The sequence below is a fragment of the Xenopus laevis genome, chromosome 3L, assembly GCF_017654675.1.
Source record: "Xenopus laevis strain J_2021 chromosome 3L, Xenopus_laevis_v10.1, whole genome shotgun sequence".
Taxonomy (NCBI): domain Eukaryota; kingdom Metazoa; phylum Chordata; class Amphibia; order Anura; family Pipidae; genus Xenopus; species Xenopus laevis.
The window spans coordinates 79,401,271-79,977,986 of NC_054375.1; the positions used below are offsets into that span (position 1 = coordinate 79,401,271).

Below are 576,716 nucleotides of genomic sequence, written 5' to 3' on the forward strand. Positions count from 1 at the left end.
CACCTGGTGGTCAAACCAGAGTACTGCAGTCTTTGTTTCAAGGCAAGAGAACATTTTTTTAATGGGTTTATAAGCTGCAGGTTTCAATAATTTAAGTTGCTACTATACCAGTATTATGCTTGTTATTATCTGATTTTGTCAAAGATGTATTAAGCTATCATAAATATGTAAATGTACTTTAAAAATATTTTTTTTATTTATGACATACAATTAAATTAATAATTTTTATATATAAAGTACCCGTCCTTCCTGAAGCAGTGTGTATAAAGGCACTATATATAAAATCACTGCAATGAGATAAGTGGATTGGCTTAAAGGACTTACAATAGCAATGTGCATAAGAAAAACACACAGAGCAATCTATGGATAATGCAAAATAGTCTAGTCTAGTTCATATTAACTGTTGCCTATCTCTGAGGCTTTAGTGAAACTGAACTACCATCAGGCTTTCTTTACCAAATACATCTGCTAAGATCCTGTCCAGTAAGGGCTCTTACACACGGCGGTTTTTAAATGCATGCTGAGCACGAATAAATGCACATATTGCATTTAATCAAATTTTTTTCCAAACATAACCCTCTGTTCTATTGATAGCTGAATGTACATCAAACGCAAGAAAATGAAATATGCTGCATCTAAATAAAATGCGAATAGAAGGAACGCTCATGAGTACACCCAGGCAGAATATAATGGAGACAATTAGAGAATGAGTTTATTTGAGCTCAACGTTTAACCTCCTGTTAACCTTAGACCAAATACCCCTATGTAAGAGCCCTAAGAAACACTTCTTTCTCCCAGGTCATAAGAGTCAATTTTCAAACTTTTATTCTGTTTATAAAATGTAAGCCTTAGTTTTCTATTTGCTGGTAGAAACATTTAGCTGTGAATATCAACCACAGCATTAACATACAGATAGTCAAGGTGTGTGTTTGGGCAAAGGATTATTCCTTCTGTCTTCTGGGAACATGCTGCCAGAGACCCCTCCTCGTTAATTCCTAAGGTCCCTCTTATAGTGTCTTTAACTACTCTGACACTGCCTGTCCTGCACGAGTTGAAAGGTAATTGTTTTTCCTGCTTTGCAGAGGGGTGGTGCCCCAGTGAGAGTCCCTGTCCAGTGAGGTGTGACAGTTCTCCTTTACTTTGCTGTACTTCAAATGTGCAGAGGATGTAGGCAGGGCAGGCCACTCTTAAAGCAATAACACCGCTGTTGTAGTACCCTCCTGGTACTCTGAAGTACTCTGACTTCAATCTGAAATTAAGATACAGAGTTTTAAAGGTTGAGTACACCAGAGGCACACATACAGTTTCATTACTCTCACTTCTCACAGGCCAATCACTTCAGCTAGGTTCATTCTCTCCCACACACTCTCTCTCTCCCTTTTTCTCACTTCATGTCCCCCATCCACTCAGGGTCGGACAGGGGGGGGCCGGGCCCACCGGGGCTGCTGTCCAGGGCCCCCCTCCTGACGTCTCTGGTGTGCCGCCGATCATGTGCACACCACTGAGTGTGTACAAACCGCCCTTCCCATGCTGCGCTGCCGAGTGTGTGCGATTATGCACACACTACACACCCTCTCTGTCTTGTGCACCTAGTGCTAGCTAATTTTATCTGCTCTAACAATTCCTGTCCTACAGGTATTAAGTCTTGAGTCCCCCACTGCTGGTTGATGATGAGTCGACCATGCCCTCCTGGCAAGACCCTGAACCTGGGGGGGTGTTGCTCCTTTTATGTCTTCCTACCTGTACTGCCCTGGTGGCCGGTGAATTGAATTACACTTACTAAAACTTCAAATATTTAACATAAAACTTTGCAATTTACCATTATTAACACATTCTGACATGCCCATTCATTAACCATACATTATTTGTGCTAACCACACCACCACCGTCTATCTCCTTACAAAGAGACTAATGATTTCTGTTGTGGTCAAAGCACTGCAGCTTTCCCCTTCTGTACAGGTGGAGCTGTGACCTCAGTTTCATTCAGAGGCAATTAAGCATTCCTATTGCCTTGCAGCTTCCCTTACAACTTTGTGGCTGCTCAGAGTCTGCTTCTTAAGCCAGTGGTTAGTGAGGATTTAGTACAAGTTCACCCTTCTAACTTGTTTGTTATGTTTTCTACACATATTTATTTAATTTTATCATTCCTGTCTCTCTAGTTGTTGCACAGTGACAGGAACTACTCCTCCAGGAAGGGGAAACAATCAGGAAAATCTGCAAGATATGGTATTTGTAAACACAGACTACCAGAAAATTACACTAAGAAGCTCTGTGCTTGATGACACCCTGCAAGACAAAAACTCTTCCTGCTATGTCTGCTTTTGTGGATTGATTTAAGCAGCTTATGCAATAGTCCTTTAATTCCTGGAAAACCTCTTCCTCTCATACTCGCCCCAATCCAAGTGATAGTAGTCCCCCTGACTATTCTTCAGGTTTCTATAAAAATGTATTAGGTGTTCCATGTACATCAGGTCATTGCTGATATTATTTCTAAGGAGTGGAATGTGCCTGAAAAGAGTCTTTCTATCACTTTGCTATTGAGGTTAAAACATTTTGTTTTGGAATCAACCTCCTAAAGTGGATGTTTATGTTGCTCGTCTGTCAAAAACGGTAACCATACCTGTGGAGGATGGGACCAAATAGTTGACACAGCATTTAAAAAAGCTTATGAAGCTTCCGCCTCTAGTTTTAGACCAAGCATTGCTATGGCTTGTGTAGTAAAGTCATTATAGCTCAGTTGGAGACAGGTCTTACTAACAGAGTGCCAAGGAAGGATATTGTTGATTCTTTATCCTATTATCTACTGATTATCTATGTGATGCCCTTTTGAGAATGTCAGGCTTGCAGCCTATCATTTTCCTCCTCCATACCTGATTCCTTCAGAAGGCCAAGATGAGCAGGCAGACCTTCATCCTGAAAGCTCCATACTGGCGAAGGAGATCATGGTTCTCAACACTGATGGAAACATCTATGCCAAGCCAATTACACAGTCTCCTTCATCAGAATTTCAGCGGGCTAGTGTTAACAGCACGACTTTTGAGAGGAACATCTTAAGTTACCAGGGCCTATCTCCAGATTTTATTGCCATCTTGATTTGCAAACCTTAGCATTAGTACTACCAAAACCTATTCTAGGATCTGGAGAGCTTTGTGTAATTGGAATCTGAACCATTTTGGATTTCACCCTACCGGCAGGTGAATTATCGCTCTGGCGAATAATCATTAATCTGCAAAATCACAAGTGCAAATTTTAGAGATAGCTACCTCTTTTGCCAGAGTTTTCTTTACCACCTTATATGAAAGAATAACAGTGACTGCAATATCACACAGCGCCATCTGTTGGTTATATGAAAGAATAACAGTGACTGCAATATCACACAGCACCCTCTGTTGGTTATATGAAAGAATAACAGTGACTGCAATATCACACAGCGCCCTCTGTTGGTTATATGAAAGAATAACAGTGACTGCAATATCTCACAGCACCCTCTGTTTGTTATATGAAAGAATAACAGTGCACCCTCTGTTAGTTATATGAAAGAATAACATTGACTGCAATATCACACAGCGCCATCTGTTGGTTATATGAAAGAATAACAGTGCGCCCTTTGTTGGTTATATGAAAGATTAACAGTGACTGCAATATCACACAGCGCCCTCTGTTGGTTATATGAAAGAATAAAAGTGACTGCAATATCACACAGCACCCTCTGTTGGTTATATGAAGGATTAACAGTGATGGCAATATCACACAGCACCCTCTGTTGGTTATATGAAGGATTAACAGTGATGGCAATATCACACAGCACCCTCTGTTGGTTATACAAAAGATTTCCCAGTTTTCATAGGTAAAATTAGGTACCTCGGCTTATACTTGGGTCGGCTTATACTCGAGTATATACAGTAATTCATTTCAGCAGGGGAAGCTGCTTTTGGTAAAATAATTCTAAAGCAGCTGTTCCTTAATTTTCATATTTCTTTTTTCACCACTTCTGTTGTTATATACTGTAATGCTCTCAGTCTGCTGCCAGAAGGCAAAATGAATGGTGGAATTTGTTACCTGTAAATTTCGTATCCTTCTTGTCTTCTAAGGCAGTCCACACTTACTGCCCTATTAAAATATTTGTGACCATGTGTATCCTTTGTTCAGGTAGCTTTATAATTACCCTGGGGAATGGATGGTGGAAGGCATTTTTTCTTGTTTTTCCTTTCCTACCTAAGGCGAAGGGGTCTCTCTCAGTGCTGCATGAGACAAGAACGAAATTGAATTTACAGGTAACAAATTCCCACATTACTGTTAATGATAAGGTACTTTAAACCATACATTACTTATGGACAGTTTTTGCAGTACTGTTAGCCATCTTTTAATACCTCAATACCTCATTTTTTAATGGTTTCATAAACTACACTCTTTTTATTTAGCTTATGAGCTAATTTTTGCTATGTTAAAAGCCAAGGGAATTGCTTCTGGAACACTTAGAGGCCCTGAAAGATTTCATGTATTTATTTATTTTTGTACGTGTAAGAGAGGCAGAGTTGTGTTATAATGATGATAAAGTACTGTTGTCTTGTAGGTAGACAGCATATGAGTAGGTCAAGGATATAGAAATATATATATATATATATATATATATATATATATATATATATATATATATATATATATCATTGATCTGACCACAGTGATTTACAGAATGCATGTACAGTTTAGTAAGCAGTTGGCACATAAAGGTAAGTGTTTCTGGAAAACAATTTACTTTATAAAACAGTTAATTTGCAGATAAGCAATGATTTATGAACTTTTATTTGAACTTTAGCTGATTTCTGAATTTCTATTTTGCCTGGTTTGGGCTGTCCTTCAGCTTTATAGGGATTTTGGTGAAATGATACTGTACAATATAAAAATGCTTGCTTGTAGAGTCAGTTTAAACAGAGTCAGTTTAAAGCACACCTACTTCTAACTACACAAATCACCAGATTTAGTATAATTTCTAAAATTCTATTTAGTACATCATTAGTATTTAGTATATCATTTAATTTTCATCTGTCCTTCATTTATGGAATATCCATGAGCCCTGATTAGGCCAACTCACAATACTGTGTAGATTTGCATCAGTGAAGAACTGATATGAGATCTATTATGCAGAATTCATAATATTATCCTATTTCTTGGATACTGGGTAAGGCAAATTTATAATACATCAATAGGATTGTTTTGTCACCAAGATAAAGTTAAGTCTCTTAGTTAAGTATCTTAGGTTGAAAAAAGACATGTCCAATGAGTCCAACCTTTTATGTCTATATAAAACTTGCCTAACTGCTAACTGATCCAGAGGAAGGCAAAAAACCCTGCTGAAGCCTCTCTAATTACCTGAGGGGAGAATGTCTTTCTGACTCCAAGATGGCAATTGGAACAGTCCCTGGATCAATTTTTAAGAGATAATTTCAATAACCCTGTGTTTTCTAACTTGCTAAAAAGTAATTCAGCCCCTTCTTGAAGCTATCTAATTTATCTGCCAGTACAACTGATTCTGTGAGAGAATTACACAATTTCACAGCTCTATTTCTAAAAAATCTTTCCGAATATGAAGATGGAACAGAACAGATGTCCGTGTGTTGACTGGAAAAACCTACTGGAAAAATCTACTGGAAAAACCTACTGGAAAAACCTACTGGAAAAACCTACTGGTAAATGACAGCCAATGACCAAGAGCACAAAATTTAGCTAAATTTTATAATATAATAAATCATGTCTGCAGCATGAAGAAACTTTTTTTTCAACAGAATTTCCACCTTCTTTGCACAATAGTAAGAGTACCTTTGTTTTTTCTTCATTCTTTCTTCTCCTTGTATAGTTTATTGGAAGTGGAAATCAAAGTTCGAATGGTTTTCAAACCATGGGTGTCAAATTGTCCAACTCAAGTATGTGTTATATATCTACAATCACATTAAATATGAACCAGTTTTGCAACCAAATATATTTACATTTGTGTTAATTTAGTTGGATTTTGTTACATACTGTAAATCTAAAAGTACAGTAATCATTAAAGCTATGCTTACTGCCATACAGTTCCATAATATCCAAGTACGTTGGTGTAAATAGGCTCGGTTGCTTTCTTTTGGTATTAACATAAACATAGCTCTACCATACTGATATCTCTACAACTACTTGCAATTAGATCACAGGATTCAACATTAAACCAGAAGGTTGTATGCATGTAATCAAGTCCCTTGACATTATGTGTAATGGCCAAATAAAAAAAGTGTTCTTTAATACTCCTTTCCTAAAACGCCCTCTGGTCTGAAATTCTTTCTAGTCCATGTCTTCTCATGAGGGAATCACTGCAGTTATTCTTGAAATTATGACTGCTCAGATATGTGTCTTCCTCTTGACTTTTCTCTCCTTGAAAGAAAAGGATACATGTTAAATATGAAAATAGTGATGTAAGATTGCTGCAAATTTCACGTTATATTAATATTTAGTTTGCATCTACTGTTAAGAAGTGAGTGGAAGAGTGTGCCAACAACTGTTTGATATGTGTTGATTTAATGGAGAAGTATAAATGGGAAACCATGTGGGAATGCAATCATAAGGAGTTCCATCCAAGAGCTATTGTGTTCTGGGGAGTAAAATATCATGTACTTGATAACCTCAGCTTCCTCAGTCTACGTCTTAGAATACCAAGACAGAGGTGGTTAGTTAGTGCTGTAAAGCGAGATGTGATCACACACAGAAAGAGGATATTCTTTGTTGGAATTTTCAATTTAGAAAGACAAGTGGTATTTTGGCAAAATTACCAATCGATATAAATATGATCCTTTAATGGCAATATGGGAATCAAGCAGAGGCATCAGATAAAAATAAGCTTTGTTCCAACTAAACTGTCCTTTTAGGTTTTGAAAGCAGAGCTTCTTTTTCTTGGCAAGTTGGAAAGAAAGAAATTGCAGTGTATAAGGATACAGATCTTGCCATCCATAGAGATAAGTATGTATAATACAAGTGGATAACACAGATGGTCAATGTCTGAATGTATGCTGTATGAATTATACCTGAATGTAACAAAATTGTGTGTAAGTGCACTTCATTGTAAATCAGCAAAGCTGTGCTGAATATTTTTTAAGTCTGTTTGGCATCATTTATTGTGTTTGCTGGTGCAATTTCCAGTGTTCGGTATATGAGTTGTGTGTCCACCCTATGCTTTTAGTGCAATTGCACTGCAAAGATTGATAGAGGGCACTAAGGGAACTACCACCTGTAAATGTCTTCAGGATTCCCCAGCGTCAATAGGTGCAGCAGCACTTAATTTGGAATGGAAGGCAGGAGGGGCTGAGTGGTGCTAAGCACAACAATATAGAAGTACTATATAAGGAGCACATTTTGATGCAAGTACCTTTAATGAAAGTGGGGCTACATGCAACTGACTGCAAGGAAAGTGCGGGGACTGCAACTGCACTTGCTGACATATATGAGCGCTCTACTACAGCTTAACATGCTCAATACAAACTATTTATCTACATTCATAGAATACATCTTAACAAAACACCTATATTATCTCTTCTGCTTTTTCTAATATGAATTATCGGGGATATTAAGACAGTATGCACATTATAGTCAGTCCTTATTTTTGCAGTTAAACAAAATGCTACTCATACCTGCCTCTGATACCTACCATTAGTGCCTGCTACTAATCCCACACTGAACTGACTGCATAGCTACAGGGGTAGCCAATCAATCTGAAAAATAAAAAAATACACCTTCATTAGATGGTTCTCCATTTTTGTAAAAATAAATAAAAATTAACAGCACGCAATCTCTGCATCTGCCCAATTCTCATAAACCAATGTCATTCTGATACTAAGGGCCCCACCCCTTCTGATTTTTTAGTATATATTTTTATATTTTATATTTTTACATAAAAATGTCACTGAGCATATTTACAAACCTATTCGCTCTTTCTGACTTATCTTCATATGTTAAAAAATGTGTGAGATTAATGCGACAAATTGCAATATTTTAAGGCAATGTTTTTAAAATGTCAAATTTTAAGCAAAACTAGTATGAATTATACCTGACAGTTTGGTGTAGAAAGATGTCTTTACCCATGTTGGATTTGTCAGAATATGTAATTTCCAAAATATTTTTCCTGGGGGTTTTGTTCTGTTAGAGGAAGGTAGCATTTACTGTTCTTCTGATTAAAATCAAACATATTATTGGCAGCTATGGGTTACTTCCTGGGCAAACTTAGTGCCTTTTAATACATATGGTAAATAATATGCAAGCAGTAGTGATGAGAGAATCTGTCCTGTTTCTCATTGCAAAAGTGTATTTCATCTTAGAAGTGAAAAATCTTCTGGCAGTTAAAGGGTCAAGGCACATATAACAAAGTCATGGTCTCAATATTTTGCAGTATTCTGGGGCCCATATGAACAGGCTTCTGAAGTAACTTTGAATTAACTTTTTAACCAGTCAAATCAGAAAGGATAAAATATGGTTAAGAGTCAAATGCCACTTTTCCTAATAGGATTTCTACTGGTCCCTTTTAAGACTGCAAGCAAGTATTGTAAGTATTACATATCATCAATAATAATACATTTTACTTAGGAAATATGATTTAACTATGCAATTACGTTTCTGCCAAAATACAGTACATGAAATGGTAGGTGTTAGTATAATTCCATAGGAGAAACAGAAGGCCTGCAACAACTTACAGACATGCCCTGTAAAATGACTGAACAACAGCCCCCACAGCATCTGCTGGTTTATATTGTATTTAATCATTGGCGGCTAACTAGCAATTCTACTTACTCGATCATAGTTATCTTCAAAGGCTGTATATCACTGAATGTGAACAACAATTAGAAATTGTTTGTCTCTCACTTAGCAGAGAACCGATAAGCAGGAGCAGAACATTATTAATCTTCAGCTGCTATATCTATCTGAAACAAGCCTATCCATATTATCCAGCACTACTAAACAGAATGATATCGGGCTACTGTTTGCGTTTTATTTCAAGACAACCAGTGTACAGAAGAAGGATAACCTGCTGCTAAATGCTGGCTATGTAGCAAATTTCAAATTATTACAGAATCAAAGGGATATTAGCACCAAAATAAATTAGATTTTCAAATGTGACCTAAAGGGCCACTCTAAGCCAAGGGAGGAACACAGGGCATATGTGATTATAGAAATATAGTTATTACAATAGATTAAGGGGAAATAGTCAAAGTCTAGTTGGAACAGTGGAAAACAAGGAAAGAAGTAGTAATTGCAAATGACAGAACATTGAGGAAGTACGACGTCTCAAAGAAGAGGAGATATACAGAACATAATACTAGTGGTTCAAGGTATAGTGGAGAAAGTAACATAATATTGATGATGAATAGAAGGCACATGGAACTGAGAATAAGGAGAGACAATGATGTTGGACTTTTGAAATTAAAGAAGGACAATATTACAATATTATTATCACCACATATTTAGTACCAACATATTCCACAGCTCTGTACAATAGATAGGTGTACGCATCAAACTTAGCAATTAGCACTTAGCAGGTGACAATGAAATATAGTGTGTATTGAAGCTTAGGGACTGATTTAAGAATGTTCTGGACAAGTTTGTTTCTCTGATTTGGGCTTTATAGCACTTTTTTCTTATTGTTCCTTAATCCATGACTTTTACTTAATATATCAAGTGTAAATTGCATAAAATCCACAAATCTAAAAATGCACCAAGTAAAGGCTGTTGAGGTCATGTAGAATTTAAGGGAAGCTAACCTTCTTTTCTTGCAAACATTTGTCTGTGGTTTTAGAGGTTTTCATAGGAACATGCATTCAGTCATTTAGTTGTATACTAAGTGCTTGAGTAGTTTTATTAGTAGATTATGCAAGTATTAATTGGGAGGGAAAGATTCCAGTGGAGAGGGAAATATTAAATAGATGGGTTAGGAATTTGATTAAACAGGGATTGGTGCAGAAAAAGTTTGAATGAGTATGAGTTCTAGAGGATAGGTAGTAAGATGGAGAAACCATTTGTTTTGAAACTTCCACTGAGTCACAGGTGGAAGGAGCCAAGAGGAGATTGGGGGTAGTGTTGGGGAAGGATGTTGTTAAGTGATGTCAATTCTCTTGGGGGTCACATTTATCACAGAATAATTCACCCACTTTCTATTAACTACTATGGGATTTTTAGACATGTATTTATCGATGGTTGTTCATCAATTGGTAAATAGATTTCTTAAAATCCCATAGGAATGAGTTTTTCTGTGGTAAATTCTAATCTCACATTTTGATAAATCTGCCCCTAAGTGCCAGTTTTTCTTTTGAAGTGCTCACCACTGAAGTGCTTGGAGTATGCTGATGGGGTAGAGAAAGAAAATGCGTGCACCAAAGTAGGTGTGGTTGGCTAAGCAGAGGCTGACATTATAGTAGATTAGTAAAAATTGTATCTGAAAGTTTTTTTTTCTCCAGACAAAGATTTGTGGCAGAAGTTCTCAAATATACATGCCCATCTTTGGTGAGCTTTGGCATGACCCATATGCCAAGGTTAAATCTTCTCTTTTTATCATGACTTGGCAGTGTAGGGATTGCAGGTAGTGGGATGTTGGTCTCCTGGGGCAGACAAGGCTCACACCCACAAAATGACTCATGAATCCCAAAATAGGCTACAACTGGCATGTGGTCAGTTTTATTCAAAAAAGGAAAACACAAAATCATAAAACCTTGGCCAACTTAGGGCTATGTAACACAGAAAGAAACAACCCTCTCTATAAAGGGTGAAGCCAAGAGCCCCTACAAACAGAACATAATTTCAGCAGGTTTTCTCCATGTATGCCCCAAAATGTGCATTGGAAATCAACAAATGGCCTAACATTCCAACTCACGTGGTCACATGTAATGCTCAAGGCCACCCCCTTATATAAATTAACCTAGAAAATAAGGAACTACCTTGATAAATACAGTGTGGAGGGACTGACTGGATGGGAATGATATGGAATAATTGTGTCTCAAGTGTTGGGGACATTGCTGTACCATCAGAAATTGTTTGAATAGAATAGTTTAATAGAAATGAATGCATGAAAAACGGCACTGCATACTGTTGAGTTTAATGTAAGTTTTGTTGAAATGACCATCACTGAAATAACTTGTTAGTGCATTCTGAACATTTCGGTAAACAGAAATGTTAAAAATTGGAGACTGGACTCAATCAGTCTGAAAATTCTGTATGAGAATATTATTATAGAAATAATATAATAATAACATTCATCCAGAAAATACAATGGACAGAAATCTTACTGGTGTTTGCAGCCATCAGTAATTTAAAATATTTACATACAGAATTTGCAAACTAATGCATTCCGCTTGAGAAATACCAGGAAAACCGAATAAAAAATTGTATCATTCTTACCCATGGGCAATCCAGCACTCTCATAAGTGGCTCAGCTGAAGGCAGACAGACAGACAGTAGCACATGGAAATTGATGCCTATGTCAGTTTACCCATTAGATGTATGCAAATTTTGAATGCAGTAAAAAAAAACAACAAAATAAGGTTTTTAGCTTTGCCTTTACCCAAGATAGAAACCTCTGGAGATGAAAAGTCCATAAAATGCACCAGAGGCAGACATTTTGAACATGGATGAGCGAATTTTTTTCGGCAAGTTTCAAGAGAAAAAAATGCTGCTTGTCAAAAAAATTAGCTGGACATCAAAAAATTGTTGTCACCCATAGACTGTAATGCAAATTTTTTGCCAAGCGAAACGGGTCAAATTCGCCCATCTCTAATTTTGAACATTCTTCATGACATATCCATTGCATTATGCAAAGAGATATGCAAACTCTCGTCTAATTGTTTGCAACCATTATTTATAAATGTCATTTGCATTACAAATAGATTATTACTATCAATACATTTTTATTACAGATTGATAACATTTTATGCACACGGTATTATACATTTATGAGACAATACATTCAATTTATTCAAGACTTGTATTCTTATACCAGAAACAATTCACATTTGATTAGTATGGAAACCATTTGTTGGTCATGGGGGTTATTTATATTAATTGACTTGGATCTTTTGATGTTGAATCCATACAATTAGCAGCGTCTGGTATATATTCAATTTAGTTATACATTGACTAAATGCTAATTGTAAATTATCCATGTGCATGTCATCACTATTAAATATGTATTGAATTGAATTTCTAAATGCTTAAAACTTGTAGCTAATTTCCGATTTGACATTTGAAAGAACCCTAAGGTCAGATGACTGGCAAAAAAAGACAAAGGATCTTTGTCGCAAAGTTCATGGTTCAAAATTATTCCCTTGTTTACCGAAAGTAACTAAACTAAACCTTTGCTCACCTTTATATTTGTCCATTCTGTCAACCACTGTATCATGTCAATTCATTTAAAATCAATATGACACATTTTCTCTGGAAATGTAGAGCCAGTTTGTGTGTAATTAATCAGTTCAGATATGCTTTAGGCATTAATTAACCAAATTAGACTAATTAGGAAAACTGCCTTAGGCTTTTTTACCAAGAGGTGTAAAACATTTCACTTAGCTTTTAAAGTATTTTTAGCCTAATCGTTAATTCTCCAAAGGATTTTATAATTAGCACATTAACAAGCAATTCTCTAATGCAATGTTCTATATTCAAGTAGAAGATCCGATTGCAGATTTAAACTGGATGATCATCTCACATTTATCACAAGCATTCATTCAAAAACGTATTTTGTAGACAACTTCAGGTGCCCATAGAATTTTATATATCATCAAATACTAGATAAGTTGTTCACAAATACCATGTTATGAAACGTTTTCAACCATGTGTCTGTGGCAAGGAAATAACTTACGGCATTTAAGTACTGCAAGAAAGTAATCAAATTGTTTTCATAGCATCTTGTTTAGCAAAGTTTCCCATTAATAAAAATTCACGTTTGGGAGAAATTAGCCCATCACTGGAAAATGTTTTGCAACCAAATATGGAGAGGTTAGATCATCTCAAGCCAAGTGAATAGCCAAGAGGTAGAAACCAGGTCTATGCCAGTTTACCTTTTGGTTAAACACAAACGTTGAATGCAGAAACAAAACCAACAAAATGTTTAATTTGAAATGTTCCAGTTTGCCTAGTTGTACCTTTTAGTTACACGTTAAAGGTGGTCTTATTGAGTTTATTCTCTGACTATATAACTCAGTCCACCTTGATCTATATTTTAACCATGCCTTCTTTACTCATATGACCTAGTGTTTCAGATTATGCATTTGCACTTTGCAATTGTATTAATGAGTGGAAAATAATATTAACTTCTTTGATTGTATTGCCTGTGACTAGTGATGGGCAATTAAATTCACAATGTTTTTACAAAACTTCATTGAAAATTCTCTAGCAAAAAATCTGCTGTGACAAAAAACATTTGTTGCATGTCAAAAATTCGAATATCGAAATTTATCATGTACTGTCTCTTTAAATATTCAACTTCGACCACTCACCATCTAAAACCTGCTGAATAGATATTTATGCCTATGCGGGACCTCCTCAAACCCATTTGGAGTCATTTGGTGAAAAAAAAAAACTTTAATTCGAATTTGATCAAATGCAATATTCCTTCGATTCAAACTATTCTAATTTGGCTGAATACGATCAAAAATGGACCTATTCAACCACAAAAAAAAACCTTCGACTTAATTTCAGATGGTCTTTTTTCAATTTGAAATTCGACCCTTGATAAATATGCCCTAAGTGTTCTGGTTTTCAACAAGTTGCTAAGAGTATTATGTTTTATTGCAAACCATTTAGGTGACAAAAGAAGACATGTAGATGACAGGCAGACAGAAAGATGACAAGACAGTATGTATATTTAGACCTTCTAAATATTTAGGAGCACATTTACTAAGCTTGAGTGAAGGATTCGAAGTAAAAAAACTAGTTTTTTTTGGGTACTTCGACCATCGAATAGGCTACTTTGAACTTTCGACTTCGATTCGAACTATTCAAACTAAAAATCGTTCAACTATTCGACCATTCGATAGTCGAAGTACTGTCGCTTTAAAAAAACTTCGACTACCTACTTCGCAACTTTAAACCTACCGAGCTTCAATGTTAGCCTATGGGGACCTTCCCCATAAGGTTTCTAAGCTTTTTTTGATCAAAGGAAATCCTTCGATTGATGGATTAAAATCCTTCGAATCGTTTAATTTTTCCTTTGATCGTTCGATGGAAGTATTTGCGGAAAATCCTTCGGCTTCGATATTCAAAGTCGAAGGATTTTTATTCGAGGGTCGAATATCGAGGGTTAATTAACCCTCGATATTCGACCCTTAGTAAATGTGCCCCTTTATATAAAATGTATAACTATATGAAATGGTCAGTAAAATACGTCTATATCTTTAAAATAAAAAAATGCATTATATCAGTAGCATACCACAGCAACATTTTTCGTTCCCTTGCCATTAATCTAGAAAACTACTGAAGCTTGAAACTGTATTAACACTTCCATCATCTTGCTCTGACACACAATCTTTAGCTTTAAGTGTTTTACCATTGATTATTTTAAAGAAAAGTATCACAAATTACCTTCTGACCTGTGGTTTACCCTTCATAAAACAATGATAAAAGCAAAACATAATAATAATAACAATACCCCATACTAGTGTGGTAATGGGTGCTTGTGTGCTGTAATGTAGAAAATATACCCAAATATTGAAAATCTGCGCTATGCATTGAAGTCAAAGAGCTTTTTTTTTTTTGCTGCTTTTTTTCTGCACAAATGCATTGATGTCAACGGCACTTTTTCAATTGATTTTATTTGTGTCAAAAAAAGTATTAATGTCAATGGGCATTTTCTCGCATATTTTTTTTGTGGAAACATCTGCAAAACACAGAATTTTGCCCTAAACCCATGCCTGCCAAATAATAATACGTTTTTAATGGAAAAATATGCACAATATGACAATATGAAAAATGATTCCTTTTGCAATGTTTCTTTGCACACATTGCTTTCCCCCTACAAAATGTGGATTTTTGTTCTAATTTGTGTGGGTTTTTTCAGTTCACAACTTTATTTACAGTCCAAAAGTATCCTTAAAAATGGAAATCTATAATGGCATTCTTGATCTGGGCAAGCAAAACATACCTTATATATGAAATTAACTGATAAATGAATTGACCTTTTGGTTGTCTGCATTTTTCTTGGTCAGTATCGTTTATGTTTATTTGGCTCACTTGAAACATGTTCTTTCTTTTATTGGCTATTTCCTCAAAAGTTGACTATTGACTACATGTCCGATTAAAGCATCACTGGCAGTAACAAAGCATCATTAAAATAGGAATTTAGGCTAGGGCTAGCATTTCCATTAATTTTGCAGATTCTCCTTTGGGGTTGGTCACATTCACTTGCTTATGCAGCTGGGAGTTTACTTTACGGTGAAACATGCATTCACTGAGCTACTAGTCTGCTTTGAGGGCTTTATGTATGCTGCAGATTGGTCATGACTGATATATTGAATGTTTCATCGTTAATGTATGGCAAAAAAGTTTCACAAGACACCACCATTACTTTTATTACATGGGCATTACATGGGCACTCAGGATCATTATTTACTAAATCTGCCTACATGTTTTTGTTATTCCAATTCTTTAACAAGATATAAGGGTCTAAATACAAGACATGCTATTTTGCATAATACAGGGATTTGTATCAGAAATATGTTTTATTATCTTAGGTCAAGTGTCTAATTAAAGCTAAAAAAATGTCTAGGAGGCTTTACTTTTCCTTAAGATAATATATTCACTCAGATTCATTAAGCTAAAACTAGTAAAAAAAAGGCAAGTGCGAGATAAAAACTTTTCAAATATAAAATTGAATAAAATAATTTTTTTTGTTTAATCCGTGTTTTGTTTATAAGGGTTTTACATCTATAGGGTTAGACAGAAATGTTTGCCCTGACTATAAAATGCTAATCCCTATTAATATGCTAATTCTCCCCCCCCCAATGGGGCATTTACAAGAAGTGTGAAATGAAGATTGGCTGAAGCAAAGTAGAGCAAATTATTTTAGAATTAATCTGACACATGGGGATGAGTTACATTGAGCTTTATTCCATTTTTAAAATGTTGGAAGAAAATGTTTTTTAAAATGTCGTTTTTGCACCATTTTTATGCCGTTGGAAAGAAAAATTCATAAAAGTATCTTTAAACTGTTATTCTTTCACTAAAATATGAAAAGTGGTGGTTGAGTCTGGAATTTAGGTCAAATTTCTGTTTGTGAATATGGAGAAAGTATTTTACTCCAGTTTACCATCACTTTTACTCAATGGACTACTTCCACTTTTGTGAATCCCCCCTATAACTACTGTCAAGTCTGATTTGATTAATCCTGTACCAGAGCGCCTTGATGTAGGGAAACCGTAGAATTACCACCACCTTAAAGGTAGAGGTAATCCCACTGTAGGCTGCATCAATATATGCAGCAGACTTTAGCCTAAAGAATAAAGCACACATACCATATTAAGGCTAAACTTTAAAAATTACACAAGTGCCTTTAATGACTGTCACTAATGCGACTGCAACTGCAACTGTGACTGTAGTCATGAATGAGCCCTTTAAAGTTCTATGTTGAAAAGTGAAAAGGAAAAGCTTCAAATAAATCTTCAGCTAAATGATATCCAGTATCTACAAACAACCAATAGCAGCATATCTGCAAACTGACTCAGAAGAAGCATTAACCTCATACTGTGAGCACATGTGGCAAGAGGATTAAGAAGTCTGTTTCTTTCAAGTTAATTTACTACTTTTTTTTTTTAATAAAAGAGGCGGTCAGGCATACTTAATAAAACCTCTTTGGCACATTTCTAAATAAGCAAGGAATAAAAGTTACTTTAATAGGGTTCATTTAAAAATGATTGCTTGCTGACTGACCCACTACTGAGCGCATTAAGCACCTTGTTTGCAACCAAATACTGATCAATTGCTGGGAATTGAAGTGAACACAATTCATATTAGCTACTGCAATATTACATCTGACAACAGCAACAGATGGACTCCGTATAAACAATATTGCTGGTTTTGATTACTGATACCCCAGTAATGGCAATCAAAGCTGAAATTAGTGTTCATAGAGATAGCACAAATAGCATATCCCTGTTATTGATATCTGTGTGCTATCTCTAACTTTATCTGTCTGATAACTAGCTATTAATTGCAGAACTCAGGGCTCTGAAGCCTATTTGATCACTTCTGACCTTGTCTCTATCATTGGTAACACAACAAAGAGCATGTATGAGTTCAAAGCATTGGCATTTTCTCCTCCATGTTAGCAATGAGGAGGAAAGCAGCTGTGAAGAACATATTAGATATTGATCTCTTTCACACTCTTGAATCGTCTTTAATTAGATTTAGACTGCAGACAATGCAGTGTATGGTAACTACTAGCTTCAGTATTATCTCCCAAGCAGGTGTTTGTAATTTAATCGGAATGATTGCATCCGGATATACGATGTATTTTAATTAAACAAACTCATTGTATGATTTTTTTTTGCACCATAGTATTGTGAAATGCATGTTTGTGTCATTTATGTGTGCATTTAGTCATCACTTACATTGAAATACTATTTAGGTATTAACACTCATGTAAAAGTTTCAAGTTCTAGTTTTAAAAAAAAAGTTCCTGAAATGTTATTGTAAAAAAATGAAAGTTGAACAGTGGTTTGTGCGATTTGATGGCAGTTTCTTCCGCGAATGACTTTTTTGCCATGACCATGGTTTTTGTTGTCTGCAATAGTGAGGTTATTTTTTTTCACAAAAATCCGAAAAAGACGTTGCTACCTAAAATCTGGTGAGATTAAAGTTGTTTTTTTTTTTAAAAAAAAAACAAGCTATAAAAAAGAAAGCAAAACTGTGATTTTGCTGAAAAACTTGCCAATGCTGAGTTTCAAAGGTAATAAATCTGCCCCATAGACTATGACTAGTTAGAATGTGCCTTAGGAGAGAGATGCAATAAGAATTTACCAAACACTTTAATAAAACTGCAGGGGATCTCCCCTCTACACCGCCTAAAGTGTTTGGCAAATTCTTATTGCATTGCTTTGGGAGAGGTTCTAACCCCTCCAACCAACACTAGGGGACCCATTCATTAAGTTCGAGTGAAGGAATAGAAGAAAAAATATGAAGTGTTTTTTTGGCTACTTCGACCATCGAATGGGCTACTTCGACCTTCGACTACGAATTCAACTTCAAATCGAAGGATTCGGACTAAAAATTGTTTCGACTATTCGACCATTCGATAGTCAAAGTACTATCTCTTTAAGAAAAAATCCTTCGATCATTGGATTAAAATCCTTCGAATCGTTCGATTCAAAGGATTTAATCGTTCGATTCAAAGGATTTGATTGTTTGATCGAACTATTTGCTCAAAATCCTTTGACTTCGATATTCGAAGTCGAAGGATTTTCATTCCCCAGTCGAATATCGAGGATTAATTAACCCTCGATATTCGACCCTTGATACATTTGCCCCTAGGCATCACTGACTAGGAGAGGCTGGGGTAATAAGAAAGTTGTTTTTTTTTTGTTTTTTTTTTTTGTCATTTCTTTTATTAAACAAAGCTTGACTAACCTCCCATCCACAATTTTGCCTTATTTATCATTAAAATAACTCAAATAAATCGGAATCATGGAAAGACTCAATAAAATCAAGCCAAAACCCGAATAGTACAATTCTTTTCTGACTTTGCTCTCGAATTGATCAGTTTTTTCGGGTTATTGCCTGAAAACCCTGAATTCTTCCGATTATCAGGCTTAACCACAATATCTTCATATTGGGATAGGGACATCTGACCTGTCAGGTATGGGTTGCTTGATATTTGGATTAGGGTTTTTGCTGTTTTCGGGGTATAATAAATCTTGAAAAAAAATCTAGTTTTTTTCCACACAAAAAATTGAGTTTTGCCTCAAAAAGCCAGACTAGAAAAATGTGAATTTTAGTAAAAGTTCTATGGTTTATTGGGATTTTTTGGCACTTTTAGCCACACTGTGACACACTGTATTTATGCAAATGAATATTCAACAAATATTTCTGGTTTACAAAAGATTAAATGAATAACAGGAAGAAAAGCCTTTGGGCTGTACCATCATGCTTACCAGGATTGTAACATGGAAATGTGTTATGTTATTGTTTATTAGGACCAAACCAGGTTATAGACAGTAGTTAAACTTTTTTTTTTTTCAATACTTTACACTAAATTGGTGGATAATTTTTACCAGACAGAATTTCTATAAAGTTTCCCTGAACTCCATTGTGAATGTTGCCAAACCTTCGGGTCCCACCCCAGTAGGTTTGCCACCTTATCCGGTTACACGGTCCAGGCACAGGGTCGGGCCGTTGATGTCTGAGAGATGTCACAGGATGGTACTATGATATGAAGATCAGCAATTGGGTGACTGATGTTTCAATATACGTGAATCCTGCCTGAGTTTCCCAATTTGGCAGTCCTTCTGAAAACCGGGCTGTCTAGGTACAAACTGGGCAGATGGCAACCCTACACCCAAGTGCATTAAGATCTATGAATCTATGAGGTCTGTCACTGTTCTGCTAAAATAAGTGTAATATTATCTTTTAATGGTTCATTTTCTCTGCAATAAATTGTGTATCCTGTGCTGTAGAGATTATAAGATGTAGCACAAAAGAGAAAAAGATTAACCCTTAAAGTTGCACCACCCCATCTTTTAATCCGAGGACTCAAGGAACAATAAAACTTAACTTTTAATAAATAAATTAAAACCGTAAGTCCAGAGGAGCGTTTAAAATAAGGTTAGGGACAGGGAGGCAAAGAACCCGAATTCAAATGGGCAAAAAAGTACACAGCATACAGTGGGTGTTTGGGATGTCAAAGAGTAACCCAGGAGCCTACAAATGTAAATACTGGTAAATCACATACAATCATTTAACAGCCATAAATCGGGGTAAACCTTGTATGATGGCTTTTAGGCCTTAAAATATCCACCACCCCTTCACCCTCAAGCACACCCTCCCATAGCCAAAGAGAGAGAAGCCAGTGTATTATGGCTGTATGTCGATTAACCCTGAATTAAATCAGGTAAATTAAATACATAAACTGCCAACCCTGGCATGCGAGTGCTGGTAGGCAGCAGAGTTCAGTTAATAAGCCATAGACTGAGATAGGGATTAACACAAAGCGCAATCAGGTCTGGTGCACCACCCCTTCACCCTCAAGCGCCCCCTCCCCTTTTCCAAAGTAAGCAACCAAAGTAGCCGTATTCAATTAGTTTTAGATTTAAATGGAGGTAAAGATTCTATCCCAGCCACAGGCTACTTTGGTTGTTTATCTTTGGGCTACCGCTTCACAGCAGAAACGGGTGGGAAGCTCTGTGGGTGAAGGGGTGGGTTCTCGACGGTGATTTTGTGGCTGGGATAGAATCTTTACCTCCATTTAAATCTAAAACTAATTGAATACGGCTACTTTGGATGCTTACTTTGGAAAAGGGGAGGGGGCGCTTGAGGGTGAAGGGGTGGTGCACCAGACCTGATTGCGCTTTGTGTTAATCCCTATCTCAGTCTATGGCTTATTAACTGAACTCTGCTGCCTACCAGCACTCGCATGCCAGGGTTGGCAGTTTATGTATTTAATTTACCTGATTTAATTCAGGGTTAATCGACATACAGCCATAATACACTGGCTTCTCTCTCTTTGGCTATGGGAGGGTGTGCTTGAGGGTGAAGGGGTGGTGGATATTTTAAGGCCTAAAAGCCATCATACAAGGTTTACCCCGACTTATGGCTGTTAAATGATTGTATGTGACTTACCAGTATTTACATTTGTAGGCTCGTGGGTTACTCTTTGGCATCCCAAACACCCACTGTATGCTGTGTACTTTTTTGCCCATTTGAATTCGGGTTCTTTGCCTCCCTGTCCCTAACCTTATTTTAAACGCTCCTCTGGACTTACGGTTTTAATTTATTTATTAAAAGTTAAGTTTTATTGTTCCTTGAGTCCTCGGATTTAAAGATGGGGTGGTGCAACTTTAAGGGTTAATCTTTTTCTCTTTTGTGCTACTATTTATCCATATAACCCTGCACACCATTTGTCTGTTTCTTTTTGATTTAGGGGTGGTGCTCCCTTATTCAGGCTTACTTACGAGATTATAAAATGTGCAGCTGTGTGAGATTGCACTGCATAATAGCTGGAGTTTATTGTAAAGTCCTGCAGGGCATTTGTTGACACTGTATAAGGCTATGAACACACAGAGCTGTAGGCACATTTTGCAGACTGAGTGAAGCAGATTTATTCCTTGCCCCTGCTCAATTGATTTGAATTATATCTGCCTGTGTGCGTTCACATGCAGCAGATCTAAAGCAATGTCAGCCCAAATGCACAAAAGGAGGCATCTTTCAGCTGACCTCCACTGTATGTGAGTGGCTCAGATAAATGGAGCAGTGGCATGGAGCAGATCCACTTAGCTCAGCCTGCAAAAATATGTAAGCTTAGAGCAGAGGCGCCTACAGCTCCATGTGCCCATAGCCTGTGGAAGCGGCACTGTTTGAGCAGAGTGCTGTTATCTGATTAACATTTTTTTAGCACAGTGATGTTATGTTGTTAATGTATTTCACCTTATACTGTATGCTCTTAGTTCATACAAATCATATTTTCTGGGATATATATAGTAATAACCGCCTTTTGCAATGTAGATGGGCTAGTGGCCTTGCAATTTACATGACAAGGGCAGTGTGTTATCCTGTTGTTTTACAGGTATGTTATACCCATATTATATGATCACCTTTAATAAAGTGATGGCCCTGCAGTATACCTGACAGTGGTATGCTGTTTTACAGAGCTCCAGCCAAGTGTACTTAATCTTAATCTTATTAAAAAAAAATCTGAAAACCAAGAACATGTCTACTTATGTCTCCTTAAGTGCTTTCATCAGCAGCTGTGTGCCTTTATGCTGAGCGAATCCAGTAGCTGGTGCAATAGTAGTTTATACTAGTCCAGTGTGCAATAGTTACAACTGTACTACTGTTGCGGGGACTAGAACCTGTTACAGTGTTCCTATTGTAGGAATAAAATAGCTCCACTGGAAAACGACTTCAATTCACATACCTATATTCTATAAGGGACATTTCTTTAGGGAACCACAGTGCATTAGATTTTACTTCTAACCAATAGAACAAAAATATGTAGAACATTGGCAACTAATAGTTTGTTGCACATGAAATATAATTGTCAAGTCTTTTGTTTTGGCCAGTTTCATAGAAAACATCCAAGGTCCAATCAAGAGGTCCAGGTGTGCTTCATTCAAGGATTCAGGCTGACAACCTGACAAGAAAGTTTAGGCAGTAAGGTGCGATGAATTGAAAGAACAGGACAGTACAACAAAACAAGCTGTTAGAGAGTTGCAGTAACTACTACTAGATAAGAAATTTCAGCTGATGAACAAATCTGTAGAGGGGTGACCTCTCTCTACTGGAGGGCTTAAAGCAGCTGGTAGTCTAACAAGTTTGCCCTCACTGGACTTGCCAGTAGTCATTTTTCATTGCGTGTAATGATAGCAAAAAATAGGACAAAGCAAAAAAGCAAAATTTAGCAAAGGGGTTTCTTCCTTTGTGTGTATATTTTATCCGATATTTTATCCTAAGCACATAAAAACTAGGTTAACATTGGCACAATAACATTTGCAGCATTTTATCCATTTTTAACCCCACAAATAGGACTGTGCTTGATTAACAGTCTTTGATAGACCTGTATGGTATGCTAGTTAAAAAGAAAAGTGTGAAACTTTTTGATAAAAATGTGAATTCTTAAGCTTTCTCTTTATACACAATTTGTTTATTTCTCTTATCTATTTTGCTAGATGAGCCTCCAATTGGTGCATTAATGGTTCCTATTAGTTTTCATAGCAACACACATATAGAACTCCCAGGGGCAGGTTCATGTGGGAAAAGGGACACAAATAGCCGCCCCTTAGAAACAACAGTGCAATTTAGTTTATGATGCAGAGAAGAGTGAGCAAGGGAGGCCTGTACTTTACATATGCCAATAGCTGGCACTAATACAGGGCACCCAAGCATCCTGTTTTCCCAGCACTGAATGAGATGCAAGCAAGAGGCATGGCATTGAATGACCATGTGTTACCCATGTCCCACCACGCCTCTATGGAGTGCTCCCAAGCACAGGCAACAGAAAGGGAGGCATTCTTTAAGAAAGTAGAACATATCAATGCTTCATTAAGAATATATTTATTCATGTATTTAGATGTTTAGGACAATTAGATGTATGCAGTCACTGAGAAGTCCAAAAACGTATTAAGACCTATAGCACATGCACTGCCAGGTAGTTTTCCATTATTCTTGTTAAAAAAGGCTGTATATTGTCTGATTACCTGGAGGTTTTTTTTCAGGCATGGATTTGCTGCACTACACCTAATTTTTTTTGTGAAATTGCCCTAGAAAATATACAGTGCCAAAAAAATCAGCAAAAACAATCCAGTGGCTTTAATGCATTTTTTGTGGAAAAAATGCCACAAAGAAACAACATTGTTTTCTATGTATTTTGCAAAATGCAAAAAGCCTTGGAATCAGTTCATTCTATGCAACTTCAATGCAGATTCGCTCATTACTAGCCGTAAATCATCTAGGAACAATGATATAAATATACCTTTGCCATTTTTACCTGAAAACTCAACTGATCTACATCCCGATAATTCATTGCAACCAGGTCAGAAACTGGATCAAAGATAAAGACAACTTGAGCAGGTACTGGGAAACCAGAAGCCAGCAAACAGGAAACAGAAAGAGCACTTTTTAAGGAAAAATGAGCCAATTAGGATTTAGAGATAATTGATGGACAGGCAGGGAACCAATCAGATGGCATGAATGGCTTTGTTTATAAACAAAGTGCGCACAATAGTGACATCATTGCGCTCACCGCAGGTGTCGCAAATAAATATAATGGCAAATAAATATACCTTTGCCATTTTTACCTGAAAACTCAACTGATCTACATCCAGATAATTCATTGCAACTTGGTAACACCCGGACAGAATGTGCCGTACAGGTACTGTATAGGATCTGTTATCCGGAAACCTGTTATCCAGAAAGCTCTGAATTACAGGAAGGTCATTGTAATGGTCTGTTAACCAGGAACCCATTGGAAAACTGCTGGTCGGGATCTTCCTCTAGGTGACTCCAGCATTCCCCTACAACTCCGGTTTTCACTGACGCCCTTTTGGGGCCCTGGAATTTTCTGTGACGGAGACAACAGGGGACCAGAGCACTACAGAGGTGAAGCGTGTAACAGGTAGGGAGTAGGCAGAAGGCAAGCTGAAGGTCAGGCTAAGGTTGAGACAGGCAGCAGGTATCTGTAGTCAAGAACAGGGTCAGAAACTGGATCAAAGATAAACACAAGCTTGAGCAGGTACTTGGAAACCAGAAGCCAGCTTGGGCAAACAGTAAACAGAAAGAGCACTATTTAAGGAAAAATTTGCCAATTTGGATTTAGAGATAATTGATGGACAAGCAGAGAAACAATCAGATGGCATGAATGGCTTTGTTTATAAACAAAGTGCTCACAATAGTGACGTCATTGCACTCACCGCAGGTGTCGTACACAGACTGATGGTGTCATCCCACATGCTGCCCCTGCCCTGCACCCACCGGTCAGCGTGCTAAAAGGTAAGGGAGTGCATCTGTCTGGCGGGGAGGGTTACAGTCATCTCCCACAGACTCCATTATAATCAAATAGCAAACAGATTGTTTTATATTTCATTTTTAAATGAGACACGGGGCTAGACATATTGTCAGTTTCCCAGCTGTCCCCCGTCATGTGACTTGTGCTCTGATAAACTTCAGTTACTCTTAACAGCTGTAAAGCAAGTTGGAGTGATATTACCCCTCCCCCCCAGCAGCCTAACAATAGAACAATGTAACCAGGTAACCAAGTTGCAAGGAATGTTTGCGCCTGCACCATTTGCACCGCAGACAGTGTAACCGGCATTTAGTATCCCGCTCATTGGCAACAGCACCTTGCCACAGATCTTCTGCCGATCTGGCACCCGATGTTTTTTCTGTTTATAGGACAAACAGGTTGAAAGTCTACTAGGAGTAATGGGGTAATAACAACAATGCAGTGGTCCAACGCAGCGGCACTGAGTAAAGTTCAAGAAGAGCTGGAGAAGGCGATCGGGGCAGAGGACACACTGTCAGTGAATAGCCAGGAGGAGAAATCAGGATGGATGGTCGCCCATTCGCCGTTTCTGAAGAGGACAGGAAGTGGAATTTCTGTAAGTTATTTCTTAATAAAGGCTTTGTTATTTTAAATTTTAATTTGTGTTGGTGTTATTTTTTCGTTGTATACTAACGAATTTTTGAAAAAAAAAAAATTTGATGTTACTGGTCCTTTAAGTAGGAGAACCAACAGCCTGCCAGTTCCATCCTAAAGTGTTGGCTCTTTCTGAAAACACATGACCAGGCAAAATGATCTGCGATGGCTGCCTACACACCAATATTACAACAAATAAAAATACATTTGCTTGTTCAGGAATGAAATTTTATATTGTAGAGTGAATTATTTGCGGTGTAAATAGTGTAATTTTAGAAATAAAAACTACATCATAAAAATAATGACAGAATCCCTTTAAATGATTTTCTAGTATACTTAATGTATGTTGACCCAAATTACAGAAAGATCCCTTATCCAGAAAACACCAGGTCACAAGCATTCTGGTCCCATTCCTGTATTTCAATAGTATCCTATGGATGTGTTTTTGAAGTACTTTACAAAAATCATTTTGCCTAATCTTTTAAATATTCCACTTTTGAAGAGAACGTCTTTTGTAATAAACCTTTATGTGGGATGAAGTTGTGACCCACTTGTCATAAATAATACCAGGGGGAAAACAATGTTCTAAGAATTATGTGCACACACCCCTACATGTGTAGGCACGTACCTGCCAGGACTTGTAAATCTAAGCTCGGGTTATCAGGGACCTGATATCTGAATCTGTAAAATGTATCTTTTTTACATTGACCTTTGTTGTTCCGTTAGCAACATGCAGCATGGCAAGATTGAATAATAATAAAAAAGGGGCACATAGGAGCCAAAAAGTGGATAACTCACCAGCTAGGCACAGTGGTCAAGGTGCAGCATAGGAAGTGTCAAATCAAAAAAGAACAGCAGCATGGGCACTCCAAGAATTTCACAAAGGGCATTGTGCTTTTGTTCTTAAAGATCCAATAATGGATCCAATGGTTTCATAGACAATGTTGGTGTGAATATATTCCAAAAGCATGAAAAGGGATATAAAGATGATGCATGCTTTCACTCTATTAAAAAAAAGTTGATTGTGGCTATTAAAACTCACCATAGCATCTTGTATTGAGCAACAATGTATGCATTTAGCCTGCTCTAATGAATTCCACCAAATTGCAGTCATGAATGCATGGGGACCATGGACATAAAACACCAGTCCTGACCTTCAAGAAATTTCAGAGTTCCTTTAGCAGGATGTCACATGCAACTGGCTTGCACCCAGTGAATTTAAAACTTTGGTATTGCTATTAATGTATCCTTTAAAATGAACGACAGTGTTTTTGCTTTGTGCTGGAGGCGCCATTAAATGTGTCTACACCAGAGCTCAAGACCCATAATAATTGCACATGGATGTCATCTTTATGAAGAACTAGACACATTGTACAGGAGTCATATTTCTGTGGAAGAAGAAGCACTGGTCACCTCTTGGGCTGCCAGCCATTAGTGTGAATTGCAAACGCTTGTGAAAAATCAATTTTTTTCAACTTTTTAAGAAAATCGTAAAAAGCATTTTTAAATTTGAGTTTTCAATTTATCAAGTTATGCTAAGATTTGGAGAGAAACCCAACTCAAAGGTCAGTTAGGGTAAGATTCTTGGTGAAAACTTATTAGCAGTTGTAGATATTCTTGGAACTATGGCTAAATGACTTTTACACCAAATATTGTGTTACTATATCTTTAACCTGGTTATGCACATTGTAGGTAAATCTACTCAACCTACTGCAACACTCCTGTTCAACTTGCTGATCACTTCATAGCAGAAGCTACTCTTCACAGTGATCTTTCTTGTTCTTTAATCTAGTGGCAGCTAAAGGCAGCTTTATAAAGCTGGCTTTTCAATGACTTAATCAGTATTCATATACTATAGTATATTTAGTTCTACTACCTGGAATAACTCAGTTCTCCCTAATTTTGCATCGAGCACCTTAATGACACATGCACAATTGATAAAGGTTTCAAAGTACTATATTGTTTTATAAACTTGTACTTATGTGATAAATATTTTTGTTTTTATATATTGTATCCCATACTTCCACCAACCTGGACCAGGCAGTTGCATTAGGATTAGTGTTTCGGCTGTATACCTGCTGGATATCTGAAAAGTAGAATATGGGTAAGGTCACTGTAATCGGATAAATAGTACATAAAGAGGGTATATAGGATAAGATAAATAGTACATAAAGGTTAGAGCATACAAAGCCATTGGCCTTAGATGGCTACTAAGAGACTGGCAATACACAGTGCCATTCCTGAGTATCCCATGTAGCACTTATAGCCTGTTGTCCGGATCAGGAATTAAGAAAGATATTGTATAGTATAGCAGTTGGCTAAAAAAGGAGTTACTATGAAGCTAATTAAAAGTTATCACAAGCCTTTAACCTCAAGTCACTATGATGAAAGCATTGCTGAGCATTCACCTAAAAATGGCTACAAATTAGATCTTTTTTTTCCAAGCAACTTTAGCAGTATATGTTCTTGAAATATGCAATATTTAGAGCTGATACAGTGTGATGTGCATGCACTAGTAACATCATATTAATGACTTAAGTTCAATTGTATTTATTCAGATCTTCCACCAAATTAAAAAAAAACTTGATTAAGATATAGCCTTTGAAATATTGCACACAAGGCTATTTGATCACTGAAATTTGCAGCTTGTAGCAGCATAATCCTAAGGCTGGAACCTAATATTTATTTTTATTATATATGTATCTTCCTAAATTGGACAAAGGGAAGCTTTGGCCTATAGTGAAGAATGGAACCAACGTAGTAGAGGTGCATTAAAGTATGTGGGATAATTCATATACAAATGCGAAACCAACATAAACATTCTAATTGAATGACATTAATGATTTATTTCTAATGACTAGTTGATATTCACACATTCCAGTTTTGTTCAGCTTTATTTGGTTATGCTGGTGCCACGTTGAGTGTGTGTCTCAGTTCCTTTCACTACTCCACACATCAATGTTTTATTTCAAGATGCCAAAATACTGTACTGTTGGTTTTGGGATGTTAGTTTTACCAATTGTACTTAGACTGAAAGCATTTCTAGAACCTGTTTTATTTTTTTTTATTTTTTACAAAGACCCCTTTATTGAAGCAAATATATGATAACCACTGTTATTTTAGTGAAGAAAAGGCCCAATAAAAAAGGAATTGTCTTTATTTTATAATTTAGCTATACCAACACAACAGAAAATACTTTAAAGCAATAAAAATGGAACACCTTAAACTTTTTTGAATGCATAAAGTAGAAATAACTCACTCATTTGATGTGGCTTAACCCCTTCATCCCTGCTTTGATTCTACTACTAACGTTCTACTGCTGTGTTTTATGTACCATTAATATTTTACTACTTTAACAAAACTGTGGATTCACTCTTTGAGGTAAAGGGGTTAAATTAATGAGCCAAAACAAAGAGTCAGAATTGATAGCTAGATGGACTTAAATAATTTATTGCATGTCTTTTTTGTTTAGAGAAGTGACTATTGAAGCAGTATCCAGCAAATCAAATATTCGTTATTATTGGCCAAATGCAAAGGAACAAAAGGGAATTATGTAAAAATAGATTTAATAGCATGATAATGGTAAACAATTATAACAGCAGCTCTAAATGAAAATGATCAGAAATGAACTAAAGGTCAGGCTTTGTATTTTGAAAATGTGTTGTATATTTTCTTATTATTAACAAGAAACTGGAATTGTACTTTCTTTAAGCCTGCCTTACACTTCCCAGTGTAAATGGAAATATGTTTCAAGAAAATCTAAAAACATGCTAAATAAATGAAAGGGGTTATGTATAGCTTTCTATGATAGAATTAAGAAATATATATGTTAACAAAAATCTGCCAGGAAGACAGTACACTAATTTGTACCACATTGGTATTTCTGAATAGTACAACGGGGATTATTATTTTTCATACCATGTGCCCTTAATTCCACACACCAAATTTATTTTAATTGCTTACTTCATGAAACTGAAGAATAAAAAAATAGATTTCTAAAGATGAGGTAAATCTTGTACAATGTATACGTGATATCTACCAAAGTTTTGTTAGAGTTTTGTCAATATAGCTCTCTAACTCAATATGATTCCATATTATATATATTGTCCTGTGCGCTTTTTTTAAAAAGGGATGAAAGTAATTTCATGTGAAAAAGCAACATGGAAATGTTTCAAACTATTTAGCAATACGCAAAGAGAAAATAAAAACAAAAATGTCTTCCAAGAGTGCAATGGTTGAATGCATTTATATTATATAAACATTATTCTTTGCTTTTTCTACAGAGTTATCTCTGCTCATGCTTTACATCCAAAACGTCCCAATGGAAGAAAGCAAACTACACTAGTGGCTTCGGAGACAACTGAAGTAATAAACACAATTCAACTCTGACACTTGGATTGCAGAGTTACCACGTTAATTGGTAAATAGGATTTTCTACAAATATACAACATATAAAAACTGTTAAATATATAACTTTAGGCTTTTTTCAAAATACATTTAATGATTTCTTTCAAACAAGTGTTACTTTTTTTTCCTTTTTTTTCTCTTTAATTTGCCTTCTGGTGCTAAAGGGTGTATAGAATGTGGCCACAAATGACCAAACATGCTCTTTTGCAAATACCTTTTTATCCAATTTCAACTATCAAAATGGATTTGTAGAAGAGGTGTATTTTACTGGTTAAAACTGAAAATGAGTTTTAGTATGGCAATGTCATTCTAAGTACAGAGGAATAAAGATACCATTAAGACAGTTTTTGTGTTGTGAAATTTGTTTTAAAACATAGGCTGTTTTTTTTTCTCCATGCTCCATTAAGTTTCATAGATGTACTTTTGAAGAGCTATTTTCTGCATATGCTTTGCTGCAGTTGTCCATAAAGATGTCCACTGGAATGTAAACTTCCAGCACTGTAACTGCTGACATGTCCTTTGAAATCATAAGTAAGCATTCATGTTAAACCTGTACCCTTTGCCCCAGTTCTGGGTTTTGTCCTTTTTAACATTTGCTTTGCTCTTTGGTCTATTGTATTTATATCCAACATATAAGAAAATAAAAGCAATTCGGCAAGTCCAGGACACTAGAAGTCAATCTCTTTTTGCACTTTAGTCCTCTTGTAGACAAAACAGTCTTCTTTCTAAGGCTGATTGGAGCGAATACTCTTCTGGATAGTAGAATATTCAAATTCAAAGATGTTGGCAACATCTAGTCTGGATGAAATGTTAACCATGAGCTGTATTGCTAATGCCCGGTCATATATCATGTCAACACACATTATTCCTTTCTCCGATAATCCTTAACAAGAATGGACAAAGTTTTGCTCAAAATTTTGTGAAATTAGGCTATCTTTTATGAGATACTGGATGAACAGACAGAGTAGATGGCATAAAATGATGATCCACAGCAGTGAAATTGTCTAAAGTACGAAGATCTCAAAAGCTTGAACTGCTTCTGCAGGGCTTTGATGTTGCTTTTGTCAGGAGACCTGTAGATCAATACAAACATAGAATGTAAGTCAATATTTTTATTTTAAGTCTCTATTGTTCTCTGTTAAATGTAACCTTTGGTAAGTATGTTCAGATCTCAAAGGAGCCTATAATGAACTAAACAATACTCATCCTGACTCTTAAAACCATGCTTGCAAAACAACATGCAGATAAGACCCAGTGGTTGTAAAGCTTTCACTGACATGTTTTGGAAAATATAAAAAGGTGCTGCTACTGATTTTCAGGGTTTATAATATGTTTTCTAAAAATAAGGGAAAACCAAATGCATATTTAAAACATACAGCACATTGTTGATGACATACATATCTGATGATTAAACAAGTTTTTGTTCTGTAAGAAGTACAATTGTTTATTTTGCTTTTTTATAGCCCCACCCAAAGGCCTCCATTTACACCATCCACTAATCATTAATTTATGCTCAGACAGCTGTGACCCACCCTTTTAAAGAATAATGCATTCAGAGCAAAACACGAATACACTTAATAAATAACCAGTGGATGTGTAGGTATTACATGAGATCAAACAAAAACAGCTGCAAGAAGACTGCAAATGAGTTTGGAAGTGTGGGAAAAAAAGAAAAACCTCAATGAACTTGGACCGGTCAATTCTCTCTGAGATACTTAATATACTACTGCATGAAAAATAACTTAAGTAGTCTCATGTTGTAAGTCACTGGACCTTGCAAAAGAAGAGCATATACTATCAGTGGTAGTAGTATGTTTGTTTGATGACAAAATGTTAAAATAAACAATTCAATCAGACATTAATAATATTCCCCAAACTTGTACAATTCAGTCACCAATTCTGTGGTAGTACCAACTGAGATGCATCTCTTCCTGCAGCTGCTAGAAATAGGGGTAAAGTTACTGTATGCAGGTCACATGGTGGTGTATTCAGTGATTGCCACTAATTACCAATTCAAATAGCCCTACGGTATATAAAAACACACATCAGTTTAGGGGCTAAAGCATCCCACTATCTCGCTTGGACAGGAGATTATATTTACCTTTTTATGGTTTTAAAATCTAGAAACAACTCAGGATATGAAATCATTCATGAATATTACATACTATTTAGAGGGAGGTACATTATAAATGTTGTTAAAGCAAAATGTGATGCAAGTTACACAACAAAACTGAATATTTACTGCTGAATAACTGGCAAAAGCTATAACTGTTACATTGTAATATTGCAGTGGCAAAAACAATTCTCCCTGTCTTACTATTTGCAGGCAAGACAATATTAGAACTTGGAAACAAATATATACACATAGAATTTGTAGAGAATGTTGGCCAAGTGAACCTTGTTCACAACAGCTACAGGTATTAAAAATAATTAGAAAAGAAAATACAGTCTTTAGTTCTATAAATATTATTTTGTATTCTATATATCTAAGGATACTACAGAATATTAAGTCCAAACACTGTATTTCATTATTACAAATTTCTGTTCTATGTAATAACAACCACCAACTTGCCAGTACTGGAACTTAAAGGGATACTGTCAGGCCCGGACTGGCAATCTGTGGGTTCTGGCAAATGCCAGAGGGGCTGCTGTATGGTTCCATAGAAAGTTACCATATAGTGGGCTGGAAGGAGGTTGTTTGGGCTGGTAGGGGGCTGTTTGGGCCTCTGTGTACTTGGAATGGCAGGGCCTATTTTGACTACCAGTCCAGGCCTGGATACTGTCATGGAAAAACCTGTTTTTTTCAAAACACATCAGTTAATAGTGCTGCTCCAGCAGAATTCTGCACTGAAATCCAATTCTCGAAAGAGCAAACAGATTTTTATTTTATTTTTAATTTTGAAATCTGACATGGGGCTAGACATTTTGTCAGTTTCCCAGCTGCCCCAGTCATGTGACTTGTGCCTGCACTTTAGGATGGAATTAATTTCTGGCAGGCTGTTATTTCTCCTACTTAATGTAACTGAATCAGTCTCAGTGGGACTTGGCTTTTAAAATTGAGTGTTGTTCTTAGATCTACCAGGGATATATTGTTATATTGTGTTAGGGAGCTGCTAACTCATTAGCTTCCCATTGTTCTGTTGTTAGGCTGCTGGGGGGGGGGGTGATATCACTCCAACTTGCAGTACAGCAGTAAAAAGAGTGATTGAAGTTTATCAGAGCACAAGTCACATGACTGGAGGCAACTGTGAAATTGACAATATGTCTAGCCCCATGTCAGATTTCAAAATTGAATATACAAAGTCTGTTTGCTCTTTTGAAAAATGGATTCCAGTGCAGAATTCTGCTGGAGTAGCACTATTAACTGATGCGTTTTGAAAAAAACATGTTTTCCCATGACAGTATCCCTTTAAAACAATTTCCCACTCAAATGAATGGGAGATGTCAGTGGACAATATCAGGCACTTTTCAACTGTCAGTTCACCACTAACTTTAGGCCCATGGCACATTGAGCATTTTGACCTCCACTGTTGTGACAAGGCCTTCCTGTCTCTTCTACTGAATCCTATGTAAGTGTGCATATTGTCAGTGCAGAACCCTAGAGCTACAACATCCTGGTACTTGGTGGCAATTCCAGGGTTCCTACAGTGGGTTACATCAATATGTGCAGCAGACTTGTGCCAACAGAATCACATAGGAACACCATATAATGATGAGCTTTAGAGTTAACAACTCTGAAAATGCTAGCCACAATTTGCATCCAATGTAATACTACACACAACTTTCCACATTATAGGAAGAAGCCTATTGTCAGACTTCTTTTAATATATCAGGCAGTAAACAAGATACAATACATTGTAGTAACCGATACTATTGTTTTAAAAACTCCCAAGGGTTTTCTTCTCAAACAACACCTCCATAGTATAGTTATAATAATTTAAAGCATACTGAGGCTTACTTATAAACACTGGGAAAATTTGCACCTGGGGAGTAACCCATAGCAACCAATTAGTGATTAGTTTTTTCAGCCAACTGCAGGTTAAACAGTGAAAGCAATCATCTGATTGGTCACCATGGGTTACTGCCCAGGTGCAAATTTGCCCACTGTTTATAAATGAGCCCCACTGTTGGCTGGTTTATAATCATAATATAATTTTGGTGTTACTAGTCTGTTAATGTAGAACAAATATATCAAGTACTATACTAGGTCTAGCCTATTTTAGTCACTATGAGACCTGAACTTCTGCATGTGGGGACAGATTTACATAGGGTCGCATATCGAGCGTTAATTAACCCTCGATATTCGACTGCCGAAGGTAAATCCTTCCACTTCGAATATCGAAGTCGAAGGATTTACCGCAATTAGTTTGGTCAAACGATTTTTAGTTCGTTCGTTCGATTCGAAGTTGGAGTCAAAGGTCGAAGTAGCCAATTCGATGGTCGAAGTAGCCAAAAAAATCATTCGAAATTCAATGTTTTTTTTATTCTATTCCTTCACTCGAACTAAGTAAATGTGCCCCTGAATGTCTCCCTAAATGCTGAACCATTTTAATAAATAACAATAAACATCATGTTGCTTTAAGTACCCTTGTGTGCCCCATTCTTTTAGATGTCTGACCCAGCTTCATGTTAAAATATATCAAGGTGGACTGGACTTAGACTTGTTTGTTACATTCTACCATTTGTAACATTTTACAATAATAACAAGAAGTTTTACAATACGCAAAGCTTTTCAGATGTAAGAGTAAGAATGAATGTCCCAAACTGCAACCTTGCCCTCAAAAAGTGAGGACAGAGTAAAAGAAGATTTTACATAAAATTAACAAATAAACAAACAAACAGGTAGGTTAAGATAATAAACTCAATTAATAAATTAAGCCCAGTGGATAAAGAGAAAATGAAAATAATGGACCATTATTTTCTGAAGAACACTAGCTTGGTTGGATTAGATAAGAGAAAGTCAAACATATCTGTTTAAATATGAAGCATTTTAAAAATCTAATCTTTATTTGTGGAGTCAATAAAATCAAAATAAAGTAACTATGTCTTTTTAAACAGCAGTTTGAATTTTGCATCACTTGTTTTTGCTTTAATAGCTTCCTGCCAGCATTTCTTACATTCTAATAAATAACTAATGGGCATAAATCTATGCCGATCAATGCTAAGTCAACTCACATAGTACAACTGTAGCGAGGCCAATAAGGCTTACATACAAACTAAATGAGGATAGGGATGCCCGAATGTTGCAACTCCTGTTGAAATATGCACTTTTAATTCCATTTTGTAGCACAAAAATTCACCTGAAAGATAAAGGCACACTTCCAGAGGCAAAGGCAAACTGTTAGCAAAAAGACATGGTAACTGCTCTTATTTTTTTTTCCTCCTACAATTTTGCCCTGTAATAATTAAACCAGCCTAAAAAAATATTTTTGATAGGAAAAAAACATTAGAAATTACATGAGAAAGCTTAAGCAGTTATTTATAAAAGAGCAGAGTGAATATTGTATTGTATTGTATAATTTAATGAATGGCAAAATCTTCTTTTGGTTGCTAGAAAATCAGCAGCAAATGTGTGAAAAAGAATTATACTTAGATATCTATAGGCATCAATAAATAATAGTGATATAATATTTATTGTATAATTTTCTTTTGATTGGTAACATAAAACAGGCTCTCAGCTTGCAAGTTCTTTAAAAAATCTGCATAATCAGCAATTTTTTTGAAAATGTTAATAAATAAGTTATTAATTTATCCTATAAAGTAAAATGAATGCAGCAAATCTCACAGATCCTTAATGAATACAACTTTAGTTTAAAGACCTGCTAAAGTAAAAGTTTGCCAATAAATATAGTTAATTATGAAACCAGTTAGAAGGCAGGTTGAATAATCTCAAAAGTGCATCAAAGCTTAATAGTCAGCAGCTTTAAAGGAAATCATTGCTATGGCCTGAAGACACACATATTTCCTAAGTTTACATAAACTGAAATAGATTTCAGATAACAGCTACAGCCTGACCACACGCTTGACCTAGAAAGAGTGGCAATGAATATTATAATGTGGTATTTAATTGCTTCATTTTGTTGAAATGAACAGAAGGTGTGAAACATATCTAAAAAGTATTACACAAAATATATCAACTAGAAACGTTGTATAAGTGAATTTTATTTAGCCTATACCTAGCTTGGATTTATTACCCTACTTTGCTGGAATATAAAACAGAAGATTTTTATGCTGAAAATAGCGAGAAGAAAACATTTTAAAAAATCATCAGAACATCAGGAATGCTAGAATAGACATTACTAAAAAAATGCATTCGCTAGTATACACAATAAAGCACATAATATTAATAACTCGGTCTGGTGTTGTTATCTTTGGAGGTTATCTAGACAATTGATAGTGCATGCTTCAAAAGATACTTTGCAATATATGATTGCTAGGCCAATGTCAGATAAATAGACAAATATATATAAACAACTATTTTTCTTATCCTAATTAGAAAAAAGAGCCGTGCAGAGGCCAAACTGAGCAGATGCATGACTGACAGGCAGGTCTGCTGAAGTTTGCAATAAAACATCAGAACTCGCTTTCTGAGGTTAACAATGCAGTAGGAATGAGCTGAATTGAGTAATACATCAAAGACAAGCTGTATTCTTCCATACTAAGGAGATTGTGAAAAAGGATGGTCAGACATTTTTTGCTTCTAAATTATGATTTGAAGCATCAGATGGAATGCTTAATACATTTAAACACACAAAAATATAAAGCAGTAATTTGAAAGTCTCTGTTCACTGACCCCCCCTCCCCGTTGCTTTATGAATAGGATTTTTTTTTATTTAGAATAAAAAATCTAACACAAAGGTAACAAACATCATGCCAGATAACTAAAATAGCAAACTAACTAGTGGACTAGACTTAAATAGTCCAGATTTTGAGGCTACCTATAAGAAAAGGTGATCAAACCATAACCAAATAAACCTCTCCTTTCTCTAATCAGGAGCCTTAGAGCAGTTAATTATTTGGGGCTTCTCGGTGGGCTGGTAATTGGTTTCATTAGCTCCTTTAAAGTTTAATGGGGCCAGAAGTAACAGGAAGTACTCAATTGACACATATTCTTGTGTAGTGCCAGAAATAAACCATTGATATTTTCTTATAAGGGCTCTTACACATGAGCGTTTTTACCTGCGCTCCCCTGGAGCCTGAAGGAAAAATGCAGCATGTTGCGTCTCAACCTGCGTTCGGCGCCTACATGCGCCTGTGTGAGTACAGCCCCATTTGAAATAATTAAATGCGTCTATTCCTGCGCTCCCCTGCGGCTGAACGCCGAAAAACGGAACGCAGGGGAGCGCAAGTAAAAACGCTCATGTGTAAGAGCCCTAAAGCAATCAATCCAAAAGTATGTTCAACACAAGCCCTATTCATTCAGTTTATGATGAAAAGAGGAATATTCTGTTCCATTAAAGTACAATGATAATACTATATTATATTCATTATATTATATGTGATCATACCATGACAATTGTACGGCCTCCAGATTAGTGTTTGGTGTACCTAGTTAAAGATGAGTTCAGTTATTAAGGCTTGTGCTGAACATACTTTTTTCCTATTGTTTAAATCATGGAAAATGTATGGCTTTTGTTATTTCTTGAGTTAAACTGGAAAACTCACACTACTCCATAGAACCTTTTGATATAGACAATTAGATTACCAATTACCTGTGCAATGGACTCTTGCTTGTCTGGGAATTGTAGCAATACACAGATTTTGCTCCCTACAGATGTTGCAGAGGATTAGGACCCTATGCTACTGGTTTACTATGTTTTAAATTATTGATGAAGTGTGAGCCAGCAGTAATTGAAACCATGCCTTAGGCTCTGAAAATTTCATTCACAGCTGATATTTGCATTGTAATATCCCAACTCCAAGGCTGCAGAAATTTCTGTCATCCTACGACTAGATGTTTATGTCATTGCCAGGGGACTGAGTGACAACTCAGACAGACTGTCATTTATGCAAAATCAATCATTGCCAGATTCATTCTAAGATTTTCAAAGGATTGTGTCAGGAAAGCATAGGAACCAGTGCATTAATTTATTACAAGGCCCTTGCCTCCAAAAGCCACGTTTACTCATGTATTCCATACTCCAACATTTCTTATTTTATGACTGCTGCACAGACTATTAGGGATGTAGCGAACTGCCGATTTGGTGTTCGCGAACGCCGTTCGCGAACACCGGCAAAAAATGCGAACGTTCGCGAACAGTTCGCGAACTTCGAACACCCGCTAAAATCGTTCGAAACGAACGATCAAAGGATTTTAATCGTTCTGCTGCACAGACTATTAGGGATGTAGCGAACTGCCGATTTGGTGTTCGCGAACGCCGTTCGCGAACACCGGCAAAAAATGCGAACGTTCGCGAACAGTTCGCGAACTTCGAACACCCGCTAAAATCATTCGAATCGAACGATCGAAGCATTCGATCGAATGCTTTTCATTCGATCGAATGCTTACAATCGTTCGAACGCATGGAAATCGTTCGATTTTTAGCGGTCGAAGGAATTCGAATGGTCGAATGGTCGAACGATTTGTATTCGAATCGAACGCGAACTCAAAATGCGAACGTTCGCCGGCGAACAGTTCACTACATCCCTACAGACTATATACAGTACGTTGCGTCTGGACAAAGCCCTGAGGGGCATGAAACACTACAGGGAATCCAGACTTTCCAGTGTTAATCCCATCTTTGTCTTCAACAGTTAGAATAATGCCATTAGAGTATAGGGGTTGTTCACCTTTAAAATAACTTCTAGTATAATGTAGAGAGAAATAATCTGAGACAATTTGCAACTGGGTTTAATTTTTTTTTATTATTTGTGGTTTTTGAGTTATTTAGCTGTTATTCAGCAGCTCTTCAGATTGCAATTTCAGCAATCTGGTTGCTAGGATCCAAACTGCCATAGCAACCATGGATTGATTTGTATAAAAAACTCCAAAATAAATAGGAGAGGACCTGAATAGAAAGATGAGTAATAAAAAGTAGCAAAAACAATACATATGTCGCCTTATGGAGCATTTGTTTTTTAGATGGGGTCCGTAACCCCATTTGAAAGATAGAAATGAGACAATTCAAAAATGATAAAAAAGAAAGAAATTAAGGCCAATTGAAAAGTTGCTTAGGAATAGCGATTATATAACATACTAGAATTTAACTTAAAGGTGAACTGTAATGATAATATACTGATACATTAGCACATGTGTTTTCATTTAGCATAAGTAGACAGTATAGCCGAGTTGTAAAGTTCCAAGGAAAGCATTATAGCATTTACCATACACAGGCAAAGTTCCCAACAACACAGTTAAATTGCTCTAGAAACATTGCAAATTGTAGCTGCAGCAAAGATTCCCTGTAAAACACATACAGTATGCTTACTGTTAAGGTAGGTTTATTGATATTTTGCTGAAAATTAGCAGACCAAAACGTTTGAGTATATAATTACAACAACGGGCAAATATTAGAACTATAAGATTTTCAGCATTTTCTATTACAAGCTATACATATAACATGTCTCTGCTCTCCCCTGACACAGTATATCTGGTAACCCCATCCACCCTGCCTTAGTCATGATTTATAATAACTCAGCTCAGCACTATCCCCTCTTCAACTAAACTTTGCATCCTGGTCAAGACATGATATTATTCAGCCAAGCTCCCTGAGGTTCATGAATTTGCTCTCCTGATCCCTGAACTTACAATGATTCAAAATATGTTAGTTGTAAATAAAACACAGTTTAATGTCACTATTATTCCTAATAAATGAGTTCAGGGAGAAATGCACAGCAACAATATAAAGAGAATTAAAACACCTAAGATAATTGCAAAGTGATAAGTAAAAATGATGTATCATCAAGAAAGCTGTTAGAATCCTTGTTACCGTTCCCTATTCAAAGAAAAATAAGTCATGCTTTCCCCTTGGGTTTTTATTTCTGTTACAACATGTCAAGTTAGAAGAGATTGACCAAAGGTTAAGCTTACCATTTTTCTACCTTATGTGACTATGTAATACATTTATTTATATGTATAAAAAAGTCTGTTCTACCTGAAGTGTACAGTATAATGTGCTTGTAAAGCACAAATGTTGTGTAACATAAAGATGCTTATTACAGCTTATGTAAAGCAACTGCACAATTGGTTCAGGTATTTTTAGTATATGGTTTAAGATGTTTATGTCAGCTCTGACAATTTTGCTCAGCTTTGACCTACATTAATAATAAGGTTCCACTCTGTGGATTTCCTGATCAAAAACCGACTTTTGTGTTGAAAGATGCCAAATTTAATAGAGATACTGTGATAAGGACAAATGTCCTCCAAATAATATGTTTATTGGTTTTCCTATACAACTTAATTCTTTCTTTACTGTTTGTTTAAGAGGAGGAGGCAAAGAAGAATCATGTTCATAACATTCCCAAAAAATCTTCCAAAAAAGTAAATTTGCAAATGTTCACCAATCCAATTCTCTAACGTTTTATTTTAGAAGATCTTTTTCTATTGCTTCTACCACAAAAACTAGGTTTATTTCTGTATTCATATACAGTGCTAGGCATCAACATTACTGCTACTATTATTACTTCATTGTACACATCAACAGTTTTATAAATACAGGTATGGGACCTATTATCCAGAATGCTCGGGACCTGGGGTTTTCCGGATAATGGATCTTTCCGGCGAATTTTTGATGCGAATTTTCGCGGGCGTTTCGCGAATTTATTCGCTGGCGGCGAAACGCGCAAATTCGCCGCGAATTCGCGCCTGGCGAATAAATTCGCCCATCACTACAAATGCCTATTCTAGTTTAACATTCTGGTGTAAAAAACAGCTGCATACATTTTTTCACCACTTTCCATGCCAAAATGAAATTCCCTGACTGAATTTGTGTAGGTAAAGTGGCAATAGTATTCTACACTTCTCATACCCAGTTCTATAAATATGCCCTAAATTGTCTTTTGTATTGTAAAGCAGCCCTTGCTAGGCACTTTCATTTGAGGTCCTTTTATATTTATATTTTCAGATCAACACATATGTTTTGCTATTATCTGTATGACAATTTATAGTTAGTTCATATACAGTAGGTAGTAGTGATGGGCGAATTTATTAGCCAGGCGCGAATTTGCGGTGAATACATCCGCAAAACCACCATGAAAATTCGCCAAAAAAATGGATGCCGACGTCAAAAACTAGATGCCGGCGCAGTTTCGCAAATTTTTTGCCGTTTTGCGAATTTCGTGGGAAATTTGCGAATTTTTCGGTGAAACAGGACTAATTCGCCCATCACTAATAGGTAGTTCATGTACCAGCTGGGGTAGGTCAGGTGAAAATAAATATATACATATTTTTCCATGCTTGGATTGCTCATTCATGCAAAAGAAAGCTTGTGGCTTAGCTGTCTTATTGTGAGATTTGGTGCTACATGTGCACAGTGCATTTCATGGTTTGTAAAATTCAAAATTATAATTGCATATAAAAATGGCTAATCTATTACCTTCACTGTCATAACAATAATAAATTGTAGTGAAATGTAGTTGCCATTTCTTCATTTACACAGTCCATGAGACATATTCAGAATTGTCATTTAAAAAGCTGAAGAGTGACCTGTTTATGGTAGGAACTAAGATGAAAGCTGCCTTGCGTTTGCAGTAGATTTTGTAGCTCTTAGTGCTCCTGTAGTTGCAACTAACTCTTTATTAATGGATTCTGCTACATCTAATAAAATACAAACTTTTAGTGCAATGCTTGCCAATGAGCCATTGGACAAGCTGGCAGTTATTAAAAAAATGTAAATGATCAGAATATTAAAAAAATGTAAATTGATCAGAACATTTGCCCAGAGCAATAAGTATTTCTTTTTCAAGGGCCTAGGTTACAAAGTAAGTAGGTTAAAATTTGTTAGCTACATATTTCAAACCTGTGACCTTCTGGCTGATGTTGTAATTCATCTACCAGAAGCCCAAAAGATGTGAAGAAAATCTGTAAATTAGCACACAAATTAATTTCTACTTTGATAAAGGCTAAAAGGTCAATGAATGCTCTGCCCAGAAATAAGCGCTAAATTTACTAGCTGGCAAAAAAAAAACGAATGCAGCTGAACTTTCAGCAAATCCTCCTTCTTCTCCAACTGACTTTTGTCTGAGATGGATGGATATCCGGATAAGTCCAATTCTATTTATTTTAGTGATACATCAGGCCCTGGTACCCCACATGCCCTCTTTTTTTTTTTTTTTTTTTTTAGAAAATAGTCTTTACATTGAAAGAAATTACAAGAAATTGAGCTTTCGTGGAGGGAAAGTGATAAACATTTTAATCTGAAAGCAAATCAATGTCTTGCAACTGGCTGGAAAATGACTATGAAAAGTAACAAGTAAACACAAAGAATTTATCAATTCAGCTTGGTATATTTCCACAAACACATTCCTTATAAACAGTTGCACATTCGAAATTACTGTAGAGTCAAAAAAAGTGAAAAGAGCCATCTTCTGGTTAACAAGCAGTATTAAAGCATGTGGCAGTGCTCCAAGCTCTCTACTCACTTAACTACATGATACTAATTCATTTTGTTTAGAAAATATATAAAATATAAATTCATGATGGCTTGCTGCGCTGCACATTAAGGGGCCGAGTCCCCAAGGGTCGAATATCGAGGGTTAATTAACCCTCGATATTCGACTGGGAATTAAAATCCTTCGACTTCGAATATCGAAGTCGAAGGATTTTAGCGCAAATAGTTAGATCGTACGATCGAAGGATTTAAATCCAACGATCGAAGGAATATCCTTCGATCAAAAAAACTTAGGAAAGCCTATGGGGGACCTTCCCTATAGGCTAACATTGAGTTCGGTAGCTTTTAGATGGCGAACTAGGGGGTTGAAGTTTTTTCTTAAAGAGACAGTACTTCAAATATCGAATGGTCGAATAGTCAAACGATTTTTAGTTTGAATCCTTCGATTCGAAGTTGTAGTCGAAGGTCGAAGTAGCCCATTCGATGGTCGAAGTAGCCCAAAAAACACTTCGAAATTCGAAGTTTTTTTACTTCGAATCCTTCACTCGAAGTTAGTGAATCGGCCCCTAATTATAGAATGGTTGTTAATAATTGGATGGCAAATTGTGCAAAATAAAAATAGAAATGCCTATGACATAGGCTGAATCTAAATGGTCTTTTATTTTTGAACATACAGCTTATATATTTTCCCTGTAATGAAAAATTTTAACTTATATATAGTAGAGGACAGCCGCTATAGTAATTTGCTCACCATTTTTATCAATAGATTGCCTAAGAAACCATTTTTTTGTAGAAACGCTGCTTCTTTTCCTTTTTGAAGAATTATTTTCACATTACTTTTAACTGTCTTTGTATATCAAAGATAACAGTGAATTATTTTCAATAATTTAAAACACAAATATCAAACACAATCACACCATGTATAAATATATACACACATACACTATACAATTACTATTATTACTATATATAATACTCTTAATGAAAAAAATACAGGTAAAATGTTAGGATACCTAAGAAATCTACAATTACCTTGTGTAAGGTGAATATAGGAGGACAGCTAGGAAGTACTTTCTGAAAACCACTGGTAATCAAATTGAATCTATATTGTCATTTAGGTCACAAACGTTGACCTCTGATGCAAGAGATTACGCCAGCTGAGTTTAGGGTTTTAATGAAATAATTTACTGAAGGATATGTGTTTCCCAACAAGGTCAAACATGCATAATACCCAATATACCTCTCTAATATTTTCAAAGGTTACGATCATGATTCTCTCTGAAGGTTAGGCTCTTTATAGTCTAGAAAACCAGTCAGTATCTCAGTATACATTCACACTATTCTGACCTATATAAAAAATAACCTTAATTAATTCTACCCTTTCTAATGAAAGCTAATATTCAGAAGCATACGAAAAAGTGTTTGATAGGCACAGCAATATCTGACAAATCGGTATACATATTAATTTACTTAAAGGGAAACTATCACGAAAATGTATATTTAATATAAGCTTCATTACACTGAAATAAGAAACTTTCTAAATACAAACAATTAAATATTGTGCATCGTTTCTGAAATAATCAAGTTTATCTTCACTATCCCTCTCTCAGCATCTGTTTTCCTTCATTCTGTCGTCTTGCAGCAGTTGGGTATCGGATATTCATTGACAATTAGATGCAATATATCTTATAGGGGGGGCTCCCTTTCCTAGCAGATTAATTAGAGGTCACTCAAATAACTGATTCCAGTGCAAACAAATTAACTGCCTCTTGCAAAAATCCTGCATGTAGAGAGAGACATGATGTCTGGTAATTTTAATAGAGTGAGCTCTAATACATCTTCTAGGCAAAAGAAGCCCCACCAAAAGATATATTGGATCTAACTGTCAATGAATATCTGATACCCAACTCCTGCATGAAGAGAGAATGAAAAGAAACAGATGCTGAGAGAGGGATAATAAACATAAACTTGATTATTTCAGAAATGGTACATAATTTTTAATTGATTATATTTAGAAAACATTTATTTCAGTATGCTGAAGCTTATATTAAATGTTCATTTTCACGATAGTTCCCCTTTAACAATTTTGGATCCGTTTTAGCTCTTAACAAATGTTCATAGCCCTAAACAAACAGATTACTGGTGGAGTAAATAGTAGAAAGATAGATAAGAAGCAAACCTAATTTGGGATTAAAGACAATTAACTATGCTAGCTGTATTTTTGCATAGGGCCTACATCAATATTTACCTTTTATACTTGAATTTAAATAAGTGGAGCTTCAGGTAATTTGGAGAGGCAACCATATTGGTAACCATGACTATTTAGTAATTGTTTTGAATTTTATTAAATATTCAATTCCAAAATTTAATGGGGACATGCCACCCAAACATAAACAGCTGTATAATAAAAAAAAAACCTTTTCAAATTAAAAAGGAGTCCTGATTCTTTTTTTAATTAAAACACCCATACCTTGTTTAAAAGTCTCAGTTGCCAATCATACTGTATATTGCTTGCCCCTCCTCTAAACCTTAGGCATAGAAGTGAGGCAGGCAATGACTTTCAATTTCCATTCTGATGTCACTGCATTTTAGCATGATGCAAAGCTTGTCCCCAAAATGACAATTGCCTTTTTGCTGTAACTGTGAATTTCAAGATTAAAAGAAACAAGATTGAAATAATTTATATAGTGTAAGGGAAATTTATGTTGCTTAGCTAAGATCATAAAATAGCATTTGGAATTATTTATTAGGGTGATAGGTCACCTTTAAATGTAACCAGTAGTTAATCAAAAAACTATTTAGCACCAGATGTTTTTTGCAAGTCACTCAGTGACTTATTTGCAACCCCTATAAGGTAGAGGCGTTGCAGCAAGTCAGTGTAGGAATTAGTTCTGTACTCTGCTCTTAGTTACTCCTGGTCATAATATATAACCTTAAGTACCCCAGTTTTTTCACAGTCTTGATAAAGTTGCCCTAGCTATAATATATAGCCTTAAGTACCCCATTTTTTTACAGTCTTGATAAAGTTGCCCTAGCTACACATAAATATTAAAATAATAGATATTTTGAAAGCAAAAGCTCATTTATGCTGAAGGGATGCCAATTAGTATGTCATTTCCAATGGCAATGGTAGCCTTTTATAAGTTGGAGGTAGTGTCAAAGTTTTCTCTTTACTGCTGCTGTACATTAGAGATTTTATACACCTTTTCGCAGACTAAATATATGTACAATAAATTGCCAAAAAGATCAAGCACATCACTAGTAATAATCATACACTTAGGGTTTATTAAAGGTCATTTTGTGTTTCCCCCCGAAGTTGAAAATAGCTCAAATCCTCCAGCTAAAACCCATCGAGGTCATGTAGAAGTCAAGATGATAGCCTTCATGATGTTAGAGTTTTTTTCAGTGGTTTTTCATTTGAAAACTCGAACGATTTGATCGATTCAAGTTTTCTTTTCTCCGAAAACGTAATAAATTAAAGTATTTGAGTTTTTCACCCCAATTACACTGTTTAAAGTTTTTACATTTGAGTTTTTTCATATATAAGCAAATTTTCAAGTTGTGAGTTTATTCAAGGTATAAAAAAACTCACAACACAAACCTCACAAACTCAACCTTTGATAAATAAACCCCTTACAGTGTGAATATAGTAGTATGTTGAAAGGAAGCAGCTAATAGTAAAAGGATATGTTTTAATATAACATTTTCAGCACAAGTCATCCCTCCATAACTAGGTTAGCCTGTCCTCAACTAGTACTTGTTAGACTGAATGGTGCCAAGATGGGACTAGGGTGACTAGGGTTTGATACAACATTGGAAAGCTCACTGTGCTACAGGCAGAATGGGCACTATTACCCTCTGGTTAGAGTTTTACTGCTGTCTGTCAACTCTATTATAATGTTGTCAACTCCAACTGAAAGGGATGCTATCATCAAATCAAAATAAAATAATTTCTAGTTATCCATATTTTAAATGTATAACAGTAGTGCTTTCTTTTTAATTTAGTAGTTTAAAAACATTTGGAATAAAATAGTTTTAAGGGGTTACATTACCCATATTAGTAGTTTGAATCATAGCCACCAACTTGCATATACTCACTCAGCGTGGACTGTTTCAGGCTGTCTTCAGTGGTCACACCCCTTGTGTCTAAAGGAAGAGAGGCAGGTGGGTGAAGTGCTCTCCATTTACTTCTTGTATCTCTGACCTACATTGTCCTACCCTTCCCAGAGACTTCATCCAGTGAGCAGCCGCATGAACATATTAATGCAGCCTGAAATGAGGATGTTGCAACTCACTACAAAACCTGCAGAAGCTCAGTGGGTATGCCATATAGCACAAACATGGCTAAAATAACCATTTGATGTGTTGTTATTATTAGTATTATATTTTTAAATAAACTATTTACATGAAAATACATCATTAAAAAAATATTTTTAAAACATGTCTATATTGTTAAGTATCTCCTTATCTATGCAGTTAGGCAACTTAGCCCTACTTTACTATTAGTGCGGAAACAGCCCTAGCTGCAAAAAAGCAAACACGTTTGTCCATGTTAAAATGGAATACAGCATCTTGCACCTATTTTTTCTGCATCTACTTAACAATACACAGTTGCACCTATTACTATACTGTAAATTAGGAGCAGCATACGAAGATACATAGGGGCTTATTTGCCCTATCCTATACTTTTTTAATGAGCATTAAAAATTAACAGTTAAATAAAAAACAGTTTAAATAAAAACAATTGTCCAAAGCTTTTCTCCAGATATGTGATCTGCATTAGAGACCAATGATTCAGATGTGTGATAGTGCTCAGTACTGCTGCTTAGAGCAAAGTGACAAATTAACCTTTGTAAACATTGATACATGTGTCACTTAGTTCAAAACTTGATTGGGAAAATATCAAACTGGTGTGAATAATTCAGGATTGATATGTGATAAATCAACTCTATAGTTTCTGGCCTAATAAGACAAATCTCTGAAATTCATTCCATGAAGCTTTTTTATTTTGATCTAAAAAAAGGTAAAAATAAACAGTGGGCGTATAATTGTGAGCGGAAAGCCATGTATGGAGCCACCTAAAGATGCAACGTTTGAGTTGGATGAAAATTCAAGTAGTGCTAATAAGGAAAGCTTAATTTATGCACTAGTTCATGCTACAATCTAGCATGGTGCACATTTGTCTGTATCAGAGATCAACTTTGCAAGACGACACATATGCCAAACAGTAGCTACATTTTGTATGCACATCTGTAGACTACACTGTCATGCTGATAAAACATCTACTGAATAACGTCTTCGTACAATAAATGGGATCATCCTTATGTAAAACTTCACAACTGGACCTCCTTATATCTATAACACTTAGGGGGCATATTTATCAAGGGTCGAATTTCAAATTTGAAAAACTTCAAAAATCGAATTCAAAAAGACCAACCGAAATTAAGTCGAAGTTTTTTTGGCCGAATAAGTCTGTTTTCTATCGAATAGGTCTGTATTCGCTGAATTCGAATTGTACGAATCGAAGAACAGTAATAGCACATTTGATCGAATTCGAATCAAAGTTTTTCCCAAAAAAAACCTTCGATTTTTCAAAGTCCACCAATTGACTCCAAGTAGGTTCTAGTAGGTCCGCCATAGACTAAAACAGTAATTCGGCAGGTTTTAGATGGCAAGATTTTTAAAGAGACCGTACATGATAAATTTTGATATTCTAACTTTTTTTAAATCGAATTTGGACTATTCCATAGTCAAAGTACACAAAAGATAGCTCGAAATTTGAAATTTGAATTTTTAGAATTCAAAAATTCACCTCGACCTTTGATAAATCTGCCACTTAGTACTTAGTAATTGTACATTGGGCATGTAACTGTACATTTATTTATGTTTTATTATGGTATTGACCCCTAACTGCTATAAATAAAACATATTCCCATTTAAAATATATTGAGTAAAATACACTGAATGAAATAGCAAGGGGATATCATAAACTGATTTTTCTTTTATACTACATAAGATTACTGCTACCTATAATAAGAAACTTTGTATATACATACTTTGTATATGTGATAGGACAAGGCAATGCAGAAAACACATGTATACAAATACTATAGTCTATGACTAGAGTCATAAAATATTCTAGTACATTTCACTAATTTCTATTCCCATTTCAGAAGGATAATAACAGACCATTTTACCTTAATGGTATAATAATTATAAAACGATTATAAAATACTAATAGCATTTTAAACCACAACTGTAAAAATAATGTTTTGCACAAAGCCTCTTCTATTAGTACAGGTATGTGACCTGTTATCCAGAATGTTCGGGACCTGTGGGTTTCTGGATATAGGATCTTTTCATAATTTGGATCTTCATCCCATAAATCTACTAGAAAATCATGTAAACATGAAATAAACCCAACAGTCTGGTTTTGTTTTCAATAAGGATTAATTATATCTTTGTTTGGATCAAGAACAATGTACTGTTTTAAAACTACAAAAAAAAAAAGAAAATTATTTTTAAAAATCTGGATTATTTGGATAAAATAGAGTCTATGGGAGACAGCCTTTCTGTAATTTGGAGATTATTGGATAATGGGTTTTTGGATAATGGGTACTACACACTTCAACAAATGAGAGTAGAACATAAGCTTTAGGGAGGCAGAATACCTACCATGATGTACTGAACAAATAGGTTCCACATTTGCATTTTTTAAAGTATCAAACGCTTGTTTTAATTAAATGTGGATGTTTAAATAATTTAAAATCATTAAGACCTCCAGTGGGATTATGATAAATATGCCTCCAGTCTATTGAGAGATAACATCATAGAAGCAGTATTTATTCTTCAAAACACTATAAATGTAAAATAAATGACACCAAGAAGCATAACAAATTTTAAATGGCATGCTAAAATATTTTTTATTTTGTTTTAACTGCTCATAGTATGTAATGTAAAAATGTTACATCTAATTTGTCAAATGTTAATGGCCTTGCTTGGATTATACACTACCAGAATTAGTGTAACCTTACTTTGTGGTTATAACTTTAGAGAGGATATGACATATGAAATGGTAAATTGTACTAAATGCATTCCTTAGAGATGTGTAGCTCATAGAGTGTTTTACTGTATTGTAAATTGGACATTTTTTTGGTATAATCGAGACTCATCTCTTTCTTGTCTACATCCCCTTTGTTACACTGGCGTGTTACAATGCACTGCTAAATTAGCTACAAACCTTTCAACTTCTTCTTCAAAGCTATTCGTTTCTATGCTACTCCTTACAACTCTTATGCCATCACTCACTAGACCTCTACTCGCTCTGGGGCTACTCATCTCGCATATGGTACAATGCCTCTATAGCCCTTGGAAGCCTATTCCTTCTTATTTAATTTTCCAAGGAATATTGAATGTGCTACATCTGAACATTCAGAAATAACCTATTCTCCTTTTTAAGAAGAAACTCTTTATCCAGAACTTTCAGTAGGTTCCATAATGCATCTAAAGTTCTATACATAAAAATAGTACATGAAATTTTAGCTTCTCCTGTCTCAAAATGCAAGGTACTACTTGATAGAAAAACAACTGCCCAAAATGTCTCTTGCAACGTGTTTTTCTTATGACTAAAGGTTATTATTGTTTATGGTCCCTAATGAATTGTAAAGTGTTGGTGCTGAGGATCTCAGCCCCCATGAACAGAAAGTAAAGGTTTTCTGGGAGCTTGTTGTAATTATAAAGGGGATAAAGCAGGTCAAAGCAATCATATAATATGCTATAAAAATATAAATATTTTATATGCAACTGTATAACACCATCAGAAAGAGTATCACCATCTTAAAACAATCAGGGTTCAGGCCTCCAGCTGTGCTAACATTCAAAAGTGGAGTTAAATTGCATTAATTTGGGCAGCCAGTGAGAATAGCTACATGCTATATTCATGAAGAAAAATCCATATTTCAGAATAATACACTTTTACACTTTAAGTGGTAACCAGGGTTATTAGGTCTAGCATAATCCCTCTATAGAACTAATGTGTTAAGAAGCATATCTCTTCAAGAGTAAATGGAAGACTAAAGTCATATGTAATAAAAGGTATAAAACAAATTGCATGTTTAAATGTAATAATGTTCCATACATAGTTTATTGCATTGTGGATATTAAGGGGCAGGTTTATTAAGGGTAGAATTGAAAATACGAATTAAAAAAAATTTTATGGTCAAAATTGTCAAATTCGACTAGGGAGTTCTCCAAACTCGATTACATCACCCAACAACAACATAGGCTGACAGTGTAATGCAAACCCTCCCTCACCATGTTCCACTGTGATTGATTGATTCTGGAACTTGAAGTCCTTCTACATCAGGAGTTCCCATACTTCACTAATGTGAGGTCTACTTTTTGTGATGTTGTCCCATTATGATGTACATTCATAAAAGCATTGTTAGCATTCTGTTCTATTGAAAATATTATTTAAATATATTGATTAATGAGCAAATGTACGTACATTGCTGTATTTAACAACTGTTAATTATGTAATCTTAATAAATAAACTGTGATGTAATGAAACTAATTAAACAGGAGGTTAATTTAGTCGAGCTGTTTGTTGACAGTGTCGTGAGATCTACTGATGACCAGCTACTGGAAGATCCCGATCTACCTTTTGGGCACCCCTGTTCTACATTCAACACATCACAATGGAAAAAGGAGAGGGGGGATGGTTTATTCTGTTAAAATAAAGAGGGTGTGGGTGTTGGTACCTGCAAATCAGATATGTCTGTGTTAACAAGCTACCTTAAATTAAAGACAGAAATGGTTCTCTGACCCCTTCCAACAACCATAAAATCTCAGAAGTGTCAATTTATGTTATCAAATACCCAATCTTCTAAGACCATGTGCCTTGGGGTTATTCTTGATTCTGCCATGTCCTTTACTCCTCATATCCACACACTTACTAAATCATTTTTAACAACGCTTGTGATTTTAATTACATTCCCCCTTAACTCTATTAACTTCCTCTCCTCACTAGATACCCAAGTACTGACTAAAATGCTATTTACACTCTTCTGAACTCTTTTTCAACACCTTGCTCACATACTCATCTCTCCCAATCTTAGTTAGACAATGAAAGATTGCCCAAAGGCAATTTTCCTGTGAACAATTGCTTAAAACACATTTATTTAGAGAAGATCTTTTGAGCAGGGCTCTCTTTATTGATTGTCTTAGTAACCCTTTGTCTAACAGTGATTGGGTTTGCACAGGAGCTATACATTGCATAGCATATCACTGTTGTTTGAACACATGACCACAGATACAGTACATTGCATTCAATGACCTACTTAAAGTCAATAATGAACAGATTAAATATAAATGGACCTTCTATGGAACCTTGAGGTACACCATGTAGAACCCTAGTTTGTTAGTGGATGTGCCATTGATAACTGCTGTAAATAATATTTAAGTAATTTACCTATCTACAAGTAAATAGCATTACACTAAAGCATAATGTAAAAGACCATAGTTTAGAAAGCAAACATACGCATACTGTCAAACACTTTGGCAAAATCCTAAAACCACACTTTCCAACTTCCTACTTACTAATATTATCATGAAAGGCATTTAAATAATAATAATGTTGGTATGTAGTGAAATGCTGAAGGATGCAAATAATTGCTAAAATGATAGTTTTGGGACTGTTTCATTTATAATATGGTACAAAGTAGAAGATTCATATGCACCCTTTCAATATATTAACTATGGACAGGAACTTGTCATACAGCTTTGGGTCAATAAAGGATACTTCACTCCAGAAGGACATAAATAACAGTAACTGGAACTTCCTGGGCAATCTGGGAACACATATCATTTTAGTAAAACTGTGTTATGTCTGTAATTTTATATCCAGTCTGTAGTTTATATCCAGTAAAATGCATTTCAAAATAAAAAAAAAATAGCCTCATATAGCATTGGTATGTGGTTTTAGTTTATGCATGTGTATACCTTCTACACAAGTCTTTTTACCGTATGGGCATAATTTCTGCCCAGGGATGCCAGCATTATGTTAAGGGTATGAAGGAAACCTGCACCTGTAATGCAAAATGGACAATGTGCCTTTATTAAGATGCATTCCTTTTTATTTTTCATTTATAGTAGTTTTCCCACTTAAGTTACATGTTTTTCATAGGTCAGGTTAGAAGAGTAGGTAGATAAAGTTAACAACACTGCATATAAATGACTTCATTAAAGTTATTAGTTGCTAGGAGCTTTGAAAACAATAAAGACAAGGCTCCTGGGCTCCTACCCCAGTATCCTTGTGACCCCCACAGCGCAATCACTATAATTAAATGCTCTCATTTAAACTCTTGTTTCCTAAGGACCAATTGCTAACATACATCTTTAAGCAAGCAAGCAATTCATTCAAAATTTATATTTTTAAATATATGCTTAATGAACAAGCAAATAAAGTATTATGACGCATACAAGTGCATGAATTTGCAATTTATATCTGGTGTATACACCACAGTTGCATTAATGAGTGCTATACAAATAATACAAATTAAAATGCTATTTTGGGGGGGTTAAGACATACACTAATACTTACAATGTTGTTGATGTATATTTACATAGTTACATAGTTACATAGTTAAATCAGGTTGAAAAAAGACAAAGTCCATCAAGTTCAACCCCTCCAAATGAAAACCCAGCATCCATACACACACCCCTCCCTACTTTCACATAAATTCTATATACCAATACCTCTACTAACTATAGAATTTAGTATCACAATAGCCTTTGATATTATGTCTGTCCAAAAAATCATCCAAACTCCTCTTAAAGGCATTAACTGAATCAGCCATCACAACATCACCCGGCAGTGCATTCCACAACCTCACTGTCCTCACTGTAAAGAACCACCTATGTTGCTTCAAATTAAAGTTATTTTCCTTTTTATGGGTTTTAGTTAATCAATTCCATTCATAGCAGTGAAATCACAGGAATGTCCAATCTGATACTATAGGACTTCATATCCATGGGTGCTTTGATTAAAATATTTAGACTCATCTTACTAGTCAAATACATCCCAGCAAGATAATACTAATATTTCAATACTAGGACTCCATTACCTGCAATCATATACAACCAGTCACTGAAGTAATCAAAAAAATATTAGTATAATTTAGTAAATATTTTCGGATATCCAAATTATATTTAAGGGGTTGTTCACCTTTGAGTAAAGTTTTAGGATGATGTAGGAAGCGATATTCTGAGACAATTTGCAATTCGTTTTCATTTTTTTATTATTTGTGGTTTTTAAATGATTTAGCCTTTTATTCTGCAGCTCTCCAGTTTGCAGTGTCAGCAATCTGGTTGCTAAGGTCCAAATTACCCTAGCAACAATGCATTGATTTGGATAAGAATATGAAATATTAATAGGGGAGGGTCGGAACAGAAAGATGAGTAATAAACACATAATAACAATAAATTTGTAGCTTTACAGAACATTTCTTTTTAGATGGGTCAGTGACTCCCTTTTGAAAGCTAGAAAGAGTCAGGAGCAGAAGGCAAATAATTCATAAACTATAAAAAATAATAAATAATGAAGACCAATTGAAAAGTTGCTTAGAATTGGCCATTCTATAACATACTAAAAGTTAATCTGAAGGTGAACCACCCCTTTAACTACCTCCTCATTTAAAAAGTGAATAGAATTCAGCAATGATATCTAAAATCTTTACCAAAACAAAAATGAGACCTATAAACTCACGGACCCCAAATGCAAAAGGGCATATACCACAGTGCAACCCTGCTGTCAAATATATATATGATTAAAATTATTGCACAATTCGATTAAGACTCTATAAGTAAATTGTCTACCCATTTATAGTTTAATATATATTCCTTATTTTAACAAATTGCTGTCATTATCAAATCCCTTCTTGTGGAAACAACCAATCAAATGTTGTTTCACCTTCTAATATCAATTTGCATGTTCTGAGTTATGCTTTCTTTCCTGCTAATTGTGATTCATTGGTCCCATATCACGTTGTTGTAAATTACATTTCCTTTTATTTACACAAATCACAACCATCATTTCAAAATTCCATTACTTTCAAATTGCTTTAAAATGTGTAAATATTTCAGCAATTGCACTTATTAAGTTATCCAAATTGCATGAACAACACGTAAAATATGAATGAAATCTACATATGGGATGTATTTGCATTACAATATGTAATGAGATCCTTGTCACTTAATTTACAATTTTTAAGGACCCATGGGGGTAAATATTGAATGGTAATGCATAATTATAACATCTTTTTAATTCCTAATATGTATATGCAGGGTGGAAGGATACATGTTCACATATGTGTGCCCTTAAAGTGATACTAACACATATGAATGTACATTAAGGGGCACATTTACTATTGGTCGAATATCGAGGGTTAATTAACCCTCGATATTCAACCGTCAAAGTAAAATCCTTCGACTTTGAATATTTTTTTTTCTATTCCTTCACTCGAGCTAAGTAAATGTGCCCCTAAAAGTTACCTATATGTCATGTTGATTTTTTGCTGAGAGATTTGTTTTTGTAAGTTATTGTCAGTTGAAGTTTCTAAACCTGACTGTTTTGCCAATCTGACTGTCCCATCTCAGCCTGTCAGTTAAAGTTTCTAATGCTAACGGACTTCTGCTGCACAAATATGGCAGCCCCCTCAGATAGGTAATGTAAAAGCATTGGGCAAATACTTTATGGATAAATTATTATTTATGGATAAATTACCATTATTATGGTAGATGTAAAAAAAGGTTAAATTTATGGCGTCAGTATCTATTTAAGGCACTTATTTCACAAAACAAAAGAGCAGTAACCTCATATACCAGAAAACATACAGAGTGAAGTGTTCTACCTGCTGAATCACTAGCAAAACTCTGACACTGGTCTCTAACTATGGCATTTCATATTTAACTGCCATTCTTCCACATTGCAATCTGCCCTGCCATTGGTAAATAAGGATTCTTGTATCAAAAACAGTTTTAGATAAAAAACATGAATGCATTAAATTTAAAAGCAAAATAGCAGCACAATGGTATATTTTAAAAATATTAACAATTTTGTTGACTGACACATTTTGGCTATTAAAGTTGCATTTACAGAAGATTTTCATGCAGTTTCTTATTTGTCATCCTGCAGTAAAAAGCATTACATACTATAATCTCATTTAAGAGCATTTAATTTGCAGAGGATCTTTCAGTGTTAGCAGTGAAATCTATGTTTGCATTAAACATTGTAAGTCAAGAAAATTGATTTGCAGAGAAAATGCAAAGATAAAATGCATGCGCTATGGAGTACCAAATGTACACGTGGCAAAAGCAATTCATGGAAATACTCATCACAATAAACAATATACATACAGTATTAGAGCAAACAGCATTCCATTGCCATTTAAGAAGATGAATTAGAGATAGAACCCCTTAGTTAAAAAATGCATGTCCTATAGATACAAACGCCTGCAAATCTCTTTGTTATCATTGATTATTTGTCATATTAATTAATTATCATTGGTGAGAAATTAATTCACAAAGGCAACAGTTCTACTCGGGAGAAAAATTATGGAAATACTGTAAATGTAAAAAGCACTGTAAACACCTAAACAGCAAAGCAACGCAATGGATTCATAAAGGATTAATACATTCTCAATGGATATCCAAAATTACTAGAATTCTACTCTTCCAAAGATCTCTATTAGTTATCTACAGTATAAATGGTGTGGAGATGGCATACATGTTTACCAATCAAAGGTAATATTTCATATTTTTACATCTATATGTTGGAGGCAAAATAATTCCATTTAATATTTAAATGGTTATCCAAATTACAGAAAGATCCCTTATCAGAAAACTCCAGGTCCTGAGCATTCAGTATATCTGGTCCCATACCTGTATAGAGTTTTGTAGGTAAAATCAAAAAGCAGTGGATATATGTGTGTGACTTTCATTTTGTAGATGACACAACATTACACATTTTTAGATGACAGTTGTACTGATGGTCCAGCTGTCATCATAGGGAAACAACTCCTGACAATCTTCAATGTTTTCATAAAGCTACTGAGCAGTGGCAATCATACAGCTATGTGTGCCAGATTGTTAGACTAAGAGTAAATTAAGAGAAATATTGACAAAAATAGCTTTTCTTGTGCCCAGTAACATTCAAGAGTTAGAAAAAACATTATGCAAGCAATGAAATAGAAGCATTGGTATAAGGTATTTAAAGTCTACTGATTTGTATTTATAGCTGTTCAGTACCAGGGACCAATTGTGTTACTTTCTAACAAACAATGAAGGGAAAATAATTATCTTGAGTGCCTCCAAGACAGCTTGCTTTGCTATACTTGACTGATTTGTAAAAATGTAGCCTAAATATGAACCTGAAACATTCAGCGAGGAATGTAAGAAGGAGGCATTGACCTTTTTATGGCTCAAGCTTCCTTATACATCAGACCAAGGCAGATGCAGGTTTTCCTACTGTATAATGTCAAGTCCAATTACATGCTACATTGAAGCCTATATCTATAAAAAAAAAAAATGGCTCACCTCAACAATCTACAACAGAAGGGCCTATGTATCATGAGTAAGAGGAAGAAATAAAATAAATAAGGTGCCCTGTTGAACATTATTAGTAATGAGTGAAATTTTTCTGCTGGTATATATTCATTGCTAAATTCCACATTTCACAATCAGAAATTATGAATATTTTATGAAATAAAAATGCCCAAATAAACAAACATATAAAAAACTACTCTTCAAATTACTAATGTACATTAAGGGAGAGATTTGAAATTGAAAATTTTAATTTTCTAATTTTTTATGGTCAAAACTGTCATATTCAACTAGGAATTATCCAAACTCGATTCAAGTTTTTTAAAAGATTTGCCACCTGAAACCTGCCGAATTACTATTTAAGTCAACGGGAGAGGTACAGGGATCAATTTGGAGATGTTTGCAGCTTTCCTGACATACAAGTTTTTTACGGAGAAAACACAAGAATCGAGTTTGATCGAAATTGAATCTAGTTCGATTCGAGTTTTCAGGTCGTTTAAATTTGTCTGAGTTTTAATAATTTGATTTTATTAATATATTTTGCCAGGTCAAATTTTGAATTCATTCGAATTTAAGGGAGTTAAAAAAAACTTAATTTGAAATTCGACCCTTGATAAATGTGCCTCTATCAGTTACCTATAGGTTATGTTGATCATTTTTCAATGATAGGTCTGCTTTTGTATATAATTGTTACTTGAAGTTCCTTGAAGTTCCTTGAAGGTTTTGCTAACCTGACTGTCTCCTCTCTACCTGTCAGAGTAGACTATGTCTCCAATTTCTATACCTTACAGGATCAAAAAAAGTATATTCTGACATTTTAGTGTTGAACAATTTAACAACAAGTTAATCATTTTCAATCAAAACTCAATTACCCAAACACCAATAAGGCAGAAGTAATATATTTTTTTCAGCTTTCAGTTTAAAGCTCCTAAGGACACTTGTTGCATTTGTGAAAGCTTATTTGACTATAATGCTTGAGCAATTTAATAATCTCAATAAAACGGAGTCATCTAAAATGATATTGTAAACAATAAGATGGAAGAATTTTCTGCTTCAACCTTTTAACAAAAGAGATGTCACCCGTGAGCGAGATGAACATTATAATTGGTGTCACTTGCAATTGATTTGGTGTCAAAATGTTGTGAGGGCACCATCATTATATCTGCCAAGAGGGTAAAATAAGATAAACATAGCTCTACACCTACTAGTAAAATAAAGGAATTCCACAAGAACACTACCATATCAAGAATAGACCCATAGTCCCCTTCTAACCAAACTATTAATTTTATGAAATAAGCTTCAAAGATAGAAATACATGCTTACAGTTTTAATCATCTCAATTTCATAATTAGAATAAAGATATACATATGGGAAAACATGCCACTTTTGCTAAATGTCAACTCTGAATCAGGACATATTTAATGTCAATATGAACAATTACAAAGTCACAAAAAAGTCTGCTAAAGGCTAAGGTCTAAATACATAGATATAAAAAATAATATACATCAGGAGACATGACCAGTTACTACCAAAAGATGCTTGAACTAAGGAACAATACCTTATTAATTGACTAGTTATAGGGCAAGGGGCATGGTATCAATGACAATCAATTTTCTTTTTTGTATTTGGACTAAATTGGAAACTAACTTGGAAATATAATTACAAATACTATGAAATATACAAAAAGTTCTATAATGAATACAGACTGGTGCTGACAAAATGTAATATAATGTGATACTATCCAAACAGTTTCATAATATTTTGTATATTATTGCTTATTGTATGTTTATTCTAGAATTAATTTCTTTTTCTGCCCAGTACATTTGTATTCAGCATTGCTCATATCTCAAATGCAGTTATAATATTTTAATGTCTAATATTAATATCAATATTTTAATGTCTAAATTTGCTTTGTGTTTATTAGTTAGTACCTAAATAAAAATAAATACTTAAACATTCTTTTCCTTTCATTATTAAATATTTGTTTTATTAGGATTCAGTCTATTCAGTTTAACCGGAATCACATGTAAGACACTAGTGGCTATTCACTTTATTTGATACACATCATGAGAAGGCTCTACATACTTTTCAATAAAGATACACATAGATATGTGAAATGGTTAATCTGTCAAAATGTTTATAACATTGTCACATCATAAAATTCAGAAAAGCTCCTACTGTCTTTCTTTAAATTACTCTTAGATGTGGAAGAATCAATGCAAAGTGGTTTTCTATATTGACATAATGGGACTGCTTTTTATTATGCTTTTTTCATATCTATTGTTCACTACAGTATTCACTATATCTTCATATAATCTGTTTACATAAATCCCCGTAGAACTTTAAAGGAGAAGGAAAGTGCTTTTATGCTTGGGGGTGCTAAAAGTTAGGGTTCTTCCAGCGAACACCATGGAGCGATCCTCTCCCTGCTTCTTCCTTCAGCTCGATACTGTGCATGCGCAGTGGAGCGGAAAAAGCCAAATTTAGTGAAAAAGCCAGCTATTTTGTTCTACTGCACATGCATCTGCCTCAGGAAATTTGAATAGTAAAGAACACTGTGGTGCTCGCTGGCAGAACCCAGGGATGGTGACGTTTTCTGTTGGTAGGAGCACCAGCCCAGAGTGTCAGGTAAGTAAATACAACCACTTGGAGGTGCCTAACGTTTGTCACCCCCAAGTATATATTTCTTTCCTTCTCCTTTAACTGTTCTCATTGGCAAACATTAAGGTTTCAACATAGGGTTTACTATTAGTGACGACTATTATTTCTGACTTTTTTCCCTCTCTTTTCCTAATGTGAATCTATGTTTTTATTTTCATTCATTAACAACTTTTTTGGGAGTGACCAATAATAGCATAAATTATGCTATAATATGCTATTATAAATTATAATTATTATAGTTTTTCTATCACTGAACCTTACTCTAAGGGAAGATTTATTAAGGGTCAAATTTAAAAAAAAATGTATGGTCTAAACTGTCAAATTCGACTAGTGAATTATCCAAACTCTATTTAAATGTTTAAACTTTTCAAAAATGTAAACTTGATTTTAGCCTTTCATCAAACTCTGGCCCTTTAAGAATTCAAATTCAACTGCTTAAATAATGGTCACTTGAATAATGTTGTAAAAAAACGGTGTTCTACATCATTGCCATTTGCACCATATTTGATACAGCTTTTCTTTTTTGGCAAAGAACTTTCTTGCCATCTGAATTTTTCCAGATGCCAGGTATAAAAAATGGCATAAATGATATGCTTTGTATGGGGTAAAAACACACACTTTTATAAATGCCACATCTATAAATATTTATATAAAAATTACATAATGACGTTCAGCGTCAAAATGTGACCATCACAACGCTCGTGACGAATGAACCAATGCCAGCATCAATTGCGCACGGCCGGAACACATGACGTTGCCGGAAGCGCACCTCTGCGCCCCAGAAGCTGGAGAGAGAAGTGCCAGAAGCTAAGAGTACGGAGAAATCTCCCAGCGCATCTTACACATGGTATCCAAAAGTTTTTCACCCAATGGCCAACCTTAGTATAATTATAATTATAGACTTGTCTTTTCCAATTCTTATTTCATAAATGTATTATTTAAAAATAGACTTATAAGACAACCATTTGAACCATACTGTATATCCATTATATAAAAAAAACCACATTCATCAGATTAAGGGGCAGATTTATCAAGGGTCAAATTTCGAAGTAAAAAATACTTCGAAATTCGACCATTGAATTGAAATACTTTGAATTCAAACATCGAATTCGAAGTATTTTCACTAAATTTGACCATTGAACGATCCAAGTAAAATTGAACGATTAAATCATTCCAATGTGACAATTCGAACGATTTTAGCGTACTATCGAATGATTTTACTTCGATGTGTGAAGACTTAGAAAATGGTTGTAGAAGGTCCCCATATGCTAACATAGCACTTCAGCAGGTTTAATTTGGCGAAGTATTGAAGTCAAAGTTTTTTTTAAAGAGACAGTACTTCGATTATCGAATGGTTGAATATTCTAATGATTTTTACTTCGAATGGAAGTCGAAGTAAATTCAAAGTCGTAGTATCCTATTCGATGATCGAAGTATCCAAAAAATTACTTTGGATTTCAAATTTTTTAACTTTAAAAATTCCCTCGAATTCACTTCGACCCTTGATAAATCTGCCCCTAAATGTTCAGTAACAATGAATAAAATAAATAATAAATGTATTTCATACAAAGATCTCTAGAACTCATTATGTTAACCTGATGGCTAAATTTATTCAATTCTGTAAATTTACTGACAACTTTTTGTTCACGTAAGTCAAAAAAATATACAGATTGGCTTCTAAAACATAATGAAACGTCATGTTATTATTGCAAGGCAAAAGCAAAATGAGAAACAGTTACTGCTGAAGTGCAAAGCTCAAAGAAAATCCTTCATTTTATTATTTTATCGGATTACATGGTACATGCTGAGCGTTTGTCTTGTGTTAATGAAGAGATACTGTAGTGAGAAGATAATTATTAGGATTATTGTTTTTAATCTTCTTGGCTGCACTCAATATTGAAACAAAAAATGGATGTAAACCTTACCTCTAAGTAAGAGAAATGCTACCGGCACTTAGTTATTATATGTCTTTCATTAATTGTTCTTTAGTCAAAGCCTTTTTTATGTTCTCTGTGGTAAATGAAATTTAAAATTGCATGCATTTATGAGTTTTCTAGCCAAGGCTTTTCATTGCAGAAGCATTAAAGAAATATTGCTTTTACACATTAGCTCTAAAAAACAATGCAACAAAAAGTAATGATACAAAATTATTTACATGTCCTATTTTACAGAATGCATGTTTATCTTGTGAATGGTTTGTTCATACTGTATTATTATTCTATGAGGCCCATTTACCAAAAGTTTAATTTGTGTAGTTTTAGAGATTTTTGAAACCGCAGAAAAACACCAAACAAAAACTTCTAAAAATGAGAGTTTTCGAACAATTACTATCAAAAAAAACCCAAATGGATTCAAAATGGTACAATCAGATCAGCTTAGCTCCCATTGGCTTCTATAGGACCTCAACAGCTTTGACTTCTTGTTTTGTATTACATTTTTTGTGTTTTTTATACTTTATTAATCTTTAATTTTTTTGGTCAAGCTTGGTTTAATGAAAATATATTAATTTGAGTTTAAGTAAATAACACCCTTAATGTTTCTACTCATTAAAATATTATTCAGTATGATCTTTATCTGTGTCCTCTCACATCAGTCAGCATTCCACCCAATCAATTACTTATTACAGGGCTCTCTCACTGATGTCTTACAGTCTAACCCAACCCATGACCTTCAGCCTGTCACTGCCCACCTCTCTATATTTTAAGCACCTCTCCAGTTTCAAGTACTCCTCCGCCTCCATGATTTAGGCGATTTTAGACAATGGTCTCTCACAGAATTTAATTTCTGTTTTAGATTTTCTCAATGCAAGACAAGCAATAGATACAGTATACAAATGAAACATGTAAAAAGCTGATTATGGAAAAAATGCTCTATATAAGGTCAAGAATACATCCTTGATTATAAGGTTCCCTTTACATGTGGCTTCAGGTTTGGAAAAAGATTTATGGGTGGCAGAAATAAATGAGCAAGCTCTTTCCATGAAAGTTTTGTTGGGTAAATCCAATCAATATCCTGAAATTTACTGAAAAAGAATTCCTGGCAGTATTTGGTCCTCTGGAATATTGAAGTATGCAATGGCTAATCAAAAACATTGCCACATACATTAAAAAAAAAAAACATTATAGCTATGGCTATAATACAATGATAGAGGACGTATGTAAAAATACCCTCATTATGGTTTTTATCTGCTGGCTATAGTCAAGGTCTTAAATCTCTGTTTCTCTGGAATAGACTGCTATGCTTATGTTGCTATGCTTGAAGCTGGGCAAATGCTTCAGCAACACAAGTAATGGTTTATATGAAAGATTGTAATATTAGCTTTCAACCTAGAAGTGGTCAGTGTGCCTTTGCATTATATTCTATGTTGCATGGTATGGTGTCCCAGCCAAACACAGATCCTCTTTCATAGGGGGAAATTCACTAACAGGCGAAAATTCGCCAGTGACGGCTTCACCACCTTCGCTATACTTTGCCAGGCATAACGTCGCACAGATAACGCTAAATCACTAAGTTGCAAAGTTTCGTTGCCAGCCCCGAATGCTTGCGAAGATGCACTAGCGTTACTACGCCAGGCATATCGAAGTTGCTCTAGCGTTGGCTAATTTGCATACAGCGGGAAGTTAACGTTGAATGGACGTATATGTTGCAGCAAATACAGTACACTACACAAGCCCAGGGAACCTTAATAAAAGAAAATAGAGTTGTTATATTGCCCTACACATGAGCCCACAGTATAGTTTATGTGCCATATGTAAGGAAATGTAGTCCTATCTACTCTATTGCACTTGGCCTGGTCTGAGGTGGTGAAGGCAAGTCTGGCTATAGAGGTAACATTCAGTATAATCAAAAACTTAGAGAATTTGCATAGTAACGCTCTTTTGCCAGAACGAAAATTCGTCTGGCATTAGAGTGCGAAGTTGCGCCAGAGTCTATCTCCTTCACTAACAGAATTACGCCAGCATCCGTTAGTAAATCAGCGATTTGCTGAAAGGACGTCACACTGGCGAATTTTCGCTAGCGTTAGCCACTTCGCCGTTTAGTAAATTTGCCCCATAGAGTTAAATGCTCCAACAATTAATCAGTAAGTTAAACCTGTAGAAGAATCAAGCTGAAGAATCAAGCTGGGTGAACATACTGCTAAATACACAGCTAGCAATTACTCACAAGAGAGCAGAATTATTATCCAGAGAAACAATGACAGCTGAAGACACAGCAAGTCATCTGTTTCACATCTTGTAAGGGCCATGTATCGGAACATATTTATAAACAAACACATGACTATTTCAAGTGAAATTCAAGGGTTTTGCAGCCTTGTCAAGCAAGATTCCTGAACAGCTTAACATATTATATTTAGTAAACATCTAAATCCCAGAACTTGAACTCCAAATTACCTATAAAACTGGTTGCACACAATGTAAATGTCCTCCTTTTCAAGCAAATCTTTAAATATCACCATCATTATGGATTGTGTAGCCCTGCAGAACTTTTGTAAGTTAAAATGAATTGTCAAGAGCTATTTGCTAACAAGGGAAGTTTTAAACCAACCATTTATTAAAAAGACCTTGAAACAGTGGCACTAATCTAAATTTAATCTAAAGATTAAAACAATTAACTTCAACTCAGTACTTGTTTGTATATATTTCTAGGTCAGTGTTATGAGAGCTTAAAAATCCAATAACTAAAGGGATTCAGGGGAAAATAATGGTGTGTAAAATTATTAGTTTTTACCTTCCCTTTTGAAACATATTTATAAAAGGGTAGGAATGGGTATTTATAAAATGCTTAGAAAGCCTTGTTTATAAACACAGTGTAAAGTGCAGTTTTCACTTTTGCACACTTGCATACACTTATATACACACTTACACACTGTCACACAACTTTTAGAAGTGTACACACATGTATAAACAAAAAACTCACAAAGAGGGTTTTTTTTACTTTTTAATTTTACCATTTTGTATTTTCTTACCCCTGTTAATTTTGGCAGTGTGACTATTGGATAATCTATTTGGTCACTAATTAATCTAGTATTTTGTTATTAAATTGATTTACACAATTTTTGTGGTTTTGTGGCAAATGTATCCCTGCATTAGTGTTCCTTATGTATATTTAGTATAGTTTTGCTGTTAGGTGCTTTGGTATAGAAAGATGTATTTTAACTTGATTGATCAGTCAGAATATGTACTTTCCAAAAATATATGGTTTTCTGGGGGTCTTTTTACAGTTTGGGGGTCTTATGGCACATAACACACAGTCGGGGCTCTGTTTTTAGCAGCTGAGTTGGCCAGTTGGCCATATACATGTTTTTAATTTGGGGTTTTGTACATACAAAATACTTTGGTAAATCTATTCATATTCAGCATCAAACTATTTAGTAGACCTCTGAAATCCATATTTAGTGTGATTTTTCTTTGTATGTAAAACATTGTGTGAACTAAATGCGTCAAACAGCAACATTTTTAGGCGATTTTCAGAAATGTCGTAAAAACCTCTGCATTTAGAAAAGCTTTGCAGTTTGGCAGTTTGGTGTAGAAAGACGTCTTTATATTTGTTGGATTAATTAGAATGCGTACTTTCCAAAAATATATGGTTTTGGGGGAATTTTTGTGCTGTTAGGAGGATATTGCGGCACATAATATGCAGTTGGGAACTTTGTTCACAGAAGGTGAATCAGCAGTGGAAAAATTCATACTGTATGCACTATTTTTATTTATGGTCTGTACATGCCAGCTACTTTGGTTTATCCATATATATTGGGCATCAAACTGTTCTGTAGACCCTTGGTGTCAATATTAAGGGTGTTTTCCAGTTAAGAAATCGGGTGAGATAAGTGTGGCCAATTGCAATATTTTTAGGCGATTTTCAGAAATGTCATAAAAACTGCTGCCTTTAGCTTAGCTTTGCAGTATAAAAAAACGTATATCTTTGGAAAGTACACATTCAGACGACACTAAAATGGTTAAATATGTCTATATAATTTTTTGTACCTTTTATCCCACATAAAACTGTCAGTTTATAAATTAGTGTAAATGTAAGCCATCAGATAAGTATGCACAAGGTAGATTCTGGGGCTTTACATACTTCGATAAACTTATGTACATTGGGTATCAAACTGTTCAGTGGATCCTAGGCTTTTCATTTTGCTATAAAAAATAGTTTGCTATTTTCTGAAGATTAAGGGGCACATTTACTTAGGGTCGAATATCGAGGGTTAATTAACCCTTGATATTCGACTGTCGAAGTTAAATCCTTCGACTTCGAATATCGAAGGATTTACCGCAATTTGTTCGATCAAACGAAAAATCATTCGATCGAACGAAAAATCATTCGATCGAACGAAAAATCATTCGATCGAACTAAAAATCATTCGATCGAACGAAAAATCATTCGATCGAACGAAAAATCATTCGTTCAAATGATTTTTCTTTGACCAGAAATTGTTACAAAGCCTATGGGGACCTTCCCCATAGGCTAACATTGCACCTCGGTAGGTTTTACTTGCCAAAGTAGGGGGTCGAAGTTTTTTTTAAAGAGACAGTACTTCAATTAACGAATGGTTGAATAGTCGAACGTTTTTAATTCGAATCGTTCGATTCGAAGTCGTAGTCGAAGGTCTAAGTAGCCATAGCCAAAAAAATCATTTGAAATTCAAATATTTTTTTATTCTATTCCTTCACTCGAACTAAGTAAATGTGCCCCTAAATGTTAAATTAATATACAAACACAATATTTTTTTGAAAAACAGGGACAATTTGCTAGTCCTAAATGAACTGAGATTTTTGTAAATACAAAATAATTAAATTGTTTAGTTTCTTTTTCCTGGTCCTACTTTCAGTTCACCTAAAATGCCTTTGGTACAAAAGAAGAACTAATTTAACCGAAGTGCAGATTGGAAGTGTGTTAAGGAAATTTGTGTTTCCAGGAATGACATCCCACACTTAACTAATTGCAGTTGCTGCTTCTGTTGAGACAAGTCAAGAGAGCAATGATCATGGTACATTAAACAAGGCACTTCTTTTACTTTCCTCTTAAATTAAGTGAATTGAATAATTATACTAATGTAGGTTTACCAAATACTAGTAATTGGCATAAGAGGACATTATAATTCCATATGTCTTATTTGCTGTAAATTAATACTTGTATTAAAGCATATGAATTTACTTCTGTTGCACATCTCTAGTGTAAAGTGACCCTAGAGTTTTATTTTCCACAGTTTTCACAGGTTTTTTTTAGTATGCAAGGCTTTTTTGTCTCAATTGATGTTTATTTATTGTGTTATTTTATCAATCGTGATATTGTGATCCATGATTCGAATAAAGGCAATGGAAATTGCAAATTTTTTTGCAAAAGGGCTCAGGAGAGCATTTTATAACATTATATTAAACAGTGTGATGGATAACCTTCCAAAGAGATGCAGTATGCAGCCATTTGTGCAACTGTCTACTACAGCAATACATTTCAACTGCTAAGGAAGAAGAATAGTTGATCAGCATGATTCCAGCTACCTAAAGCTTTTAAGCATTTATAAACAAGACACTTGCTCTTAAACAGAATCATTTTAATGCCAGCTATTTAGTGTTCATAAAATTGTTGTTGTTTGAATTATTTTCTTAAATCATGTACAAAATAAATAGCATTCAATGTTTTAGATAACTTTTTATTGGAAGCGTGATAAATCTTTATATTTTTATTAGGGTATCCATTCTGTGCTGCCATTTTGTTTGACTCCATGTGATTTTGCATATGTTTGAGAATGTTATGCATGTGAAAAAAACACTTTCAACTGTTCTTTTAGTACAGCATTAATAGCAACTCATTCAAGCTAGGACTTTGATTCTAGGAAGAGGACAGAGGTTCACCATTCGGTCACCGGAGAATCATTACCTTGAGTGTGTTTTACAGAAATGCATCAATAAATTAGAAGCCAATCAGAGAAGCATGTTATAAAATAAACAAATGCAGAAAAAAGTAAATTTTCAGAATATTTTTAGCTGGGATTCTATTACCGGGGTGTTCATGATGTAATTATTTGTTGTCAATGGAGGTTTACATGAATGTTAGCTGTAAATCAGTTTTGTAGGTTCATTGGAAAAGATACGAGTATTAAGTTGGTCAATATCGTGGCATTATGTTTTTTAAATTTCTGGCTTGTTAGTCTACCTGAAATAAAATGTCCTCTGGAGGGAATATGGCATTTATAATCCTCTCCCTTTAGAAAATGTGTAACTAAAAATCTATTTTTATGTTTTGTATTTTTTTTAAAGTTTTAGAATTTTAAAGAAAGGCTAAGATTAAATTAGGTTATTATTATAAGCGTGATTAATGAAGATTACTTTTTCATATTCTAAAAGTTGGATTCAGCACGATTTAATCTAAACATACACACATGATAAATTAACTTACTATTTATGTTATATCAGTTAATATGGCCACACATGGAGTGATCACATTATACAATGTAATCATTCCACAATTAACTGTATAAATATTGCTCTATATATGGTGCCTTTAATCAAGTAGTTTAGATGAGGAAATTATAATTTCATCGCAGAACAGAACATCCAGAACCCATAATAAACAATAGCCTCTTCTTACTGGTGTGTATGTAAGGTTATCAACCCAGGGACAACTGTATCCACACCTTTCACATGGCAGTCTAGCAAATCTGCATGCAGACTAGTCAGCCAGAGCAATGCAATGTGAACATAAATGTATGTGGCCAAATTGTATAATGATGTTTTTGCATTAAGTATCGTTATCTCTCCGCTCTTTAACTTTGTTTATAATTGTTTTCTAATTTTTACAATAAGCAAAAAAGAAAAGACCAATTAGGCATTAAGCAGAAATATAGTAATTATACTGAATGTTCTAACCTTCCCAGTACTGCGTAGCAATAATGCTAACATAGGTTATAATATCTTGCCTAAGAAACATTTCAAGATGATTTACATATTATACAATGCATTTCCAAGGAAATAAGTCATTATAATTAAACTGACTATAAGAATGTGTAAAAGAATAAAAGAAAATAAAGATACATATAGTATTATAAACCAGCAGGTTCTCTCAAGAAACTAAACTAATGCAAACCAGTTATACAGAATTCACCATATAATTAAGGTTATAGTGTTGAAACATTTGTCCCAGATTTCCGTTTGGGATTGTTCGCCCCGGGCCAGCATTTCTTTGCAGTTTCTGTAGGATTCAAATTATTGTATTCATTTTCTGTCAGGTGGGAGTGTGTAACCCATGATTGTTAAAGTATCCCAATTATATCAGATATTATCAAACCTTTAAACTGTAGCATTTTTCAGTGCTGTCAAGTAATCCATCCTGATATATTGTTCCTTCTCCGGTGTTGTAGTATACATTCTGCACTTACCAATATCAGTATATTACAGACATAAAGACATTTTGTGAAAAAAAAACTTCTAAGAAACAAAACAGGGATAGTTTGTCTATTTAGTCTAATATTTTAGACTTCCCCACTGAAGGGTTAACATGCCTACGTGCCGACCCTTGTAGGCCTCTGTACTTGTTTTTCTGTACGACCCTGTACTGTCTCTTCTTAGACAACCTTGCATAAGTATCATCATGTACGATAAACAATATTATCAGCTCACCTCAGCCAAAATATCTTAGCTAATGCGAATTCACATATTTGTCTCTTTTTTTCTATCTTGTCCATCCTAAAGGATATACCTATTACAGACATATACTATGCTAATAACTATGCTAATACGTCACTATATTGGGACGTCTTTACTTATAACCTATATAAGCCTATGTTTGACCTTCACCCACCTAGGTAATCCAGAGTGTCCTTGACAATATTTCAACTCTTACCCTATAGTAGAAACCACACTCAGGACAGATAATTCTGATTGCTGGCATTTTTCTTAACTGACATTCTTGCTCTCCACATTTATTACAGTGAATGTGGTTTTATGTGTGTCGCTCTTTCTGCACATGCAATGCATTTTTGACATGGGCTTGGATTACTTCTGGTGTGCATTGAGTTTCTTCTTTGTAGGAGGACTTTTAAGCAGTGCGTTTCATGTATTCCATGACCATTATTTGCCACTTTTAAACATTTAAATGTTTGTTTATTAAATGTTTCCTCTTGTAGCAACACTGTTTCTGTGAGATACCACTGCAGATTCTTCTGTTCTTGCTATGCAGTACCCATTTGTGACTAAACAAATCTATCAAAGCTAGTAAATAATAAATATTCAGGAAGACATATTAAATGCCAATATATGCATGTTTCTTTGAAAACTGTTTTCTGCAGAAATACATATTTGAGAGCTATAGTTTCTATTCCCAAAGCCATTTCTTCCCTATCATTTGCTAGGGTATATATTTGTATATGCAGTGAGAACAGTAAAACATGCCAAAGGCTCAGCTTTTCTTATATACTACATTATTTTATTGAAACAATATTAACACACATCTCTCTTTTGAAGCAGCATTCTGGCAAAAGTAGAAAAAAACAACAGTAAACCAGCACTTGTTACAAATAGTGAAGACCCTACAAAATAAGCTAACAGAAAATCTGAACATACTTTGTGTGTATAAATTAAACATACAGTAAGTCAATGGTTTTACTTGGAATCACCAAATACCAGAAAAACTTTGTAAGCTAGCCAAAATACAATTATATATGAATTCTGTGTAACCAACTCTTTATTAGGTGTCTATTGATTCCCTGTGCACTGTGTACTTTTAAGCATAAATGTTTTAGAGGACATCTGCCACCCCTATGATGAGCACTTCTCTGGGTGTGCTCATTATGTGGATGCTGCCACATACTTACACATAACATGTGAAGACTGTGGCAGAAATTCTCAGTGTGATGGGATGAGGGTGACAGGTGCCCTTTAAGGAGATTTGCATTTGATTGGGTGCACAGTGGGCTGGTGGTCACTGTGTATATACTGGTACCTGGAACTTAATATTCTTTAAAAAAATATATAAACTTTGTTCATAAGGAGCTGAAGGTGAATATTGTTTCACCGAAGTCGGTGATGCCTAAGTCTATTTGTGCAATTAAATAGAACATAGAAAAAAATTAAATCCAAAAGTTTTTTTCCACATCTGATGAAAAAACACTTGTTTTTAACGTTCTTTAATAAAAGGCTACTATAGTATGTTAAATTTAAATCAAGCATGAAATATATTGAAGCTCAAGATAAGTATTATTCAAGTTTCAGATGGTTTTATTAATAAATTGAACATATAAAGTAACTTTGATTACTCTGAGTTGGTCCTAGTGATACTGTTTCCAACAGCACCAGTTTTAGGATAACAGTTTAACACTAATCTGACTAGGCAGACCAAAAAGGGGTTAATGTCCAGCTAGTTATGAGAGCATGGGTTACATATGACTCAAAACACTTCAGGCTAGGGCCTGATTTCACAGGTGGAGTAGAAAAACTACAACTCTCATGCTACTGTGCTACACCAAATAGAAATAATGGGTGCCAGGAGATTCTTGTGATGAACCAAAAGTATAACAGTTTATTTGTACAAGACAAATGAGCCCAGGGTTTACTTACAGAGGTCAAGGAATATAAAATGCTTTAGCAGGCTGAAATAGGTTATATGACACAGCAGAAGAACATGAGTCCCATCAGGCATGGTAGTCAAGTAGTACATCAATTCCTTCAGCAGCTATACCTCAAAGTAGTCTGGCTCCCACCCAGTGGAGTGGTCAGGGAGAAGAAGTCTAAGCCTGACACCCTTTCCACTGTGGCCCCTTCACTAAAGGTATCCAACAGCTAATCCCTGCTACAATCCTCGATGGAGTGCCAGCTGCTCTTACTATCTGTCCTCTCTACCTTACTCTTTTAGAGAGTCTATGACAGAACTAACCCTGTTTAGCTAACCTCATTAACGGGGTTCCTTGCCCCGACTCAGACACTAAAGGATCCGGTCCCTCTAGGGCTAACAGCTATACTGGGCCTTGTTGTACCCAAGCTCAATGGGAACAACCAGTCGATCAGGACACCAGCAGCCAAAGCGAAAGATCCACCCCTTTCCACACACTAAAAAATATGGCAGGAAGTGATCATTACCCCTCTTGGCCAATAATCTGGATATGCAAATGCTTAAACTAGATACATGGGCTTTTGCCCAGTTACTAGGGGAAAGGTACAAAGATAGGGAATTAAAGCCATAGGGGCACATTAACCCTATGGGTCCCTGCAACAGGATACTCAAAAACTTAAAAATTTCATTAAAAAATGCACTAAAGCAAAGAAATCCAAATGCAGTTTAGACCTTTAGCAACTACTATATTATTATAAAGTTCCTGTTGATGCATTTTGAAGAAGGTTTTACTGGTGATGCACTGATTATTTTACCTACTTTCCACACTAAAGACAAGCATATATATTTTCCAAATGTTGGCACTTCCAAAGATCTTTAGAATTAAATTTTAATTGATTTGAGCCATTTGATATCATGACATCGATTTGCATCAGTTTAAGTCATGATTTGTACTGATCTGCATCAATTCACACAATTCAATGCTTCCGTTTAAACAAATCAGTTCCCAACAGCACCACTATTTCACTCAACATAATCTCTACACTGGGTTATTCCAAAGCAAACTTAAACATTATTGCGTTTGTCAACGTGGCATAAAATGATCAAACATGAAAATTGCAATGAAAATCTCAACTAAAAGCTGACTAAGACAATTTTCATTCATCCAGGCCATGGTATATCTAGTATAAGTTATTCAAAAACAACTGAACTTGCTGAGTAATCATTGAAGACGTGGTGCATTTCCGGGTTTTATGCACCAGCATGATGACGTCATCTCACATTGGTGCAAAATTCAAATGTATTCTGTGTTTGTTCCTGGTAAATCCTGCTTGGTTATATTGATATTGACCCTTGTCTGCCTGCTGATTATTCTGAACTCTCCAATCTGACCCTTGCCTGCCTGCTGACTATTCTGAACTCTCCAATCTGACCCTTGCCTGCCTGCTGACTATTCTGAACTCTCCAATCCTGATCCTAGCCTGTCTGACCTTTCATTGTACTCTGCCTGTACCGACCTGGCCTGTCTGACTATTCTTGTACGCTGCTTGAATACACTTTCCCGTATGGCCCATCTCCTGAGCTGTGTTGCCTTCCGTCCCAGTGTCGGACTGGGACGGCGGGAAACCGGGAAAAAAACGGTGGGCCCGGCCCTCATGGGCCCAGCCATGTTTCCTGATCAGGCTCCCCCTGCACAGGCGCGCACTGCACAGACGTTCGTTCAGGTGCACGCAGCACCAGCATTCATAAAGGAGCACGCAGATGGAGACAGAGGTCCGAGATGGAGGCGCGCAGAGGTAAGCCAGGAGGGGGCCCCCAGTGATTGCCTGGAGGGGCCTTCATGTGGCAGTCCCAGTGGGCCCCCATTACTCCAGTCCGACCCTGTTCCGTCCAATATCCTTGGTAAAACGATCATGCCCCTTTGCTTGTCCAGAACCCTTTGTTTGGCTCCTCTTTTATTAAGACCTGGCGGCATCCAATTAGCAGCTGTTAAAGGGAGAAGCAAGAGCCAAGACCAGGGAGTCTAGCACTGGTTCTGGATTTAGGGGAGCCGGACATGACATAAAAGCTGGAACAATGTAATTCGTGTTTGTGTTTTCCCACAACATAATGTAAATGTAATGTAATGTAAATGATTCATGATTACATTTTCTTGTTAAATATGCTAGCTATCCCAAACCCAAACCTGATAACTCTCTGCCCCAATGCTGTTATTACCTGATAGACTATGAACACAATTGACATGACTCTCTGACAGGTATGCTCTGGGCTATTATATTAACATATTTTATATTATATAGAGATAACATTTATATTGTAATTCCCTGAGCCATCCTATTATGTTGTTAATGCATGAAAATACATCTTTGGGGAAAACAATAAAATGTCCCTTAAGCTACCAAGAAGATAGAAAACAGATTATTTAAATATTTGGCACAAATGGCTAAACTGTTCGTTTCTCATGTAAAGTTTATTTGTGGCCATGAAAGTTATATCTCTAATTTTATATTGAAATATGACTCATTCATAAAGCATCTCATATGCTTCTTTGGTATAAGTGTGCCATTTGGATTATATGTTGTATTCTTATGTATAATATGAAATATAAAATAGTTCTAACAAAGCCTTGAATACATTTTGAATGTCAGAATTTCATCGTTTCATAATGTAATTGAAGCACAACAAAAATAAAAACAAACGTACATTCTTTCACCCTGGGGGTTATAACTGAACTTAATGGAGAAACTAAGTAATAACAATCTCTGTAGCTGAGGGTAACATTGTATGAACACTTGCTTCCAGTTGTAATTTATATTACCAAAATGTATCTTCTATCATAAAAATATCGCTCACAAAAAGTTTAAAGAGTCATTGACATCAAAAGGCACATGTATTAATTATAAAGTACTTAAAATGCCCTTTGTTTTAAATGACAGCGACAGTTTTTTACTGACCATGCCATGAAACATATATATCCAAATACATAACATACACTATACTAATTAGCCTAGCCATTTTGTTCAAATTATTATGTTCTGTATTTGTTAAACATCGGAATATATATATATATATATATATATATATATATATATATATATATATATATATATATATATATATATATATATATATATATATATATATATATAATCCCCGTTTTGTTTAAAGGGTAAGGCATTTTTCAGTAGCAGTATGCACAAAATGTCTTAAATATATTGATAATGGGTTGAGTGCAGAGAACCTCTTGTATTTGTCTATATGTATTTTGTGGTCACAGCCTCATTGCACCCCCGCCTAATGGTTTTAAAAATTAGTGGTGAGCACAACTTTCCCTTGTTTGTTATAGTTTATACAGGAGCAGTGACCAGCTCCATGTTGTAGCTCCCACCCTTCCCAGCTATAGTCAGGTGATCCCACTGGTGTCTAATAAAAGGGCAGCCAAGTTTGGGAGTTTTACTTTGAAAGCAGCTAGTAAGTTGCAGGTAAAACGTATTCGTCCCTTTTATAAAATGTATAATGAAACCATAGAATTCTTAATGAATCAAATGAAAATTGAGCATAGGACTGGCCAGATATGGGATGACTTTGACGTAGTTGGCCAGCTTAAATATATTGCAATATATGGACAAACAATCCCTGTTTTGTTTAAAGGGTAAGGCATTTTTCAGTAGCAGTATGCACAAAATGTCTCTGTCTTAAATATATTGATAATGGGTTGAGTGCAGAGGAATCTTGTATTTGTCTATATGTATTTTGTGGTCACACCCTCATTGCACCCCCGCCTAATGATTTTAAAAACTAGTGGTGAGCACAACTTTCCCTTGTTTGTTATAGTTCTACAAGAGCAGTGACCAGCTCCATGTTGTAGCTCCCACCCCCTCCAACTATAGTCAGGTGATCCCACTGGTGTCTAATAAAAGGGCAGCCAAGTTTGGGAGTTTTACTTTGAAAGCAGCTAGTAAGTTGCAGGTAAGACGTATTCGTCCCTTTTATAAAATGTATAATGAAACCATAGAATTCTTAATGAATCAAATGAAAATTGAGCATAGGACTGGCCAGATATGGGATGACTTTGACGTAGTTGGCCAGCTTAAATATATTGCAATATATGGACAAACAATCCCTGTTTTGTTTAAAGGGTAAGGCATTTTTCAGTAGCAGTATGCACAAAATGTCTCTGTCTTAAATATATTGATAATGGGTTGAGTGCAGAGGAATCTTGTATTTGTCTATATGTATTTTGTGGTCACACCCTCATTGCACCCCCGCCTAATGATTTTAAAAACTAGTGGTGAGCACAACTTTCCCTTGTTTGTTATAGTTCTACAAGAGCAGTGACCAGCTCCATGTTGTAGCTCCCACCCCCTCCAACTATAGTCAGGTGATCCCACTGGTGTCTAATAAAAGGGCAGCCAAGTTTGGGAGTTTTACTTTGAAAGCAGCTAGTAAGTTGCAGGTAAGACGTATTCGTCCCTTTTATAAAATGTATAATGAAACCATAGAATTCTTAATGAATCAAATGAAAATTGAGCATAGGACTGGCCAGATATGGGATGACTTTGACGTAGTTGGCCAGCTTAAATATATTGCAATATATGGACAAACAATCCCTGTTTTGTTTAAAGGGTAAGGCATTTTTCAGTAGCAGTATGCACAAAATGTCTCTGTCTTAAATATATTGATAATGGGTTGAGTGCAGAGGAATCTTGTATTTGTCTATATGTATTTTGTGGTCACACCCTCATTGCACCCCCGCCTAATGATTTTAAAAACTAGTGGTGAGCACAACTTTCCCTTGTTTGTTATAGTTCTACAAGAGCAGTGACCAGCTCCATGTTGTAGCTCCCACCCCCTCCAACTATAGTCAGGTGATCCCACTGGTGTCTAATAAAAGGGCAGCCAAGTTTGGGAGTTTTACTTTGAAAGCAGCTAGTAAGTTGCAGGTAAGACGTATTCGTCCCTTTTATAAAATGTATAATGAAACCATAGAATTCTTAATGAATCAAATGAAAATTGAGCATAGGACTGGCCAGATATGGGATGACTTTGACGTAGTTGGCCAGCTTAAATATATTGCAATATATGGACAAACAATCCCTGTTTTGTTTAAAGGGTAAGGCATTTTTCAGTAGCAGTATGCACAAAATGTCTCTGTCTTAAATATATTGATAATGGGTTGAGTGCAGAGGAATCTTGTATTTGTCTATATGTATTTTGTGGTCACACCCTCATTGCACCCCCGCCTAATGATTTTAAAAACTAGTGGTGAGCACAACTTTCCCTTGTTTGTTATAGTTCTACAAGAGCAGTGACCAGCTCCATGTTGTAGCTCCCACCCCCTCCAACTATAGTCAGGTGATCCCACTGGTGTCTAATAAAAGGGCAGCCAAGTTTGGGAGTTTTACTTTGAAAGCAGCTAGTAAGTTGCAGGTAAGACGTATTCGTCCCTTTTACAAAATGTATAATGAAACCATAGAATTCTTAATGAATCAAATGAAAATTGAGCATAGGACTGGCCAGATATGGGATGACTTTGACGTAGTTGGCCAGCTTAAATATATTGCAATATATGGACAAACAATCCCTGTTTTGTTTAAAGGGTAAGGCATTTTTCAGTAGCAGTATGCACAAAATGTCTCTGTCTTAAATATATTGATAATGGGTTGAGTGCAGAGGAATCTTGTATTTGTCTATATATATATATATATATACAGCTAACTGCCGGTGCACTCAAAACTCCTCATGTTGTTACTGCCTTGGTGCTGGTTAAGTAAATAATGCAGAAATTCAAAAAAGAACCGCACTCTCAGGACTTGCTCCACATGTAGAAAATAATGCAAATTTATTTCAACGTTTCGGCTCAAAACTTAAGCCGTCATCAGGCCTGATGACGGCTTAAGTTTTGAGCCGAAACGTTGAAATAAATTTGCATTATTTTCTACATGTGGAGCAAGTCCTGAGAGTGCGGTTCTTTTTTGAATTTCTATATATATATATATATATATATATATATATATATATATATATATATATATATATATATATATATATATATATATATATATATATATATATATATATATATATATATATATATATATATATTGTAGTAGGCTGGCTACCAGCACTCGCGATATCGCTGTAAATTTTGCCTGGGTGTCAATCTTGTTGATAGTAATAGTTGTCAGAAGAAATCACACTCACAGGACTTATAATGAAAAAATTAAATAGTTTCATATCAACACCCTCAGAAACACATCTAACGTTTCGGCTGACTCCTCAGCCTTTCTCAAAGTGTATGTATATGTTGAAAACTATACAAAGTATATGACTATATGAGAGACTGTGATATAAAGTTAATTTTGCATTATTCATTTCAGCAATGGTATCACAGAGGTTCACTGATCTTATCATGTGTTCTTTTAGATTAGTGTTCTGATTCATAGCCCACTGCATTAATCCAAGCCATTAAAGAAATAAAGTTTGTTTGTATTTTCCCTGGGGAAAGTAGAAAATATAATAATGCCATGTTATATAGAACTCCATGCCGGCATGATAATTAGCTATAGAACTCTCAGTACTATTATTTCCAAAACGCAATACTTTACTCAAAATGACATATTTTAACTTGCAAAAATTGCAGAAAAAAACTATTTTGAACCTCAAATTACCCTTATAATATATTGTAATGTATTTCTCTTTCCAAGTATAATGCAGCATCAAACTCACCCAATGTGGTCCTGTGCTCGGTAGTTTCTAGCTAGCTAGCTACACATTTCTAATGGGAGCAGTTAGTGCAATGCTTTTAGTCGAGATATCCTGGAGAAGCTGACAATGACTGAATGGATAGCAAACAATGCCATTTTTACAGGGCTACAATATTTGAAAAGGTGAAATGCACAAAGTATAGTATAGAATTAAAAACTATTCCATAAAAATCATTACAGAACCCCTTTAAATGCTGCAGTTTACAGTTTGTCATTGCCTGTACTAAGTCCAAAGGTATGGAAGGAGGTTATTTATCAAATTTTTATTATTAAAACAAAGTCAACCTATCTCCCATCCACGAATGTAACTAATTTATCAATAATTCTTCTCGAAAAAGTCAGATTGACACCACAAAAACTTTTATTTATTTATGGGATTATTGGACAAAAACAAGCTTGGATCACAATGTCAAGAAACATCTTCAGGGACATCTGCCTTGACTTCTACATGACCTCAACAGGTTTGAGATGGAATATTTTCAGGTTCAGATTTTAAGCAGCTTTGGGGTATAATGAATCTCTAAAAATTTGAGGTTTTTTTCCCCCTCTAAAACTTCAAGTTTTATCCTTTAAAAACTCAGAACAATTTGAGGTTTAATAAATGAGCCCCCATGTTTTTGAAGAATTAGTTTTCAAGTTTATTTTTGAAGAGCCTGAGGGAATATTCTCCCCAGATGTAATCAAGGATGGCATTCATTTCTTGGGGGAGAAAAACAATTATTTATATTGAAAGCAATTTAAAAACAGTTGCAGGGTGTAGGTAAAAACTATTTAATTTCTAAATACCATGTAATTGTTCTAATAAAGAAAGGCTCCTTGTTGCTTTGTCTGTAAATAATTAAATAATTTCTTTCAGGGAAGTCACATCCCTTACTGAAAGCAGATCACACTTATATTTTACTAGCTACACATGGAATTCTGTGTCAGTCTGATTACACCTTTTCATCTGCAATGACCCTCTTTTAGCTTCTTGATACTCTCTAATTTCCCACTTCAGCAATTTAGTGGTAAAATCAAGCAAGGTTAGCTGCTGAAGAAGTGTTACATGAATGTTCTTTTAAGCTCAGTTCAATTAAATCATGTAATGTAAAAAAAAGATATTAAATAACAATTAAGCAGCAATGGATGGTTGGCAACATACATATACAGTTGGCTACCAAAAATTAATCTTTCTTTCAGTACAATTTTGTTCATTCTGTTTGATTACAAAGAAAGATATATTTTTTTATGTTTCATTAAATTAATTTTAATTATAAAATGTAAAAAAAATGTGATTGATCTTAAAACCACTGCTTGAATAGATATTTTTTATTACATGCAGATTAAATATTGGGTGTTTCAGTAGAGTAATCTGCTTCAAATAATCAACTCAAAATTGTATATATATATATATATATATATATATATATATATATATATATATATATATATATATATTTGTAAGGTAAACAATTTGCATGTGTATAATACAAAATAAACCACACTGTTGTGGCATCAGGGATATGGGTGTGGTGGTATGATGGATGGTTACAGTTAATTTGTATAAATAGTCTAAAAAGTAAACTAGAAATTAAATTGTAACTAACATTAGACTAACCTCAAGTATTGTTATAGGTAAAGACTACATTGCCAAAAACCAGGGCAAATGGTACAATCATTTTACCAATTAATTCCTTTTATTCCATTGTTATCAGGTGCAAATCTTTGTGCATAATTTCGAAGTCGAAGGATTTAACTTCGACAGTCGAATATCGAGGGTTAATTAATACATGTTGCATGCTTCCGAGGTACTGGGACGACTCTATGACCAACGGTTGTTCAGTTAATATTGCTGTATCGTACCATCTTGTATATCTGAATGTGTGGACTGTTAGATGTCTGGTTTGTTGTGGAAGAGATTCTATGTATGTTGTCCATATGTTAAAGAATTTTGTTGTGTTTTGTTCCTTTCTGATTGTTCTAACTAGTCCATGTGGAAGATATGGTGTAGTATTTGTTTTACTATCATTATGGATGGGGAGTCTGTATTTAGCCAGTAATGCAGTATTGTTTTTATAGCAGCAGCTGCCAATGTGCCAATCAAGTTCTTTTCTGTTTTTGTTAATTGTGTATAGGCTGTGCTGTTGCTAAATATTGCCCATTCTAGTTGCACATGGAGAGGTTTGCCAGTTATCTGAGCACCGTTTTCTGCTACTTCTATCTATCTATTACAAGTTTTGTAATAAAGGGCATGACCACAGGTTGTGTATTAGGTCTGCTTTAGGGGAGTGGCATCGGAGGCAGTTCAGCCAGTCATTTTTAAAAACCCCAGTAGTGTCAAATTAATGTTAACCCAGCACCCCAAGTTGATAGCAAATGCTCTTACCCTGGGAGTACAGGTATGAAAGGACTGGTGGAATGGTAAAAGATAAGATTTAAAAAAATCTAATCAACTAAAAGTACTAACTTATTGCACTACATCATTTCTGAACACTTTCAGGAATCCTTACTACAGTAGCTATACAATTCACCATTTTAATAGATCCCTATATGATGTAGACACATTTTGAAGAAAGTATTGAATATGTTTCCATAATGGAAAGAGGTTGCCAGGCATGTTTACTAGAACCACTAAATCCCCCACTACAAAAATACAAAATGTTTTATTTAAGGATTTGTTATAGCTAGAGATGAGCAAAAAAATTTTTGCCGCGAAAATGAAGTCATGAATGATTTTTTTTATGTTTGTCAAAAAAGATTGACGCAAAACATTGTCGCCCATAGACTTCAATGCATCTTGGACAATTTTTGCCATTCTGCGATTTTTTTGGGTGAAGCAAAACAGGTCAGATCCGCCTGTCACTAGGTAGAGCATACAAATGCTTCCCCATCACCATCAAAATATATTTGTCAGTTCTTGTTAAAACTTCATGATATTTGGGGGCAGATTTACTAAGCACGAGTGAAGGATTCGAATGTAAAAAAATTTGAATTTCAACGGTTTTTTTGGGTACTTCGACCATCGAATGGGTCAAATTTGATCGAATCAAATGATTTTTTACCCTCAAAATTCGACCCTTAGTAAATCTGCCCCTTGGTGTTACCTTTAAAAAATGTAACAGCAGTCCTCACGTGGCCTCCTGCTGGCAACAGACTTTAGATCCTTAGTTTTTGTTATTACCCATATATTTATCAGTTGTACAGTATAGGTTACATATAAAAACACACACATTTTCATTGGAAACGATTGTGATCAACTGCACTAGTTATGTGTATCAAGGATTTTACACATGAGGCTTAACAAAGGGGGGCACTTCTTTTCTGTACACTAATAAATACTACTTCAGGCTGAACCTCTTGAACTGCTGAATATTACTGAAATGCATTATTATACTTAAGTCACAAGTAACATTATGTAATTGTGATAAAAATTAAAATGTAATTTCAGGTAAGATGTTATGTGCTGACAGAGGTTATGCTTCATTGAAAAGTACCAATACACATCCTTTGGAATAGTAAAAGAAGAATGTGCAGTTAATTACCTCTTGCTATTTCCCTACCCTCTATAATTACTTTATCATTTTATTAATACAAATAAAAAAGCAGAAAATTGAATTATACTGACATAACTTTAACAGGAACAATTGGCATTTTCTCTTTCTTTATATAGAAGTGTTTACCCTTTCCTTGTGCTAACACAATTCTACAGGAAGTATGGAGTGATCCTATAAATGTAGTTTAATAATCTTCCATTTTAAATATAATTTATATATTTTAATGAATACTTACTGTTGTTGTCTTTATTCGCCCACCTGGCTGCATACAGGTCCAACCTGATTTACTGAGTAACAATTCACAGGCTTCCCCTTCTAAGCATGGAAGCATTTCACACCACTGTTTTGTTTTTATGATACGTGCTGTAGAAAAAATAAAGAAGGGAACAGATTTTATAACTATGTGTCATTGTTGCATACTTACTGCATGTATATATCATCTGTTTCGTTTGTAACTTCAAGACTGATTTTATGAACATGACACCTCCCACAGAAAAAACAGTTACTGGTGATTTTTTTAATGGCAAATCATTACCAAAACAACAATGCTAATCCTTAGATATTAGATATATAATATGGACATATGGGAAACATCATTTAGGGGACATCCTCCTCATTATCTGCTACCTATTGTGCAAAATAGCTGAGGTGGTGGGACAGAAAGATCGTGTCAACAATTGCTTTACCTATAAAAGTTCCTTACATTATCTCTTTTCACTGGTGGAGAGATATAACCTTCCTTTGCACATACTTTAACCAAACTTTCCATTCAATCACTGAAAGGTATTGTGTCCTTCACATACAAATTTGTTGGCCTCCAATCAAAGAATACCTTTTTGTATCAGTGCTTACATAGAAATGTAGTGCTTTATGGACATTTATTGAGGTATAGTGGCTGATAAAGAAGTGTCTGGATGTGGAAATCTTCTTGGAGTTTCTCATGGCTTTACTGTACATACTGTAGATGTCATTGTACAGTAACTATTGGAGCCTTTACCTTCAATTCTCAAGGCTTTTCTATTGGAGTCATTCCTAAAGATGAACATACAAGCAAGTCATGCATGACCATTTTCCATCTCTATAAAACTCAAAGCCATATGCACTAGTATATGAATTGTGTTTGGAAAACAGCTGTAGAAAAGTTGCTCTGTTATGGTTTGTCTGTCTCAGTTCACACTGTGAGCAAAAGTTAGTTATCTGCATGCATACGTCTATCGGCTGATCCCAGCAGGAGCTGTCAAAAAGCTGGTCTAACCACTGTGACATGTTCGGTCTTTGAAACAGAACAGTAAAGTCCAGGAATTCATAATCTTAAAAGAAATCAAAACAGAAAGTACTTACAATAATAATACATTGAAGAAAAAAAACATTCTCCCTACTTGAAGAAATCATAAAAGCTGTAATACCAAAGTAACTCTAAAACTAAAAAATACTTCCCTTTATTTGCCTGAAGCTCAAGCATTTTAAGCAATACTGCATCCCTATTATTTTATATACTAATATTGTTGTTATGGAAATGCTAAATGACTGACATTTTTTGCAATAAAGCATAAAGGATGATTTTTCTCAAGGAGAAAATGTAATATTAGTTGTTAATGTGAAAATATATTTCTTTGTGCAATCATTTTTTCTTTTGCACAAATTTAGTATGGCTCCTGCAACCAACAAAACTGTTTAGAGATGATATCCTTGGAAAAAAGATTTCTAATTATACAGTTTGCCCTGATATACAACCTGGTATACAAAGTATGTAATAAAACTTCTTACTAAGAAAGTAATTTTTACAGCAAAAGAGTTGGCCACATTCAAGCATGGTCTAAAAGTGAGCTATGTGCAGTTACATTTTCAATGGAATACCTGTGTAACAAACAATAGTACAATGTGAAATGGAAGTTTTTATTCTTTTTTTTTGTGATTGTTTTTTTCCATTGATAACTTTTATTACATCTGTCCCAAAGAACTTTATTAACTCAAGCTAATTTCAGGTGGTGATTTTACTTGAATAAGTCAAACATGAATAGATTTAATAAAATAAAAATATAAACATTAATGCATCAAAGTAAAATATAGTATAGCTGACGCTTTCCTAGCTGAAAAATTTGCTATTTCTACCATTTCCATATTTTACTCTGTTAACATTAATTAGACAACAATACATATTATTTATAATTATAATTACTTTAAAATGATTCTACCACATTCATTGTTTCTTGGTATTTATTTTAAGTTTTTCAACTTCATAGTCCATTAAATTAATATGCAAACCATTACAAAAATACAAAAGCAATACACGGATCTTCCATAAGCAAACATAATATTTAATACTTTTGTCTAGTATTTGCCACTAGACTGTATATTGTTAGATAGATAGATAGATAGATAGATAGATAGATAGAGAGATAGATAGAGAGATAGATAGATAGATAGATAGATAGATAGATAGATAGATAGATAGATAGATAGAAAATAGGCAGCATTTTTTTGGTGAACTTTTTATTCAAATTTACATTTACTTTAGGGGAATGGGTTTGTACAAACACACACAAACAGACACACATCAACTCTTTCATTGCAGTAATCCTTTATACTGATGCTTTGTCAGGCCTGTGGCTATGAGTTTCAGACCTTTTACTATGTTCTGACCTTTTGCTTTCATCTTCTTCCCTTTTTTTCCAGTTCATTCCATTGGCTTTCATACCATGCTTTCTTCATTTTTTTTAAAATAACATTTATGGGTCTATTTATGAAAGCCTCAATTTTTTCTGGTCGAGTTTTTAGGGGGAAAACTCAAATTTTTTACACAAAAAAAAACAGCTGCTAAATATCCGAATCCAAAAATACTACAGCTAAAACCTGTCAATAGTAGATGTCCCTTTTACAATTTGAAGATGTTTCTTGCCTTCATGATCTTCGAGGTTTCAGGCTGGTTTTTGTTTGATAATTCAAAAAAGTTTAGTTTTTCAGGCATCAAATTGGAAAAGTCAAACATTTGAGGGTCAAAGAAAAAGTTGCATGATTCGATTTAAGGCACACTTTTGCAGCGACTTTTTCCTGCACCAACAGATATTTTGATAAATTAGGTACATTTGTGGATGGGAGTTAGGTTGACATTGTTTTAAAGGGATACTGTCATGGGAAATTTTTTTTTTTCAAAATGAATCAGTTAATAGTGCTGCTCCAGCAGAATTCTGCACTGAAATCCGTTTCTCAAAAGAGCAAACAGATTTTTTTATATTCAATTTTGAAATCTGACATGGGGCTAGACATTTTGTCAATTTCCCAGCTGCCCCCAGTCATGTGACTTGTGCTCTGATAAACTTCAATCACTCTTTACTGCTGTACTGCAAGTTGGAGTGATATTACCCCCTCTCTATCCCTCCCAGCAGCCAAACAAAAGAACAATGGGAAGGTAACCAGATAGCAGCTCCCTAACACAAGATATCAGTTGCTTGGTAGATCTAAGAACAGCACTCAATAGTAAAAACCCATGTCTCACTGAGACACATTCAGTTACATTGAGAAGGAAAAACAGCAGCCTGCGAGAAAGCATTTCTCTCCTAAAGTGCAGGCACAAGTCACATGACCAGGGGCAGCTGGGAAATTGACAAAATGTCTAGCCCCATGTCAGATTTCAAAATTGAATATAAAAAAATCTGTTTGCTCTTTTGAGAAATTGATTTCAGTGCAGAATTCTGCTGGAGTAGCACTATTAACTGATGCGTTTTGAAAAAAACATGTTTTCCGATGACATGATCCCTTTAATAAAAGAATGGGAAAAAATTTGAGTCTTAGTAGATATCGCCCTTAGTTCAGTCTTTTCACACACTAAAGTATCATACAAAGGGGTTAAAGATATCTATTCATATTACAATCTTTTATATATGTGCATTGCCATTTGCACTACCTTAATATGTAATCATTGAAATAAAATAGAATCAGGCATGCTTTAAAATAATGCATGTAATATTTAATTCTAGTTGTATTACCAAATTTCCATTTCCTATTTTAAAAATGTATTTTTTGCCAGCTACTGTACACAGACACATTTGCAAGAAGAATAGTCCAGATGGCACAATATTTTACTTGAGTCATTTTACCATCTTGCTTTTTCCTTAAACTGGTGTTGTCAAAATATGTGTGCTTGGATTGCTTTGAACAATGCTTTTGCTGATCATTCATTCATACAGTCACCAACTGCCAGATCCATAGTAAATCTCCCATGTGGGATGCAGCATATTTTTTGACAGCTAAAAGGGAGATAAACCTTGTCCCACAGCCATAAATATGAACAGCCTTATCCATCTAGTAACATACAGTGATTAAAATACACAAACACTTTCTTCAAATCTCACTAGCTATATCTGAGCAAGTTATGAAGGAGAGATTGGGCCCTATTTCTCTGCAATCAGTGACAGCACAGATTATAAAGTATCCCTGTAGAAGAAGTTGTCGGTTTTTAAAGAATGGAATTAAAATATAGTTTTTCTCCCATTAGATATATTGTGGATTACTGCTGCTGCACAGCATTTTGAGGATTTGACATACAGTATAAAAACCAATTACGTTTGTTTTTAGCAACAATTAAGAAGTAAAAAGAAATGTATGTCTTCACTATTCAAAAACATTATTATATTTTTTGGCATTGTGTACTTACAGGATTTCTGTTTTCAATGCTGCTTTTATGCCCTTGTTTAGTGACCTGTCACATTGGTATGAGAAAGCACTCTCTTTATATATTTTAAAAGCTACTGATCTGGTTAAATCGTACTTTAGTACACATAACAACATTCACATTTCGCATAAATTATGTAAAGCACAGCAACACCACACTACAATATGCTACAGAAAATTGTTTCCATAAATTCATGTGTCCTGAATACAGACTTGTTTGAGCTGCCTCAGTACCCCACAGTGCTGAACAGTCTACACAAAGGAATATTGCTATGAGCATGCAAATGAGCACATGAAGTGCTTGCTGATTTCTTTGTAGGGACCTCCTAATGACCATATCCTGTTGCACTGCACAGTTTGTACAACGTGGCTTGAAAAAAGATATTTCAGAGGCAATTACATATGGTAGGAAGGCTATTTTGCCATTGGGCCTCATCAGTGCAATATATATATACTCACACATAGTCCTTAATGAACTGATTTTTTTTAAGCAGTAGGATTTTTAACAAGTAGATTCAATTATATTTTCTGTACTCTGATAAAACAGCAAAATACCAACTCTAGCCTATTCTATACTAATCAACTTAGATTGCTAATACAGTATTTTCTGGTCTGCCATATGCAAAATTAAATATTTAAATACAGTATTAACCTGACATCTTAGAATGACATGCCAGAGTCAGCCTCTATAGTGCTACTGCACTGCCATGTTTATAGTATCTAAATAATTACTAGTTTACACCCAGGCTAAAATTCTGTTAAAGTTTAGGGCCTACCTCATTTATGGTAGGTAGGGGAGAGGAGGGGAATTTTTTGTTTATCTATTCTCTATATATGGTTCTGCTTTTTTGCTACAAATAATGGGTCATATTCAATTCAGTGAATTGATAACTCGATATATATAACTCAATATAAAACTCGATGTAATTTGAGATGCAATTCATTATCTCATGGTTTATCACGTGAGAACTCAACTGAAGTCCATGGGAAAAAAACTGGAACTGAATTAGAAGAAAAGTTTTTTCTTCTCAAATTGAATCTCATCCATAAGTTTTCATGTGATAAACCATGAGATAATTTTTTTTTAAATTAATTGCAACTCGAATTGAATCTCGTCCATGAATTGTATCTAAACTGAATCTGACCCAATATGAAACTTTATACCTAAAGAAATGGCAGTTGTTATGCAAAATTTAAAAATAACTGTTTAATTCAGCAAAGAACCTAGCCTGGTTACAGGGTGAGATTGGCTAAAAGGAGCCAAAAAGGCCTTCATGTGCAAAACATGCAGCTTACGGCCTTCTAAAAACAGAAGGTATTTACTTGTCTCATACCATATACATAGCATTGCCTTAATACCAAATATGAGAGTTTAATTCTCCCATAAGGCATTATGGGCAGAGACAAGCAAATCAGCACTTCACAATATGTTGTTGGTCCTCTATAAATACATAGTCATAATAATGTTAATAAATCACTCCTTTATGTCCCTTTGGCTAACTATACATCTTTTTAGCACAGATACAGTCTAAAAGGTTCACAGCAATATTTCCAAACTTGCAGACATCCTGTATAAACGCAGGGGCTGCATGACAAGGGATCCAAATGACCAGCAGCCAAAGTACACTGGTTTATGTTTAATGATTGACGGAGTCAGATGTAGCTGTTATTGGTTTATAAGGAATACGTTACGGCAGGGGAAAGCTGGGCTGGGGGCGGAGAAAGAGAGGGAAGTAACGTCAGGGGAAGAAGCAGTTCACTTCCTTATCTCCTGAGCAAGTAGAAATGTTATTAGCTGCAGTATATACACATTAACTCCTCACTATACTGCTGGCTTTGGGGTAGAAATATTTGGGCAGCTGCTTGTTAGTCTCTTGCAGTTATTTGCTGTTTTATAGCAGGTAATCTCATTGTAGTCTCTTAGGCAGCATGGCAGTCAGCCCGAGCCCGAGGCCAAAAGGCACCCTCTGTATTATATAAAAATCCAGGCTGTGACACTGATGGGTTGACCTTACCCTCTGAGCCAGGCACCTATGGCTCACTACTGAGTGGGTGGGCTGCTCCGGAGGCAGCATAGTAGACTGGCCGGCTGGCCTTACACTACTTTGTTTATATAAATGAGCTTATTTGTAGCAATGGGGCAACCATTCAAAGGAGAAAAGGCTCAGGTTATACAGCAGATAAGCTCTGCAGAACATGATGTTATCTGTTATCCACTATTTAACCTGTGCCACATATCCTTTTTTCAATTTCAGCCATTGCTTCACAGCAGCTTGTTTATATTAACTATAGAAGTATTTCTGAATCAAACACAGTAATTTTACCAGTGTAGGGCAACAATACATGATATTTTCATTACTTTAAAGTGCTTTATTTCTTTAAACTCTCATATTTGTTATTCAGTCAGTGCTATGTATATGACACTAGACAAGTAAATGCCTTATGTTTTCAGAAGGCATTATGCTCCATGTTTTGCACATGAGGGGCTTTTTAACTTCTTTGCACTAATAATTAAGGAATTCCTATGCACACCATTGCACTTCGCCTGGTCTGAGCTGGCAAAGGCAAGTCTGGCGATTGAGGTAACGTTCAGTAAAACCCGCATCTTAGTGAATTTGCACAGTTATGTCCGTTCGCCAGTGTGAAAATTTGCCTGCCGTTAGAGTGGGAAGCAACACTAGCGTCTATCTCCTTCGATAGTGAAGTGACACCTGCGTCCACTAGGAAATTTGAGAAGTTCCAAAATGATGTCACACTGGCGAATTTTTGCTAGAATTAGTCACTTTGCCCTTTAGGGAATCTGCCCCTATGTGTCTGTATATGTTTGAGTGTGTGTGTGTGTATATATATATATATATATATATATATATATATATATATATATATATATCTATCTGTGCTTGGCATTTATATTCTTTACACATTATAAATAGAGAATGTAAACACTGAAGTGATGGATCTTTACTTCTGACATATATCCAATAATGTCTACTCTTTATTTTCTCCAAAAATCCCATCACTGCATGTGGGTATCCTTCTTCTTACTTGATTCCTGCATATAGTGGACTTAAAACTTTGTTTATTGATTGTATGAGCTCTACAGGGAAAATCACTTATTCAATAACAGAAGCAAGTAAAAAAGTGTATGGTGTTCACTGTGGTGTTTGATGTTGAAGGAAACAAGGAACCTGCAGTGAAATTAATAAATAACTATAATTATTAATGCATTGCATTTTGTTGATAACACAGATAAAGTTTCTGAAACATTTTTTTTTCTAGAAAGGTAAGGAAGTTTATCAACACTTATATGAAATAATAAGAAATGTCCAATTGCTCAAGAAAATTCTCTTGAACAAATGTGTAAGTGTTATATAATTTGTCATCCAGTTTATGGAGTTTTTTCAAATAGCTAGTGGTGAATTTACTACTTTGCCTTTAAATTATATATATTAGCATTTTAAGTTTTTCTTGTTCATATATTTAAGTTTACTCTATTAAATCGCGTGCAGTATTATGTTAATGAAGTTCCCTCTATTTTTGTGTGTAGCAAACTGTCTCATTTGCTTTGTCATGACATGTCTTTTCAAGGCAATACTGACAGGCTCTTTAAGGACAATAGCATATCTGGCACTTTCAGGGAATTCAAACACAGTAGGGGTCATTTATCAACACCAGGCAAATTTGCCCATGGGCAGTAACCTACGGCAACCAATCAAATTGCTGCATTCATAGTTCTACTTGCAGCTGGCTATAAAAAGCTAATCACTGATTGGTTGCTATAGGTAACTGCCCATGGGCAATTTTGCCCAGTGTTGATAAATGAGCCCCAGTGATTTTAAGGAGCTCAAAAATATGGCACCAAAGCATCTCAAACTGTCCCCCACAGACTTGCACTGTGATCACTTGCATCCCTTTTGTGTTACCACATAATTGTGATAATAACTGGATGGAAACTTGCTTTTCCAGGCTACTAATTTCTGATATGCACTGCCACGGGGTTTGGCTCTGTTTTGGGGCTATGCTCAAAGCACCCCATATGCCATAATCTTAAGGCCACAAAAATTCAAGAAAACCTTTAGGTATGTATAGAAACTGATGCACTAAATTCCATGTAGGTCAGTGGTGCACATACAGTACCGAAGTACAGAAGACACAGGGGGTAATTTATAATGACCAGGCAAATTTGCTCCTGGATAGCAACCCATGGCAACCAATCAGATGATTGCTTTTACTGTTCAACCTGCAGCTGGCTGAAAAAAAGCTAATCAGTCATTGGTTGCTATGGGTTACTGCCCAGGTGCAAATTTGCCCAGAGTTTATAAATGAGCCCCACTAACTTTAAAAGATTGTCAGTAGACTGTAAACATTACACTATAACTTCCCATAGAAACCAGCTATTTTGCTATTAAGAAAAAGTGGTGTTTATTGCTTATTATGGGGTTGGTATTGTCCCAATGAACAAGGCTGTTACTATTGCTTTAGAGGTCAGGTTCTGTTGTACAGCCTGATAAACATCATATCATAAACAACAAACTTTCTGAACAAAAAATTATTGTTTTTCTTTTAAACGTTACATCTCATCATTTATTTATTTTATTTAGTGCCAGCAAGGTATGTAGCACTTTGCATTAATCTACAACAAACAGGGGTCATACAATAAGTTAACAAACATTAGTAACATAATAAATATGAGAACATATGAGAACTAGGGATGTTTTACTAATAAAGCATCCCTAGTACCCAGTGCATGTGAAAATGTCAGTGACATCCTATGTACCAGTTGAATTGCAGTTAAGCCAACATCGGGCCTTGCCACAATCCACTGATTGAAGAATTCTCGACCATGTTATTTATATATTTATATATTTTCCATTATTATAAGGCAAGATACAAAAATGTTTTTAACAATTGTACTACGCTACACATTTGTATTCAGTCTCCATAACATCTTAATTTGAAGGTACAGTAATTGTAAGCATTCCTCCCAAACATGGAGTACTCACGCTCTAATCCTTGGTAATCCTTTATTTGTCTATACTGTATTGTGGTTTTTAACAGAACTAGTGTAAACTACACAACTGTCCACTCCTGCATGCCACCCCATATTTCAGCAACAATACTATGTCATCACAGGCAATGATGTGAATCATAACTGTACTTGTTGTAAATTTTAAAAATGTCCTTTCAGCCTTTTAAATTATCTATAATCTAATAATCTTGATAAATTACATTCCCACACAATGCCAAGTGCTGCATAAATCAAATGTGGCATATCACTAGTGGCTCTATTGATACAAAATTTATCTCCTCTTTTGACAGATGACCTCGCCACTAAGCATGATCCACTCCACTGCTTACGACTACAGAGGTCACCCCTGCACAAACATATTGTATTTCTAGCTAAATATATATTAAACTCTTTGATAACACATTACACTATTAACCATGGTTAAAAATCAGGTTGCTGTAAGAAATCAGCGTGTTGTAGTTCATGTGTACAATGTATGCAGTAAAGTGCTATATGCCAACTAAAAGAAACACTATGCAATGTGCAAGTATGACCATCAGGTTTTCAATAAGAATTTTAACAAAACTGTCAAGCAAAACACCAGACCCTTAGCATTTTTTACTGCCTGCAAACTAATTGAATAATAGAGAGTCTGTATTTGTGGTTTCTTAAGCTCTTCGTACTGCTCAGAATACAAAAACTTTGAAATGGATTTTCTGTATGCAAAGGAACATCTGGGATCAGATTGTAAGTTTGTTTTTTTGTTTTATAATAATGTTATCTATTTAAAAAACATATTGAGAAAGACAGCTAAAGTGTAGCTCCAAATATGTAAATCCAATCTTATAAAATAATGAAAAACAAAAAGCAGGTGTATTCAGCTGATCCTTACAAGCAGAAAGTTGTTATTATGTATGATGTGGCCACAGACATGGATTTCAAAATGGCACTGCCGGTGTTAGGAAAGATCAGTAAAAGTACAGACCCAGGCATATCAACTCAATCAGAATTTTCGGATGTCACCCTAATGCATCCCCCCACCCAGTCACAAGCAATAACACCCTAGAACCCTGATGTTAGTAATTTGCTAACTCAGCCAGTGAAAAACATAAAAAACGTCAGAAGCAGCTGCTATCGGGGGCATTTCCTGAGTGGATCAAGGGCATGGTTGGTGTGGACCCAGGGCATGGTTGGAGAGGAACAACATGGCCTTATGCACCCAGATTCCCTTTAGATTTTGGTTTGTATACTATGCAGCTCAGGACTATCAGCTGGCCTCAATTTAATCATAACGAGTGTAGTACTAAAGTCTATGCTGAAATTTTCTCACCATGTTACAATATAAGCATTTTAATATCATGTTGACCTGATATGAGTATTGTTGTTCCTTAAAGAGTATTGTTATCATTTGTTTTAGTAAACCCTAAAATCAAATATGAGTAGAACTGCTGCATTTAATATATTTTGCTCTATGCACCAGCCTTAAGGTACAGCTTCTGCATAACAGTAATGATCCGGACCTTCAAAGTTACCCCAGGAGCTCCCCACGTTGTACTGATAATTAGTGATGTGCGAATCTGAACAATTTTGATGAAAAAAGTCTAAAGCTGGCCATACATAGAAAGATCCGCTCATCTGGAGACATCGCCAAACAAGCAGATCTTTCACCAATATGCCCACCAATGGAAGGGCTATATTGGTGTAATCAGAACATTCAACCCTAGGGCGGAATGAATGGATTACAACAAGGAGCAATGGGCTCCGACGGGTCGGTTGGCGGAAAAATTAAACCTTCTTGATCAATATCGTGGGCAGATATCGATCGGGAAGACCTGTCGGAGGCCCCATACATGGGCATATAAATTGCAGAATTGATATCGGCAGCTTTATCTGCCTGTGTATGGCCAGTTGGCCACCTTAAGGGTGACAAATTTTATTTTGACGCACTACGATTTTCTGCACCCATTGGAGTCTATGGGCATCATTTTCGCATGCGAAACTTGGCAAAAGGTTTCGGTTGTTCTTATATTGTGACATGTACATCCTAAATATACAGTAAACTGTGAGCATTTGCAGTTTGAAACACTTACAGTAGTACATATTCAGTGGGCAATACAGCAAGGGGCAGGGCACTACTATGTAAATTTTCATAGCCAGAATAAACTATGTTAGGTAAACATTTACCTCCATACGCAATAAAATGCACTACATTTACCCTGGTGCAGTAATCCATAGCAACATATAAGATAATTGCTTTTAATGAGGTAGCCAGTAATAGCTATCTGATGATTGGTTGCTTTAGGTTATTAACTTTAGCAAACTTTGCACCTTTTATTACATCACCTAATCTAATAAACTCTTGTATTACTTTTAAAGGTGTCTTTTATTGATATAGAAAAGCTCTACCAAAAGCAACTTTTTGAATGCAATCTTTTATGTACCCTAGGAAAGGTATTTTAACAGAATAAAATGTCACATGTTTTATCTTTTTTTTTCATCTGCACTCTCCCTCTGATTCTTTTCTCCCATATTCACCTAAAAAGGGAAAGAAAAGAATGTACATAAAACCCCTATCACAACTGCATATAAATATTGAACTTAAATTTGAGTTTATAATAAAAAAGTGTTATTTTTAGCTAAATCCATCTTAATACATTGCCATTTTAAACACTAATGCTGCTATTTCCTGGCCACTCCATGTCAGCATTACTATGGGTTATTTGCCTGCCTCCTTAAAAGTCCCTCTCCAAAACAAAGTTTATAAAAACTTACCACCTTGTCTTTTTCTTTTTGTCTTGTCCTCATTGGACAGCGGGGGCAGCGGGCAGAAGTTGAGATCCAATTATTGTAAAGATTGGGGGAAAAAGGTTGAGGGTTATTAATTCAGTAAAAACTATCATATGAAGCCCCCTCAGGGATGGGTAAAACTCCCATAGTGAGGCGATCTCTGGTTGATGGTCACAGAGGTCTGCAGAGTGTGATTCTTAGCTACGGTGTCAGACGCCAGTTTCTAAGATGGAGGGGCTGTCACAGAGGAGCGGAAGTGCCAATGATGTGTCGTCATTCAGTGCGACAAAGCAATCTAGGAAAAAGGAGTCCTGGCGTGTTAATTTGCATGTTTAGCGTTCAGATCGGGGATAGTTTTTCTCCCATGCTGGAGGCCTTTATGAAGCCAGGTCAGTAGGGATTCTACTCAGGTGAGACTATGCTTGTTGGTAGCAGGTACATTCTAAGTTGATATAATGTTTTTCATTACTAGAAGAAAGGTGGTAGGTTGTATTCTGTTGGGTCATGGTCTGCAGCCTTATTCCTGCCAGTTGCCCTTTAACTTGGTATGTAATTTTTGGTTTTGGTTAGGAATATGCATGTAGGCATTATATTCCCTTTGAGTTTTTTTTTCTCTCTTGTCTCGTCCCTCTCTCTCTCTGGGCAAAGAAAGAAGAGGACGTCTGCTTCTTCTCAGCAGTCATGTGCAGGTTGCTTTGAGGCTCCGCTTCCAGGAAAGAAGTTCTGTTGGTCTTGCTTTCACCTTCTATGGGAGAACACCGGTCCCTGCAGAGAGATGCCACTTATGGCGGAGACTTCTGTTTCCAGGCAAGAGGAGCTCTCCTTCTCGTCTTCAGAAGAGAAAAACTTCTTGGAGACACACATTTCAGACATAATATTGGATGAGGATGAAGAGGACAGAGAATCTTCATCCTATGATCTCTCTTTAGTGCATCCTCTAATTAAGGTGGTGAGATTGGTTTTGGGGGTTGAGGACTCTGCAGAGTCTCAGAGGAAGTCAAAAGTGCTTCCATCCTCATCTAAGCCAAAGGAATTTTTTCCTCCCTTTTCTGAAGTTATTTTCTACAGAGTGGGGAAGACCGGCTAAAAATATATCGTTCACATCTCTAGCTACACGGTTTGCAAAACTTTATCATTTCAAGGAGCAGGATACTAGAAGCTGGGATTCGGCACCAGCAGTTGATTCACCAGTAATACATCTGGCAAAGAAGACAATGCTTCCAATAGATGATTCTTCAGTGCTGAAAGATCCTATGGATAGAAGGACTGAGTCAGAGTTACGTAAGGAATTTCAAGTAGCTGAAGCTTCCTGTAAACCGTCAGTAGCACTGTTCTGTGTGGCTAAGGCAGTGTCCCTCTGGATTGATAGTCTAGATAAAGCTGAGATCCGACAATGCTGAGATAAGCACAGGCTTGGCGGAATTGAAGATGGCAATTGCATTTATGTCTGAGGTGGCAGTGGACCTCACACGTCTAGCTTCCAAGTCTATGGCTGTCTCAGCGAGGTGAAGCCTTTGGCTTAGAGCAGGGCGAGCTGACACAGCCTCAAAAATGAGTTTCTGCAATCTTCCTTATGTAGGCAGAAGTCTGTTTGGTCCAAAATTGGAGGAGGTAATTTCTAGGGCTACAGGAGGAAAAAGATGTTTTCTTCCACAGCAGAGGAAGAAATCAAAGCAGCTGTTAAAGGTTTTCTCTTTCGAGGCTTAGGAAGAGCAAGAGCTTCCTTCAGTAGCTCCAGATATTTCTGGCAGAGGTGGAAGGTTTAAGCAGTCCGCATCTGCTAACAATTAAGCAGTCCCCATCTGCTGACTATTATTCAGCCGGGGAGAAAGATTTATTCATGTTTTAGAAGATTCAATTACAGACCAGTGGGTCTTAGCATTCTTAAGAAGAGGGTACAACCACTTCTCAAGATTTTTTGATTCCTCTGTGTCTAGAAAAAAAGATGGGCATTGGAGGAATACATTCAAATGCTCCTGGAGCAAGAAGTTATTGTTGCAGTTCCTTGTTCAGAGAGAGAGAAAGAGGAATTTACTCTCTTTTTTTTTTTTAGTGAAAAAAGCTTCAGGAGGATGGAGACCATTACTCAACCTCAAGAAGTTAAATGCCTGGGTTAGGCTACAAAAGTTAAAGATGGAGTCTATAAATACTATTATTGCGGCAGTGCAGCAGGGAGATTGGCATATCTGCACATTTTGGCAGTCTTCAGTGGTGGAAGGATCCCAAGAATCTGTGCAAAGGTTTTCCCCTTGCTCCGACAGAGTAGAGGATCCTGTCAACAGATGCTTCCTGCCAGAGCTGGGGAGCTCTCCTGGACAGATCACAGAACACATGCAAATATTTTGGAGATCAGGGCAGTGTATAAGGCCTTGTTGACATTTGCACCAGAGATTCAGTGAGGAGCAGTGAAATTAAAAATAGACAATGCAACAGCAGTGTCTTATGTGAAGAGGCAAGGTGTGACCCAAAGTTGTCGTCTCATGAAGGAGATAGGTCCGATATTACTCTGGGCAGAGAAAAATTTGGAGTATTGTCAAAACAAGAGTGGAAGCTGCATCCAGAGGTTTTTCAACTGCTGGTCAGAAAATGGGGTCTGCCAGAGGTGGATCTTATGGCATCTCCACAGAATGCTCATCTCCCGACTTACTTCACCAGGGCTTTTTGTCCATTAGCCCTAGGAATAGATGCTTTCTTCCAATCCTGGAATTTTTGCCTAGCTTACATTTTTCCTCTGGTTCCTCTTCCCATTCATGTTCTTCAACAGATTATGCAAGAACAGGTGGAAGAAATCCTAATAGCCCCTCAGTAGCCTTGGCGTCTGTGGTTTCCATTTCTGAGGAGGCTAGCGATAGAGGATCCATGGCCACTCCCAGCGAGGAAGGATTTGTTGTTGCAGGGACCATTGTGTCACCCAGATCCTCTCTCCCTTCATTTGATGGAATGGAGGCTGAGCGCAGGAAGTACTTGGCTCTAGGTTTTTCTGAGTCGGTGGTGGCAACTTTGCTGAAGGCAAGAAAGCATTCTATGCCTGCCACTTATTACAAAATCCGGGAAAGGTTTCTGCTTTGGCAGAAGCAGAAGGCAACTCACGTGTCTTATTGCTTTGGTATATCCCATAGTAATGCTGACATGGAGTGGCCAGGAAAAGGGGAAATTTTCTGATCATACTTACTGTAATTTTCTTTCCCAGTTCACTCTTCATGTCAGCAGACCCACCCATCAGGACTAAATTATTAGACGGGGTGTTAAAGCTGTTTTTTTTTTTTATTAATTTTGTTTTGGGGAGGGACTTGTCTATTAAGGAGGCAGGGCAAATAACCCATAGTAATGCTGACATGAAGAGTGGCTAGGAAAATGAATTTACGGTAAGGAAATTTCCCTTTATCTTCTGCAATGCTGAACAATAAAAAGTATATTTCAAAATTCTTCTTGTAAATTCACATGTCAAAGTGATCTTTATTATCTTGTAATATTAAAAGGGTATAATCTCAAATTAGAATTGTATTTATGAAAGTTACAACCCCTCTTTAGAACATATGTAAAACACCACTTTTATTTGGGTGCCATTACATTAGAACATTTTCAATATATTTTACCTACTTTTTTTGCATTTGTTTTTATAAATATTTTACCACTGGAAGCAGAGATTAAATCAAACCAGCATATAGTATTGTTTTCTGCTCATTTTCTTATTTTCAGTTGTTCATTATGCTGGTGTGTCAGATAACAACAGAGATATTATTAGCTAGAAGCAGAAAGATCTGATTATTTAAAACCATGGCTCGCAAAACTCTTTATTCCAGTGTTCAGAGAGGAGCAGACATGTCGTGAAATCATGCTGAAAGGTCACATTATATTCACATCTCACAGACACCGGGGAGTTAACTAACATATAGGGTAGGGTTTGACATAACACAGAGAAGCTGAATTTGCAGAAGTCGGAGCTGTGACTGCAACTTTAAAAGTAAATATCTCAGCAACCATTGCTTTCAACTAAATATGATCAGCACAAAGAATAGAGTACTTTGGTTTCTCTATATGATAAAGTTATTTGTAGGTTAATGACCCACTGAAAGATATGCCAAGGGCCGAGGTTCCAAACAACATTCTCATTAATCTGCACATGCTAATTCCTAGCACAATATATGTATGTATATATATATATATACAGAAAAAGACAGCAATGATATATGGACAATATATTTACATAGTAAAGTTAACACAATATCCTTATATGGTGCTTGTTTTCTTCACCTAGCTGTATAACTTGGAGTGGACATTTTATACAGTGCAGTAAATATTATATTCTATATTTTATGACAAATTATCTCTCTGTACAATCCTAAAACTAACCCAGTGTCCAAAAAAGCCACAATGCCAAGCACAAAAATGTTCTTACAAAGTACTTTACCTACTTAGGAATATGCATACTCATTTCTTTCTGTAAAAGTATATTTTTTTAGTTGATACATTTACACACATTACTTAGAAGGCTCCAAACTATGGGACGATCATCCCATAATCAAATAATTACAATTTTAAGAAATACTGCCTTTTCACTTACATATACAGATGCAGCCACTTTTGTTTGTGTGTCTAACACAGAATATCTAAACACATTTAACCCACTTGTCTAATTTAACACAGAAAATTGCAGCACGGTATCCCATCTAATTAAAGTGTTCACCATTGTGAACAATGGTGCTTTGGTATGCTAATGAAAAGGTAAAATGCATTAAACGAGTTAAGATGACAGTATGTCCCGAGTTATGACGCTTTTAACACACAAATACAAGTGGCTTCGTCTGTATAATGTCTCCTTACTAGAGGCAAAACATTAAGGGACTTTTAGTAGCTTTAAGGTTTAGAGATCCCAATCAAAGAAATATCCCTTATCTGGAAAACCCCAGATCCCGGGCATTCTCGATAACAGGTCCCATACCTGTTTTATAACTTCATATATCTTTTAAAATAGAACAAAATATAGTTAAGCACACATCTTCTATGCTATATCAAAAACACACCCTTAAATCGGAAGCAATGCAAACTAAGTAAAGAGAAGTCCCTGCCATTGGTTATTGATTGATAAGTTGAGTCATTGAAGGTTATTTGTTATTTGCCACCTTGCGGATCCAGACCAAGCGGAGAAAATTTTATTAAGAAACTAACAAGCTTCTGGGTCATTTCTTTCTTGCACTGTAATTGGAATATTTTACATCAGTAGCTTGGTTAAGTAAGATCTGCAAAATGATGCTAAAACTACTTTTATTTTTAAGGTAATGATGAAAACAGATAAGACATATTATCATACAGACTAAGTAATGTATCGATATTTTCTCTTTCATTATGTCTGAAGCACTTTTAGCTGAAAGTGACCTACATAAGTCCCACTACAGTACATCAAATAATCCATTATTTAACAAATCAGTGAAGCACCTCCATGGAATGAAAGCAACCCATCGCTTTAATCCCGCTTCGATTAACTTTCCCCACTGCAGAAAGCAGACCTTAATTTATATCAATTTGCAGTAATCTTTAGAAGAAAATGCAACTTCACTTACACATGCTGTCTGACAGCAAAATGAATTTCTCTGCCTTGTGGATGCCCTGTGATAGTGCTTAATAAAAATTGCACTTGGTTGCAATAAGGAAGGCCAAACACTTTTTGTATGCTTAAATGGTCTTTGTGGTTAGATGGATGATGAGGGTTAATGATGTATATTTTGCCTTCTCTCCATTAACATATACAGGCATCACTTTCAGTATTGAGAAGACCTCAAGGACACATTATCTACAGTTTGCTACATTTCATTTATGGCAGTCTAGAATGTTAAAATATTTTGTGACTTTATCTTAAAAATTGTAATATAAAGAAGCAATATAAAATATGCAGACAATGTAATTAAATATAGGGCAGTGTGCATCATCTTCTAGGGGCAGATTTATTAAAGTTCGAGTTGTTTTTTCCACGAAAAGTCGAAGTTTTTTGTTTGGGATCAAAACTCACATTTTTGGTTTAAAAAAAAAAAAAAAAAACTAGTCTTTTCAAGATGTATTACAGTATATCCCGACCCTGGAAATAGCTTGAATCTGAAACTACACCACCTAAAACCTGTCAAGGTCATATAGAAGTCAATGGCAGATATACCTTGAACCATTTGAAGAGGTTAACAGCATGTTTGATGTCCGAGTTTTTCAGAGGGTTTGGCTTAAAACACAAAACAAGACCTTGATTCCATCGATTTGATGGGTTATTTTGCCAAAAACTCAATCAATTCGAGATTTGGGTTGCGGGACTCGAACACGCAGAATGTGTTTTTTGCCATATTAGTTTTTTCTTAAATAAGATATCATTAGATATCATTAGAGTTTCAAGGTTTCGAGGTAAAAAAACTTTAACGCTTGACCATTGATAACCGCCTTAGTTTCCTGCTAATACTGATATTACTCAAAGTGCAAAATGCCACAGGCATGAAAGCATGAGGCCACAGGCCTATGTATCAAAAATCAAACATGACTTTTAAGCAAAAATTAAACTAGCTTTAAGATTGTACAGAGAGTTAATTTGTCATAAAATATAGAATATAATATTGAAATGCGGTCCAATGCAATGTATATATATATATATATATATATATATATATATATATATATATATATATATATACACGCAAAAAAACCCAACAACACTTGTATTTCATATGATCAAAATGAATGTATTACAAGGTGCATGTACCGCTGACGTGACGTTTCGGTCCCATCAGGGTTAGTTGAGAAACATCACGTCGGCTGTACATGCACCTTATAATGCATTTATTTTGATCATAAGACATACCGTGTTGCTGGTCTTTTAGCATGTATGGAACTTCTTACCGAGCACCCAGGAACGATTTGAAAGCGGTGTACTGCCCAGATTGAAATATATATATATATATATATATATATATATATATATATAAGGGAATTTTTTTTTACTTCATTGTTTTGTGACAAAAAGTCACGCGATTTCCCTCCCCACCCCTAATTTGCATATGCAAATTAGGATTCGGATTCAGAAGGATTGGGCAGAAGGATTCGTCCGAATCAGAATCCTGCTTAAAAAGGCCGAATCCTGGCCAAATCCCAAACCAAATCCTGGATTCGGTGCATCCCTAATCGTGATCTATGCTGGGTTTAGCCTGAAAATCCGTCCTTTTCAGGTTTTCAGGCAAAAACTCAAATAACACAATCTATTCGGGAAAAAAGTCTGAAAAATCTGAGAGATTCAGGATTTTGCTCGATTTTATTGAGTTTTTTTCACGATCAAATTAAATCAAGTTTTTTTAATCAATAAATAAGCTAAAATCGTCATGGGGGTTTGGTCAAGCTTTTTTTATTAATATTACCTGTATGACATAAATTCAGATTTTAGTAAATAACCCCCTTTGTATTTATTTCTAATATTAAAGAAAAGATAGACAACTTTCTTCTTAGTGCTACACAGTACAAAAACCACACTTGTAACTAAATACAGGTACTCTAATTTCTACTACAGATCAGGGGTGCAATTTATCAACCAATTAAAAATTAAAGACCTCTCCTTTTATATTTAAGTGCAAGTGCTCAAAACATGTTAATTGTGAAAAAGCTTTTTATCATAGGCATATTATTCTCCCCAACACAAAGTGACTTATTGCTTATTACAATCCAGGATACCATCTGATTCATAAAAAGCCTGTCATAATTAAATAGATAAATTAATTGAATTAATATTTCCTCAGTTTATGTTAAAAAAAACACCTTGATTTTAAAAGTAGATGTGAAAAATGGAAACTAAGAATAGACAGAAGGCATGAACCGAGGGGCTGCAGTCTTAATTTTTAACTTGTCCATCACTGGTGTGAGAGTCTTATTAACCCTAGAAAACCTTAAACCCCAAGGAACATGGAGGGAAAGATGACTTTTGAAAAAAGAGAATATTGCAATGCAGAGATTTTAAAAGGAGGCAGTAGCCCCCCTTCAGATCCTAACATTACTCAAATGTAAAATTCTACCTCAGTGTCTGAAAATTAATATTTAAAAAAATATTTAAAAAAAATATAATGTGTTTAGGCAAACAGCTTTATAAAATAAACAGAGGGTTTTGGGGTTGAGGGGTACCCATTTAATTATCATAAAAAAATATAGCAAGGCTATTAAGCTGACAACAATCCCTAATATATAACTACTTTTAATTTCACTTAGGACAAAAAATGCTGGAATGTTTCTGGATGCAAATGAATGCACAGTGAGTGTAAGCAAGTTTTGTTTTTTTAAATCCTTTGGTTTCCTCTAAGCAGCATTGTGTTCCACCTCATGTCTATGCTATTTTTGCTTACATCTCCCAGGTTACTAACACCTAAAGACATGCTATATTTGTATTTGTACAGCAAACACAGTCAGATTCTTCTTGTACATGTTCCTCATGTGTCATCACTCCCACTTTATATAGATTTAAACAAGTGTGACATAATGTTTTTTTTTTTTATAATGTTGCTGCTTTCTTTCTGTGGTGTTATTGCAACAACAAAAAAATGTAACCTTTTTTCAGAAATATAGCTATATGAAACTATTTTGGAGAAAAAAATGTATATATACAGATGCAGTATTTGCTATACAACTTTATTTATAGGGAAATCACAAACTGATTTTCTAAGCAGAATAAGAGTTAATTTGATGAAACAGCTCCCTGATACCTAGCACTACCTTTTTTACCAATAACACCAGCTAAGTTATTCTTATGGTGCATGACTGACATAATCTCTCCTTTTACCAGTCATACCTTGGGGCTTGGCATATAGTTCCCTCCCAAACTCTTTGCAAAGTTTGGAACTGTAATGCATCAAGCCTAACAGGTATGCCTGGGAAGAAGAGAAATGGCAAAATTACTCCAGGCTGGTGTGAATTTTAAATGAAGAAGAGCAATGGGTATTAGGTAATCAATAAAAGTCACTGGGCTGTGTCGAACAAATTGCTATTTTCTTGCTATTTTCTGAACAAGTATGACCAAACCTTCCTCTATGTTTCATATAAGCTTTCATTTATTATTATTTCTGTGTAATAAATCTAGTTTTGAGAGGGACATAAAATATACAGATTAATGATTGAATTTTTCATATTCTATTTCCTCCAATTTCTTCAGGCACCGCTCTGTTTACTAAGTATATATTCTTAGAAATGTAAGGATTCTAAAAGTGTGAGAAGCATTCACACTTCTAAATTGTATTTTAGAAATAGTGATAGTAAGACAGTAAGCAACTATAATAGGTATCAGCTTCCGCTACAGAAATACGTTAGCAGGATAAAGGTTTATATATTGAAGCAATTGTCTCCTTTTGGTCTTTTTTCTTTTCAGTCAGTTCTTTGGGTTTGCATTTTGTATCACAATGGTGATGGCTATATTCCATTCCCTGAGGTTTTATACAGAATTTCATATTCAAAACATGTATCAAGTTTATAAAATGAGTCTAAAATGGCAAAAGTACGAACAGGACTGATCCACATTAAAAGCAATTTTCTTTGAATATAAAGAGAAAGTAAAGTTAAGATGACAAGTTAAAAAGAGGACAAGTTCTAGATTCAGAGTGAATTTTAAAAAAGAGAAAGTGTGAGGAGACAGTTAGCCTGTAGCCACAGTAATTAATATGGACAAATTACAGGATGTTTGCTAAGATAATGGGCTGAAAGGATAATACAGTCATTGAACTTGCAAAAAAACAACACATAACCAACCATCCATAAAAACAGTTGTTGAATAGTATTGCTGTAAGGACAGTAAGGGGTTATTTACTAAAATCTGAATTTATCTCATAATATTAATAAAAAAATGCTTGACAAAACTCCCATGCCTGATTTAAGCTTATTTATTAATATAAAAAAACTCGATTTAATTGGATCGTGAAAAAGCCTGAATCACTCAAAGTTTTCAGGCTTTATTCCCGAATAGCTTGTATTTTTCAAGTTTTTGCCCAAAAACCATGAAAAGGTCAGATTTTCAGGGAAAACTCAGCACAGACCATGGTAACTTCCAATTGGGATAGGTGCCTCTCCCATTGACTTATACAGGTCCTCGACAGGTGTGAGATTGTGTATTTTTAGATTCAGTCTTTTTGCAGCATTGGGGTATAATAAATCTTGAAACATCTAGTTTTTTTTCATTAAAATTTTTTAATTTTGCCAGAAAAAGCCAGACCAGATAAATTTGTAGTTTAATAAATAACCCCCTTGGAGTCAGTGGTACTAGAAACATTGAGCAGGAAGAAAACTGAATTAAACCAAACAAATTCTAAAGTTTTATGTCCTGTACTTAATACGAAAATTAAATCCGAGCAGAGAACAGATATTTGAAAAGAAGAAAAATAGACAACACACCCCATGTAGTACTAACAAAAAAAAGAAAGATGAAGGTTTTGGAATTGTTACACAGGTAACACTATGAATATAACTTACAATCATGCATTGTTCACAGTGAGGCTCATGACGATCTTGGTGTTTAAGAGAAGTTTGAGAAGATGTGGTAGAAAACAAATTGCAATGGAAACTATAATTTCTGTCAACTAATGCTGTACACATTAAAAAAAAAAGTAATTTTACAGTTAAATATGCCAAAATCATTTTTTATTAATCCATGTGTGTCGGCTTCTGTTCACTTATAACTTCATACATAAATCTGTTGGAGAAGGAAGGCATAACTGTAATATCTGATGACACAGAGTGAGATAGGGAACCCTCATGTACTGAATTCAAGATCTAGTTAAATTGAAAATATGTAAATCTTTTCATTCTACATGCTAATACAGGAAAAATCTGAATTTCAAAACTTGGAAAAGATCTGCCTTTTTAACTATAACATAAAAGCTTAATCTCTGCAATTAACTGAAAGGTTTCAGATGTATAGTGCAGGGAAAACTGATGAAGCTAAAACATATCTCAAGATGCCCCAGCACCAAATAGTACTAAATATAAAATAAATTGAACCCATCTTAAGAACAAGAGCTTGCAAACAATGGCTAAAAAATCTCATTACAACCGAGCAATGCAAAGCAGAATAAGGCAGTTTTTAGTATTGCTGAGTGCAAATCTTTATGCTCCATAAAACTTTAATTAAAAGGAAGAATCCTAACTGCTCTAAAAAATGCAAAGATATTATATGTGTAATTTTTTTTCTATGCACTATTTGATAACCCTCAAACATTTCTAATGTATTTCTGTATATATCGACACTTTTTAAATTAATGGTATTTAAAATAATTAGCACAACTAGAACCTTCTTCTTAGTTCAGGCTTCTGAGTATTATTACATTACCCTTCAGCAGCCTATTGCTTTTCAAACGTACCAAAAATATCAGGCACCGCAGTTACTCCAAAGAAAAATGAAGGATAGCTATTTCTATTCGAAGCAAGCATTGCATTTGCAAGTGCAAAACCATCTTTCCATTGATAAATTGATACATGCAACTCCCTTGTGCAAGTATGTTAACGCTTCTTGATTCCTCTGTTTGACCTTTGGGAAATCTGCCCCTAAATGATAATTTTTCTAATTTAAAAAAATACTACTGACCACTAACCCCATACACAAACTTATGGTCACCAGAATCTGAAATTCCAAAATTCCAATTATTCCAAAATGATTGTAAGTATAGGTATAGATCCATAAAACCCATTATCCAGAAAGCTCAAATTACTGGAAGATCATCTCCCATAGACTCTCAAACGTACTTACTTTTTTTCTCTTTAATAACAAAACAGTACCTTGAACTTGCTCTCAACTAATATATAATCCTTATTGGTGTGAAGACAATCCTATTGAGTTTATTAAGGGCCGGCTTTATCAAAATGTGAGATTAGAGCTCACCAGAGAAAAAAATCTCACTTTCTATTCATTCTTATGGGATTTTTAGAATTGTATTTATCAATGAGTGAAAGTTAAAATTCATCATTTGATGAATACACTTCTAAAATTCCCATAGGAATGAATAGAAAGTAAGTGAATTTTTCTGTGATGAGCTTTAATCTTACATTTTGGTAACTCTTCCCCTTAATGTTTAAATAATTTTTAGCATATAGTATAAGCATAAGCAAAAGTATAGTATAGAGATAAAAATCACAGAAAGACCAGATCCCAGACATTGTGGATAATAGGTCCCATATTTGTATACACATATGGATCAATTGGTACAGTATTTATTAAAAAAAACTGAGCAAAGGACCCTCTGTTTATCTATTTCTTTCATGCCCACATCTTACATTACAAGGAAAATGCTGTACAGTTTCAGATAATTGCATTTATCTAATGCACATTATACTTGAGAAGTTTCAAACTACTATCTATCAAATGTACAAAATCAAAATGAAAAAAGTCCCAAACCAAGTGTAGTTTCCAGTTCAGTAACGTGTAGGTTCTCTCCAACCTCCAAAATCAAATAAAGTTCCAAAAAGTGTTACCAATAGCACCCCAAAAAGGAAATGGGGAAACAAAAAAAAGTATATAGTGTAGCATTCAGATTCACGCTTCTGTGCACAAACAAACACACATTATCAGTGCTGTAATTTCCACCCAAGGTTTAACGTGCAAGTGAATAAATCTCAAACATACTTTTACACCATCAACTAAGCGCACTGTGTTTATGAAAGGGAAAAATTTAATGAAAAGGAGATACCCACATGCCAGTTGGCAGTGTGTCTGGTGGTTAAATCACAAACGTTTAATTGGAATTTTAGATTGTAAATTTGTAGTTAATCCCGAGATTCCTTCTGTGGACAATAAAGAATAGCCTGTGCAGAAACGTTTTATGGTTCTTTAAAGGGGACCTGTTACCCTACGAAATAATTTCAAATTCTTTTCTATCATGTTAGTTGAGCAAAATAAACTTTACTTACACTGTATTTATTATTTAAATTTTGTTTACTTCTGTTTTGGAATTATACAATCACAGCAAGCAGGCAGCTGCCATTTTGTGGACACGTTTATTAAGGGAAATTGTGTATCACCCCAAAATCTTGTGTATGAACCAGAATGAGGGACCTAAGGTCCATTTGCAGTGCCGTACACAATTCTAGAGCTTGAGTAGGGAAGGTGGAATGTGAGGAGAGCAGTGACATCTAGGAAGTGCTGAATGGAAAGTGAAAGTAATTGACTGCCCCGCCTCTATGCCACGGGCATAGAGGTGGGGCAGGTAATATTTGATTGACAGTTTAGATATTTAAACACCTTTATAACAGATATGGATGTTTCTAATGAAAATATTTTTTGGGGTTCCATATTTAATTTGGAAAGGACTTTCATTACGCAGTTTTTTATGTGTAGGTAACAGGTCCACTTAAATAGTAAAAAATTATTGCACTCACAATGTTCTACTTTATAATGAGTTTTAAAACCAAAACTGGCTCTTTCTGCTGTGGCTGAGATGTCTGCGGTGTTTCTCAGTCCTCACTGCGAATGTCCGTATAGCTTCTGATTTAGTCACTGCTGACGCATTTAGCCGAATGTGCTTCTTCCTTGAGCGATGACGTATGCTGCAGTTGTTCGCTCTTTATTGTCCAAATCACTGAATTTTGTAACTTTTTCAGTTTGTTCACAAAGTCCTGGTTTTCACAATCCTAATAATCACTTATCTCATAACATATCCAAAATAACAGTTATACTCATCTTAAATACAATATATTGAATTTTACAACAATCGGGCAGATACAGACACTGACTTTTTTTTAAACCGGTAGATGTAAATAATTATGTCCTAGTGTCCAGTAATCATATGCCACAAAGTGGATTAAAAATATTCCAATTGGACAACTTAGATGTGTAAGAAAAAATTGTAATAACCTACTAGACTATGACCAACAGTCTAAAATTGTGGATATTACAGCACGGATAATGTTTGTGTACAGAAGCGTGAATCTGTTTAAAAAGAAAGCTACACTATATATATTTTCTTGTTTCCCCATTTCCTTTTGAGGTACTATCGGTAACACTTTTTGGAACATTATCAATCAAATAGCATCGGCTTATAGAAGACAAAGTCAACACAACTCTTCTTGAAAATACCACTTATCTGTGCAATAAGCCTCAAAGCATGTATTTCTGTCAATTCTTAGTTTGACTTTTACATCAGCTGGTTGCTGCAAGCCACCTACTCCTGCGCTTCAGGCAGCCAACTGAGATATTCCATTGTTCATGGTGAGAACTCAGCATGTCTGAAATATTTTGAGTACATCAAATCTAAAGTTTGATCCAAAATGTGAACAAGAATAATAGCAGCAATAGTAGTCTGCACAGCAGATCCATGCAACTGGAATTTTAGGAAGTATTTCCTTGAGAATTAACATCACATTTCTATGCAGCAGACCTTATTGATGCATCTGACACTTTTCTTCTTTTATGCATCCCTCATTACATTTGCTTCCATACATTTCCATCATCAATAACCAATATTGCTGCAATATTTCCTTACATGTCTACATTGATCATATTTACCCAACACAAAAACACACAGGAGTTGGTTTATAGCAGCCATTCAGTAATCCATTTTGAACAGTCTATTGCTAGTGAGAAAATGAAACTCTTCATTCAACATTCCTCTATTTTTACAATCTTATTGAGAGTAGAGATTGTTCCAGTCACCACTACACAAATCATTGTTCTTCTTGTTTAATAAAAAAAATGCTAAAGGTTGATTTGCAAAAAACAAACAAAATCAACATGCTCACATCTGCTAAACAGCCACTGCTTTGCAAATAGCTGCACATTAGACATGATGGCCTTTTTGTGACTTAACATTTTAGCACTGCCTGGCAGATCATATCTTTGAAAATTCAGTCTATTCGCTCTGTCACTAATGAACCCAAGGACTGTAAAGCTTTTGGAAATTTCTTAGCATATTAGTGCAGGATGGATTATCATAACTCCATTTACAACTTTAGATGAATACATTACACATCTCATTTAAACCTTATAATAAGTTCCCACTCACAGTGATATGCAATCTCTCACAAAATGGCACATATCTGATACATTGCAACTTTCTACCAGGGCAAAAAAGAGGGGCTTGTTGTTTGCATGAAAAACTAAAGGAGATATTTTACAGTCTATTTGTTTCATGTATATTGAATTAGCTGTTTTCTAAACCTTAAGATGTATTGCACAGAGTGTTTACATCTTTCTATTATACATAAGTGAGTTTCTGCAAGGTATAACAGATTATTATGAAAGAAGAAACTTGACTAGGAAAAAGGTCTAATAAATGTTTCAGACAATGAAGTAATTATTGCCAAATATAGCAATGCTGTGGCGGCTTGTAGACAGTGGTCAAGATGAAAAGAACAACTAGGACAGCCAAGGACATTATCTACAACTATGTTAATTTGTGGATACATTATCTTCTAGTTTGTAAATGCTCTGATATTATGTTTATCCTGATGTAGAAGTTGCCTCACGGGGAAACTTCGGGCGACTTCGGAAAACGTATCGCCGTGTGTGATTAGCGCCGGCGGTTTTTCATTTTAGCCGGCGCATATTCAGGGAAGGCGTTTAGGGAGACTGGTCGCCACATTATTCGCCAGGCGACCAAATCTCCCCAAAACGCTCTGTGTGGCCTGACCCTATACACTAACATATGATGGTAGTGCATATAAAAAAAGAATAATAATCATTATGTCATCAACATCTGCCATTGTGTTTATAGAACATTGATAACATCAGGTTTAATAGTACACACCCAAAGCCTTAACATTTGGAAATATAACTTCAAATGTAATTATTTACAAGCAAAGAAGAAACTGATTAAACCTTAACAGAGATTTTTTAAAATGTAACATATCTACAAGCGAGTCAGATAAGAACCAAAAGGCATGTTAATAGATTTGAATAACATGCTATTACAGTGTTATTACAGTTTTATAGCTAAAATTAAATAAATGAGAGTAAAAGTCTATTTTCAAAATGAAACAGATTGTAGCAAGAATAAGAGGTAATGAATAGTAGGTCATCTTTTATGATTTTTTGTTTAAAAGTGTTTTTTCTTAGTGCTTTATTTTTCTAGTCCAGACAAACTTCATTCAAATATTTTTGCAGTGGAAAGAGAGATTTGTTACTTTAAGTACAATCAACTGTCCTTTTTTTCTTGAGACTTGAGAGGAAAATACTTCCCGTTGAAGACAACAGAGCCATACCACTAACTGTGATTTGTGTTGCAGAGAAACAGGAATGTTTAAAATGTGAAACATGATGAATGAACTATATCTCAGAAATTGCAGTAGCCTTCACTTTTAAACTGTAAAAACACTGTAAAAAATGCCAAATCATTTATCTACTCTAATCTCACTCATACAAATGCCCAATAGAACCAAGATTTCTTTATAAATTTATAAATGACCAAATTTAGTTAGTATATTTTCTTTCTGCCATATTGGTCATATTGGTCACATCACACAATTTAGCTTAGACTATTTACTGGGAAGGTCTAAAGAGTAAATGCAATGAGTGGTGTTTTAACAAATTAGCAAATCTGAGGTCTGAAAATTACTATGACAGTTAAAAACCAAGCAGATGCATAATTAAATTTGAAAATATACCTAGTTAAACACACAGCAGCTTTTAATAGAAACATCAAGCCAAAAGCCAACACATTGCATCCTGAGGCATCAACCAAAAATGAGCAACTGTTCTTGCATATAAATATTTATCAGGCAGTGGAAAGGAATGTATATCTCATGGGCACAAAAGTAAGTCACTCAGAAAACATTTCAGGAAACAAACCATGGCCTCTATAAATTCAAGCTGGGTTATAGCATAATGCACTGGCAAAGAAGCTACAGTAATAGTTGTTGCTCTTACTGACAAATGAAGTTCTTCCAAAGCCTCAGACTATTCCCATGACCTGCCAACTATGTAAAGCAGAGTGAATATTGTAAAGATCATCACACTACAAGAAGTTAAAGGATAATTTACAAGGTGAAGCATGAGCTAAATGAGAACAAGCAGCATGGGATCCAGTATAGCACTCATCTCTCCGGCACATAGTTTCCTCATCTACATTTTATTTTGTTTTGATTTTTTCCAAGAAGATAAAGGCAGCTTGCACAGTTTCTGATTCGTGTAATAGAGCACCATGCAAATTATATTGTTGTTAGGTAAGACAAAATGGATATAATGAAAAAACTGTGGGTGGTCTGTAAATTCTTCAAATGTTTTAATTAGAGCTCTTTTTCTTTTTTTAAAAAGGGAATCCAACATAACATTAAACTGAACGAAAGAGAAACTATTGCAGCTAATTGTATTTATTTCAGCATCAAACAAAAGGAATTCAAAAGAAATATTTTGAAGTTACAATTCATAATAATAATCTTGTTGTGGGAAAGTGTGGATAGTGACACAAATGCCCTATTGTTTTACCCACAATTCATTTCTTCCCATAATTCCAGTGTCACTGCCTCCAGGAGCAGGAGATGGACCTGGCTCAATTGCAGCAAAATTTTTTGTCCTTGCGTGAGCACTTTGTCACAACTCAGTCAAATTTACACAGTGGCAACCAGGGCCGCCAACAGGGGGCACAGTGAGTACTGCTGGACGGGCCTGGGCCTAAAGGGGGGACCAGCTGTGCTGCACTTTTTGAAATAGCTGGGCCTCCCTTGACAGTGCTGAAGCCGTGCCACCTCTCCTGAAGTCCCGAGCAGTTGAAATTGCAAAGTGCCGAACAGCCGAAGTCCCAAAGCCGCAAAAAGACCCGAAGTCACAAAAACAACTGGAATTGAAGTCCTGAAGCAGCGAAAAGGCCCAAAGTCACGAAAACAACCTAAATTGAAGTCCTGAAGTGGCGAAAAGACCCTCACTAAAGGAGCCAAAGTTGAAGTCCTGAAGTCACGAGTTCAATTCTACTGAACACCAATGTGTGTTTTTTTTTTTTTTTAATCTCCTGGCTACCAATGTATAATTCTAATAATCTATAGCCCCTGCCACTAATGTTTTTTTTTTTTTAAAAAAACTGTTTGGGACCCAATGTTTCTCAACTTTAAAAAAATGATGGGGGGCCCTGGCACCGCAGGTTTTTTTTACTTATAAGGGGGCCCTGACCTTTAATAGCTTTTTAGAACTTGTGTGTGTGTAGGGGGGTTACCTTTTTTAGCACTGATGCTTGTGTGGTGATTTAACTGTGGTGTGGGGTGGGGCTCAGTGGCCGGGGTGGGCGTGGCCCAGAAATGTCAAATGACATGTGTGCCAAATTTAGGTGCAAGTTCACTGTGTCAATTGATAAATGCTGTTGAAGGAACCCTGGAGCTATGGCCACCTTCTTAAACTTGAGGGTTGCCCTGGATCAATGGACACACACAAAATGCCCAGGACATGAGACAAAGGCAGCAATGACTTTAAACCGCAAATGCACTTATTGTAAGTAAATGTTTCTATTTAAAGTATTGTGCCAGATTTAATTCAGTGAGAAAAAGGTTTATCACGTGAAAACTCATGGACGAGATTCATTGTGAGATTGTCACGTTCGGCACCCTATATCCAGAACCCAAGCTAGGCTCCCTGGTCTCGGCTCTCACTTCTGCCTTTAACCGCCGCCTTTCACCTCAGGAGGAGCCCTCGGCTAATCGGATGCCGCCAGGTCTTATCAGAGAGAGAAGCAAAGCTAACGGTTCTGGACTAGCAAAGGGGCACGATCGTCTCACCAGGATACTCAAGGAAGAACACCACCAGAAACAGGCAGGCCGGGCCAGAACAAGCAGATAGAATAGTCAGACAGGCCAGAATCAGGATAGAGATCGTAGAATAGTCAGAGGACAGGCCAAGGTTTCAGGATTGGAGAGATCAACGTAGTTTCAGACAGGCAAGGTCAGGATTGGAGAGGTCAGAGTAGTAAGCAGGCAGGCAAGGGTCAAACACAGTAGATCAAACAGGAATCACTAAGAACAAACACCCAGGAACAAACTAATTGAACCTAACAACGGGCAAGGTCCTGTAATCCAAATGGGCTTTAAATACATATGAATTTTGCGCCAAATGCGCGCTGGCCTGACTACGCCTTTAAATGAAGAACATGCGCGCGGTACGCGCCTATAGAGAAAGCCAGCACAGGAGGAGGAAGGAGCTGCGCAGCGGGCGTCCACGCCGAAGGAGCGACGGTGGACCCCGCTGCCCACTAGACCACCAGGGTAAGTCCTGACAGAGATGCAATTCAATTCAGAAAAATGTATCCCTATGAGAAAAAACTGAATTAGAAGAAACGTTTTTTTCTCCTTGAATTGAATCGTGTCCATGAGTTTTCATGTGATAAAACACGAGATAACTTTTACTCACTAAATTAATCTGGCCCATTGTTTGAATTCTCTCATCTTTACTGCACAGTGCTTCAGAATATGTTTTTCTTAAATTAACTACAATAATGAACTATAATGCAACCAGGGAAAAAGTTTAATGTCAAAGCAATCTCTAGGACATGTATGGTTGCAACAGGTTGGCAAAGAATGTTGTAAATAACTCAAACTTTACTCTTACAAGAAATTAATAATTAGCAATACAATCTAATATTAAACACATTAACAAAAAAATGTTCCATAAAATATACACCCATGTATTTACGTGTATATAATTTTACATCCAAACAGTGACAATAAAATAAATCAATTTATTAGCAGCTGTAAAGAATATGCTTAGTGCTTAAAAACACAATTTTAGATAATCAGAAAACGAACAAAATGCCATTTGATGTGCATAAATAAATAAAACATAATAAAATGCAGTGTTTGGCCCTTGTAGCACATTAACACAATCATTTACATGTTTCATTTATGCACGATACATATGCTGTGAAATACTTCTAAACTTCTAATGGAAATATGCATCAATTAGGCTACAGTGTAGCAGACTCAGCAAAATGCCAGCATCTTAATAAAATTATGCATGAATATAACATAACTATACAAGTGTAAAATCAGATTTATGTTATCATTCATTTCTTCTATATATACTACAGTTAATGAAGAAAATTGTAAAAAAATAAATAAAAAAAAAGTAACACACCATAAATTACTACTTAGTATACCCTCATGAACACATTCCCACTTAATACACTGAGAAACAAGTTAACGTAGAGTTAATCATGCATCAGCCTCATGGCACCGAAAGGCAAATGACGTATCATTAAACATGTTTAATTTGTTCACAGTAATAGCGGACAAAACCATTTCCTTTATTGCAATTTTAGCACAGGTCATTGTTTTATGATGGTACACCTACCAATGATTTTACTTAAATAAATAAAGCAAATTGAATTCCTCATCAACCTGCAACTACCTAATACAGAAGTGAACTGAGCCATCACTTTCACTGGATGCTGTGCAGCTCATCTCCATAACCATACAGAATGCAGTCAGTCAAAATAGCAATGTACTGTAGCACAGGAAATGACAAAATATGAATGCCTTATAATAAGGAAAAGGTAGTACAGGTATGGGATCCATTATCCAAAGAGCTCCGAATTACAGGATGGAAGTCTCCCATAGACTCTATTTTATCCAAATGATCCAAGTTTTGAAAAGCATTTAATTTTTGTCTGTAATAATAAAATAGTACCTTGTACTTGATCCAAACTAAGATATAATTATTGCTTATTGAAAGCAAAACCAGCCTATTGGGTTTTTAATATTTAAATGATTTTATAGTAGAAGTAAGGTATGAAGATCCCTATTACGGAAAGATCTGTTATCCAGAAAACCCTAGGTCCCAAGCATTCCGGGTAACAGGTCCCATACCCACAAAATGTGGAGAACAGTAAGGAACATCTTTCTAGAAACCCCTTACTAAATCCATTAACAAAATACTTACATTTTTTTAAAAAAATCTTTCAGTGCTTGTGAAAATTTTTTCAATGAGAACTGTTAAGCTTCACATTCTGAAGTCCTGTCACTTAAAAAATAATATGGTATTTCTAGATCCAAAGTCTGAGTGTGAGAATGCAGGAAAAGAGGTGACAAGAACTTTCAGCCCTGTTTCAACAGAGAAATTGCTGTTGTGGAAAAGCTCTGCTGGCTTAGCCCACCATGTGGTGAACCCCATAATTTTGTCAAAATATATATTGCAATTACAAGTCTTGCTGACCTCTGAAAGCAAACCACTATAATTAGCACAGTATGAAGCCATTGATAGAAACATATTTAGAAAAAATAAACAGTTGCCTGTATTAATGTAGACATAAGACATAATCACAGGAAATGAAATGGGGAGCTGTGAACACAGTGTTACTAAGGCGATCACACTGAAACACATAAGACATAACTAAGGTCCCCATAGACTTCTTAAATTCTGAAAGTCTTATTAGCTGTTCCATGATCATTTTCTGTGAAGTTGGCTTCCCTTGTAAAACTTGCTTCCACATTAACAGAATTATTCGGCCTCTTTGCCCCATGCTCAATTTACATAGAGCATACCTAACATGCCAGTCAAAATACCATGGCTATGTTTTTTCATGGGACTATGTTAAAAATTTAATATCCGCACTTATAAAAATTCTTGCTAGTGGTATGAGACCTTAGTGAAAATGTCTAAGATTTTTTTTTTATTATTATTTATATATTTTTATTTTCAACGTGAAAGTTGACATCATTCGTGTGTGCTAACCGGGAACACCCCGGGGCACAGTTATCATTGTCACAGATATTACTGATACATACATAAGGTAAACAAGAAGGCATATCCATCAAATTGTCAACCAAAAGGGAAAAGGGATAAAAAATAAAAGGAAAAACGAAACATGAATGCAAGTTATTCACATAAGAGAAAAAGAGCTGCTGGTTAGATTTGTATGGCTCAACATCACAACCCAGTAACAGAGAGGTCTAAGTTAACAAGTCTTCAGAAATTTGTCGGTAGGAGAGCCAGAGGGACCAGGTTTTGTTAAAAGCCTTGGATTGGCCGATGTCTAAGATTTTTTAACCGAGTCTAGTGAGTTCTTGTTCATATCATACAATTATAAACAGCTTTCATGTAGTTACCATTAATCCTGTTTGATGTATGTAAACTAAGAGTAGTGTAATGATCTGAGATGCTGACTATGATTCAAAATGATCACCTGCCCCAATATATACTATTCTGGGACTTTAAAAACCTAACTGTTTCATAAATTATCACAACAGAATTTTAAGATATTTAGAGATACAGTCACACCACTTAAATAAATCTATGTAAAACATAGGTTATCAGTTTGAGTACATTAAGGGAGTTATTTACTAAACTCAGAATGCAAAAATCACGAAAAATTAGTGATTTTTCTTTTATAAAACTGGACTTTTATAAAATCCCGTATTTTTCAGAATTTATTAAACCCCGAGAATGGAAAAGTCTGGATCAGAAAATCCGGCATCTCAGACCTGTCTAGGTTGCATATAAGTCAATGGGAGAAGTCCAAATGATTTCTTGATGTGCCCTGGGTTCTGTGCAATAACCCAAAGTTTTCGAGCAAAAATCTGATTTTTCGGGTGAAAAATATGAAAAAATCTTGAAAATCGGGTGAAAAATCAAATGATTTGTTCCTGCAAATTTTCAAGAAAAGATAATAAATATGCGTAAAAAACCTGAGTGGATTTGATCAGAGTTTGCAGCAGAACATACCGAGATAAATTCGGATTTTCATAACTAACCCCCTAAAAATTAATCAATAGCCTTACCAGCACAAACAAGTGTTTACATGAATGTAGATTATTTTCTAGCTTGTACATTTCTCCCAGAATGAACACTAGAGACCATAAATACTTTCTGCTACTGCAAATAAATCTGAAGCTATTTATATATACAAGATCACAGGAACTGATTTTGGCTTTTATTCCTTTCATGGTTCAGTTCACAATGCATAAAAGGAGGCTGCAGAAGACAACCATGACAGTCTTAATTTATATATCTAATATATTAATACACATAAATATATTACAATAGCTATTCTTGTAGAATTTCTCAAGCTTTGTCTTGCAGCTAAAACAACAAGCTAAACCATTCCCTACATGGCACAGCATAAAAGTCCTACATAATTGTTATGTCAGTTTGAGAATTATGATATAGGTATCAACAGAGACCCACTTCCCCCACATTAATGCTGACATCTGACATAAAAAAAAATCTGTCTAGGCTGACAGTTTATTTTGTAACAATTTTAGATACAACTCAATATTTATACAGCTTTACATTAACAGATTAACAGAAAAAAATGTAAAAAAAAATTGGAAAAAAATGTCACCGTGTACAGATTTGCTGCAAACTTTTGAGTTTCGCCAGTGGTGAAAATTTGCAAAACTGCATCAAAAAATCGGCACGCAGCTACTTTCGCTTTGCACGACAAGAAATAAGATGCATGAAAAAAGGTGCACAACAAATGAAAATAAAACTTCCTTCCTCATCAACCAAAGACATCTGAGCTGTCCTACTGAATAAGGACATGTATATAAAACATAAAAATGGTTTATTCATTTTAATGTGGGATAAAAGCACCCAGATACAGTATTATCTGGTGGTGTTCAGATTCATAATTAGTTGTACCTGTGCTTGTAAGCTAGTAGTAATATATAAACTATAGAAGGTACTTCTATATCTGTGATTTTGACCAGAGGTTATGTCAAAATCACAGATATGTTTCTAAGATTTGTTCACCGTTTTCCAATTTTCTCAGCAGAACAAAACAAAAAGGGACAGATTCACTCATCACTACTTAGTATACCAAGCCATAACTTTCCTGACAAATATATTATTTTATATAAACATGAATTATATTAGATATCTGGGGGAAAACAACAAACAGTACAGGTATTGGTCCTGTTATCCAGAATGTTCGAGACCTTGGGTTTTCGGGATAACTGATCTTTTTGTAATTCAGAACTTCATACCTTAAGTCTATTAGAAAATCCTGTAAACATTAAATAGACCCAACAGGCTGTTTTTACTTCCAGTAAGGATTAATAATATCTTATTTAGGAACCCAAGGTAAAGAGGAAAAAGGAAATTACTTTAAACAAAACTGGTTTATTTGGATAAAATGGAAACTATGTGAGCCTTTCTGTAAATTCAAAGCTTTGTGGATAACGAGTTTCCGCATAACGGATCCAATACCTGTAAATAATAACATCAAATAAAATATTACATTTTTTATATAACTTGTGACTGATAGATGGCAGATAGCGATTGATTTTGAAGCATTGCCTGCAATTGTGTCAGGTATAATGTACCTTTGTGACTGCAATAATGCTGAAATTCTGGGGGGAAAAACTCTTACATTATGGGGAAAAAAACATGACAATTGTGTTCAAAACTGCACTTTGTTCACTGCACTTCCAGTCATAAATAACCTTTATAGTTTTAAAAGAGTATGGATAGAATAGGCTTTGCATTCATCCATAAGTTTAATAGCGGGAGAAAAAACTGTCTTTAAAGTTGGCAGAAGTAATGCTGAGAAAATATTAACAGTCTGGCAGATAAACTGTCATAAAATTAATCAATTAGAAAACTGAATGTGCATTTTAGTTGTTACATTTAGACACAGTGCACATTTAGAAGCTTCATCAATAATGATAAACACGTTGCTTCTATGTTTTGACACTGAGAAATCAATAAATAGGTAGAGGATACCGGGGTACCATTAAGTCCCTTGGCAAGTATTCCAATTAATCTCTGCTAGTTTTCTAACTTCAATCAAAACAACATGTTCCCATCTGTTGTTGACCTAACCTTAAAAGCATGCACAATAGAAAGGCTAATGTTAAACAATATCATTATAACAGACATAAAATACACAGCTTTTTCATATAAGAATCTGGAGAGGCTGCATGTGTATAACTCCCTGATAGCAAAACTATAAATAATTTAGTGAACTAGTCAATGAATATTCTGTAAGTTGTACTGTTCAACACATACAGCATATTTCTGTATCCCTACCTCGTGTTTTGTCAGTCTTTCATATTTAGTATTTCTTATGTGAATTTTCTCAGGTGTCTTATGATCAAGTTACATGAGGTCCTCATGCTTCTATGGAATGGATTTACTAACTCAACAGGAGAACATCCAAGTAAGTGCACATAAAAGAAAAGTGTGTTTCTACCATTGGGAAGAATGGAGTTCATCGCCTCTGAGCTTGTGAGATGTTTACAGTATGTGAGAGAACACAACCAAGAAAACAGTTATTGGATTCAGTATCTTTACCACTTGTTACATCACTAAAGGCATAGAGGCATGCGTTATTATATCAATGAAGACCTGCTATGTAACTTTTATTACATTTTCTGGGATTGCCTTATATGCTCTCCTAGAATAAAACAATCCACTGTAGTTGTTTTGAGTGTTTATAGGGTACCCTTCTTAGAAATATTAGCATAGCATGCATAGTCTATCATTTATTTTGTCTCCCTCCCTTATTCAATCACTTCTCTCTTCTTCTTCAAATCACGTCATGCAAGATTATGGTAGTGATCATAACTCAAATCTATACTGGGACAGGAATGAACATTTTTAACTTTTCAGCAACAAATCAATAGATTCAATAAACACAAAGCAGTCCAGTGGGAACTGCAATATGTTCAATGTACTTACCAAAATGAAAGAATATGGAAGTCTTCACAAATACAGATTTAATTATTTTGAGGTAGACCATATTGGCACATATAAATACTGTATGTGGAAGTTTTTATTTTTTTTTGATCATTAAGTTTTACTCATTTAATGCAGAAGATTTGCATTGTTTTTGGATATCCATTTTAATAATTTATTAGCAATGTGTATATCATAATATTTAGTAAAGATCCTGGAAGATGCAATATAATTATATTAAATAAAGTGTAAAAGATGTTTTTGGTGCCTAGATAAAACATTTTATCATAAAAGCTATCAACTTGAACTACTGTTAAATTGAGCATGTCCCACTACAATGATGAACAAGGCAGCAGACAGAATTACAGTCGCCAGGATAGCAAAAGATTCTGACAGAAAATGATACATTGCAAAGAAAATAGGTTTCATAATGATCAGAAAAACCTGGGGTCATAAACAAGTTTTAAAAGAAAGCTGTTACTTAAAAAAAACAGCAATATTACATTAGATGATTGCTAACAATTACTTATTACATATGCTATTATGTGACATAATTTTACATTTTTGTAGGACTACATTTACTTCATAAATCATATGTTCATACATTCCTCTGTGCCCCCTTCATACTTTTCACAAATTACTGCCTGTCTGAGCATTGCTGTAGATATACTGCGGTGACAGTTACCATTACTGTCAATCAAAAAAACTGCTGGACAGTTGCCGTTCTGAACACTGAAACAAACTGATAGAAGCTTTAAACAGCAATGGAAATTGAATGTATTTTGTATCTTTTCTGTTTGTAAATTGTATTGAACAGCAATGATAGTTATAGCTCACTAAAACATTACTGACAGTTTGGGATTTACCTGTTTATTTTCTATGCTTGAATGAGTCATTTCATTGTGGAAAATAATTGTCCTAATCCTTTCTCACCGAATGCAATTTGCCTCAGGGAGCAAGGATTTGGATGGGTGATAGTATTTAGTACTCCTGCCAGGCAGCACAAAGCACTACCATCCCACAGAGCAGAATGGTGTGAGACTGCTTAAAACAGCTGAAACAGGTATTGACTTTTGACAAATGTGTAAATTTGTTAAAAACTTTCATGACTATAAGGAAAATGTTCCTGACCATAATGAAAGTTTTGAAAAATGGTAAAAGAGATTGTAATTCTCCAGGAGTTCAGTAATAAATCAGCCACTTATATACAGTATAAATACATTAGAGAAAACTAACACCAGTGGAACTTGTTCAGCTTGTGAAGCTATCTTTAAACTTTGGCATGATTTGTTAAGACTTCATTGTATTTTACTAGAGCAGTTGTAATGTTCTTGTAGGTATTCGTAGACTTGATTTTTTTAAATAGATATTTATTTAAAGAAATAAAATTATATACAATTATAGACTAAAGTTGTATTATTATTATAATTAATGGTTTCATGGCCTTTTGAATGTTCATACCATTAAGACAGATTCCAATTAACCAGAAAAAAATTTCAATCTATTCATTTGATAAACATCACTGTGCCCTACTGCACTTTAATTCACATAGCAACCCTATTCAGGCATTGCCCAATGACTATATAGAGTGTCAGTTATTTCCATCAGAATAGGCATACATCACAGTCTATACATAGGCAACCCTTAGGCAATTACACCCACCCACACACGATTCTAAGGTGAGCAAATACTTTACATGCCTAACAGCAATAAATGACCATGGCTCCCTTAGGCCATAATGACTTTACTCTTTAAACACTGAGGCATAAAATTAAAAACACTGTATTTCTGTGTATACATGTTTAATGAGCTTGTTATGAATCTCCCTCTGAAATATGGAAAAGAAAGGAAGAAAGACACCATAGTAAATGCAAACACTGCTTTTTTAAAAAAAAAGCATACATGGTATTATAGAGGGTTTTTTTTACCTCTACTCCAAAGTTTACATATTCATTGCATCTGCAATGTTATACATCAGCAGATCTGCTTAAGAGTATTTTGGTACAAATGATATTTTAGGTAGTCAGCATATATTGTAACCCTTACTGTTATGTTCTTTGGACTTCTCCCTGTTTATTAAAATCTGGTACACTTTATGCTCTATGATTAAAACTATGCAATTTGATGTAGTAAAAATTCAATATATACTCTTCAGAAGGTTGTGTTATTTATCTTGTTCTGGGCCAATGTATCCACTTCTTTTATGAAAATCCGCGTTTGACTGTATTGTGGTGGTATGTTTTTATATTTTATTGATTTTTGCAATACCATCTTGTCTTTGTTTTTAGTGTGCAAGCCCTCACTAAGAAAATAGAACGACTCCCGATTTCAGTTGCAGGCACAAAGGCTTATTTTGGTGCCACATTGGCCAAAACAGGCAATCTTTTAACTCCAGTTTGGAACCAAACCTTTTCACCAAAGAATATCTAAATAGACTCATTAGACTTTAGACTGAATTGATTCCGTTTACAATTTTAAGCTGACTACACTGCACAGCCCACCCCATTCCTGTGGCATCCAAATGCACATAGTTTACATTTAACTCTTTGCCTGCCAAGCACGTACGGCATATGTACTAAGTACGTTCGTATGCAGATGAGCGGTTCTCAATTTCTAGAAAATGTGAACTCAGGGTTCTACTGTAATAACAAAAAAAGGAGAAAGAAATATATTAACAAAATTAATATCATACAAATATCTGCCATGGTGTGCATTACATTTAGATTGCACAGTAGTTCCAAAAGTGTTCTTGTTTGTCTGCAGCTCATACATATTAACTGAGCCTGTGCTCCACACTGCAGATTTAAATATGTATTAAATTTATATTTATTTTTTGTTTCTGTTAGCTAATATTAAAGTATATCCCTAGTCAGCTTTAATATTTGGAGTCTTAAATCATAAAGCTTCATCTCCCCATATGTACTGGCATATGAATTAAATTATCTAGCTTGCATTAAAGGAAATTGGGGAAGAAACATATGTAAATTGGTGAAGTTTATCAACCAAATAACACTTATAGAGAAGAAAAGTTGTGAAGGTAATATACTAATCATGTAAATCCAAGGATCAGTCACAGTGCTTTTATTTAATAATCATACTTATAATAACAACATATAGCCTTTCTTACTAGATGTATTTAATGAATGAATGTTTAGTTCAGGCAATGATGTGTGAATAAATAGCATGTGAAAAGGATCTTTTAACTATTATTATACAACGAAACACTAGAGATAAGCTGTAACCACATACAGAAATGGGATCTATGATCCAGAAACCTTCAAATTAAGCACAGTTCCTTATTCTTAATGGATCTATGTTATTTTTGAAATAGACACACATTGAAAACAAATCCATTTTTAAATGTTGTTTTTTAAACTTTTGCACAGTGTTCTATAATACGGCAAACACAATCTTGGCCTGTTTGAATACCTATAACTGAATTGCAGAGCTAATAAATTGTTTTGCCTGTCCAAATTATCAAATGAGAGTTGTCTATACTTTTTACAATGTAAAAATGTAGATTTTCATGTTGCTATTATTCCAAATGCTTGCCTAGGAAATATGAAATAGTTTTTGTCATGGTTTCAAACTAGAGTTATTAATAGATATGGCATTGGCATACAGACATTTCCCCCATTATCCACATATTTTGCAACATAGCACTGTCTTTGGTATCATCCAACAAATTATTCAATTTATATTGCCTTAAAATAATATATACAATAATTCCTTACACTACTTTACCCTGTATAATTTAAAAATTATAAGGGAAAGTTCTGAAAAACAAGGGGAAAGAGGTGTAGAACACTAAAGAGAACAAGAGTGCATGCCCTAGTGCTCATTCAGCAAGCATTCTTCACCCAGTTTGGCCCCAATTTGCACCTTACACAGAATAATAAAAATCTAGTGTGCGCTATACACTGCAGTGTCAGGGAGCCCAAGCTGGCCCGCTTCTTACCATCTTCTATGAGCAAATACAAATATAATTAGCTATAGATTCATCATTTAACTTTCCACACCACTTTCTATCACATAAATGTCATAACATTTGCTTGAAACCCTCAGGTTAAAAGTGAATGGTAAAGTGAATAACACTACAAAGCTTTAAAGGGGAATTAAAAACAAAAAAAAATTCAGTGTTTGGCTCTATCACCAAGCTCCCAAATGAGCTGACAAGTAATAAAAGTGAGCACAGAAGCATCAAAAGCTATGTACTGCAATAGTGTGATAATGTCTACATAGTAGCAGCTTCATATACAAATGAACATTTCCTCAACTAAATGCATTCTAACTCCAAAGTTAGTACAGGTACAGCAAAGTGAAGGCAGATTTTCAAAAACCCTGGCAGTGACTCAAAGAGGCAGAGAGAGCACATAGATAATTATGGTTATTTTGCAAGCAAGAAGCGAAGATGAGACAATTGTAACTCAGAACAGACAGAAGCAAAAGCCAATGAAAGATTATTGTTTTATAAAGCTTTACATATCAAAACTGCAATAAGCCTTACAACTGAAGTATGTATAACCTTCAACACAATACAGTATGCTGCTAAAAGGTATTCAAAGAAAGTTTTACTTAAGTGCAACACTGTTTTAAGTGCATATAATGGGATATATATATTATGAGATATACTAAGATAATGATTATGATTAAGGGACTTTATAAACTGGCTACTTGCAGCACATAGTGCTTAATCATCTGATCTCCTAGCCTAGTCTAGCCCTTGATTTGTGGTTCCTGTGATCCATGCCTTCATTCCTGTGATCCCTGCCTTCGTTCCCTGTCTGGTTTTGGCCTCCTGTTTCCCTGCTCTCCTGTTCCCATCTGATACCTGTCTTCTGTGGATATCCTGGTTTGGCCTTCGGCCTGTTATTCGACCTTGCTTAACTGCCGCATGCCACTGAACTTGGCCAGCCTTTCAGACTTTGCTAGCCTTCCGTACTCACTGCAAAGGTACTTTTATGCCAAGATAAGGAGGGTTAAAGCTCAATTTTAATTTTAGCAAAATTCTTATACAATGTCCATCAATGTTTCACTGAGGAAGGGAAGGTGGACCACTTGCTACTTTACAACTTTGGTTGGCAAACTCTAAACTACCAAATTTATATAATAATATATAATGAATTCTACAGTTGAAATACTGCATCCACATATTAGTGTTAATGAATAATTTCATAGTAGGGCTAAGGATTATAAACTAGATCTGGATCATGCACTAGAGAATGGAGATATGAAGAAGTCTAAAAACCATATCCCATCTAATGAGCTAGCCCTACATCTACCTATATATGTCATATTCCACAAGTTATGCTATTAACAGCAGAGCTTATTAAAATTTAGACATAGGCAGATCCTTATTGAATTTAAGGTATTGCAGACTGTACCAATGGATTTTATGACATTAGGTACTTCCTTAGTTAAGGGCTAGTGATTCAGTCACAAATTAATTGATATTTAGTATTACATCTGTACTACACTGAATAGAATTTTTGGGGGAACTCATTAAATGAAAATAATTTGTCTGTTATGGTTGATACAGACTAGTGGTTGCTAAAGCTGGCAAAGGGCTTTTCTGTAGACAAAAACACTGATTAAAGGGCAAATTCTGCATAAGACCTAATCTTAAAGATACATACAGGTTTAAAATGGGTTTTGGTTTACTGGAAGGATATTACTAAGATTGGTAAAACTGATATGTGCAACCAAATTGTTAAAATGACTGGGATAGAAATATATATACGAACTGTCAAATCTGTTTTTTTTGTGGACAAAAGGGGCTTACAGTATGACATGTCATTTTTGACAAATACGTCAGATAGTATAACAGACAAATTACTAGTGAACGTCTTTCACAGAAATGTATATAGGACAAGTGGTCAAACTTTAAGTTGGGATGACATGTTTCACCTATTAGTCAGAAGGCCATTGGCAATGGGTTATCTTTCATTCACAGTTGGGGGTTTATCCCTTTACACAACATGTTGAAAAAGTATATTTTTTTAACTCAATGTTAAATATGTATGTTTTCAAAAAAATGTAAACTGGCCTATCATGTTGTTTCAGTATAATATTTTATTCTATGTTTACTAAAACATTTACATAAGATTGCAAAAGCCCTATGAGCTGTAAGAGTGCACCTCTTAGTGCTAATGCACAGAGGAACTCTGCCCAGAAAGGTAGGTGGTAAACACAGGGCATTATTGTGGCCTGCATCCACCCCTATAACCACTACCCATCCCCTAGCCTGAATGACGCACAAGTTAGGTAACAAGAGGGGCCTACATACCTACCCCTTCCCGCTACTCATAAATACAGATCTGCCAAATGTAGGCAGTTTTTTATTTATGAGACTGAATCCAAAAGTGCAAAAAAAGGTACACTGCGCCCAATTTTTTTTTAACTTTGAGCCCTGCTTTCCTGCTTGTGAATGCCCCTTAGCCTGTGATTTATTTCATTGCTGTATAGAAAAAAACTTGGGCAATAATTGGATGAATTGTATATTTGGTGCACAATTTAAACAATCACCTTGATTTTATAAATCAAAGCGTTGAACAAAACAAGCCTATTACACACAGATGTTTAGATGTTCATCACTTAGCACCAAATGTATAAATAACAGCAACAAAGCCAGAAAAGTGACAGAGACATAGCTTTAAACATACAAATAGCAATTCCTGGCAGAACAATTGCAGCTGATCAAGTGGATGGTTTTGGTTTAGATCAAACAAGCTGGCATTGTTTTTATGTTCATAATTGCAATCAAAAAAATGATATCATAATCTGGAGAATAGATTGGATTCACTGTATTGTAACTTAGATGTCTGGCAAAGAAAATATAGGGTATATTTATTAAAGGAGCAAAATTGCAAAATATATATACTGTATAACACATGCTTCATTAAATCATTACGATACAAAGGGCTGGGTTAAATAGCCTTTGCTAATTTCGATTCTGAGCTCTGAAACATATGACTGAAATATTAGATAGGATTTATTTACAGGGGAAACCAACATTCAGGTGCAAAAATAGCCAGAGAATTAAACCGCCTTAAATACCTGACAAATAAACTGGTAAATGCAGCATACATTTGCAAATACTAGGGAGTATATATATTCATATTATCATACTTTTAGAACTTGAATTTAAAGTACAAAAACAACAGAATAGGAAAACTGGAAAGGGGAAAATGCTTTTTCTAAAACTGTATAAATGGAAAAAAAGTATGGTCCTACCCCATACCATACTAAATAGGAGTACAGTATATACACATTTTTTATGACCTATAGATGTTATTGTACTCCATGCAGAATGTTATGCAATGTTAAAAATAACTTAAAGAATACTATTCCCAGAATTCAGATTAGCATTATAATTGGCATTCATTATCCTTTAAATCATTTGCAGATGGGATGTTATGAAAAACTTTTTGCATTTGTAATAATTCATCATATGAGTATATGTTTTTTTTAAATTTAAGTTTGTTAAATTTCAAGTTTAGCTACATGAACAGGTAACAGAACTGGTTAGTATATGTCTTGATCTGATTCTTCAGCAGTTGTCCAAAGGAAATTGTCAACAGCTTTACCAGGTCTGACAAACAATAAATATATCAAGGCATTACAAAGTAACTGTGTTTGATGTCAAAAATATACTTTAACATGTCTATTTAGATGAAACAGAGTTATGGCTGGAAATGCAGCTCCCATTGTATTTGTTTAAATAGTATATTTGTGACTTCAAGTTGCATGTACTGAATCCAGTGGTATGTGGAATCGAATTATTTGCTGTATGCAAATGTAAGTCAACTGGATATACTTTTTGTATATTTTATGGTACATAATAAAAAATAAATGGTGAAAGTTGCTTACCAAGGAATAAGCCAACTGAAGAGCCAAAATGACATTGGCTCTATTTTCATTTCTTTTATACTTTCCTTTGGAAAGAGAATTAAAATAAGCAACTTTTTGTATCTGGAGTAAATATTATTTTGTTTAATCAATTCACTTTAGAATTCACTTGCAATATGATGTAGATAAAATGTAAAATTAATAAAATACTAATTTAAAGACCATTTGAATTTTTGTACAGTATCTTTTTTTTAATATCTATCGTATTGCTCTGCAGTTCTCTATTCTGTAATTGTAACTGCTATCTGGTTGCAATGATACTCAGAGTATCAGAGGGCCCAAACATAAATGCAAGTCATACAAAATGAAGAATGTAACAATCTACATTTGGAATGGATCTTATTACTGGTTTTCAGGTGTTTCTCACTGCAGCTACCAGACAGAAGGGATAGACAAATACAAGACCAATTGCAAATTACATTACACTTTGACTATCTACATAATACTAATAGTTAAATCTAAGATGAAATACTGCTTTAAATGAAAAATGAAAGAAAGTATAATATAGCAATACTTTGAGTGTACATCAATCACAATATAAAATTAATGCAGTCCAAAGAACATCTTTGTATCATTGACTTTTAGAGGACAATACACGGTGATATAGATTTTATTTCCAGATGTAAATGGAGCACATTAGTAGATTGCAGCTGCTCTGTACCTCTAGAATGTTCTTTATAGCAATCACTGTTAATATAATGGTAAGTCTATTAACAGACATTGCCAATGGAGTAGCAAGTCCATTAAGATAACTTTTCAATGCATCATTCCCACTTACTATGAAATTAAATTAAGCTTTGCAGGATGTAATTGTATTGATATTGATAACTTTACATATCAATGCACAAACAAATGCATATGTGCAAAATGTGTTACAAGGTTAACAGAAATCTGATTTTAATAAATGAATGTGAAATTACTTAAAAATAATGGATATTACAGCTGAAGGTGAGCTTAATTATTTCTTTTTAGTTATACAGCAGTTATTCCCATAATAGAATGTTAAATAAGCTTCCCTCAAGTGTTATTAACTTTTAATGTTATGTAGTCCTCTTCCTTTATGTAAAATTCACAAATAACATTAGTGGAGAAACTGTTTACTCTTGAAAACAAGCAGGAAGGAAAGGGCATGACCAACAGTCATTAAAGAACTAAAACCTAAAAATTAACTAGTCTATGACTAAAGCTGGCCATAGACTCAAAGATCAGCTCGTTTGGCGACATCACCAAACGAGCGGATCTTTCCCCGATATGCCACTAACGCCATGGGGGTAATTCGAACGTTCGGCCGTATGGCTGCATGATTGAATTATGATACGCCAAGGGGCTCCGATGGGTCAGTCGGGTAAAAATCAATCCTTCCCGATCGATATCGTGGCCAGATATTGATCGGGAAGACCCGTCGGAAGCCCCCATACATGGGCAGATAAGCTGTCAAATTGGTCCAAATGACCGATATCGGCAGCTTTATCTGACCGTGTATGGCCACCTTAAGTGTTCCACAGAGGCACTAAATATGTAAGGCTTTCTTGACAGATGTAATTCTTGTACAATAAACATTTTTGACTGTGATCCAGCTTTGGGCCAGCCCACTTTTTTATCTAATGTTCAACTATGGATCTCTCCTCAAGCTGATGGTCTGAGGCATGTGCACCTGGACCCAATGTTCTGTGTGGTGCATCAACACTAATAAAAATTAGTTATACATATCTTTTTATTGTATTTCTGGGACAGAGGTAGGCTGATTTAAGAAGTGCATGATTATGTATGTGTGTGTGTGGCACCTGACTACTGAGAGTTGCTATCTTGAATGCTACAGAATGCTACGGCAACACACACAACTGACTTGTGTGAATTTCACTCTAATATCCCTTTAAAGGATTGCCTGTAACTGAGTATATCAGTGAAATAATGAAGTTTCCATATTTATAAATCTAATAGCGGACTAATGGGATAATGTAATGAAAAGTCTTAACCTGCTGATTAGTCACTATAGGTTACTAGACAAGTATCAAAGACCAGTTATAACATTCTCCTTTATTGTCCATTGTATCTAACAGCATGTCTTTAACAAATCATCAGATACTTCTAATATATTCAAAGGAGGAACTGCATGGATTAATAACACATGACAAATCTTATAATATATTAAGTAATGTAAAACATGAGATTCACGTGTAATACCTGAACTCTGTCCCCATGCACACTTACTACCATGTATGTATGCATTTTATGCATTTTTATGTATTAATGTATGCATTCATTTTCCTTTTAGTATGGAATTAAAATCTAAATTAGAATGCTTCAATTGTAAAAACAATGCAGCTACCATTACAGAATTGGGAGGTGTTCATTGTAATATCAATTCTGGACCCTTTATTAATAACATAGAAACGTATTGGCATCAGTGGAGAAAAGGTGCCCATACATGGAGAGATATGCTCGTTTGGCGATGTCGCCAAACGAGCGGATCTCCCTCCGATATGCCCACCTTGAGGTGAGCAATATCGGCTGATCCAATCGTGGGCCCTAGGGCCCAACGATCGGATCCTAACGATGCCCAAATGGGCGGTCGGATCGCGGGACCGCATCAACGAATAGATGCGGGCGCGATCCAACGGCATTTTCTGTCCCATCCGATCGAGATCTGGCCGACTTTCGGCCAGATCTCGATCGGTGAAGCCCGTCGTGGGGCCCCATACATGGGCCAATAAGCTGCCGACACGGTCTGTCGGCAGCTTTTATCGGCCCGTGTATGGCCACCTTTAGTCATAGTAAAGAAGTAGCTTTTAGTAGATCGTCTAGAAGATTGAAATCAAATGTCTGATTAGTCACTTTAAGTTTTTTTTTTAAATATTAGGCATAAGCAACTTTCTAACATGCATTAATAAACATATTCAATGATTACTGAATTTATCATATCAACACAAAGGGCATATCTAAAGAAACAGGTAACAAGTTCCATCATAGTGATGAGCTTTGTGCTGTTGATGACTTCATTAAAGGAAGTTATTGTTCAAGAACTTACTTTATTTTTTTATGTGGCACAGGACAAGATTGAATTGAAAAGCAATAAGAATTTGACAGATTCTATTTGCTCATCCATTTTCCCAAAGCTATAAGTAAACATATAGTCATCCAAGAATTTGGTGCCCTGGAATTAAAATGTGGAAAATATGTAATTTCCTTAAAAAGAAGATGGAATCTACTCTGTTGCTGGGAGTTGTGGTGTAAAGGGCTCTAATGTCACTGTTCATTGGAGGCTAATAAACATTGATCGCAGAGGCTGAAAAGCCACAAATAAAAACACCTTTTGTCTGATCTGTAAAGAAAGAAGAAAATCAATTGTGCAAAAGAACAGTGTCTATGGACCATTTTAAACTGGGAAAAAGTACTATTTAACAATAAATCAACATTTTCCATTACTGCTAACAATAAATCTATTTATCCATCAAGAAAGCCAGGTAAAGAATTGAAGTTACAGAGAGCTGGGATGCCATTAAATATCCAGTATCTGCCATGACTTAGGCCTCTGTCACTACCATAGGTATAGAAAGTTTAGTTACATAACCCTGATACATACTAAACCAAACATTTATTTTCTGAATATAGCGTCAGAATATCTGTTATTCTTTATCCTTATGCTTGTTATCACAAAGTATGGGCAAAGTGTCTTTCTTACTTATGTATAAAGTGCTGTACAGCAGAACAATAAATTAATAGAAAGAACAGGGGTTAATACAATAATAAAAACAAATAAATACAAAGTACTGTTATATTAAAGGTCAAAGAGACAATAGGAAGGAGATCCCTGCCCCAGACAGCTTACGATATAAGTCGGTGGGTAACTTACAGACACAGACTAACTTCTGCATAAACAGTAAATATGTGCTTAGTTTAAGGATAAAACCTGGATGGAGCAATATATGAATTCAAGCAATATATTGAAAACAGTGTACTAGTCTAGTGCAGTCTAGATAGTGGGTTGGCGCCTCAAGATGACTTAAAGGAATTGTTCAGTAGAAAAATTAAACTGGGTAAATGCATAGGATGTACAAAATAAATGTTTCTTATATAGTTAGTTAGGCAAAAATGTAATGTATAAAGGCTAGAGTGAGCTAGGGGCAGATTTATCAAGGGTCAAATTTCGAAGTAGAAAAAACTTTGAAATTCAACCATCGAAAAGAATCCTCCGACATTCGAATTTGAAGTCGGAGGATTTTATAGATCGTACGATCGTATTCCGACCGTATCCCGATCGTAGTACGGTCGTACTTCGAATCGAACGATTTGAACGATTTTATCGTACTATCGTACGATTTTCCCAAAAATTCCTTAGCAAAACACACAGGAGGTCCCCCATAGTCTAAACATCAATTCGGCAGGTTTAAGTTGGCGAAATATTGAAGTCGAAGTTTTTTTAAAGAGACAGTACTTTGATTATCGATTGGTCGAATAGTCGAGCGATTTTTACTTCGAATCGAAGTCGAACTAAATTCGAAGTTGTAGTATCCTATTCGATGCTTGAAGAATCCAAAAAATTACTTCGAATTTTGAATTTTTTTCCTTCGAAAATTCCCTCAAATTCACTTCGACCCTTGATAAATCTGCCCCTGAATGTCTAACAGAACAGAACTCTTCTTCCTGCTTTTCAGATCTCTTGGTTTCCACTGACTGGTTACCCTGGTGACCAAGCAGTAACCAATCAGTGTCTTGAGAGGGGGCCACAACTGTTACTTTTGAATCTGAGCTGAATGCTCTCTGGTTGGCAGCCCATTGTTCTGTTGATAGGCTGCTGATGGGCTGCTGGGGAGAGGATGATATCAATCCACTACTGCAGTGTAGCAGTAAAGAGTGACAAGTCACACCATTAGGGGCACCTGGGAAATAGACACCATGTCTAGCCCCATGCCAAATGTCAATAAATCTAAAAAGAAAAAATATATGTTTGCTCTTTTAAAAATGGATTTCAGTGCATAATTCTGCTGATGTGTTTTGAAAAAAAAAATATATATTTTCCTGCAACAGTATCCCTTTAAGTGCATCCTCACATAAGACATTAATATCCAATGGACCTTTGGAGGATTAAAATTCCTCTTAATGAGGAATGTAATGCTATATTCAAAAGCAGTAAGGACAGGCTGGAATTAATTCCCTGGGATTTATTCCCCAACCTAAATCTTTGGGACAATGTCAAAAGTTGTGTTCTCTCCTGATAGTATAGTGTTGTGATGTTGTATTGATTAATATATACTGTATTTATTGTATTTTTCAGTAGACTCCCACATCTATGAGCTGTTGACCTCCTATGTCTGTGAAACTACATGTAATTTTGAATGTGGTTATCTTCCTAGTATTGATGCAGTCTTTGATGTGGATACACTTCTTTTTATACTTCTTCCTAGCTGGTATTATGAAATATTGAATCTATAACATTTATGTTGTTGCTATGGTGACACTCTCAACTTTGGTATACTTGATCTACTTATCAGTTTCAGGAGTGGATATATTACATTGGTCAGGATTAAATGATGGCTATCACTCTTTGATGTACTGTAGGATGGGTTTGTGTCATTAATTAAGACAAGACTGCCCTGTCTGCAATATACTTCTTTCAACAAAGATGCATCTGTTGCAACTTGTTATACAAGTAAAATGTTAGGCTGGTTAAATGAGAAAGGGTTCCTTATTAATCCTTCAGGGAGAGGAATACAATAGCCCAATTCACTATTTTAGTTAGATGCTATACTACAGCATATATATGGAGACTGAAAATCAGCAAAGCTATAACATGTTATTTTTAATGCTTAACCATGCCCAGAGACAGCAACAAAGGAATATATAGGGGACATTTTATAATACTGGAGCTATCTGCGCTAATGGGTACAACATTGTGCTTAGGGTTCAGTTCATATAATGCTTGTGCCCACTACATTGCAAACATTTACATTTTGTACATTGCACAAAATGTATCTAAACATTAACTCAGTAACATACTCCAGATGAGCGTAGCCTGCAGCATTTACTATTTCCATTTAGTGTAATAAAAGTATTAAATTGTGTGTGTTGTGTATTATTTATATATTTTAAATCCATACATACTGCATTGCTACACAGAAACCAGTGCAGTCTGTAGGGCACGTCTACATTAACTGCTGACTAACAATTTGCATTTTACATGAATAAAACCAGAATAAGAGCGAACCACTGCCAGGCCTTGGGTAGAAGGAATGTAGTCTCAACACTCTCAGCCCTGGCACATACCTCCCCCCTACTTCCCACTGAGGCTAACCACAACTAGATGAAGTCAGAAGCGCTATCTGTCCAGTGACCCCCCATTACATCTTAGATATGTGCCTCTTCTGCCTAAACATAGTTCCGGCCCTGAAGGTCCCACTAAAAATGTCATGCACCTTGCATTCTCTCACTGAATACCATATAACCTGGATATGTAAAGTTCTGCCAGTGCTGTAGCTTTTCTATATACACCTCGTAAAGGGTAATCAGGGTCAGAATGGGCAGGTGGCATACAAGGAAAAAATGTGGTGGTCCACTTCCCCCACTGGCAACAGCAGGGACTGACATTCCTTTCCCAATTGCATCTACAAGAGGTAATCAAGGTTTGCATGCGACTGGCAGGCCCCAGTTTACAGCACTGGACTCCTCAGTCCAAAACTGAATGTAAGGCCCTGCTTTATAGGTGTCATAGTCAAAAATACAATATTAAAAGACATATAGTCTACTTTCAAGGGTACCCAATTGTACTAAATATTCATAGGCATCAGAATCACTTTATCAAAAAGCTGAGCATTTTCAGCTTCCTCCAATCTAGTTGGAAAATAGGAAAAAATGCAGGTGTTTATTTTACTGTCATTTCCCTTTTATGTTGTGTTGTTTTTAGAATATTAGCTCGGTATATAAGATACTGTATCACTCAGTGGTCAGTTTTAATTTGAAGAAAACAGTGTCTTCGGAACAAAAAAAAAACGTTTCCCATTTTCCTTTATTCTTGTTGTGTCTTTTCCCCTTCTCAGAACTGCAAACTAAACAGTGAGATATTTCATAAAAAGAAGATACTTTGAGTTAAATTCAATTCAGGGAGAAAAAGTTAAATCATGGTTTATCGCGTGAAAAGTCATGGACACGATTCAATTAGAGGAGAAAAAACTCCAAATTGAGTTCCACTTTTTTGCATTACTAATTGAATCTCATTTATGACTTTTCATGTGATAAACCTTTTTCTCACTGAATTGAACCTGGTCCAAGATCTGATATACATAAGTGCTCTGCCACCCATGTCCCATGCCACTAACAGCACTACAGCCAGAGGGCAGAAATGTTTGCCAGTATTGGTGCTTAAACATAATGTTTAGTGCAATGGTGGGTACATTGTAGACTTCTGATTAAATTGCACTTTCTAATGAATACAATGTTTACAGCTTTTAATTTGTACATGGAAGGAAAAATAAACTCGATAACATGCAGCTTGCTTTAAAGAACATTGTTGAAAATCTGTGAGAGATAAATGTTAGGGCAATAGGTAAAGGTGCAGCGATGATCAATCACAATTTCAGCATTGTGTTTCTATCTCCCTTATGCCCCATTATGTTTCCTGAGAAAAAGTACATTTATCATCATGTATTTGGAGCACGCATAAACTGTAAAAGCTCTTAATTGGCCAAGGATGCTTGCAGTATAGATCCCTTGATAAGTCTCTTACTTTTTCCTCTACGGCCTGAAAATAGGCATTTTTGTTTGCTTATTAACAAAAAATGCAGTTGGCACTTTGCAGTTTTAGATTCAGAAAATGCATTTAGATTGTTTCCAGCAATGTCATTCATTGGTCTACAAAAGATTATTCTGCAATATGTTGTGGACCTCCTCCAATGTTCCAGAAGTAATTTAACTATGCAGATGACCAATTTATTTTCAATCAGGGATGTTAAATGGCAGTATTATTTAAGTCCAATATTGCTATTCTAAACACAAGTGCATGTCTATATTTGGTTATACATTTTCAAAAAATAAAAGGCAGACTTCTATCTGGAGGCTTAAAGAAAATTGTCATTGATTTTTTTCTTCCTCTATTGCATTGGCCGACATGAGGATTAACAAGCCGACGGCACTGAATTTGATTATTTACATAGATGCATTTCGGAAGTGTCTTTGTAGAAGCACAACAGAATGATATATTAAAACTCACAATGAAACAGGTGCAGATGAATTGTCTCCTGCTGTTCAGGCTTTGATTGTGCAATAAATTAGGAGCAAAAATATCTTGTTACCTAGTAACTGGAACATGAGTAGCTTTTCAACTTTACACAAAAATGTAAAAACAGCAACTCAAAATGCCATTGCCATTCTGCTACTGGTAGCAGTGGCAGCATGTTAGCATCTTCCCATTTTTACTACACAGGAATAACAGCTACCATTCCAAAGTGCAAGCTGTTTTTCACAAAAAAGTATAAAATCAAAACTATTAGTAAGCCCCCATTACAATACACTTAAGAGTTAAGAATTACTTCTTGCCAATTGTGACAAAGTGATTCCTAGAAACACATTTTTAATGTTTCTGAACTTTCTTTTAAGCTACCTGATTTCGATTATAGCTTGACATGGGGACTCCTCAATTTTACCCTTCGCCTTGAGCTATCCCACTGAACCCCATTTTTATATACCATAATGAAACTAGCAGACAGAGAAGGGTGTAAAATGGCCACAGCATTTACTGTATATACACTATACTCTGCTGCCAACATGGGAGAACCTCCTTTCTCCCTTTTCTGAATTTACCTGTGTAGTACTTTGGCAAGGTCCTACCACTGCTGTGACAAATAAAACTTAAATATAATATCATATGTGCACTGTTTTGATCAAGAGGAAGGCAAAAAACCCAGCCCGAAGCTAGTGGCAATTATGCTTGAAGATGGAAAAAATTCCTTCCTGACCCCAATGGCGACATTAGCAATGGCAAAACATTCCCTGGATCAAGCATTTGACTTAATTCTTTTAACATAAATTAATACAATCCAGACTTTCAAAATTTTACTGTATAAAGATACAGAAACCACAAAGTAACAGCACATTCAGGAAAAACATACATATTCCGATATTACTAGATAATATGAAAAGATAAAGAAGAAAACACCTGACAAAATGGGGGAAGGTGAGTGGGATGTTTCTACCTGCTTAGATGATAAGGAAGTGAAGTGCTTCTTCCCCTGACATCACATGCCTCTCTGACTGGGCCCGGCCATCTCCTGCTTTAATTCCTTCTCACTTAAACACAGCTACATGTGATTCTGCCCGTCTCTAACCTAGACTAGTATAATTTGGCTGCTGTCATTCGGATCCCTTGTCCTGCAGCTCTTGCTCTTATAGCTCCATGATTTTTCCTTTCCATGTTTGTGTCCTTTTTGAACGATTACAGACCTCAATGACTTCCTCACAAACTTTGCGACCAAATGGCTTTTTTCGAACATTCGCAGTGTATGTAATAAAATTTTGCAATTATGAAGCATATTTGACAAAATATTTAACGAAACTCCACAGCAGGCTGAAACCTTTGCTTAGCAATATAATATTCACCAGCAAATGACTGTACATTGCGAGCAGCACTAAACATTTGCAAAAACACCATTTTAAACATGCTTGAGATTTTTAATTACATCCCCCTTATGTCTACCCTATTGCTAGTGAGTTAGAGGAGAGTGAGTAAAGTATTTAGATACCAGGAAAAGCAATGTATTTCCTAGACACAGGCAGATTCCTGAGTGGAGTGGCCCATCCCTTATATGCCCATGCACAGACACAGTGCTATTCCTTTAACAATCTGAAAAACAGAAATTGTTTTTTTAAAAATGGGAATTCAATATGCTCTTTCTCACCTCCCTCAGACTGCAGAAAAAAGTAAGCGTGGGTGGTGAGGAGGGTGGCATCAGGATGTTGACCTTTCCTGCATTTTAGTAGAAATGTTGCTCCATTATATTTAAAAATGTTAAAAGTATATAAAGCAAAGAATTCTTACCATGGAGTATTCGGGTTTCAGCCAAATCAAACTGTGCAATAGGTGTGCTCTGGTTTAGCTCACACTAGAAATGTCAACAGCCAATCACTATATCCCAAATAACTTTAGTTAAACTGTTACCAAACTAAATGATCCCAGAACAGATTTATGACATTATAAAACTGCAACATTCCAGGTCAGCATTACAAATTTAACGTATGAAAGTTAGCATTGTGACTCTCTTCAGCACTAGTGATGGGTGAATCTGCGGCATTTCGCTTTGCTGAAAAATTTGCAAAATGTCGGAAAATTTGTGAAACACTGAAAAATTCCCAAAACTAACTGAAGTCAATGGGCATCAAAATAATTTTGACGCATGTCAATTTTGACGTGATCGGCAATTTTTATACGTGCGACTATTTTGCCCAAGTGCGTTAAATCAATGAGCGTCCAAATAACTCTGCCACGCAAAAATTTTTTTTGTTGTGGCAGATTTTTTGCGGGCACATTTAGCCACAGTTTATTATCTTGCGGCAAAAGTGGAAATTCAGCGCAAATCCATACCAGGCAAATTTATTCACCCATTACTATTCAGTACCTGTGTTGGCCAGTGACACCTATTAAGTCATGGTTGCTGCAGCATTGATATAGGGTCTGGTGGCATGAAAAAACTGATATGTTAGAGTACAGATACCATTGTCAGTTACAAAACTCACTATAGTCATTTCCACTTGGTAAATAACCGTACATGAAATGACACAAGCCATATGGGTTATGGGTAAGCATATGTTTGTTAAATAGGCCTGTTGAGTTGTCAGGCTACACTCTTGGCATATTATAAATCAGCATGTGAGAAGCCCCTAAAACCTTACTAAAAATATTGATGTCTTTGCGATTAATTGTTCTTCAACAAAAAATGTTGTCGTCAGACAATGGTGTCTGTGATACTACAAACAGTTCACAGATGTGACCAAAAAGATCCAGGCATCATTGTTCGGATGATAACTGTTTTTCATCAAAATTATATACTTGCATCAGTGTCCAGCAATATACTTCAAATACACTGAAGCTTTGTTTAAACACAAAGAGGAAAAAAATATCATTGCCAGCGCTCAAGTTCAGCCTGTGTGAATTCTTTTATTTCCCCCTCTTTGTGTGTGCAAATAATGGCTGTATATCCTTTGTATCAGTTGGTCAACATCAGAGTGTAAATTTAAGAAAAAACTAAAATAGCAATTGGTCAATGCTATAATGTGGTTTAGACAAAGAACTTGATTTCTTTCTTTCTTAATTTCTGTTTGAAGTTTGGTGATTAAGGTTAACCACACTCTGATTTATAGTATAGCCATAGTATCATATGTTTATTTTGTAGGTTAGACCAGAAGTTTGTGAATAACTAAATAGTAATAATCTTATTATGCAATTTTATGTAATGCAGTCCAATCTGGTTGGCTCATGACCTCGATAACTATCCCTGTAGTTGATAGTCATATAAATAATGACTTGTTGGTGGTAAGAAGTCAAAGAGATATTGTACCAATCCAATAAATGAGAAACACCAAAGTATTTTTTTACATTTTTTTCCAACTGATTTGCGCTAGATTGGTACAATAAACAGGGCACATTTACTTGAAATAGCACAGTGTCAGATAGAGCACTACAGCCTGGTATCTGTGTGCACTGTGATATTGTCAGGGAGCCGGGAGCTCCCTCCAGGGAGGTTGTCAGGATCAAGGAGGAAGCCCTCTTGAGGGAACAAGGTCGCGGTGTCCAAAGGGTTAAACGAAGAATAGTCAGGATCAGGCAAGAGTTCACAGGCAGGCAGAATACAAACAAAGTCCAAAGTCCAGGTAAAGGGTCAAGAAACAGATCAGGAACAAGATTTGGCAATAAGGCACACAGGAAACCCAGGATACACTTTAGGGAAAGTATTCCTATTCTTGGGCGCCATTCTGGCGTCTAGTTGGCGCTTTTATTTTCAAATTTGGCGCCATTCTGATGTCATTGACGCTCTTGCGCCGACGTCGACGCGCTGACGTCATCGCGCCGGCGCCGCTACCCACGTGGCGGCCATGGGCGCCGCCATTTTGGGAGCGACGCCGGCAAGGAGGGACGCGCCGCCCGGAGCTCCGGGCGGCGATCGTGACAGTACCCCCCCCTCACGGGGGGGCCTCCGGACCACCAGGACTTGGCTTCTGGGGAAATTTGGAGTGGAACTCCCTCACCAGACGAGGAGCGTGAACATCACGGTGTCCTTCCCAGGAGCATTCTTCAGGACCAAAGCCCCTCCACTGAATGAGGTACTGAAGGGACCCTCTGGAGATCCTGGAGTCTAGGATTTTCTCCACCTCGTACTCGAGTTGACCCTCCACAGAGATGGCAGGAGGAGGAGATTGACCGCCAGAGAACCGGTTGGTGATGGCGGGTTTCACCAGAGACACGTGGAACACGTTGGGGATTCTCATCTCTGGTGGAAGCTGGAGTCTGACAGCCACAGGGTTGATTATCTCCAAGATGGGAAATGGACCCACGAATTTTGGACCCAGCTTGGGAGATGGTATCTTCAACCGGATATTTCTGGAAGAGAGCCAGACATTATCACCCACCTTGTAGGGAGGAGAGGATCTTCGACGACGATCCGCGAAAGTCTTATGAACAAGAGCGCTCTTCTCTAGGTTCAACTTGGTAGCAGCCCAAATAGCAGACATATGGGCTGCGGAATCGTCAGCAGCCGGGACGTCAGATAGCACAAAGTCTTGGGGAAAAGCTTGAGGATGCTGACCATACACCGACATGAACGGAGACTTCCCTGTAGAGGAATGACAAGCATTATTATGAGCGAATTCCGCCCATGGGAGGAGATCAGACCAGTCATCCTGGCAGAGGGATACGTGGTTCCTCAGGAACTGTTCCAGGGCTTGGTTCACACGTTCAGCTGCCCCATTCGTCTGCGGGTGGTAGGCAGACGAAAATTGAAGTGTTATTCCCAAGTCTTTACATAGGGAACGCCAGAACTTGGCGGTAAACTGGGTGCCTCTGTCGGAGACGATCTCCACCGGGAAACCATGCAGGCGGAAGATGTACTTAATAAAGAGTTGGGATAATTCCACCGCAGAGGGTAACTTCTTCAAAGGGATGAAATGGGCCATTTTGCTGAAGCGGTCTATGACAACCCAGATCACAGTATTCCCACCGGAGGGAGGAAGTTCGACAATAAAGTCCATAGAGAGGTGCGTCCACGGACGAGAGGGAACCGGCAAAGGCTGTAACAACCCGCTGGGGCGGGAATGGCTAGGCTTAGAAGTGGCACAGACATTACAAGCAGCCACAAAGTCCTTTACATCCTTGCGGATATCAGGCCACCAGACTAGGCGCCTCAAGAGTTCAAGGGTCTTGGCCGGACCAGGATGTCCAGCTTGCCTGGAGCAGTGGGTCTGTTGCAGGATGGCCAGGCGAAGTTCTGGAGGGACGAAGGCCATGCCAATCGGAGTATCTTGAGGAGCCGAGGACTGCCCAGCCAAGATCTGGTCGGCAAATTGGGGATACAGAGAGGCAATGATCTTGACTGGTGGAATGATTGGTTCCTGCCTCTCAGGGTCACGGTCCACCGGAGTGAAGCTACGAGACAAGGCGTCGGCCTTCAGATTCTTGGAACCTGGGCGATAAGTCAAAACAAAGTTAAATCGAGAAAAGAAAAGGGCCCACCTGGCTTGTCTGGGATTTAGCCTCTTGAGGGACTGTATAAACTCCAGATTCTTGTGATCTGTGTAAATCTGGACAGGAATTTCAGAGCCCTCCAGGAGGTGACGCCATTCTTCAAGGGCAAGCTTGACTGCCAAGAGTTCTCGATTTCCGACATCATAGTTCTGCTCTGCGGATGAGAACTTCTTGGAGAAATACGCACAGGGGTGCAATTTTCCATCAGTGGAGTGTCTCTGAGAAAGGATAGCTCCGGCTCCGACTTCTGAAGCATCAACCTCGATGCAGAAGGGTAGTGCGGGATTGGGATGTCGGAGAACAGGAGCGGACGTGAAGGCCTCTTTCAAGGACTGAAAGGCTTCTAAGGCAGATGGAGGCCACAGGCTTGGTTTACCCCCTTTCCGGATGAGGGCCAGGATAGGTGCAATGCGGGAAGAGAACCCCCGGATGAACTGTCGATAATAATTAGCAAATCCGATGAATCTCTGGATTGCCTTGGTACTCAGTGGGAGAGGCCACTCCTGGATGGCCGACACTTTCACGGGGTCCATCTCAAATCCCTCTGGAGAGATAATGTACCCTAGGAAGGGGATCTTGGATACCTCGAAGACACACTTCTCCAACTTGGCGAAGAGAGAGTTCTTCCTCAGACGAGAGAGTACCTCCTTCACCTGGGAGCGATGACTTTCAAGGTCCTTGGAGAAGATCAGGATGTCGTCCAAGTATACGACTACGAACCTTCCTAGGAGATCTCGGAACACATCATTAACAAACTCCTGGAAGACGGCAGGAGCATTGCATAGGCCGAAGGGCATGACAAGATATTCATAGTGCCCATCCCGAGTGTTGAATGCCGTCTTCCATTCGTCACCCTCCCGGATGCGAATGAGGTTGTAGGCCCCCCGGAGATCCAACTTGGAGAAAATCTTTGCTCCTTTCAGCTGGTCAAAGAGCTCGGCAATCAGGGGCAGGGGGTACCTGTTTTTCACGGTGATCTTATTCAGGCCCCGATAGTCTATACAAGGCCGAAGGCCTCCGTCCTTCTTCTCCACGAAGAAGAACCCAGCCCCTGCAGGAGAGGTAGAAGGGCGGATAAACCCTCGCTGGAGATTTTCTTGGATGTACTCCTTCATAGCGGTAGTCTCAGCAGGAGAGAGAGGGTAAGTGCGCCCTCTGGGGGGCATGGCTCCTGGCAGGAGTTCAACCGGACAGTCATAGGAGCGATGTGGGGGAAGGAACTCTGCAGACTTTTTACAAAACACATCGGAAAATCCCTTGTAAGTGGAGGGCAAAGTCTTTAGTTCCGCAGTGGAGACATTCACCTTCTCGAGGGTTTTGGCGGAAGGCAATGTTGCAGGCAAAATAAACTCCAACGAGAGATCTGCCCAGTGGACCAGTCTATGGTGGGGTTATGCAGACGTAACCATGGAAGACCCAATATTACTGGAGTAGAAGGACAGGGAATGATGAAGAATGAAAGTTTTTCTTGATGCAGCGCCCCAACTTGTACAGATAGTTCCGCCGTGAACATTGTGACGAATTCAAACTCCAGGGGTTTGTCATCTATGGCGGTAATTCGCAGGGGTGAAGACAATGGAAGCAGGGGAATCTTCATGCGTTCGGCAAAGAAGGCGTCCATGAAATTGCCATCCGCACCGGAGTCGAGGAAGGCCCTTTCGAAGATAGACTTACTTGCCAGATGAATCTGCAAAGGAAGGAGAAGTCTGCGTGAATTTACTTGATACTTCTCCTGAGGACCTCGAGTGATGCCCCCTACATGAGAAACCTGAGACATACCTCGGGGTACAAAACTCTTGGCTTTGGCAGGACAGGCGTTGGCAAAATGGGAATGCCCACCACAGTACAAACAGAGCCCTGCCATACGTCTTCGGAGTCTTTCCTGCTCGGAGAGGCGAGCTTTTCCTACTTGCATAGGTTCCTCCAGGGGAGACGTGGACACATGAGTCACAGGGACAGCGGGTGCTTGCAGAATCGGCCTTTGAAAGCGAGGGGCCAACATGGGAGAAAATCGTCTGCTGCGCTCTCTCTTCACCTGGTGTTCTCTGAGGCGGGTGTCCACCTTAATAGATAGAGCGATCAGTCCTTCCAGGGTGTCAGGAGTTTCTCTAGAGACGAGATCATCTTTGATGCGGATGGATAGGCCTTGGTAGTATACGGCCTTGTAAGCGTCATCACACCAGGAAGTCTCCGCCATCAGTGTTCGGAAGTCTATAGCGTACTCATTGACACTGCGGCTTCCCTGCCGGAGCTGCAAGAGACGGGCAGGGGCGTTCGTGACCCGACCTGGAGCATCAAAGACTATGCGAAAAGCTTGGAGAAAGTCTTTAACATCATAAGTCACCGGGGAATTCTTCTCCCAAAGAGACGTTGCCCACTCCAGTGGCTTGCCTTCCAATCGAGACATCACATACCCCACCTTGGAACGTTCACTTGGAAACTGTGTGGGTTGGAACTCAAATTGAATTTGGCACTGTGTGGCAAATCCCCTGCAGGCTTGTGGATCCCCACTAAAGCGAAGAGGAGGTGGAATGCGAGGCTCACCTGTCGGGTAGCTTGCGTTCATAGAGGCTGCCGCCATGGGGGGATCTGAAGTAGGTGGAGCAGCGGAGGGTGCAGAAGGCACTCGAGCAAGCAGGACATCGAGTGCTTGCCCAATGCGAACCTGCTGGTTTTCGTAGTCCTCCATGCGGGATGCCAGTCCGCGGAGTGCTCGTCCGACATCAGGTGTGGCTTCCTCAGAAGGATCCATGGCCCAAGAATAATGTCAGGGAGCCGGGAGCTCCCTCCAGGGAGGTTGTCAGGATCAAGGAGGAAGCCCTCTTGAGGGAACAAGGTCGCGGTGTCCAAAGGGTTAAACGAAGAATAGTCAGGATCAGGCAAGAGTTCACAGGCAGGCAGAATACAAACAAAGTCCAAAGTCCAGGTAAAGGGTCAAGAAACAGATCAGGAACAAGATTTGGCAATAAGGCACACAGGAAACCCAGGATACACTTTAGGGAAAGTATTCCTATTCTTGGGCGCCATTCTGGCGTCTAGTTGGCGCTTTTATTTTCAAATTTGGCGCCATTCTGACGTCATTGACGCTCTTGCGCCGACGTCGACGCGCTGACGTCATCGCGCCGGCGCCGCTACCCACGTGGCGGCCATGGGCGCCGCCATTTTGGGAGCGACGCCGGCAAGGAGGGACGCGCCGCCCGGAGCTCCGGGCGGCGATCGTGACAGATATTGTGCCAATTGCACCGATGTTGTATACCAGGATCAAGGAGCTTCAGGCATAAGGGTACCCTGTTCTTAACACCCGCATTAACCATGATATTTAGAGGTATGCATGTGGACATCCATGTCCCACCCTTGTTTAGCTCCTTGATTGGGGGCACAATTTGCTTTTCAAAGACACAATTTACACTCGATAGTAGTGAGCGCAATTACAATAGACAATAATGCATTGTGGGTGAAATACATGTTCATTTACAATGGTACATTTTTACATAAATAAGCCGTGCAACCTTCAACAGAAATTCTGAAAAAATCCCATATAACCTATATTAGGAGTTATGGTTGTATGTGTAACAGTGCTGTGGTTAAATAGTACATGACTTTAAACAGATCATAACCAGCAATTTCAGAGCTACAGTAAGTTTTATAGTATGTATCTACACAAAACCAACGAAGGGAATCCATTTCTATGACAGTGCACTGCTTTAAGGTTATTGTGGAAGCTAACTTCCATGAAATTAAATTACCCTTCAATAGTGAAATAGGTTCCTTACTCTAGTGCAACATGCCATTAAAAGGAAGAAAAGAGGCACGCACTTTTTTTCTGATGATCTAGCAAGTTTCCTACATCGTTAAGTTAAAGATTTTACCACTTTTTGCAACACCTGTAGTAAATTTCACTCCACTGCTGCTGAGCGCACTTTAACTAGTATTTTTATATCAATAGCAAAGTACCAACTTTTATAGGAGATGTTTAAAGAATGTTTAATAGTATTATTTCTGATATTACACGTATTTGCTGCCTGCAGTTTAGCAACGGCTTGCAGGTAAAAACATTTAGAGTTATACAATGGTTTTGTCAAAATTGTGATGGTGTAGCTTAATCATATATACATTGTGTTACACTGTATGCCTTGCAAATAATTCATTTTATTATTTAAAGTGTTATTTTCAAGCTAATTTTTTTAGTTTTTATACTAGTGTGTGGGCAGACATCTCAGTACATTATGCATGATCCTATGCTTGCAGAAACAGTTTTCAGGCAGCTACTGTCTCAGCTTTTCATTCTTAGGCTTAAGTCACATGCAGTTTCCTTGACATGGGCAGGGACAAATACCTGCCGTTTTCCCCCAAACTGGCCTAGGAATAACCAACTCACTCACCATACATTTTATTTGTTGGAGTCTTTTTGTCCACAGCTTTATTGCACAAAAAATTATTCAACAATAGATAACACATATATCAATAACAGTTATATTAACATTATAAACATACAAATATGAACAGTGTTAACTTTGTAATCCTCTGCAAGGCCCCTGGCAATGGACCCAATTAGGTGCATGCAATCGTATAAGCCACCAGCCGCTTGTGCCTTCTAGCATGATGGGTATGCCGGACTGCATGCTACCACCAATACAACATACCCTCCCAGAGACCACTGCTCTTAGAGAGGAACACCACCAACCAAGTTCCATTAACCAACTTGGTACTTGGTAAAAACTCCACTTAATTAACTCTCCCCATTGCCAGGGACCCGCCGCCCGGCTGTGACAACGGGCTATTCCCTCTCATCACCTCTTGGTTAGTCAGCCCAATACTCACCATTCCACATCAACTTATCCTGTGCCCCACTAACCCAGGCCACAATTGTGACAACTAGCACAAAGGGTTAATACAAGGGAGGGAGGGTGGGACTCCTTTTCTTCTTCCAAAATGGATGCCCTCCTTAGCAGTTAGTGCTACACATCCCTTTAAAACTCCACCCACCAACTATGTCAATAACCCATTACTAATCCCCTGCCCGGCAGCTTTGTCCCGCCCCTGTCATACACCCTTTGCCAGCATGCACTGTCCTGGATTTTGACTCTGGCCAAGAAAAAGTCTAGCTGCCCTGTGTATGTGTGCAACAGAAGTGAAATATACACAGAAATGACCCAAAAACTGAGTTTGTTGTTTTTTCTTTCCACACAACATAAAGCTAGCAGGTGCTCTCATTATTGTAAGGGAATACAATAGTTTTGATTCTGCTGTCTCTGTCTCACTAGAAAAGAAAAATGACAAATCCATAGTATGCCTTAGGGACAGGCTGCTGTAGTGGTATCCTGTGGGAGTTTCAACAATTCATTGACTATAGTTAGTATTTGCTCTTGGGAATCAGTGTTGTCATAAAGTGTATACAATCATATATGGGGTATGCATAAGGGAGTTTTTTTAGTTTGTCAGTGATGGAAAATATACATACACACACTTTCTTACATACAGACCAGGAAGGAGCAGACTCCCAGGTTAAGCATTTGTATCTGATATTTGAGGAGGCACTGAAGTATTTCAAATATACAAAATGTATTGGCACCAAAAAACAGGCAACTCAGATCCTACACGCAACTACAGGGGAGGACTAAGTACCTGAATATTACCTATTTTATATACACATATTTTAAATACAGCTTCCATGGATTTGTGTCCTTGATGTGTGTGAGCACAGTGCTTCATATGAGCCAGAAGGTGAACTTAAGTACTTAGAATGGTAGCATTTTAATATGGGATTATCTAATTCAATGTTTATTTTTTTCATGATTTTCTAGTAGACTTAAGGTATGAAGATAAATATTACTGACAGATCTGAAAAACTCAAGGTCCTGAGCATTCTGGATAACAGGTCCCATACCTGTATTTTGTTAAAGATGTAGAATGTTCAGGGGTATAGTTTCCCATTATACCCACATGGGAGCTACAGAGCGATAGCTAGCGCTTCTCGTAGAAAAGGAATAATGAATAATACACATTTTTTGGAAAGGAGTGTATATTTTCCCTTTTTAAATAAAATAGTTTGCTGGTTTAAGATTAGTATAGTCAAAAGTTCATATTGTAATTAATATGGGTGTAGTACAAACAATTGCAAATATTTTAGCACATTTATAGACATAAAGGGATCAGGAAATTGTTCAAGCTGTGGTTTTACACGGAGCAAAGGAAAGATACAGTGAAGTATTTTTATTAGAACTGTTGAATGACAAAGGCTGATAAATGCAATTTATGGAAAAATAAATTATTTGGCAAACGTTTAAGAGGAAGGAAGAGTGATTATATCCAGGGTGATTACCCCCGAGCATGATTAGAAGGTTGCTTGCACTATAGCTGTCTCAGCAGAGTGATTACTCTAAAATCCAAACTGCAGTGCAATTTGAAAATGCAGAATTTAGCATGCGGTATTATGTACAACTTATTAAATAAATTTGGACACGTGTGAAAAACAAGGTAAGGCAATAACAGAAGGGAGTGTTCCGATTTAAATGGTTTCATGACTTTTTTAGACTTGATTAGATATGTTATTGAAAACTTAATTAGGGAGGAAGGTTTAGACATGAACAGATAAAAGGCATTATTGAAACCATTTGATTAAGAGGAAACCCAAAATTCGAGTACAGGAACCTGTTATCCAAAATGTTTGGGACCTTGGTTTTTCGGATAAGGGATATTCCTGTTATTTGTCCATATTTCTGCATGCTAAAAATCATTTAACCATAAACTAAACTCATTAGGATAGATTTGCCACCAATATGCTGCTTAGTTGGGATCAAGTAAAAGTTACAGTTTTATTACTAAACAGAAAAAGGACATCATTTTTTAAAATGTGAGTCTATGGGAGATGGCCTTCCCGTAATTTGTAACTTTCTTGCTAATGGGTTTCCAGGTATGGATCTCATACCTCTACTGCAAGCTGTAAATGTAAAGGTCTATCTGAAAAGGTAAATAAATGCTGTTGATGTATTCTCAGTACACTTATGATTAAGAGACATGAAGCCCCTATTTTGACAGTATATCTGTAAAGCAGGGATCCCCAACCTTTTTTACCCGTGAGCCACATTCAAATGCAAAAAGAGTTGGGGAGCAACACAAGCATGAAAAAGTTCCTGTAGATGACAAAAAGGGCTGGGATTGGCTATTTGGTAACCCCTATGTGGACTGGCAGCCTGCAGCAGGCTATGTATGGCCATAAATCTGTTTTCTATGCAACCAAAACTTGCCCAAAAACCAGGAATTCAAAAATACGCATCTGCTTTGAGGCCACTGGAAGCAACATCCAAGGCGTTGGAGAGCAACATGTTGCTCACTGCTGTAAAGTCTGCATTAGGCTTGCAGATAGCGATCCTCTTTTAGTGCTGCTTCTACTGATCTTTGATTAGTGAGAAACACTGTTTTTCCTATATAAAAGTTGCCTCTAAAATGTGTCAGACCTTAAATGTAGAGATCACAGACCCTGTTTCAGCCAGAAGCAAGCCTCCGATCACTATAAACAGCACATTCATATTTTTTATTAAGTTTTATACAGCACCTCAGTGGTCCACAGTTACCAGCCTTTGCAAAGAATTTCCCAGGACACCTTCCATTGGTCCCGGATGTCATATGGGACATTTTCCTTCTCCATTTAATAATAATAACATTCCAGAATTATATAAAAGAGATTATTGGTTTTTTTTTAAATAGAAATATTACAAATACTGATCAGTTCCAGGACCAAAATTTCCATGGATCTGAAAGGCAAAAGTAAAACTGTTGCTGCAAACAGTTGCCTAATGGCATTATACGGTCCTGATAACTGCATACATGAATGTGTGTTCTGCTGCCTCCAAGTGAATATATGCTGCTGTTCATAAGCTACATCTATCAGTGTAGCACACTTGCCTATTTGGAACTAGTATTATCAATGCTAAAAATTAAATTACTAAATATATATCCATAGAAAATGATCTATACAAAGTAGCACACTGGGCAGCTGTATGGCAGATGAGATAAATTGTTAATATATGTTGTAAAGTTATGCACAATGCAAAAATATGCAAGCCACTTAATTCGCAATGCAAAAAAGTTATGCCTCTGTGCGAACAGATTTGCCTTTAATATAGCATTTAATATAACTTTTGCGAACCCGGAAACTTCCGACAGTGGAAGAAGGTTTGCGAATTTTATAGTTAGCGCCAGAGCGCAGTCAATGTAATAAAACTTCTTACTGAAAAAGTTATGTTTGCGCCAAAAGATTACGACACCTTCAAGCACTTCTTAAAAGTCGGCAATGCGCAATTAAAATTCGCAATGCACAATTAAAATTTGCAATGTAATTTAAGGAAGAGAATTACATTGCGAAATTAGACTTTTTATTCTTGTTTTTGCTAATTGTTTTGCTCTTTGCGACTTTTATTACATTCCCCCATTATTCCCTTAATGAGACTGCACTAAGCAAATTGATAATGGGGAAGGACATAGGGGTACTTGTGAGAGCTTTGAAGGTATGCATTTCTTTCCCTGAACACTTTAAGAAGGGGGTAGGGTGGAGTTTTAGCAAGTTAGAAAAAATAGGTATATTGAAAATAACTCTTATTGCAAAATTCATCCAGGGACTGGTCTAATCTTCAAAAAGGATTTTTTTCACCCCCTGGATCAACTAACAGTCGTAAAGAGTTCATTCTAAATTATTATTACTATGTATATGTATCACTTTGAAGTTATATTTATTTCTACAGTCAAAACTTTTTTTTACATGAAAACAAGCTAAAAATCAGGAATAGTTCTTGATAAATTGTTTTTTTTTTTATTAGACACATGTGGTTCAGTGTCTGATACAATGTCAGTAAAAATGTTGCAGGCAGTACAATTTGTTATCAAGGTCTTTAATGCTGATAAAAAAAACACCAATTCAAATTAAGATGTTTCTTGAGGGAATTGTAATTGTCTGCCCCTTCTGCATCTTTTGTAATCACATGATAATAATTTGCTCATTTTTACCTACATGAGGCCCTCATTCAGAAGGCATTCTTTTGTTCCAAACTAGACCCAAGAATATGAGGTTATCTTACTCGTGAGAGAAGATAATGTGAATATTTTATATTGTTCCATTTTCCGCTCATTTCTCTGTGGCAGAAAAACAATATAGGCTTTTATTAGTCTTTCTGAACAATAAACAATTACAGTAAAGTATTATACAGTATCTTTCTGAATTCTGAAATAATTCAAGGCCACTTGTACATTAGTCATAAATATATTCAATATTAGCATTGTTCAAACTTCTTTTTGCAAGACTAACTAGCCTCATTCATTTCAAACATCACTTCCAAAACTTGATACATAGGTCCATTTAGTTTGCCCATTAAAGGAAAACTATAACCCCCCCGAACAATGTAGGTCTCTATAAAAAGATATTGCATAAAACAGCTCAGGTGTAGAACCCTGCCTCATGTAAATAAACCATTTTAATAATAATATACTTTTTTAGTAGTATGTGTCATTGGGTAATTATAAATAGAATATTGCCATATAAAAAAATAAGGGCCACCCCCTGGGATCGTATGATTCACGGTGCACATAAACAAACTATACAAGTTAGGTCACATGAGCCAATTAACAGACAGAGTTCTGTCTTTTGCTTCCACACTTCTTCCTGTTACAGTTAGGGGCAGATTCACTAACTTCGAGTGAAGGATTCGAATGAAAAAAATTCGAATTTCGAAGTATTTTTTGGGTACTTCGACCATCGAATTGGTTAAATTTGTTCGAATTCGAACAAAATCGAACGATTCGAAGTAAAAATCGTTCGACTATTCGACCATTCGATAGTCGAAGTACTTTCCCTTTAAAAAAAACTTCGACCCCCTACTTTGGCAGATAAAACCTACCGAAGTCAATGTTAGCCTATGGGGAAGGTCCCCATAGGCTTGCTAAACTTTTTTTGATCGAAGGATATTCATTCGATCGTTTGATTAAAATCCTTCGAATCGTTCGATTCGAAGGACTTAATCGTTCGATCGAACGAAAAATCCTTCGATCGTTCGATCGAACGTTTAGCGCTAAATCCTTCGACTTCGATATTCGAAGTCGAAGGATTTCAATTCGAGGGTCGAATTTCGAAGTATTTTTAACTTCGAAATTCGACCCTTAGTGAATCTGCCCCATCGAGTTGTAGTATTTCTGGTCAGGTGATCTCTGAGGCAGAACAGAGACCACAAGAGATGTAAAATGGCAAGATTTACTTAAATATAGGGATGCACCGAATCCAGGATTCGGTTCGGGATTCGGCCAGGGTTCTGCCTTTTTCAGCAGGATTCGGATTCGTCTGAATCCTTCTTTCTGGCCAAACAAAATCCGAATCCTAATTTGCATATGCAAATTAGGGTGGGGAGGGAACTTTTTGTCACAAAACAAGGAAGTAAAAACTGTTTTCCACTTCCCACCCCTAATTTGCATATTGGTTCGGTATTCGGCTGAATCTTTTGCAAAGGATTCGAGGTTCAGCCGAATCCAAAATAGTGGATTCGGTGCATCCCTACTTAAATATATATACCAGTTTGGTAAGATTTTCTCATATGCCACTTAAAATGATATAGTTTTCCTTTAATTCTTACTGTCGGATTTACTTTAAGTGCTTAAGTGAATTTTCGAATTGAAAAAATTCACATTTCAAGCTATTTTTGTGTACTTCGACTAGGGAATAGTCCAAATTCTATTAGTATTTGTAAAAAATTAAAAAATTCGAATATCGAAATTTATCATGTACTGTCGCTTTAAAAATTCGACCATTCACCATATAAAACCTGCCGAATTGCTGTTGTAGCCTATGAGGGACCTCCTAGAACCTATTTGTAGTCAATTGGTGAACTTTGAAAAATCAAATCGTATTCAAACTAATGTACTATTTATTTGATTCGAGAGATTCGAATTTGGCCGAATACGGACCTATTTGATCGAAAACAGACCTATTCGACCCAATACTTTGACTTAATTTTGGTTGGTCTTTTTGAATTTGAATTTCAAATTTTTTTCAATTCAAAATTTGACCCTAGATAAATATACCCCTTAGTATCTAACACATACCTGTTTGAATTCCTTTACTGAGGACTTCAAACATTTGTGGAAGAGATATACTATCTCTATACGTAGGTGTGCAATTATCACAAAAAGATACAAAAAGAAAGGAGTGCATGGAATAATAATGTATAGTGATGGGCGAATTTATTCGCCAGGCGCGAATTCGCGGCGAATTTGCGCGTTTCGCCGCCAGCGAATAAATTCGCGAAACGCCCGCGAAAATTCGCTGCAAAAATTCGCGCGAAATTCGCTAATTTTTCAGCCAAGCGAAACGGCGCAAATTCGCCCATCACTAATAATGTATTCTGTCAGTAGATGCCTTAAATATTTACATAAAAAAGAAACCATTATTCCCCCCCCCCGGGGTGCTGTTAATTTCCTGTTACATAGTTACATAGTTACATAGTTACATAGTTAAATTGGGTTGAAAAAAGACAAAGTCCATCAAGTTCAACCCCTCCAAATGAAAACCCAGCATCCATACACACACCCCTCCCTACTTTTAATTAAAATTCTATATACCCATACCTATATTAACTATAGAGTTTAGTATCACAATAGCCTTTAATATTATGTCTGTCCAAAAAATCATCCAAGCCATTCTTAAAGGCATTAACTGAATCAGCCATCACAACATCACCCGGCAGTGCATTCCACAACCTCACTGTCCTGACTGTGAAGAACCCTCTACGTTGCTTCAAATGAAAGTTCTTTTCTTCTAGTCTAAAGGGGTGGCCTCTGGTACGGTGATCCACTTTATGGGTAAAAAGGTCCCCTGCCATTTGTCTATAATGTCCTCTAATGTACTTGTAAAGTGTAATCATGTCCCCTCGCAAGCGCCTTTTTTCCAGAGAAAACAACCCCAACCTTGACAGTCTACCCTCATAATTTAAGTCTTCCGTCCCTCTAACCAATTTAGTTGCACGTCTCTGCACTCTCTCCAGCTCATTTATATCCCTCTTAAGGACTGGAGTCCAAAACTGAACTGCATACTCCAGATGAGGCCTTACCAGGGCCCTCTAAAGAGGCATAATTATGTTTTCATCCCTTGAGTTAATGCCCTTTTTTATGCAAGACAGAACTTTATTTGCTTTAGTAGCCACAGAATGACACTGCCCAGAATTAGACAACGTGTTATCTACAAAGACCCCTAGATCCTTTTCATTTAAGGAAACTCCCAACACATTGCCATTTAGTGTATAACTTGCATTTATATTATTTTTGCCAAAGTGCATAACCTTGCATTTATCAACATTGAACCTCATTTTCCAGTTTGCTGCCCAGTTTTCCAACTTAGACAAATCACTCTGCAAAGTGGCAGCATCCTGCATGGAACCTATAGTTCTGCACAATTTAGTATCATCTGCAAAAATAGAAACAGTACTTTCAATGCCCACCTCCAGGTCATTAATAAACAAGTTGAAAAGCAAGGGACCTAGTACAGAGCCCTGCGGTACTCCACTAACAACACTGGTCCAATTAGAAAATGTTCCATTTACCACCACTCTTTGTAGTCTATCTTTTAGCCAGTTCGCTATCCAGGTACAAATACTATGTTCCAGGCCAACATTCCTTAATTTAACCAGTAACCTTTTGTGTGGCACTGTTCTATACCATTCTGCACACTAACAGAGCAACCATTCACATTTGCAATAATGTAGGGGTCTGACACAATGATAAAGGTCATTGTGGTCTGTTCTCTGTCTGCAGCAGATAGGAAAGCAAAGAACACTCTGTTAATATTACCAAGAAATTGTACATTCTTAACAGGAATGTATTTTCTTAATGGCCAAATATCAGGGCATACAAAAGTTAAAACAAATTTTATTAAGATATAAAGACATTTTACTATTTATCCACAACTTTTCTCTAAAACAAGTTTATAATGTCTGAATCATGTATTAGCAGTGTAGCACACCCTTGGGTGAAGCCAATATGTATGAATAGGTAACTCCAGCACGCTCAGTGACACCCCCGTATTTTTCCCAGATTGACCACAGCAAGGTAAATGGTGTTTAAACAAGAGGATCCCTTTTTATTATTTGAGAGAAGCAAATGGGAGGGATCTGAATATAACCAGCAATATTAAACAAACAGCATATTATAAAAGAATAGCAGTTTAACACAATCATATACTGTAATGTATAAAGCAACTGTAATGCTGTATGAACTCCCCTGTCACAGCCCCAAATGATTTGTGCACGTTGGGGCCCTTTGGTATTAATCCTCACCAAATCAATGTCTGTTAGTGCTGTTCCTTTAGTTTGTTGGCCAGCAGTATAACTCTTGCCACTTAAGTGAAAAACACCATCATTCCTGGTTAGGAATCGCTGGGCATATGATATAGTTCAGCAACAGCAGGGTTAACTCCTATGGATTTATAAGTTCACAGTTCCCCAATAAGATAGAGTGTTGGAAGTTTACTCACAGTCTGTACTCCTAAAACACTGGATCATTTAAGTAGCAGATATGAGCAGATATTGAAAGGATGCAGGCAGCTCTGTCCTCCAGCAGTGTAATCACCTGGACCTCTGTGCAGCCTTCCAGCCTGGGACTTTCTCAGCAAACAGCCAGACAGTTTCCCTCGGTTCAGGATCTCTGTAGGTGGCTTTCTCTCTCTCTGGCAGATCTCTCTTTCCAAAGCAGGAGACACACAGCAGTCAGAAGTTCCCTGCTGTCCCACAGCTCTCTCCTTTACCCCACAGTTAGAGGGCAGTCTCCTCCTCCAAAGCCATTTGCGCCCTTTCTTCTGATTGGTAGTCCCAAGGCCCATGCAATTCAATTTATAACTTCAGGCAGTGAAACACCCCAGATTACATCAATTACTTTAAACTAAGTGAAACACCTGTGATAAACCCATATTGCTTTGCATCAAATATCATACTTAAATTAGTTGCAAGAGCAACTATAAACGTATACGGTTTCACGTGATGAAAGGTTTCTTTCCATCATTGGAATTACCAACCTTAAGTCTGTAAAGAAATGTATTTAGGGGTAAATTCATCAACATTTTAGTTTATACTGCAATTCAAGGGTTTTTTTTGCATAAGAACCCACAAACACATTTTTTAGATGTATTACGGTAATTTAATAAAAAAACTCAACAAACTAATGTAAGAAATCAGCATCTAAAAGCTGGCAAGTTCATATCAATGAGAGTTGTCCTAGGCAAAAGGTGAGCAACGTTTTTCAATATGAGTTCTTTAAGTTTCCATCAAGTTTTCGAGATTCAAGATTTTCTATAATTAAGATCACATTTGAGTGTGGTCAGTTTTTCATTTATTTTACTTAAAAAACATCTCACAAATTCACAGATTAAAATTTTGATAAATAGGCCACCCAATCATTAAATAGACCCAATAAGATTGCTTTGCCATCAGCATGGATTTATGTAGCTTAGTTACCATCAAGTATAAGTTACTGTCACAAAACACAAGACATACATATTTTGACATCTCACCTTCTGAATATGATTACATTTATAACTGTAGGTCATCTTATTTTGTCTTCCCCAAAGTTTAAACCTATATGCTGTAGAATGAGCTTATGAATGCATGAAAACTACACAATAGTCTTGTATTTTCTATACTTGGAGCCATACAATTATGCAGGATGCAAAAGTGAATGTAGGTCATAAGACCACCCTATCTATAGAAATCTACAGGTCTGATTCAGGGAACAGAACTTCAGCAAAATTAAACACTGAGCTGATATTAATAGAAAAAAAGTTATAAGGTCCCTATGTTTTTACCCACAATGCAGAGCTTTCCTAAAACTCCCAGCAAAGGCAGGCATCACAAATATTTCCCATAACTTATGATTAGTGATGGATGAATAAATTCGCCAGGCACAAATTTGCGGGAAATTTCCACATTTCACCGCCAGCGAATAAATTTGCGAAACTGCATTGAAAATTCCGCCGCAACAAAAAAAGTGTTGCGCATTAGAATAGTCGGCGCATAAAATTGTTGAGCGTCAAAATTATTGAGATGCCCATTGACTTTAATGCATTTGGACAAAATAATCACGAGTATAAAAATTATCGTTCGCATCAAAATTGTCACACGTCAAAATTATTTTGACGCCCATTGAATTTTTCGCTGTTTGGAACAGATTCGCTCACCACTAATAATGCTTACATTTGTTTTATTATCCTCTTCCTTAAGTGTTGCCACAAATTACAAAAATGATATGTCCTTGTTAGAATTTGTCTAAAAAAATATATATATATATATATATATATACATATATATATATATATATATATATATATATATATATATATATATATATATATATATATATATATATATATATATATATAAATAACATAATATATAGAAATAAGGAAGCACAGTAGTGTGGTTAATCATTTACTGTAGCTTTTGCTATGTGTCAAGGAAATAATAAAACATTTTCACACATGAAGAATATAATGTTGTCGGCACAAACATTACTTTGCATGTTAAAAGTACAGCCATTATATAATCCCATTTGCAAGTCAGTTATAAACAATATGAGGTATTTGTGTAAATACTTTAATCCTGTAAACTGTATTAACATTTTCTGTATTCTTTTTTAGCTGTGTGGAAGAGATAGGTGTCCTGGGGGTTTCATTTTCATGCTTGAAAACATCTCATTGGCTGCATCCATTAGGCTTGTGTATATTTTCTCAGATATATTCTGTATTCATTAAATTAGCTTCCTTTTCAGATCACATATTTGGCTGTGCAAAGGGCTCTTGTACATGGCGCTGGCTTTGTATTCTCAAGTGAGAAAACCAAAGTCTTTCATTCTAACAAAGGCATTAGATTAGGTTAAATGGTTTGTGCATTTATTGCTGCTACTTGTGCCAAAGCAAGGCAAAGGATTGGGCTGGAAATTATATAGGTTGTGCATAGAGTTTACTGTTTATAGAAAGGTACCGTATACAATGACAGTAATAGAAGTAAAGAATTGATAACAAAAAGTTTTTGCCCTTTACTCTATATACTCCAGATTTGGGATCCATTATCCGGAAACCCATTATCAGCAAAACAAGATATTTTCACTCATCACTACTCTTCTACTGGATTCCCATTTGACCATGCATAATGTTTCTCTCCTAATGTGCCAGTCAGCAGGCAGTGGCAGTATTATGAAGCTTTTCCTCAAGTCACCTCTTGTATAACCATATGTTATTTTTCACCCTCGTGACAGCACTCACGACAATGACTCTGTAACGCTAACTCCTCATTTGGCCCCATCTAGTTGGTTCTAAGGGTTAATTTTATCAGTGGCGGGCCAAGTCGACCTGGTGCCCACTGCAAACCTGGCGACTACACTGCCCCCCACCATTTGCACATACGCAGAGGACGCGATGCGCAAGTGCGCATGCGCCGAGGACCTGCAAGCGTGCATGTGTCTGGGACACGCAAGATACTGCATGTATAGGTGAGCAGGCAGAAGAAGAAAAAACTGCTGTCACTGCTTCTGGAACTAGGGGAACGCGTCGGAAGAGGTACCTGGCGCCCCTCTACCTTTGCGCCCTAGGCACGTGCCTCTTCTGCCTACCGATGGTTCCAGCCCTGCATTTTATGCTAAGCAATATAGTTGTATTGCTATAATTAACATGTATTTATACAACTTCTACATATTCCAATGTGCTGTACAATAAAAGGGTGTATACATTTAACATACAGGAAAACACACAAAAAACACCAATAATGAATACAAGAGGTAAAGATGACCCTGCCCAAAAGAGCTTACAGTTCTGCTGAACCTATGGTTAAATACATTAGCTTATAACTAATGTATTGTTTGTCATTAAAAAATTACAGTTGACACATACAAGAAGAAACTACTTACTTAAAAGCATGATACAATAATGAAATCAGCTTATTTGTTAGTCTTTCTTGATTGGACCTATTTTTCTGTCTTAATTGAGTTGCTTTTTAAATGAGCAGTTCTGAGCGGCAATCAAAATCCTTTTCCTTTGCATCAAAAAGTTTACAGTTGACTAGTATATTGTAATAGTAAGTGTGGTCCAAGATACAAAAAAGTTTACCATATGTCTAAGTATTTAGACTTAATAAGTAAGTAAGTAAGTAAGTAAGATTGGTCATTGGCTTTCCACATAAAAAAAAAAATACATTACATTCTTTTTAATACATTTGTAAAATCTTGACTGTTTTCATAAGTTGAAAAACTTGAGTAATGCATACCCCATTGACTTTTATTGACTCATAAGAGATTTTAGATGGTGGAGATTTACATTTGAATTTTTTTTACTTCTTTTTTATTCAAAAAATTAGAAAACTCCTATATATATTGGCTTTAAATGTTGTTAACTCTGCATGGTTTTATTTTTCAAGTTCCTTACCCTGTATCAGCAGATCAGAAGAACCCTTACACAACAAATAAATAGATTTCCTGCTATAAGCCTGACTGGCATCAAGTTGCATGTTTACAACAAAGGTAAGATATCAGATCCAAACTGTAAAGCCTTTGTGCATGAAACATCAAAAGAAAAAAAAACCTAGCAGTCACAGGTCTCCTAGTAAAAAGAATTCTGATAGCCATCTTGAAAAATTATAAGAAGATTCCTTGCTTTATGTAGGCTATAGCCATGGTATTGTCTAAATAATTCTTTCATCTCAAACCCCTCAGCTCACCTTAAAAATAGGAAAAAAATCCTGCAAAATAGTTATTAACTGAAACATATTTGACTGCATCTGAGGATGGACTGGGACATAAACCTTGAGCTGCTATCCTTTCATCATCGTCATCATCATCATCATCATCATCACCATTTATTTATAAAGTACCAGCAATTTATCATTTTATATGAAACAGAGGTTTTACAATTATTACCAAATGTGGGTTTCAAAATAAAAATAGCATCAGAAAGCACTATGGCTTCCAACTTTCCAACTCTGTCTCCCTGCTGGATCTTGATGTATCTGCATTCAAACCAAATATCTTACTGGAAAAAAAGGTCTGACCCCCTTGATAAATGCTGAGGAATCAACCACCATTTGAGATCCTACTAATAATTCACCTAAACCATGTGTCATTAGTACAACAGCCACATTGCTTAAGAAAATAAAACTGGTCCCATGCTCCACTGTGCTCATGGAAACTGGCTGATGAATGATGCCATTAGACCCAGAAGTCTCTGAATTAGATCTTTAGGAACTTTTTGCACGAGCACAACTTTCCAGCCTTATAGTATCTTGGAATTTTTCTACAAGGCTTATAGTATCTTGGAATTTTTGTACAAGGCTTTATACATATCATCAAAATTGTTTATGTACAGTATGTAGAAAACAAAAAATTCAAAAATCAAAAAACAAATCATAAAAAATGTCATAAACATGCCTGTTAAAATAGTATTCCATTTATCCTAATCTACCTATCTAATCATTTCCCAGTTTTATGACAGATGTTTCATCCTTATAACATTATTGTCTTCCTGTCATGAGTCCTTGTTTGTGATACAAAGCCATCTGGTTGTTGGACTTTAAATCTTTTGATGCTCCAGCACTTGGGAACTAGGCAGAAGGTGCACTGTATGGCACATTGTACCCACAGGTGTACCATCCACTTTCACACATTTTTTTCTCTAAATAAAAGAAAGGACTGAAGATGTAGATAACCTCACTTATACTTGCACAGAAAAAACAGCTCATTAGAGAAAGGTCTTGGACATCTGGATAACAAAAGTGCCTGTCTACCGAGAAACTTTCTTAAAATACAGTGCTCTTATATACATAGGCACCTTCAATTTACTTTTTTTACAACTTTTTTTGACTTCTTTAGTATTCCCACATTTAATAGCAAAAACGTATACTTGAAGTTTTTATCCTTTGTTCTTTTCCATTCTTGTAAATCTTGTTTTTTAAAGGAATATTTCTTGCTATAGATTTATATAGTAAAATGCAAATAACTGGTACCATATTCCTACAGCACAAAATTGCAATATTTCTAGCAAGGTAGTCATTTCAACATATATTAGCAGAATAAAGACTACTGCTAGTGTTATGTTTTGACCTGGAGTGAAACTTCACATAGTGTCTAACATGAAAACTTCTCTGGACAGATATGTGTAATGAGCGAGTAAAAGGGCCATTCCACCTCAGTGGATGTTTTTTCTAATGTATACACATTTTAAGCCGGACTGAGCCATATTGGTACAGTATGTTTCTCTATAGGAAAAACCTAGACAACTAAAAGTTCATTCAATATGAGGTCAAAGTTAAAATAAGCAATTTAGTTATTAAAGGGACAATGTCAGATATATTTTTTGTAATTTGCGAAAGTATGAAATTAACCGGTCTTGCAATTAAAAAAAAGTTTATGAGAACAGGAAGAAATACTATGACCAGCGTTAATACCTATGTGGGTAATATAGAATATGGGGGGGGAGTAATATAGAGTTACTGTACGCATAATTCAGTGTGTCCTACTAAAGACAAAACCCTGGTTTGGTAAACAATTTATGGTCGGTGTGCTTAGGATCTTAGTTGTGCACTTATAACACAGGCTAGCCAGGGAAAGTGATTGGTTTTCCAGGTATAGCACCTCCACCATGGACAAGCTTCTGAATTTGTTTATATGGTTCAGTGTTATTCTATCACTCAGCATGCAGAGTAACATGGTGTGCACTCAGTCCACCCTATAGACTGTAGCCAAATATATAAAATGCTGCCCTTATTAGATGCCCTCATAACGTGAATATAGTTAATACACTATACACTATAAATCAGTGTTATGCCTTGAGTAAGCATCATGCCAAGATTTAGGAAGTGCAGAAACAAAGGAGTATTAAAAAAAATCCTGCGTGAAGAGTAAACTAATAAGTAAGCAATGGTATATATATATATATATATATATATATATATATATATATATATATATATATATATATATATATATATATATATATATATATATATTTCTAATATATCTCTTATGCCTTGCATCAGTCTAGTTGTGAAAGGAGTATATGGATGAAATCCATTTAATTTCTATTGAGTAAAATATTGCGGTTATAGAATTTATAGAAAATACTTGATTTTCAAAAATGATCCCTTGTATGTTATATCGCAGATTTTAAAGATATAATTCTGATGTTTTAAGTGGATGCAAAATATTTTTGTGTACCTAAACTACAGGTCAGGTACAGTTTTAATGCTATTTCTTTTGCCTTTGTTTTCTGCATTGCTCTATGAATGTGTGAAAGTATCTAAATTAAAGACATTTCCTGCAGCTATATGGCAGAATTTCATATACTCCAATGTGCATTTGGAGCATTGAGCATTGAGCATTGAGCATTGACTGGATATGGAGTAGTAAATTTTGCACTCAATAAGCATTCCATACTGCAGTTATCTGCAATACCATATCTTACCTGTTTTACTGGGTGCCAATTTCTTTTTCTACATGAGTTGCGCTCCTAGCAATCTCTGCTTTTTTTTTTTTTTTTTTTACAAAAATTGTATGCTTTACTTTCAAATGAATTTCTGTTCTAAAATGACTTTTTAAAATGTAAATATTTAAATGTCACCTAGCCAAGCATTCAAGCTTTGTTCTAATAATAACTGCAAAAACAACAAAACAGAGAACATCTTTCAATAGTTAATTACAGTACTTTTTGTAGCAAAACAGCTAACAGAAAATAATTTCTATCTTAAACCTTTAGGGATTGGTTGAAAATATGGGCTATTCCCAAGTAGTTTTTACAAATTTTTCTGATAAACGCTACTTTGTGCTTTTGTTTTTTCACAGAACAAATTACTATAGAAGATACCAGATATACATGTATGATGCCTCATTTTATGATACATGTTGCACACATTGTGATAGCTTTAAATTCTACTGTATAATTCATAGCACATAAGCCCAGTACTTTATCATTAGAAGTATAGGAGCATATGCAAAATGTGTAACAAGAAAAAGCCAGCTCAGGTCAGAGGTACCACATATAATTTCCATTAGTGCATACAAAATCTATCTTTTATTCATCAATCTAAATGGGAGCTCTAACACTATACAATATATTCATATATAAAAAACTGTACTTTGAGGCTAGTGTTTTAATATAAAACATTAAAAATACTAAAACACTAAAGCCTTAAAGAGTAATAGATCCTATAATGAGAAAGTTCAGACTATTGGATAAAAGAATCCACCACGGACATTAGCAATGCCATAACTACTTTCTTTAAAGGATGCAATAGGCTATATAGATTATTTTTGTATAAAGGAATGGCTTGTTGAATACTTGAAATTGATGTTATAATCAGCATTATATGGATTGTATGCTCAATTACCCCCCCTTCCCTCCCTCTTTTACTTCCTGTACCCTCTTCCCAATAAAATTAATATAAATAAAGAATTGGAAAAAAGAAAAGAAAACTGTCCTTTGAGCAATAAATGTTTTTGTTTGATATTATCATAAAAGTGTCACATGCCAGAAACTAGTCACAGTGATTTCTATAGAAAATTGCAAATGTTTAGCAAAAATGGAAAAGTATACTAAACAAATTTGGTCTTTGTATTGGGTTAATAACTGACCAAGAACACAATTCTTCAAAGTTACTAAACTGTACCAATATCTGCCAGATCATTCTTTGGGTGGTCAGTTTTTCGCACTTTTGTCTAATGCCTGTTAAATATATTACTCTTTAATTTGCCTGAATATAGAACATACAAGCTAACCATTATAATTTGCTGTCGTTATTATTGATTAATAGAACTCTCTGTTGAAGAATCTGGAATTAGTAGGTTGCCACAACACTTGTGTAGAATTATGGTATTTCTACTTGTGCAGAATACCAGTGGTATTAGTCATCTATCTGTTAGCCCAGACTGCTGTTCTTTCAAAATACACGAACCCAGGATACTGCTTGTGGAAAGCCCTACTTTTTTCTTCTGCTAGGTGTCCTCTTCTGCATTTCTGTAGGCCACATTCACAGTACAGAGCGCTCTGGTAAAATTCTATACTACACATGTGCACACTCCAACCAAGAAGGATGTCTGAAGAAGAGGAAGAAATGTTGAATGGTGTTCCAAAACAGGCAGGTATATTTTTTGAAGAAGTGAAGCACCATTTACAAGTAAATTCGAATCACTGGGGGTTCCTAACTTGGTACCCACCAGAGAGTTTACCATATCCCTTGAAATCCAAGTCTAAAGTAGATAAAGACATGTGACTGTTATATTGTGTCTTTAAATGTTAATACTAGGAGATAGGATCACATTAGTGTGGCAAGATGATTTCAACTACTCAGCTTTCTAAGACATATAGGAAAGTAATGAAATATTGAAATATAGTCTTCCCTTCCTAACCTTCTGGAAAACTGTAGCTTATACTAATATTGTAAACTATAAATTGAAAATATAAATAAATAAAAGGAAAACAATAATTACTTGGAAGCCTTTTACTTGACTGTGCTTATTGCAGAGATGCAATCTGATCCAAAGTGATTCATTCTTGTCTAGGTTGCCTAGATACTTCTTTTTGGCTTGCATGGAGATAACTAGTTGCAGACTATATTTACTCAAAGGAATCAGTGAGTGTAAGGTTAATAGGCGTGAGCTATTTGACTCTTTGGAGATCCAAATATAGAAAGGAATAATTACAACAGAAGACACAGAAATACTTGCATATAGTCTGCTATTCCATTCCCACACACATACTGTACTGACAAAGGGAAGTTGTAAATTCAGTTCTTTAGCCAAATCAAACATTTAACCAAGTGAAGTTGAAGTTGAAGAAATTAATGAAACCAGTAAATATAAAGTTCTGAAATTCCAGACTCAAAGGTATCATGATGTATCCATATTTCTTATTTACTGTTTTTTGTATTTGTGTGTGTGTGTGTGTGTGTGTATGTGTGTATTAAATATTTGCCATAAGAAAAATTGTCATATTACTATTACAATCAGATAATTCAAATGGTAAATATAAAATTACACACATAAAACTACAATGAAAATATTAAAGAAAATGAACTATCTTTTCTCAGCAGATGTCAAATACCTTGTAAAAATTCAAGGTAACAAGTCTTATTGTCATTGTCATGTGTATAGACATTATTAATGGAAGTTTTATAAGCTACTACTTATGAAGTCAGTCTGCTATATAAAATAATAAAATCCTGCCACAACTGCAGATAGATAGTAATGTTCTCTAATGGATCTATTGTAGCATAGATTATCAACTGTTTAAATACAGAATTTAGTCTAGCCTACTCATGGATTTACAATATCTATTCTGGTCTTAACTTCAATGAAATAGAAACAAATGTTAGGTTTCTCTTATCATTATAGCTAAGGCCACTTTTGAGTTATCTATATTATTATAAGAATAATTTGACCTTACTAGAATAAATAGGAAGCTGTTCAAAAAAGAAAGAGGGATAATTTATGGAAAACTCTACCATTTTTTAGCTCCTTTGGATTTAATAATCCTTCTGCTCAAATAATTATACAAAGCCTTCGGATTGCATGTGATACACATCAGGGAGCATACATTCAGACAGGTGATTATGCTCAGCACTGAAGTTCATCAGTGATGAGAATTATCATTCCATAGGAATATAAGATATACAAATAGCAACCACTTCCAGCTCACCATCCAAAATGGCAGATGGCACAGTCCTAGGCGAACCCACTACCTCAATAGTGCTCCACAAAAAATGTGCAGAAGCACATGCTCCAATTGAAGTAAAACTGTAGTCTTTATTGACTCTACATTTAAAAACAGGTAGACGAACTGGTCGGTATAAATCCACTAACATCATAGACAGGATTGGGTGCTGGCAACTGATAGTGGAGGGGCTACCAGGGTGCTTCTGTATAGATTATGTAAACTTAAATGGCAGACTTCAGGATGGTGAGGTCATCTGGGAAGATTTAATGCATTTAGACAATTTTCTCTTTTTCAATACAATACTCTGTTTATTTAGACACAACATTGATCAAAGCAAACCCAGAAATGTATGATATAAAGTGCTAGCACACTGGCACTTGAACATAATCACTGTAAGGTCTAAAACATTGAACTCAATTTGCATTCTGCTTATATAACCCGGTAGTCACATGCTGCCAATAGATTACCAAATATATATTCTTAGCACAAAAAGTATGTTTTATAAATACTTTTTCATGCCCTTTGCTTGCTAATTACTGCACAGTGCACCACCCCTGAATATGACAGAGGTGGACATTAATGGAGATAATGTCAGAATTTAAGGATCATCAGTGTTGGCATCCAAAATGTTATATCTTTTAATAGGTGACTAATGGAAGGCTGTTAGAATATACAGTTGTTGTAAATATCAGATACTAGCAGTATTTTTTCTGCTACATTAGTACAGGTGTCCTCCATACTGTTCCTGATTCTAGCAACTCTATCCACTATCTGTGATAATCAGCATAAGAAGGAAAAAAAGATTTAACATAAAACATGTCAGTGTTTTGACAAAGTGTCCTGGAGCTGCATACATACTATGGGCTCTTGCCCTAATATCAAGTTTTGAATTCCCTTTCCATATATTTTAGCAGATATTTCTCATACTATTTTTCTTATGGCAGAAAGTTATTTAAAATTGGTTTGGTAAAATAATGAATTTGGTAAAATAGCTATATTTTTAAACCTCCAGTGTTGTTTATAAAATTATTATTTTTATCTGCTGTTTCTGAAATATATGTGCTATTGTTTTTAATTTATGTCATGCTTTGATAAGCACAATACATTTTTCTTCATAGATTTTATGAATCCTAATAATATTTGTCTGTCTTATTGTCTGTCTTATTGTCAGAGAACTTTTAAAACTGGAGAAAAAAATCCTTAAGTAAATTCCTGATAGGATATCATTTCTTAAGTAGAATACTTCAATTCAGTTTGCCTATGCAGCCGTGTACATCCATGACTTTTAAGGATTATGCGTCTTATAAACAGTACCTGAGCCAATACAGTAAATCAATGCAAATGCTTCTCTTCACATAAGTTAAGCTTGTTTGTTTAGACAGCATCTTCTACATCTGGATTTCCTGAGAACAATGTGATAGCATGGACAAATGTCTCTCTTAAAAAAGAACCACGAAAATGAAATGAAAATATGACCTTTATTCTTTACTTTGGGGTCTCCGTCTATATACAGTAATTTAAATGACTTTTGTCAATTTCCAAGGTTGCAGTTGCTTTGTTCTTTTTGTAAAGAAGAGGAAAAATTACTTCACAATTTTTAAAAACAAAACAAAGTTAGTGAAAGTAATTTGACATTTGTTGGTTAAATCATCTTCAAACACAATGCCCACTTGTCCTACTATCCCCAATGGCAGAAACATGCTACTTCTATCCTGTCTGTGTCTGATAGCAGATTTAGACAGGTAAGACAGACACATAAATTCTCTGAGCAACTTGCTAAATTGTCTTCAAGAGACATTTATTTCTAGTGCCTCCAATAAATACAATGTAATGATGAACAACAAAAGCAAACTATGAGCATGGTTTTAAAACTGAAGATTAAATTAAAGTTAGGTCAACATGGACCCTTTATCTAGAGTCAACTAACTATTTACATCATGAAGCTATACAGATTAAATCCTGGCATTTTAAAAACTTGGAAAAAACATAATTAAAGATGCAAAGTTTGCTCCTATTGCAACCTAGCTGATGGTTGCATTTATTAGCTATATATTTCAAAGAAACCATTTGATGACTTACTTTGGGTGCAAACTTTGTAACTTTTGTTGCATTAACCTATTTGTTCCTTCTCATTCCAAAGATGGAATAAAGTCTTTAAATTGCCAGGATTTGCCTTTATGCTTATACTCTTACAGAATATTTCAACAAACAGTATCTAGCCTGGCCATTTTGTCGAAATAAGTGATGAAGGCTAAAGTAAAAAATGGAATACATATATATTTAGAAGACACCACTTATTTTAACATTTCTTGGCATGCTTTGCTTTTTGCAGAACTGTAATGTTTCATTAAGGACACCGTGACATGGGTTTCTTCTGAACAGTATTATTTTTAATGTCATGACATCTTTTGTTAGCATTTATCAAGTTACAAGTAGAGTTAAATGTTGGAGAATTGTCAGTTGCATATGTTTTAAACCTGATCAATAGAGTTTAGCAGAGCATCTAGCATTAAATGGGGTTATAAAACATCAAAAGAAGAATATCATAGGAACTTATAAAATAAGATAAAAGTTTAGGACTATTATCAAGAATGCTTGGTACTTGGCGTTTTCTGTATAATTGATCCTTCTCTACTTTGGATCTCTATACCTCAAGTCTGAAGTCTGCTAAACATTAAATAAACCCAGTATTACTGTTTTGCCACCAATATGGATTCATGCAGCTTAGTCCCCATACAAGATACTGTTTTATTATCACAAAAAAAAGTTAATTGGATCCACCCAAGGTGCACATACAAATCAGGCTTCCCTTTTGGGCATGTACTTACAAACAGTCAAAGTTCAGCTTGCATGTCATATTTGTTTTGTGTTCCACAGTTGATTCATTACTCCATACATGAAGTGGAGATAAAAGAGAAAACAATAATAGTATAATTCCATTTAATAAATATTTTTAAAGCAATCACAGAACGCCAATTGCCTACTCACAAACAGTTCAGCATCAAAAGCACATCACATTCCAAGGTAAAAAGTCCGGACTCCTCAGAAGGATCTGCTGTTTGGAGATATGTTGGTGTTCAGGGAGTAGCAATTGGTGCCACACTGTCCTTTCCTGCTTTTAAAATATTTATTAAACGGAATTATACTATTATTATTTTATATTTTATCCCCACTTCATGTATGGAGTAATGAATCCACCGCGGAACACCTTTTAACCCTATTGTGGCTGGATTGCCCTTATCAGACAACATAAAACAGTATTGCCCTATGTGTGCTTCCTTCTGTTTTCTCTTTTAGATACTTTGCAGCTCTGACCGACTTTGTGTGCGAGTTGGAATTAAGGAAGCAGCCGAGATATTTAGTGAAGTGGCGCAGTATTGATAACAGCCTCTCCCAGTGCTTTTAATTGCCTTTGTAATCAGGAAATCATGTATTCATTTTTAAAATTATGTACTTAAAAATATGTACTTAAAAAGAACTGTATTGGGAATGACCTTCCCATAAGTCAGGGCTTTCTTGTGTACTATTTCTTTTTTTATTACTCATTGCTGCACAACAGCTTTACCAACCAAATAATGTTGTTACTCAATCTGGTTAGTGCTTGTGACATTAACATATAAGGGATGGTTTGTAGCATCAAGAAAAACATCCTGATTCCTGAATGTGGAATATATCATAGCTTAAGTCCTGAGAAAGTGTAGTACTATTGGATGAATGGCAACTGACTATAATTGGTATGCTAAATCAGTAATTTACTTTTTAGTTGTTCCTCAAGAGTGAGCTAGTGTGCAGTGACATTTATGGTCATGCACTCCAAACAATACTTATTTGTCAGTACTGTAATGTAAAGAGCAAATAAGTACTTTCCTTATTGGTAGGTTTTGTGAAAGATAACCACAGACATAAAGAGAAAATTCCATTACTGGCGCTTACCAGCAAAAATGGTCTAGTGGGCACTATATGCTTTATGATTATTGTATGGTTTTATTACATTGGAAGTGTTATAACAGATACTTTTATGACATTGTTAAACTCTTTATCATATATGTAGTTTAATAATGAAAAAAAACAAGAATTATGTCTATGAAGAAGAAGACGCCGCCTTGAAGTACTATTGCCTCTATAGAGCCACTTCAGTATTGAGCCTTCTCATGGTCAGAAACTCCTTTGTAACTTCTAATATGCTTGGAATGTACAGTTGAAGTTTATTATCCCTTACAGTATGTAATGTTGGAAATACTTTACATAATACTTAACTTGTCTCTGACACCATTACAATACATTGTTATATGCTAAGATGCACAATTCAGCTGTTTATTTTATAAGCATAATCTGCATGTATTCATAACCAGGCATTAGCAATTCAGTCACAAATGAGTATGAAATTGTGAATCAGTAACTGACTAGAGTAGCACTTTTAGGCAATTCACTGATGCTGATGCTTGCCCTAGATCACAAAGGAATGTTTGGTACACCCTCATTTATGTACTCCAAAATTAGCACAGCCATGGTTTTGAATGTGGGTGCTGGTGCTTCCTATCGAAGCAAGCGAAACACAGTCTGGGGCAAATAGTGGAGTTTTGATCACTACAACAAGTACTGTTGATCAGAATGCCAGATGTGCCATGGTCCTAAATCTGTGAGAAGCAACAAAGAATTCCACAAATAAATGTTGCCTGAAGCAGAAGTCACTATACTATTGCAGGTATGCCAAAGCTCCCAAATTATATGGGAAACTACCAATATTTATGTCAGTCTCCCACCTACTGCTGCCTCTCTATCATTTCCCATTTGTCCAAGCAGTGTTCGTGTTTTGCTTGCTTCTCACTCCCATCAAATTCATTCTTAATCTTTAATTCCCTATATAATTGGAGATCACTTAAATGTCCAGGGGTGACAACTCCCCTTCAAAATACAATGGCTGTGCATCTGCTGCAAAAGACAATATATCTTACTAGAAATTACTGTAAACAGTGCTCATTTATGAAAATTATAATACTCAAAGTGCTGAAGCTGCTTCAATATTACCAGAAGTTATGTTTGTGTTTCCAGTAATCTATATCCGGCTGGCAAGACAGTCAGGTCTAATGTCCTATCCAGGTTCATTCATATTACTTGGGAGGGGTGGAAGCACATTCCCTCATGTTTAAGTTATACAAAAAAACACTGTACCTAATGATGGGGTCATATATTTATCTATTAGGCAGTGCTGAGCATGTTACTGAGAAATATGAGAGATAGTGGAAGGAGAAATGTGGTGAGACAAAGGGAAGAAATTAAACAATACTGAAAAATAAAGAAAAGGCAGAAGACAAAAAAAATATTGAATGAAAGAAATAAGATAAACAAATTACACAAAAAAGAGTAAAAATGAAATCATGTAATAAGTAAAAAATGACAGATGAAAATTAATATGTGGGATATTCTCAAAGCCTTAATTGCTGCAATGAATTGGGTGTGGTTACATTTTGGTGCACCAAATGTATCTCTCAGCCATCTCAGAATACTGACATATCTAGTAAAAGAGAGTAATGATAAATTCCTTCCTACCACTCCTGTGATTTGCTCTTCTATGGCCTCTGCCACTGTACCTGTTGTAAATGGTGTTCCCTGGGCATACTGCCTGTTTAGAAAGCTTATCTGATTTTTTTTTTTACAAATAACAACATAAAGATTTCAAAATAATTTAAATCATAAAATGTAATGCACATTGTCCAAAATAAATGTATGTGGCCTTAAACAGGGGATCTGGTAAAGTCACAGTAGTGTTAGGATGCAGCACTGTATTCATAGGAGGAGGGTTGCTTGTGGGGGTAATTAAGACATTTTTACATAGATTCCTTCATACTTGTATAATACCCCAAAACACATGACAGGATAAATACAGTCTTATTCCATATATATTGTCACCAGAACACATGGTGATATTAATATAGTGTCAATCTCCTGTATAATAACTCCAGAAAACATAGCACGATAAATACAGTGCCAACTTCCTACATAATACCTCCATATTGAATTCATTGATGTTGGTTTGGGGTTGCTTAGCCTCCTCAAGCCTTTATTAAAATTGGCCCATTACTGTATTTGTTGTCTTTCCAAAGCTGAAAACCACAGATACCATCATCTTATTCAATAGTGACCATTATGTTGAATGATGGCATTGCTTACTCTGTAATGTTAGAGAGGCACTTGTTACTTAGAAATAAACATTTACAGTGGGTGATAAGTACACAAGTGCATTTTATTAAAGGAAAATTATACACACAACTAATGTAGGTCTCTCTAAAAATATATTGCATAAAACAGCCCATATGTAAAGCCCTGCTTCGTCTAAATAAACCATTTACAAAAATATATTCACAAACCAAGGGCACACATATACTGTATGTTAGGCCACATGAACCAATAAATGGACAAAGTTCTATCTTTTTACTCACACACTTCTTCCTGTTAGAGTTAGAGCTATTTCTGGTCAGGTGATCTCTGAGGCAGCACAGAGAATATCATAAAATGGGGGCTCAAGGTAAAAGATGTAAAAGGGCAATATTTACTGATTTCTAAATTCCAGTTTGGTAAGATTCTTTAATTGCCCACTTAATATGATATAAACTATATGCTGATTATGTATTCATTCTGGAGGATATAGTTTTCCTTTCCTTTAAGAAAAATGTCAGTTTATGTTATTGTTCCAATACTTACACTGTTTCACTGACAAACACATTTTTGTTCTGTTTTTTTTTCTATTAAATTCTTGGCTACCTTTAATATCCTTACAAACAGCAGAAAGGCCTACACTGTGCTCTGTGCATTTAAACCGAACAAGTGTACAATTAAACTGATAACATTTCTATCCTGTCAGTATCAGCAAATACTTTGCTTGTTTACGTAGCAGAAAATTGCAACCCTCCCATAAAAACTCTCATACTCACAGCATTATCATTTCACCAGGCTGCAGGCTGCAGGCTGCTGCTCCTTCAGGGTGGAGTTATACACAATGATAATTGTAATGAAAGATGAAATACTAGATATAAAAAGAATACACAATATACTGCACTTGCTCTGCAAGTGATTTATCCTAACAACATTAACTTTCACACATGAGCAGTCACATTAGCCTAGGGATGACAAATCTTTGAATCTCAACTAATTTTTATACAGCAAACTAAGGCTATTGGGTAAAGTTTACATCTCCTGATAATGTGTTTCTACAGTTCCACAAGTTCATTAACTGTTCATGGCAATTGCCAAGATTCATAGAAAACAGCAATTAATGGTGGGCACTCAAAGGGTGCAAGAGTCAAGGTTCTTACCCAAATAGAGCCAAAAATAATCCAAACTACAAATGTTACACCACATCATTAACACAGACACCGAAGATATGCTAATTAGTGATTTAATACATTGTCAAGATTCCTATTCTCAAAACACATGAAACCACTTATAGAAAACAGCAAGCAAACATACTAATCCTTTTAATCGATTGTTGCCTTCATTTATACATATGGAAATGGCATTTTGCACAATGTTTAATTTTTAAAAATGTGTACCTCATTTTTATATTAATAAGATGGATTGCAACTACTTACCATCTACGCAGGCTGGCTTTGCTCTTGTTGTGCCGGCAATCTGTCCTTTCTTACATGCACAGCGCGCTGTTTGTCGGGCTATAGTCCTCCGTGGCTGACTGCTATCTCTGTCGTATGTAACAACCTCACATGTACCTGCGGCTAACTGACCTGGAAAAAAAATCAGCAACAGGTACCAAAGTCAGTAAATGAACTATAAGCAATTACTTTAAAATATAGTGGTGCTTTATAACATTATAAAAAGGGAAACATTTGAAAGATACAATAAAAACATGGTGTATCATATTTTTTCTCTGAGCTGAACAAGTGAACCCAACAAACTGATTATTGTTGGTCTACAGCAGTGATCCCCAACCAGTAGCTCGTGAGCACCATGTTGCTCCCCAACCCCTTGGATGTTGCTCTCAGTGTCCTCAAAGCAGGTTCTTATTTTTGAATTCCAGGATTGGAAGCAAGTTTTATTTGCATAAAAACGAAGTATAGTGCCCAGTAGAGCCTCCTGTAGGCTGCAGGTCCACATAGGGCAGGGATCCCCAACCTTTTGAACCTGTGAGCAACATTCAGAAGTAAAAGGAGTCGGGGAGCAACACAAGCATGAAAAATGTTCCTGGGTGCCAAATAAGGGCTGTGATTGGCTATTTGGTAGCCCCTATGTGAATTGTCAACCTACATTGAGGTTCTGTTTGGCAGTGCATCTGGTTTTTATGTAGCCAAAACTTGCCTCCAAGCCTGGAATTCAAAAATAAGCATCTGCTTTGAGGCCACTGGGAGCAACATCCAAGGGGTTGGAGAGCAACATGTTGCTCACGAGCTACTGGTTGGGGATCACTGACATAGAGGCTACCAAATAACCAATTACAGCCCCTATTTGGCACCCCAAGGGATTTTTTCATGCTTGTGTTGCTCCCCAACTCTTTTTACATTTGAATGTGGCTCACGGGTAAAAAAGGTTGGGGACCCATGGTCTACAGAGTAGGTTCCTCGAGAATCAGGAGTGTATCCCATGTTAGCTGGCTATAATACAACAAATATATGTTCAACAATCAAGACTATTGGTTTATAGTTTGATTTAACTTGGATATATCAAGACTATTTGTTTATAGTTTGATTTAACTTGGATATAAAGTATTTTATTTCCAGTTATTAAGCTTGTGAATTCTAGCACAATATTAGATGATTATGTTATCATAAGTAGAATACATGTCTGCTAAAAAAAATTATTAGTGGGTGTTTTAAAAAACATGAGAATAACCTTAAGGGGTTAAACAGAGTGACCTACTTTATTTCTGTTTCTTTTTTTTTTAGATAACATTCAGTAAAATTCATACGCAAAAAGGCTTGTACATGGCATTGTCTGCATGAGTTAACAGCATTAGCGCACACACAATCTATATGTTGAAAAAGCCATTGTAATTGGGAATTATTATCCTCCCAGGTGTGAAATGTATAAATTATGCAGTATTTAATGAAGGTGAAAAACTGCTGTTAACGAGGAAACTGCTCTTATTTATAACAGTGATTGTAAGGCAACTATGTTCTACATTTTCTATGGCAAAACACGTTTGCTGTTAATCTGTAACCCATTTACACAGTTTTTTTTCATGCATTAGACTTAAAAGATTAATGCAAACTAAACCCAACTATAACAGTTGACTGTGACTCATCTTATAATATTGATTAACAAGTAAGAGTTAGGTATATTGTTTATATGTTTGTGGCAGTTATAGATCGTTTTTCTCTCCTCACGCTAAAAATGGAAATAAAGGGGGTTACGTGGAAAGGAAGTGCATCAGCACATTTTACAGCTGTTGTGCATGTTATTTTATGTTTTTGCTGCTATTTGATTTCACAAATACATTTAGAAAATCACGTGTGAGGTGTATATTTTTCTTATCAATTACTTCAAATGAGAAGGGGACTGAAAGTATTTTTTTTAAAAAACAGTAAATTATGGAAAATCATCCTCCAGTACCAATCAGCCTACATACTGAGATTGTCTAACACATATAACATTATGTACTTTGTGCTAGGATATTTCATAGCCAGAGGACTTCCTTTGAGGCATAGTGTCCCAGGACATATAACCTTTTTTTTGTCTTACATCAAAACTGCCCTGTATGACATTGACTTCTGCAGTAAAACAATAAAATAAAACATACTTCTCAACCTGCAGAAAAACTGTTACTGTTTAACATATATATTGTACAGTTTTGGGACCTGTTATACAGATTGCTCGGGACCTGGAGTTTTCCGGATAATGGATCTTTCTGTAATTTGTATATTCACAGTTTACGTCTACTAGAAAATCATGTAAACATTAGGGGGCAGATTAACCCTCAATATTCGACTGTCGAAGTTAAATCCTTCGACTTCGAATATCGAAGTCGAAGTATTTAGTGCTATTCGTTCGTTCGAACGATCGAAGGAATAATCGTTCGATCGAACGATTAAATCCTTCGAATCGAACAATTCGAACGATTAAATCCTTCGAATCGAACGATTCGAAGGATTTTAATCCATCGATCGTACAAAATTCCTTCGATCAATAAAAGCTTAGAAAGCCTATGGGGACCTTCCCCTTAGGCTAACATTGAGGTTCGGTAGGTTTTACTTGGCGAAGTAGGGGGTCAAAGTTTTTTTTAAAGAGACAGTACTTCGACTATCGAATGGTCAAATAGTCGAACGATTTTTAGCTCGAATCGTTCGATTCGAAGTCGAAGTCGGAGGTCGAAGTAGCCAGTTCGATGGTCAAAGTAGCCAAAAAAACATTCGAAATTTGAAGTTTTTTTTATTCTATTCCTTCACTCGAACTAAGTAAATGTGACCCCAAATAAACCCAGTAGGTTGGTTTTACTTCCAATAAGGATCAATTATATTTTAGTTGGGATCAAAAACAAGGTATTGTTTTATAATAACAAAGAAAAAGGAAATCATTTTAAAGAATGTGGATTATTTGGATAAAATGGAGTCTATGGGTGTTTGCCATTCCATAATTCGGAGCTTCCTGTATAACGGGTTTCCAGATAACAGATCCCATACCTGTACATTATAGGTTAAATATACTGAATTTTTTTTTATAAATTAAACTTTAGTGTGAATGTTTTATTTTCATGAAATAACTGATTTTTGTTTAAAAATTGCCAACTACATGTACCTATATTTATCTTGGTGGTTTGCTTTTTTTCCCGATTTTTTTTTTACAAAGGGCATGAAGAATGTAAATCAAGAGACATATTATTTGAGCACAGGGATATGCATCCCTTTTACTGGCAATGGTAATTTAAGTGACCTACACGATGTCCCCAAGGTGGATGGATTGTACTTTTACCACCTATTGACTCTTTGAAATGCTCATCCCAGTGGCTTTATGGTATATGCAGATCTCAGCATCAGCACTTTGTCACTGAAACTTTGGAACCAGCTTTTTAACTAGGTCATAAAGTAAAGCTGCATATATTTTACATGTCATTATCTTTGTTGTTGTGCTTTTCAGTTAAGGACTTGCACCTACAGTTGTAAGACTGCTAAATTGCAAATGAAACATGAAAGTGTTACATGATCAAGTATTTGAGCTCATTAAGCACCAAAAGTGCTTGCAAAGGTAAGTAATGTTTAATATTCATCAGCTGAAAAGTGCATTTTCAGTTTGCAAGAAATCTTTCTATTAAATTTTTACAATACAATAAAGGAAATTGTAATAAAATGCACAATATACATACTATACTGTTTTTTAATTGCCCTTGACAAATATCATCCACACTACATTAGAAAATAGGTGGGAGCAGACTTTAGCACAACATTTCAAAATGTTTCTAAAGTTTTCTGTAGACTAATCAAATGTTCAGCCTCTCTATTTGACGTAAGATATATAGGGTGAAATTGTGAGGTTTTCAAAAGTCATTCTGTAGCTGGATTGGCTAATATGCACCTCATATATAAAATAAAAAAAGAACAAAGTGGAGCAAGCTGTGTAATCACATACTTTCCAAGGGCATGCATGAGTTACAGGGATCTTTTTTCCTCAAGTATATTCTCCCAGTGTCAGTGTGGATTTCCTCTGGGTACACTGATTACTTCCCACATTCCAAAAACATACAGGCAGGTTAATTACCATCCTTGTAAGGAAAAATTACACTATATCCATAAATAAGCCTGCCTTTTCAACATCCCATTCTGAAATCAAAAGTATTAAATAATAATATAACCATATATATTTGCACAACTGCCTGTCCTATGTGTTTTTCTAATCCTATAATTAATGTAAAGTTAGTTCTTTATTGACTTCTATAACATTTTCCACTCCACTGGGAAGGTCTTTTACAAGAACATGGTGAATTTTGCACCCTTTGATGGTGCCATGTTGAAAGTCACTGAGATCTTGAATACATTATTCTGCCAATGTTTATTGCTAATTACATGGATGTGTGTTAAACACCTATAGCAGCAACGGTGGTGGCTTAAATATCCAATTTCATTATTTAAAAAGTATGGCCAGATAGTTTTGGTGTATATAATGAGTAAGCTGCAAATTGGTAATTGGTTCTATGTAACATAGTAACATAGAAAGGTAGGTTGAAAAAAGACACACATCAATCAAGTTCAACCTTTAAACTCTATTTTTAACCTGCCTAACTGCTAGTTGATCTAGAGCAGTGATCCCCAACCAGTAGCGCATGAGCAACATGTTGCTCTCCAACCCCTTGGATGTTGCTCTCAGTGGCCTCAAAGCAGGTGCTTATCTTTGAATTCCCGGCTTGGAGGCAAGTTTTAATTGCAGTATAGTGCCAAGTAAAGCCTGCTGTAGGCAGTCCACATAGGGGGTACCAAATAGCCAATCACAGTCTTTATTTGGCTCCCCATCTCTTTTTACATATGAATGTGGCTCACGGGTAAAAAAAGGTTGGGGACCCTTGATCTAGAGGAAGGCAAAAAACCCATCTGAAGCCTCTCAATTTGCCTCAGAGGGGGAAAATTTCTTTCCTGATTCCAAAATGGCAATCGGACTAGTCCCTGGATCAACTTGTACTATGAGCTATCTTCAATGACCCTGTATTCCCTCATTTGATAAAAAGCCATTCAACCCCCTTTTAAAGCTATCTAATGTAGTAGTTTTTATATTGTATATGCCACTCCAGCATACCTTCAGGCTGTGTAGTGGTTTTTTTTTCATCAGTAAAAAGCAGAGAAGGTCAGTTGATTGCTAATTATTAAGGGACATGCCATAAGGAGGATTTTTAATGCATAACAAGCGTTTCATATACTAAATTTGCCTGCCTCTTAGTCACTGATAATTGTTTTGTGCCTATTCAGTCTAGAGGCTTTTAAACCTTTGGCCAAGAATCACAAAACAATTAAGATCCGACTTTAAATAAATGCTTTAAGCAGGTAACACATCATTAGCTGTGTAAATAAAAATTAAATGTTGAAGGTTTTAACAAGCCTCATAAAAATTAACATTTAGTAAATGTGCATTATTTTAATGACTGCAAAAGGAGTATACTCTCCCAGCCATAAGAATGTTTAATGAAGAAGGACCACCATTACAAATCCCCACTTGCTATTTCACAAAGACACAAAAGAGATTTCTTTTAGTCATCTATTCATCAATTTGTGAAAAGAAGTATAGCCACATAGTTTTTTCATACAGCATATTTCCTGTGATTTTTCTTATTCCACTAAAAACATCTTTTATCCAGGCCGGGTACACCACACATGCAGAAAAATATAATCCTCACAAGTTAATGATAATCATTTATATTCAACTTGTTGATTAAGATGCTGTTTGCATAAAGACTCCAAATTAAATTAGGACCACTGGAATGTTTTGGAAAATTTTTTAACCCTATTTTGTTTTTTAAATTTTGTTGAAAATATTTCCAGTTGAAATAAGATTTATTTCATTTATTTTATTAATGTGCCATCTTATAGTTGGTTGCCATATTTATGTGATATCTTTGATGCCAGACAATGTTATATGATATTAGGAATTGTTATAATAAATGTTTGTCTTTGTAAATATTTGGTATAGATTTAATGTTGTAAAGTTTGTTGTTTATGTGTATTATTTCTGTGGATATGTGTCAATAGGTTTTGTAAATAAATATATATTTTGATTGAATCTCTTTTATTACGGAACCCTTATAACCTGGAAAATGTAGGTATGTGTATATGAGAATAAATATACGTGTTTACATAAATATATTCATGGTCAACAATAGGTAGAATTCAGTTGACTTTAAGGTCACTGTTAAAACTTGCTTAAAACCAAGGCACTACTACATGACAGACTATTTTACACATAATTACATAATGCACAGTGTCAGAAAATGAACTTGTTCCATACTAATGAACAGACTTCATAGTTGCACATATAACTATGATTTACAATACCCAAGATATGACCAGATAGAGGCAAACTAGGCTAACTAGGTACAGTACCAAGAGCTGTTGCTTTAATACAACAACCTGACATATTGAGAGCCAAGCCATAGTATTGTTTCTGTTATGCCTCTAGAATTGTTCAATTGTTGACTGCTTCTTCTACTGGAAAGAACAGTTTCTTATTATTGATCTCATGGAAAGAACATGATTTATGAGGATACAGTAATATGCAAAATAAACTATTAATGGTCCACCATATAATACAGACTCTGATTAACTTCTTACTTTTTTTGTTGGAGATACATTAACATATACCTGTTCTCAGTAGTTGTTTAAGCCACATATATATAAAAAAAGAAAAAACAATGTTCAAACGCTGAACATTAAAGAGAATTACAGATATGTAGAAGAATATTCTTCCAAAATAATTGTGTAAAATATTTTATTTCAGGAAATTTCATTGTTTATTCACAGCATAATAACAATAACAACAACAATAATAAAAAAACGTGAGAAATCTTGCACTGCTAAATAGAGAGTAAACACCTTTTCTGTTAACCATAACTTCATGTTATAGCCTTGTAAATGTGTACAAATGCAAATTCTAAATTCAAAATCTTTGACTTTATCAAGATTTAATGTGGTACAAGAAAGCCACAGAGAATTACTATTTCCATTATACTTCTCTAGAGGGAGCACAGAAAGGAGACAAAAGCTGTGCTAGTTATAATAATTGGTTAGGGTGAAAAAACATAAGGCATTGTTTGTGATTCAGATTTAAGTTTCTTTCTGCTCCAGGAGACAAAAATGTCAATGTTGTATTTTTTATTTTTTAAGAACAGTTTCACCATTCAATTTTTCCAGATTTTATGTACATTCAATATCTGAATGGTTTTGTTTGCAGTTGTAAAGAGTTATATAAACTATTCAAAATATTTCTAATGCACAAATAGACAAATATAATAGTTATTTACTGTATGTTGTGTTTTTTTGAATTGATAATCTTTATGACACAGCATTATTATAGACTAAGGGGCAAATGTATCAAGGGTCGAATATCGAGGGTTAATTAACCTTCGATATTCGACTGGGGAATATTCGAATATCGAAGTCGAAGGATTTTGCGCAAATAGTTCGATCGAAGGAATAATCGTTGGATCGAACGATTAAATCCTTCGAATCGAACGGTTCGAAGGATTTTAATCCATCAATCGAAGGATTATCCTTCGACCAAAAAAAGTTAGCCAAGCCTATGGGGACCTTGCCCATAGGCTAACATTGACTTCGGTAGCTTTTAGGTGGCGAACTAGGGGGTCGAAGTTTTTTCTTAAAGAGACAGTACTTTGACTATCGAATGGTCGAATAGTCAAACAATTTTTAGTTCGAATTGTTCGATTTGAAGTCGAAGTCGTAGTTGAAGGTCGAAGTAGCCCATTCGATGGTCGAAGTAGCCAAAAAAACACTTCGAAATTCAATGTATTTTTTCTTCTATTCCTTCACTCGAACTTAATGAATGGGCCCCTAACTGTTAGGTACAAACATAAGCTCTATTATTTGGAATACTTGGGACCTGGGATTTTCTGGATAGCAAGTCTTTCCATAATATGAAGCATTGTTGCTTTAGGCTACTTAAAAATAATTTAAACAACCTAATAGGATTGCCGTGCCATCAAGAAGGAATGATGTCAACATATGTTAACATAGTTGTTAACATCAACTATGATGTGTTGTTACTGAGAAAAAGCAAATCTGTCAAAAATTAAGAATTCTTTAAGTAGGACACTACTGAAATTGGCATTGCCATACAGTATTTTAAAACTTTTTAGATAATGGGTTTCTTGATAATAGAGACCTTAGCATTATATCCCTAATATATATCCTTAAAAATGTAAACTTTTTTTTAATAAAATTCCATTCTAATAAATACCACACATTTAAGAAAACTTCAAAGCAAAATCTTTAACAGTCATTTTTTTTGTTCCTTTCTAAAGCTAGAGTTTTTGTGGGTAGAAAATGTCTTTTTAAACGCAACACATATTCTTTGAACACACATTTTAAAGACACCCACAGACTACATCGTTATGTATACACATTATTATTTCTCGTGTTCTCATGGTTACTGTATTTGTAGAGAACAGGCTACTCTTCTAAAAGCATTTTACATGTACAGATAAATCTTTTTCTGTTTTTTTTTACTTTTACCTTGAATAGTTTCTGGGAATGCAATCAAAACAATTATTTTAAATACCTACAATTAACAATTAATGTTTTTTTGATTACATATTCTATTTCAGAATAGAGTCACTGAAAATCATGCAACGCTACTTGTTTGTTTACATTTAGAATTTTTGATGTACTTTCATAAACCAGAAAGAAAGATTGAACTCTGGAAAAAAAACCTTATTTTTCATATGTGTATATTTATCAGGGTGAAAATAAACAGTTCTGGTTGCAAAGGGGAATTTTACAGCTGAAGCTGAAAAGATCACCTTATGATATGTACTGACTTATGTCCCATGAATTTCCATTAAATTAAAACACTTGAAATCTGTAACAAATAAATACATTGTATGCAAGCATTTCACTTTCAAGCAAACTTTAACAGTTCTGTTATTTTCTGTAATGTAGGGGCTGATTTGGTACATTTATCTGGTATATTTTTGTCCCATTAACTCAGTTAAACTGATTGTTTCCTTAATCGTGAGTTTATATCTAAAATCCAGAATTATTTTTTTTAAAATGAATTGCCAAATTTATCAAAAACATATTTTTCATTTGCTTTTAGCAGTCGAACATGATTCTGTTGTGACCAACTATACAAAGTCTTACTTCCAGATCCAAATAACTTAACAAATTAACCTTTGGGACAACAGTTGTACAGTTATGCACAGTTAGAACATGCACCATTGACACTATGGGGTTTTTTAACTAAAATATCTATTTTTTATAATAAAAAAAGCTTTACCAAATTCCCATTCATTTTGCCTTATTTATCATTAAAATAAATAGAAAAAATCAGATTGGGAAAAAACCTCACTAAAATAGAGTGAAAACTCAAATGGTAAGATTTTTTTCAGACTTTTCATCTGAATCACTCCATTTATTTAGGTTGTTGCACGAAAACCCTGAATTTTTCAGATTACTGAGCTAAACCCAGCGCAAACCACGATATCTTCAAATTGGAATAGGGACATATGCCATCTACTTATATATGATCTTCACAGCTTTGACATGGTGGATTTTTTTATTCTGTTTTTTTGCATTGGGTATAATAAATCACTAAAAATTCAAGTTTTTTTTTACAAAAAAATTCCAAAAAGCCTGACCAGATAAAAACGAGTTTTATTAAATAACCCTCTATCTCTCTGTCTCTCTGTACACAATCTTACTGACAAAATTCTTTTGCATGAAGAGTGTTGTCAATACCAATAGACACTGTTAAGGTGGCCATAGACGTAACAATTACGATCTTTCTTGGAAAAGATCTTTCCAAGAAAGATCGTTCATTTCAATACACACGTGTAGAGCTGAATCGTCAGATATACAGGTAGATATACGGGAAGAAACAATAGAATTCTACCTGTATCTGACGATTCAGCACTAACAATGGGCGATGTTTGGGTCCCTTCAAAGGCACCCGATCCAAATTTTCCGTCCAGCCCGATCAACAAGCCGACCGATATCCAAGTCTTCTGCCGATATCGGTCGGCTCTTTTTCCACCATACACGCAACGAATATCGGACGAAAATTCGTTTCGTACGATATTATCTGTGCGTCTATGGCCACCTTAAGTCTGGGGCACCAAAGGTCCACCAGAAAATCTTCTTGCTGAGAAAAAAATCCCCATGTTTATGAGATTCATTGTTCAAATGTAACAATAATATAACCAAGAAGGTACTTTTAAAGTGATAATGACACTAAACAATTATTATTCAAAATATGAATGTACATCAAAAGTTACCTATTGCTCATGTTGCATGTTGATCGTTTTTCCCTCATATGGCTGCTTTTCTAAGTAATTGTTACTTGAAGTTCCTAAACCTGACTGTTTTGCCAACCTGACTGAAAACTGTAGCTCACCATTAGCGGTTTTATGGTGGATTCTCCTACAAGTGTGTCCTGTCTCCACACCCCAAAATGACACAATCCAAGGCAGTAACTTTGACTGCAAAGTGCTTATAATGGGAAAAATACTACACTACATTTAAAGGGCTCCACTATTGGGAAAAATACTACACTACATGTAAAGGGCCTAGCCCGGGCCAAGCCCTGAAAAAGGTAGAAAAGTTAATGATCTGTAAAAAAAAAAAAGCAGACTACCTATATCGCAACACTACTTTTTCATACTAATACAAAAGAAGGTATTTAGTTTGGAAAAATGTCCCTTATAAAGTACAGAAGAAACTATATTTGTCTGCAAAACACACTACACTACAGTTGATACTATTTTTTCTTTGGTACTGGTGACACAGTCTACATTCCACAATAAGTGTTTTTATGCTTTTTATGTTTCCTTTAGCTGGCGCCTATAAACTTGTCTAGTAATGGTTTTATTAATTGTCACTTTATGAGATGGTCAATTAATGTGTTAAATAAAAAAAATGTTATTTTGCTACATCACTGCTCATTATTGGTAGTATTATGAGCCAAGTACATTTCTCTAGAGTCTATTTTCACTTTAACTGAAGATGATTTGCTAACTTTAAAGGTACAGGTCACATTCCATTAAATTGTTATTACGCAACTGTATTTCAATGTGCAATGAGTGGTTTAAGAACAAAGAAAGACACTGCCTTTAAAGGAACAGTTCAGTGTGAAAATAAGATCTGTGTAAATAGATAGGCTGTGCAAAATAAAAAATGTTTCTAATATAGTTAGTTAGCCAAAAATGTAATGTATAAAGGCTGGAGTAACTGGATGTGTAACATAAAAGCCAGAACACTACTTCCTGCTTTTCAGCTCTATAACTCTGAGTTAGTCAGCGACTTGAAGGGGGGCCACATGGGACATTTCTGTTCAGTGAGTTTGCAATTGATCCTCAGCATTCAGCTCAGATTCAAAAGCAACAGATATGACCCATGTGGCACCCTTCAAGTCTCTGATTGGTTACTGCTTGGTAACCAGGGAAACCTGTCAGTTTAAACCAAGAGAGCTGAAAAGCAGGAAATAGTGTTCTGGCTATTATATTAGACATCCAGTTACTCCAGCCTTTATACATTACATTTTTGGCTAACTAACTATATTAGAAACATTTTTTATTTTGCACAGCCTATCTATTTACACAGCTTTTTTTTGACACTGAACAATTCCTTTAACACAATCTTAAAAAATGTTGCATTGGTGTTTATCTATGATATTACACTAGACTGCTGTCTATGACTAAATCAGAAAAAAATGGATTGCACATATTATTGCCTCTTATATACGAGCATAGGGTGATGATTCCTTCCATCATGCAGTAGACAAATTATCATTCCATGATTATCATGGAATAGATGAAGGGTGACTCACACAGAGGCTGCAAGCTTCAATGTGCAAGAACCCAGTTCTATTAAGCTAACAGGAAAAATTGTATGTATATGCTGATACAGACACATAAACAGTACATGGATGAGGTACTAATGCAAAAATCGGTCATGTTTTTCCCCATGAATGCACTTTACAAGTTTACTTTGCCTAGAAGAACCTAATGCCAGACACAACTTTACAGGGAACCATTTAAAGGGAAATTAGAAAAAAATGTTTTTATATATATATTTATTTATATATATATATATATATATATATATATATATATATATATATATATATATATATATATATATATTTATATTTATATATATATTGTAAGTCCACTGGTGACCACATGCACACCCCATGCAAATGCCCTAGTGCAATGTGCATAATTTATAATGTGCAAGTTGCCTCAAGCCTGGAGTAATATATAGGGCTTTCTTGCTTCAGTGATTGGTGTGTTCTGTGTGTTGTATATGTGACACAAAAGGTGACAACTGTATAGTACTGTTTATAAATGAGCCCTACAGTGTATTGATCCCCCTCTTCAGATACATCTTCAAATCTTCAGATAGAAGTACTTCATTTCATCATATACAACGCATAAAAGCAATTACATAGATTATCCTTGTGTATAAGTATTGGTTAAATCCCAGATATGTGGTTTGAGAACATACATGTATTAATTACAATTTTCCCTTCTCTAAAATAGTTAAAGGATTTGTGAGCAACAGGAGTTTCTAATGAATATCTAAGTTGGAAAGGCTGAGGTTCCAGGTACTTTTCACTCTGCTCATTGTAATATGGACTTATGGGCCAGTATTGACTACAAAGAATTGACCGCAAGGCTCAATTCAAAAACACCCAGCAATGGTAAGGTACAAAAGCCTAATTTTTTTCAAGTTATTTTTTAAATATTATTGTTTGAGTCAGATGACGCATAACGTAATAATGGCCAGAGAGTCTCAAGGTACAAACTCACATGGCTAGAAAATTTTATCAACCAGTATCATCAGAACTGTGACTTAGAACCACGATCTAGAACCAGATCATGAAAACAAACTTGGGGTGGGGGAATATAACATGTTTGCACCTATATAAATGATTTGTCCAGATGACTGTAATGAAGAGCCACAATTATAATGCACCCTAATATTTATCAAATTCATGGCATTTATAGGGATAAGTGAACAATTTTGCTTACTGATTTTGCAGTGAAATATGTTTTTTCACCAGTCACGAATCCGAGATAAAATTCTGTTGTGTGGTCTGGAAATAAATGCAGTCTGTTGTGTGAGTTATTATTATCCATAACTTGTCTTCTACATCAACAAATCAGATGGAAGCCCTCCTACCCCTTACCCCTGTCTATCTAAGGAGCTGTTCAGGCACCATGTTTTGGAGGAAACTGGCAACAGTAAAACTTTTCTATGAACAGTTGTAGCATGGTGGAAGCATGGGCTTCTCTAACAATGTACAGGAATGTATATACCTCCCCATTGACTCCAAGGAATTTCCCAAATTTTGCTGTTTCATCAAATTTTCAGCAAAGCAAGTGCTGCAAAACTCACTAATCTTTATTTTCACTGCATAGTGGGGTGCGGTGTGAAACATCTTCGTTATTTTTCTAGCTATGCCATTAGTGGTGATAAAGCTCCTGACCCTCTTAAATCATTGACTGTTTTTATATTATACATGAGGAAGCTTTACACATACAGTATAGTGGAAATGCATAACAATTCTTGCTGCACAGCATCTGGATGGGCATGACCCATTTTTCTTTATATATATATTGCATGTGCAATAGATTATATTGTGCATGTTACAAAACTCTGTTTGCCATTACTAGTGCCGAAAAAATCTACGAAACACATTGAAGTCAATAGAGGACAATTTTTTTTTTGACGAGCGAAACATTTTTTTTACACACGTGACTTTTTTTTCACTCCAAATGCATTAAAGTCAACGGGCCTTTTTATTCCGGTGACTTTTTTGTCTTGGCAACTTTTTATCCAAGTGCATTAAAGTCAATTGGTGTTTTTTCTCAAGTTATTTCTCACTCAAAAGGCATTAAAGTCAATGGGGTTTTTTTTCCTTACATGCCATTTTTGTCTCTGCAATTTTTTTTTTCACTGCAAAATTTTGTCTGTTTGGAGATAGAGAAATATTGAATTACACCATGAATCCATGCCTGGCAAAAAAATGTGCTCATCACTACCCATTACCCTAAATCACCAAGATCAAAAACACTTTTGGTGTATATTTCAGCAAGGTAAAGAAGTAAATGGGGTACAGATGCAACTTGTACTTCTTTAAGATTTGGGAACAGCGTGTTATTTTTTTTATAACAATGAAAGTTTACAAAGAATGCCATGAACATGTTTTTTTTTATTTCACTGTGTGAGTGCACTTTACCAACGTGAATGAAAAGGAAAAAAAACTCTACAAAACCAGGCAACAACGAAACCACAAAGAAAAAAATTACAGACATGTTAAACAGCTGAGTCTCCGTCCTTTTGAATTTAAGATAGATTGTATAAGGTTTATTATACAGTATACTGTTTTAATTTATAAGGATATTAGAAAACATAGAATTGTCTGATTTAACAAAAGGCCATGTGCTGTATTGACCTCATTCTTCTGAACCAGCAACTAAAATATGCTAATATCTGACACACATGCTGCTATACAGAATGTCATCTGTACTTCATATATACAGTATGTATATTATATGACATGACAGTAGGCAAGTGGCACATGGAGCAGAAAATTAACAAAACTGTCAAAATAGTTTCCTTTTCTATATGACTTCTACTGGATTTACTGTTTCTGCATTATCTACTCACATGTGCCCTGGTTTAATAAATATGTTACTGTTTATGTCCATGTAGTATACTGGATTACGTATTTTTAAAATACTAATAAAACTTCCATCTAGCGGAGATTTTTGTATTGCCTTAGGTGCCTGCTGTTAGTAACCCAGAATATCCACACCACTTGCTGAGAAGGCTGCCAGTTCCCTTGACATAATATTCAGGCTGTTGTGAAATATATTCTAAGCACAACATGCTGAACTTGGAAGGCTGCATTTCCTGTTAGACAATAAAAGATATTTGCTCTAGGAAACAAAATAAATCAGTTTCAAATTTATTACTAGTGCTAAGGAATAGTTGGAAAATGTCTATTGAAGCCAAGCTGCAACTTCAAGTGAGGTAATAATAAAAAAATTTGAATTGGCAAGAATAATAGAGCAATTGTGATTTTAATAGTTTAGAGCAATATACCAATAAACATTGTGATTCTCGTGATTTAGATGTGATATAAACAATTAATGGACAAAATGTCATGTACTTGATTGGAAAATGTATTTGCAAAATTCAAACCACAGATGAACCAGTGGTGAACCAACTTCCCCATTGTCAGGCTTTAAACATTGGTCTGTGCGTTTCTTGGACTGTCTTAGACTATTCTTCTGAGCCTCTGATATGGTTCATTATACTGACGTTGTTCTCTATATCTCCTCATTTACTGCTAATCCTCCTTTCCTGCTCTGCCTGCACCCAGAAGCAATGTCTCTGCTCGGGAGTAGGCAGACGAGATGGATTTTGGTACAAAAATGCATCATTTTACAATTTTGCGCTGAAATCCGCCATGCCTGCAAAGATAAGGGGAGCAGCCAGGGCTTCTGTGAATTTGTATTGTCTAACCCTAGCCTAAGAGGTACTATACACAGTATGAATATTTCTCTATTGCTCCATTCATTAAAGGAGAAGGAAAGGTTAAAACTAAGTAAGCCTTATCAGAAAGGTCCATCTAAATATACCAGTAAACCCCCAAAGTAGTGCTGCTCTGAGTCCCCTGTCAAAAGAAACACTGCATTTCTTTCCTTCTATTGTGTACACATGGGCTTCTGTATCAGACTTCTTGCCTTCAGCTTAGACCTCATTGCCCTGGGCAAGAGCATGCTCAGTTTGCTCCTCTTCCCCTGCCCCCTCCCTTTTCTACTGTAATCTGAGCCCAGAGCAGGGAGAGACTCAGGCAGGAAGTGATGTCACACCACATTAATACTGCAGCTCCTATCCTAAACAAACAGAGAGCTTCTAGAGCTTTTTACTCAGGTATGGTAAAACATTCTACAGAATAAATATAGCATTCTAGCTTGCACTATTGCAGCTAATCTATTGGCAATAAAATGCCTCCGTAGCTTTCCTTCTCCTTTAAGGCCAATAGCCAACTAATCAGAACAGTAGGAAGTGAACGGAACCATGGCTTCCTCATCTGACAATGGTTTTTAAACATGGCCAATCTAAATGTTATAATAAAGTGTATTCGGCAATACTGTTACATTACCATCTGACCCTCCATGTTCCTGTATGAGGGGGATGGCATTTTTGTGTTGCAGTAATCCATTAGTGTTAGAAATTCTGACTCACAGGTTAAGAAGGGACAGTCTGCTCAAACCTAAAACTTTTGCAGATTAATTTCCCATACCGCTGGCCTTTAGAATCTGTCAAATACTTGGGTATCAAGCTTACAGCTGACTATACTTCCTTATATAAACAGAATTATGTGCCCCTCTTGACAGCTTTGAAACGTGTTCTCCAAACGTGGCATACTTATAATTTATCCTGGGTGGGTAGAATAGCCGCAACTAAGATGAATCTACTTCCGCGACTCTTGTATTTTTTTGACACCCTGCCTTTGATGGTTCTGAAATCAGTAATAGATAATTTACAAAGGGCGATCATGAACTTTGCATGGGCGGGTAAAAGACATCGTGTAGCGCGACACACACTGTTTGCCCATCACACGCAAGGCGGATTGGCAATCCCTAACTTGTCAAATTATTATAAGGCTGCGCAACTTAAACAGGCAATGGACTGGGTTGATTATGTTCCACGCACTAAATGGGCGTCTTTGGAACTTTCTCACTGTCATACCCCACATTTGGCTTATTACTTATGGACTACACATAAACCTCCTTGCTACCCTACTCTGTTGAGGCCGACTTTTCATACACTAACCTTATGGCAACGAACAATAGCTAAACTTTTACCCACCCCACCTCCGCTGTTACCTCTTTGGGGTAATACGGATTTGTCAGCAAGCTTACAACACACTAATATTTCTCCTAACTTAACCATTCCTTTATTACAACTTTCTAAGATGTTTCACCTACTCACTAGGAAGTTAAAAAGCTACCAGGATTGTAATTCAGATACGGGGGAAGTTAACCTTTCGAGATTTCGGTATCTTCAATTGAGGCATTTTGTTTTAGCTATTGTTCCTAAGGGCATACTACCTCCTATTGACCCGCTGTCAGCACTGTGCCGCCTAGGTTATATTCAAAGGGGGCTAACATCACGGTGGTATTAATTATTGAACTCTATCGATTTGGAAACACATCCTCATGCTTACATGCAAAAGTGGGAGGCTGATCTGCAATGTACTATAGATTTGCCTAGATGGCAGAGAATGTGGGAGAATGCTTCAAAAAGTTCTATATGCACTATTATCAAGGAAAATATATACAAATTGCAAATGAGGTGGTATCATACTCCAGCACTACTGCATCAATTGTTCCCTCAAACTTCTTCTCCCACCTGTTGGAGATGCAATACTGGGGTGGGTACTATTTTACACATTTTCTGGTCGTGCCCGGTGATTTTAGGCTTCTGGGACTCTGTGTGTAAATGGTTAGGAAAAGTACTTTCCTCACCTGTTCCTAAAGATCCAATTATATTTGTCTTAGGGGATACCATACCTCACGTTGCAACCCCACTGCAGAGACTGGCAAATTCTATTCTGTCAGCGGCTAGGTGCTGCATAGCCAGTAAATGGAAGGGGACATCCCCACCTTCTGAACAAGAGTTGTTAAATCGGATTCGATATGTCAGAAGGATGGACTTTTTAACAGCTTTACGTAGTGACACAGTTGACCGCTTTAATAGCATTTATCAAACAAACTAAGAAACAGTAGCTTAGCAGAGTTATGTGGGGGCATAATGAACTAGTAATCCTAATGAATGCCAAAGAAATAAAGCCAAAATAAAGCTTTCTCACTTGACATTTTTTTCTCTCTATGCACAAACTGCTTAAGGCAAACATGCTGTGGTTCATAAGAACATGTAAAATTTAGCTAATTTCTAGACTGTAAATCATCTATGACTAATTTCACAAAGGTCATAGGTTCAATGGATCAACAAAACTATGGTGGTCTATTTATTAGTCCTGCATTGATTAAAGCTTAGAATGTCTAGGTGGCATTCGGTTTCAATTAATTCAATTGATAAACTTTTATGTTATCACTTACCTAAGTCTGCTTTTTGTCAACATCTGATACAGGAAACACAAGCGGGCCATCTGGACATTTACATTCTATGTTTTATACATAGACAAGTACATATAGTACTTACACACCCACACACACTTTTTAAATGATAATATCTTTATAATATGTTATTTTTCAAATAGCATATTATTTTGATGTATAGGCGGATGAAAATTGATTTCAATTTGTACATATGTCCCATACTGGCAAAAGTCTATAGCAACAACCAACCAGGTGAAACCACAAAACAAAAATAGGGCTAGTAACATCTAGGGTTATTTACCAACAAGAAAGCAGGGTGCAAGTGCAAAAAATATTGGAAATTATCAGAAGACATGCCCTGCACTTCATAACAGTTTATTTTAATCTGGTGAAATGTGTTAAAGGAGAAGTAAACCCTTGCCACTAAAATCCCCTATTTAGACCCCCTCCCTGCTCCCCCCCAGCCTAGGTGGTACCTTTGCTAAATGCCCCTAACTCTTTACTTATACCTCAGTGCAGATTCAGGGCATCTGAGTTCACGGCAGCCATCTTCTTCTCTTCGGTAATCTTCGGGAAGACCGAAGTGGCTGAAGATGGCACCCATGAACTCTGCTGGACAGAATCTGCACCACGGGTTCAGTAAAGAGTTAGGGGCATTTAACAAAGGTACCAGCTAGGCTGGGAGGGAGCAGGGACTATGTAGGGTGGGGGGTAGGGGATTTTTGTAGCAAGGGTTTGTTTCTCCTTTAAGCACTGTTATTTCTACAGGCAAAAATGTTATGTGTCTGCCCACTAAGGGGTAAGCTTGTGTGCCCCTTACTGCTTTTCCACTTCTACAGTAATGTTTTAATTTACCAGATGATTTGATATAGTAAAAGCAGTATAGGTATAGGATCCATTGTCCATAAACCCGTTATCCAGATAGCTCCAAACTATGGGAAAGCCATCTACTATAGCAGTAGTGTAACTAGAGGGGGACGGGCCCTGGTGCGTGACGTGCAGCTGAGCCCTGCCCCCACGTACAGCTGCATTTTCTGTGGCGCATGGGCTGCTGGGGGGGGCCCTGAGGGGGTTCGGGCCCTGGCCCGCTCTCACCCGCTGCTCCCCCGGTAGTTCCGCCACTGTACTATAGACTCGAATAATTCACATTTTTAAATATGATTTCCTTTTTCTCTGTAATAATAAAACAGTACTTTGTACTTGGTCTAAGCGAATATATAATGAATAATTAAATAAGTATGGGTATCCAAATTCTGGAAAGATCCCTTATCCGGAAAACCCCAGGTCCCAATCATTCTGGATAACTGTATAGAAATCCATCCATTATTTTGTTAAGGTAGTCTATGTTAAGGGACTCTGAGATCAATTCCTCACAAATAGTGATGTTAACTATAATTAGAAAATTCAAGGACAGTTATTAACACAGGGCTATCACTGGAGAGACCTATATTGCTCCCAAAAGGGAAAAGACAAACAATAAAGGCAGGAATTGTGGTAAAGCTTTTCTATGCAGAGCTACTAGAGACTTAATTTGATGAGTGGAGCCTAGCAGTTCCTAATTATTGAACTGAACATCTCTAAAGAAGGCAGCTAAATGAAGAGTATTACAAAGCACATAATCCCCACTAGGGATATTAGGAATTGATCTCCTAGTTCAGATAGCCAGAACGGCTGTCAGGGGTTAAAAATACATCTTTATTGTTTCTGTTCGTAAATAGAACTGCAGGGTTCACCGACCAGGTCCTGAATATGTGCTTCTGAGAATTCTAAGACAATCATAATAACTTTTACAACAAAGTACAGGAGCAGCAATGTGAAATCCAATTTGCCAACATTCTGAATGCAGAGACCTGACCCAGGGCTAGCAGAACATCTATATAGTAGCCAATGAATTTTTCTACAATCTAAAGTCCATCAAAAAACCCTATAATAAGAACAGGGGTCTTAGGAAGATATCCACAGTGACATTAGAGGGCAGTTTACTAAGGTTCGAATGGTAAATTTGCATTCAATTTTGAATTTTGAATTTATTTATTTTTTGGTCAAAACTGACAAATTAGTATTTAAAACCATCAACTCGAATTTGAATTAGAATGTGAGGTGTATCACACCTTGACCCTGGAAACAGTTCTAATTCGATTATTCTCCACCTAGAACCTGCATTCATGTAGAAGTCAATGGCAGAAGTCCCTTGAACTATTTGAAGATGTTAGCGATAACCGATAAGCTAAATTGTTACCAAGTTTCACTTAAAAAATGATGCCCCGTAGACTCCAATAGGAGTCAGGACTATGCAATAAAATTTTAGACGTTCTAATTTTTTCATAAATAACATACCATTCAAATTGTGAATAAAATCAAATTTATTAGAGTTTAAAAAAATGTACATTACTCTAAAATTCGACTTTGCATAAATAACCCCCTTGGTACACTATTATGCACTATTGGGTGTACAGATATGTAGTAAATCTGCGATTTCCTTCAGTGAACTATTTGAATTAAAGGAACATCTTTTTCCATAGTTAAAAAAACATTTGTTTATATATAAAGCATTAAGCACTAGTCACACGAGTCTTGAGCTAGGCAAAATGTTCAGATCCCATCAGCAATGAGTAGTAAGGGGAAAATGTCAGGAGCAGAAATGACTGATGGAAGGTATTCAGTAAGTTCTCTAGCAAGAGTAAGCAGACAGCCTTTTTGCTGGTGACTTATTCTGTCAAGATTCTAGAGTGAGTTAGGCTAGCTAAGCATAGAACCCCATGAGATCACAGGAATCCTTGATCTATTATTTATCTTAGACGATGCAACTATTCTGCCACTGTACAGGTACTGTACAATAAAGATTTGTAGCTTTTGAGTGACATGAGTTATATGCTCCTGATACCAACTTACATTTTTAAAATGGTAAACATTTGTATATTCTAAATCTATTTTGTAAGTGCTCCCTTTTAAAGGCCATTTGAAAGCCCCCCATTTTAATCCAATCTTGAAGACTTTCCTAATCCCTCTTACTGTGCTGTAGGGATGTAGCGAACTGTTCGCCGGCGAACTAGTTCGCGCGAACTTCGACTGTTCGCGTCCGCCGCAAGTTCGCGAACGTCGCGCGACGTTCGCCAATAGGCGTTCGCGTCAAAATCGTTCGACCATTCGACCATTCGGTCGCTAAAATCGAACGATTTTCGTTCGATTCGAACGAAAATCGTTCGATCGAACGATTAAAATCCTTCGATCGTTCGAATCGAACGATTTTCGGATGTTCGAAGTTCGCGAACAGTTTGCGAACTGTTCGCATTTTTTGCCGGTGTTCGCGAACGGCGTTCGCGAACACATACTCGGCGGTTTGCTACATCCCTACTGTGCTGCTATATATATTACTGTGAGTGTGTGTATATCTATTCTTTGCAGTCAAAAGACTCACAAAACTTTCTTGGTACTATACAAATATAACTTTGCTGAAACATTTTTATTAATAACACCAGGCACCTAAATGCTGTATCCTATGGGAAAATAAAACAAATGTATTGATTATGTGGCACTAACAGATGAATACATACAGAGGGCTAGAGATACATGCAAATGGTTTAAAAGCAAATTAGTTTACAAAGTAATTTACATTGACAAGACAGATGCAATGCCAATATTTAATTACCATGAGGTAAAGGTGAAAGTTTAACGATGTCCCCCTAGATCTGTTGGGCTCTTCCAAACAATTCATCAGGGTCATGGATAATAAAATGGAAAACATTTCATTATGTTTACATCAAAACAGCCCCCTGAGATGCTTGACTGATAGCTGCAGATAGGACTCTGTGTACAACATTTGCATAGATTGCCTTTTAACTTAATCAGGTGTTCTCATTTTCCATCTACAGATGGCTCATTTACTCTATTCCAAAGTTATGCAGGGAAGCTTTAATTCCTCATTTACTATGATTTAGCCATGCAGCAGAATGACAATAAAGGTCAACAATTATACAGAACATTTTGTATAATCACTTGAGTCTGCACACCAAGTACAATGGCATTATAATGCAACTCTGTAATTAGTATTATGCAGCCTATCTTGAACTCCCACACTCTGAGGAACTGATTATTTCAAAGATGCTGTACCTTAATAATTATTCATCAGTGTAAATGAATGTACTTAGACCACTCTTTTATGTATCTTCTGGGTAAAAAACACTGGCATTTTGGGGAATGGTAATGACTGCGTGTAAATTGCCTGACCTGTATAAAAATATACTGATGATACATACTCTCTGAAGGACATGGATTAATAAAGATTTTTCTTTATTACATACTGTAATTTCACATCGATCGTAGAGGCCCAAATATAGAGAAATCAGACCCCCACAGTCACATGGTGGCAGTAAAAAAAACCACTAACTCACCTGTCTATAAGACTGCAATGTATGTGCAGAAGGTAAAGTTAAAACATTTTAGGGTCTTCAAGTTTTTTTCAATCAGGTCCCATTAAAAATAATGTTTTTTAGCGTGCAAGACATAGGGGCCAATTCATTAACTTCGAGTGAAGGATTCAAAGTAATTTTGTCTACTTCGACCATCGAAGGGGCTACTTCGACCTTCGACTACGACTTCGAATCTAATGATTCGAACTAAAAATCGTTTGACTATTCGACCATTCGATAGTCGAAGTACTGTCTCTTTAAGAAAAAACTTCGACCCCCTAGTTCGCCACCTAAAAGCTACCGAACCCAATGTCAGCCTATGGGGAAGGTCCCCATAGGCTTGGCTACGTTTTTTTGGTCAAAGGATAATCCTTCAATCGTTGCATTGAAATCCTTCGATCGGTCGATCGCAGTATTTGCGCAAAATCCTTCGACTTCGATATTCGAAGTCGAAGGATTTTCATTCCCAGTCGAATATCAAGGGTTAATTAACCCTCGATATTCGACCCTTGATGAATTTGCCCCTACATATCTTAAAATAAATGAATGGCTATTACAACACTGTTCTTATCTAGTTATTATCAATTAAAAATAATATTAAAAATTAGTAGGGGTTATATATTGCATGCAGAGAGTACAAAGCTATACCAGGTGCAAAAAATGTTATAGGTCTGATCTATGGCAACCAATCAACAGGTAGCATTGATTTTCACCTGTTTGGAAGCAAACAATTGATTGGTTGATACTTTTAATACATTACCCTAAAAGTCTTTAGGAGTCATTTATTAAGTGCTCACAAGCACAATGTTTCTTGCAAAGCAGGGCCCAGATCCATGAATGTACCCCATAAATAAAGTACTGTGTTGTACATGCTGTATTGATGAGGTGACAGCAGAGGACTGAATATAGGCATTCATTTCTCCTGCTCCCTACCTTGCATGTTGTTCATTCACCTGAGCACCAGCAGGATCAGGCTGCAACAGAGCCCTAACCTTAACACCTGCCGTATGGTGCTGTGCTAGGCATTTGGTGCTAGATGCCGAACCCCAAAAGCATGTGCTTTAAGAAAGAGCAATAAGGGCCAAATACACTGTAGGTGTGGATATAGGAATACTGTAAGAAACTGTTAAATGCTCCCTTGAATTAATTCCCGTATAAAGAAAAAAACACAACGGAACAGACTTGTAAGTTGTTTACAAAAAAATGGAATTCTTATACGCATGTTAAATCTCCAAACAAAAATGAATTTGTGTCATTTACATGCTTGTTACTTGACTTCAACAAATAAAAGCTTCACATGAACTATAATGTACTAAAGGAACATTAGGTTTACTATAATACTGTATAAAAGAATAGCTGCTTAGAAAGGATTACTACACTATAGTTCTGTAAAACCAAAGACTGTGTTCGAAGTAGGTTAAATGTCAAATGGAATCTAATAATAATTTTTCATGATGTTTTGCTTTTTCCATAAGAACAAGGACTAGACATTTTAAAGCTGTTTAACCTTCCATTTTCATTCTTTGTTTCTGAGGATTTTCGGTTTCCAATATAATTGCATGTTCTGGTTGAAAATTGAAGCAAGCTATTTTTCAAACACAATCTATATTAAACAGGAATTTGTTAAAATCATACAGCAGCAACTAACAACCAATAATGTTGGATAAAATGTATTGTATATGTTAGGGTTAAAGATCTCAAAACAAGAATTTTTGTTACCACACAGGTCCTTGCCATTTATCTTGAGTGTTAGCTGAGTTCAAGCAATAATCACCACTTCTGAATTATATTGCATTGAAAGGACATGGGACCATTCACAAAACTTCATCAGCATGCAGCAGGCAAACGGCGTGACTGCAATGATTGAATACAGGCTCAGATTACCAGCTTTAATCTCCATCTCATTCATTCAGCTTTTCGTTTTGGCACATTTGTACTGTACCAATCCAGTCCTCGATCTTACAGTATGGAATCCATGATGGCCGTGTCCCTTGTGCTTACATATATGTAATAATTTATCATTCAATCACATATTTTACACATATTTTATTATACTGAACTATGAAAGGCGGATATTTTTCTTTCTAAAAATTCACAAATAGAGAAAAAGCTTACTGAATCAGATTACACCTTAAATTTCAGTTAAAGAGAGCAATAATTTAAAGTAGATATACAAACCGAACTGTATAAATCACAATCTGGTTTGACCAAACTTATTTCATGTGATTATACAAACTATTATAGATATTAATTTACAGCAGGGTCTGGAAACCTTCAGAGCTACTGTAGCTGGAACTACAACTCCCAGATTCCCTTGCCAGCTCCGTTGGAAGCTGTTATTTTGCAGCAGATGGCTCACCATGGATTGCTTCCCTTTGACTGCTTCAGAAATAAACTTAACTGAATTCTCATTTTTATTTTGGGACTGTTTATGTCATATCTTGATAAATCTGCATCTAAGTTTGCTTTTTTAATTGTTTAATAAGAAAAGATAGAACCATTTATTTTACACTGCCTTGTTTCAACTCATTAAGTTAGAAAGTGTTACGATTTCCAAAACCATGCAATATAAAATGGGTTTCCGTGTAACATATTGTACAGTCCTGACAGCTGGATATTGAGCATTAACTTTTGCCATTTATTTTTAGATTAGTGCTCGGAATAACTCAAATCTCAGTATCCATTGACTGTAAGAAAATAATTTTACAGGCTTCCAGAAATATTGGTGAACAGAATTGTTTCACTATATATAGCCCAAGCTCATTTTCTAAAGCTGCTCCACACACACCCCAAAGCAAACCAACAAAATGGACACGGACACAAATTGAATTTGAGACTCATCTGTATAAAATAAACCAATTTTGCCACCTTCTACCATACCCTCAGGTACAGGCTTAGATTATTGTGTGAGTTGCCCCAGATATGAAGAGTATAGGTATGGAACCTGTTATCCAGAATGCTCAGGACCTGGGGTTTTCTGGATAATGGATGTGTGTGTAATTTGTATCTCCATACCTTAAGGCTACTAGAAAATCATGCAAGCAATAAATAAAGCAATAAATAAACCCAATAGGCTGGTTTTGCTTCAAATAAGAATTCATTATATCTTAGTTTGCATCAAGTACAAGGTACTGTTTTATTATTACAGAGAAAAAGGAGATCATTTTTAAAAAATTTGAATTATTTGGATAAAAGAGATTTCATGCGTTTCCAGATACCGGATCCCTATTACCTTTGTTACTAAATGCCACTTTGAATATGACCATATCCTAAATAAAGTAATTTAACTGTGTAAACCAATAGGAGATTGAAACTCAGCACTTCTGAAAACCTCTGAATGCATGTGTCCTCATTCAGCGCAGTGCTCTGTTCAGTAGTTCTCTGATACTATATAAGGGACATACACTACAATCTGGCATTTTGAACTAAACAGATGATAAGCTAGCTCAGCATCCTTGAAACTCCTAGGTAAATGTGTCCTTTGCTACAATGCCCCACTGAGCATTTATTTGATCCTATGTAATTGTGCAGTCTTATTGGTCAGATTAGACGCCTGTTTGGTGGTAACCAAATGGCAGCTTGCAGCTCAGCACCTTTGAAAACCATAAGTTTTGTTGCATTGAATTTGTTACTAATACTCAAAATGTTGCTTAATTTGTACTACATTTTTCCCAAACATTACTTCCACTAGGACCTTCTCCTAACACCAGCCGCAAACAAAACTCAGTAGGAGTGCAATTAGGGTTGCCACCTGGCCGTTACTGTTATGGCCTGGCTGGTAAAAATCATGGTTTATCCCAATGTTATTAATACGGAAAAAAGATAAATATATAGGAAGGCTGGTATTTTTTTCCAGAAACGATGGCAACCCTAAGAGCAATGGATCTGCATAAACACAATGAAATATGTGACATTACACAGGGATGACAGCCCTAGGTAAGTGACAATATTCTTTAGTCCCTTAGCCTTTGAATCCCATAATTCTTCACTGTTTTCCAAACAGTTTACCACCTTTAAAATCACAACACTGATTTTTTTTTTACACATAAATTCAAGACCTCCATAAGGGTGGGTAGGAGGGACACTCATTCTTTTCATCTGCTCATGGCTTTCAGAACAGTCACCAAACTCCTTAGCTCCTCAAGCTTCATGTTTTCTTGTCTAATGGGGTTATGTAATAAAAGACACTAAGGGGCAGATTTACTAAGCTCGAGTGAATTTTGACCATCTAATAGGATACTACGACTTTGAATTTACTTCTACTTCGTTTCGAAGTAAAAATCGTTCGAATATTTGACTTTTCGATAATCGAAGTATTGTCTCTTTAAAAAAAAACTTCAACTTCATATGTCGCCAAATTAAAGCTACCGAAGTGCAATGTTAACCTATGGGGACCTTCCACAGCACTTTTCTAAGTTTTTTTGATCGTTCGTTCAATCGAATACGCTACAAATCCTTCGACTTCGATATTCGAAGTCGAGGGATTTCAGTTTCAGGGTCAAATTTCGATGTTTTTTTAACTTTGAAATTCGACCCTTAGTAAATCTGCCCCTTAAGTTTACCATGGGGCAATAACCCAAAGCAACCAGCAGGTAGCATTTACTAGTCACCTGTTTAAATGCAAAAATCTTATTGGTTGTCATGGCTTAATGCTCCTGGTCAAACTTAGGGGGGAATGTAATATGTTTTGCTAGCACAAAATAACCTGCGCAAAGACACTTGCAACCATTAGCGACCATGTTTGTATTCTGACTGATTAAAGACCTCAACAACTTTACCACAAAGTTTGGGAACAAATGGCTTATATAATTAAATTTCACAAGCGCAGAGTCTTTTTAGCGACAAAATATTTAATGAAACTCCAGAGCAGGTGTTAGTGCTAAAACTTTGCTAAGCGAAAAATGTCCAGTGTAATAATCGCCAGCGACTTATTTTACATTGTGAGCAGGGCTAAATATTCACAAAGACGTCATTTTAAATAAATAACGCATGCAACCTTTAATTACATTCCCCATTAGCACCTTATATTATAAATGGAGGTATGAGTCCTACTGGCTAGTCAATGGCCTTCATTCTCATGCGCCATTAAATCTCAGTCTCATTGGGCCCATGGATGACTGAAAAGTAAATTCACCTATATGGAAATAGAGTAAAGTAAAAACAAGTAGGGAACACAAAGAAAATGTTTGGATTTCAAAATAAAAGCCTGTAGCTATGGATATACAGGTCATCATAAAGTCAAGTCAGATAACATCAGAAGCAACTGTACCTGTCACTGGAGGAACAACAAAATGAGTATCAACTCCGGCCGTGGGGAAAAAAGAATAAAAATATGTCAAGGAAGAGGGGAGCAGAAGTGACTATGCATTATAGATTTGTTTGACAGGATGATCAAAGATGAAAAAGTAGCAAAAGTAGATGCAATTGTTATTATTCAAAAAAGAAGAAACAATACATACTACTTCTGTGAAGCCATGTTTCCTTTGTTGCCTGCAACATTTGCACAACATTTTACTTTCTCTATGCAAGCCCTTTGAATAAGCTGTAGATGTTAATATTTTATTATAATACGGGGTTGGATATATTTGAAATGCAACAGAGCTTTAATCACACAGGTATACCAATTACTGTTGCCTTCCACAAAATATTTTGGCAGCATTAATTGCCACTGAGATTAAAAAAAATCAAGTTCCAACCTAAATGTTCTTAATTTGTTCATGTGAGAATATAACACTGTATGAGAAGCATTCATTTTTAATGCTCTATTTCATCATATCATTTCCATGATTTAATTGTGCCTTCCTATTGATTTTACAAAGCACATCTGTATTTTATCTTACATGGAAATTCAGGCTATTTTGCAGTGATAAATCCTTTCCATTTTCATACTTACAGGGAATTCTAATGCATAAAAATTATATTAGCAACACATTGTTTAATAAATACGTGCACAGCAGTAATATATCCAAGACTATCAAACCTAATCACAACATAATTTTTCATAAGCCTTTTTTAGGCTGTAAACACTGCTACATGTGAAGTAGTTCTCTAAACCAATTATTCTTTCCAACAGATTTCTTACTGCAATAAAAAAAATAATGGATATGTTAATTATACTGCATATTGTCATTACCATCTCAGAAAATAAATATACAACAAATATTGTGGCTGTGATAATATATATATTGCAGCTAAATATGATTTCATTTGCAAAAGATTAGATTTTAATCTGATTTTCAGATAAGCAAGCTGTACTGGTGCCACAGTGCTTTAGCAATTAATCAAAAAAATGCCTCAATTACAAATCAATGTAATTTTCATTAAAAACAGTTGTCAATATTTATTCTTGTATTGATACATTACTGCTTTTGTATGTTCTACATGCAAATTACGAAGGGCACCATTCTCAATATAGATGTAAACAGTTACTTTTGTAACCCATAACTATATTGCTCATGAATAAATATACTGTAACAATACAGTGCAGAAAAATTAAGCCCTTTAAAACCTTATATTGTTAAGTTTAAGCATTTTTACACTGAACAATCTTTACAATTTTTAAAAAATGATCCATAATGACATAATCATTGCTCTGGTCTGTATCCTGGCAGATCACCATTAAATTCCACAAATAAGTAGGTGTTTCTGCATACTGTTAACCGTATATACTCGAGTATAAGTCGACCCGAGTATAAGCCGAGGTACCTAATTTTACCTATGAAAAGTGGGAAAACTTATTGACTCGAGTATAAGCCGAGGGTGAGATATGCAGCAGCCACTGGAAACTTAAGTCTACTGTGGTGTACAATGCAAAATTGCAACCAAAATAGAAACTGCCCACATAGGAAAGTATCTAATAACATGCTGTAAAACACATATAAAATGGTTCAGTGTTTCAGTGTTAGAATCTATGCAGGGCTGTTAGAAGCTGCCAGGGCTGATGGCCTCATATGTGTTCACACCTTGGGCCTTCAAATACCTCTCAGCCTGTTTGTGTGAGGGCCTAAGGCTGCAGGGGAGTAAGTTGGCTGGAGTGCCCCCTGGGTTTCAGCAGCAGGGGACCTTCCTCCTTGGGGGCCCCTACTGCTGCTCCTTAAGTCACTGCATTGGATCAACCTGGACAACAGAGGTCTGGGTGATGTGTGTGAGGGTGCACAATAGCCTTTTTGCACCAGGTATTGGGCTGCAGGGTGGGTTGCAAGATTCCCAGGGCCTGAAACGGGGCATCCCCAGGGTTCATGGTTCACTCACCCTATGTAGCACCCTCCAGGGAAGTCCCAGTGGTCCTAGTGATTGAGTGCCTTGTGGTTCCGGTGCGGCATCGGATCATGCTCGCATTTACGCGAGTCCCCGGGTTCCGCATCTATGGTAGGCTGCAACTTGGTTTGGCGCTCCGGCGGCGATGCGTTGCCGGCTATTTCCCTGGATGCACTGCGGGTAGTCACTGGGTCTGCTCGCGGCATCGGATCATGCTCGCATTTACTGTGAGTATGCGGCTGCTCTGTTCTGTGGTCGGCTGGACGCCGCATTAATGTTAATCTTTTTAGGCATACTGCAGGCCGGTTTAAGTTTAAACACGGGCCGCAATTGGCCGCAGACCATACTTTGACAATGCCTGATTTATATTGACCCGAGTATAAGCCGAGGTAGACTTTTTCAGCACATTTTTAGTGCTGAAAAACTCGGCTTATACTCGAGTATATACGGTACTTAATTTAAATGATCTGAAGCAGAAACCAGATGCACAAAACATGGGAATATTTTCTTATAAATAAATATCACATTAACTTAAAAATGCACCCATTTTGTATCATTGTAAATCTAAGAAATACATTATTTTTATATTTTTAATTTTTCCTCTTACTTTTAATTTTTTTAAACAATAAAACTTTTTTGCACAGAGTTCTAAGTCTAAGTCTAGTCTACGTCTAATTAATAGAACACAACTACTGGTTATGGTTTTAAAATTTGACATCATACATAACTAAACTTTTTAGCCTTTTTTGCCAGGAGTATTTTTCCTGGATTTACCATGGGCATCTGTAGATCTGTATAATTCCCATGCCTGATCAACACATCATTTTTTTGGGCTCAAGGCTGCATGGTCCTCTTTTACTGTAATACAACTTTTGCCCTTCCACAGAGTCTACCTATGTCTTACTTACTAGATATTTCCCAAATTTTCTGGAGCCTACACTACCCAAAATTCTATGTGCATGTTCTCATACCACTTTACAGGGAGAATTAAGGTTGCAACCTGGTTAGTATTTTACTAGAATAGCTGGTAAAATAACAGCCAGGGTAGGGGCTGGTATTACAAATGTCCCCACAATGTACTTGCCAGTAAATTTCTAATCCCTCGTCGTTCTGCCTCCTGTGCAGAGGCGCTGCACCAATGAGGCAAAAAGACACTCCTGGTATCTTTAAGAGCTGGATGTAAAAATTTTAAAGTGGACATTCAGCTTTTCTAGTGTGAGAAAGTGCAACTGCACTCTCTGCACTAACAATGCGCCCCTCCCCAGACCCCATGGGAATGGTAAGGGCTGGGGGAAGGGCGGCATTGCAGGAGTGCCCTAGGGAAATTCTTCTATTGCTTCAGCCATGGATGTCTCAGCCCACCCTCGTCATGTCATAACCAGGCCTCATAATGTCATAACCAAGTCCCTTTATGTCACAGATCTGTCCCCTCCCATTCCCCCCCTCTGCTTCTATGTCATCACCCAGTAGGAACCAATAAAAAGCTGGCAACCCTAGGGAGAACAGAGCTGGATTTAAATCCTTTCAATCCTTTTTATAAATAAAAAATCATTTACCTTGAAATTATTATTTCAAAAATATTTGTTTCTTCATTGCTTTTCTCTTAAGACACTATTTTTATAAAAGATTTAGCTTTAGCATGTGTGTTGTTTAATCTAAATGTCCCAGTTCATTTTATTGCTCCTTACTTCTTTTAATGAATTTCTATTGCCACATAAGCCTTTCACTTTGCTTTCTTGTGCTAATCTCTGACAATCAATCAGTCTATCAGAGAAGTAGGTGAATACGAGGATCAACAACTAGGTTTGCAGCTGAATGGACCAGGTCCATAGCTGTAAATATTAATGTTATCTCATTTGCAGAACAGAACGTGATAAAACAATTTCTCTTTATTTTTACAGGAAATTTTATGAGCTATTCCTTCCAATAGCTATACAGGAAAAGTTATAGGTTCATAGACTAATAGTTCACATTAAAGCTTGTTTGAAACATAGCTGTAGACATGAATAATCATGCATACAAATATCTTTTGACAATGATTTCCATATCAAGCACAGAGAACTAATAGTTCTCTAACACACATATACAATCACACACACACATACAGATAGATGATAGAGAGAGAAAGAAAGAAAGAAAGAAAGAAAGAAAGAAAGAAAGAAAGAAAGAAAGAAAGAAAGAAAGAAAGAAAGAAAGAAAGAAAGAAAGAAAGGGAAAAAGAAAAGGGAAAAAAGTTAAGTACAGCAATACTGTTAACATTGCTCACATAAATCTCTCCGAGACTCTCACGCACTTGCAGCAGTTTTATAATCTTCTGATACCAAATGTTGGCCCATGCACCTTCAACAAGAAGCATGCCATCATCTTACAGGTTACTTCATGGGGCTGGCTTGATCTTAATGAAACTTAGGTATGCAACCATTGCAGGTGGTTTATAAGTCTCACAAATGTGTTTCTGTAAATGATTTTAGGTTTATTAAATATTGGAACAGGTATGGCTCTATAATCCTAAATGCCTGCAACCAGGGTTTTTTTATGATACGTCTATGTTTCTGTAATTTGAATCACCATATCTCAAGACTACTAAACATAAATACTAAATAAACCCCAAAGAATAGTTTCGTGCAGTTTAGTTAGGATCAAGTACAAGGTACTGTTTTATTATTAAGGAGAAAAAGGAGATCATTAAAAAAAATATGCTGCTCTTTGGGATATGGCCTTCGAATATGCAGAGCTTACTGCATATTGGGTTACAGGATAAGAAATTTCATATCTATACATTCTTATTTCTTGCACAGTATTTAGTTTTGGGTTACTGAACCTTCAATGTGTCACACTGACCAGCATATACTAAATATATGATTTGCTCAAGTACTCTCAGCAGAAAGAGAAATTCCTCATACAATTTGCAGGCAATGCATAATAACCCAGTCAGAATAAGTAACTGAAACATCCTGTGCAGATTTGTAGAGTACAGTCTGTCCAGCCATCCATGCCATTTCAGGTTAGGAGAATAAGCTGCCAAGAGATATATGGGGGAATGTAATAAAATTTATAAACAGAAAGTAAAATCGCAACTTGCATTTCACAATGTAATATTTGTTAGCAAACAGTTGTTTGCAGATATCTTATTTTGGTTCAGTAGTATGCTTTATTATACACTACTAGCAATATAACTATACTAACTAACATGTTTCTGCTGATTTAAGCGCTATGGGTTAACAAAACACATGTTAAATATGCACAAAGGAAAAATGTCAACCACAGCAAAAATTATTAGCAGTGTCAATATTTTTTTCAGTTAACGATTTACATTCCCCCAACAAGCTGTAATAAAATCCTCAATGAAGGAATTCTAGAGATATCCCCTTACAAACAGAAAATAAAGAGGCATATTTGATGAAAGTTTTTACCTATTCATTTATTGTTTAATAAATTAATTACCAAATTGCAATTAGTGAACAGAGGACATCACTCTTTTACTGTAGTATGGTGATCCTTTCCTAAGACTTTCATTGGTTGTCATTAACCAACCACAAAAACATGTTGCATTGGGTAAACTATCAACTGAGTCACTTGTAGTACCAAATTTCCCCTGCTTCAACAGAAAATATCTGTCTATATATATATTATATATGTCTGAACTAAAATAACTATTCCCCATAAAATACTGTCCCTTACTTAACATATTTTGTTAACGCTTCACTATCCTTTTAAATTCTGAGACATTTTATTAACAGCTTTTCTATTTGCCCCAATAGAAAGAAACCCATACATCAGTTTTGAGAATTCAATGCAATGTCTCCCAAATAAAACATTTCAAACATCTAATATTGCTCCAACATCAAACATAAAATGACATGAGCCCTACAATAAGCTATTCCATAGTCATCTTCATGTCTGCAGAGCAAAACCTTTAGATAATCCTGTCAATTTAAGGATGGCAGAGATGGCAAGTTGTGATGTTTTCTTTATTTATTTGAAAATTATTATGAATCTTTAAGCAGCAGAATATGCATGAGGTGATTCACTGCATGTATTCATGTGATTTAGGCACCATTATGCTATGATTGACTTTGCAAATTAGTTGCTTGTTTTCATCTTTGTAAATATGAAAATGAGGCATACATTTGTGCAATGTGTTGTTCATTTCTGCTTTCTATAACTCCTGCCTCTGATAAGTCCTATTTAGCTTTGAATATAATATCTATGTGCTCACTGCTCCTAATGCTCAGAAACATTAATGAGTTCTCTGCAGCAAAGCAACTTTTATCATCAAAGTCATAACTATCTTCTAAATCAAACAATCTAAATTATAGTAACAAGATATTCTTGTCAAAAAATTTTTTATATTCAATCAAGGCAGTCATTGATCTTTTTTCAGTATTTAAAAAAATGTGAATAAAAAATGTGAATAGAAAAATAAAAAGAGCTTACTTTACCAGCAAGAGGTACTGCTGCTGTATAAAAGTAAAACTCTCATGTAAGATGTTATTTATAGCACCTTAATGGGTAGATTTATTAAAGTGTGAAATTTAAACTCACCACAGTATAATTCCCCCACTCTGTATTCATGTCTAAGGGATTTTTAGAGGCATATTTACCTTTTAATAAATATGCCTTTAAAATTCCCATAGAAATAATTATAGAGAGGTGGAATTATACTGCAGTGAGCTCAAATTTCACACTTTGATAAATCCCCCCCCCCCGGGTCAATAAACTGCAAAGGACATAAAAGAGGGTCATGGGAAAGTGAGACTTCATCTGCCTTCTACAGTATTTGAGCCTCTACAAATAGCAAGTAACCTGAAACAAACAAAACCTCAGCCTGCTTATTTGCCCTTTGTCTATTTAAAATACAACTTCCTCTTGCCATTTTGCAATCATGACTACAAAATTCTACTCTTAACTACTGTCTGAGCAGATTGCATTTTACGACAATCTTATTACTAAAGACATGCACCTAAAAAAAAGGCAGAGGATTTTCCTGGGTGCTCTAATGTTCAGTCATAGTTAACATCGAATAAAGCACTAAAAGGGTCTTTTATGATAATAATTAGATATGTAGGGGGTTATTTATCAAGGTCCGAATTTATCTCAATATCAGAGGCTACAAACTCCGATCTAACCCGCTCGGGTTTTTAACGCTTATTTATTATTACATTTTCCTGAAAATTTGCTTTGTGGGAAAAACTCAGATTTTCAAAATTTTTTCGTAAATTTTCACCCGAAAGCTCCAAAAACATAGTGAAATTGTCCAAAACCCCCGACACAACCAAATATCAATGGGACTGTTCCCATTGACTTTTATGCAACCTCGACAGGTTTGAGATGCTGTGTTTTTATATTCGGGCTTTTTAGCCCTCTGGGTTTAATAAATTCCGAAAAATTTGTGATTTTTTTAAAAGACCAATTTTATTAAAAAAATCACAAATTTTTCGGAATTCGGGGAATTTCGGGTATTCGGAGCTTAGTAAATAATGCCCTTAATTCTTGTCTAAATGTTGCACTCCCTAAATTATTAAACCTTCACAACAGCCCATATCCACTGAGAATGACTAGGGGCAGCTGGGTTCAGAAAGTGGCTCTGAAAGTGTAAGCATTGCGGGAGAGCTAAGGGGTGGAGATATAAATACTCACTGGACACAAAAATTCCTGTGCATAAGGTACATCTTTTGTAGCCTAGTCTATTAACAACTCATGATCTGATTACATAATTGTTACCATGGAAAAGCATTAATTATATCTAAAGAATTAGAAAATTACAAATAAAATGTTAACACAAGACTATTAAAAATAATCGGTGGCAGCAACACTGAACATTTTTGTGAACATATAATTGGAGAGTGTTTGGTGCTGTATATTGGATAATTAAAATTCTCAAATTAGAAAATATAAGAAACAACTGAAACAATAAAAGACAATAAGATATAATAATTAGGAATAATAACTTTCATTTTATTTAAGTTGCATATATATATATATATACTATATATATACATAAACACCAGCACCAAGGGTCTTTCAATATATATATACTGATTACAATTAATCATTTGCACCAGACCTGGATCATGTAGCAGTGTTACATGCATATATTCTTGAATTATTGAAACTAAAATAAATCTTTAATTTAAAAAATGATTTTACTATGCATTTATTTAGGAAAACCATAATGGAAAATTAATAATTAAAGGGCCACTTTACCCTAAAGCTTTCCTAGCAAAGTACACTTAGTTCAGAGAAATAATTATGCTAGTAGAGTATCTTTCTGTACAGGCTAATGTATAGTCACATTTGGAGGGTTTTTCCTCCTAATGAATGGGTGATAAAACAAATCTTTCTCTGTTTGGTTTGCCACATCCTAAATTATGTTAGGTAGTAACGGGCAAATTTATTCACCAGGCGCAAATTCGCAGCAAATTTCCACGTTTCGCCGTCTGCAAATAAATTCACTAAATAGCCAGTGACAATTCTAGGCGCCCTTTGACTTTAATGGGTGTCAGAATTGTCGCCGGCATCGGAATTGTCACCATCATCAAAAACATTTTTCGGCAAAGCGAAGCAATTCACCCATCTTTAATTTTAGGCTTTGCCCCATAAAAGCTTCTTGCAATATAAAACTATGCAAAGGGTTTTGGGAGTTAGGAAGTATGACTGGTGCCAGACAAACTGAGACAAAGTAACCACAAGCAAGGCTAAAACGAATGTTAAACAAAGGTAAACTGAAAATAAAATGTAAAGCATGACTTCTAGCTAATGTATAGAGTAGATACATGTTGGGTACATTCAAATTCGAATTTTCAAAAAAAAATTGGTGTCAAAATTCACACATTCAAATTTGAATCCTCTTATTCGAATGTAAATTAAAATGTAAATTTCGAATGTGAGATTTATTACAACTCGACCATGGAAACAGTCCTAATTCGAATATTTGCCACTTAAAACCTGCCGAGTTCATGTACATGTCAATGTACAATGTATTAGACATTCAATTTTTTTCTTAAATAACCTCCCAGTCAAATTGTCAGTATATTCGAGTTAAAAAAAATTCACATGAATTCGAAATTCGTCCATTTGATGAATGGACCTCGTAGTAATACAATAAACAAGCTATAAATAATGTTGTGATACAGACATCTAAAGAGCTTTTTTTATTACATAAAAATATATTTTTTTGCAAACATTTAAAACATACGGGGCTGGTTTTTAAAGCTTTGGTATTGAGCAGTAGTGTCATTTACAGCTAAGCAAAAAAAAAGAAATATAACTTTTAACAATAGATTTTAAATGCTAGGAAAATTAAGCTGTTAAAATAAAGGCAAATGTACAGAACAAAATAAGAAACTGAAAATTCTGCTAGTTGCTAACCCAAGATGGTTAAACCATGAGACCCATGTTACATTCATTCTGAAACACACTATGGGGCACATTTACTAAGCTCGGGTGAATGAATAGAGGGGAAAAAACTCAAATTTCAAAGAGTTTTTTGTGCTCCTCGACTATCAAATTGGCGTAAATTCGTCTGAGTAGAATGATTCGAATAGATCGAGCGGAAAAACGCTACGACTATTCGCACATTCGATAGTCGAAGTACTGTCTCTTTTAAAAATCATTCGACTGCCTACTTCGCCAGATTAAACCTACCGAATTGCTTTAAAAGCCTACGGGAAAGTCCCATGGGCTTTTTTTCTAAGTTTTTGATCGAATAAAAAGGCATTCGATCGACCATCCTTCGATCGAATATTCGATCGTTTGACTATTTGCCGGGCGAATATTCGCCCATTCGCCAGCGCGTAAATTCGCCCGAATTGCCTATTCGATTCTATTCCCCAGTCGAATTTCGAGGGATTTAACCCCTCGAAATTCGACCCTTGATAAATCTGCCCCTTTATATCATATGTTTCAGATTTCAAGACAGATCTTCCACATTTGCAGTATATGCTTATATGAACACTAGTCAATCAATCCGCAGGTTCTCTGAATTAATAAATGCTGGTGAGATTTAAGTATCTCTGCAATTTCCTCTTTTACAAAATAAATATATCATTGGTTATTAAAGTGAAATGTTATCATAACTGAGGTTGTGTAGATACTTTAAAATCCTCTTTTTTACCAGTACCGAAGTAAGATGATGTCATCAGATAGAGTGATTGACTCTTTTGATGGATAAGGATGCTATACCTACAATTTATTATAGCAATGTTACAAATTAAATTCATAGATTCATTTCATATAAGGACAAATGTTTGGCCATCGTCATTGAATGTTAACGTTATTAGTAATAAGATATCTGAACATGGAATTATGAGCATTTATTTATGTTCCACTGTGTAGGACAATTGATGGGATATATTTATGATGCAAAACTTAAGAATCAGAATCCTAACCATGTACCCATGAACGTTTGCAAAATTATAATAAAACGAAAACATGGCAACATCCTAGTAAAATGTTTTTAAAAATTCCCTATAGCCCACTGGTAGACACTTACTGAGCTGAGGGTGTATAACCCTCTCATCCAGTTGGCACATGCCCAGAGACTATACTACACATGTGCCAATGGGGAGGGCCAGGTCTGGGCCATATGCTAACATAGCCCTTTGTTAAGGGGTTACAACTGCACCTGGGGCGGCTTGACAAGAAACAAATCTCTTAATAAAAGCAGTAAAAAAAAAATGCAGTGTAAGGCTGCCACTGTAGGTGTAGGGGTTTATAGTAGTACCCATTGAATACCAACCTGATGCATCTACTTACAGTTACAATCTTATTTTCTAGAAAATTGTGGTATAAAATATTTTTAAGTAAAGTCTAGGTTCACATCAGGCATTTAATATTCTTTAGTTAGCAATATTGTCCTTGACTGTGTCTTATTTTTGTGATAATTAGATGTTTAAGCAACTATTGCAGTGTAAAATATCACCTCACTAATTGACATGGCAAGACTAGCCATCCATAAACTCTACCCCAGATAATCAGAGCTGTCAGAAAGATACAATGCATTAAGATTACCAATTTATTTTCAAATAGCACAACACTGCAGATGTCTTTTCGAATCTTCATCTAATGTGATAAAGTACTTGAAGTTGCACAGAAGATTCATTAGATCATTGCAATTTGCTTGTGTCTGCCTCTCAATTCAGCTAGTGGCACACAAAATACACTTACATTTGAGACTTATTAATATATCTAAAGAGACAAATCAGCATTGACATCCCAATTCTATCCTTTATACATGATCAGTTTTTTATTTTATGAACATTTGGCATATGAGTCAATGTTTTTGAAGATTAGTTTAATAACCTAGAGGATGATAAATAGCATGGTTACAATTCCCAGTGTGGCTAAATTAAAGTGAAAGTAAACATACAAAACAGTTTGTTTTGATACGAATACTATGACTTTTGTAGACATAATTATAACCATTAGCAGAACCATATTTGGAATTATATTATTTTAGCTAGATTATTGTGGTATTCCTAATAACATAACATACATTTAAGAAAATGTTTTTATTTTCCAAGTGTGCAGTTTGTTAATCTCTATTGTTATCACGTAAGCTTAGGCTTCACTGTGCATTTGTTTGTAAGCATGTAAAGTGCTCTGTATAGCACATAAAGTAGAATGGTAACAAGCTGCAATGAGGCAATAAGAAATAGTTTTTTTACCCTGAAAATTTAATGGAATAAGTTTGCACTTGCAGTATATAGGATGGATTTTAGAGCATGTATCTAAGTATATAAACACCTTTTACCATAGTCCCTTGATGAGATCAAGGGCCCCCTCTCCCAACATCCACCTTCTATCTTTACCCCCACACCCTGCATGGCATAAGTTTTACCTTAACTCATGATGAGAGGAAGCGTCTGTAGTACTTTAAGGGCGTAACCAGGTTTGCAGGGTGTCTAACCAGCCAAGTCTGACCCTGAATATACCGTATCTCTGCATAACAATATAATGACTGATAATGGCTCCATTTTGGCACTTTTCCTTGTGCCAGTTACTAAAGGTTTGGCCAACAGGTAATATTTTGTGAATTACAAGTGACTTAGACAAAAAAAATTATCCAAACATTACTACAGATATTTACATTGTGGGTAAATTTGCTTGTTGCAGATTAATGTACTGCTAATCATCCATTTGTCTAAGGTGGTTTGTTAAACTGTTGACTCCACCCCTTAACATAAAATACACATATTGCCATTTCCAGAACCCAAAATCCTAAGGGGGGTACACTAGTGATTTATTTTTTCAAATCTCTGTATTTTTTTCACCTTTTGACACAAAGGAAATACTAATTACTACAACTAATAATTTGTTTTAGCAATGATAAACATTGAACTTGCCAACTGATTTGCAGGCTAAGGATTAATTCCCCTCTTTAGTTTGTTACATAGGCATAATAAACACTTTAAACATAGGGTCCTCTTCTATTTGTGTGTCATTTTATTACATGCTATGTTCACCTTTTTTAAATCATTCAGAATATTATAACTTATTAAGCTTTAATGCAATACAAGATATAAAAAGTAAATTGTGTGTGTGTGTTAGTATATATGTCTGGAAAATCTCACAAAAATTGATTGCTGAACTAGATCATTTCCCAGAGTTCACTACATGTGAACATAACAGCCTAGTTGAGCCTAAAAAGGTTTTTTGTCTTTGATGTTGTAACATAGCTGCAGGAAAGGTGTCAAATTTGTCTACTGAGCCTCATATTAATAGCAGGTTTTTGCTATTGGCCACTAATGAATAAGCTGCACAGGTTTAAATCCTATTAAAGCAAGGTAAGGAGAACAGTTTTCTGGGTAATGGAGGGCGCAACTGTGTGAACTGTATATCCAAGACTGAGAGTGAACAAGCTGCTAAACTAACATTTCTTTACTATTTAGCTCAAAATGTCCCAACCCCAATGATAGCTAGGAAGCTGAAATTTAGTTAGTCAGACCTGAAAGGGTCTATTTTATGATATTGTTTATATTTTATATCAATCTGACTGCAATGACTGCTATTTTCCTTACCTGCAGATTTAGGGTAAAATGTATGAATGGCTGAATTTTTTTTGGAATTTTTCCTAACACATTTTATAATCTTTCATTCTTTCATATTTGTGAAAAAAATATTAGCAAGCAAATAATCAAATAATCTTTTCTAAATTAAAACAACAACAATGTACAGATTAAATACAAATTACAAAAGCCTTCTTTACAGAGATGCACATTTACATATGCAAATTTTTCACAACCTTGGACTAACCAAAAATAATTCACAGCATATATGATACATGATTTTCACCCTGCCCTCTGGGCTTTCCATAGATGCTGTTGGTGGCAATGTATGCTACTATATTTTATTCAGGGGTGTTGAAAATTATGTGTAAAGATATAACATAAACTCAACATTTTTTTTAAATGTCTAACAACACTTGTATCTTGGTAACTAACAGAGATTTAAAAACAACATAAGCTTATCTCCTTCAACTACTCACTCAATGCAATATACATGTTGCCAAAGTATTCCTTTTTCTAGGATTTAAACTCTGTTTTTTCGAATCCAGAAGAATGCTGAATCCAGAAGAATGCTTTGTTTAGACACTTTATGAAATAACAAAATACTGTAAAAATATTTATTCTTTTAAAATATATATATATATATATATTATATACAGTATATATATATATATATATGAGAAAGAGAGAGAGACGAATAACTCTAGAATTATAACAATTACCAAAAACACCAATTTTATCATTGTACCCAGCAGAGCAGCAAGTGACCCTGAAAAAATACATAATATAAATGACTTTGTCACTTAATGCTATCTGTACCCAAACAGTATATACTGTAATAGCCCAAAATGGCCCAATAGTTGATCGATGGACCAAAAAGCTTGTCTCACAATTCACCAAGGCCACCAAGATAACAAGATACCTCATGGCTCCTAAACTGAAAGATGTGCTCCCATAATTACAAGAAGTATTACAAAAAGAAATGTTTTAAGCACTATACACATTATATTATTTAACAATAGCTATAATTCAGGCTGGGTAATAATAATTTGTCTAGTTTGGAATTACAAGGGGTACAAATGGTTGAACTGAAATATGTTTTCCATCTATTGATCTCTTTCTATTAATCCTGTGTACAGAATTGTTTATTCAAAGTGAATATAATAAATGGAATGTAGTAATAGGTTTATTTGGGAGCCAGACACAAATGACCCGGAAAAACAGTTGTCAACTTGTCATCAATATTTCACCATAAACTATAATGGACTTTTCAGTACATAAACCACATCTTTAGTCTTTCTCATTAAATTGAACCTGGCCCAAATGAAGATAAGGGCATCTGTCAAATATCTAAATAAACAAATCGTTAGCATGTTAAATGACCTAGAGTGAGGATGCTTTCCCAGCTGCATGTTCTCGCTACCGGTGGTATGAAGTCCTGCGCAGGTTTCAGGGCTTGCATCCTGTCTGGCGTGTGTGCATCTGCAGGCGTGTGTCTTACACTCTATGCACGTGTGCTGTGAAGTTCACACTAAGGGGCACATTTACTTAGGGTCGAATATCGAGGGTTAATTAACTCTCGATATTCGACCGTCAAAGTAAAATCCTACGACTTTGAATATCGAAGTAGAAGGATTTACCGCATTTCCTTCATTCGTATGATCGAAGGAAAAAACGCTCGATTGAACGATTAAATCCTTCGAATCGAAAGATTCGAAGGATTTTAATCCATCGATCAAACGATTTTCCTTTGTTAAAAAAAAGCTAGGAAAGCCTATGGGGACCTTCCCCATAGGCTAACATTGATGCTCGGTAGGTTTTAGGTGGCGAAGTAGGTGGTCGAAGTTTTTTTTAAAGAGACAGTACTTCGACTATCGAATGGTCGAATAGTCTAACGATTTTTAGTTCGAATTGTTCGATTCGAAGTCGTAGTCAAAGGTCGAAGCAGCCAATTCGATGGTTGAAGTAGCCAAAAAAATACTTTGAAATTCTATTCCTTCACTCGAGCTAAGTAAATGTGCCCCTTAGTGTCAAGATACATGTGCCTGAAGAGAACTACACTGAACAGGAAGTGAGCCCTGTTTTGTTCGGTAATGAAGTAAAATAATAATAATAAATAAATATATGTTTATGCATGGTCAAGAAAATCTGTTGTTCACTTAATAAGGAACCACCAGGAACATCATTGCTATTTTGTGCAGTTAAGGAAAAAGTAGTGCAATGAACCCATCTGAACCAAAATATGCAATGTGCTGTTTATAAATGAGTCTCAGTGCCTGGGTGTAGTTTAGCAGAAATCGGAATCCAATCTATTAGAAATGCTTTAAAATGTTAATGTACAGTCCGATGTTTTCACTAACCCTTCATTTCTGTTCTTAAATATTTAAGTTAAAAACAGGAAGTCTCTGCGTCAGAATCCAAAAATGGGTCACCACAAGGGTTAGGACAAGTCACCAAAATCCTATTTAAAGGAGTTGTTCAAACACAGGAACATTAAACTTCAACTTTGGAAAATGGTCAAAAATAAAAAGGAAAAAACTGTTTGAATAAACATATGGGTGAACAATCTGAAAACAACTGAACTGAAAAAAGTGTTTGGAAGGTGAACAGCCCTTCATACAGTACCATACAGTTAAATTGCTAATTTTTAATATTCTTTTGCATTGCAATTCTGTTTCCCTTGTTGAATCTGTTTCTTGATTAAAGTTTAAAAAACTCTAGATCAAACAGATAGAGATGTCCAAAAACCAGACCGTTTTTTTGCACTGTATCAATTAATTGGTATTTATTGTGCAGCCACAGTAGACAGGTCTATAGCAAAGGATGTACATTCTTTTATTAAAACTTTTAGTGCTCCGGGGGATATTCTTTACTGATATGCAATATGCTCTTAATCTCTTCTGTTCTGAAGAATTAAATATATGTGATACATCTTTAATTATGAAGTTGCTCTGAAGCAAAATGCATTTCCTTATAATTAATTGCAGCCTTACAAAAAACGATGAAAGGAAGAAAAAAAGAAATAGAAAGAATTGGCATCTTCTAATTTTATGGCACATGCCAGTAAAGGATAGCCTAAACCCTTTGCCATTGGCTTTCAAGCATACAACTGGTATTTGATTGTCATCCATTTTCCATTGAAGTCAATGAAAGGCCTTAATCTTACAGTATTTTAGTCAGGATCTATAGGGACTGTGGTGATTATATAAACAAAGCAAAATCACCATCATAAAGCTTGTTTGACCTGCTGCTTTGTGAAAAGAAAGAAAGAAAGCATGAGCATTTCATTACAATCTCTTAAGCAAGCACAGAATTTACACATTTAAAAAAAAGTTAATTGATTTTCCCATTGTATTATTGTACTTTACTAAAAATAATATACTGTATCCAACAAAAATTAAAATTATTTTTAAGTGTCTATTTCACACATAATTATTTTACTTATACCATACTTAAATACTTGCAGTGGATATATCTGGTCATTTTCGACAACCTTAAAGGCCTACTATTATTAATACCACTTTTTTATTAAAATAACCATTAGATTATTATACAGGTATGGGATACATTATCCAGAAACCCATTATCCAGAAAGCTTTGAATTATGGAATGGCTGTCTCCCATAGACTTAATTTTATCCAAACAATCTAAATTTTAAAAAATGATTTCTCTAATAAAACAGTAGCTTGCACTTGATCTCAACTAAGATATAATTAATCCTTATTGGAAGCAAAACCATCCTATTGGGTTTATTTCATGTTTACATGATATTCTAAAAAATTTAGGACATGAGGATCCAAATTACAGAAAGATCCCTTATTCGGAAAACCCCAGGTCTCGAGCATTCTGGATAATAGGTTCCATACCTGTACAAGATTTTCTGTTTTGGGCTTGGTTTTGTAATAAAGGTAGATAGTTTTACTGTATGTTCTATCTTATCGGGATGGGCGAATTATATCGCCCTTGTTTTGCCACAAAAATGACGTCCATAGACTTGTATGGCGTTGTGCGTCAAAAAAAATTTCCCTGCGTGACAAAACATTTTTGACGCCCATAGACTTTAATGGGCGTTGGCGACATTTCTCCAGCGGCTAATTTTTGGCAAAACGAAACTGGTCAAATCCGCCCATCCCTACTTATCAGTAAAGCCACCACCTGTGAGATAATAAACTTCTCATTTTTTTTTGTTTTTTGGGGACTGCATATTTATTCTGGCATTATCAGGGCTTTGATACGAATACGAATTATCTGTAGCTACTCGTTGGGAGATCTACGTTTCAGTTAAGTGGGCTGGAGGGGACATGATAAATGGCATAGAAAATTTAAAATGTATTAGTGTTATAAATATGATGAAAAAACGTCTTTGCGCCATTATTTATTAAATGATAATCAGCATTTGCAAATGATGATGATACAATAGAAGATATGACATTTAATACACTTACAACTGTATTAACTTCTGTCCATTAAGCAAGGTTATGCTCTCAGGTTCCCATAATGGCTGTATAAAGATGTAGACACAGCACCTTTTTTGAAATAGTAGCATATTAGTGTCATAGCATGCAGGGTATTGTTCCTGGAATTTTTCTGTGACTAGCATTTCCTCATTTTTCAAAGAAAAAGATGGATGGCCTGATGGCAGAAGAGTTACTTTCTCTTTACTGTACTGAGCATCTGCACATAGTGTCACATCAACCAACTAAATTTCTTGTATTGCATTCTATAGTGATATTGTTTTCTAAATGTAACATTTTAAACATATGTATCTGGGGAAGCATTTCATATTTGTAGCATCAGTGCTGTAACAGTCTGCTTTGCAGAAATGGAAGATACTGCAATAAACCCATACTTATGGTTTCTGGTCTAGCTTTGCTATAAAACAGTGTAGACATTTTAGTTTTATTGTTTGTTTTCTTCCAAGTGGATTAACAATATACACTATGGGGCAGATTTATCAAGGGTCAAATTTCGAGGTGATGGGAGTCTTTTTAAACTCCAATCACCTCAAAATTCGAATAAAAAAAAGCAACTGAAATTTATTTTAAACATTAAATGTTTTAACTTCGGGTGAATAGGCTGTATTCGATAGTTGATTCGAATTTGGATAATATTCGATCAAATTCGAATAAAATTATTTTCCAAAAAAATTTGATTTTCCAAAGTCCACCAAAATTTATAGAAATTCAATTCAAATTTGGACAATCCCCTAGTAGAAGTACACTACAAATTACCTCGAAATTCGAATAAAAAATAGTCAAATTTTCACTTCGACCCTTGATAAATCTGCCATCATATGTTTCTAGCAAATAACATTTTTAGCACTAGCAGAAAAGGTAGCTATAAATGAAGATGATGTTATTTATTTCTAGGTACTACACTATTGTATAAGCGTTTCAGACCAAAAAAAAAGTACATGGCTCTTTTAACAACTGTCATTGTTAATCAGCTGATCAATATTAGACCAAATAGTCATGGCTTGGGACTGTTATTTCTTGGCTGAAGGAATGTTTGAGGCATACCTTATGTTTCAGGACATTTTGTGCTTTTGAGTGCAGAATTTAATCGATTCATTTTTTTCCCATAACTGCACAGTTCAAAGAGTGGAAACAACAAACTTTATAGTGCAGAATTATCAGGACTGCCAGTAGGCATGCTTCTTCACTGATATTTCAGCAGCTTTTAATACTAAAGCGACACAACTTTGAAAGGTAATTCCATTAATGAAAAGAAAGCCATCATCCTTCAAAAAATTGTGCTGTTTAAATATGCGTTATGTCGTACTTCAGTAACTGTAAGAATGTTGCAGTTCCTTTATAAAAGAACATATCTGAATGAAGAATTTTTGACGTATAATAACCAAAAGGAAATATTTTAAATTCCTCTAGTGTACCAATAACATTTCAGGCTCTGCAGTACATATCTTGCTGTGTGCTATAAAGATTACTATTTAAGTTGCTTTTGATGCTTTTGATGTTTTGGGGATTTTTTTTATTTTTACTTTGCTCATTGTCTTTTGGGTTGCAACATAAAGTGCTGCTTTTTCTACTCAAAGAGCTGCGTTTCAACTCAATGCAGCATTACCTGCATGTCTGATTATTCATTCAATCAGGCTAGGGTGCACCAGGGTCCCTAAAGAGTGGGGGAGGGATCTGTACTTAATGCTTACCTAGACAGTGTTTAAATACAGGGCTGTCTTGAGGTCACTATCAATATTTTAATCTAGGTTTTAAATCCAAAGTGCAGAGCTTAGCCACTAGCCCAGACTCAAGAGTTTTCTGCATAAGGACAGTGATTTTGAACTAAGAACGGCAATTTTATACCCATTTTCACTTACAGTATAACAATAGTTAAGCCAGTATGTGTATTGCTACATGTCTTTAAAGGATTAAGTATGTGGTTTAGTATTTGACCTTTCAAATAAAGCTACTGACAGATGTTCATCAGGGGTAAGCAGGAGAGGCACTTCTTCTCTGTCGCCTACCCCTAGTCCGGTCCACTGTCTCCTCACTCATTCTTTCATTTTTTTCCGTATATTTAAATGATTACCTATGCATATTTGGAAGAACAAAAATGAAAAGTGCATACATTTTCAGGATTTCGTTTTTAGGTGTCCATTAACAACATCATGACATTGTAAATGCTTTTATTATATATTAACTCAGATTGTAAGATCCTCTTGGACAATGAATATAACTTCTGAACTGCATGAATATGTTATGTGTTATATAAGTTATATAACAAATGCATGCATGTTTTACATTTTTTGAGCTTCTAAAATGTGCTTTGGTCAGGTACAGTGTTTTCATAAATTCAAAATTCTTTCAACAGCAATTGCAGATATTGCTGGTTTGTTTTGATATCATATTACTCATACAGTGCAACTTGTAATCATTGATTTTGACAAAAAGAGTAACAATGATTTATAATATATGAATATATATTTGATATGTGGGAGATGATTTATTATTTGACTCAAACTGTGTACATAACATTTCCCCGTAATCTGTAAACATCTACAATGAATCCATATATCAACTATCTCATACTTACACAAACTATCTACGTTTGCTAAGTTGTGCATACAGTATACACTAGTGTCAATTATAAACATGGCCTGAAATCATCACTAGAATAGCCTACTGGCCAGTTTTGCTTTTATATAAATATATATTTTTTATTTAAATATATTTTTCATCAAATCATCACTCAATACCTGATAGATGCTTAGGCACTAAATGTATCTGTTTCTGGAGCTATACAAGTATTTACCATTATTCAGAGCAATGTGACAACTACAGTATGTTGTTTATTACAGTCTGAGAACAGTTTCGCTGGTTATTATTTGGCAATTTTCTGCAATGAGTTACCTATATGAAATTCTTATAGTCTTGAGTCTGACCTTTTATATCCACTGTCAAATTGCAATTTAATTACAAATGAATATGCAGAAAAACGTGTGTGTTCAGCCTAAGTCGCATAACAAATTAAATGAAAGATTCACAAGAAAATTGCACACCATATCTAGCAATTTGCTTGTAAGTAAATCAGATCATTTCAGGGTGAATTTGCCTTCTCAATTGCTTGCCAAATGTATGTAATATCAATACAAGGCAGTCTTGACCTTACTGAATCCTATAAGCCTAAAGAAATGAAACCACATATTAATTGTATATACGTTAAGGGTAGAGATCTGCTAAATGCTATTTGCTAGCAAGGAAATTAGTGATCTGGCATTTATATGTGTATGTATTGATCTTTTCTGCAAGCTAATAATTATGCACTGCCATGAAAGCTATTACCTAATCATGCACATAAGGTATGCTCTTTATCCGGCCTGACTTCATATTAATGAACAAATTATATTTAATTTCCATGATTATAGAATGAAGAAAGAACTGTTTTCTTTATAGGCCTTTTCTTAAAATATGTGCCCACTTAAGTTCTGGTTTTAATTAAACAAGAAATATATTTTGCATGCCATCTCACAGTTTCTGTCTCATATTGGTCCCTTCAGATATTGATATTTTTTACTGATTTGACTATCATGTATTGTCAGTACCATTAAAAATGCCCAAGGACTTTGTATACAAATCTTTTCAGAGTTATTAGGCCTACAATATGCAAGCAAATACATATTCCAGCTCTCAACAATTCAAGTTAATGGTTATATTACCTGTGGGGGTGACAAAATCTCATTCTAATTCTCCACATAACAAGAACAGGTTCAATGATCAATCAGTATCCTGTACTATGACAAGAATAACGGAGAACTGTCATTATGAAAGAATAGCAATGGATATTTAATAAGTCTGTTTTGAGATTCAAAGTTTGTCTTTATTTCTTTATTGAATTTGCTTCATGTTTATTTCTTTGAAAATTCCTCTTTAACCCCTTCCCTGGCAGCTTCTTTCATCTTGCAGGACCATGTTACCAGAAAACATGTGGTGCAGCTAAAATCAAAGTGGAAGCTGTCAATTCTACGGCTCTGGCATTCAGGTACTTGACAGCCTGTGCAGTGGATATTAAGATATACAGCAGGTATGCAATTAAAGACTGCTACTGGGGATAATTTTACTAGCGTATGCTTAAACTCCTGCAAGACCTGCAGTTCAGGAGCCCTGATTGTTTGTTTGGCTGCAGTCTGGAATACATGTAGAGAGTTGGCTAAAATTTTAAATAAAATTTAAGACGAGATCTAGCTACCCCAAAGAAGTAACCTGTAGCTCTCAATATTCAACTATTGTTGGCTTTAAAAAAATATATTTTGTGCACAATTTCTAAAACTGTGTGCATAGAGTGCAAAGTTCATTATGATGTGCTTTCCCACAAAATTCTTTGTGTGCACTTAAGTTTGCTGTATGTGCTGTATAAAAAAACACATGCGCACATGCATACAGCTTAAATGCATACAGCTTAAAGGCAAAGACTGCTCTTAGTTAGCAAAGATTACTGCATGTAGAGCCATGGAGAAGAGAAGAGGCATACTCAAAAATAAATTGTGTTGATCAGACTGTGACTGGGCATTGGGTGTTGCCTACAACATACCGTACTTCCCAAATGTCCCATTTTTTCACGGGATAGTCCCGATTTTGACAGCTCAACACACAGTCCTGGATTGTTACTGAAATGTTCCGACTTTATATTTGATCTCCTGCACCGAACAGCCAGAAAAAGATATAAAGCAATTCACCTTCATTAGCAAAACTTTAATAACACGTAAAAACCTCAGAAATGTGTTCAAACTTTCATAACCTGCAAAATTCTGTAAAATGGGAATGGTAATTAGGGTGTGTGGCCACAAAAATGGCCACAATTTCCACCATGTTCCGCACAGGAAATCTTTTTGTCCCTCTTTCTATTTCCAAAATTTTAGGAGGTATGACATACTGATTTCAACAATGTACTCCAGGTAATTAAGCTTAGAAATTATTATTATTATATTAAAAATTATTATATATTAAAAATAATATGAAAGATTTATTAAGAAGAATACAATATGATCCAATGGTAAAGCAATGGAGACAGCACAACAAAACAAAACAAACAAACCCTCTGGTATGTGAAAATAAATATAAATACATAAAAGCCAGTAGACAAGGATGATCAAAACAAAAGCTGTCATTGAACAATTAACATCCATCATAGACATAACCTACTGTAATTTACAGTGCATTTACATTTTCATATATATAAGATGGACCAGCGCTCAAAATATTTTCAACAATTTATTGAAACCACTCGTGTATCCCACAAATTGTTTATATATATGGATGGGTTACAACCATAACACATTTAAACCATGTTACACCACTAACATGTTTAACTGATGTTATTCAATAAAGAGAGCGAGAATAAGAGTGAAAGACTACATTAACACCAATGTAAATTTGATGTAGGCTACAGAATAAGTACAATCCATTTAACCCCTTAACTACTAATTAATGGGGCCCATAATTACTAGGGAATTAAATTGAAGAAATGCTTCATCAAATAGATTTAAAATTGTGTCTTTTCCAGTAACTTAATTATATGATTCTATCAAATACAAAACAACTTTATAGTTTAATTGATAAGGCTTTATAATTATCAATAATATTATCCTACTTACAAATGCAGTCGACAGATGAGTATGATGTACCATATATAGTTGTACAGTCTTGTGCAGTAAATTAGATTCTTTTTTTTCTTTGCAAAATTGATGGTGCTGTTGCAAATTTATATGGGTTATAAAGGACAGGTGGGAACCAGATCTCTGCTGATAAGGTGTTGTCATGAGTATGGTTGGTAATTCAAAGCATAGCAAGAACATATCACATAAAGTTGCAGCTACTATTACCCTAGGTGGCCATGCATTTACCACAACAAAAGGAAACTACTAATATAAAGTGAAAAAGTGTCGCTAATTATATTTTCACTTTTAATATATACGCCCATTGGCTTCAATGTATTTTGCCCTGAAAAAATGCCCTTTCACTCAAATGTATTCAGTTAATTCATACTTTGCAATATCACAACACTTGGCTCTGGCTCTCCATGGAATGCAGCAGCAATATACCATGCATGCATAAGCTGATAAGTCCGTCTCACTCAAGCATATAGCATATAGCACAGTTAAAATAATATTCTACATATGATGATACCAGAGTTATATCTACATGACGTCATTCCTTAAGATAGAATGCTAAGGCAGTCATTGATAAACAATAGCAACCAACTGTGTGCATGATAGCCCAATTGGGGAGGTATTTTGGGGGCATCAAATAAAGGCATCATTTTTGATAAATTCTAATTGATGTAAGGTTAAAATATGGTTGCCAGGGGATAGATTTAATTGACATGATTTAAAACCCTTCCATTTCAGCTCATGCATATGTATGGAAGACATTTATGCTTTAAAGAACATTGCCCAGTACATTATTTTACCTTAGGAAAAAATATACAGTGTCCAGGAGCTGTTTAATGAGCAAAATATTATTATATTAAAAGAACCACTCTCATTTGCCCTGAGACATTTGCCAGTTTCTTTTCCATTTATCAAAACAACAGCATTGCAATCATAAGACTTCACTGTAGATAAAACAGGAGAACTTGTTCTAAAACACATCGCCCTACTTAATGCAACCCATAATGGCTTCTATGTTTTGTCTTTTCTCTGTCAGTGGTTTCTCTAAGGTACAAAATCTGTGTCTGTTTGCAGAAAGCTCAATATGCTGTACAGAGGCTTCTGGGTTCTTTGGGTGACTGAAAACAAACGAATACATCTGACAAATCAGTGCCTGAAACTAATGGGTTAATTAAAAAATATTTTTTTCTTAAAATTCCTATTGTACTTTTGTCTGCCTAGGGTGATTACAGTAGAGGGAACTGATGTTGATGACAAGACAAATGCTTATATGTTGTCCGGTAAAAAGCACCTGCATGCAGTATTATGAGAATGACCAGTTCATTATATACGTCTTCAAGCGTATGATCAATCTACCACAACAAAACAAATAAAATACCCCATAGTGCTCATTTTACTATGCCATTTTATCTGTTGTAACAAATAAATATAGCAGATTGTACTACAGGTATAGGATCCCTCATCCGGAAACCCGATATCCAGAAAGCTCCGAATTACGGAATGGCTGTCTCCCATAGACTCCATTTTATCCAAATAATCCAAATTTTTAAAAATGATTTCCTTTTTCTCTGTAATAATAAAACAGTTTGATCCCAACTAAGATATAATTAATCCTTATTGGAAGCAAAAACCAGCCTATTGGGTTTATTTAATGTTAATTTCTAGTAGACTTAAGGCATGAAGACCCAAATTACAGAAAGATCTGTTATCCGGAAAACCTCAGGTCCCAAGCATTCTGGATAACAGGTCCCATACCTGTACAAGCAAATGACTTGATACATTAAGGGACCCATATATTAAACCTCAAATTGTTCTGGTGGTCTGGTCGAGTTTTAAAGGGAAAAATTTGGGGAAAAAAACCTTGAATATTTAGAGATTTATTATACTCCAAAGCTCATCTCAAACCTGTCAAGGTCATGTAGAAGTCAGTGGCAGATGTCCCTGAAAATGCTTTTTGACATTGTGATCCATGTAGGTTTTCTTCTGATAATACAATAAATTTGTGTTGCCACCGCAACAATTCAATAATTCAAGTCGAGTTTTCGGAGCGTAAATCGTTCAATTCAAATTGACTCTCAATTTTGTTGAGACTTTTTTGAGAAGAATTATTGATAAATGAGTTAAATTTGTGGATGAGAGTTAGGTCGACTTTGTTTAAAGGTAAACTCAAGTTTTAGTAAATAACTCCCTTAATATAGTGAATTGCTTCTTTAGTTAAACATTAGATCATTAATATTATATCATTAATATACCGTCTTTAAAGTCTAGTAACCGAAATATGTCTCATAAATATCTGAATATCTCATTTTTAGGGATACTTCGATGTTGACATACCTTGAATTTTGATAACTGAGGGAATAACTAAAGGGAGTAACTAAAACTGTTTTGTTACTTTTATTACATTACCCCCAGATGATGCACTGACCATGGGAGTGAAACATCTTCCAAAAAAGGAAAGGAATAGTGTGTATACTTTGTAGTGCTAAGTAACTTTCTGGACCACTGTACACAGCACAACTACTGATACTGTTTACTGATTCCCATGCATACAATATGTATATTTAACACATATCCTAACCTAGAGGCAGGTATTAGTATTTGCTAATCATCACACATCATGCTCAATGTGTTGACTTTGGACAAAACAGACATAAAGCATTGCAAAGAAAACAATTTGAATAATAAAGGACCTCAACATAGATCTTCTGTTTCAGTGTAGAAGTGTGATTAATAAGACTATTTTGTTTCGCCATATCAATATACAACATGCCTAGAGTTTGCACTATTTCCATTTTGTTACAGGCGACATAAATTAAAATAATATGCTTGTGTGAAACTGAATTGGGAAAATTTGTGCTTGGGTTTTGGCATGTTTGACATATTCTGAATTATTTTAGGCCAGGAAAGATACCTTTGGGATACCATTAACTTCTCTTATGCTTACTACTGCGGCAGAAAGGCTGCATTGCTTCAGAAATACTGCACTGAAAAACAGTGTTATAAATTCTAAAATGTAATCAATTGGTTCCGAGCTATGTCAACAAATGCTGTAAAACTGCCTCTGTTCTACAATTAACTAGTGAAATGTTACTAGAATCAGCAAATTATTGGTTATGATCTCAAGGGTTTTGTATTAATGATGTTGCCAGATATGATGTATGTTGCAATATGTGTTGTGTATGTAAATTATTCTACATGTTAGGTTAGGCTGTGGCATAAAAATGTAATTGTAGATCAATAGTTATCCTGCAGTGGAAAAAAGAAATTCCTCATAAAATGCTACTAGATAAGAGATCATACTTCATATATTTTGGAATCAGCATTTTTGAAGAATGATGGTTCATGCATTGTAGCAAAACACCTTTTACTTTTGGTCACTGAAAAATACAAGCATTTTTTGTATCAAACACTTACAATATACACTACACTGAAACACAATTAAAGGAGCATTTTAGATTTATTTTATTTCTGCTGAACAAATAAAAAGAAAAAGATAAATTTAGACCGTTTAAGCCTTCACTGCCTATTACTCGCTGTGACCCATTTATCAACAATGGACAAATTTGCAACTGGCCAAATAGCAACCAAACAGCCCATAGCTCACTATGTTCAGGTAAAACGTTACTAAATAGTATTCTTCCATTTTCATGATGCCATGTTTGTACATCATTTCCTCATCAATTAGCAATGAAGGCTGCTCCATACAAAATGAATATGCCTAAGCAAATTAATTGTCTCATAGTATGATTAAAGGTGGCCATAGAGATCCGCTCGTTTGGTGATGTCGCCAAACAAGTGGATCTCTCCCAGATATGGCCACATTGAGGTGGGCGATATTGGTCTGATAAGATTGTGTGCCCTAGGGTTCCAACAATTGGATCATAATGTAGCTAAAACAGGCGGTTGGATCGCTGGACCACATCATCGAATAGATGCAGCCGCAATCCGATATTGATTGGCAAAGCCTGTTGGAGGGCCCTACACACATGTTGATAAGCTGCCGACTCAGTCTGTTGGCAGCTTTTATTGGCCCGTGTATGGCCAGCTTTAGTTAGAAATTGGTATACTGAGATGATTTAAAGTTGGCCTATGTTTATTTGGTGTTTTTAAAATTAGTTTTTTTTTTTGCAACACACAGCCTTGAAGTTTCAAGTACTAACTGGTACTAGAATTTAATATCATAGCAACCAGACAGCAGTCATGCAGGACAGAGCCTGAAAAAGTTGTATGAAAATGTATTTGCTATTGAAAGCAACATCTGTCTGGTTGTTTACATTCTCTGCACTCAGTTCTACTCCTCCAAGAGAACAGAAAGGGGTAAACAATGTTTGTAATTACAATTACAAATAACCTTAAAACTATGGAAAATATATGATGAATGTATATTGGAAATTACTGAAAATTATGCAAAAATATCATTTATTTTTTACCTTAAAATAAAAATTATAAAATGTAACTTGCAAGTCAATTAGTTTTTTTGGATGCTGGGGCTCAGTGATCCTGACAAATGTCACATTTAGTTGCAGGTTTGAAACAAGGAGAAGACGAAATTCTAAAAACATACAAAATAAACAATGAAGTCAGTTGAAAAGTTATTTGGAATAATTTGGAGTTATTTGGAATAGGTATCTACAACATATAAAATGTTAATGAAAAGGTCGACATTTTCTTTGAACCCTATTCACAAAGGTACTTCCTTGCTTTAATGAATTGCAGGAAAGGTACAGAGCATTTACCATTTGCTAAATAAGCCTTTATGTTTTTTTCTGTAATGTGGAACACCATGCCATTAAAATCAATATTATATATTAACAAAAATCCTATTGCAAAGTTTTTCCATCAACATGTATTTTTGATAATTTGGTTATATGTAATACAAGGTATTCTCTTACTATTACAGAGAACAATATATCTAAAATAAACCCAGTGCAGACCTTTTAGAAGCTACATCCAGAGCCTACTGCAGTCTTCACTAGATGGAATAGCTGACCAATCAACATTTGACAGTATCCCTTTCTGATACTGGATGGAGTATCTGTCAATTTGACCCCATACAGAGATTAACAAGCAGACCGAGCAAGTTGGCAGGTGATAACAGGCCATATATACCTATCATTATTATGGTTTTCTTAAGAGCTAGTTACATTTTGACATTTGTCAATGATATACTGATGCCATTTGCTCCATTTTTCAAAAGGCAAAGCTTCCATAGGTTTTCATTATTCCCCTCCTTTTATAATTTGGACTTCAATACCCATCAGACTGCATTTGTTTGTGACCCTTTTTGTGTGAAAATGTCAATAAGTAGTTGACCTATTGACATGACACAATCCATTCAGTAGGGTATTCAAACATAACTACACTAAATAAAGCAGACAGCATTCAGCTGGTAATTGTGGAGCTACAAGCAAGACATTAACAAGGTAAGGAAATGCAATGCTAAAAAGTTAGTAAAAAGTAACTTGCCATCTATAACTTCTTGAAGCACAAACTGATGAATCACTGGCTACATTATTTAAAATACATCATTACATCTTGTTTTGTTATCTCCATGTAAGGAATACTGACTACCACTTCCTGCTGTTACTTAAGAAATACACCTCAGTATTTTAACGACACAATATATCTCTTTTTTTCTTTCTTTCATAAAGGAAACAGAATATGTTGCTGACTGCAGTGACATATGAGAAAAATTCAAAAATTATTATTCTGATATAACCTTGGTGACCCGGCAATTATTTTTGCATGTGAAACAACTTCCAAGTATTTCAGACAGGCTAAGATCCTTATGTGACCTTTCAATAAATTCAATTCTATAAAAATAGGTGTATCTAGACTGTGCAGAAAAATGGCTTATTATATAGCCTTAGTATTTTCAGAAGGATGAAATCATTTATGCAGACTGTGAATAATCTGATGTTTTCAGATAAAGCCTCCCATAGTGATTCAGAAAGAAGACAAGCTTCAGTGTTGGTCCTTTCTTCTATCAAATGCAGTATACACCCGCTGCTATAAAAGCCTATCATAAGACCTGGTATTATCCCTTGTCAATGAGGGTTCAGTAAGAAAATCTGTTCAGCGGGAAAAAGTATTGTGCTCAGACCAATGACATGTCACGAAAATACCATAAGTCTTAGAAAAGTAGCTCATCCAATGTAAATCCCATTAGCGCATGGATGCAAAGCTTGCTGCCACTTAGATGTTGTTAAACTGCAGCTTCCTGCATCGTCCACAGCCTGTATTTAAGGCAATGGGTTTGACAATTCTGTTTTGTACACATTACTTTTTCATACAAAGTTGCCCTATATATATAGGCTTTACTTGTCTTATTAGCGTATCGTAAAAAAGAAGAATACTAAATAATTGCTAAGCAAGAGGCAAGGGTATTGTCAATGCATTGCAGGTAAAAACATGGTGTTTTACACCTGAAATTTCCCTTCACTTGAGGTCATAAATGACCCTTACAAACAGACTTCTAAAAGGAAAATAAAGGTAATTGGAAGATGACGCTGCTGCTTAGTAGTGCTGGTTAAGACACAGGGTATGATCATGAATTGCTTGATATTGCATAAAAAGCTAAATAAGGGGCGGTCTGTCATAATTCTTAGACCATGACATTTTTTGGCCTTAGTTTCACAAATGTATTTGAAACAGAAAGAAGATTACTGGTCTGTTAATAAAACAAACAACATTCATAGTTATAGTAGTAGAAACAGTGACTGGATCAAATTGACTAATATACTGTAGCTGAGGTTACTCATAGAAACCAATCAGCAATCAACTTTTATAAGCCTTGTGCAGTTATACTAATAAAAATGAATGTCAAAGTATTAGTCATATACTGTTAGTCAAAGTTACACGTATTTAAGTAAACTACCCTCATAAAGGACACCTTTAAATCCCAATTCCTATTCCTACCAGAATATTTTTTTGAGCATCAGGTATTTTTTACTTATTTCTGTCTTGTGTGGAGGATGTGAAAATGGCTTCATGCATTTGTTCTGCCCATAAGTATAAACAGCATATAGACTACATAACTGTTGAAAACTGATTTATTGATGTTTATTTTTTTACTTCTATCCTAATTTTTCTTTGCTAACTGTTCCTTCACTCCCAAATACAGTTTCAGCTGTTCTATGATTTAAAAAATAAATCTGTAGGGAACATATATGAAAATGCATACTGGGAAATCCTGATGCATTCCCTTGAATTTCAGATTGTATCTCAGTTTTCAACACTTTCCTCATTGTACTTAAAAAAATGCTTTCTCTTAGGCAAAGAACAAATGCAAATATTTGCATTCAGTGTTCTGTGCTGTGTCACCAAACTGTATTCTTGTGCTTGCCCTGCTTTTTCACCAAGTCTCCCTTACATACATGAACATGTAAAAATGAATCCTGAGGCACTTGGAGCATTGACTACGCTGCTATCAACCTGTTTTTTTTTTTTTGCAGGTTGAGAGAAGCAGATTCGCTCCCTTTTGCTTTGTTTATCTGCACTGAAAAGTACAGCTTCCACTTGAGTTCATGTACACAGAGTGGAGGTTGGGCATGCTGCTTTTGCTGCTTTTTTGCCTGCTTTTGCATGTTTTGGGCCGATCTCTGCTCCGCTCTGTGTACCTTGAAGCTGTACTTTTCAGTGCGGATAAATGGAGCTGGGGAATGGAACAGATCCTCTTCCCGCCGCCTGCAAAGCTGCAGTGGAGTCAACAGCCTTAACAGCCTTAACTTTTTAAAACCTTCCTTGCAGAAAAATGAATGTTTACACAGAATGACAAAACTTCAAACATAGAAACCCCCAATTCTTACTACCATTTTAACAAATACCAACCCCATTTCTTTTCATCTTGCTCTTTCCATTTCTCTCATATCAGTGATCAAGTAGCTATTTCTAGTGATCACATACATAAATAAAATCCTATTAAACATGTTCAATATCAAGTAACAGCAATCTTTATAGAACAGAGACACTACTTGTTACAATTGTCCCTTTCTTTTATTCAGGCATTTTCCTTTCTGTACTAACCCTCAAGCAAGGACAAGAGTGAAAACTGTTGACAGTAAAGGAAGACAACTTAATACAACACTGGCTACATACAATGCACTCTGTGCATATATAGAAATGCAGGTGCTTGGTTTATCATACAGGCATCCTATGCAGTGCAGTTGATACCATCATCACCAGAATACATCTGCATGTTCACCTGCTTTGGTCCTTTCAGTGTGTTTAGGAGAGGAAACACATTTTACACTTGGCATTAATCAACAATTTTAATGGAAATGTTGAAATCTCCATCACACAATATGACATGGTCACTATAAAAGTTGCCTTAATACTTGCAAGTCCAAGAAGTGCCATATGTAAATGTTACAGATACTACAAAGCACTAATGTCAGTCACTTTGATTATTTTTTTTCATGATTTATCATTTTTTGTTACTGATTTTCACTTGTTACTGTTATAAGTTGTTCATATTAATTATTCTATTAATTATGTGCTAATAAGTTAGTCAGTTCATTTGAGGGTCAATAGCATTTTCTTTAACTTTCAACATACACACCTTCTTGTCCTTGTCACACTACTCTACCTTGTCATTGCTTGATACGGACTTTACCGAAGTTTCCATGAAAGTAACATATGTGTTTGCCTAAGTTACATATTTTCTATAAGTTTAAAAGGCCCACTGCTTTTTCTGTGGGCCCAATAACTATTCACTCTGCTTCTGAGTTCATGTAGAGATAGCTCATATTATTCAGTTAATAGATCCCTATATAAACAGCTAATGTTAAAGGAATTGTTCAGTGTAAACATAAAAACTTGGTAAATAGATAGACTGTGCAAAATAAAAAATTCTTCTAATATAGTTAGTTAGGCACAAATGTAATGTATAAAGGCTGGAGTGATTTGATGTATAACATGTCAGTCAGACACTACTTCCTGCTTTTCAGCTCTCTTGGTTTACACTGACAGGTTACCCTGGTTACCAGGCAGTAACCAATTAGAGACTTGAGGGGGGGCCACATGGGTCATATCTGTTGCTTTTGAATCTGAGCTGAATGCTGAGGATCAATTACAAATTCACTGAACAGAAATGTACCATGTGGCCCCCCTTCAAGTCGCTGACTGGCTCAGAGTTATAGAGCTGAAAAGCAGGAAGTTGGATTCTGGCTGTTTTATTACACATCCAGTCACTCCAGCCTTTATAAATTACATTTTTGACTAACTAACTATATTAGATACATTTTTTATTTTGCACAGCCTATCTATTTACCCAGTTTTTATTTTCACACTGAACTGTTCCTTTAAGTAGTTTATATAAATAGTTCCATTAATTAAAATGCTAATATGTAGGGATTAATCAAATCCTGTATCCAGTTCAGGCAGTTCAGGATTCAGACAATTCAGATCCTTTTTCAGTAAAATTGGGATTTATCCAATACCAACAGCCTGTCTGAACTGTATCCAACCTGTTTAAATGATGTAACATTTGGGCATGTGGAGAGGGAAGTCGCAGTTTATTTTGCGCACTGCATGTAGTTCTTTTTCCCTGTTTCTTTACCCTTATTTGCATATGCAAATTATTAGCTTGAATCCTTCATGAAAGTTTTGGGATTTGCCCACATCCCACAAAAGAGGATTTAGCGCAGCCCTGCTTGTAAGGCAATCAGTTAATTCGGGGTCAGAGTGATTTACCTCAAGATGTTTAATTCAGTGGTGATGAGTGGATTTTTGCCTTAAATTTAAACCCTATACTCCCGCCCCCTGTCATGTTACGCTACCTTGTTTTTACTTGTAACATACTGTAATTTATGTAAGCTCCTATGTAAGATATGCATGTTTCTAGGCAAGTCCCATATGTAGCGTAAATTTTAACTCAATTTACATGACATTGTGATATGCAGCCAGGCCCTCCAGCGGATCAAAATTTGACCAGGCCTGGGACAACGGCCCCCTCTCTTCTCCAATGGCAGCCCTGCCCAAAAGTATCCTAGCTCTGCTTCCTATATCTTTAGACCAGTGGTCCCCAACCAGTAGCTCGCGAGCAACATGTTGCTCACCAACCCCATGGATGTTGCTCCCAGTGGCCTCAAAACAGGTGCTTATTTTTGAATTCACGGCTTAGAGGCAAGTTTTGGTTGCATAAAAAACAGGTGTTCTGCCAAATAGAGCCTTCTGTAGACTACCAGTCCATGAAAGGCTACCAAACAGCCAACAACAGCCCTTAATTGACATCCCCATGGAATTTTTCATGCTTGTGTTGCTCTCCAACTCTTTTTTACATTCATGTGGCTCACGAGTAAAAAAAGGTTGGGGACCGCTGCTTTAGACACACCAAGGATCAGAGTCAGGCACAAACTGACCACATGTCTGTGTATGTGCATGCACTGTGATATAGTGGGGGGAGGAGCGCACATAACAAGCAGCAGTGAGGGCAAGAGAGCCAGACTAGGCTGGTAACTGCCCAGTACCCCCCCCCATCATTGTGCCCTAGGCAGGTGCCTCTTTTGCCTACCCCTGGCTCTGACCCTACTGAGGATTGCTAACAGGAAAGTAATTTTTTTATTTGATAAACAAGGAGCTGTGAATAGACACCCTCTTTCTTTTGTTTATTTATAGCTCATAGTGCTATTTCCATCAGTACTGTAGCCCAGCAGTCTGCATTTCCGCACCTACTGTTTTTTGATGTGTTTTTTTCCCATCAGTATTGTGCCCATGAAGTCTGCATAACATTATTGCACTTGTTTATTTTGCTGAATTAATATTTATCATCTTTCCTCTGCTTTTGCAACTTTAACATTTTATGACCCGAAAAACTCCTCTTTAAAAAATTTTCGCATTTGCATTTCTCTCACCCTGTAATACAGCTGGCAGTTTTTATTCATATATATCCTATCTGCAGAAACAAAGACTAAATAAGATCTAGTTGTCTTTTGTTTTATATCTGCAGAAACAACCCCATATACAAACTATTACCAACCCTTATACCAACCATTTTAGAATATGCACAATTACATTTAGAAAGTAATAATTGCATACAATAGATGCATGTATCTAAAACCACAGTACATGGGAAATGCATTATTCAAATTCTATATACTTGCTTTTAATATCAAGCCATGAGTGAGAAATGTGGGAAACATTTATAAAATATGATGAATTAGTTCAAAACCAAGGCTGCAAACAGAAGTTGCTGTTTGCTCATTGTGAAATATTCTAAATCTCACCTGTATCCATAGTAACATAACCAAAGAATCTGAGATTACTAAGTGCTCTAACTACTCTTGCATACATCAGAAGTTGTTTAGACTATGCATAATGTAGAATCGTGCTGCTTATGGTTTCTCTTTATGAATACCAAAGATGTTAGCGGCCACAAAGGATTTAAGGGTCATGCATTCAAAGAGGAGACATTTACAGAAGGCATTTATGAAGTACATCCACTACTAATAGCTTTGAAGTGGCTGGTTCACACTAGTGTGCCTTTTGCTAAGGTAATTCAAGTAATTCCTTTTAAATTTCACTGAGTTTTTAAATTTAGACTTATCCATATTTAGTAATGGGAGAATTAAACAGGTCTGGTGAACAAATATGCAAATTCTGTTTTTTTTTGGAGAGAAGCTTCAACAGAATATGTGTGGAGATAAGAAGATGTGTAATTGATGGCTGTACTTGTATAGCAGATTCTGAAGGCAGGAATGAAAAATAATGTAAGAGAGGGAGGTTAAAAGCACAACAATTGTGGTGAACTTTAGTAGTTTGCGGATGAATAAGCAATGTACTTTGCTGTTAAAATCTGGAATCTTAAACCTACTCATATGCAAAGATGCATCCGAAGAGCTACTCAACTAAGTATTTGCATACTTTATATTCAGTTGACAACAAAGCATTTTGAGGATGGGGACAAAACTTTTTGTGGACTATTAGGGTGTGAAAATTGCCTATACTTAGAATGGTGACATCCAGCCATCGCTAAATTAACACTGAAAGTAACACAAAGTTATGCTTATCAGTGCTATTTCCATCTTTAAATTAAAGGCATACAAATGTGGCAGATATGAAAGGCATACATAATTCCTAATACACCTGAATTTTACATGCTGTGGCACAAATATACTCCCTTACATAAATGGACTGTCTATCTCTTTGTTTATTCTCTATTTACAAACATATCTGAAGCATGAAGCTAACACCACAAATATTGTCCATGAGACCATGACACAAAACTGCCACTTCTGGCCAATAAATACCATCCTTAGCTTTGACAGTCTTTAGACTTTTGCTCCACTTGTATGTGATTATATATTTGCAATTCTTGCAATATTTGGAGTCTTTACAGAAATTGTTATGCATAAGGAGTCAGGAAGAGGGCTTCCATTGCCATGTGCTTCCCCTAAAAAGATCTTGACAGATGCAGAGAACATTTATATTTATCACAAAAGGTTATCTATGTCAGAACTCATGTCAGGATGCATAAAATAAAAGCCTCCGCCATAGCAATTAATGCAATGTTTTTGACTGATGCTGATAACAAATATAACATCTTTGTTTCATCCACAGATAGGGCGTGTATGACTTGCTATTTGTGGTAGTTTTCCTCTAATACAGTGTTGCCTAGCAACTGAAATCATGTTACAAACAGAAATTAACTCTGTTCATGTAAGATGTGCAGATCATTTTGAATGTCTAAATGCCATTCTCTTCTCTACTTTTCAAGTCATGTTATGTGACAGTGGCATTAAAGGGCAAGCGACATTTAGAAATAGATGTACACATACATACATAATTAATCATAATATGCTAAAAAATTTCAATCAACATATCTACCATTTTAATCCACAAAATATCTTTACAGTTATCTGTAACTCCCTCTGATTCCCAAGATCAACAAACAGATAGCTGAACTTTATTTTAAGAGCCTCCATGTCTTTCATTGGGGTGGTTCACCTTTAAGTTAATGTTTATTATGGTATAGAATGGCTAATTCTAAGCACCTTTTCAATTGCCCTTCATTTTTTTTTTTTTTTTTTAATTATTTGCCTTCTTCTACTGATTTTTTCCAGCTTTCAAATGGGGGCCACTGACTCCATCTAAAACCAAATGCTCTTTAAGGCTACAAATGTATTGTTATTGATACTTTTTATTACTTATCTTTCTATTCGGGCCCTCTCCTTTTCCTATTCTGGTCCTTTAATCAAATCAATGCATGGTTGCTAGTGTATTTGGACCCTAGCAACCAGATTGCTGAAATTGCAAACTGTAGAGCTGATGAAAAAGAAGCTAAATAATTCAAATACCACAAATAATAAAAAATTATTACATTTGCAAATTGCAAACTTCTTATTAATAGTTCATTTAAAGGTGAACAACCTTTTTAATCTGCAAAACTAGTTTTCACAATGTTGTTGAACTGTATTCTTGTTACAGTAAATTAACCTTCATGCACACTGGAATGATAACATTGTTATATACAGATGGCTGGAAGAATTTCAGAATATTAGCTACTTTCAAGGCTATGTGCTTATATTCTTAAAATTTGTGGGACGCTGTGAGCCTAGGGCAGGTTTTAGTGTAGGACAGAGAGGACTTAACCACACAAGATAAAAACATAAAAAAAGTACAAAGGGTATATTTTATTTAGTAACAATTATTACATATATGAGGATATACATAATGAAAGTCAAGCCTGCAACCCTCTTTTTATTGTTTAACTGGAACTCCTAGGATATAATCAATGACCAAAGGCTGTCAGAAGCATGGACAACAGCTGGATTTTTTTCTGGTTCATATTTCTGATTTTTGTATATGTCCCCCTAGGCTAACTACTTGCTAGGTAGGTCCAACTACTCCACTAGTTATTTACATATTCCTGGCTCACTTATTCAAACAGAATCAACTATGACAAACTGGTCAGTATCTTGTCTGAGAAGATGCATTATGAGAGGTTTAATGTTCAGTACTGAGGCGCTACTGTGTATCTTCACTTACATAAATTGTCAGATTTTGTTAAATTATGATGGATGTACTTTCACTTTATATTTTTGTGTATTTGTATTGATTACCTTTGCATATTTTGTTAATTAAGTGGGAATTCATGTGTTAGTATTTCTGTTCCCCAGTTCTGAGAACAGATACAAAATCCAGAGTAGCCAAGGTTTATTTATATATATATATATATATATATATATATATATATATATATATATATATATATATATATTATATATATATATATATTATATATATATATATATATATATATATAAATGGACCCACACTTCAAGGTTTTTCATGAAAATCGTGTTATTCTTTATTCACAAATGCATATCCAATGTTTCATTAAAGGATAAATGTACAAACAAGTGCTTAAATCCCTTTGTAAATTGGCACCAAGTATGAGGTCATGGCTAGAAAAAAAAACCATAGTTAGCAATCAAAAAATTTGTATGGAGATGAAGGTAATACATACAATTCGCCACTAGGTGTTGACACCTAGTGGCGAATTGTATGTGTTACCTTTACTGAGCGAATTGTATGTATTACCTTTAAATGTATGATTTGTTAATCAACTAAAATGACCATTTCAAGCGATGTTGTCTAGTTGAAGACAGGAAAACTGAGGGTAGCTGCCTGCTTGGCCCTGCAAACAATTGGACAATAGATAGATTTCACTGTGACCGATGGAAATTTTCTAACCTGTCGGATGAAAAATCATTAGATGCACAATAACCTCACGATAATTTGGCGGATTGGTTGGATTGCACTAAAATCGGTCATTCATCAAAGAAAAATGTTTGCGTCTATGGGGGCCTTAAAACTCAGTAGGGAATCTGGCCTAGGCCAACATATCCCTTATGTATAAACCAAAAATAATGTAAAACAAACCTACCAATCATGCCTTACATTTTTTCTGCTTACGTGTAGACTCCTGTGTTACATCTGAAAACCCATATGCCAATACTGTGTGCTTTACATCAAGATTGTGATCTTCAAATCTGTTGTTTGTTTACTCTGAAACAAGGGGTGTGGATGGGCAATGGAGCTATGGTAGTGACTTGGGGAGGCCTATTTATAATTTTTAGAGGTTTTTTAGAGAATTTTAGAGTTTTTTTCTACTTCTCATTTACAATTTAAAAACCTTGAATGTGTGCTTATTTATTAACAAATCCAAATATAAAAAAATGACCTCAAATTTTTGTTTTACTGTGTTTTAAGCTCCAATAAATAAAAAAAAAAATTCCAATTAAATAAATGGTTTCCATTTTGGCTAGGACAGCTCCAAATGACTTCTTCATTCAAGTTTTTTAATTTTTGTTTCACTTAATAAATATCAAAAATGAGTGTTTGGTAAACCATTATTAAAGTCACGATTATTAGTGCAAAAAATATTGAATTGTGTAGAAACAATAGGATCATTGATAAATATCCCCCATAGTGTATTTAGTGTATCGAATGAAAAGAGAGCTAAGCTTGATAAAGAGTTCTTATCCACAGATATATATGCTGTTATAACATGTAGCACAAACCCATAAAACCCAAAACGAAAAAGGTGCAAAAACCCTTCAATGGGACACTGCTGTGCCATTCACAGTTTGGAGAAAACTTGCAGTGACCTTGTCTACTCACCACATGACCTTATCAAATATCACATATCGCATTATAAAGCAGCTTTTAGAGAAAGCCTCATTCCAGCAGGATATATCATACACAGTGTATTCATTCAGCAAAGGAGCATGAACAGAAAATGTACTTATGAAAATATAAAAACACATCTGCCAAAAAGGCTGCTTCAAGAATTACATATTGTAGAAACCTGTACATATAGGCTAGCATATACTGTATATGTCCAAGCAGCTTGGAGTTTAACCCTAACCCATATAGGTGGTTCCTGTATGATATAGCTAACCCATCTGGCATGCTTGTCATTTTCATTGCCATTTGGCCATGAATTCCCATTTATGTGAATGTCCCTATACAAAATGTTAACGCTGCAGAAAGTGAGTCTTCAACGACTGCATCTGGCATCATATGTTGCCGCATTTCAAATGACTGACCTACTGAATGCTGTTGCTGGATATGTTTCAGTTATATTTTTTATCAACATATAGGGATTATATCAAGTGATAAGTGACAGTTGACAAATGTTGGCATGTGGACAGAGAGATGCTGCAGTCAGCAATTTCATAAAGGTGGGTCAAGGGTCCATTGTAATATAGCTTATAGTTATAAGATTATAGCTTGTATACGAAAATAAAAGTATAATGTGTAACCCCTTCTGGGTTAATTCAGTTCTGCAAAAACGCCAAATATGTTTGACAAAATCTTATTTATATATATTGATATCATAGTTATCTATGTCCCTGCTTATTTTTTAACAATACCTGTGCTGCAGACGCTGCAGAAACGATTCTATCACCTAAATGCAGGGGATCCTTGTGTTCTCACCTTGTCTCAAGAACCCCTGTCTATAGTAGTAGCGGCAGACACTGCAGGATTGTACCACTAAACAAGCTGCATCCTGAAATTAAACTCATTTTACCTGTTTCTTTGCTGTTGGGGTCAAGGAGTAGAGTTGCCTCCTTTAAAAGTCAGTAGTAAAGGCCACTTATTGGCTCATGTGTGGGGCCATCCAACGGGCTTCCCCAATCGATATCTGGCCTAAAGCCGGCCAGATCTCAATCGGGCAGGTTAAAAATCCCATCGGATTTTCCCATCGAGGCCTCATCTGTGTGTTTATGCGGTCCCGCAATCCGACCGCACGTATCGAATCCATATAAGAACTACATTTATCTGACTGTCGAATGACAACGCAGCAAGCTTCTTTTCCATCTGACAGCTGGATAAATGTAGTTCTTACCTGCGATTTCTCCTTCACTTCCTGTTATCTTCAGAAAATCCGACACGTTGCATGCGTTTCATCGCATGGTGAAGTATCGGCTCGAGCCGCAACGTGGAGTTCCTCCCTAATACACTGCCTGTTTTATTTTTGTTGCTCCTTGGGGGTAAGTTTACAGATATTCCTTGAGCAAACCTGCCTTTGTGGCACACTCAATTACTGCATTCCATATAACAGAAGGCAGTTACCAGGTCCAGCTCTAACCACAGTGCTTATAAGGCTATTTATCTATATATGGGCCATGTTTTGTAAAAAATAGAAAACAAAGTAGTGCACCAGCTTGCAACCACTGTGCTCAAATATAGTACATGCACTTAAATAGGATGAATATATATACAGCAATACAGCAAGGTATTGAAAAAAAAATATTGTACCAGCATCCTTCTATTTGGTATATTTATCAATTACTCCAAATAACATTTACACTGGAACCAAATGCATGCCTTGAACTGCAAGTTGAACATAGGCTTGCTTTCAATTGATCATAACTGCTATAACATGCAGCACTGATGCTTTTTATATATAATTTGGCCTAAAGGCACAGCATGGAAACCAAATACCAAATGTTGCTATGCTAAGAGAGAAGGGATTTTTATCTTGCAGGCTGTCAGTTAAGACTGATTAAGCAACCAACTCAACCATCAGTAATTCAGAGCAACATACTCTGGCAGTCTGTGCTTCTTACAAAGACTCCTTTGAAAAATAAAATATGCTTGTTCAGTAAATCTTTGGCACATTTGCTCTAGCTGACCGGAACACAGTTAGGTTACATGAATATAAATATGTTGAATATCTCTCTACATATAAGAAAGTGCAATTTCATGTATGTGTTTTAGGAACAATACAACCATTCAATCAAAGGGCAAGAATGCATCATTTTCTGCAAATTACATTTCAATCTCAGCTTGCCCTGTGGAAAACAGAAGTAGTAGTATGAGCTTACTTATCTTAAAAGGGCTACATCTATAATAAAACTATCGAGTTGTGCAGTGCAAAAATGTTAGTAGTGAGACACGGTTCTTTCAGATGCTTAATATGTAAGGATTATTACATACCTCACATGTACAGCTTACATCACATGTAATGGCAATGCTTTTTGACCTGTTGTCATAGTAAAATATAGGGAAGGTATTTCATTTATATATTCTGCAAAAACAGGATTCAATTATAGATGCATTAAGTGCTTTAGGGAAATGGATGTTAATTAGTCTCAAACTATTTTAAACATACCATAGGGGAGATTTACTGTATTTATACCGTTGCCACAAGTGCAGTAGGAGCACAAAATCGCGTCCCTTATTGCTCATTCTCAGAGCACTTGTCACAAGGTGGGGATCAATGCAGTCCTTTAAATACACTTTGTACCATGCCCCTTATTTGGTAAATCATCCCTCATATTTCTAGGTTTTTTGCCCTTAACTGATTGCTGTGCAGTTTCAGTTGAATATTACAAGTTTGAGGAGTGAGAAACTTTAAAACCATATCCCCAAGAGTAAATCCTGTTTCAAACCTTTTCTGCTAACAGAAATGTGTAGGTGGTAGATACCATCCTTGCAAAGAGGAGCAAGTTGTTAGACACTGTTTCACTAAATAAATAAATACATTTGGATTTTAGTAAACTCCTAGATAATGCATTTAATGTCAGTATGATTGTAGACTTATTGATCACAGAAAAAAGGAAGGTTCTTGGGTACTTCTCTTTTTATTGGTAATTATGGGGTAAAGCAATTCTGTTGTGGATCACTTATATTTTAAAGGGAAGAATTCTAAAGTGAAGATGACATTCCTAAATCATTGTGAAAAACTAAGATGAATTTGCAGTTAGCATCTAAAGATTTCTATGCGGTATGCTTTTATTGTTCATTATACCTATTTTGCACCAAGATGTTGCAAATGGGTAATTTTCAACTCAAGGTTAATTACACGAAAACTCCATTGCTGTTTATAGGGGAAATCTGGGGAAGTTGTCTGCTTCTCTGATTGAGTGCAAAAAATAGTAATTTTCAATCCAAGATTAATTACCTGAAAACTCCATTGACATTGGTTATGTTGGTTTCACATCAGTGGAACCAAAGTTGCATTGCATTGCTATGTCTTTTCTAAGGATGCTCTAATGATGATTTTATTTTAACCAGACCTGGTGGAGGAAATCGTTTTCAGTGCTGGTTTTATGGGGGGGGGGGTCTCCATCCCAATAGTTTTTGAGAGGAATAACATTTTATGCATAACATAAAATGGAAATTCTAGTCACTTTGACCATTTCTTAAATGCATGAACTAATGTATGTGTTTCTTACAGTTGAAGGGGTTGTTCACCTTTGAGTATGATGTAGAGACCCTAGCAACCATTCATTGATTTGAAGAGACTGGAATGGGAATAGGGTAGGGCCTGAACAGAAAGATGAGACATACAAAGTAGCAATAACAAAAGTAGACTTACAGAACATTTTTTTTTAGACGAGTCAGTGACCCCATTTGAAAAGCGGAAAGAATCATTTAAAAAAATGATTAAAAAAAATAAAGATATTTGTTCTATATTCATGTTTTTAACTCTTGTCTTTGCTTTTTTCAAAGGAATATGATCCACATGGAACACCCTGAGTATCGGTACTGAATGGAGCATACGACGAAGTGTCTCAGGAAAGTGCTGAGTACTGTATGTTACACAAGTACCACATGATGTCTCAGGCCTGTATGGATCAATGCCCTCATGTTACAATTTAAGTGTCATTTGATGTATCACTTTATCTGCACTTGTTAAATGTTACACACAATGTGCTACAAAGTTTTTTGATTTTGCTACATTTGCAATACATCGGCTGTGATGAATCAGTGCCAGAATTACAATCCTCCAACATTCTTGGACTTGGATTATTTTAATTTTGGACTAAAGATAACGGAAATATGGACACTGTGAACTTTGACCTTGGGGGTGTGGTGAGAGGCGGGGTTGTGCCTCTCTTTCACTATATATGTTTGTCACATGTAATACACCATTAGGCTTGACAAAGGGCCCAGCAGAGGCCCGAAACGTTGCCGCTTTGTTTTGTGAGCTGAATAAAACACCGATCACTGAATCAACCATATCAGTTGTGCCACAGGTTTCTTGTTTTGCTAAAAAAAATAAAGACACACAATTGAAAAGGTACTATATCCATTCTATAACATGCTACAATTTAACGTAGAGGTGAACCACCCCTTTAACTGAATTTCATGCATTGTAAATATCCACTGTGTCTAGTTTTAGATATGCCTGCAGATTTCAGTCATATCAAACTGGTCCGGCTGATCACACCTTAACAATTATTCCCAGCTAATATTAATTAGTCTTGCATGTAATTTGTACTTTTTTAATACTTAGAGGGAAATGCTAATTATATTTTAATTTGTTTCACTTACGAAGTAGTGTTTTTTTTTTTACTGCTCTACAGCATATTATTGCCCAAGAAAACTGTCAATTAGTAAAGATTAGAGATGTAATAACAGTGTTTAAGGGCTAGTCCACACGAGGAGATTCGGGGAGATTTTGTTGCCTGGCGACTGATCTCCACGTCTTTTGAGCGACTATCTCCCCGAACTGCTTCAGCGTTTTTCCCCATAGGCTACAAAGAAAAGTCACCTGCGCTAATGCACACGCGGCAATGCGTTTTCAATAGTCGCCCAAAGTTGTCTCAGTGATAGTTGCTCAAAAGGCGAGGCAATTAGTCGCCAGGCAACAAAATCTCCCCGAATCTCCTCATGTGGCCTTACCCTAAAGTGATTGTTTTTTTCTTGCTTTCTTTTTGTTAACTCTTTAAATCTTTTTCCTCCTTTAAAGGTAATGAGTACAACTACCACCTGTGACAAGCTGGTTGCCTGTGCACACAGTGTTTGGGGGAAATTAGCCATGATAAAGTCAGGGACACCTCATCTTCAGGCAAAAACACTGGTTTATTTAGGCAAACTCTTCCCAACATACATGTTACAGGAATACAGTTTAGTAGTGTTTTAACAGCAAGCAGCCAAGATTTTTTTCCCACTCTGGGGTCCTCACCATACAGGTTGGCTTATACACACTGGAACATTCTGGACTTCTCGCCCTGGTATTTCCCCCTTCAGGGAAAGCAATAAGTGATTAGCATAATTTTTCGACCAATTTTCACCACAAAAATGATGGCCATAGACTATAATGGGTGAAAATAATTGTTTTGCATCAAAAATTTGTTGAGCATGTATCAAAAAAAAAAAATTGTCGCTCAAGAGCATTTTAGCACATTTTTGCCAATTTGGCAAAGCAAAACTGGTCAGCATCACTAATAGCAATTCACTAGTGTCTGGCCTGGTTCACCTTCAGGCTTTCTTCAATCACTTTAGACTCTCAGTCACCTGGTCAAATCTCCATCTGCTTCTTGCAATGGCAGGCAGCACCCCCAACCCCTCTGGGAGTTCCTAAAACAGACAGCTAACCTCCCTGTTCTGTGCCCTGCTCAGAGAGACCTTCTTAACACTCTCGCTACAATTAAATATCTTTCAACAGTACATCCTTCCTGTTGAAAGTGAGCTCCAATATGTGAACTGGACCACTGGAATAGATTGTCTGGCTATCCTGTTCCTTCCAGAACACTATAGCCATTCTCTGTTTAGTAAAATCACCCTTGCAACTTTCATCTCCTATTGATGAAAAATTAAAGGCAAAACACATTTTTACACATTTCCTTGGTCACTCTACCACACACCATAAAAGATCGAAATGAGTGTTCAAACACAAGTCTTCTCATTTGTAAAACATATTACATAGGGTGACTAACATATGTATCATTACATATGTTTATATGATTGAGTTTTTTGGCTAATTATAGCTTCATATCATAACACCATATGTGAAATGTTTTGAACATGTTTGCAAACTGACAAACTGTTTAGTTTTTCTTAATAAATTATATTTATCTTAATTATTATTTCTTAATATATTTTATATCAAAAAGCTTAAGTATGGTGCCTGTGTGCAGTTCCTTCTCTGTCTAAAAGATTGAGCTACCGGTTATACCATCTCTTAAGCAGAATGGCAACAGGTTTTTTTCCAATAAGACAGAATTTTTCAGATTTTTGGGGTAATTCCAGCGCAGACCACAGAAACATCAAAAAAAATGGAATAGGTACATCTCCCATTGACTTATATACAACCTTGGCAGGTCTGAGATGGCAGATTTTCAGATTTTTTGCTTTCTCAGGGTATAATAAATCTTTAGTTTTTTTTCCACTAAAAATTCTGATTCTATAGTAAAAAAACTAAAATTTTTCAAGATTTTCGCATTCGGACATAAAAAAATAATCCTCTTAATCTATTATACATTTTAAAATAAAGGGTGTGAACTAAATAAAATATGAGTATCATTAAAATGTCACAAGTAAAATCAGAGTGATAACTGATCTAAAGACTTCTTTAGTAAGTTGATGAAATATGAAGACGTGTAAGTGTTAGAAAAGAGGAACAAAAGAGATACACACATATTGCTTATACTATACAAAAAGGTGTGAGAATGTCATGTTCCTCATGTCAGTTATGTTCTTCAAGAATGAAATGCAAGGAGGTGCAAAAAACACACTAGAAGTGAAAATGATGTACAGGCAGTACTTTTACAGAACACATTGTCTATTTATTACAAAGTGAAATACAGAAAGGAAGGACATATGCTCTAGGGTGTCTGCAGAAAATTTTCCAGGGGGGGGGGCAAGGAGGCAAAGGAATCACGGCAAATTACCAATATTTTGCTTTAAGAATGTACAAAGCTTTCCTATAATATTTAAAGTAGCACAAATTGCCTACATATAGCATCTCATTCTGTTACAGACACCTAGGGGCAGATTTATCATGGGTCGAAGTGAATTTGAGGGAATTATCGAAGTAAAAAAATTCAAAATTCGAAGAAATTTTTTGGATACTTCGACCATCTAATAGGATACTACGACTTTGAATTTACTTCGAATTCGATTTGAAGTAAAATAGTTTGAATATTCGACCATTCCATCATTGAAGTATTGTCTCTTTAAAAAAACTTCGACTTCAATACTTTGCCAAATTAAATCTGCCGAAGTGCTATGTTAGCCTATGGAAAATCGTTCGATCATACGATAAAATAGTTTGAATCGTTTGACTCGAAGGATTTAATTGTTCGATCGAACGATTTGACTTTGACCGCGGTACCCAAATTCGATGAAAACAGTTTGGACTCGATATTCGAATTCTAAATATTTAAATTCAATGCTTGAATTTCGCAGTATTTTTTACTTCAAAATTCGACCCTTGATAAATCTGCCCCTTAACCATCTGCCCCTTAACCATCAATTGGATCATTCCAGCATGTGAGTGGCCTCATCAGGCTTAGATATGCTCATTTTGTGACCTCTCCAAGCGAGCGGATATTACATTTATTGTATGGCCAGGTTAACTGTATTCAGTTGTGCATTCACTGGATTTGCATAAGAGACCAAACAACACACAGTTGACAAGGTTATTTTGAATTATTTCATAACTGTCTATAAGTTAAAGAGTATTTTTTTTAAACCCAGCCTAGTAAGGCTCAAGGGTGTCTGCTCTCTGGATTTACATTTTGACTTTTTGCTCTTTCACAAAGCTAGCCAGCATTTTACCTACACACACATTATTCTGCACTAATGCAGCCATCTTTATTAGTCAAATCAGTACCTTTGGCATGTACATTTAGCAAGGTGAGTCAGTCCATCAGATAAAATAGCCAGTGTGCTAGTGTGTGCATAACCAAAGCAGTGCTTTACATTCAAGAGAAATGTTCATATGGACTGAGAGTGGACAAACTGATTATTAATCAACTTTTTAAAGTAACAGGAAGACATGTACAACAAATGTCCTTTACTTTGGCTGCCAACAACCTACTTTCTATGTGGTTGGCAAAGGGGTTAACATAATGACAAGAGTGTAGAATTTATGATTATTATTCTGTTAGCTTGGGGAAACTGCATTATTGCCAGAGTGGTGCTGTGGTCTAGAAGGCCAAAGGTTAAAAGATAAGAGCTATCCAAATAGAAGGCATGATAGTACATTGTGTGGAGGAATAGGCAAAGGTGGACTTAACTCAGAAACAAAGAGGTAGAAGAAGGAAAGGGGCTGAGGTTAAAATATATAGATTATATAAATATTATAGATAATATATAATATTAGAAAGGGTGCTGGCTGAATTATTGCAAGTCATGTCAGTGTTATAATGTCAGTTAAGAGATTCATGGTTACAGCAATTCATTAGTGTAGAGAAAAAAATGCATATGCATCAATACTAATAATGATTTGTGTTCATGACCTACTGTAAGTGTAAGGTACTTAATTGTAAGGTGTTAAAACAATTCCAGTGCAGCTTAATATAATGAAAGGCTTAACTTTTGTGATGCATATGCAGAAAAATAACAAATGATCAGATTTTATTCACATTAAGATAGATGTTTATTTTTACTCATCATGAATCACTTATTAAACTTCATAGCAAAAAATAGTTTTTTTTGCAAATGTCCTGTTCAAATTAGTAGCCATTAGAAATTGGTGAACTTCTCACCTGTTTTACTATGATTTTTCAGTGATGTTGTTTGTTGATTTTATTTCTCTGATTATACTGTGTAGTGGAATATATATATATATATATATATATATATATATATATATATATATATATAGAGAGAGACAGAGAGAGAGAGAGAGAGGGAATGTAATATTTGTCGCTAAAGCAAAAAACATTCCCAATTCATTTTCAATGTAAATAAGTGTTCTCAAAGTGAACAATTTTGCCTTTGTGAACACTTTGCCCCTCACATGACAGTAGGATAGTGATTGCAAAGGTTATAGTTTGTGATAGTGTTCCGTATATGTAAAATAACTTTCTAATGAATAAGTTGTTACATTTGCTCCAAAAGTTTACAGCACCTTCAAGCAGGTTCGCAAAGCGCAATTAAGATTCGCAATGCAATAAAAATGAAGAATATTAAGAATATATTGAAGAATATTAATAATGAACATGATTTTATGTATACCTTGTTAAATCAAAGCTTAATAAAATAAATCAAATATGACGTATACAGTTATTTTGAAAATCACGAAAGAACAGTGTACTTCACTGTTTAATTGTATGTTTATAGTGCTACACTGCCTTTGTTTATGAGATTTGTGTATCCAACATTTTGGCCCACATTGGGGCCTTTATCCTTGATAAAGGCCCCAATGTGGGCTGAAATGTTGGAATAAGCAAGTGATATGTAAATAAAATAAGTTTGGACACTTGAAAGCTTGGTGTGTTGGTCCATTTTGAAGGCTATATATATATAACCCTGATGTTTTTTGAAACGTCCCTTGTTAATTATTTATTCCATACCACTCCCTACTTTCTTTTTACTCCCTATGTTCCTGTATATCAAAATAACAACCCCAAAGTTTGCAGTTAAACAAAGTAATAGCACTATAATTTACACTTTTCCCTGCCATGGTGTGCCTTAATTCTGTTATTGCAGTTGATCTAACCAAATAACATAACCTAAGTACATTCTCTGTAGTGTTTCCTTAATGAAAATATATTAAAGCATATGCTCTGCATTCTGTTATAAGAATTCTTGCCTTATTACCAGTTTTTTTTAAGGATTTTATGTACTGTAACAAATTCTGATTCATCTTCCTCAAGCTTGCTATAAATTGATTCAACTTCAAGAAAGCCACATTTTCCAAAATGTTAAATATCACCAAGTTTATTAATGCTGAATAAAAAGTCATGTCTAAATGGCATCAAAGCCAGCAACAGCATTGGTAAATTAAAATACTAAATTTGCAAATACTTAAAGACAACAGGGATTTTTTGTACCATGTGGTTAGGTAGAAGTGTTGTAGTCCATGTACAGAACACTTGCAACTGTACCTACAGTATGTGAGTCTTTCTTTTTTTCAAACATGAATATTTTCATTAATAGTAAGGGTGTCTTGTAGTTAAAGTCTGTTTTAAGGCAGTGTTGAATCTTCTGCCCCACTGTTCTCCTGTATTGCATACATGGGGGTCATTTATCAACACTGGGGAAATTTGCCTGTGGGCTGTAATCCAAATTGTTGCATTCGTTGTTCTACCTGCAGCTGGCTAAAAAAAATCACTGATTGGCTATGCATTACTGTCTAAAGGCAAATTTGCCCAGTATATGCAGAGATGCCAACCACGAGCAAAGAAATCTTTTGCTCCGTCTGTCCAAACCTTAAAGGAAAACTATACCCCCCAAACAATGTAGGTCTCTATAAAAAGATATCGCATAAAACAACTCATATGTAAAACCCTGCTTCATGGAAATAAACCATTTTTATAATAATATACTTTTCTAGTCGTAAGTGCCATTGGGTAATCATAAATAGAAAATTACCATTTTAAAAAATAGTGTCCGTCCTCTGGGATCATACGATTCACTGTGCACACAAACATAGCAACAAACCATACATGTTAGGTCACATGAGCCAATTAACAGACAGAGTTCTGTCTTTTGCTTCCACACTTCTTCCTGTTACAGTTAGAGTTGTAGTATTTCTGGTCAGGTGATCTCTGAGGCAGCACACAGACCATCACAAAATGGTGGCTCAAGGCAAGAGATGTAAGATTTACTTAAATATATATATTCCAGTTTGGTAAGATTCTTTAATATGACACTTAATATGATATAAACTATTTGTTGCTTAAGTGTTCATTTTTGGGTTATAGTTTTCCTTTAATCACGACCCCATTCCACCTGATTGTACTTTCTGCTCCACCTGAATTTTCAGGTGATGATTTTATTCTTTTAAATGATGTGATCAAGTTATGATTCAGTTACAAATTACTAACAGTGGGTGATGCCCTGTTACTGTGGGTGTGTTTATTTATTAAATGTTAATGAAATGTTCTCCATTGTTAATTTATTGCATCCACCCAATCAAATTTGGAAATCCTAGCAAATTAAAGAGCATTGTGTTGAAATCAATTCAAAGCAAGTTAATGGTGGGAATAAGTGGTTTGAAAAAGTTCTTTTTTGCACTGGGAGTATTGTTAAATCCGAACTAATTGATATTTTTTTACTGATAGTTAACTGAAAATTACAAAGGCTTAATAAATCTGCCCCTATGTTAAGCATTGCAGAATGTGCTATTCTTCCTAATTACTTCCAGATACATGGTACGCATTCATTTTTAACACGTTATTGTTTCATTATTTAAATGTCTATCTCTTTTTATTGCATGATTCCTATCTTTCTATCCATTATCAATATATTTATCTTTCAACTTGTAACTTCATTACATTCCTAAGAAAAAAAATACTTAGTACAGTTCTGTTTTTGAAAGAGGCTGTTTAGTGCAATTATAATTTTGCTTCCTTCCCCTACTATTAGTCAGAATGACTAAATGCCAGTTGCTTTTCCTTAAGCTGCATTTTTGCAGGAAGCATGTCTAAATTTAGCTATGCTTCTGCTGGATCCATTTTTCTTCTGGCTATAATTTGCTATGCATATCTAGTTACAGTACAGTGATTTTTGATATCAGAATCTTTTAACAATAAACGTTACTGCTGCAGGAATATGCAATGTATAAGTCTGATTCACCTATTACCAGTTCACTGTATATTGGTGATGCACTCAGCTAATAGTATCGTCTATACCACAGAATATAGTAATATGGCAAGATATTTCCTATAAATATCATTTTATTAGTCACCAGTAGTATTATCAAGAAAAATAATAGTATTTTATCAACTGAAACAAGACATGCACAACCTTAACAATGTTTAGATGTTTCAATCTGGTTTTAGCCACTGTGTCCATATCTACAACATTAATGGAAGTTGTGGTAAGCCAGAATACAAAACTTGCAAAATAAATCTCAGATAATTAAAAAAACTTTCATGTAGTGAAAACATTTTAAGGCCAAAATGATGCTTATTGGGTTTATTGAATGTTGATATGATTTTCTAGTAGACTTAAGGTATGAAGATCTAAATTACACAAAGATCTGCATTCTGGATAACAGGTCTCATACCTGTATATTGCTAGAAGTTTCAATCTTAATATTTACACTTCAGCATCACAATACACATAGATAATGTAGCATGTGATACATGTGTGCTAATGAAGATAAGGGAGCTGCTAGAACAACTTTCAAAGTACTGATCTCACTGACAGGGTAAATGTTACTTTTCATCTTGCACAGTAGATTTCATGCATTGGGTGTATTTCTTCTACCATAATGCTTTGTCTTTCTAAAGTTACTTTTGCAATCCAATGACATACAACATTTTTAGTTATAAAAAACATTAAAGATTGATGAATATGCGGCACTCTCAGAGGTATTTAATCACTCACTAACCTCAAGTTCCCTCCAGGCAAGAATCCCTTGTCTCTCTTTTCCTATCGTCCCATATCGCTAATCAATTCAGACTCAAAAATATTATCAAAGGTATTGGCAAGGCGCCTAAACCCGTTAATCACATCCCTAATCGCCCCAGACCAAGTGAGATTTATGCCACACAAAGCAGCCTAATTCAATATTAGGAGGTTGTATACAAACATAACAATGGCCCATGATAACATTGGCACCAGAGTCATTGTTCACTCGATAATGAGAAGGCATTCGACTCGGTGGAGTGGACCTTCCTATGGGAGACCCTGAAAATGTTTGGCTTTTAAAAACATTTTTTGACATGGATGCAAGTGACAAACAAAAATCCCAGGGCCAAAATTCTATCAAACCTTGAACTGTCCACCCCAATAGCCCTAACTAGAGGGACCAGGCAGGGCTGCCCCTTGTCACCAGGTCTATTTGCTTTGGCCATGGAACCCCTAGCATGCTTAATCAGGGGCAATGAAGAGATCAGAGCGTTTGAACTGGGCAGCCTTAGGGAAAAGATTTCCCTTTTTGCGGATGACACCTAACTATATTTTAATGACCCGGTATGTAGACAGGCTCTACAGCTAATAGACAATCATACTCTTTACCCAGGTCTCAGGATTAATTGGGCCAAATCCTCATTACTGGTATTAGACCTCAGGGCCATCGAGGAAATAGACCCTTCTCTACCACTGACTAGGGTTGATTCATTGAGATTCTTGGGGATAAATATTCATCCAAATGTTGAAAGATTTAAGGAACTAAATATAGATCTGCTTATGATATCACTCCATAAAACCATTGAGAAACTCCCACTGTCATTAATTGGTAGGATAAAACTATTCAAAATGACGTACCTTCCTAAGTTCCTATATTTGTTTAGACAATCACCAATATGGCTTCCAACCACCTTTTTTAAACTGCTTTGAAAACTAAACTAAACTCTACTGGTCCCCAGGTTCAGCAATGGTAAAATATAAAGCCTTAACATCCTCACTAGCAAATGGGGGATTGGCAGCCCCTGACATGCTGGAATACTTTTGTAGCTGCTCAATAAACACCTCTGAGGTGGTGGCACATCCCAACGCCGGAAGACCTGGTGACATTTCTAGAAGCCCATATAATAGGGTCACTTGAGGGATTGCATAATCTAATACACAGGAAGGCTTCATTCCCCAATAATATTACTCCTATGATGAAAAATGTGGTCAAGGCATGGCAGCTCTGCTGCAAGAGGGTGGGAAATGGTACACAAGTTATATCTCCTCATATTCCGTTACGGTACAACATTAACCTACCATAGCTTCTTGCAGTCCCAGACCCACAACTTTGGGTACATTATAATGTAAAATATATAGGTGATGTATATTTGGACAATGTCTTCTTTTCCTTCCAGCAACTTAAGGACAAATTTGACTTACCAAACAGGATGCTATTCCGCTATCGACATATGAGACATGCCCTTACTCAACAATTTCATTTTAACACCCTCAGGATTGAGACCTCCCTCCTAGAAGATCTAATACGCAAGGAGCACCTCACAAAGCTATTATCTACAATTTATATTCTACTATGTACAAGCCACCAAGCCACAAAACAGGATCTGCTCAAAAAGTGGTTGGTTAATATCCCGGATCTTACTTTGGAACAATGGGAATCCATACTGGCAAACTCTCTTACCCCTTAATAAGGTCCGGAGACCGACTCATCCAATACAAATATCTACACTGCGCCTATTATATGCCTTACATCCTACATAAAATAAACCCTGCATTCCCAGATAGGTGTAACAAGTGCAAAAACCACAATGCTGACTTCTATCACATAGTTTGGACCTGCACTCAAATTCAGCATTTCGGGGTGGATATTGCCAACTACCTAACTCAAGTTATGGCAATGCCGGTCGAAATCCACCCTAAGGTTCTACTGCTGAATTACTTACAGGATACAACCACCTCAAGGGCAGAAAGGACATTGCTCACTTTTTTACTGTTCCATGCACAGAAATCCATAGCCATTAAATGGAAGATGAGTCTCCTCCTACCCTTAACTTTTGGATAAGCTTGGTAGAACAAACACTACCAGCACTGGAACAAATATATGCTGCAAGGGGATGCCCCACAAAATTCAAAAAAATTTGGGTGCTTTGAATCCTGAAAAATGAATCATACACAAACAGGTCCACAAACATATCGGTCCAGCCACTGGACTGGCTTGAAATCACTGTCCAAGACTTGATCACCTAGAAACACAAAGGGCATTCTAGGTACTAGTAACCTATCTAAGATAGAAGGTAATGTGTTGAGGTCAAAATGTCAGATTAATATGTTTTCTCCTCTCCTCTGCTAACTGACAATAATGTGTTGATACTTTGTATGTGTTTGCCTTCTAAACTAGGCAACCTCCCCCCCACTATACTTTCTCTATACTTCTCTCCACTCTCTACCCCTTTTCTTTTTTTTCTCTATTTCTTCTTTCTTAACCACTTCTTTCAGGTTGGGGATCCCACGGTTTAAAATAAGACAATTTTCCAGGGGATACCAAATACAAAATATGTCTACTAAATGGACTTTGTATATTGCAAACTGTCTGGAAACCCTTTGGAAGTGAATATCTTTTATAAGAAAAAAAGATTGATGAATATAAAATGTTGACAAATCATAATTGTAACACATACAGTACACCAGGTACAGTATACCAATAAGCACCAAATTATTTCCAAAAAAAAAAAGGAAAATCTGAGGCTGTCCATGGCTGTTAAAGCACAACTGGACATACATTACATGTTTTATATTTTGCTGTAGAAAGTGTAAAAGAAACAAAGGGGAAAATAAAACCGAACAGAACAGAACACCTGGCATTTTAAATTGACAGCAGAGGAAAAAGGCCACTGGTTGAATGTGCTTCATATATTCTGTTTCAAATTGGGATTTTCCATATAACGTATCTGTCCACAAGAGGGCCTGTAGAAATTAATATTATAATTCTCTGCAGCACTTCTGTTTGCAGTGTTTCATGTCTGATAATTGAAAAGATGCATGTCGGCTGTTTTTAGGAATCAAATTTGCACAAGGTATGTGACAAAAGGGGGCAATTTTCAGGTTAGCAGCATGAACACATTCTTTAAATAGCTTGCATTCCAATCTCTTTTGTGCAGCAATCATAGGAACCAGGCTTATGCTGTCACACCTTCATTTTGAAAGGTTCATTATAGTGGGATTTTCTGTCATGTTGCATTTACGCAGATTTGCCTTCCACAATTTCTAGCACTATATATGTTTCTAAGTGTTATTTGTAGTTTGATTGAAAGGTATTTTTTGTAGTCGGTAATCAAATTGTCCATTAGAAGTAGTACACAAAACAATAAAAAACAAAATCATTTCACCTTGGTACTAAAATGATGTGACTGCCATACCAACGCCTTTTACTCTGGGAATTCATATAAATTATGGGTATTGATCATTACTTGAGTTCTGTACTATGCAAAAAATAACCCTTGTGGCTGCACGGAGGTCACACTGAGCCAAATAATAGTTACAATAAAAATGAAAATCTTTAAAGCAGAAACAGGTAAAATTATACTGTTATTATTAAAATAATAGATCTGTAACATGTTGATGAATGAATCAGTACTTCAAAAATGCATGTTTTTAAAGTATGCTAATAAAATTGGCCATAAATTCAGCTATGCCTGATTCCTTCATTTCCGCAGACCACAAAATCAGACTCATCGTATAGAAAATTATCTTGAATGATTCATAATCTGTGTGAATCATATTCAGTTTAAGAACCAAGCCATTATTTCATTTCAGTTTCAAAGCATTTGCATTCATTTAAACTTTGACTTGCATCAAATCAACCAGAATCTTAGGAATCTCAAGTCTGATTTTAATTCCACTGTCAATCTAGGTTTCCTACAAGATTCCTTAATTGTAGGTATCATTTGCAAAATATTTCAAATTGTCATGCAACTACTTTGCTCCTTTTGAAAAACATTCCTTTTGAGATTCAATGGCAGAATCCAAGCATTTTTTCATCTCCGGGGAAACAAACAACAAATCCTCTGCACTCACCCTTATTATTGATATCTATTTTAGAGAAACATAAAAGGCAGTGTAACCCCTGGATCAACATGAGTGCAATAAACAGGACATAAGCTGAACATACTTTTTGCCTATTGCTTAGTCATGAATAGTGATGAGCAAGTCTGATGAGATTCCCTTTGCCTGTGAGTTTTCAAAATCCTGGAGATTTCACAAACGAATGGCAATATTTTTTGCTATTTGATTTGACAGCCAGGACAAGCAGGAGATATAGGGGGTTATTTACTAAACCTCAAATTTATCTGGTCGGGCTTTTTAGGACAAAGACTCAAATTCTTAGTGAAAAAAGTCTCATCAATTTTTTTTAGATTTATAATACCACAATGCTGAAAATCCGCCATCTCAAACCTGTCGAGGTCCTGTATAAGTCAATGGTAGAGGCACCTAACTCATTTGAAGTTATCGTGGGCTGAGCTGGGTTTAGCCTGAAAATCCGACTTTTTGGGGGTTTTTGGGCAAAAACTTGAAAAATCAAGCAATTCTCAAAAAAAGCCCTAAAAAATTGAGCGATTCAGGTTTTCGCTCGATTTTATTGAGTTTTTCCATGATCCAATTAATTTGGGTTATTTTATTAATAAATAAGGTCAAATTAAGCATGGGAGTTTGGTCGTGTTTATTTTAAATAAAATATGAGATAAATTTGGGTTTTAGTAAATAACCCCCTACTAATCTATTTGCTTGCCATGGCTTTCTTTTCTGTAGGCAAAGCTTGTGAGACTTCTCCTGTTCTGCTAGGGTTGCCACTTTTTTGCAGGAATAAAACTGGCCTTCGGGTCAGACAGTGGGTTGTGACATCACATGGAGGAGGTGATAACATCACTGGGAATAGGCGGGCCTAACCATATAAGGGGTTATTTGTCAGCCGGGATGGCCAGGCAAAGGAGGGAGTTAGAAATATAGCATCTCGTACATTGCTGGTGAATTTTCAATTCCAGCCCAGCCCCGACTGGTGATTTACTGGACGGTCAAAAACAAATTGGGTGGTAACCAGACAGAAATTAAAGCCTAGGTGAATATTTGCCACAAAAATTGCAATTTCTGCAGCATATGATGGTGATAAAAAAGAAAATAATTATAAATATTTTCTATTTTAGGGTTTGGCCTTCTCCACTGAATGGAGCATTGCTTTCTTACTGTCAATGGTCAATGAGCATTCAAAGAATGGCTTGTTGTTGGGCTAAGGGTACAACTGTAGTAAAACTACCAAAAACTACTTTGTATGAAGAATAAGAAAATGCAACCTTACTTTAACATATTAATGCACACTCTAGAGTCAATCAAATTAGTTCAGCAATGATGTATTTATACAAATTAATCATATAATGTATACTGTCCTGCAGTACTGAATTTACCCATAAATATTGACATTGATTAAGATGGCATAAATAGCGTTTATGCCATTATGTGCATAGGGTAATATTGTGCCTCTGCTGCTCTGATGTATCAAATGCTTGATTTGGAAAATACTTTCCCATGTGCATTATTTTCATAGAATGAGCGACTGGAATGTCAAAAGTGGGCAAGCACTTAATTGGTATATTCATGCAAGGCGTACACTAATGAAGTGCAAAACTAAATGGTGCTTTAAGCACAAAATCTCAACATGACTTACTTACTGGGGGTTCTTTCTTCTTGTGATGCTTACACTTCCAGACACAATGAGAACAGTATAATAATGCTGTTTGAGCAACTTGTTAAAAGCAAACCGCCCCAGTCCACCCGTAACACACAAATAATTCTGTACTGTTCTACATGCCATTACTGTATTTATTTTATGAAAAGTACAGTTTCTGTGTTGACATTTAATGAAGCAATCCATGCAGCTTTGAAAGCATTAGCAATGTAATACACTATGTATCATTATGTTCATTCACTAAAAAGTTTAATATCTTTAATACGTTAAGAAATCTTTAAAATATACTATACTATACTATAATGATATTGCCTTATTCCAATGCAAGGAATGTATTTATTTTTCCCATCGCACTTTACAGTTGAAAACATGGCGAAATAAGTAAAATGCAATTATGATACAAAAATGCCTTATGATATAGGGTAGTATAAACTCTTATTCCATAAACGTTACCCAGTCCCCCTTCTGAGATTAAAGGTTAATGCTCATATGAGGTTAATGTGGATGTTTCTCAGTGCTCCATTTATCTACTGATAAAAAATAGAATCAAATTTACATTTTCACTAGGATAAATCATTAGCGCAGTTGCTATTTGCATCCCATGAGATATTACATTCTAGTGTTGTGCAATCAATAACAATTAAACTCTTAATGTCATTGGTAGTGAGAGTCCTTAGTGTTATCGGTTTAAGCAGCAATTTCTGTATATATAACTATGTCTGAGAAATCCTTGGAATCAGGTCTTGCAGAAAAAGTTTTAAGAAATATCTCTATAAAGGCACTTCATTTTTGCAGATGATACTAAATTGTGCAGAACTATAGGTTCCATGCAGGATGCTGCCACTTTGCAAAGTGATCTGTCTAAACTGGAAAACTGGGCAGCAAACTGGAAAATGAGGTTCAATGTTGATAAATGCAAGGTTATGCACTTTGGCAAAAATAATATAAATGCAAGTTATACACTAAATGGCAATGTGTTGGGAGTTTCCTTAAATGAAAAGGATCTAGGGGTCTTTGTAGATAACACGTTGTCTAATTCTGGGCAGTGTCATTCTGTGGCTACTAAAGCAAATAAAGTTCTGTCTTGCATAAAAAAGGGCATTAACTCAAGGGATGAAAACATAATTATGCCTCTTTATAGGTCCCTGGTAAGGCCTCATCTGGAGTATGCAGTGCAGTTTTGGACTCCAGTCCTTAAGAGGGATATAAATGAGCTGGAGAGAGTGCAGAGAAGTGCAACTAAATTGGTTAGAGGGACGGAAGACTTAAATTATGAGGGTAGACTGTCAAGGTTGGGGTTGTTTTCTCTGGAAAAAAGGCGCTTGCGAGGGGACATGATTACACTTTACAAGTACATTAGAGGACATTATAGACAAATGGCAGGGGACCTTTTTACCCATAAAGTGGATCACCGTACCAGAGGCCGCCCCTTTAGACTAGAAGAAAAGAACTTTCATTTGAAGCAACGTAGAGGGTTCTTCACAGTCAGGACAGTGAGGTTGTGGAATGCACTGCCGGGTGATGTTGTGATGGCTGATTCAGTTAATGCCTTTAAGAATGGCTTGGATGATTTTTTGGACAGACATAATATTAAAGGCTATCGTGATACTAAGCTCTATAGTTAGTATAGGTATGGGTATATAGAATTTTAATTAAAAGTAGGGAGGGGTGTGTGTATGGATGCTGGGTTTTCATTTGGAGGGGTTGAACTTGATGGACTTTGTCTTTTTTCAACCCAATTTAACTATGTAACTATGTAACTATAAACCATTTTTATTTCCTATAAAGATATTTTATAGGTATACATTTGTGCAACTTTTTTAACCTAATGAATATGTTAAAAAGGCACTATTTACACTTGACAGAGTTACATAGAATGTGTAAATGTATTGAATTTATTATGATAAGCATTGCTTATAGATATATATATATATCTCCCCAAAATATTTGAGTTATTAATGGACATTGTAAATTTTATTGTAGTGACCAACAATGTTTGTGGACACATTTGGACATTGGTGTCCATTGTTTAGACACATTTAAATAATAATTCATTGTTTCTATAACACACCTATAACGCACCTTTAAAGCATTCTATTGTGGATAAGTTTTGTATGTTGGGATGATGGGAATCAAAACACAAACCTTCTTATACTGTCCTGTTTTAAAAAGAGAATATTTTTTAAATATTTTTTTAATTTATTTGTTCAAAATGGACTCTATGGGAGACGGTCTTCCCATAAGTCTGAGCTTTCTGGATAACAGGGTTCTAGAAAAGCATTCTATACCTTCTTATGGGTAGATATATACACACAATGATTTTGGCACTGTCCACTCAAATTTGGTGTTCGAACCAAAACCTACCAAACCAAAAACCTACCAAAAATGTTAGCTATTTCAGAAGTTTTGGCAATAATTGTTCAAAACAGTCACTTCTTTCAAAAGTAAGAGACATTTTATAGTGAATGAATTAACCGGTAAAATGTTGATGGAAATGATGCACAATTTGGTTTCAAGATGAGCATGTAATTGGAATCAAGGATGAACAAGGAGATCATTTGCGGCATAAACAGAAATGCTGGAGTAAAGTTGAGTAAAGTCGAGTCTTTGTGTAAACTAAACACATCAGTACATTTGTTATCTCATCAAAAGTCCACTGCATAAAATGTATCATAAATTCTAATCCTTTAATTTATAAACATAAATATGTGAATACAAATTATCAAAATACTTCAAGAAACATAACAAAACGTCATAAAATGTAGAGTTCGTATTTAATTGATACACAATTAAAATTAGGTATGCAACAAATCCACTATTTTAGGATTTGGTTTAATCCCGAATCCTTTGTGAAAGATTCGGCTGAATCCTGAACCGAATCCTAATTTGCATATGTAAATTAGGGAAACAAGGGGGGGATGAAAAGTCATGTGATTTTTTTTGGATTCGGTTCGACCAAACAGTTGCATACGGATGAATCTGAATCCTGCGGCTAAAGGCCGAATCTTGCCCGAATCCCGAACTGAGTCCTGGATTTGGTGCATCCCTAAATAAAATGGGGCAATAAAGCCAAACACACATTGTAAATGGGATATCAATATCAGCTAATGTCTTCCAAGTCCATATTCATTGCTTCTTATAAACAGCCTCATCATGAAATGGTGCAATTGGTGCAAATGCTTATTAAAGGGGTTGTTCACCTTCCAAACACTTTTTTCAATTCAGTTGTTTTTAGATTGTTCTCCAGAAATAAAGATTTTTTTCAATTACTTTCCATTATTTATTTTTTACAGTTTTTCCAAAATCTAAGTTTAAAGTTGAATGTCCCTGTCTTTGGTGTTTGAGTCTGGCAGCTCAGTAATTCAGGTGCAGACTCTGAACTGTCACAATTTTGGGGCAGATTTACTATGGTTCGAGTGAATTTTCGAAGTACAAAAAGTTCGAATTTCGAAGTAATTTTTTGAATACTTCAACCATCGAATAGGATACTACGACTTCAAATTTACTTCGACTTTGATTCGAAGTAAAAATCGTTCGAATATTCAACCATTCGATAATCAAAGTACTGTCTCTTTAAAAAAAACTTTGACTTCAATACTTAACCACCACCAATACTTAACCACCACCAAATTAAACCTGCAAAAGTGCTATGTTAGCCTATGGGGACCCTCTACAATATATTTCTAAGTCTTTACACATTGAATAAAAATCCTTGATCGTAAGCTAAAATTGTTTGAATCGCTTGATTCGAACGATTTAATAGTTCAATCGATTTTTATTCGACCGCAGGATTGCTAAATTTGCTTAAAAAACTTTGAATTCGATATTCGTATTCCAAGTTTTTCAATTCAATGGTTGAATTTCGAAGTTTTAAATCTTTTTTTAAATCTGCCCCTTAGTTAATACATTTCTCAGCAGCATCTCTGGAGTATTAGCAACTATTATATCAATTCAAACAACTGCCTGTAATAAATAGAAAGTCATTGGAAAAAGTTGTTATTTCTGGTGATCTTTCTGAAAACAACTAGCCTTTTGAAGGTGAACCACCCCTTTCAATAATTCCAAACCACAAAATATGCAAAACTCCATTGCATGCCTCTATTTATGGAAATTGCTGTATGTCTTTAATCCTTCTTTCAATTCACTTTTAATACATTAAATTTTTTTTTTAAAGTAACTGAATTATTTAAAATGCTGTTTGTAGGCATGGATCCACCAACTGCATGTTTGTAGAGATGTATCCAAAATTCGAATTGTTTTAATGATGTGATAGCAGCCTCAAATGTCACAGAAGCACATTGTCTGGACATACAAGTCTAGGCACACTGGAGTTGTGTAGTCATATTGCAGTGCTCTAAACATATAAACTCTAAAATGTTACTTTGTTAGATGTGTAACTACTTCAGATTCACTTGAAGAAAATAAAACAACCTATAAAAAGGTCACACTGTAAAAAGTTTACTTCAATACGTTTACTATTTTAGTGAACTTTTTCACCCATTGATAAATATGGAATGAATAAGCGTGGTGGAAACTTAATTAGAAGAAAGGGGTTTTTTCTCCTCTCACTCATATTTTTTCACATAATGAACCATAAAATAATATCTTGTTATAAATTTGCTTATCGGTTGATTTTGAGCAAATGTGTAAATTTCTTTAAATCTCAAAATTTGAGTTTAGTGTTGAAAATTGCATGAGCTGTCTTAAAGGAGAACTAAACCCCTATCCCCTACCCTTCATAGTCCCCCTCCCAACCCCCGCCCCCCCGCACAGGAGTTAACACAAGTAAATACCCCTAAGCCGGTAATTACCCTTTGTTGCAGAGTCAGTGCAGTGGAGCCCACTGGGGCCATCTTAAGCCGCTTTGGTAAACTTTGGGTTTTCTTCCGGGTCTTCTGAAGTTTTCGTCACTTTTGGCACATGCACAGTTGTAGCAAACCAGGAGAATGCTCCAACTGTGCATGCGCTAATACAGAGCTTCCTTACTGAGATTACCGAAGCGGCTAAATATGGCTCCCGTGAGCTCTGCTGACTCTGCAACAAGCGGTAATTACCACCTTAGGGGTATTTACTTGTGTTAAATCCTGTGCGGGGGAAGCAGGGAGGGGGGACTATGAAGGGTAGGGGGGTAGGGGTTTTTATTAGAAAGGGGGTTTAGTTCTCCTTTGAAACAGTGGCATAAATAATATTTGTTAAAGGCCTAAATATTAAAAACATTGAAAATTATAGTGGGGCTCAAAAGAAGAGATCCTATACATGTATAAAAATGCACATTGACTGCCAGAGAGCACAGATGAAGTCTGTTTCATTTAAGATGCATTTAATAGAAAATAAATGTCTTTAAGAGTGTGCTAAAGATTTTCTCTTCATATGCATGCTCTTTTAATTAGAAGGTGTAAATGACACCTTATCAAAAACTCTTACACCTCCATACAGTCCATGTTTAGCTGTCACGCTTTTCTTGTCCTCAATATGATAAATATAGTCAAATTAAACAGATTGATGGGAAGAGGGATACATTATGCTACAAATACATAAAACACAAAAAAAGTTAATAATACCTTTTTAAAAGTAATTCTTCAGAACCCACTCAGTTATGAAATATTAGCAATATGGATGAATATGGAAAATGTAACTAATCTATGCCCCCTCCACATACTAAACATTATTAACTATGTTTAGTGTTTCAGTTTAAGAGCAGATGAGTTACTGTAAGCCCCCCACTACGCAATTAAAATATGATTTCATTTAAAAAAAATTTAACAAGGAATGTTTGAAGTTTTGATTTTCTATAGTTTATTTAATTACTGTATCACCATCAAAGTGCAATCAAATACATTGAAAGGAACATGCATTAAAGTGTATCTCCTTCGTCATTCAGCGGAAACAAGTTCAACCTTTACTGCTAGCACAAGTTTAGTGATGCTGATAAAGCACTACAAGAGATTCCATAAATCACTTTCCTTGCTTTATCATTACATATTTTAAACTCTGGTTTGATTTACAACTGCAAGTTACTGAACACAGCATGAGCTGCTGAAAATAAACTAGATTCTATAATAATTAAACATTACCTAATCCAAATCTGAATTTTAATCAGATTATTAAGTCTCTTGGATAAAGGTTAAAATCATTTATTTTAAAAGAATACACATTAAATAGCTTCTTGCAAATTTGCATTTATCAAATCAAACTTAAACCAACTATTATAAAATTATTCATGAGATTTCTGAGAACTAGTCTGTGCTGGTTGTGCATCTAAAGAATTACCTATCACCTCAAACAATGTAAAATGTACCAGGGAACATATGCCAAGTTTGAATTTTACTAGGGTTAATGTGTCTGAGGAAATGCAATGCAGCTTTATTACGGGAGATAATTTAAAATGCTGTCAGATTGCTATAAACTATCCTACTGTAATTTTATTAGTCAATAAACTAATCTTGCAGGTAACCTAGTTTGAACAGACAATAATGGCAAAATATGCTTTTATTGTTATAACAGATAGCATTGATACATTTTTATTTCTATAATTTCCATTACTTACAAAAATAAACCTTGCCATTATTAAAATTGCCATAATATTTTTGGAGAAAATATTTAGTTTATGGCAGGCAGTGAGGGCCATCTTAAGCAGAGTCCGATAGCTTGTGGAAAAAAGCTTTTGCGCATTCTGGTTGAATGTGATTTAATGCTGTGAAAGCGTCTGCCGGATGGGAGCAGCGTGAACAGTCTGTGTGAGGGTCGTGTGGAGTCCAGTGCAATGCAGGAGGACTTTCTTGCACAGCGCTTGTGGAAGATGTCCTGCAGTGATGGAAGAGCCATTCCAATGATGTTGCCAGCTGCTCTGACAGTCCGATGTGGACTTTTCCGGTTGGCAGAGCTGGCACTACTGTACCAGACAGAGATGCAGCTTGCTAGGACGCTCTCTATGGTGCCCCTGTAGAACACTGTGAGGGTGGAAGGCGGAAGGCTGGACCGTTTCAGTCATCTCAGGTAGTGAAGATGCTGCTGAGGTGTGGACTCCCATGAATTTGGTGTTCTTTACTATCTCTACCATGGAGACGTTGATGTTGAGTGGTGTGTGAGCAGGGCGAGTTCTCCTGAAGTCAACGATCATCTCTTTAGTTTTATCCACATTCAGTGTTGTTCTCACTGCACCAGACCGCCAGCTGTGGAACCTCATCTCTGTACTCAGACTTGTCGATCTGGCTGATGAGCCCCACCACAGTCCTGTCATCTGCAAACTTGATGATGTGGTTTGAGCTGTGTCTAGCTATGCAGTCATGTGTCAGCAATGTGTACAACAATGGGCTGAGAACACATCCTTGAGGAGCTCCTGTGCTCAATCTGATGGTGCTGGAAACGTTGTCGCCGATACAAACAGACTGAGGCCTCTCTGACAGAAAGTCCAAATTCCAGTTGCACAAAGAGGTGCTCAATCCCAGCTCGCTCAGTTTCCTGCTCAGCTTTTGAGGTATAATGGTATTGAATGCTGAGCTAAAGTCTATGAACAGCATTCTCACATAACTGTCTTTCTTGTCCAAATGAGTTAATGAGAGGTAGAGTACAGAGGATATGTTATCCTCAGTTGATCTGAGACCTTTTTTTCTTTGACCTGTGTCACACTCATGTTTTTTCTTGCCACAACCACAACGGAATCTTATTGAAAGAATTACAGACCTTGCTTGTTTTGTGCTTTAGGGGGCAATTTGAGCTATGCCTATAAGGTCTGGGGCATGTGCACCTGGACCTCCCGTGATAAATTGTGAGTTCACCCCATCAATAGCTGGAGCTATAATTAATGTGCATATGTCTATCCGTAACACCCTAAGAAAAGTTCTGCCATTTATCACTATGAAACTGCCCATTTGTCAAAATCTTCAAAGAAAGAAATGTGTTTTACTCTCAATTGTTCTGCACTAATAGTTCACTGAGAATTCACTCGGTAAGCTAAATGAACATAAACAGATGCTGATCTCAAATCATTTTTGGTCTACATACAGTCTGTCATGGAACCCATTATTCACTGTCTTATATTATGGATTCCTACCTACTTGTGGCCTCAAGTCTCAGGATATCCTCTGCATTAGCCAGTGGCTGTATCATTCTAGGAGACCTACTACACCTCTAATAATCAACATATACAATTAAAGCCTGTGCCATTAGAGTGCTTGAGGGCTGAATTGATTCAGATAATAAGGTGTTCAGTCACTATTTTCCAGTCCTGCTACAATGAGACTGAAAAAGGAGTAATGATTGATCAACACCTGCTTGTATATCTTTCAATAACAGGCATGCTCCTTTTCAGTTACTGAATGTAATAATTCAGAGAATAAATTGCCTCCATGATTACAGTATATTGCAGCTATGGCTGAGTCCAATTATCAGAGAAAAATACAGAACTATTAGAGTCTAGAATGTCCTACAATTATATTAAAAAAACAACTAGGATTGGTGACAGAGTCGATAGTTTCACGACGCAGAACAAGCATTGTTTTTTTACAATTTCTTCTCAAAAGCAAAATACAGTAGGTAAAAATGTAGATCTGGGATGAGCAGGAAAATCTACTAACATGCCTTTTCTTTTGCAATTGATAAAGTATAACTTGAAACGCCTGTCTGTGTAGTTATTCATGCTCTATTTACTGTCTCCATTTTCCAGATACAATTAGACTTGAGGGAATGTGCATAACTGTGAGCATATGCTATTCAATGCACAGGTACCATTCTATGTCTTTAATAGCTCCAATCGTGCCTAATTCAATTTATTGTCAGTATAATCGGATGCCATAACCAATTATAATAAATTTACTCATGAAAAGACTTGGTTAATTTATTTAAAAAATATTTTTAAATATATATACATACATACTGTACATGTGTGTGTGTAATTTCTTGCTTCAGGCAGCAAAGAAAGAAACTGGATTTAAAACAGCTTTCCTGAGACTTTTAAATGCGGCAGCTGTAAAAATGATAAATGATGCAAGGTACCGAATGATATTAAAAATATTTAAATGGTACATTTCTCTATTTATTATAAGCATCATTCAATCTATAAAGCATCACATAATGTAAGGCAATTGTCGGCATCTTAAAATGTCATCTTTATTCCTTTTTTTAAGAAACGGTATCAAAAGACAGATGATTTGTATCATACATTGAGTAGTATAAAATGTGTAATCTTTTCTCTTCTAGCAGATGAGGTGTTAAAGGGGTTGTTCATCTTCATGACACTTTTTCCAGTGCAGGTAATTTTAGGTAGTACACCAGATATAAAGACTTTTTAAAATTTGCCTTCTGTTTTTTTTATTTTTAGACATTAATTTAGCATATTTACTAAAACTAAAATTCATTTAAATTTTGTTTGGAAAACAAATCCAGCCAATCTCCTTTCCATAATTTTGACTCATTTATCAATAATTTGTCTCGCAAAAATCGGGAAATTACAAAATTGACTCGACTTTTCTGGATTTTTGGACAAAACCCCCAAATTTTTGCATTATCCAACTCAGATCACCATGTCAACAAACAACTTCAGGGACATATGCCATTGACTTTTACATGACCTTGACAGGTTTGAAATGGCATATTTTCGGATTTTTAACAGCTTTGGAGTACGATAAATCTTGAGGTTTTTTCCACTAAAAATTAGGTGCAGCCTCTGAACTGTTACAGGTCGCTACATTAGTTAATTATCTCACTAGTAAAATTCTCAAATTTCTCAAATTGATCGAGTTGAAAAAAACTAGAACATCATGAAGGCTATTAACATCTTTAAATGGTTCAAGGGACCGCTGCCATTGACTTCTACATAACCTCGACAGGTTTTAGCTGGAGTATTTCAATTCAATATTCAAGCTATTTCCATCTTATGCTATATAAGAGTATAGGGCTATAAAAAGGAATAATAAATCTTAAAGATTTCGAGTTTTCTTTTTGTAAACCCTATAAAATTTTTAGTTTTTTTATTTTTAACCCGAAAATTCGTTTTGACTGAAAAACTTGAATTTTTCAGATTAAATACAACTTGACCTTTAATAAATCTGCCCATAAGGGTTTACATACTCGATCTGAGCAAATAGAATATTTATCCATTAATAACTTGCTTGGTATTACTTTGCCTGATGGTATTTAGGAATAGTCTAATTATTTGCATGTAATTTAAGTTTTATTATATAATTTCATCTGGAGTCAATAATAGCATGCTCTTCACAATATTAGAAGAAACTATAAATCCCTATTTTATAAAAAAAAATGTATAATATTTTAATGTTGCAGCATCTTAAATGAATTACAAAAAAATCAAGGTTTTTGCATTGACGACAGATCCTTTTAGTTATCCAAATTGATTGTGATTATGTTATAAAGAGACTCTGGAGATTTAAAATCTCAACCTACTTGCATTTTTTATAACTTTATAATCAAAGAATGCTATTTTTTTAAAAATAAAAATATTAAAGGCCAATTTTAAAAGTACTGCCTCCAGACCCTATATGATATGAACAAAACATTAAATCACACTGAACTATACAATTAAACGTTGCTCTTATTCACTTATTCAGGGTTGGACGGGCCCACCAGGTCACTATATTCCAGGCCCCCCGAGGTGATGCACGAACATCTGGTGCACACCAGTGCACATGCGCAAACGTGAGGGCGCACGCTGGTGTGAAAAGTTGTAAAGGTGATTTATACAGACTACAGTGGAGGGTTATTTTGGCCTGTGTGGGGGCTATTAATAACATGGCATGCAGAAACCAAAACCCCTTTCCTTAGATACTGTGTGATGATTTCTCTTTTTTGCAATAAAGAAGTGTGTCCTGCCAGCTCAGTCCGACCCTGGCTCTAAGTGCTTAATTTTCGTAGATGGATAAGAATGTGCACATGTTTAATAACAAAAACATATGGATTAAGACTTGTTTTCAAATGTTTACATCCCCAGAACAAAAAAGTATTATGTACAACACTGAGGCATTGACAGTCGGCGTGTTTCTGCCTAGACAGGCTTGGACTGGCAAACTGTACATTCTGGCAAATTACAGAGGGGCTGCTGAGAAAACCATAGACAGTCACTATATTATGGACCAGTGGGGGCTGTTTCAGTGTTTATGGACAAGAAATTTCTGGGTCTATTATGAATATCAGTCTGGACCTAGTATAGGAAAACACAAATTCAAATATGAAGTTTGCCCTGGATTGAAAACAATGTGCAAAGTTTAACAAAACAGACAAATCTGGAGGAAAACTGGTAAATTTACATTTTGTAAAATTAACATTTGGTAAGTGTTGCAATGTTTTTTTTTAACTTTCCCCCTGCACCAGGGCCAGTGCTTTGGGCCACAGATCTATGTATTTCCTGTGTTCCCCCCATGAATATAGTGTTGTCTGTGATCAGCAGCCCAGCATTCACAGCGAGCAGGTGGGAGGAGGCATGCAAGCATCCCTCCTCTTAGACCCTGCTCATTACCAACTTGCACATACAGTATAGAGGAGCAATTTAGGAGCACTGGGGGGGAGGATGCAATGGGGCCCTGTACTTACTGCCAGTCCTGTGGCAGGCGGTAAGGACGGGGCTGCCTATTGTCCACCACCAGTGCACTCCTCATACTAGATTTTTAATGAGGTATTGTCAATCACTGTGAAAGACAACATGCAGGATTTTGGATATTGAAAAAAAGTAGTATATTTTGTTCCTACTATTACCTTTTAATAAAGAGAATTCATGGTTAACAAGGCAAAGGGTGTCTAGTCTTTTTTAAATCAGTACTGAGTGAGTATGACTTTTTTGCTATCTAGATGAAAAACATAAATACATTAAAAAGCTATAGTTTTGTCTTTAAGACGTTTGCATAGTTGGTAAATAGGATGCAATAAGAAAAAAGGTATTGGTGTTCTACAGATGACAGTTCTTTGTCTTCTGGCTGGCATTTTTGTATATTAGCTACATTTTCTTTTCTCTTCTAGCCAGCAGCAGGATGTGTTTTGGCTTTGAACTCATTTAATTTCCTCAAAATTGCAGTGCTATTTCTAGCCTGGGTTCAATGTAATCTTTTTGATTCATCCAATAGCAAGCTAAAAGCCATATACTCAGAGGAATAACATCAGAAGGATATTTTAGCCAACATCTTATTCTTCTCAAAGCTTAGGACAGAGAAAATACAAAATCATTTTCTGTAAGTATCTTAGGCACAATTAAGATACAACAGACATGCACCATTTTTAAAGACTTATAGAGCTTTGTCTTTCTGTCCAAATATTAAAAATGTTATTTATCTTTAAAAGCCATATTTTAACAATAATCAAGGTTCTGGATTGTTAACCAATTTAGTTGAGTATTACAATCTCATTCTTAAAAAAAGATGCAAAACACATAACTAAAATTACATATTATGCAGAAAATGCAAAAATATACAGGATGTCTTCAGATGGGTAAAAATGTTATAGCCTATTTTATGGAGATTTTTTAATATAGACAGCAGCAACAAATTTTGCATGTAATATTGGCTGTTTTGGGGAGTTCTTTTCTGTGAAAACTCATCAGGAGAAATCACTGGTAATGTATCTTTGAGTAAAAATTTATGAGAATTACCTGGGTTACCAAAAAAGCAATTATCACCTTAAAATTAAAACATCTGTGTTTTTAGGTGATAATCACTTGCATGTCATTTCTTAGAGACATTTTAAAGTATTTTTTGTGTGTTTTTATTTTTTTTCCAAGCTATATGAATTAGAATGTCTGCAAACTTAACACTTTATAAAAGTAGTCAAGTCTGCCATAGATTTTATAACACCGTTTTCCTTTAATACAGTAAAATGATGTGCAATTTTTTAACACTCACAGGTGATAGTATATCGCCTTTCATTGTAGTACAAGCAAATGGTTTTTCTGATATAAAATACAGTCATGGGATCAATTATCCAGAAAACAGTTATCCACAAATCTCCAAATTACTGGATGGCCATCTCCCATAGTGTTAATTTTATCCAAATAATTCAAATTTGTAAAAATGTTTCCTTTTTCTCTGTAAAAATAAAACAGTACCTTGTACTAAAAAGATATAATTAATTAGTTTGAAGCAAAATAATGCTATTGGGTTTCTTTAATGTTTAAATGATTTTTAGTAGACTTAGGGTAATGAAATCCAAATTACAGAAAAATTCCTTCCCTGGAAAACCCCAGGTCCCAAGCATTCTGGATAACAGGCCCCATCCCTGTACCACATGTAAAATAATTATATATTTCTTTCTAGCAATATTAGTATGACGAGGAATAAATATTTTGAATATTTGTTCAAACAGTTGGAGAGTAGAAACCAGATGACTAGGTTGAGAAGAGAGGCTGCCTTTCATAGTTTATTTCCTTCAAATTGATTCTTCTAATGAAGTCTTAATAGAAGAATTGTTTGCAGCATTGAACTAAAGTTTGCCATACATACCCATCTTGATTTAAGCAGTATGATTGAGCATATATCAGTTTAGGGTCAGTTTATACAGATTTGATTATAGTTGGTATACACAAACTGAGAATTTCACCTACTTTTGCACCACTTTGCCAAATGAATGGATGCTGAAAAGATAGATGGACTGTTGGAGGCATGCACCATAGGCAGATACAAAAACTGTAATCTGATTTGCTAGGAACTTTTGCAATGAGGCAGTGATTTGGGCGTATTGCTGCCTACTAGTTCCACTATACCAGCAACTTTGTAATATCCTCCAAATAACAAGATGTTTTGAATGGGAGATCTGGAAGCACTGTATAATTTTTTGAACACATGCTGTTGCTTACTGCGGTCTATCCTTCATAAGTTTCAGGGGAAATCTGGGAGCCAATAAATATAAATTAATAGGTCAGATGACAGCTACATAATAACACATAACACATAACACATAATAATACATAATTAATAACACAGAAAAAGGTGTGCCCATCCAGTCCAGATTATTCCAAATTCTGGAGTGTTTGTGACAAAAAATTAACATAAACCTACCAGATGAATAGCATTCCTTTCTTGAATCTAATGCCCTATTAATTGTAGATACAGATGTCATTAAAGTAAGGAAGCATCAGATGCAATCCCTGTCTACAGTGCTCAAAATTGCTGATGTAATTGCTGATAACTGATATCAATTATCAGTTATGTATATCACAAATATTTTAAATGTTCTATGCGGTTATCAGTAAAATCACCAATAATGTCTTATATCATGTGCTTGTATGAAAAATGCTACCAAAAATCTTTTTGCAAGTGAAGACCAATTAAAGAGATACTGACATCAGAAAATAACCTTTTTTAATACCTGTTATAACATTGTCTTTGAATGTATTTGCCTGATGCTTTTACATTATCTTTCTTACTACCCTGTTCCTCTATGAGGGGGCTGCCATATTTGTTTAGCAGGAGTCTGTTAGCATTAGAAACGCTAACAGTTTGAGAAGGGAAATGTAGAAAGTTTTTAGTGTCGGTATCACTTTAAGGTTGTGTGTGATCTTTATAGGCAAAACTTGTTTGTAGCTTTAATCAGAACCTTGTTTACATAAGCTTATACAACCATTCTTGAGAATGGTCCTAGACCAAAACATGAAGCTGCTGCTTTTGGTTATAAAAAGTAGATAAAGAAAGGTATTTTTGAGTCTCTGGATGAGCAGCAACTTCTTTAGTATTATCTAGAGTTCTATTGCACCATATATGCTCAAATAATTTTCCAAAGCATGCTAAAGAGTAAAAAATCTTAGTTTATTCCATAATCATAATAAAAACATGTTTCAGAAAATTATTTGAGCATATATGGTTGTACCTCTGTTTGGCCACTGGAGGCTTCTGGCATGCTACCATAATGTTTATTTGATTCTACTCCCTAGCTACCTATTTAGTATTCTATTGCACCATGGCAAGATATACACACAATAATTATTTTTCCATGATTTATCAACTTCTTTTTTTTTCAAGTTTCTAGTGTATGTATGCTGTACATTTGCTTTATCTTTCAATAATCTGTACTACAAGATATAAGTTGCAATTTATTTGTTGCATAAACTTAATGGAAAGGTATATGCTAACATTTATAAGAATTCAAATACTGCATTGCAGAAAATTATTAAATAACCTGAGACAAATTACATGCTGTAAAACTTACAGTTATTGTTAGAGTATAAAAATGCCTCGAAGTTAATAGTCATTAATTTCAGGAATTCACTATAATTACATTCTTATAAAAAATGTAACATGTGTCTGAATATTTTAGCTCATTATTAATAACTAGTGTTCAAAATCAATGAACATTTTACACTTTTTTTAAATACTCTTTTGAAAAGGTCAAGAAGTTATTTAGTCTTAGAGGCACATCAAATTTGAATTCTTAAAGGGCCAGAGTATGATAAATCTTGAAAATCAAATTAGAAATTTTTTACCATTAGAAAAGTTTTGACCATTAAAAAATGTTAAAATTCGTATTAAAAGTTTCAATTTGACCCTTAATAAATTTGCCCTTTATTTTATATATGAGAAGTAACATGGTTAAAAGGAAGACACTAAAAAACGTTTAGAGGTCACACTAGAGGTCATCTATTAACCAGTGTCTCTAATAAAGAATAATCTTTACTTTTCCCCCCCAAGAAAACCCCACAGTATAGTTAATGTAACATAGAAGAATACATGTAAAAAAAAATGATTCCCACTTTTAAACAGACAAATTCACAGAAATTCAGTGTAATGGAATACCATCTTTTTTGAAAGGCAGACTCGCTAGAACGACATCTCTGCAGGGTTCCAGTCAATTTAAAGTTTTAGTTTAGTTCAGATATGTTAATATAAAGTTGTATATTAGCAGTGGTGTAACTAGTTACTGGCATGTCCAGGTGTAGGATTTGCAGCCTGCCACCCGCCCCCACAAATCGACATCACACCGGCACATGCACCAAAATAATCTCCCCCTGCCCATGATAAGACTGATGGCGTCTCATGTATGATTGCAGCCCCGGTAGTTATGCACTATATACCAGCATTTTTCCATAAAGGGTTCCCAAAAATTTCAAAGTTTATGAAAATAGGCAGGCACTGAAGACTAAAGCTGGCTATACACCGGCCGATAAAACCTGCCGACAGACCAAGTCGGCAGCTTATTGGCCCGTGTGTTCGTAGATGCGATCCGACCGCCCCGTATTGCTAGAATTATGATCCGATCGTTGGGCCCTAACGATATGTGGGCATATCGGGGAGCGATAAGCTCATTTGTTGACATCGCCAAACGAGCAGATCTCTACGTGTATGAAGGAAACTACATCCCAAATAAGTTGAAGAAAGCCTAACATGTTTCATACCAAAAATGCACACTTACAGGCATTTAGTCGTAGGCAAATTTTTTAAGATCATACTGATTGTAATATTAGAATAAAAGCAAACATTCTAAATGTGCTTTCATTCAAGTATCTATAGCATTTTTTAGTTGTTTACACTACACAGGATAGAACCTGTTCTTATAGTAGATGAATTTTGACTGGTTGCTCTGCATTTAGATATTGTGATCTTATGGCTAAGTGCCCCTATTAGGCAACTTGGAATGTAATTTCCTTAAAACCATTTTTTTAACCGCAACTACTAGTATACAGTATGTGGTCATTGAATCTTGTGAACTGATAGTCTGGGGCATGTGGCTATAGACTCAACATATTTTCTGTTTAGCTAGTACACAACAATTTATATTGGTTTGTCTATTTTTATCCCAGAATATTCCAGCACTTGTGGACTCAATAGTATTATTATCATTTACTCTCCTAAATTGTTTGGATAATTCAATAATAAGGTATTTTAAGAATTACTGTCACTTAAAGCTGTTGGAATATTCTAGCTTTATCTTATGTCTTTAAAAATCGAAAATTAAATACAAGCCCTAAAAGAGCTGCTTTTAATAGATACAATTAAATAATTAAATATAATTCAGTAAAAATGTTATGTTAAGTATTGATAAATGTAAAAATTTAATTTCCAGTACTTGTAGAAAGATAAGAAAATAAGTGAAGTGCAGTTCACATTTATAATAGGAAACATTTACATTTAAGAAATGTAATTCTGTTAAAAGAACCAATTTGCATTAATTTAACCTTAAGTCATCATGATGTTCTCATGATTTGCTCTACATAGTAGAGCAGGATCTGGGACAAAAGTGGCTTTTCAGGGTATATTATTATTTATACAAAATACTATTTAAGCTTTAGATTTTAATTTTTGCTGAGCTGCAAATAGCTTTCTGATATGTAAGGTTGTTAGGAGTTTGACTTTAGAAAACATCAAAGTTAATGTAAATTTAAATACCAACCACAACATTTTATATCTGCTGCTTGATCGACTATACTCTCCATACTATTACCCCACCCTAACTACAACTGTTATCTTTTAGGAACTTAGGTACTCAACATTAAAGATCTAGTTTATGATTTCCTTAAATAAATCATTTTAACTTCACCTTATAGGATTTGTGGTCATTGAGCCTCCTAAGCTGATGGTCTGGGCCATGTGCACAACATATTCTCTGGTTCATCCACACTAATTTATACTGGCTTATTTAAGGAAGATATACTTATATCCCAGAATATTCCAGGATTGGTGGCCTCCATAGTATTATTCTATTTCCATTTCATTTTTACTCTCCTAAATTTTTGAGATAATTCAATAAAGGTTTGTTTTTTAGATTTACAAAATTAATGTAAATTATGTTCTATTTGTCAAAAGACTCTTAATGATTTCCTTAAATCTCAGAACTAAAATGCTGAATTTATTCTCCTATAGATTCTGTATAATAACTATGCTACCATACATTCATGCCATTTTTTTAATGTTTAAATGTTTAGGGGCCAAACTACAGATAACAGATTTTAAAAATTTTAACTAATTTTGTAAGCATTATATACAGAGAAATGCAACAGTGGCCTGCTGTCCATCACTGAAAATAAAACTGATAGTGACTAAGAAAGCATATATTCTGTTCAATGTTCTGCTTCATAAAAAAGAAAATATTCTCCCAGCAGAATCTGTAAAAGTGATTTATAACTAGCCAAGAACTGGTTTGTAGTGGACTGTAACATTTCACAAATTTTAATAATACTGCATTTCTGGTTTCCTTTTTTTTAAGAATATGCCCCTATATTACACTCAGCTTCTTGTTTATCTAATTTTTAAGGCATGCTGAGTTGGAATCATTAATTGTTAGGTATAAATGATGTACACTTAAAGGAATGATGTATGGGATAATATGGTAGTTATCTGGGGAGCAATCCTTATAAAACCTTCCTGTGTATAAATAACTTCTGAGTTATCTTAATAGACATCATTGCCACTTTGTTTTCTTTCACAAGAGTCCTAATCCACAAAGTAGTTTTGACAGAGATCACTGACATTGAAAATGTAACCTGCTACATTAAAGCACTTAGGATAGTTTTACAACAAACACTACACACATTTACTTTGGAACACATGAAATTGTTGATTCAAGAGGCCTTTAGTTGCACTCTTGAGACTTTTACTGAGTGGGAATAGGCAGTAAAAATCAATATTGTATGGGAGAAAACTCAGATACTAAAACAAATCAATAATAAATGAACATTGCAGTACATGTGATCCATGTTTATTTAACAACAAAAATAAATTAAAACCAGTAGATTTTAAAAAAATCTTCTGGTTATAAAACTGTTGTGTGTGTGCATGTGTGTGTGTGAATGTGTATTTAATTTTGTTAAATCTATCCAATGAATGATTTTGCAGCCCTTTGACCATTTTATCTACATATAAGATTTAAAGGTTAGGCAAACAATCATCTTATTTTAAAAGTACAAATGTATAAATGGTTTCCTTCAGTATTGGTTGATAGGGTAAAATGACTTGAACTAATAGATTGCTGATGTATTATAATACTATATAATTCCGTATATAAAACCCCAAATTATTCGGTTTATTGGACGAAACCCAGTGTGTTTTTTTTTCAACAAACTTTTCCCAAAAATCTCCAACCAAAAAACATTGAGGTTTAGTAAATTACCCCATAATGTACCATACATTTTCAGTTGTACAGAATTTATTTTGACTGTTGGAGGCACTTACACTAGTTCAAGAAAGGTCTTTGTCATTTTTAACATTTGACCTTTGTTTGTTTTATATGTGTGTGTGTATATATATAGAGAGAGAGAGAGAGAGAGAGAGAGAGAGAGAGAGAGAGAGAGAGAGAGAGATTATAATTATGAAAGTTTATGTTGCAATAGTTTCAAAGTCACAGTTCTTTCTTTACAGAAAAACTTGCAATACTGAAGGACATATTATTTATTCCTTACCTACAGAGAGAACATGAATTTTTTGTAGCAAGAGTCAATGATCTCAATAGTGTTGACTGACTTAATCTGCTGGATGATTAACGGTCCTATGCTCTGCAGAATGTGATTAATTGTGTGGCTTGCAGCATGCTATGTATAATTATCAAGTGTGAGCAGGTAAATATGAGATTGCTGCTACTAAAGATGTATAAATAGATCAGACCCACATTATAATTTTCTTTGGGTATATATTAAATAACATTGAACCTTAAATAAATGGACTTTGACCCAAGGGAATGCTAAGTAGTATAAATATGTTTAAAATGTGTATATAAAGGAACATATCTGTAAAATTCAGAAAATTCAGATAACATGCCATTGCCCATATTAAGAGTTCCAGTAACACCAAAAAATGGCTATAAGCTTTCTGAAATATTAAATAAAAACGAACATACTGAAACTCATACTTCATGAAATATTGCATGACATGATACCACTGTAACACAATAGGATGTTAAAGTGTTTTTTATTTTTTTAAATTAAACTTTAGAAGGTTTGGGTTCTGGACAGTCCTTCACAGCACCCTTCTCAGGGCCGAATTTGCCCTGAGGTTGTCCTTCTCAAAGGATAGCACGAATGCGCATCCTTTCTTCTTGCCAAAGCACTAGCGCCTAATGGCATGCCGCCCCTTAATTGATTCTGCCCTTGGCCAGGGCCTTTGCGGCCTCTCCACAAATCTTTTCCAACCACATGAATTTGGTTATGCATTAAGCACTCAGAATAGCTTTGGTAAAAATAAACTACTGTAGAAATAATGAGGCTTCCAATATTTAAAACGATTATCATTAAAATCTATTTTTATTGAAGTGATCTGAAGTATTTGCAGGTTGATTTTATGGTTTCAGTTTAAAAAATACTGCTGATCAGCTCATCTTGGCTTCTTCAGAAAATTAAATTTAGTGGTTAATCAATGAGCTTTAATAATTCTTTGCTGTATTTCCATTATTTAATATATTTTAACCTCTTTGGAACTGCATACACATACATATTTCCATTGCTAGCCAATGCATAGTGGTTATGCTGTTTAACATCAAGGCAGGTTGACTAGCTACATGTGAAATTGATCCTAATATGTGTATTTACGTTCATGCGTGTTTGTGCATGATAAGGACCTTAACCTGTGGGCTCCAGTGTGAGCTTGAATCTTGATAAAAATTCAAATGTTGATAAATCTGCTCCATAATGTAGGTAAATATACTGTATTATATTGGTTTTAGGGCAACACGGATTATTATTTAAATATACATCAAGTATAATAATATAAGATCAGTATTTTCTATCTGAAGTTAAAAAGTTGTATTGGTCTCTGTTTAATAATGGCTTCTGAAGTATGCGTTATATCACATGGAATAAGAAGTGATAAAACATGCATATGCTTTGAATTTTACTTCAAATGTATGTATAACTTAAATATTCTAAAAATCATTATACTCATATATAGGGACGAGTGACCATTTTCACCTGGTAAAGTCTTGTGTGAAATTTGTATTTTCACCATTGGCAATTATTTTGCAAATTGTAGCCAAAATTTTGTCATACATTTTGTTTTGCCAGGGGAAAAAAAGTTGGTCTTTTCAGCAGAAAAAATACTCAAAGAAAATGCTGACATAATTATTATGCACCCCTACCACAATAAAGCGGTTATTTATAAAAGGTTGAATCTTAAGAGTTTTCTATAACTTGTATGAACTTCAATGAACTCACAACTTGAATGGTTTCTAAATTTAAAAAAAAACAGAATGGAACAAGCTCGAATCGGCGAGTTTGGCGAGAAAATACTCAAATCAATTGAATTGATTGGGTTTTCAGGCAAAACTCTCAAAAAAAATTGAACATGATGAAGGCTATTAACATCTTAAAATGGACCTCTGCCATTGACTTATACATGACCTCGACAGGTTTTAGATGGTGTATTCTCAGATTCAAGCTATTTTCATGGTCAGGGTATAATAAATCTAAAAAAGAATGTTAGCAGAAAAAGAAGGTGTGAATCTTGACCAAGAAAAAAACAATTCAAAAACTCAAATTTTCGTGGAAAACAAAACACGATCCTTAATAAATAACCCATAAAATTCCACCACATTCTCTTAATTTCTATAGTATTGTTTAGAGGCATATTTTTCAAATGGTGAACTCACTTTTAATCACTAATAAATATGCCTCTGAAAATCCCTCAAGAGTGAAGATAGTGGTTGAATTTTACTGTGGTGAGCTCTAATTTCGTACTTAGAGGCAGATTTCCCCTTAGAGGCAGATTTATCACTATTCAAGTTCAAGGAAAAATACAATTATTACAATTATTACAAAAATCTGAGATAAAACTCTTGTTTTCACAACAGCATGTTTTAATTGTTAAGCACGTGCATATTGGAAAAAAACCTCAGACGGAATAATCATGTTTTGTCATTGTTTCATAAATTTTCAAAGGGTCTGAAAATCTCAAAAGTTTTCATAAACTAGGAATAACATAAAATTGGTTGGGACCATTCCCATTGACTCCTAAAGAAACCCACCAGCTTTTACTTGCCAAGTTTCTACATGCAATTTTTTTTGTTTTTTTCTTTAATATATTATGACTATTTAATGTTTAAAATAATATTCTCATGAATATTTGCCCACGTGTTTCTTTCTTTCTTGCATTACAAAAATTCACTTTCAATAACTGATAAATCTGTCCTCGGTGCTAACTTACCATTGTTCATTTTCAGTTCAGACCAGTAGTAATATTTATGGTCTACATTTGCATGAGATCAAACCCCTACAATCAGTTACTGTCATTATGGTGGTCATAAAGAAGGATTCTTCAGTTCAATTGAGTGGTAGTGCAATCCCTGGCATTAAAACTGTTAAGGGGAGAAAAGTCACAGACTTTCCCTAAGCATTTCCCTGCCACTGAACTGAAGAAGCTACTCATATGAGTGAAACTCAAGTAGCTGTAGACTAAACTCTACTAAATATTGTATATAATGACCTGGATAAATAAAATCTTCATAGACATCCTGCAGACTGAGATTTTTTTTTGTAATATCTATCCATTTTCCTCACTGTTCTCACCATAATTTCTCTCTCTGAAACAAATATGGGAGCTCAAAGTTGTCAAGATCTATTTAAACCATACTGTTTGAATGGATATCTTTCTATAACTGTTTTACCATTAAAGTCTATGGGTGCCTCATGTAAATTGTAAAAAAGAATCTTAGAACAAAAAATTAAAACAAAAAAAACCCTAGAACAAAACAATGCAATAAACGCCCAACAACCTTTCTTATTGTTGATATGTGCCATGAAAAAAATTCTATTATACAGGTATAGGATCCATTATCTGAAAACCCATTATACAGAAAGTTCCAAATTAAGGGAACGTTCCATATTAAATAAATAATTCCAAAGGTTCTCTGTAATTCTAAAACAGTACCTTGTACTTAATCCATTAAAAGTATTGAGATCCAGATTACACAAAAACCCCTTTATCCAGAAAACAAGCATTCTGAATAACAGGTCCCATACCTGTACATAAATAAGTCCCTAAGTGAGCATAATCTGTAAATGCATTAAAGGTATTTTGATTTTCTAGTGCTACTTGACCTCATAAATAGAACGCAAAAATGTAAGATTGAAATTTCTATAGGGGCACAAAAATTAATTTGCTAATATAACTACCATATTTTTATGTCTGTTACTTTTTGTTGTGTTTTTCTGCTGTGAGGTAACTTATAAGCATGAAGTAGGGAAAAATAATTGTTTTTAAAAAAAGATAACATTCTTGAGTATAAAAAAGATTTGATTTTCTAAGGAAACATGCATTAGTCTTCTTTTATGTCACAAATTAGAAATTGAACAATCATTTTTGTCAGAAGAATTCGACATTTGGCTGACCTAGTTGGCAAGAAGTTTGTTCAATGTTACAATCAAGCAGAAACTGAAAATGGCCATGTTGCTGTTTTCCTTTCAGAGTTCATTGTCTCAATGAACATTTTCTTAAAACAAGGACCAGAATAGAAACCTTTTATTTCACAGATAAATGCTTTAAGATAATGCACTTAGATGATGCACAAAAGCAAAAAATAACTTTATGGGTGCTTGTAAACTCTGCATTTGAGACTGTATCGAAAAGAAGGCTTTTCTCTATAATCTTGCAGCAAAAGACAAGCCACAGAAGCAACACTGCATTAAACGGCAGGCATACCGCATGTACTGTACATCTTAACGCCAATAGAATCAAATAAACTTGTTTAAATTCATTGAGCTGAAAATGTAACAATGTGGTCTAACAATAAAACTAGTGGGAATATATTTTCCTCTCCAGTACTCTTAAATGCTTAGTTTTTAATTATTTTGAGTTAATCTTTCTATTAAATTGTTTTTAATAATCTTGACAAGCCTTTCAAAGCATACACCATAAATATTGCAGTTACTCCAATTGCAATATAAATTTCCTTTTGTAAATCCTACCACTGAGAGAAACCTATTGCACATGCAGTTCATTGGCAGTAGTAAATGGCAGACTTCCATCGAGAAAAATTTGGATCAGCTCCATTGAACAATGAAATGAAAGTCAGCTCCTCAATCTTAAATAGCTGCATGCATTTACAATTTTCTTTCTCTACACAAATGATACCCAGATCTTCAGGTTATCATAGCTAACCTAAATTAGCCTGACAAAATCTGGAAGGACAAAATGACTTTTTGATGTATGTCCTTCATCATTATGGAGCTGTCTGTAGCAGTCAACCCAGACTTGAGGTAAATAAGTATCAAATTGGAAATAAATCAATCATTGAATTTGTATAAATCAATTATACAAAATCCAATTTTATAAAATCATTATAAAATTATAAGATCACATCATCTTTCCAAGATCACAAAACACAATACAAGTATGCGCATTTTTAAAGTATTGAGTAGTTCATATTTCCCACAGTTGCAATATACATTTGTTTTTAACATATGCACAATGACTAAGCAGATGTGCTCTTATTTTAAAGCTTCATAATCTCAAATACACTGGAGTACTTATTAACATAACTAAAGACCTGGGTAATTGTCAAATGCATGTAGTGTTACAACAATCGAACACACTATACATGTTTCTTAATTTTAAAATTAACCCACACATGTTTTAAAAGGCACAATGTAAGCTATAATTATTAGCTTTATGCCTTAGCCATTACAATGTGGACTATCTAAAAATGATACTGACATGGTATGTGTCAGAAAGCAGTAAAGCTCCCTAGCACTAATATAATATGTTAAAACTAACACCTAACCTCCCCCAGCCAACCTGTTTTGTATGGTAAATCAAAAAATTGATAGGACTGGGCACAGTATACATGAGCTTTCCAGATCTTGCTCTACACTACAACTGACATGATTGCTGTAGCAGTCACCATGACTATGGAGCTGTTCTTGGTTTACACAGGTAGACAGTCAGTGAAATGGGGAAACAATGATGCTGGTGTCAGAAAGATAGGGAAGCAGATTCACTGGCACACAAGGCAAGTGCAAGCAGGAGTGAGCCATTGCAGATTTATTGTGGAAGTGCAATGTTTTGGGAACAACCCCTTTGTAAAGCATCTTTGCATTTGATTTTCATAAGGCCAGGGTGTGCAAGTGTGGATCTACATTGTACATAGAAAGATTTTTAAAGCAATACTGAAATGTTTTTGTAAAAACTTGACATGTCACTAAAGGGTCATTATAATTCCAGGGGGTGCAAGTGCAAAAACACTAAGTGGTGCAGAAGCCTGCCTGTAAGCTGTGTGCATCGTAAAGTAACTGTTGCTGGTGGGGTCTGGGTGCAGGACGTCCAGCCTCCCCTTCCCGATGTAACCTTTACTCTGATTTTGGTTGCTCCTATGAGCCCTAAAGGGGGTACCAGCGCAGGTAAAATCACACAAAATGCTGAATATGGAGCATAAACCTTATTTATTAATAGACACAACTGTTTGCCTGATATATTTTTACAGTTAATATAAGTGCTAATTTGCACCAGAGCAATTACCATTAGCAATGAACCTTATAAATATATGCATCGCCTTTTCACCCTTTAATAAAATTGTTTACCAATTTGTATAAATATAGCTAGAATGCCATAGAACACAACAAAATGCTGTTTAAAACAATAATGTACAATTTTATATTTTCTTTTGGTACAACCCCAAATAAACTTAGACCTATTTATAGGTACAAATTATACTTACAAATAAATTATGTCAATTTATACAGTTTGACATGTAGTACTATCCATTAATTGCTGAGGAACAGTTTCCAGAGATGTGACACTTCTCCAAGTGTCACTCACTAACCAATACAGGAACGCTTGTGTTTATTTTCATTTGCAAGTAATTCTCAGTACCTCAGACTGAATAGTGATAGCCTATATTACAACTCTTGTCAATGCCTCTCACAGAATGCACCAGATCTCCATATAATGTGAATAGTTTTGTCAAGCAGTGCTCAAATACCAGCAAGCCTTTTGGGTTCCTCAGCTATCAGTCACTGCCCTGTAGCTAGTTCCATTAAAAAAGGCCCCACTGGCTAACTGAGTAGTCCATGAGGACATCAGCCAAAATAACCGATAAGACAAGCTAACCCTAAGATAATATTAATAAGGTAATACATGGTTTCAAACAAGCGACCAGCAAATTCTGTTATTAGAACAGGGGTCAACGTTTTCCATATTTATTACATTACAGCAATATAGTATATTAATATACAAAAGAGCTATGGCTAAATTCTACTTGAAACTGACGTTACATTATCATCTTTAATTGACATAGCAGAATTGCATTTTGCCTTGTTTACCCATTCTTAATTTTGCATATAGTACAGTATATAAGTAGTTCCTCTAGTGCAGGAAAAAAACTGGCTACCAACATACTGTAGTTTGTTCCATTTTTATGTTTATCATTCTTTTTATTTAATTTCCTAAATGATAAACAGTCCTCTAGTACCTGAAAAGACAACTATCCCAGCCACAGGATGGCAATCACTACTTTAGTATTTTCCACTGGTTTGGATGGCTTCCCACAGACAGTAATCAATCAGTGACTAGTACCCAGTGGTACTGATTAGGATGCTCGATAAACAGATGCCCAGCCATGTGACAAAGTCCCAATTTATAGTCTTTAGTATATTTAATAGCTTTATATGATTAAAGCAACTACTGCCGTTGTATGTTGAAACAAATTCACAATTGAAAATAAATAACTAATAATAATCCTCTATAGTTATGAAATAAAACAAAATTGCTATGTTATAGGGCCAATTTATCAAACATCATGATGAATATCTCTATCATTCTTACGAGAAAAAATCCCATCACAGTTTTTAAACTAAAAAATTCAGATGCGTATACCTTATTGAGATGCATTCAATCAATGGGGATGTCAGCATTTGTTTCAATAGAAATCATTTCAGTAACTTGAGAATTATCAAGAGCTCATGTCAAAGAGGATCACCATCCAAAAATTATTGTTTGCATAATAGAAAATGGTTTTAAAATTATTTGTAATTACAATTGAAAGCATATCCATTTGGATGTTTATATTTCCTTCAGGTTCTGACCATTGAAACAATGTACCACTAACCAGCTGAATAACAAACCTGGAGGAAAACTGACTTTGGCTACATTGTTTGAGTCCAAACCATAGAAGAGAAAGGGATAACAAAAAAGTTGACATTTACCCAAACAAATATTTGGTAAAAAATAGAGAACAGTTTGTAGATGCTGATAAAAGTCACTTATCATATACCCCTTATTTGCTTAAAAGGGATGCTAACATATGCATGTCATCATTATAATGCCTATGATTAGTTAAAGCACATTAGTATCCATTCAGGTTGTTGCATGTAAATCTGTCATAGGCAGTAATCACTTTCTGACAGTGTGGCATTAGGGGTTGTAGATTATTCGGCTGGAGCACAATGGGAGGAAGCTGGTTGTGCAGTGGGATGTATATGGAGTGCTACACTTAGCAAATGCTTTCTCAATTTATCCTTGATAGTTTTCTGCAGAAACATTAAATAGTATTACACTTAAAAGAGTTCAGTTTGTCTTGGGTGATCTTAATTAAAATAATATCTAGAATTACATCTGTGAAAATTTGGCATGTCCTAAGAAATCCTTTGGGATACCCAGAATGTCATCTGTCAGATGGATTATTCTGAATTGGCATAGTGGAAACAAGATGAATTCCTTGCTGTAAACATGCCAAAAATAAATATGCTTCTGTGGAAAGAGCATGGTGGGGAAAACTGAATTCCTTGCTGTGAGAGTGTTGGAATCAAGTTTGATTATGTTTTCTTACTGTGAAAATGTTGGATAGATATAGGATACTGCTAGGAAGACACGATGTTGGAACAATTTAATGTTTTGTATGACATGAAGGAGGTGAGGTCCACCTCACATGGCTATATTGCCCAAATCATCCTCTACATGGGAAGCAGACATGATTTAGATATGAGGCAAACAAAGGAACAAATATTTCTGATGTAATGTAAAGCTTACCTGTATACTTATTAACATTGGAGACATACATAACTGATGGTGTTGCCTATAGCAACCAATCAGCAATTAGATTTGAACAGTCACCTACAAGTTAGAAAACAAAAGCAAAGCTCTGATTGGTTGCTATGGGTAACTTCACCTGTCATGTTTGCTTCCAATGTATTTATTACAGTTATAGCTGAAGGTCTACCTTAAACAGCTTGCTTTATAGAACAAACTGAAAATCCAAGAATGTGTAAAAAAAAAGTCTTTATCTATAGCAAATAGGCCTCTATATATATAATACTGTATAATATACCTCTATGGATTCCTTTGACACTGGATCATCTACTTTGGATTATTTATTACATATCGGACTGTAGATATATTAAGAAGCAGACACATATAAGAAACATAACACTAAACACATAACAATTTAGAATCAAATAAGCCAATATCTCATAAATATGGTTGTATGGTTAATACAATGTATAACTTTTCATGGTAAACACTTTTACTCTTTGTTACTATTATTGTAAGAATAGTCTAATATTGTAAGCAATTATTTTTTTAGCCTTAAAGAGTTTCCATTGAAACAGGCTAGAGCATAAATGTAACATTAAAGTAACATTTTAGACATTTATTTAGTTTCCTTGAAGTGACTGGGAAAGACTAAAATATGTTATAGTGCTTTGTACAAAGATTAGACAGGCATGGGATTGCAATTATAAATTACAATGCCCTTTCCTTAGTTCACAGTTCTATTCATCTTTTTGAAACATTTAAAGACAGATTGGGCATCAGGGAACGAATTAGCCACAGGACGACCTGTATTTCTGCACAAAAGCCTAAAAGAGGAAAATGCCACCCTGTGTCACCCATTCTTTATTTTCTGAAAAAAACACATTCAGGAAAATAGGCATTTAAACAGCTCTTTCCCACTCATCTAAGAACAAGTGCTGATTGTTCTTACTGCTTACTATCAAGTCAACTTAATTAGGAAAACAGCACCATACCAACCATCAAATGTACAGTATGCTGGGCTTTATGGTGCAAGCTTGTTGAAGTTTATACATAGAAAAAAAACCTGTCTCAATTAACCCTTTCTTGAATAAAAAAACACATGTGTATAAATTGATGTATATATATATATATACATTTCACATTTCTACACACATAAACAATGGAAACCTTCCAGGAACCCTTCTCTCTGGTGTCATTTGTTGAAGTTCAGTACCCTGTATTTAGGTTTTTGTGCATCCTGACAAATTTTAACATTTTATGGTTGGAAACCAGATTAAGCATTTCAGTCAGTTTTTTTTATTGCATTTAATTGCTAAGCACCGCAAAGAAAATATTTTGCAGTATTGCAAGATGAAGTCTGACTGCAAAAGAGAACCATAAAGGTCATGACTTTCCTGACCCAATGGTTTCGATAGATGATAGATAATATCACATGGAATGGCCCTAGAAGTGCATATATGGCAAATCTGTGTAGATAGGTGAAGTAGATGGCAGCCTAATGGCCAACAGCCTTGATTATAAGAAAAGGTTGCACAGCACAATCGTACAGTAGCTATGAGGATAGATTACAGAACATTATCTTGTAAACACTGTGGTAATGAGTGCTGCTCTGTTGCCAATGTCTTCATGGCAATAATTATAAATGGGTGTTGTAGCCTAGTAAAATTACTTTTACAGCATCATCTAGAGTAAATGGTCATTTTGTGACTATATATAGTTATATGCATTTGCATCCATATTGCCCGTTGCTGTTTCCATTATTTAACAAACATGAGCATAGTACTGTTATTTTTACATTATGTTATATTAAAAATATTGACAATGTTACTCCGAATGTGCATTCGTTAGCTATCTCACACTAATTAAACCATTTGATGCTGCATACAAATGGCTGTTATTATACAGTAATTATCTGGAATGGAGATAACCAGAATCTTTACTTTGGCATAACTCTGGGCATAGCTGTAAATGAGGACAGCTAAAAGGAAACAATCCTGGATGAACCAGCAATTTAGAAGCAAGTGCTTCTTAAGTGGTTTATAACTCAGTTGAGATACCATCCTTGGGATCACCCATCACCTTTGCATCCTCAGGCCATTTTAGAAATCCTAATGGCTGCTTTGAGAGGAGGAATCAATAACTTGCCGATGAATGATACAGATAAGAGGAAAGAAGAATGTCTCTTTAAGAAATCTTTGGGTAGAAATGATGAGACAATTTGTATCAAAGACAGAATTCATGACTACTGTGTAGATTAGAAATGAGGCATTTCCATATCTAATAGGAAACCCTTTGTCACATTTGTTTTCAGAAATACTCATGTACTGACTATTTGTAAAGGACATTTTCTCTGCATATAATGTACTGATTATTCAGCCCAGATGGCTTGTGCATGCCACAACCCCATACATGAATATATAGAGCATTTTGTGAAGTCAAGTAAATGACCAGTAAAGCACTTCATAAAAGTTCAATAAAAACAAGTATTTACTCAAACACCATATAAATAATGAATAAGGGGCAGCACATAGAAATACATGCACATAGAACAAGTATATTGAGCTGAGTATGTGTTTGATTAGTATTGGTTGAAGGCTACACAAAATTCTTATGCATCTGATTTTGATAGGAGAAACTGGGCTAGGTAACTTATGATGCTGTGTCATAGTCACTCCTCGTATAGCCATTTGTAATTAAGAGCCTTCTAAGCTGCTCTAAAAACAATTTTACTTTGGGGTTAAAAAAAATTCTGTCTGGTTAGAATTAATAAAGGCGCATAAACTGAGAAAATAATTCTTGTGAACTTTTCAAAGGCTTGTTTTCAAAGATCACATTTTTTTTTCAACACAGGAAACATCTCCCTTGTACGCTGATCTTGACATTTAAACATTGGTGCTTAAAAAAAAAAACTAAATTCCAAGGCACACATGCAAAGGAAAGAAATGTTAGCTTGTTTCATTTGGTCAGGCTGAGATAAAAAAAAGTGTTTAATCAATACATCTGCATAAATAGTTTGCAAAAGCCATGTAATATTAATGAAGGTTTGATATCTGTCATTACATTGCGTGGTCCATGTGCATAGCAGACAGACATGATAGAAACAGTGACACAGAATCTGATAGATGCAGGGTATAAAAATATAAATACTTTAGCTGTAATCATTTGCATGATACACTTCCAACATTAATGAGCTATTACAAGCAAAGGGATGAATTAGGTCAGTTGGAATGCATCTTATGTTTTCATGCAAATGCCTTATGTTCTGAGCCAGTTAACTAACCAGGCGCACATTAACTGACACTTATTGATGAAAGACTTCATCTTCCTTAAATAATAGAAAAGGTGGGTGAGCAACATTTACTTTCCATTTCCCTGTCATGTCAATGTTGTCACAGATAATAAACCTGTACAGGACATTTTACTGCACAGATTCGGATGTGAAATGTAGCAGTTTTGCAAAATAGGATAACAAACAGACTCTGCTAATAATCATGTGGCAAGATGTCCTTGCAAGGTCTGGGAAGAACAAGACATCATCACATTTGGGATAACGGTTTGCTTAAAAATATACATGGTATTTGACAATTTCAGTACCAACAGGCTTTAGAGGAAAACATAATTACCAAACAGCACTGCAACAGATGCACTGACTGGCAAGTCATTTTTCTATGGTTTACATTTTATAAATCCCCAAACAAACAGTAAATATTATATCTCAAGATATATATATATATCCAAAGTGTGTGCCTTCTTACACAGCCATATAAATAAAACTTGACTCCAGCTCTACCTGGCAAGTACAAGAGGTGGCAGAATGAGGGACCACTGGGATTATACCCACAAGGGCTAGTAAAGCATTAGAGAAACTAGCAATAGGTAAGTTAAGATCACAAATTTGAGTAGAAAAAACAGGAAGGTTTTTCTGTATGCTTTGTGGAAGAAGGAAATGAGGTGGGAATGCATGAATCTATAGACAGCACATTTGTAAGGTTGCCTAATTTCAGTGGAATGACTTTGTTTTGAGGCAGTGGAGGGGAGCTGGCGCTACTGTATGGTCTTGGGCCTGAAGCTGAGCTGCAGAGCTGAGAACTTGGAATTTGCTACGTCCTATTTGCACTCCCTGCCCTTTATATAGAACTTTAGTGCCATCTATTGAAAACTTGCTGAATAAAAGGGGATCAGGGCACCTATTGATCTGGATTCCAAACAAGCCAATTACTCAACGTGATTTTCCCTCCCAAGCTCGGCTGAGAGCCATTCCACCTGCACAAGAGCGTCTCTCTGTACATAGTGTTCATCTGCTAATTGCTACTAAATGCACAAAGCAGCACATTAGCTTGCCCTTAAACACACTAGCGCAGATCCACAACATAGGCAATGTTCATTGGCACACAACATAGGCAATGTTCATTGGCACACAGCAGCACAATGCAGGAGATGAGAAGGAAAAACACACAGAACCATATTTACCTTCTTTAAGGAACTGGGAGTGGATAAGAAACAGAAGAAAACAGCAGACAGCCGCTCCCGCTAATGCCCATAAAGCTTTCAAGAGCTGCATGTCGTTTTTTCCAACTCAACAAATCCCCACAAAGTAACGCAATGAATTCCAACCAGTGTGATGCATCAAGGCTCCCCGAGAGCCCCCCAAATAGCTCGCTGCTGCCGCGCTAACGCCAATAAGTGTCAGGCTGCTGCATCCTGTGCTCGGGCGCGGGGCACATCCATGAATCAGCTTTCTGTTCCTCCGAGTTGGCCGGAATACTAGGCACGATTGCGCAATAGATCGCGGCCATCAATTCCTCGGGCTTAGCAGGTCCATTCCGCCCCCGGGCTGCAAGGGATAGAGACCGCGGCTCTTGTGTCTCCTACTTGCACTCGAGGGCTTGGGCTTGTTCTGATCCACCCCCTCTTTGCTGCAACTTCGCACAGGCTGCCAGTGAGACCCCCTCTCATGCAGCAGCAGCAGCAGTAGCCTGGGATGTGCCTCTGCGCGTTCAGGGGGGGCTTCCTTACGTGTTGCTCGGCATCTGCTGCAATTCTGCAATCCTCCTCAAAGTAGCTCCTCTACCACTGTGCAAATGTAGCGCTCTGTCAGCTCCACGTCTGGCTCCTGTGCTGCCTCGTTTAGTCTGTGCCCTGGATTGATTGGCTCAGCCCAGGGACATACCACTAGGCAGGCTCGGTGATAAGTGGCCCTATACATTCATTCCGATACAATCATCCGACTGGGAGGAAGAAAGGGGAGCTAGACAGTTCGGCTGCTACTGCAGGATCCCTTTCTGCTGCTGCTGCTGATTGCGGAGGTAGAAGCTCTCCCTTCCCACCTCTTCTTAGGAGATGTCTTTTTCTTACCAACGAGCTCCCTCACATGGAAACGCGCTCTCCAAGGTGGTTGGCAGGAGGAGTGGGTGCCAGCTCCGAGGCTCAGTGCCACTGCCCGCTCCTTTCTTATTTAAACAGTGCCACAGCCCGGCGTAACTTTCTGCTCAGCATCCTGACGTCACCAGCCACCCCTTCCTCCCTGATCTTTTCAACCTGTCCCTCGACCCTCAGTCACCGGTAGCGGCCGGCCAGTTGCTGCTGGTCAGTTTGTAGACGAGGGAGAAGCAAGCCAAGGAAAGCTGGAAGATTCTCAGTGCCAGGGCTCCTACTCCTCACATTCACCAGCAGAGGGGCCAGAGCTACTGGCAAATGATTTGGTGACAGATTATTATTTGCACTACACCAGAGGGGGCGGCGGTTGCAGAGACGAATAAATACTCTAGGAAGGGTCATAGAGGGGCTAGAACTCCAGTCTAATATTACACTGCAAGGGAATTGAATAAAGGATCCAGCAATTTTTATGCAATGGGGTAAATGAATCATACAGTCCTGTAAAATAAAGAAACGTGAAACACACTAACATTTAATATAAATACTAATAATAATAAAAACAATCCAGGAAGTATGTGTGTCTGCTGAGTGTGTGTAGAACTGCTGTCGTTGCTATTTGCAGCCAGTCTGTACACTGGAGCTCAGTGCAGCTCTCACTGTCACTAACACATATTCTCTGGTTGCCTGGACACGGGCTGGAAGAATGGGAGCCTCAGCCTTTCCTTCCCAAGTCTTTCTTTAGCAAACACTTTAAGTTTTTCAGGCTGCCCTAGTGACCAGCTGTGGTCCCTGCCTGGGAAACCTGTCGCACGTATCTTCCCAGGCAACTTGCTGCTGCTGCTGCTGCCTCTTGTAACAAAGGACGGCGGACACTTTCACAGTAATATCCAGTCAGAAGCAGCAGTAGACTACTACACGTTATTAGCTCACACTTGGCGGCCAGTGCGTAGTCTACTAGTTGTGTTGGTCGGGGAGCAGAGTCGCGCAGTGTATGTGTAATAGTTTAATCAGGGCTACAATCTGCGCAACATTGTACTGCAATTTCATTGGACAGACACTCAGACTCAGAGTAGACGGCGTTAGTTCGGTTATATGGCTAAAAGAAAGCAATGGCACTAATGATTGACGCTCTGACAGGCAGAATATTATGTAGTGAGCCTATGGCACAGCTATGTGTGTATAAGCGGGTGTCACACACAGTATGATGCTTCTGTCACATGATCCTTGTGCCATTAATACTATCCCCCGGAATAATAAATGAAACAAATACACTCACTGACCCCGACTATTTAAATTACAGCATTTAAGCACATTCAATACGGATAATCACTTTCAGCTTTATTTATTTATTTTCCAGGGGATGGAGATCAATTTCCCTCCGTTGCAACGCGATTCATCTCTCGGAGACTTTGCTCTAGCAATTTGCATCCCACGCACCCGCGAGCTCATTGCAATCGGCGCTGCGAGTGGAGCTGCTGCTGCTGCCAGAACAATAAAACATCTGATATTAAAGTCTTAAATACTTCCCATTTCATGGAGCCTACAGACACACAATGGATTCATTTTGTAATTATACTGTATGGGAACGCGAAGTCACTCGCTTTTATTTGTGGAAATGTAAATGTTTCCAAGATGCTCTGTGCGGGCAAAGGCGACTTGTACCTAGCGCGCCTGCGCGGAAATCATCTGAAACAGGAGCTGGATAAGGCGCTGTTTATTTAGGAGGTGTATCAAGGGGCTTCATCTGAGGGAGCTGAATAACAAATAATCCTCTGCCCTTGCAGTAAAATAGCAATTACTTTGCAGTTTAGGATTTGAAAAGGATTTGAAATGCACTTCTAGTACCTTATAGAATGGCTAATTCTAAGCAACTTTTCAATTGGTTTTCATTATTTCTTTTTTATAGTTTTATAGTTTTTTGCCTTTTTCTTTTGACTCTCTGCAGCTTTCAAATGGGCGTTGCTGACCCCTTCTAAAAAGCAAATGCTCTGTAAGGCTGTAAATGTATTGTTATTGCTACTTTTTAATTACTCATCTTTCTAATCAGGCCTCTCCTCTTCAGATTCCAGTCTCTTATTCAAATCAATGCATGGTTGCCAGGGTAGTTTGGACCCTAGTTACCAGATTGCTTAATATGCAAACTAGAGAGCTGCTGAATAAAAAGCCAAATAACTGAAAAACTTTTAATAATAAAAAATGAAAACTGATTGTAAATTGTCTCAGAATATCACACTCTACATCATGCTAAAAGTTATTTCAAAGGTGAACAACCCCTTTAAGGACTCGTTTATCATAAAAGCAAAAAGGGCAAATTAATTCCATTATTTGTCATGCTTTTAGTCACAGTGCAACATTCTTTCTACAATCTAAAGCTGGCCATAGACGCAAAGATCTGATCATACAAATCAAGGATTCGTACAATTTTCGGACCGTGTGTGGAGAGTCCCGACATTTTTCGTCCGGCAGAGATCGGTCGTTTGGTCGATCGGACAGGTTAAAAGATTTCTGTCGGCTGCGGGTTATATCTCTGCATGTATTGCTGATCGTACTATTTTCAGAGGGAGACTGTTACTAGCTTTGTCGGACATAACATCATGTTCTTTTGTACTTTATTTGATCTGAATGGTTAGTGGCAAGTCGGGAGATGGGAAAGTCCAATCGTACGATTCGTACACATCTGTGCCCAACTTTAGAGTATCTGCAAAGCAGAACAAAATATTTTGCCATGTACCATAGGCATATCAATTTGAGGTTGTTACTGAATTACACAGGTTTGAGAACAATTTTCTCCTGTCATATTGGAGGTGGGTGATACATAGAGATGCACTAACACTAGGGGGCCGATTCACTAACTTCGAGTGAAGGATTCGAATGAAAAAAATTCGAATTTCGAAGTATTTTTTGGGTACTTCGACCATCGAATTGGTTAAATTCGTTCGAATTCGAAAAATCGTTTGACTATTCGACCATTCGACCATTCGATAGTCGAAGTACTTTCCCTTTAAAAAAAACTTCGACCCCCTACTTCGGCAGATAAAACCTACCGAAGTCAATGTTAGCCTATGGGGAAGGTCCCCATAGGCTTGCTAACCTTTTTTTTGATCGAAGGATTTTCCTTCGATTGTTGGATTAAAATCGTTCGAATCGTTCGATTCGAAGGATTTAATCCTTTGATCGATCGATCGCAGGATTAGCGCTAAATCCTTCGACTTCGATATTCGAAGTCGAAGGATTTCAATTCGAGGGTCGAATTTCGAAGTATTTTTAACTTCGAAATTCGGCCCTTAGTGAATCTGCCCCTAGGTCTGGACTGAATACACAGAGTCCCAAACACCCTATGCAGAGGTCCATACTGCTCCCCACTAAATAGTCAATGCAAATGGCAACTTATAGCAGCCTTTGCAGCTATTTGCCAGAACCCACAAATTTCCAGTCCAGGCCTAACTTATACTCTTCTCTTCTCCTTAGTTAGATGCTATTTCACTGGCTTGAATATCAAAATTTATCATGTACTGTCTCTTTACAAATTTAACTTCCACCATTTGCCATCTAAAACCTGCCGAATTGATGTTTTAGCCTATGGGGGACCTCCTAGAACCTATTTGAAGTCAATTGCTGGACTTTTTTGGGAAAAACTTTGAATCAAATTTGATCGAATGCAATATTCCTTTGATTCGTGCAATTTTAATTCTGCCGAATACGGACCTATTCAATAGAAAATGGACCTATTCGACCAAAAAAAACTTTGACTTAATTTCGGTTGGTCTTTTTGAATTCTGAAGTTTTTTCAATTAGAAATTCAACCCTTGATAAATATGCCCCTATGTGTCAAGGCAGGCGTTAGACACGGGGCTCCATTGCACCAGTGCACAAAACTAGGTGCGACTGGCGAACTGGCACATCACATGAGTATAGTTGAAGGAAATAGGGGAAAGTCATCTTTGTTTATGGCAACTGTTTCAGTAAATGAACCCTTTAATTTTACTGACTACATTTCTTCATTTGATCATCTTTCTTTATGTAACAAAATACACCCTTCTGTAGGAACACCCTCTAACCCACTAACTATCGACCGGTCTCCCTTCTTCCATTCGCATCCAAATTACTAGAAAGGCTGGTTTACAAACGCCTGATCCAGCATCTCACTCACAACTCCCTCCTCGACCCCTTGCAATCTGGCTTCCGCCCATCACACTCGACTGAAACTGCACTCACCAAAGTAACCAATGATCTTCTAGTGGCAAAGTCTAAAGGTCATTATTCCATTTTAATCCTTCTAGATCTCTCTGCAGCCTTTGACACAGTTGACCACACACTCCTCCTTGACATTCTACACTCATCTGGCATTCGGGACACTGCTCTTTCATGGTTTACATCTTATCTGTCTGACTGTTCCTTTAAAGTTTCCTTCTCTAACTCTACTTCTACTACTTTCCCACTCTCTGTTGGAGTTCCTCAAGGCTCTGTTCTTGGCCCCCTGCTGTTCTCGCTCTATACAACTTCACTAGGAAAACTTATTCAGTCATTTGGACTTCAGTATCACCTTTATGCTGATGACACCCAACTCTACTTGTCTACTCCTGATCTTTCTAATTCTGTCCTTTCCCAAGTCACAGACTGTCTCTCTGCTGTCTCCTCCTGGATGTCACAGCGCCACCTGAAACTGAACCTTTCTAAAACAGAACTTATTATATTTCCTCCAAGATCTTCCCCTGTCCCTCAGATATCACTCACCGTAAACAACACCACCTTTCATTCCACCACACAGGCACGCTGCCTAGGAGTCATCTTAGACTCTCATCTGTCTTTTTCACCACACATTCTGTTTATATAATATAAAAATATCTGGAACGGTCCAATTCCTAAGACGGACGAATGGCTAGTGTCAGAGGGTTGATAGTTGTCACCCCCACCCTCTATGACGCCATAACGCTATATGGCCCAAGGCAGGATGGACTATTATGGCGAAATGGTCTACTGTGGACAATGGTCAATCATATAGTTTATACTAGGCCATACAAATAAAAGATCATCACTCTGTTTCTTAAATTCCAGAGTATCAGCATAACGCCAGTCTGTCTGGTGTGGCCCCCTCCTGCAGACGTGCTGCTCGAATAACTGGAAATACCACAATGGCCTTGGTTAGCCATAGCTGATTGCGAGGCTGTGGACTGTTGGAGCTAGGCACAGTATGTTACAACATTCCTTTGATAACATGTAAGACTAAGTAAATCATTTAGACATTAATTGTACAAGGAGGAGACAGACTATGTATGGTATTTCCGTGAAACCCTTGTCACACTTATTGTAAAAGCCTTCTGAAAGCTATATAATGCCTGGACCAAGAGGTGGGTCTTTGGTAAGTCCTTGGCTGACATTCTGTGTGTTACTCCAACAGCTTACCCAGACAAAACTGTTATGTTGTATTATGTAAGAATAAATTGCCTAACTATTTCTAAAGGTTTTCCTTTACTGAGTTTTGTCTTACACGAGGTCAAAATGGTACTACTAAAAATACCATCAATTCAAACACTTGCAAAATCTTGCCGTATTCAACTGCGCAACATTGCTCGAATACGACCCTATCTCAGTTCAGAATCAACTAAAACACTGATTCAATCTCTCATCATCTCCCGCCTTGATTACTGCAACTTACTCCTCACAGGTATTCCAACAAGTCACCTTTCACAACTCCAATCTGTTCTAAACGCGGCCGCTAGACTCATTCATCTAGCTCGCCGCTCAACATCAGCTGCTCCCATATGTATGTCCCTTCACTGGCTCCCAATCTCTTCTAGAATCAAATTCAAATTACTTACACTCACATTCAAGGCCCTTAATAATGAAACCCCTCCCTATATTTCATCTCTAATCTCCAAATACACTCCTTCACGAAACCTACGCTCTGCTTCTGATCTTCGCCTCACTTCTCCTCTGGTCACTTCTGCCCATTCTCGTCTACAAGACTTCTCTCGGGCTTCTGCTTTTCTCTGGAACTCTCTGCCACAAGCTGTCAGACTTTCTCCTTCCTTCCAAACTTTCAAGCGCTCCTTAAAGACCCATCTGTTTAAAGAGGCCTATTCGATGTACCTTAATTAATCATTGCTGTATCAAAAATGACAGTGTTTATACAATCCTAATGTCTCAATTGTACCCTAAACTTTTAATTTGTAAACCCTATTGTACCCTGTAATCCTTGTCTTTTATCCACCATTTATTCCCTGTTTGCTATAACTGCAGTAAAGCACTGCGTATCTTGACAGCGCTATATAAATAAATGATGATGATGATGATGATGATGAGGAACAGGAAAAGCCAAAAGAATGGGAATATAGATGCTAAATAAGGCACCATTAATTCGAGAGAAAACAACACATTATACAACTCTGATGATCACAAAGTGCAGAGTGAAACTTCTCACCTCTCCAGCTGCCACTTTGCCCTTACAGGTACAACACAGAACCAGTGACTGAGAATTGTTTGGAATCATTTACACTCGTAACTATAATAGCTGTGAAAATGTTAAAAGCTACACTAATAGCAGAAACAAACACATTGCATCAGGAAAACTGGAGGTTTAAATTAAACAGCAGGCAGAAGAACAATTTAAATAGAGTGTACTGTAGCTGTGAAATGCCCTGCTGTGGGCATATTCAACGAGGAATTGCTTTGTGTTCATCACATTCTCTTTGTCTTACACATCAGCACATTTAGATGTTAAATACCAGCATCTCAGAAAACTGAGCATTTTTTTCTTTTAAATTGGTGAAAAGCATAATGCACTACCAAACATCTTTACCAAAGCATCTGCAGTAAAGGTACAACTATAAGATTACTGTAGACTGTGTTGAAGCAAAATGTTGATTACAATATTATTATTGCCGTGGTACCAAAGGTAAACTTTAAAGCTCACAATTCAATTCTATAAGATTTTAAGGGCATATTTATCAAAGTGTGAAAATAGAGAGAACTCAGGTTTCAACCTATCATAAATATACTCCTATACAAGTAAACAGAATTGGAGAGTTCTACCTGCTGAATTGTACTGACCTCTGTTTTTACTCTTGAATAAATATGTCCCATGATGTTCAGAAGCATAGTGCTTAATATTAATGCCTAAAACGAGTTGAATCCAATACGATCACCTTCTCTGTGGTGTGTGCACAATGTCACTGTGCTTGTGTAGTATTTCTCTTGCTCTGCTATCATCTGTTCAGATATATACAGTGAGATAGTAATAATTATTAGTCTTACTGGGGCCAAAAGTTCTAGGGTTTAATATATTATCATGGTCTACCAGGGTCTAGTATATTACCATTGTAGCCTTTTTGGTCTAAATACATATTTTAGATGGTATGTATGCTTTAAATTATAACCACTGCTTTTTTTTGTAAGAACATGTGTGTCAGGGTGCAATCTATTGTATAACCTGTACATTTGTTAATGTTCTGAACTTTCCAGGACATTTGAGTTGAGAAAGGCTGGGAGAAAATTGTAGTTATCATGCCTACAGGTTAATACAAATACTATATTATATATACACATTCCAGGACTTCATAATGTAGTCAAACACAAAAAGAATTTATAATTTCTGTCTGGGACCATTCTCGAGACATTACAAGACATCTAATGTCTTGAGAAAGGTCCCAGACGGGACAGAAACGTTGACAATAAATTCTGTTTGACTACTATGAAGTCCTAGAGTGCGTCAATTATGTGGAACAACTATCTATGATATATGTGACAGCACCCAGGCATGAGCTGAATTTTTACTGGAGTGCACCACATATATATATATATATATATATATATATATATATATATATATATATATATATATATATATATATCATTTTTTTTTTTAATATACAACTGTCAATAGAATTACTGTATAATTGTAAGACAGTAAGGACAGGGCTAGGCTGGGCCCTGCTGACCCTGTGCTCTTCATCTTACGTCAGACTTTTTACCTTGAACAAGGCACAGAGCATGGCCAAACCACAGGCAGAATTGTGCCTTGCATTAGCCCTATGGGGTACTTTATTGCACTTTTGCCCAGGATCATAGTTAAGTACACCATTAGGGTGTTTTGGGCTTTGTATATTGTACATGCATACCAATTCTGGAACACTATATGTGCGCACAGGATATAAAGTAATGCAATGGCACCAAAACAAGCAAAATGGCATAGTAGTGAAACAGCAATAGTTGGCCTACTTTGAGTACCTCAGTTGCTTTATGGCATAGCCTTTATTTACACTATTTGGGCAAAAATATGTGGACGTCCCTATAATTACTGGTTGTTAAGCCACACCATGACACAGTTGCCACTACATCATACAGTGGCATACTGTATTTGACAACTCATCCTATTTGTGCCAGCATTTTGGGATAGGCCCTTTACGGTTTCAGTGGTATAATAACCCTATGCGCAAAGTGAGGTCCATCATAACATTTATCTCTAGGGATGGGAGTACTTCAATCCAGATGAACAGCTGTGGCTGAACTCAAATGCTAATGTGACCCCAACTGTGGCCAACATCATATATATAAATATGAATAAATCCCACAAACAATGTTTGGACATCTAGGGGTCTATATATCATGCTGTGTAAAAAAACGGAGAAAAACATCAGCAGTGATGTTGCCCATAGCAACCAATCAGCAATTAGGTTTCAACAGTCACCTACAAGTTTACAAACATCTCATTGGTTGCTATGGACACCATCACCGGTGATGTTTTTCTCCATTGTTTTAAACAGCATGATACATTGGCCCCCTAGTATAGCACCTTCCCAGAAGAGTAGATGGTAAATGCTGTTTTAGAAGGAAAATGTTGGACAGGCAAGTCATATACTGTAGATGCCAGTGTTGAAAGATTACAATCAATAAGTATAGTATTTTGACAATACTTTAACCAAGGAGCAAAGCTATTTCAGTGATAAAGTGATAGTAGTATAAATTGACATTGTGTATAAAAATCAGCATGCTTACACACAGATAATGTATCACTGCTTAAATTTACAAAGATATTAGAAGTCACCTTGGTGTTCCATGCCCTGTATAAAAGAGCTCAGTCTGCAGTTGTGGTGTCTTTATATAGTTACAAAACTACTTGACTGCTTCTTAAATTATTATAAATATCAACAGGGTTTACATAATCTACTATATAGGGTACAACACGAGTGGCACTATAACAAATTAATAAATATACTCATATGACTGACATATCTGATTTTATTACACAAAAATGATATGAAGAATAATAAAACCCTGCAATTACCTATAATGGCTTTATAGTTTCCAGCCTTCTATAACAGTGTTATATAACACATTTGCTACAAAAAAATACCAGTAATGTGCCTCTGTACCCTACCCTTTTTTGAAGAAAGTATTTCATTGAAATTAATACATTGAAACAGGTCCTAAGTTATGGGGAAAGTCTTGGCACCACTGTTTCTGTTAATAATAAAAAAAGATATCCTCAGCAACTTATCCATTCCAGGAAACCTTCATTGAATACTATTATCTGTTTTGGCGAATAATCAGTCAAGCCATTGCAAAGATTTCCTAATCATTAAGGCGGCAAGAAAGACTGTTACAGAATATAAAACACAGATGTGATAAGTAATAATAATAATATATATATATATATATATATATATATATATATATATATATATATATATATATATATATATATATATATATATATATATATATATATATATATATATATATATATATATATATATATAGAAACTAACTACCTGTAATAGAAACTAAAAAGCTTTTAAATTTGCTGGTACTTTTTTGCAATATTTTATTAATAGAAACTAACAATCTTTTAAACTTGGCGGTACTTTTTTTGCAATGCTAAAAGTTGATTTTGTTTCAGGCTTCATTGTATGAACTGCTTTGCCCTTTGAAAACTTTGCATCCATTCTTGGCTAAACAATGTCAAGGCTGCTTTAAAAATCCTTTACTCCAACACATACCATGTTGAGTGTAAAGAGAAACACCTGATATGCCTTATCTGTTACTCTGAGCCATCGTTTATAATTCAACATTTGTTTAAAAATGTAGAAAGATCAGACAGCTAGGGAATTACCAACACATATAGAAATATATTGAAATATACTCTTCCATCTGAGTAGAAGTAATGCAGAGCAATGCATGTTCTTTGCTAATGGAGCCCTTTAAAAGACTGGAAATTACTGGAGACAGGGAAGTGGCAGAGCTGCAGAGTTCTCTTGAGCCATGTTAAGAATGTTGCTTAACACGTCTTCACGACAGGTTTACAGAAGCATATCACTTACTTCTATGCCCTAGCGGGCCTTCCAATGCACACATTAATGTTGCAATGCTGCACAGTTCTTTAGAGGCTAATTCCTTATGCTAGAGAGCCTTTTATAGGAAATCTCTTTATTATGTATTTAGTTTTATTTCTTTATTTTTTAAAATTAAATACACAAGACCTGAGTATATGCTTGTATGTATAATACCTTAATTCAAATAAGTAACGAGTCTGTTGTGCATAATATAGAAAATTATTAATAGCAACAGTTTATTGTTTTGACTTTTTGTTCATTAACTAGTAATTTGACTGACAATATTTCAAATCTATCTTTATGATACCAAACTGTACAATGTCCTATCGTAACCGCAACTTTCACTCGGCTAAATCTTAATCTTTAGTGCCACCAAAGCTGAATCTGGGAACTACGGACTAATATGATTTGGGGAGAGTAAATGAATGGAGGCCTTTTATTAAAAAAAAAAGGGGGTGGAGGGGGTAAGGAAAAGTAAACATGGAATTCTTTTATTATTAATGCTGCATTTCATACAAGTATGGTCAACTATGGTCACAAAAGTGAATATCACAAATTGTCCATTTTCTACTCACATGAACACTATGCAATCTCTTATTAAGGTTAATGTTTGTTACGGCTTTGATATTAACACATCTTAAACAAGTAGTTTTGTATTCATGGACACATTAGGAAATAATCTAAAGCATTAGAAAACATTAGCATGTCATGATTAATTAGCTATTACATATATTGCCTGACATTTAAGGTTAGCAATGAAATTAGTCAGGGACAACCTGTTCTGCTGATTCAAACATGCAGGGTTGGCATTAAATCCTGAAGAGATGCCATGAGAAACAAAGACTCTTATTGAAAACCTTCTGCTTTCTCAATAAGATCTTTATCTTGGTTCTTGATTTCCACATAGGACGTGCTTCCCTAGCCCAAATCAAAATACAAAAAAAATCTGCTTGCTCTCCAGTAAGCCTGCATGTTGTGTAACAGTAGAACAATCCACAGTTCTACAGCAAAAAAACAAAAAAAAAAGAAAACTGCACAATGAATATAACAGACATTCAGTACATTTGTAATTTGCTTTCAATGCCTTGTGATTTGTTACAATTTATTAAGGATAACCATGTTCCTTAGATATTAAACAGACTATAATACATGGCAGTGTTCAATGTTCATTACAGCAAAAATGTTCATATCTTAAAAAAGATGAAAATTCCTTCAGATTCCTTTTGAAGTTGTCATTTTAATTAAAATATATTTTGTTTCATTGCTTACCAAGGCAAAATACACCCAATGCACAACATTCTTATGTGACACCAAAGTATCTAAAAGACAAATTTGTTTTTTTTTCTACCATGAATCGGCTGACAGCAGTATTACTCCAGTAAAGCCCAGGTGATTCCATTCCAGTTCTTAAGAAATTAATATTTTTTTTAAGCAAGCAAACTTTAGAAAAGTATATTCTTATGATAGCTTATAACAGAACCTTTCATATTCCCAATAAATTGACTTCAGGCATGGATTTATGTTAATCACAATTATCCATTTATGCCTTAGATCTCAGCTGTGCATAGAAACCCATCATTTGATGTTGACAGTTCTAGCAATGAATATCTCTGTAGGTCTCATCTTTCATGGTTTTTCACATTAAAGTACATTTATTCGACCCCTTAACCAACAAAGCAACCCACAGTACACTAGATTAGGTAAAATATTTTTAAATTAAATGTCATATATGTATGGAATAATATACCCCCTGTTGTGAAATATAAGGATATTAGAATTTACTGAGATCCATAGTTCCATAACTGAAGGCATGAGACCATAGCCTGAGGTGGCATCTAGTATTTTCTCATTTTACAATTATGTTTTTTTTAATACACAAGCTTCAATGAGTCATATGACACAATCTGCATTATTAAACAGCATTTATTACATCATTATCTCGTATATTATATCAATATACCTAAAACAAAAATGCCTGCACTTGATCAATGAAAGATAGTGTTTTGTTGCTTATTTCAAGACCCAATATGTTTTAGTAATGTGAAACTGCAGTGTACAGAGATGGAGTTGCTACTGGAGTGGTAGATACATTGTTTGCAGTATGTTCAGAATGAGTGTTTTGCTTACCCCTTGGTAAAAAGATATATACTATACAATAATCATGTGGACTCGCTTATACCGGGAAAACCATCACCCCAATAAAGAAACATGAGTAATCATGTTTTATTGAAAAGGTACTCATAACCAGCAGGGCAGCATTGCCTGTTATGTATTTTTTTTTTAAAATGCATTTTTTGATATAATGTGACTGGCTTGTACTGCATGCCACTTGAAAGAACTGAGAGACCCGCATGTGGGGTGGATGTTAATACTGTGCTTTTCCATATTCAGAATGTATACAGATATACAAGGGTATTGTCAACATTTCTCAATTTTCTTCCATAGTTCTTCCAAGTGGCAAGCAATAGTAGAGTATCCACTGATATTGGAAAAACAGGAGTTTGAGCATCACCATGCACATTAAAGTTATGAAATAAACATGTTTATTTAAAACAAATCATGTTTTTTTGTTTTTAAACAAATCAGTTAATAGTGCTGCTTCTTTATGCACTGGCATTTTTCAAAAGAGCAAACAGATATTTCTATATTTAATTTTGAAATCTGGCATGGGGCCAGACATGTTGCTAGTTTGAGAACTCACCCTGGTGGTCTAGTGGGGGTGTGATGGAGACGCCCATCTCACACACGACGGGAAAACCCGATACGTCATCCTCGAGCACGTTGTTGCGCATTGTGAATGGATAGAAGCCCCGCTCGCTTCCTTGTTTAAATTGGCGGGGAGAGATTCAAATATTTAAAGGCACAGGCGCCAATTGCACTTTGCCCAATGTAAAGGTTCTTTCTGGTTCATGGGAGCATTCTGATATTGATTCTTGTCTTGATATTCTGTGTTTGACCTCTGTCTGTCCCAACTTGCTGCCTGGTTTGACCACTCTTCTTATTCCGATTGGTTCTGCTATGTAATATCTATTTATGACCCTGACCTTGCTCCTGTTACCTGTCTTGGTACCATGTTGCCCGTGGGGTTCGACCAAGCCTGTTCCTGGATTTTGCTAACTGCTCCTCCTTCCTATCTGTACAAGTTAGCAGATGGGAAGTTAGCAAGATAACAACTCCCTAACACAAGAAAATAGCTCCCTGGTACATCTAAGAATAGCACTCAATAGTAAAAATCCAAGACCCACTGCAACTCCTTCAGCTAAGTAGGATAAGCAATAGCTTATCTGAAAGCAGTTCCATCATGAAGTGATGACTCTTTCTGAAGCACATAACCAGGAAGAATTACAGAGATGGCTTCCTACATACATACAGTACTTGTTGGTTCAGGAATAACATTTTATATGGTAGAGTGAATTATTTGCAGTGTAATTTAGAAAATCATGACAGAATCCCTTTAATTGTAAGAAAATGCATTTTATGGAATTCCATACAAGAGGGATGTTAATGTTGGTTGGAATTGGTTTGTATTTCATTGGTGTGATTCAATAATAGATTGAATTTCTTTATAAAGGCATACAAAAATGTCTAAGTATGATTTGCTAAACTGTTGTAGTAATTGATCCAGGGAGATATCTAATTGGCATATTATCATACTGTCAGAAAGTAATTTTTACCTCTCTGAGGCTGAATTTGCAGATTTCATGGCAGGAAGGTTTTGTTTGTCTCCCTCTAGATAATGTTAGAGAGCAGGTAGTAATGAGACTATGACAAGCAATAGTATCGCAAAATATGACTGTACACCTTAGTTATATAAGTAAATATTCAGGTTTCATTTTCATGAGTCTCTGCTCATTTTCCTTTTACTGGGTTAACTCCATTGCTGATGACTTCATCTCAGTCTCATCTACTCTACCTGGGGATCTATCTCTACCTCTGGATTTCAAAATTGTTGTGTGCTTAAAAATTGTCGCGCGTCAAAATCATTCAGACGCCTATTGACTTTAATGCATTTGGATCAAATGGTCGCGTGTATAAAAATTGTCGATTGTGTCAAAATTGACGTGTGTCAAAATTATTTTGACACCCACTGACCCACTGAATTTTTGTTGTTTCGCGAATTTCACGGTACAGATTCACCCATCACTAGTCATAGGGGGTCAATAAGTAGAAATGTTGAGGCCATTAGAAGTATTAGTATATATCAGCATATGTAGGAGGGCACTATTTAAACAAAGTTTTCAGTCCAAGTGATGGAATGTACAGTAGTTCAATAGACACAGGAAGACTCATAAGACTTGCACAAAAATGTAAAACATTTATTGCTATAACAACATTTTGCACTGTAGCAATACCATAAGTAGGTCAATTAAGTCCCTGGTTGCCTCCATATGTAGCCAGTGAAATATACAAAAATATTTTGCTGCAGATTCAATCATTATCAGTGATGTATTGGTGGCAAAAGAATAATTTTTTGTATGTTCACCTGGCTATATGGGGAGATAGCAGGGGGTTTTGCATCTCGATAAAGGGCCAATTCATTTTCTACATTTTTGCAGAATGTTCCGCTGTGCAATGTATTTTGCCCAGAATCTGACATATACTCACATCACTGAGTGCTCCTAGTCCCAGTTCCTGATACAGTTTGCTACATGTGCAACTTCATTATTGTGCTTGAGACTACTGCAGTCTAAAACTATTATCACAATGCACTTTTTGGTCATGCCCTCCTGCTACCTGTTGCTGTACTTTCTATGGGACTGCAATTCTGAAATTTGTTGACATACTTTTCAATTTTGAGCATATTAAGTAACATCTTGTAAATACAAATATATATAGATATCACACACTGTGACTTTGTTTTCTTCCATAAAATGGTCACTAAACTGTGGCTCATGTCTTCATTCAGTGTATTTTGGTGCCATTTTTTTCTACACTGGGGTTTTTGAATGTTTATGTGGAGTGGATTTTCTGTAGAAGTCTTGAAAATGTCCTTCAGGGTGACCAAAACTTTCATTTATAAATAATTTATTTATTTATAATAAAGCTTTGCTAACATTAATTTTTATTAAGAGCTAAAGTGCTTCGTTTATTACCTGTCTGGCAGGGTTGGACTGGGAAACCAGGAAAAAACCTAGTGGGCCCCGGTGACCCAGACCAGCTCCCTGCCAGACAGTGTTCCACCTGAAGTCCCCTGTTCGCGGCCGCAAAAGAAGAGTTACAGTGGTACACGTGGCAGTGGTGAGGGTTGCAGACTACACCAAATGCTTTGGGTGAAAAAGGTCAAAGATTATTTATTAATACATTTACATAAATAAAAACCAATATGAATATAAACATATGTAAAGTGTTAGGCCAATGTAAATATTATTTTTTTATAATATTTAACACCTTCAAACACCTAATTGTTTTCAGATAGTTCACCAGAAATAAAGGCTTTTTTCCAATAACTTTCTATTTTCTACTTGTCTGACCGTTTTTCTTATATTGAAGTGTAAAGTTATATTTTTCACCTTCCTTTGTCTTTCTGAAGCAGTTTTGGGAGGACTCTGTTACTGTTAAAAATGTATAAATTTAGTTGATACATTTGTTATCTTTGTCCCTGCTGAGTAAGATCAATTATAATTGATATATTAGTTGCTCATATGCTAAAGATGCTGCTAAGAAATGTATCAACTTAATTCATCAACTAATGTAGAAAATTGTAACAGTTCAGAATCTGCACCTGAATTACTGAGCTGCCAGACTGAAACACCAGAGATAGGAACCTTAAAGGAATTGTTCATTATAAAAATAAAAACTGTGTAAATGGATAGGCTGTGCAAAATAAAAAATGTTTCTAATATAATTAGTTAGGCAAAAATGTAATGTATAAAGGCTGGAGAAACTGGATGTCTAAAATTACATCAAGCTGCTTTGCAGCTCTCTTTTGGTTTCCACTAACTGGTTACCCTGGTTACCAAGCAGCAACCAATCAGTGACTTGAGGGGGGGCCACATGGGCCATAACTGTTGCTTTTGAATCTGAGCTGAATGCTGAGGATCAATTGCAAACTCACTGAACAGTTATGTCCCATGTGCCCCCCCTTCCAGTCATTGACTAACTCAGAGTTAGAGAGCTAAAAAGCAGGAAGTTGGATTCTTGTTATTATGTTAGACATCCAGTCACTCCAGCCTTAATACATTACATTTTTGACTAACTAACTATATTAGAAACATTTTTTATTTTGCACAGCCTACACAATTTTTATTTTTACACTGAATTGTTCCTTTAAACTTCAATTTTGGAGAAACCGTAAAAAGTAAAAGATGGAAAAAATTTAAAAAAGTTTTTATTTCTCGTGAGCAATCTGAAAACAGCTGCATTGAAAAAAGTGTTTGAAGGTTGAACAACCCCTTTAACTTTCTGTAACCTTCAATAGCCACTGAAATCTACAAATATTTATAACCAAGTGTGAGGGACCCACCGGTTGTCACTCCTAGGTGCAACTTTCCTGCTGTCACTTACTGAGCTTAGGGACTGACTCAAAATATACAATAGACACAATAGACATAGAATAGAATTATCACAATATAAGGCTGATTAGTAATTAATATGGATAATTATATATGGATATGTAGCATCCGTTTATATTACAGACCAACCTCATTTTCTGCTTGATAATTTGCGACAACCCCTAAGCTTAATTTCTCAACAGCTGCTCAGAGTCCACTGAGCATGTGAGTGTAGCAGACACTTTCCAAGATGGTGACCCTCTGTGACAAGTTTGAAGTCCCGGATCATTGCTGCTATTGAGAATCTGAAACTTTAGGCTGATGCAGTAAGTTCTGTCCTATTCATTTATAGGGTTTCCTTCTGCTTTAAACCACTGTGACTCCACACCTCCTAACAGGAAACACGAAAACTACTGTAGGGACCCATAAGTGTAATGGCCCTTATGGCTTTATTCCCTTCCAGTATCTCCTTTCCCTGTTCCTGGGTTAGACCCATGAAATATATTATACATTATTTGCATACCAATTCTATTGTTTATAAGTAGTGACCACTTCCTGCGCTGCTGTAACAAAGTGCTTTGCAGGGTGGGGCACTTCCCCTTTGGCCTGCAGCAGTTGACCTGGGCAGTTGTTCCACTGAGCCTGGAGTCAACAAGGCCCCAGAAGTGTTAGGCCCTAAAGGGACAACCCCTTTAGCGAAGTTGGGGTACAGGAACCCCTTGAATGAAGTGAAGCCAGTCTATAGGATATGTCTTTTTATAGCACTTTCTAGTGAGAGTGAGTCAGAGAGACTTAGCTAGTAAGAGCAGCTCAAGCTCCACCAAGGAGAATAGAAGGGAATAGCTCTCCCCCAGGCTCTACTTTGCCTGTAGTGAAGGGACCACAGTACTGACTAGGGAATTCAGGCAGTGTTCTTAAACCTGATCCACGTCTGCTGTATGGATCCGGTCCACATGAGGTACTGAAACCCTGGAAGGTGATCCTATCAACTCTCCATGCTATCTCTACTATGGTGCATTTTCATGCTGTATCTGTTACACCTATGAATGTACCTGGCATATGTTATGATCTACCTCAGTTGTGAGTATTAAATCTGTGGGGCGCTTTGTATTGAATAAAGCCTGTTCCATCTGTTTGCAAAGAACCCCTGGCGTCCAACATCTGTTATTCTACATCTTTGGCAGTAGTGAGTTGTAGTTCACATCAATAAGTGTTATATCCATTTATCGAAAGCCCATTCTGAAGAAAGAGGTTTGTATGTAGCCTATGCTCTATCACACTAGTTGGTATTTGTCTAAATACAGCCAAATAGGTGCTACACTACTACACCCATAATTCCTGTCTTAAATTCCTCCAGTTCAGTACTGTCATGGCCCTGTCATTTCCCAGTTCCTGGATCACTCCCACAGGCATTCTTTAGATTTTGCTAAATAATTACTTTTTTTGTTATTCTAATGCAATAGAAATCCCTAAACATCAAATGACTTCATTCTTAAAACAAACAATTAGATACTGCATGTTTGTAGAAGGTAGCAATAAAGCATTTCTTTTTCTGTTCTTAGCTACATGATATAGAATGGAAACCTTATTTTTTATAGGTTATGGCACAATATCTTTTATGTTCTTTCTACTCATGCCAACTTCATTAATATATGTATGAGATCTTGAAAAGAGAATTGCATCTTAAAATGTATGAATAATGTAAACTCAAGAGGGGAAATGCTAAAAGACATTTTGTTTACATATCAATAATATTTATGAACTCTATTTTTAGCAAAAGACACTAGCATGCTAAATATAAAACACATTAAGGCTATAGGGTTTATTGCTTGATAACACATTGCACATGTAATAAGCTACTTGGAGTAATTATGTCTGGCATATTGCTTTTATTTGGATGAACAATAGAAAGGTTAGGATAAATTGCAACATAATACAGAAGAATCAGCAACAAAGAATTATGAGCAACAATTTTCTGTTCAATTAAAAGTCCTGAATTGTCAGAATTTAAACTTTTTCTTGTTTTCAGGTGTCTTTTTATAAAACTGTTTTATAATTTCACGTTTTATGCTGTTATAAACACACCAGTTCACTTTGGGTTGAGTCAAAAGCCACAACAGACTTGCACTTAAAAAAAAATCACACAAGAATGCTGATAAATGGCACAAAACAAAAGCGACTCAATAGTATACCCATTCCAAAAAGCCATATTTGCAAATTCTGCTGCAATTTTCCTGGAATCGCACAAAAATTGCACTTTGCACACTGCATTGTGTTTAAGGGGGAATGTAATAAAAGTTGCAAAGAGCAAAACAATTTGCGCTAATAAGAATAAAAATCCACATTTCACAATGTAATATTGTTCCATAAACTGTTATTGCATTGCAAATTTTAATTTCGCACTCTTAAGAAGTGCTTGAAGGTGTTGTAATCTTTTTTAGCAAGCATAACGACTTTTTCATTAAGAAGTTTTATTATATTTATGGCGCATTGGCTCAAACTATAAAATTCGCAAACAGTCTTCCACTGTCGGAAGTCATCGCTAAACAGTTTTTGGGTTTGCAAAAGCTATATTAAATTTGCGCAAAGCAAAATCCCCTAGTAAGGTTTTTACGTTTTGTTCAGTGGTATAACAAGAGCATGCCAGCCCCCCCCCCCAAAAATCTTCAAACAGGCCAGGTGTTCAGACTTTTCTTCTCTGCAACCCCACTCCCCTGTTGCATGCTTACACGGGTGAGGGATGATTTTAATGCTAGAGAGGAAGCTGACCTGTGACCATGGGATCTACTTCCTATATAGATACACCACTGCTTTTGTTACATGCAAAAATAACACATTTATGCGGAGGAACCATTATCTGCGAAAATACTGTTGGGCTGATGTACAAACAAAGGTACTAAATTGCACAAGAGCAGTTGCCAGCAGACAAATTGCTGATTGGTTGCAACTGCGGTTGTGAACTTTAGCACCCATGTTCATAAAAAACCTTTATCCTGTAAATGATTGCATTAGAAGCCAAACTGTGACTTACAAACATTGCTCATTTATAGTGATGGGTGAATTTATTAAAATTTGCCGTTTCGCATACTGTAAGGGTCTGGCCACATGAGCAGATTTGGGGAGATTAGTCACCCCAGTGACAAATCTCACCTTCTTTGCCGGTGGCAATTTTGACGCCGGCGACGATAAACGGACACCCATTGACTGTAATGGGCATCAATGTTAATTGTGATGGCTGCGCCCATTTTGACGCTGGCGAATTGTCGCCGGTGGCAAAACCGTTTTGCAATTTTTTCCCAGTTTTGCAAATTCCGCTGTAAATTTGCAAAATCGTGGTGAAGCGAAACGGGACAAAATCGCCCATCACTACTCATCTCCAACTTAAAAACTCCAGAAAAAATAAGATTTTGCAGTACAACATGTCAAAACTACAATGAAGCCATCACTAATTGTATTAGTCATAAAGAAAAAAAATCAGAGTAAAGAGGTACTGCAAGGTCCTCTGGCCAGAGGCAGTTACATTGGACAGTAGAGGCCAAAAACAGGTGATTTGAAGATCCAACTTTTATTGTTTCATTAATATTTTTATGAAGTTCACAACTCCCTAAGCTCTTTTTATGAGAATATGTGAGTAAACATATCTGCATCAAAGTTACCCATTTTGAGTTTTATTTGAGTTTCAAAAAATAAAAGAACAGTTATAAGAGTGTGGCAATTTAAAAAAAAAAAAGCTTCTGAAAACATTTTAAAACAAGGTTTTGAATAGCTATCCTCTTAATCCTGTGGCGAATACATTCTCACCATATATTTGATGAATAAGGTATTTTTGCTAATTGAATGGGCTGACTTGAAGAGAGTAAAATGGGCCTGTAATTTGGGGTGTTTAAAATAAGAGAAATAGGCTTTCAAGTATCAAATCACTTTTGATTATTGCATCTGTTAGCATCTGACCAGGTGTTTAAGTTTAACAGAGCAGCATATGCTTATTTCTATGACTTTTTAAGACCTGCATTTGAATCTTCAAAGCTTTTGCTAAGAGGGGTCAGAATTCTCAAATAAGCTTCTTATGTCAAAACAGGTGTACAATTTGCATAAGAAATTATTTAATTTTAGTTTGGAAATTAGTTTAGCTAGACAGAAGGGAAATAACATAACCATATTATGGCATTTCATGTCTGTTGTCAACCTTCTCTGCTGTTTTCTCTCCATAATGCAAGACATGCTTGTTTCCTGTTTCCTCCAGTTTGGAAAACCATTTAAAGTGGACCTGTCACCCAGACACAAAAATCTGTATAATAAAAGTCCTTTTCAAATTAAACATGAAATATAATTTCTATTTTTTATTAAAACATTCATAGCTGTTGTAAGCTCATTTAAAAATCTCAGCTGTCAATCAAATATTGTCTGCCACTCCTCGATGCCATGGGCATAGAGGCGGGGCAGACAATTACTTTCACTTTCCATTTAGCACTTCCTAGATGTCACTGCTCTCCACACATTCCCCTGTTCTCTTTACCATTTAATTGTGTAGTCAGGGCATGGGGATGGACATCAGGTCCCCAGTTCAGATGCACAAACAAGATTTTGAGATGATGCAAGGCTTGTCTTAATAACAGTGTCCACAAAATGGCTCCTGCCTGCTTGCTATAATTTTGAAATCCCAGACTGAAGGAAACAATATTCAAATAATTTATATAGTGTAATTAAAGTTCATTTTGCTTGACCAATGTGATAAAATATGATTTTGAATATTTTTTTGGGTGACGGGTCCCCTTTAATCCCAATTTTTGTATTTGAAAGCAGCTGCATTTCAGAGTTCATGCTATTTTTACTTGCATCTTAGAGTACTGGAAAAGATGAAGTGCTAGCTAAACAAAAAATAATTATTGGGTTTATCATGTCGTTCATTGGGAAGCTCACTTACAAAGGCATCATTTGGAATACAATGACAAATCCAATTAGAATCAAAAGTTTTCATTTAGTTCAGAAGTATTTACTCTTTTCTTGTTCTTGGTTGTCAGTCTTGGTAGTTAAAGCAACTCTATACATCCTAGCTTGCATATATTACACTATCTTCATTTTTTATCCAGACCAACAATCAGTGTTTGTTTAATTGCTAATTGGTTTCCGATGATAGACTAATCTGTTATCATATAACTCTCTCCTTTTGTGTTAGATTCTTTATGCCTTTTTACAGGCTTGTTTGCTCATGTATACGTAATTTTAATGAAAAAGAAACAATGCAAGTCTTTCCAAATATAAGAATATCCATATTTATGGTGTGCAAGCTGAAAGGTCTTGCAGTCAAAATTTCTTTACTATTCTGAGATAACATTAATAGATTCCAGTATGTTAAAAACCAATATATACGGTTTAAATATACTTTTGTTGTCCTTTAATGCTCAGCAAAGGATACTGATTGCAGTTTCTGGATAACAGGTTTCAAGATAATGGATCTCATACCTGTATATTGTACTGTTATTATTGCAGAGCAACACTAGGCAGTTACAAAACTGGAAGTACAAAATGTATGCAAACACTAAGACAAACCAGATGATCAACCAAAGTCATATTTAACATCAAGTTGTGATGGACCAGCCTATTCTATTTCCCTATTTGTGTTACTGTATGTCTTCCTCTTCAGGTTTCTATAACACTAAAGTATTTCTCAGTTCAGAGGGTTAATAAAAGTTAATAGTAATGGGCGAATCTGTGCCATTCCCGAAAAATTTGCGAAACGCATTGAAGTCAATGGGCGTCAAAATAATTTTGACGTGTGCCGATTTTTATGCGTGCGACAATTTTGATGTGTGCCAATTTTTTTTTGACAAGGCTGATTTTTCACCTGCAAATTGTCATTGCAGTTTTGTGAATTAATTGTGGCGAAACGTGGAAATTCACTGTTTGTTTGTTTCTGGCTAATTTATTCACCCATCATTAAAAGTTAACAAGAGCTGTTGCAATAGCACTTAAGTGTCATAACTGATACTTGAGAAATGTTGGAAGTGAACATCCTTATCATCCTTTTCTTCGTATGTATTTTGAAAGTACCCTCAAACCTACAGTACATTTACCAGGTACAACAACAATGGTTTTATTGCTTTCAGTAAACATGTAAGCACTAGCAGTTTAACAAGAATCCATCTAATCTGTCTTCTTTCCTCATACCACATTATAAGATATTTAGATCAAACTAATGTTCCAATCCCTGTCTTCCACCTAACTCATTTCTCTTTTCTCTTCACCATTCACTGCAACCCTCCCATCTAAAAAATAAAGAATAAATGTTCTTACCAATTATTACCTCGGCCTTTGGTGACAAAATATCTCAGACTGTGAGAGCTGTCAGAGGGAGACTTGGTAAATGTTTAATTTGTTTGTATAAAAAGGATACAGTACATGGTGCTGTAGTATTGTGTATAAAGCTAGATATGTAACAACTGTGAACGATACGGGGCTCATTAATATGTATTTTGTATGTACCTATAAACATGGATAAGAATAGGTCTTAATACTTAAATGTACATTTTAAAAAAATACATTCAGTTATGAAATATCTTCTCTGTTCATGAATTTCTTTTAGCTCAGTTGCTCTGCTGGAGAAAAACCACTACCAGTAATAAAGATATTCCTTGGTCAATGTAAAATGGTATTTTTACTTGTTCTGGTATAGGAAATACAAGAGGGTTTTTATACATTTTCTGTAAGGTAGAATACATACAGGATGTAGACCACTGTAAAATGCAGGCTCATTAATCTACACATTCAGAATTAGACTGATCTTTAGGGGATTCCATTGTGTTAAATTGTACCATGGATTCCAGTGAAACAAAGTGTTCCTAAGAATATCTTGTGATGTGCAAATCAACCCAATTATAGGTACAGGTCACACATGTCTAGTTAGCTTTAATCGATGCTCTTTCTGACAAATAATGAGAATGTGCAACATCTAATATCGCTATACTTTGGTAGCTAATAACAATTTGCAACAGTTGCATGCCTTTCAATTATTGTGGTCAATAAAGTTGTTTTAGTTCCTTAAGATCCTCATGAAAAGATATGTTTAATTAAGACCAGCTCATTAAAACTGAAAAAAAGTTACTTTCTTTTTCATATCCTCTGACACATTTTTAATGAATTGGGAACTTAATTTATCTTAATTTTAAAGTATTGAAAAGTATCTTTATTTTTTAATACAGCAAATTGGTAGCTGATGTTTGATTAATTTATACAGATAACAAATATTTACAAATGGACAACAATAAACAAAACACATGTATACATGGATAAATGTATTAGGGTTTCATATATATAAATTGACCAGTCATTTTTTTTCTCTGAGCTTATTCTCTGAGCTAATTAGCCTTGACTTTGTATTGTGCACCTAGCTGTTGTGTTGTTGCATTCAGCAAATTCCCTAGAGCAATCAGAAAGTGCACAACTCCCAGCAAATCTGTGTTCCTATTTGTAAATGGTTTGTGTTTTTCCATAGACTGCCTTCTTGCACAAAGACTTGGTAGCAGCATACACTAGAGAATAGAAGGGCTGTACAATTCTTAGAGGCCTGGCCTTGGAATCCACTTTGCATTCATGCTCAAAGTTATGTCAGTGTAGTAAAACAAAATACCCAGAGAAATAATTATGCTCCTTAATTTAAAAATGTTAGCTTTCAATTGGTTTTGCTTTGTGGCTTATTAGCAAATGACCAAGGCTATTAATTGGCCTTCAAAATCTTGCACACAACATTAAAATGACAGTATTGAGAATCTTTAAACTTAAGTATCAGAATCTTTAAACACAGATATTGGATCTACTAAATGAACACATCACGCAATGACACTGCTAATTTGAATCCCATTTTTACTCTCTACTCTGGTTACCAATAAATGTTTTCTACAATGTGTTTACTTACACAATAATTGCCATCAGCACTGGAACTTATAACTACTACCTTTTATGCAAAATTAATTTCACTCTTTTAATAAAATCGAGTAGGGCACAGCAAAAATTCTTCTCCTCCTTTTACTTTCTGAATAGGGAGCCACCCAGTTTATGAAACAACCCATCTTGCACCCATCACTATTGCTTCTATTTCACTAAGCTTGCATTTAGTTTCATACACTTACTCCAGAATGGGAAGACACAGCATACTTGGAAACATTCTAAATTGTAGGTAACAAATGCATGATACATTTCACCAAAGTGAATATCATTCCTATTGGGGTTCTTAAATAGAAAATGTGCCCAAGAAGAATTTGACAGTTGCTGCTCCAAATAATTATCGTATTCGATATACATAATTAAATGTTTTCAACGAAAAACTTTAAGGGTAAAATGTTGAAAATAAAACACTTTAGGGAATAATTATTAACAGAGTTGTTCATCTTTGAGTTACATTTTAGTATGATGTAGAAAGTGATACTGTGAAACAGTTAGCAACTGGTTTTAATCTTTTTATTATTTGTGGTTTGTTATCAGGTTTTTATTCAGCAGGTCTCCAATCCAATCTGGTTGTCAAATTACCCTAGAATCCATGCATTGATTTGAATAAGAGACTGGAATATAATTAGATGAGGGTCTGAATAGCAATGTGAGTAATAAAAAGTCACAATAAAAATACAGTAGTCTTACTGAGCATTTGCTTTTTAGATTAGGGTCAATGGCCCTCATTTGAAAACCTGGAAAGAGTCAGAAGGTGAAGGCAAATAATTCAGAAGGTATAAAAAAATAAATAACGAAGACCAATTGAAAATTTCTTACAATTATCTATTCTATAACATACTAAAAGTTAACGTAAAGGTGAACCACCTCTTTAAACAAATGGCAAACAAATCTGCAATGTGCCTGTGCGAGAAAGCAGATATAGTTTCCCATCTGCATCACTATGTGTGGGCTGATTTATCCATTGGCTACAGGCTGAGGCTATTTGCCAGGGATGGGCTGCACCTCAATGATGATGGAGAGAAGATGGCTAGAAGTTGGAGGAGATTTTAAACTAGACGTGGTGGGGGGTAGGAAGGGGTAAATGGGAGAACTGGAGGTGCTGGCACTGGAGGGAGAATATGATGTGATTTGTGTTGCTGAATGACTGATTGAGTCGCATGACTGGGCAGTAAATATCAGTGGCTATACTTTGTTTCAGAGGGACAGAGGCAATAGAAAAGGAGGAGGAGTATGTCTGTTAGGCAGGATTTAGAAGCTAATATAAAGGAGGAGGTGTTGTTAGAAAATGAGGAGGTTGAAGTCTTGTGGGTGGAGCTTTTCACTGATTGTAAAGAGCCCAGAAAATAAATTGGAGGAGCATGCTATAGACCCCCTAATGTAAGGGATGAGGAGGAGGCTAAGCTCTTGATGCAAATAGAAAAGGCTTCTAGTTTGGGTAAAGTAATGATTATAATGGGGGATTTAATTACCCAGATATTGACTGGAGCAACAGTACTGCCAGGACAGTTAAAGGAAACAAGTTTATAAACTTGTTGCATGACAATTTCTGGGCACAAGTTGTTGAGGAGCCAACCAGAAAAAAAATAGTATACTGGATCTAGAATGTGTAGCAAATATGCAAGTAATTTATCCCCTGTGAAATAGTGACCATAGTGTGATCTCGTTTAATGTCTAGTGCAAAAAAGAAATATACACTGGGGCAACAAAACTGAACTGAATTTAAGAAAAGCAAATTTTAGAGCTTACGGGCTGCCCTTCAGAGCATAGATTGAGGCATTATGTTTTCTGCTAAGAACACAGAACAGCAATGGTTGTCAATTTAAATGATATGAAATCATTACTGTTCTCAATTTATTCCCTTAAGTACATGTAGAAGCACCAGGAACCACCCTATGTGGCTTAATATAGGAGTAAAGATGTAAATAGGAATGAAAAAAGGCATTTAAAAATTACAAGTCTGTGGGGACAGAAGCTGCATTTAACAAATATGAACACTATAATAAGGGGCAGATTTACATAGGGTCGAATATCAACTGCCGAATGTAAATCCTTCGACTTCGAATGTTGAAGTCGAAGGATTTACCGCAAATAGTTTAATCGAACGATCGAACGAAAAATCGTTCATTCGAACGATTGAATCCTTAGAATCGTTCGATTCGAAGGATTTTAATCCATCGATCGAACGATTTTTCTTTGACCAAAAAATTGATAGAAAGCTTATGGGGATCTTCCCCATAGGCTAACATGGCACCTCGGTAGGTTTTAGGTGGCGAAGCAGGGGTCAAAGTTTTTTTAAAGAGACAGTACTTTGACGATCGAATGGTCGTATAGTCGAACGATTTTTAGTTCAAATCGTTCGATTCGAAGTCAAAGTCATAGTCGAAGGTCAAAGTAGCCAATTCGATGGTCGAAGTAGCCAAAAAAATCATTCGAAATTCGAAGTTTTTTTTTATTCTATTCCTTCACTCGAGCTAAGTAAATGGGCCCCTTATAAATGTAGTAAAAAAAACTAACTGGAATGCAAAGGTTGGAAAGGAGGAGTGCATTGTGGCAGAGGCTAAGACTAACCCCAAAAAGTTTTTTAAGTATATTAATATTAAAAAGATGTGGGCTGAGGGTGGCTATTTAAATAATGGACCAGTATGGTTGTAACAGATACAGAAATGGCAAATGTGCTAAATCAGTTCTTTTCTTCAATGTATAGAACAGTCAGAGTTCCCACAGGATCAGGTACAGAGGGTGGTTGTTAATGGAACATTCTCTACTTGGAGTAAGGTTCTATATGGGTTCCCTTAGGACTCTGTATTGTGCCCAATTTTATTTACTTTGTTCATTAATGACTTAGGGGTAGGTAATGTAAGTAAGTAATATAAGTGTTTGCAGATGACACAAAACTATCCAGCCCAATAAGTTCCATTCAGAATATGATATCCTTGCAGCAGGATATTGACAAACTGGCAATCTAGGCAGTTAAGTGGCAGATGAGATTCAATGTTGATAAATGTAAAGTCATGCACTGGGATGTAAAAATATGCAAGCCACTTATACCCTAAATGGGACTGCACTAGGCAAACCCATAATGGAAAAGCACCCTGGAGTCCTTGTAAATAATAAACTTTGCTGTAGCAAGCAATGCCAGTCAGCAGCTTCAAGGGCAAACAAAGTCTTGAGCTGTATTAAAAGGGACATAGATTTGCAGGAGGAGGGTTTATTCCTTCACTGTACAGAGTGCTGGTAAGGCCCCATCTAGAATATGCCATGCAGTTATGGCCTCCAACGATCAAATTGGATATTATTGAATTAGAGAGGGTCAAGAGAAGGGCTGGTAAAGGTTTGGAAACTTTCAGCTATGAAAGATTGGCCAAATTGGGGTTGTTCATGCTGGAGAAGAGGAGCTTAAGGGGGGGGGGATAAACTATGTATAAATATATATGGCGATTGTACAATAACCTCTCTAATGCTGGCTGACAAGAGGGCACCCATTCCAATTACAAGAAAGAAGGTTCCGTCTAAATATTCAGCAGGGATTTTATTTTACAGTAAGAGCTGTGAAGATGTGGAATTCTCTCCCTGAATCAGTCATACTGACTGATACATTAGATTGCTTTAAGAAGGGGTTGGATGGCTTTTTAGCGGGAATACAGGGTTATGAAGATAGCTCATAGTACAAGTTGATCCAGGGACTGTTCTGATTGCCGTCTTGGAGTCAGGAAGGAATTTTTCCCCCTCTGAGGCAAATTGGAAATACTTCAGATGGGTTTTATGCTTTCCTCTGCATCAACTAGCAGTTGGGCAGGTTATATAAAGACTTGAACAAGGCTGAACTTGATGGATGAGTGTCTTTTTTCAACCAAACTTACTATGTTTTACCACATTTCCAAATTGTACCAAATCATCCTTCTCAAACCTTTTTATAATATCATGTGCTAGTTTGCTTATTAATGCTGGTGAGCCCTAGAACTACTGCTACATTGAACATGGCAGCATTTTCCAGCCTTTCTTCAACTTGCTATGTCAATAGGTGCAGCAGACTTGCACCTAAAGAATTATGCACAAACGTAATTTCAATGCTGAGTGCTGATTATGACACAATCCCAACTTGGACAGTTTTGACAGCAACTTGAGTCCAATTAATTAAAGTGTAGTAGCTCATACTTTATTTATAGCATAAGACACAACTGCATTGTGGGCAAACTTCATTGTGGCAAATTACAATATACACACTGCCCTGCTGTTGAAATTAACTCTTTAAAGGCGTTATATTTTCTACAAATAATTTATGTCACAACTAGGTAGATTCCTTGAAAAAGGCATATTATGAACTTTGAAAGGGGCAAATTTACAAGAGGTTGAATTTATTTTTCCTGGTAGTCAGCAAGTCAAATATTTTGTTCACAATTATGAAAGATTTTTCTCCTAAAGCAAAAACAATTAAAATGGCCTGGTTCATGTATCCACATATTTTATACTTATTTCATCATTTATTTTCTCCAAAAATTGTTCTCCAGCCTTGAGCAGTGAAAAAACCTTTTTTCTTATGGGCCAGAAACTGCTCTAAATCATTTCAGCTAGGTAGAAATTGGTAAAAAAAAGTGGGAAAATTTCTCACAACTCAAATCTAAAGGAAGGTCCAGCAACTCAGTAAATGCATTTCACATATTAAATATGGCATCATTTATTGATGCCTAAAATTATTATGAATGGTATAGTTTTGAAAAAAAGAATTATTTTCCCCTGGCCTTTAATATATCTGCTCCCAAATGTAATATACTCTTTAAGAGAATACTGTATATATAGTAGGTCACACCATTGCATGAATTAAAAGCTGACAAAGTATTTAGGATTATATCTTGAGATGCCTTAAAAGAGTTTAGCGTATAGGTTATGCTAATGAAATTATCTAATTTGCATGTAATTTGCATGTCATTTTCTCTGACATCAGATTATGTCAGTACTTATTTGCCATATTATAAATAAACGCAACACTGTATTTTACATATCTTGTTAACATCAACATGCTGTTAGCAGATTAACTTCATGTTGCATGTCATAATTTAAGAAAAACATTATTTTGATTTGTATAGTATCACAAGAATTACAGTAGTATAGTAAGTTCAGGTGACAATGACATATCTAAATAAATTTAAAAAAAAGCCTGATTTCACCAAATTTTATGTACTGAGAAAAAAGAAACTCTCCTCACAGGGATGTCTGCATTCTTCTGTTTAATCATGCTCTGCATTTTATTAAGTAGGCCTATTGTTAGATAGTTCCGGGTGAGATTCTGGTTTTATTTACCGTTCCTAGACCCTTACCTGTCCTTGACCATTCATGTCTGCTGCCTGAACTGACCACTGCCTGTTTCCTGACTATTCTTCCAGAACCTGATTCTGTACTGCGCTGTGTGACTGGCTATTGACCCTGGCCTGTTTCCTCAACTATGCTTTGCTCTAACCCCATTACTCCTGTGCTACATTCTGGTTCCCTTGCCTGCCCAGAACTCTTGGTTCTCTCACTTTAAGTCCTGGCGGCATCCGAGTAGCGAAGGGCTCCTCCTGACATGAAAGGAGGCTGTTATAAGCAGAAGTGTGAGCTGTGGCCAGAACCTTAGCATCTGTTCTGGGTTTTGGGATACCTAATGTGCCAATTAACATAAACGTAAAGGAATAAAAAAAAATAAGATGTTAATTTTAAACTTTGTAGACAACAGAGAATGGTACTTCAATGCAATATTTAATTAGTGTTTTGTTTTAATTTTTTTGTGATTTTAAATTAGTCAGCTTTTTGAGCTATAATGCTGTAGTTTATAATTTAAAAAAGCTGGCATGTTGCTAGGGCCCCTGTCACCATAATGACTAAGGAGTAATTATGATGTCAAATGTGCAATAAAGTGTAGCAATAATGAAGAAGTCTGTATATTGGCCGCCATGGTCAGTGACCTTGACAAAAATATAACAGTTAAACTGTAAAATAGAAGTAGACAGAATTAAAAGGTAACATTTAAAAAAATATGAAATAAAAAAAAACCTGGATAGAAGATAACATGTAAGGAGCAGCAATTAAGAGAATAAAGAAGGTTAGTGAAGAGAGTAAAAAAAAGTAATTTGTAGAGTGGACCTGCAGTTTTATGCTAGGCACCTAGCACCCCAATTCTCACACATGCTAAAATGACCCTTCCAGTTTTTCTGAAACATTATACAACATATTTTTGTGAAACAAGAGAAATATCGATAGTCTGTAGCAAACTGCATAACTCGCAGCATTAGAATACAGCCTTGCAACAAATAACTTCAAGAGTAAAAAGTTCACTTCATTTTAAAAAGGGTTAAATCTATGTAGTTAGTCATTGTGCAAAGAAATGGTGTTTCTTATGGGGTAGAGTAGTGATGGGCGAATTTATTCGCCAGGCATGGATTTGCGGTGAATTTTCATATTCACGGCAAATATATTTGCGAAACTGCAGCCAAAATTTGCTGTGGGAAAATTTGCTGCGGCAAAAAAATTGTTGCTCGTCAAAATTGTTGCACGCCAAAATTATTCGGACAACTGCTGACTTTACTGCATATGGGCAAAAGAGCCTTGCATGTAAAAATGAATGCTTGTGTCAAAATTGACGTGCGTCAAAATAATTTTGACGCCCATTGATTTCAATGCGGTTCGTGAATTTTACACCATTTCATGAATTTTTCACTTTTTCGTGAATTTCTCAACCAAACGGGACAGATTCACCCATCACTAGGGTAGAGTACTTTTATAAGTTAGGCATTGAAACCCTACCTGAGAAATTGTTTTGCTCTTAGATGCTACATTACAATTGAAATTACAAGCTATCATGTGTTCACACTACATACATTTAAATTATAGCTAAGATATTATTTTGATAAAGAAACATAAAATGTTTAAGAACAGAAAATTGCTTTTCATTATTAAAATGCTTGAATAAATCTCATGTATAGACCCAATCATTTTAAAGTACTTAGAACATAGTTGCAACGTTTTCTCATATTGTAGTTGCACTTATTTTCTTTGAAATGTAGCTCACTTGGATTTTTAATCATTATATGTGTCATACAAGAATAGGATCATACTGATTGATGATCCTCAGTGTGGGATTTGGACGACAGTTGAGTGACAGTGACCTGCCAAGCCATTAATTGGTAATGTGGCTGATGGAAAGAACATTTCTCAGTGTCTTAATTTGTTCAGTGGACTGAAAACACCAAATCTGAGAGAGCTCCTTTAATGTTAATACTAATAAATCAAGAAGCCCTTTAATAGCTTGAACATATTAAGTAACTATCAATGCAAAGAATTGTAGAATATTATTTTTATATTGTTTTTCTAAAATTACTTTTTATAAATAAGACATATTTAAATCTAATCATGATGCTCAAGTGGTGTATGAATAAGGTATAGTTTGTCATAAAGACATAACTTCAAGAGGTAGTATAATTTACATTTTTTGTTAAATGAATAGGGCCTGTGCTGAAAATCTATGATTTTGATTTTTGTTTCCTGTTATATCAGTAAACAGTGAAAGAAGTTTCATTTTGTAGATTTCTGGTTTTGGGATGTGAAGAAGCGGGTTAATAAAAGTATCCTTCCTAATTAAAACCATGGTATAATGAACACCTAAACCTGAGACACAGGCTGTGGCTGTGGGTGGGAGGTATGTGCTTATCCAAAGCTCAGCTACTTATGGTATCCCAAACTCAGAAAAGACCCCAAGGATCAGAGCTGTATTTAGGTTCTATGCTGCCCTAGGCATCGGACCTATACATGCCCCGATGTCGTGTGCGCTAACGCGTGCACGCATTGTGTTTGTGATGCATTCAGCAGAAGGGATGTCAGCACGCCGTTCACGTGGCGTCACTTCCGCAGTCTTCCTTGGACCCCCTACCCCATGTTTTAAATTCCAAAACCATAATTACACTGGCAGACATCACAACTGATACCAATTAAATGCCTTAGAGATACATCAGATAGCATTAAATTTTACATTAGTTAAAATACTGTATGTGAATTTCTTTGTAGTCACTGTGCAGAATAAAGAATGTGGTGTCACGATCGGCAGTTAACAGGTTAGGTTGACGCGTCTTTGTACAGCTTTATACAGCTTTATATAAATATATATATTTATATCTCAAATACAAAATTAAATAGTGTTCCTTTAACAGAAACATAAATACTGCAGTTGTTTTCTAAATATATTGTTTGTGTATTTTAATTGATGCTCAAGACCAGCTTGTCAAAATGTTACATACACTTAAAAGATTTCAAGATACACTAACAATTGGCAATTTAGCAATTTTCGGACACAAATCATGTTAACCAAAATGCAGAGTTTTATCTCTAGTATTATAGTGCAAAAGTGGGTGCACATTACATGACATCCATCACAGCTTTCAAGTCATGTACTAATATAGATGAAAAAGAAGCATCCTTTTTGCAAATTGATTGTGGGTTGCGATTAGCTCAATTTCCCCTCGATTTGTGTTAGAATGGTGACTTTCTGTTGAAGGGAGCTTAATTTTTATCTTATAGTTCATTTTTTTATAACACTAATGGCATTAGCATCAGACTCTTTTGACAAAAGTCAGTAGCACTTATTGACACAACCCCATGACTGGAGCTGTTTAAAGGACCAGTAACATCAATTTTTTTTTTAAATTCGTTTGTATATAACGAAAAAAACCCCCACCAAGACACAGTGGAGTATCGGTAAGTTATTTATTAATAAAGACTTTGCGATTTTAAAGCTAAATATGTTAATTTTTTTAAAAAATTTTTATGTTACTGGTCCTTAAATTACTTAAATTCTATTCTGACTGCAAAAGCTGCAAATAAATTCCTCAATCCTACAGGCCCTGTGTTTCTCAAAATCAATACTACTAGTGAAATCATAGCCATGTTTCATGAGGATAGCATTCATCTACCCCATGCATTTTGGAAAACAACCTTATTATTATTAGGCAAACAACTTGGAACATATATTTAGGCAAGAGTAGGCAACTTGGAACATATATTACTTCTGGCTTAGATAAAGTAAAATCATATTTTTCTAACTAATCTTACAATAATGGAAACCATGTTTTATGTATTAATATAATGAAACTTGAATAGGGGTTTCCAATAAATAAAGTTATTACTCACCAAATTAAGGAAGTGGCCCAGGTGCACCGCCCTGAGCCCTCAGCATTGGGAGCTGACAAACACGAAAAGTAATGTTGAGCAGGCACTCAAATAAAGGCAATCTAACGCCAGGTTGTGGCAGCAAAGTAAAACAGTTGTTTTATGTAGAAAAGTGCAGAAACAAGAAAGTAACAATCAGACTCAGGCCTACTTTGCTGATATAGCTATCCAGTTGATACACCATATATACACACATGCCCATACACAATCATAGGCAAGATAAATAAGCAAAAATAAATTTGACTTACTGTACATTGTGATGACTGCCTATCCAGGCTGTCCACACAAATATTTAGGGCAGTGGTTAAATATGCAACTTTCAATCACTCAGAGATCGCTGCATTTTAAATTGTTCAGCAACTTGGATAAGACATTTGAATGAACTTGTTTTGATTTCTATCAACCCTAGTAATCTAGTTTTAGTGTGGTATTATACCTACAATACTCCCCTTTGACATTTGAGATGATCCCTCCATTACAGGCAGCCACAAGGAGTAATAGAGCCTTCAAATTATTTCTGTTAAGTTGAGGTCATACAGGTATTTTCTGTAGGTGTCCTTCATTTCCATATCATTTTAGTCTTTTTTCATAAAGGCCCAAAACCCACTAAATGCCTTATCCAGTGGAGACTGATTAATACTTTATAAGTTGTCTGTTTATAGGAGAAGGAAAATCTAATCTAATAGTGCAGAGGGCTACTATACTGTATACACAATACAAATGTGTACAGAAGTAATATGCACTGTTAAAACAGAAACAGTATAGCGCTCTAGCGACAACAGTCTCATCATTTCAGAGCTAATTCTAATACATTACAGCATTAATTGTTTGTGTATGTAAACTAGTGAATCCTAAAATAATGTGATTCATTTTGTACTTGTTGAAGTGCATTAGATGAAATACCATATGGATCCTATAAAAATCACTGGGAGTTTCTTGACATTAATTTTGAAATAGACAATGAAGAAGAATAAGAAATATATATATATATATATATATATTCTTTTCAGTACTGCTGCTCTTTGAAGTAGTAATTATCTCTGTCCTGACCAAGTTGTTAAAATACTGTTGTTTCCTTTTGTGGCAGGTAAGCTGACATTTCTATCCCAATCAATCTGACATCAGAATATTAGATCATTGTCAGAGTTACTCTGGCAGTATTTATATGCATTGGGAATAGGCAGCTTTTGAGGATTCTGCAGCAGTCGAGCACTTCACAGTGCCTCAGGCTTTCGTTTATATCCAGTGAACTTGGGAAATGAACCAACAATCTTCACTCCGCCAAACTAACAGGATATACTTTTAACATTTTTTTTGTTTTCTATATTTACAGTATTTCTTCTTGTACAGAAGCTTTGTTGAGGGACCTGCCTTTTCATTCTAACACATAATTGTTCCAATGCATTGTGGATAGGAAGTGTTTATTTTACACTATAGCAACAGTCACCTGAATGTACTGTATGCCATAGAATAATGGCTATACAACAGTATCTGAAGTTGAAATAAAAAATATCCTTTATTGTGCATTATGAAAGTTATAAAAAATATAGAGTAAACAGGACAGATTCTTCCCTCGCTGTTTCGTTTAATTTCCTTTCCTAGCTGGCTACAATAAAATTACTTTAGTTTAATCCCTAGACTGTTCACTAAAAGAATGTTTCCGTTTAATATTAAACGATATCTCACTCACTCCACACTTTTCTATTTAAGATAAGGCTTGTGCAATTTCACTCATACATGTAAAGATAAGATATTTCATTCCTATGTTTTGTAAAAATGTATTACATATAGTTGTATTTATGCTATTTTGCTTAATGAGCAGATTGCCTTGTCAGTTCCTTTAGTGGATATGCTTCCATTAAAAGTTTGTGAATGAGAATTGAAGAGCTAAAATTCAACAGTGTAGTACAATGGGTGAATTTTTTGGGTATGCCTTAGAGCAAGGGACCACAACCTTTTTAACCCATGAGCCACATTACAATGTAAAAAGCTTTGGGAAGCAACACAAGCAGGAGGCTCTATTTGTCAGTACTCCTGGTTTTTATGCAACCTAAAGTTTCCTCCAAGCCAGGAATTCAAAAATAAGCACCTGCTCCGAGGCCACTGAGAGCAACATCAGTGTAGATAGTGAGCAACATGTTGTTCACAAGCTACTGGTTGGTGAACACTGCCTTAGAGAATAAAGAGGTAATGTAATAAAAGGTTTTACGTTTGCTACTTGCCTAGTAACACATAGAAAGCAAATAGCATTTACTGATTAGTTGTTAGAAAACATACATCTGATTGGATGCTATGGATTAATAGATGTGCACAAATGCAAGACTTTGCTCCATACATATCCAATAGGTAAGAGTTGCATATTGTAGTTGCTAAGACAGTCTTATTAAATTTTACTGTTGAAAAATTGCACTGGTATAAATACTGTGTGGCTAGATGTTGAGGGATATTTAGCACACCTAGGTGTATTTAAAAACAGGTTTTTAGTTCAGTCAGTTCAGTTGGTAATATGCAGAGATATTGTATGAAACAAATATAGTCCTCGTGGTAGGCCATTCATTTGATTGCTGATATTTATTTCTTAGCATGAGGGTCTGTAGAGGTTTGTAACCTTCCTAAATGTGAAACTACAGAGGTTAGTTGTCATTGTATAATATACGAATATCCTTAGTAATTTGGACTCCAAGGGGCATATTTATTATGCTGTGTAGAATGAAATTCACAGAAAAAAAGGTGTAAAAAGCTGGGTAAAATAAATGGCAAATTTATCAAGGTATGTTTTATGTTATACAATGCAAACACCAGATTTGCTGCTGTTATTTATGGTGGAAGTCACTCAATGGCAAGGTTACATGGCAAGGTGTGGTGTATTATCCTGCTGTTTTTCACACCACATAATAAATATGCCCCCAATTGTACTAACCTGCTTGTGTGGACATTTTGGTTAAGGGCATTCCTGCTGTTTTGCAATTGCCTTATGATTCATATTCCTGATTCCCTCTTCCTGTCTAGCTGAAAGCAAGCATGGAGCAGTCCAGTCTTACCTGCCAATTAACACACAGACTTATGCAAATAAATATTATTTGATTCACTTGAAAATATGGAGTGCGGCTCTATGTGAAGATTATATATATATATATGAATATATATATATATATATATATATATTTTTATATATAAAGGTATGATTATTTATGTTCAAAGCAGCTGTGTATATAGGTACAATACATAGAAAGATTTATCAAGGGTCAAAGTGACAATTTGAATTTCGAATAACAAAATTAATTTTACAGTTTATTTTAGTGTAATTAGACTATGGAATATTTAAAATTTGATTTGAGTTTTTAAAAAAGTTTGAATTTCAAAATGTATCATGTATTGGCCCTTTAAGAATTCAAATTCGGCTATTTGCCACTTAAAACCTGGAGAATTGCAATTTTAGCCTATGGGGGATGTCCTGGAATCAATTTGAAGTTGTTTGGAGACATCCTGAAAATCTATTTTTTTTTTGGTAAAAAAACTCAAAAAAAAAATTTCGATTGGTCATTTATTATCTGAATTTCGAATTCATGGGATTTCGAAATTGGACCCTTGATAAATCTGCCCCCTAAAGTTGTTCCTGGAATTATATGTAGCAAAGCAGAGCCAGAAACAGTTCACTTGAAGACCCAAGTGTATGTTGATGTAAGCTCTGTAGTGTCCATATTAAAACTTTGCACTGCACATTGAGCTTGTGAGCTCTCATATGTGTAGCAAAGCAAGAACCAGTGAAGTAAATGAGTCCCTTGGAAGAACATGAAACATATAGTTAAGTTCAAATGTTGTGGCTCATTTAGACATTTTGGTTTTGCAGCATCTTCTGCAAACCGTTCAATGCAGAACATCACATAGAATTTACAACTTACAATGAAATGTCAATGCAATTGATCTGCACAATGATAAAAAAAGCTGCTATAGGCAAACCATGAATGAAGAGAGCAGAAGAATAGCAGACATTTAAGCAACATACCAGCTATTAACTTTAAACCAAAAATTATTTATTCAATTTATGAAAATTATTATTTTATCATATGCTTCTAAAAAGCACATTTAGGGGCAGATTTATAAATGGTCGAATTTCGAAGTACAAAAAACTTCAAAATTCGACCATCGAATTAAAAAACTTTGAATTCGAATATCGAATTCAAAGTTTTTTCAACAAATTTGGCAATCCTGCGGTCGAATAAAAATCGTTCGAGTAGGAGACTGGTTTTAGTGAGGGATACAGTGTTTCCTTCAGTTACAGTTATAGTTCAATTGTGTAAAAACCTGGACATTTACATTTTGATCGATGTATATATATATATATTCAAACTGTAATATATATATATATATATATATATATATATATATATATATATATATATATATATATATATATATATATATATATATATATATATCCAATATAAGCTGGTGCACACAGAAATCCAAAAAAAATTGTCACTGCTTAGGTGCTGGTTAAACATATATATAGAACTTCAAAAAAAAAACTCACTCTCAGGGCTTAGTTTAATGCAAACAAATATGATTTATTACAACATTCTGATGAAGGCTTGAGTTATTTGCTGTTTAGTAGTAGCACACCCTGAAATGGTAAACATGAAAATTCTTCAGAATAAAACATTTAATTTATATATATAAACATTAAGGGAAAGTGAACTTGGAATGAAGCAATAGTACTTGATGGGTGAATTGTAATATAGAATATACCTTTCTTTCTTTTTGCTCTCTGTATAAATGTTCTCTGTGATGGTTGCAGTGATGGGGGTAAATATTGAATAATAAAGCATATTTTTAGCAGATAAATACAACTATATTGCTGGGTGTATACCAACCCTTCAAACAAGAGCTATTGATTCTTTGTGCTCATATGGCTTAAAGAGGCAGTATACCTCTTGATTATTATAAATAAGAGTTGATAATCTAACATGGTATAGATTACTTTTTTCTGTTTGCCCTGTTTAGATAAAGAAATAACAAAACATTGTTTGCCCTTCAGAGCATAGATTGGGGCTTTATGTTTTCATCTAAAAATACAGAACAGAGATGGTTATCATTTATTATAGAAGCACTAAGAATCACCCTATGTGGCTTGATATAGAAGTAAAGAAGTGAATAGGAAAGAAGAGAGCAACATTTAAAAACTACAAGTCTGTTGGGTCAGAAGCTGCATTTAATGAATATAAACACTATAATAAATGTTGTAAAACAGCAATCTGGAAGGCAAAGATAGGAAATGTGGAGCACATTGCTGCTGAGGCGAAGACTAACCCCAAAATGTTTTTTAAGTATATTAATAGTAAAAAGATGCTGGTTGAATGTGTTGTTCCTTTAAAATTTTTACCAGTAGACAAAAATGTGCTAAATCAGTTGTTTTCTTCAGTGTATACAATAGAGGAGTCGAAGTTCCCAGGCTCACTTCATAGCTGCACTGCTGGCTCAGCTCAGTCTAGTCAGTGGCTGAATCAGCATATGATTCATAAAGCTTTAAAAAAAATGAATGTAAACAAGGTGCCAGGGCCAGATGGCATTCACCCCTGGGTTCTAAGAGAGCTTAGTTCTGTTTAACACTGGCCCCTATTTCTGATTTTCTCAGATTCGCTTTCATTTGGTATGGTACCTATGGATTGGAGAAAAGCTGATGTCATTCCATTATTTAAAAAGGGATTACGATCTCTTGACATCTGCGGTGGGCAAGTTATTTGAAGGCTTGTTGTGGGGTCACATTTCAAAGTTTGTCCTAGTGAATGGCATTGTGAGCAGCTGTCAGAATGGCTTTATGAAGGATAGGTCATTTTAGATAATGATGAGGTACGTAAGATGCTGGACAGTGGGGGAGCAGTTTATGTGATCTATTTGGATCTTGCCTAATGGCATATGAGATTTAATGTTGATAAATATAAAGTCATGCACCATGGATGTAAAAATATCCAAGCCACTTATACCCTTAATGGGAGTGCAATAGACAAATCCATAATGGAAAAGGACCTTGTAGTCCTTGTAGATAACAAACTTGGCTGTAGTAGACGATGCTAGTCAGCAGCATCAAAGGCAAATAAGGTATTGAGCTGTATTAAGGGGAATAGATTCACGGGAGAAGGGAGTCATTCTTCCACTGTATAGAGCACTAGTAAGACCCCATCTAGAATATGCCATACAGTTTTGGTCTCCATCACTCAAACAGGACATTATTAAATTAGAAAGTGTACAGAGAAGGGCAACTAAGCTGGTAAAAGGTATGGAAAATCTTAGCTATGAGGAAAGACTGACCAAATTGGGTTTTTTCGCGCCAGAGAAGAGGCATTAAAGGGGTGACATAATAACTATGTATAAGTATATAAGGGGATCATATAATAATCTCTCTAATGCTTTATTTACCAGTAGGTCTTTCCAGCTGACGCAAGGTTCCATCCAAATATCCGGAAAGGGTTTTTTTACAGCGAGAGCTGAGAAGATGTGGAATTCTCTCCCTGAATCATATGGGCTGATACATTAGGAAGCTTTAAGAAGGGGTTGGATGGCTTTTTAGCAATTGAGGAAATACAGGGCTATGGAAGATAGCTTATAGTACAAGTTGATCCAGGGACTAGTCCGATTGTTATTTTGGAGTCAGGAACAATTTTTTTCCCCTCTGAGGCAATTTGAGAGGCTTCAAATGGGGGTTTGTGCTTTCTTCTGGATCAACTAGCAGTTAGGCAGGTTAAAATAGTTCTTTCATAGTTGAAAATGGGAGTGGAGTGTGGGACTGTACCTGGTAAAGACTGTGCCAGGGTTGGACTTACCACATTGGTTCCCTAGGGTAGGGTGTTACTGATATGTTGTTATTTCATTTTACTGTTATTTTATTTCAGTTTATATAAAGTTATAATTGTTATTGCACTTGTGTGTTTAATTATTTTTTTCCTAGTGGGGCCACCCATTAGTGCATCCCCGAATCCCACTGGGTGGAGGGACTGCTAATAAAAAAAGTTGCCGGTATCACAGCAAAACCAAAACATGTAAAATATATTCGTTAAAAGGTTCTTATAAAAAAAATTATAATATTTTTTTTCAATGATAAGGATAATGTGGATGCCACTACAACAACAGGAACTAGATCTCTAATATCAGACCGATTTGTTGCACTAATTGAGATTTTGAAGATGTCTGTTCCATATTGCTTTTGGAAGAGTTGCAATGTGATAATGGAGATATGAATGTCAAGACAGGTATTGAGATGGGGTCTGAGAATTATATGTTTCACACTAAGTCCAATTTTTATCCTACACACCTTAGAAATGCAACTGTTAATCTATTCCAGAAACAGGTTGAGAAAGAACTTATACATTTGCACAATACTATTCCCTCTCACAGTGAGAACCATACATCTCTTGAAATCAAAGCACTCAAAGATCTAAAAAGTGATTAACTATATTCATAAGGGGAGTGGATAAAGGGGCCTAATTGTTGTTATGGATAAATCCATGTATATGTCTGAGTCAGAAAGACACTGACACTTATACATTATTGAACACAATCCTATAAGAAATATTCAGTCTACACTCTTTGATTTAGTGAATAAGTTTTGTGATCTTGGTGTATTAAGTGCACAAATAGGTACATTTCTGAGACTTGAGAATCCTGTAGTTGCCATCTTCCATCACCATAAGCCGGATAGGCCCCCTAAGGGCAGACCCATAGTTGCAGGAATAGGGTCATTAGGTGAGCCCCTTTCTGAACTTATTGATTATTATCTCCAACCTCTTGTTCTTCATTTGCCAGGCTATAGCAAAGACAGTGGACAAGAACTTTGTACGATGAATAATTATGAATGCCTTCTAAAAGATGTCATACTTGAAGCACTAAAGTTTTTGTTGACACACAATTTCTTTCTTTTTGACAACCAATATTTCTTACAAAAACAAGGAACAATGATGGGGCAAAATTCACCCCATTTTATGCCAACCTGTACATGGGCTGGTGGGAATACATGTTTATATATATGGAGACCATAACCCATTCAAGAAATGTATCCATTTCTATGGACGCTACATTGATGATTTGCTCCTTATTTGGAAGGGGGATCAGACAACATTGAATTTGTGGGATTTATTAATAACAATGATCTGAAATTACGCTTCACTCATGAATACGATGAAAAATTAACTTTCTAGATATTAGCCTGTCAATTGTGTGATATAATGTATACCTCTTTATCCTGAATAGAATGTGCTGCTAACATCTTATTATGAGCTACTTCCTCTCACCCATAACATCTTATAAGAAACATACCGATGGATTAATTGTTACGCCTTAGATGTTTATGTTCTGACTTCCATAATTTTGTAACAGAAGCATGCCATTTAAGAGACAGACTATTACATAGGGGTTACAATATGAGCCTGTTGATAGTAGCTTTCAAAAAAGCTCTTGCAACTCCCAGAGATTATTTCCTTAAGAAATACATTCCCAAAGCTAAAGCCGTCACCAAGTGCCGATAAACCATTGTGCATATTAGCCTACAGTCCTCAATATCCAATGATTGAACGCAATATTGAAAAAAATGTCTCTATTCTGCGGACTGATGATAAGGTAAATGCTATTTTTAGTTTAGGGTGCAAATTTGTCACCAGAAAAGGTCTTACGTTGAGTAATATGCTATCACCAAGTATGATTAAAACTAAGAAAGCAAAAAGTCCTACTTGGTTATCGGTAAAGGGTACCGACAAATGTGGTGATAAATGATGTGTAATTTGCCCCTACATGAAAAAAAGCGACACCTTCGTGGCTTCAATTGATGGCAGAACTCATAAAATTAGACAATAGATCTGATATATCTGATTACATTTCTGAAATGTAAAAGCCAATATGTAGGACAAACCTCACACAAACTGAAGGAGAGAATCCGAGAACACCTATCTGATGTTAATATAAATAGAGACACCAATGTCTCTTATCATTTTCACTTATGCACTTGTGACCTTGGTTGTTTTAGTATACAGGGCATTAAAAGAGTTAATCTTAATATCAACGATGACGATCTGTTTAAAATGCTTGCCAAAAGAGATGTGTCTCAAAACCAGGATATCTTTTGGCATGAATTCAGAAATTGATGTATCATGCTATTAACATTAATATGCTTTTTATACCTTTTATATATATTTGTGCATTCTTGTTGCTTTCATTCATGTCCATATTTTGTTCATTTTAAAATATATTTATTATTAGTGATGGGCAAAAATTTGTTCTGTTTCGCTTCTTATGAAAAGTGAAAAAACAAGATTGATAAAAATATCATAATCTTGTGTAGTTAGATACCTAAATTGTCATTTAAGCAGACTAGAAGACAACATAAATCTTGTCATCCTTTTTTCCCAATAGGCCAAGAGAATCTTTATTGTCATGACGTTAGCAATTTTAAATATATCTCTGGGTAGGGGCTGTTGTGCGCACTGGACCCCTCTGAAGATTTTTTTGAGGGGGGGGCATGTCCTTTTTATGCTGTTGTGTATACTCACCGATACAGATTACCTCTCACTTTCACCTTCTTGTACTCTCTCACTCACATTCAGAAGACCAAAAACCCTTTTGTAGACTGATTGTCTTTGTTGATATACCTAAGCATTACTTAAACCCAATCAATGAGGATTTGCTTACTAGTTAACCATATACTAGATAACCAAAGGCTTAATGTTCATGTAAATATTGCCTGCATTTTTACATTTGCCACTCGAAACAAAATCTTTTACTCTGAGACATAACTTCACTTTAATGTTCCAGTATTTAACTGTAAAGGTGTTTCAGGATGTAAAATGTTGCCAAGGAAAATCCAATGAAGAACACACATTTTTATTTTATAAAACATGATTTAATAACTGAAGTCATTGTTTGAAAATGTCAGCCATTTTTTATGATTCCTTTTCTAATGTTCTATGAAAATACTTCCTTTTTACTTTCACTGTGTATAGATTCCCGGGGTTGGAAATTCAGGACAAGATTTGTGGATCAGCATTTTGGTTTATTCCAGTCTTTCATTAACAGACTTAACCTGCTACATATTCATTCAAGATTAATAAGCTTAGCGCTCTTTAATATGAGACTCAAGCAATCAAATCAGTATGTAAGCATAACAGGACCTTAGTATATGGTCCTTGGTAGAGCTTCAACGGAGTTGGAAAGAATATCCAACCAAAACACAGTGAGGTATGAGGACTACATTGCTTAGATTAGACGCACTATAGAGTACCACATAAAAGATACAGTACATACGGCTGCTTATGCTTAGGTACTTGGTCACTGACTGCTCAAATGCTCAATTTTAACCTACCATGCCTGCAGAACTATATCTGTAGAGTGAAAAAAGGTTATTTTGTACACATTTTACTGTATATTATATATGAGGCAACATACACTGTTTGCATCTACACCAGTACTGTTGTGTTATACAGGTTGACTTAGTAGAAACTCTTCGCTGGTTCATAAATGTTGCTAACATGTAATATACTAGCATTAGGAGGCAACATATTAACATTTTTGCAGATAGTAGTGTATGTTTCTACACATGTAATGGTGATAAAGGTGCTTGGGACTTGGGGTTTTCCGTATCGGGGGTCTTTTCATAATTTGGGTCTCCATACCTTTAGTCACTAAAGAATCTGTAAACTTTAATTAAACCAAAACGAATTTTGCTTCCTCCAATATGAATCAATTATTGATCCTATTATATTTAGGATCAAGTATAAGGCAGTGAATTATTATTACATAGAAAAGGAAATCATTTTTGCTAGATTTAATTATTTAGTTAAAATCAAGTTCATGGGAGATGGCCTTCCAAAATTCAGAGCTTTCTGGATAAATGGTTTCTAAATAACCAATTCCATACCTGTATAACATCTATTACTGTAACATTAAAGTAATTGCTTTCAATACATTTAACAAGTCATGCTATATATTTATTGGTTACATTATGTTTTATGTTGTGTGACATCAACTTGAGCACTGTTGTTGTTTGAATTATATATTTTAAATTCTTTCTTATTAGAACATTTCCCACATTTATAGTGAGTTCCTGGCTAATGTGCTATAATTTACAAAGTTTTTAAGAATCCTTATATCCATGATTTTATGGTATTTTGTATTTTGCTCCATTTGATGCAAGTTCTCATACCTAATGTATAAATTGCATGAGAGATGAAGGGTTACCTTTTTGGTCCATTTAAGAGTTGTTGTCTTTGCTGCAAAATCAGTAGACTCCAAATGTAAAAAACACATCTTGGAAATATTTAAAAACCAAAAGAAATTTTTGCTTTGTGCTTATCTGCAAATATTTGTGGCTTCTATGGGTAAAACTCCTGTGCACAATAGGCAAAATCCTGTCTCATAATTGTTTCACTTTGCAATTGCCTATTTAATTTGCAGATAATGCAAAAATGTATATGGTGTTTGTCTATTGATATATCTTTCAGTGGTAGGCAACATTCATCACCCCAGATCTTGCAGAATGTAAACTTCCCGGGCTCTGCTGTTATCTGTAATTTGTTCTGGAGTGCTTAATGCTTCTTGTACCTCTATATCTTATCTGCTCAATTGTAGTTTTGCTTCAAAATTATTTCTGTAGTACATCACTTTTCTATAATAGGTTTCAATTGGATTACTGGCACTAGGTATTATACAAAGCTGCGAAGAGATAATTTCCTAAAGACATAAGTATATGAATGTAGACATTGATGGTTATGATCCATTATGATACACAATTGTAGTAACATTTGTCTGAGAAACCATCTGGTAAAATTATAGATCATTTAGGGACAATAATATCTCTTTCTCCAATAATACCCAATATTATTGGTCCTGAAGTATTAATTAGGATGGATTGGTCAAAATAACATTATTATTCAAAGAAAAAACACATACTTACAGGGCCTTATTTTTCAAAATCCGAATTTTTCTAGTTAATGTAATTGAAAAAATTCCACCAAACTAGAATCCATAATTGGACCTTATTAATTATAAAAAAAATAATGATTTAATTTGATTGGGGACAAATTCAAAAAAATCTAGCGAAAATCCAATAGGTACGATTTTCTTTAAATTTTTTTCCCGAATCACTTGATTTCTTCTGGCTTTTTTCAGAAAAGCCTGAATAGTGGGATTTTCAGGCTCAATCCAGCACAGACCACAGAAACTCCCATTGACTTATATACAACAGCGGTAGATCTAAGATGCCGGGTTTTTGGATTCTGACTTTTTCCATCCTTGGAGTATAATAAATCTCAAACAATTTGAGGTTTTTTTTCACAAAAAAATTCAGTATTTATAGTAAAAAAAAACCTAGATTTTTTCGAGTTTTGGAATTCAGACAATGTCTGACAATATACAATAAACAATATATACAATATACAATATATAAATAAAATATTATTTTAGACTATACTAGGAGAAGATGGTAAAATTGTCTCACTGTAACTTCCTGCCCGTCTCCTCCTATTCTCTCAGAGCCAGCTTCTTTTCACACCAATCACAACCACTGCTATCACTCATCTCAAGCCTTTCTTTCTTGCTGCTTCTTACCTCTGGAATTTCATCCCTGCATTTCTTCGTAAGGAGTGCTCTCTCAATCTCTAAAAAAAACTCTCAAATCCTACCTCTACCTTTTGGAGCACTAGAGCATTAGCCTAGTCCTGGCACTTAAAGCACATGTAAAGTAGAGTCCTGCAGCAGGTCGGGTATCCACGGGTTACCTGCCAAAAAAACAAGTACCCTGCGGAACGAGGGTAGGAGCTTCAGGTGCGGGTATAGATGGGGTATAGATGCGGGTCTGCGGGTTGGGTTGCGGGTTTCAACTATATTTCTTATCTTATGTTATATTGTCTATATTTTAGTCTTTTTAAAATTTTACAAAACTTGTTTCTGTACCCGTCCACTTTTGATGATGTCACTTCTGGTTTGAAGCAACATCACTTCCTGTTTGATGGTGGTCAGCGGGTTATGGGTCAGGTCGTGGATAAGGCAGTTGCGGGACTGGGTCAGGTAGCGTATCACAGTGGGTTAATATGCGGGTTGCGGTTCGGGGCGCGGCATGAGGGTTGCGGGTTCGGGTCTGGTCCGGGTCTTAGTAATTGGTTCCGCGCAGTACTCTAATGTAAAGTCTACACTTTCCTACATGTATGTAAGTTAGGCATATCTTCCCCACCCAAGCCACGTCATTTGTTCTGCATATACCCCGTCTATTTGCCAGCACCATCACATTTTCCTAAAACAAATAGCAGCTTTCACCTGGTGGCCATTTTCCTTCTGACACATCATCAGTAATATTGACATCTACAAACAGGATGTATATGCTGTAAAGTTCATGCAGAATGAAAGTTTACACAGGCACAACATGGTTTGATTAAAGTTTGGCCTGGGTTGAGCACTGTAATGGTTAAGCTGAGCTCAGGAGAGGTGGTGAAAAAAATATGATCAGGCAGCTAGAGCAGTGCAATGCTATCTCTTCAATGGCTGTTAGACTGGAGGGTGTGTTTAGTAATCTGAGCTGAGAAGATCTGAGCATGTTCATGAGTCAACAGCCAAATTAGATTCCTGAGGGAGGGGACAGAGTGGTTTAGAGGAGTAGAAGGATTTCTAAGTGATCAAGGGGGTGTTGCAGCCTTACTTTTAACCTTTTAACAACCAGAGTAGCAGTTATATAAAGATTTCAAAGTGGCTGTAGACTGATTACTTAAATGCTTTAGAGAATATTTCTCATAAAGTACAACTTTCTCCATGTGAGAATTTATTATGCATTGTCTGCATTTATTAAAATCTTGCTCATATACTATTATAGTTTTCATCATTTCTGAGCTGGTGAGAAAGGACTGCTCTCTCAATCTCAGAGTGGCATTTATCTAAAGATTTCAAAGAGGCTGTCCACTGGGGAGAGTTAACATGTTCTTTAAGGGACAATGCTCTTAATCCCTTTGCCCTCCAATTTGTGCCTGTTTTTGTTCACCCACTCTACAGGGCACTCTACGGGGCAGGGACCTACTTCCTACTGGCCTTCTAATATATACTTATTGTATTTATTATATTATGTTGTCCTCCCTTTGTGTACTTTTATGTATTGTAAGATTGTAGATTGTAAAGTTATATATACATATAATACACAAAAGCCATGAATATCCTGTAAATTATATCCTTATAAACGGTGAGTAGTGATGTAATCAGTTATAAACGGTGAGTAGTGATGTCATTTCTGTCACATGACTCACTAAAATTTGTGTATTATAATAAATAAAGTACCCCCAGTTGTAAAATATGAGGATATTAGAAGTTACCTCGGAGTTCCATGACCTGTATAAAAACACTCGGCCTTCGGCCTCGTGTTTTTATATGGTCATGAAACTCCTCGGTAACTTATAATATCCTTATATTTTACAAGAGGGGGTACTTTATTCACTATATAATCTACAGTCTGGTCATTTCCCTATGGGACCAGACTGTAAATTATATCCTTATAAACGGTGCGTTCTTACGTCAGAACGCGCCGTTTATTTTGTCAGCACTTCCGCCGCTGCTCACCACTTCCCTCTCCCTGCAGCTTTACTGTACCTCCGCTCTTGCTCCCTCCCTTCTGACTGCCATGATTGAATCGTACTCACGCAGCACATGCAGCAGGGAACGCTCCTCCTTCCCCCAGAGCCAAAACTCTAGCCCCAGGGAGTGGCGATGTCAGCCAGTGAGTGATGTCTAAGGAGGCGGGTTTTGACCTTATTCGCTTATTCCCTCCCCCTCCTGTTAGGAGCAGCTCCGCTGTTAAGTGACTGCTGCAGCCTGACACGATGTTCGGTCTGCCAAATAGCCCTGCTGCAGGAAGGCTCTTTAAGAGCAGCAGCAGCAGCAGCAGCAGCAGCAGCAGCAGCAGCAGCAGCAGCAGCAGAAAAGCTTGTGCTCCGAAACACAAATGGGAATGATCAGCGCCTCTCTCCCTCTTCTGCTCCCCCTCCAACCATTCTGTCTGCCCCTCCCACACCCTGTCACTCAGAGTGTGGACGTCACAGCTGTGCTGCACCGGCACGCCCCCCCCTCCCCTCTGCTTCGCTGGCTGGAGTCAGACTGTGTGACTGCCCTGTGTAGGCTAGGGAGACAGAGTGTGGAGGACTCGGCTCAAGATACTCTGACAGAGAGACTGCCTACTGCAGTGTGCCACCACCCACCATGACCACATGGTAAGCCTCAGTCAGTCTGTGCAGGAGTCTTCTCTCCCTCAGTGCTCACACAGGCACATCCCTCCACAACTTCTCTTCTCTCTCTGAAACTTTAGATTATAATGAATAATGTACCCCCTACTTAAAATTTGTAAAGATCCTTATACTCGGAGTTATGTGACCTGTATAAAAGCACTCGGCCTGCGGCCTCATGCTTTTATATGGTCACATAACTCCTCGGTAACATAATATCTTTATAAATTACAGTAGGGGGTACATTATCCACTATATAATACACTAGAGCCATGAATATCCTGTAAATTATATCCTTATAAACGGTGAATTCTGATGTCATTAGTTATGAACGGTGAGTTCTGATGTCATGTCTGTCACATGACTCACTGAAATGTGTGTATTATAATAAATAAAGTACCCCCTGTTGCAAAATATGAGGATATTAGAAGTTACCTCGGAGATCCATGACCTGTATAAAAACACTCGGCCTTCGGCCTCGTGTTTTTATATGGTCATGAAACTCCTCGGTAACTTATAATATCCTTATATTTTACAAGAGGGGGTACTTTATTCACTATATATTGTAATGTCTGAAATATACATTTAAGCACATACATGCATCAGTTTTATAAGGAAAAAGACATGCAGACTGATAACTTTTTATTTAAAATGCTTTAGAAAATATTTCTCATAGAGTACATATTTCTTCATGTGAGAATGTATTATGCTTTGGCTGGATTTATTAAAATCTTGCTCATTTACTGTATAGTTTTTATAATTTCTGACCTGGTAAGAAAACCAGTGGTAAATTTAAAAAATGCACAACCAAGAGTGTATGTATCATTCAACAAAAAACAGAATATCATAGGGAACTAACAAATCTCTTGGACATTCAGAGGTTGAAACAACTCAGATTGGTTACAAACCAGAACTCCTTTGGGAAAAGTTGTTGTACATATTTGATCATCAAGGGCTAAGCATAAATCACAAAAAAGCATGTAAAATCATCACTAAACTAATGTCATAAGAAAGCTTCCCTGCAGCCAGGGTAAGGGGATATTGACTACATTTCCACATCATAAGCAACCCTTACAAGAATCCATCATGTTCTAATGTGCAAAGGGAGCTTCTTCAAGGCACCTTGCTGCTGACTTAATTGTGTGTTGACACTGTCAATAACCTACATGAATTTGCATCCTGCCAGGGGGTAGGATGAAGATAATTACAGGACATGCATGCATACCCTTACATACAATGGATTTGCCTCGTCTTTTTTGTCCTAATATAATTATTAACTTACTTTAGGGATACTTATATATATGTATTTATAGGGTTCACATTTTTTTGGCCAGTATTTAAACATCACTCACAAGCTGAATTGTGTGCAGATTTTGTGATGATCACAATTATGCTAGAATCCTGGGGAAGAATGTTGCATTGTGTGTAAAAACTGATATATTTTTGATGCCAAATACTTTTTTATTGACAAATAACATTCCAGAAGTCTGCATCGCTTCTGTTACATTCCTGCTATAAAAATAGCTTTCCATAGTCACAGACTTCTTCATGTTACTTCATGTTTATAGGCAGCAGAAGATATAGTTATTCAAGTAGGTTTGAGGTAAGACCACAATGCCAAAGTTCAGAGTATTTGAAGCTAATACTACCCCAGTTCGGTAGCCAATGACTTTTTTTAATTTGCCATTATAGATTCAGGCTTCCTATTACACCCATGTTCTCCATCAGGGGGTACTCCATTCAGGGGCTCCATGGACAAGGGGAACCCCAAGAGATGCAAAGTTGGGATTTGGATGTCTTAAAGGTGGCAGGGCATGGGTGGATGGGTGGTGTTTGGGTGGATCATATACTGTAGGAGCGGTAATACAGAATATTTTTTAAATTGTTTATAAATTCTACTTGTTGTCAAGGTTCAACAGGCCATGGGGGCCATGTGACAAATGTGCTAATAAACAGAGCCCCGCGGGGAATAGTCCTGCTAACTTAATGGTATGAGGCCCCATGATTACTCATAGAGGCACAGGTTAGAGCACCCAAAATCACAGTTCTATCTTTAGTTTCAGTTTGTACTTTGTTTTCATTACTCATCTCCACCCTTAGGGTTTATATATTACAAATCATTTTGATGTATTTTAGTATAAAAAAAAGTGCATAGTTGTGACATAATGCAATTTACATTTTTCAAGCAAATTATTTTGTCATAATTTTCAAATTTATGAAAAAATTTGGAGCCTACTGGGTTTGTTTAATGTTTACATGATTTTCTAGTAGACTTAAGGTATGAAGATCCAAAATACGAAAAGATCCATTATCCAGAAAGCCCCATGTCTTGAGCATTCTGGATAGCAAGTCCCATACCTGTATAAGAATGCATTAAGTTTGGAGCTCTCCTTTATCTTTGAACATTTAGGGGCGGATCTATTAAGGGTCGAAGTGAATTAGAGGGAATTTTCGAAGTAAAAAAATTCGAAATTCAAAGTAATTTTTTTAATACTTCGACCATCGAATAGGATATACGACTTCAAATTTACTTCGACTTCGATTCGAAATAAAAATCGTTCGAATATTCGACCATTCGATAATCAAAGAACTGTCTCTTTAAAAAAACTTCGACTTCAATACTTCGCCAACTTAAACCTGCCAAAGTGCTATGTTAGCCTATGGGGACCTTCCAGAGCAAAGTTTATTGTATTCGAAGGAAAATCGTACGATAAAATTGTTTGAATCGTATGATTCGAAGTACGATAGGAGTACGATCGTACGATCGTACTACGATCCGAATACAATCGTACAATGAATAAAATCCTCCAACTTCGAATGCAAATGTCGGAGGATTCTATTCGATGGTCGAATTTCGAATTATTTTCCACTTTGAAAATCGACCCTTAATATATCTGCCCCTAAATATGCAGGAACTTTGTTTTTATGAGATACAGTATGGATGTTAGGGTCAGATGTACTGCTGGATTGTGTTGTTTAGTGCCTAAGCAAAGGTCTTTTGAAGATATATGGTTTTTATTGTATTAAACAATTATTATTGACAGTACTTTATTTACATAGTTTTTCAGATGTGCATTGACAAAATATTTATTTCATGCCTATGCAATTAAACTACCAACAAGTTGAATATTCAGAAGGCACCCAAGATTTTTTTTATTAACAAATGGTTTTGAGAACTAAAATTATATTCTGTTGTTAAAGGGGTTATTTCTCCATAAAATTAATGTTTATTATGACAGGCAGAACAAAGACAATAGATCTTAACATTTTGTGCTTTTGAATCATTTTCATTTTTGTTTTGCAGCAAGGTTGTACAAGCTTGGAATTATTTTATTCCCTAGCAACCAAACAGCCGTTTAGAAATCAGAATGGATTGAAGATGATTAATAAATGGCCTGAACATAAATATAAACAATAAGAATACATATATTGAAGCTTTACAGTACATCCATTTTTTGTTCAGTGACCCCAACATCCAAATAGCATTTTTAGCTGCAGGCTAGATATAGGCATAAAAGGAATGCTAATAATATGAAAAACATAAGAAGTAAAAAGTCCAAATGCCAAAAACCCGAAAAAACTGTGTTTTTTTACTATAAAATCCAAAGCTTTAGTAAAAAAAAAAAATTGAATTTTTCAGGATATATTATACCCCCGAGGATGGAAATCCGGCATCTCAGACCTGGTTGCATATACGTCAATGGGAGAAATCTTGATCTGTGCTGGGTTTCAAGCAATAATCTGAAGATTTTTTGGTTTTTTGTGCTGAAAATCTGAAAAATTTGTGCAATCTGAATTTTTCACAAATTTTTTGTCTTTTTTCCGGCACAGGTACTTTTCAGGAAAATGAAAGGGCAAAAAAATGTGCGGATTTGGTGGTAATAGTATTCAGAAAATAATGAGATAAATTCGAACTTTGATAAATAGTTAAATTGCACTTTTTTGAATTTTGTACAAAATGTATTATGTTGGTTTGCTGCCACTCTTACAGCTTTGAAGCTACACTAACTAAACTTGAATAACATAATCATGGGACAGCCTGATTGAAACAGCAACATTTTTTGGACGACCCAATGTGCGAGGGGCCAACAACAGCCAATCCAATTTCATCCATAGACTTTAATGGGGGAATTCAAATTGCTGCCATTCTCACAGTATTAATGCCAGGGTCCCAAAACTCTTCATGGTTGGTCAATGGTAGACTGCAGGTCAAGGTTTGTTAAAGTGGATGGAACCACCAGCATCCAATCAGATTTCATCCATTGAATTTCATTGTATTACATTTAAAATACTCCAATTCTCACACTATTTATGCCAGGATTCCCTGATGACAGAGTGTTTAACTATATGACTGTGGTCCCAGGTTAGAAAAGCTGGGTGGAGCCAACAATAGCCAATCAGATTTCAATCAGTAACTTCACATGTTTTTCAATCCAACATGAAGATTGTTCTCAAACTTCCTTTTCTAGTTAAAGCTGTTTTCTAGTTTTCAATCCCAAACTTGGTGTTGTTGTCGCTTTGTAAGATGGTAAATTACCTAACATATTGGGCAAGACAAAAAGGGATTTAATGGGTATAGGTAAGGAGTTACTGCATACTTTCTTCCTTCACCCTTTTTCCCAAATTATCAGCATGACACAAGTAATTACTACACGAACAGCAAATACTACAATTTTAAATGTATCTACAAACCTCACACAAGAAAAGGAATGACTGGTTTTGACAACACAATCATTACTGACACTGAGCACAATGAAGGGCAGTACAGATCAGATAATATGTTGTTTGTAAGTCTTTCTCAGTGTTCTGTTGATCTGAATGTGAGTAGATGGCTAAACTTCTAATCACCAATAGCTGCTCTTGCAAAGATTTGGATTTAGTTACTGACCTGTTATCAAGCCAATCAATATGAAGAATTTACTGGTCACTTGTTTAAAAGCAAACATCTCATTGGTCCTATGGTTTACTATACCTGGGCAAACTTTGAGTCTTTGATTCCATTCCCCACATAATATAGTTACATAGTTACATAGTTAAATTGAGTTGAAAAAAGACAAAGTCCATCAAGTTCAACCCCTCCAAATGAAAACCCAGCATCCATACACACACCCCTCTCTACTTTTAATTAAATTCTATATACCCATACCTATACTAACTATAGAGCTTAGTATCACAATAGCCTTTGATATTCTGTCTGTCCAAAAAATCATCCAAGCTATTCTTAAAGACATTAATTGTATCAGCCATCACAACATCACCCGGCAGTGCATTCCACAACCTCACTGTCCTGACTGTGAAGAACCCCCTACATTGCTTCAAATTAAAGTTCTTTTCTTCTAGTCTAAAGGGGTGGCCTCTGGTACGGTGATCCACTTTATGGGTAAAAAGGTCCCCTGCTATTTGTCTATAATGTCCTCTAATGTACTTGTAAAGTGTAATCATGTCCCCTGGCAAGCGCCTTTTTTCCAGAGAAAACAACCCCAACCTTGACAGTCTACCCTCATAATTTAAGTCTTCCACCCCTCTAACCAATTTAGTTGCACATCTCTGCACTCTCTCCAGCTCATTTATATCCCTCTTAAGGACTGGAGTCTAGAACTGCACTGCATACTCCAGATGAGGCCTTACCAGGGACCTATAAAGAGGCATAATTATGTTTTCATCCCTTGAGTTAATGCCCTTTTTTATGCAAGACAGAACTTTATTTGCTTTAGTAGCCACAGAATGACACTGCCCAGAATTAGACAACGTGTTATCTACAAAGACCCCTAGATCCTTCTCATTTAAGGAAACTCCCAACACACTTTCATTAAATATATTAAAAGAAAGAAAATATACACTCTTCTAACTTCTAAAAACAGAATTCTATTACATAATCATAAAAGACATAGCCATTAAAAGTATTTGTATAGCATGCAAAATAAGATAATTTGATTTACCAGGTCTTCAACTTATACTGTATATATATTGATTTCATCTTCTTTCCAGTTTTATTCACCTCAACACTCAAGTTCTATGACCTATACATTTGCGCCCTTCTGTTGGGTTTTTCATTTTCATTTAAAAGTGCACACAGGAAGGATATGATTTGAAGTCTATATTTATTTTTCCTATGACTGCATTCATCGCAAGTACTAAATGCTGCAAGGGCACTGAAATTAATATATTACATGCTTTGTGAGGCAATTAATGAAATGTAGAATTTTAAAGGTCTCACTGGTCTTTGTTGAAGTAAATTCCTGCATTTAATATACTGAAAATTTACAAGCCCTGTCATAACAGTAGCTACAATATTCTACAGACATCTCTGTTAACCATGAATATATTTTGCTGGCCTGAAATAATCAACCATCTTACAACTACATTTCTTCCTTTCCATTAGTATATCTACTTATTTATAGAGTTAGAATATATGGACTACTGTAAATGGCTGTTATTATAACAGTCTATTTCCATATATTACTAATTTCTTTCAAAGCTTTATTCCTAAATGGTTACTCTGAAATTAGAATAAGCCTTCTTATTCTTCTGTGCCTTGCTCCTATCATCACTTTGTCCTTGTGTTTCACCTTATGCCTATAAACATTTTGATAAGGTAGCATCTCAGCTCACTCCCCCTTCAGAATATTGAGAGTATATAGAATGGTAAATGGATGATAAGAATAGGATGGGTGTCCATGCTGTATTTTATAATTTCACTTTCATTGCTCAAAGTGATTTTTTTGTTCTGCTTTAAATTTAACAATGCAATAAGTCCCACAAAGTATATCATATAAAGGCAAATTAATTGCTGGGTGGGGCAAAGAGACAGACACATTAAAGCCACATTGTAAGCAAAAGCTAAAGCTTAAGCTGTAGTTATTTGTCTGAAGTCCTTATTATGGCCTGCTGTCAGGATAAAAGAAGAGAGAAAAGGGAAGAGGAAAATAACATTTTGAAGAAGTGAAATATGAGAAGTGATATCTAATTCTGTGGAGATGAGTGTCGATGCATATGTGATAAGTCACCCACTCAGAGGAAATCCTTTAATTATAAAAGTCTTCATACAGTTATTTCAGAAAATACTGTACTTCATGAATTCTTGGAAAGTGTTCTCTGATAGATTTTAGAATTTAGCCCAAGTCATTGGTATTGATAAAGAAATAGGACTTTAATGAGTGTGCTAAAGGCTTATTTATGAAACAAATTGGGTTCCTGTTGCATTTGGCAGTCAGTTACTACTAATGAACAAATGTTTCTGTCTCTATTTTATAATTAGCTGAACAGTCACAGTAAATATGCAAGGGTATCCTCTTGTCAGAATGTCATTTCAAGGAACTGTCACTGGAATTACAATATTAGTTTAGATTTTTATTATAGTATCAGATTAAAATAGTTGAGTTAATTGAACAATGAAGCATTAATTGCTCAGTAATGTACCTACAATTGTGCATTCATTTTCCACCAAACATAGTGCATAAACTGTTATTCAGTGGATAAATAAATACATACATACATTAAAAGGCAGTATAAAGATAAAACCTTTTTTGCCTGCCTACATACTGAGCCTGAAAAAACAAAAGATCATTAACTTACCATTTTCTAATAACGTTTATGATGTGTTGCGATCGGCAATGGTTTGCTGATGCTGAGTGATATCAAAACAAAGTTTTCTCTATTTGTATTAGTATGGATTACAATGACCATCTTTATAGAATTTAGAATTAATTTTGTATTTCCCTACAAACCCCTATCACTCCCTCCACAGTCACATAGTATTGTTTTCTGTCTAGTTACTAGATTTCCTAAGGGTACTCTTTATAAGGAAACCATTGTGAATGAGCTTGTACCTGTGGTGTATTTTAAATCTGTTTATTTTCCAGTTTTAATATCCAAACTAACGGTACTAATTAGAGTCAGTGATTAAAAATTAAAAGTAAGTCATTAAAAAAAATGCAATTTTATATTGTTTGATCAAAATTTGAATGGTTGCAATGTCTGGGGATTCTTTCTAATAAAGTTGCTAATATTGGAAGCGGATAACCAGTAATCCTGTTCATGTAATAACAGATGTGGGTATAGCCAGAGAGAAAAACATTTACTCTATAATTGGCCTACAGACCTTAAAGGAATTGTTCAGAGTAAAAATAAAAGCTGGATAAATAAGCTGTGCAAAATAAAAAATGTTTTCTATATAATTATCCAAAAATGTATAAAGGCTGGAGTGACTGGATGTCTAACATAATAGCCAGAACCCAACTTCCTTTGCAGTGTTCTGACTGGTTACCAGTCAGTAATCAATCATTGACTTGAGGGGGGGCATATGGGTAATAATTGTTTGCGTTTGAATCTGCATGCTAAGAATCAACAGCAAATACACTGAACAGTTATGTTCCATGTGGCCCCTCCTTCAAGTTGCTGACAAACTAATAGTTAGAGATATGTAAACAGGAAGTGGGGTTCTGGTTGTTATGTTATACATACTTGCAGCCCAACCTTTATAGATTACATTTCTTGGCTAGATAACTATATTTAGAAACATTTTATTTTGCATTTGCATAGCTATTTATTCAGTTTTTATTTTTACACTGGATTGTTCCTTTAATGAGTACAGAGAGGATTTTTACCCAGGTAATTATTAGGGGGATATTTAACTCTACCATGTGACTTTTTTGTGGAGATAAGTATGGTAGCCACATTGTAACCTTTGAATTAATAAGGCCTCATATCAAGTGTCTTTATTTCTTACACTAGAATGCATTACTCTGTAGCTTAGTAGCAATTAGAAAATGAGCAAACTATATCATATTTATAGGCATTCAGTTTTAAACATGGCATTTGGCTTTTAAATATTTTCCAGGCAACTTTGTCACATTGTGACTACTATCAATGGCGGTTCTTTGCCTACATTAGTGAGGACTTTCCTTTTGCTACATGATGCTGACAGGCAGCAAAATGGACTAATTGCTATTATTCCCAGTAACCATAACACTAACAGAAGTTTTATTTATAGGTAATTACTTGTAGAACTGGATAACTAACCTAAAACTCATGTCCTTGGTTTTTGAGGCTTAGCAACACTTATTGAAAATAGCATTTTATTTCATGTTAATTTAGATAAACAAACTGATATACCTTAATATTATTTCATAATAAAATGTATGTACAAAATTTGAATTAAAGCATAACCTTTACTCCCAATTAAATATAACCGTGCATTTGTGCTCTCATCTAGAACATCTAAATATTTGGGGGATGTTGACTTATCTACAACTTGCTGATAAATCACAGTAGTAGTAGTAGTAGAAATTTTTCAGGACAGATTCACTCACTAATGCTAATCTCTCTATCTTTTTAATATTAACATGAGGAATTGCTTCCTAGTAAATGTGTATATTTAGGGGGCAGATTTATCAAAATGTAAGTTTAGAGCTTAATAAATAAAACTCACCCATGTTCTATTCATTCCTATGGGATTTTTAGAGCCGCATTTATCAAATGGTGAGTTCTTACTTCCACCCATTGATAAATACAAATATAAAAATCCCTTAGGAATGCATAGAGAATGGGTGAGTTTTTATTTATTAAGCTCTTAACTCACATTTTGATAAATCATCCCTTTAAATGCTAACAATTGAAATGGCAAAAAGGTTAAGCAAAGTAAAGATCTTCTATTCACAGGAATCTTACATTCAAAGAGGGATTACCAAACACAATAAAATAGACCATGTTGTGATTTGGTTCATGAATTTGGATTGGAATAGTTATTCTCGCCATGGTGTAACTGATTGCACAGTAATAAAACTGTAATCCAAGAAAGTATTTATGGCTAAGCTTTGAGCTATACAGAAATAGAATGCCCCCCCCCATTGGAATTAGTGTAGTCATCACTTGAATTAGCAATTGATTAGGCTTGCTAATAGAAAAGAATTCATCTTCGACATAAATGTCACCAGTGAGTTCTTATCTATTAGCATTTCCAATAAATTGCTAATTCAAAAGCAGACAACTCTTATTTGTGTGCCTACAGAATTATTGTTGGGTTTATATCCTGAGTAATTTTGGTTCACTTTCTTTTATTAGGATTTTACTCTCTATGTTTTTTGACTATGTTAAGTTCTTAAATGAAGTAATCGCATGACTAAATTCTATTTAATTCTGCTAATAACACTGTATGGATAAAAACATAAAATAATTACACCCCTGCTTAACATAATGCAGCATTGCTAAAATATATGCAGGTATAGGATCTTATCTAGAATGCTTGGGACTTGGAGTTTTGTGCATAAGGCATCTTTCTGTAATTTGGATGACCCTACATGAAAGGGCAGATTTATAAATGTTCCAATTCACGTTTTTACTGCAATTCAAGTTTGTGTTACAACTCACAAACTCAAATTAGATATAGCAAAACTCAAAATTTCAAAACTTATTCATTGCAAAAACCTTGATTTTAAAAATTCAGTGTTTAAATTTTTTTTAAAATTGCTAAAATGATTAGTAGAATGTGATTCTGCATTTAAATATTTTTCATGTATTTAATCAATCTATATTTGTAGATAAACGGTTTTTTTTTTGTAAATAAGTGCTCATTTAAGTCTTGTGAGGTTTTTTTTTCAACTCACAAATTTGAAATGTAATAAATATGCCTTCCTGTCTGCTAAAAATCTTTTAAACATGGACTACACCACAATATAGATTCATGCAGCTTAGATAGGATCAAGTATAAGGTACTATTTTATTATTACAAAGAAAAAGGAAATTATTAAAAAAATAGAATTTTTTGCTTAAAGTGGAGTCTGTGGGAGATGACCTTCATGTAAATTAAAGCTCTCTGGATAACAGATTTTCAGATTATTTGTTTGGTATATACAGTATTCATGACTATTTGTGTATTTTTTCTGTATTACCGTGAAGAATCAATTGCTTATTCAAGTGATCACTTCAGTAATTCAACTAGGGGTAGAACAGACAGTCTAGCACTATATAGCTTAAGGCTTTACCATAAATATTGTCCTGGAACACAGTTTTATTACTCTTCAGTCAGTTGCACTACAGCTAGAATAACTGCTCCAACTAGAAAACGTTGATTAAACCACACAATACATTATTAAATTCCTTGCTATTTAGCGCAACTCATTTTATGCAGGACCGTGCACACTCCATAAAGACCCTAACTTATAGCTCTTATAAACTACATTTGGTGAGTGAGGCACAGAGATATTATTCAATCAGTTGTCAAGGAGATACAATAAGAATCAAACTCAGCTTTCCCTGAGTCACAGCCCAGTGACTTAACTGTTGTTCCAATACTTTTTGTCTCTGCAATGTTGTGTGCATTTATTGACAGTGCCTTTGAAGTTTCTTTTTATTCCCTACTCTGAGCAGATGTAAGAGGGTACACATACATTCTACACCATATCTCTGTCTTTTCAGTAGCATCGAGTTTATTTTACAAAACAAGAAAATCTAACCACCAGAATAATTTATTCACCAGGATAATTTGAAAAAAATATTAAAAGGTCGAGATGTGTACCACTGAACCTTAGTAATCATTACAATAGCTGATCCTGGAATGAAATTTGAAATCATATTCACTATTAGGGACTCCCGTAACAGCACATTATCAAAAATTCATATGGGTTTTCAAACAGGTTTTACAACATTATATACTGGACTTCATCAGAGAGAGTTTCCCATTTTTAGGACAAGAGCATACATTTTAAGTTTCTCCAACATTGTATTTTGAAAATTGTGTTTTTGTTTTAAATGTATTAGCTAATTATAATGGGTTTGTGCAAATCTTCAGCATGAGCATAACCCACAGCCACGGGCTTTGTGGGTTATATAGACATCTGAATGGGTTAATGAAGTGTATGTCAATGTCATCATATTTAGTATTAAATGACACACAGCAGTTGCAAAGTTCAGGAATTAAAAAAACAGACAGATTTCCCAAATTATTGTGTATTGACTAAAAATAGCTATCCTGTTCACATTATAAACCTGCAAAGAACATACTGTAGAGTGGCATAAATATATCACTGGACCACAAAAGTCAATATCTAAAAATTTAAATTTTCTCTATATGTAAATATCAATCCATAACATGTTGTTGAACTATAAAAATATGATTTTTTATATTAAAATATGTTTTTGTACACAAAAATGGATGTGAGTTACGACACAACTATTTTTATATAATGACACCATAATTACAGACTCTCACTAAGTGGTGAGTACGGCAAATTGAATGCAATTTACCAATGCGGCCACAAATTAGCATTTCCATTAGTATATTGGACAAGTTGCTTAATGCCGGTGTCTGGCTACAAATGACATCAGTTCCAACACTGCAGCACCAGCAATGACATGAAAGTGAGATTCATTTGGTCAGCTGTGTACAAAACACGAAAAAGGAGCCCTAGAAGTAACACCTTCTGAAAGCACTTGTTGATTCTAGAACTCCCTGTATTTCCATGTATCACTTGTAGTGACCCCAACTAGTATAGAGGAATATTTGTACACAATTTTGTAATTCCTTTTGCACTTGCTACTCATGCTTTTTCTAGTAAATGATCTGTAATGCCATAGTCTGCAATACTGGACTGCGGTACTTGTGGAGAGATAGTAAATTTGTTCCACTTGTCTGACCACAATCCCAGTATATAAATAATAAATCATTGTACTTAAAACCTATGCTGCAGCCCTAAACCATAAATATATCTAATTGTGTCTCTTTGTAGGCTAAGATTGCACATATACAGCAATATACCTCAGGCCTTCCTAGCCACAATAGGAAAAAAGAATATATGAATGTGCAACATGTCTTTTATTAATATAAATACATAGCAGGAGTGTTTCTGCTTGCTTTATAAAAATGACTTTTTTCTGGGTACATGCTGCATAGTTTTTCTTGATGAGATGTGATTAAATTACACAGGAGAGTTTTCCTTTGCTTGTGGGATTTACATCTAACATCCAAAAGAATACACGAAAAAGAGAAATAGTGCTTTGTCTACTTACCCTAGTCAGTTGACTGTGGATGGCAAGTGGCTTAAACTTTCTTTGCTTGAATACACACATGTCTAAAGAAATTCAATTACATTGCCTACATTGCAATCACCTATCTGATTTGGTACAGAACAGACAATGCAATTTCAGTATTTTACTGTATGCGGAACAGACATTGGGAATAGAGATAAAAGAATTGTTTATTTATTCAAAGGTTTCTGACTCATTAGATAAGAGTAATTTCTAAACCAAGTAGACCATTTAACTCCTTAGGTGATGTAAATGTTGATGTCAAGGTACTAGCTCTAATGCTTGCATTTTGTCCAGGCAAACGAATGTCTGAAAAAAGATTGAGAAATGCTGCAGTTGTCTTTTGTGACAATACTTACTTGACTTATTTTAGAGTCTATTCCAGGTGTTTTGCTTTAATGTTTTTTTTCCTGAAGACAAAAAAATAGCTCTTTAAGGGGCAGATTTATCAAGGGTAAAAACTCCCATTAACTCCTATGAACTCCCATGAACTCGACATTCGGAAAAAAAAAATGACCTAAATTTAAAAAAAAAATCAAATCGTTCAAATTTTAATTTATTTCAATGAGAGTTTTTTTACCTAAAAAACCTCGATTAGAGTTTTTACACCTAAAAAAACCTTGATTTTCAGGATTTCTCCAAACAACTCAAAATTCATTCCAGTACATGATAAATCTCAAATTTGAATTCAAATGTTTTATTCCCTAGTCGAATATCAAATCATATTTTTCAAAATCGAATTGAAAAAACTTCAAAATATGAATTCAAAAAGACCAACTGAAATGAAGTCCATTTTTTTTGGTCGAATGGTCCGTTTTCGATCAAATAGGTCTGTATTCGGCCGAATTCGAATCGTACGAATCAAAGGAATATAATATTCGATCTAATTCGATTCAAAGTTTTTCCCAAAAAACTTAGATTTTTCAAAGTCCACCAATTGACTCCAAATAGGTTCTAGGATGTCCCCCATAGGCTAAAACAACAATTCGGCAAGTTTTAGATGGCGATGGTCGAAGTCAAATTTTTAAAGAGACAGTACACGATAAACTTCGATATTCAAATTATATCAAAAATTTTCAAGTTTCAATCGAATTTGGATTATTCCCTAGTTAAAGTACACAATTGAACTTGAAGTTCAATTTCTTTTCATTTGAAAATTCACCTCGACCTTTGATAAATCTGCCCCAAAAAAACTTAAAATTCGATTTTTAAATTCAAAATTTGAATTTTGACCCTTGTTAAATCTGCCCCTAAATGTCATAATTGTCCACCTTTAAAGGCACAATATACTTGTTCAACATGTGTTTAATGAAGAACCCTTTAAAAAAAATGTTTTTTTCCACAAACAGGTTTTTGCAAATTATAAAAAGCTTGTCCGACTTTAGGTGGTAAGCTTTTTGTTTTTTTGCTAAAACCCACTTGTGGAAAAAAAGACACTTGCTAAAACAGGTTCAGAAAAAGACAAATGCAAACAATTACAGATAAGGTGAGTGAGTTCAGAAAATCACTTGCATCTTGCGCAATAGCTTTGCCCTACAAAGAATATCATTGGATCATAAATCTGTCCCTGGTGTATTTTCAAATTCCAGATTAGATACTGAGCTGCATATTTGGCACCTTGTCCCTAATACTACCCTGGAGCACTTTCAGTTTGCCTCATGCCAGCTACTAAGTGGCTTTGTGAGTATACCTTGCTGAAGAATCCGTTAGAAATCATATACACATGTACTTTTATAGTTTTTTTCAGTTAGGGTAAAATAACAATGTAAACCCAATATCACTAAGTAAAAAACGTTTTATATATCAGTTCTTTCAAAAACAGCAACAAACTTTGCAATTAGGCTTGAAAATGTATTCTGTGGGGACGTGCAAACAAGAAACCTCCTAGTGCAGAATATCCAGATACGTATGTGCTCAGTTAGAGATGCAAAAAACACATCCACCGTGGCAGTATGGTAACCCCATTTATAAAGGTAATAAGAAATCTCTCTGGAGAGAATACCTACTCACCAGATTTAAGAGTTATATAGGCCAAACACACTTATTTCATCAAAATTTGTTTAAATTGTTGATAAAAGAGCCCCCAACTGGTTATACACACAAGATCCAAAATTAAAACAGCACTGAACAAATGTTCAGTCCAAGTCCTCTACGCATTTCACGTGGTGTGCCACGTTTCCTCAGGAGGATAAACTTTGCAATTAGCCTCTTTGTATTATTTGAAGTCTTTACATTATGTATTTTTGTTCTGTAACTCTCAGTCTTGGAATTGTAACTGCTGTGTGGTTACATAGTCATAATTGCCCTAGGAATCAAGCAGCAGTTACTAAATTTAGTACAGAGTAAATATTTTGCACAGCCATACAATTTGTGCGCCCGTAGGCCCCTTTCCCAATTTCTCCTTTCCTCCCTATCCCTCCCCTACTGCACCATTTTGTGCGCAAAGCTCCTTCTCAGTTGTGCTTCTCCTCAAGTCCCCGAATTGGCATGAAGAAGAGCTTAACAAATTTCCTACTGCCATATTTCTCCAGTGCTCCAAACAAAAACAAATATGACTGGGCAGCATCAATCAGAGAATGAGAATCAGAGTCAGGATCCACATTCTACTCCTATTTCCAGTTATTACGCTCATGTCCTATCATTCACCACCAGTGTCAATATATATATATACATATGTATATATATATCTATATATATATATATATATATATATATATATATATATATATATATATATATATATATATATAGTGCCAGCACGTTTCCCAGCACTTTACATTCATTTATAACAAACCAAAGACTTATAACAATTTGCCAAACAAGGGTCTACAGAGAAGAATAGTATTAAAATACCCTACTTGCAAGCTCACATCTAAATATATATATTTTTATATTAATCTTACTTTTTTTAACTAATCATACTTTTATCCATGTACTTCTTTTTATATTACAAGACAGATTTTAATATTCTAAGTGAGATTTCGTGATGGCTGCTGAAATCCACAGTACTCCAGAAGGAGCAAATATTATTTAGAACTTTAGCTCATCTATATCACCCTCTTAACATATTATATGTTTTTTGTTTACATCACAATGTGCGGGTTATTATGCTGATGTCATATCATTCATCACCAGTGTCATCATCATCATCATACCTGTATATACTGTATATAGCGCCAGCAAGTTTCGTAGCACTTTACATTAATTCACAACAAACCAAGGACTCATAACAATTTGGCAAACAAGGGTCTTTTTAATCTTACTTTTTTTAATTAATCATACTTTTTTCTGTGTACTTCTTTTTAAAATATAAGACAGATTTAAAGATTCTAAGTGATATTTCCTGATGGTTTCTGAATTACACAGTAGTCCAGAAGGAGCAAATTGTATTTAAAAGTTTAGTTCATCTATATCACCCTCTTTACATATTATAGATTTTGTTTTAGATCACAATGTGCGGGTTAGATCGAAAAAGCTACCGCATGAATGAAAAGGGTTACAAGAAAAAAAAGAAAAAAATAACTAATACCACTTAACAAAACTTGGTTTCTTTTCACATCAGGGGCAAGAGAGGATATCTTAGAGCTAATAAATAAATTAAATTGTGCTAAATAAAATCGTCAGTACCCACAAGAAATCTTTAATGAGATTAACACTTGTAGTTGCATGCCGTGAAGATGACACACTCTCAGCAGAGCACGAGATGAGCCTTTGAAACCATACAACACTGAATGTGTTAAATCTCTTAAAAGGATTGGCAAAGAGCAGAGTCAATAATATCAAACAGGGTAAATTAGATAACAAAGCTCTGATGACAGGTGATTCTGCTTCCCGAAGCTGTAGTAAATACTGTTGCCTCTGCTCAGTAAACCACATGCTCTGTGACATTTTCCTTGTTTGGCTTTTGCTGAAAAGGTTATGAATTATGGCAAAATAATGTATTACAATAATGAATATAGTCTTCTTCCTATTATAAAGAAGCTGCATTGTTCATGTGAAGCAGAAAAGTAATCCTGAGGTGGTTGTTTGTATTTTGATCAGTTTGAATACAGTATATAGCAGTATCAGAAGGAGACAAATCAACATGATACGGTTAACACAAATAGGGAGATTAAAGGGTTTCATGGGTTCCTTGAATGCAGTATCACAATTAAATGGCATTACAGTAAAATTATACACATACAAAATAGATTTCTTTGCTTTTATTTAAAGGCTAGGAAAAGGTTCTGTCTATTACAGCTCTTCAATTACTAAACTACAAATACATACTAAACAAACCAAATTGTCTTTAGTTTTGTCTGCCATGTTTCTGGCAGCTCTTGGTGCCTCATTTGACTCTGTTGTCCTACTTGCTTTCTGCTTGGCCTGGTCACTCACAATTAGCTTCTCTGAGCCACCGCCAATGCTTTATATAACTGATATTTATATTAAATATAATTACTTTCTCAAGATGACACATGATATAGATGCTGCATTTTACAGATGCTGCATCAAGACACAGGCAAGATACAGTAGCTGAAAACGCATCGGAGAAAGAGCGGGTTTTACGTGCTCAAATGAATGATTCCCTTGGTGACAAAGAAGACACCATGGATATATATCTGACAATATATTCCACTATCACTAGGGAGGAACTAAGAAGAATTATATCAGGCATTGCTTCTATTGTATCCGGAATAGAATTCCTGGAAACAGACCAAGAAAATCGAATCCAAATTAACAAGTGTAGGAAACTATATAAAACAGCTAGATAAAATAAAAAACAGTTTGAAGGTCTGAAGAACAAGAGTGTGATGACAAAATCTTAGACTTTGTGTGGAATGCCAAAACAATAGGGAGACATGAGCTAAAAGGGTATTACAACAAATCAGTGTACTGGGAAAAGAGGCAGATGGAGATGTACTACTAGATAGAGTTCATTGAGTAAACACACCATAAAGCGCCCCACTTTATTCTCGGAGAGATAATGTTTCCTACTTTCAAAATACTATCATGCATATAAAGAAGATGTACTGCACAAAGCTATAACTGTACAAAAGGTTTCCTACAAAGTTTTTGGCAGACTATATTGAAAAATACACTGTAGAAAACAAATTCCTCACATCAATGTCATATTTACACATTCACTTAATAACTTAATGATTAAAAGATCTGTGAGGAAGAATAATTAGAGAAATTTCACATTTTTATGTGGTTAATATGTTACTCAAACACTGATGTACAACAAAGGTTGTTATGTAGACAGTAGAGCAAAATCAACTGCAGAACCTAAATATTGGTACCATAATAAAATTCATATTGACAATGCTTTGTTTATTAATTACAGTTCAGCAATTACTGTAATGGGAAAAAGACAATTCACTCTTAGCAGTTTTTTGGTTTAAAAAGCCTAAACAATAGGCAAGGATGGTAGAGGTTTCCGAATATGTAGAGGATTAGTACAGCAATCCAAATGAGAACCATATTTTGCATATATTTCTTGGAATTTTCCTTACAGTGCGGGTAAATTGTATTTATTGTTTTTTTATATTTAACTTTTTATTTTTTTTTCAGGTACATATTAAATCATCAGTTGAAGAAAGTCATAGGGGCAAATCCACTAAAGTGCGAAGCGGCTAACCCTAGCTCAAATTCGCCAGCGTGACGTCATTTCGTTACTTCCCCGATTTACTAACGGGTGCTGGAGTAAATTCACCAGCAAAGTGGACCTACTCTAGTGCTCCTTCGCACCCTTACGCCAGGTGAAGTTGCGCTATGGCGAAGGGACGTAACTAAGCTAATTCACTATTTTGTGGATTTTACTGAACGTTACCTCTTGTGCCAGACTTGCCTTTGCCACCTCAGACCAGGCGAAGTGCAATAGAGTAGATAGGGCTTGCTTCAAAAAAAGTTGACATTTTTCCTAAGTCCGGCGGAGATCGGTCGTTTGGACGATCAGACAGGTTAAAAGATTTCTGTTGGCTAACGAAAATATCTCTGCATGTATTGCCGATCGTACTATTTTCAGTGGGAGACTGTCACTAGCTTTGGTCGGACATAACTTTCGGATGATTGCTGTCAGGGGCAGAACATCGGCTGATCTTTTCTTTTCTAATTTATTTGATCGGAATGGTTAGTGGCAGGTCGGGAGATGGGGAGTCCGATCGTTTGATGATTCATACAATCAGATCTTTGCGTATATGGCCAGCTGTTTCCAATGTTTCCAATTCAGTTTGGCTGCTACTATAGGATTCTATTCTTTGTATCCGCTGTAGGTGGTCTTTGCAATTGGTTTTTCACTCTTGCCATTTTTGATAAGCGACAGGATATTTTGCTAGCTGTGTAGCGCTTGTTGCTGTGAGTCTTTCATAGGTGAGATTGGAGTTTGTGAGATTAATTAAGTTCCCCCTACTGGGTATTTTGGTCATATTTATCAAAGAGTGAAGTTAGAGATCTCCACAGTCCACAGAGTGAAATACTGCCTCTTTACATTCATTTCTATTTGATTTTAAAGGCATATTTATCAAAGGCTGATAGTGAAGATTGCTTGACAAGACCACCATACATGAAACATTGTCCCTTTTGCTGCTTTACACCTCCAGTAGTTTTCAGAGGTGTCTGGGTACATTTTTACTAAGGACAGAGGGAGTTTTGTACCACCTAAAAAGAATTTCCTTTGGTTTTCTATGTGGCTGGTGCATTTAGAGTGCTGGTGCATTTTATTTCCAGGTGGTCTGTGCACCTCTCTAGCTGTTTAACCTCCCTGTGTAGTTCTGGAACAGCGTTCATGAAATCTGCTTGGATATCAGAGCAGAGTAAGATGCGTAAGTCCTTTAAGTCCTCCTTGTCGGTGAGCTCTGGACTGCTGCTGCCGGATCCCACGACATCTTGGCTGGGAGTGCACTTGCGAGCTAGATTTGGAGGTAGAAAGCCATCATTTTCGACGGTCATTTCCTTGACTTCCCCATACTGATCAGCATGGGCTAGTGGTGTTGCTGGCATGCCTCTGTTAGTTCTGCTGCCCCAACTTATTTTCTTAGCGCTCCCCTGCACGGAGCTCCTCAAAAAGCGTAGAAGGCAAGTTGATGGCACACCACGGACATCTTAACAGCAGGGTCTGGGTGAAACTCAGTAGAGGTTTATTTAGACCAACGTTTCAGTTCCTCACAGGAACTTTAGTCAGGGATAAAGAAACTATGCACAGTGAGACGCTTATGTTTGTATTCTGGCACCAAATGCGGTTGCTAGGCAACCTACTTGTCAGTGAGAATAAAAAAAAGATTAGTGCAATGATATACAAAGGGCAAAAATCGTAAAACATATATAGATCGATGCCACCTCATGCCTCTTCACCCTAAGAACCGTACCCTTAGGTTTTTAGCTGCAGTGCTATACAAGAGTGGAAACGGAGTTAGAAGGAGGTAGGCCATGTAACCCGTCCAAGGTCCTGTATTGGTATGTCCGTATCTGCGGTTTGCTTTGGGATTCAGTGGGGCGGGGATTGATGCAACCGCATTTGGTGCCAGAATACGAACATAAGCGTCTCACTGTGCACAGTTTCTTTTTCCCTGACGAAAGTTCATGTGAAGAACTGAAACGTTGGTCTAAAAAAAAACGTTGGTCTACTGATTCTCACGCAGACCCTGTTGTAAAGATGTCCGTGGTGTGCCGTCAACTTGCCTTCGATTTCTATTATTTTTAGACTGGCACCCAGACTGTGATTTTTGGGCAAAAAAAACCCAACTAAACCTACAACATCTCAGATTTCAAAAACTAGATCTTATTAAAACAAAAATACCTAGAATATTCTATTTCAATCAATCTGACAGATTTTAAATGAATCTCAAAAACTCAATACATTGAATAAATAATTGTAAAAAAATCTAGGAAATTCAAGTTTCAGAAACTTAAATTCAAATTTCTAACTTGTGCTGCAAAAAATCTCGAATTGTGTTAAAGACACAAATTCAAGTGTTGATAAATGACAACATTGTTATAGTTTCTTTGTATGTATTTGTATGCACTTAAATCTTTAAAAAGAAGGACATTGAGTTTGGCAATAATAGGAGAGGGTGAGCGTTCATCACTGTGTGTCAGTGTACACTCTATTAATGTAAAAATGAGGCACATTTGCATGCATCTTTAAATGATGATGGTTTTATTAATAGTTATGGACAGAATAACTGGTTTTACCCAGATTATTCCAAATGAATAAATTAGTTTATGTTAAGAAGTTGAACAGGCAAGCAAAATTAAGAACTCATAAGCACCTACAGTAATTGACTAGGCAAATTGCAGGTATTGATATGAATAGTTTATTCACTAGACACCAGATATGCTAATACTTAAATTTCAAAGATGCGTTAATAGATTAATTCTAATGCAAGATAAGATAATCACTAGCTAGAGCAGGTGAATTGTAAAAATGCTGGGAAGTGTTGATCGTAGTTTACTCTTGAAAATTAAGATATAATATGTTATTCAGTGGAAGCACGCCATCAAAACCTCTAATTACTGATTCAAATATAATAAACAAATATAACTGGTAATAGATCCACTAAATGAATACTGTACACTAAAAATACTTTCTATTCTCTGTAATTTAAAATGAAGTATACACTAATGTTATAAGTCATTTAAGGCACATGTGCAGCCAACAAGCATTGTTTCCCTGATGCTCTTATTGTAAAACTACTATGACAACAACAAAACAAACTTGAAAAAATATTGTGATGTTAGAACAGAATTCTTATGTCATACTGGTGCTCTTATGTTATCAAAGTGCTGCTACTGTGATTATAGTCATCATACCGTATTCATTGCCACTTTGGAATTTAGTTACTCAAGGTACTGTATAACAGACAAACCTGTATTCCTTTTATGATGGTACGAATTTTTTGTTTTCTTTTGCCTTTGATGTTTCCATTACTTGGCACTGATGTATTACTGATGTATTTACCGGTATTATTATGATTATTATTATTACTATTATTAATAATAATAAAAATCTATAGTTAGTAATTTATCATGTGCATTTATGGTTATGGGTGTTTGAAAACTGTTATGGTAACTAAATTCATGGTTCATCTGAGTTGTTTTCAAATGTGTATATTTTCAGATATATAAAGTTGAATATAATGACACATAAAAAAGGAATCAACATCATGATGTAATCTACTCTGATGACATGTGAAGCTACCATGAAACGCATAAGGAGAAGTGGACATGTGGATTGCTGTTGGGAAATATAACATTGGAGAGGTGAGATTGTAAGAACTGTGAAAAGCTAAGAGGTGAAACCAGAAGAAATAGTATTTGATATTACTGAATTCAGGAGACTGTCAAAGTCTTTAGGTGTCAGGAGAGCTCCGCTTCATCCTCAAGATGGCAGTGCCCATGGCCGTGTAGTGATATTGTTGTGTTACAAGATTCAAAAAAGGACTCCATAGACCTGGAGTTCAATTACTAAATATAGGTTCCGGTTCAATGACTGGATATAGGTTTTCTGAATGAGTTCCTTGGTGCTCTAAATTCACTTTTTTGACTGATCTTTGGTTCCTGACCCTTCTGCCTGTTCCTGACCACACAGTGGCCACTTGCCATTGACCCTTTTCCTGGATTAAAACTTTGAGCCTCTTAACCCCTTTAGATTGCAAACTCTATGGGGCAGATAGCTCCATCCTCTTGTCTCCTTGACACTATGCACTTAGGGGCAGATTCCCTAAATGGTAAAGTGACTAACGCTAGAGAAAATTAGCCAGCGTGACGTCATTTCAGTACTTCGGCAATTACCTAATGGGCGCAGGCGTCTACTTCGCTAGCAAAGGAGATAGATGCTAGTGTTACTAATGTCAGATGAATTTTCGCTCTGGCGAACGGATGTAACTCCGCAAATTCAGTAAGATGCAGATTTTACTGAACGTTACCTCTTGCACCAGACTTGCCTTCACCACCTCAGACCAGGCAAAGTGCAATGGAGTGGATAGGACTTCCTCAATTTTTTGTTGAAAAATTTTCGAAGTCCTTAAACACGCTGGCGTCTTTTGCTTTTTTTCTGAGTAATAGCCTGGGTAATCGGGTTCCCACTTACATTTCCTAACATATGGCATATAAACTATACACTGGGCTCATGTGTAAGGCATTTTAACAACTTTATTTTATTTTATTAAGCTTCCATGGGCTTGTGTAATGTAATGTATTTTCTGCAACATATACGTCCATTTAACTTTCACTTCCCACCATATGCAAATTAGGCAACGCTAGCTCAACTTTGCTTTACTTGCTGAAGTAACGCAAGCCCACCTTCGCCAGCGTTCGGAACTGTGGTGCAACTTTACATTTTAGGAATTTACACCTGGCGAAGTGTTGCAAAGTGTTGCGAAGTGGGCAAAGCCGTCGGCAGCGAATTTGCGCTGCTTAGAGAATTTGCCCCATAATCTTTATTATAACTGCACTTTGTAGTTATTTGTATTGTATTTTGTATATTTTGTTTTTATTTTGTAATGTATTTTTGACATCAGAGGCATGCAGCGTAGTGATGTCAGAGACAGGCCGTGTAGTGACATCAGAGGCATGCAGCGTAGTGATATCAGAGACAGGCAGTGTAGTGACAACAGAGGCATTGTTGTGTTTCTAAATTCAAAAAAGGACTCAGGAGACCTGCAATTATAACAGCAACATGAGACTGGGGGGCAAATTCACTAAGCCCCGAAGCGCCGAACGATAGCGTTAATTCGCTAGTGTTTGGCATTTTCGCTACTGCGCAAATTCACTAACGAACGCTGGCGTAGTTTCGCAAGTGTTACTTCGCAACCTTACGCCAGGCGTAGTTTCGCTAGCGACGAAACTACGCGAATTCACTAACTTGCGCAGTGTACTGAATGGTACCTTTTACGCTAGACTTCCTTCGCCACCTCAGACCTGGCGAAGCGCAATAGAGTAGATAGGGATTTTTTTAAAAAAAAGTCAATTTTTTTTCTAAGTCCCAAAAAACGCTGGCGTGTTTTCTACATGATGGCTGATAGGCTGAAAAAGATCGAAAAATTTTTGGGGCTCCCCTTCCTCCCCCCTACATTTCCTGACTCATGGCAACTTACCTAGACAGTGGGCACATGTGTAGGGCAAAATAAAATTTTTATTTGCTGATTTGAAGGTTTTCTAGGCATTTGTAGTGCAGATACGTGTTCCTCCATTGAAATTTGAATTTCGCGCCGTATGCAAATTAGCCTTCGCTAGCGTAACTTCGCTTTATATAGCGAATCAACGCTAGCGCAACTCCGCAACCTTACGCTACCCCTGTGCGCAACTTCGGATTTTAGTGAATCCTGGCGAAACTACGCCTGGCGAAGTGCGGCGAAGTTGCGCCTGGCGCAACTTCGCATCTTAGTGAATTTGCCCCCTAGTGAGATAGTTTTTATAAAAAAAATTCTGAAAAAGTATTAAAGTATAGTACCTTTTTAGACTGAAAGCTATGTAAGAAGTGCAATTGTTAAACAATCTTAGCTCTTTTAAGAAGGACAAAAGTGTGTGCCTTGATTGCTTATATTTAGCATCTTCATTATATATAAAGAATCGTTTTTTTGTATAGACACTATATATTGAATATTTTACCTATGCAATATATATACATTCCAGTTAAACATTTACATTTTTCAAGAAATCTTTGCTGGTAAAATATCTATGCTTCTAGCTATGAAAACATCATGTCAAATCTTCCATTTTATTCAGGAATGCAAGTTGAAAAATTGAATTACAAAGACAAGGTTTATTTAGTGCATTACTGGCCATCAATATCATTATATACTGCCAAATCATTTCTATAGCTCTTGCACCATACATTGTTACAAAAAAGGACCTCTGATTCTTCTTAGCCCCAGGCAAGATGCATTGCAAAGGTTGTTCATTCCCTGCCCCACTTTCAGATTGTCTTATCATGCAGAGCTTAAAGTCCTCCTTCTAATTTATTTATTGCTCTGAACACCAAGGAAGCTTTTTATTGTGATCTACGTCCAAAACTACTTTTGAAAATGCTTAAATTTTTGTATTGTGCTGAATCCTGAAGGCATAATACATTAGGGACCCGCAAATACTGACCTAGCCGCAGAATGATTAAACAGAGACAGTTTAGTAGTAAAAGTAAATATATAAAAGAAAGGACTGTGCCTTTGTCAATTTTAATGTTTAACATTGGATTAAAACAGCTTTTAGGGGTCAGACAGGAGCAAGCATTATATAGTGCACTGCAGTATAATGATTTGAGAATCCATTGCCTCCTCAGACAAATGTCAGGAAAAACAATTAACACATTATTTAGCAGGCTGCCCAAAGGTTACAAACATTAGCAAGCTGTGTTGTATATTTATGTACCTTTTTGTATAACAATTGCTAGTATTCTAAGAGTGTCTATCTATCTACAGTATCTATCTATCTATCTATCTATCTATCTATCTATCTATCTATCTATCTATCTATCTATCTATCTAGTCTTCTTTAATCAGACATTCTAAATGTCTTTGCTTTACAGTGTTAGGATTTATTATCCAGAATGATTGGGATCTTGGGTTTTCTGGATAAGGAATTTTTTCCATAATTAAGATCTTCATACAGTAAAGGGCACCTATCACAGCCAAAATCAAACCATCTGACCAGTACCACCTAAACACGTTTAATCAAACTACATATATCGTTTTTTGAAAAAAACTGCAGGTATTAAAAAATCTCTTACTTTGTCAAAAGGGTTTTTTCATTGAGGGAGTCCATACTGAAACTATAACAGAGACTATAACATGCAAATTTCAGGAGCATGCTCAGATTGTAGCACTGCCTTGAGTTTTCTACCCAGAATGCCTAGATTTAGTCATCTCCTCCACTAGAAGTATAATAAATATTCTTTGCAGAGGGGGCTTATTTACTTATACAGACTCTGAAAGAAACCAGTACAGTTCTCTATACCAACTAATATACTTTTTTCATCATTTTATTTTCTTGCAGTAGATTGATGAAACCCGATTGCTGCTATGTGTAAATATATTTATGCAGTTTCGATGATATATTATTAAGTTAGCAATGTGTCAGTGCAAGGTTTGGGCAGAATGAACTGCAGTAGCAGTTTTTAAATTGTGAGGCTTTGAACTAATGACACTAACATGGTGTATAGGCTAATCAGGCTATAGGCTAATCAGCAAATCATTTTTATACATTGGAAATAAGCAATAAACAATTTAAAGAGAAAACCCCTACAGACAATATACAATAGCACAGTTGCATTCACAGGTGTCATCTTCTGTATCTTTTGTATCTTTGGAGCTTGCTGACACAAGCAATTACATACTGGGGATTAGCTTCAACTGCGCATCACTAGCAAGTTCTGAAGAAAACCTAACCTGTCTTCTGTCACTTTTGCTGTGCTACTCTGCATCTATAGGTCAGCTTTACAAACAGTGGCACTTATTCTAAAGTATTCTCTACCAGGAAGGGGGCTTATGTTTGTGAGGGGGTGTAGTTCTCCTTCAACAAGTTAAAGGAACAGTTCAGTTTGAAAATAAAAAACTGGGTAAATAGATAGGCTGTGCAAAATAAAAAATGTTTCTAATAAAGTTATTTAACCAAAAATGTAATGTATAAAGGCTGGAGAGACTGGATGTGTAACATAATATCCAGAACCCTACTTCCTGCTTTTCAGCTCTATAACTCTGAGTTAGTCAGTGACTTGAAGGAGGGCCGCGTAGTACATTTCTGTTTAATGAGTTTGTAATTGATCCTCAGCATTCAGCTCAGATTCAAAAGCAACAGATATGACCCATGTGCCCCCCCTCAAGTCTCTGATGAGGGTAACCAGTCAGTGTAAACCAAGAGAGCTGAAAAGCAGGAAGTTGTGTTCTGTCTATTATAAGAGACGTCCAGCCTTTATACATTACATTTTTGGCTAACTAACTATATTAGAAACATTTTTTATTTTGCACAGCCTATCTATTTACACAGTTTTTATTTTTACACTGAACAATTCCTTTAAGGTTGTCTTAAAATATCACAGGAAAGAGGGCTGATAAAGAAGTTTTTTTGGGCAACCTAACAATTTAGATGTTACAGTATATTAACAAATAGAATTAACTTACAGTTCTGAACGTAGAATATTAGGGCGAACCTTACCAACCCTTTAGAAAGGGCAACTTTTTTTAAAAAAAAAATATTAAATGAAATCATAGATATCAAACAGTGATATTTTAACAAATCTAGGATCAAACAGATCCTTTATTTGGCAAATCAGCACCTGGTATTTTCCAGCTTTACATACAGTGTATTTGCAATGACAGATGTATGCCTGCTTTCCAGCCTTGGCAGCTTTGTTGCTATTAAACTTAACATATGACTTTGTCTATCAAGCACTTCAAACCAAAAGATTTATTTGAACACTGTGGAAGACATGAAGAAAATGGAAGGATAGATTAACTGAAATAGCAACTGTGATACACAATATAGATTGTGAAAAGGTTCACTTGTAAAACAGTAAGTATAAAATAATGTTTACACAGGAATTACTTTAGAATGTTTGAAAGCAGTGTCACATTTTAGGAAAAATAAGCAACTAGCTTTGCTTCAATGGGAACAAAGTTAAAACATCATCTGTGTCATAATAGGCTAATGCCAACAGGGATGAACACATGTTTTGGCCTGATGCAGATTCAGGGAAAAGAGATAACAATTTTAATGAATATCTGCTAGAATCTGCATTTTTTTCACCAAAGAAAATCACATTGCATGCAATGCATCCAATGAATGTTAAGGGATGAAACAACACCCACCTGACAATGGTTCAGAACTGAACTATAGAAAAAGCACCCATTGACACCAATACATTTGCTGCAAGAAAAGACTTGGCAAAAAAATGCACATTAACTCTAATACATTTGGTAACATTTTGTAGAATGTTTACCATTTTGTGAATTTTTCTGTGGTTTCAAATTTTTTTGCTAAGCAAAATGGGGCTGTTTCACTCATCACTACCTGCCAACCAGTATATTTTGGACAAGGATTGTACAAATGGAGCAATTCTGTTGAATGAGTTGAATTCAGATTTTGAATTCTGATTTTGAAGTCAGAATTGTAGATTTTTTTTGTGGTTAAAATATCTCTGTAAATGCTGCATATTATCACAACAAATAAATTTGAGTTGGGATAAAGCTGTGAATAAATATTACCAATCTGCCAATTCAAATTATGTGTATGGTGCATATTATTATTATGCTCATTATTTTCATTTATTATTTTCATTAAGTTGTGTTATGTTCCAATCTGCCTATCAGTTTTATCTTTCTGTGTTTAATTGTCTGCATGCATTAAATGGGTTCGCTGAAAATTATTCATTGTTTTCTTTATAACGCACAAGAACATCCTGGAAGAAGAAAGGGTTATTTTAATAGGATCACTGTGAATTTATAATTTACTAATTAAAATTCGATATTAAGACTTTTTAATTGCAGACTGTCACATATTTGTATCTGTTTAATTTATTATCTGGTTAAAAATATATATCATGTTCAAGAACAGGTTCAGAATAAAGTTTCTCTTTCTAAACTAGAAATCTGCTTAAACAAATCTGTGTCTACCTCATCTGTGAGTATTATAACCCTGTGGCACTTTGTATGGAAATAAAGCCTGTTCTATCTGTTTTGCATAGAACCCCTGGCATCCAACTCTATTCTTTGTACTTTTGTCAGTAGTGAGTTGTAGTTTAACAACATCAACAGATGTTCTTTCCGGTTAGCGAAAGCCCAGCCTGGTGAAAAAGGGTTGTGTGTAGCCCATGCTCTATCACACTAGTTGGTATTTGTCTAAAAAATATGATGGCTTGCACCTGTACTTTGCACCCTTCCCCACTTTTAGTAAAGATGCTCTTGCATTGCTCTTAGATGCCCATTCATCCACACACCAGAAGTACAACTTCCTTTGGAAAAACTGAATGCCTCTACCCATTTAGTTACATTTGAAAGGGGCGCAGAACTGTTAAGTAAGCAATGAACAAATCACATTCATTTTGTTTAAAAGATCAGTTAATAATGATCCTTTAGCAGAATTCTGCACTGAAATCCATTTCTCAAAAGAGCAAACAGATTTTTTTATATTTAATTTTGAAATCTGACATGGGGCTAGACATGTGGGCAAATTTACTTAAGGTTGAATATCGAGGGTTAATTAACCCTCGATATTCAACTGTCGAAGTTAAATCCTTCGACTTCGAATATTTAACGCTAATCGTTCGATTAAATCCTTCGAATCGTTCGATTCAAAGGATTTTAATCCATCAATCGAACGATTTTTGTTTAACCTAAAAAAGCTACCAAAGCCTATGGGGACCTTCCCCATAGGCTAACATCGACTTCGGTAGCTTTTAGGTGGCGAACTAGGGGGTCGAAGTTTTTTCTTAAAGAGACAGTACTTCAACTAACGAATGGTCGAATAGTCGAACGATTTTTAATCCGAATCGTTCGATTCGAAGTCGAAGTCGTAGTCGAAGGTCGAAGTAGCCAAAAAAACATTCGAAATTTAAAGTTTTTTTTCCTCTATTCCTTCACTCGAGCTAAGTAAATGGGCCCCATAATGTCAGTTTCCCAGCTGCCCCCAGTCATGTGACTTGTGCTCTGATAAACTTCAGTCACTCTTTACTGCTGTACTGCAAGTTGGAGTGATATAACCCCTCCCTCCCCCACCCCAGCAGCCTAACAACAGGAAGGTAACCAGATAGCAGCTCCCTGACGCAAGATAACAGATGCCTGGTAGATATAAGAACAGCACTCAGTAGTAAAATCCAGACCCCGCTACGACACATTCACTTACACTGAGTAGGAAAAACAACAGCCAGAAAGCAGTTCCATCCTAAAGTGCTGGCTCTTTCTGAAAGCACATGATTAGGCAAAATTACCTGAGATAGCTGCCTACATACCAATATTACAACTAAAAAAATATACTTGTTGGGTTAGAAATGACATTTTAGATGGTAGAGTGATTTAGAAATAAAAACTACATCATGAAAATCATGACAGAATCCCTTTAAATGTCCTCTTTTCCTAAAAAGCCATTCAGAAAAACACACAAACGCAATGATTTTCTGGAAACAAAGAGAATAATTTCATTCATCCCTGCATGTGGTATCTTGCAGTTGGTAATTCAACTCATCGGGCTTTCTGTGGTTCTTTGCAAATTGTTATTCTTTCATTGAATTTATTGGCAAAACTCTATATTATTTGGCATCTACTGAAAGACTGAGCCAAATCCACAATTTCAGAATTAACTGCCTGTATGCTAGCAAAACAATACTAATAACTAGAGGGTGTCGTTTCTGAAGAAACCACGGGATGTTGGCTATGAAACGCTATAGGTGTCTTGCCCAGTCGCCCCCGGTCACACAGCAAAAGGGCAGCACTCCGTGTTTGAGTAAAATTGCCTTTATTTCCACAAGCAGGGCAACATATGCAGCAACGTTTCGAGCCTAGCACGGCTCTTTGTCAAGCTAACATATCACTTTACAACATTTCCTTTATATATTTCCTTTATAGTCGCCCCCGGTGCCTAGAGAGTACACAAAGTCGGTAGAATCCGGATTAAAACGGTGAAATTTAAAGCCAATCCAATTTTACCATTGAAATCCATTCAAACAAACTGGCTATTTTTGGCTCCGCCCACTTTTAAAAATTTGCATCCCAGTCACCCCTTCACCAAATGGACCAAGTTTGAGCACTCTTACATTAACAGTGTAAGATTGACAGGAATTTAAATATTCCCATTGAATAGCGTTTGGTAAAATGTGATTGGCTGTCTTAAGCTCCACCCAGTTTTCTGAATTTTAACCCCAGTTACCTAGTCATGGTCAGTGCCAAGTTTGGGGCCTCCGGTTTTAAAACTGTGAGAACGGCGGTAATACAAAATTTTACATTAAAGTCAAGAGGTGAAAACTGATTGGCTGTTTTTGGCTCCACCCACTTTTCCTAAATTTTGACCGCAGTCACCCAGTGAGTAATTGAGTCAAGTTTGGTACACCTAGCATTTAAACTGTGATAATAGCAGCAGTTTATCATTTTTCTTTAAGGTCAATGGCTGAAATCTGATTGGTTGTTGTTACCCCGCCCCTTTTTTCCTAATTATGAACCACAGTCACTCAGTGACTAACATTTCAAAGTTTGTGAATGCTGTGATTTAATGTGTAAAAATGGCAGCATTTTTATTTTTTTCTAGTGAAAATCAATGAATGAAATTCGATTGGTTGTTGGTGGCTCCGCCCACTTTTTCTAAACTTGAAGTGGAAACCCCCAGCGGCCACATTTGTGATATTCAAGGTCCCTGACATCAATACTGTGAGAATGGCAGCCTTCTTAATTGTTCCCATTAAAATCAATCAAAGAAATCTGATTGGCTGTCTTAAGCTCCGCCCAGTTTTCTGAATTTTAACCCCAGTTACCTAGTCATGGTCAGTGCTAAGTTTGGGACCTCTGGTTTTAAAACTGTGAGAACGGCAGTAATCAAAAATTTTACATTGAAGTCAATAGGTGAAAACTGATTGGCCGTTTTTGGCTCCACCCACTTTTCCTAAATTTTGACCGCAGTCACCCAGTGAGTAATTGAGCCAAGTTTGGTACACCTAGCATTTAAACCGTGATAATAGCAGCAGTTTATCATTTTTAATTAAGGTCAATGGCTGAAATCTGATTGGCTGTTGTTGCCCCGCCCCTTTTTTTTCCTAATTGTGAACCACAGTCACTCAGTGACTAACATTCCAAAGTTTGGGAATGCTGTGATTTAATGTGTAAAAATGGCAGCATTTTTATTTTTTTCTAGTGAAAATCAATGAATGAAATTCGATTGGTTGTTGGTGGCTCCGCCCACTTTTTCTAAACGTGAAGTGGAAACCCCCAGCGGCCACATTTGTGATATTCAAGGTCCCTGACATCAATACTGTGAGAATGGCAGCCTTCTTAATTGTTCCAATTAAAATCAATCAAAGAAATCTGATTGGCTGTCTTAAGCTCCGCCCAGTTTTCTGAATTTTAACCCCAGTTACCTAGTCATGGTCAGTGCTAAGTTTGGGACCTCTGGTTTTAAAACTGTGAGAACGGCAGTAATCAAAAATTTTACATTGAAGTCAATAGGTGAAAACTGATTGGCCGTTTTTGGCTCCACCCACTTTTCCTAAATTTTGACCGCAGTCACCCAGTGAGTAATTGAGCCAAGTTTGGTACACCTAGCATTTAAACCGTGATAATAGCAGCAGTTTATCATTTTTAATTAAGGTCAATGGCTGAAATCTGATTGGCTGTTGTTGCCCCGCCCCTTTTTTTTCCTAATTGTGAACCACAGTCACTCAGTGACTAACATTCCAAAGTTTGGGAATGCTGTCATTTATTGTGTAAAAATGGCAGCATTTTTATTTTTTTCTATTGAAAATCAATGAATGAAATTCGATTGGTTGTTGGTGGCTCCGCCCACTTTTTCTAAACTTGAAGTGGAAACCCCCAGCGACCACATTTGTGATATTCAAGGTCCCTGACATCAATACTGAGAGAATGGCAGCCTTCTTAATTGTTCTCATTAAAATCAATCAAAGAAATCTGATTGGTTGGTTTTGGCTCCACCCACTTTTCTTAATTTTAATCCCAGTCCCCCAGTGACAAACTGTGCCAAGTTTGAGGACCCTGCCATTAACTGTCTAAGAGCGGCAGCAGTTTAATATTTTCCTATTTATTTGAATGGCTGAAATTTGATTGGCTGTTGTAGACTCCGCCCACTTTAGGTAAATTTTAGCCGAGTCACCCAGTGACCCACGGTGCCAAATTTGGGAGAGCTCTAGCTTTAATACTGTGAGAATTACAGCTGTTTACATTTTCTCATTGAAGTCAATAGGGAAAATCTGATTGGTTGTTTGCGGCTCCGCCCACTTTTTTGGGTCCCCAAAATAGGACAGAATTTTTCAGCTTCACCCCATGACTAAATGACCCAAGTTTGGTGAGTGTAACTTCAAAGCTGTACAAGTGGCAAAAGTTTCAAGTTTTCCAATGAAAGTCTATGGGGAAAAATGGGGTCGTCGGGGGGTCGCCACAGTGGCACGGAGGTTGGGATCGCTTAACAAAGCACAAGCAACCTATTCGAGTATGAGTCGAACAAGTGTGCAAAGTTTCATAATTGTACTCCTAAAACTCTGGGAGGAGTAGCGTATAGAAAATTGCAAAATTTTCATTGGGCGTTGGTAGCTCCGCCCACTTTGGGGTGCCCCCCCAAATACTTATTTTTATTCGGGGTGACATCAACAATATGTGGTCCGAGTTTGGGGACTGTATCTTCAAAACTGTACGAGTGGCGGCGATTTGAAATTTTTCCCTGTCAAAGTCAATGGGAAAAAAGGGGTCGTCGGGGGGTCGCCACAGGGGCGGGGTGGGTGGGATCGCTTATTAAAGCACAAGCAACGTACTTTGCTATAAGAGGAATAAGTGTGGAAAGTTTGGCGCTTGCACCCCTAAAACTGTAGGAGGAGTAGCGTTTAGAAAATGGGGTTCGCCAATAATAATAATAATTTTAATAATAAGAAGAAGAACGAGCTGAACTCGAAGAACAGTATGTTGGCTATTTCATAGCCAACATAATAAAACGTTATATTAAATGCTTTATCAGACCTACTCAATCATAAAATCACTACCACCAAAGGTACACTGAATGCGTTTGCTAAAATTGTTTACAAAGTAAAAATCCGGGCAAAATCAAAGGCACAAAAGGGATTATTTTTTATGTAAGAACAAAGTTCATAATTGCCTAGTGTTTAAATGCTATTCAAACAAGCACTTGTACCTAGTTGGTATAGTGATACAAGTAGTATTTCATTGGTACCTGCTGTTATTACATTGAAACACTGAGAACAATTCTTCATGGTGGGTAGGAAAATATGGAGGTTACATAATAAAAGGTATAAAGTTGCCTATAACAACCAATCAGCAGAAATAATTTAACGGTCACCTATTTACTGCACCTGTGTCATTTATCAAGTATGAAGGATTATGATTTGGGTGCTTTACTAATGCAGATGCAAATGCCACATGACCTCAAATTCCTCTCCCAATGGACTTTAAAGGAACCTGTCTGTAAAAGCAATTATTACCAGTTATCTGCCAATATTAATTTGACAGCCACCTTTTCCTCTTCCCATTGACATTAAAGTTAATGGGAATCCGTTTTATCTGACATTAACTTTGACTTTCAGTACAAGTTAAAAAAAACATCCCCTTTATAGAGCGACACTTGAATTCAAACCAATTAAGTATTATTTTGCAGAAAGATTGACTGTGGACCAGAACATCTATCAACCTTTACTCTAGGAACAACGATGACCATGAGATTATTAAAAACAGAAAGTATTGGCTGATTTTGGGCTTATTTTGGAATTTGTGAGTTTTGAACTATGTATTTAATTGAAGATTTTGTATGTTCTCCTTTAACTTAACTTATTCAGAGTCAATTTGCAATTGGTTTTCATTTTTTATCAATTGTGGTTTTTTAATTGTTTTTTTATTCAGTTGCTGTCCAATTGGCAGTTTCAGCAATCTGGTTTCTAGGGTCCAAATTACCCTTGTAAAAATACACTGATTTGAATAAGAGACTGGAATATGTATCGGAGACGGCCTGAATAGAAAGATGACAATACATTTGAAGCCTTACAGAACTTTTGTTTTTTAGATGGGGTTAGTGACCCCATTTGAAAGCTAGAAAGAGTCAGAAGAAGAAGGCATATAATTCAAAAACTACAAAAAATAAATAATGAAGACCACTTGAACGATTGCTTAGAGTTGGCCATTCTATAACATACTAAAAGTTGACTTAAAGGTGAACCGCCCCTTTGACGGCAACAATTTCGAAGCTGACATTCAGAGATACTTGCCTATTCAAAGACAGCTAGGGTGGTGGTGATCAATTCAATGGTTTGAAATTGAAATGTATGAAGTCAGTAAAGCAATGAAAGACATTTTTACGATAATCATTTAAAATGATTAGTGACTGATATATTACATTTTTAAATTACCAGCTTGGCGTCAGAAATTAATTTCATTTCACCCTGTTAGGTTAATGTGCCTATTATCTTTTCTGGATGCTTGGAAAGAGTTTTGTGAAGGCTATACCTGAGGGACTTCATTTCAGACTAAAAATCTCTGTTGTCACATACCGCCATTTGTCAGTCTTATAGATATTCAGAGCCTGTTGTTTAAGATATGCTGTATTGTATTTGCTATGGTTCTGCTAGACAAATGCATTTATTTTAGATGATGTATTTTTCTTGGTAGCGTTTGTTAAGTCAAGGGACTTACAAATGATACAGACACACATAGGCAGACTTATATATGGATTCCGTTTCAGAAATATAGCATACACATAGCAGAGACCTGCTCCCTCTCTCTCAGCACAGGTCAGAAGGCACCCACACACCACACTCACCCACCAAGATACTAAATATTTCAAATCTATTATGCCTTGCCTGACTGCATCTCCTCCTATTGACACATCCCAAATTTTCAAAAATGTCCTTAACTTAATTTTGCATTTTGTAATAAAAATTCAAATAGATAAGCTAAGAGAATTAAATAAACCATCTCTCTGTAAACATGGTAATATACTGTGAAGCCATTAACTTTGTGGGCTGAGTACAATACCATAACATAAAACAATTACTGGTATAATTTAACTTTGCCCCTACATTTTTTCAAGATGTATTTTTGCTACATATTGCCAAAGGCCAAGGGTTATACGAGCTATTTAGAGAGAAAGCTCTATTATTTGATGCTTTAAGCCAATGCTGTTAAATATATAATAATATTTAATGTACTCCAAAGCATGACAGATGTAGTGATAAAAACATGTAGCCTAATCAACAGATCTGCAGGCCAACATGCTGCTACAGAGCAAGTGTGCAGCTAGATTTTCCAGTGAATCTTGAATTAGTTGGGAGTAATTGTTTCTGTATTTTAGTATGCAATTTTCTATTACATTAAGGGGCAGATTTATCAAGGGTTGAATTAAGGGGCAGATTTATCAAGGGTCAGTTTTTTTGAACTCCCATAACTTCAAAATACAAATAAAAAAAAGACCAACCGAAATTTATTAAAAAAATCTATGTTTTTTTGCAGGTGAATAGGCTGTATTCGACGGTAACAACGTATTAGAATGAATTTGATTCAAAGTATTTTCAAAAAAAACCTTTGATTTTTCTAAGTCCACCAATTGACTACAAATAGGTTCTAGGAGGACCGCCATAGGCTAAAACAGCAATTCGGTAGGTTTTAGATGGCGAATGGTTGAAGTCAAACTTTTAAAGAGACAGTACATGATAAGTTTTGTACTGTTCTTGTATTTTGTAAAAACTCCCATAAACTCCCATGAACTCAAAATTCAAATAAAAAAAACAACCAATCGAAATTTTTCAAAAAATTGAAACTTGAATCGAATTCAATTCCAGTTTTTTCTCTGAAAAAACTTGATTTTCAGGAAGGCTGCAAACAACTCCAAATTGATCACAGGATGTCCCCCATTGGCTGAAACAGCAATTTGGCAGGTTTAAGGTGGCGAATAGTTGAATTTGAATTCTTAAAGGGACAGTACATTATAAATTTTAAAAAAACATTATAAATTTAAAAAAAAACTCGTATTGAATTTTAACTATTCTGTAGTTGAATTTCACTAAAATAAATGAATTTTCACTTCAACCCTGGATAAATCTGCCTCTAGGCTGTAGTTAATTATAAGGAGATATCACTTTCCATTAACTGTTATATGTTATTCCAAGCACATATTAAGTTAATTTATTTTTAGGTTCAATTACCACTATATTACCACTATATGCAAATATCAATGCAGTCAAACACCATTCACCCTCTTTGCTTGCACCATTTACCAATATGCTTGCTGTACCTGCTTCCCAGAATAGATTGGAAGGCACATCTCACTTTTGGCTCATGGGTGCCCAGTACTTTCAACATACCTTTAACTGCAAAGCAGTTCCAGGGTTCCTGTTGCATGTTGCCCCAAAAGGTGCTCTGACATGAACCATTAAAGTGTACTTTTAGCATGATGTCAAGAGTAGTATTCTAAGACAGTCTTCAGTTGGTCTATAGCAATAGCAGATATAATTTAAGGTACACATGGGGGACTTTGCACAACATATATTTTAGTTGTAAAAGGGTTTGACTGTGTGTTCATTACAAAAATGTGTCTGCTCCATCTATATAGTACTTGTCACCATTTTAATGATCTTGACATTAGGGATGTAGCGAACGTCGGAAAAAAAGTTCGCGAACATATTCGCGAACTTGCGCAAAAATGCGAGCGGTTCGCGAACGGTTCGCGAACCCCATAGACTTCAATGGGAAGGCGAACTTTAACATCTAGAAAAGACATTTCTGGCCAGAAAAATGATTTTAAAGTTGTTTAAAGGGTGCAACGACCTGGACAGTGGCATGCCAGAGGGGGATCAAGGGCAAAAATGTATCTGAAAAATCTGCCTGTGTGTGCTTGGAAGAGATAGTGTAGGGGGAGAGCTGTTAGTGATTTCAGGGACAGATGATAGTAAGCTTGCTGGCTAGTAATCTGCTTGATACTGCTCTGTATTGGAGGGACAGAAGTCTGCAGGGATTTGAGGGACATTTTAGCTTAGGTAGCTTTGCTGGCTAGTAATCTACTGTTCTCTTTAAACAACTGCCATACGTTGACCTTGTAGGCATTGTTTGCCCAGTTTTTTTGGACGCAGCCACTGAAGCACAGTTGCCAGAAAAAATATGCCATATAAATGCTGAAAATAGTAATTTTTCGCCATACGTTGACCTTGTAGACATTGTTTGCCCAGTTTTTTTGGACGCAGCCACTGAAGCACAGTTGCCAGAAAAATTATGCCATATAAATGCTGAAAATATAAATTTTTTTGGTTGCAGCCACTGAAGCACAGAGGCCAGAAAAATTATGCCATATAAATGCAGAAAATATGCATTTTTTTGGTCGCAGCCACTGAAGCACAGTTGCCAGAAAAAATATGCCATATAAATGCTGAAAATAGTCATTTTTTGCCATATACGTTGAGTCAACGTATGGCAAAAAATTACTATTTTCAGCATTTATATGGCATATTTTTTCTGGCCTCTGTGCTTCAGTGGCTGCGGCCAAAAAAACTGGGCAAACAATGCCTACAAGGTCAACGTCGTTGACCTTGTAGGCATTGTTTGCCCAGTTTTTTTGGCCGCAGCCACTGAAGCACAGAGGCCAGAAAAAATATGCCATATAAATGCTGAAAATAGTAATTTTTTTGGTCGCAGCCACTGAAGCACAGTGCCAGAAAAATTTTGCCATATAAAGCTGAAAATATAAATTTTTTTGGTGCAGCCACTGAAGCACAGAGGCAGAAAATTATGCCATATAATGCTGAAAATATAAATTTTTTTGGTTGCAGCCACTGAAGCACAGAGGCCAGAAAAATTATGCCATATAAATGCAGAAAATATGCATTTTTTTGGTCGCAGCCACTGAAGCACAGTTGCCAGAAAAATTATGCCATATAAATGCAGAAAATATGCATTTTTTTGGACGCAGCCACTGAAGCACAGTTGCCAGAAAAAATATGCCATATAAATGCTGAAAATAGTCATTTTTTTGCCATAGACGTTGGACCTTGTAGAGACATTGTTTGCCCAGTTTTTTTGGTTGCAGCCACTGAAGCACAGAGGCCAGAAAAAATTAAACCAGTAGGGTTTGCACCCTAGTTTGTAACGGTGGCGGAGGGAGGAGGAGGACGCTAAAGGACAGCTGTGTGTGGAGTCATGAGGCTTGAAGAGAAGGACAGCTGCATAGAAGTCAGAACAAGTCTTCCGGCGTGCAGTAACCCTCCGAGATCCACCCCTCATTCATTTTAATAAAGGTCAGGTAATCGACACTTTTGTGACCTAGGCGAGTTCTCTTCTCAGTTACAATCCCTCCTGCTGCACTGAAGGTCCTTTCTGAGAGCACACTTGAGGCTGGGCAAGACAAGAGGTTCATGGCAAATTGTGACAGCTCTGGCCACAGATCAAGCCTGCGCACCCAGTAGTCCAGGGGTTCATCGCTCCTCAGAGTGTCGATATCTGCAGTTAATGCCAGGTAGTCCGCTACCTGCCGGTCGAGGCGTTCTTTGAGGGTGGATCCAGAAGGGTTGTGGCGCTGCCTTGGACAGAAAAACATTTGCATGTCTGACGTTACAGACTGGCCAAAGGGCTTTGTCCTTGCAGGTGTGCTCGTGGCAGGATTACTGGCACCTCTGCCCCTGGAATGTTGATGAGTTCCTGAAGTGACATCACCCTTAAAAGCATTGTACAACATGTTTTGCAGGCTGGTTTGTAAATGCCGCATCTTTTCGGACTTGTGGTATGTTGGTAACATTTCTGACACTTTATGCTTGTACCGAGGGTCTAGTAGCGTTGCGACCCAGTACAGGTCCTTCTCCTTAAGCCTCTTGATACGGGGGTCCTTCAACAGGCATGACAGCATGAAAGACCCCATTCTCACAAGGTTGGATGCAGAGCTATCCATCTCCGCTTCCTCATTATCAAGGACTGCATCATCCACGGTCTCCTCCCCCAGCCACGTACAAGACCAGGGGTCCCCAAAAGGTCACCACTAGCCCCCTGGGAAGCCTGCTCCTGTTGGTCCTCCTCCTCCTCCTCCACAAAGCCACCTTCCTCCTCTGACTCCACTTCTGGCACCTCTCCCTGCGTTGCAGCAGGTGCCTGGGTTCGTTCTGGTGATTCCGACCAGAAATCGTGCGCTTCCAGCTCCTCGTCACGCTGGTCTACAGCCTCATCTGTCACTCGTCGCACGGCACGCTCCAGGAAGAAAGCGAAGGGTATTAGGTCGCTGATGGTGCCTTCGGTGCGACTGACCATATTTGTCACCTCTTCAAAAGGTCGCATGAGCCTGCAGGCATCGCGCATAAGCACCCAGTAACGGGGGAAAAAAATCCCCAGCTGTGCAGATCCAGTCCTACCACCCAGTTCAAAAAGGTACTCGTTGACGGCCCTTTGTTGTTGCAGCAGACGTTCCAACATAAGGAGCGTTGAATTCCAGCGAGTCTGGCTGTCAGAAATCAAACGCCTGACTGGCATGTTGTAGCGCTGCTGAATGTCAGCAAGGCGTGCCATGGCTGTGTAGGAACGTCTGAAATGGGCCGACACCTTTCTGGACTGGGTGAGAACGTCCTGGAATCCTGGGTACTTGGAGACAAAACGTTGGACTATTAAATTTAACACATGTGCCATGCAGGGCACATGTGTTAAATTGCCTAGTCTCAACGCTGCCAACAGATTGCTTCCATTGTCACACACCACTTTTCCGATCTGCAGTTGGTGTGGGGTCAGCCACCGATCGGCCTGTGACTGCAGAGATGACAGGAGTACAGATCCGGTATGGTTTTTGCTTTCCAGGCACGTCATCCCCAAGACAGCGTGACAACGGCGTACCTGGCACGTCGAATAGCCTAGGGGGAGCTGGGGTGCACAGGTGTGGAGGAGGAGAAGGAGGACCCAGCAGCAGAGTAAGAAGAAGAAGAAGACGAGGTAGAGAGCGATGGAGGAGTAGAGGTGGTGGCAGAACCGCGTGCAATCCGTGGCGGTGACACCAACTCCACTGTTGTTGTTGAGCTACCCATTCCCTGCTTCCCAGCCATTACCAAGTTCACCCAGTGGGCAGTGTAGGTGACATACCTGCCCTGACCATGCTTGGAGGACCATGCGTCAGTAGTCATATGGACCTTTGGCCCAACACTAAGTGACAGAGATGCGGTAACTTGGCTCTGCACATGTTGGTACAGGTGTGGTATTCCCTTTTTAGAAAAAAATTGCGGCTGGGTACCTTCCACTGCGGTGTCCCAATTGCTACAAATTTGCGGAAGGCCTCAGAGTCCACCAGCTGGTATGGTAAAAGCTGGCGGGCTAAGAGTGCAGACAAGCCAGCTGTCAGACGCCGGGCAAGGGGGTGACAGTCAGACATTGGCTTCTTACGCTCAAACATGGCCTTCACAGAAACTTGGCTGGTGGCAGATGACTGGGAATGGGAACAGGTGGTCAAGGTGGAAGGCGGAGTGGAGGGTGGTTCAGACGGGTCAAGGAGAGCAGAGGTAGAGCAGTAAGATGCTGGACCAGAAGGAGTGTGGCTTTTAGTTTGCCTGTTGCCTTTGAGGTGTTGCTCCCAAAGTGCTTTGTGCTTGCCGCTCATGTGCCTTCGCATAGAAGTTGTACCTATGTGGCTGTTGGGCTTACCAAGGCTCAGTTTCTGACTGCACTCATTGCAAATTACAATGCTTTTGTCAGAGGCACACACATTAAAAAAATCCCACACTGCTGACTTTTTGGAAGTGTGCGATCTGGCGGTAACAGTAGAAGTTGGCGGAGTTGGCGGTATTGGCGGCAATGGCGGGTGCGTTGGCCGGCTGAACACAGGTGCCGATACATGTTGTTGCCCTGCTGATCCCTGCGGGCTGTCCTCCCTGCTTCTTCTAAGTCTTATTCTCCTACTGCCTCTCTGACTCTCCGTCTCTCCATCTGAACTACCCTCCTCTTGCTCTCTTCTACTAGGCACCCACAAAACATCAATCTCCTCATCATCATTCTCCTCAGATGCATCAATTTCTTCTGACACATCACAGAAGGAAGCAGCAGCGGGGACCTCCTCCTCATCACTCATTATGTCCATCTCTATCGTGTTCTCTGCCAGAATTAAATCTGGTGTAAGGTCCTCATCTCCTTCATCTTCTTCTGGCAATAATGGTTGCGCATTACTCAGTTCAAGAAACTCATTGGAAAATAACTCCTCTGACCCCAGTGAAGAAGGGGCACCGGTGGTGGAGGAAGTGTTACGTGGGGTGGCCATAGCAGTGGAGGATGAGGAGGATGTTGTGGTAAAGTTAGAAACGGTAGAGGATGGGGTGTGCTGTGTAAGCCAGTCAACTACCTCTTCAGCATTTTGGGAGTTCAGGGTCATTGGCTTTTTAAAACTGGGAAATTTGCTAGGGCCACAGGATTGCATAGCAGCACGGCCCTAGCACGGCCTCTGCGTGGCGGCCTGCCTTTGCCTGGCATTATTTTTAAAAAAAACAACAACAACAACAAAAACTCAGTTGGTTTTTCTGGAAACGATAATACACACAGCTAGATGGCGGGTTGAAGAAAACACTGTGCAAATAATGCCTACAAAGTCAACGTATACACTACTACAGCGGTGGATACGGATTACGTAAAATATATGAATGCTGCTTGAAAAAAAGTAACTCAAGTGGTTTTTCTAGAGACGATAATATTATCAATATTTAGACAAAATGTGAACAAGGTCACACAGCTCGATGGCGGGTTGAAGAAAACAGTGTGCAAATAATGCCTACAAGGTCAACGTATACACTACTACAGCGGTGGATACGGATTACGTAAAATATATGAATGCTGCTTGAAAAAAAGTAACTCAAGTGGTTTTTCTAGAGACGATAATATTATCAATATTTAGACAAAATGTGAACAAGCTCACACAGCTCGATGGCGGGTTGAAGAAAACAGTGTGTAAATAATGCCTACAAGGTCAACGTATACACTACTACAGCGGTGGATACGGATTACGTAAAATATATGAATGCTGCTTGAAAAAAAGTAACTCAAGTGGTTTTTCTAGAGACGATAATATTATCAATATTTAGACAAAATGTGAACAAGCTCACACAGCTCGATGGCGGGTTGAAGAAAACACTGTGCAAATAATGCCTACAAGGTCAACGTATACACTACTACAGCGGTGGATACGGATTACGTAAAATATATGAATGCTGCTTGAAAAAAAGTAACTCAAGTGGTTTTTCTAGAGACGATAATATTATCAATATTTAGACAAAATGTGAACAAGCTCACACAGCTCGATGGCGGGTTGAAGAAAACAGTGTGCAAATAATGCCTACAAGGTCAACGTATACACTACTACAGCGGTGGATACGGATTACGTAAAATATATGAATGCTGCTTGAAAAAAAGTAACTCAAGTGGTTTTTCTAGAGACGATAATATTATCAATATTTAGACAAAATGTGAACAAGCTCACACAGCTCGATGGCGGGTTGAAGAAAACAGTGTGCAAATAATGCCTACAAGGTCAACGTATACACTACTACAGCGGTGGATACGGATTACGTAAAATATATGAATGCTGCTTGAAAAAAAGTAACTCAAGTGGTTTTTCTAGAGACGATAATATTATCAATATTTAGACAAAATGTGAACAAGCTCACACAGCTCGATGGCGGGTTGAAGAAAACAGTGTGCAAATAATGCCTACAAGGTCAACGTATACACTACTACAGCGGTGGATACGGATTACGTAAAATATATGAATGCTGCTTGAAAAAAAGTAACTCAAGTGGTTTTTCTAGAGACGATAATATTATCAATATTTAGACAAAATGTGAACAAGCTCACACAGCTCGATGGCGGGTTGAAGAAAACACTGTGCAAATAATGCCTACAAGGCCAACGTATACACTACTACAGCGGTGGATACGGATTACGTAAAATATATGAATGCTGCTTGAAAAAAGTGACTCCGGTGTTTTTTCTGGAGACGGTAATATTATGGATATTTAGACAGAATGGGAACAAGGTCACACAGCTCGATGGCGGGTTGAAGAAAACAGTGTGCAAATAATGCCTACAAGGCCAACGTATACACTACTACAGCGGTGGATACGGATTACGTAAAATATATGAATGCTGCTTGAAAAAAGTGACTCCGGTGTTTTTTCTGGAGACGGTAATATTATGGATATTTAGACAGAATGGAACAAGGTCACACAGTCGATGCGGGTTGAAAAACAGTGTGCAAATATGCCTACAAGCAACGTATACACTACTACAGGGTGATACGATTACGTAAAATATATGATGCTGCTTGAAAATGACTCCGGGTTTTCTGGAGACGTAATATTATGGATATTTAGACAGAATGGGAAAAGGTCACACAGCTGATGCGGTTGAGAAACAGTGTGCAAATATGCCTACAAGGCCAACGTATACACTACTACAGCGGTGGATACGGATTACGTAAAATATATTATGGCTGCTTGAAAAAAGTGACTCCGGTGTTTTTTCTGGAGACGGTAATATTATGGATATTTAGACAGAATGTGAACAAGGTCACACAGCTCGATGGCGGGTTGAAGAAAACAGTGTGCAAATAATGCCTACAGGGCAAATAATGCCTAAAAGGTCAACTTATACACTACTACAGCGGTAGTAAAATAAAAAAAAGTAAAATAAAAAAAAAATGAATATTAAAAAAAAAAATTAAAGTTGGTGCTGCTGAACTACTAGGAGCAGCAGATTAGCACACCAGTCCCACTCCCCAACACTGCTAGACTAATAGCACTGGGCTCTTATAGTAGTAGTAGTAGTAGTAGTAGTAAAACAACAAAAAAATAAATAAAAGCAGTCCTTACAAGGACTACTGTTATTGCAGCAGTCAGCAGATGAGATCAGAAGCAGGACAGCTGCCCACTGCAGCTACATACAGAGCACTGCAGTAGAAGGTAGATTACTAGCCAGCAAAGCTACCTAAGCTTAAATGTCCCTCAAACCCCTGCAGACTTCTGTCCCTCCAATAACAGAGCAGTATCAAAACGATTACTAGCCAGCAAACTTTCAACTGTCCCTGAAATCACTAACAGGCAGCAGCTCTCTCCCTACACTATCTCTTCAGCACACACAGGCAGAGTGAAAAAACGCTGCAGGGCTTCGGTTTTTATAGGGAAGGGGAGTGGTCCAGGGGAGAGCTTCCTGATTGGCTGCCATGTACCTGCTGGTCTGGGGTGAGAGGGCAAAAAAAAGCGCCAACAATGGCGAACCCAAAATGGCGAACGTCGCGCGACGTTCGCGAACTTCCGGCGAGCGCGAACACCCGATGTTCGCGCGAACAAGTTCGCCGGCGAACAGTTCGCGACATCTCTACTTGACATACTGTCAAAAACAATCAATATTACCAACTCTCATAATCTGCTTGCTTTTTTTCTGTTTCTCTGGTACACATTGCTTATTGATTAACTTGTTAAACTATTTCACATGTATGACCTGTGATTGTGACCCAATATGATTGTTTGGTATTCGTTTTTGGTTCAATCATTTGTTGCCCCATGTAATTTTTTTAAATCTTGCTGTTATATTACATTTTTATAGTACATATATTATCCAGAATGATTGGGACCTGGGACTTCCTGGATTAAGGATATTTCTGTAAATTGGATTTTTTAATTAAAAAATTTAAACATTAAATAATCCCAATAGGTTTTTTGCCACCAATATGGATTATGCAGTTTAGTTAAGGCCAAGTACAAGGTACTGTTTTATCATCAAAGAAGTAATTTTAAAAACAATTCAAATGATCTACTTAAAATATACTCTATGGGGCACATTTACTAAAGTGTGAATTTACTATTCATCTTACCAAAAATAACCTCAATTCACCAGGTGTATTTTCACAACACATCTCATATTTACTAAACATTGTAAGTACACTTTTTCAAGAGAAATGGGGTGAATTTTCTCCTGGAGTAAATTCTTTGTTAAAATTCACCAGTATACAGTATATTCCCCATACAATTGTAGTGGGAAAAATGCTCTAGAGAATTGTTCCCCATGGAGAACAATAGCATGGAAAGAGTGATGTTGATAATGAAATTTAAAAGCTGCTGCTCTATCTTTATACTAGTATTTCACCAGCCTGAACCTGGAGACATTTTTTTTTGTGAAAAAAATTCTTGCACTCTTAATGAATTGGAAAATAATCACTGGAGAAAGTTCACCTGGGCATATCTTCTAAAGGTTGAAAGTGAAAATTTGGAGTAGTTTTACCAAAAATGAAGATTCCCTTCAACATTTCCAATTTACTAAGAGGTAAATACACCAAGTTTTTGGTGAAAATACTCTTTGCATTGGCATCAATTCACCTCACTTCTCCAGCTGAACTTTCTCCAGTGAAAAATCTCGAATTTACTAAGAGCACAATGGCTAATTTTCACAAAGAATTTACGACAGGAAAAAATTCACCACATTTCTCTTGAAAAAGTGTACTTATGATTTTTTAGTAAATATGAGATGTGTTATGAAAATTCCCCTGGTGAATTGAGGTGAAATTCGTTGAAGTTAGATGAAGAGAACATACACACTTTAGTAAATGTGCCTCATGAAGTTACACTAATGCAAAGAGAATTTTTACCATTGCAAAGTTACTTTTCTAAAACTTAATTTATTCTTCTTTTAGTAAATTGCCAATGATGAGGGAAATCTTAATTTTTTGGTGAAACTACTCCAAATTTTCACTTCACCTTTTAGTAAATATGCATCCATGAGAGATGGCCTTCCCATAATCCAGAGCTTTCCAGATTATAGGTTTGCAAATTAAGGGATCCCAAACTTGTATTACCAATGTTTTATAGATAAACTAATTGTTATTTGGAATCTTAGGGGGTTATTTTATTTAAACATGTAAAATTCAATTGAATAGTCCCGACCCGAAAACACTTTTTTTTACGAGCAATTTTTATTTTGTTTCACAAAATTTTTTCTCCCATTGGAGTCTATGGGGTGTCATTTTCGAAACTGCTATTAACATCTTCAAATAGTTTGAGGGACCTCTGCCATTGACTTCTACGTGAATTTGGCAGGTTTTAGGTGTAGAATAGTTGAATTAAAACTGTTTCCAAGGTCGAGATGTGATAAATCTCACATTCTAATTCAAATTCAAGTTGGTGGTTTTAAATTCGAATTTATCCATGTTAGATAGATTGTAGAAACAATTGTTATATTGACAAGGATCATTTGGTTTATTGGTTTATGTCCTCTAATGTACCTGTTAAGTGTAATCATGTCCCCTCACAAGCGTCTTTTTTCCAGAGAAAACAACCCCAACCTTGACAGTCTACCCTTATAATTTAAGTCTTCCATCCCTCCAACCAATTTAGTCACACGTCTCTGCACAGCTCATTTATATCCCTTTTAAGGACTGGAGTCCAAAACTGCACTGCATACTCCAGATGAAGCCTCACCAGGGACCTATAAAGAGGCATAATTATGTTTTCATCCCTTGAGTTAATGCCCTTTTTTATGACAGACAGAACTTTATTTTCTTTAGTAGCCACAAAATGACACTGCCCAGAATTAGACAACGTGTTATCTACTAAGACCCCTAGATCCTTCTCATTTAAGGAAACTCCCAACACACTGCCATTTAGGGGGTTATTTACTAAGCTCCAAATACCCGAAATTCCCCGAAATCTTTTTGATTTTTTGTGTTATAATAGGCTTTTTAAAAAATCACAAATTTTTCAGAATTTATTAAACCCCGAGAGCTAAAAAGCCCGAATATAAAAACACGGCATCTCAAACCTGTCGAGGTTGCATAAAAGTCAATGTGAACAGTCCCATTGATTTTTGGTTGTGTCGGGGGTTTCAGACAATTTCACAAAGTTTTCTGAGCTTTCAGGTGAAAACTCAGTAAAATTCGGAGTTTTCCGGGAAAATTGACAAAAAAATCTTTTTGGGAAAATGTAATAATAAATAAGCGTTAAAAACCCAAGCGGGTTAGATCGGAGTTTGTAGCATCCGATATTGAGATAAATTCAGACCTTGATAAATATACCCCTAAAAGTTAATGTGAAGGTGAACAACCCCTTTAATACAAAAGCTGGTGAGGTCATATAGTAGTCAAAAGGAACTGTCCTTAGCAGATTGAAACATTTTTTTACTTCAAGGTTTTTTCACTTGTAATCACACACATATTCTTATAAAAACAAGGATTATAAGGTTTTAGTATGCAAATTCCTCCATGCTATCATTCGTTCATTCATGCTATTTATATTCTTTATTTTTTAAAAAGTAAGATTAGTCACGGTAGAAAAAAAACTAAAACTTCATAAATCTTAATTGTTATAAATAACCCCCTAAGTGTACTAAATGCAACTATATGTAATTTTGAAATTATATACTGGAGAGATTCTTAGTAGATAAGCTGAGAGACAATGCCTCTTTTACCCAGTGAGTCTTCAATATGCGCAGTTTAGCGTTTGTGACACAGAACTAAAATATATTTGTTGGCTTTTGCAAAGAATACCTAAATGATTTCAGTAATTTTCTGTTTATGGATTTGTTGGTTTTTGGAAAAAGAATATGATAAATGGGGCTGGCATCATTGCTGTAATGCTATCAGAAAAAATGTTCAAATAATTCGTTTTCTAAAAATACATTACCCACCAGAAACTCCTTTTTGGCCTCTAAAATGCACCTAAACAACATTGGACAGATTTTAAAGCCATGAGCAACAATAAAAACTTTAAACAAGAGAAATCCAATTACTTAACCTCTCCACTGACCTTTCTTGATTAACTGATTTAGTCTCATTGCAAAATTCATTCTTGTTTATTTTAAACTAAAGTTATTTTGTGAATATGTTTTCCAGCTTTTATTTGTATATATATATATATATATATATATATATATATATATATATATATATATATATATATATATATATATATATATAACAAACAAGGGAAAGTTGTGCTCACCACTAGTTTTTAAAAACATTAGGCGGGGGTGCAATGAGGGTGTGACCACAAAATACATATAGACAAATACAAGATTCCTCTGCACTCAACCCATTATCAATATATTTAAGACAGAGACATTTTGTGCATACTGCTACTGAAAAATGCCTTACTCTTTAAACAAAACAAGGATTGTTTGTCCATATATTGCAATATATTTAAGCTGGCCAACTACGTCAAAGTCATCCCATATCTGGCCAGTCCTATGCTCAATTTTCATCTGATTCATTAAGAATTCTATGGTTTAATTATACATTTTATAAAAGGGACGAATACGTTTTACCTGCAACTTACTAGCTGCTTTCAAAGTAAAACTCCCAAACTTGGCTGCCCTTTTATTAGACACCAGTGGGATCACCTGACTATAGTTGGAGGGGGTGGGAGCTACAACATGGAGCTGGTCACTGCTCTTGTAGAACTATAACAAACAAGGGAAAGTTGTGCTCACCACTAGTTTTTAAAAACATTAGGCGGGGGTGCAATGAGGGTGTGACCACAAAATACATATAGACAAATACAAGATTCCTCTGCACTCAACCCATTATCAATATATTTAAGACAGAGACATTTTGTGCATACTGCTACTGAAAAATGCCTTACCCTTTAAACAAAACAGGGATTGTTTGTCCATATATTGCAATATATTTAAGATGGCCAACTACGTCAAAGTCATCCCATATCTGGCCAGTCCTATGCTCAATTTTCATCTGATTCATTAAGAATTCTATGGTTTAATTATACATTTTATAAAAGGGACGAATACGTTTTACCTGCAACTTACTAGCTGCAACTTACTATGGGATGACTTTGACGTAGTTGGCCAAATATATTGATAATGGGTTGAGTGCAGAGGAATCTTGTATTTGTCTATATGTATTTTGTGGTCACACCCTCATTGCACCCCCGCCTAATGTTTTTAAAAACTAGTGGTGAGCACAACTTTCCCTTGTTTGTTATAGTTCTACAAGAGCAGTGACCAGCTCCATGTTGTAGCTCCCACCCCCTCCAACTATAGTCAGGTGATCCCACTGGTGTCTAATAAAAGGGCAGCCAAGTTTGGGAGTTTTACTTTGAAAGCAGCTAGTAAGTTGCAGGTAAAACGTATTCGTCCCTTTTATAAAATGTATAATTAAACCATAGAATTCTTAATGAATCAGATGAAAATTGAGCATAGGACTGGCCAGATATGGGATGACTTTGACGTAGTTGGCCAGCTTAAATATATTGCAATATATGGACAAACAATCCCAGTTTTGTTTAAAGGGTAAGGCATTTTTCAGTAGCAGTATGCACAAAATGTCTCTGTCTTAAATATATTGATAATGGGTTGAGTGCAGAGGAATCTTGTATTTGTCTATATATATATATATATATATATATATATATATATATATATATATATATATATATATATATATATATATATGCAAAAGATCAGATTTTCGGAACGTGTGTGGAGAGTCCCGACATTGTGCGGAGATCGGTCGTTTGGCCGATCGGACAGGTTAAAAGATTTCTGTCGCCAGCCGATAATTTCTCTGCATGTATTGGCGATTGTACGATTATCAGAGGGAGACTGTCACTAGCTTTGGTCGGAACATAACTTTCATACGATTGCTGTCAGGGGCAGAACATCGGCTGATCTGTTCTTTTCTACTTTATTTGATCGGAATGGTTAGTGGCAGGTCGGGAGATGGGGAAGTCCAATCGTATGATATTCGTACGATCGGATCTTTGCGTCTATAGCCAGTTTAAGGGGCTTATTTACTAAAACTCAAACTAATCTCAGATTTTTATGAAAACAAAGTTGGCCAATCTCCCTTTCACAAATTAAACTCATTTAGCTTGACTTCACTTGACATTTAATCTGACTTTTTCAGATCCAGTGCAGCTCACAATGTCAACAAACAGCTTCAGGGACTTCTATATGACTTCGACAGATTTGAGATGGCAAATTTTTGGATATGGATTTTTAGCAGCTTTGGGGTATGATAAATCTCTAAAACTTAGAGAGTTTTTTCCCCAGAAAAAGTTGAGTTTTACCCCTAAAAGCCTCGCCCAGCAAAAAATCAAGGTTTAATAAATGGTCGCCTCATATCTGTACTGTATATGGCTATATATCTAATGGAGTTTGCCAGTTATTTATAAATATATGTAAATTAATTAAAGGGATATGATCTTTCAAGCAGAGTGTTTTTAACCCTACATTTTTGCCATTTACAGAACCAGTAGGAAACTTGGCAAGTGTATACATGCTTGCATAGAGGCAGGGGCGTAACTACAGAGGAAGCAGACCCTGTGGCTGCAGGGGGGGGGCAGGAGGTATAGGGGCCCCATGAGGCCATAATTCATATACAATTTCAATAAATATTGGTAAAACAGGTCAACCTGCTGTGGGGCCCCAGAATATCTAGTTATGCCACTGCATAGGGGATTGTGTTCATATGACTTCCTTTTACTCAAAAAACCCTAATGATGTAATTATTGATGGGTGAGTCTGACCCGTTTTGCCCAAATTTGGAAATGGCAAGAAATTTGCCAAATGCATTAAGGTCAATGGTTGTTTTTTCGAGCAACATTTTTCAAACAGTGCAACATTTTTTCCTTTACATTAGAGGAGGGGCCCCTAACCTTTTTACCCAAGAAACACATTCAAAATTAAATGGAGATATGGAGCAACACAAGCATGAAAAATTTTCCTGGGGCATAACTAATAGGATTTTGATTTGCTTTATATGAGACCCTGATTCCAAAGCATGCCCTTAACATTAATAGTGGTGTAATATCCAAAGTTTTATCTCCTACCCATCAAGCAGGAGTTTGCACAAAAAAGGCCTGGAACTCCCTGTTTGCCTTAACTCTAAAATAATCAGAATCCAGAGAAAAACAACATTGTTTCTTTTCATTTTGAAAGAACAATGCATAAAACAAAATGGGTAAGTACAGAACAAATAATTGTCATACAGCCTGAAAAGCTTCAAGGACTAAGCAAAGCCACGAAAGGATAAAGTCTAGATATTATTTTTCCTTTAATGTCCTCAGGGCATTTTATCACTCACACAGCTTACAAAACCATTTGTGTTTGTTGCAAGTAATCACTTCTTTACCAAACACAAAGAACTCTTGTCTTTATGCTCGTCCATGCACTTTGGGGGATAAGGAAAAAGTAAATACCCAGTTTACTTTACATTAGTTGGAGATAAAATAATTGAACCATCTCAGTCCTGCAGAGCACCTGAGATAATTGATTGACACAATATACAATTGTAAGGCCATGTTTTACATAAAAATCAATCTTTGAAATAAACTGTCTACCAGAGGACACAAGTCGCTGTCATTCAGAATGCCAATTGTCAGCAAGCCGTTTGTTATAGGACTTTAAAAATGTGAAATGAAAAGCTTATTTCAATATTTGGTATGTATTGATGGCTTTACGGATGTTTTACATTGTTAGTTTAAATTGAAAGAATGCCAAACCAATTACATTTCATTACATCGGTTTTCAGATAGCACTGATCTAATAAATAAGGCAGTCCAGATAATATGATATCAAGGCCCCACCACCCAGAGCCCTAAAACATTTTCTTCTTGCTGAGAAAAACATCGTATGCCCATGTCTGAAATTCATTGTTCAAATGTAACTGATCAATATAGCCAAGAAGCACTGTTTTAAAAATAAAAAATGTGAGATACCAGTTCATAAAGTCTGTGTTTGTGTTTATTCATTGTAGCAACCAGTATGGCAGCTTTCAAAAAGAATAAACTTGCCTTGCACTATGTCTGTTGTATAATTATTCTTGCTCCCCATTTGACACTGTGCAAATTCTTCCTGAGCAACTCACCTTGCCAGCACCATATAATTACACCAGCACCATATAATTAACAACTTCCTGGATTCGCTTACTTATCTGTGGCAATAAATTTTGCTTCTGTCTTTTCCCTAACCCCATTATAAATTCTAAAGTGATCCTTTCCAGTATTTCTCGCTGCTGAAAATAAATGAAAACACAAGCAGAATGTGGAAACGGTAGAACCACATAACGGAAGCCATTAATAATTTCCCTAATGGGAAACCTCCCGTCTGGATGGACTCCCCATAGAATGGTATAAAGCCAATAAAGATATAGAGGTGCCTAGGCTTTGTTCCCTTTTCAACTCTATACTATGTTGGGCCAAGATACCAGAAAGCTCAAAGACAGCTACTATCATACTAATTCCTAAACCTGGAAAACCCCCAGAGAAATGTAAGTCATACAGACCAATTTCATTACTAAACTCTGACGTTAAAGCGCTAGCCAAAATCCTTGCTAACAGGCTAAGATGGGTAATAGAACACCTAATACACCCAGACCAGACAGGCTTTATGTCGAATAAGGCCACAGATATTAACATTAGGAGACTATATAATAACTATATAATAATCACTTTTTTGGATTTCTAGCTTACTAGCACAATGGCTCGGTGGGTCCTGAGTTGGATTTCAGCCAAGGCTCTATTTGCAAAAAGTTTATAATTTCTCCCTGTGTCTGGGTGGGTTTCCTCCCACACTTCAAAAATATACAGGTGGGTTAATTAGCTTCTAAAAAAATTGGCCCAACTGTGTGTGATGTGATAGGGACCTTAGATTGTAAGCTTCATTAGGGCATGGACTGATGTGTATGATGTGTCTGTTGGGTGCTGTGAAAATGTGTTCATGCTATATAAAGTAGGCACCTTTACCACTTGAGGCATGTACATTTCTTTTTCTAGTATTGTGGAATGTTTTCTCATCTTAGTTCAACAGGTTGAACTGTATTGTGTTTTGTTTTGTGCTTTCTTCTAAGTACAGTACTATATATGTTTGGGGATCATCAGTGACTAAGTGTATTGCCTTTTATTGGCCACATTTTATTGATTCAAAGGCTGGATTATCCTTACTGATATAATGTGTTAAGAAACAATGTACAAGGCTACAAAGTGCACCAGAATAACTGATATAGAGAACTCATTGTGGACGGTAGCATAATAACTCAAAGACAAATGTAAGCTGTAAATAAAATACTGACCTAGGAGAACCCTATTTGTAACCTTTGACCTTGCATAAATGTGGGCAGTGCCATTTTTTAGACATCTTTTTACAACAGTATAGAACTTTGAGATGTTTAGCTGTACAGTAATGAGAGAATTAGAGAACTGATGGGTCAGTCATATTTTTTATTGGATTACTCTTATGAGATTGATCATAGGTAACCAGAGCACCTTTCTGACCTGCTTAACTACAGATCTGTGTACAAACAGCTGTAATTATTGTTCCCAGTAAATGTTGTTCCTTTCTCTGCAGTTATAGAAGTATATTACCCCTAGGTACTGTATACCTGTGCTTGAGAAATAATTGGTTTTCTGTTTTCCAATCTGAAACAAAATATGGGTTTTAGCCATTCACAAGATCTGACCGCTAGTTAATATAAAAAAAATACTTGTCTGGTAAATCTAACATTGTATTTCTTATTTCAAGATTCAAATTATTTATTATGCATCAAAGTAGGAAAAGAGCATATGGAGTCCTGATTAGAGTAGAAACAAATTTCTTGTCTAGGGCTTACTATTTTATATAGAGTTAATACACCCTTGTCTGTGCTTTCATGTCTTGATTATCTGAGATTAATACGACACAACAAAAATCCAGTGCAATGAACGTTTAATCAAATCCCAGAAAGAGAAATGCATATGGTAACAGAAATGCTGTTAAAGAAAGAGAGGGCTCTGTCTTCAGTGTTGGTGGACTATTCTTTATTCCTCAATCATTCTAAGCATTCACTGATTCTGACCATTCCATTTGGATCCTTGACACTGCTTTTGATTCCTTGGATAAAGATTGTTATTTTGGCTTTGACCTGGCTTGTTTTCTTCTCGCTTTTTCTCCTGGTCCTCCTGGCTTGTTGCTTAGCATTCAGGCTCTTTTGTGCTTAGTTCTCCTACCATAATACCTACTGTGTACCTCTAGTTGCTAGCCTCCTCTGTGTGTATTAGGCAAGAGTGACAGTGACTTTGATTATTAATCACTTGCATTACTGTCTTGGACATCTTAGAACCCTACTTACATCCTACCTACTTGTGCTTTCTGTTCCTACAGATGTCCCTCTAATCAATTGTCCCTGTGATATGGTCCTGAAAAGAGTAAAATATACTTTAATTAATGAGGACTTATATTTATCGGTCATTGGCTGTTAAAGGAAAACTATACCCTAGAAGAATGTAAAGTTTCTATAAAAATATTTAATATAAAACAGCTCATATGGAAAACTGTGCTTCATCTAAATAAAAATTTTCATAAATATATACTCTTTTAGTAATATGTGCCATTGGGTAATCCTAAATAGAAAATTATTTTAAGTACTAAGGTCGGCCCCCTAGGATCATAAGATTCACAGTACACACAAACATGTTAGGGGACACATACTGTATATGTTAGGTCACATAAGTCAATAAATGGACAAAGTTCTGTCTTTTACTCCCACACTTCTTTCTGTTACAGTTTGAGCTGCAGTATTTCTGGTCAGGACACTGAGGGAGCACACAGACCTAGAAATGGTGGCTCCAGGTAAGAGATAGAAAAGGCTATATTTACTGATAGGCTGATACAGGTATGGGACCTGTTATCCAGAATGCTCGGGACCCGGGGTTTTCCGGATAATGGATCTTTCTGTAATTTGGATCTTCATGCCTTAAGTCTGCTATAAATCATTTAAACATTAAATAAACCCAATAGGCTGGTTTTGGTTCCAATAAGGGTTGATTATATCTTAGTTTGGCTCAAGTACAAGCTACAGTTTTATTATAACAGAGAAAAGGGATATAATTTTTTAAAATTTGGATTATTTGGATAAAATGGAGTCTATGGGAGACAGCCATTCCGTAATTCGGAGCTTTCTGGATATCGGGTTTCCGGATAAGGGATCCTATACCTGTACAGGGTTCTTTTAACTGACACAATTTTACTTTCAAGCATGGTGTTTTATTGTCTTTGCAAAATGAAAAAGTACTTACTACATGGTTTGTAAGATTGATAATGTATTGGACTCAAGCTCTCAAGTTCCAGCATCATCCATTAACATCTTCACGTATACTACTACCAATATTTATTGATATTTGACGTATGTGCTGTCAATATGTACCTATGTTTTTGATGTATCTTCTGTCAATATTTACCAATGTCATTTTGATACATCTCCTGTCAGTATGCATTCATGTAGTTTGATGTATTGGCTGTCAACTTGTAGCCGTGTTGTTTGACTGATACATGAAGATGTATACTGTGCTGTATACATTTTGGATATACTGTAACAACTGCATTTATGTACAAGGTGATAAATGCAGTACTGTTCAATGAATGAATTGGTATACTGACACTGTTGCTTTGCTGCAAAATATAAAGAGTTTACTAATTCATTGTAATATGTAATAATGTAATTTTTTTAAAAGGTACATTTAATTGAGTTTTGAACAACAATAAATGAAAACATTAAATAATGATCAAATCATACATCATTAAATAACATATTTATGGTGGGTAAGTTTAGTGCTCAAATTAAGGGTCTGTTATGCCCTAGTTGTGAAAAGTGAAATGGGCTTGCTTAGCAGATTCCACTAGTGAGTCTCCAGTGAGTCTTGCAGATAGAGTATGTGAGGTGAATACCTAAGTAAAATGGATTGCTGGTGGACTTGTCAATAGATCCAAGTCACCAAGTCACAACAGGAGCCCCAGGCCTTATCAATCTTAGTAGAATCTGTGATATCATTATATTGATAAACAATGCTGTTTTCAACTGTAGCCAAGCTCTAACAATTGTTGGAGAAGAACCCATCCAGTGGATGTCAATGTTTATTTTGCATAGAAAATGAATAGTCGGAAGTCTGGAATAGAGATGGCGCGAACTGTTCGCCGGCGAACTTGTTCGCGCGAACATCGGGTGTTCGCGCTCGCCGGAAGTTCGCGAACGTCGCGCGACGTTCGCCATTTTGGGTTCGCCATTGTTGGCGCTTTTTTTTGCCCTCTCACCCCAGACCAGCAGGTACATGGCAGCCAATCAGGAAGCTCTCCCCTGGACCACTCCCCTTCCCTATAAAAACCGAAGCCCTGCAGCGTTTTTTCACTCTGCCTGTGTGTGCTGAAGAGATAGTGTAGGGAGAGAGCTGCTGCCTGTTAGTGATTTCAGGGACAGTTGAAAGTTTGCTGGCTAGTAATCGTTTTGATACTGCTCTGTTATTGGAGGGACAGAAGTCTGCAGGGGTTTGAGGGACATTTAAGCTTAGGTAGCTTTGCTGGCTAGTAATCTACCTTCTACTGCAGTGCTCTGTATGTAGCTGCAGTGGGCAGCTGTCCTGCTTCTGATCTCATCTGCTGACTGCTGCAATAACAGTAGTCCTTGTAAGGACTGCTTTTATTTATTTTTTTGTTGTTTTACTACTACTACTACTACTACTATAAGAGCCCAGTGCTATTAGTCTAGCAGTGTTGGGGAGTGGGACTGGTGTGCTAATCTGCTGCTCCTAGTAGTTCAGCAGCACCAACTTTAATTTTTTTTTTTAATATTCATTTTTTTTTTATTTTACTTTTTTTTATTTTACTACCGCTGTAGTAGTGTATAAGTTGACCTTTTAGGCATTATTTGCCCTGTAGGCATTTTTTGCCCAGTGTGTTATTCAACCAACTGCCATCTAGCTGTGTGACCTTGTTCACATTCTGTCTAAATATCCATAATATTACCGTCTCCAGAAAAAACACCGGAGTGACTTTTTTCAAGCAGCCATAATATATTTTACGTAATCCGTATCCATCGCTGTAGTAGTGTATAAGTTGACCTTTTAGGCATTATTTGCCCTGTAGGCATTTTTTGCCCAGTTTTTTTGGCCGCAGCCACTGAAGCACAGAGGCCAGAAAAAATATGCCATATAAATGCTGAAAATAGTCATTTTTTGCCATACGTTGACTCAACGTATATGGCAAAAAATTACTATTTTCAGCATTTATATGGCATATTTTTTCTGGCAACTGTGCTTCAGTGGCTGCGACCAAAAAAACTGGGCAAACAATGCCTACAAGGTCAACGTATGGCAAAAAATGACTATTTTCAGCATTTATATGGCATATTTTTTCTGGCAACTGTGCTTCAGTGGCTGCAACCAAAAAAACTGGGCAAACAATGTCTACAAGGTCAACGTATGGCGAAAAATTACTATTTTCAGCATTTATATGGCATATTTTTTCTGGCAACTGTGCTTCAGTGGCTGCGTCCAAAAAACTGGGCAAACAATGCCTACAAGGTCAACGTATGGCAGTTGTTTAAAGAGAACAGTAGATTACTAGCCAGCAAAGCTACCTAAGCTAAAATGTCCCTCAAATCCCTGCAGACTTCTGTCCCTCCAATACAGAGCAGTATCAAGCAGATTACTAGCCAGCAAACTTACTATCATCTGTCCCTGAAATCACTAACAGCTCTCCCCCTACACTATCTCTTCCAAGCACACACAGGCAGATTTTTCAGATACATTTTTGCCCTTGATCCCCCTCTGGCATGCCACTGTCCAGGTCGTTGCACCCTTTAAACAACTTTAAAATCATTTTTCTGGCCAGAAATGTCTTTTTTAGATGTTAAAGTTCGCCTTCCCATTGAAGTCTATGGGGTTCGCGAACCGTTCGCGAACCGCTCGCATTTTTGCGCAAGTTCGCGAATATGTTCGCGAACTTTTTTTCCGACGTTCGCTACATCCCTAGTCTGGAATATCTCAGTGGGATTATAGCATCCAAATAGGCATGAAAAGCTTGATTGGTTGACATGGGGACAAGACCAGATCATGTGCAAAAAGTCAGTTAAGGTCATTTCATATTGTATCTTGAATGATGTGCACGCTACAGAATTCTGTGATGCTGCTTACCCTTTTCCTTTGTAGGCTTTCATGGTAAACCCATTTGCTCAGGTTTATAATTGTACATTAAACTAATTAAATTCTCCCCAAAGTGGTACTTTTCATTTAAGTACATCACTTTACATGTACCCTATGCAATCCATTGAGATAAACACTTACCTCATTAAGCACATTTTCATTTAGTTACTAAAAATTTCACTAGCTAAAAACCCATTAAAAGTGCTGCTAACATTTACTTTTCATAACTCAATTCACCTGAAAAGGTACAACATGTGATATCCAGTTAATTATTAATTTCAGAACAGCTAATTTTAGAGCTGAGACCTTGAGAGCTGCCCTCTAGAGCATATATTGGGGCATTATATTTTAATCTAAAAACACAGAACAGAAATGGTTGTCATGTAAAATGATATTAAATTGTTACTGTTCTCAATTTATTCCCTTAAGGAGTAAATGTAGAATCACTAAGAATCACCCTATGTGGCTTAATACAGAAGTAAAAAAGTTAATAGGAAAGAAGAGGAAGGCAAGTCTGTTGGGACAGAAGCTGCATTTAATGAATATAAGCACTATAATAAATGTTGTAAAACAGCAATTCGGAATAGTAAAGATTGAAAATGAGGAACGCATTGTGGTTGAGGCGAAGACTAACCCCAAAAAGTTTTTTAAGTATATTGATATTAAAAAGATGCGGGTTAAGAGTGTTGCTCCTTTAAATAATGGTATTAGTATGGTTGTAACAGATACAGAAAAAGCAAATATGCTAAATCAGTTCTTTTCTAGTGTATGTAATAGAGGAGTCAGTGTTCCCAGGCTCACTTTATAGTTGCACTGTTGGCTCAGCTCAATCTCAATCTAGTCAGTGGCTGACTCAGGATATGATTCATAAAGCTTTAATGAAAATGAATTGAAACAAGCCGTCAGGGCCAGGTGGCATATACCCCTGGGTTCTAAAGTGCTTAGTTTCGTTTTAGACTGGCCCCTATTTGTCATTTTCTCAGATTCACTTTAATTTGGTATGGTACATATGGATTGGAGAAAAGCTGATGTCATTCCAATATTTAAAAAGGCATTATGATCTCAGCCTGGCAATTAAAGGCCAGTAAGTTTGATCTGTGGTAGGCTAATTATTTGAAGGCTTGTTAAAGGATTACATCCAGAATCTTGTCCTAGTGAATGGCATTATAAGCAGCAATCAGCATGGCTTCATGAAGTATAGGTCATGTCAGACACATTTGATTGCTTTTTATGATGAGGTAAGTAAGATGCTGGACAGTGGGGGAGCAGTAGATCTATTTGGATTTTGCCAAAGCATTTGATGCTGTGGCCCACAAGTGACTGCTTTTTAAACTAAGATCTGTTGGACCTTGGAGTCCTTGTAGATAATACACTTGGCTGTAGCAGGCATTGCCAGTCAGCAGCTTCAAGGGAAAATAAGGTCTTGAGCTGTATTAAAAGGGGCATTGCTTCATGGGAGGAGGTGGTCATTTTTCCACTGTATAGAGCACTGGTAAGGCCCCATCTAGAATATGCTGTACAGTTTTGGTCTCCAATGCTCAAACAGTACATTATTGAATTAGAGAGTGTACAGAGAAGGGAGACTAAGCTGGTAAAAGATATAGACAATCTTAGATTTGAGGAAAAACTGGCCAAATTGGGGTTGTTCACCCTGGAGAAGAGGCGGGTGATATGATAACTATGTATAAATATTTAAGGGGATCATATAATAATCTCTGTAATGCTTTATTTATCAGTAGGTCTTTCCAGCTGATGAAAGGTCACCCATTCTGATTAGAAGAAAGGATGTTCCGCCTAAATATTTGGAAGGGTTTTTTTTACAGTGAGAGCTGTGAAGTTTTGGAATTCTCTCCCTGAATCGTACAGACTAATACATTAGATAGTTTTAAGAAGGGGTTGGATGGCTTTTAAGCAACTGAGGGAATACAGGGTTATGGGAAATACCTCATAGTACAAGTTGATCCAGGGACTAGTCTGATTAGTCTGACTAGTCTGATTTTTTTGTCATGAAGGAATTTTCCCCCTCTGAGGCAAATTTGAAAGATTTTTTTTGGCCTTCCTCTGGATCAACTAGCAGTTAGGCAGGTTAAAATAGAGTTAAAAGGTTGAACTTGATAGACGTGTGTCTTTTTTCAACTTAACTTACTATATAAATAAGTCTATGTAAAATTAACTGTTACTGTGCTTTGTAAAGACATATTTGAAGCCACTATTAGTTATGGGGTAGTTTCATTTTCTAATATCAGCTCTACTTTTTTACAATTCATCAACTGTTTCTTGTACATCCTAGAAAGCAGCCAGTGGTTGTAATGACAGACTAGTTATAGGACTAGATAATAGGTTTATAAATAGGCATAAGCATAAACATAATTTGTAGGGGAAAAAAAGAACAGAAAATACTTAATTTGTGATGCTAGAATCAATGAGCAACATTTTAAAAATTAAATTAGGCTAAAAAAAAATCACAACATTTATTAAACATGGTGAATGGAATGTACCTTTGAAATGCAAATTATTAACAAATTTTTAGTCAATTTTTTTTATATCAAAATCATTTGATATAAATGATCATCAAGGAATTCCATTGAATTTACTCATTGCTAACCGATTCAGTAGCTGCAAACAAACATCCTGCATTTTCATTCTTAAGAGCACAGCTGAGAAATTTGTATAAAGTTGCATTTAAAAAACACTTTTGATTAAATGAAGATATCACTGTAGTACATAAAAACATAAGGGATAATTAACAAATGAGAGCAAAGTGAAAAATGCAAACAGCCAAAACAAAGCCCAATTGTTTTGCCTCTAATGCACCTGCACTCTGGAGTTGTCTGCCACATCTCTGGTATGGAGAAAGAAGGGTTATACCTGGCAGTTAATATGGGTGACTAAAGGATGGGCTAAAATACTGTAATGAGTGTACTGGGAAAACGTATTCTTTTAACAATTGTTTTAAACTTATATTCTTACATACTAAAGACAATGTAAACAATTTGCTTTAAGCACCTGTAAATATAGTCTTCTCTTCATAAAATTATAGGAATGTTAAATAAGAAACCCCCAAAAATGTAATGGTATATTTGCAAGTGTAAACTTGGTAGAGTGGCATGTGTGATGGAGAACAAGTTCTCTCACACTGGACACTCTTACTTCTTACCACCAAGTGGGAAAAAATAAAAAAATGCACAATGTTTAAAAGAGAGAACCAGATAAAAGTAATTTATTTAAGTGCACAGTTTTTTGTAAGGAGGGAATTGGCAGCCTAATTTAGCCAAATGTTTCTTCCCTGCCAATTTTATGTTTTTATGCTACAATAAATCAATATCTTATTTTCCACATTTTATTTTGACACATAAATACAATATTATTAATGCTCCTTTTTTTCTCTTCTTTTGAGCAGAAGTTATGGTTACTGCTTGGAATAAAAATACAGATCAGTTATGATTTACATATAATTTTCCACATTACTACTAATTATAGCAGTGTGGAAAAAGATTTGTAGTGAATTGTTAATTCCAACATAGACTTGCTTGGGGGTAAATTAACTGAATGCTCTTTGTATTTATAGTTCAGCACTACCAGTGAATTCTTAATCCCCCCTGGAACAGTATGGGATTTCAACAGCAGTCAATTCTGATGGATTGGCGTTTTTGAAAAGTCAAGAAATGTTTTGAGAAATGTGCCAAATCATTAAAACCCTTGCCTGGCTGTCTGAAAAATTCACACTGCTTTAAATCCCCCAGGAATTCCCAGTTTTGAATTTTAATAAATGTGCCACTTATTCTTAACACATTTATAAAAATATGCTACCTGCATTAAAAATATTAATACATTTTTGGTGATGAATCAGTTCACTGAGTCTGTCATTACCTTGGCTTGGATCATATTATTATTAATGAAAGGTTTTTTTGTAAGTAATAACATTGGGAAACAATAGCATTTTAGACAAGAAATTTTTAAAGATCACTTAATTTCCAAAATTAATTTTAGACCAGATGCCTTACTGTCACGTTCTGTATCACAAGCCTAGAACACATGCCAAGGTTCCGGTCATGGCTCACGCTTCTGCCTTTAACAGCTACCTTTCATGTCAGGAGGAGCCCTTCACTACTTGGATGCTGCCAGGTCTTAAAGTGAAAGAACCTAGACAATGGTTCTGGGCAGGCAAGGTAACCAAAACATGGGTCAATAGGAGTCCCAGCCGCCCCACTAGATGTATGTATTGTAACATTACCCCCACTGGACCCCTAAGCTTATCAGGAAATTTAGCATGAAACTGACATTTGAGATGGTCAGCATGGATAACACAGGCTGGAACCTAAAATCTCTCTTCAGGACCATAATCTTCCTAGTGTACCAGATATTGCAATTTTCCCCTGGAAAGGTGTGAATTCACTAACCTCTGTACCAAATATCTGGGCTGACCTTCTACTGTAATCGGTGGAGAATCCTGTCGAACAACTCTGGCAGGTTTTAACAAAGAAACATGAAAAGTGTTAGAAATTTTGAGTTCAGGAAGAAGTTCTAACTGGACAGTGCTAGAAATAATAATTTCTGATAAAGAAAATGGACCAATGAATTTGGTTTCTAGCTTGGCAGAAGGAAATTTTGGTGGAATAATTTTGGGAGATAACCAGACCCTATCACCAACCTGATACTTGGGTTACACTTTACAATGCCTATTTGTGGCTTTCTTTTTGGCAACTACTGTTGAGGAAAAAGAGTTTTGAACCTTTTGTAAATCTTAGAAAAGTGGTCAACCCAAGAGTTGACAGCAGGAACATTTGAGGAACGAACAGAAAATGGATCTAGGATGGGTCTAGGATAGTCAAAAACAGTAAAGTATGGAGATTCTCTACTGGACGAATGAATAGCATTATTGAGTGCAAACATCCCACGGAAGAAAGACTGCCCTTTGTGATTGTTTACTGGAGACATAACACCTAGGGCCAGATTAACATAGCGGGCACACCTGGGTCTGCTGCCATTCGTTTGCCCTGTCCCCTCCCCTTCATTTGTACACATGCGCAAATTTTCATCATCCGGTCAGGAGCACTGGGGAATAGTACATGGGAAATTTAAAAAAGTATCTTAATATTATAGTAATAATAGTATCTTCTGCCCATAGTCAGTGCTTTTGTACCAATGCGGATGTGGTTGGGCAGCATGCCACCCCTAAAACCCTGCTGCCCTAGGCCAAGGCCTTTGTGACCTTTCCACAAAACAGGGCCTGGTAACACCTGTTGATATGTTTCTACCTCTATGACCTCGTACGTAAAGCAAAACCACGAAATAGTGCAAGTTCAAAATACAATGAGGTAGTTTATTGTGTCCAAAATACAAGACAATAGGTTTTGCCTGGGGAAGTAGTCGTGTGTCACCTGGGTGGTACCCGAATGCTTTCCAAGGATACTCCCATATAACATAAGTTTATATACCCATTTTGATGTCATAGATGGTGGTGATAACAAATGTGAGTATGCCAATACCATACATAGTCTGACTCCTCCTTGTACAATTAATGTCTAAATGATTTACTTAGTCTTACATGTTAGCAAAGGAATGTGGTAACATACTGTGCCTAGCTCCAACGGTCCACAGCCTCGCAATCAGCTATGGCTAACCAAGGCCATTGTGATATTTCAAGTAATTCGAGCAGCACGTCTGCAGGAGGGGGCCACACCAGACAGACTGGCGTTATGCTAACACTCTGGAATTTAAGTAACAGAGTGATGATCTTTTGTTTGTATGGCCTAGTATAAGCTATATGATTGACCATTGTCCACAGTAGACCATATGTCCTTGTAGTCCATCCTGCCTTAGGCCTTATAGCGTTATGGCGTCGTAGAGGGCGGGGGTGACAAATATCAACCCTCTGACACTAGCCATTCGTCCGTCATAGGAATTGGACCGTTCCCGATATTTTTATATTTACATTACCTCTCTTGAAACATTAAATATGTTTCATATTAGTAATTGCAGGCACAGGGAGAGTGCTGAGAGGACCCCCAGGAACAAAGGAGGTCTATTATAAATGGGACAGTGGTGTATGCTGTTGTGAGTTATAGTTCAACTGTTGTGGCAGCACCAATACAGAAGTGCAGCTGAAAAGCTGAAATTAATGAAAACAAAGAAAACAGGAAGCTAGGGGGCTAGAGGTATTTCCTGTTTTTGAGGAACTAACTTGGCTAGGAACCGCTGGAACTGCACAATGAAGCAAGAGCTGTCTGAATATAACATGTAGCCTAAGATTTAAGCAAATGTATGATTATAGTAAACTTAGGTTTCAAAATAAAGCAAAATAAAGCATTACAGAGAGATAATAAAAGGAAATCATTGCATAGAGATAATGAGACATAGTAATAATCATCCTGAGTAAGATAATACTGATATTGTAAAATAATACTGAGTACATTAAGGTTAAAATTCAAGTTAGATTCAAAAATACCATGAAATAAAGATAAAAATGAAAATAAAAGTCAAAAATGAAAATATTAAAATTTTTAAGTTTTTTTTTTTTTTTTTTTTTTTTTTAAGATAAAAGTTAAAAAATGTTAAAAATGTAAAATAAAAGTTAAAAATGTAAAAATGTAAAAATGAAAATTAGTAAAAATGAAAAATACTAAAATGAAGCTAAAAATGCTAAGATCCCACTTTTTTTTTTTTTTTTTGGTCAAACCTCCCCTATAAGGCTGAGAAAAGTTATATCTTATAAATGTAAATCAAAGTAGAGCAGAAGCTGGGGAGGAGGTACAGCGGCTTATGGCACATATCATTACTTTAACAACAAGATACAGGCCAAGAGCCAAAGCTAAAATAACTAGGATGGGTTTAAAGAAACTTCCAAGGAAATCATTTAACCATCCACCAATATTACCTAACCATGTAAAGGGATTAAAACCATTTTTTGAAATATCCCTGGCTTGTTTTTGCAATTCGAAAACCTTGGCCATATGAGATTCAACCAGCGATTTAGAGTCATTAATGTAGGTGCAACATTCTTCTCCTACTAAAACACAGACTCCACCTTGTTCTGCTAACAAGAAATCTAGGGCCATTCTATTCTGAAGGGCTACTTTACGAATCTGAGCTAGTTCTACATTAATTGCAAGGACCGATATTACAGTGTTGTTAATCATGCGGTCAAGAAGGGAAGCATATTCATTAAGGCGAGCCATCATTTCTATTCCCCAACCTGTCCAGGCAGGGAAGAAAGCCCAAGCCTTATCTTTATCATTAAACAGTTCCCTTTTCTGTATCTTAAGGTTTAAAACAGCGGATGAGTGTGTATCAATAAGTGAGGTAGCAGATAATTCTGTTCTAGTTCTAACAGCTGGGATTACATTTCCTATAGTACATCTACCTTCGGCTCCCATGGGCAACCATGCATAGGCTTTCTTACCACAGATGTAATAAGTCCCTGAAGGAAGCACCATGGGGCGGTGAAAACCCTGATTTCTAATCTGAAGTGTTAAAAATTTTATGTTATAGTGAGCAGGACCATCTATATAATCTAAATCCCATTCTAAACTCTTATTGGCCCAAGAAAGGCAGGGCTCAATAGTAGAAGATACTTTTGTTTCATCAACACAATGTGCATATGTGGTGGCTGCTTCATAATGTGTGGGGACCTGAGTAATATTTAAATCGGTTGAGTTACATGTAGTTTCTCCTATAAGGATTTAGGAATCCTTATTTGTTTACCATTAATGGTCACCCGTGTTTTCCTACTAAAAACAGTGAAACATACTGAAGGATGTCGTACTATTCCTGCCAAAATAAGAGCTGGGGGTGCTTTCATTATTTCATCACCTTTACCAGAAATTTCCCTATATTTAGACAATTCTGGATCAAGAGTTGAAAAGTCCATCACATATCTGTCTTCAAAATCAGTCCATGTAAAGGGGACCCCAAGGATAGGGGTACCGAGGCTGTGAGTAGGAATATGTGAGCAAACCCAACAGTCAGTCTTATTTTCAATCATGGCAGCAGTACTGTGCAGTTTTAAAAGTTCATTGTCAGCCCATAATGCTGTTATGGGGGTGGAGAGGAAGTAGGAAACACAGAAGGACAAGGCAAGCAGTCTCGAAGATGAATCCATGTCCCGTGGTTTTCAAGTAATACGGCAGTGGGGGAGAGCTGTTGTATTTTAAAAGGACCGGAATATATAGGTTGGTCCCAACGGCTACGAGTAAAATTTCTCTTGTAGACTAGATCTCCGACCTGAAAAAGAAAAGAAGGAGTGACAACAACAGGTGCCTTGGAAATATTCACTTCAGACATTTGATGTGCTAACTGGAGGCACCGTATGAGATTGTATGGGCTGTCAGCATTGGGAAGTGGACGTGTACTGATTGTGTGGATAAGAGACATACGTCTACCGGTAGTGATTTCGAATGGGGTAAGTCCACAACGCCTAATAGGATGGTTGCGGAGTATGAACAATGCAGCTGGTAGACATTCCAGCCACGAGCCATTTGTGGCAGCTGTCAATTTTCTGAGTTGTGTCTTTAAGAGACCATTAGCTCTTTCCACAATGCCATTGGAGGTTGGTTTGTACACAGACACGTACCTCCACTTGATATCAGTACAATTTGCAAATGTCTCACAGAGTTGATTTTTGAAATGGCTTCCATTATCCGAAACAATAGATTTAGGAATCCCATGTCTGGGAAAGATTTCATTGTATAGATTATCAAATACAACCAGAGCTGTTTCCTTCCTACATGGAAAAGCTTCTAACCATTGAGAGTATGGGTCAATCATGACCAAAAGATACCTGTATCCTTTGCAAGGAGTTACCATGTCCGTGAAATCGATATGCCATTCTCTGAAGGGGCCAGCAGGCCTTGGAATCGCTCCAGGAGGAATCCTTGGAGTTTGATGACTGGTGTTGGTAAAACAAACATTACAAGTATTGACCACAGCTTTACAAATATCTTTTAAATCTGGGCACCAGTACATTTCCCTTATAGTATTGATCAAGTCATTTGTTGGCATATGTGACCCGTAGTGTAACTGGTGGGCCAATAGGTGGCACTCACCTATGGGTAATGCTGGTACACCTGAAGGGTGCATCCAAATATATGGAGGCTCATTATTGTGATAGTAATGAGAGCACTCATTAGCCACCCATTTGTCTGTTTCTGCACTAGTGGCACTTTCTTGCATTACTCTGATGGGTGCAAAAGGGTTAGAAGTGGAAAGATATTTCTTAGCTCGTGTTTGTACAAAAATGGTTAGTGGGTTTGTGGTTTGTTTTGCTAGTTCGTCAACTATCTGATTGCCGTATGCGACAATATCTGTGACATTATGTTGGTGTGCTTTTACCCATTCACAGGATGTTTTTAAACCTTTGTTGTGTCTTTCCTGTAGTACTTCCATTATAGCAAGAATCGTGTCATGATGTTGTAGTGGAGTTCCTTTTCCTGTAACAAAACCTCTCTTGTGCCATTTAGATGCATTTGTATGTGTGGTGGTAGTGACATAAGCTGAGTCTGTATACAGAACTCCGTTTTTGTCATTCATGAGCCGGAAACCTTCTAAGGCGGCGGCTATCTCTGCTAATTGGGCTGATGTATCTGGTGGTAATGCATATTGTTTTTTCTGTATAATTTCTTTGGTGTCAGGATCTATCTGACACACGGCAAAGCCCGTATGTGTTTCTGTCTGTGAACCGTCAGAGAAAATTACAACATGTGACGGTGGTAAATCTGTTACTGGGACAATACCCATAAAGGGACGTTCCTCTGGAATTTCCTCAGAGGTACAATCATGGTTCTCAGCCGAGAACAACAATAAATCTTTAAGATTATTGAAAGGATTAGTTGGAGGCATTCCTTTGAAAGAAATGTGACTTCGTAGGAGCACAGCCGTGCATTGTCCTACGCGTGCAGGCACAAAGTGTAATGTATTACTTTTGAGTAGTGCTGGCACGTCATGTGAGGTGTATATGGTAACACTGGGAACAATTACATGTGAATAGAGTTTTTCTACAGCTGCTGCACAAGCGCATATGTTACGTTCACAAGAAGTGAAAGCTTGTTCTATGGGTGTAAAAATTCCTGAAAAGTGTCCTATAATACATCCCTCTTGTTGGGTGGCTACTGCCGCCCAACAGATTGCGTTTGCAAAAACGTACATGTAGATAGGCTCACAGCTGTTCGGCAAATGGAGTTGTGGGGCCTGCAAAATATCAGACATTAGACATTCAAGAGCAGTAGAGTCAGATTGAGACAGAGAGACAGAAGCATAACCAGGAGGGTTGCCTTTGAGGTATTTTCTGAAAGGAAGTATGCGAGAACTGTAAGCAGGAATCCATAAGCGACAGAAGTTAAACAAACCCAAAACACTGCGTAATTCTTTGACTGAGGTAGGTAAATGCATACGTTGGACATCAGTGAGCACCTGGGGGCCCATGAGTTTGGCTCCCTTGCTGAGTGTCATGCCTAGAAAAGTAACTGAGGTTTGACAAAATTGCAGCTTTGAACGATTGACCTTGTAACCACATGTATGCAAATGCAGAAGTAAGGCACAAGTGTAGTGTTGGCACAGTTCAGCAGTGTCTGCAGAAAGCAGAAGGTCGTCAACATACTGTATTAGAAAAACAGAAGTAGGTAAAAGGTCAGTGAAAGTTTGCAGATCAGTCGCGAGTACACGGCTGAAGATCGAGGGACTGTCAGCTCCGCCCATTACGAGGCGGGTCCACTGGTAACGGTTATTGTTGTAGGTGAATGCAAAAAGTGGTCTGGATTGTTGAGATAAAGGAATGCAATAAAATGCTTGGGATAAATCCAAAACTGAATTATATTCCTTTAAGGGGTTATCTTGTAAGAGAGTGGCAGGGTTGGCAACAACGGGGAACTCTGCTGCGACTACTTCATTTAACTTCCGTAAGTCATGGACTATACGGTAGGAGCCATTTGGCTTCTGTACTGGGTACAAAGGAGTGTTATAAGGAGAGTCGCTTGGTTCAATTATGCCGTGTTGCAAAAGTAGGTTAATTTCATCTGCCACACCCTGAATGGACTGGGCTTTAAGTGGGTACTGTGGTACCTTGGGGCCATCACACCCTGGACGTAAATTAATTTGCACCTCTTCAACTGAAACGGCCTTACCAAAAGGTGACTCGGGTGTGGCCCAGACTGCTTTAGGTATATCTTCAAATGGATCAACTAAATCTGCAGGAGAAGGGACAGTAGTTGCAAACAATATGGTTGGACATGAGACAGCAAAATCAAGAATGATGTTAGCTTTGGTTAACAGGTCTCTGCCTAGCAAATTGACAGGACATGCAGGTGCATAGACAAAAGCATGTAGACAAGTGATATTCCCAATTGTCACTGGAACTGCAGAGGTTAATTGGTTTAGCTGAGGCTTACCATCAAATCCTGTAGTGGAGACTGTTTGGGAAGAAAGGGTTAAACCAGCAGGAAGTAGAGAGAGAACAGATACTGTAGCACCTGAGTCAAGCAAAAAACATGTAGGCATTTCTGCTATAGAAACAGTGAGAAAAGGTTCTTCAGTGGACATGGGAACCCGTAAAAGCATAGACAGTCATTGAGATTGGTTCCTGGGTGGAGACCAATTAGGAAAAGATTGAACATTGGAATTGTTGCGAGATTGAAAGTTAGATTGAAAGTTAGGAGAGTTATACTGATTGCCAAATCGTTTTGGACTACGGCATACACGGGCATAATGTCCTGGCTTGTGACAGTTAAAACAGACACCCTTGGGTGTGTTATTAGCTTTAAAAGCACCAGATGTCCCTCTATTAGGGTTGTTAAATTGACCACCGGACTGAACATTTGCAAAAAAGGTAGGAAAATCTTTTAAAAATTCCCTAAAAGAATAGGACTCAGTGGTGGGTGTTGGTTCTGGTGTTTGTTCTGCGGGCTTGCTTTCGGGCTTGATTTCTCCCTCTTGGAGTTCCTTAATTTGCAAGGACATGAGTTTATGCTGGGTGTTTTTGAAATCCTTCTCTGCCTTTTTACTATCTTCCTCATAGATTTTATGGTAGTGAAGGATATGAGTATAAATCTCCTTCCATGATTTGGCATCTAAGCCGACTATAGCATCTAATTTTTTCTGTAAGGCGGCTGGGAAACCTTTACGGAGGGCCTGATAAACAAGTGGCACTACATTTGGTTCGTAAGGATCCATTCCTGTTTCTTGTGCCCATTGATCTAAGAATTCTGAAATGTGTTTAGTTATGTCTGCACTTTCAGGGAGAGAAGTATTCATTAGTTTCCCGAAATCCTTGTGAGTGGGATAACAAACTCTGAGAGCTGCAAAAATTCTAGGTCTGTAAGGGTTAAATTCAGCTCCGTCATGAGAATCTGAGGACAGAACAATATGAGGAAGACCTGCCTCGTTCCATATGGACTGTGCTGAGCGTCCAAGAATTTGAGCTAGTAATGCTTTTAGATCGCCTAAGCATAGAGACATGCCGGCAGTTAGTCTTTCAAATTTAGATATCCAGGGGTCTGCCCCCCTTAACAGAGGCGGCAGAGCCCTGATTATCCCTTCCACATCGGCAAAGTTCCAAGGGACATATTTAAGTCCTTTGGTAGTATGCATAAGAGGATACATCTGTTTGGGTGAGGGTGAGACAATGTTAGCAAGTGCTCTCAGATTTTCATATTTCTCCCAAATGCTAAGACCATTAATCATGTATTGTCTATCCCAATTTGGATCTCCCATGCCTCCTCGGATACAGAGGCGTGCTGTATTCAAGTTACGGGTGTCCAGAGCTCCCTCTCTAGGAAATGGGGTAACATTAGGTTTTAAAGATTCTGACCAGCCGGCCAGATTGTCAACCCATGGATCTACAAAAGTGCTATCCCCCCCTTCTCCTCGGATTACTACATCCTTTGGGGAGAAGGAATTTTGTTTTGGAGTGGTGTTTTTTGGTCTTGTAACAATAGTTGCCAAGACTCTAGTTGTCGGGATTTCTGCATCTTCTAATATGGGCATTTCATCCTCTTCCTCGTCAAAAGACATGCTAGCGAGAGGTGTATGTTCCCTGACTTCAGGGCAATTTCTCGTAGGAGTCTGAAAACCCTGACGAGGAGGTGCTGTGTTAACGGGGGTTTGGTGTGCAGCATCCTCAATAGGACAAAAGGGGTTGGTTTTGCTAAGCTTAAGACGCCCTGAGACGTCTGCCCAGAATGAGTCCTCATTACTGGCATGTGGCACTGTCTGCAAGTTTGTTGGTGGGGGAAGTGCCGGGGCAGTATAGCCCTGTGCTACCCTAGGATTGCCAATAGGCGTGTTTAGGGCAGTCTGTAATTGCTCCTGTGCGTCCATGTTAAGGACGGGATATAATTTGGCTGAACTCGGAGCAGTGTCTATGTTGGCTTGTTCAGCTGGGGCATATGCAGGTGGTTTTTCTGGGTATTTCTGAGCATATGCTTGCCAGATATCATGGCATGCGGTATGTGCTATTAATTCTTTGCCCTTACATTTAACATTGATCTGTTTTAACAGGCTAGCTAGATCTGTAGGGAGAATGCTGCAGTTTTCTGGCCAGGAAAACGTGGCATCCTTACTTGTACCCCACTTAACCCATGCTTTGTGACATGTTACAAGAGCCTTACGACATAAGGGGTTTTGGGCACACACCTTAGCCAGAAGTTCTGGGGGAGGTTTAGGTTTAAGCATATTAAACATATCGCCTCCAATAGTAAATAAGAAGAACCAAATTTAACAAGGCAAAAAAATAAGATTGCTTCAAACGCTAGGTTGTATTTGGAAGAATTACTATCCTCTTCTGTTGAAAGCATAAGAAATCTCCCTAACAAAGAAAGTGGGAGTGTGTCTGTAGTGTTTTTACAGTGTGGGACTTACAAACTGAGTGTAAGGGGAGAAAGTAGATTTGAAGCTGCAGATGTGTGACACCTAGATGCTGCTAGGGCTCTCTTTTGACATATGCAGATTCAAACAGACAGGAAAGTGATTCACACACCACACACTAAAGAATTTCCTTCAGAAAACCTAGTTTTCCGTTTTCTGGCCTGTTAGGTCGCCCTATAAACAGAAACCGCAGAAAAAACTCCTAAACAGCAAGCAGACTCTGAAATAGAGTCACGGATTCCCTTATGGACACTATCACACAGTTTACAATTAAACTAAAGTTATTCACGCACTCGGTTGATTCCGGAGGGTGTGGGTTCCAGTTTCAACCACAATCATTCAATCACAACAGTCAGGGATCCTTTGTCATTCATACATCAACATGCATGTGTAATTGCTATGACAGAATTTTTCTTCTTAATCTAACTGCTCATGATAAGGAACTAGGTACATACAAATTACAAAAACAGTAAGGAAAAAAGCGTATTCCTATCATGAACGTCAGAATATCAGAACTGGTTAGTACAACACTTAACACAACAATAAGCAGTAAAAATAGACTAGAAAATTACATTAATGCTCACCTTATATCAGAGCCTTCCGCGCGAGTATCATTCATCCATGAGTAAAGCTTCACGGGTAGTCTCCTGTCACCTGTAGAAGCAGGAGCTCTCTTCTCAACTTGCCTGAAGATCCGACTGAAAAACTTGGGCGTCCAGCGTCCAGGAATATCACGTCGGCGGGTCACCAAATGTTGATATGTTTCTACCTCTATGACCTCGTACGTAAAGCAAAACCACGAAATAGTGCAAGTTCAAAATACAATGAGGTAGTTTATTGTGTCCAAAATACAAGACAATAGGTTTTGCCTGGGGAAGTAGTCGTGTGTCACCTGGGTGGTACCCGAATGCTTTCCAAGGATACTCCCATATAACATAAGTTTATATACCCCTTTTGATGTCATAGATGGTGGTGATAACAAATGTGAGTATGCCAATACCATACATAGTCTGACTCCTCCTTGTACAATTAATGTCTAAATGATTTACTTAGTCTTACATGTTAGCAAAGGAATGTGGTAACATACTGTGCCTAGCTCCAACGGTCCACAGCCTCGCAATCAGCTATGGCTAACCAAGGCCATTGTGATATTTCAAGTAATTCGAGCAGCACGTCTGCAGGAGGGGGCCACACCAGACAGACTGGCGTTATGCTAACACTCTGGAATTTAAGTAACAGAGTGATGATCTTTTGTTTGTATGGCCTAGTATAAGCTATATGATTGACCATTGTCCACAGTAGACCATATGTCCTTGTAGTCCATCCTGCCTTAGGCCTTATAGCGTTATGGCGTCGTAGAGGGCGGGGGTGACAAATATCAACCCTCTGACACTAGCCATTCGTCCGTCATAGGAATTGGACCGTTCCCGATATTTTTATATTTACACACCTGAGGTATTGCTCCAATGATTGATTTTTTTCCTTTCCATGGCAATTAGTTTGCGGGTGATACGCAGAGGAAAAAGACAAATCAGTGCCCATAAGTGAACAAAAGGCCCGCCAGAACATTGAAACAAATTGAACCCCCCCTATCAGAAAGCTTAAATATATTGGATAGGAACAGATCAGCAAGAGACTTAGCAGGGGAGGGCAGGAAGGGGAATATAATGAGACAGTTTACTAAATCAGTCCACTACCACCCAAATAACAGTATTCCTTTTAGAGGGAGGTAATTCCTCAATGAAATCCATAGAAATGTGAGTCCATGACCTTTCAGGAAGAGGAAGCAATTGTAGTAGCCTTTGAGGTAAGGACCTGGAAAGGTTTGAATGTTGACAAACTGAACATGAATCAATATAATTACTAGTGATGAGCAAATTTATTCGCCAGCCATGCATTTGCGGCAACATTTCGCATTTCAACATGTGCACATTGCTAATCGCTTATCATTAATAATTATCAACATCCTGTCTTAATGTTGGCCAACAGAGAGTGCGGGACCAAAAAGAACAGGTTTTACTGTGACCCGGATGCCTGGCTACCTTAGAATCGTCTCCACCAAAACTGACCCACAAAGGTTTATCGGAACAAAGAGTTTGCCCAGAGATAGATTAGGAGGTAAATTAACCTGGACTTCCGACATAGAGAAATACAGATCTGGGCTCAGTGCTGCTGCAATCACTTCCTTAGAGACAATAGGATTAGGTTCAGACTTCTTTCAAAGATTAGAGACAAAACTACTGGAAATGCCATCTGCCTCAGCAATTCAACTAGTGCAATTCAAAATCTATAACATTACAATCATATACTGAGAACTCCTATGACCTCACTAAGAGTCTGAGGTTTTTCATAAAGCTCTTCGAATAGAGCAAAATGTCTATCAGGTCTTTTTAGCTGTGGATTCCTATGGCGGTCTTTGTTTACTGAAACTAATGTACAATAGTTGTGGGGAATAGGGTTTATAAATAATAAGAAAAACATCATTTGTGGTTGGACCTTATTGAGCCTACAGTAGCAGATCATTCAAAAAAATTGATGTCATTAGTAAGTCAAATATAAACTGAATATAATTTAGGTGCGGGGGCACAGCAAAAAAATGGAGAAATAAATTAAGTTGAAGAAAAATGTCAGTTATCCAAAAATAAAAATGAACACCAGACTTACTGAAGTAGTTGTCTTGTGCTGTCTAGAGCTATGCTTAACATGTTTAGTGCTTATCGGATCTGTAATGCCATTGGTAAATCTTACTCTACAGTTGATGTAGTTAGCACGTAGGATTGTACTTAGAGACAAGATGTTGAGTCAAATTAGAATTTAACCTGACAAGCTAGGTAAGATCAAACAAAAAAGTCTGTACAAACCACCTTGTATTAGTAACGAGAATGAAGCCCAGCTACCCTTAGAAATGGAAGCACAACTAGGTCAGGTGACTTTATCCAGACATTGACTGGGGTAATGGGGTTGCCAAGTCAGAAAAAGCTAGTAGGTTTGTAAATATGCTGAATGACAACTTTTTATTTCAGCTTGTTCAAGAACCTACTAGGAATGACTCTCTTTTGGACCTTGTAATAACTAATAACACGGAACTCATCTCTAACATTTGCGTGGTTAGCATTTATGGAATAGTGATCTTAACATGGTCTCCTTTGAGATTATCTTGCAAAGACAACTTTATAAGGGAGTAACTAAAACACTAAGGGGCAAATTCACTAAGATCTGAAGTTGCACCAGCGACAGCTTCGCCGCACTTCACCAGGCGTAGTTTCGGCAGTGCTACGCAAATTCACTAAAATGCAAAGTTGTGCTCAGGGAGGCAAACGGTAGTGAAAGTGCGCTACCGTTACTTTGTCAAAGCAAAGTTACGCTAGCAATGCCTAATATGCATACAGCACAAAGTTAAAATATAATGGACGTATATGCTGCAGAAATTACATTACACTACACAAGCCCAGGAAACCTTTAAAATAAAAATAAAATAAAGGTGTTCTATTGCCCTACACATGTGCCCACTGTATCATTGAGTTGCCATATGTTAGGAAATATAGGGGAAAAGGAGGGTACCCCCCAAAAAATTATGCTATTTTTCATACTCTCACCCTTAAAAAAGTAAAAGACGCCAGCGTTTTTTGGACTTAAAAAAAATTTCAAATTTTTTTGAAGCAATCCCTATCTACACTATTGCACTTCACCTGGTCTGAGGTGGCAAAGTAAAGTCTGGCGCAAGAGGTAACGTTCAGTAAAATGCGCAAGTTAGTGAATTAGCGTAGTTACATCCCCTCACCATAGCGCAACTTCGCCTGGCATAAAGGTGCGAAGTACCGCTATAGTAGGTCCACTTCACTAGCGAATTTATGCCAGCACCCGTTAGTAAATTGGTGAAGTAACGAAATGACTACACGCTGGCAAATTCGCGCTAGCGTTAGCCGATTCGAGCTTTAGTAAATTTGACCCTAAATTTTAGATGTGCAAACTTTGCAAGTCTAAGGACATTCCTGCAACATTATAAATGGGAAATGATTTTCACAGGAATAAATATACATATCAGTATATTCCCCTTGTAAGCAAGGAACGTCATTGAGAAACAAAATCTTTGTGGTTCGATAGAAGTGTTGGTGTTGAGGTGGGTAAGAAAAAATGTGCTTTAAAAGGACCAGTGACTGACATCAATTTTTTTTTAAATTTGTTAGTACAGGTATGGGACCTGTTATCCAGAATGCTCGGGACCTGGGGGTTTCCGGATAACGGATCTTTCCGTAATTTGGGTCTTCATGCCTTAAGTCTACTAGAAATTCATTTAAACATTAAATAAAGCCAATAGGCTGGTTTTACTTCCAATAAGGATTAATTATATCTTAGTTTGGATCAAGTACAAGCTACTGTTTTATTATTACAGAGAAAAAGGAAATCATTTTTAAAAATTTGGATTATTTGGATAAAATGGAGTCTATGGGAGACATTCCGTAATTCGGAGCTTTCTGGATATTGGGTTTCCGGATAAGGGATCCTATACCTGTATACAACAGAAAAAAAAAACACAAAAACAAATTAAACGTTGAAATCTCTAAGTCTTTAATAAGAAATAACTTACCAAAACTCCTCGATCCATCGCACGACGCACGACGCTCGATTTCTCCTCCCTGCCTTCCTTATAGGAGATACTCAGGGAGGAGAAATCAAGCGATGCACGATGGATTTGTCTTTCTGAGTTTTTTTTCCTTGTATACTAACGCATTTAAAAAAAAAAAATTGATGTTACTGGTCCTTCAAGGCACAAGGCCAATACATTATATAAAAAAGCTCTCAGACAAGCTAAAATTGAGATGGAAAGGGGTATTGCAGCAAGGAGTAAAGATAATAAAAAATATTTTTTTAAATATGTGAACAGTAATAAAATTAAGCAGGAAGGGGTGGGACGCTTACTATCAGGAGGGTAGTGATTGATGAACTGTTATTTTTCTGTTTACACAAATGAGAGCCAGCTAATGAAGGTGTCGTTCTTAGTTGTCCCGATTCTAGTAATAAAACTAATGATGCATGGTTCACACACAAAGACATTTATGTTGTCATCCTGTCACCCATATACTTCAATGCATTTCAGCAAATTTTCACTGTTTTGCAAATTTTTGGCTAAGCAAAATGGGTCAGATTCACTCATCACTAGTTGTGGAATGCACTGCCGGATGATGTTGTGATGGCCAATTCTGTTAATGCTTTTAAGAATGGCTTGGATGATTTCTTGGACAAGCATAAGATCTAAGGCTATTGTGATACTAAAATTTACATTTAGTATAGATATTGGTATATATAATTTGTGAGTGTAAAGAAGGGTCGCTGTGAGTGTGTGTATGTATGGACCCTGGGTTTCATTTGGAGTAGTGATGGGTGAATTTTTCCCATTTTGCATTGCCACAAAATGAGCAAATTTCCCAAGAAATTCAGTGTTTTCAGTCTGGCAGCTCAGTCATTCAGGAGCAGATTCTGCTCTGTTACAATTTTCCAACATTTAGGGTCAGATTTCTCAAGGGTCGAATTTCGAAGTTAAAAATACTTCGACTTCAAATATCGAAGTCAAAGTTTTTTTCCTTGAATTTGGGTATCCTGCGATCGAAGTAAAATAGTTTGATCGAACGATTAAATCCTTTGAATAGAGAGATTCGAAGGATATCAGCGATCGATCGAACGATTTTACTTCGACTTCCAAAAATGCTCTAGAAGGTCCCCATAGGCTAACATAGCACTTCGGCAGGTTTAATTTGGAGAAGTATTGAAGTCTTAGTTTTTTTAAAGAGACAATACTTTGATTATCAAATGGTCGAATATACGAACGATTTTACTTCGAATCAAATTTGAAAGTCGTAGTATCCTATTCGATGGTCGAAGTATCCAAAAAATTACTTTGAATTTCAAATTGTTTAACTTCGAAAATTCCCTCTAATTCACTTCGACCCTTGATAAATCTGCCCCTTAGTTGATACATTTCTCAGTAGCATCACTGGAATATTAGCAACTATTTTTGTTTAATTCTAACAGTTGTCTGTAATGAAACTCAAGGATTCTGCTCAGCAGGGACAAAGATAAGAAATGTATTAACTAAATGTATAAATTTAGAACAGGGTCAGCGACCTCCCTCACAGAGCTGCTTTAGAAGGTGAAAAATGACACTTGAATATTAGAAAAACAGTCACACGTAGAAAATAGAAAGTGATTGAGTATTTATTTCTGGTGATCTATCTGAAAACAACTAGGTGTTTGAAGGCGAACAAACCCTTTAAAAGCATTAATAGAATCTGCCATCACAGCATCATCCGGTATGGAAATGAGAGTGGAACAACCTTTCTAGCAGGAGAAAACATCTAGCATACCAGAGGTCCATACCAGAAGATACGCTATCCTACACAGCTGGACCAGGAATTTGATTGTTGGAGAAAATGTCTGATTTCTTATCTCCAGCTTGCTGCTGAATTGCAATCTATTGAAGTTTGTTTTCCTCTTACAGTTATGCACTTGTTCAATTTCTTTTCTAGACACCATCTTCCATCGAAAGCTATTAATATATTTTTATTATTGCGTGTGTTTAAACCTTTTATAAGTAGACATTGTGCAAGCAAGGAAGTTATACAAATTTAAATTACTTCTGGTTTAAAAGTAACATTAACTATGATGATCTTATCATTTGTATTTCAGTCATTCATTAGAATAATGTAACGCTGAATTTCAAATAGTAAATTGTGAAACGAATAATATAAACACATCTGAACTGTTACTTTTTTGTATGTTATCAGAGAATCACATAATCTCCATCTGCACAAAGGTTGAATAAGGCTGTTTGACTTTCAATATGCTAGAACAAGTCATCTACATGTAATATTTTAGGAAAAACTCAGTAAAGCCCACCATAAAAAGACAAAATTACCTTTTTAAAATCACATTTGTATGCAGATGTGTCCCCATGGTTTCCTTTCACATCAGCTGCCAATAAACGAAGGTACACCATAGCTTAATAGAACAGAGATTCCCATCTGTGTGCTTTAAACACAGTTATTTGCCAGAAATTTTAAACAATCTCACTAAGAACCGTCGCCTGTAAAAATCTAATTTGGAAAAAAAGCTTACTGAAATGCCATGTCTGTTATCTAGCCTACAACTACCTCTGTTATAACAGAGTTTGTAACCAGAGGACACATATTTATAAGTATATTTTTACTGCCCTACCATCTGCATATTGCTTTGAACAAGCTGCTACTAAGGTAGGCTTCCATATATAAAAGAACTCCACAAGCACACAATGATTCTTTCCACCTACTGAAAATCAGCTTGCAATTAGAGAGCATCAGTCATGAGAAATTTCTAAATTACACAAAATAATTGCTTAACTGCCTAAAGTAGCATAACCTGTGTGCTTTAATTACATTATAAAATTGTGGAATTAAGAGCCTCACTGTTTATTCGTATTTAAAATGGATGCATGGGTAAAATAAATGTTGTGCGTCTCTATGGTTAATACGGCCTTTTGTGCACCAGGACAGAGTATGTATGTGCTGCTTTTACACTCCACACTCAGGAACTAACCCTCTTATTGTAAGCCAGGGGACACTATAACAGATGGGCACCAGAAGGTAATTTAAACAGGGGTTCACACAAAAACATGTACAAGGAGAGTATTTATGAAAGGAAAGATATAGGTTATAGACATACAATATGAAGAAACAGTTTTCTAGGAAACATGTATTACCTAAATAGTTAAGGATTTCAAAGTGCATAAACCAACAGTAAACCATTTTATATATATATATATATATATATATATATATATATATATATATCAAGATCCTAGCGCACACCATTAATTAAAGGTTCAAAAAACACATACCTGGGTGCTGCCCTCGAAAAGCTGCATTATTCATAGTCCAATGATGAGGGTGCACATCAGGATTTGGTAAATTAAAACTTCATGTTTATTAAATAACTTTAAAACAGGAACCGGCCAACGTTTCGGTCTCTCTCTTGATAAAGGTCTTAGAGAGAGACCGAAACGTTGGCCGGTTCCTGTTTTAAAGTTATTTAATAAACATGAAGTTTTAATTTACCAAATCCTGGTGTGCACCCTCATCATTGGACTATATATATATATATATATATATATATATATATATATATATATATATATATATATATTTGCACAAATAAGATCCGCACTCACAGGACTTATGAAAATTATGGAAAATTTATTGCAAGAGTCTAACGTTTTGGCCTCCTCCGAGGCCTTTTTCAAAGTAACAGATACAACAATACAAATGCTTTAAATACCTAGATTGGCGGGAAAAAGTTTTTTTAGCCAATTAAAGATGACGTGTCCACCTCATCATCAAAGCACGACAAATATACATATCCCAGACAACATAATATTTATCCCAAAATCCCTACATTAACATAAATTACAATGTAACAGAACCCCCTCTCTAATACAATGTTAAAAACAAATTAAAACCAAATATTCAGTAACATTTCCAATTTGTAGCCATATTTGTTAACTAAGTAGTAAGCTGTTACGAAAAATATCAAAGTTTGAATAAGGGTGGAAGGTCTATCCAGGGACTCTCTCTGCATATATATATATATATATATTCGATGTTACTATTCTAATAACTGAAACTGAATAACATTCTAATCATCATATGAACCCTCTCTCTGCCGCTAAGTCTCATTATAACTCAACATTCCGCCCACCATCTTTAATATATTATCAGAACACGGTAAAAGTGTTTATCATAATTATATTCGCTATTACTATATTCATTAATATTCACTATAGGGTCGGCACCGTACCTAGCCAGGGGACCTGCATTTATTCTATCCCAATGACCTGTAACCATATAACCTAATGTTTAGGCATGTACAGACTGTACATGTATATCCAGCTACATCCATATATTGCACTAACGATCCTCCGTGTAAAACCATACTAAGGTTAAAAAAATATCCATGTGAAATTAAGAAATTTTTTATATATATACACATATGAGTGCCCAAAATATTAATCAACAATACTCCTCAATATATAATAGAAGTATCTAAAGAAACACGTGCACAAAGAATAAAGGAATAGAAATGAATATAAATATAAATAAAAAATACATCTAATATGCCATAAGTGTCCAAAGTTCATGATCCCGATCGTGAAGTATCCATCAATCCCCATTAACCCCAAAGTGTCAAAGGTTGAATAAATAAACTCATGCTGTAATGAGTACTGATACGAAAACAAAATGTTCACAGTCCCCCCGTCGATGTGTCAGGCAACGGTGGATGTTCCACTTTCACCCATTGATGTTTTCTCACCATTACGGTAGAGCCACACAGCGTTGAGGAATGCCAAGTCCCCACTCCTGCCAACGGAAACAACTGGAGAACACTACGCAGCCAGGTAGGGTTCAGGGCGGGAGGCGCCGCGAGAGACCAATACACCGCAAGTGAATCCCAGAGACGGCCACCGGCCATCCGCAAGACCAAGACCCCCGCTGGAAAGTACTCACATATTTAGAAAGCTTCATTTGTTTATGGCTCTCAGTCCAGAACACCGCCCCAGCTGCAGGTAATAAAATATAAAGGGATCCTGCTTACGGCTCTCAGTCCGGATCGCCTCTCTCGCCGCGGGTAGTAGATGTAGTTGGAGCATGCTTGCGGCTCTCTATCCAAATCACCCCTCCAGCTGCGGGTAATAGATGTAATTGGAACGTGCTCACGGCTCTCAGTCCGGATCATCCCTCCAACTGCGGATAGTAGATGTAGTGGGCTCATAACGAAACTCACAGTCAGTTCCAATGTCAGGTAGCGAATCCCCTTTCTAGACCATTCGAGACCTCTGGGAGAAATCTCGGAACGTCAGTCCAAATAGGGATAACCAAGCAAATCCAAGTATTAGCATTTTGGTAAATTCATTGGTTTTCATATTTTAAAACTCACGGGTGCCAGGCTTAAATTAATCCAATACAGTCCTCCATGAAGCCAGCACTCTCGATACATAGTTTCAAACGCCTGGGTGCAGTATCGACAGTTTCAATCTCCACATGCACAAATAAGATCCGCACTCACAGGACTTATGAAAATTATGGAAAATTTATTGCAATAAATTTTCCATAATTTTCATAAGTCCTGTGAGTGCGGATCTTATTTGTGCATGTGGAGATTGAAACTGTCGATACTGCACCCAGGCGTTTGAAACTATGTATCGAGAGTGCTGGCTTCATGGAGGACTGTATTGGATTAATTTAAGCCTGGCACCCGTGAGTTTTAAAATATGAAAACCAATGAATTTACCAAAATGCTAATACTTGGATTTGCTTGGTTATCCCTATTTGGACTGACGTTCCGAGATTTCTCCCAGAGGTCTCGAATGGTCTAGAAAGGGGATTCGCTACCTGACATTGGAACTGACTGTGAGTTTCGTTATGAGCCCACTACATCTACTATCCGCAGTTGGAGGGATGATCCGGACTGAGAGCCGTGAGCACGTTCCAATTACATCTATTACCCGCAGCTGGAGGGGTGATTTGGATAGAGAGCCGCAAGCATGCTCCAACTACATCTACTACCCGCGGCGAGAGAGGCGATCCGGACTGAGAGCCGTAAGCAGGATCCCTTTATATTTTATTACCTGCAGCTGGGGCGGTGTTCTGGACTGAGAGCCATAAACAAATGAAGCTTTCTAAATATGTGAGTACTTTCCAGCGGGGGTCTTGGTCTTGCGGATGGCCGGTGGCCGTCTCTGGGATTCACTTGCGGTGTATTGGTCTCTCGCGGCGCCTCCCGCCCTGAACCCTACCTGGCTGCGTAGTGTTCTCCAGTTGTTTCCGTTGGCAGGAGTGGGGACTTGGCATTCCTCAACGCTGTGTGGCTCTACCGTAATGGTGAGAAAACATCAATGGGTGAAAGTGGAACATCCACCGTTGCCTGACACATCGACGGGGGGACTGTGAACATTTTGTTTTCGTATCAGTACTCATTACAGCATGAGTTTATTTATTCAACCTTTGACACTTTGGGGTTAATGGGGATTGATGGATACTTCACGATCGGGATCATGAACTTTGGACACTTATGGCATATTAGATGTATTTTTTATTTATATTTATATTCATTTCTATTCCTTTATTCTTTGTGCACGTGTTTCTTTAGATACTTCTATTATATATTGAGGAGTATTGTTGATTAATATTTTGGGCACTCATATGTGTATATATATAAAAATTTCTTAATTTCACATGGATATTTTTTTAACCTTAGTATGGTTTTACACGGAGGATCGTTAGTGCAATATATGGATGTAGCTGGATATACATGTACAGTCTGTACATGCCTAAACATTAGGTTATATGGTTACAGGTCATTGGAATAGAATAAATGCAGGTCCCCTGGCTAGGTACGGTGCCGACCCTATAGTGAATATTAATGAATATAGTAATAGCGAATATAATTATGATAAACACTTTTACCGTGTTCTGATAATATATTAAAGATGGTGGGCGGAATGTTGAGTTATAATGAGACTTAGCGGCAGAGAGAGGGTTCATATGATGATTAGAATGTTATTCAGTTTCAGTTATTAGAATAGTAACATCGAATATATATATATATATATATATGCAGAGGGAGTCCCTGGATAGACCTTCCACCCTTATTCAAACTTTGATATTTTTCGTAACAGCTTACTACTTAGTTAACAAATATGGCTACAAATTGGAAATGTTACTGAATATTTGGTTTTAATTTGTTTTTAACATTGTATTAGAGAGGGGGTTCTGTTACATTGTAATTTATGTTAATGTAGGGATTTTGGGATAAATATTATGTTGTCTGGGATATGTATATTTGTCGTGCTTTGATGATGAGGTGGACACGTCATCTTTAATTGGCTAAAAAAACTTTTTCCCGCCAATCTAGGTATTTAAAGCATTTGTATTGTTGTATTTGTTACTTTGAAAAAGGCCTCGGAGGAGGCCGAAACGTTAGACTCTTGCAATAAATTTTCCATAATTTTCATAAGTCTTGTGAGTGCGGATCTTATTTGTGCATGTGGAGATTGAAACTGTCGATACTGCACCCAGGCGTTTGAAACTATGTATCGAGAGTGCTGGCTTCATAGAGGACTCTAGTGGGTTAAGACCCTGGTTGGGTCTTGTGGCTGCCTAAACAGCCTAGAATGGGTAACTAGTATTTATATATATATATATATATATATATATATATGTATATATATATATATATATATATATATATATTATATATATATATATATATACACTCACATATACAGCGCCGGATTTAACTTTTGCGCGCCCCTAGGCCGCGCGGTCCGACCAGGCGGCCGCGCGGTCCTAGCGCCCGCCTTCCCAGCGCGCCGGCGAAAAAACGCCGGCGCAGCTGGTGCAGTTGAACGGCGGGTGGGCGGCATGCCGTCCCTATTTCTTTGCCGCCCTAGTCCCGGGCCTATGCGGCCTTGCCGCAAATCCGGGCCTGCACATATACATATATCGAAAACTTGCTTGAAGCCGGCACAGCACGTATAAAGGTTGTGCGTGCCTGGGTGCATAAGTGGGCCTGGGTGCAAAATGCAAACAATAAGATAACTGTCCCAAATAAGCCATGCACACACATGTCTTACCCAAGGTGAAAAAATGGTGTTAATTCAGCAAAAAACTGCTGATTTAGCATTTTTTGGCTGAATAAACACAATTTGTTCACATTAGATAAGACATGTGAGTGCATGGCTTATTTGGGATATATATATATATATATATATATATATATATATATATATATATATATATATATATATATATATATATATATAAATACTAGTTACCCATTCTAGGCTGTTTAGGCAGCCACAAGACCCAACCAGGGTCTTAACCCACTAGAGTATAGTGTGAAGAGCTTAGAGTGCAGAGCTGCTTACTAACCTAAAGTAACTTAACTAAACAATCCTAGTCCATCACTAAATATCCAGACCAAACTATTAATAAAATGAATACAAAACTTTGAACAGTCATGTTGAAGTCATTTCCAGGTGGACTGAAAGGTGGAAGAATGTGTTCAGTCTCACTCCAATTAAACAGAAATAGGGGAATACCAATTTAATTCATAGCTGAGTGATAGAATGATTAAAATGAGGCTGTTGTGCAATTGGTACCACAATAAAGTGAGTAATGTTAAAAAAAAACACAGGCTACTTATATAGACACAATGTTAATATATTTATGGCAGCAGGGGAAATAAAAGGGAAGTCTGCCACATCTCCTTCTGTATTTAAAGCTCCACCTGCATATACTGTGGGAGTAGTACAGAGGGCATAAAGACTGAATGTGGTGATAACTGCCAGAGCACAAACAAGGAACTGCTTTCCTTATAGTAGACCACAATGTAGCATTATTGGAATGCAAAATTTGTGGGAAATAGATTTTAGGTTGGTAAGAAGCAAGGACTTGGCATTCTTATATGTGATATGGGCACGAATATTACATTTGTGAGCATACATGTGATAAACAATGGTTGTTTTTATTATAATTGCTACTTCTGACATTTGTGGTTTCTTCTTTTTAAGAAAGTCTGTGTAGGATATCTTGTGTCCCAAAAAAGCTGAGCTGCCTTCACACCATTGTTCTTGTCTTCTTTTCACCATATTTGATTTCCTGGGGGAATATCAGCATTGGCGATTGATGTGATTTATAAAATTCACCTGACTTTTAGGGGTTTATTTATTAAAGTCTGAGTGCCAAGAACTCAAAAAAAATTTTAGTGGGAAAAAAAAACTTGAATTTTTTGAAGATTTATTATACTCCAAGGAATAGGATGAAAAAAGTCTGAATCTGAAACTCCGGCATCTCAGACCTACTAAGGTTGTATATAAGTCAATGGGAGAGGTCCTTATCCTATTTGGAAGTTTCTGTAGTCTGCACTGAAATAGCTTGAAAATCCAGCTATTTTGGACTTTTCTGGCAAAAATCCAAACAATTCTGACATTTCAGGAAAAAGCACAAAAAAATAGAGCGATTTGTACAATTAGGATTTTTACTAGATTTTTTCATGTTTGTCCCCGATCCAATAAAATCGTGGGTTTTAAATAATAAATATGGCCAATCGTGGATTTTAGTTTGGTCGGATTTTGTTGATAACAATATTCAGATAAATTCTGATAAATAAGGCTCTAGGGGTTATGGTTAGGGAAGGAGCAAATGAATCATGCGCAAACAAATACAGTTACACTGGGAAAAAAAAGTAGTACTGGCATATAAAATGTGATTTGATTCCTTAGGACATGTTAATTTCAAATTAAACACTGACATGTCTGTTGGGAGAAAACATGTTTAGAAAAGAAGTGAAGATTGTCCTAAACGGGATTCCATCATGTTGCTGACTCATTTCAGGATTCCATTTCTGTTAACCAGGACAATAGTGTTTTATTCTCTATATGAATTAATACTTACAGGTGGAAGGACAATTGGATATATAATCATACCATACAAGTTAAGTTGTGATTTGGAAGCTTATAAAACAAGACATTCTGTAATAAAAATACCTGGTGGTCTAGCGGTACGGCGGCGTGGATGGCCGCCACGCTGCCTCGCTCCTTCTCCTTCCTCCTCCCAGTGCCATTAGGGCGCGCGCGGCGCGCCTGCGCGCCTCTTAAAGGTGCAGGCGCACTGGCGTGATTGCGCCAGCGCGTTCTGGGGCATGGAATTCTTGCCCTATAAAAGGCCCATTCAGACTGCTGATTGATGCCCGTGATAGAACTTGTTTCTAGTTGTTCCTGAGCCTTGTGCGTCTGATATGTTCTGTATCTAATCTGTTTGATTACCCGTGTTTGACCCAGCCTGTTCCTGACTATTCTGCATTCTGTATCCTGACCCTCGCCTGCCTACCACTACTCTTCCTGCTTAACCGCTTGATTCACAACCCGGTTTGACCCTAGCCTGCCTGACGATTCTTGATATCTGCCTGCCTCGACCCTGCCTGTCTGATGATTCTCTTGCCTGCTCCATTTGTACCGTGACCTTCGGCCCAAAAGACTCTGCTAACAGCCGTGCCCCTTTGACAGCCAGAACATCTCGCCTTGCACCTCTCGTTAAGTTCAGTTGGCACCCAAGTAAGCTGAGGGCTCCTCCCAAAGCCAAACGGCGGTCACACTACTGGTGAAGCCGAGACCAGGGTGCTTGGCACTTGTTCTGGTATTGGGTGCCGGTCGTGACACATTCACTGTGTGTTTAATACTGCAGGCCAGTGAATACTTTGTGTTCGTTGGTTGTTCATTATAAAAATAATTGAATTGAAACTAATTGCTGCACTTGCTCTGACATTCCCTTATAGTGATCTTTGTAAAGCATAATAAGAAATAATAAAAATATGTACAAAAATGTATTTTGAAGGACACTTTTTTCTTTTGTCAGGCGACACAAGATTGTTTTAATGTGTTATCAGTGAGTAATGTATCCTGTAATGTGCCATGAACAATTTTTTATTCTTTTAATGTATGACACCAAATGATCTGAGTTTTCTTCAAAGACTATATGAACAAAGGAGATGATTGCTTTTGACACATAATAATTTGCTTTCACATAATTTCTTTAAATTAAGGAGAATTTCAGATTCCATAGTGATTTCAATTATATTGCATAGCTGTCTCTGTAGTGGCAAAATTACCAAATTAATACCAAGTGAATGAATTTGAATATTAAATTTCTTGAACTATATAGATAAATATGTAGTTTAATAAGACATCGGTCTTATACAAAGCAATATTATTGTCTCAACCTTGTTGATCACTTGTTTTAGAATGTCTAAAGTTTGATGACTTTGTTCTGTTCTCTTGACCTGTGATTGTTCAAAGGTTCTGGTTGGCTATGGGATTATTTTAACACAATATTAATGTTGATGACACAAAGATATTACAGTATAATATTATTAAAGTATACTCAAAATAAAAGTCTCTAAGGATTATTTCAGAAAACTATATATGCATTTTAAATTTTTTTGTTTAAAAAAACATAAATACAGTAAATAGGCAACAAAGAAGACCAGTAACTGCACTTGCAGTGCAACCAGTCACTATGAGGTTTCTATGCTATGATATCAACTCACCTTCTCTTCCTGTCCCCTGATAATGGTGTGCACACTCACCCTGTTCATTTACGGGTACCCATGAACCAAAGTCACTACCAAATAAATTACAAGAACTGAGTGTATTTACATAGTGCAAACTGATAACCTAAAATGTACATCTGTTTCAAGAGGTCCTCTGCACTCAACCCATTATCAATATATTAAAGACACTGAGACATCTTGTGCCTTAAGCTACTAAAAATGCCTTACTTTTAAACAAGACTTTAGACAAGCTCTGAGGAAGTGCCGAGTTTGGAGGCACAAAACAAATAAGCTTTATCTGTACACCCACTGCCATAATAATGTCACTTTGTGTGTTTTAATAAAGCCGCTGAGTGACTCAGGTGGATACATCGGTCAGCGCTAGATGCGGGAATAGAGTGTTGGGAAATATTATCCCTGCGGATTGAAGTTGCGAATTCTCGCAAAAGCTGCCCCAGGACACGCTACTACAGGGAGGTGAGCTCCGCCATCTAACGCATCCTTAATCTGCGTGCTATTAACTCATAAGCCTGCTATATTTATTTGCTGAGGTTGGCTGAAAAGTTTGTGCCTGATTTATTTCTGCAGCCTGTTATCCTTTCAAAATGTTTTCAAATATTTGCCTATATAGTTCCTTTAGCAGTGGCAGAACATATGCATTGTATTATAGTTAAAGATTATGTGACAATATCTAGTTTTATAGAACAGCAACTGGTTTTATCTTGAACAGCTGAGTGATCTTTATTGGTGTTGACAGTAGGTTGTTATAAAGAACAAGATGCTTCAAAGATCAGCTACTTAGCAAAATGGCAATCTTGTTGCCATTCCTTATACAATTTTCTTCATTATAAATAGGTTATGTTGGTACTAAACAGGCTCATAAAAATGTTTAGACCAAATTGCTTCCATTTGTGTGCCCTTTATTGGAAACAGCTATAGTCATCCATATTTGTTACATTCAGTAACATACCATCTTAAAATTGTATGTATTCCTGTTTTTATATAGGAATCCTGTTTTCATGGCTAAAAGATTAAATAATTTGTTTTAATATAGAATAGCAGATTTGATTTGAAAGAAGTCATGCACCTGTTGAATAATGGCATCAATGTTTGTATTTCTGTCCAAAATCCCATATATACAACATAAAATCCAATGGTAAAAATCCCTTTTATGTACTGTATTTAACATAGGTTTCCAAAATAAGATGCCTTTTACTGGACCAACATAAAAATTGTAATGTGTTTAATAGAATAAGATTTTGACCCACATAAATTTCTTCATCTAATGAAACCATATTTTTAATTATACCTGTATGTTAAAGGGATACTGTCATGGGAAAAACATTTTTTTTTTCAAAATGAATCAGTTAATAGTGCTGCTCCAGCAGAATTCTGCACTGAAATCCATTTCTCAAAAGAGCAAACAGATTTTTTTACATTCAATTTTGAAATCTGACATGGGGCTAGACATATTGTCAATTTCCCAGCTGCCCCAAGTCATGTGATTTGTGCTCTGATAAACTTCAATCACTCTTTACTGCTGTACTGCAAGTTGGAGTGATATCACCCCCCTCCCTTCCCCCCCCAGCAGCCAAACAAGAGAACAATGGGATAGCCGCTCCCTAACACAAGATAACAGCTGCCTGGTAGATCTAACAACAGCACTCAATAGTAAAAATCCAGGTCCCACTGAGACACATTCAGTTACATTGAGAAGGAAAAACAGCAGCCTGCCAGAAAGCATTTCTCTCCTAAAGTGCAGGCACAAGTCACATGACCAGGGGCAGCTGGGAAATTGACAAAATGTCTAGCCCCATGTCAGATTTCAATATTGAATATAAAAAAATCTGTTTGCTCTTTTGAGAAATGGATTTCAGTGCAGAATTCTGATGGCGTATCACTATTTACTGATGCGTTTTGAAAAAAAACATGTTTTCCGAGGACAGGATCCCATTAATAGCTGTTAATATAACCAAACCCATAACACCTTAATCTGAATCTGATGGATGAATTGACATTACATAATAAACAGAGATACCTAAGTTCGATACCTGCAATAGGTAAGAGCCATAGAGGTGTGCGGGTTGTGCATGTTTTTTTTTTTTTTACCTTGAATGAACTCAAATGACCTCAAAACTTGAATGGTATCTTATTTAAGAAAAAACTCTAAAATTAGAATGAAGATGCACAAGATGAGCATTGGGCTGGTGCTGCACCCCCTGCTTCTTCCTACCAGATGGTATCACCTAGCCAATTGTCACATCCTGTCCTTCCTAACCCTGTCATTAGCCTACTGTCCATAAGTTCTGCTAAAGGTACATAGCCCCTATTTTCCTTTATGAATCACTAATGCTGATCCAAATAAGCAGTTCACCATCATTCATGCAACCTTTTTTTCAAAGGTCCCAGATGGGACCGAAACGTCATGTTGGCTGTATATGCATTGTTTAATACACTTGTTTTAATCATAAAGGAATCCTGGTATTGCTGGTCTTCTTCAATATATATGGACTTTTTACCGTGCACCTGGATGATAAAATTGAAACGGAGTGCTTCCCCGATAAAAAAATAAATAAATACTAAAGAAATATAATAATTTTTAATGCTAGTAAAATATTTTTGAGAATCAAATCACAGTTTTAAACTATGGCCATAGGAAAGGAATGCCATGATTTTTTATGTAATAGTCAAACTGTGGCAGATGTAAGGATAAGTGTTATACACAAATTAGGGGGCAGATTTATTAAGGATCGAAGCAAAAATTTGAATTTGAATTTTGATTTTTTTTTGGGGGGGGGGTCAAAGCTCTCAAATTTGAAGTGTGAATTATCCAAACTCGATTTGAGAATTCAAATTAGAATTTTGAGATTTATGAACTCAAATCTGACTATTCGCCACCTAAAACCTGCCGAATTACTGTATAAGTCAATGGGAGAGATCCAGGGATCAATTTGGTGATGTTTGTAGCCTTCCTGACATCGAGTTTTTTAAAATTGAGTATTTATAATTTGTATCAAATACAATTAAATTTTTCAGGTCATTTACATTTGTTTGAGTTTAAAAAATTAGATGTTATCAATATATTTCTACTAGTCGAATTTTGAATTTATGGGAGTTTAGGGAAGTTTAAAAAAAAACTCACATGAATTTGAATGTGACCCTTGATAATTGTGCCTCTAGATGTGCATTTAATGAAAAGTCTAGATTTTTTTATTTTATTTTACAAATGCAGTAGTAGAATTACAGTATCTTTGTTGTATTATATAATACATATAATATAATAAATAATACAGGTACTAAAATATTCAGCAGTGTGAAAACGAACCTCACGAAATATGGCAATAGGCTAGGCACCCCATTAGATATAAATAAGAGAACTTGGTAATATAAATAAATAGCTAGATAGGGTAAGGAAGAGGGGGTTGTTTAAATATAAAGTTTAAAAAATATATACCGTATATACCCGCGTATAAGCCGAGTTTTTCAGCATCCAAAATGTGCTGAAAAAGTCTACCTCGGCTTATACTCGGGTCAGCGGTACCCCACCCGAGTAGCTGAGATTGCAGTCACTTTTATGAAAGATTAACAGTGACTGCAATATCACACAGCGCCCTCTGTTGGTTATATTAAAGAATAACCGTGACTGCAATATCACACAGCACCCTCTGTTGGTTATATGAAAGAATAACAGTGACTGCAATATCACACAGCACCCTCTGTTGGTTATATGAAAGAATAACAGTGGCTGCAATATCACACAGCGCCATCTGTTGGTTATATGGAAGAATAACAGTGACTGCAATATCACACAGTGCCCTCTGTTGGTTATATGAAAGATTAACAGTGACTGCAATATCACACAGCGCCCTCTGTTGGTGATATGAAAGAATAACAGTGACTGCAATATCACACAGCGCCATCTGTTGGTTATATGGAAGAATAACAGTGACTGCAATATCACACAGTGCCCTCTGTTGGTTATATGAAAGAATAACAGTGACTGCAATATCACACAGCGCCCTCTGTTGGTTATATGAAAGATTAACAGTGATGGCAATATCAAACAGCACCCTCTGCACATGGTAGTGGGACAGTGGGACAATGCACACAGTAATCCGTTTGGCAATTCTCTGTCACCATCAACTTTGCAAAGAAGTCCGGTTGATCGCTGGGGGGGTCGCTTTGGCAGAATGTGCGCTGCTGGGAGACAGGGCTGTAGTTGTGTCTAGGCTTATACTAGAGTCAATAAGTTTTCCCAGTTTTTGTAGGTAAAATTAGGTACCTCGGCTTATACTCGGGTCGGCTTATACTCGAGTATATATGGTAAATATTTTAGAAAATGTTACAATTTTGAAGGTCAGATAATGAATATTATTGTATTCATTGGAGAGGGTGCTGCTTATAGAAATATAGTAAATATAAATAAGAAGAATGTATGATAAAATATGACATAAAAGTTACTGGGGACTTTGGAGAACTCACATTTTTGAGTTACATTTTTTTAAAAAAAATAAAAAATTAAAAACTGAAAATAGATCATCTAAAACCTGTCAAAGTCATGTAGAAGTAAATGGTAGAGTTTCTTTGAACAAGTTGAAGATGTTTTCAGCCTTCATGATGTTGAGTTCGGTGTGTTTTGCTTGAAAACTCTATTAATTCATCCGATTTGAGTTTTTTTGAGTTTTTGTTTTGTTAACCCCTGAATTCACTGATTCAAGTTTTTCCATTTGAGTATTTTCTTAAATTAGAAACCATTTGAGTTGTGAGTTAATTCGAACCCCGAAAAGCTCTAAAATTCTACCTTTGTTAAATACCGCCCTTAAAGGTCTGAACGGCTAAAAAAGGTCCAATAGGATTAGTGTTACTCTCATTGACTGCTATGCAACCTTGAATGCTTTTACATGACAAAGTTTTGTATTTGAGTTTTTATGGTTATTACACTAAGGGGGTTATTTGTTAAGCTCAGAATACCAGAAATTCCCTGAAATCTGAAAAATTAGTGATTTTTTTAAAAAAAAAAATTGGATTTTGAAAAAAATCACAAATTTTTCTGAATTTATTAAACCCAGAGGGCTAAAAAGCCCGAATATAAAAACACGGCATCTCAAACCTGTTGAGGTTGCATAAAAGTCAATGGGAACAGTCCCATTGATTTCTGGTTGTGTCGGGGGTTTCGGGCAATTTCACAATGTTTTTGGAGCTTTTGGGTGAAAACTCCGAAAAGCTCAGGGAAAATGCACGAAAAAATCTTGAAAAAGCAAATTTTCGGGAAAATGTAATAATAAATAAGCGTTAAAAAACTGATTGGGTTAGATCGGAGTTTGTAGCCGCCGATATTGTGATAAATTCGGACCTTGATAAATTTTCCCCTAAGCTTCTTATTGTTTGTAACATATATAGTACACTATGTTTTATACTATTTAATCGATGAGATACGATGTTACTAGAATTACATTTGAAACTATAACAAATTATGTAAAGGAAATGGTACCATTACCCTGTATAGACATAATATGATAAGATGTAAAGAAAGTAAGGTTTACCCCCCCTTTGTTTTTTGATTGGTTTTAAGTAAAAATGGGTGGGATTACCTGGGTTTAAATTTTGTGTTCAATATGCTACCGACAGAGACACCTATGACTAAGTACCGGAGGGTATGAAACGCATAAGGTGGGCCATGTGGAGACAGTATGTACCATTTTAAATGTGTTTTGTAATAATATATTTTTTTTTTTAACTTTAACTACTAATTGAGCCATGGGACATATATCTTTGATATATATTTTTCTACATTGTGGCTGCCTTGGAACCGGGGAAAGTCCCTCTGTCTCAGCTTGGATTCACAGGAATTAGCCATATGGATTTCCCATTAGGAATAGAGAATCATGATTATACTATGGGCCGTTTACTAAAATTTTTTTTTTTTTTTCACGAGTTGTATTGTGCTCTAAAAATGTGTGGTTTTTAAAAATGTCTCTAAAGCTCTAAAAATGTGAGATTATTAAGGAGCTGATTTATCAATGATCAAGTTTTAGAGGTTTGTGAGGTTTTTTTTTATACTTTGAATGAACTCACAGCTCAAATTTTTATTTGATTTAAGGAAAAACTTGAATGGAAAAAAAAAATTGAACAACCTGAAAATTCAAATTAATCGAGTTTTCTGTGAAAAAAAAGTTGAATTAAAATTGTTTTCCACGGGAAAAACTTGAATTAAACGAATTTTTGAGTGAAACCCACTAAAAAAATCCAACCATCATAAAGGTTATTAAATTTTTCAAATTGTTCAATGGACCTCTGCCATTGACTTCTACATGACCTTGACAGGTTTTAGCTTGAGTAATTTTGGATTCAAGCTATTTCCAGCTTTTATTTTTACAAAAACTCAAGTTTTTTTAACCTCGAAAAATGTCTTTTTTTTAACCATAAAATTCATGTTTTGACTGAAAAATAACAAACAGACCTTTAATAAAATTATTCCTATAAAGGCCCATTTATCAAAGGTTTAATTTTGAATTTATGTGAGGTTTTTTTTAACTTTAAGAAATTAGATTTTCCTCTAAAGACAATTGGGAGGTTATTTAGGAATTAAGTTGAATATATAAAACTCTACCACCTCGAAAACTCGAATAAAATTTAACTGAATTCGACTAAACTCGAATCGAGTTTTTTTCTCTGAAAAAAACTTGAATGTCAGAAAAGCTAGTAACATCTTTAAATTGGTCAGTGGATCTCTCCCATTGACTTATTACATGAATACATAAAGCAGGTTTTAGGTGGCGAATAGTCAAATTCGAATTTTAAAGGGGGCCAGATTTGATAAATCTCCAAATTCGTATTCAAATTAAAATTCTAATCAAGTTTAGATTATTTACAATTCGAATTTGAGAGTTTTGACCATAAAAAAAAACTTTTAGAGGTTTTTGGATACTCTTTCATTAGTAATTGTCCAAAAAACTAAAATTTTTAGAGGTATTAGATATATTCTTATTTTTCTTTTGGATCATTCAGTGTATTTCCATTTGAATATTTTAATAACTTTCATGGCATTTGTGGTTTAAGAGAAATAGGGGCATATTTATCAAGGGTTGAATTTCGAATTTGAAAGAAGACCAACAGAAGTGGAATTTTTTTTGGCCGAATAGGTCCGTTTTAGTTTGAATAGGTCCGTATTTGGCTGAATTTGAATTGTACAACTTAAACTAGCACATTCGATCGAAAAAAAACTTTGATTTTTCAAAGTCCACCAATTGACTCCAAATAAGCTCTAGGAGGTCCCCATAAGCTAAAACAGCAATTCGGCAGGTTTTAGATGGCGAATGGTCGAAATTTTATTTTTAAAGAGACAATACATGATAAATTTGGATATTCGAATTTTCACATTTTTTTCAAACTCAAATCTAATTTTGACTATTCCCTAGTCAAAGTACACAAAAAATAGCTTGAAATTTGAATCTTTTGAATTCACTTTGACCTTTGATAAATCTGCCCCATAGAGTTTATTTTGTGGTTTCAAAATTTTTTAATACCACTAAAATGGGCCCTCTAACAAATGACACTACCTTACGCCCTACAAAAAGATGCATCTACATATCCAGTACCCATACGAAAATAATCACAGTTCCAGGGATTGTAAATCACAATAATATATTTACAATAATATATATGCTAAACACTGAATCATTATGGCAATTACAAAAATATTTTAGGGCCCTGAGATGTAACAAAATAGAAAATAAAAAAGAGGAGGACTGAGCAAATATTGTCATTTTAGATTTCTTTAAATAAAAAGTTAATAATAATATATTTTAATGACAAAATATTTAGATTATTGCCTTAAATAAAATGTCACATTTTGGAATCACTCTATTAATTCACAACAAAAACTAAGATACATGCACATATTTCATTTTTAAAATAGTTGTAAAACTGGTATTCAGAATCCAAAATTGATTTTGTTACATTTGTACATTCACTTAATTATGGTAATTTTACTGTTGGTTTAATGGTGGACATTAATTACATCTTTCTGTCTTTTATTATCTGAGTAGTTCAGACCTTTTGTCTTGAAAAAAAATGCAACACTTTTGCATTTTGTAATAAGTGCTAAATAATGGAAACCTGGGTTCTTGGTATTCAAAATGAACAAACTAATTACTAGTATCTTCAGCAGACTATGATTCTGATGTCTGCAAAATTAGGTTTTTGTTAGAATATAATTAATTCTTTTATTAGACTTTATTCACGTAATAGGAACAATTTGATAACATATAAGCTTGATTTGATGTTGTTTCTATAGTGAATTTACCAGCTGGTCATAAAGTAATAATCACAGGAGTCAAAGGTAGTAATCACAAAATACTGGGAGACTATTTCTATTTGAGACAAATCAAATTATATCGAGCAGCCAAACTTACTAGCTAGCTATCAGAAGTAATGTATATATATTATAACAATTTTACATTCTAAATACAGTAAATTACATTTTTTAATGATAAGAATAGTTTTTGAAATGAATAAAATGATTATTTCAATAGATCTGAAGAGACACTGGATGTATTATAATTTAGTAAGAAAAATAGTAAAGTAAATGAATATGATTTGCTTCTTCTGCCAGTGAAATATTTCAATGGGATGACTCTAGTCAGAATTTTGCTACAAATCCATGGCTGGCACAAAAATTCGCTCATCACTACCACACATGCAATAACCACCTGCAGAAGTGACTACGGTAAAGTTGTATCTGAAATAAAGGGATTGGATAAGTGACAGATATATTATAATGCTAACAATAATGACAACAGTGGCAATATTATATATTTTTGGAAGTACTGTATATCCATCTGTGATAGTTAAGCTGTTGTTGAAAGCAAACTGATTACAGGATAATCTTTTACAAATAGAAGAATTTCAGTATTGGTTTTAGCAAACAGTTATTGACACATCACAGATTGAAAGTGAATGATATTGTGGAGTTGGGTGTTTATAGAGGAAAGAAGAGTTGTAGAAATAGTAGATAATATGTTTGTACACAAAAGAAGTCAATAATTTGACATGGTAGCCAGCGCCACTTTTTTGCAACTACAGACAAGAATGGGAACAGAAACGCCAGCAAGCCTGAATAACAGGACATATTGTACCTGAAGTGTCAGGCTATTAGATAATGCATTAATTGTGATGCTATTAGTAAATATAATTCCAACCATAAAAACATATATTTATTCAGTATTTCAATTCTACCAGATGTTTTATTCATATGAAGAAATCTACTGTATATATAGTTTAGTAGCAATACGTCTCTTTTCAATAATCCTTTGGAAATGCAGTTTTGAAATATGTTGTATTTATTATAAGCATATAATTTATACCTAATTGCATTAGTTGGATCAGTTCCTACTTTTTGAATAAAGAAGTGTGAATCATTGCCTTCATAAACGCAATGCATCTTTACAAAAGTGAAAGAAGGTTATGGGATCTTACTGAACCATGTTTGTGCTATGTTAAGTTAATAAAATAAGTGCCTTCTTTGGCAAATTGCCCAGAAGTGATTTAGTAAACTAATTTCTGCAAATGTGCTTAAGTTTGGAAAGCATTCGTGAAAGTGTACTTTTGAATTTAGCTCACCTCTACAGTATAATGTGTTGCCCACTTGGTTTCTGCAGGCTATAGTCCAATTTATCAAATAACACTATTATTTTTTTCCAAGCAATAAAAATTGTTACAACTTGGCAAATAGGCAGATCATTTCAGATTTGATTGTCTGAATTGTCCAGCTCAATATTTTGCTTCAGGGATAAGCAATTAATTGCTGATCTCTAACACCTCAAAACAGTCACATTTTGATGAAGTGACACATGTTTCTGCTTTGATAACACTTTAAACACTTTCCTGACTGTAATTGAAAAAAATTCCTGATAGTCTGAAAAGTTTTTACGGAGGAAGAAAAAATGTGATGTGCTGTGCTGTGAATGCTTCAAGATTCCCCAGTCTGATGTCTTTGTTGGGGAGAAATTGCAAATCAATAAATAGCATTGGTTAAAACTAATCAAGATACTGTGATACTGTTTTGTTTATCTCTGGACAGGATTTCAGAGAAAATGCTTTCTTTCCTAGTCTTAGATATTTTTTCAAATCCCTGTATTGATTAAAAGATAATGTTATACATATATATATATATATATATATATATATATATATATATATATATATATATATATATATATATATATATATATATAATTTATTGCTGAACCCACAAGGACTCAAGACATTTTTATTTTTTATGGCACAAGAGAATGATAAGATTTTTTTGAAGTCAGTCTGTTATTGGCTACAAATATGCTGTACATTTATGGAAAAAAAAACAATGCCTAAATTTGTCAGTCGAGGTCTGTAGGTGTATCAAAGGTTTTGGTGTTCTCAAGTCAGTCGTTATCAATTCTGAAAAATTTCCAAGATACTTTTTTTTAACTAATGGGTATAAATGCATATATAGCTATAGAATCTATTATCCAGTATACTTGGGATCTGAGGTTTTCTAGATAAGGTATCTTTATGTAATTCGGATTATCATAATTTAAGGGGCAAATTACTTAAGGACGAATATCGAGGGTTAATTAACCCTCAATATCCGACTGTCGAAGTTAAATCCTTCGACTTCGAATATCGTAGTCAAAGGATTTAGCGCTATTCGTTCGATCGAATGATGAAACGATAAATCGTTTGATCAAACGATTAAATCCTTTGAATCGTTTGATTCGAAGGATTTTAATCCATCGATCTAACGATTTTTGTTCTACCCAAAAAAGCTTAGAAAGCCTATGGCTAACATTGACTTTGGTAGCTTTCAGGTGGCGAACTAGGGGGTCGAAGTTTTTTCTTAAACAGACAGTACTTCGACTATCAAATGGTCGAATAGTCGAACGATTTTTAGTTCGAATCCTTCGATTCGAAGTCGAAGTCGTAGTCGAAGGTCAAAGTATCCCATTCGATGGTCGAAGTAGCCAAAAAAAACATTCGAAATTTTAATTTTTTTTCCTCTATTCCTTCACTCGAGCTAAGTAAATGGGCCCCTTAATCTGTTAAATATCATATAAACATTAAATAAACTCTATAGGATTATTTTGCCACCAATATGGATATGCAGCTTAGTTACCATCAAGTACAAAGTAGTGTTTAATTTAAAGAATAAGGAAATATTTGTTAAAAATTTACTCTATGGTAGATGGCCTTCCCATACGTTGGAACTTTCTAGATAATAGGTTTCCAGGCAATGATACAATTCCAGAAAAAGTACAAAGAAAGTTTTTGTACATGAAATACATGAGATACATGCAACCCTTTATTTTTCTTGATTTTGGTGTAGAATATTTATATAATTTATGTAATAAATTGTTAACTGTTAAGTATTTCTGTGCTTTTATTATAATTAAGAGCAAAGGAAAAGTTTAACTTATTTTTCCGGTCTCCTATGGTTAGAACAGAAATATACCAATAATGTACAGGAAAACACAATTTTCATTGAAATAGAAATTAAAATTAGGACACAAAACTTGAAAAATGCTCCAATTTTAAGCTAATTTCAATTTAGAGAGTTAATTAATTGGGCAAAGATTTTGAAAACATAACCAGGCAAGTTTACGCCTTCTATCTGCTGAGTAATATCTGGTGTATTTGTATTTATTATCAATACTTGATAAGTTTTACCAACCAACGCTACAGTGAAGTACAGGATAATTATACTATTGCCACATATAATAAATCTGACTGAGTATTTTTTGGGTTAGTCACATCAATTATCCAGCACACTTGACACATTCAAAGATTTTTCCTTCATAGGGTGCCCACAATGGAATGTGTTCACCTCCACATACCTTCAACTGCAGATATACAAAAATTGCAGCACTCCAAATAAATAATAAAACTGCCTTTATTCCAGGTACAGCATAGCGACGTTTCGGACACACAAGGTCCTTTTTCAAGCTCGAAAAAGGACCTTGTGTGTCCGAAACGTCGCTATTTTTTGGGCTAGACAAGAACATTTTCTTGCTCAGTTCTTTTAGCATGCATTGACGTTAGCTTAAAGGAATTGTTCAGTACAAAAATAAAAACTGGGTAAATAGGCTGTGTAAAATAAAAAATTATTTCAGTATAGTTAGTCAAAAATGTAATGTATAAAGGCTGGAGTGACTGGATGTCTAACATAATAGCCAGAACATTACTTTCTGCTTTGCAGCTCTCTTGGTTTTCACTGACTTGAGGGGGGACACATGGGTCATAACTGTTGCTTTTGTATCGGACCTGCATGCTAAGGATCAATTGCAAACTCACTGAACAGTGATGTCCCATATGGCCTCCTATAAAGGAAAAGGAAACCCTTTTGCAAAAAAACTCGTACCCCCCACCCCAGGTAGACCACCCTCCCTTCTCCCCCAGGCTAACTCCCCCCCCCCCGAGGAAATGCCCCATACTCCATACTTACCCCTCTGCGCAGATTCTTCCAGCGGAGTTCCATGCATCCATCGTCCTCTGTAAGCTGACTGGGAGAGCGGAGCAGTTTGCCGGTTTGTGACAACTGCTCATGTGTGGAATTACACGGAAATTGCAGATCTCCCAGTCAGCTTACCGAGGACGCGGAAGATGTATGCGTGGAGTACCTGGGGTGGGGGGTATGGGGTTTTTTTGCAAAACTGTTTTACTCTCCTTTAAAGTTGCTGACTTACTCAGAGTTACAATTCAGAGAGTTGAAAAGCAGGAAGTGGGTTCTGCTGGTTAGATATCTGCTCACTCCAGTCTTTATAGATTACATTTTTGGCTAACTATATTAGAACAATTTTTTATTTTGTATAGCCTATTTACCCAGTTTTTATTTTTTACACTGAACTGTTCCTTTAAGTTAGGAGTTAATTTCAGTTTTCCTTTCATCCTTCATGCTCTAAACTGTGCACCTGTATGCAGTTTAGCAGAACAAAGGAATAGGTACATGTGTGCTACCTGGAAGTAGTAACTGAGTAAAGGAACAAAAGACCTTTGTGAATATTCTTTAAATGTTGTTTCTCTTTAGGTGTTTTGCACTTGTGCTTGCATTTGTAAATGATTCCAGTAGTCCATCGTCTCCTGTATTTTTTTTAGGCTCCATTATTTTTCACAACATTACTTTTGTGTACCTTTGTTATCATGTATTAGTAAACTACATTTTAATAATAAAAGTAGGAGCTGGTGCGGTGTTGTCCCAAAGGTCTTCTAATGATGGCAAACTTCATCCTTGTGCTTTCTTTTCTAAAAAGTTTTCTTCTTCTGAGCAGAACTATGACGTGGGAAACCATGAGCTATTGGCAGTTAAACTAGCTCTTGAAGAGTGGAGACATCTGTTGGAAGGTTCCTCGGTGCCAGTATCTATTTTTATGGATCACAAGAACCTTGAATTCATCCAGTCCCTTAAACGCCTCAATCCCAGACAAGCTAGATGGGCACTTTTCTTCTCCAAATTCAATTTCGTGATCACATTCCGCCCGGGGTCCAGAAACAAGAAAGCTGACGCTCTTTCCAGAAGCTTCATTCCCGAGGATTTGTGTTCCGAAGACCCTGAACCCATTGTGCCTCCTGTTAAAATTATTGCTGCCTTATTCCCCACCATGGCCTCTCAGTTATTGTCCGCACCGTCCTCTGCTCCTGATAGTACTCCTTTGGGGGTTGCTTTTGTTCCTTCAGATCTTCGTCATTCTATCCTTGCTCAGTCTCATAATTCCAGACAAGCCGGCCATCCGGGTATCAAGAAAACTACTGAACTCCTGTCTCGCCTAGTGTGGTGGCCTTCTCTCCGAAAGGACGTCAAGGATTTCGTCTCCTCCTGTTCTGTTTGTGCAGCTTCCAAGTCTGGCCACTCCCCTCCCAAAGGATTACTTCTACCTTTACCTATTCCCTCTCGTCCATGGACTCACCTGGCGATGGATTTCATTGTGGATTTGCCTGTTTCCCTCGGTCATACTGTTATCTGGGTTGTGGTTGACCGATTCAGCAAGATGGCCCATTTCATTCCCCTGCGTAAGCTACCTTCTGCTCAGGAACTCTCCAAATTATTCATCCAACACATCTTTCGTCTTCACGGATTCCCGGCTGAAGTGGTGTCGGACAGAGGTTCCCAATTCGTTTCCAAATTTTGGAGATCGTTATGCAAAGCACTTCATATCTCTCTCCAGTTTTCCTCTGCCTATCACCCTCAATCTAACGGAGCTGCTGAGAGAGTCAACCAAGCATTGGAGCAATTTCTTCGTTGCCATGTCTCCTTGTGCCAAGACGACTGGGCAGACCTTCTTCCTTGGGCAGAATTTGCTCACAACAATGCTATGCACGCTTCTTCTGAAAAGTCTCCGTTCTTTTGTGTCTATGGTCAGAATCCTCTAGCTTTTCCGCAAGATCTTCTTCTCACAAACGTCCCTGCTGCCAAAGATCAGGCGCTCATATGCTTGCTATCTGGGTTGCCACTAAAGCTAATTTAGAAAAGAGTTCCCTGTCTCAGAAGAAATTCGCGGACAAGAGAAGAATTTCTTCCCCACAATATTGCCTCGGTGATACGGTTTGGCTGTCTACACGGAACATTCATCTTAAAGTTCCTACTCCTAAACTCGGCCCCAAGTTCATCGGTCCTTTCCCCATTATTGAAATCATCAATCCCGTGGCAGTTCGTCTTCAGCTTTCCCCCGAGATGCGGATTCCCAATGTCTTCCATGTATCTCTTCTCAAACCGGCAAAAGATTCTTCTTCTTCTTCCTCGTCTTCTCCTACTCCTGTTCTTATTGATGGACACCAAGAATTTGAAGTCAAAAGAATTCTGGACTCTCGAATTTCCAGGGGTAGGTTACAGTATTTAATCGAATGGAAGGGTTTTGGTCCAGAGGAATGCTCCTGGGTGAAGGACTCTGACGTCCATGCTCCTCTTCTTATTCGAAGATTCCACAAGCAATTTCCTTCCAGTCCCGGTTTCGGTGGTCCTGAGGCCCCCCCTAAGGAAGGGGGTACTGTAATGGAAGCTGAAGTCTCTCACCCTCGTGTTGGCCATGGCGTCCAAGATGGCGACGGCGTCCAAGATGGCGACTCCTTCCTCCATGTGGATCCTGCTGGTCCCTGTGTGATGACGTCGGCTGCCTCCCGCTCTCCGATCGGTCGCCAACGACGGAACGGTCGCCGGCGTCAGAACGTTCGTCAGCGTCACGACGTTAGCGTCTTGACGCCGGCGTCAGCGTCATGACGTCATCGCGTCCAAATCTTGGCGCCAAAACTCGCCTATTTAAACCCCCTGGACATTGCTAACATTGCCCAAGTATAGGTTCATCTTCGTGATTCCTGGGTGTTATATTATTGACTGATTTCTTGTGTACCAACCTTGCCTGTTATTCGGATTGACCCCTTGCTGCCTGGATTGAAACCTTTGCCTGTACCTCGACTATTCTTCTGCCTGATCCCTTTGTACCACGAACTCGCTGACTACCTGCCTCCTCCTTGGTCCGCACTTCAACTGAGCCTTCGGGCCCTTACACATAGTGCATAATAGCATTGCATCTGCATTGTGATTTTTTTCAGAATCTTACAAAATCACAGAATCTTTAGGGGCAGATTTACTAAGGGTCGAATTTCAAAGTTAAAAAAAACGTTGAAATTCAACCCTCGAATTGAAATCCTTCGATTTCGAACTCGAAGGATTTTTCACTGAATTTAGGAAAATCCTTCGAATCGAACGTTTTTAGCGCACGATCGAAGGATTTTCCTTCGATATACAAAGACTTAAAAAATGGTTGTAGAAGGTCCCCATAGGCTAACATAGCACTTCAGCAGGTTTAATTTGGCGAAGTATTGAAGTCGAAGTTTTTTTAAAGAGACAGTATTTCGATTATCGAATGATCGAATATTTGAACGATTTTTACTTCAAATTGAATTCGAAGTCGTAGTATCCTATCCGATGATTGAAGTATTCAAAAAATTACTTCGAAATTCAAACTTTTTTAACTTTGAAAATTCACTCGAACCTTAGTAAATCTGCCCCTAAAGATGGCCATAGATGTTGAGATAATTTAAAAGATTAGATCCTGATCGTGAGACCATGATGTTCTCAGAACGATCGTATGATCGTACGAATTTACCATCAACTAAAAAGACCAATTTTCCAGGAAAACAAAGGGGAGCTGCCTGCTTGGCCCTGCAAACATAGATAGATTGCACTGGGACCGACAAAGATTTTTTGACCTGGCCGATCAATTTCCTGACAGATGTCGGTCGAAAAATCGTAAAATGTACAATCGTTCGAATCCCACTAACCGCACGATAATTTCGAAGGATTGGTCGGGCTTCCCTAAAATCGGTCGTTCGGCAAGAAGAATCGTCGCGTCTATGGGGAGCTTAAGTCTACTCGAAAATCATGTAAACGTACAATAGACTGGTTTTGTTTCCAATAAGGATTAATATTATCTTAGTAAGGATCAAGTACAAGGTACTGTTTTATTATTACAGAGAAAAGCAAATCATTTTTTATAAATTTGGATTATTTGGAGTTATGGGAGATAGCTTTTTCGTAATTTAGCGATTTCAGGATAATGGGGTTCAGTATAAAAGATCCCATACCTGTTTATATATATACATATAGATATATATGTGTGTGTGTGATCGTTATATGCAATCATACAATTGTAAGCTCTAAACATTTCACTCCTAGCATCAGGATCGTGATAATGATCCACCAAGGATTAGAATGCAGAAATGTGTTGCACTACGTTAATTAAAATTGAGCTTTCTTCAAATATAATATATTGCAGAAATAGATATATTAAATGCTTAAATTAAATATTATTGAATACACTGTTCCAGCAAATTAACAGCTGCATTTTAAGATCCATGAAGTATGGGAAAAGTCAGTGTGGAAAACACACAATGCTATAGTGAGGGTCATCTGAGTAAGAGAGTTGTATGTAATGCATGCTCCGCTGTGAGGTAAAGGACAGTGTATTTAGTTCATAAATAACATTACATATTTCCAAATTTTAAACGATGGAATGTCTCTGTTAATAATAAACACTTTCATGTTCAATGTAAATAAATACCCTCCTACAGAAAAGTATACCTGTATGTATACCAAGCCTGTCTCTCTATCATTTACCTATTTACTTCCATAGAACATTCTCAGCATCATTGTGTTGCGTTATACTTGACAAATTTCTTTGGCAGTTTGCACTGACCTAGATTAGAATTTGTCTTTTCCATGCTGTAATCTCCAAAATAGTTTAAGGAACAGAGTTATCACTTCTACTACAGCTGCATTTCTGTAGAACTGTGCTCAGAATCCTTCAGCGCTAAATACATAATCTTCCTGACAAAAGAACAGAGTAGATAAGTATGAGAAATCCGTTTTCCTCTTTTGTGTTCTTTTATACCAAAGGGATTTGTACAGTATATTACTAAGACTAGCTGGATAAACTGTTCTGATTTTTCAAATATTTTCTTCAGGTTATTACTGCATTCTTTTGCAATTAGTGAATACATATATACTGTAAAGTATGCATTGCAATTTATACTTGTGAATTAAGCAATTCTATATCATGATGATGAGCGATTCTGCTCAAAAATATTTAACATTTTGCAAAACTTGTTAAAGTCTATGGGCGAATTTTTTTTGCAGCAACTTTTTTGCAGCAAAATATATTAGTCTATGGGCAACTTTTTTGCAGCAAAATATATTAGTCTATGGGCAACTTTTTTGTAGCAAAATATATTAGTTTATGGGCAACTTTTTTGCAGCAAAATATATTAGTCTATTGGCAACTTTTTTGTAGCAAAATATATTAGTTTATGGGCAACTTTTTTGTAGCAAAATATATTAGTCTATGGGCAACTTTTTTGTAGCAAAATATATTAGTCTATGGACAACTTTTTTTCTCACTTTAGTTGCATTAAAGTCAATGGGTGTTTTTATCAAGTTTTTTCTCACTCCAAATTCATTGTCAATGGCCTTTTTTTTCGCACTCCGAATGCATTAAAGTCAATGGACATTTTTTCCCAAAGTTTTTTCCCACTTGAAGTACATTAAAGTGAATACATGTTTTTTCTTGCGTTCTTGCTCTGCAAATTTTTTTTCTCTGCAGTTTCATGAAGAAATCCACTGATGGCAACATGCAGAATGTCACTGCAAATCCATGTGTGATATGAAAATTTGCTCATCACCTAGGGGCACATTTATCAAGGGTTGAATTTCGAGTTCATGGGAGTATGTAAAAACTCCCATAAACTCCCATGATCTCGAAATTTGAATAACAAACGACCAATCAAAACTTTTCAAACTCGGGTGAATGTGATCGACCTGTAAACTCTAATTAAATAAATTTCATGTTTTTTCTCAGAAGAAAACGTGATTTTCAAGAAGACTGCAAACAACTCCAAATTGATCCCAGGATGTCCCCATTGGCTAAAACAGCAATTTAGCAGTTTTAAGGTGGAGAATAGACAAATTCTATATTTTTTTAAAAACTATTAACTATTCCCTAGTTGAATTCCACAAAAAACTTCAAAACTTCAAAATTCTAATTTTCACTTCGACCCTTGATAAATCTTATAATGAAATTTTTGCACCAGCCTAAAGTTTCAGCTTCTCAATGGCAGTAATGATCCAGGATTTCAAACTTGTCACAGGGGGTCACCATCTTGGAAAGTTTCTGCGACACTCACATGCTCAGTGGGCTCTGAGCAGCTGTTGAGAAGCTGAGTTTAGGGGTTGTCACAAATTATCAAGCAGAAAATGAGGTTGGCCACTAATAAAGGCTGATTATTAAATTCTGATGCTAGTTGGTAGTATTTGCACTGGTTTCTGTGCTGGAATGTAGTAATTATCTGTATTAATTACTAATCAGCCTTATATTGTGACATTGATATTCTATATGTACTGTATATTTTGAGCTGGTCCCAGGGGCGATTCTGGCCCATCCGCTGTCTGAGGCAACTTGCTGTTGTTGCCGCCTCCCCCTTCCCTGTGCGCTCACCTTTTTTTGCACCGGAGGAGGTCCGGGGGGTCCACGAGGGCAGCGGAGAGGGTCAGGACGCTAGTACAGAAAGCATAATTGCACTCTCTGTGCTAGAAAAGCTGTTTGAAAAACAGAATATTGACTCTTAAAGTACCAGTTGTGCCTCATTGGCGCAGCACCCCTGGTCGATCCCTAAACTCAGATCTCAGAGCATGTGCAGTGAATCAGCAAAGAATTAGATTGGGGGCTACTTGGGCATCTTCAGAGAAACATGTCTTCCCTGCTAAAGGGTTGTGGTTGCCTTGGGCATTTCTAGCCTACTTCTTTAGTTACGCTTTAGTTCTTCTGCAATCAAATGATGATATTAAAGTGGTGGTTCACCTCTAAGTTAACTTTTAGTATGCTAGCAAATTTTCTATTGATCTTCATTATTTATTTTTATAGCTTTTTAATTATTTGCCTTTTTCTTTTGGTTCTTTTCAGCTTTTAAATGGGTTCACTAACCCCATCTAAAAACAAATGCACATTTTTAGTTACTGCTACTTTTTATTACTCATATTTCTATTCAGGCCCTCTCCTATTCATATTCCAGTCTCTTATTAAAATCAATGCATGGTTGCTATGGTAATTTGGACCTTATCAACCAGACTGCTGACACTGCAAATTGAAAACCAATTGCAAATTGTCTTAGAATATCACTCTCTACATCACACTAAAAGTTATTTTCAAGGTGAACAACCCTTTTAAGGGCCATGTTTAGAAAGCTGAAAAACACCTCCTCTTACCATATGCAAAGTAAAATCACACAGGACCATAACATAAATTGGTGAATCTGTAATGAAATAGGGTGGAGAGATGACACAAGGAAGCATCAAGTGCAGATTAAAGTGAAAGGAAAAAGTAAAGTAGTGGGTGGATTGGCCTCTTAAGAGTGGTCAATAAAAGGGGCAATCGTTTGGGAGTTTTAAAACTTAGTTTCTGCATAAAATGTATAATGAAACAATAGAATTCTTAATGAAGTAGATGAAAGTTAGTGTAGGGCTGGCCAGACCAGGGATGTCTTTGACATAGTTGGTCATCTTGAATATTTTACGATATATGGACAATGTAAGGGCATTTTTTAGTAATCTAATGCACAAGGGGCAGATTTATCAAAATGTCAGATTAGAGCTCACCACAAAAAAAAATCACTATGACTTTCTATTCATTCCTATTGGATTTTTAGAATTGTATTTTAATAAATGGAGACATGGGTTGAAGTGAATTTTCGAATTTCAAAAACTTCGAATTTCAAAGTAATTTCTGGATACTTCGACCTTTAAATAGGCCAAATTCGACTTCGACTTCAAAAATTGAAGTACTGTCTCTTTAAAAAAGTCAAACTTCGACACTTCACCATCTTAAACCTGCCGAATTGCTGTTTAGCCTATGGGGGACCTCCTATATCCTATCTTGAGTGTTTGGGCAAGTTTTGAGAAATCGAAGGATTTTTGGTAAAATCGTACGATCCATTTGTTCCGAAGGATTTCATCGTACGTTTGTACGATTTTAAAAATCCTTCTACTTCAACTTCGAATGTCGAACTACCCTATTCGATGGTTGAATTTCAAAGTGTTTTGCACTTTGAAATTTGACCCTTGTTAAATCTGCCCCCCAGTGGTGGGAAAAAATATTTTTTGTATTTCTGTACTGCTAATGGACATATGTGGTCATTAATTATGTAAATGAGGCTGTGATAACGTCATTTGGTGCCTTTTTGATAGGTTTAGTGGGTATAAATTGTACAACAAAATCACTAGTAATTTATCTAAAGGCCGAAACATTGGATACACTGTGATGCGCAATAAAAGATAATATTACACGTATAGTGGAGTGCGGGTCCATCTTACAACTGCATGCTCATTATTGACTGAGAACCCGGAAGTAAATATATCAGATTGAGTGCGGATACTTGGGACTGTTTTATATATATATGTATGTATATATATATATATATATATATATATATATATATATATATATATATATATATTGTGGCACTTTGTCGAGAGCTGTGGAGGGATGGTACATATCTACCAGAATGCTCATGAGACTCAGAATGTAAATGTAAAGAGAATTCCAGATGCTTTGAATTACTGACAGAGCTAGTTAACTGCAGGTGAAGGGAGTGATGTAATCATCTGTTGGAAGAGAGCTCTCTGCCAGGGAACCAGGAAGAGGGAGGTAATGACTCTATGAGGGAAAGAGCTTTTCATATTCTCCAGTGCCAAGTCTGTTGGAGACTAAGGTATGTACTGAACCCCCTAAGTGGAGCTAACATTTTGCTGCAAAGGGCAAAAAATCAGCTGTTGTAGCTAAAGCCACAATTTGAGTTTCAAATTATAGGCTTTGCGCAAAGCTTATTACCTTTTTTTACATGAGCAGCCAGGTCTCTTATTAGTTAAAGGTGTGTAGCCAGGTATGCTGTGTTTTTGTTTGGTGAGTGCACCTCCACGTTACATATATTCCATATATCTATATATATCTATATATATCTATATATATATCTATATATATATCTATATATATCTATCTATATATATATATATATATATATATATATATATATATATATATATATATATATATATATATATATATATATAAAAGAGTCCTCTGCACTCAACAGTGCAGAGGACAAGAGGACTCTTGTATTTGTATGTATATATAATGTTGAATATAATGTTGAAAAGCTATAAATATAATATAATACATTTACTACATCAACACATATAAGTGCTTATTAAACCTAATACCACCTTTAACAAACCAGGTTAAACAGTCAAATATAAGAAAGCTAACTGTGTTTCCTTTTAATATTTTCTTGTTAATATGCAAATATGGCATTTATGTTAGAAGCATTTAGATGTTCCAATATAAAAATGAGTCCTTGGCTTAACAAAGTAAGTACTGCCATTCCTTGAGTTTTGAACACATAAGGACACTCTGACAAGCAGACATTTTAATGCTCAGTATTTTACACATGGATGACGTCAAGGAGGTACTGACTGGAAAAATTAGACTTTACATACTCAAGGACACTTACAAGATAAAATTGTAATAGAATGTTAAATTACATTAAGTGTTGATTATGCTTTAATAGACTGCAGATTGGTCTTTGCTGTTTGTTAGGGATATTAAGAAAAAGCTGCAGTTTTTTATTTTGTATTAAGAACAGAAGAACTCTGGTTCATAATAGTCTGTTCTTTTACAAACAGTTGGGAAATGTTATTCATTGCAGAAACCCATAGCAAGCAGTCACTTGTTGGATCAGCGTTTTGCAGGTAGAATAATGAAGTTGGTGTTAAGTGATTTATCTCTTGTCATCATTCTCATACAGTATATGCAATGAAATGATTCACAATAAGAAACTATAACGAACCTATAATTAATATATAGGCGCTAATTCACTAACAGTACTTAAAAATGTGTATATCAGCAGTACCCCATTGCAACCAATCACATTTTGATTGTCGTTATACCTACAACTGTCTAGGAAACTACATTTTATGACTGGTTGTTAGGGATTACTGCCCATAATATGTCAATGTGTCCATTATTGATAAATTATCCTGGTGTCTTTAAACATATTTAGCAACATAAAATAACACTTGAATCTTCTAAACCCAAACCATCAATAACAGTGGCATATACAGTAGCTGGAAATACAATACAGGCAATTAGGAAGGTCCTAAATAAACAAAACATGACAGTACTTCTTAAAGGCAGAGATTGTGCGCTGTACATTGCAACAAATAATAGATACATATATATAGAAATAAACTATGATAAACTAATAACTATACCCTGTTTGCTTCACATTCAATTGTTCATCACATGGGGTTTCTTGCCAAAGAAAGCTTGCCAATCCTTATAGGGTTTTAACAAAGAAAAAAACCATGGTGAAAAAACTTTCAATGAGCAAAATGTATTTTGTATTAAAGAATCACAGAGAAAAAATGCCTATTCACAAAAATGTCACTGAGAAAAAACACCCATTGATTTCAATGCATTTGATGAATTTTAGCAGTTTCATGACACACTCATCACTAGTATAGACTATAGAGAATAGAAGATAAATTGAACACATTTACAACATAACAGCAGTGAACAATTCTAGTAAAATGTTGACATCTTATCAATTATATAGTCAGAAGTTGGACATATTCCAAATATTTAATATGTTCAGCAGTGTAATATAACATGTGACATGTACAGTAATTCTCACATTACATAATGGATTTGGTACATACTGGTCATATTTGACCTATTTTTGACCAACCCAGCCATCATCTACCCATGTGTTTGAGATAAAACAATTCAATTTCCAGTTGTAATCTGATAGGAAGGTTCAAAACTTCCATTTCAGCAGTCATAACAACATGTGTGTACCATAAAAATATTGTCAAATATATTATTATAACTATTCTCCATCCAGATGTTACTACTGAAGAGGTAAATATGCGTGTTGCAAAGTTGGCCAATGACCTGACTGTTTAGTGACCATGCTTAAGGGATATTTAAAAGTATTTAAAAGTAAATTTGTCATTATAAGTGTATCTTTTTTAATTTGCTGTGGTGCTGCTTCATTTTCAACCAGTCACTCTCCTTCTCTAATCATATTAATACTACTGACAAAACCTGCCATTTCTTCATTTACAATATAGCCAAGATGTGAGCTTTTCTTTCACAAACAACAGCCAAAACACTAATCCATGTCCTTATCCTATCCCGCTTAGACTATTGCAATCTCTAACTAACCAGCCTTCCTGACTCACAACCCTATCCCCTCCCATCAATCTTAAACACCGCAAACAGGATCCTCCTGCATTCTCCCAAGAGGGAACCTGTCCAACCCCAACTATAATCCTTACCATGGCTGCCTGTTACACAGCCCTATTAAATAAGGGTGAAGATACCTGGCTGACAACACGATAGTGGAAGACATGATGCAGGATCCCACCTGCCCAGTAATTTTATTACACCAATCTCTTCAGGTTTAACAAACACTTTTCTGTACTAAAATGATTTGTTGAAGCAAGGAAAAGGTGTTTTTTTATCTCCAAGCTCCCAATTAACCATTGCATTCATATTTCTACTTTCATTATTTCCTCAAACATAATGATTTGGCTATGCGTGCTGCTGAGCTCTAACACCTGAATGAACAAAACAATGTTTGGCTGCTCAAAGACTTATTTACTGAAATATTGATCTGCTTTAATAAATGTGTCAATTCATTAAGCTCTTTCCTGACTGCCTGGGGAAAATTATTGAGCTACAGTGAATCTCTTTGTGTTCCCCAGTCTAGTTTTGTAAATATGCCCCTTATTTTGAGTTTTAGTGCTTTGAAATAAAAATATCACAAAGAATACGATATAAATGTAAGTTTTCTTATATAATAAAAAAGAAGAGAGTTGGTCAAGTGTATAATTAGTTTTGCAAAGCACTGTATACTGATCGTGCTAAAATCTGCAAAGATTTTTTCCATACTTGTTAGCAACACATTTATTTTAGTTCTGACAATTTTAGCTATTGTTTTTATTCAAAAGGAAGACTTATTTCATATATTTTGACAAGAAAAGCTATACATTTCAATTTTGTAGATGTCATTCGAATGTTTCCTTTTTATTATTACAGTAATATTTTAATAGAAAATGTTACATTTGAGAAGTTTTTAAATGTTTTAAATGTTTTAAAGAATCAGTGCATGTTTTGAAAAGTTTTGTTTTTATACCCATACTAGAGTTATACAAAATATCTATGATACCTCAGATAGAATGGGTACTGCTTTCTTTCGGTTTTTATGTATTCATCTTTGCTCAGCGTCTGCTATCTCAAATAAAACCTTTACAAAATTACCATGATACTGTAATAAAATGGAATATTACATTTTAAAAGACATAGGGCCTCCTGGGGTTTTGTCACAGTCATTTAGTAAAAGGAAATGTTTTCTTTGGATTGTGACTTAAAGCATGCAGTGGATATATGGATTTTATTACTGTGGAAAACTAGCAGACAGTCTATACAAGAACAATATTAAGAATATTTAATATGTTCCCATTATATGGACTACTAAATGAAATTTATGTATCCTTACTAAAACTCTGCTCACAGAGGTAAAAAATAGCATTGGAGCGATGTATGGAGTCTGATTTATTTCTAATAACCGATGGGTAATCTTCTGTAAAATGAATAGAAGGAGAATGAGCATTGTCATACTGATTAGCTTCTTTGAGGCTTAAAGATGGTACTAAGCTGCAAGATTTTACATTTATCCAACATATTCTTAGAATGACCAACAAGAGTATCTACAAATAAAAGGTACAACCTTTTATCACAATCTAAATGATTAGGTTGTGATGATAGGTTGTAGTTTATAGCTTAGTTTATTCATCTGTGTACTCAGCTTTGAGGTCATGAACAATATTAGTGTGTCTGTGAATTTAGCTCTGTGGTTTCCCTAACAGTATTATATATTACTGTATTGTACATATTTATATTAATAAATAGTATAATAATCTATATGCACCTTAATGTTATCTTAATAAACGGTTTTTCCTTGAGCATAATTATTGATTTTATTTTTAATACTGAATACAATATAGAAAATATTTTTTTTTAATTTAGTTATTTTTAGATATTTTTTTCACGAGACATAAGACATACCTGCTCGCATAAGCAAACATAAGTGGTATTTTATAACTAGTATTTATTCAAAAGTAATTATATTGCCTACTAAGTGCCATACAGGGGTGATGAGCTCTTTGCCCAGAGAATCAGGGAGTCTGTGAAGAGCTGGCTGGCTTGGGGTAAAACCCCCTAAGAGAACCAGGACTGCCCAAAGTGGGGCTAGGACTTTTCTGCAGACAGCAAGATCTATGCTACAATCCCATTGGTACAAACCCAAACATTTTTTACAAATAAAGAAGGAAGCATAAACACTGGGCAAATTTTCAACTGGGCAGTAATTCATGGCAACCAATTAGATGATTGTTCTCATTGTTTAACCTGCAGCTAGCTGAAAAAAGCTAATTACTATGGGTTTCTGCCCAGGTGCAAATTTGCCCATAAGCAAAAAATATAAATAAGCAAAAATATAATGGGTTTTGGGAGGGGCTTGTACTACCCCACAGATCATCCCTTCACTTTTTTCACTCCAATTCAAGCACGGTATATATATATATATATATGTGTGAAATAAAACATGTTTCTAAAATAGTTAGTTAGCCAAAAATGTAATCTATTAAGGCTGGAGCGAACGATGTCTAGCATAATAGCCAGAACACTTCCTGCTTAGTCCCTGGATCAACTTGTACTATGAGCTATCTTCCATAACCCTGTATTCCCTCACTTGCTAAAAAGCCATCCAACCCCTTCTTAAAGCTATCTAATGTATCAGCCTGTACAACTGATTCAGGGAGAGAATTCCACATCTTCACAGCTCTCACTGTAAAAAACCCCTTCCGAATATTTAGGCGGAACCTCTTTTCTTCTAATCGGAATGGGTGACCTTGTGTCAGATGGAAAGACCTACTGGTAAATAAAGCATTAGAGAAATTATTATACAATCCCCTTATATATTTATATCTTATACTTATATGTTTAGGACTCCAAGGTCCTTTTCCATAATGGATTTGCATAGAGCAGTCCCATTAAGGGTATAAGTGGCTTGGATATTCTTACATCCCAGGTGCATGACTTTACATTTATCAACATTGAATCTCATTTGCCACTTAGCTGCCCAGATTGCCAGTTTGTCAAGATCGTGTTGCAAGGATGCCACATCCTGGATGGAATTAATCGGGCTGGATAGTTTTGTGTTATCTGCAAACACTGATACATTACTTACAATACTCTCTCCTAAGTCATTAATGAACAAGTTAAATAAAAGTGGACCCAAAACGGAGCCCTGAGGGACCCCACTAAGAACCTTACTCCAAATAGAGAATGTAACATTAACAACCACCCTCTGTACCCGATCCTGTAGCCAGTTTCCTATCCACGTGCAAACTACTTCATTAAGCCCAACAGACCTTAGTTTAGAAAGCAGTCATTTGTGGGGCACAGTATCAAACGCTTTGGCAAAATCCAAATAGATCACATCTACTGCCCCCCCCCCACTGTCCAGCATCTTACTTACCTCATCATAAAAAGCCTGACATTACCTATCCTTCATAAAGTCATGCTGATTGCTGCTCATAATGCCATTGACTAGGACAAAATTTTGAATGTAATCCCTTAACAAGCCTTCAAATTATTTGCCCACCACAGATGTGAAACTTACTGGCCTATAATTGCCAGGCTGAGATCGTAATCCCTTTTTAAATATTGGAATAACATCAGATTTTCTCCAATCCATAGGAACCATACCAGATGAAAGTGAATCTGAGAAAATCAGAAATAGGAGCTGGTCTAAAACTGAACTAAGCTCTCTTAGAACCTGGGGGTGTATGCCATCAGGCCCTGGAGCCTTGTTTACATTACTTTTTATTAAAGCTTTATGAATCATATTCTGAGTCAGCCACTGACTAGATTGAGCTGAGCCATCAGTGCAGCTATAAAGTGAGCCTGGGAACTCAGACTCCTCTATTGTATACACTGATGAAAAGAACTGATTTAGCACATTTGCCTTTTCTGTATCTGTTACAACAATACTGGTACCATTATTTAATGGAGCAACACTCTCAACCTGCATCTTTTTACTATTACTATATTTAAAAAACTTTTTAGGGTTAGTTTTCACCTCCATCGCAATGAATTCTTCATTTCCTTTCTATGCCTTCCGGATTGCTGATTTACAACATTTATTACAGTGTTTATATTCATTAAATGCAAATTCTGTCGCAACAGATTTGTAGTTAAATGCCTTTCGCTTCTTTACTATTAACTACTTCTTAAGCCACATAGGATGATTCTTCTACACTTACTCCTTAAGGGAATAAATTGAGAACAGTAATGATTGAATATCATTTTAAATGACAACCATTTCTGTTCTGTGTTTTTAGCTGAAAACTTAATGCCCCAATCAATGCTCTGTAGGGCAGCCCTCAAGGCACTAAAATTAGCTTTTCCAAAATTCATGTTTTTTTTGCCCCAGTATATATTTGTTTTTTGCACCAGACATTAAATTATATAACATTATGGTCACTATTACCCAGGGGTTCAATGACTTGCACATTTGCTATAAGTTCTGGGTCATTTGAGATCACTGGATCCAGAATAGCATTTTTTCTGGTAGGCTCCTCAACAACCTGTGCCATAAAATTGTCATGCAACAAGTTTATAAACTTGTTCCCATTAACTGATCTGGCAGTATTGTTGCTCCAGTCAATATCTGGGTAATTAAAATCCCCCATTATCATTACTTTATCCAGACTAGCAGCCTTTTCTATTTGCATCAAGAGCTTAGCCTCCTCCTTGTCACTTACATTAGGGGGTCTATAGCATACACCTACAATCAATTAGCTGGACTCTTTATAATTGGTGAAGAACTCCACTGATATTAACTGCCCAGTCATGTGACTCATTCAGCCATGTTTTGGCCACACCAACACGTCATATTTTTCCTCCAGCACCAGCACCTTCAGCTCTCCCATTTTACCAGTCAGACTCCTTGCATTTGCAAACATTAATACTGGTACCATATTGAACATATGACATGTGGTCCTCCCTATCCTTAACAGTATTCCCAGCCAAATCTCCTCCCCTATTTTCCCTTTCTTTGGCCACTATCTCATCTAACCTGTTTTCCACTGAATCTTTTACTGAACCCCCCATGCCTAGTTTAAAATCTCCTCCAACCGTCTAGCCATCTTCTCTCCCAAAACAGCTGCACCATCATCATTGAGGTGCAGCCCATCCTTAGCAAAGAGCCTGTAGCCGACTGAGAAATCAGCCCGGTTCTCCAAAAACCCAAAACCCTCCTCCCTACACCAATCTCTCAGCCACACATTAATCTCCCTACGCTCCCACTGTCTCCTTAGCATTGCTCGGGGCTCAGGTAATATCTCTGAGAAAATTACCTTGGAAGTCCTCTCCCTCAACTTTACACCTAGTTTTTTAAAATTGCTCTTGAGGACTTCGCCACCTCCTCTAACTTTGTCATTGGTACCTATGTGTACCAAGACCGCTGGGTCTTCCCCAGCCCCTCTCAATAATCTGTCCACTTGTTCCACCACATGCCGAACCCTAGCACCAGGCAAGCAGCAGACTATTCGGCATGTAGGGGCCTTACGAGAGATTACCCTATTCACCTTTCTAATAATTGAATCCCCTATAACTAAAACCTGCCTTTCTTTCCTTGCACTCCCCCCACTGCCTCCCAGGATGCTCTGAGAGTCAGTCTGCTCCCTACATGCCAGTTCAGAGTTTTCCTCCCTTCAGCCAAAATGGTAAATTTGCTGTTTTGGACAAGCTGTGGACCAGCCCCCCTACCCTTCTGTACCCTACTTCACCTCCTGACTGTCACAAACCTTCCTCCCTCATTAGCTTCCACTGCCCCTTCCCCTCCCCTCCCCCCACTCCACTAGCCCCTGCCAGTGGTTGCTCTGCGAGCCTCCTTTCCTCCCCCTCATTTGCCGCTGCTCTCAGTGCTGAAAGTTCACCCCTTAGAGTCTGCAGTTCAGATTCCAAGATGAAAACCCACCGACATCTCTCACATGTAAATACTGCACAAAGCAGCCAACCACAGGTATCATTCATTACCTGTTTGAAAGCAGGCATCTGATTTGTTTCTTTACCTTTTAAAACTTTAAAGGGGAACTCCACGTATACATATTGGATATTTAACTATATTGGAAACATGTTATATTATTTTTCATAGCCTTTCTATATACCCAGTTTCATTTTTTACACTGAACAGCTCCTGTAACAATGTATAATTGGTTCAGAACTTTCCTTTGGTGCTAAAATGTCTTAATCATCCAAGAGTACATCTTACACAGAACCTGTTTGCCATGCATTCCTTCTTCTGCTTTTATTGGCATCTACCCTGCAGACATAATGCAATACCCCAGTTGAGGGTGTGCAGTGGTAACTTATGTCTTTTCCAGGTCTACAGTTATTTGTGCTTTGTCTATTCAACTCTTGTGTCATGTGCAGCCCTGTACATCCTTGCAGTATTTGCAACATCATGCTTACATCCATTAATGTGAGGTTGGTAGATGTGCTAAATGCTCCTACAGTCTGATGCAGATGTTTAACATACTGTATTGTACATTTCACTTCCATCCAACCATGATAAACATTACTTTGCACCTTAAACTCTGGCTTCCAAAACTTGATAAAGAGGCCCACATAACACAGAAACAACTAATATACCCATCGCAGTTACCTTCTCGTTCTGCTTCATTTGAAATCCTGGCCGGGAAGGCGGGACTAAACCCTGTTACAAATTGTAACAACTTCTCCACAGCATGCAGGAACTACATAACCCACAATGCACTGCATTGTCATGTTCTGTTCCTTATTGAAATCACATGTGCAGGAAATTGTGGAGTTTGGAGGATGCAGGCTAAGGACAGATGGCAGTTGATGCAAAGTAACAGTAGTCAGACAGATCAGCAAAGTAGTCAGACAGATCAGCAGGAGAGCAGGGGGCTAGGCTTAGGGAACTGTTCCAAACCATTAAAAATCATGAAAAGTCTGCATAGTTTTTAATTGATGAATATTGCAAAGTTGCTTGAAATTATGTTTACTTTTCAAAAAGCTCAAGTTACTGTATGTTTACGTGGAGTTCCCCTTTAAAGTTTTAAAAGGTAAAGAAACAAATCAGATGCTTGCTTTCAAACAGATGACCCTTAAATGATACCTGCTGGGTGGCTGCTTTGAGATACAAGAACTTCTGCAAACGTTGCAACATTTTATTACAAAATCCTTCTGTTTAGACCATTAAGTTCTAAATTGTATTCATATTTTTAGAGTAAAAATTAAAAAATATTTAAATACTTATATTCAAAAAAATATTGAAGCCGATTCCATTACCCATAATAAGATACATTTAACAGAATTTAATCTGTTTGTCTCAGTTTGAAAGTCTGGCTTCTTGATCACGAGGAGAAAATGTATATATAATGCACACACATGCTATACTAAACACAAACACAATTATTTAAGTAGCACCTTAAGCAATTAAAATTTGTTAAGCTTACAGTAATTAATTAGTTTATTACAAACGTCAAGCACTTCTTCATCTATGCAAAGTAGGTGCATTAACACCTTGACATACTGTTTAGCAAGGACCCTTTTCTGGAACAATAATGTTTGTTTTTCTAAGGGAGATGTTTTATATTTTATTCCCTTCCAAAAAAGAGTTTTAAATTAACAAATAACAGTGTATATTGGAATAAGAGGTTTATAAGCCAGGTTATATTTTTTATTAATGTTCTTTTGCTATCTTACTGATTTAGCAGTATGCTATAATTACTAATAAAAGTAACCATTCGCTTGCTTGTGTAGGGGATCAATATTTGTATATTGCTCTGTTTAGTGAACAATGTACAGTATGGATGGTAAATAGAATTTAGTTCAGGTAAATATAATTTTGTTATTGTGCTGGGCACAGACCTGTGTGGTTTGAAAATATTGTTACACAGAGGTATAGAAATTTTTTTGTTTCATTGGAGGGCAAAATCACTACTTTCAGATCGGTAGTGTGGTGGCTTTGATTTTTTTTTAATTCCTTGGCAATGAAGTTATTCATGATACAAAAGTGTTTGTACAACTGTGGAGCTTCCTTGTCAAGTATCTTTGATGCAATTTATTTTGCTTATTTAGTTTTGTATACCGTTTAGCAATCAATATTTTCTACAATACATACATTTCTGATTGCAGATGAAGCTAAATTCCTATTTTAAACACACAGCAATTGCAAGTGAAATGGCTAACATAAAACATGCACAGCTTTTGTGCACTATGAAATAGTACATGGGGATGTATACTAATATTAAGTGATGGTCATTGTAATTCATTGAATTTACCTAAATCTCAATGGCATATATAAAAGCATAAAAATAAACACAATCTATATTTTGAGTACAGTGCATTTAACACACAAACCAATGCAAAATCATCTCACCTATATGTTCTTAGTTACTTTATACTGATAATAAAAGTGTGGTCTTATCAAGACAGGTAAAAAAATAAGAAACAACATTGAATCTAAACATTTTTTACACATGATCTATTCTTATAGATGTGTGTAGGAAATTTGTGCTTTGTGAGAAAAAAATAAATGACAGAAATCCTTAATATATTGATAATGGGTTGAGTGCAGAGGACCTCTTGCATTCGCCTGAATTTTTACCAAATATTTAATTTAATTGGCAAAAATATATTTATTGCCATGGAGAGTGGAATTATATGAAACAATGCCAGAAATTGTATTGCAATATAATGTAAAAATAATTGATTTCTGATATTACTTAATTGATCATAATTATAATGAATACAACATTAATAAATTGCTAATACTGTATATACTATTTTAAATACATTTCATTAGAGTAGCCAGTGACAGCGGTGCCAAAAAAAAAAATCAACAGATGCATTTAACCATAGGTGAACACCAAAAATCTTGCAACTCACAAGAAATAACACTAAAACCAACTACTATGCTTGCATAAATGTCTCTTTGCTATGTCAACAGAAGAAAAGTAAGATTTTAAAATCTCAGCTTTTTTTCTATTCTCATCAACCAATTTACCTCCCTTTGATACCAAGGGTGTATTGCTTCACATATATGTCACATATATAAAGTATTATCTAAAGTTTTTTGTAACAAATGTGTAATTATGGGGGTTATTTATCAAAGTCCGAATTTTTCTCAATATTTTCTGCTCTCAATATCAAATCTGCTTGGGTTTTTTACGCTTATTTATTATTAAATTTGCAGAAAATTTGCTTTGCAGGAAAAAATCTGATTTTTGCGATTTCACAGATTTTTTTCATCCAATTTTCATAAATTTCATTATTTTTTTCGGAATTTTCACCCTAAAACTCTGGGGTATTGCACGAAACCCTGCACACATCAGAAAATCATTGGGACTTCTCATATTGACTTATATGTGAGATGCTGGATTTTCAGATTCAGATTTTTCCATCCTCAGGGTTGAATAAATTCTGAAAAATTTGTGATTTTTTTAAAAGTCTGATTTTCTAAAAAAAAAAAAAATCAAAATTTTTTTGTGATTTTTGCATTCTAGTTTAGTAAATAACCCCCTCTGTATTTATTTATTTAAAAGGCATGTCTCTTGTTCATAAAATACTATTTATTCAAAGTTTTCATAGGTTCCATATATTTCTTTTCCATTAATTTTTTTTCCTTATTTGTAATAATCACATGTAAAAATGGAACAGAGTGGCAGACTCGTCAACTATCGTTATAAAGTGATTGACTATGATTTATCAACAATTTTAACAATATTTATTCAAAATAAGATAGACGGTATTGTGCTGCATTAAAACCTTTGCGATTCCCTATTTGACTTTTGAAAAATTGGCACCATAGTAAAGGTTTAAATGATTACTACTAATCAGCAATAATTAATCAGCATGTATTTTCTAGGAGCATATACATTATCTCGATTCACAGATACTGTATGTGCCTCGAGATATATGCTCACATTTGTAACTCTTTTGACATAAACTGGTTAAAATATCTTTCTTCACTTAATTATTTGCAAAATAATAAAATAGTTTTGAAGAAATGTACCTTGTGAACAAGACAAACAAAATAAAGCAACATCTGTTGAGCAGTATCAGTAATTTAACACTTGTGAAGTTTATTATGTTGAAACCACAGCAATGACTTTTTTGAGATACAACTTTACAAAAAACCCCATTGTTTCAGACTGACTTTGTAGTACTAATTCTATTAACTTTATAGCACACAACCATAAGTATAATTAAAACAGATGGTGTTATAAACCCAACTGGAAAGAGGGAGACATTTTTACAGACAGAATGCTCAAAGTTGTGTAGCACAGCATATGCTAATTTACATTAAGATGCTTATTTATTGCCTTCCAGTTCATGTTTCTTGGTTCTGAGGACTGCATGTGTTCTTATTGTTTTTTATCATGCAGTGCATGGATGTTACAGTAAGTGGATTACCTTTATCTTTCATTTCAGGAAAACTCCTACATAGTCAGGAAGCAATGTTTTAAACTATCAAGGGTAAAGATGTGTTTATTAGCAAAGTAAACATTAGTAGAATCTTAAAATGGGTTCATGAAATATACTGTATGGTGTGCATGCATACTGTGCAAAGTACAGTAATCAAATCATTATTTTAGAATTGGTATTTTGGTTGGATCTGAAATTAAGTAATTACTCATTCCGTAAATTTCAAAATTAAAACTGACTGATGTGGACAATTTTTGGTACACTAATTTAACATAGTTTTGTGTAAAATTCTGGTGCAAAAAGAGAGGTTAGTTTAGAAAAAGTAATGTAAAAATATTAATAAGTCTGTTTCTTTTTACACAGCATTTTAAACTATTAACTATGGCAGAAAATGTATTGATGCCTAAATAGGTCCCATTGACTTCAATGTGTTAAACCATGTCAAAGGTGGTTTAAAATAATGATCTTATTTTCAATATTAATCTGCAAGAAACAAACCTTAAAGAGATTCTGTCAATTCCTGAAGGAGCAAGTGCATTTTTTTAGTTGTAATATTGGTGTGTAGGCAGCCATCTCTGGTCATTTTGCCTGGTCATGTGCTTTCAGAATGAGCCAGCACTTTAGGATGGAACTTTTTTCTGGCAGGCTGTTGTTTCTCCTACTCAATGTAACTGAATGTGTCTCAGTGGGACCTGGATTTTACTATTGAGTGCTGTTCTTGGATCTACCAGGCAGCTGTTATCTTGTGTTAGATAGCTGCTATCTGGTTACCTTCCAATTGTTCTGTTGTTAGGCTGCTGGGCAGGAAAGGGAGGAAGGCAATATCACTCCAACTTGCAGTATAGCAGTAAAGAGTGACTGAAGTTTATCAGAGCACAAGTCACATGACTGGGGACAGCTGGAAAACTGCCAAGTCTAGCCCCATGTCAGATATCAAAATGAAATATAAAAAAAATCTGTTTACTCTTTTGAAATGGACTTCAGTGCAGAATTCTGCTGGAGTAGCACTATTAACTGATGCGTTTTGAAAAAAAAAAATTCCCATGACTGCATCCCTTCAATAATAAGTTGAGTAACTGTTTTTAATGGATTTCTATCACAAACTTGATGCAAGCACATTGACTACGTCTGTTCTCCTATTCTGCAACAACCCTATTGAAAAGCTGGCCAGTGCTGTTACTCTGGGGAATAGACTCCATTATTATGTTCAAATTTAAGAGTTCAGACTAATAAGAAACCATTGTAGACAGTGATAGGCTAATACTAAATCACTTTACACACAATATATCTCTAAGATTGCACTGCAGTCTGCAATGATTAACAGGGAAACTGCACATTACTGCAGGATAATGAAACTGACAATATGACATAGGCTACCCATTTTATATATTTAAGCCTGTGATGAGCTTAATCTCACTGAAAAACTATTGACAGATTTATAAAAGTATACATAAAAGCCCTATTATGTAAATTTTAATGAGGATTCCCACATTTTTGCTTTACCAAAAATTGCTTATTAAACAATGATGTTAATAACCTACTCTTACGTGCCTACCCTTCAAGAGTATTTGCAGAGACCAGTTGGTGGCAGGAAAAATAACTCAGAGGGCAACTGGCTTCAGGCAATTCCCCAGCTGTATTCATTAATTTGCATTGTTTAATTCTATTCGCTGCCAATACTGCAGTTTCCCCAGTTAAAAGGAAACATGTACAATACCTCTGCTACTATGTTTTTCATGATTTAGAACCTCTGGTGCCTTTCTGACTCAGATCTTAAAGGGGGTATTTACTAAACCAAAAGTTTTTGGGTTGGGATTTTAGTCACTAAAAAACAGAAAAAAAAATTAATTATGAAGACTAGTTGAAAAGTTGTTTAGAATTGTTCATTCTTTAACATATTAAAAGTTAACTTAAACGGGAACCAACCCTTTAAGCAACAAAATTGCGACAATTCCAAATCCAACAATACTCCAGCTAAAACCTGTTGAAATCACATAGAAGTCAATGGCAGATTTTACAACTGGAAAATTTTTATTTGCTTAATGGTTTTTGAAGTTTTCAGGTGTTTTTGAAGCTGGCTTTTGAACAACAATACGAAAAAGTGGCAGTTATTGGGCGACAAGTAGAAATAGTTGCAGTTTCTGTGACTTTTCGCCAGCTTTTTAAAAAAACATTGGTGGACATGGCACCCCTTACAAGTTAAAAGGAAACATTGGTTGTCAGAGGCCCCATAAAATTTAAAAAAAACCCAATAGTGGCTAGTGGCCTATATAGTATTAAAACAATACATTGGTGGCCAGGGGTTTAATAAAAATGAAGAAAAGCACATTGTTGTTAGCACATTGGTGTTCAGTGAAACTTACCTTAGGCTCTGTTCGTGGCTTCAGCTTTGGCTACTTTTGTGGCTTTGGGTCTTTTCGCTGCTTCAGGGCTTCAACTTTAAAACTTTTCATGGCTTTGGGTCTTTTTGCAGCTTTGTGACTTCGGGTCTTCGGGACTTCAAGTCTTTTCACAACTTCAGGTCTCTGGTCTTCGGCGCTACAGGTCTTCGGAACTTTGGGTCTCTAGGGCTTCGGGTCTTCAGGGCTATGGGTCTTAGGCATTTCAGGTCTTTGGTGCTGTGAGTCTTCAGTGCTTTGGGTCCTAGGCGATTTGGATCTTTGGGACAGGATCTTCGGGACTTTGGAGATTCAGGTCTTCGCCGTTTCGGAGGTTCAGCGATGTCAAGGGGGGGGCTGGCTAATTTGTGCAGCACAGCTGAACCCCCCTTAGGCCCGGGCCTGGTACAAATGTACCCTCGTGCCCCCCTGATGGCGACCCTGGTTAGGTGGGCCAAGGTTACACTAGTCACCACATCAAAATTGGTTGGTAGGCATGATGCGCAAGTTGGACTTCCAATGAGTTTTAGCTTTTTATATATTGTATGCTTTCCTTTTATTTTCTATTTGCCTTATAAATTGAATAGTTGTCAGGCATTGTCTTAAAAATCTGTCTGCTTTTTTCTCTTATGTTATCTGGCTGTGGCGTGATGTTATGTGGATCCTGGTAACTAGCTTGCAGTGCATCTAGACAACAGAGACAGTCTAAATATATATTAATGGTAATATCCACAAGGCAAATTAATAGGAATATAGACCAGAGGGTTTGTTACTTTGATGTTATCAGGGAGATATTAAACAGCACCATCTTGTTGTTAAAGATTTTGCTGCTTCCTTACAAAAGCACCCAAAAACATAAAGCATCATATAAAAACTACCACTCATCTCTCTTTATCTTCCTGTTTCCAGTTCTTTGTTGTAAGAAAAGATCAAATAAATTATGAAAAGTCATTTAGCAAAAGCTCATATCTGAAACAATAGTCTTTAAACTGCAATTTCTTTGTCCAGATGCATTAAAGTCAAGGGGTGCTTTTTATTATGGTGATTTTTGTTGTTCAAATGCATTAAAGTCAACGGGCATTTTTTCTTGTGGCGATTTTATTTGTCTCTGCGTCATTTTTGTCTTGGCGACATTTTTGTCTCTGAGACATTTTTCTGCTGCAAATTTTTGCCGCAAGTTCAGTGAAAAAAATTGCTACAAATCCATAGGACACTACCAGAGCATTGTTTTGTGTATGATACAACTTTTTTTTACATGTATTCATTTTAACTTTGGTTAGTGTTTTGGGATTTGACTACAATAATTTACATTCCTATTAACTATTTTAATTTAAAAAGGGTGTTCTGACATTTCTGTATGCTCTATAGAAATGATCCATAACTCTATTAACATGCTGAATGCATTTCTTGTAAAACAGTGTCTAAAATGTTCATGGGGAATGATTACCATCTGGTATTTGTAGCAGCAAATTTTACCTTGTAGGCTGTCATTGCAAAATAGATAATTGTAGTACATATCAAGATAAGCAATCACATCTGGATGAACAACAGTTTTAAGAAATACACAAATATATATATATATATATATATATATATATATATATATATATATACACAGTGTATATTAAAGATAAATCAGCAAAACAACAACAACAACAATTACAATTTATATACTATAGGATTCATTCAAAAATATAGACAACTTGCACAAATAATTGCAGTCTTTTGAACATTGAACCTGTCATTACATTATACCATTGTATCCTCTGCGTGTCTCATTGAAAGATAATTTTTAAAGTAGCACGTTAAAGAGGTCGTTTACCTTTAACAACTTTTAGGGGATTATTTAATAAAATCCAAATTTATCTCATAATTAAAATAAAAAAGCTCAACCAAACTCCCATGCCCGATTTTGATTTATTTATTAATAACTCGAATAAATCAGATCGGGGAAAAAAACACCATAAAATCAAGCAAAAACCTGAATCATGTGATTTCTTTGGAGTTTTTTTTTAAAAATCGCTCAATTTTTTTGTGCACGAAACGCTGTATTGGATTTTTGGGCTAAACTCAGCGCAGACCACAATAACTTCAAATTGAGATAGGTGCCTCTCCCATTTACTTATACAGGACCTTGACAGGTCTGATATGGTGGAATTTCCAATAAGGGCTTTTTGCAGCATCAGGGTCTAATAAATCTCGAAAAATCAAAGTATTTTTTTCCATGAGAAATTTTAGTTTTTGGCCCAAAAAGCCCAACCAGATATATTTGAGGTTTAATAAATAACCCCCTTAATATGAGGCAGACAGTGATATTCTGTAACAATTTTCAATTTGTTTTAATTTTTTACGACTTTAGCATTTTGTTCAATAGCTCTATAAGTTGGAATTTCAGCATATATCTGGAGAGACTGGAATAGTAAAGGGCCTCAATAAGTAATAATACAATTGTATCAGTAGTGTTTTGCTTACTTTTAAGCTGGAAAGAGGCAGAAGAGCAATGCCTACAATTTAAACTAAGCTAAGCCAAGATGGCGGTGGGATAGGACAGACTTTTTAGAGCTCCCAAAACCACTATCCGGCACATTAACCGATGAAAACCGCACTACACGAACATAGTGACTGCCTCTCCAGCAACGGACAATTAACTTCACAGAGACATAGGGGCAAATTCACTAACCGGCGAACATTCACAAGCGCTGGCTTCGCGCACATCGCAACATTTCACATTTTCACATTTTCACCAGGCGTAAATTCACCTGGACAACGCTAATTCATGAAGACCTGAAGTTGCGCACAGGGTAACGAACGCTGGCGAAAATACGCTCAGCAGTTCGAAGTTACGCTAGCGTTGGTGAATTTGCATACGTGTGCAGTTAAAGTACAATGGACGTATATGCTGCAGCAAATACATTACACTACACAAGGCCAGGGAACCTTAATAAAATGATATAGAGGTGTTATATTGCCCTACACATGTGCTCACAGTTTAGTTTAGGTTTAGGATACCCCAAAAAAAAAAATTGATCTTTTTCAGCCTATCACCCTGTAAAAAGGAAAAGACGCCAGCGTTTTTTGGGAACTCCTATCTACTTTTTTGCACTTCGCCTGGTCTGAGGTGGCGAAGGCAAGTCTGGTGATAGAGATAACAGTCAGTAAAATCAAAAACTAAAACCAAAAACTTAGTAAATTTGCATAGAAACGCTCTTTTGCCAGAAAATTCGCCTGGCGTCAGAGTGCGAAGTTGCACCAGTCTATCTCCTTGGCGAAATTACGCCAGAGTTACCATTAGTAAATCGGCAAAATGCCGTAATGACATCATGCTGGCGAATTTTCGCCAGCGTTAGCCACTTCTCCCTTTAGTAAATTTCCCCCATGGGTATAAACGACCATAAAACCAGGCGCGAGCCCTCCAACTGCCTCGATCATTACCTGTGTGCATCACAAAATGGCGCCGGCAGCCAGCAGAGCGCCAGGGAATCCCCAGCTCCGACCCCCTCCAATACTCTGCCACTGGATCCCGGCCCAGCAGGGAGCACGCAAGAGCCAACAATGCTCCAGCTCCTCACGGCTATAAACAGCAATACAGCACACTGTCAGAGCGTATAGACGGCATAAAGGTGGAAATATCTGCAGAATGTTAGTGACAGGGTGAAGGAAGTTGAGACCAGGGTCGGAGCAGTAGAGGATGACACCAGGCCAATGAGGAATGAACTCCAGGCACTTACCAGGCCACTGAAACAGACCCAGGCCACTTGGAAGATCTGGAGAACAGGCAGAGGCGCAACAATGTGAGCATTATAGGCCTTCCAGAAAAGGAAGAGGGATCTGCCCTCGAAAGATTTGTGGAACAACTGCTAATACAGCAATTCGGGGCCAACACCTTCTCCCCACAGCTAGTGGTGGAGAGGGCACACTGCGACCCAGGCCGACCCCTCCCCCCAGGGGCACCCCCGAGACACCTCTTGGCAAAAATCCTAAATTTCAGGGAAAGAGATGCGGCTCTGGCTGCTGCCAGGGGACAAGGCCGAATTGTCATCAACAATGCAACAATATCCTTCTACCCAGACTTTTCCACAGCCCTCCAGAAACAAAGAGCCACCTTCATCACAGGTTGCCACCTTCATTCTAAGAAATAACAAAACAAACAAGATATATGCTGTTGTGCACTTTACTGTATGTGACTAGTGTGGACATTATATATATTGTTTAGGCAGATTTGCCTTTATTGCATAGTGTTATATATACTAAATAGCTTTGGGCCTGGCTCTTAGCTACTCAGAGCTGCCAGGTTTTACCACACCAAAATCCAGCATCTCCAACAGGGGCAAACGAGGGAGCCAAACGTTAGCTGCAGAGAAGGAGCCACTAAGGACAGAGCTAAACTTAGCCAGACAGGTTGGGTCAGAACAAGATAACATTAGAATTATAAGGCATACTCAAAACCATAAACATCCAGGGTTGAAACCAGTAATTAATACAAGGGTCAGGACCAGGGGAGCAGAAATCACGAACCAGGAAATATCAGCAGAAATCAGGATTCAAATTACCCAGGGCCCAAGCAATGCCTACCTGAAAACTCAAGAATACCAAAGCACTAAACCAGTACGTAATAATGTACCCCAGAGCAGTTCCTTGACCATATAAAGGCTGAAGGCCAAGCTCTTTTATGGAAACGTTTTCAAAGATTTCTAATATCCTTATGATTTACAACAGGAGTAAATTACTTTTTATAATACACAAGTTTCAGTCATGTGACATAAATTACATCATACCTTGATGAAACCTGACATCAGGTTGTATGTATATACATATATATATATATATATATATATATATATATATATATATATATATATATATATATATATACCCACAATTTATGTTACTTGATGCTGTCATAAAAAACTAGAATATGAATAAAGTCCAAATTGGTTCTTTTAGAGCTTTAAAGCTGCACCTAAAAAAAATACTGGTGTACTTTAAATTTGGAGATTACTGTGAAATCAAAAGAGACAGTACAATGTTTCATTCAAATGGAAAGGCTATTTACTTTCTTAAATGATGTTTAGTATAGTGATGTATAATGTCAAAAGGTAAATGATTTCAAACTAAATTCAATTTAAAGTTCATTACATATATGGTTGAAGACAGGTTTTTACTTATTCTTTTCTTTCTGTTTGAGAATCTTTCACTTTTAATAATTTTCTTGCCTAATGTCATGATGTATTTTACACTGCCAGTTAATGTGAATAATGCTTTTTCATTTGGTATAAACAGATTTAATATGTCTGTGAAATAGACTTATGTGGTTAAGATGGCTTTTTCATCTACTCTAAACTGTAGTGTTTTAAAATATTTAGCAAAAGGTACCATTATGTGATTTAGAGTTTTAGTTACTTACTCTTGTCCATTTGATCAAAAGTGGCTTGTATCTAGCTTCCCAAAATACTGATAACTATAAGCATTGCATTATTTCTGTACTGATTTTCCTAGAATATTTTATTCAACTGGAACTAGGTAAATCTGTGCTGTAAAGTTTACAGCATATAAAGTAAATGATGGATTTGAGTGTATTATTGAAGTCAGTATAAGCAATCATATATACTTAAATAGTTATCTTACGTTTAGGTAAACACCCAAAAGGTACAGAATTCATAATATCATTTGGAGATACAAACAATTTAAATTGGTCAAAATATATTTTAAATGTAGTAACTATGGATAAGTGTACAGTTTTGCTGTGATATTTTCACAGGCAGAAGACTTTTACATGCATCTGTACTAGAATTTCTCAATGTGTTTTTTTGCTGAAAAAAATGCTCCCAACAGATGTCATTAATCTAGCCCTTGCCTCATACGCCTGATACTTATTTCCACTCTGGGGAGACAGCTGTATTCACTACATTGCATGATTTATGGGAAATTGAAATTGGTTATTTTGTGTGGCAACATCTTCATTAGAATGCTAGGTCTGGGAAGAGTCAGCTTTGGACTGGGGGATCCAGGGCCCACCAGGGCTGCCACCTTATGGGCCTGCACACATGCCAGGCACACGCTGGACCTCTGCCCAAGTCGTAAAGGTCCTCCACAACCCCCACTGTCCCCCCGCATGTACCTTGAATTTTTTATTTGCGGGCCATGATCTGGGGAGGCCAGGGTAGAGTGTCTTTAGCAGCAGATCCAACAATGGAAAGAGATAATGTAAGTCAAGCACACAACACAAATCTGAAGATCAAAACTCATGGAACCACTTTCAGATGGTGCCAAGAAAGCTGCTCCTGGTACCGTTTGTTTCTTATGTGAAAGAGTGCAATTTCACTCTAGCAATGTGCCCCCCCAGTACCCCCACCGTGCAGGAATGGTAAGCTCTTGGTGGCGAAAGGGGGCAACATTTTAGGAGGTAGCTCCTGCTTTAGAAACACCACTTATTACACTCATGTACATACATATTTTAAGGGTCATGGTAATGTAATGAAGCCAAAAAATTAAGAAAACCTCTAACATGTAGGAGGAAATGGTTAATATGGATAATATTTCTATTTCATTATTGTTGCTATTCTAATTTCAAATACTGTCCATAATGCATGATGCAGAGGCACAGCTTGAAGTGTTTTTCAAATTATAAAGTCCATATTGACATATTGTATAATAAAAGAGACACATTTATAATAAAACACACAATTGTAACCTGTATATACTGTATGCAAGGTCAAATAGAGTATTTTAAAGAATCTAGCCCACAAATGTTACTCCTTGTAATTTGAAAGAACAAGTTCAAAGAACAGGTTTTAAGCAACAAGAATTGATTAATCATCAGCTGGTGATTAACCCACTGCTGAGTTTTCAATTAAGAAAGCAGCATTAGTTGCATGGATATTTTATACCACAAAATAGCTGTTCTGTTAAGAACTCAGTGTGGATAGCTTTTTCTTTTTTTACAATGGAAACATAGAAAATCTGACTTCTGTTTAAAAAAGAAGAGAATCAGCTCCCTTTTGATGCATTCCTACTTATATTCATTCATTCATTCATTCATTCCTTCTTATATATTTTAAGAAATACCTGAAACCACCAAGTGCATCTGAAACACACACAGACATAAAGTACCATCAACTTGGAGGACAAAAGGGCAAAATACAGGATTACTGCTAATGTGCAAGTTTACTGCAATCCACACAACATCAAGTATAAAGGGCCCTTTATATCAAGTATAAAGGGCCTGTGATGCCTGAAACATGTCGTGTGTATTGCAATAAACCTGCACATTAGCAGTAATCCTGCATTTTGCCCTTTTGTCCTCCAAGTTGATGGTACTTATTGGAATATATGGTGTGAGGACGGAGCACCAGTGGGACATACTGTACATTGGACATGATATACTGACTCTGAGTGTATAACCACAGTGTGAAGGTCACTGTAACGACCACGTTGTCTGGAACCTTGATAGGTGACTGTACCTGCGGACGCACAGGATAATCCTGGGGGCCCCGGGCTTTCTGAAGCCAACAAGAAGTGTGTAACAAGTCTGTATGCGAGGTAGTGGCATGGGAAAAAAAGAAGACGTAGTCGAAGGGTTCAAGGTAGGAGTCATAGTCAAGGATCGGGCAGAAGTCAAAACCAGGAATATCAAACACAATCAGACGCTTAGGCAGGAACAGATAACTGAAACCAGTTTGGGCATCAGCAAAATGGTGGACAAGCCTTTTAAACAATCTTTGGTGCCAAAACTCCAATTCAGATGCAACTTGATGACTTCATGTTGGACGCCAGCGTCACTTTGAAGACGAATGCAGAAAAGACACACCGGGAGGTAAGATGCTGAAAAAGTCTCCCAGTGCGTCTTACAGACACACAAACATTAAAACAAAATTAACAATGTCAGTCAAGTTTAATGGAAAATAATTTGCAGTGTTAAGTCAAACTCAAATGCTTTTGAGTTTATTGGTGTATTCTTTATTTCAGCATCATTTGGAGGTCTGCAAAGTAAGACAGATGTGAAAGACATACTGTCCCTTTCAGTATATTTTGCCACTGTTGTTTAGGCACTTACACCTTCTCCATTCTGGATGAGCAAGGGAGTTGGAATTACAAGGAAAGTAACTACAATGTAATTTATAACAAATTATAATAATATCCTGATGGATCATTGCATTGAGTGGCAGTGGAGCAGGCAAGACCAAAGGTTCTTTTGTCAAAGTGAGAAAGGGTATATGCTTACACTCAACCAAGTGCCTTACTCCACTGAGGCTGCATTGTCACAGTTGAGGTATTTTCATCTAATGATCAAATCACAAGAATATGGAATCTAAGAAGAAAAGTGTAAAGTGACTTTTAATGGCAGTTTTTTACATAGAACTCCTCTTTCAAGCTTTTTAAACAACAATAAATTAGAATGATAGGGCACCCCCACTGATTCTAGTTGCTTACCTGGTGCTCTTCTTTGTCAAAAAAAAAAACATAAGCCAAGGGTACTTCTTTGTGAGTCTCTTTTGGGCTGTCTTCACTTTTGGGTGTCCTCCAGTTTTGCTTCACATATGCACATGCACAGTCTTTTCCTTTACTTGAGAGCAACCAAAGAGGTGCATCAAAACCACAACAAGTTGTGGTTTTGATTTTATGAAAGTTCTTTAGACTGTTTCAGATGCAAATAAATACATCAGTTTTGTGTGATCAATAACCCATCATATAGCCATTAAACACCAATAAAGATAATTTAAAATGAGCAAATCCAGTCTATATCTAGTATCTAGCAGATCTAGTCTATATGAATAAATAACACAGGGTCTGCTGGATTCCTTCAAAACTGGTGCATCACATCTTCCATAAGGGTATTATTTATATGAAGTCCAAGGATATCAACTGTGTGTATATTGGGGAGTCATGGGAGCAAGATACAGTAATTGATCATTTTCACAAGGTTACTTGCCTATGTGCCTTAGCATGGAGTGTGATGGACCCTAGTTGCAAACACTGATGTCATGGCTAATATGTCATATTTTATGGGATTAAAGGAAGGGATGAAAGAACACCTTCCAAGCAAATTAATAATTCAGACATATCGTTCATTTAATTTTCACAATAACCGCACCCTCTTGGTTATTGCTGAGATGTTCTCCTATGTAAAACGTGTCGCTTATTGTGGTATTGGATGCAAACACTGTTGTTTCACGTGTATTTTAAATGAATCAGTCCTTGTTTTTATGAAGCAAAGTTTATATAATTTAGCATTCAATCTAATTTTTTACCGAGTACAGAATGCATAACTGCTTTGAATTGTTTATCGTCGTTATTGCTATTTGAAAATTAATTAGTTAGGTTTTGGTTGCTTGCATGTCAAATGATTCAAAAAATATTTGATAAATATTAAGGCATTTTATAGCTCTTTCTGCTCATTTAGTCACTCAGTCATACTTGTAGGTTGTTTGATATTTTTACTCAATGATAAGATGAGGATGTCAGAAAGCAACAGCGAAACACAGAACAACTGTCCCTTGATAATCAAAAGGGCAAAACAGCTAAACTTAACACCTTTTCTACTGATTCCCATGAAGATTTAAAGTGTTATCTTTGATAAGCCAAAGTATCAAGTATATATTTTCACAATGTATCTTAGCATATACATTGCCCTGCCTTGTTAGAGAAGTTATTTTCCAATATGCTACAACTGTTCTTCAAAGAAAAAGAATCTTCCCATGTTGCCAATTTCTTCCCAAAATGGCACCTGGACAGCTCCTTGGAAATTCACTCCTAAGTATTAGCATAAGATTATTGTAATAATGGCCCATGTTTGTAAATTATATAGTGCACCTTCCACATACCTGGAAAAGAAGTAAGTACAAAAGGATTGTGTGTCCCTGTGGTCCTGGCCACAGCTCTCTTTGTTTAGTGGATTCATGGTCTAGATCCTCTCATATCATTTCTTCATGTAACAACATATCCTCCCTGCGTCATTTTTGAGATAATCTCTTCAAAACATGTGGATAATCTTACATTCTCAGATATGTTACGCATAAATATTATGATATGTTATGCATATGTTAGCCCTAGACAATAAATGATTAATCTCCATGGCCTGCTGCTGCAATTGGTGCAAATAATTTTTGAGTGTTATGACGTTACCCCCCTTTTGCCTTAAGAGCCCTTAAAAGATAAATATACATATACAGTACATACATCTTGATGGCATTCCTCTGTGTGTTCAGCAAAATAAATAAATGTCCTTCCTTGCATCTACAGGCATATAAATTATGTCTGACACAGGAATTTGTGGGGGTCAAAATGGAGGTATGCTTGGGGAAAACTTTAAACTAGACATTGAAACTATTGAAATTATTTTAAAAAGAAAATTGACATTTCTGCCTGGTTTAGCAGACTATAAACTAGTGCTAAATCAGTTGTAATTAAATTTAACATTTAGCTGGCTGGATACAATTATAAATAATTAACCAATTACTAGTGTTTCCCAAAATGTTTCTTATAAGGTTGCTGTGCCATTCTGTAATATTAATAACTTCCTACAACAGTCTCCCAGTACTGAATAAACGAGTTAGTTGCCATGTATTTATAAATGTTTTATGCAAAACAATCTCAGTTTGAAAGAGACTAGTATTTATTTATTCTTCTAAAATATAGGCGGTAATATTTTTGGTCAGATATTTGTAGAGAACACACATCTGTGCCACAAATACTCTATTTCATAATCGTAACTTGCTACATCTTCAGAGACCGTTTACCTAGGGAAACGTACATCATATTACTTATGATACAGAAGTCTATCTCTACTGCTATGAAATGGTCATAAATCACATTGAACTTCTTTGTCAAAAGAAGGGTGATAATATTTTGATCTAATGTTGTATCTCATGAGATAATGAGTATAAACTAAAAGAAACTTGTTGTCTATGGAACATAAGTATTTTTCAGTAAAACTAATTATAGAAATGATTTCAATGAGTGGTGCCGCAACTGCACAGCGTACTTGAAAATAATCTACAAAATTAGTTGTTTGTAATGGATACTTCACATAGTCACAATGCATTGTGTTAGATTTATAAACATGTTATTTATTTGGCACCGTTTTTTAAACTTTTTTTTTTTTATTGAATAAATTATTTTAGACCTATAAATATGCCACTTACTCCGAGAACAGACAAACAGCAAGACCCTCCTCTTCCTATTAAAACTCTATCTCTACCTCCCCAACCCATTTGGAATTTAATATTTCACTACAAACACTCAATAATGAAACACTTTTCTACCAGAGAACTGTCTGTGTGTCTAGTGCAATCACTGTATACATATCTATTAATTTATATTTTTACACAATTAACCATTAAAGGGGTGGTTTTCCAGCTTTTAAATGGAGGTCACTGACCCCTTTTAAAAAACAAATGCTCTGTACAGCAACATATGTATTGTTATTGCTACATTTTATTACTCATCTTTCTAATCAGGCCCTCTGCTATTCATATTCCAGTCTTCTATTCAAATCAGTGCATGGTTGCTAGGGTAAATTGTACCCTAGCAACCAGATTGCTGAAAATGCATACTGGAGAGCTGCTAAATAATTTAAAATACCACATTAAAAAAAATTAAAAAAAAAATTAAAACAAAAATGAAAAACAATTGCAAATTGTCTCAAAATATCCTTCTCTATATCATACTAATAGTTAAAGGAGAAGGAAACCCTTTCTGGAGTTTGGTATGTGAGTGACATCTATGCATGATCCTTTAGATTACATTGTGCTGCAGTGATTGTTCCAAGGCTCTGATGGAACATTGAATATTGGTAAGGAGGTTGGAGAAGCTCCAGAGCATTGTCCAATTCAGAATGGAAAGTGAGGGCTGAGAGTGCAACTAAAACGAAGTTGGGAAAATCGCAAAGTTGCGTTTGCAGATTCAAATGAGCCTCATTATAAATTGTGCGGTCATCAATTAAAATCAGTGCGTACTTATGTTACTTCTGTCACATAAAACATGAAATTGAATTTTATACAGGCAAGAGAATGTTTTTAAGTGAAAATAATTGTGAAAATCATTCCATAGGAAAGAGTAACTTGAGAAGAATTGATAAATGACAAGTGACTTGACTGGAAGATGTAGTTAACAAAACAGTGGAAATGTGGAAAACAGTGTGAAAAACATCTAGAGAGCTGCACAGCAGAACGTTGTGTTCTGGTTATTACGTAAGACATCCGTCCAATTCAACCTTTATAAATTACATTTTTGACTAACAAACTATGTTGAGAACATTTTTTATTTTGCACAGTCTATCTATTTACCCAGTTATAGTTTTACACTGAACTGTTCCTTTAAGTTTCTTTTATGTTAAACATTTTTATTTTGTGTTTAAAAACACAGTTGATGATAATTCATGGTGGTTTGTGATAGGCTCAGTATCTGTCAGACTCTGTTAGTACAGTTTTCATCACATTTTCCAAAAAACATGCAACATAATGACTGTCAACTAAATTATTGTCACTCATATGCTAATTCTCCTAATTTTTTTGAAAGAAGCATTTTCCATTTTGCATAAACAAAAGATTATTGAACTTAAAGTTTTTGATGACTGTGTGTTTGCTTTATTAATTAATTGCATGATAAACTTATTTGACACAGTATATTAACTGCTAGCAATATTGATACTTCACCATGAAATGCTTTTTGGCTTGCATAAAATAAGAGCATGTTTTGTTCCTTCTATCTGAATGACTGCTAGCAATCTGATGTAAAATATTTTTTACCTATTAGTTTTAATAAAGATTGTAATTTTTTTTGTTTTCTTTAATGGGGTTATTTCTTCTGACCCAAGAGAAGCATTAAAGGTCACATTTACTAAAGCACAAATTGTGTTTTTTTGATGAATGTTCACTAAAAAGACAATTCACAGCGACATTGCCTATTAACTAGAGAATTACCTTTTCACTGGAGAACCTTCACTGCATTTCACCGGGCAAATGACAAACAATGGTAAATCCGTTAATAAAGTGTGAAAATTTCAATTTGTTACCCTTTTCACCAAAAACTATTTGCTAGGTTCTGCCAGTCAAATTAATATTACATCCACAACATTATCATATCAGTGACATCACATCCTGCATTCCAAAAAATTCATAAGCAAAAGTTAAAAGGCTGGTGTTTTTCCATATTGAAAGTAGGATTATGTTTACAAGTTGTAACTGTTAAAAATATCTTAATTACACTTTTTTTAACATTTGAAGCTCATGCCACATTTGTTTTAGGGTGGGCTTATGACCTAGGACAATAGAGGTTCTCTGTCTCTTCATTTTGCTGCCTTGGACATTTTTAATAAAAAGTGGCCACTTTCAGCAATTTCACCAATATCACTAATAAAAACATACACACAGTATGACTTTTATATACCCACTGTCCGCAGCACTGTAGTTCTGTGTCCTTATCATTAAGCTACAAAGGCAGGCTGCATGGAACACTGTACTGTAGTACTGAAATCCCTTTCAAAGCGCTATGCACCCTTACTTTGTTAATTTGAGCTGTACTTAATGGTTTATCTCACTGTCTGTATCTGCCCTCTAGACCTTTCCTTTTAAACACCCAATACTTGCATCCTGCCTCTGCCCTGATACTTATTTTATTGGAACATTCATGAACAAGTAAAAGTGCCGTAATGCTTAAACAAATGCAAAAGTTGTGCATATTGATGCTATTCATTAAAAGAAACACTTCGTTGTTTTGCTGAGTGAATGTTCTTTCACCTTAAAGAATCCTGCACATGTGTACCTACTGACACAAGGGAACCCTGGGGATAGCCCTACCTTGAATGTAGCAGGTAATCCAGGGCTCCCACATCAAACTGCATCAATAGATGCAGGGTTGGATTGGGGGCCCTGCCTCTGATGCAAAGCCCCTTCCGGTCTCCCACCCTGGCTGCAAGTTGTGGGCAGCACCAATGTCTCTCATGGACTGGCAGGTTTTTCTCCGGTGTCCCACCGACCCAGTCCAACCCTGAATAGACACATGGCAGGTATGAAAACTGGTAGAGGAGCTAGCTGATAGGCTGTGTGCTGTGTATCCCTTACCAAGCATACTAAGGTTTGACATGAAGTGCATGTTTAAACAAAAGATGTAAAAATAAGACCCCAGGGAATAATAAGCAAACATAAAAAGTTCAAAAAAGACAAGGGTCTGGGAAGGAGGCAAAGAATTAACGTCCAAGTAACAGGCCAAATGTTAAAACCAGATATAGGCCCTGGGTCCTATAGCAAGTTCCCAGAGTTCATCACCAGCTAGTAGCATATCCTTTAATTACACTGCACACAAACCAGGAGGGCTGGTGATCAACATAACAGTTGAATACCCAAATGGGTCATAAAAACAAATTCTGAATTTTCATATGAACCACCAGAGTGGGTGGAGAGTATATAAGGTTAAGAAGAAGTCTTAATAGTGCAGAACATAAAGGAGTGGAAGTAATGTCTTTTAAAATATATGTACATTTTGGGGCTGATTGTTTTCATCTTCTAAGTAACAATTGATAAACAAATTGGTGATGGATAACTGCACTAATGAAACATTGCCATTTTTTAAATCAGCCATATACGGTTGTGGTAGAGTGGTCTACAACAAGACCTTATATCCAGTCTTGCCATGAAAAAATAAGCATTTCCCAGAAAACTACTAGCCTGTAAGTTTTTGTTGCAGAACTGTGTGTGTCCCACCATTAATCAGAATTAAGATACCCACTCCTAAACTCTGCATTTGCCCCAGCTTCCCTATACTAGCAAAATACAGGATTGAAAAGGTTAAACTTTTCTTTGTACTGCAAAATCAAATACCTGCCAAGGGAAATTCAAGTTTTAGTATGAATATGTTTATAAAAAGTAGTAAAAGTAAAATTCTTTAAAACATCAATATTTGTGAAAATACAAGCATTTAATATTGTGCTTTTAAGATGCAGAAAACTAAAACACATCATTCACTGAATGTTACAATTATAGATTGCTTTTAAAAGGCAACAAAATGTGGAACTAAATAGATATATTTCACTTTATCAAATGTATTGTACATTAAGAAAGAGAAATTATTTCTTCCACCTTGTAGCTTCACCTATTAACTACCATGAATCAGAATTCTGACATAAAATGTAATGCATTCTCTTTTACCATTAAGTATTTCACTATCTCTAAATGAGGTAAAGGACCTTTTTTAGTTGTTTCAGCAGATACATCATCTCTCATGAAATAAACTTTGCATTGAGTGATGAGTGACACGTTTGTACTCTAGCGAGAACATATAAAGTAACTCAGTCTATTTTCCTTCAAATGTTTTAGCAGAATGAAAAAAACTGCATCAATAAATCTAGCAAATATGCTATTGCTTTGCTTTTGCTGGCAATATACTGTGGTTTGTTTGTCTGCTTCTTTTACATACTCCAAATACAACATAAATAAGGATTTTTTTTGTTACAGGGCTTAACACATACACCATATTTATCAGCCCATTTCATGGATTCATGAATTTCTTATACAGCACATACAGTACAGTGCCTTGCTCAAGTTTTCCATCAATTCACTGTCTACTAAATAACTACACTGATTTATATAGTTCCTGTCTCTCCATTCTTAACTGCAGCAATAGGTCAGCCATATCAAAAGTGTGTGATAGTGAAACAAATGCATGTCTGCATTAGGGTGACCCAGCGTATGATGTTGGAAAAGGTTTTTTGGTCAAGTGGCCTTCGGACAAAAGTTGAAATAATTCCAATGTAATGATATAATGAATCTGTACTGGAGGCAAACAATATTTAGTGTTTAAATTGCTTTTTAGTAGACTTTAAGTATAAGGTTTCAAATTACGGAAAGACCCCCGTATCCGTATCCTGGTCCAAAACATTCTGGATAACCGGTCCCATACTTGCACAAAAAAGTGAATATCCTACAGCAGCCCTTGGTTTACATTGGTTTACATTCAATCGTGGCACTGTTTTAATATTAAGACGCACTAACTGTATGTTGGGCAGCGCTAAAGCACATAGCGAAAGCGCTACTGACTGTGACTGTGCATCTTTGCATAGGCGAATACGTGTGACATCATGGCGCAGTGCACATGAGCACACGGACTGCCTTATATAACAGTGCCTCCCCCTTCAGTCTTTCTCTTGGCGGCCATAGCAGCTACAGGCATAACCTCCCTCCCACCCAGTTGTAAAGAATTTTGTGTGCATTTACTTTTGTTTATTTACTTATGTTTTTACATTTATAAAATTTTTTTTTTTTAAAAAAGTCTACACTTGTGAGCATTTAACCAAATGTAAATTTATCTGTAAGTGTGATTGTCACAGCATGGCAGTTATTGATCCTTTGCCTGTATTCGGCTTTGTTATAAAAGGGGACACCACATGCCCACTGCACACATCGGACGGCATTCGGGGTAAGATAAGTAAGTTGTTATATATTTGACATCTAACTAGATGTGTTTTGAAATGGCAAGGATCTGGTAATATAAATAAAGCTATGGCCGACCTTCACCCACAATCCTGTTTCAGTGTGTTTATTATAACCATGGTGTTAAGGGGTATCCCTATCGGGGCAAATTTTTGGGTTTCTTAGATGATAAACATCTTCACAGTCATACATATGAAAGTTTTCTTGTATGATTGGCTTTTTAACTGCCAAGCAGAACCTGTAGTGATGTCACAATGTAATTATACAAGTTATAAATCAGTTTATAATGCATTTGCAGGAGCCGATTAGTCACATGTTTACATTGTCAACTGCTGCCGAAGTCTGATGTACCTATCTTCAAAATTATGTACCAGCAGTGTCATTATGCTTTATTTTGAAAACATGTAATATAGTGTAGTAATAGTCTAATAATAATTAACATGTATATTCATTATGACTTCTTTTTTTGTTACAGACATCAGTCTGTCATACTCTTGGATGAATTATTATACTGTAAATATTTTACATTGTAGTAGAAAACAATATGTCTACTACAAAATGACTTGGGGTGAACTTGGATAGGCTTATCTGTTCCGCAAAATCGAATTTACAACTGCACATGACCGTATGAGATTTTGTGGGATGCTACAGAACCTCTGTGCTGTAATATCAAATCAGATTAGATAATGCTGAATGGTTTTACAGTGGACAGTGGTTGTATGTCAATGAGAAACAAAGTATATCCAGTATTATAAGATGAAAGGTATCATCCAACATACAATATGCTCTAAATTAGCAAATGAAAATCAATAATCAAAAATATTGTTGAATTATACTGACCAAAACTTGAGATAACAACTCTTATTTCCAAATGGAAGAGCAGACCTGTATTACACAGAGTTTTCCTGACTGTTCAAGGCTAAAGGCATGATTCAAGACAGTATTTATAATTAAGTTAATACCCTGATCCAGAACTATGCTGAAGATAATTTTATAATTGAAACTAGCATCACCCAAAATCCCTTTTTTCTACACTTTTTGTGAATGAATGAGGAGCAAACTACTAATCAACAGGTTTCAGATAGCTGATAATTGGAAGAATACTACTAAGTTCTCAGATGGTTTGTAAGTCTAAAAAACAGAAAATTTACTAGAAGCATGGATCTGTGGTTTTGCTTGTAAAATTGTCATATGACAACTGATGCTAATGTAGTTGTGGAAATAGGGGATTCAGATAAACTCAATCAAACCAATGAAACGGCATAAAAAGTTACATATATCTAAGATAGGGGCAAATTAGCTTTTTTTTTGTTTGCATCTGTATACACTTCTAAACAGGAATATCAACATTGTTCTATTTCATGTGCAACTTTTACTATACTGCAGCTGTGAAGCAATAATACTGGACAAAACTTTCTATCCAACTTTAGAACATTTGGCTTCTGTATCAATGTAATATTTTTACACATTTATGACTTCTAATTTTATATGATATTATTAATGTTGCTGTCATAATAAATTTGACTAGTGTCTGTATAATTATTCTGCTGGATGTCACAAAGTGTCTTGAATCTTGCTCTTATTTATGGTTAGATATACTATAGAATGTATCAGTGATTAATTCATTTTGGCCTTAAGCCTTTAAAAATAATAGTCCGCAGCTGCAGAGCAACTTGAGAGACAGTCACAATGTGTTCACCTGGATGCTGACATCAGTTTCATAATTTAATATGCCCCTTCAGAGCTTTCAATACATCTATGAAGACGGGTCTAAAATAATAAAATATGCAAGCACTGACACAATCTGAATTCTAATGGTGTAGAGTGTGTTTTACTGTGGTACTGTGAGTACAGATTAGTTCAAGATTGATAAGGTTTATATATGCTATAGTACATTTAGAGACAGCTTTATTAAGAATTGAGTTGTTTTTTCCCACAAAAATTAGTTTTCTAATTAATTTTTTTGGTCAAAAATCTATTTTTCACCAGTTTTTTTAAAAAAAAAACTCAAATTTTTTGAGATTTATTATACACTGACCCTGGAAATAGATCGAATCTAAAAATACACCATCCAAAACCTGTCAAGGTCATGTAGGAATCAATGGCAGAGGTCCCTTGAATCATTTGAAGATTTTAATGGCCTTCATGTTCAAGTTTTTTTTTCAGAAGGTTTTGTCCAAAAACTCGATCAATTAAAGCAATTTGAGTTTTTTTCACAAAAAAATTAATGATTCGAGTTTTTTACTAAATAAGAAACCATTGAGTTTTAAGTTAATTTGAGGTATAGAAAACTGTAAAATGTGACCTTTGATAAATAAACCCCTTAAACATGATTTTGTATATGCCATATTTCCATGGCATCATCATTGCTTTAGATGTACCTTTTACAGAACACCTCTTGAGATGAATGGTAAGTATATAGACAAGAAAAGAGGAGAAGAAAGTAGAGGATTTTGAAAGCATTAGGTTTCATATAACACCTTATTCATGAAAATAGTGATGTTGCTTGTACAGTATATCTAGGAAATATTGCATTTGGGTTTTTTTGCTCAGTAAGGCTAAACAAATCTTTAACTATTTTATATATAATATGGCCACTATTATTAAGAAATAAAATGCACAGAAAAAATAAATACTTTTTTTTCAACTGAACATTTACAGGGAACAAACGGGGAAGAAATGGTGAATAGCAAACAAAGGTTTACAGAGTACAATAGGATTATAGGGCAATAAGGGTTAGTGTGCAATTGAGACATTAGGATTTAAAAACAAATTTGAAATTTATGATACAGCAATGACTGATTAATAAGGGTACATGGAATAAGTTTGACCTAATCAGATGGGTCTTTAAGGAACATTTAAAAACTTGGAAAGGAAGCAGGCAGAGAGTTCCAGAGAAAAGCAGAAACTCGAGAGAAGTCTTGTAGATGAGAATGAGCTGAAGTGATGAGAGGAGAAGCGAGGCGAAGATCAGAAGCAGAGTGAAGGTTGTGTGAAGGAGTGCATTTTGAGATCAGAGATGAAATATAGTAAGGAGCTCCACTGTTAAGTGCCTTGAATGTAAGTTTGACTAGTTTGAATTTGATTGTAGAGGACCTTTGAGATAGATGAATGAGACTAGCAGCAGCATTTAGAACAGATTGAAGTTGTGAATGGCGACTTGTTGAAATACCTGTGAGAAGTAGGTTGCAGTAATCAAGGAGAAAGATAATAAGTGACTGGATAAGTGTTTTGGTTGAGTCTGAACTAAGATACGGTCCTATTCAGGCAATGTTGTGCAGCTGAATACAACAAGATTTTGTAAATGTTTGGATATGTGGTGAAAAAAAGCAGATGCAAGTCTAAGATAACTCCTAGGCAGCGTGCTGGTGTGGTCGAGTGAAAGGCGGTGTTGTTAACTTTGAGTGATATCTGAGGGATAAGGGAAGATCTTGGAAGAAATATAATGAGCTCTGTTTAAGAAAGATTTATTTTCAGGTGGCATTGAGACATCCAGGAGGAGACAGCATAAAGGCAGTCTGTAACTTGGGAAACGACAAAAGGAGAGAGGTCAGGAGTAGTCAAATGTCAGCATAAAGGTGATACTGAAGTCCAACTGACTGAATGTGTTTTCCTAGTGAAGTAGTATAAAGCAAGAAGCAACAACAGAGGGCCTAGAACAGAGCATTAATAACTCCAACAGAGAGAGGGAATATAGTAGAAGTAGAGTTAGAGAAAGCAACTTTAAAGGAACGGTCAGATAGATAAGATGTAAACCATGAAAGAGCAGTGTCCCGAATGCCAGCTTAGTATAGAATGTCTAGGAGGAGTGTGTGGTCAACTGTGTCAGAAGCTGCAGAGAGATTTAGAAGGAATAGAATAGAATAGTAACCTTTAGACTTTGCCAGGAGAAGATCATTGGATACTTTGGTGTGTGCAGTTTCAGTTGAGTGTGAATCTGCCAGATTGCAGGGGGTTGAGAATGGAGTTGTAAGTGAGATGCTGGATCAGGAGTTGTAAAAGAGCCTTTCAGTAATTTGGATGCAATGAAAGAAGGTAGTGATGGGCAAATAGATTTGCCTAGCTCGAATTTGCGGTGAATTTACGCATTTCGCCAACGTTTTTTTTAAGGAATGATTAGTGCTTGTTTGTATAAAGATGGAAAAGTACCAGTAGAGAGTGAAAGGTTAAATAGGTGGGTAAGTGCAGGAGAGTGTATCAGAGATTGGATGAAGGAGGAGATATGGTATGGGGTCAAGAGAGCAGGTTGTGGGTTTTGATCAGGCTAGAAGTTTGCTAACTTCATCTAGTGTTGTGGGGGTGAAGGAGCACAAATTGGATGTGAGTGGAGGGTGCGGAGGGGGGTATAGAGTGAGTTAAATGTGGCCAACAGTCGCTGCAGTTAAGAAGATAGAGAGCATATCAAAGAAGAGAAGTACTGTTCTTTAGCTATTAATAGAGCTTGATTATAGCAGGAGAGCATGAATTTGAATTGGATGAAGTCAGCATCAGTTCATGACTTTCTCCACTGCTGTTCAGCTGATCTACTAAATTTTCCAAGTTAAAACTAGTGTGCCAGGGTTGGGGTTTAGCTGGTTGACTGTGACGGGTGGTAGAAGGAGCAAGGGAGTCAAGAGATGTTTCTGTACGAGTGGGTAGAGAGAGATGGTTGTGATAATGCAGGTGAAAATGTTATCTGAAAGGAGAGTAGGTGATGATCAGATGGGGGAAGGGATAGTTAGTAAGGTTGTATGGGTGGCACTAGTGGCAGATTATAAAATCCAGAGCATGGCCCTCTATATGGGCAGGTGAGTCAGTCCACTGAGAGAGACCATATGAAGTTGTTAGTGAGAGGAGTTTACAAGCAGCTGGAGAAGCAGTCAATGGGAATATTAAAGTCACCTAAAATGAAAGCAGGTGTCTCACTGGAGAGAAAGTATATAAGTCAAGCAGCAAAGTGATCAAAGAAAGTAGTGTAGGGACCAGGGGGACAATATACAACAGAGACACACAGAGAAATTGGAGAAAACAAACATATGCTGTGGATTTCAAAAGAAGTGAAGGAAAGAGAATTTGATGTGGTTAGATTTTGAAACCTACATTTGAGGGAGAGAAGAAATCCAACCCCACAGCCGTGACAATCTCCTGGTCTAGGTGTATGACAAAATGAGAAGCCTCCATAGGAGAGGGTAGCAGGTGAAGCAGTGTGAATCATTATCCGGAATGCTTGGGATCTGGGGTTTTCTGGATAAGGGATATGTAAATTGAACCACAATATTCTAAATCTACTTAAAATAACCCTTAAGATTTTTTTGTCATCAATTGGGATTCATGCAGCTTAGTTAAGATCAAGTAATGTTTTATCATTACAGAGAAAAAATTAATCCATTTTTAAAAAGTTTTGATTATTTGATTAAAATAGACTTTTTGGGAGAAGGCCTTCCTGTAATTTGGATATATCTGGATACTGGCTTTTGGTTGTTAAACACAAATAAAACATTAATGTCACTAGACAGTATAAATTGTCAGCTTAGTAAGCTCATCATGATATGACAATATCCCATGCAGAAATAATTTCAAATTAAATATGTGTGATAACATATGGTATCTGTGGTTTGCCAAGTATGGGCTGCTATTACGTGTATTATTCCCAGTACTTGGGATATAGGTTTTTTCTGCATTAAAAAATATATTTATTTTTTTAATACCATGCCTGAAATCTACTAAAGCACATTTTTGCTGGGTTATTCTTATATTAATGTATTTTGACTATTCAGCTGGATAATTGCAACCACAATATTATGTGCGTCAACACTTATTTAAAACTGGTATTCTGATTTATTTAGTGTTACTTCAATTCTCCTTGTATTTTACCTTTATGGCTGGAAATAAAATAGCAATAAGATTTTAAAGTTTGCTCACTCATTATTTCTTCAACAATTTTAAAACAATGAAAGATCTGTTTTGTGTCTCCTGTACCTGCCTCTTGTCAATGAAACAGGTGTTGGCTTTAAGAGTTAATTCCCACAATTTCTAATTAAGTGAACTTCTAAATAGAAATATAGCGGGTTATTTACTAAAAGTCAAGTTTATTTCAGTTTTTTTATTTAACAAAGTCAACAAAACCTCCATCAATAAATTTAACTAATTTATCGATAATTCTTCTTGAAAAAGTCAGAGCGAAAAAATGTTGCTACAAAATCAATCATCAATTCGAATCATATGATGGATGCTCTGAAAACTCGACTTTATTGCATTGTCGCTTTGGGGTTTAATAAATCTCTAAAAATATCAAGGTTTTTTTCCTTTGAAAAATTTGAGTTTTCCCCTTTAAAAAGTCAACCAGATAAATTTGAGGTTTACTAAATGGGCCCCACAATACAGAAGGTGATTCTCAATGGTTTTGAATGCTTAAATGCTTTATTTACCAGAAGGCCCTCCCAGCACTAGAAATACTAGTGCTAGAAACTAGACATACATTGCAATTAGAAGAAAGGAGGTTCCATCTTTATATTCTGGGAAAACATTTTTACAATGACAATTGTTAAGTTGTGTGGAAAGCTCTCCCTGAATCAGTTAGGTATAGGCTGATGCTTTAGCCAGCTTCAAAAGTGGTTGTATGACCAATTAGCAAGTGAAAAACAAAGGGTTATTGAAAGTAGGTCTTAGCACAAAGCTGATCCAGTGACTGGTCTGAGTGGCATCCTGAAGACAGGGACACATTTTTCCCCTCTCTGAGGCAAATTGGAGAGGGTTTGTTAGCCTTTTTCTGGATTAACTAGTAGTTCTGCAGGTTTTATGCAGACATAAAAGTTTAAATTCTATGGATGTGTGTATTTTTTCAATCAAAATTACTATATTACTGTTGTGTATTGCAACAATACATAGTCCCTTGTTTAATGTAGATCTAATATAAGTAATTATAAAACAACTGGACTTGCTGAGTAATTATTGAAGACGTTTCTCTAATCATCCGAGCAGCTACTTCAGTTCAACTGACTGGAGTTCAACTGACTGGTGTGGGAAATTCTCGTCATATAATCCAATCACAACGGCACATTGTAACTCTTCAGAGAGGTGACATCTGAAATTCACAGAGGTGTTGATTCTGTGTAGTTACTGTGATAGGATTATCCAATGTGTCATGCAACTCCTAGAAATAGGTGTTACTTGTGAGAGTTGCATGAATGGATGTGTGAAGTGTTCTCAAACTGCAGGGGTACAGATGTTAGAACAGCATTGTATGTAGCAGACAGGTGGTGTCGAAGGCCCCCGCCTCTGTTCAGGGATAGTTTCTTCTTTATCCAAGATTTGGACATTGCTATCTTCAAATGAGTGTCCCTTGTCTTTTAGGTGTAGAAAGACAGCTGAGTCTTGTCCTGTATAGTTTGCCCTCCTATGCTAAGCCATTCGCTTGGTGAGCAGTTGTTTTGTCTCGTATATGTATAGATCTGTGCACTCCTCACTGTTATCCAGAATGTTCATGATCTGAGGTTTGCCATAGTTTAGATCTTCATACCTTGAATCTTAAGACTCATTTAAATATTAATTAATAATCAAAAACTTATTATTTTGCCTCAAATAAGGATGAATTATATCTTAGTTTGGATCAAATACAAGCTACTGCTTTACTATTGCACAGAAAAAAAGTATATAATGCCCTGCTGTGAGTATGAATATGTTCTAAGTAGAATTTGTCTGCAGGTTAGTGTTCATTGAAGAACGTATAATGTTAGACCAAAAACAAATAGAGTCAGCTGGGCCAGCACAAAGCCTTGAAAGCCCTGTTGACTGAAAGCTAACCAGTTCAGACGTAGTTAAGAATAGTAGGAAACTAAAACATAACTTTTAATCCATATGATTAAAACCCATACACACACCACCAACAAACTGAATAACAAAAGACTCCATAGTGGAAGTGATGAAGTCCAGGAAAAAGTGTCCCTAAAACCATTTAAAAACCAGGCTACAGGTGGAACGGTGAACTAGCACAATTAGGACCCTGTCAAATGACAGTGTGCTTGCTGCAAAAGGTTTAAACGAAGGATGCCAGTCGCAATCCCAGAACCCTCCCTTCCAAGTTCCCCAGATAGGATTTCCTACCTAGCTACGTAGGGAACAAGTGGGAGCTAGTCGTCCACCGTCCACCTATGCCACAAGCCCGAAGCGTTTCGCTGTTTGCGCGGCTTCTTCAGGGGCATAAGTGCCGGGTGTGTGTCCAAATGCGGTTTAAATAGCCGTCTCTAGCCGTTCGTATGGCTCGGCGCCTCTGACTGGCGTCACTTCCGGTTGCGCATGGAGTGAATGCCCTCAAGCGCTTCAATGTATCCATTGCGCATGTACTGCCCATACTTGCGCATTATAATCAATAAGTGTGTGCATACGTCACTTCCGGTTGCGCATGTTACTGAAGTCCTCAGACGCCTCATTGCATCAATGCGCCTGCGCTGCCCATACTTGCGCGTGATGGTCTGTATGTCATGCGCACACTTTTCCTCTTAACATTGCATGTTGCGCATGTGCCCCCCATATGTTACTCGTTGCTACGGTGAATGGGGCTAGTAACGTATCCGAAAAGGAAATAGTCAATGACTGATCAGACACAGAGGCCCCTCTACTAGAATTAATAGCGCTAGGGGGCACATGCAAGCTAGGGACCGCTTAAAATTACCTAAAAGGAAGAAATATAAATAGCTACAGTACTTGAAGTTATTTCTAGAATATGCAAAAAAAATTATTATTATAAAAATGGAGAGAAGGTAAAGCCCTCATTCAGGCCATATGGTACTTTAGTGTTTAACCAATAAATCCATTGTGCTTCAAGCTGCAAAAGTTTCCTACCAATATCACCAACCCGCATTGTGGGGTTGATGTGATCCACTGCTGTGAATTTTAACATCTCAATCTTGCCATTGTATATTTCATTAATGTGTCTTGCTACCGAGGTATTCCTCCTATGTTTAACATCTCCCACATGCTCAAGGATTCTTCTCCTAAATTCACGTTTTGTTTTCCCAACATAACGTTTCCCGCATCCACAATTCATCAAGTATATTACTCCTGATGTCTTGCAGTTCATAAAATGCTTTAAGGTGTATGTAGGGATGTCCAATCTTCCAAGGCATATCGATGCTTTCTCAATAAAGGGGCAAGCCTGACAACCACCACATTTATAACAGCCTTTTGTTTTATTTTCCAGCCATGTTGGCTTAGTATCATTGCTGAGATGACTGTGTACCAATTGATCACGTAGATTTTTGCAACGTCTGAAAGTGATTGTGGGATTATTCCCAATTGCTTCTGATAGATCTTTATCTTGCTCAAGAATATGCCAGTGTTTGCATAGAATCTGGCGAATCTCTTTATGTTCAGAACTGTAGTTCCCAATGAACCTTATTACTTTCTGATTATCACTGGAGATAGAAGGTTGGCTATTCACTAGAGACTTTCTAGGAACAAGAAGATGACTTCTATCTGCAGTGAGAGCTCTCTTATAGGCTTTCTTGAGAGAATTATGACTATAACCTCTCTGCTTGAATCTTTGGTACAATTTATCAGCTTCAATCTTGAAATCGGACAGAGTGCTACAGAGCCTTCTGACCCTTAGATACTGACCTGTCGGTATGCCTCGTATAAGGCGTAAAGGATGTTGGCTTTCAGCATGCAGAAGATTGTTAGTTGCTGTTACAGAAAAAAAGTAATTTTAAAATTGTTTTAATTATTTGACTAAGGGCAGGTGTCTATGGGCAATAACCTTCTGTATAATGTATCCGATACCTGCATTGATCAGATTAGGTTCCTTAGCTATATTTATTTTACACCAAGGGTGAAAAAAAACTCTCTGCAAACTCGTTTGTGCTTTCTTTGCTTGAAACTCTACTGCAGTCAACTTCATAAACCATAGATTGTATAGCACATTTTTTTTATCATTTACAAGATTCAATAGCAATTAATGTCCTAAGCATTGATTTCTTGAAAAAACATATTTTCCCATAAAGATGGTAAAGCATATTTGAGAAGAAAGAGGCCATGGGGGTTTCTGGGTAAAATGAAATATCCAATATAAAAGTGGTGCATTAAGAAATATATTAAAATCATTTTTATTCCAAACGGGAGTTATACATTTTTAAATTCAACCCAAAGCAGGTTATATTTATAAAAATCATTATTATAACCTCATCGTCTGTCTGCACTTGAGAAGTTATAACAAACTGTCAAAAGAAAAAAATCCATATACAACAATAGTTCCATCTTTTATAGGTATTTCTCTACATATGCAGACAACTGAAATGGAACTGAAATTGTTAAAGGTAAAAGAAACACTTACTAATATGGATAAGGCATTTAGATTATGATCATTTATACCATGTTATACCTTATTTGAGGCAAAACAATCCTATTGGGTTTAATTAATATTTACATTATATTTTAATAGAGTTATGATCCAAATTACGGAAAGACACTTTATCAGGAAAATCCAAAGTGCTGAGCATTTTGGATAACAGGCCCCATACCTGTACCATTTTGTATTGAGTACCACACTTGTGGTGTAGTAACTTTAAAATTGCAAATATTTTTCAAGTCGGTATTACAGAATGTGAACCTAGAAATGTACAAATGGATATATTTTCTGCCTGCCTGTTAAGCTGCAAATTTCAGTAACCTAGTAAGCTACTGCAGAAGTAGTGTTTTCCTGTTAATTTGCCTTATTCTGAAATGCCACTTTCAATTTGAATATTCTGGATAAAACAGCACTCAGACAGTAGACATAAAGAGTATTGACCTGATAAATTATAATGTGGACTGGAAAACAATAACTTCATGAATACAAATGCATTTATTCAAACTTTTAAATAGAGAAAAGGCCAAAAAATGTTTTTCATTGATCAGTATTGTATTATCTGCATCAAGCCAGAGATAAGACTGTCTGTGCTTATATTTACTGTAATTCAAAGGCAGATAACCCATATCATATGTTTTCATATTATTGGCATGTGGGTATCTTTCTCTATTTTCTGTATCTATTGCTACCATCTCAATCCTTGGGGTCAACTTGGATACAAAACTGTTTGGACTTATATTATGCTGTCTTTTTATAAATGGGAACTAATGGGAAAATGACAATTTAATATAAGCTTCATCATACTGAATACAATCAATTAACTATTCGGTACCATATAATCAATTTTATGTTCACAATCACACTTGGGTGTCAGATGCACTACATCTTTTAGGGGGGCTTCCTCTCCTAGCAGATGTATTAGAAATAACTCAAATAACTGATTCCAGTACAAACAAAATAACTGACTTTGGCACAAATTCTGCATGAAGAGAGACAGAATTTCTGGTGATTTTAATAGAGGGAACTCTAATACATATTCTAGGGAAAATGAGCCCCCATAAAAGATTTATTGGATTTAACTGTAATTCAACTCTCAACTACTTTATAAACAGTGAATGAAGAGAGGCAGATGCTGAGAGAAGGATACTGAAGAGTAACTTGAATATTTCAGAAACAGATCAGAATTTTGTATTGATTATATTTAGAAAATAATCTTATTTCAGCATGATGAAAGTTTATATTAAATTTAAATTTTTGTGATAGTTCCCCTTTAAGTATACAGAATGCAGAGCCCTGGATGTATTTGAATGGCTGTATAAATTAGCTTTGCCATTAAAAGTTCTCTGCTTTGAAGAAGGATGCAACTCATCACTAATTGGCTCTATTAACATAGAATTCATTTAAAAAGTTATGTGTAAAGTCATGTGTATAACTCTTATGAAACCAAATTAATGTATATATAGACCGTGTAACTAGACAGAAAATCACCCCAAAGCAGTGACACAATGATATAAACTCTATCACTGATTCATGCAGTAGTAGTAGAGCTCTTGCATCTAAATTTGGTGAGAGTGGTCAAGTATCTATAACATATGTCTATATCATAGAATACAACACATGCTTAGCATAAGGACTGAAGGCTTATAACTGACCCCAGTGCTTCTATATGAATAAACCATATTATTGGTCTAGATGTTGTATGCAAACTGCACACAAGCCATGTGTGACAATCTTGTTATTGGGAACCTAGCTTAGAGATGTGTACACTCATAATGCACAAGGGATCCCTGTGGATTCCGGTGTTCACCAATGCCCTTTTGGGGCCCTGGGCTTTCTGCTGCAGAAAACACAAGGAGATGGTGCGTAACAAGCAACAAGTCTGTAAACGAGGTACAGGCAAGGATTTAGAGGAGACGATCGAGAGTCAGGCAAAAGGTTCAAGGCAGGCGGCAAGAATCTGAGCCAGAAGTCAGGCAGGAGTCAAAAACCAGGAATACAAATCTCAAAACAAACGCTTCGGCAGGAACAGTAAACTGGAACCAGTTTGGGCACTTTCAAAATGGAGACTTGGATTGGCGCCAAAGTTTGAAATCTGCGCCAAGTGATGACATCATGATGATCAGCGTCAAACGCCAGAGACGTGACGTTGGTATCTATACCCAGTCCGTGACGTCAGCGATGGACGCCTGCGACCCTTGAGACGAGCAGAGATGCACCAGGAGGTAAGAACACCCGCGTGTCTTACACCATGGTAAATAGAGTGCATCTGATAATGAACTTCCTGTACCTAATATTAACCTGGTTAAAATATAGCTTATAAAACATTATATGATAAACTACTGTATCATGAAAAATGAGTGGCAACAAAATAAAAAAAAATCAACACCTTTAAAGAGTCTCAGTTTTAAGGAATTGTGCACTATGCTTTATGCTGTAAATTTTCTCGCTGAATGCATTTTTGCATTCCCCTTATTAAGTTGGTGTTATTAATAATAATAACTAATGGCAACATTTAAATGGGCCTTGCCTATGATACAGAAAACAAACGTACCCCAATTACATGAAATATTGTATTTTTCTCTAGTAAAAACTGCAAAAGTAATATTTCTCTATACCTTTAGCATGAATTGGAATGAACTACCTCTTCTTTGTAATACAATGTATATAGCATACATAAACTATTATGCATACGTTTTCTACATTCCTAATTTGTACAATACAGCTTTAAGAATTTGCAATATAACCTTCTCTTATTTTAACTCAAGACACAATAAATATGCTGATGTGGATTTTGAGTAGCAGGATATGGTACATTCCCTTGTTTTGTGGAGGAATTTTTGACCCTTCAGGAAACCAGAAGTCATCTATTAGAGGGTTCTCAGTGCAGTGACCCGGTTTTCACCTACACCCTTTTGGGGCCCTGGAACTTTCTGCAGCGGTTCCAGCTGGGATCCTACTAACTTCAGAGACCAGACTTCAATAAGCAGTACAGACAAGGATCAGGCAAGGGGCAAAGTCAAAAACAGGAAAACGGTCAAGGGCAGACTCTAGAATCTTAATCAAACAGGCAAAGATCAGGAACCAGAAATGCATAATGAAATAAAGGCTTGAGCAGGATCTGAACATAACCAAAAGACACCTTAGGGCAAAGGGATAATGCAAGAATGGGTTTGAAAAGAGGTGAGTGAGGGAGCGGAAGGAGACACAAAACCATAAACAAAGGTGGCACCTATGGCCTTAGAATGCACTGAATGCCAGTAGTGACATCACCGCACATGTGCACGCATGAGTGCCGATGCACAGATGACCCGGAAACGCGCCTGGGGTGTGAAAAGTTAGGAGAGTGCTTTGTACATTTTCTCGATTGCCATTTATTTTGTTTTTGTCTGTAAATGGATTTGATTTTGTAAAAAACAAAAGAATATTAAAATAGTAGTCATTTTAATGTAATATGTATAATCAGAGAACTAAAAGCCTATCCTGTGTTACATTTAGGGGGTTATTTATCAAACGTTGAATTTTAGAGTTTTTATACATCAAATGAACTCACAACTTGAACTCGAATTAGCGTGTTCTTGGTTAACAACCCAGAAACTGTAATTGATTGACTTTTCAGAGGAAAAAACTCGAATGAACTAACAACTTCAGTGGTTTCTAATTTAAGAACAAATCTCAAATGGAAAAAACTCAAATTTGAGTAAATTTCACTAAAATCCAAAACCACAACCAAACTCCCATTTTAGCTTATTTATTTATAACAAAACTCAATGTAATTGGTTCATTGGAAAACTCAATAAAATTGAGCGAATACTCAAATCGCTTCAAAAATTTGTCACATTTTTCAAGCTTTTTTCCTGAATTGCTAAAATGTTTGCGTTTTTACACGAAAACCCCCAAAAAGTTGGATTTTCAGCTAAACCCAGAAAAAACAACTTTGAATTGAGATAGGTGCCTCTCCCATTGTCTTATACAGAACCTCAACAGGTCTGAGATGGAGGATTTTCAGATTCTGGCTTTTTGCAGCATTGGGGTGTAAACAACATTTTTTCAAGGTTTTCACATTCAGATTTTGATAACCCCTTAAATCTCTTAAAATTTGATTTGAAATAGATTTTTGCCTCAAAAAATACCTTGAAAATGTTAATTTTTCATCGAAAACACAACTTAAACCTTAATAAATTTCCCCCTAAGTGACATTGTTACAAATTCACTGGTTTTCAATAATATCCATTTTAAATCAGTGTCTTAATCTTGCCATAGATCCTTTTATGATGGAGTCTGTTTAAGACTTGTCTGGCATAGCAGAAAATAAATATGTTGTTATCTTATTGTTCAGGCCTGAGCTACATTTTTGTGAAACAAATAAAAGACAGATATTGCTATTCCAATAGTCTCTTTATATAAAAAAGATGATTTATATCTTTCATTATTAGAATCATATCTAATTCTACATGAAGAATATAAGAACAAATGGCTTTTTTTTTATTTTTGAAGTCTCCTTTACCAAGCAATTTGAAATTTCAGAAAATAAATCTGACACAAAGCAACTGGGATTTTCCTCGCCTTGCCTTATTTTAATAAGAGTGTTTGTAGTTTTGTTTTACAAATACATTTCTGGAAGATCCCAGTTTTGCATATAATATACTGTATAACTATGAGAATATTAAGTATTTGTACATTTGGAACTTGGCTGTCAATATAAATAGTTTACGATTTTGATTATCTATTAATCCTAGGTTCAACAGATTTCAGCTACATCAAGTTCATCTTAAGATTAATTGTAATTATTTTGTACAGGTATGGGACGTGTTATCCAAAATGTTTAGGACCTGGGGCTTTTGGATAATGGATCTTTTCATAATTTGGATCACCATACCTTAAATCTACCACAAAATCATGTAAACATTAAGGGGCAGATTTACATATGGTCAAATATCGAGGGTTAATTAACCCTCGATATTCGACTGCCGAATGTAAATCCTTTGACTTCAAATATCGAAGTCGAAGGATTTGCCACAAATAGTTTGATCAAACGAAAAATCGTTAGATCGAACAATTAAATCCTTCGAATCGTTTGATTCTTCCCCATAGGCTAACATTGCACCTCGGTAGGTTTTAGGTGGCGAAGTAGGGGGTCAAAGTTTTTTTTAAAGAGACAGTACTTCGACTATCGAATGGTTGAATAGTGGAACAATTTTTAGTTCGAATCGATACGAAGTCGTACTCGAAGGTCAAAGTAGCCAATTCGATGGTCGAAGTAGCCAAAAAAATTCGAAATTCAAAGTTTTTTTTATTCTATTCCTTCACTTGAGCAAAGTAAATGGGGCCCCTAAATGAACCCAATAGGCTGGTGTTGATTCCAATAAGGATTAATTATATCTCATTTTGGATCAAGTACAAGGTACTGTTTTATTATTACAGGGAAAAAATAAATCATTTTAAAAAATTTTGATTATCTGGATAAAATGGGATCTATGGGAGATGGGCTTTCTTTAATTTAAAGCTTTCTGGATAATGGTTTTCCGAATAACTGATCGCATACCTGTATTCTAACAAAATGTACACTTGGTCTTCATTGTTAATATTTCGCTGTGTTATTTTTATTTATTAGATGTATTGTTAAGCAACTCTCCATTTTAGAATGTAATGGCTATGTGGTTATTAGGATTCCATTTAACAGCAGGTAGGCAGTGGTTTAGATGTCACAATGGAAAATGCTTATGTGTGACCTCTATAAGCATTAAAATTGCATTCAAGAAAAAGGCAGGATAAGAAGTACAGTAGCTAAGAAGTAGCTAAGAATATGCCAACATTCTAGAACTTAATATAAAAGTGAACTCCCATTTAACTGTATGTCCAAACAGAAATAAAAGAAATATATATTAAGCTATATTATGCTGTTTATCCTTTGCATAGACAAAAAATCAATAAAAAGATATAGGATCTGTTATCCAGAAACCCATTATCCAGAAAGCTCCAAATTACGGGAAGGTCATCTCACATAGAGAGATTATTTAATCAAATAATCCAATTTCCTTTTTCTTTGTAATATTAATCTTAATGACAATTAGCGATGGGCGAAAAAATGTATGAAACGGCAAACAATGTAGGAAATGCATTGAAGTCATTGGGCGTCAAAATAAATTTGACTTGCGACAATTGTGACACAGGCGTCAATTTTTATATGCACAGCTGTTTTGTCCGTATAATTTTGACATGCAACAATATTTATTCACGCGTCAATTTTGAAGTGCAACCATTTTTTTTCGTGGTGGCGGCAAATTTTAGCCGCAGATGTTCTATCAGCCCCATAGCATGAGCTTCTATGACAGGCAAGCCTTATATTCACCAGAATCTCTGAAATAGTAATGATTTGGGACATAAACTTTGTGCATAGGAGGTCACCATCTTGGATTTTGTTAGGAGTGTCAGTGACATGCACATGCTCATTGTACTCTGATCAGCTGTTGAGAAGCTAAGCTTAGAGGCTGCAAATCATCAAGCAGAATATAAGGTCATATGTGACTTTTATATTCTATATATATATATATATATATATATATATATATATATATATATATATATAATATATATATATATATATATATATATATATATATATATATATATATATAAACAGTGTATTTTGAGTCTGTCCCTAAGCTCAGCTAATTTATAGCAGCAGTGAGCATGGGCAGTGAATCAGCAGAAAGGAATATGGGGAGCTACTGGGGGCACATATCTTCACTTGTAATGGGCTGTGATCACCTTGGGCTGGAACAAAGTTTAAAAAAAATAATGTGCAGCATTTCTAAACAACCACTTTGTTTTGATTACATTACTTGTTCGCAAATATTTTCCCATGTATTTTTGCCATTTACTTTTGTCAGAGAATGAACATTAGAAAAATGTCCATTGATTCAACAAAATCACAACTCCATGGTGTGAATTAGATCTAGACTAATTTACTGCACAATTACAGCATCTAAAATTTGTCATGTTTTACAGTTGAAACCTACTCATATGATCCATTGATTTCTCTTCTTCTCTCGAGATACCTTTTAATATGATTTCCATTGCTTTATGATGGCCTTGACATAATGTTATGTCTTGTTTACTAAAATCAAGCAAAACGTACCTTTCAAATAAAGATTTGAAAATTTTTCCATGGTTTCCTAATTTATTTGTAAAAACAGGATAGTTTCACTCATACACAGTCCCAACATATCTCTTGAATAATGACTCGTGCATTAGTAATTGGGTTGGTGACTGTATAACAATAAAATCATTTTAAGCATAATGTCAATGGTTTGTAGAGTTGAATAGCAGCTGGGACAGTAGTGAACAAGAGCCCTCCTGAATGCACCCTAAGGCTTCATGTAAGGTTTCCTCTAGCAAGACTTAAAAACCAAACATTTTTTTTTGTCAAACAACCTTCTCTTTCTTTGTTAAATTTCAATCTGGATCTACATGCTTATCAATGTCACATCTTCTTATCCAAACAAATTGTCACGGTCGGCACCCTAAATCCAATACCAATGCTAAATACCCTGTTCACAGCTCTTGCTTCTGCCTTTCAGCCACCTTTCACCTCGGAAGGAGCCCTCAGCTAATTGGATGCCACCAGGTCTTAATAAGAGAGGTGCCAAGCTAAGGGTTCTGAACGAGCAAAGGGGCACGACTGTTAAGCAAAGTGTTTTGGGCAGAAGGTCTCAGTTCAAGGAATAAACAGAAGGCGTAGTCAATCAGGCTGGGTCAGGGCAGGCAGAGTACCAGCGGAGTCAGACAGGCAAGGGTCAAACCAGGAGATCAATCAGAAGGTATACGGATACAGGAGAATCGGTTACCAGACAGAGTCAGGATTACAGAAGTCAGAATCGTCAAAAACAGGCAGTGGTCACAACAGGTATCAGATATCAGAAGCTTTTCAACACAGAGGCACCAGGAAACTCACAGAGAAAAGATCCTATAACGGGCACTCAATAGCAAGCTAAAAATCCCTTTTATGCTGTTTGAAATCCGCGCCATTGCGTGCTGACGTCACTACGTCAGCGCAAATGCGGCTATAAAAAGAGGAGAGGCGCACCGCGTGCACCCTAAGAAGCGGGCAATGAGGAGGAAGCAGGACAGCGGGGCGGGCGTCCCCGCCGTGGGGGCTGCAGGCATCCCTGCTGAACCAATCCCACTAGACCACCGTGATGAGTTGTGACACAAATCTTCTCATAATCAAATAACTCAACACCCCCAAACAATTCTTCATTTTGTTTTAATTGCACTTTCCTATATATCATACTACCCTTCTCCCAGTCCCTGCACTAGATCTCTTTTATATATCAATTTCACTTCAAAACCCTTGCACCAACTTAGAGCCCCAACTTTAACATTCCCACGTGTAACCTTTGCTGCATACACTACCTCTTTCTTGCCTCCCTGATGACTTCTTACTTTTTCATTCAGGACATTTTTACATGTTTCACCCTGGCTCTATCATTTCCTGTGCCATTAAGCATTCCCAGAACTTACACAACTTTAAGTGACCATTTAAAACTCATCTTCAGCTAACCAGATACAAAACTCACTATAATATTTAAGATATTACACATATATGATATTATAGTATACTTGGTACATTGTCACTAATTCTTCTTTTAGGTAGTTGCATTTACTATGTAAAAATCGAGTAATGATTACCTTTAAGTGATGTTTGGTCTACTTGCTCTACCTTTCATTAAATAATGCACTATTTATACAGTAAACAAAATAATCAAAGAATTAGTGGCACTGTACCAAGTATCATGGAAACCACATTTAAAAAAAGAATTGCTTTCAATTAGGTCATGAGTAAAATGGAATTTAGTAAGAACGTTAATTAGCAGCGCTCATTATACTGTACGCTTGGGACTTTTAAAATATGTGTAATGGGTTGCAATAGCTATCTAATTAGTTAGAACAAATCTTATTGTCTGTTTCTTAGAACTTCCAAATATTTGAAACAAGTTGCATACAGAATGGATTTTTAAACTAACTGCAGTTGTTCATTACTGAATTATTTTTATATTTTTTTATGTATATAATAATACATTCCAAGTCTAAAAGTCCACCAACCCACTTGCAAGCCATTTTAGTCAAATGGACACCTAGGCATATACTTTGTATATTTTTAGAGAGAACTTGAATTGTTCAATAAATCATGCAGGATACCTTGGGGAAAGTTAGAGTTCACCACAGAAAAACTCACCCTCTTTCTATTCATTCCTATGGGATTTTTAGTTTTGTATTTTTCAAACGGTGAACTCTAAAGAGCCTATTTATGAAGCCTCAATTTTTTCTGGTCTCAATTTTTTTGTAAGATTTTTTTATACCTGAAAGCTGCTAAAAATCTAAAAACCTGTCAAGGTCATATATAATTCTATGGCAGATGTCCCTGAAGTTGTTTCTTGAAATCATGATTTGCTGGATAAGGTATAGGTTTTCGGTCAACAATTCAAAAGATCATTTGATTCGGGTGACAATTTGTACAATTCGAATTGTCACACCATTTTGTTGTGACTTTTTCGGTTTCACCCATTTATAAATAGACTTCTAAAAATCCCATGGATGAATAGAAAGTGGGTGTTTTTCATTGGTGAGCTTTAATCTCCCATTCTGATAAATTTGCCCCTTGTGTTCTACTGTATATGAATTCTCATAGTAATATTAAATCAGTAACCAATAGCAAATTGACCGCCCCCCAGAACATAATGACACCCAAGCTTCATTATACAATGGCACAATGACTTTTAATATTATTTTCAGGAAGTCACCATGCTATTTAATGTCAGCATTATCACATTGGTTGTTCAATCGCAACAGTGATGGGTAGTAATACAGAAGTTATCCATCTATTCTGAGCCCTTAGAAGAAACTGGCACAGTTCTAATTGTCCTATAATATTTGCAGAACATACACACCAATAGTCAGCTCCATTGGGAACCAATTAACCTGCATGTTTGTTATTAGGGTATGATTGGAATGGGGCAGATCAATGAATAGGCTATAGTCTACGGGCTCATGTATTATCTATATTTTCATTTCTTTAAAAAAATTTAATTTTATCTGCGCTGCAGGGCCTAGTCTGGCAACAGATCCAGGCACAACAGCTCAGATAAAAATAAATGTAAAAGAAAATACAAATTAGTAATTGACATAAGCTAGTCCATGGGCCCCTGGTGTCTCCAGGTGCAAACATGACCCTGATTAATTGTTGTATATTTTTAAACTTTTGGGAGTATCCTAGAAGTGAATGTATGGGCTCTGAGCTCAACTGCTGTATATCTAGGACTTCCCTTAAAGTGCTGCCTGGGTATAACTTGCTCTCCATTCATACTTCTGCAAAATGGGGCTCTGCATTTGTACTTCAGTGCAGTATATGGTAGTGGTAAAATGTGCTGAATAGGAGCCTAGTACGGACCTTTGACCTGGGTTATTACTTAATGCTTTTGCAGGTACACTACAGGTATGGGACCTATTATACAGATTACTCAGGACCTGGGGTATTCCAGATAAGGGATATTTCCATAATTTACATCTCCACACATCTACTAAAAACTTATTTCAACATTTAATAAACCCAATAGAATTATTTTGGCTCCAATAAGGATGAATTATAGTTCATTTTGAATCAAGTACATGGTACTGTTTTATTATTACATAGAGAAAATTGAGTTTAAAAATCAGAATTATTTGATTAAAAGAGTCCTTGGTGATGGCCTGTCCAATATTTGGAGCTTTCTGGATAACAGGTTTCTGGATAACAGATATCATACTTGATTACAAAGAAAATGTGAGCTATGAAATAATGTTTCATTTCTCTTTTGGGTGCTTGTGTAGTTGAAACAGCCTGTATTTTCAATAATATTAACAACAATGTGTAATGAATAATATACACCTTACTGATCTTTATGAAGCCACTAGAAGTCACTACTGGGTTTCATTGCTCAAATGGATGCGAGCAGTGTGGCTTTACTAATCTCTTCATTTAGCATGTAACATCTTCCACACAATTTGGTTATTAGGAGATCATGGGTCAAACTACTAAATAAGTGCAATGGTACAAATGAAAAATATACAGCTGATCTATTTCAATTTATTAAAACTATAGCTCTCAGAATCCTTTAACTATTGGAGGACTCTGGGAGTTGTTGTTCACTCTATATAAAAAGAAGGAAGGGAAATGGTTAAATGAACATACACTGTTTCCTCCACCCTGAAGTTTCAGCACAGCATTCATAAGTGCTCCTTGCTATCCCAGACAGGTAATGTCCTATGGGCTGTCTGCGAAGAATGTCAGCTACAGTATACACGCTAATGCTTCTCTGGGTGAGTAGAATTTATAATTTTCTGACATGAAAATATAAAACTAAATGTTATTTATAGGACATAAAACATAGGTCAAGCAGGTGATTGCAGATTTAATGCACCTGTATTTTTAGCAAGTAATAACATGGCCTGGGCACTTTAAAAACTGACAATATATAATACATTCTTTGTTTTCTTGGATTTTCCCAGATTGTTAGTTTGCACAAAGATTATTTCACAGCAAAAAGATAAAATATTTTAAAACAAACGTTTCCAGTAGATAATGATCACTACACCAAGGAACGGTGAATTCTGCCTTACTAAACATGATTATATATACTAATATATAGCATTAATTTTAGTAGCTTCCCTTTCACAAGTGTCACAAATGAAAAATACAGGTGCTATAACTGCATCTGCATTGCTAGTCTTTAGTGAAATCCATAGTTATTACTATTTAAGTGTTTACTATAAACACTCTGCACGTGTAACGCATTATGTGCATTTGGGACTGGGTTTTTTTTTTTTTAGATTAAAGATCTTTTCATACTTTGAATCCCCATACTTTTTAGCTCCTAAAAATCACTTAAACCCACTAGGATTTGCCATCAGTATGGATTTCATGCAGCAAAAATCAAGTACAAGGTACTGTTTTATTACTGAGCAAAATGAGATCATTTAAAATTATTTGCTTAAAGAGTCTATAGTATGTGAGATGGGGGAAGTGTTTGTGGATAACAGGCTTCTAGATAAGGGATCCGATCATCTCATATTTGTATATGTTTAAGTATTTCAGAAATGAAGGATTCTCAGTTCACTCACAGTGGAAGTTTCTATTGAAATGCATGGTGCAATGCTAGACTCCAATGTGTGCAACTTTATGTGTATTACCAAGCAGGCCAATATAGAGAGCCAGGGCACTGTATCCCCTCAATGCTTCATGTCGGTGTGTCTAGTCCCATGCTGCCTTAAATCACTCAGCCATATAGTAATCTCTATGAAACGAAACAGCACTTTTAATTTAAACTGCCTTAATTTCACATGCACGAGTGCAACATGAACATTTCTACAATCTGTGCAGCCTGCATCAGGTGTACCTCATTAGTCATCCTGTTTCTATGCAAAAATAATGGCCCATTTGTTTGGAAAAAGAGATTCTGCTTGTTCACCCTATTATCTTGCCTCAGTTCATCATCGCCTCTCCCAAAAAGCAAAGCAAAGTAAAGCACATAGTGACATTAAATATATTTAGGTATATATTTCACTGGTAAAAAGGAATGTGCTTTAATCAGAACAGTTTGCCTAAAGCAGACTGAATAGATCACCACTTTATCCTAAGACACATAAAAAATGATTTCTTTTGCCTATAGAAAGTTTTGGGATCCATTATCCAGAAACCCGTTATCCAGACCTCAGAATTTACAGAAAGATCATCTCCTTCAAGACTGTACTTGATGGTAAGTAAGTAGTATGCATCCTATTGGGTTCATTTTGTTTAAAATACTTTTAGCAGATTTAAGGTATGGAGATCCAACTTACGCAAATATCTCTTGCCTGGAAAACCCCAGTCCCCAGGCATTCAACATAATAGATCCTATAACTTTAGTAGATATCATATATGGATTTCTGTGTTTTATTGTATTATAAGTAAATAAAGGCATTCTACAGGGCAACAATGGGTTGACTAGATATTTAATACCTGGGTTAAGGAGGTATCAGGGTATCCCAATATCAAAAATGAACTCCAAAATAATTTTTTTTTTTTTTTACTTTGCATAAACTGTTTGATCTGACCTGAATTCTATTTCATTTTGCATTTTTTTAAATGACATGCATTTACAGTGGCGTAACTACTAGGGGAGCAGGGGGTGCAATTGGGCCAGAGCCCGCAACCCCTCAGAGCCCTCGGCAGCTTGCGCGCCACTGACTTCTTCAGTGTTTCCAGGCGTACGGAGCGGGGGCAGGGGCCAGGCTGCACGTCCTGCGCCAGGGCCCGCCCTCCTCTAGTTATGTTACTGTGCATTTATATTCTGCCTTTCTCTAACCAAGATTTTTATTTGTTTTCTGGTTGCTATTATTTTCAATATAGTAGTATGCATTTTCCTCTGATCCAATATGCTTCTGAAAGCCATTAATGGCCCTATGAACTTATAGCATACATTTACCTACAACCTCCTTTATGGCCAGCTGTAAAATATGGCTTGTGTATGAAATATATGCAGCTCTTGCATTTGTGTCCATTGTTAAATATAGTTGTTGAATACCCTTCTGTTTATGGCCTATAGCTATGAAGCTATATTGTTGGCATGTTTGATTATATCTGTGTATCGCCACAGAACATTTGTATTCGAGGTGAGATTCCATATGTATCAGTGTCAGCATAAAACTGTAGGGCCTTGGACTTCTCAGATCCTAAAATGCCATATTTGTTATAATAATATACATAATTAATTTAAATACAGGTGGCAAAGAAACCAGTTCAGGCAGCACCAGGCATCTTAAGCAATTGCTAACCAGTCATGCAGATTGTGGACTTCGTTTATAAGCTAATAAGTATGATCTGTTCAGTGGGATTTGCTGCATGTTAAAACTGCACAAATGAAATTGCAACCATTTATTTTACTGCTTTATTCTATGACATTTAATTCTTATGAGCTGAAATAGTATTATGAGTAATATGCCATTTTCAGAGCCTTATAAAAGATTGCACAGAAAAAAAACATGATGCAATCATGAAAACAGATTTTAATATTTACATTACATATACTCCATCACTGCTGAATAAATACATTTTCGAAACCTTTATAAAATGTTGATCTAGCAGTGTCAAACCAGCTAGTCTGTATTTCACTACTTTATATCAACGTAGTTTTTCCATCCTATTATCAACCGGAATAGAAGTGTTCATTTTGTGAAATTGCAGAAATACAAGTCAGCGTCACTATAGCAACGGACCTAATTGGTACAGTGCATATCTTCCTTTAACCATAGGATGGAGCCAATACCCCTGAATATAATTTTCACTGTTAAAGTCCACTACTTTCATTGTATTTCACAAAAATTGCATGAAATAGCTCTTCTCTGTCATTACTTCATGCATATTATGCTGTAAATAGCTCCAATAAACAGTTGTTATGGTAACGAATAAGTGAGAGAATTTACGCAAAACCTTAAACATTTACATATGCTTGCTATAAAGATAGGGACACTTATATGATATTATTTCACATAAGTGTATGTGTATATATATATATATATATATATATATATATATATATATATATATATATATATATATATATATATATATATATATATATATATATATATATATATATATATATATATATTTCAGAGGAACCAAAGAGATTCACGTCACAGTTCTATATACTGTATGAATATGTAGTAATGCTATTATAGTCGAATGTTGTGTTTAAATAAAGTAGCATGCAAGCAGTAAACAAAATGATTATCCTCAATGCAAAAAGGGCTGTGGAAGTCGGCAGACAAGACCCTGCAGCATCACTGCTGATATCCTGAGCAGGTTCATAATAACTGCCTATTGAACTGTGAATCACAGTATGCCAGCTTCTCATGTACAATATCTGCCTTGCAGGTCTACAACAAATAAAACATTCTGTTACATTTCAGGAAGAGCCTTAAAGTGAATAAGCTATAAACAAATTTGTACAAAGTTCTGCTGCACATCACAATGATTTCTAAGATGTCGGCTTGTATTTGCCAGCTAATAGTTGCTACAATCGATAGTATACAATGGATGTGGCTGGTTTTCTAAGTGTCTGCATAAAAAGTTATGAAGGGTCACCCAAAATACCAAATTTTAAAATTGATCCACTTACCTCTTTAAGGAGCTCAACCCTAGACCCCTTTAAGTGCCCTGCCTGTGCCTTGTCAAGTAGGGAGGAATAGTGACATTGTAAGGCTTTAAAACCAATAAATCCTTATATGACACCAGGGCAAATGTTTTTTATTTGGTTTTAACTTGATGTAGTTGTACTGTTCTTTGCAGCAAAACTAGCAATAATAATCAAATTTTTAATGAATTAACACATCCACCAGTTCAAGAGGATTAGGATCATCACCTCAGGAGACTGAGTAGGGATACTACAATAAACTTGAAAATGCTTTCCATCATCTGCTATCCTAAGCCCTGGAAAAACAGGTACATACAAGCAGCGGATATACTTGCAAAAAACTGAGAATAGCCCCAATGTTTTAGATAATAGCCTTTGTCAAGGGGAATTCAGAATTCAGCAAACCAGTGGTTTAAGTATAGGGGAAGCAGACCCCCACCACAGCCCACTCTTCTACCTGGGCAAGAGCAGGTGTGGGGGGGGAGGCAACAGTGGGGCCCGTGCCTTATTGTTAGGCCACTGCAGCAACCATTTCTTCTACCACTTACGTTTTAGAGTTGGGGCAGCAACAAATATGGAAGCAGAGCTGACTGGCACTCAAACGGATCCACCGGACCAAAAAAATTCAGTTAAAAAATAATTTTTTTGTAGAAAAATTAAAAGTATATCAGCATCTCCATCAGCAACCTACATTCCCCGGAATTTATTTTCCTGAAACCAAGAAGGTGTTTGTAAAGGTAAAGCCTATTTTAAAATAAATAAATAGATCCCAAATAGCAGGCTTGTACACATACAAGCATTGGGCTAGAACTTGATTTACTATTGGCTTTCCATATGCACTAAGGTGGTGATTAGTTGTATAATTTTGAAAGCACTGGGTCAGTGCCAAAATTGTTAGCAGAGAACAGGCTGCAATTATAAAAAAAAGGCAAAGGCAGCATTACCTCCAAGATAGGCAGGCAGTCGGCAGGTTAAAGGTATATTGCTCTAAAACGTTCTTACATCTGTATTGCAGGGTCTGCTCATCACTTTCAGTTACACTGCATTATGCTGTAGGCATTGCTCATTATCTGATATCTCCAACAGAAGCTTTCCTTCTAAATCCAGTCCTAGGAGTCTCCCTTGCCCTTTTCTAGGTCTCATCTTTAATCACTCCAGCAAGTCTCTCCCAATCTTTGTTTTACTGATATGACAAGGGAACTCCTCAATTTGACTCTTCACCTTGAGCCATCCCACTGAACCCTATTATTGCATACCTTAATGAAACACCAGGAGACAGAGATGGGTAGAATGACCACAGCATTTATTCATATTTTATCAGATAAATAGAAGCTTGCCATCCTAACCCAAGGCAATATTCTAAAACCAGAAATCCATAAGAGATCACTACTATGCTCTGCCATTCCTCAGAAAACTTGAGATCAGAACTATGTCATTATATCCACCACTGAGTATTAAGCTTCCTCTACCTACAGAGAGGTTAGCCCCAAACTCTGCTAGCAGCATGTAATAAAGGGATAAACCCCTTTATTAATCTCAATAATTTGTATTAATTAACATTAATACCAAATATAAATAAAATATGCAAGATCAATTATTAAGCCTTCTGATTAACTATTAGTGAGCAATAACTTACACACACTCAAGTAATAATCGAACCAAATAGATTTACTTATCTTTGTATGATTGTAGTTACAAGAATAGCAAGTTCAGCATTAATTCAACACAAATCGGGAAACCCCACAACCTCTGGCGCATGACCTTCAAGTTCCTGATAATCAAACGATGATTCAAATGTCCTTGCACTCCTTCAGGAGTCCAAGGTAAAGCTACTGACCCAAAGCTAAGGCTGTTCTTTTATGACCAAAATTGTTAGAAAACCCCCCAACCCCAACAAGCTGACATAGGCACTATTGTTTCAATAACCGCAAATAATCAGCCATTGTAAATGGCCATTTTTAAGAAATGTATGCCTGTTCAGTCAACTTAATCAAATAAGTTGGGCTTATGAGGCTATTGTCTGCCTGTTGTCCACTTGTTTTATTATTAGTACATTTTGGTAGGTAACTATACTCTCACTCTCTCTCTCTCTCGGGCATTGAACCTGTGACGTGGAAGGGCTTTAATTCAAAATTTTGCACCATTCCTCGGCGTACTGACTTCACGCATCTGGCGCATCGTGATGACTTCAGTGCGCCGCGCTCCTGACAGTGAGTGAGAAGGGGTGGATCTTCCTCTTCAGCTTTTGGTTGCTGACCCAGCTGGATGTTTCCAGGGAGCCTGGGTACACCAAGGCCCAGTAAAGCCTTTCTGCCCTAGAGGGACCAGTACCTCTAGAGAGTGAAGTCTGTGAACAGGGATCCCATGAATGATGTGTACGAGTCCAATGTAAGACATGCTCTATTCTCCTAGCCGGATATTAACCCTTTTGTGCTTAAATAGCATAAAAACCTGTTACATATATAAAAATCGCTATGCTACGGAAAGGAGCTGCATCTCCCATCATGAGAGACGTTCTGCAGTCTGCAGTTTATCCCTCTTCTAAACTTACATATGCAGTACTCTGGAAATGTCCTACCATTGTTGTGACAAATATATGATTTATATTTTGATCCAGAGGAAAGAAAAAACCCAGCCTGAAGCCACTGCCAATTATGCCTTGAGGGAAAAAATTCATTCCTGACACCAATGGGGATCAGATACATTCCCTGGATCAAGCATTTGACATTCATTTAACATAAATTAATACAATTCAGACTCTCGCATTCATACTATATGCAAATATGGAAACCACAATATACCCTTGCATTCAGAAAAATATCCACATCCAGTTATTAATAGATAATATGAGAAAACAAAGAAGAAAAACCTGAGATGTTTTCACTTGCTCAGAAGATAAGGCAGTGAACTGCTTCTTCCCTTGACATAAACAAAAGAGAAGAAAGAAATGACCCATCCAATTGCACCACCCCATTCAAATATTGCCAAACTCAAGTGAAGTAATTAATAAAACTTAACTTTTAATGAACTATTAAAAAATAGTCTAGAAAGCACCATTAAAAAGAAGGTAAAGGTAAGGAGGCTGGTAGACTGAAAACCAGGGGGTTGGAGGGGTTTTCTGAGTCAGAAGTGACGGTTGGTTCAGGAGAGCTGATGTATAAACAACCAGCACATTGTTAACACTATATATCTGTACGTACACCAGTAGTGCCCCGCGTGCAGCCACCCCTTCACCCACTTCAGAATCCCTCCCTTCAGGTGTGCGGGTGAATCGCTGAGGATCCGATTAGCAAGCCTCAGTACATTTAAATCGTTCCAGAACTCTGTGTATTGGAGTATTAGCTTCAATTGGTAAACCCACGGATCGTATATTGAGCCAACCCCCCCTTTATCAAAGGCATATGCCTTTTGATAAAGCCCGCAAATTGGCGGGTGAAACGCGTGTCAGGCGCACTTTTAGCTCTGGTTAGGTAGGCGTCTGGTAGGGACAAAGAATTTATCACGGGGATAATCGGATCGGGAGGGGACTCTTGAGGGAAAATTAAATCAAATATTTGACTGGTTAATATGGGTAACTGCACTGGTCTACTTTAGTACCAGTTGTAGAAAATCAGCCCCACTATCTGTGGACATTAATAACTTTTACGGTAGTTTGGTATAACAATGTACCTGAACTTTAGTACCTTGGCCACTCTTCCAACCAGTTGGAGGACGTCTGATGGCTGAGGACGCCATTGTGCTGTGGACAAAGTTGATAACTAACAAGTCTCTTTGACCTGCCCATGTAAAGCGTGTCTTGGCTCATATTTTTAATAATCCGTTCAACTTGAAACTGTCCCCACTTGAGGCTAAATAACTTGAAGATTACATTAATTGTGATTTGGCCAAGTGTATTTAGCTTTTTATGCACAGCTTAATAGTTTCTGCACAACTTGGCTGATGTGACATGCAGGCCAGCTATATTCCTATTTTGGATTACATGTCAATGAAAGCCCCAAATAAGGTTGGGACTTATCCCCCTTCAGAAATAAAGCATTTGTGCACCTGTCTTGTGCACTAGCACTGCTGCAGATATTGGCATACACTTAATGCCAGTAAGGGCAGGGGAACCCAAGTAGGGAAATAACTGTGTTTACATAGGGCTGTCCTCTCCGTTAATATTGCCAGCCTAAGTACCTAAATTGCAGGTTTTTCTTTAACCTCTGTAACCATATTAACTCTTTACATATGTATTACATTAGCATGTTCAAAATAATTTAGGCCTAGTGTAAACCAAATAATACTTGAACAGAAGTTTCATTTACTTAGGATTAATGAGAGAGAGAGGCGTGCTACTTTTAAGATCAATAAAGTTAAGTCTTCTCTGCAAATGCAATCTCCTTTAAGCCAATGCTGAGCAATGGTAAATTTGACAAGGCTAGAGTTAACTGAATGGAGGGTGATATACTGCTCTAGTCGCCTTCCTTAAAATCTGAATCCATTTTTTCATCATTGTCTGCACTTATTACATCTCGTTGTGACAAGCTCTGTGTTGAATGCCAGGCACACATTAACGTTAATAAAAAGCATACCATGCAGAAACATAACGGATTAGAGACAGAAAGTGCACTCGACACATTACAGGAAGAAATATTGTGCTGGAAATGGCAAGAGGTAGTTCTGTATTTACACAATTCTCTGTGGTTGTCCTTTATATTGCCGGCAATTACACTTATTTTATCCATTAACACAATCAGATACAGTATAATATGCATTACCTGTGTAAGCTAAATGCTGCACCAAAAGACCATACAAATGAAACCGACTGCATAAACAGCAGTGTGTGTGTGTGTGTGTGTGTGTGCGTGTGTGTGTGTGTGTGTGTTTTTAAATAAAAACATTGCTGGATATAAAAAAAAAGTGTGTTCTCTGTGCAAAGTATTAAAATCTGTGTACAGTGTCCTACTTGGACATATTGTAGCAGTGTACATTTAATAATAAATATGATATTGAACATTCAGTGATCAAGCACTGACAATTTCCAGGAATGCAGAATGTATCCGTATGCCATACTAAATATTTCTGGGACCTGCTCCAACACCATGAGCACTATCAGTTTGAAAGTCACATACGGTAATATTCTGGAACCATAACTGAAACCAGCCTGAGTACTTCTGCACCCCATACATACCAGCAAGCACAGTAAAACTCTCATTTCATGCTGTAAAAAAACAGTTGGCAAGTAGACTTGCTATTGTTCTGAAATTAAAATCGAATTTTTCCAGTTAAAAAAAAAAAAAAAAAAAAAGTTAAATGTTGGTGTTGAATGCAGTCATATTGTGCACTGTTGATTATTATATTTACAAAAGAAGATAAAACAATTCTTTGTTTGCTATGATTCATATTACTCATTTTCCAAGGAAGAAGTTTACCTACCTAGAATCATTAACATTGTATGCCCTTTAATGTGCGTGCACATAATATGTCTCATACACTACATCAAACTGTTCAGTTTCGTCATTTAAATTTGAAGGTTTATTTTTGTATGTAAGGATGTAAGATGCAATACAATTTTTTATGTTTTCAGTAGATTTTCTCAAATATAACAACTGCTAAATTTAGCAAAGCTTTGTAGTTTGACATAGACTTAGAGGACTTATTTAGTCATTTTAAATTCATGGAAACATTTCAGAGCTGTATGGTCTTCTGGGGTAAACTTCCTGCTAGTGGCTTTTTATATTCTTATTAAATCCTTACAGCAATATAATTCCATGGAAATGTAGGCTGATTTTTCAAGTTAAGCTCAGGGTGAATTGCAACCATGATAACAGAAGATAACAAGTTGGATGGCAATTCTAAGGTCCCTGTAGTGCAGGGGGGTTGATTTTTGACACTTCTAGCAGTTCTTTTGGATAATGTGAATGGGAAAGCATTGCCTATTGTACAGCCAGTGCTGTCTGACAGATCACCTTGTAAGGTGGAATCCGTGTTGTTGAAGGCTCTGTCCCTTACAGTCCTCAAAGTTGTCACTGAAAAGACCATATTTTAACTAAAAAGAATAGTATGTTGTGGTTGCAATTTCCCCCTTTTGTAAGTAGTGTGCTAAAAGGTAGATAGTAAATATAACAGGGCACATTTAACAAACTGTGGCAAACGTGCACCTGGTCAATAACACACAGCAGCACAATAGTGGTTAGATTTATATTTTTGCAACCATCTGCAGGTTCGCACAATGACAACAACAATTACATTTTCAATAAATGTGGATTATTTTATAGTTTCTAATTTGTGTTTTATAACCATGTGACAAAATAATCTATATTTATGATTGGAGAATCGTTAATTTGAAACAATCCAAGATTCTGTGTGCAATTCAATGAGGTGCGCTGTCTGGAAACTCTGCTGTGCCTAGAAGTTTTAACAATCTATGTAATATAGAAAAAATCAGAAGGCCCACACTCTAGCAATTGTGCTAAATCATTATCGTGGTTTATTGAGATCTCAATAAACCACGATAATGATTTAGCTCAATTGCCAGAGTGTGGGCAATCTGATTTTTTTTCTATATTACATGGAGAATCATTAATTTCATATTTTCCAACATTGTAAAGTACATGCAGGTTTTCACAGATCTGTTTTCTGACTGTCTGATCTTATTATATTCAGGTTTACTATGCAGAACCTCAGGGAAAATGCAGTACCATTACTCAACTGCAATAAAGAAGAGAATTTTGATGCAGTACATTTTATGATACTGCAACACAGTATTCTTCCAAATAAGAATATTGTGATTCTTTCAGGGCAATTCCAAGCATTCATATCAGCTGGAGAAGAGAGTAAATCAGATATATATCTTCAAATAAATTCCCTTCTGAATTATATTTTGTTTCATGCAAATGTTTACAGTTTTTTCCAAACAGTTTTTGTATGATATGATTGAAGCCGTAACAGTCCAAACACATAAAATATAGAACCAATATGCTAGACCCTTTGAACACATTTTGAAATAATTATATCTGACTATAATAGGTACATGGTGTTTGGTATAGGAGTGTTGCATGCTTCTTCGTCCTTCTCTTCTAATAAATAAATGAAGCATTACAAATAGAAATGTGTGTCTATATAGCAAACATATCTTAGCTCTCATGTCTAAAACAGTGTATCCGTTGAGCCCAAAACAAAGATCCCATAGATGCTTTAATTATTGCACACATAGAGACACAGACAAATTCTGGGGAGATTTATATATATTGGCCCTCCTGGAAATCTCACTTGTGCATTAAAAGTTAGCATTTCTGCCTCACATGCTACAGTTTGTGTTAAGCAGCTTTCAATAAATCACAGGGGTTTTGAGCATCTTGTGTTCCATTGCATAGAAACCTGTAAATATTCACTATATAGAGCTTTAGACATATATATAATATAATATATATATATATATATATATATATAATACACAAAAGCCATGAATATCCTGTAAATTATATCCTTATAAACGGTGAGTTCTGATGTCATCAGTTATAAACGGTGAGTTCTGATGTCATTTCTGTCACATGACTCATTGAAATTTGTGTATTATAATAAATAAAGTACCCCCAGTTGTAAAATATGAGGATATTAGAAGTTACCTCGGAGTTCCATGACCTGTATAAAAACACTCGGCCTTCGGCCTTGTGTTTTTATATGGTCATGAAACTCCTCGGTAACTTATAATATCCCTATATTTTACAAAAGGGGGTACTTTATTCATCATATATATATATATATATATATATATATATATATATATATATATATATATATATATATTATATATATATATATATATATATTATATATATATATATATATATATATATATATATATATATATATATATATATATATATATATATATAATATGACCTGGATGAATGACGATCTTGATTGCCTTCATTGAATGTGAGGTTGCACCATGCCTGCCATACTTTACTACTGTTATTCGTAATAGCTTAGAACTATCAAGGTTTGGGTTACAGTTCAGGTCCAAAGGCACAGCAAATGGAAGTAATCTTGTTTGTAACTATGCACATACAAGTATGGGATCTGTTACCCGGAAACCGTAACTCCAGAATCATTTTAAAAATGATTTCCATTTTCAAATAATATTAAAAACTTGATAATCCCAACTAAGATGTAATTAGTTTAATTCTTATTGAATGCAAAGCAATCTAATTGCATTTATTAAATATTGAAGATGTAAGGTGTCCTGAGTATTTTAGATAACAGGTCCCATACCTGTATTTTCAGACACTATATACTGTAGAACATATGTTCATACATCGGAACAATACATCCAAGTCTGTGTGGAAGAATGTATGTCTGCATTAGAGATGTCGCGAACTGTTCGCCGGCGAACTTGTTCGCGCGAACATCGGAAGTTCGCGAACGTCGCGCGACGTTCGCCATTTTGGGTTCGCCATTGTTGGCGCTTTTTTTTGCCCTCTCACCCCAGACCAGCAGGTACATGGCAGCCAATCAGGGAAGCTCTCCCCTGGACCACTCCCTTCCCTATAAAAAACCGAAGCCCTGCAGCGTTTTTTCACTCTGCCTGTGTGTGCTGAAGAGATAGTGTAGGGAGAGAGCTGCTGCCTGTTAGTGATTTCAGGGACAGTTGAAAGTTTGCTGGCTAGTAATCATTTTGATACTGCTCTGTTATTGGAGGGACAGAAGTCTGCAGGGGTTTGAGGGACATTTAAAGCTTAGGTAGCTTTGGCTGGCTAGTAATCTACCTTCTACTGCAGTGCTCTGTATGTAGCTGCAGTGGGCAGCTGTCCTGCTTCTGATCTCATCTGCTGACTGCTGCAATAACAGTAGTCCTTGTAAGGACTGCTTTTATTTATTTTTTTGTTGTTTTACTACTACTACTACTACTACTACTACTATAAGAGCCCAGTGCTATTAGTCTAGCAGTGTTGGGGAGTGGGACTGGTGTGCTAATCTGCTGCTCCTAGTAGTTCAGCAGCACCAACTTTAATTTTTTTTTTTAATATTCATTTTTTTTTTATTTTACTTTTTTTTATTTTACTACCGCTGTAGTAGTGTATAAGTTGACCTTTTAGGCATTATTTGCCCTGTAGGCATTATTTGCACACTGTTTTCTTCAACCCGCCATCGAGCTGTGTGACCTTGTTCACATTCTGTCTAAATATCCATAATATTACCGTCTCCAGAAAAAACACCGGAGTCACTTTTTCAAGCAGCCATAATATATTTTACGTAATCCGTATCCACCGCTGTAGTAGTGTATACGTTGGCCTTGTAGGCATTATTTGCACACTGTTTTCTTCAACCCGCCATCGAGCTGTGTGACCTTGTTCCCATTCTGTCTAAATATCCATAATATTACCGTCTCCAGAAAAAACACCGGAGTCACTTTTTTCAAGCAGCATTCATATATTTACGTAATCCGTATCCACCGCTGTAGTAGTGTATACGTTGGCCTTGTAGGCATTATTTGCACACTGTTTTCTTCAACCCGCCATCGAGCTGTGTGACCTTGTTCCCATTCTGTCTAAATATCCATAATATTACCGTCTCCAGAAAAAACACCGGAGTCACTTTTTTCAAGCAGCATTCATATATTTTTACGTAATCCGTATCCACCGCTGTAGTAGTGTATACGTTGGCCTTGTAGGCATTATTTGCACACTGTTTTCTTCAACCCGCCATCGAGCTGTGTGACCTTGTTCCCATTCTGTCTAAATATCCATAATATTACCGTCTCCAGAAAAAACACCGGAGTCACTTTTTTCAAGCAGCATTCATATATTTTACGTAATCCGTATCCACCGCTGTAGTAGTGTATACGTTGGCCTTGTAGGCATTATTTGCACAGTGTTTTCTTCAACCCGCCATCGAGCTGTGTGAGCTTGTTCACATTTTGTCTAAATATTGATAATATTATCGTCTCTAGAAAAACCACTTGAGTTACTTTTTTTCAAGCAGCATTCATATATTTTACGTAATCCGTATCCACCGCTGTAGTAGTGTATACGTTGACCTTGTAGGCATTGTTTGCCCAGTTTTTTTGGCCGCAGCCACTGAAGCACAGAGGCCAGAAAAAATATGCCATATAAATGCTGAAAATAGTCATTTTTTGCCATACGTTGACTCAACGTATATGGCAAAAAATGACTATTTTCAGCATTTATATGGCATATTTTTTCTGGCAACTGTGCTTCAGTGGCTGCATCCAAAAAAACTGGGCAAACAATGCCTACAAGGTCAACGTATGGCAGTTGTTTAAAGAGAACAGTAGATTACTAGCCAGCAAAGCTACCTAAGCTAAAATGTCCCTCAAATCCCTGCAGACTTCTGTCCCTCCAATACAGAGCAGTATCAAGCAGATTACTAGCCAGCAAACTTACTATCATCTGTCCCTGAAATCACTAACAGCTCTCCCCCTACACTATCTCTTCCAAGCACACACAGGCAGATTTTTCAGATACATTTTTGCCCTTGATCCCCCTCTGGCATGCCACTGTCCAGGTCGTTGCACCCTTTAAACAACTTTAAAATCATTTTTCTGGCCAGAAATGTCTTTTCTAGATGTTAAAGTTCGCCTTCCCATTGAAGTCTATGGGGTTCGCGAACCGTTCGCGAACCGCTCGCGTTTTTGCGCAAGTTCGCGAATATGTTCGCGAACTTTTTTTCCGACGTTCGCTACATCCCTAGTCTGCATACTGTAGCTTAATGTAAACATTAAATAACAAACCACTACACTGATGAAAAGATGCTTGCATTGGTTGGTAAACATTGTTCTATTCATGAACACAGTTCAGCAAAGCCTTAGGTGGCTTGAGATAGAAGACCTTAAGAGACCAGTGCATGTGGGTAACAGAAAGACGCAACTATTGCAATGTGCTCTGAGAAATGTGACACCTTAGCACTTTTTTCAATGAATGATTCCTTATGTAATATATGCTTACAATAAATGGCATTTTATATTACAGGTTGCTTGAAAATACACATGTTATGAACAATAAAACAATACAGGTAAGGCCATTATATTTATCTGATGATATTGTGACCATGTACTTTTTATGTGTGTAATACTGTGATACGTTGTGAGAATAAATATTTGATGTGTTGTTTAGGCCTTTAGCATAACGGTGATCATATAGTACTGTGTACCAGGCCATATGATTGGAGCTGGTTCATACGTTGGTTTTGTTTGTGTGTGTTTATAAAGCTATGACATTGAAACCAAACACCTGGTGAAGAGTTAATCTGAAACACACCGTTTCTGTTGAGCGTAAATCACACTTTGAAGAGCGAATAAGAGAAAAGAGACTAAACTAGTGATGGGCGAATAAATTTGCCAGGCGCAAATTTGTGACGAATTTCCAAGCTTTACCGGCGGCGAATAAATTCGCAAAACTCCTGCAAAAATTCATTTGTGAAAATTCACAGAGGTCAAAAAAATTAAGGTGCTTCAGAAATGTTGCTTGCGTCAAAACCGACGCGCGTCAACACTATTCAGACGCCCATTGACTTTAATGCCGGAGTCAAAATTGACGTTAGCATCAGAATTGACGTGGGTGTCAAAATTCGAGTCATGCAAATTTTTTGCCGAATTGAAATGGGAGAAATTCGCCCATCACTAGACTAAACTAATTAAGGGTTTTTAGTTTTAAAGAAAGGCTGGTCGCGTTTTAATTGTTAGAACTAGAGAAGATGTAGAGGAATTCCATAACCATGCAGAAATATACAAGAGGACCATGTAATAAAGTTACTGATGCCTTATTCACTAGTAGAGGGCTTCTAGAGAATGCAATGGCATCCTTGAGAGGAGATTTCATCATCAGGTCTGAAAGGGGTATTATGGTATGAACAAAGAAAAGCTGGTATTCATTGCCTGAAGTGGTTAAACTTAGATATATTTTTTATAATTCTTATCATTTTTTATAGTTTTCCTAGGTATACTAAAAATGTCCCCAAACGTGAGCGACAACAAAATGTGCAAACGAAATGTGAAATTCTGCTGGCACTTAAAGGTTAACAGTCATTGATAATTTTCTATTTTATAAATAGTGAACACAATCTTGATAGAAGTCAATAGCAATAATAATACAAACATAGCCTCATACAGGGCAATATTGGTTGAGGTATGATATACTGTAGATTCCGGAACTGCATTAGTATTTTTATTGCAAAACAAAAAGAAATCCTTGTGTCTCTTTGACACTAACTCTTAATCTTCATTGCAACAGTATTTTGTATAATTGTACATTCTATTTATTAGTGTAATGGCCCTCTGTTTGTACATACATACATACATCAGAAACACATTGGAGTCTACTGGAGCTAAGTTCCTATGAGATAACTTACAAGTTTGTAAGCAGTACTTTCTAAAGAAAGCCCACACTATAAACACAGGATGCTGGGAGTTGCAAATAAACAAGACAGTATTTATTATTCCTTGGCACTCTTGACACAGTCACCAGCAGGCTCACTTCAACAGGGCATTAAATCAGGGTACACAACATCCAGAATAATTGCACAGTCAGGTTGGGGACACACTTCTCAGTGCCTTACTAGGGGTCCAGTCAGCACCCCCCCCCTTTACAGGGCTCAGCCCAACACCAGTCTCGCCAAGTGCTTTCCAGTAGCACTTTTTTGCCCGCTTCCTTCCAGTGCCCTAACTATCCATTTCAACCCTGACTGGAAACATTTTATATTGGTATGTAAGTCACTGTGTGGTGTGTTCTAAAACTGTGGCAGTAAAATATGTAAAGCTGTTTGAATTTTGCTTAGTGTGATGTATGCTACCAGTTGTACACTATGAGGCTTATTTATGAAACATTGAGTTGTGTTTTGCCCAAACAATTTGTAGTTTTTCAGGATTAAAAAAACTCACATTATTTAAGATTTATTATGACCTGAAGCTGCAAAAAGCCAGAATCTGAAAATAATCCAGCTAAAACCTGTTGAGGTTATGTAGAAGTCAATGTCAAAGGTTCTTGGAATCATTTGAAGATGTTTTTAGCCCTTATGTTTTTCTGAGGTTTTTTTTTGGTGGTTTGATATTGAGTTATTAGAAAAAACTTCACAAACCTCACCTTTAATAAATTACCCCTTATATATAAGCATGCAGAACTTAATTTTGTGCAGTTCAAATTTAGTTGAATGGGGAGCATCTGACTATAGTTTCAGGAATTTGATTTCCTGGTTTTCACTGACATCATTACAAAGACCAAAACTCTATATTGCCTTTAGGTATATTAAAATGAACTCGGGTTACTCTTGGTTTTTGTTGTATTTTGTTAGTTGCCATCTTAATTGGCTTAGCCTAGGATGCTTTGCGGGCAAAGACATATTGCTCTAAAAAAAATTAAATGGATTGCCCAGAATTGTAAGTATTGATTTCCCATTATTTTAAATGGGAAGCACTTTGCTTTTGATGTTAGAGTGATAAACCTAGCCACATGCATGTGACTAGCTATTCTTTCAATGTAATTTAATATCTTCTGTGTGTCATGTGCCAAAAGTTTCAGGCTGACTGTAATTAGAAGTGATGGGTCACCATTCTGGGTGTTGTCTGTGATTTTCCCCAAGAAAATAGTGGCAATACCCCATGTGCCCCTCTGCTTTAGCATAATGCAGGCCGAGTTTCATCAATCTCGTTCTATCCAGCAGAGTTACAAACCTTATGTTTTAACTAATGTGAATTCAATGAATTCTGTGTCACATTTGAAAGCTGTTGGATACCCTCAGGAAAGTCAAACCCCAAGAGGCACTTGCACTGTCTAATATTAAAAACTAAGCTCTTTGAACCAATGCTGAAAGAATGGGGGCAATGTGATGAAGTAAGAGAATAAAATATAGTAAGAGGGATAGATGGAATGTCAAAAGAGGGCTCGAAACAGAAATAATCTAATTAGTGAGCAAAAGAGATTGGTTGAACAAATGTACTATCTGGATGTTAAAAGAATAAAACTCAAGGGAATACGTTCCCCTGACACATGATATTAATTCTGCTTTTAGCCTTGTCAACCTACTTTATCTGAGACAATAATGTGACCCTGTTTTTATTTATTATAGAATAAACCCTGTATATAAGAAGAGTCATGTAAATGTTTTCAACCAAAAGGACAAACTGACATTCCCCTACTGTAGATAAACACAAGCATATGTGAAAATGTAAAATTTAATAGCCACAAATGTCACTAAAAAGGACATGGACAGCTATGTTTCATAGTATGAACCTCAACCTCTTCTGGTTCCATAAACCTATTTAACATATTTTTTTTAAATTGTTGTGTACATAAAATAACACAGCCTTATGTGACCAGGAAATCAAGGTTTATCCTGTATTTTAATTGAGGACATTTTGTTCTGTTTAATAGCTCCTACATTTAGGCACTGAAATTATTTATTCAGTAGTTCTTGCCACCCCTGATTGCTTGAACTGCCAAGCAGCCTCCTTTACTGCCTCTGTATTATCATTTTTATTCATGTAGTTATATAGCACCAACATTTCCACATGACTGTACATAAATGTGCATCATTTACAAACAAACTGATACATAAGGTAATGAGGGCTCTGCCCACAAGGGCTTGCAATATGTAGGTTGGTTGTTTGACACAAGGTATACAATTATGTGGCTGTGTTGTTTTGTCCATGTTAGTGAGGAGGTAATAGGTCAGCAGAATGGTATGTGCAATAATTGATCTGCGATGGGATATCCCATATCTGTCTGGTTAGCAGGTAAGTTTTAAAGGAACTCTTACAACTCTGCAGTGTAGGAGAGTGTCAGATAATGTGGAGTAATGAATTCTAAAGGTAGGGAACTGCTCTAGTGAAGTCTTGGAAGTGTGCATGTGATGAGGTTACTAGGGCAGAAGAAGATCATAAAGTGGGCAATTTGGAATATACCTGGAAATGTTAGCTATAGCATTGTTATTGAGAACTTTGTGGGTAAGTGTAAAAGGTTTAAATTTGATGCAAGAATGTATTGGTAGCCAGTGCATGAATTTGCAGGTGAGGTGGATGAGTCTTGCAGCGGTATGAAGAGAATAAGTGAGTTAGTGGTAGGCCAGTAAGGAGGAGGTTGCAATAATCTAAGCAGGAGATGATTTATTAGGATTTTTGTTTTCTGACTGAGAGAGGGGTAAATTGTGATATTTTTAAGATGTAATCAGCAAGATAGTAGGATAGTAGGAAAGCACACCCATTAATACACATCTTAACAAGTATGTTTGGCATTTGTGAGTTGGCTTTTTAGAAAATATAAAGACTTTTTCAAGAGGATATAGCCGAGAGGCAGATATTATATTATTAGATTAGATATATTATAGCAGAGAGAAGCTCATTGGAAACATTGATCAGTGCCTTTTCAGCTGAATGTAGTGGGCAGAAATCATACTGAAATGAGTCAAGTAAAGCGTTCATAGAGAGAAAATGGCTTAAGCAGTTGTAAATAGCATTATGCAGTAAATACTTAGAAGTATAGGAAAGGTGAGAGAGAGGTAGCTTTTTCTTTTTTTTTTTTTATAAGTGTAATATCTAGTACTGCCCAGGGCAGTAACTGACTGAATAAGAATTTTAATTTCACCAAAACATTTTTTGAAAGATGAACCAGTTTCAAAAAGGTTCTGGATCTGTGAGTTTCTGTATTTTAAATACCATATTTGTATGAAGAGCTACATACATTGTTTGTTTGAAATGTATTGCCACACTGAAGGAACTTGCAAACTTACTAATTTCAAGATCACGCGAAACTCACTGTACAGATAGACCATTCAAGCAATTTTAATTTAAACACATGTCAAGGTAATTGTGTGCATCTGAACAAAATTTAGTGTGTGCCACTGCATAGAGACTAAGTCCTTAATGTATGCAATCAAGACACCTCCGTTTTAATTTGGATCATGGAGCAGATGTTGTAGATCAGAGTTTCCAGGCTCTATGGAAAGTGTGTTTACTTACATATGGAATGCAGAGGTAAAATAATAGTACTAGATATTAGTATGGGTTTTGTACATTCTTGATGACTTTGAATAGCTTTAAATCTCTGTGCCTCACTGTTATAAATATACGGTACCTTACTCCCTCCACATGTTTAGCATACTATTACAAAAACATAATTTTTCCTCTGTCAGACAATGTTGTAAAGTTAAATTATCTTGATGGAAGAGCAGTTAGTTAATGTCATGGGTGATATATTACCCAAAATATCTAGAAAGAAACTAATGCTGATAATTTGTCAAGCAAAGCTATAGATAGCATAGAAAGTCAGGTGAAATATAATGGTACAGTTTCCAGATCGCAGGAATAAAAAGAATCGTAGTCAAACGAGAACAATGGCAAATAGGTCAGATAAAAAGCATACAGTAAATGTAAGTATATTTATAAAATTAATAGTCTACTGTATGAAAACTAAAAGAAAACACGGCTTTCATAGGAAACAATTTTTTGTTGAAATTATACAGCAATTAATAGTTGTCAACTCTGTAGCAATTGTCCTTTTTCTAGTACAGACCGCATAAATTAAAGGGCATTAAGCAGGGCCAGGCCAAGCTGATGGGATGCCCTGAGCGCATGTGACTGCATGCATGCGCGAGTGTGCATATACTGTAGGGGGAGATTAAAGAAAGGGAAGGGCAGGGTAGTGTCAGAGGGAGGGGTGTGATGGAGGGGAGTGACATGAAAGATGGAGGAAGTGACAGAGGGAGGGGAGTGACGGACAGAGAGAGGAGAGGAGGGAATCGAGCAGCAGGGGAGCGAACTAGCCGGACTAGGGGTAGGCAGAAAACTTTTGAACCGGTACCTGCCCCCACATCTTTGCACCCTAGGCAGGTGCCTCTTCTGCCTACCGCTAGTTCTGGCCCTGACATTAAGTAAAGGGCCAGTGAAATTAAGTGACCATAAATGTCTTAACATTAACTTTTTGAACATAATATTTAATATTATATTATATGTTTTTATTCCCTAGCCTACATATAACTTTAAATAAACCACAAATGATTGTTTTGCCATCAATATGAATTCATGCTATTTAGTTACCATCAAGTACAATGTACTGCTTTATTATTACAGAAAAAAGGAAATATTTGAAAATGTCATTATTTGCTTAAAATAAATTTTTCTTGTAATCTGGATAACATATACAATACTAAATTCATGCACCTGATTTAATTACAATTGAAATTGGCCTTGAGGATTGCCAGTTATGTTCGTTAGCTGCCAATGAGGTATTATATTCCCCAAACTCCATGAGAGCAGTTCAATACTACAGACTGGCTCCCCATGCATTGCTATAGAACATGCCTCACCATCCTTACTGCTATGGGCTAAGGTGGAAGAATCCACCAATTTGTGTTGGAACTCATGAGTACCATATTTAGCATCTTCAGACACTGAGCTTTTTATGCATGCACAGTTGGGGACTGTCTGGTATTTGTGCTTAATGTGTATGCATTGGCCGCCCATGAGCTCCACTTCACTACTCTGCATGAATATGCCAACATTAATGCTAGGGACACTTTTCTCAAGTAAGGTACTATGGAGGGCGAAAGCAGGGAGGAGGGCCAATGGGGGAGGGGGGTGGGGGTTTTTCACACAATGTGGGTGTATTTCTCCTTTAAAGCAGAATTCACAGCCATTAGCCAAGAGGGATTATTTTTTTTAATTAATAAAATCAAACAGTAGCCTATATCTCTATCCTCTTTTTAATAAATAGTATCACCTGTGATGAGTGAATCTGACCTGCTTTGCTGAGAAGTCAACGGCAAAAAAATTCACCAAATGCATTGAAGTCAATGGATGTTTTTTCATAGTGACACATGGCAAAATATTTCACTCATCCCTAATTGTCTTCCAGCATGAATGTGGATTTCTTTTTAATGTTTACTTGCCAGTTAGATATTTTAGTAGCACCCCCAATTAATGTTCTTAGCTGCAGCTGGTTCTTTTTTATACCAACTGCCATCAAATATCATTTTTGTCTTGTACATCTATATTTTTGTTTTATACATCTTTTAAAGTGAGAGCTTCTAACTAAAAAGGTTGACCTCCATAATGGTCTCAAACTTATTGGGAGAAAATGTGAGACCCTTAATACGTTATGAAATATGCTCAATAGAGAACACGTCTGGATAGGTTAATTACTCCTTTATTCTTGTATTTTGGATTTCTCTGTTTGGGAATAATTCCATTGCATCAATTTTCTTTCGTCTGCCTCTTGTAATTGTCTTGTATGATTTGAGAGAATGTTTTGTTCAGAAATTGTTTACTTTATCTCCAATGTAAGTAAACATGCAAAGGGAGAGAAGGTGATGCTTCACATAGCATCCAAGCAGTAATTTAGATTTGAGCAGTCACATACAATTTAGAAAAATTAAAAAATTATGTTGAAATATTGTTTTCTATCAGCCAGCTAGATGAAAGCATCATTTTGAGTCTTAAAGGAAAACTGTTACCCCCAAAATGAATACTCAAGCAACAGTTTATTTCATATTAAGAGGCATATATTTAAGTAAATATTACTTTTTGCATCTCTTTGGCCTCATGTTTTTATATGGTCATAAAACTCCTCGATAACTTCTAATATCCTTATATTTTACAAGAGGGGGTACTTTATTCACTATATCATTTACAGGATATTCATGGCTCTTGTGAGTGTATGTATGGATGCTGGGTTTCATTTAGAGGGGTTGTTCTATTAACACCTGTCTATTAGTTGGAAAGCTGTTTCCCAGCAATGCCATTTCCCGGGTTGCCTATAACCAAACAAAGTACTTTTAATGGATTTGCTTTTCTCTGTAATATTAAGACAGGAGTGCACTTTGTTAACCAAAAAGGCATACAGTGGGAAATTAATCCTGTAGTATGTTTTTAGTAGCCTTAAAGCATCAATAACCATGAACATTCATATCCCACACGTCTAACAGGCTTGCTCAGTGAGCTTTTAAACATCTTGATATATTGCATATCCAAGGCAAAGCATTGTATCACGCATAGGTTATAGAAATCTGCAATATGCATTATAAAAGCCATGCTGATGCAAGAAGAAGCACAACAAATGGATATGCATGCATACATTATATAATAAGCATTGAAAAAGTGTAAACAGTTTATCTTACATAGAAAAACAAAATTGGTGACAAATTACAGAAATTAAGTTATTTTAAATTGAAAAGGCTGCGGTGTCATATAGTATTCAGTTAAGGCTCGCCCCCTCTTTTCGGTTCTTAAAATACTACCTCAAGGCTAGTGCCATTGCATAAAGCAGGCCTGGTGCCAGTATTTAAAATGTCATAGTTTTTTTTTGTCTCAGAATTATTTAACCATATGCTCTTTGAAAAATTGCTTGGAGACTGCAATAACCAATTTATTGTTCACGATAAACTTCTAGCTGTGACTAAATGTTTTATGAAAAGCAGGTCATGTCAAACCTACTTTGATTTTATGTAGAAGCAATTGTAAAATAAAAAATATGAACCACTGCATATGTTTGAAAATGCTTTTGGTGCAAGACAGAAGAGCATGTTGAGATGAGTTAATGGGCTGTTAAGGTACACTAAAAAATGAGAATTCTTCATTGTATTACTGCTCTTGCACATAGGTATTTTAATATACAGGAATGCATGCGTTAACAGAACCCATCATTTTTAATGTTGCTCTCAACATTGTAGAGGTGCAAGTGCAATTATCAAAAAATCAATACAGACAAGGACAAGAAATGTTTGTAAATATCTTGCCAGTACATTTGTTTATCAACCAGAATTTTCTTTTATTTTTTATCATTCTTATTACCAGTCTCTTATGATTCTTTGTATGTATTCCAGGGTGTCCTGTTTTGCTTCTATTCCGTAAGTTTCTATTGATGTTTGTAACCATTGTTTTGCCAAATTTATCCTTGCCACAGCTAAGCTTTGTCCCGTTAGTATATTTTGAGTTTTTCATCTCTTTGGAAGGAAGAGCTAATAATGCAGTCTGAACATCCAGGGTGATGGATTTATTAAAAACTCTCCCTATTATTTGGAAAATTTCTTTCCAATATGTCACTGCTTTGGAGCATGTCCACCATATGTGTATATAGTCACCGATGTCTAACAAACTTTTTTTTGGGTAACTGGTTTTCCCCATACATTTGCAAACATATGGAACATTAATTTTACAGTGGGCACATGTGTAGGGCGTTATATTAACTATTGTCTTTATTAAGGTTCACTGGACATGTGTTTTACAAAGTGTAATTTGTAAATATATGCACCTACATTTAACACAAAGACATCCATACAACTTTAAATTTCCTGCCCTATGCAAATTGCATAAATCCCTAGCGAAGTTTTGCTCGGCAGATATGAATGCTAGCGTTTCTTCACTATCAAATGCTCGCATTGTCAAAGTAACTCTAGTGAAAAATTACCATAGTTCGGCACCGACAACGAAACTCTGCATTTTAGTGAATTTGCGTAATCTGAGTGAAGTTTCATCTGGCAAAGTGGACGCTGGCGAATTTTCACCGTTTAGTCAATCTACCCCTAGAACTTTTTAAATAGATCCCATTGGCCTATATGATAGATCTGCCAGATGGACTGATTCCTAAATATTCCATCAATCAGTGGCAAATGATCAATGTTTGTTTGTGCTAATATTGCACAACAGTAAATGCATTAATACTTTCCTGTAATTGACTACATTCCATGTTTGGCACGATAAATCGATAAATCTCCAAATCATTATCAGTAATTCGCCATTGCTTTATCTGTAATGATTTTTGATACCTACGCTCCCTAATCAAGACTTGGGTCAACATGCCATTTAATCAAAATGCAATCATCACAGGGTTTGGTAATGTCTTAGGAAACAATCCTAAATGAAAAAAAAAGCTTTTTGTTTTTGCTGCTTCTTCTGTATTTTTTTTTATTTATTTAATAGAGAAATAGGAGGATATTTTTATTTCCTGGTTTAGTGTGCTTTTTAAGAGATGTTGGAACAGGTAAATGCATTTGCACTTGTATAGAATGCTGGTTACAAATATATAAAATGTTGTAAGTGAATCTTCTAAGTGGATAAATAGTCTTTTTCAGCCTGCCAAAAAGAATACTTTTTTACAGATAATTATTGCAATTAATTTGACTGGGCCAGGATGTCTTCTATATTTAGAGACTTCAGTGAGAATAGGCAAATCGGTTAGTAAATTGTAGTCAGCATATTTGCAAGATTATATCTTTTTGCTGATCAGCCTGGAGTTTTTAGAATAGACTTATGACTGCTGTTTTAGTATCTTTTTTAAAGGGCACTACAGGACAGTGCACTAAACGCTACTAGCAATTAAAATATGAATTCTAGTCTGTGAGAGAAAAACACTGAGGAAAACAATTTTACAAATATTGGGTATTCAAATGAATATGCAACACATTTCTAAAATATCTTCTTGGTAAAATTAGCTTTAAAGCAGCCTTAAAAGCAGAAAAAACGGCACTACAATTTTATACAGAGGTTTAGTGGAGCTCTGGCGTTCTGGATGTTTAGCTAGGCATCACCATTATTTTGATTAATGAAAGGAATGGCACTCACATACATTTAAAGGGGCCTTTAAGTTAACTTTTAGTATGCTATAGAATGACTAATTGGAAGCAATTTTTTAAATTACCTTAATTTTTTCTTTCTTCTAGTTTTTGACTTATGTTGCCTACTTCTTCTGACTATTTCCAGCTTTCAAATGGGGGTAACTGAACCCATCTAAAGAACACATGTTCTGTAAGACTACACATTTATTGTTATTGCTACTTTTTATTACTCCTATTTATATTCAGGCCATCTCTTATTCAAATCACTGCATGGTTGCTAGGGTCATTTGTACCCTAGCAACCAGATTGCTAAATAAATAAGCTAAAAATTTAAACCAATCGCAAATTGTCTCAGAAAATCACTCTCTACATCATATTAAAAAAGTCAATTCAGAATGAACAACCCCATTAAGTGGTTTAGCCAATTTATTAAGTCACAGACTTATTTTGTCAGGAATAATGATCAAGTGAGGGTTATCGTCCCTTTGCAAAATAAATACGTTCACAATTAGAGCTGAGCAACAATCACTCCTTGTGATATTTTAATGCTTTAGGCATTTCTGCACATTCCTCAGCTCTACACATTCTCTTGCAAAGCATTAATCCTGGCTGCCAATAGGATTAATGGTATGCAAATGAGTGACTGGCCGTGTACAGTGGACTACGTGTACAGTGGACTAAATGTACACGACTACCTGCTGCCCATCTTTCTATTTACAATAGTCCAAGAGGTGTCTGGGATCCCACGGGGATCCTCCAGATGGGAAGCCTTGTGGGGTAAGCAGCTGCTTCAGTGATTAATTGTAAGGGAAACAACTCACCGACTCCATTCCTCGATCCAAGATGGCGGCACCCTGTCCTCCCACATGGTTCTTCCTGGTCGTTGCATTGAGACGCCAGCTGCTACTCCGATTGGATGCGAACGCCAGCATAAACACGCCATCGTAAACACATCATGACGTTATCACGTCCAATTTTGGCGCCAAAAGAGGCCTATTTAAAGGAGCCTGAAGACTGCAACATTACCCATATATAGGTTTCACTTTGTGCATTCTTGACCTCGTTATATTGATTCTTGTATACCCACTTCTGCCTGTTAACCCGTATTGACCCTATTCTGCCTGGATTGACCCCTTTGCCTGGATTTTGACCATTCTATTGTTGAACCCTCTTGTACCATGAACTTTGGTGCTTCCTCATTGGTCCGCACTACTAACTGAGCCTTTGGGCCCTTACATTAATAACATTTAAATGATACATTTTTGTTGAAGTGGCATAACTGCAAAATAAACCCTTTTACAAAGGTGGACATCCCCTTTAAATTTGTAAGTAGATGTACAAGTGGCAGTGCATTTCTTCCAAAACTATTATGGATGGAACGGTTGTTACACCTGCACTTCTGTGGGGTTCACATTGTATTCTCATTAAAGGGGTTCCCAGTTTGTTCTTTTGTTTGTGTTCTCAGTTGTTCCCCTTAGGACGCCTCACCCACAATGGAGTGACTGTGATGTATGCCACATTTTAAGAGAGTGGGACTTTTTATCTAGAATTATTAAAGACCACCCACAGGACTTTGCCACTGTGTAAGGCCCCGAAGGCGCAGTTGGAGTGCGGACCAAGGAGGAGGCAGGTAGTCAGCGAGTTCGTGGTACAAAGGGATCAGGCAGAAGAATAGTCGAGGTACAGGCAAAGGGTTCAATCCAGGAAGCAAGGGTCAATCCGAATAACAGGCAAGGTTGGTACACAAGAAATCAGTCAATGATATAACACCCAGGAATCACGAAGATGAACCTATACTTGGGCAATGTTTGCAATGTCCAGGGGGTTTAAATAGGCAGTTTTGGCGCCAAGATTTTGAACGCGATGACGTCATGACGCTGACGCCGGCGTCAAGACGCAAACTTAGTGACGCCGACGCACGTTCTGACGCCGGCGACCATTCCGTCGCCGGCGACCAATCGGAGAGCGAGAGGCAGCCGACGTCATCACACAGGGACCAGCAGGATCCACATGGGGGAGGAAGGAGTCGCCATCTTGGACGCCGTCGCCATCTTGGACGCCATGGCCATCACGAGGGTGAGAAACTTCAGTTTCCATTACACACTGATCCTCTGACACATTTTTATGAGCATATCAGGCAATTGACTCGGGAGGCGTAACATTAGCAAATATACAGGATAGCCAAGGTAATGTTAGTTGAAGAAGCCTGTATGTCTCATGTAATATGCTATAAACCCAAGGTTAGCCTCAGGCCTTCAATAAGACAAGGCACTGGTGTATGCTGCAACTCCTGCTGTGACAAGGATGATATCATGAGAGCTGACATCTTCCCCAAGGACCTGATCTACCTAATGAACACAGCCATACAAAGCAACAATTAATTTCCTACAAGATTAGCTGTAATGTAACAGAGCAGTCATAATAAAAATGGGGCCTAAAGTAGGTATACTTGTGGGTAAATGCAAGGCTACAACCATGATATCAGTATGACAGTAAGGAGGTCACAGCAGAAAAAGAGCAAAGATCACTGCCAATAAGAGCCTGCAGAAAATGGATAAAGAGCACTGTGTTAACCACAGGAATGTTAGTGAGATTACTGCTGGAGGGCATCCGGTTGTAGAAATCAGAAGCAGAAAATGCAGGGGGCCCAATTGGATGATAAAATAGCAATTTGTTGGTGGAAAATGATAACAGCCACTGGTATACCAAAAGTAAATGAGTCTTTTAGGTGAAAAATTAGGGCACTAACTTGTCTTATTTCCAGACTGATCCTAGTTCTGGCTTATGGAATGAAAAAAGCCATTTTGAAAAATCAAAGAACTCCACAACCACAGGCAAAGGCAGGACATGTTAAATACAGCACTAACTATGAATGCATATTATTGTATAATTTGTTCCCTTAGTATTGACATTGTACTTGGACAAATCTTGAAATTTCCAAATTTTGCATTTTTTTTCTATACTGGTAGGGGATCTGTTATCTGGAAAACGGTTATCCAGAAACTCCAGAAACTCAATCTCCCATAGACTCCATTTTATCCAAATAATCAAATTGTTTAAAAAGGATCTCCATATTGGAAGCAAAACCAGCCTGTTGGGTGTATTTAATGTTTACAGAATTTTCTAGTAGACTTAAGGTATGAAGATCCAAATTACAGAAAGATCCATTATCCAGAGCATTCAGGTTAACAGATCCCATACCAGTACATGATATTGTATACTTTTTACAGTATGTTACAGATAGTAGCATAACTTTCTCATTAAGCATTCTACATGCTAAAAGTTTAAAAAATTATCTAGTGTCTAATATTCCACATTAATTAGCATTAGTATTTAGATCTGTAATTAACCTGTGTCACCAAATGTGATTAATATTGAATAAATTGTTTCACAGGAATGATATAATGAAGAATTTCAGTTCACTTGGTGATGATTACTCAATGTAGACTTTTGGCTTTGGTTTTTTATACCTCTGACAGATGTGCAGTCAGCCACGGCTCAAGCAAATTAATGGTGTGTGCTATTTTTATACTTCACATAACTTTTTGTCCTTTTATATTTTTTTTTTTACATACATTTTGGTCTAAATAAGAAGGACATATCATGAATAAAAATATTTTTTATGAAGCAATAATATAATGAACAATGTTAGCATACCAGTGAATTATGTGTTTTAGACCATCCATCACAATATCATCTAAACTGAAACCTCGATGTCCAAGGATGCACATAAAAATTACATTATAACCATGTTATTTTGGTACCTTCTACTACAACATGAGTTGCATGTAACAGAAAAATCCTAACAGGTTTCATTACTTTTTTTATTTAACATACAATGCATATTATTAATACATACAATTAGAAATGGCTCTTAATGTGAGGGATCATGACAAAACTGTAACATGTTTCCAGCCAGTAGATCAATTTGAAGCCAGTAGCCAGGTTATAGATATCTTACCAAGCAGAATAACTCCTGATACAACTTGTTGCATCTTGTGCACATTTGTGAGGTTGGTGCAGGTCAACTTATTGCAGTGTCTGGCCTCAGAATTGGTAAGTCTTTAAATCATCATCTAATTATTTATTAGTGTGCTATTCACTACATAGTTAACAAGATATTAAATAGGACTGAGCCTATCAGTAAGTATTTTGTCATGAAAAAGGGTATTATTTAGCCAACTAGTGTCTTGATAAAGATTTACATTTATTTTACTTGTTTGTGGGATTTTGTGCCTACCAGAAATCTTTGATGGTGTTGTTACTTCTTTTCAAGAGGCAAGTCAGGGGCATGTGCACCCAGACCCCACATGAAGACTGGTGAGCTTCTATTTTATGAATGCACACTATGAAACATGTCCTTACTTCCACATTTAAGTAGGGCGGAACTTTTTGCAGTCATGTAACACCACTGCTAGCCTGATACACCAACATGAAGTCAATGGATCACTTCATATTGGTGGGCAGGTTGGCAGTGGTGTTGTATGCTAGGTCTTCCTTTCCTCGCAAATAATTTTTTAACTGGAGTCTAAACCTTGCTTGTCTAACATTGCTCACCTGGTCCTTGGCATCTTGCAAAATTAACTAATATTAGTAGGGTTGCTATTGTAAATAATGAACCATTTCTTGACATACTTGTCTTTTGCTTTAAAGTTCATTTTCTCATGATTAAGCAAGAATACATGGGCCCCAGACAGAAGTGCAGAAGCAGCCCCTTATTTTATAACTGAAGAGGCATTACTACAGTATATATCTTTCCAAACAAGAAACCCTCTAGAAGCATGTGAAATCTAAATATAAATCTGCATTTCAATCTCTTCTTACTAAGTGAGACAAATGCTGGTAAAATGCTTTTTCTGAATGCTCTAACTTAAATGTAGATTTTGACTTTTTATTGGAAGCTGGAAAAGAATAGAAAATAATGTCGTCTGTAAGTCAATGGAAATGTTATTATTTGGCTACAATTTTGTCATGCTATTTGCATAATTAATACATTTGAGTTTAAAACACAAAATATATATTCATATCAAGTGCAATATCTAATGACAAGATGAAATGCAATGTAGAATTGATGTTTACCCAAAAAAAATAAGTTTTTGAGGGTATTTTACAGTAAAAACTTGAATTTTCATGTTAAACTCTTTTTTGGAGATTTATTTTACCCCAAACTTGGAAATAGATTGAATCCAAAACTACTCCAGCTAAAACCTGTCGAGGTCTTGTAGAAGTCAATGGCAGAAGCCCCTCAACCATTTGAAGATGTTTGTAGCCTTTATGATGTTTGGGTTTTTTTGGGTTTCACTTGAAAACTTGAATAATTTAAGTGATTCAAGGTTTTTTTGGGGTTTTTTTTTTTTGTCGAAAGCATGATTCATTCGAGTTTTCTGGTTCTTAACCCCAAATTCATTGATTCAAGTTTTTTACATTCAGAGTTTTTTCATAAAGTAGAAAACATTTGAGTTGGGAGTTCATTCAAAGTATGAAAAACCTTTAAAACTCGACCTTTGATAAATATTCTCCTTAATGTTATCAGGAGAAAATGTATTAAATATAATAAACTGTTAATAGGTTTACAAATTGCATGTGTGTTGTTACCAGTGGAAACCATTTGCTTTGATCAGCCTACTATAACTTAGAAAATGAAAGCAGAGGTATGACTGTTATTAGGTATCTGTGCACTGACAGTTTTGCACCTACTGTATGTTAACAATCCAGCGGCTAATTATTTCTGTTTGAAAGGTAGCTTCACAGTTTTAGAGATAGACTCCCATATTAAATGGAATAGAATGGAATCTAAATCCATTGTGTATATACACACATACATCTCTTGTACAAAACTTGTAACACACTCCAAACATGCTGCTTGTGTAAAACAAATAAATTCAATGCAAAATGGGTCAATATGTGATTGAGGACTTAGTGAATGGTGACCTACAGTAATTCCATCAGTAAATTTTGCACCCCACCAAAGTCTATCCTTTTATTATTTGTTACATACATTCACTCACTTTTAAAACTAAAAATACAATAAATAGTGCCTCCTCAGGTTTTGTTGAAGGAGTTCCTTGGAACTGTAGCCTTTTCAGCAGCAAATAAAGTGCTGTAATATTTCTGATAAAATCCATTCTGATCTCTGGACTCTAAAAGATTCATAAATGCTGTATTAAACAGGAATACAGCATAACAAAAAGCAAAACAATACTATATTTAATTTGACATTTGAGGTAGAAATGATTGCTCTACAGAAAAAGCTCTTTATATCCTAAAAACAGCTGTATAACCTTTACCATACCAGGTATGTATGATTCAGAGAGAAACCTACTTCACAATATGCCATGCTTAATCATTGGGATAATTAGAGAAGGTTTGGCTCAGCGCTTAAGTTCCTGGACACTAACTTGGGTTTAATTCATGCGTCAATGACCTTTCAGCGAATTGCTGAATCCACATGTATCAAAAGCAACAACACTTAAAAAATTATATCGGGAATGTACCTGAATTGTGCTGCATGCACTGGAGACATCATTAAGTGTTTTATTAAGAACTAAGACAATAGGAAATGTTATTACCTGATCTGAGCAATCTCCATCATACAGGTCTTGTTCAGTTTTTGATAAACTAACAAAAGTGAACTACCTATCTGATCAACAAAAAATTAAAAATATCATGTAAAAGTCAAGATTGTCTTAATTGTTTTACAGGACTCCTTAAACACTGACATTTTTTTATGTGTTTGACACACATTTCAGACACAGGTTTGAGCACATCTAAACACATTAGCTACCTGTCACGGCCGGCACCCGATACCAGAACAAATGCCAAGCACCCTGGTCTCGGCTCGGCTTCACCAGTAGTGTGACCGCCGTTGGGCTTCGGGAGGATCCCTCAGCTTACTTGGGTGCCACCTGGACTTAACGAGGGGTGCAAGGCGAGATGTTCTGGCTGGCGAAGGGGCACGGCTGTTTAGCAGAGTCTTTAGGCCGAAGGTCACGGTACAAAAGGTCAAGGCAAGCGGATGGTCAGACAGGCTGGATCGAGGCAGGCGGATATCGGAATCGTCAGGAAGGCAAAGGGTCAAAACCAGGTAATTAATCAGATGGGTTGAGGCAGAATCAGAGTCAAATAACAGGCAGAGGTCAAACCAGAACATCAAACAGGAGGATTAAGCAGAGTCAAGGTCGGTTTCAGGCAAGGGTCAGGTTCCAGAGATCAGAAAAGTCAAACAGGCAGGCAAGGGTCAAAACAGATATTCAGGATCAGATTCAAACAGAATAGCAACAGCTAATAGCACCAGGAACAAATCCTATCACGGGCAATGACAAACTGAGGGAAAGGCCCTTTAATACTTTTGAATTTGGCGCCATTGCGCGCTGACGTCATTACGTCAGCGCGCATGCGCCTTTAAATCCGGAAGTGCGCATGCGCGCGCACTAGGAGAGAGCCGGCACAGGGGAAGGAACAACGCGGTGTGGCGGGTGTCCCCGCCGAGGGGGGCGGCAGGCGTCCCTGCCGTCCCCCCACTAGACCACCAGGGTGAGACGTTACACTATCATAATTGATTCCATTCTGTTCTGCCTGGTGGCAATTTCTGGCACATGTTCACAAATGAATAGAAGTTAAACCTATGTGCAAGTTATAAAGAGTGAGTATAAATGCTAAGTACCTTTGTGAATAGTTTGAAAAGAAGAGAGAATTTTGTATCTACTTTAGTGCTTTACACGAGGGGGCAGATTTACATAGGGTCGAATATCGAGGGTTAATTAACCCTCGCTATTCGACTGCTGAAGGTAAATCCTTTGAATATCGAAGTCGAAGGATTTACCTCAATTCATTCAATCAAACGATGGAACGATTCGATTAAATCCTTCGAATCGAATAATTCAAAGGATTTTAATCCATCGAACAATTTTTCTTCGACTAAAAAAAGCTAAGAAAGCCTATGGGGACCTTCCCCATAGGCTAACATTGCACCTCGGTAGGTTTTAGGTGGCGAAGTGGGGGGTCGAAGTTTTTTTTTTTTTTTTTTAAGAGACAGTACTTCGATTATCGAATAGTCGAACGATTTTTAGTTCGAATAGTTCGATTCGAAGTCGTAGTCGAAGGTCGAAGTAGCCAAAAAAAAAAATTCTAAGTTTTTTTTTATTCTATTCCTTCACTCGAGCTAAGTAAATGTGCCCCTTGGTGTATAGCTTTGCTTAATAGAAGGAATTTTAATAAAACTACAAAATTATGGGAAACACATTGGAAATGAGGGTGTGAAAAGTCTCCACTTCCCCTTTTTCTCTGCTTCGTATATTAATGTTTAATCCACTTACATTTATGGAGGAATCATAATACATTATTATTATTTCTCATCAAATTCATTCTTTGTTTTCTTTGGGCTTAAGTAATGTTTATAGCCAGTAGCTTCTGACAGGGAGACCGATATGTACTTGTCTTGTTTATAGGATTAAATGCTCTTCTTCCATGCCACTTCACCGAAGCTGTCAAAACTATTGGAGTAAACATCCAAAAACAAGCAATTTCCTAAACTATTCACCATCTTCCATCTAAATTTTTTCATCTTTAGTTTTATAAAAAAAAGTGTGTGGTCTGTCTCCCCCCAAAGGTAACACTTTATTTTGTTCACTTAGGATAGGACTGACGCATGGACACTGCCTTGACGGGGCGCGTCAGCTTATGCATCCTTTGTACAAACTTTGTAACTAAAAGTGTATTTTTTTAAGAAAGTTACAGTTCAGTTGTGCAAGAATATTTTTTCCGGGGGTTATATATTGAGAGTGCTGGGGCTACCTTGTTAAGTATGTATATATATATATAATTTGATGTTTTAAAATAAACAGGTGAAGATTTTTATGGGTGTGCCAGTTTTTCAATATTGTGGATGTATTTAAAATACAACAGTGCACCCCAATTATACATGAATATATATATATATATATATATATATATATATATATATATATATATATATATATATATATATATATATATATATATATATATATATATATATATATATATATATATATATATATATATATATATAGTGACAGGGTGTTTGGAAAACCCCACTGTCTTGCAGGAAAGTGCCCTGAAAAGGGTGCATTTAAGTTGCATGATATGGGTTGCACAGTTGAGAGCTCTACCAACACCTCCTAGAGTGGAGGGGAGTGTGGTGCTGCTGGAAGAGACAGTGCCTGTCAGCAAGAGTGTTGCAGAGGCTAAGCCTGAATCCCTGGAGGGGAGGCGGGATGGGCAGAGGCTAGTGAACCTGAGTCCCAGGAGGGGAAGCCAGCAGGCTTGATTGAGAAGCCCGAGTGCTCTGAAGCTCCAGAGGTTGAGAGTTTCCCTGGGTGGTGAGAGCCCAGAGGGTAAGAAACCCTGGATATTTTCTATTGAAGTTGCTGAACTGTACCCTGAACGAACCTGAATATTTTGCATTGAAGTTGCTGAACTGTTTTCTGTTGCCTTTTGTTGGGAATGCTCAGTACTTAATAAACCTGTGTTTTGTCCAAAACCTTGGTGTCCCTGTCTCTCTTAAGCTCAAAATCCTATGCTTGCTTATCTGCCTACCAAACGCTAATTCCCCCATAAAGTGCATGTGCAGGCGAGTCGCATGTCACTATATATATATATATATATATATATATATATATATATATATATATATATATATATATATATATATATATATATATATATATATATATATATATATATATATATATATATATATATATATATATATATATATAGTCAACTACAAGAGGTCCTCTGCACTCAACCCATTATCAATATATTTAAGACAGCGACATTTTGTGCATACTGCTACTAAAAAATGCCTTACCCTTTAAACAACACAGGGATTGTTTGTCCATATATTGCAATATATTTAAGCTGGCCAACTACGTCAGTCATCCCATATCTGGCCAGTCCTACGCTTAATTTTCATCTGATTCATTAAGAATTCAATTGCTTATACATTTTACAAAGGGACTAAGTTTTACCTGCAACTTACTTGCTGCTTTCAAAGTAAAACTCCCAAACTTGGCTGCCCTTTTATTAGACACCAGTGGGATCACCTGACTATAGCTGGGAAGGGTGGGAGCTACAACATAGAGCTGGTCACTGCTCCTGTATAACTATATATATATATATATATATATATATATATATATATATATATATATATATATATATATATATAATTTCAATGTAATTAATTCACAGAAAAAGTACTATATAGCTCATGTGCCTTACCGCAGTTTTCTTCTGTTCTGTTCTCCATTTATATTACTAAATGCAACACTTGTTTTGTCTGTATACTAAGTAAGTAAATAGCAATTCACTCCAACAAAGTGTTTTGTGAACATCAGGTTAATAGTTTTGGAACTCCTTTTTAAACATGCAGTACAATCAATAATGTTAAACTACGCAAAAGAACAAGAGCAATTACAGACTCTCTCATTACAGGCAAAAACGGGTATGTGGTTCTTCAGCAGAATTCTACTTTAATTGGGTTCTTGCAAATCCGAGAATATGAATTTAATCTCCTTTTGTAACCAAAATTTCACTAGAAAGCAATTTCGCGCATACATAGACAGAATGTAGATATTGCTGTATACAAGTGCACACTTTCTGTATGAAGGCTTTCACTTGCTGTGTAATATCCCTTCTGACACTTTCTTCTCCTTTATAGAACCCCTGGGAGCTTTCTAGTTGAATAGACATGTAAGATCTAGTAGATAGTTAAGATAAGCATTTTTAACTGTTGGCATAGGGACTAAATGCATTTATCCACACCAGAAAGCTTCATAAATTTCCCCTTGTATCTATTTCCCAAAACTGTCCATATTCTGAAAATATTATCTTGAATATTCTCTAATTTTTGCCATGGGGGAGTCAAATCCATTAATGACGACAAATGGTTTTATGTTACTAGAGATTTACTTACCACCGAAATTGCGCCAGTGACGGCTTTGCTGACATCGCAACACTTCGCCAGGCATAGATTGGACAGGACAACGCTAATTCACGAAAATCTGAAGTTGCGTCCAGGGTTCCGAACACTTGCGATTCGAAGTTGTGCTAGTGACAATACGATAAGCAGTTCGAAGTTATGCTAGCGATGCCTAATTAGCATACGCCGTGAAGTTAAAGTACAATGGACGTATATGTTACAGCAAATACATTATTCTATTGCACTTTGTCTGGTCTGAGGTGGCAAATGAAAGTCTGGCGCAAGAGGTAACGTTTAGTAAAATCTGCATCCTAGTGAATTTGCCTAGTTACGTCCATTCACCAGAGCAAAAATTCACCTGGCGTTAGAGTACGATGTAGCGCTAGAGTCTATCTTCTTTTTCCCTAGCCCCTGAAAACCGCGCATATAGATTTTAACGTCTTATACTCTGGAGACCCTGGAACCCCATATATATTTTCCAAAAGTACACATTCTGATAAGTCCAAAATTGGTAAATTTGCTTTCTATTGCAAACTACCAAACTGCAAAGCCATGCTAAATGTAGTGTTTTTTTAGTAAAAAAAAAACAAAAGTAGTTCAGATTTTCACTCATATGGTATTTTAATGTTATTCTGTAGCATACAGAGATAAACAGTGTATGGCAATATTTCTCCATATAAGATAGTACACAAAGGGGCCCATTCACTAAGTTCGAGTGAAGGAATAGAAGAAAAAAAACTTCGAATTTCGAAGTGTTTTTTTGGCTACTTCGACCATCGAATGGGCTACTTTGACCTTCAACTTCAAATCAAACGTTTCGAACTAAAAATCGTTCGACTATTTGACCATTTGATAGTCAAAGTACTGCCTCTTTAAGAAAAAACTTCGACCCCCTAGTTCGCCACCTAAAAGCTACCGAAGTCCATGTTAGCCTATGGGGAAGGTCCCGATAGGCTTTCCAAGTTTTTTCTGATCGAAGGATAATCGTTCGATCGATGGATTAAAATCCTTCGAATCGTTCGATTCAAAGGATTTAATCGTTCGTTCGATCGAACGAATTGCGCAAAATCCTTCGACTTCGATATTCGAAGTCGAACTATTTTAATTCACCAGTCGAATATCGAGGGTTAATTAACCCTCGATATTCGACCCTTAATACATCTGCCCCAAAAAGTCTACAAAAACTCTACAAAACTTTGTATTATCAAACTGGAAGAAAAAGCATGTGCTGAATGTTATACTTAAAAACATTCTCCTTCTATACTGCATTGCAAAATAGTAAAGGAGAAGAGTTTTCAGGTAAGAAATAGTTGTATTGCATGAATGGCAAGTAATAGCTAAATTGATGTTCTGGGAAAAATTCCAAAAATACAAGGGTCACTGGACAAACAAGAATTCTTATAAAACTGCCTCATGTTGCTAGAGCTGCTGGACAAGCAAAATACTTTTTATAAATGGTACAGAAAAAGTTGTAGAAAGGGCTGCAAGAGAAGTAGAGGAGAGTTTCATAGTTACATTAGCAAAGTATATTTTGTAAATAAGCTATGGAGTGATTATAAACATATATAAATACACACAAAATCTATTGACTATAGAAACTAACCGGCAGATTATTGCGTACTGTGATATTCACTGGTGTGTGCATATTTAATATGCTGTCAGTTTATGCTACATGGATAATAAGTGCTCCTGAGCTGCAGCTGTGTGTCTCCTTCTTCAGGGACACTAGTCTATTGCTCTGCAATGTCACAGTATACATCAGCAGCAGAACTGTTTAGTATAGAATATTCCTTTCAAGGAATTGCACAAGATCTCGTAAGCCACAGAACCAATCAAGTGTCTGTTATGGGTTATTAGTCCTGATCTAATATTTTTTTCAATTTTATTATCCCCCTAAGAGTCAATATCGATTTTTTTTTTTTTTCTATTTTCAGACAAACCTGGAAAAAGGTCTAGTACAAGTAGTGGCCTTTTTATATCAATGTTTTATCCCAGAAAAAAAAATACTTTTTTCTTTCTGTCACAAACATGTAAATCCAGCACAGTATTGTTGAATGCAATTTGTCCAGATCATGTTTTGACCATTTGACCAAAGATCATTTTTGCCTTAACATCCCCTTTAATGGGAAATTACTTTCATGTATTTTAGCGTTTTCGGATAACAAGTTTCAGCAGAATAGATCCATTAAATGTATATTTATTTCTGCAGTAACTAGTGTGGTAACGTGACGAAAGAGTGCTGTGTAGTGGGAGTTACAAACTTCAAGAGAGGTGTTACTTAACAGTAATGTTTAAAGGATTTTGATGTCTGGCCCTGGAAGCTACAGGGGTCTCGAAGGAACAGGCAAGCCAGATGATCCATTTCAATGGTCCAGCTTGTATATTGGAGCTCCTTTTCCACAGGATAGCCTTCCTGTGAAAAGTTATTTAATTGTAGTGAAAATGTTAGGAAGGGTTCTCTGAGCAGGGCATAGAGCAGGAAGAAAGAGAAGACATTTTTGTGGATCCTGCAAACTTACACTCTATAGCAGACTTCAGTAAAATAATTTTCATTAAAATTATTTTTATATTTTCTTTATATACAATTTTTTTTGTGTTTGCTTTGGTTGCTTTCAGCTTAAAGTGAACTTTCTATCGGTAAAAAAGTAGTTCAATAGTAAAAATGTGAGCCATTAACCCAATAGTTTACAAAGTACTGTTAGGGGCAGATTTATCAAGGGTTGAATTTCGAAGTTAAAAATACTTCGAAATTCGACCATCAAATTGAAATACTTCGACTTCGAATATCGAAGTCGAAGTTTTTTTTTTCATCGAATGTGGGTATCCTGCAGTCAAAGTAAAATCGTTCGAACGATTAAATCCTTCAAATTGAACGTTTCGAGGGATTTCAGAGATAGATCGAACGATTTTACTTCGACTTCCAAAAACTTAGAAAAATGCTCTAGAAGGTCCCCATAGGCTAACATAGCACTTCGGCAGGTTTAATTTGGCGAAGTATTAAAGTCAAAGTTTTTTTTAAAGAGACAGTACTTCATTTATCGAATGGTCGAATATTCTAACTATTTGACTTTGAATCGAAGTCGTAGTATCCTATTCGATGGTCAAAGTATCCAAAAAATTATTTCAAATTTTTTTTACTTCGAAAATTCCCTCAAATAAACTTCGACCCTTGATAAATCTGCCCCATAGTGTAATGGTGTGATTTTGGCTTGCTCTAGTTGACATTTGTCTTGCTATTTTTGTTTTTCACAATGGCAGTTTCCTCAATATTCAATCACTGAAATAGATTAAAACTAAATCTTTTATAATCATGCCTTTCTTGCATTTCAGAAATTTTGTTTCATGTCCAGTTTGAAAATGATGTTTAAATTTGTAATGATCACCGCTGGGAACCAGGGTGATCGAGGAGAGCCACTCCCTGGGGAGCGGATATGGGGGAAGCCCTGGGGTGTAGCCAAAGATGGTAGGAGGCATGGGCAGGGTTGAAACGATGATTTAATAGCAACAAAAGGGTAAACAAAGGCAAGAAGGGCAAGGTGAAGATAGGGTCAGGCCAAAGTCAAAACAGGGGTTCCACGGGATACGAGGTAATGGGGTACTCACACTGGAAACAAGGATTTCAGGAACAAGGTAATCAAAGTCCAAAGCATTTAGGGCACAGGATCCAGGATACAACAGCACAGAAACATTTATGACTCAGCCCTGAGCAAAGCTCAGGGCGGGGTTAATAAAGGGCAGGTAATTGGGAATGGGGAACACATAAGGGTAAACGAGGTGGGTGGAGAATAGGGAGGAACAGAAGAACAAACTGTGAACAGGCAGATAACATAAGTAACAACAAGAGTTCATGATGAGCCCCAAGAGCCCCTGGTGGCTCATCTGGCAAGGTGCCGTGTCCAGAACCCAGGAAACCAGGGATCGATCCTGGGCTTATCCTGACAGTACCCCCCCCTTAATGGTCGACCTCTGGGCGACCCAAACGAAAGACCCCCATCCTTTTTAGTCCAATGACTGGAGATGGGGGACAAAAAGTCTTGCTAGGATCAGAGGCAGAAGGACCATCAGGATCCAAGGCTGGAGAGCCGCCAGGGTCCAAGGCTGGAGAGCCGCCAGGGTCCAAGGCTGGAGAGCCGCCAGGGTCCAAGGCTGGAGAGCCGCCAGGGTCCAAGGCTGGAGAGCCGCCAGGGTCCAAGGCTGGAGAGCCGCCAGGGTCCAAGGCTGGAGAGCCGCCAGGGTCCAAGGCTGGAGAGCCGCCAGGGTCCAAGGCTGGAGAGCCGCCAGGGTCCAAGGCTGGAGAGCCGCCAGGGTCCAAGGCTGGAGAGCCGCCAGGGTCCAAGGCTGGAGAGCCGCCAGGGTCCAAGGCTGGAGAGCCGCCAGGGTCCAAGGCTGGAGAGCCGCCAGAGCCGCCAGGGTCCAAGGCTGGAGAGCCGCCAGGGTCCAAGGCTGGAGAGCCGCCAGGGTCCAAGGCTGGAGAGCCGCCAGGGTCCAAGGCTGGAGAGCCGCCAGGGTCCAAGGCTGGAGAGCCGCCAGGGTCCAAGGCTGGAGAGCCGCCAGGGTCCAAGGCTGGAGAGCCGCCAGGGTCCAAGGCTGGAGAGCCGCCAGGGTCCAAGGCTGGAGAGCCGCCAGGGTCCAAGGCTGGAGAGCCGCCAGGGTCCAAGGCTGGAGAGCCGCCAGGGTCCAAGGCTGGAGAGCCGCCAGGGTCCAAGGCTGGAGAGCCGCCAGGGACCGGAGGACCACCTGGAGCCACGTCTGGGACCGGAGGACCACCTGGAGCCACGTCTGAGACCGGGAAGGCTGCTGGCACAGGAGATGCAGACGGGACCGCTGGCACAGGAACTGCAGACGGGACCGCTGGCACAGGAACTGCAGACGGGACCGCTGGCACAGGAACTGCAGACGGGACCGCTGGCACAGGAACTGCAGACGGGACCGCTGGCACACAGGCTGGAAGCGGCTGGGCTGCTGGCACACAGGCTGGAAGCGGCTGGGCTGCTGGCACACAGGCTGGAAGCGGCTGGGCTGCTGGCACACAGGCTGGAAGCGGCTGGGCTGCTGGCACACAGGCTGGAAGCGGCTGGGCTGCTGGCACACAGGCTGGAAGCGGCTGGGCTGCTGGCACACAGGCTGGAAGCGGCTGGGCTGCTGGCACACAGGCTGGAAGCGGCTGGGCTGCTGGCACACAGGCTGGAAGCGGCTGGGCTGCTGGCACACAGGCTGGAAGCGGCTGGGCTGCTGGCACACAGGCTGGAAGCGGCTGGGCTGCTGGCACACAGGCTGGAAGCGGCTGGGCTGCTGGCACACAGGCTGGAAGCGGCTGGGGAACCGACACTAAAACAGGAGGCAGCTTTCGGGGAGCCGGCACTGGAGCAGGAGGCAGCTTTCGGGGAGCCGGCACTGGAGCAGGAGGCAGCTGCTGGGGGACCGGCACTGGAGCAGGAGGCAGCTGCTGGGGGACCGGCACTGGAGCAGGAGGCAGCTGCTGGGGGACCGGCACTGGAGCAGGAGGCAGCTGCTGGGGGACCGGCACTGGAGCAGGAGGCAGCTGCTGGGGGACCGGCACTGGAGCAGGAGGCAGCTGCTGGGGGACCGGCACTGGAACAGGAGGCAGCTGCTGGGGGACCGGCACTGGAACAGGAGGCAGCTGCTGGGGGACCGGCACTGGAACAGGAGGCAGCTGCTGGGGGACCGGCACTGGAACAGGAGGCAGCTGCTGGGGGACCGGCACTGGAACAGGAGGCAGCTGCTGGGGGACCGGCACTGGAACAGGAGGCAGCTGCTGGGGGACCGGCACTGGAACAGGAGGCAGCTGCTGGGGGACCGGCACTGGAACAGGAGGCAGCTTTCGGGGAGCCGGCACAGGAGCAGGCAGCTTTCGGAGAGCCGGCACAGGAGGCAGCTGCTGGGGGTCTGGCATTGGAACAAGAGGCAGCTGCTGGGGGACCGGCACTGGAGCAAGAGACTGCTTTCGGGGAGCCGGCACTGGAGCAGACAGGACAGGCTGGGAAGCCGGCACAGCAGACAGCCAGTTGGGAGCCAGTCGTCGGGAAGGTCTAGCTGGACACTTGGGTAGCCGAGGCTGCTGGGAAACCTCAGGAGCCGTGGGCAGCCGATGCTGCTGCGAAGCCTCCTCTCTTGGGGGTACAAGGCACGGCAGAAGCCCCATTTTTGGAGGCACAGAACAAGACAGAAGCCCCACTTCTGGAGGCACAGGACAAGGCAGAAGCCCCTCTTCTAGGGTCACATAAGCCGGCACAAGTACAGGAGGCAGACTCTGGGGAGCCAGTCGATGGGGAAGCTTAGTTGGAGCCTCGGGCAGCTGAGGCTGCTGGGAAACCCCCTCAGGTACAGTGGGCAGCCGACGCTGCTGGAGAAGCAGTTGCTGAGGGGTAGCAGGCCCGGGAATAGAAGGTTGTGGAGGAGACAAGGGCCAAAGGACTGGAAGCGATTTAACAGACACAGGCCTGATAGCAGTTTGAAGTTCAGCTACATCCAAGTCTAAATCCTCCCAATCCTCATCAAAGACAGAATCCTCCCAGTCATCATCAGATACAAAATCCTGCCAAACATCATCAGAGAAATGGGAGCTGACTATTGCCTCATTCTCCCCACCCCAAGGGAGTTGTAGTTCCACACCGGTAAAGGAAAGCATGGAGGGCTTTTCCAAGGGCTTCCTGTTTGGCTGAGTCATACTGTAATGATCACCGCTGGGAACCAGGGTGATCGAGGAGAGCCACTCCCTGGGGAGCGGATATGGGGGAAGCCCTGGGGTGTAGCCAAAGATGGTAGGAGGCATGGGCAGGGTTGAAACGATGATTTAATAGCAACAAAAGGGTAAACAAAGGCAAGAAGGGCAAGGTGAAGATAGGGTCAGGCCAAAGTCAAAACAGGGGTTCCACGGGATACGAGGTAATGGGGTACTCACACTGGAAACAAGTATTTCAGGAACAAGGTAATCAAAGTCCAAAGCATTTAGGGCACAGGATCCAGGATACAACAGCACAGAAACATTTATGACTCAGCCCTGAGCAAAGCTCAGGGCGGGGTTAATAAAGGGCAGGTAATTGGGAATGGGGAACACATGAGGGTAAACGAGGTGGGTGGAGAATAGGGAGGAACAGAAGAACAAACTGTGAACAGGCAGATAACATAAGTAACAACAAGAGTTCATGATGAGCCCCAAGAGCCCCTGGTGGCTCATCTGGCAAGGTGCCGTGTCCAGAACCCAGGAAACCAGGGATCGATCCTGGGCTTATCCTGACAAAATTATAGTGTCACGAAAGAAATAAAATGATTGAATCTGTGGGCATTGCAGCACATTTCAATCAATGCATAGTATGCTTTGGAGCCCTCTAAGCAAGTAACAATAAAAACAAAATCTAAGACTGTCTGGAATGCATCATCCACATGGTCACCTGACCTGTATGTTCACTGAACCTTCTGTTACCTCCCAACCAATTAAAGTCATTGTTCAGTGTAAAAATAAAAACTGGGTAAAATGTGAAAAACATGAAAAAAAAAAAATTTTATTTATTAAGTTAGCCAAAAATGTAATCCATTAAGGCCGGAGTGACCGAATGTCTAACCTAATAGGCAGAACCCAACTTCCTGCTTTGTAGTTCTTTCATTGGTTACCATGCAGTAACCAATCAGGGTCATATGGACCATAACCGTTGGTTTTTTATTCTTACCTACATGCTAAGGATCAAAAGCAAACTCACTGAACAGTTATGTCCCATGTGACCCCCCTGCTGGCCAACTAAGAGTTAGCTGCAAAGCAGGAAGTTGGGTTCTGGTTATTATTCCATTTTTGACTAACTATATTAGAATAATTTGTTTGCACAGCTTATATGTTTACCCAGTTTTCATATTTAAACTGAAATGTTACTTTGAGGAAGTCTGTAAAAAAAAAAATATATATTGCTCATGGAATGGAAAAACCCTTTATTGATTTGTCTTTAAAAGACATAAGGGTCAGAAATCACTCAGTGGCTTTTTGCAGATCCATGCACCCTAAAATTTATTTCCAGGTGATGTCTGGCCCTAATGTTTTAAAAGAAGAACCAATAAATGATTTCTTTTTTAACTGAAGATTACACAGGTGAGGTATTATTAATTTGACAGACTTTTTGCAACATAAATGTGCATTTTGGGAAACTTTCAAATAGCATTTACAAAATGAAGTGTAAATCGTATGCAGGCTTATAATCATATGGGATTATGAATAAAGAGAATTAGCATAGAGATATGCAAACCTTTCACTGTCCCCATAAATATATTTCTTATTGCTTTAAGGACCACAGGAATATAAAAGTAAATCATTTGACTGCCTGGCAATAGACATAGCATTGATTAACATCTATTTAAAAAAAATGGTGGTTCCCCAGTCTCCTATAGGGTTGATATTCAATGCACTGGTTCAACATTTTACTTACTTACTTTAGTATGTGGAAGGGTGCTACAAACCAAATGGAAAGGTGTGGTACATGCTCTATCAATACTGTAAAAATGCTGAAATATTAACATTAACACTAGCAATAGTGTAAAAACTGTTCCTTTATTATAGGAGGTACAAGTAAAGTGTAGCACTAGTGTAGAGCACATGGCATTGTAGCAGTCCTTTAGACAGGTGTGGGACTAGAGCCTTCTCTATGTAGGCGTTTTTTTTGGTTTGTTTGTTTAAATGCACTTTCTTCTTTGTTTCCTCTGTGTGTTCTTTTCCTCTGCTCCTAAATCATAAGCTTACTGATCTGATTTGCTTGATGTTCACAATGTAGCTATTTTTATGGTTGTTTCATTGCTTTCCAAACCATACACATCAAGACCAATACCACAAAACATTGAAAGAAATGTTGACATTACTTGTAGAACTGCAAACATAGGTACATAATGCAGATCTGATGCTCTGTTTATTTTATTGCCATTGGTGTAAAAAATTGCAGCACAGATCTGCATTAGGTACCTATAGGAATACAGGAATCCCAAGCCATATAGGTCTCCCCAGACATAAAGATATTGATTTTAATGCTCCATGAAACATTAAACTGACATACTCTATTTCTTGTTTATTGTTTTTTAGTCTCTCACACGTATTCTCTTTGTTAACAAATGGGAAAGACTGATTCATTATTCTAGCTTTGCATATTTGCTACTTTTGTTGCTTGAGGCTAAGTCAAATTTTTCAATTTTTCAACATGTTTTCATTTGACAGATTGTATTTTTCACTGTGCTAGTTAGCAAAATAAGGTTGGTAAAATGAATATTTAATGTTGAAACTTGTGTTGTATCTACCATTGCAGCTTTCATTATTTAACAATCTACTTCATATTTTAAAAAAATAAAATATACAATATATAATTGTGTTTTATTCTTTTTTTATTAAATGCTGCTTATTAAGAAAAAATCTACAGGCACAAAAGCACAACAGCTTTAAGGATCCATTATCTGTTCAAGAAGATCCAAAGATGGTTGCACTAATGATGTTCGTATGATACTAGTTCTTAGTTATGGTTGTAGATATATATTTCAAGTAATATGCAAGTTTAACGTGAATTTATAAATACAAATGTATTAGATTGTGAAAGCTTACACAAAGGTTATTTCTGCATATGCATATTTACTATGTTATTGTATATAAGGAATGGCAGTATTGTCTCCGTTAAAAACTTTAGGAATGTATACATGTTCTCTGTGTGTGTATATGTTATATATGTCATATATGGACTGCCTTGTTTTCTAGGTTTCAGCTGGCACAAGAACTTGCCGGCATGTTCACTGCAAGTTTGTGAGGAGCAATTCTGGCTCTATGGTACTGTGTATAACCTTCAACGCGCCAAGTGCAATTGCATTGAAGACTTTAACTGAATATTTCTTGACTAGTTTATTTTATGCCAATAATTTATCAGTGTAAATTCAGAAAATCACATAAAGGAAATAATTAGCTCCACTGGCATATACTTATATAGCATATATTTCTATACAAAAGCATACATATGTAACAGGTGGATGGGTCAGGGTCTTCCTAAACCTTCCCTTGGGTTACTATCCACTGGTTTCAGTACCCGGGCAAGGGGGTCCAACTCCCAGCAACTCAATATAATTAGACTCTCTATCCTCAGATGGGACCCCTGCTTATGGTATGGAGAAAGGGATTACCACTTGGTATACGCACACACAGTATTCACTCTTGATCATATAAACTTTGGGTGCCAGTGGTTCTTCAAAACAGCAGAACATTATTGAACTAGTGGTAGACTTCATGAAGCAAGTAGTGGCAGCAGGTCATTTACACATATGTATTACTCAAGGATACTGTTTAGTCCTTTGTTAGTCAGCTTTGTGAATTGAGCCGCCTTTCCTGCCGCTGGTGCACATTCCCCATTGAAGGCGACCTCACAGCTGGTTTTACACTCCAAGGATCTCTCTATACCTGAGCTTAACCACTTGCATTCCTAACCTGATGGCAATGTCACCGCATGGGGCTAACCTTTCACTAAACTCCTTGTTGGAGCCTTAGCTGCTCACTAACGTTCCTGAACTTATCTGTCATTCCTATAGTGACCTATTACATTTTCTGACATGACACTTGCTTCACCTATACTAAGGCCTACCTCTACCTCAGGCTCTAGCAGCAACACCCCACTTCCAATGGGTGCACTGGACAGAGACAGAACACATGGCAACATCCCTTTTTAAAACCTCTAGGGAACTACTCTCCCTCCCCTAAGGGAAAAGTGACCCAGCCTAACTTGTTAAGGACTCAGCCTAGCTGGCTAACACTTTCACGGAGGCATGAAAAACCTTTATAGTGACATCTACTTGCCAGTCACTGAACTGCCAACAGAATACATTCACATAGGAAAAATGAAACCAAAGAACATAAAGGTTAGCAAAACCTTTACCCTCCTACAGGACATTGTAGGTGGGTAATTGTTGTGTCCTTGGCAGTTGCCAGTAGGCCATTACAATGACTGCTTTTTGGATGGAGGCCCAGATGATAAAACTGGTATGGGGTTCACCTAGATGGCTTTCATTTAACACTGTCATCACTCCAAATTTATGCCTTCACTTTTACTTACTCCATTCACCTTTCTGATGGATTGTTCTACCTTTCAGGCACTTCCAGCCACTTTTTAAAATTTATTTTTTTCTATTTTAAAATTTATGTTTTTATTGAGTTTCTTAACATGCACAACATTTCTTGGATGCTTCATACATACTGTACAGTTGACAAGGTATATTAATCAATAAAGTTACATGTGTTCAGTCATGCAAATTAAATAAAATGAAAGTAATATTACCATTTGAACAAGGTTAACATAGTGAAGTACATTCACATAAACAAATTCCAAATATAACTGTCTGGTTTCACAGTTTTTGTTTGATTTACCTCAAGTAAGAAGCCAAAAGCCTATTGGTAAGGTGACTCCTGGGAGTGTTCTTGTAATCATTCCAGTCCGTATAAGTGTTTCTTGAATATATAGATTAGTTTCTTGTAGTAGTAGTATATCACCCCTCAAAATTTCTGAGTCATACCATGTTGTGTTGTGAAAGATATAGGTTGTTAGGTGTTGAAGTGGTTGTGGAAGGCTATTGATGTATATAGTCCATATAGAGAAAACATTTTTGGTTTGTTATTTTTTTGTCATTGCTTCCAGCCTGTCCATGTGAAATATGTGGTGTAGTTTTTATTTGGTGAGTGTAATTGATGGAGCTTCTACTGAGAGCCATTGATGAAGTATTGCCTTGCAGTACACTGCTGACAATATTTTTGCCAAATGTTTTTTTCCCCTTTATCAAGAGTAAGATGTTACTATGCTAAACAATTTTTTTGTTTGCCAAACACCTACCCTGTTTGTGTCCCAGTTCAGTTTCATCCTTGGTTTTCCTAAACCAACTGCAAGTGGTCCATAGTTGACCCTGTTCTTGGATATTTCTTTTTAATGAAATAAAATACCTAACAGTTACTGAGATTTCCAGATCCTTTGTGGTATACAACCTTATATATTTTTTTACAGTTTTTGGAAAATGGCCATTTCTTCTGCAGTAAATACATCTGTGCTTGTTATAGCAATCTTGCATACTAATTGCAGCTAATATTATTTGAATCCAACTAATTCAACACTGAAAAACAAATTCTACCTCCCCTACTGTGGTGAAGGACTGATTATTTGTTTACACAAGATGAGAGTCAATAAGTGAGTTTTTCAAATCCGTGAGCAGGAACATTTGTCTTTCAGATAGGAAGTTGCATGCCTGAAGCAAAACACAGTTTGACTTTTTAGAAAATAACCATTTGGTTTGAATATGCTGCTGAGAAAATATACTTTAAAGAGAGTAAATCAAAAATAAATAAGCTTGAAATATGATGTCATTCTTCATATTCATAGAGTAGAGTATGTTCTCCTATACATTCAATGCAAAAGCAACTCCGAGACACTTGAAATACATTGAAAATGTATGTATTCAACTGTTTAAAATGGAACACAAATCTTTAGTTTGGTTCATGGAAGACCGATTACATGTTCAACATTATAAGGGTGTCTTCAGTTTTGCTTTCTTTGTTATATAACTGCTAACAGTTTTTATTTTCTTCAATTTCACTGGTGACTTTGTTTGGCATTTCAATACCATGACATGTTTGCTCATTATTTTATTGCAAATTCAGCTGATACCATTATTACCCAACAATTAACCAAAGCCTGTGACGCTCCACCAATTTCAGTCTAGACACTAAATAAGGAACAAGCCTACTTTTGCTCTGAGTGCCAATCCAAACTTGTGTTATCTGCCACAGTATATCAGGAATCAGAGTGTATGTGTGTGTATATACAATTTTAGAGATATATTATATGTATGTGTTTATACATAAATTGCACATGCACCTTGACTCGAAATTCTTCATTACTGGGCAGGTAATATATTTGATTTAAGCCAAAGATAGTATAAATAGGTTTGAAACCTTGTCCAGCATACAGTATGCAGACAGGCCAGAGTCACAGAAGGTGCTACAATGTGGATATCTGAACTAATAGTAACAATTTTATATCAAGAACTAAAGCTTTATTAAGAAGTAGGCTAGAAAGGTTGTACATTATGTTTTGGGCTTCTGTAACAGCCCAAGGCAACCACAGCCCTTTAGCAGTAAAAATATGTGCTCATAAAGATGCCATTGTAGCTCCCCATCTTCTTTTCTGCTGATTCACTGCCTATGCTCTGTGCTATGGGCAGTTACAGAACTTTGAAACAAACGAATAAAATAAATTTACACCTTGCGCAAATATAGCCAGTGGATGCACATTCACAATAGGGATTCCACCCCAGAATAAATAAGTTGTTAAAAATTGCATGCGCTTCCTGTAATAAATTCTGTTCTCACCATCAATCTTTTTTTTTTTTTTTACTTGAAATTTTTATTATGCTTTCAGAGTACAAGTAATATACATTTTGTAATCATTTTCAAAAACACAATAAAGAACAATTAAAGGAAGGAAGTCCAATAAATTGCTTCAAACAATGTCCGATAAAATTCCGTTAGAACAAATTAAAATAATGTGAATCAATTCATCCAATTGTATATAAATTAATTAAAATAGAAATATATATATATGAATTAATAAATAACCATTTTTTAAGATGCGTTTTTAAGACAATTATATTGGCTTGCACTGTTAAAATAAAGTCCACTGATATGTAAGATGTTCTCTAAATTGAGCTTCTTGTTAGTAACTGCTTTCCAACGAAGCAGACTGCAAGAATTTGTGTCTGCTAGACACAATTTGAATATACCGGGACTGACTGTGGGGATACACAAACACAATATAATGAACTAAACTACCTAACCCCCTGACAACTCTCTCTTTCACCCCTTCAAGTTCGATAAGGGCAGCATGATAAAGGTTCCTTTTCCCTTAGCTTTGCAACCATATTTGTTCTAAACCAACAGACTGGCAAATAAAATTTTGATTGATCATTATCTGGAGCACCAAATAGTGATGGTCGTGATTCTTTTTATACCGATCGCCTGTTAAATGCCCAAAGGTTACCTAACACCATAGTACTTCACCCACATGCCTTACATCTAGTTCTGTCATTTCTATTCCCCTGTATATAATAAAAAATGCAATACAACATCAGTTGCCTTTGGCAACTTTGTTTTAAAAAGTATACTGAAGAGTTATGGATTTTTGTACAAATGAACGAATGCTGATGCAGATAATTAAGACTGTAACAAAATAAAATGGAATACCCTTTATTTTTTTGTCATGTGTCTCTTTATAAGACATAAAGATATCAGATGGATGATGGCAAGGTTGCTGGACATGTGAAATGCTAGGGACCGAGGAAGCCATGCAGCATAGTTTTGAAGTAGGGATTATGTATACAATGAAGAATGAATGTGGCAAAAGGCACATTGGGTTGAATTTTGGATGAACATGTTTTGTATGGATAATTTGAATGTTTTGCAAGCACCAGCACTCGCCAACCAATAATTAATTCACATGTGCTAATCATATATAGTGATGGCCGAATTTATTCACCAGGCGCGAATTGGCGGCAAATTCCCATGATTCGCCGTCGGCGAATAAATTTGTGAAACCGCTGTTAAAATTCGCCAGCAAAAATTCGTCAGCATAAAAAAAAAAACGGATGGTGGCGTAAAAAAAACGGAAGCTGGTGTCAAAAATGGACGCCGGCGTCAAAAACAAGACGCTGGCCCCATTTTCGCTAATTTTTCGCCGTTTTGTGAATTTCACAGGAAATTCGTGAATTTTACGGCGAAACACCCTAAATTCGCTCATCACTAACCATATATTATAACATTACCATTTATTATAACATCTTTGGATGTGTGTTGATTTACGCTTATACCACTTGATTAAAGGAGCTTTAGAATAAAATAGTATTTCTTGTAGGTATTGGAATATATTTAAAAACAATGTATTAGTAGATATTTTCTTTTGTTAAATAAGATTATATCATTTTTATCTTTATCTTTATCTCCTAAACAATGTACATTTCCTTCACCCACTTACCTTTGAAATACATTTTCTGTGATGTTTTATAGATACTCTTCAGTGTTTTACAATATGCCTGTTAAAGATTCCTTGAGAGAGGTTTAATCTATAATTACTGTATCCAACTAGTAGCACTGTGCTTTGTTCATAAAAGTAATTACTAAACTAAGGTAATGCACACCGTAATGAATTCAATCTTTTCTCATACAGCATATCAGCAATGAGCATAGAACATCTTAGAATCTATTTTTCCCTGTAGTTTATATTGTCTCCTGCAGTGAAATGTCTCATTTATTCCCAATCTGATTTTTTTCTTTCACACAATCATCGTATTTCGCCAAATGAAAGGAAGCAGTATGATGCTTTAGTTACAATATTTAAGAATCAGTTAATCACTAAAACAGCAATGGTATGACTCGTTTCTTTTAATCTTTATATACCACTTCTTTTTCCTATTAAGTTACAAAGAGAGCATAAATTAGAACTGAGATGTTTCCAACCAAACAGAACCTATTCTGTGTGTAGTATAAAAAAAATAACATGTTCTTAGGTGCATTAGCGTAAACTGCCATTACTACAAGAGACTGATAGAGTAAGCATTTTTTAAGATTGAACTAATAGAGTGTGGAGTGCCATAGGTGCTAGCCTACCAGAATCACTTGGGGTAGGATATAATTGTCCTACAATACAGCAGGGGATGTGCCGAGTGTAGAGGCAAGAAACACATACGTTTTTGCACACCCACTGCCATGTTGTTATCACCTTGTGTGTTTTAATAAAGCCACATTGTTATTAAGCTTAGCGACTTGGGTGGATATGTGGACCAGCGCTTGATGCGGGTAAACAATACTGTATAATTAATAATAATTCAGATGCCAAAGAAGCCAGTAAAAATAGATACAAAAATGGAAATAAATATAAACATAGTGAAGACTTAAATGAAGACGTCAGGGACAGAGTTCACAGCCACGTTTTAGTACAGTTTATACCAAAGATGCTTACTTTATACAACGGAGCATCCGTAAACACTGGGGTGTGTTATTACAAGATCCAATCTTAAAACAGTCTTTAGACCAATTCCCCTCCTTTGTTTTTAGGAAGGGTAAATCCTTAGCCTCTCGCTTATCACCTAGTTTATATAGATCTAAAGGGATTAATCCTGAACCGGTTTGGTTAAGGTATAAAGGTACATATAAATGTGGCCGTACCAGGTGTAAAGCCTGTGCTGTAGTTAATGTTTCCACTGCTTTTTCAAGCACACATACAGGGGAGACTTTTGGTATAAAACAATATTTCAATTGCTGTTCTAAGGGAATTATTTACTTGGCCACCTGCTACTGCGGTGCACAGTATGTGGGTAAAACCAGTCGCGCTGCAGGAGTTAGGTTCTTGGAACACCTGTTGGAAACCGAGAGAGGTGATTAAAAATCGGCTATTGCCAAACATATTGTAGAACAGTATGGCGGTGTTTCCAGAATAACTTTCCAGATAATTGATAAACTTAAATTTAATGTGAGAAAGGGAGATCGCGATAAAATCCTATCCAGGATGGAAGTGTACTGGATGTATCAACTTAAAACAATAGACCTCAATGGTGGACTGAATCGTGAATGTGAACTGACATGTTTCTATTAATTCTAAACATCCTATGATAAATGTACCTTTAAAATAAGTAAATTATTATGGAACTGTACATACGCCCTTTTGGGATATTTTGTATGAATTGTGTTGATATCTGCATTAATTGATTTATCAATGATTTCCTCATGCCTAGTTCTATTTAATCATTCATATTAACTATGGATATATATGTTTTGGTCGGTTCTCGCCCCTCTGGTTTTCACATTTATATTTTTTCCCTTTGATAACTATGTCCATGAATGCCATTTGTTAATTTATTATTAGAATAGATGGAGATTTCCACCAATATGACATTTTAACTGAATGGTAACCTGAGAGATATACTGATACTGTGAAGGATATGAAAAATATGGCTAATATGATTAAGCCTCCTTTTTCACTTGTTATAGTATGTACTCATAAGCTTCTAAATGTTCTGAGGAACAGCAATGCAAGGGTTAATGTTTTTAAGGGGGTGTGGTGTTACCTTTTTAAATGCTCACCTGGACAGGCTAAGCATAGCTTTTGAGAAAGTGGCTCAGTCCACGAAACGCGTCAAGCGTGCTTTTGGGATATATGATCTGCTTATCCTTTTAATGAAGATTTAATAAAATATGGATTTTAACCACTGCTGGTGCTCCGTGTTCAATATATCCACTTGAAGGTTGTACGTGCCGGGAGCGTTCTTTCACACGTGAAAGCACAGCAGGAGGATTATCTACAAGGTCTGAGTGCTCCCGTATTTTCTCCCTTTGTAATAATAATTCAGAAACCAGTGCATTCTGCATCAGAATAATGTTTTCAAATGTTAAATGACTGGAACACCCAGGATATTTTTTTATTTTGTTAAAAGCTGCACAAATCTATAAAAACAGAAGCACATTAATATGTAGTGATAAAACACGATTTATTTAGAGCCAAAGAAAAGAAGATATTAAAGGTCATACATCTGATTCCCCAGTGGAATAAACGGTTGACAGTCTTGCTAACCGTTCTGCCCATTGTAAAGCATCCCCAGACACAGACACAAATAGGGTAAATTTTCACTGACAAAACAGAAACCAATATAACCCTCAGTGTCTAGGAGTAATCTCCATGATTTTTCTAACCATGCCACAATACCAATACAAAAGAGGCATGCTCAGTATAAAAGTAGGACGTATGCATATTTTACTGTAGTCCGTAGAATAAGTTGTCAACATCACAAGAAAGTTTTGCAATCCTGTGTAGACAGCCACAGAATTAAGCACTGCACTCAAGTTTAGAATTATACCGTTTTGCTGAAGAGAAACCTGTCAGAGTACCCTATAATAAACAATTATTGAATGTGGCAGGAGTATAAGCCTTATTGAGACTATATAGTATCTAATTTGTTGATTCGATACACTTCCAAATTGCTTAAGTAGCATAAATAGTTACCCCATCATCTTATTTAATCCATAGAGTTAATTAGTTGAAATTTTAAATTGGCAATGGTAGCTTGATCATGCATGGTGAACCTATGCTTATGTCCCATATTTTTGAGTTATTTCACCAATGTGAAGAAGGCCACAAGGGCATTTTATAATATAAATCACAAGTTTTGATCCGCCATCAGAGTGTGGATGGTGAAAATAATTTCCTTTTGTAACTGATGCATATAATGTAAACAGGGATGCCAACAGGGATGCCAAATTTTGTAAAATCGTATATTTTTTTTTTCTTCCCAGCCCTGACCAATTGGTCCCTAATAGGGATGGGCAAATTTGACCCGTTTCGACAAAAATTCGCCGCCGATGAAATGTTGCAGATGCCATTGTTAATTAATTTATTATTAGAATAGATGGAGATTTCCACCAATATGACATTTGAACTGAATGGTAACCTGAGAGATATACTGATACTGTGAAGGATAATATGAAAAATATGGCTAATATGATTAAGCCTCCTTTTTCACTTGTTATAGTATGTACTCATAAGCTTCTAAATGTTCTGAGGAAAAGCAATGCAAGGGTTAATGTTTTTAATTATGGGCATAATTTTTTCGGCGAAACGAGGTGAAAAAATTCGCCCATCCCTAGTCCCTAATGTTAATCAATGTAAGTTCACCGTCTCTCTGCTCCAGATCTTCGTATCAAGATTTCAGTGTTTACTTACAGCTCCAGGTCCTGGCTTCCCTTCAGTGCTTCCCATCTTGGAATCAGCTTCTTGGGGCTGTCCCAGCACGTTCCTGCCTACAATGCATTTCCACTCAGTTAAGCTCCGTTACTAGGAAGTTCCAGCCATAGCAACAGCTTCCAATTACAGCTTCCAGTTCTTCAAGCCATAGCAACAGCTTCCAGTCACAACAACCAGCTTTCCAGCCACAGCATCAGCTTCCAGCCACAGCAACGGTTCTACATTCTTTCTTCTACCAATGAGTGAGTGATTAAGTATTACCTAATCTTATATAATCATTGCCGGGGCTAAATATTGCTTTCAAAGAATTATTTAATTAACTTGTTCAAACCTTGCGGCCAAGTATAGTTATTATATCTTACCAAAGATTGTACTGTATCCTTGCTTGCCTAAATTGCCTGGCTCATTACGTGAAGACTGTACTGTTAATCCTTGCCTCTCTACCTGCTTGGCTCAATATGGTAAGACTGTTTATTTATCCTTGCTTCTAATTTGCCTGATCCATCTGAGGAAACACTGTGAAAGCCTTGACTATTCGCTAAATATTCAAAAGTATAGTATAGTAAGTATAAGATAAAATATATTCGCTCAATATTCAATAGTATAGTAAGTATAAGATAAAATATATTATGTAATATATATTATATATATAAATATAGAGACTAGAAAGTAATTGAAAAACGTCTTTATTATTGGTGCCCCAACCCTACATTTGTGTATGATACTTTCTGGGATACAGGCTCTTAAGAAAAATAAAAAAAAATTGTAAATATTATATCCAGCAAGAATGTGTCACAAGTATTGGTAGAAAAAAAGGTCACCAATATTCTAATAATGTATCGGATATATTCTATACTACCTTGTTTTTGGTCAGAGCATATAGTTTCCTTTAAAAATTCAAGAAGTCTTGTACCACATAAAATAATCAAGGAATCGCCTTAAAATTTTGAGATGAGATGTGGAACAAAGCAATCTGAAAAATGCACTTCAAAGTGGAATGATAAAGTATAACTTCAGAAAATTGCAATGCATATTGACATTGAAATTTCATAATTGAATTGACTGCCCCTAAACTTAGCTTCTCAACTGCTGCCCAGAGCACACTGAACATGTGCAGTGTCACTGACTTTATTAAAATAATCCAAGATATTGAACTGGTTTGTACAACTAATACCTAGATCATCATAGCGATGCTGAAACTTTGGGCTGGAACATTAAATTCAGTATATAAAATACAGTATTTCTAGCCATATTAGTTTTTAGGATTTAGTTATCCTTTAAGGATGTTTAAGGATCAAATCAGACAAAATGATTTAGGACAGTGTATCTTCAAGTACCTCGAAAAAGTTCAGTCTATGGATGTCTTCATCCGGATGTTTTTTTTTTCTAGTAAGTAGGTAAGTAGGCCATCAACAGTTTTGAAAAACCTTGCATTTTGTACCAAACACCCTAGCTCTTTTTTCTGCCTCTCCATTTGTGTATGACCTTGAGATTGTTTGTTTTTGTTATTTAAAAGAATGCAAGATTATGCACAAAATAAAACCACCCACAGTTACTTTATCTTTTTTTGGCTTACTACCCACATTTCCGTGAATGCATTTTTTTCTACAAGAAAATGGATCTGTGTTACAGCTATTTTGGAACAAATATAATTGTATCAGCAAAATAAATTACCCATTAAAATATTTTACAGCTTATTTTTTTATTTATTTCATTTCAGATTTATTGAGATTATAATGATTGTAGCAGGTGATACTTTCTAATCAACAAAATTAATGTAGCTGTAAAACAGAATACAGTACATTTAAAGCTGCTTAACTCTCTTTACAAGGTTTCATCAGATCTGTATTATATTCAAGAATAAAATTAGTTTATTAAAGAGGGAATGGCTAACCATCCATAGCTAAACAGCACACAGTTTTCTGAATGAACACGTTGGGCATGACTCTGACTTCTCTGGGGATGTTGTACTGTATATTCAACATTAAATATACATTGAATAAAAACAGATTCAATTTGTAAGTGGGTTTTAGAGTCCGTTTATTTCAAGTTAAATAAACAGTAAATTTTGAAGGCACAGGTTTTTGTTTGCACAAAACATTCCTCTTCTATAAATTCATTAATTTCAACAGGAGTTGCTTTGAAAAAGGATCAGCACATGGATTCTTCTAGAACAGAGATCACAACTAGTGATGAGCAAAAAAATTTCACAATGTACAGATTCAGCATGAACTTCCGAGTTTTCTGCAGGCAACAGGGTTACTAAGGGGGTTATTTACTAAACTCTGAATGCCAAAATCCCAAAAGATTTGTGGGTTTTTTTATTACAAAATCTGAATTTTTAGTGGGAAAAAAATCATGAATTTTTTGGAATTTATTATTCCTTGAGGATGGAAAAAGTCTGAATCCGAAAATCCGACATCTCAGACCTGCCGAGGTTGCATATAAGTCAATGGGAGAAGTTCCAAAGATTTGATCTGTGCTGGGTTTCGTGCAATAATCCAAAGTTTTCGGGGGTTTTGGGCATAAATCAAAAAAGAAAAATCAGTTTTCAGGTGGAAATTCAGTAAAATTAGTACTTTTTATGCTTTTTTCTGATTTTTTTTAATAAATAATCTGAAAAACCCGTGCAGATTTGGTCGGAGTTTTTTTTCACAAAATATTGAGATAAATTCGGACTTTGATAAATAACTCCCAAAGTATAGTGGTAGATACCATTACCAGTAGACCATCGGTAATGTCTAAAATCACATGTTTTTAAGAAATTGACAACATGGGAGATTTTTTTTTTTTTTCGAATGAAAAAGCATTTGTAGCCGAGTGTATAGGAGGTTCTCAATGTAGGGCAAGTAAGTGCATGTGATTTTGATCTCCCAAAGCAGAATCAAGGTGCTACGATAAAAAAAACAGCCATAGTCTCTGGTGCAGTTTGCTACAAAAATGATGTGCATCAAAAAAAACTGACAGTACTCTCCATGAGTTAAAAATAAATTCTAGTGACTTTTAGTTCCACATACTATATTAAATTTAATTTAGTCTGTTGTCAGACTTGTAACATATGCTTAAGCTGATTGGTTTATTTAAATTTTTTTGTGAACTTTGTTTAAATTAGGGTGAAAGCTCTTCCATGCCTTAGGAGAGAATTCTTAATACCTGCTTTTCTCTTTATTTAGCATGATCTCTTCCAAAGACACCATTAGGAAGAGATCATGCTAAATAAAGAGAAAAGCAGGTATGGTCTGTCTCCCCCCAAAGGTAACACTTTATTTTTTTCACTTAGGATAGGACTGACGCATGGACACTGCCTTGATGGGGCGCGTCAGCTTATGCATCCTTTGTACAAACTTTGTAACTAAAAGTGTCTTTTTTTAAGAAAGTTACAGTTCAGTTGTGCAAGAATATTTTTTCAGGGGGTTATATATTGAGAGTGCTGGGGCTACCTTGTTTAGTATGTAAATTAAGCCTTGCCCACGTGCACCCAATTTATATTTATTTATTTTATTTATTTTTTTGTCATATTTTTTGAGCTATACAAGATACCCAATAATACAACAAATACCAAGGGGCACATTTATCAAGGGTCGAATATCGAGGGTTAATTAACCCTCGAAGTTAAATTCTTTGAATTCAATATCGAATTCAAAGGATTTTGCGCAAATACTTTGTTCGATCGATCGAAGTAAAAATCGTGCGATTGAACGATGAAATCCTTCTAATCGAACGATTCAAAGTATTTTAATCGATCGAACAATTTTTCTTTGATCAAAAAAAGCACAGGAGAGTGATGGGGAAGGTCCCCATAGGCTAACATTGTACCTGGTAGGTTTAAACTGCCGAAGTATGTAGTCAAAGTATTTTTTAAAGAGACAGTACTTTGACTATCGAATGGTCGAACAATTTTTTGTTCGAATCGAAGTGTAAGGTTGTAGTAGCCTATTCGATGGTCGAAGTACACAAAAAAATACTTTGAAATTCGAAGTTTTTTATATTCGGATACTTTACTTGAGCTTAGTAAATGTGCCCCCAAGTATTTGCTGAACAAAGACATAATTATGCCACTATAAATAGGGGAATGACACATTAAACTGTTCTATGGGATGCTATATGCCATTTTATTATTTATATGCAGTGCTATTGTTTGGTGTCTGTCATGCCTTGTTAATAGAGTTTAATAGGAAGAGGGTCAGCACCAACAATACATTTAGTGATATCTATGATAGAGAAAGTAAACCAAGTGTCTGTATTTCTTGGAATATATCTAGTTTATGCTCTGCAGGGTGAACCCAAATTCAATCCGTTTGCTGTGTTGTCTGTTGATAAAGTGCCTCTGTTTGGAAATGAGTCAATTAGTACCTATTGGATACTATCTGCTACAAGGACCACCCATCTATTTAGTACCAACATCCATTCCAGTAAAGGTGCACTGCTGAGACTAGGGTTACCCCTTGTCTTAAAGAGGCTGGGCTTTGTTCTAAGCAATATTTACAAATGAGCCTAAATGGAACTGAACATATGGTATGCTACAAATGAGCTCAGCAATCCATGAGTGTGAAGTAGCTAACTTCACAATGGTAAAGTACATAATTTGTTTTCATTTAAATTTTAATTAACATGACCTTTACAATGTAGCTCTTATGGATAGTTTCCAACTTAAATGTGTGTTGAATTTTAATAAATGTAACAAAAATATAAACTACTATAGTATCAAAATGTATATAAAATATATTATAAAAGGATATGTAGTGTGAAGTGTTCCTGTGGAAACTTTTTGCTAGTGGTATTATTAACTCAAGATAATTTATGAAACGAAAATAAGATTTACATAGTTGATTTGAAATCAATTTTTACTTTTAATAGCACATGGTATATAGCTAATATAACTGAGAAAGGGGTATTCTTTATTTGCTCATGTATTCCTTACAATTTGCAAAACAACTTTGTTTTTACATCTCGCTGCCACAGAAAATGGTTTTCAGATTTATTGTAATTTATTTATCTTTCTGGACACCAGATGCTGCAAGTGACTTTGATACACACAATGTATTTAATTTCATTTATTTTTGAAAGATTAAAAAAAAAGAAAAAAGGCTGCAATCATTTCAAGCCATATGTAGAACTGTTCTGCAAGCTTAACAAGGCATTTAACAACAGATTTAACATAAGGTAGAATATAGTGAAGGTGATTAGACGTGTTATAAAGAGGGCAATCACATTTGGGTCGAAATTGCATTTTTACATTCATTTTAAATAAACTGAAAATCATGACTGGATTAAATATTTGTAGGAAAAGAAAAGTAAATATGAACTTACTTGAATGCTAAAAATCCATGTCCTGGTTGTCATGGCTTCAATTGAATCTCAGTAGGTTTTTGGGTGGTGTGATTTTTAATTCTCATTTTGTGTTTAAGGGGATTATTTTATCAAAATCTGATTTTTTATTTCCTTATTTTTTTTAAGTAAAAAAAGTTGGATCAAACTAGAATCTACGATTTGACCATATTTAAAATTGAAACTCATTGCAGACCATGATATCAAATTTGAAATGGGACCTTTGCCATTGACTTCTACAGGACCCTGAAAGCTTGGAGATGGAGTATTTTTGGATTCAGACTTTTAGCAGCCTCAGGGTATAATAAATCATGAAAAATCTAGGGGTTTTTTTTCACTAAAAATTTGGATTTTATAATAAAAAAACCTTGCATTTTTCAAATTTTTTGAAATAGGGCCTTAATAAATACCCCCTTAATCTTGACTAATTGTGATAATAAATTGCAGTCACAAAAATTGTCAACACTGTGATTTTTGCAAAATAGTTTTCACAAATCACAACAAAAACACAGTTTTTTGATTATTAATAAATATGAACATGGGACTTTTCCATTGGCTTTGTTGCAGGGATCTGTTGGTCATGACCACCATGGGCAACTTCTCAAATGTATTTCAGTTTTCAACAGGTATAACAGTATGTTTTATAATTTTCCTGTCTACAGCTATGTTTACATTTTTCTTGAATATCACTGCTTTCCTTATTTGTCTCTTTCATTTATTGTGGCATTTCAATTTAATGATTTCAGTTTGTATTAGTAGTTTACTTGGTGGGGGGAAAGTTGAGATTTATGTCTCTAGAGCACTCAATAATTTACAGGCAAGAATGTTTCTGATTGCTTTTTAAAAGAATTTCCCCTGAAACCTACTTGTATAAGTTGAATAATTCATGAATAATTTGCAAAACTAGACAAAGTAAAAGCAAATTTAATGACAAAGTACTTTGGTATTCTAACCAAAGCTGATAACTAGCTGTATGACTTTTTGTGTTTGTATTTCATCTGTGTTGACACATTCTTTCTAGAAAATGAAGAAATGAACATAAAAATGAAATCTGCAGTAGTGAATGCTTACTAAGTTTTTCTATATTGTCACTATGAATAAAAATGTACTTCCAATTCCACAGATGAAACCATTTTTATTGCATACTATGAATTCCTCATATTTCCAAGATCCCAGTTATAATCTCTTTTTTTTTTTTAACTTGCCATGTGTCAGACAGTTTCACTAAAAACTTCTGTTGGTTTGTGCTGTCCAGACCCTTGGGGGCAGAACTATCAATATTTATGATTGTGTTTTCTGCAATTTAAGAAAAATTTATATTATAGAGGATATTTTTAGTCCTGATTTATTAAAGAAAAATAATTAATGGAAAAAAAATCATTAAAAAATTAATGAAAATGCACATTAAAAACCCATCAAAGGGGCAAATTTACTTACCCCCGAAATAACACCAGCGACGGCTTCCTCACCCCCAAAATTGCGCCAGCGACGGCTTCGCTGACATCACAACACTTCGCAAGGCATAGATTTGCCAGGACAACACTAATTCACGAAAATCCAAAGTTGCGTCCAGGGTTCCGAACGCTTGCGAAGTTGTGCTAGTGATAATACGATAAGCAGTTCGAAGTTACGCTAACGATGCCTAATTAGCATACGGCGTGAAGTTAAAGTACATGGACGTATATGTTACTACATTACACAAGGCCAGGGAGGGAACCTTAATAAAAAAAAAGTTAGGTGTTCTATTGCTCTACACATGTGCCCAGTGTATAGTTTAGGTGCCATATGTTAGGAAATGTAGGGGGGAAGGAGGGAACCCTAAAAAAAATTTACAATCTTTTTCAGCTGATCACCCTGTAAAAAGTAAAAGACCCCAGCATTTTTTGGGACTTTTTTTTGAGGAACTCCTATCTACTCTATTGCACTTTGCCTGGTCTGAGGTGGCGGAGGCAAGTCTGGCGCAAGAGGTAATGTTTAGTAAAATCCACATCTTAGTGAATTTGCGTAGTAACGTCCATTCACCATAGCGAAAATTCGCCTGCCGTTAGAGTGTGAAGTAGTAAGAGTTATCTCCTTCGCTAGTGAATTTATGCCAGCGCCCGTAAGTAAATCCCCGAAGTTCCAAAATGAAGGCACGCTGGCGAATTTTCGCCAGCATTAGTCACTGCGCCCTTAAGTAAATTTGCCCCAAAGTGTGCTCCCCAGAGGTATGTGTGTTGGGACTAGTAGAGGACCTACTCTCACTGAACAGGGCACGAATACTCATGAGGGTAACATTGTACTATGCTAAGAAATTGGTTGTGATGGGTTGGATGGAACATAGTATCCCAACAGTTAAAGCCCGGGTCAACTTAATTAATAAAACCCTACAATCCCTTAAACTCACCTACATGGCCCGGGGGTCCCTTGCCAAGTTTGAAAAGGTATGGAACCCATGGCTAGATGGCAACCTGGTTGAGATGTCGAACTAATATCACTGGCTAGCAACACATAACCTAAACATTATTCCAATTGTGTCTAAAGAACTGATGAAGGTTGTCATAACTAAGCTGTACCTGATGTAGCCATACAAAGTAGAATTTGCAGATGTATGTATATGCTATGTACCCTGGATATGAACCTTGTTCAGTTTGTGTTATTGTTTTCTTTCCCCTTTATCTCCTCCCTTGAAAACTTAAATAAAAACCTTTTTTTAAAAAAAAAACTCATCAAAGATAGACTCCATTTTAATCAAATAATTACAATTTTTAAAAATTATTTCCTTTCTTTCTGTAATAATAAAACAGAAGCTTGTACTTGATGTAAACTAAGGTATAATTGACCTTTATTGGTGGCAAAACAATCCTATTATGTTCATTTTAGTTTCACATGGTTTTTTAGCAGACTTAGGGGCAGATTTACTAAGGTTCCAATGGTAAATGTTTTTTTTTTGTTAAAACTCATTTCCGAGTTGGAAAAAAAACAAACTTGAATTTCGAGATTTATCATACCTCGACCCTGAAATAGGTTCGCCACCTAAACCTGATGAGTTCATGTAGAAGTCAATTGCAGAGGTCTGTTGACCCATTTGAAGATATTAATAGCCTTCCTGACATTAAAGTTTTTTTGGAGGAAAACTCGATTCAAGTTGCGTTTGAATTTGAATCAAGTTTTCAGGTCATTCCGATTCGATCACATTATAGACGTTCGAGTTTTTTCTTAAATAAGATACCGTTTGTGTTTCAAGTTAAAAAAAAACTCTTAACACTCGACCTTATGGAAATCTAAATTGTGGAAAGACCCTTATTCAGAAGAAAACCCCAGACCTGTGTGTATGTATGTAATATATACACTCTACAATAAATGGTTATGGTGTCTCAGTGATTAGTACTGAGTTTGTGAGCTCAACAGGGGAACAGTGACCAATATGAATGATTAAGAGTCTCTCTACAGTCCCATTGAACATGTTGAGACTTTACAATAACGGATAATTATTCTGTTTGTAGCAGAGTAGTGATCTGTAAGAAGGGGAAATAATGTTACATTTTGGTTTCCTTGATTAAATATATCCATTGTACTATAAATCATATATGATACTTCCCCAGATATTTACTATAAAAAATATGTGAGCATGAATGATTTGCATCCAAATTGTAAAAGAAAATGTAATTCTAGGAAACATTCAGATACATATTAAGGATAAAGATTTTAGATATTTTTTTTTCTTATTCTGTTTTTGTTCAGGACACCTGACCTACTTCATGTTTTATAAACTCTCTGCAAGCTGGGGATTGTCCAGTACTTGCAGTCCCTGGACTATGTTTAAAAATACAAAAAAAAATATTTAGTCGGTTAGCCTAACTTAAATGGTATTGAAAGTGAAAGCAGTGATTGACTGTGTACTTCTTGTTCTTTTTTTAGTTCTGACTCTTAAAACAAAGTAGGCTAACTGACTTTTGCTACCTTGTTTCAAGAGTCAGACACAGAGAACAGAAAAGTATGATACTGCTTTAGGTTGCAATTACATTACTTTACATCCATTCAAAAAATGTCAATAATACTTAAAAGTCCCTTAGCAATTGCATGTTCTTTGTGGAAAAAAATAAAATTACCATTTTTGGGTGGAGATCCCAATTAAGATCTGGGTAAATAGGGGCATTTACATGAAAATGTGTGGGTGAGAAAAAGCATTTCTTATAATTCAGTTGCAGTTGTTTCTAGGGATGCACCGAATCCACTATTTTGGATTTGGCTGAACCCCCGAATCCTTTGTGAAAGATTCGGCCGAAAACCAAACTGAATGCAAATTAGGGAGGGGGAAATAATTTTACTTCCTTGTTTTGTAATGAAAAGTCACGCGATTTACCTCCCCACCCCTAATTTGCATATGCAAATTAGGATTCAGATTCAATTCGGCCGGGCAGAAGGCTTTGCCCGAATCCTGCTGAAAAAGGCTGAATCCTGGCCGAATCCCGAACCGAATCCTGGATTTGGTGCATCCCTAGTTGTTTCCAGTAGACTTAAATAGTTTTCATGTGATTAACAGTGAGATATGTTTTCCCATTAAACTGGGACAATATGGAACAATCTGGATTTGAATTAGGAGGTAAGCATCTCTCATCAAATTGAATCTGGCACAATATGAGAAATATTTAAAGCAGATCTAGCACCTGTGTTTTAAAGAGACAAGACTTTCTCATTCAAGATGGCACCAGCCAAAAACAAAGTGGAGGTTATGCAACATAGAAGGAGTAATTTATTAATTGTTGGGCAGAGCGCAAACACAGACACAAACCACCATGTTTTCACTTTGTGTCCTTTCCCTGTACTTTAAAACATTACCACTAGCCATGGGCAAATTTGACCCATTTCGTTTCGCCAAAAATTTCCCCGCATGCGAAATGTCGCCGGCGGCCATTAAAAAAATTTTGACGCGCGTCTTTTTATTTTGACGCACAACGCCATACAAGTCTATGGGCGTAACAAGGCGAAAAAATTCGTCCTTCCCTTATTACCACATGTTTCTGGTAGGGGGATAATACTTTTTTTTTTTTTTTTGCTGCACACAGGCCAGTGTCCCAGTAGCAGAGTCTCTCCTATTTTGGAATAAAGTACATAAGTGTGTGTATATGTGTGCATGTGTAAGAGCATGTATGTGAGTGGAAAATATAACAGGTCATACATTTTTAGCTCTAAATTTTCAGTTCAGGATACCAATGCCCCTCAATTCTATGAACCAAAGAAGTTATTCACAGTTTGAGTCAACACTGTGTTGGAATTATAACATAAAATATCTATTAAGGATGGTAATGAAGTTCAAATAAGACACAAACACAGAACTTACTTAAACAAAACAATCAGATAAGACAGCAGCTCCTGCTGTTCTCCTGAATGAGATCTGTTTAGTTTACTGGAAATAAAGAGCTGTTTGCATATATATAGATTTATTTATACCTGTGTACAGCCTGAAACACAACTCTAAAACATTAGCAAATATAATAAACATTTATTGTTTTAAAACGTTTTATAAAGTAATGTAATTGAAACAAGTCCTCCTGTAATATAGGAAGATTGTTATTTGCATTAGTATGACATGATATAGAATAAGAGTTATAGTTTTATTTTGAAAACTATTTGTTTTTTCTGATTGTTTATGTTTTGGGGGTTCTCAATTAAAGGTTTCCGCAGTGAATTAGCCTGTATTGCACAGCTAGAGACTGGCACATCTACCTTCTTGTGCTCTGGTCTTCAGACGCACTCCTGGACTCTCCCTTTGCTGTGGGTGCAGTCAGCCTTTTAGACACATCCACAGCATTACGCCAATCCCATGGTTCAGCAACATATGCTTCTGAGTTCCGGAGCCTGTGCAGTGTACACTACTATGTATAATTATACATTTTGAAGTTGCACCATCATTTCATCTGTTTGGGTGCCCTATTTGCTTTAAATCCCCATTACTTAGACTTTGCACAAGCTGCCTTCAGTTGTCTGATCCTTCATGACCATTTATTTTTGTGAATATTTGGCTATGACTACAATTCTTTACTGCATGTCCTGACTTTTTGGTCTGTCTTGATTAATGATTTTGTCTATTCCTTGTCTGTGGCTTACCAGAGTATACTTTAATCCCTGTAGTGGTTCTCTGCTGACACCACTGTAGAAAGTTCCAGGGCCCCAAAGAGGCAATAGTAAAGACTGGTGTTGGCATGGTTTATTCCTGCCTCACAAAAGAGGCTCTCCTGGGTTCCAGTCTTTACTATAAATCATTACAAAGCCATATGTGATTAAGGTTTTGGTGGTCCATAACCTGTCTAATGAATGTGTTGCAACACATATTCAAACAATGTTTCCCTTTGGGGGAATTTAATATCACTTTTGCAAACCTGGAATCTGTCTAGCGACAGTGAAAAAAAGTGTAACGATACCTGGTGGTCTAGTGGGGCAATATGCTTATTGCAATTTTTCTTTCCATTTATAACTTTTATTAGATTTCCCTCTTAGTGTCATTTCCTGCTGTTCAGTTTTTAAATGGATTTGCCAATTTAACTTAATGTAACTATGTCCTCAGACACTTTGGGGCACATTTATTAACTAACAATTTTTTAAACTATATTCATGATAATCACTTGCAATTCTGCAATTTTTGGTGATTGCTAAAAAGATTGGGAAAAAATAAATGTTTAATTACACCCGTTCAGACCTACCAAGATGCCATAAAATTCAATTGGAACTGTACTTGTGAATGTGTGTTATATAAATATTTTTTCCCATGGTTGTGATTAAAGTATTAGTGACTTTTCTTTAATATGCATAAAGTTACAATTGTGAGTAGAAGGAAAGTCATTTGCCACTTGGGGGTGCCAAATGTTAGACACCCCCATGTGATTGTATTTACTTACCTGACACCTGTTGCTCCTATCCACAGAAAACTGCACCAGTCTGGGATTCTTCCATGGAGTGACCCTCTTCCTGTGTAGGTAGTTAGGTAGTTTGGTAGGCATTTACTGTTATTGACTCCCACAGAAATAATAATGGTACAGCCTTTAAGCACTGGTAGCCCTATTTCACAACACACACTAATCTTTGTCTCTCATTTATCACACATATTCTCTCACAAAATCTCCAGTTCCAGCTTGTCTGGGATTCTATTAGCTGCATATCACAAACTCTTGATGTGCCCACCCAACCATCACAGATCCCCATGTTCCTTTGTCATGAACAGCAGTACAGTGCAGTCTCCCATTCGTCACTTGCAGTTATCACTAATTCACATTTGAATGCTATGTTCCCAACTGATGCACAATAGCTGGGTTATTCCCAAACACTGTTACTGGGCATGGGACCTTCCCACTTCAGAGGGCTCCAGAGAAATCCTCTAGAGCACCAACATTTGAGTCTGGTGCCACCTGCTAGACAAACATAACAGCTTTAAATAACTATTCAGAATGTTGTTAAAGCATAGTAATAGAGGGGAATTGTGGAAGCACTCAAGGCTAAATCAAAATATATTCAAATATAATGGAAGTGCTACTTACAATGCACTTCCCTGGGCCCCTGTCTCATAAGCAATTCAGTATAAATGCAAGTGCATATGTTTACAAAACAGGGGTTTTTAGTTACCAAAGTTATGATCATAAAATTGAAAAGCCACCATACCACGTCAAGGTAAACCCCATATGGCGGTCCCTAACTTGCTTACTTTAAAAAGAGATACTTCTCTGCATAATAGCATTACCTGTGTTCAGTGTGTGTTGAGCATTGGTTTCAATTTGAAGGCTGAATCCTCCCCCGCCAGTGAAGGCTTTTAAGAGAGAGAGATTGCCCAAACCAACGCCCATATTTAAAAGCCTTCAAATTGAAACCAATGCTCAACATACACTGAACACAGGTAATGCTATTATGCAGAGAAACATTTCTTTTTAATAAGTAAGTTAGGGACCGCCATATGGGGTTTACCTTGACGTGGTATGGTGGCTTTTCAATTTTATGATCATAACTTTGGTAACTAAAAACCCCTGTTTTGTAAACATGCACTTGCATTTATACTGAATTATTTATGAGACAGGGGCCCAGGGGAGTGCATTGTAAGTAGCACTTCCATTATATTTAAATAGATTTTGATTTAGCCTTGAGTGCTTCCACAATTTCCCTCTAATATAGTTAAAGCATAGTAAATCACTGGTCTGTCGAAATTACAATACGTATATGTTTGTTGCCTGAGGTATAAGGAAATTATTTAACATGACCAGGTTGTAAAGGCATCTTATTCAGATTCAAAAATAAGAGTCTTGGATTTAGTGCGGGGATTTAATGTATCATTTTTTCTCTAGAATAGTCTTTTTTTCAAATTTTGGCTTGGTCAGTGCCATTTTTATTTGTATGGACAGTGAGAAACTATTTAAGCTATTACTTAAATGCACTACAACTGTTATTTTATAAGTGCAGATGACAATAACAATCAAACGGCAATTATTTTTGAATAGTCTAGTACAAGTTAAATAAAAGACAGCAAAGATCTTATCTTATTTGTTGTTATTGTCAACTATAATTGTGCAAATTAGCATTTGTGTAAGTAAAAAGCCCTTATACTTGATCTAATACGCTACAGGCACAAGTATTAGTTACAGATGGAATCAAATGTGGCGGTGTTGGTTTTCAAACCTTGCACAGTAAACCCTGAAGCCTAAATGTAAGACTGTTGGCTTGTGTATGCATTTGGATCTGTAGGCTATGAACACAATTTTCAAGTAGTTAAGAATGTAGTTTTTAGAGGCATTAACTCTCCCATTATAGTTTAGTTATATATAAACTCTCCCATTTTTCTCTGTTATAGTTATGATCATGAACACGTTTCCACTTATCTGCCACCTTTTTCGGATGCCATTACATCCTAAACAATATGTTCAGGGTTTTTTTGGAAGACAGCTGTCCTGATGGAGCAACAAATAGAGGAGAATTTAAAAGTGCATATAGCGCCAATTTTAGAAAAAGGAGTTTTCAATTTTTTTTGCATCATGACATGGAACCCAAGACAAAAAAGTCACTGCAAGCGAAAACATCCATTGACTTTAATGCATTTTGGAGTGGAAAAAAGAAAAAAATGCCTATTGACTTCAATGCGTTGAACAAATTTTTTGTAGTATGCAAATTTTTCAGATTCACTCATCACTAACACCATTCCTTTGTCTTTTATTATTCTGACCTGCTTGCTATGAATGGTCTGTTCCATTGGTACCCAGTGTCATCAGAAGAAAAGGGAAAGTAAAAAAAAAATCTCTACAAAAGACAACATGGGTTATACCATTTTTACACAGGAATATGGCATTGGCAACTAATCACAATTTTACAATTGGAAGCATGGTTGAAACTTCTGTTGTCTGTCTTTTTTCTAAATTCTAACCATCACATGTCATGCTATTAGTTCCCAGAGCAGTGATTCAGACCAGTACATATAGATGGCTTTTTTCTCTCTTACAAACTATTAAGATTTACCAAGCAGAAAATACATTGGGTTATTTTATTGGTAATTGATTCACAATACTTTGTAATACATTATAAAATTTAGAAGACCCACACAATGACAAATTACCGCGCACAGTCAAACAACGGCATTAGGGGTATATTTTTATGTTCACCTGAGTCTGCAAGATTTTTGCTATGATAGCTGAATCAATAAAACGTGATGAACAACTTTCTACAATTTATAATTTCATTCTGAAATTTAATGACTGATGAGTAATAAAGTTGCTATTCCAGTCATAAAATTATATGATCCTGAGCCAGAAATGGAAAGTAAAAAACCAATGACCATTTCATGTTTGGGATATGTTCTACATAGTTCATAAGCAATCCAGGAAATGGCCTTCTTTAATTTGCAATGTGTTTACATGTGAATTAGCAACCTCAATGCAATAAAATAAGATATATTTAATTCCCAGCTGCATCATGTAATTTGTTACTTTGCATTTTTAATATATGTTAACATTTCTGTAAAAGCATTGATCCACAGTTTTATATGGAGATGTCACTGAGTGCATCATAACTAGTGATTTGCCTTCAGCAGATTAGCATTGAGCATCTCATGGCACATATGTTATCATAATTCTATGCATCCTATAATAATTAAATATAAAGCAGATGGCCAAGAAGAAACAAACAATAAATCTAAAAGGTACAATAAGTAAATAAAGTTAAAGTTCTATGTGTACCAAAATGAGAGCTCTGGAAATAAATATGAAAAATAATTTATGCATGCCTTACTATTAAACATATAGGGGATGCATCACTTTTGTAAAACACAAACATTTTAGAAGGACTCACAGAGGAGTAATGGCCATATAAATGTAGGGGGCTGCCGGACAATAGCTTTTATACAGGAACTCTTTCCACTTATAATATCATCACATACATATAAGCTATGTAACAAACATTGATTATTTCAATATGACAACATACAGTTAGGTCCAGGCCCGGACTGGCAATCTGTGGGTTCTGGCAAATGCCAGAGGGGCTGCTGTATGGTTCCATAGAAAGTTACCATAGAGTGGGCTGGTTGGGGGCTGTTTTGTCTGGTAGGGGCTGTTTGGGCCTCTGCGACTTGGAATGGCAGGGCCTATTTTGACTCCCAGGCCTGGTTAGGTCCATAAATATTTGGGCAGAGACAAATTTTTTCTAATTTTGGTTCTGTACATTACCACAATGAATTTTAAATGAAACAACTGCAGACTTTCAGCTTTAATTCAAGTGGGTTGTACAAAAAGAATGCATAACAATGTGAGGAACTAAAGCCTTTTTTCACACAATCACGTAATTTCAGGGGCTCAAAAGTAATTGGACAATTGACTCAGGCTATTTTTATGGGCAGTTGTGGGCAATTCATTCGTTATATCATTATCAATGAAGCAGATATTGTATGTGTAAGATTTTGCTGTGAACAGACAACATGCAGTCAAAGCCATCCTTTGACTGCAAAAACAGAAATAAAAACATCCGAGAAATTGCTACACTATTAGGCGTGGCAAAATCTACAGTTTGGTACATCCGGAGAAAGAAAGAAAAAGCACTGGGGAACTCAGCATTACAAAAAGACCTGAATGTCCACAGAAGACAACAGTGGTGTATGATCACAAACTCATTTCCATGGTGAAGAGAAACCCCTTCACAACAGCCAAACAAGTGAACAACACTCTTCAGGAGGTAGGCATATCAATATCCAAGTCTACCATAAAGAGAAGACTGCATGAAAGTAAATACAGAGGGTGCACTGCAAGGTGCAAGCCACTCATAAGCCTCAAGAATAGAAAGGCTACATTGGACTTTGCTGAAAAACATCTAAGCACAGTTCTGAAAAAAACATTCTTTGGACAGATGAAAACAAGATCAACCTCTTCTAGAATGATGGCAAGAAAAAAGTATGGAGAAGGAGTGGAACAGCTCATGATCCAAAGCATACCACATCATCTATAAAACATGGTGGAGGCAGTGTGTTGGCTTGGGCGTGCATGGCTGCCAGTGGCACTGGGACACTAGTGTTTATCAATGATGGGATGCTTATTTATTATTAAATTTTCCCGAAAATTTGCTTTGTGGGAAACAATCTGATTTTCACGATCTTTTCGGATTTTTCGCCCAAAAACTTTGGGGTATTGCATGAAAACCAGCGCACATCAAAAAATCATTGAGACTTCACCCATTGACTTATATGCAACATTTACAGGTCTGAGATGCCGGACTTTCAGATTAGTAAATTCCGTAAAATTCGTGATTTTTCAAAAGATGGATTTTATAAAAAAAAAAACACGATTTTTTTTGTGATTTTTTGCATTTGGAGCTTAGTAAATAACCCCCACAATGTCTGCTCAAATCCAGCTAAATGCAGTCAAATTGATTGGGAGGCATTTCATAATGACCCAAAGCAACCCAGGAGTTTATTAAAGCAAAGAAGTGGAATATTCTTGAATGGCCAAGTCAGTCACCTGATCTGAACCCAATTGAGCATGCATTTCACGTGTTGAAGACTAAACTTCAGTCAGAAAGGGCCACAAACAAACAGCAACTGAAAGCGCTGCAGTAAATGCCTGGCAGAGCATTAAAAAGGAGAATCTGGTGATGTCCATGAGTTCAAGACTTCAGGCTGTCATTGCCAGCAAAGGGGTTTCAACAAGTATTGTAAATGAACATTTTAGTTTCAGTTTTTTAATTTGTCCAATGCTGAAATGAAGTGATTGTGTTAAAAAAAGGCTTTTGTTCCTCACATTTTTATGCAATCTTTTTGTTCAACCCACTGAATTAAAGCTGAACGTCTGCAATTCAACTGCATCTGAGTTGTTTTGTTTAAAATTCATTGTGGTAATGTACAGAACCAAAATTGGAAAAAAAAAGTTGGCTGCCCAAATATTTATGGACCTAACTGTATTCTACCATCATTAACTGAAAAAGCTCAGGAGACTAGGTATTCACTCCCAGAACACTCTGTGAGACAAAGCAAATGTGAAAACTAAAATGGGCTGTGTACACTGAAGATGCCAGTACACGTGCTGGAATGAATGAGTCGTCACCTAGTATAAGGGGGTGTAAATGAGCTCTCTTTTCATGAAGTAGGCATCAGGAAGTGGGGGAGTAACTTGAGAGACCTGAGGAGAAATTAATGTGTGTTAAATATATGTACATTTCATAGACTAACTTGGTCTAAGAGCATCTGAGGCACTATAAAATAGCAGTTTTTTTATATTTGTAAAAAAACCCAGCTGTGAATAAAACAGACAAATACCTAGTTAGAGCGTCCATGTGTGTCACTGTCTCCTAATTTGCACTCTATTACCAACTAAGTTCAAAAAGGTTTTTGTCATAGTGAGAGCTGTGAAGTTGTGGAATTCTCATCCTGTCTGTTGTATTGGCTGATACATTAGATATCTTAAAGAAGGGATTAGATGGCTTTTAGCAAGTGAAGGAATACATGCTTATGGAAGCTCATAGTACAAATTAATCCAGGGACTGATCCAAGGGTTTTATTTTTTTGCCTTCCTCTGGATCAACTAGCAGTTAGGCAGGTTATATATAGACATAAAAGGTTGAACTTGATGGATGTGTAACTTGATTCCTACAATATTTATTCACTACTTATGTATTTTCCGAGGACACCAGAAGTCACAAAGGTGTAACCTTATAAAGACACAATACCAAGGCAAAACTAAGATGAC

General features: G+C 36.2%; 2 protein-coding genes across 4 annotated transcripts; both read right to left on the bottom strand.

The window, feature by feature from the left end:
• Window positions 1-27,870: 27,870 nt before the first annotated feature.
• Window positions 27,871-290,973, bottom strand: tafa5.L (TAFA chemokine like family member 5 L homeolog). Of its 3 annotated transcripts, none has more exons than XR_005966290.1 (5): window positions 289,737-290,973; window positions 172,376-172,525; window positions 81,633-81,760; window positions 46,344-46,437; window positions 27,871-30,816 (listed from the first exon to the last, which is right to left on the bottom strand). XR_005966290.1 is itself a non-coding variant. In XM_041586434.1 (5 exons), exons 1-4 carry the CDS (start codon window positions 289,825-289,827, stop codon window positions 46,423-46,425), a joined length of 384 nt encoding a protein of 127 aa, XP_041442368.1. In that variant the 5' UTR covers window positions 289,828-290,972; the 3' UTR covers window positions 27,871-30,816; window positions 46,390-46,422. The 3 variants fall into 3 exon arrangements, 2 of the variants coding, with proteins under 2 accessions (XP_041442368.1, XP_041442370.1); XM_041586434.1 differs by having other exon boundaries at window positions 46,390-46,437; window positions 289,737-290,972; XM_041586436.1 differs by lacking the exon at window positions 46,344-46,437 and having other exon boundaries at window positions 289,737-290,971.
• Window positions 290,974-406,523: 115,550 nt separating this feature from the next.
• Window positions 406,524-409,244, bottom strand: LOC121401507. Its single transcript, XM_041586437.1, has 2 exons — window positions 407,207-409,244; window positions 406,524-406,650 (listed from the first exon to the last, which is right to left on the bottom strand). The coding sequence occupies exons 1-2, from the start codon at window positions 409,117-409,119 to the stop codon at window positions 406,638-406,640; spliced, it is 1,926 nt and encodes a 641-aa protein (XP_041442371.1). The 5' UTR covers window positions 409,120-409,244; the 3' UTR covers window positions 406,524-406,637.
• Window positions 409,245-576,716: the final 167,472 nt, after the last annotated feature.

Excerpts from the sequence above, each read along its gene's own strand:
- tafa5.L (XM_041586434.1), bottom strand. The coding sequence starts at position 289,827 with ATGCAGCTCTTGAAAGCTTTATGGGCATTAGCGGGAGCGGCTGTCTGC. Across the intron at positions 172,526-289,736 it reads CTCCCAGTTCCTTAAAGAAG|GTCAGTTAGCCGCAGGTACA; the intron begins GTAAATATGGTT and ends TTTTTTTTCCAG. Across the intron at positions 81,761-172,375 it reads AAAGCCAGCCTGCGTAGATG|CACGTATCATAAAAACAAAA; the intron begins GTAAGTAGTTGC and ends TTTTTTCTACAG.
- LOC121401507 (XM_041586437.1), bottom strand. The coding sequence starts at position 409,119 with ATGGGCGGAGCTGACAGTCCCTCGATCTTCAGCCGTGTACTCGCGACT.